Genomic DNA, 576,716 nt, shown 5'->3' on the forward strand with positions numbered 1-576,716 from the left:
ACACTTTTAGTGTACAGACTCTACGGAATGGCTGACATGGAGGAAGTTATTACGTAAGGGCAGCTAGAAAGAAACCTTTCATTTCAGAAATAAATAGGAGAAAGTGATTAGATTTTGTTAAACCTCATTCATGTTAATTTATCAGACGAATTTTGGATGGTGACCCTAAAGGTATTTAAATTTACTGGTTCCACAGTCGCCTTCCAACCGTACTACCGGGTCTGTCACCCTCAATGTCTCCGTATCAGGCGGGAGGTGGTTTAACAGACTAAAGTGCCCAGGAAGAGCTTAGAAATGTAACGATACACCGCCCCCTCGTCCCACACTTACGGGCGACGGATCAAAAAGTTGCTCTCATTTCTCACGTCTGAACGGGTCAACGGGGGTCACAACTCCCCGCGAACCGAGACCACCATGAGGTGTGGTCCTATAATCTTGGCCGCTCTACCGGTCGGTTGCGCCCCTACCAGTACTACCTGGCAGTCCACTAAGCAGAAGGTTTGACATGGAATACCAGAGTCGTAGTCGAATAGCCACCACATTACCGCTGCCAATACCATGGCTCGCAAGCGACGCCACCTGCCCAGTGGCCTATAGCCTTTCCCCCCTTTGGTCCAACCGTACAAACAGTCTTCCCTCAGGTTTTCTGGAACCGCCAAGTTCAAAAATGATATACCCCCGTGGCCGAGACTGCCTAGGTACAGATCCTAGCCAGTAGCTTCGCAGAGTTCTTTACGTCGACCCCCGGGGGGACCCTAAAGGTATAGTGAACTTAACCTGGCAATCGTTACTCGCGAGTTAAAGATACCACCTGAATCGTCCGACATAAATTCTATTTAAAATTTATGGCACAAATTGGACCTAGAAGTCAGTAATCATAAATTTCGTAATAATGAACTTGTATAATGAGGAGTGGTACTCCTGCACGAGTGTCACAGAATTTCCATCAGGAATTTGGTTTTTTCCCAATAGAACCTTCTCAACAAGCAGAACTTCGGTTTTCTCTATGAGAAAGTTATGAGTGCAAAAGGTATAAACACAAAATATTAAATTTTGTTTCCTCATTTTGTTGTATGATCTTTGGCAATACATTTTTGACATCCAAATTTACGATTTTGTTGTATATTTTGTGAAAGGCATATTAAAACGAAAGTTTGACTAGATTTGCATGTTTATTATCTCTTGTGTTCCTTATGACCAGCTAAAATTATGAAGCATTTCCTTTATTGCGAAGGGGGAAAAGTAGTTGTGGCAATTTTTTTCCCACCTTAGTTGGTGCACTTTTTTTCCCACCCCAGTTAGGGCTATTTTTTCCCACCCTAGTTGGGGCTATTTTTTCCCACCCTAGTTGGGGCAATTTTTCCCATCCTAGTTGGGGCAATTTTTTCCCACCCCAGTTGGGGCAATTTTTTCCCACCCCGGTTAGGGCAATTTTTTCCCACCCCATTTGGTTCAATTTTTTCCCCACCCCATTTGGGCCTATTTTTTCCCACCCTAGTTGGGGCAATTTTTTCCCACCCTAGTTGGGGCAATTTTTTTCCCACCCCAGTTAGGGCAATTTTTTTCCACCTTATTTGGGGCAATTTGTTCCCACCCTAGTTGGGGCAATTTTTTTCCCACCCCAGTTGTGGCAATTTTTTCCCACGTGAGTTGGATCAAATTTCTTCCCACCCCAGTTGGGTCAATTTTTTCCCACCCCAGTTGGGGCTATTTTTTTACCATTCCCAATCCTGTTGGGGCAATTTTTTGGCTAATCTTAAGAATATGGTAACAGGTAATTTGGCTATATTTTGGTAAGGCGATAAAGCTTACTAGCTAGGAGTTTAGCAATAATCTGAGGATTACACAGTTCGAATCACAAATTATTTTGTCTCAGAGAAATGAAAGATCATGAGACATGTAACGTGACTTTTTCCGGAAAATTCCGGTCGTGATTTCTTAGCTAATAATACTTAGAAACAATTTTGCTGCTAAAGTGCAGGATCGCCCACTTATTTGTTTGATGCTTTTTACAAGAGTAAGAATTGGATTTTTGTCAATTTTCTTTGACTTTTTAAGTGAAAATAGGACGATAGATAAAGTCAAGTGTGTGCGCAATGCCATTTTTGTGCGATTCTGGGATTTTTTTAAGTGAAAATAGGTCGACGTGTACATGGATACTGTGTATGTGCAATTCTTAAATACGCGGCAAGCAGTTTGCTATTCTTCACTATCTCTCAATTTCGCACCTAATCTTCGTCATGATTAAGCATTTTTGTTCCATAAAAGTTCTAGTATAAGCGTAATTCGGCTAGTAGATTGTTGGATAAAAATGTTGAGTTAAAAAAAATGCCTTTACTTTGTGAAAACAAAATGGCGTCAAAAAAACTAGAAAAATGCTGTAGCAGGGTTGGTCGCAAAATTTTCGCCAAAAAATCGCCAAGTTACCATAATGTAAAGATTCACCAAGAATACAACTGGACGTGAGAAGTGTTAGAACTGTTAGAAGTGTTGTCAAAAAGTTCAAAGAGACATTGTCGACAGAAAATAAAATTAAAAGTGGACTACTTCCAAATGTTTTCTACAAGGGAAAACTTTGCATTATCAAAGAGGTTAAGAAATAAATTTCTTCATTATATGCAGTTGGCCAAAGATGTTGCTAATACTTCACATCACACTTTTAGTGTACAGACTCTACGGAATGGCTGACATGGAGGAAGTTATTACGTAAGGGCAGCTAGAAAGAAACCTTTCATTTCAGAAATAAATAGGAGAAAGTGATTAGATTTTGTTAAACCTCATTCATGTTAATTTATCAGACGAATTTTGGATGGTGACCCTAAAGGTATTTAAATTTACTGGTTCCACAGTCGCCTTCCAACCGTACTACCGGGTCTGTCACCCTCAATGTCTCCGTATCAGGCGGGAGGTGGTTTAACAGACTAAAGTGCCCAGGAAGAGCTTAGAAATGTAACGATACACCGCCCCCTCGTCCCACACTTACGGGCGACGGATCAAAAAGTTGCTCTCATTTCTCACGTCTGAACGGGTCAACGGGGGTCACAACTCCCCGCGAACCGAGACCACCATGAGGTGTGGTCCTATAATCTTGGCCGCTCTACCGGTCGGTTGCGCCCCTACCAGTACTACCTGGCAGTCCACTAAGCAGAAGGTTTGACATGGAATACCAGAGTCGTAGTCGAATAGCCACCACATTACCGCTGCCAATACCATGGCTCGCAAGCGACGCCACCTGCCCAGTGGCCTATAGCCTTTCCCCCCTTTGGTCCAACCGTACAAACAGTCTTCCCTCAGGTTTTCTGGAACCGCCAAGTTCAAAAATGATATACCCCCGTGGCCGAGACTGCCTAGGTACAGATCCTAGCCAGTAGCTTCGCAGAGTTCTTTACGTCGACCCCCGGGGGGACCCTAAAGGTATAGTGAACTTAACCTGGCAATCGTTACTCGCGAGTTAAAGATACCACCTGAATCGTCCGACATAAATTCTATTTAAAATTTATGGCACAAATTGGACCTAGAAGTCAGTAATCATAAATTTCGTAATAATGAACTTGTATAATGAGGAGTGGTACTCCTGCACGAGTGTCACAGAATTTCCATCAGGAATTTGGTTTTTTCCCAATAGAACCTTCTCAACAAGCAGAACTTCGGTTTTCTCTATGAGAAAGTTATGAGTGCAAAAGGTATAAACACAAAATATTAAATTTTGTTTCCTCATTTTGTTGTATGATCTTTGGCAATACATTTTTGACATCCAAATTTACGATTTTGTTGTATATTTTGTGAAAGGCATATTAAAACGAAAGTTTGACTAGATTTGCATGTTTATTATCTCTTGTGTTCCTTATGACCAGCTAAAATTATGAAGCATTTCCTTTATTGCGAAGGGGGAAAAGTAGTTGTGGCAATTTTTTTCCCACCTTAGTTGGGGCACTTTTTTTCCCACCCCAGTTAGGGCTATTTTTTCCCACCCTAGTTGGGGCTATTTTTTCCCACCCTAGTTGGGGCAATTTTTCCCATCCTAGTTGGGGCAATTTTTTCCCACCCCAGTTGGGGCAATTTTTTCCCACCCCGGTTAGGGCAATTTTTTCCCACCCCATTTGGGCCTATTTTTTCCCACCCTAGTTGGGGCAATTTTTTCCCACCCTAGTTGGGGCAATTTTTTTCCCACCCCAGTTAGGGCAATTTTTTTCCACCTTATTTGGGGCAATTTGTTCCCACCCTAGTTGGGGCAATTTTTTTCCCACCCCAGTTGGTGCAATTTTTTTCCCATTCCCAATCCTGTTGGGGCAATTTTTTGGCTAATCTTAAGAATATGGTAACAGGTAGTTTGGCTATATTTTGGTAAGGCGATAAAGCTTACTAGCTAGGAGTTTAGCAATAATCTGAGGATTACACAGTTCGAATCACAAATTATTTTGTCTCAGAGAAATGAAAGATCATGAGACATGTAACGTGACTTTTTCCGGAAAATTCCGGTCGTGATTTCTTAGCTAATAATACTTAGAAACAATTTTGCTGCTAAAGTGCAGGATCGCCCACTTATTTGTTTGGCACTTTTTACAAGAGTAAGAAGAGTTGGATTTTTGTCAATTTTCTTTGACTTTTTAAGTGAAAATATGTCGATAGATAAAGTCAAGTGTGTGCGCAATGCCATTTTTGTGCGATTCTGGGTTTTTTTATGTGAAAATAGGTCGACGTGTACATGGATACTGTGTATGTGCAATTCTTAAATACGCGGCAAGTAGTTTGCTATTCTTCACTATCTCCCAATTTCGCACCTAATCTTCGTCATGATTAAGCATTTTTGTTCCATAAAAGTTCTAGTATAAGCGTAATTCGGCTAGTAGATTGTTGGAAAAAAATGTTGAGTTAAAAAAGATGCCTTTACTTCGTGAAAACAAAATGGCGTCAAAAAAACTAGAAAATTGCTGTAGCAGGGTTGGTCGCAAAATTTTCGTCAAAAAATCGCCAATTTACCATAATGTAAAGATTCACCAAGAATACAACTGGACGTGAGAAGTGTTAGAACTGTTAGAAGTGTTGTCAAAAAGTTCAAAGGGACATTGTCGACAGAAAATAAAATTAAAAGTGGACTACTTCCAAATGTTTTCTACAAGGGAAAACTTCGCATTATCAAAGAGGTTAAGAAATAAATTTCTTCATTATATGCAGTTGGCCAAAGATTTTGCTAATACTTCACATCAAACTTTTAGTGTACAGACTCTACGGAATGGCTGACATGGAGGAAGTTATTACGTAAGGGCAGCTAGAAAGAAACCTTTCATTTCAGAAATAAATAGGAGAAAGTGATTAGATTTTGTTAAACCTCATTCATGTTAATTTATCAGACGAATTTTGGATGGTGACCCTAAAGGTATTTAAATTTACCGGTTCCACAGTCGCCTTCCAACCGTACTACCGGGTCTGTCACCTTCAATGTCTCCGTATCAGGCGGGAGGTGGTTTAACAGACTAAAGTGCCCAGGAAGAGCTTAGAAATGTAACGATACACCGCCCCCTCGTCCCACACTTACGGGCGACGGATCAAAAAGTTGCTCTCATTTCTCACGTCTGAACGGGTCAACGGGGGTCACCACTCCCCGCGAACCGAGACCACCATGAGGTGTGGTCCTATAATCTTGGCCGCTCTACCGGTCGTTTCCGCCCCTACCAGTACTACCGGGCAGTCCACTAAGCAGAAGGTTTGACATGGAATACCAGAGTCGTAGTCGAATAGCCACCACATTACCGCTACCAATACCATGGCTCGCAAGCGACGCCACCTGCCCAGTGGCCTATAGCCTTTCCCCCCTTTGGTCCAACCGTACAAACAGTCTTCCCTCAGGGGTTCTGGAACCGCCAAGTTCAAAAATGATATACCCCCGTGGCCGAGACTGCCTAGGTACAGATCCTAGCCAGTAGCTTCGCAGAGTTCTCTACGTCGACCCCCGGGGGGGACCCTAAAGATATAGTGAACTTAACCTGGCAATCGTTACTCGCGAGTTAAAGATACCACCTGAATCGTCCGACATAAATTCAATTTAAAATTTATGGCACAAATTGGACCTAGAAGTCAGTAATCATAAATTTCGTAATAATGAACTTGTATAATGAGGAGTGGTACTCCTGCACGAGTGTCACAGAATTTCCATCAGGACTTTGGTTTTTTCCCAATAGAACCTTCTCAAAAACCAGAACTTCGGTTTTCTCTATGAGAAATAGATTACGAGCCGTTATGAGTGCAAAAGGTATAAACACAAAATATTAAATTTTGTTTCCTCATTTTTGACATCCAAATTTACGATTTTGTTGTATATTTTGTGAAAGGCATATTAAAACGAAAGTTTTATTAGATTTGCATGTTTATTATCTCTTGTGTTCGTTATGACCAGCTAAAATTATCAAGCATTTCTTTTATTGCGAAGGGGGAAAAGTATTTGGGGCAATTTTTTTCCCACCTTAGTTGGGGCAATTTTTTCCCACCCCATTTGGGGCTATTTTTTCCCACCCCATTTGCGGCAATTTTTCCCACCCCATTTGGGGCTATTTTTTTCCCACCCTAGTTGGGGCAATTTTTCCCAACCCAGTTGGGTCTATTTTTTTCCCACCCTAGTTGGGGCAATTTCTTTCCCACCCTAGTTGGGGCAATTTTTTCCCACCCCAGTTGGGGCAATTTTTTCCAACCCCAGTTAGTGCAATTTTCCCCACCTTAGTTGGGGCAATTTTTTCCCACCCTATTTGGGGCAATTTTTTTCCCACCGCAGTTGTGGCAATTTTTCCCACGTGAGTTGGATCAATTTTTTCCCACCCCAGTTGGGTCAATTTTTTCCCACCCCAGTTGGGGCAATTTTTTTCCCATTCCCAATCCTGTTGGGGCAATTTTTGGCTAATCTTAAGAATATGGTAACAGGTAGTTTGGCTATATTTTGGTAAGGCGATAAAGCTTACTAGCTAGGAGTTTAGCAATAATCTGAGGATTACACAGTTCGAATCATAGATTATTTTGTCTCAGAGAAATGAAAGATCATGAGACATGTAACGTGACTTTTTCCGGAAAATTCCGGTCGTGATTTTTTAGCTAATAATACTTAGAAACAATTTTGCTGCTAAAGTGCAGGATCGCCCACTTATTTGTTTGGCGCTTTTTACAAGAGTAAGAATTGGATTTTTGTCAATTTTCTTTGACTTTTTAAGTGAAAATAGGTCGATAGATAAAGTCAAGTGTGTGCGCAATGCCATTTTTGTGCGATTCTGGGTTTTTTAAGTGAAAATAGGTCGACGTGTACATGGATACTGTGTATGTGCAAATCTTAAATACGCGGCAAGCAGTTTGCTATTCTTCACTATCTCCCAATTTCGCACCTAATCTTCGTCATGATTAAGCATTTTTGTTCCATAAAAGTTCTAGTATAAGCGTAATTCGGCTAGTAGATTGTTGGAAAAAAATGTTGAGTTAAAAAAAATGCCTTTACTTCGTGAAAACAAAATGGCGTCAAAAAACTAGAAAATTGCTGTAGCAGGTTTGGTCGCAAAATTTTCGTCAAAAAATCGCCAAGTTACCATAATGTAAAGATTCACCAAGAATACAACTGGACGTGAGAAGTGTTAGAACTGTTAGAAGTGTTGTCAAAAAGTTCAAAGGGACATTGTCGACAGAAAATAAAATTAAAAGTGGACTACTTCCAAATGTTTTCTACAAGGGAAAACTTTGCATTATCAAAGAGGTTAAGAAATAAATTTCTTCATTATATGCAGTTGGCCAAAGATTTTGCTAATACTTCACATCAAACTTTTAGTGTACAGACTCTACGGAATGGCTGACATGGAGGAAGTTATTACGTAAGGGCAGCTAGAAAGAAACCTTTCATTTCAGAAATAAATAGGAGAAAGTGATTAGATTTTGTTAAACCTCATTCATGTTAATTTATCAGACGAATTTTGGATGGTGACCCTAAAGGTATTTAAATTTACCGGTTCCACAGTCGCCTTCCAACCGTACTACCGGGTCTGTCACCCTCAATGTCTCCGTATCAGGCGGGGGGTGGTTTAACAGACTAAAGTGCCCAGGAAGAGCTTAGAAATGTAACGATACACCGCCCCCTCGTCCCACACTTACGGGCGACGGATCAAAAAGTTGCTCTCATTTCTCACGTCTGAACGGGTCAACGGGGGTCACCACTCCCCGCGAACCGAGACCACCATGAGGTGTGGTCCTATAATCTTGGCCGCTCTACCGGTCGTTTGCGCCCCTACCAGTACTACCGGGCAGTCCACTAAGCAGAAGGTTTGACATGGAATACCAGAGTCGTAGTCGAATAGCCACCACATTACCGCTACCAATACCATGGCTCGCAAGCGACGCCACCTGCCCAGTGGCCTATAGCCTTTCCCCCCTTTGGTCCAACCGTACAAACAGTCTTCCCTCAGGGGTTCTGGAACCGCCAAGTTCAAAAATGATATACCCCCGTGGCCGAGACTGCCTAGGTACAGATCCTAGCCAGTAGCTTCGCAGAGTTCTCTACGTCGATCCCCGGGGGGACCCTAAAGGTATAGTGAACTTAACCTGGCAATCGTTACTCGCGAGTTAAAGATACCACCTGAATCGTCCGACATAAATTCAATTTAAAATTTATGGCACAAATTGGACCTAGAAGTCAGTAATCATAAATTTCGTAATAATGAACTTGTATAATGAGGAGTGGTACTCCTGCACGAGTGTCACAGAATTTCCATCAGGACTTTGGTTTTTTCCCAATAGAACCTTCTCAAAAACCAGAACTTCGGTTTTCTCTATGAGAAATAGATTACGAGCCGTTATGAGTGCAAAAGGTATAAACACAAAATATTAAATTTTGTTTCCTCATTTTTGACATCCAAATTTACGATTTTGTTGTATATTTTGTGAAAGGCATATTAAAACGAAAGTTTTATTAGATTTGCATGTTTATTATCTCTTGTGTTCGTTATGACCAGGTAAAATTATCAAGCATTTCTTTTATTGCGAAGGGGGAAAAGTATTTGGGGCAATTTTTTCCCACCCCATTTGGGGCTATTTTTTCCCACCCCATTTGCGGCAATTTTTCCCACCCCATTTGGGGCTATTTTTTTCCCACCCCAGTTGGGGCAATTTTTCCCAACCCAGTTGGGTCTATTTTTTTCCCACCCTAGTTGGGGCAATTTCTTTCCCACCCTAGTTGGGGCAATTTTTTCCCACCCCAGTTGGGGCAATTTTTTCCAACCCCAGTTAGTGCAATTTTCCCCACCTTAGTTGGGGCAATTTTTTCCCACCCTATTTGGGGCAATTTTTTTCCCACCGCAGTTGTGGCAATTTTTCCCACGTGAGTTGGATCAATTTTTTCCCACCCCAGTTGGGTCAATATTTTCCCACCCCAGTTGGGGCAATTTTTTTCCCATTCCCAATCCTGTTGGGGCAATTTTTGGCTAATCTTAAGAATATGGTAACAGGTAGTTTGGCTATATTTTGGTAAGGCGATAAAGCTTACTAGCTAGGAGTTTAGCAATAATCTGAGGATTACACAGTTCGAATCATAGATTATTTTGTCTCAGAGAAATGAAAGATCATGAGACATGTAACGTGACTTTTTCCGGAAAATTCCGGTCGTGATTTTTTAGCTAATAATACTTAGAAACAATTTTGCTGCTAAAGTGCAGGATCGCCCACTTATTTGTTTGGCGCTTTTTACAAGAGTAAGAATTGGATTTTTGTCAATTTTCTTTGACTTTTTAAGTGAAAATAGGTCGATAGATAAAGTCAAGTGTGTGCGCAATGCCATTTTTGTGCGATTCTGGGATTTTTTTAAGTGAAAATAGGTCGACGTGTACATGGATACTGTGTATGTGCAATTCTTAAATACGCGGCAAGCAGTTTGCTATTCTTCACTATCTCTCAATTTCGCACCTAATCTTCGTCATGATTAAGCATTTTTGTTCCATAAAAGTTCTAGTATAAGCGTAATTCGGCTAGTAGATTGTTGGATAAAAATGTTGAGTTAAAAAAAATGCCTTTACTTCGTGAAAACAAAAGGGCGTCAAAAAAACTAGAAAATTGCTGTAGCAGGGTTGGTCGGAAAATTTTCGCCAAAAAATCGCCAAGTTACCATAATGTAAAGATTCACCAAGAATACAACTGGACGTGAGAAGTGTTAGAACTGTTAGAAGTGTTGTCAAAAAGTTCAAAGGGACATTGTCGACAGAAAATAAAATTAAAAGTGGACTACTTCCAAATGTTTTCTACAAGGGAAAACTTTGCATTATCAAAGAGGTTAAGAAATAAATTTCTTCATTATATGCAGTTGGCCAAAGATGTTGCTAATACTTCACATCACACTTTTAGTGTACAGACTCTACGGAATGGCTGACATGGAGGAAGTTATTACGTAAGGGCAGCTAGAAAGAAACCTTTCATTTCAGAAATAAATAGGAGAAAGTGATTAGATTTTGTTAAACCTCATTCATGTTAATTTATCAGACGAATTTAGGATGGTGACCCTAAAGGTATTTAAATTTACCGGTTCCACAGTCGCCTTCCAACCGTACTACCGGGTCTGTCACCCTCAATGTCTCCGTATCAGGCGGGAGGTCGTTTAACAAACTAAAGTGCCCAGGAAGAGCTTAGAAATGTAACGATACACCGCCCCCTCGTCCCACACTTACGGGCGACGGATCAAAAAGTTGCTCTCATTTCTCACGTCTGAACGGGTCAACGGGGGTCACCACTCCCCGCGAACCGAGACCACCATGAGGTGTGGTCCTATAATCTTGGCCGCTCTACCGGTCGGTTGCGCCCCTACCAGTACTACCGGGCAGTCCACTAAGCAGAAGGTTTGACATGGAATACCAGAGTCGTAGTCGAATAGCCACCACATTACCGCTACCAATACCATGGCTCGCAAGCGACGCCACCTGCCCAGTGGCCTATAGCCTTCCCCCCTTTGGTCCAACCGTACAAACAGTCTTCCCTCAGGGGTTCTGGAACCGCCAAGTTCAAAAATGATATACCTCCGTGGCCGAGACTGCCTAGGTACAGATCCTAGCCAGTAGCTTCGCAGAGTTCTTTACGTCGACCCCCGGGGGGACCCTAAAGGTATAGTGAACTTAACCTGGCAATCGTTACTCGCGAGTTAAAGATACCACCTGAATCGTCCGACATAAATTCTATTTAAAATTTATGGCACAAATTGGACCTAGAAGTCAGTAATCATAAATTTCGTAATAATGAACTTGTATAATGAGGAGTGGTACTCCTGCACGAGTGTCACAGAATTTCCATCAGGACTTTGGTTTTTTCCCTATAGAACCTTCTCAACAAGCAGAACTTCGGTTTTCTCTATGAGAAACTTATGAGTGCAAAAGGTATAAACACAAAATATTAAATTTTGTTTCCTCATTTTGTTGTATGATCTTTGGCAATACATTTTTGACATCCAAATTTACGATTTTGTTGTATATTTTGTGAAAGGCATATTAAAACGAAAGTTTGACTAGATTTGCATGTTTATTATCTCTTGTGTTCCTTATGACCAGCTAAAATTATGAAGCATTACCTTTATTGCGAAGGGGGAAAAGTAGTTGTGGCAATTTTTTTCCCACCTTAGTTGGGTCAATTTTTTTCCCACCCCAGTTGGGGCTATTTTTTCCCACCCTAGTTGGGGCAATTTTTTCCCACCCTTGTTGTGGCAATTTTTTCCCAACCCATTTGGGGCAATTTCTTCCCACCCCAGTTGGGGCTATTTTTTCCCACCCTAGTTGGGGCAATTTTTCCCATCCTAGTTGGGGCGATTTTTTCCCACCCCGGCTAGGGCAATTTTTTCCCACCCCAGTTGGGGAAATTTTTTCCCACCCCATTTGGAGCAATTTTTCCCCACCCCAGTTGGGCCTATTTTTTCCCACCCTAGTTGGGGCAATTTTTTCCCACCCCAGTTAGGACAATTTTTTTCCACCTTATTTGGGGCATTTTTCCCCACCCTAGTTGGGGCAATTTTTTTCCCACCCCAGTTGTGGCAATTTTTTCCCACGTGAGTTGGATAAAATTTTTTCCCAACCCAGTTGGGTCAATTTTTCCCACCCCAGTTGGGGCAATTTTTTTACCATTCCCAATCCTGTTGGGGCAATTTTTTGGCTAATCTTAAGAATATGGTAACAGGTAGTTTGGCTATATTTTGGTAAGGCGATAAAGCTTACTAGCTAGGAGTTTAGCAATAATCTGAGGATTACACAGTTCGAATCACAAATTATTTTGTCTCAGAGAAATGAAATATCATGAGACATGTAACGTGACTTTTTCCGGAAAATTCCGGTCGTGATTTCTTAGCTAATAATACTTAGAAACAATTTTGCTGCTAAAGTGCAGGATCGCCCACTTATTTGTTGTGGCACTTTTTACAAGAGTAAGAAGAGTTGGATTTTTGACAATTTTCTTTGACTTTTTAAGTGAAAATAGGTCGATAGATAAAGTCAAGTGTGTGCGCAATGCCATTTTTGTGCGATTCTGTTTTTTTTAGTGAAAATAGGTCGACGTGTACATGGATACTGTGTGTGAGCAATTCTTAAATACGCGGCAAGCAGTTTCCGATTCTTCACTATCTCCCAATTTCGCACCTAATCTTCGTCATGATTAAGCATTTTTGTTCCATAAAAGTTCTAATATAAACGTAATTCGGCTAGTAGATTGTTGGAAAAAAATGTTGAGTTAAAAAAATTGGCTTTACTTCGTGAAAACAAAATGGCGTCAAAAAACTAGAAGGTTGCTGTAGTAGGGATGGTCGTCAAATTTTCGCCAAAAAATCGCCAAGTGACCATAATGTAAAGATTCACCAAGAATACAACTGGACGTGAAAAGTGTTAGAACTGTTAGAAGTGTTGTCAAAAAGTTCAAAGAGACATTCTCGACAGAAAATAAAACTAAAAGTGGACGACTTCCAAATGTTTTCTACAAGGGAAAACTTTGCATTATCAAAGAGGTTAAGAAATAAATTTCTTCATTATATGCAGTTGGCCAAAGATGTTGCTAATACTTCACATCAAACTTTTAGTGTACAGACTCTACGGAATGGCTGACATGGAGGAAGTTATTACGTAAGGGCAGCTAGAAAGAAACCTTTCATTTCAGAAATAAATAGGAGAAAGTGATTAGATTTTGTTAAACCTCATTCATGTTAATTTATCAGACGAATTTTGGATGGTGACCGTAAAGGTATTTAAATTTACCGGTTCCACAGTCACCTTCCAACCGTACTACCGGGTCTGTCACCCTAAATGTCTCCGTATCAGGCGGGAGGTGGATTAACAGACTAAAGTGCCCAGAAAGAGCTTAGAAATGTAACGATACACCGCCCCCTCGTCCCAAACTTACGGGCGACGGATCAAAAAGTTGCTCTCATTCCTCACGTCTGAACGGGTCAACGGGGGTCACCACTCCCCGCGAACCGAGACCACCATGAGGTGTGGTCCTATAATCTTGGCCGCTCTACCGGTCGGTTGCGCCCCTACCAGTACTACCGGGCAGTCCACTAAGCAGAAGGTTTGACATGGAATACCAGAGTCGTAGTCGAATAGCCACCACATTACCGCTACCAATACCATGGCTCGCAAGCGACGCTACCTGCCCAGTGGCCTATAGCCTTTCCCCCCTTTGGTCCAACCGTACAAACAGTCTTCCCTCAGGGGTTCTGGAACCGCCAAGTTCAAAAATGATATATCCCCGTGGCCGAGACTGCCTAGGTACAGATCCTAGCCAGTAGTTTCGCAGAGTTCTCTACGTCGACCCCCGGGGGGACCCTAAAGGTATAGTGAACTTAACCTGGCAATCGTTACTCGCGAGTTAAAGATACCACCTGAATCGTCCGACATAAATTCAATTTAAAATTTATGGCACAAATTGGACCTAGAAGTCAGTAATCATAAATTTCGTAATAATGAACTTGTATAATTGAGGAGTGGTACTCCTGCACGAGTGTCACAGAATTTCCATCAGGACTTTGGTTTTTTCCCAATAGAACCTTCTCAACAAGCAGATCTTCGGTTTTCTCTATGAGAAAGTTATGAGTGCAAAAGGTATAAACACAAAATATTAAATTTTGTTTCCTCATTTTGTTGTATGATCTTTGGCAATACATTTTTGACATCCAAATTTACGATTTTGATGTATATTTTGTGAAAGGCATATTAAAACGAAAGTTTTACTAGATTTGCATGTTTATTATCTCTTGTGTTCCTTATGACCAGCTAAAATTATGAAGCATTTCCTTTATTGCGAATGGGGAAAAGTAGTTGTGGCAATTTTTTTCCCACCTTAGTTGGGGCAATTTTTTCCCACCCCAGTTGGGGCTATTTTTTTCCCACCCTATTTGGGGCAATTTTTTCCCACCCCAGTTGGGGCAATTTTTTTCCCACCCCATTTGGGGCAATTTTTCCCCACCCCAGTTGGGCCTATTTTTTTCCACCTTATTTGGGGCAATTTTTTCCCACCCTAGTTGGGGCAATTTTTTCCCACCCCAGTTGGGGAAATTTTTTCCCACCCCATTTGGGGGTATTTTTTTCCCACCCCAGTTGGGCCTCTTTTTTTCCCACCCTAGTTGGGGCAATTTTTTCCCACCCTAGTTGGGGCAATTTTTTTCCACCATAGTTAGGGCAATTTTTTCCACCTTATTTGGGGGAAATTTTTCCCACCCTAGTTGGGGCGATTTTTTCCCACCCCAGTTGTGGCAATTTTTTCCCACATGAGTTGGATCAAATTTTTTCCCAACCCTGTTGTGTCAATTTTTTCCCACCCCAGTTGGGGCAATTTTTTTACCATTCCCAATCCTGTTGGGGCAATTTTTTGGCTAATCTTAAGAATATGGTAACAGGTAGTTTGGCTATATTTTGGTAAGGCGATAAAGCTTACTAGCTAGGAGGTTAGCAATAATCTGAGGATTACACAGTTCGAATCACAAATTATTTTGTCTCAGAGAAATGAAAGATCATGAGACATGTAACGTGGCTTTTTCCGGAAAATTCCGGTCGTGATTTTTTAGCTAATAATACTTAGAAACAATTTTGCTGCTAAAGTGCAGGATCGCCCACTTATTTGTTTGGCACTTTTTACAAGAGTAAGAAGAGTTGGATTTTTGTCAATTTTCTTTGACTTTTTAAGTGAAAATAGGTCGATAGATAAAGTCAAGTGTGTGCGCAATGCCATTTTTGTGCGATTCTGGGTTTTTTAAGTGAAAATAGGTCGACGTGTACATGGATACTGTGTATGTGCAAATCTTAAATACGCGGCAAGCAGTTTGCTATTCTTCACTATCTCCCAATTTCGCACCTAATCTTCGTCATGATTAAGCATTTTTGTTCCATAAAAGTTCTAGTATAAGCGTAATTCGGCTAGTAGATTGTTGGAAAAAAATGTTGAGTTAAAAAAAATGCCTTTACTTCGTGAAAACAATATGGCGTCAAAAAAACTAGAAAATTGCTGTAGCAGGGTTGGTAGCAAAATTTTCGCTAAAAATCGCCAAGTTAGCATAATGTAAAGATTCACCAAGAATACAACTGGACGTGAGAAGTGTTAGAACTGTTAGAAGTGTTGTCAAAAAGTTCAAAGAGACATTATCGACAGAAAATAAAATTAAAAGTGGACGACTTCCAAATGTTTTCTACAAGGGTTTGCATTATCAAAGAGGTTAAGAAATAAATTTCTTCATTATATGCAGTTGGCCAAAGATTTTGCTAATACTTCACATCAAACTTTTAGTGTACAGACTCTACGGAATGGCTGACATGGAGGAAGTTATTACGTAAGGGCAGCTAGAAAGAAACCTTTCATTTCAGAAATAAATAGGAGAAAGTGATTAGATTTTGTTAAACCTCATTCATGTTAATTTATCAGACGAATTTTGGATGGTGACCCTAAAGGTATTTAAATTTACCGGTTCCACAGTCGCCTTCCAACCGTACTACCGGGTCTGTCACCCTCAATGTCTCCGTATCAGGCGGGGGGTGGTTTAACAGACTAAAGTGCCCAGGAAGAGCTTAGAAATGTAACGATACACCGCCCCCTCGTCCCACACTTACGGGCGACGGATCAAAAAGTTGCTCTCATTTCTCACGTCTGAACGGGTCAACGGGGGTCACCAGTCCCCGCGAACCGAGACCACCATGAGGTGTGGTCCTATAATCTTGGCCGCTCTACCGGTCGTTTGCGCCCCTACCAGTACTACCGGGCAGTCCACTAAGCAGAAGGTTTGACATGGAATACCAGAGTCGTAGTCGAATAGCCACCACATTACCGCTACCAATACCACGGCTCGCAAGCGACGCCACCTGCCCAGTGGCCTATAGCCTTTCCCCCCTTTGGTCCAACCGTACAAACAGTCTTCCCTCAGGGGTTCTGGAACCGCCAAGTTCAAAAATGATATACCCCCGTGGCCGAGACTGCCTAGGTACAGATCCTAGCCAGTAGCTTCGCAGAGTTCTCTACGTCGATCCCCGGGGGGACCCTAAAGGTATAGTGAACTTAACCTGGCAATCGTTACTCGCGAGTTAAAGATACCACCTGAATCGTCCGACATAAATTCAATTTAAAATTTATGGCACAAATTGGACCTAGAAGTCAGTAATCATAAATTTCGTAATAATGAACTTGTATAATGAGGAGTGGTACTCCTGCACGAGTGTCACAGAATTTCCATCAGGACTTTGGTTTTTTCCCAATAGAACCTTCTCAAAAACCAGAACTTCGGTTTTCTCTATGAGAAATAGATTACGAGCCGTTATGAGTGCAAAAGGTATAAACACAAAATATTAAATTTTGTTTCCTCATTTTTGACATCCAAATATTTTGTGAAAGGCATATTAAAACGAAAGTTTTATTAGATTTGCATGTTTATTATCTCTTGTGTTCGTTATGACCAGCTAAAATTATCAAGCATTTCTTTTATTGCGAAGGGGGAAAAGTATTTGGGGCAATTTTTTTCCCACCTTAGTTGGGGCAATTTTTTCCCACCCCATTTGGGGCAATTTTTTCCCACCCCATTTGGGACTATTTTTTCCCACCCCATTTGCGGCAATTTTTTCCCACCCCATTTGGGGCTATTTTTTCCCACCCTAGTTGGGGCAATTTTCCCCAACCCAGTTGGGTCTATTTTTTTCCCACCCTAGTTGGGGCAATTTCTTTCCCACCCTAGTTGGGGCAATTTTTTCCCACCCCAGTTGGGGCAATTTTTTCCAACCCCAGTTAGTGCAATTTTCCCCCACCTTAGTTGGGGCAATTTTTTCCCACCCTATTTGGGGCAATTTTTTCCCACCGCAGTTGTGGCAATTTTTCCCACGTGAGTTGGATCAATTTTTTCCCACGTGAGTTGGGTCAATTTTTTCCCACCCCAGTTGGGGCAATTTTTTTCCCATTCCCAATCCTGTTGGGGCAATTTTTGGCTAATCTTAAGAATATGGTAAAGGGTAGTTTGGCTATATTTTGGTAAGGCGATAAAGCTTACTAGCTAGGAGTTTAGCAATAATCTGAGGATTACACAGTTCGAATCATAGATTATTTTGTCTCAGAGAAATGAAAGATCATGAGACATGTAACGTGACTTTTTCCGGAAAATTCCGGTCGTGATTTTTTAGCTAATAATACTTAGAAACAATTTTGCTGCTAAAGTGCAGGATCGCCCACTTATTTGTTTGGCGCTTTTTACAAGAGTAAGAATTGGATTTTTGTCAATTTTCTTTGACTTTTTAAGTGAAAATAGGTCGATAGATAAAGTCAAGTGTGTGCGCAATGCCATTTTTGTGCGATTCTGGGATTTTTTTAAGTGAAAATAGGTCGACGTGTACATGGATACTGTGTATGTGCAATTCTTAAATACGCGGCAAGCAGTTTGCTATTCTTCACTATCTCTCAATTTCGCACCTAATCTTCGTCATGATTAAGCATTTTTGTTCCATAAAAGTTCTAGTATAAGCGTAATTCGGCTAGTAGATTGTTGGATAAAAATGTTGAGTTAAAAAAAATGCCTTTACTTCGTGAAAACAAAATGGCGTCAAAAAAACTAGAAAATTGCTGTAGCAGGGTTGGTCGCAAAATTTTCGTCAAAAAATCGCCAAGTTACCATAATGTAAAGATTCACCAAGAATACAACTGGACGTGAGAAGTGTTAGAACTGTTAGAAGTGTTGTCAAAAAGTTCAAAGGGACATTGTCGACAGAAAATAAAATTAAAAGTGGACTACTTCCAAATGTTTTCTACAAGGGAAAACTTTGCATTATCAAAGAGGTTAAGAAATAAATTTCTTCATTATAATGCAGTTGGCCAAAGATGTTGCTAATACTTCACATCAAACTTTTAGTGTACAGACTCTACGGAATGGCTGACATGGAGGAAGTTATTACGTAAGGGCAGCTAGAAAGAAACCTTTCATTTCAGAAATAAATAGGAGAAAGTGATTAGATTTTGTTAAACCTCATTCATGTTAATTTATCAGACGAATTTTGGATGGTGACCGTAAAGGTATTTAAATTTACCGGTTCCACAGTCACCTTCCAACCGTACTACCGGGTCTGTCACCCTCAATGTCTCCGTATCAGGCGGGAGGTGGATTAACAGACTAAAGTGCCCAGAAAGAGCTTAGAAATGTAACAATACACCGCCCCGTCGTCCCAAACTTACGGGCGACGGATCAAAAAGTTGCTCTCATTCCTCACGTCTGAACGGGTCAACGGGGGTCACCACTCCCCGCGAACCGAGACCACCATGAGGTGTGGTCCTATAATCTTGGCCGCTCTACCGGTCGGTTGCGCCCCTACCAGTACTACCGGGCAGTCCACTAAGCAGAAGGTTTGACATGGAATACCAGAGTCGTAGTCGAATAGCCACCACATTACCGCTACCAATACCACGGCTCGCAAGCGACGCTACCTGCCCAGTGGCCTATAGCCTTTCCCCCCTTTGGTCCAACCGTACAAACAGTCTTCCCTCAGGGGTTCTGGAACCGCCAAGTTCAAAAATGATATACCCCCGTGGCCGAGACTGCCTAGGTACAGATCCTAGCCAGTAGTTTCGCAGAGTTCTCTACGTCGACCCCCGGGGGGGACCCTAAAGGTATAGTGAACTTAACCTGGCAATCGTTACTCGCGAGTTAAAGATACCACCTGAATCGTCCGACATAAATTCAATTTAAAATTTATGGCACAAATTGGACCTAGAAGTCAGTAATCATAAATTTCGTAATAATGAACTTGTATAATTGAGGAGTGGTACTCCTGCACGAGTGTCACAGAATTTCCATCAGGACTTTGGTTTTTTCCCAATAGAACCTTCTCAACAAGCAGATCTTCGGTTTTCTCTATGAGAAAGTTATGAGTGCAAAAGGTATAAACACAAAATATTAAATTTTGTTTCCTCATTTTGTTGTATGATCTTTGGCAATACATTTTTGACATCCAAATTTACGATTTTGATGTATATTTTGTGAAAGGCATATTAAAACGAAAGTTTTACTAGATTTGCATGTTTATTATCTCTTGTGTTCCTTATGACCAGCTAAAATTATGAAGCATTTCCTTTATTGCGAATGGGGAAAAGTAGTTGTGGCAATTTTTTTCCCCACATTAGTTGGGGCAATTTTTTCCCACCCCAGTTGGGGCTATTTTTTCCCACCCTATTTGGGGCAATTTTTTCCCACCCCAGTTGGGGCAATTTTCCCACCCCGGTTAGGGCAATTTTTTCCCACCCCAGTTGGGGAAATTTTTTCCCACCCCATTTGTGGCAATATTTTCCCCACCCCAGTTGGGCCTATTTTTTTCCACCTTATTTGGGGCAATTTTTTCCCACCCTAGTTGGGGCAATTTTTTCCCACCCCAGTTGGGGAAATTTTTTTCCCACCTCATTTGGGGCAATTTTTTTCCCACCCCAGTTGGGCCTCTTTTTTTCCCAACCTAGTTGGGGCAATTTTTTCCCACCCTAGTTGGGGCAATTTTTTCCACCATAGTTAGGGCAATTTTTTTCCACCTTATTTGGGGCAAATTTTTCCCACCCTAGTTGGGGCAATTTTTTTCCCACCCCAGTTGTGGCAATTTTTTCCCACATGAGTTGGATCAAATTTTTTCCCAACCCAGTTGGGTCAATTTTTTCCCACCCCAGTTGGGGCAATTTTTTTACCATTCCCAATCCTGTTGGGGCAATTTTTTGGCTAATCTTAAGAATATGGTAACAGGTAGTTTGGCTATATTTTGGTAAGGCGATAAAGCTTACTAGCTAGGAGGTTAGCAATAATCTGAGGATTACAAAGTTCGAATCACAAATTATTTTGTCTCAGAGAAATGAAAGATCATGAGACATGTAACGTGACTTTTTCCTTAAAATTCCGGTCGTGATTTTTTAGCTAATAATACTTAGAAACAATTTTGCTGCTAAAGTGCAGGATCGCCCACTTATTTGTTTGGCACTTTTTACAAGAGTAAGAAGAGTTGGATTTTTGTCAATTTTCTTTGACTTTTTAAGTGAAAATAGGTCGATAGATAAAGTCAAGTGTGTGCGCAATGCCATTTTTGTGCGATTCTGGGTTTTTTAAGTGAAAATAGGTCGACGTGTACATGGATACTGTGTATGTGCAAATCTTAAATACGCGGCAAGCAGTTTGCTATTCTTCACTATCTCCCAATTTCGCACCTAATCTTCGTCATGATTAAGCATTTTTGTTCCATAAAAGTTCTAGTATAAGCGTAATTCGGCTAGTAGATTGTTGGAAAAAAATGTTGAGTTAAAAAAAATGCCTTTACTTCGTGAAAACAAAATGGCGTCAAAAAAACTAGAAAATTGCTGTAGCAGGGTTGGTAGCAAAATTTTCGCTAAAAATCGCCAAGTTAGCATAATGTAAAGATTCACCAAGAATACAACTGGACGTGAGAAGTGTTAGAACTGTTAGAAGTGTTGTCAAAAAGTTCAAAGAGACATTATCGACAGAAAATAAAATTAAAAGTGGACGACTTCCAAATGTTTTCTAAGAGGGTTTGCATTATCAAAGAGGTTAAGAAATAAATTTCTTCATTATAATGCAGTTGGCCAAAGATGTTGCTAATACTTCACATCAAACTTTTAGTGTACAGACTCTACGGAATGGCTGACATGGAGGAAGTTATTACGTAAGGGCAGCTTGAAAGAAACCTTTCATTTCAGAAATAAATAGGAGAAAGAGATTCGATTTTGTTAAACCTCATTCATGTTAATTTATCAGACGAATTTTGGATGGTGACCCTAAAGGTATAGTGAACTTCACCTGGCAATCGTTACTCGCGAGTTAGAGATACTACCTGAATCGACCGACATAAATTCAATTTAAAATTTATGGCACAAATTGTACCTAGAAGTCAGTAAACATAAAATTTCGTAATAATGAACTTGTATAATGAGGAGTGTCACAGAATTTCCATCAGGACTTTGGTTTTTCCCAAAAGAACCTTCACAACAACCAGAACTTCGGTTTTCTCTATGAGAAATAGATTACAAGCCGTTATGAGTGCAAAAGGTATAAACACAAAATATTAAATTTTGTTTCCTCATTTTGTTGTATGATCTTTGGCAATATATTTTTGACATCCAAATTTACGATTTTATTGTATATTTTGTGAAAGGCATATTAAAACGAAAGTTTTATTAAATTTGCATGTTTATTATCTCTTGTGTTCGTTATGACAAGCTAAAATTATCAAGCATTTCCTTTATTGCTAAGGGGGAAATGAATTTGGGGCAATTTTTCCCACCCCAGTTGGGGCAATTTTTTCCCACCCTAGTAGGGGCAATTTTTTCCCATCCCAGTGAGGGCAATTTTTTTCCCACCTTAGTTGGGGCAATTTTTTCCCAACCTAGTTGGGGCAATTTTTTACCACCCCAGTTGTGGCGATTTTTTTCCACGTCAGTTGGATCAATTTTTTCCCACCCCAGTTGAGTCAATTTTTTCCCACCCGAGTTGGGGCAATTTTTTCCCATTCCCAATCCTGTTGGGGCAATTTTTTCCCATTCCCAATCCTGTTGGGGCAATTTTTTGGCTAATCTTAAGAATATGGTAACAGGTAGTTTGGCTATATTTTGGTAAGGCGATAAAGCTTACTAGCTAGGAGTTTAGCAATAATCTGAGGATTACACAGTTCGAATCACACATTATTTTGTCAAAAAGTTCAAAGAGGCATTATCGACAGAAAATAAAATTAAAAGTGGACGACTTCCAAATGTTTTCTACAAGGGAAAACTTTGCATTATCAAAGAGGTTAAGAAAAAAATTCCTTCATTATATGCAGTTGGCCAAAGATGTTGCTAATACTTCACATCAAACTTTTAGTGTACAGACTGTACGGAATGGCTGACATGGAGGAAGTTATTACGTAAGGGCAGCTAGAAAGAAACCTTTCATTTCAGAAATAAATAGGAGAAAGTGATTAGATTTTGTTAAACCTCATTCATGTTAATTTATCAGACGAATTTTGGATGGTGACCCTAAAAGTATTTAAATTTACCGGTTCCACAGTCGCCTTCCAACCGTACTACCGGGTCTGTCACCCTCAATATCTCCGTATCAGGCGGGAGGTGGTTTAACAGACTAAAGTGCCCACGAAGAGCTTAGAAATGTAACGATACACCGCCCCCTCGTCCCACACTTACGGGCGACGGATCAAAAAGTTGCTCTCATTCCTCACGTCTGAACGGGTCAACGGGGGTCACCACTCCCCGCGAACCGAGACCACCATGAGGTGTGGTCCTATAATCTTGGCCGCTCTACCGGTCGGTTGCGCCCCTACCAGTACTACCGGGCAGTCCGCTAAGCAGAAGGTTTGACATGGAATACCAGAGTCGTAGTCGAATAGCCACCACATTACCGCTACCAATACCATGGCTCGCAAGCGACGCCACCTGCCCAGTGGCCTATAGCCTTTCCCCCTTTGGTCCAACCGTACAAACAGTCTTCCCTCAGGGGTTCTGGAACCGCCAAGTTCAAAAATGATATACCCCCGTGGCCGAGACTGCCTAGGTACAGATCCTAGCCAGTAGCTTCGCAGAGTTCTCTACGTCGACCCCCGGGGGGACCCTAAAGGTATAGTGAACTTCACCTGGCAATCGTTACTCGCGAGTTAAAGATACCACCTGAATCGTCCGACATAAATTCAATTTAAAATTTATGGCACAAATTGGACCTAGAAGTCACTAATCATAAATTTCCTAATAATGAACTTGTACAATGAGGAGTGGTACTCCTGCACGAGTGTCACAGAATTTCCATCAGGACTTTGGTTTTTTCCCAATAGAACCTTCTCAACAACCAGAACTTCGTTTTTCTCTATGAGAAAGTTATGAGTGCAAAAGGTATAAACACAAAATATTAAATTTTGTTTCCTCACTTTGTTGTATGATCTTTGGCAATACATTTTTGACATCCAAATTTACGATTTTGTTGTATATTTTGTGAAAGGTATATTAAAACGAAAGTTTTATTAGATTTGCATGTATCTCTTGTGTTCGTTATGACCAGCTAAAATTATCAAGCATTCCTTTATTGCGAAGGAGGAAAAGTATTTGGGCAATTTTTTTCCCACCCCAGTTAGGGCAATTTTTTTCCCACCTTAGTTGGGGCAATTTTTTCCCACCTCAGTTGGGGCAATTTTTTTCTCACCTTAGTCGGAGCAATGTTTTCCCACCTTAGTTGAGGCAATTTTTCCCCACCCCTGTAGGGGCAATTTTTTTCCCATTCCCACTCCATTTGGGGCAATTTTTCGGCTAATCTTAAGAATATGGTAACAGGTAGTTTGGCTATATTTTGGTAAGGCGATAAAGCTTACTAGCTAGGAGTTTAGCAATAATCTGAGGATTACACAGTTCGAATCACAGATTATTTTGTCTCAGAGAAATGAAAGATCATGAGACATGTAACGTGACTTTTTCCGGAAAAATCCGGTCGTGATTTTTTAGCTAATAATACTTAGAAACAATTTTGCTGCTAAAGTGCAGGATCGCCCACTTATTTGTTTGGCGCTTTTTACAAGAGTAAGAAGAATTGGATTTTTGTCAATTTTCTTTGACTTTTTAAGTGAAAATAGGTCGATAGATAAAGTCAAGTGTGTGCGCAATGCCATTTTTGTGCAATTCTGGGATTTTTTTTAAGTGAAAATAGGTCGACGTGTACATGGATACTGTGTATGTGCAATTCTTAAAAACGCGGCAAGCAGTTTCCGATTCTTCACTATCTCCCAATTTCGCACCTAATCTTCGTCATGATTAAGCATTTTTGTTCCATAAAAGTTCTAATATAAACGTAATTCGGCTAGTAGATTGTTGGAAAAAAATGTTGAGTTAAAAAAAGGCCTTTACTTCGTGAAAACAAAATGGCGTCAAAAAACTAGAAGGTTGCTGTAGCAGGGTTGGTCGCCAAATTTTCGCCAAAAAATCGCCAAGTTACCATAATGTAAAGATTCACCAAGAATACAACTGGACGTGAGAAGTATTAGAACTGTTAGAAGTGTTGTCAAAAAGTTCAAAGAGACATTAACGACAGAAAATAAAATTAAAAGTGTACGACTTCCAAATGTTTTCTACAAGGGAAAACGTTGCATTATCAAAGAGGTTAAGAAATAAATTTCTTCATTATAATGCAGTTGGGCAAAGATGTTGCTAATACTTCACATCAAACTTTTAGTGTACAGACTCTACGGAATGGCTGACATGAAGGAAGTTATTACGTCAGGACAGCTAGAAAGAAACCTTTCATTTCAGAAATAAATAGGAGAAAGAGATTCGATTTTGTTAAACCTCATTCATATTAATTTATCAGACGAATTTTGGATGGTGACTCTAAAGGTATAGTGAACTTCACCTGGCAATCGTTACTCGCGAGTTAAAGATACTACCTGAATCGTCCGACATAAATTCAATTTAAAATTTATGGCACAAATTGGACCTAGAAGTCAGTAAACATAAAATTTCGTAATAATGAACTTGTATAATGAGGAGTGGTACTCCTGCACGAGTGTCACAGAATTTCCATCAGGACTTTGGTTTTAAATAGATTACAAGCCGTTATGAGTGCAAAAGGTATAAACACAAAATATTAAATTTTGTTTCCTCATTTTGTTGTATGATCTTCGGCAATATATTTTTGACATCCAAATTTACGATTTTGTTGTATATTTTGTGAAAGGCATATTAAAACGAAAGTTTTATTAGATTTGCATGTTTAGTATCTCTTGTGTTCGTTATGACCAGCTAAAATTATCAAGCATTTCCTTTATTGCGAAGGGGAAAAAGTATTTGGGGCAATTTTTTCCCACCTTACTTGGGGCAATTTTTTTCCCACCTTAGTTGGGGCAATTTTTCCCCACAATAGTTGGGGGAATTTTTCCCACCTTAGTTGGGGCAATTTTTCCCAGCCCAGTTGGGGAAATTTTTTTCCCACCCCAGTTGGGGCAATTTTTTTCCCACCCCAGTTGGGGCATTTTTTCCACCCAGTTGGGGCAATTTTTTTCGCACCCCTGTCGGGGTAATTTTTTCCCATGTTTTTTGCTTTAAAAATGATTGAATTATGTTGTTTTTATCTTCCGGTTAAGGTTTTTATGCCTTTCGTAATTCTGGAAGCAATTTTTGTACAATTATCGACAATTTAAAAGCTGTTCAAGTGCGGTTAAGTTTTAAATAACATGGCGGACATATTTGTTTAAATTTGAAACAGGAGAATTGTACATTTGTTGCCAATCTAGAGAGACTAAGCTTCGCAACACAAAAATAACGCCTTCATTTATTATTGCGAATTAAATCATGCTTAATCCTTTCTGGAATTTTTTTGAGGAAATAAGTGTTTAATATTTACTTCGTAATTTTTGATGCAGATATTTTGGGTTTTTATGTATTTTTGCCTTGTCGCGAAGTGAGAGCTGAATTAATTAAATGAGAAATACTAAATCGTCTGTGAAAAACTGTTCTTTTCTGTTTTGTTTGCTTAATTTCTTTCATACATCGTTTTAGCTTTATTATAGTATTTGAATAGAACATGTGGCAACGATAATTCTTCAAATGATATAAATTTTGTGTATTCAGAGTGTCGTTATAGTAAACAAATATAGTGAATTTTAAAGAGTGCATTTATTTTATTGTGGTTTATGAGCTGTCGACGAAGTAGATTTAATTCAATCCAATCAATTTAAATGAAATTCAAGAATAAATGCGTATAGTTTAATATTCTGTGCAAGGAAGTCATGACATCAGATTTTTTATTTCAGCGCTAGCATTCTTTTGAATTTTAAAGTGTAAGATTGTAGAGTTGCGCGCCTCCAACCTGCACGCAACCAAGAGGTGACTGTTGAAACTGGAAAATAGACAGAGTCTTGCTAAGGGTTTAAGTCCCTTTTTATTCAACTTAAGAATTTACAATTGCGTGCTCTTGACGCTCACAAATTACTCCGACCCGGCGGTAAAATAAAAATAAGAACCTGAAAAGAAATAATAACAAGACTCTAACTACGAGGCTCTCTAAAAGTAACTAACCTCACCGCGTTTTAGAATACCGCTGCTAATTCAGCAAACTTTGAATATCACTTTGAACGATTAACAATTCTCCGAGGCAAGCACACAGGCCTAAACGCGGGGTTCTTCAATTTCTGGCTAACTACCTCCGCGCTCGTGAAGTACGAACAGCACACTTCGAACTCGTTTCCTTTCTATTTAACTCAGAATACTTCCGCTGATAATTTGAATCCTTGCGCGTTCTACTAAAATTTACATACTCTGGCATTGGCAGTTCCAGGGGAAAGTAAGGCTTGACAGGAAAGATAGTTTAAACTTAAAATAAATGTTACTTAAAATAAATATAAACCCTACAAGATTCAGAATACATATTGTGTATGATCTGATTATATCCATTATATGTGAATAAACTGAATATATTCGTTGTGGATAAGATAAATTCATTTTGTTTGATGAGTATTTCTTGTTTAGGCAGTGCATTTAAGAATAACAGTTATTAAATGTGAAATTTAATACAATAAATATATACGAATGCAAATTAGTAATGGTCACTTTGAATAAAATTCTGCATTGGCTATTATTACAGACAGACCTCAATAAAATGTGCGGACTTCTATTTACGTATATAATTGGTGTAAATATTTTTCTCTTATGCATAGTTTTATCTAAAGATAGCATTTGAGCTCAGATGTTTATCACATATTTCTTTCTTCACATATTTCATCTTATTTACCACTTATTGACTAATATCACATGGATATTTTTGAGCTGTATCCAGCATGTGTTTGTATTGATTTCAAATTCTTTCAATCGGGTAGTGAAATCCTCACATTTGCTTAGATTTGATCTAATTACGCAATGAAAAGTTTCAGAAGAAATCGAGGAAGCTTTAATTATTTTGTACAGAAAATTGCGTGGCAAAATATTTTCAACCATCTTGCTTAAATCTTTAAGCACGTGAAAGGTCATGTTGATATGACAGAAATATAACTGGATGCCCATTGGTCCAACCTAGAAGCCAACTCCTTCGGTGGCTACACAGATGTGCACTTGCGAGATATGCCAACCGTCAGACCACGAAGGTATGCAGAAAGGAGGGAGAAAATACCTTTTAAGTTTAATTTTTTTTCGAACTTATGCTATATGCAATTCAACAGGAAAATTACAATAATTTTAAAAGCAGCATGTGTTAAGAATAGTCGATGCAGTGTTAAATGTTGGTATACATTTTTTTTTGAAGTATTTTCTCCGTTTGTCGTGTATTTTATTGCTTCCAGAAGCTGTACTGATTCCGATTGGAATAGTATAAGTGGAACTTTTTTTTTCAGAAGCTTTTCATGCACGATGATGCTTAACCCTTTGCGGCACAGTGTGTCCGGTCCGGGCACACCTAAAAATTTCCTTCTGTACGCACAGAAAAATTGAATGAAAAAGAATTCATAGGTTACTCTGAACCTTCTTTATTTAAAGTAGATGGCAGCTCAACACAAACCAGTCCGTATATTTTAGCCATGTTTAGTTTTTTAAGACCCTCATTTTTCAAAGAAATTTTCCATATTTATTTTAGGGTATAAAAGGAATTGTTTGAAAAGAAATTTCTATGTTATTTTTTCCGCTGTATGCTAATCACCTTATTCTATATATTAGTTTTAAATTTTTACCTTGAAATCTTGTCTAAAATCAAACGGCGAACCCTAAGTGTACCCAGACCGGGCTCACCGATAATGTAGGACAACTGAGAGTCTGTATTCTTTGTTTCTCCGTATCTCATCGGTCAGTTCATTGAGAACAGTGCTCGTTTCAGCACTCTTTTCGAAGCTCTATTCAATCAGTGTGCCCCTTTGGGCACATCCTCAAAATTAAACGATAAGTGCTATCTTCAGAAAACTTTACTTGTGTACTCCTCTAGGCCTAATTAGACTGCCTACCTTTTTTTTTAAATCAAAACTCCAACTTTAAAAGGTAGCGTGCTTGGAAAGGGTTAAGTATTTTAGGGAGTTAACTATTTTCATTCTGCCTCCTTCGATTTCGAATCGTGGAAGTCTTGCTACGTTTTATGAGGGTCTGTGAACAATTAAGGGGTGGGAGTTTTCTTGAGAAATTATTAACTTTCACTGTTTTCGTAGAGAATTGCAATTTTCTACTGTGTTGCTTACATTTCTTTGTAACTCGGCTCTCGAACTATCACTCATAACAAAAGCCACATCGTCCATGAAAGCTATGCTCAGAGTGTTAAGGCCATTTTTGCTTAGTGATTTTGTCAAATTCCAGATTCTAAAAATCTGCACTTAGGCATGAGGCCTGTGGACAGACTCTGATATTTTCAGTCATACCGTGGTTGTTAGTTATAATTACACTGCGCTTGTTAGTGAAGTAATTTTGAACACTTTCATAGTTGTTTTTTGGACAGTTTATATTTTTTAATGTTCCTAGAACCTCCGGCCAGCAGCACGAATCGAACGTTTTTTGGATGTGTAGGCACATCAAAGCCGAGTCCTGATTCTGCACTTTATTTTTTCATCTGCTGTAGAACTTCATTGATTGCAGGTACAGTGCTTTTATTGGAGAAGAAACCGAATTGGTGTGGGCTTGCTGTGTTGGGCTTTGAAATATGATGCCTGAACTGGTACTTGATATCCAGATTAGTCTTGTTATTGCGTATTTAATTTTAACTGCTACTTCTCCTGGCATTATAAAAATTATTTAGGCATGGAAAGATATATTCAGTGGATTAGCTGTTTCTCGAATATTTGTTAAATTCTAAATAACGTTCGAAAATTCTGCGAAAGACCTAAGGAATGCAAAATCCCCTCCCCCCCTCACAAGAAAGGACTTAATAAGCATTTTAAACACCGAACTAAAACAAACTGATAACGATACAAAATTTTCATTTCCTAAACGATGAATAACTTGTGTCTGCTGTGCCTTATGTTGGAGTAATATTAGTAGAGCGAGTTTGACATGGATTTGCAACAGGGAATTCTACTTTGACTCGAATTCTTTTTGCTTTTCATTTAATTTTTCAGTTTGTAATTTTGTTTTTGTTGTTTTACATTTATTATTTCTTCATGAAACTGGTTCAGGAAATCCTACTGTTCTAAGAAGAGATGTAGATAAGGTTGCATTTCATCCTTAATTTAGAATTAAGGATGTATTTGGGTTGATGGTGGTATTTTTATTTTATATATTTATTTATTTTTATTGCTTGGAAATGCCTTATGTATTTTATGAATGTAGAAAATTTTATTCTTCCCAAGCTCTTCTTTTCTTAAATAGCAAAAATTTCCGCCATAACATCAGATTCAGGGCTTAATTTCTAAAAGTAGAAGTACCGGAGCCCTATAGAAGACCGGCAGGAAAGAGAAACCAAGAGCAAATAAAGGAATAAAATGACTATTAAAATCATTAACAATTTAAAAACTGAATAGTTAATTAATAATTATGTAATTGTAGAATGGATGTTAACAATGAATATTTATTAATAATTATTTAATTGATAATTATTATTGAATTCATATTTAATTTAATATTGTTTATTCATTGAATAATTAAGGATTAAAGTAATTAAATTAAACGCAAAGAGGTATATTAAAATTTAATGATCCATTTTTAATATAATTTTATTGCTAAAAAAATTTTTCGAGATTCCATTTCTACTGAAATTGTTGTTCAGTTATATAAAAGAAGTGAAGCCTTCTTATTTAGGGCTGCGGTGCACTCCGGCTAAAATTAGAATTTATCCCCAAAACTAAGAAGTACCGGAGCTGACCTCCGATGGGCTCCGGCACAATTTGAGCTCTGAACAGTTTTGAACAGAGATCTGTGTGAATAGCTTATCCAAGCACCTTGAATGGAATGAGAGATCCCATTCAAGTTCTTTGGTGTTTCAAGTTCGCAAACTGTGTTTACGTGTATTTTGGTTCTCCAAAAAGCAGATATTGTATCTGCTCAGTTTAGCTTTTGTTTGGAATGTATAATCGCGTAATTTAATTTTGGGTGGGGGGAGATATGCCTCCTAACATTCAAAATTTAGATGATTTTTAAAGAGTAAGAATGCTTTTAGTTAAAAGGTGTAGAAATTCTGAAAAAATTCATAAAAAAATTTCATTCATAGAAATCCGCAGAGTTCTTTAAATCTTATTTTTAGAAGTTCAGTATAGAAGTAACGTAACGTTCATAAAAAATAAAGCTCATAAGATAAAGTTCATTGGAGATATATTTCTGAATATCATGATTTGCACGAACGTCAGTAATTATCAGATAACATTAGACAGCGGATGCTCTTAATAAATGTTTCGTAATAAATGGAAGACCTCAATATGCTTACAAAGGTAATTTGTTTTAATCATTAAATTTCCTTAACCCCTTGGCTTACACGATATCTGCCAATTACGGGAGCTATAGAAAACAAGAAAGTCGGTCCCGCGCTGTGCCTTTCAACTGTTCATCCGTATATCCGAACTGGTGCAAAATGTATACTTTCATGGGCTAATCTTTGGAATATGGTAGCAGGTAGTTTGGCGACATTTTGGTAAGGCGATAAAGGTTACTAGCTAGGACTTTAGCAGTGTACATGGATAAAGTCAACAGTGTGCGCAATGCCATTTTTGTGCAATTCTGGGATTTTTTTTAAGTGAAAATAGGTCGACGTATACATGGATGATACCGTGTATGTGCAATTATTAAAAACGCGGCAAGCAGTGGGCGATTCTGCACTTTCTCCCAATTTCGCACCTAATCTTCGTCATGATTAAGCACTTTTGTTCCATAAAAGTTCTAGCATAAGCGAAATTCGGCTAGCAGATTGTTGGAAAAAAATGTTGAGTAAAAAAAAAAATTGCCTTTACTTCGTGAAAACAAAATGGCGTCCAGAACAAAACTAGCAGCTTGCTGTAGCAGGGTTGGTCGCCAAATTTTCGCCAAAAAATCTCCAAGTTACCATGATCCAAAGATTAAACCTTTCATGACATATATATTTTCGTGTAACGAAAGGAATTGTGAAATAATAAACAATGTTGAGGTACAAATAATCATTTTAAGAAGTCTAGGGTGTAATCATAATCAGTTGAGAAAAATAATTGCATGATGGTGTGAGAGTTTGGCATGATGGATATAAGAGTTTTTTAATTCTTTATACGAAATTATACCTGAAAACGTGTGAACGTAACGGAGCTATACGAGGAAGTAACAGATCACCCAGTTTCGTCAGAAACAACTGAAAAAAACAAAATACGTTACAATGAAATGAAAAATATTCGATGTAGAATAACTCCAATTGCTTGGCATTTTATACACAAATTCCTCACCACGAGTCAGACTCGTAGCTTTTGCTTATGGCACAAATTCTTTATCACGAGACAGACTCGGGATAGGCCGTTATAGGCCAGAGGGTTAACAATATACAAAAGAGCTGGATTTTGTGAAGAATGAATTGAATTATAGGAAAAATGTAAATATTTCGAGTTCATAAATTAATTTATAATTACTTGCATAAATAAAGCAAGTTAATATATTCTAAAGAAATTAGAGGCAAATGTGGTTTTTAAACGACGATGACCTGATTTCTAAACGCCACAAAAATATCTTGATGAACTGACTTTTAAATACGGAGATGAACTGATTTTTAAACAGAAAAAAAATGTTGATGAACTGATTTTTAAACGGCAAAAAAAATATATTGATGAACTAACTTTTTAACGCCGAGATGAATTGATTTTTAAATGGCAAAAAAATATCTTGATGAACTGACTTTTAAACGCCGAGATGAACTGATTTTTAAACGGAAAAATAATATATTGATGAACTGACTTTTAAACGGCGAAACAATACCTTGATGAACTGATTTTTAAACGGCAAAAAAATATCTTGAACTGATTTTTAAACGGCAAAAAAATATCTTGACGAACTGACTTTTAAACGCCGAGATGAACTGATTTGTAAACGCCAAAAATTATCTTGATGAACTGATTTTTAAACGCTGAGATAAACTGACTTTTAGACGGGAAAAAATATCTTGATGAATACTCAAACATAAACAAGTGTATACGAGCCAGTTTCCCTTAGAAAGTCCTCCACGAAGGCATCCCTCCCCTTAGGCAGATAGCCCTCGTGTGCTTTGCCATAATTAAATACACCAACACACACCAACACCAAACATAAACAATAAAGACTCATAAAACCGTAAAAGAAATTTATTTTTACTTGTACACACCAGATGACTATAACAACATTTGTACTAGAAATAAACTTCAAAACAAAATCTAAAGTTTACGACATGCATTTCTGGAGATGGGAAAAATTTTACAAAAGCCCCTTCCCGGGTGGCACCGTTTTCCTCCCAAATTAATCTCCTTCTTTTCTCTTTTTCGGGGCTATTTCATGTGCCACCCGGATATTTTCTTCTCTCCTTCCATTTCCTATCTTCGTTCTTCTAGTTAGGGGGCCCCTTTTCTTTTCTCAGCTTTCTCTTTCGTCGAACCTATAACTTACGACAAATCTCGTTATTACAGCTCCCGCCCTCATACATTTACATTACTTTTTTACAATTATAATTCAACATATTCATATCACACATTATTTTACATCTAACAGTTATAATTCAATGTCACTTACTTACCGAGGATAGAACTTGAGATCTCTCTGTAGAAGCGAAGTCTCTTGCCAGCCTGTCTCTGGGGCCCCGGAAGAAATTAATTCTCTTAGGTACTTCAGCTTAAACCACTTCTTGTACCCTTTCCTTATCTTTCATACTTTCCCTACGTGGCGTGTACAATTCTTATTTTTTCTCCAGCTTCCATCATCACTTTGAACAACAATACGTCCTATAAAGGAACGAACATACCCTCTTCTATACAGATGAAATCTACCCTACCCAAAGGAGGTTCTCGCTTCAAGAGCTCTGCATGTAAAGTAAGTTTTTTTTTTCTTCCACTCTTCAGCAATCTGAAAAAGAAAATTGTTCTTAGTGGTTAAGTTTATAAACGAATATCTAGATTATGTGGAAACTAAATTAAAACCGGACCTTCTTCCCCTCAGTACTTTAACGCTCAAACGTACGCAGCTAACATGTTCCGCAAGGCACTAATACTGAAATCTGAATGTTTAAATTTAGATTTTGAGGATTATTATTTATCATAAGCTGTCAAATAAAAGACAAAACTCGCACTTCATTCGTACGCACATAGAGGTGGCGCAAAATCTCAATATACATTTCAGTCACTTCAAACCGCAATCATTCAATTAATAGACAGCGTCATCAAAGATCTGCAGTGTTAACAATTTAATCCGAAGAACATTTGCTTTCGTTGTCGAAGCGATTGAAAAAGATTTGGTGACACCGAAAATTCCAATCATCTGTTCTATCGCTGCATGAAGTTTGACGTTATGCTTGAAACACGGATAGTTTGCGTCTCACTCCCTCCATCTTCTATAGCTATATAGGTATATCTTCTATAGCTTCTATAGGTACCCTCATCATACTCTGTACAGCCAAGAGGAATGGGAGCTTGCACTGTTTATTAACGACTCCAGGTAAAAACCTGAATTGCAGCTCTAGGCAACTGGAAAGAACCAGGAACACGAAACTTGCCTTACCTTGTTCATACAAATCCAGGGAAGCAGTTGCATGGTTTGCAGTGGAATCATCAAACATATTCATACATCAAATATATGAACGACGTCTTGGAATCGTATGTAAGGCTGTTTAGGGATGCTATTGGCCCAGACGTTTTGGTAATGACTAATAACGCTGTTCTCAGAATTTTCGGAAACAGAAGTGGACTGAACAGTCTATTCAACACACTTCAGTCCTACTAAGCATGCATTGGATAAGAAAACTGCACCGAGCCTGATATCTGTCAGGATCTAAATAATGCACATTCTAAAGACTGGCGTGAAATTCCAAAGCAATTCACTAAACTGTGTGAAGATCCCGTATTCTGTCCGAAGTCACCATACCAGATATTAAATAAAGATTTCTCTGTCGGTTCCTATAAATACGACTAAAAATGTAATGTTTTGAGATTGATCAATTGGGAAACATGGTGATTTTAAATCAAGTACTATAAAATCCCTCATAACTGCCAATATCAAAATAAAGGTACTTTCGAAGATCTAAATTTAAATCCGAAATTTAGGCCTGTGAGATAAAAATATATGAAATGGGATAAGAAGAAAATAAGCTGGCTGCTAATATATAAAAGAATGGGCTAAGAAACATGGAAATGATCTGTGTTGCGTTTCTGCCGACCACCATAAGAAGTCTTATCCAACCAATGAATTATCCAGATTACAAAGGAACGAGCGACAAATTCCATTTTTGTTCCTTGATGTATGAACTCTGAAGGAAGAAATTTTATCTCAACTATAATAAAAGACCTTTATAATTTACTCGGCATAGACAAAACCCAAAGGAATCCTTTACACCCACAGCCATGGTAAAGAGGTTTGACCGAATTACCTTTAGTAACCACTCGCTAATTCTTTCCAGAAATCAACAGTACTGGGACCACACGTTAACTGGCCCACCGTAGTGCTATCTCGATCTCAGACGCTCTTTTGTCGTCACCTTCGTGATTTATTGTTTGATTGCTCTTCGGATCGCCTGAGGTGCCATTCTCCAGGCACGGTTTCAAATCATGTTCAATTTTGCTCGACAGCAAGTGACGGAGAAGATGAAGGCCCAGTTCGACACGAGAGCTACAAGACATCAATTTAACAAAAATGACAAAGTGTGGTTATGGAATCCAATTCGAAGGAAAGGAGTTTCTCCTAAACTACAGTCACCCTCGGACGGTCCTTACACAATCCTGAACAGGTAAACAAGTAAACGTGCATGGGAGCTCCTAAAACTTCACTATCGAATCAAACAGGTATTGGCCCAATGAGATAAGAAGATACACTAACCAGCTAGAGTATGAAATACTTGAACTAAGTATATGCTATTTCTGAGTAATACTGAAGTTATACATCGGAGTTGTTAATTTAAATATAAGAAGATAATAATATAAAATTACATACAAAGTTACATAAATTACACAAACTGTTTAGAATACTCATTAAAATATTGGATTACGTAAATATCGTAGAGCTGATATTTTGGAGATCGTTGTACGGGAAATTTTGCATTTTTATGGAAATACATATGCGATTTCATTTTGCTAATATTTTGTTAGTTGGAATCTTGTTATGTGACATTTGTTACAGGTAATCAGATCTGACCTCAGATCTTTCAGTCCAAAATTTATAAATAAAGCTCATGGTCTCAGCTTAATAAGTTAGGTATTATGGAGCAGTATGGAAATTGTTACTCTAGCACGGATTAAATTATTGGTGTGTAACCTATACATTGCTCTTTCGTTTCGGCTTTATCGTTTTCGGATATAACTTGTGCTTCGGCATAGGTCCAGTCCTAAAGCACCGAGCTTTTGTATACTTAACATAATTTTTGGATATAGGTTGTGTTGAGCTATCACCAGTCTTTTAAAGGTTTTTTTTTTTATTATTTTTCCCCTCCAAAATGGCAGATTATGAACAGTTACAGCAGAAGGCAAAAATATATAGAATACAACATCACAATGAAAAAAAAAAAAAACCAGCTGTAACATAGTCCATTAATCTAACATATCTCTTGCCTCCCAGTTCCCAGTAACGCGCGGCGAGAAAAGTTTTGAGAAGATCAGGACAGTGGGATAGATGTGCGGCATCCATCACCTCTCCAGAGCTGCATGGAGTGCATATCGGAGAAGGAACAATATCGAATCTCAAAATCGTAAAAAACAACCTTATATTTAGCGTAGGTATAATGAAACACTCAATCGATTTCGAGGGCAGCTAAAGGTCCCTCCTCATCAGGAGAAAGAAATACTTAGAAATAAGAAAATAAAGGAGAAGGAGTCACAGAAACACGTGGTCCTTATCAGCACTGCACGTGGTTATAACTAGATATTTAATCAGAGTTGCACTGGCCGCCTACTTTTACCTAGCCAGGCTATCTGATCAAGCATAAAAGACAAGAAAAATTAGCGAAGTTAAAATAGGGAGCGAGGGGAAATGCACATTACGCTCAAAATCTGAACTTCAAATAATGGAAAGCAACCACTGAACGGATTTTTATACCCTCTGGTAGTACCAAGTGCGAGGAGGTAACGCCATCTATCGGCAAAAATAATTGAATTAAGACAGTAGAATTTTAAAGGCATTAGGAAGGACTGGATTGGACTTCAAATCATTAACTAAACTTTTTAAATCTTTGTGAATGTGAAAAGCCTCAAGAAAATGCAATTCGCCTATGGAAGAAGCCTTTTGGATGATTTTTGCAGACCCAAAATCAAAATTATGGTTAAAAGTCCAGCTATGATACGCTATTGAAGACTTGTTAATTTCCCCTTTTTTGACATAAGATTCATGTTCCTTGATACGAAACTTCAACGCTCTTTTTGTTTGGCCAATATATCTTAAACCACACTGACATGATATACTATAAATTCCCCAAGAATTCAAGACAGAAACGCAATCTTTTAGAATCGAAGGGTGAATTTTATTAATAGGGGAGAAACCGACTTGAAAATTGAATTTCTGGAGAATCCGTGCAATTTTATAGCTAACAGAAGGATAAAATGGAAGCACGACAAGGTCATTGATATTATTTCTAACAGTGGAATGTCTACTTTGATGGGAATCTGAAAATTTTTTGACGGCTTTATCAATAATCACGGGAGAAAATCCACGGTCAATCGCAACTGCTCTCAAATAATTAAGTTCATTGGTAAGCAAAGATTCAGAGGAACAAACTTTTAGCGCGCGGAAAACATAATAGTAAAAAGAAGCCATTTTTTGCTTAACAGGGTGGCATGACTTGGCATGGGGTGGTAAACAAACTGCAAAGGGTTTACGGTACACAGTGGTGCTAAAATCGGTTTCATTGCGGATTATAAGAATATCGAGGAAGGGGAGGGAATTGTTGGATTCAATTTCAAGAGTGAATTGGATGGCTGGATCAATTGAATTCATAATAGATAGAATCTCGGATAAATCCTCTTTATAACCGTCAAAAAGTGCGAAAGTGTTGTCAACATACCGAATCCAAAGACGAAAAGATAATTTATCAAATAATTTCATCTCAAAATAGTGCATATAAATGTCAGCAAGTACCGGACTGAGAGGATTACCCATAGCCAATCCTTCAACTTGACGAAAATATGCATTTTGGAAAACAAAGTGGGTTTGACTTAGGGAAACTTTAGTAAGCGAAACCAACTCATTAATTTCAGTATGTGTGAAGTGAAATTCCCGAAGCCTAGTTTCAAGACAATTTAGTGCTCCTTCGACCGGAACATTAGTAAACAATGATTTGACATCAAATGAAACCATAATGGAACGAAGTGGGGAAATATTTTTAAGTTTATCAATGACTTCAACAGAATTTTTTACAGTGTGAATATTGTTATCAAGTAGAGGAGAAAATCTGGAAACTAAATATTTGGCCAAAGGATATGAAGCAGTGCCTATGTTGGAAACAATTGGTCGAAAAGGAATACCGGTTTTGTGGACTTTTGGAAGAGCATAAAGTCTAGCGCAATTAGTAATAGGCGGAATAAGTGATTTCTTCAACTGAGTTGGCAGAATGTGGGAAGATTTAATAGCACTTTTTACTTTCATGAGGTCCGAAGTTGAAGGATCTTTAGGGATCGAGCAGTATGGGCCTTCATTTATCAATTTAGAGACTCCAGTAATATATGTGTGTTTGTCCATAACAACGATCTGTCCGCCCTTATCAGCTTTAGAGATAATGATATTAGTATCAGAATGAATTTCACGTAAGATCTCATTTTCCTTTTTGCTAAGATTAGAACCCAAAGATTTATTGTTAAAATTAACGTTATGAGTAATTAGGTGGCGGATTGTATCCTTCTGCGTTTCGGAAATTTTGGAGAATTTAAAGGCTTTCTCTATAGGGGCGATGATTTGAGGAATTGAAGGTTTAGATGTCTTAGAAAAATTGAAATTATATTTTAATACTTTTAACTGATCCTCCGAAAGATTCCTATTGGAGATATTAACGATGGAGTTAACGTTTACAGTGGGAAGATCAGCTAGATAATTGGGACTATCCGACTGGTGTGTGAGTTTTTGAAGGTTTAGATGTCTTAGAAAAGTTGAAATTATATTTTAATACTTTTAACTGATCCTCCGAAAGATTCCCAAAAACTCACACACCAGTCGGATAGTCCCAATTATCTAGCTGATCTTCCCACTGTAAACGTTAACTCCATCGTTAATATCTCCAATAGGAATCTTTCGGAGGATCAGTTAAAAGTATTAAAATATAATTTCAATTTTTCTAAGACATCTAAACCTTCAATTCCTCAAATCATCGCCCCTATAGAGAAAGCCTTTAAATTCTCCAAAATTTCCGAAACGCAGAAGGATACAATCCGCCACCTAATTACTCATAACGTTAATTTTAACAATAAATCTTTGGGTTCTAATCTTAGCAAAAAGGAAAATGAGATCTTACGTGAAATTCATTCTGATACTAATATCATTATCTCTAAAGCTGATAAGGGCGGACAGATCGTTGTTATGGACAAACACACATATATTACTGGAGTCTCTAAATTGATAAATGAAGGCCCATACTGCTCGATCCCTAAAGATCCTTCAACTTCGGACCTCATGAAAGTAAAAAGTGCTATTAAATCTTCCCACATTCTGCCAACTCAGTTGAAGAAATCACTTATTCCGCCTATTACTAATTGCGCTAGACTTTATGCTCTTCCAAAAGTCCACAAAACCGGTATTCCTTTTCGACCAATTGTTTCCAACATAGGCACTGCTTCATATCCTTTGGCCAAATATTTAGTTTCCAGATTTTCTCCTCTACTTGATAACAATATTCACACTGTAAAAAATTCTGTTGAAGTCATTGATAAACTTAAAAATATTTCCCCACTTCGTTCCATTATGGTTTCATTTGATGTCAAATCATTGTTTACTAATGTTCCGGTCGAAGGAGCACTAAATTGTCTTGAAACTAGGCTTCGGGAATTTCACTTCACACATACTGAAATTAATGAGTTGGTTTCGCTTACTAAAGTTTCTCTAAGTCAAACCCACTTTGTTTTCCAAAATGCATATTTTCGTCAAGTTGAAGGATTGGCTATGGGTAATCCTCTCAGTTCGGTACTTGCTGACATTTATATGCACTATTTTGAGATGAAATTATTTGATAAATTATCTTTTCGTCTTTGGATTCGGTATGTTGACAACACTTTCGCACTTTTTGACGGTTATAAAGAGGATTTATCCGAGATTCTATCTATTATGAATTCAATTGATCCAGCCATCCAATTCACTCTTGAAATTGAATCCAACAATTCCCTCCCCTTCCTCGATATTCTTATAATCCGCAATGAAACCGATTTTAGCACCACTGTGTACCGTAAACCCTTTGCAGTTTGTTTACCACCCCATGCCAAGTCATGCCACCCTGTTAAGCAAAAAATGGCTTCTTTTTACTATTATGTTTTCCGCGCGCTAAAAGTTTGTTCCTCTGAATCTTTGCTTACCAATGAACTTAATTATTTGAGAGCAGTTGCGATTGACCGTGGATTTTCTCCCGTGATTATTGATAAAGCCGTCAAAAAATTTTCAGATTCCCATCAAAGTAGACATTCCACTGTTAGAAATAATATCAATGACCTTGTCGTGCTTCCATTTTATCCTTCTGTTAGCTATAAAATTGCACGGATTCTCCAGAAATTCAATTTTCAAGTCGGTTTCTCCCCTATTAATAAAATTCACCCTTCGATTCTAAAAGATTGCGTTTCTGTCTTGAATTCTTGGGGAATTTATAGTATATCATGTCAGTGTGGTTTAAGATATATTGGCCAAACAAAAAGAGCGTTGAAGTTTCGTATCAAGGAACATGAATCTTATGTCAAAAAAGGGGAAATTAACAAGTCTTCAATAGCGTATCATAGCTGGACTTTTAACCATAATTTTGATTTTGGGTCTGCAAAAATCATCCAAAAGGCTTCTTCCATAGGCGAATTGCATTTTCTTGAGGCTTTTCACATTCACAAAGATTTAAAAAGTTTAGTTAATGATTTGAAGTCCAATCCAGTCCTTCCTAATGCCTTTAAAATTCTACTGTCTTAATTCAATTATTTTTGCCGATAGATGGCGTTACCTCCTCGCACTTGGTACTACCAGAGGGTATAAAAATCCGTTCAGTGGTTGCTTTCCATTATTTGAAGTTCAGATTTTGAGCGTAATGTACGTTTGCCCTCGCTCCCTATTTTAACTTCGCTAATATTTCTTTATGCTTGATCAGACAGCCTGGCTCAGTAAAAGTAGGCGGCCAGTGCAACTCTGATTAAAAATCTAGTTATAACCACGTGCAGTGCTGATAAGCACCACGTGTTTCTATGATTCCTATTTTCTTCTTTCTATGTATTTCTTTCTCCTGATGAGGAGGGACCTTTAGCTGCCCTCGAAATCGATTGAGTGTTTCATTATACCTACGCTAAATATAAGGTTGTTTTTTACGATTTTGATTGTCACATTAGCGTGTTTCTCTTCTAGTCTAATATCGAATCTATCAAGATGATATTGTAGGCAGTCATGTCCGGTGGCAAGGCGGAATTCAGCGACCGCTCTACGCCTTGGGCCATTACACAAATTCGGGATAGCATTCTTCCAAGACTTATGAGAAACACGATTATAGAGATCTTCCTGAGCACGTACATTGATAGATCTTTTAATAAGGTCCCTAACAGTATGGAAAGGCAAAGGACGAGAAATATTATTCCCGATAAAAGCACCCTTTTTTTGCCAAGAAGTCGGCTTTTTCGTTACCTGGAATCCCACAGTGGGTAAGAACCCACTGGAGGACTATAGTTTTCTCAAGTGAAGCAGGTTTTGCAGATAATGTCGACAATCCAATATATCCTGCGATATAGGATTTTCATCTGAAACGATAACCAACAGAGCAGCTCGGGAATCACTGAGTATAACAACTCTTGTGAATTTTTCCAAGTGGCATGGTAGCTGGTACAGAGCTGTGCAAATCGCATCAATTCCACCGTCAAACGCAGTACCCACAGGGATGTCGAAAGAGAAAATTTCCAGTCTTTTAAAGTTAGAATCTAGATTGGTGGGTTTCCGAATGTGTGAGACGGCAGAAGCATAGATAATGGTCTGCATCCTCCTTTGACTCCACACACGCCGTTTTCGCTATTGGAGAGATTCCTTTTCAGAAAATAATCTGGATATGGGACATGACCGGTGAGGTAATAAGTTAGGAAGAGCTTGGAGCTTCTAATTTCTGTGCCGATGTTTGGAAATAACCAAGCTGAACGGCGATGTAGTTCGGATCCCTACGTCATCAGATTCTAAGTATAAATTGTTCATTACGTTGATTTATTTATTGAATTGGTGTTTGATTTGTTGTACGTTATTTATTGAAATTATTATTTTAGTATTGCGTTGATGTTCAGTTATTGATTTTCCTTAGTTGTAAGTATGGCTACCTGTCCGGGAGTCTCACTGCCCGGGATATGCAGTCTTTGGGAAGGGAAAATGCTATGAATTTTGTACATATGGTAAATAATTTTAATGAGCCTATGCGTAAATTGTAGTACCTCCTGTAAATTGTAACAAGAAAGGCCTCAGAGGGCGAAGCATCGTCACGAGAACACGGCTACAAGGTTTAGTCCAATTTAACATCATAACGTTAACATTATAACGTTTGGCTGCCTTGCCAAACTGGCGAAATAGCACGAAGTATTGTCGCCAAGCTTAGCGACATTTTGGCCCGATTGTTGTGTAACTGTAATTGTTTCGATCTCTGTGTAATTCTTAACTGTGTAAACCTTACAGCAATTTCAAAAAATCGAAGGTACTGGAAATTTTTCGGCGGACAGGGTAAAACTATATAAAATTGGAGAAAGCATTAGTTTTTCAATTTAGTTTATAGAGTTTAGCTCAGATCACTTTGCGAGCTTGTAATATTAGCGGTCATAAAAGTGGCTTGCACTCTTAATGATAATAATGGATTTACTTTTGTAGTATTATTTTACTATTTAAATTTTATTTCGCTAAATGAGCAGAAAAATCTGAAGTTCCAGAACTTTAAACTGCTTTTGGAAAAATTAATTTTAACAAGCTATCATCGGTGCGCAGATAATAATATAAAGAAGAGTGTCTTTTTGTTTGTAATTCATACAAATCTATAATTTTATTTAGTATTTCGTATTTCTACATGGCTGAATTTATTTGCCCAACATGTTTGATGAGCGACAGCTGTCAAGCCAGTCAAGGACATGTTGAAGACATTGTTGGAAAGTCATGCTGTATGTGGCCGAGCATTGTCCTGTCGGAAAACATAACCTGGACCATCAGCTAGCACAGGCAGTACGGTCGACTGCATAATTTCATCAACATACCTTTGAGCAGTCAGAATACCTCGCAGCATGACTAATGGTGAACGACTGTTTCATCTAATCGCTCCTCAGACTATCACACATCCTATATTCTGCTCGTACAAATGGTACATCAGACCGCTCACCTCTGTCTTCGGACACGTATACAGCGGTCATCAAGCATCGACAAAAAAGTGGGATTAATCACTGATTATCACTTTCTCCGATCAGATACTGTCCAGCTTGAGCGACAGCGGCACTATGCAAGACGATGCTGCTTATGGTGGAGTGTCAAACTGCTTATGGTAAGCATCTTAATAGACGTCAAGATCGTAACACGTTGAGCGCGGCGCCGAATTTGCTGTCCTTTCCGTTCAGCCGGTAGCGAGCTAAGCCGTATTTTTGTTTAGAATGTTTTAATACATTTCCTTAAAACTAAATTTGATCACATTTCATTGAGACTATATTTATTTTTTAACTTTAATACTGTCGGTTCCGCGGGCCGACGCCAGCCAAACGAAAATTCCAGTTCCGGTCCCCAGGGACCGACGCCGGCCACACGGAAATTTTACTGCCAGTGCCCAAGAACCGACTCCGGCCAGTCCCAAGAGACCGGCGCCGCGCTCAACGTGTTAACCCCAGCGTCCCATAGTCTCCTGAGAATCGTATCCTCGGATATCCCAGAATCCCTGCGAGTTTACAAATGGCATTTTATCGCTGATAGCATAACGTAACCACGACCACATCACTTTGACCAATATTCAGATCCGTTTGTTTAGCCAACCAGCATCTTTTAGCCCTATGATGCGACCCTTCTCAAAGTTTGACAAATGTTTGTAACGTCGTCGAGTACGTCTTAAAGGCATTTTTCATTGCAATGCCACATTACAAACTTTTTACAATCTATCCAAGCCGTCAGCATAGCAGCGGTTGTAAATGCTGCTATGCTCCATTTAACATTCTACCAGCTCATCACACCTGCCCTTTAACATTCTACCAGCTGTAAACTTCACACGCACACTGTATCGCTCCACAATTCTGAATGTTGCTGCAAGTTTAATCATTTACTTAACTTAACAAACCACATTTGCATACTGTGTTTTCGAAGTTCTGGCTCTGTTTTTCCTCGATTGCTTTTTTTTTCCAACAGTTTTATGTTTACAATGTTCTCACTGAATATAAAGACAGAAGTTTGTTTCGCTCGCTAAGTAATTTCTTTTAAAAGAGATGGCGCATGATTCCATGAACCAGATCATGAGACTATGGAAGTTTCCTGTATCGTAGCTCTCGAGATAACAAAGCAAGGACAAAAACATACAGAAACTGAGGAAAATTTAATCAAGCCGTGCGACCTGAAAATTGATAGATTGAGGATGCGGTGGAGTTTCTGGTGCATAAACTGAAAGATTATATATGCCGAATAGACGTAGAGGTTAATTTGAAGTAGGAAGAAATGAAAAATGAGCAGTGCCCTCGCCGGGACTCGAGCCACGGACCTCTCATACGCGCCGAGTGTGCTGGCCATTACGCCACGAAGGCATGCTAAGCGGGAGAAATACCTTATATACTTCCCGCTTTTAAAGGGCGACTGGAGATTAAGGGACCCAATCACCAGATCCTGGTGCCGGAGAATCATCATCCACCCCCATTTTCAGTTCGGGCGCCACCGCAGAGACAATTAGGCATTTTTTGAAAGTAGGAGAGATGAAAAGTGAGCAATGCCCTCGCCGAGGCTTGAACCACGGACCTTTCAAATACGCGCCGAAGAATTGAGGAATGAAATGGTATAAAACTTGCACCAGTTTCATTATTAGAGAATACAGACCAAGGAACGATGAGCGGTATGGTCATGGATATCAAAATATTGGCTTATTCTTCATTTCAAGATGATGACAGTCGTGGAATAAGGTTAGTTGTATGTGCACTACTTCCATCTGTGTTGATGTACCTTTGCGGATCAGACGTTTTAAACGGAATTAGATATAACTACCTTGCAAATGAAAATGAAGCAGCAAAGTAGACTGGAAGTTAAACATAACCTATACCTACTATGCTGTCTCAGATTTGGTCGGAAAACAATAATTGCAATTTTCCATTAATTTATCCAAAAATTAAAAAAATAAATAAAACAACTGCAAGCATAAACATAAATAAGAATCTCATCATCCTGCTTTGAGGCTGCAGCAGAGTTGATTGGCACAAGCCTTTTATTGTTATCAGACGTAAAAAACAACTGCAAACGAAAAGTTACAGACGCCTTTAAAATCACTCAAATGAACTACAAGTTCTCCAGATGAATGAATACGATAATTTTAAAGAATAACAGCTATTTTATTCAGTTAAAATGCAGCTTTAAATTAGCATTGCTAACATAAACATCATCAAAATAAGCTGAGAACCTTGCGTTCTAAACATTGCGTAAAAAAAAAAAAAAAAAAAAAAAAAAAATATTTTTCTTAACAATAATAATTGTTGCTATTCAACTACAAGAAAAGTAATAATAAAAGTATAAGTTGAAAATCATAGGTGAAGTAGTAGTTAAGTTTAAATAAGTTAAATAGTTAAGTTCTGAAGTTTCACAATTTCGCGCTTTAAGAGGAATTCTGTGTCAACCGACAGACTCGCTCTAGCAAAATGTTTGTCATCGACGTAACTTGGCAAACTGCCAGCTTACAAAAGGCCTGCCATTCGACGCTCTACGAGATCTTTAATGCGTGTGTTAAATTGAAACATTGCATTGCTTACCTAATTTGCTGATTTAAATGCAATGTATACTTATTAATAATTTTAATTTAATCTTTAGTAATATCTATAACCATGTAATTTATAATACATGGAAATGACATGAAGCTCTCGTGATTTGTAATTCACAAAGTGAAAATATTCATAAACATTTGCATTATTGAAATAAATAAAATATTTTTCTTACACCATGTATAACATATTTTGGTATGGAATCATTGTTTGCAAGCCCATTTGCAACCAAGCCTTCATTAACCCTTTGACTACTTTCGGAATATGTATGTCCCACTGAAAGTTAAAAAATGACTGTTGGGATAAAAAGCACTTAGAATTTTCTCACTGTTGGGGATCGTCTTCCAATAGTTCGAAAATCAAGACGCCGCCGTGCTCGTTACACGTAAATGAACGTAGCGAAAAGAACAAATATGAGCTGCCCAATGTGTAATGTTGGGTTATGCAAAGAATGATTTTTACCCTGTACCATACGATGTAAATCTATTTCATATAATAATGTTTTCCAGAATAATAGGTGTGTTTACAGTAAGTCGATCGCTACGTGTGGAACATACGTATCTTACCGTTACCTACGGCTGGGACATACGTATCTTACCGTTACCTACGGCTGGGACATACGTGTCCCAGCCTTTGGCTAGATAACCATTTGTCAAAAAAATCCCAAATGCTAAATTTACCTTGTTTATCACATATTTTGTCCACTTCTATAGAAAACGAGCCAAAAACAATTTTTTAAAGTTGTAGTCAAAGAAAGCGAAACACCCAGCATATAAATTCTGACATGCTTAAACTGAAATTATATGATTGAATGAATCTTGGTTAATCACTGCTTAGGTTTCTTTTTACATGAAATATTATGAAACAAATTTTTATTTTTCGTAGGTTGTACTAATACTTTCTCATTTGAGGACTTAGTACAGCTTCTCTAACGGCAGGAAACAGAGATCAGCAAATGTGATGGAAATGGTGGCTATGGCCATTGCATTACCACTACCTTCTATCAACGAAGAAAGATTGGAGAGCCGACATGTTCGTGACGCATCTCGCATTCGAATTTCGAGTGGCACACTGTGAACCGAAATAATAAACTTGAAAATAAATTTCAGTAATTACTGTTGCCAAAGCTTCTTCGCAGAGTGTCAAAACTGTTGGATTACACAGCAGACGAACTGAAGGGTAAAAATATGTACGCACTTTGTCTTTGAGCGAATGTACAAAGATGAAGGAAATGTCACGTTAACCGTGGGGAATAAAAGGTTTTTCTAGACTCGAATCCATTATTTCGTTACAGAAAAATATATGTATAAAGAAATAGATGTATGGAAAAAAAATTGGTATGTCATTTCAGAAAAAGTCCGATTTTGTGTCAAAATACCTATATTGAATTCTGACATGCTTAAACTGAAATTATATGATTGAATGAATCTTAGTTAACCGCTGCTTAGTTTTCTTTTACATGAAATATTATGAAGCAAATTTTTATTTTTTGTAGGTTGTAGTATGGTTCAACAATGCTATATATAAATCTAATACGTATTTTAAGTCGCGCTTTTGAGACATGAAAACCGCAAGTTGAATTTCGTCAATCGGCCCAGTAGAAGGAAAGCCATAGAACTGCCATCTTTTTTTTTTTTTTTTTTTTTTTTTTTTTTTTTGTAGCGTACATGTCATGCATCTTGAAGAAACAAAACTTACTTGTCTTGAAATAGAAATCTGCATAATTTCTAAACTTATTTCATCACTAAATTTGAAGAATGAATGAGATGCATTTAAATGTATAATAATAATAAAGTTAGGCATATGTGTCGATAGCACTCGTGGCACAGGCACGAGTCCTTATGATTTTCATTTAACCACATTATTAATCATAGATGAATTTGATTCTGGATGTTCTGTAATTTTGTGTAACAAATAGAATTGATTACTCTGATATCAGGTTATTTTTAATTCTATTACAAGTAAGTGTGTCTAAGTCTACTTCAAAACCTGTAAAACAAGAAAACCACCAAACAAAAAAAGTTAAATTGCAAAGAAGATTTTTTTTTCAATAAAGAAACAAATACCTGTATAGTAAGTACCATTACAAAAACCTACTGATGCGGAAAAGTAGTTAATAATTGAATGGTCACCAGTCTTCTGACTGTAAATAGTGATATTTAATGTTTAAAAATTATTCACATAACAGTAAATATATTGATTTGATTTTAAAATTGGATCTGTTATTAAGTCCCAGTGGTCCTTGTTTCCGAGATTGTCTGTTTTTAAATAGCTTTCTGGAAATAAGTGCTTCTAGGACATTCACAGAACAATTTTTTTTTTAATGAAAATTATAAAACACTGACAAGTTTGCTGTCCAAGTTATCGTACTGAAATTAAAAATTTTCTTGTATTTATGCAATTAGTTTATAATTTTAATCTTACTCATATTTCAACTTGCTTAACTTTGTGCATGTATTTTAGCAATTATTATTTATGACAATTTTCCATGGATGTTAAGTTTTGCTTTCAGCTGTATTGCCATGTAAAGCTCTTTTCCACTTTAAGAGTCATCGATTTTTATCTCAAGCAAAGTATTGTTAACAAATTCTTGTGTCTATTACTTGAAGACAATACTTTATTACTTGAAGAGCGACGTTATTTCTGTTCTGAATGTTTCTAGATCAAATCGCTTTGAATTAGAAATGCATTTAAGGGACTTGTTCTTTGATCACCTCCCATTTAATGAAAAAATCTTCCCTAAATAATTTGAAAGTTTACAAATTTGGGATTCCATATACCGTATATACCCGTGTATAAGTCGACAATATTAAGAATAGAAAAAGAAAAAAAAAAAAAGATCCGCCGCCGATCAATGACACGTTGGCGAAATTTATCATTAAATATATCATTCATATGAAAAAAACACAAAATTTTTATTTATTCTTTGTTTATCTCTTAGTTTTTAGCCCAAAGAGCGTTAGCCCAGAAAGGCTATTAATTTCGTTTTGGCATTTTCCGTTTGAAAACTTTAAATGTCGGTTCACTTTTCAAATTGTTCCCACCCAATATTATCGCCCTGTGTTATATTTAAAGAAATTAAATAATGAAGAATCTGCATAAACGTGTGTATGTTTCTCGCATTGTGATAAAACCACCAGAGCCATCCAATTTTGAATAACGTAATCTTCCACCGAATATGGACACGTTTAAGCCCTAATTTGGAATCTGAAACTTGTTTTATTATGGTTTTCATATTTTGTAACACTTCAACGAATTTTTGATTAACAAACTCAAGGATTTCTAAGCGAGCCATGGCAACATTGCAGAGAAAAAACATTTATCTCCAGCGCGCAAGACTGTGTATCGGAAATTATAAAGGTACGCCCATTTTTAAATTATTTTGCGATATTGCTGTCGAACTGAATTTAATAATTTAAGGGCGAAGAAATCGGCTATGATCGCGGCCATGATGTCGCTTGTAATTCACACTCAAGAAGACTGAGGTTCGAACTCCGCGGAGTACATCCTTATACTGATTGTCTTTACAGAGTAGACAACATACAGATCGTGCACAATCGTGGCGCAAAACGCATCAACTCAATGCAGCTTGAGCTTGGTGCGCGAAATGGTGCATTGATGTGCGAAATGGTACAAATAGGGCGCAGCCCCATCCACCTAATCGACAAGATTTTATGACAAACAAGGGCTGCGCCAAGCAAAAACCACAAACGAGGGCATCCAGCAACCCGGGCATGTCCCGGCAACAGGCAGTAAAATTAAAAACAAACCTAAAAACTTCAAAAACTTCAATTTAAAAACACTATAATCGGGAAACCAAAGGGTGTTAAGGGGCTCCGGGTAACAAAAAACATGTAAAGAAAACCAAGAAAATAAACTAGAAAACATCACAACAGGAAAGCAAGAAGAAAGAAAAATAAAAACTAATCAAAATGGTGGTTAGTAAAAACAAAATATAAGGAAAGGACAAAACAATTACAAACCACTCATTCTCAGAACAAGCAAAAGTCCAATCAGCACACTTCAAATCGATCGATGTAGAGTGTAAAAACCTCCAACCAACAAAACCATCAGCAAAACCGGAAAAATAAAATCACAGAACTCTAGAAACCGCCACTACCAATAATCCGCCTAAATATGACCAGAGGAAGGATCATACCAACAAGCCGCTGAGACACTAGTTCTCAGCGGCATATTAAATTAATATTTAATAATTACTTAATGGCAGTATGTAAAGTTTCAATGTGTACATTAAGGTAAACGTTATCTAAAAGTTTTCTCTTTCAGTAGCAAATAGTATACAAAACAATTAACATTGGTAATTACTCCATGTGATAACCATACAAAACTATAATAGATTTAAACTGAACATGTTAAATCCTCAAAATAAATGTGTGGTTGGAAGCGTAATTATACAATAAAAGACACCAGAAGACAAATCATTTTGTTCTACAAAACCAGAGCTGCAACACTTTGAAAATCCTTAAGCTTATAAACTATACATTAAAAACCTTGTTTACGCAAGATATATTAAATATATCAAAAACAATGAAATACGTATAAAATACATCAATTATATAAAAGCATAAAATTCACCACATACAGCACTGAATAAAATTATGTCTAAATTCCATATAAACACCAATCTATATCTAAAATTATTGTAACACAAAATTTAAAAACAAACTTTTATCAAATAAAAATACCAACATCAGAACGATTATTATTTAAAAAACGCATAAGTTCCCTTGCAAATTTAAATTCTTTTTCAGCACCTTTAAAAATCTTAATAAAATCATATTTTTTTCGTATGTCATAAGTAAGTTTCGTATGTCATAAGTAACATTCTTCTACATAGTGCTTTACCGATCCGACAACTCCACAATTATGACAATATTCATTCTCTTGTATGCCAAATCTTTTAAGATACACCGGGAAGCGCCCATGTCCAGTAACGATTTGATTAAAATCCAAATGACAAGAAATACTTTTATTAAACATAGGTTTTAAATAATAGGCATATTCTTTTCTTCTATTCGAATTATTCCAATTATCATACCACAAATCAATATAATACTGTTTGATTCTAGTAATAACCATTTTTCTTGAGGGCTGGACAACGGAACACTCCCCGGAAATATCCAAAGTCGCCTCTTTGGCCAACACGTCGGCCCTCTCGTTACCTTCAATACCTACATGAGACTTAACCCATCTAAATTTAATATCATGCAAACCTTCAGTTTCTTTATATAAACACTTAATATCCATAACTAAAGAGTTATTACAATCGTAGCTTTTCAAAGCCTGTAATCCAGATAAACAATCACTATAAACTACAATACTATAACTCTTAGATAGGTTTTTCTTAATTCATTTATTAGCAAAATAAATAGCAGCAAGTTCAGCCTGAAACACAGAATTAAATTTTTCTAACGTTATCTTTGAATAATCAAACTCCGCCGCTCTGGAGCCCCAACAACCAATACCGCATAACACAATAGGAACAACAACTACTCTATAAATAGTTCTAATAATATCTCTCGGTACTTTTCCATTATGCCGGCGCAAGCGATAAAGTCGCCAATAATGGTACAACCGATTACAAACGGAATATTCTCGCTGGTAACCTTTTACGCCTCATTTTAGAAACAAGTCGCAGCGTTTTCTTATCAGATTGATTGTTTCTTTCAATACTGGCATATAATTACATAGGATTTTTATCAGATAGTACAGTTTTATGTCTAAGGCCATTTTCGGTAATTAAGTCAATTAGGATGCAATCACAGCGCTTACCCGAAGCCGAAAATATAGAAAAGGTAAAGTCAAGGCTTAAATTCATCCATTCTAATGAGAATGCATTAGCGAAGTAAAGCACTGCAGTTTTACATAATTTCTGAGTAAGCTACTCGTACGAATTGAAATATTTGTTGCATTTAAACTTGTGTTCCAAATTAAGATTTAACTTGAAATTAATGTAGATAATTACTGAGAACATTAGATTTTTGTAGTTTACATGAGATGAGATCGCTTGGGGTCACGTGATAGGAACCGGCGAATCAGGATGTTGAACCATGAAATCATAGTAAATTCTTAAATTAATGTCTTTTTACAAATTTATTGTCTTTTTTATTGGCTTTTTATAAAATTTTAAGCGATATTAAAATGTTTATGCCTTCAAAATAAAAAATTCTTAGAACTAACATTTTTTTTAATATTTTTTATGTGTATACTGTATGTTGTCGCCAATAAAGTCTGCTTGGCGAGATTTGCGCCGGCGAAACGGAAAAGTACCTATCTCTCTTAAGGTCGATAACACCCGCTGGAAAATTTCTCTTATAAAATAAGAGTATTGAATCTGTTCTCCTTTGAATTTCCTTGAAGTGTGACTCGAAATTCAGTTTATCATCTATTATGACTCCCAAATATTTGAATTGTTCGACTCTTTTTAATAATGTTTCCTGGAATCGTAATTTGGGAAGGCTAGTCTTTTTCCCCCCTTTGGGAAAAACAAAAAAGATGTCTTTTGTAAGTTGAATATGGCCCATCTTTCAAGAACATCACACACCAATGTAAATCTTTTTTCTAATTTTTTCAAGAGACATATCGTATACCACACAAAGTATGTCATCTGCATAACAGATGATTTCAACACCCTCTGGAAGACTCGTATTCAGCAAGTTGTAAATAACTGCACCCCAGAGCAGCGGAGCATTCGAGGATCCCTGTAGGCAACCTTTATAAACTGATTTAACCACTTCAGAATCCCCACCATATGAATAAACAACCTTCCTATTGTGAAAGTAACTACAAAAATTTTTTAATATATTGCAAGGAATCTTAAAAAATTCACGAGGGTGGAGAGCAGCGTTGACCATATAATGGAGTCAAAGGCCTTTGAAATATCAAATGAAACAACAGTTACATGATAATCTCTTTTTTTTTTTTTCCTCAGAAATAATATTGATCAATTTATACAAAGCATCATTGGTTGATCTGCCTGCGATAAAGCCCAACTGTCTATCCGAAATAAAATTTTCTCTGTAGAAAAAATGATACAATCTATTGGTGAGAAGTCTATCCAGGACCTTACTAAAAAACTTTAACAAGCAAATTGGTCTAACCGCTTGTTCATTTTTCGGTATAAATATAATTCTTGATATTTTCCACGCCCTCGGAAAAACCAACAAGCGGAAACATGTATTATATAATAAAACAAAAAACTCTTCGTAATACTTATAAAGGCACTTCACAACCACCGCAGAAATATTGTCCAGTCCAGGAGCACTTTTATTTCTTAGTTTATTAATTACATATCCGATCTCATTAGAAGTAAAAGGCAAATCACCAGCACAACAATTTGAAAACTTTAACAATTCATGATCAATAATCCCATCCTCAAACTCACCACAGTCAAAATTCTTATTAAAATATTCCTCAATCACCTCAGTACATTCCTTATGTTCACCCTCCGAGACTCTACTTATTATCTGTGGTAGCCGACGCTTTCCCTGGGCAAAACGAAAGTAACAGTCATGATATACCTTATTTTCCAAAAAATGTTTGATTTTACTCTCATATTTACTCTTCTTTATCTGCTTTCTAGAAAGTGCCATCTCTCTTTTATATAAAACTTTTCTCTTATTTCTTGTTTCTTCATCAATATCTCTGAACTGAAAACTCTTTCTCAATGCTCTCGTCCGTCGCTTCATTTTTTGCAAACTCGTATTCCACCAATAGGTTTTCTTGACCTTATTTCCACGTATAGTCAGGTACCTCTTAGCCCTCTAGACAATCAACCTTTCAAAGTCATCCACAAAATTCTCCAAATTATTTTCATCATCAATTGATCTCAGTCTATCCGTCATTAATTCCATATCCAGTTTAAGTTTTTTACAAAATTTATTTATTCTAACAAGATTTTTTGTAAAAACAGTACTCTCATTTCTCACATCATCAATATCAACAGCAACATATCTATGGTCGCTAAGACTCTCCTCTTCATGTATCTTGAGTTCAATACGAAACGGGGAGAGAGAGGCAGAACTGAGAATCAAGTCTGTCCAACCTTTCCCTACTGCGGAAACAAAAGTTGGTAATGAGTCTGATTGATTATATAAAACAATATTATTCTGTATTAAAAAAATCCATGGTTAAAACACCCCTATCATCCACAGTCCAAGAACCCCAATTAAAATGTTTCGAATTAAAATCTCCAGCATGAAATGTATACTTATTCAAAACGTCTTCAAGTCTTGTCAAATGTAAATTCAAGTTTTCCGCAGGGGAGAAGTATACCGACACAACACCCAGTGTAAAGTTCTCCATTCTCAAGGAGATGGCTACTATCTCATTTGTTTTATAAAAAATAATAAATTCAATCTCTTCTTTGATGACAATTATGGCAGATCTTCTCCTTACATCATGCACCGCTCTCCAACCCTTTTTTAAATGTGGGATTTCTGTATTTACATAATAGGGCTCCTGGACAGTTATCAAGTCAAACTTCTGTTCTAAAATATCCTCAACAGCAGCCAACTGGCAAGCTGCCACCGCCCAGTGATTCAAGTTTATATTTAGCACTTTCATAATCAAGAGAACAGTACAATAGCCAATAATAAACAACAAAAAATTATAAACCATAAGATTATGATCAGTATAAAATATAATAAAACAGCCCAATCGCAGTTCTAACCCTTAAAACCTAAAATAAATCATTTCACTAAACCTATATGTTCTGAAATAAATATAACTTCACGTTTGTATAGTTCACAATCTCGTGGTAAAACATGGTGATGAACATCCAAATGAGTACCATATTTCGAGTTAGAGTTCTTACAGTTTACACAAATCTCTACATCCATTTTACATTTTTTAACTTCATGTGGTTCAGAACATCTAAAACATACAATTTCATTTTTATAATTTTTGGTAGTATGCCCGAATCGAAAGCAACGCAGGCATCTCTCTGGATTAAGATAGAGCTTAGCCGAATATGCCTTCCAACCTATACGAACTCTGCAGTCTTCCAGGACAACAGCTTGACATCGAGGGTCTACACGGAAAACGCGATGAGAAATCTAGTCGGACTCTTTACATTTTTGTCTAAAGAGAGGACGAACACAACTTCCATCACAAACGCACTCCTCCTTCATTTTATCCATAATCTCCTTATCATCTATTAAATTGCATACGCCATATACAATAATCTTCGGTTGTATAAACCTTTTCTTCCTTGTATAAAGTTTATCCCTTAAATTTTCCCTGGATTCAATAACATTCTGTACCGTGTCTACTTCTCTGCTATCTTTAAACCTCATCACCAAATCACCATTCTTTCTCGTATAGGAACTCATTATTTTTATATCAACATCCTCTGGTCTAACGTTAGCAATTAACTCCTCGTATACATCAACGCCATTTGCAGCTGGTTTAACTATTAATTCATTTTCTCTCCAATCATTTACATCCAATACTTTATTCTTTCTATCCCTCATTTCACATATATCTCGATCTTTCTGCAAAATAACCTTAATTTCATCTATATCCTGTTTAATATCAAATAAAATATTGGTTCTTGATTGCACCATGTCCTCTTCAATAGTCTTTAAATTCTGTGAGACAAGCAAATCCAAAACTTTATCTATACCTCTAGCTAAACCATCGGTAATTTCCCGTGAGACTCGTCTAGCTTTTAACTTGTCTACAAAATCATATAATGATCTAACAGCAACGAGTACACTCGCAATTTTTCCTTCATTGTTAGGTCTATCATTACTACAGTCCATAATTTCTTTTATTTCATCCGAACTCTCCAAAGTCTTCCACAAGTTTACTCTCCTTATTACTCTTCAGTTGACTCATCACAAAAATCACGAAAAGTTCACACAATTATTCACTAATATAACTGCGACGGGGCCGTATTAAAATTTTCAGAATAAAAATATATATACAAATATAAGATTTACAATAATTACAATTTAAAATTAGTTAAAATGGCAAGAACTCTCATATATACAATAAAATTCAGTAAAATACAGAGTGGTTTGTATCACATAAACAGAAACACACACAAAAACATATACATTCTACAAAGTTAAGATGATTGCAAAACGCATCCAAAATGTTTCTACAGCACAATTAAATCCATCCAGCTTTAGCATCCGAACAAATCCAATTTTATAAATATCAGGAGTAAATAAAACTAAAAGCTCCTTAAAAGCTGAAAATATTGAGATTTACAAATTAAAATAATCAAAAATACTTAAAAACACCTCAACTCTCAAAAGCATTCATAGTAAAATATAAAATCAATCTTACATGCGGAAAATCCAAAAATTGTCCAACGGGCTGAAAAACATATAAAATCAATGCACCAACTTATATATAAGTCTCTCCTGGCATAACATTTAAAAATCCGAAATTTCAATATTTTCCAGTTGGCTAAAAGTTGACATGCCCGCGGTGCAAAATCACAAAGATTCAAACGTAAACAAAACGTAGTATCAAATTTTCAAATACAAATAACTTTAAAAATAGGCCATGAAAATGAATCATATTCACTATACAGATAGTAAAAGATGTAAAGAAACTAAAAATCAAAACACTTTACCAAGTCGATGTAAAAGAATACAGGCCAAAACTCCAAAGTCATATGCAAATGAGCTCCTAAATACGCATGAAATCTTAAAATGCTTGTAACTCGGTCAAAAATCCTCGAATCTTCAAACGTAAGACATCTTCACAAACCGGAAGGCCTGTAGATTCCAAATACAGCACGTTTAGACACCAAAAGTCAATATGCACAAATATATAAGCTTTTCTAGACAAACACAGCAAACATAATGGCCGACAGTTACGGTTGATGCCACGGTGTGCGAAATGGTGTATGAAACGTCACACTTGTTCACCTGAGACAGCTATAAAAGTGATATCTCCTCGTGGTTCTATATTGAAGCTCATGGTCATGGAGCGATTTTCAAAAAATGATTATTCTGAGATTATTCTACTTACGGTGAATGTGAGCGCAAGGCAAGATCGGCAGCGTGGTTGCATCGGCAACGTTTTCCTGCAGAACCGCGTCCTTCATACAAAACCACCCTACAGGTTGTGAAACGTTTAAGGGATATAGACTTTTCGAGATAGGGACGCTAACTCTGCTGTTTTCCACCAAGTGGCGCTGAAAGCTATCTCATCTAGTAGCGCATAGCCACTTTACCTCGACATCCCTTTTATGACTATAGATGCAGCCGTTCGGCAATTAAACGGGTTGTACCGAACTTTCGTGGGCACCCTGTATGTATGTATATATAAGAAAAATAAAGAATATATAAAGATTAAATTTGCAACGTAAATTTCCCTTCTCTATTCTAAAAATAGTAACTCCTCTCTGCACTGCATCATTTCGAGACTATTCTATGTCATATGACTCTTACGTAATCTTGGTGATGTAAATGGATCGAAAACTCAAGCAGCCAATAGTAATTTTAGAGCAATATTAACTGTCCGATCAAAATGTATTGAGAACCAAAACTAACTCAGTTTGACTTTAGATTTCATCCTGAACACGACGAACTTTCTTTCCACGCTTTGGCCTAGCTACACTGCTGTCTGTCTGCTCTGCTTTCTTGCTACAAAATTATCAGAAATGTAAGCCTTTTGGAACAGGCAGATTTAATGATTCGGGCTTCCAGGTGCCCAAATTCGGGTGGAGGAATACGTTATTCAAAATTTGATGGCTCTAAGTACCGTTGTTTTTCCAAAATACCAGAAACTTGCATACAGTCATGCAGATTCTTCATTATTTAATTTCTTTAAATAAATAATGAAGAATAATAATTCTTTAAATAAATAATGAATTTATTTAAAGAAATTAAATAAATTCATTATTTAATTTCTTTAAATAAATTATAATTTAAATAAATAATCTTTTCTTCATTATTTAATTTCTTTAAACAGAGGGCGATAAAAATTAGAAAAGTGATTCAGCGCTTAGTGGTTGACGCAAAATGCCGTTTCGAGACTGAAAGCTCTTCTGGGCGTACACCTCTTTCGGCTAATAAAAGAAATGACTGGAAGATTTGATTCTATCGCTTCTATTATATCACTGAAAAAATTAAATTTACTGAAGTTGGTATGCCTATCATTTTAATCTTGAAAATGTTGAAAACATCGAACTTTAGTTTTGAATGTTTATTGCTCAAAATGTTAATCTTTGGTGAAGCAAATTTAAATCTTTCGCTTAATTCAGTATTACGCTGAATATTTCATAGGCGGATTTCAACTTTTCTCATACGCTAAACATGAATTTTTTGTGCCAAATTATTTCATACCAAAATATCAAATTACGAAATTTCGAATATAAAATTACTGAATATGAAATTACGTAATTTTGTATGAAAAACGTAAGCTTTTTCCTTGCAGCAAGATGGGCGTTTTCGTGGTTTTCCATTTTTATTTGTAACGTGTATACGAGCCAGTTTCCCTTAGAAAGTCCTCCACGAACGCATCCTTCCCATTAGGCAGATAGCCCTAGTGTGCTTTGCCGTAATTAAATAAACCAAACCTTACAGCAAGAACTTCTGCCACAACTTTTAATTTATGTTGTCGCGACTTATTTCTCGTGCAGTAGATAAAAATACCCCGACATGAAACTGTCTTATGGCCAAAAACGTGCATAAAATGCTATATTATGGCTTCGTTTTCTAGATATCTGTATTTAAACAGAAGTTCAGGAGCAAATATAAATCGATGATTATAGTCTTCCAGAACATTTCAATACTTCACATTCATTTCAGTTGCGTTAATGACCAATGTTGAATACCTACTGGTCCATTGCCTTTCGTTTTAACAAAAATATGCAGCTGATGGTACATCCTTTTATTAACGAGCTGCTATAAGGGAAAATGTTTTAGCTATATTAACTCCGATTGTTAGGGAGTAGATGGATACTATTTCGGACGGAAGAAAGCTTAAAATGGCTCGTATACAGCTCTTCTGTGTTTGATTTTCGTAACTTTAATTACAAAAGGTAATCCGTTTTTCTTATTCTAAATTTTTGAGTCTTTATTATCAATATTGTTACGGATCTCTTATTTAAATAGCTAATATTAGTAGAATTATAAATTAAATTGTATTATTCCCCGTACAGAGCAGCGCGTGACGAATATTAACAGAAAGCTAAGCTCATCATCTTAAGCCGGAAAATTAAAAGTACAAGAGCGCGTGCATTTAACATTTAATAAATAAAAATCTCTTTTCGATTTCGAGAAATTGCTAGAACATTCTCGTGCATTTAAAAAGCTTATTTATATAAGCGGCATGAAAATCTCTCAATTCGTTCGTTGGTTGGTTGTTTTATCAGGTTTGTTTAGAAAACTGCAGTTGTTTTACAGTAGCGAATTGTTTTACAGTAGCTTTCTTTACGTTTCTCTGTTTTGAATTAAGTGTTCTGTTGAACGTTTTGAGTAGTTTAAAAGATAACTGCTATGAGATGTTGTACGAATATCTGAGGGAATTTAAGCATTTTGTTTTTGTTTTTGTTTTATTTGTTGTGATAATAATAAATTTTATTCATTCTTCATCAGACTTGTGCATTCAATACTTAACGAACCCATACGCACGCAACAATATTATTCGTTTCAGAACTCTTTTATTTATTCTAAATTATATATCTTTATTTCTCTGTCTGCTATCTGAGTGTCCAAAAAATTAAGTATATCAAAAGTATATAAATATTAAAGTACACTGCGCACAAAAAAAGGGGGGAAGTTCTATATCTCTCGTTCTACTGAACCGATTGACAAAATTCAAATTGAGTTTTTCATATCTCGAAAGCGAGACTTAGGATGTATATTAGATTTATATATAGCATTGTCCTGACATAGGTATTTTGACACAAAATCGGACTTTTTCTCTGAAATAATATATCAATATTTTTCCATATTTCGATTATACGATTCAAATTATGCCTAGATAGTAAATTTTGGGTACTTTTCCGTTTTGCCGGCGCAAGCGATAAAGTCGCCAATAATGGTACAACCGATGCCAAACGGAATATTCTCGCTGGTAACCTTTTACGCCTCATTCAGATAGTTTAGTTTTATGTCTAAGGCCATTTTCGGCAATTAAATCAATTAGGATGCAATCATAGCGCTTACCCGAAGCCGAAAATATAGAAAAGGTAAAGTCAAGGGTTAAATTCATCAATTCTAATGAGAATGCATTAGCGAAGTAAAGCACTGCAGTTTTACATAATTTCTGAGTAAGCTACTCGTACGAATTGAAATATTTGTTGCATTTAAACTTGTGTTCCAAATTAAGATTTAACTTGAAATTAATGTAGATAATTACTGAGAACATTAGATTTTTGTAGTTTACATGAGATGAGATCGCTTGGGGTCACGTGATAGGAACCGGCGAAACAGGATGTTGAACCATGAAAGCATAGTAAATTCTTAAATTAATGTCTTTTTATAAATTTATTGTCTTTTTTATTGGCTTTTTATAAAATTTTAAGCGATATTAAAATGTTTATGCCTTCAAAATAAAAAATTCTTAGAACTAACATTTTTTTTAATATTTTTTATGTGTATACTGTATGTTGTCGCCAATAAAGTGTGCTTGGCGAGATTTGCGCCGGCTAAACGGAAAAGTACCAGTAATTTTATCTGGTAAATTACCAAGGTGAAAGAATAAGCTTTCCTTGCAAATACAAAAATTTGTAGACATTTCAAAAAATTGGTATACATAAAAAAGTTCTGAAATTGCCACATATGCGAAACTGAAAATGTTATATATGAAATAGTTCAGAAATATAAATATTTTCACTATTTTTTAACTATAATTCACTGCATTTGTTATATATAATCACAGTTTAAGGTAGCAGTGCTTTTAGCACTGCTACCTTAAAGCAGAACCACTAAGGTAGCAAAAAGGTGCATTCGCGTTGACAGCAGAACTCCTAGCAGGATCATCTGAAGTGAAAAAAAAAAAAATCCGTGTTTTAGTTAAGGCTTCAAACTAGAAATTGGACGAAGGAAAAAAAATTAAAATTAAATGTTTGACAGCGGTTTTTACATAAAAATGCAAAATTCGATAAAAATTTCGTGGCATTTTGAATAAAAAAAAAGTTTAATTGGAAAAAAAAAATCTTTCGTCCAAGTAAGTCCTTGTAAATTGTATCTCGAAGACCTGTTTAAAATTTCATCGAGATCGGTGGAGTAGTCTTCGAGAAATCTTGACAACCCACTTTAAAAGCATAGTTTTGAGAAAAACGCGTTTAAAGTTTTGAGTGACCACAAAATTTCTTGCATCCGGCAAGTCCAATAATCTCATGACAAAAATAAACCGCTTATTTAGTTCATACATTCTGCCAATTTTTTGACAAGATAAGACATATTTCGGCTCTCATCGTTCACATGCTACCTCAATTTTATATCCCAGACCAAATTTCGAGCATTGTTTAGTTTACTTTTCCATTACACAATTTTTCTTCACCTTCACTTTCAGTGACGCTTGAACACCGCACAAAGCACGACAGCGATGAAAAAACAAGATAAAAATCGATGATGGAATATTGGAGCGTGACTTCCTCTGGCACGTGCTCTTTATTTTCACCTTTCAAATTTTGCTGATGGGCTCATGAAAGAATCATCATGCTGCTCAGGATTTTTAGGATTGAACGACTGTCTCCGTTTCTTGGGTCGATCTTTTCTATGAGCACCATCCACTAATTGAGGGCCCACCAGCGGCCGAGCGGTAAAGTCGCTGAACACTGGTAGTTCGGTCCGAGGTTCGAATCCCACGAACGGGCTGGCTGCATGGGCGTTTTCGTGGTTTTCCCCATGTGTAACGTGTATACGAGCCAGTTTCCCTTAGAAAGTCCTCCACGAAAGGCATCCTTCCCTTTAGGCAGATAGCCCTCGTGTGCTTTGCCATAATTTAATAATCCAATCCAATCCACTAATTGAGATCTTGAAACTTTGGGCATTTTTAAATACAATTTACTTTGGACACTTATAACCTCAAAATAAACCTCGTGGTTCAACAAGTGATCACCAAATGAAGTATTTCAACTAGTTGGCCTTAGAAAAAGAGAAAAGTAGCCATAAAGGACAAATGAACAATAGGCCAGCAGCTGCTCTTTTATACCTGCGGCAAGCGGAGCCCAGGTAGCCCTGAGCGTGCCACTTCAAAAGGCTGTATCTCCGAAAGTATTACTCGGATCAACTTCAAATTTTCGGAAAATATTCGAGAGATGTTGTAGATTTTAACAAGCCAAAAAAAAATCGATTTTTTGAACCCGTGAAACCCATGCAACCCCTTAATAGTTAAACATTCCCATATTCGTATAATTAACAGAGCAGTGAAAAAAGAAAACGTATAGGAGGAGAAACAGGAGTAACTGATAAATCTGATGATTAATTAATTTTTTGTCCAAAGGGGCAATTTGCCCAGAAGGACTATTAATTTCCTTTTGCGTTGTTTCACTTTCAGATTGTTGCCATCCGATATTATAGCTCTGTATTATATTTAAAGACATTAAATAATGAAGAATCTGCATGACTTATTGTATATTTCTCGCATTGGGATCAAACAACGGTACCTAGAGCCATCAAAATTTGAATAACGTAATCTGCCAAAGAATATGGGCATTTGGAAGCCTTAATTTGAATTTGAAATTTGTTTTATTATCGATTCCACATTTTGACAGAAATTTAAAATTTTTTATTAACATACTAAACGATTTCAAAGCGAGCAATGACGACACTGTACGGAAAAAAAAAAATTATCTCCTGCGCGCGAGACTCTGTATCGGAAAATCTAGAGGTATGTTCATTTTAAAATTATTTTCGATATTGCTGTTGAACTGAATTTTATGATTTACATGCGAAGAATATGATATTTAATAAAAAAAGGTAACACACAAAATGCTAAAAAACTCCCCTTTGCACGCAATTTAAAATCGATTCAGATTTTTTTGCTACTTTTTTCAAATTTTTTTTTTTTTTTTTTTTTTTTTTTTTTTTTGTTCAAAGTGCACATTTTTGCACTGCTGCTAGAAAAATTTTATACTTTTGCATTTTGAGAAAGTTAAATGCCTTATTTTCTCAAAAAATTCGAAATTAAACGCATTTAGAACAAGAATAGGTAGTCTATTCTTTTTCTTAATTTTCATTCCATTTACCAAATTGCAATTTTTATCTTCTTGCTGCTATATCTGTGAGCAACGTAAGAAAATTTTATTTGCTTTTAGCTTAATGTTTATGTTGTTTTCGGAAATTTCCTTTTATATATGCATATGTTTACAATAATAAAACAGACACTGAAATTTCATTAACGTCTCGCGATTGACGGGTACTAAATTTATAGCTCATACAATGTTATACTCAAGTAAACAATAATAATTAAAACTCATACAAAAAGTTTGTATCTTAAGATAAATTATATAACAGAATATTTAAAGTCTTGGAATAAGAACCTTTTCATCCATTTCCTGCATCAGATTTATTTGTTACTCTTGTTTTTTCCTCTTTTGTTTTCTGCTTTAAATACAATGCTTTTTACTTCCTTGTGCGAAGTAAAAAGGAAGTATTATAATCGCGAAAAATTTCGGGTATTATATGTTTCAACGAAAATATCCATTTTGACGGCTATCAAATGCAATTTAACGATATTATAGGCAACATCTGTACGTAAGGATAGAATCAAGGACTCTTTTACTTAAAAACCTGATTAAATTACACAAAACTGATTTAAAATGACTTCTGAAGAGAATTCTCCGTGGCGTCTGTGTGTACGTGCAGTATGTATGTATCTCGCATAACTCAAAAACGAGTCGTCTCAGAACGTTGAAATTTTGTATATAGGACTGCTATAACATGCACATGTGCACCTCCTATCTTAGTGGCAATCGGCCGCACCAAAAGTATATAAATATATGTATATGTGATGTACCAGCTTTTGTCCAGAATAAATAGATTGTTGATGAATCATAGATGTAGTCGTAGCTTAAATTATCAGACGATAAGTTTAAAAAACAGGATCCATTTATTATATTTCAGGGGAAATAGCAATTAAAAAAATATGATCTCCGGAGTAAATAAAAAATAATTACTAATAACTTTTTGTATGAAATTTACTGCATCGTGACATTTGAGAAAAAGCCCCCGATATTCCTATAGCCTATGGAAAGGCAGAGCTTCCAAGAAATGACGTCAGCCAATCCAGTTCGCTTTAAATATTTCCAGAACATTCTAAAACTGTACGTGTAGGAAAGGCGGGAAAAACAACTTGACTACGGGGCTGTGAATTTTAATCCCACATACTTTCAAATAAGAGACCGTCGCCATTAAAAAAAAAAAAAAAAAAAAAAAAAAAAAACATACAGTTAGAATTTTAAGTGTATTCTTGACTATGGAATTTTATTATTACGAATATATATATGTAATATATTCAATGTCAGGAATTTAGATGGCGTAGATGTGTTACTACATAATGAGACTAGGAAATTGGAGGCGAATGCAGATTAAATCTTCATTTTTATTTTCAGAAAATTGTTACGGCTACACACAAGTCGGCACATTAAATATGCCTGTTCTTTACATTTTTGATAATTTTGTAGCAAGAAAGCACACAAATAGTAATGAATGCCTTAAAGTATTACTGATTGTCAGACTAACCGCAGTTCTTAATCCATCTAATGTGTCTAACTTCATACGCATATACATCGGTATCTATAATGCTAAGGAACTGTCTTACATCGTATATAAAATTCGAAGTTATTGACCAAAAAAATAGTGGATTTCCACAAATAGCTGGATGTGTGTAACTAGGAGAAAGCTGTGGGGTCTTCTAGTTTGCGTAAAATGTCAAAATTGTAAAATGTAGTAATAAAAGTGAAAACCATAATTTCAATCCTGCTATTACAGATGATAAAGTATTACTTATAACTGTGAAAATTGGTGTAAATTTTAAGATGTATGATCATTCGTAACAACTAATGGGTATATAAAATTTTTATAATTGTGATCTTGTGTGTAAAAATTTTTGAAAATCCTTCCTTGAAATATCAAAATTGTGATGTAAATGTTCCAGAAAAAAAAGAACTCTCTACAGACTGGACTCAAATCATAACAGGACTTTAAAAAATTTTATTTAACTCAAAAATTTACGTATTATAATTTTATTGTTCGAAAGCTAATATTATATTTTGTATGTTTCAAAATTATATATCTCATGTTTTGCTACTCTAAAGCTTTTTCTTTCAAAAAAGGCTTCTATATTGCTTCGCCTTTTTCTTTTGAAAGGGGGAAATGTGTAAGATAAAAAATATGAAAGCAAACTTCTAAATTTAACTCACTATAACCTCTTTTACTTTTTATTTCATTTGAAAACTTCATCGCTCTATCCTAAAAATAGAGCTGTAAGTCTAAACTGCGTCATTCAAATGAATCATGCGATCTTACGTAACCCTTAATGCAGATGCCTCTTAACCAATCGCCCAACTGCAAACCCAAACTTTTCTCTTGGCGCGCTTCCATCTTTCTTGACGACGCACTTCAGCTTTTGCTCTCTACTGTACTAAGATGTTATTTCGCTGGCTTGCTTTCTATCTCAACAATATCAAAAATGTAAATCTTCTGTGGAAAGGCACGACTAGAGTGCCAAGTGATTGTGGCCACAAATATCAATTGCAAATAATAATGGAATTAAAACTGCCTCGACTGCCAAGTTCTTTAGATATTCTGGAATTTATTCGAGGAAATAAGTGTTTAAGATTTACTTCGTAAATTTCAATACAGACATCTTAAGTTTTAATGTATTTTTGCCTTGTCGCGTAGAAGAAATACTGAAACGTCTGTGAAAAACTGTTTCTTTTTTTTTTTTTTTTTTTTTTGTTTTTCTTCTTTGATTAATTTCTTTTATAAATAGTTTTAGATTCATTATGGTATTTCAATAGAACATGTGGCAACGCTTAGATAATTTCTTCAGATGATATAAATTTTTTGCAAATGAATGAAATGTAAAGCTGTGAACCTAACGCCAGAATGTCGCTATGGTAAACAAATATAGACAATTTTAAAGAGTGCATTTATTCTATTGTGATTTATGCGCTAAGGACGAAGCAGATTTAATTTCAATTCAATAAGTTTAAATGAAATGCAAGAAAAAGTGCGTATAGTTTAATAATCCGCACAAGGAAGTCATGTAGTGTAGACATCACATTTTTTAATTACATGCTAGAATTTAAATAAACAAAGGGACCATTACTTCAAAGATCTGTAATTTTTTTTCACTAAGATAAAAGTACAACGTTTGATTTTCCGAAACAGAATAAATCAAGCAGATCTATTTTGAACGAGGGTTTATTATATATATATACAAGGATCTGCTTCTAATCGTATATTTGTTTCACAGATTTCTTTCGAATTATGTACAAGCCCGCGCCAAGCCTAATCGGCGTCGTCGTGGAAATCACTAGCGATGCCTTTACGCAGTGACGATATTAAAGGGAAGCTGCTTATGGTTAGGACTTAAAATGCAGCATTATTAATATAATATGAAAAAAAATTAATTTTATCTTTTAATTTGTCTAAATATGCAAACATTTTGTGCTTTATTAAAACCCACACTCAAACAAATTTATTGTAGAATTATATTAGGTTATAAAAAGCCGCCCAACCGGTGTAGAGGTTAGCGTTGCTGACTGCCGGGCTCGAATTCAAACTGTACATTACAAACAACCGGAGAAGGCATGGTTGTTTGTAAATGTACAGTGTCCGTGCGACACGAGAGCTCTCTAAATATATGGCGAGCCCAAAAGTCTTTTGGAGAGGTTGTGGGTAAGGGAAGAGGGGTACGAGAGGCTCGGACCCGCCCACCCCAGGAATGCTCTCCATCAAAATCGGGGGGCGAAACTGAGCTAAATCGCACTGTCACCTGTAAGGTGCTCAAGGCTGTTGCGAACGACAGGCGTATCTTGAGTTCCTTGCCACGAAGCATTTCGTGGGCTTCGGCTGACTGTAGGTCAGGCAAGTCAGCATTAGTCAAAAATAACATGTTATCCAAAAGCAACACTGCAAGCGAAGCGAAATAGTATACTCAACGCATTGGATACCAAATATATTGCTGAATTGTGCGAATATAAACATATTGTTAAAATAAATTGTTGTTAGCACCGAATAAGTTGTAGTTTACGACAAAGTTCAAACTGTGATTGCAACAGGGCCCCAAAGATGCTGTAAGGCTGACTATATGTTAAAGACTTTAGAGGGAAATAGTTTAGGTATCAGTAATTTACGCGGCCAAGAATAGGACAATGGTTCAAAAATGGGAGGTCAACACTTTTCGAGTAATCAGCTCAAATCGTTGCTTTTCCGATTAAAAAACTTAACCTAAGTTTAACATAATATATAACTGTACTTACCTTTTTATGTAGAATAAAAATAACAACAAGCAATCACAAAAAATGTAAATGTTGTACAAATTACTGCGATTGCAACAGTAGACACAAAATAAGGATTAAGCAATTTGTTGAATGCGTCTACTCTTACATACCCATCGGCATAACGTATTTTCACGTTCAAGAAGGAGGAAGGGGCACTTAGACCTGGCAAGCGCAAAGCTGCTTTAACAGAGTTAAACGCCCCAACCCCTAGAGTCGATCCAAGAGACCGCTAACCTCTCGGTTGAGCCGACGAGCTAAGCCGAGTCAACAGAAATACTCAGCAACTCACATTCCACGTCCCGTCCTGGAGAGATGGTAAAAACATTTAGCATCAACAGGGGCCCCAACTGCGGACAGCAGAACAAAGTCACTTAAACGCTGTCAGACAGACTGAGCCACCACCAATCCGGCTCGCTAACACTACGTTATGGTATACAGACGTCGGCTTTAGGCGCCCCCAGTGAGAAACCAAGGAGGGATATGAATATGTAGTTTTGAGGCTCCAGGCACCCACTGGAAATCTCAAGCAGTTTAAAGGCCCGCTGAATTCGACAACTCCACCGACGGGGGTGTTTCGTCCCGGACAACCATCAATATCTGACTATATAGCTCCACCGGAACGGACAAAACGGACCAACGGAACGGACAAAACAGTACCATATGGTCCCTGGTGGGCCTGAAACAGCCATCGCCAGCGATGACCTCCAGTCGAGCCCCAGAAGGGCGTCCAAATACGACAGGAGGCAGGAGACCACTCGGTGAGCAGCTGAGCTCAATGAAGACTTTCAGCTTTATTGTTCACTCAGTGGGACCCTGTTTATTTAAATTTCATTATCTATAGAATTTACGAAATTTGGATATATGCGTTAAATCATTATACATAATTATATACATCAAATAAAGTTATGAGAAAAAATTTGATATTTGCATAAAAATTAATTAATTCTAATTTGAAAGTTCTGTAATAGCTGCGGAGATGAATTTAGAGTTTTTATGAGTTCATAAGTGTTTATGAACAGTTCATAACAATTTGAGTTCATAAAGATATTAAGCACATAATTTCAATGAGTACATTGGAATTAGAATCCTTAGGAGTTTATAGAGTTATTGAAAAGCGTTAAAAGTTCATAGGTTCCTTTTTGATGTCTTGAATATCAATAAGACAAAACCAAAACACGTTCAAATAAGACAAGAAATTTCCTGTTCAGACAGGCAGCGAAACAGACTGCTTGTTTGAATGATGACCCAGCGCCTTTTTGACTCGGCGCACGACTCTGCAGCTATTGTCGCAGCGGGCCTGATTATGTAAAGCATCTATTTCCCGAAAACGATCCTCTTTCAGTTTATGTAAGTGAGGTCTACGGATAGAACGAGTCACTGTCATAAGGCTATCGCAAGAGCCACTTGATTTACTCGTATGGAGAGAATGCTGCTTGGTATTCAAATTTCTTAACGAGCTGCCTCATGGCTAAGCTTTAATTTGGCTAACTGGATCGGTGCCCTCTACTCTCAGTCAAATCTTTAAAACACTAAGTCACAACCTATGGTGAATTTTGGAAAGCTTTTGACCAAAGTGTGGGTCCACGCTTTCCTCGGCAAACAAATGCTCGGTTGAACGTAAAATTTAAAGTGAACGTTTAAGCAATAAAGCTCAATTATAGCTGTAATCTGAAAGTATACAGAGACCGTTCGCACATTTTTCAGACGATTTTGTTTTGCTGTAAAAAATATCTTCTGCTTATGATTTTATTTTTTAACTGCAACTTTCATTTATTTATTTATTTATTTATTTATTTGTTTGAAGGTAGAAATTATCGTCTGCTTCTTGACAGTTGTTTTCATGCGACAAAAAAAAAAAAAAAAAAAAAAAAAAAAAAAAAAAAAAAAAAAAAGGTCGCTTTTAAAGAAGATTATGTTTGTGTTCTTTCCAAAGAAAATGATTCGAATCTAGTTATTAAAAAACATTGTGAAAGCCATGGCTTTTCGATAGCTAAAGCTTCGAAAGGTAATGTTGTCAACAACGAACAAGAAAAACGTCAAAATGTAGCTTGTGGAAAAATTGTTCTAAATACGTATCCAAGGAAAATAAGGAATGTTTCGAATCTTGCAAAACAAATCTCTTTAATGTTAAAAGGAAATCCTCCAAGTTAACCCTTTGCGGGACAGTGTCTCCGGTTTGGACACATCTAAAAATTTCCTTCTGTACGCACCGAAAAAAAAATGAATGAAAAAGGATTTATAAGTTACTATAAGTTACTCTAAACCTTCTTTATTTATAGTAGATGGTAGCTCAACACAAACCAGTCCATATATTTCAGCCATGTTTAATTTTTAAGACCCTCATTTTTCAAAGAAATCCTCCAGATTTTTTTAGGGTATAAAAGGAATTGTTTGAAAAGAAATTTCTATGTTATTTTTTTGGCTGTATGCTAATCTCCTTATTTTACATTAGTTTTAAATTTTTACCTTTAAATTTTGGCTAAAATCAAACGGCGAACCATACGTGTGTTTAGACCGGGCTCACGGATCATCTAGGACAACTTAGAGTCTGTATTCTTTGTTTCTCCGCATCTCATCGGTCAGTTCATTGACAACACTGTTCGTTTCAGCACTCTTTTCGAAGCTCTATTCAATCAGTGTGCCCACTTTGGGCACATTCACAGAATTAAAATGATAAGTGCTATCTTCACAAAATTTTACTTGTGTACTTACTTGTATAGGCCGAATTAGACTGCCTACCTTTTTTTAATCAAAACGCCGACTTTAAAAGGTAGCTTGCTGGAAAGGGTTAAAGGACAGTTGCCAAATAAAATGCTCGGTGTCAACTTTAAACAAGTGATTAATGCTAATTTGAATCTTGAAAACATAATGTGCATAGTCTTTTTCCACCGCATATCGCCGAACGCAGACCCCGCTGCAGAATTCTTTATGCGAAATATTGATCCGGACAAAAATGAAGAAGCATTATCATAACAGACGAAGTTTTAGTACGCTTAAATGATTGCACTAAAAAAAATCCATTTATTGTCATCAAAGATAAGAAAAACTCTTAAAACATGCTTCAAGGAATTTAAAGAAAGTTTTTGTAAGGGATTTACGATTGTTGTTGAATTTTGATATAACGGCAAATTAAAGATAAACAGAGGAGAGAAAAATGTTTAGATCAATTCCACATATTATCAAAAACATATTTTATATCCAATTTTCAAATATGAAATACCTGCTCTTTACACACAGTGCGATCCATCAGTAGAACTGCATCAAGACAAAGCAAGTAGTCACATGTGAAATTCTAGTGCTGATTTCTTGGGAAAACAATGGAACAAGAAATGGGTATCAAGGCCAAATTCCTTCACTCCTATCGTACTAAATCTCCTAATCTATCACCAATATATTTTTGTGTTTTTGGATTTTAAAAAAGCAGGTTGTCCAAACGTCAACCTACAACCTCCTTAGTCTTTGGATTGGATTGGATTATTGTAATTTGGCACAAAACCTGTCAAGGTTATCTGCGCCAGACAAATGGTAACAATGCAATTATTCATTTGTAAAAACTTCCAGCTTAGGTAAAAAGAGACAGATTACAATTTATGATAAAAGCTGATATCTTTTAAAAACAGGTTAAAGTCTATTCTTAAGAGCCAATATCTTTTAAAAACAGAAACAAATTACGATGATGTGTTTTTCCAATCAAATTTCCAATTCTGAACAATGAAAATGTTTTTGGCGAAAATAATTAAAACTCTGGCATTCCACCAAGATGTGATGGACTGTCAGATCTGCATTGCAGTGTGGGCAGCTGGGATTCTCTTCTCCCTTCAGAAGATACTCATGGGGCAGGCGACAATGGCCAATTCTCAGTCGAGTCAAGAGGACATCCTCCCTTCTATTAGCCATACATGGCCAGTATCCAATGGTGGGTTTTACATTTCTCAGCTTGTTATATACTTTGTCATCTCATTGCTTCTGCCATTTGCTGAGAATTTTGCTTTTGACAAACCTTAGTCTTTAGAAAGCTGTTCGAAAGCAATAGGCTGAAGTATCTCTTCCGATACTACAAAAGGCTTATTGTCTCGGAAATTACGGTGTACAAAGATAGCGAAGAATAAGTATTATGTAACAAAACATATAAAACATAAAAATGTTGGGTAAAATATTTTTGTAATTACAATGAAAATCGTCTAAAATTGTGCGAAAAGCATCTTATTATATTAGTCTGCTTTCAATATATGGTGCAGGAACTGCTCTAAAAGCTGTAACTTGGCTTTATGAAATGGACAAATTAATAATATCAGGTTGTAAGCGAAAATTTAGGCACAACTCAATTCTTTAATTTTATTTAATGAAATATTTCAATTCTTAAGCACACAGAGATCGCCATGACATGCAGCCTTTCGGCACGAACCAGTAAAACGCTTGATTCAGCAACAATCGAAGGAGGTACCTGATACATTTTTGGACAAACCTTATTTCAAGTTTATCCAAATGCCCAGGACGGATGGAACCACTCTTCACAGTGCTGAATCAGAGCGTTTTTTCCCTTACCAGATCTGTATGAATTTTCGCCAACCACATCATCGCCATCTACCTTTATTTGTATTCATTAAGCACTCGTAAATGTAACTGCATTTATTGACGCATCAGATCTATTTTATAGCTAATTCTTCGTTAATTTTGGTGTTTCGTAAATTAGTTATTTTAATTTATTATTTTCTGTTTAATCCTCAGCCCTCCGTCTTCAATTCGCTTTTCGCAACTCCTGACAGGAATTTCGCCAGATCCTTTCATAAATTCAGTTAGTGTTTTATAATTCCAATGAATGACAGCCGATTAGAAACAACATACACCCTCAGATGTTGACATAGAAATTTCTCGAAAATTCTAAATAAGTGCGCAAATTCTCACAATTGATGGATTGATTGTAGTTCTTGGCACAAAACCCAACGAGGTTATCTGCGCCAAACAAAAGGTAAGAACAATGAATACAAGGTAGTTATAAGTTTCGGACGAACAAGTCAGTGCCCTTTAAAAACTGGAACAATTTGTGATGATGGCTTTTCCCTATGTTGTTTAAATCCAGTTTTAATCATTTAAAATGTTTTTGGCGAAGATCATTAAAACGACGACATTCTAATAAAATATGACGGACTGCCAGATCTTCATGACAGTTTGTGCAGCGAGGATTCCTCTCGCCTTTCAGCAAATGTTCGTTAGTCGACAATGACCTATTCTCCACAGAGTCAAAATAACTTGTTTCCTTTGCCGTGGTCGGCCAGCATTCAGTTGTGGGTTTAATATTTTGGAGCTTGTTATTCGTTTGATCGTCCCAATGCCTCTGCTATTTATTAAGAATTTTATGTTTGATCATCGTACTGATATCTGCAAGTGGAATCTCGGGATTAGATACTGTAATAGCAGTTTTAGCTGTAACGTTTGCTAGTTCATTCCCTTTTATGGCAACGTGGCCAGGCATCTAGGAATACAGAATCTGATATCCCCAATATTTTAGTCTGGTTAAGCTTCAGAATCCTGGTAATGCTGTGATGTGAGTTATACTTAGGCTCTTTGAATGAAGTTAGGACACTCAAGGAATGCGTATAGATAATGAAATTCTTGTAACGATGTTCTGAAAGAAACGTTAAAGATACTGATAAAGTGTATAAGTTTAGAGGTAAAGACAGAGCAAGCCGGATATAATCGAAACCCCAAGAATAGTTTTTTTCCTACTACAAAGGCTGCACCAACGTGATCTCGGCATTTTGTGCCATCTGTATAGAGAAGGATATAATTTCTGTATTACTGTCTATGTTACGCAAAGATCTGCCTGTCAGTGACATCACTTGTACTAGATTTATCGCAGTGTTGGAAGGTAGCTAGAGACTGAATTTTCCTGTCTTCCCATAATGACATCTCAAACGGATTCTCCAGCTGTGTATTTGTAATAGTCATATTATACTGTTCTAGTAAGGTGCTAACTCTTAAAGGAAACGATGGGTTACATGATGGGCGTGCCTGATATAAACAACAGCATGAATCATTGAGTAAGCAAATTCTGACGGAAGAGCTAGATATTAATAATAGCCCTGGTTATTCCTGAAAATTGCCCACCAGCGGTAACGTCGCTGAAGACTGGTAGTTCGGTCCGAGGTTCGAATCCCGTGAACGGGCTGGCTGCATGGGTGTTTTCGTGGTTTTCCCCATGTGTAACGTGTATACGAGCCAGTTTCTCTTAAAAAGTCCTCCACGAAGGCATCCCTCCCTCAAGGCAGATAGCCCTCGAGTGCTTTGCCGTAATCTAATAAACCGAAACTGTATTCCTGGAAATTATTTCAAATTCCATTTGCTTTTCATTGTCTAAGAGTTCATATCCATTCCCTTTTCTTAATAGCAATTTTATTTTAACTGTTATGTAGTTTATCAAACTAATCTTTAACTTTAGGCTCTAAGGGTCCATTCGATTCATCGAAAGATATGGAAGATGTAATGAACTCACTTCCGCCTCCTATGGCAGAGGCTGTGAAACCATTCAAGTCTCAATTACCGACTCTTGCAAAATCTGTAGCAGAAGTAAGAGAAAGAAAATTTTTACTTAACGCACATTTTGCTATAAATACTCGGCAATACTATTACTTCAGATACACTGTTTTAAGAATTACTGTGCCAACTAAACACTGTACTGTTTTCTGCAGCAAAACGCCGCAGTATTTTCTTCCGCAATTATCTAAAAAATTCTTTGTGTTTCGAAGATATACTTTACGTGAATTTTCAACTTAAAGGTTTTCTGAAACACTGCAGACTTATTTAATTCTGGTGATACTTTCTTTGTGTCTCAAATTATAATGGGAAAATGCACTACATAAACCTGCAAGTGAAAGAAATCAGTTTGAGGTATTGCTAAGTCCCATTGAGCAGCGGTGTACACTACTAACAAAAAATTAAAGGATCGCCCTCTTTTTACAAACAAATCACATTTACTGAATATGAAGTCTGTAATCAAAAATGGTTTTTTTTTCCCTAGATGTAACATCAGTCATCTCATAATACGTTAAATATCGGAGTTTAAAATTATGATTCTGGATCGAGACTCCCATTTTATATGCTTTTGCTTCTCTCCGCGTCTCTTAACGACGTCGTAATTGCAGAAAAAGTTGGAACTCTATCTCATCCTCTTGGCTCCCTAGTGACAGAGCGTTAAAGTCACCGAAAACTGGTAGTTCTATCCACGTTTAAATCCTAGCGAACGAGCTGGTTGCATGGAACGTTTCGTGGTTGTTCTCCTATATTAATGTAGATAAGAGCTAGTTTCCCTTAAAACATATCTGCACGAAGGTACTCCAGCCCAGACAGGTACAGGTAGAAGCTAGGCCAGCACCTCCGTAGTACCACAGGTAATTGAGGTATTGCTGAACCTAGCTAACTGTTAAACTTTCCACACCAATTTTGAGGGAGAACACCCCGGGGGTGGTCCGAGGTTCTCCCGCCCCTCTCTCTCTCTCTCTCTCTCTCTTTTTTTTTTTTTTTTTTTTCCATCAACCACTTGAGAGGACTTTCTGAGATAACTGAGTTCTGGTATTAATAGTGTACACAAATCATATTGAGAAAAGACTGTCCTTGAAAAGTTCAACAACTGATGCTTCCAAAAGCATAAATGTAAGAATAAATGTCTTTTCTAAGGCGGAAGGTGTAATAAGCAAGTCTTTGGAGCTTCCGTCCATCAGCATTGCGTAGATAAATGAAACTGTTGGAACATTAAAATGAAATAAATAAAACAAATAAAATAAATAATGAAAAATAAAAAATTATAAACAAAATAAAATAAAATAAAAAAGACCAGACAGCGATAACCTTCGAATGGCTTTCTCTTAATCAATTTACATCAGCTTTTTGATTTACAAGGATCCATGATTGACGAGATCTGGAAACTCATGAATCATACAAGCAAGTAACGAATTCGCTTGGCGTGACTGAAAGTATTTGCATTCGTGGTGTATTTTCTAAGGGAGTTAGCTCGTATTTACACGTTACACATGGTAAAATCCATGAAAACGTCTATGCAGCCAGCCCGTTCGCGGGATTAGAACGTCGAACCTAACTACCAGTGTTCAGCGACTTTACCACTCGGCCGCTGGTGGGCCCAGACATCGATCTTAATTCGGCGCATTGAAGCAAAGCAAGAAAACCTGAAAAAAGAGATTCAGGAGTAAATGAAATTGTACAAAATCGCCATTTGTATACATGTAGACCTACATTTTTTAAAGAAGGAAACCGGGCCAGTAAAGATTCTATATGTTATACGTAGTAGAGTGGCAACAGTTCGCTTCATAGACGAATCAATATTCTATTTAAAGCCCGACGATTATCGTATCTTCATATCGTTTTCATCCTCCAAAAGACACACATTAGCAGGTTAAGCGTTATAGCACTGCTATTTTCTTTATGGGACTGCAAGTTGCAAAAAGGGAGAGAGAGATGAAATGGTGAAGGAAATACTTCGGGTTTTGTAACTGGGTTTCCGGCGAATATGCTCAACTTTAATAATGGACCTCAGGCAATCTGTGCAACGAAAAACGTTGCATAATGAATATTTTTGCATTAACTCAAACTAGACGTAAAACTAGTAGTAAAAAAATGACATGTTTCATTTTCAGATAAAACCGATATTGTTCACTATAAAAATACAACTACTTTTGCCGTTCAAAATCGCGGAAAATTTCTGGATGGAAAAAATGCGCGTCATTCTGTAAGGCACTGAAATTCCGTAAATGAAGCATGAATTTTTTTTTATTATTTTATTTTAAACCTAAGAACCTATTCGCTGTGGGTGCTAGATACCTATAAAATACTGACTGGGTATCTTATCACAACAGTAGCACTCTCGGGGGACTATAATTACGAACCTGGTGGTTCCAGAACACTGGGGGAAGATCATTTTATACCAGGGTTTCTATAACCTTTTTATCACAGATTTTTTCGAGACCCATTTTGTTGAGCCCCATAAGTATTGCGCAAATCAGATGCACGCGTGAGTGAAACTGTCAACTTTTTCTCTTGTATTGCAGTTTTAGGTCATTCACTTTAATTTCTAATTTTAAGACATAGAACAATGTGAACATTTTAAATAAGTAACAGACGAAATGACAACATCAGATGCAAAGAAAGTAAAAAGAACGTTTATAAAAAGAATGCGTCGAAGCGTTTTCGTTTTCTTTCTTTGTCTGTGCTGTCTTATCTTTATCTATTTTCAGATACGCTGTGTCAAAATATTTGTTAATTGTAAAATTATCATAATAAGTTAAAGAAATATCAAAACTGCTAAAATTTTGGGAGACCCACAGTTTAAGAAACCCTGTTTTACACGGTTAGATAAAGGGGGCTCCCCAGTCTGGTGGTATCGTTAGTGGCAGGGCCGTCCCTAAGCCATTGTCTGCCCGCGAACTTTCCGAAGATTGTCGCCCCCCAAATAAAAAAAAAAAAAAAAAAAAAAAAAGATCAATGATCAATAAAATTTTTATTTCATATTCATGAAGTACTTGCATGTTACAAATTGTATAAAAAGTACTTACACATGGCAGGTATAATGAATTTAAAATATTTAGTCGTGGTACCGCGTAGTTTACGCGCTGAAACCCCCGCTAAGAACTGCCCTGGGTAGCGGGCATGGCTTGCCGTAGTCCCACGGTATCAGTAGCGGTGCAAGCGGCCATTCCGGTTGTTTAACACCGTCATTCTGCGTCACTCCTTCAGCGCGGACCTCCCCGCATAGAACAGTAGGCGCTCAATCCCGGAACGAATTCTGTTGTTTGCCGGAAGAGTCCAAGATTAGTAGGTATGGTACGTGAAAGTAGGGATGAGCTAAGAGGAGAAAGAGAAAGGGATTTTGAATATAGGGAATTTCAGTCTTTCCCTCATTGAGCGCCTACTATGAACGGGCTCCTGCTTTGTGAGGGTAGCTAGCGTTTCGTTAGTATGTGTATTATTTATTATTCTTATTGATTGTCTGCCCCTTTTTTTACAGTTGCAATTTTCTGCAATACGTTAAGTAAATAAAAACTTTACACTTACGTATTGTAACTTCATGTTCGTTGGAATAAACAAAATTATGTATTTTCGCCAAAACGTTATGCCTTTAAGCAAATTTTAAATGAGCGTACAGTTTTACATTGCAAACACGTATTTTTCTACGAAGTATTTTTTTTTTTTTTTTTTTTGTTTCATAAATTGATAACAATTAATTTGTCCTACAACAAAATGTTCAATAACACATGGAGCATAAAAATAAGCAGTGAAACTCCTTTCACGGTTCGGAAATAAGTCAGCGAAAATATCCCTTTTTTTCGTAGTACCCACTGAAAGCCATTCCACGATCTAATTATTTCCGTTGGAAACCATTCCGGAACCTTTCCTTTCTATTCCTCTCACCTGCGTATATTGAACTCGCCCAGCTCACAATAGCAGGCGTTCCGAGATTGACGGTCTAGTGCATAGAACTGGCAGGAACACTTTGACGGCAAGTCAAATCTTCAGGCCAAATACAGCCTCACTTCTGGTCTCTGATTGCCGTGAATGGTGATCCCGGTCGACAAGTTCAGCCATGAGTTTTCAGAGATGAAGTAGTCAATTTTCTTAAGCTTTCGATAGGAGCTAATTAATTATCCGACAGATCCACCTCCCGCCCAATACTGAGGTTATAATTTGGGTTCGGGCTTGGTTGTGCGTCTGCTTTAGATAGTCGTAGCAGCTGTACATAAACATACCTATAAAACTCAAAGAAATAATTGTATTTACTTGAGTAAAATTCCCATGTGCCAAATAATTCGGTTAAGCTGTTTTATTTTACCTTAATTTTCAATTTAAGAATTAAATTATACTGATTTTTTATAAACTTTCATTATAAAAGTACAAATGTCACATCACTTATTTTGGTAAATTAAACGTGAAATTGCATAAACTATATAAACACAATTAAATATTATTTTAAAGAAGGTGACCCCCCCTTTCTCGTAAATTAAATGCAACTTACATCCTATTTAATTATTCTAATGATATTATGAAATAATTTCTAACAAGGAAGGTCTTCCAAACTTGATTTCTCATTTTTTCTCAAAAAATACTTATGAATATAACATTTAAAATTAGGTAACAGTAAAAAATCTAGCTGCTAATACTCTAATGATAAACAAAAAATTGCAAAGAATAACGAGATTTGAAGACTCTGCGCTCTTTTATTTTATTCTCTTCCAGCAAAATTTAAAACTTTCAAAACGTAGGTTTCAAAAATCATCCCCAAAATTGATCGATTCACGCAAAAAAAGTAAAAAAAAAAAAAAAAAAAAAAAATCTGATGATAGGTTTCAGATTTTAAATTACGTCCAAAAAGGCTTTTTTTTTAACGTTTGTGCTTTACCTTTATTTATTAAATATCGCAATCTACGTACTCAAAATATAAAATTCATTTCAACAGCAATATCGCAATTTAATTTTAAAAATGAGCATATCTTTAGAATTTCTGATACAAAGTCTCGCGCGCTGGAGCAGTGGAAAACTGTACGAAAAATTTTATTTTTCGTTCAGTGTTGTCATTGCTCGCTTTGAAATCATTTAGTTTTTTTAATCAGAAACTCGTTGGAAAGGTTACAAAATCTCAAATCGATAATAATTTGAAATTCAAATTAGGGCTTCCACATGCGCATATTCTATGCAAGATTACGTTACTCAAATTTGGATGGCTCTAAGTATTGTTTTATCACAGTGCGAGAAACATACATCCACTTATGCAGCTTCTTCGTTATTTCATTTCTTTACATATAAGACAGGGTGATAATATAGGGTGGCAACAATATGAAAAGTGATACAGCCTTTTAAAGTTATCAACGCGAAATGCCAAAACGAAATTAATAGTCCTTCAGGGCAAATTGCCTCGTTGGACTTAAAACAGATTTATTTTGGCGGTCAGTTCATTCAAAATAAAAGATTTAATAGAAGTCATGAAAATTTAATCCTTGAAAAATTAAATGAATATACTAGAAAATCTGGAATTATTTTAATGTGGAAAAGATGACTCATATTTTGTCATTTTAGCACTACTACTACGATTCATAATAATAAATATTCTAATAATGGATGGAATGTATAGCCCAAAAGAAAATGCAGTAAAAATATTAGTAGATAGAATATGGGGGTTTGGAGCCATGTGGCGCTGTGGCGCTCACAGACGACGGACGGGGGAAAAGGAAATTTACGGAGGAGCCCGTGTGGGTTGATACGTCATCAACCACGCGGCTTAACCCCGGACGTGCTGCATCCTATTCGTGACGTCATCACGCATTATCAGCTCGGATTATCTTGCTACGTCAGACACATGTTTCATCCTTTTTGTGTTTTCATCGATTGTCACTTATCGATTGACATAGAACTCGCCGCTGCTTTGATGTCATACTAAATCCGCAGTCTGATTGCAACTTGTTAGAATTTCTAGCGCATTCTTTTTAGTTCAGCAACGACCGCTAGAGGGCAGTAGTCGTATCCATAGCGCTTTCTGATTGGTTCTCCTGGATCCTGACCAAGTTATTAACCATTATTTTTAATTGATTATACTATTTGACTTAATAATTAATATATTTAATGAAAAAAGTTCATCTATTTACCTGTAAATTTCAATTATTTGTCCATCTGTGGCATGGGAAACCTGGACGATAACAAAAGCCGTGCTTTTATCTCATGAATCATACTATTTAATCTTATCTATCCGATCGTATCTATCCTCTTTGTTCATCTTTGTGCAGCGGAAACCAGCATGAGGCTGATGGATTGCACATAGGGAATTCTGTTCCATCTTGCTCAGACCTTTGAACATCCTCGATAATGAATGAATTCATAACTTTAAATTTATTTTGTTTCTATTTTCTGTTAAGATATTTTAAATTTCTCATTTCTTTATCTCACAAACATGATTTAAGTATTTTTCTTTTCTTCTCGCCGTTAAACTTTAAATGTACTAATTTTCACTCCATATGTTTTATATACAAACATAAGATTTTCTTTTTTTCCTCCCATTTTTAAGTTTTACATTCTTTTCCCCTGCGTTTAACTTGCAAAAGTAATAGATTTTATAAAAGTAATATGTTTTCACAATTTTAATTTTTTTTTCTCTTTTTATTTTACAAAAGGTTTTTTCCTCTTCAGTTTAATTTTTCTTTCCGTGTTTTACGTTCTTTACTTTATTTGTTTTACAAAAGCTGTGCTTATTTTCATACGATTTTTTCTTTCATTTTACGAACTCGGTCTTTTTTTCCTACATTTTACTTCAAGAAGTAATTTTTAATTTTTCTTTTATATAAAAGCATTTTTTTAATTCTTTGAAGAATTTTCTTCTCTCATTTCTTTTTTCTTTCTTTGATTTTCCTCTTAAAGTTTTTCTTAATGTTTTAAATACTTATTGATATTACACCTCCATTTCTCGAAGCGTAAAGTTACATATATATTTCTCTGTCTATGAAATTTAAGCTGGAACTTACACGCATATAATTTCCCTCTAGAGGCTTTCATGGATAATATTTTCTGTAAATTTAAACCAATAAGTACGATGTCCCTTCCATATAACTTACTTAGCATATTATTTTTCTTATTATTTTTTACGCTACTAATACTTAAGATATACAAAACTTTCTCTTCTAATGTATTACACCATACTACTAACACTTAACAGGTGATACTCCGAACTTTCTCTTCTAATGTATTATACTAACTTTTTGAAACATTATACAAAACGTCGCGGATTCTCTTTTACACATCTCATTTTTGTTCAAAGGATCCATAAAACGTGTCAAACAAATGTAAATTTTAAACTTTCTATTTTCCATTTAGACGCTTTGCCTTACATTTAACCTTTATCAGGTTTTTAAAACATATCTCTGTTAATATTCCGATTCTTTTTTTTTTTTTTTTTCCTAAAAATAAATGCATACCTATACGGATTTTTTAAAGATCTACTGTGAATTAAACTTTATAATTCAGACAAAATACATTTTCACAACATAAAATCTACTTGAACTAATGTATGGACATTTCTAACCAGTTTAGTTCAAATACATACGAAATTTCTTATTATTCTCTACCCCTGTCTAATACGTATCAACAGCATTTCATTTCCTATTATTTTACGCTACAGACATTTACATGAATATATTCAGAACGTTCCCTTTTATTGAGCAGGAGGTTTCAGATATATTAGTAACACAGATTGACTCTTTGAAATATTTTACAAACATATCTTGGATTTTCTTGTACACATTGTATTTAAGTACGTTAAATTTTGATTTCTATCATGTGAAAACTTCACCCGGATTCTTAATGTAATCCCACCATTTACCGCAGACCTTCATAAACACTGCTATATTTGAACTTAACACAGCCATAATTTTTTAACAATCTACAGAATTTTTAACTACAGAGAAGAATATCCGCATTGTAATGTAATATTTTAAATTCACTATAGAGCCATATTTGTGTAAAACATCTAAAAAGAAAGGATGTCTGGACATGGAATTAATGTTAAGTCACGGAAGTGAAACTTTATCATCTTTTTCCCAACTTAGGACATAAAAATTTCTCAGCTAGGAATGTACTCGTATATATATATATATATATATATATTTTCAATCATTATTTTTACGAGTCTCAAAGCTTTTTAATATATTCCTTCTAATCTTACAGCTTTTTGAGAATGATTTTTAAGTTATGACACATATCAAATAAAATCCTACATTACAGGGAATATTGACATGAATTTCGAAATAATAATACAACTTAACTTCAATATATTCAATTTGACTGAAGATATGCATTTCAAACTGACATTACTTTGCTTAGAGTTCTTACAGCTCTTTGAGTACATCTTACATTTAATTTTCCAATAATATGAGAAACATTTTTGCATAAGTACCATACAAAACATATAATATTGACATGAACTCCATGGTCCAACGTTGGTCACTTAAATGAACACTTAATACATTTTAGTATGAATTAATTTTAAAAAGAAAAATTCAAATGCAAGTATTCAAACAGAAATGCTTCACAAATTTACATATTAAGCAAACATTCAAGAGAATACTATATATCTAGAGATATTATTTACACTAGTTGGTAATGTAATTTATGAGAACAGCCGCAGACGCATATGAGAGGTATGCAATATCCATGAAAAAACTTCCTACCAAGCCAAAGAGCAATAGTGAAATATAACATATAAGAAGGGGAAAAAATGTCTGAGTATGGAAAACATGAACAAGAAATGAATATGTTTTCTGAAAATGTGTCGAATGGGATAAGTCAGGAGTAAGAACCTTAACCAGTTTCAGGAATAGGGTCTGAAAAATAATGAAGTATTTTTAATCTTATTTTTTTTTTGTCTATAATGCATTTATTTGTACTAAAATATTCTGTTTGAATACTATATTCTACACTTAGAAGGAATTTAATAAATCAGAATGATTTCGTTTTCTGAAGATTTAGGTTCAGAAATATTACAACTCAAAAGAAAAAAGGTTAGAGCAAGAATGACGTAATGAAGAAGTCTTTTGATAGACGTAATGAAGAAGTCTTTTGATAAGAATGGCTTTTGATTTTCGCTCTTACGTAGAATCTTCAATTCTACTTAACTTTTGTAAGAGCCCAGATCAGGTGCTCACTTAAAGTTTTAGGAGACTGCTGGCGTGTTTCCTTCGCTCGAACCACTTTATGGAAATCTTCCATATAACTAGATTTGTATAATTACCGTCCAGATTTTTGCAGAGTACTTGATCTTCATTACATCTATTTTCAGTAAATGTACATTTTTATGCTGTGTAATTCCAAAAAAAATAAGCTTCGAATAGGATGAATATTTGCACATTTTACTGAATTGCCTAGATCTGAAGAAGTTCTTTTACATCCAGATTTTTACCCTATGTCTGCATAACCTGCATTTATTCCATTCGTCTTCTTATTATTGATAAAAAAAATATAAATTTATGTGAGAGCTTTGGAATACTGAAGTTAATATGAATGTTGAATACTGTGAACAAATCTGGCATTCTGTCATAATTGAGTAATACTCTGAATAATAAAATTTTAAGAAAAGATTAGTTTCATTTACGGGAAAAAATACATTTTCTAAAAACACATCCAGGAAATCTATCACAAGTGTCAACATAAATGATCTACAAATATATTTTTAAGTATTTAAATTATTCATAAGCTGAAGATAAACCAAGAGAAAAAGTATCGAGAATTCATTGGCATATATCAATAGCAAAGATAAAATAGTTTCCAATAGCAAAGAGAAAACTGTTTCGAAGTGTTTAAAAGAGTACCGAGAGCACACTCTCTCAAAGCGTTTGCAAAAAGCCAACGACATCAGAAATTCATAAATTTTATGGAACATGACATTATTTAAAACCTTTCGTTCTGATATAGAAAAATACTCATTAAATTATTAAATGTGGGTATTCTGTACGTGTTTTTAAAGAAATAAATGTATACATTTTTAGGGAAATTTTGCATTCTATTTTGGTAATAATACTGATAATTTAGAAAATTTTTCTGTATTGAACACATGTATCTACGAAATTCTTTGCAAAAAGCAGATAGTTAATAATCATTTCGACACTTCATTAGAAATCAAGTGTTATAGATGAAATTAACCAATTTAAAATTAACCAAGAGTACAACGGAGTACATGTATAAACTATTTTGCTAACCAGTTATGAACGTTTAAGTAGGATATATCCAGAATCTTCAAAATTAGTAATGAAACGTTCAGTTTAACGTTGAGATTTTACTAAAGAAGTCTCTGTAATAGTAATATGTTCGTTCAAATTTTGCTAACAGAAGGAAAAAATGTGCCTTTTTTATAATATTCGGATGATATGTAATAAAAATGAAAGCATGGCCCTGGTTCAGCAATGCAATGCAAGGTGTTTAAGTAAGAAAAGGTTGTAAACTGAGTTTATGTCACATACGAAAGGCACTGAAAAAGCGAAAATTAGCAATATAGTGTTAGCACTGGACTAAGAAGTAAATTTTCAAAGATAATCAAGTGGTATGAAAATTAATCAAAAAGTACAACACGTAGAAATATTTCTTCGTAAAAACTTATGAATGTTTCAGTTTCAGTAGAATGAAGTCGGAAAATACAAATTTGGTAATGAAACACTCATTTCAGCCTTTGAGATTTTATCAAAAAGTGCAATAAACACATGCGTGTGATAATAAAATTCTACTTGGAAAATGAGCATTTAGGGGAAAACATGACTTTCTTCTCATAGTCTTTTAAAATGTAATACAATAAGTTAAAATAGAACACTGGTTCATCAAAACAATATATTACTTATGTACGGTTAGTTGTTCATTTAGAATATGATAAAGAAGAAACTTTTGAGTCAAAGAGAAACATATTTACAAAACAATGATTCTTAGTTTCCTAGTAATTTAAATCAAGGTGCTGATGTTTCTCATGAATGTCATATATTTTCTTAGATATGTTTCTAATGAAATTAGTATATAAACTTCTTTTAAGAAAGAAATAGTCTTCATGAGAAAAACCTATGATAGTGCAAGTCAGTGATTCTTGGTAACTTCGAGAAAATATTCTTTATGAGCTGGGTTAACAGTCTCTATTTCCATAGTATGCTAAGATAAAAAAATTCCATTTCTTTTCTTAATTTTCTGATTCAGCATGGTAGTGCTATTGAAGTAAAATCTTCCAAACGTTATTAAACAATATATCTATTTAATGAACATTTATTCCCAAATCTTTACATGGCAATGTAAAAGACAAATAAGAAAATATTTGAAAATTCAATGATTTGCTGTGGCCGTAACATTAAAAATTGGTAATACTCAAAGTTTTTAAAAGGTTTATGGAAACACGATAACATCATAGTCATCCGCAAATAACTCCCATCGAAACTGAAAACTTTATGCACAAAATTTACTTGGAATGTAGGAAAAAAAGAAACATTAGAGGATTCAAAATCAAGATACTTTCCGTAATGAAATGTACAGTATTTCAGGAAGAATCCACTTAACTTCTAACTTGGTTGTAATGAGCATATGTGAGACACGAAATGCGTTCGGATGTGAAAACAAATAACAAACATTTAACTTTCTGGCAATGAATCAAATTTCATTGGAAATGTAATGGCATGAAAAGCAGAAAAGTATATTGGTAAAAATTTTCACTTTAATAATTTAAGACGAAAAATCTCCACTGTTATTTCGTCTATGGTAAAACCCATGTTAATTTCAAAATGTAGTTAGAAAAATTATACTTTGAGGTTAAAAACGTGAAAAAAAAATTCGTTTAGATTTTTTAAGTCAAAAAAGTTCCACTTTAAATTTTTTAGGAAGAAAAATCTCCACTTTTATTTTGTCTATGGGAAAACCCATGTTTAAATTCAAAATGTAAGGGGAAAAATTTACACTTTGATTTTAAAAAGTCGAAAAAAATTCATTTAGATTTTTTTAGGTCGAAAAAATTTCACTTTAATTATTTTAGGGAGAAAAATCTCCACTTTTATTTTGTCTATGGGAAAACTCATGTTAAATTCAAAATGTAAGGGGAAAAATTTACACTTTGATTTTGAAAAGTCGAAAGAAATTCATTTAGATTCATTTAGATTTGTCGAAAAAATTTCACTTTAATTTTTTTAGGGAGAAAAATCTCCACTTTGATTTTGAAAAGTCGAAAAAAAATTCATTTACTTTTTTTTGGTGGAAAACGTTTCACTTTAATTTTTTTAGGAAGAAAAAAAAATTTATTGGTTACGGTATACGTCATTCTTGCTCTAACCTTTTTTCTTTTGAGTTGTAATATTTCTGAACCTAAATCTTCAGAAAACGAAATCATTCTGATTTATTAAATTCCTTCTAAGTGTAGAATATAGTCTTCAAACAGAATATTTTAGTACAAATAAATGCATTATAGACAAAAAATAAGATTAAAAATACTTCATTATTTTTCAGACCCTATTCCTGAAACTGGTTAAGGTTCTTACTCCTGACATATCCCATTCGACACATTTTCAGAAAACATATTCATTTCTTGTTCATGTTTTCCATACTCAGACATTTTTTTCCCCTTCTTATATGTTATGTTTCACTATTGCTCTTTGGCTTGGTAGGAAGTTTTTTCATGGATATTGCATACCTCTCATATGCGTCTGCGGCTGTTCTCATAAATTACATTACCAACTAGTGTAAATAATATCTCTAGATATATAGTATTCTCTTGAATGTTTGCTTAATATGTAAATTTGTGAAGCATTTCTGTTTGAATACTTGCATTTGAATTTTTCTTTTTAAAATTAATTCATACTAAAATGTATTAAGTGTTCATTTAAGTGACCAACGTTGGACCATGGAGTTCATGTCAATATTATATGTTTTGTATGGTACTTATGCAAAAATGTTTCTCATATTATTGGAAAATTAAATGTAAGATGTACTCAAAGAGCTGTAAGAACTCTAAGCAAAGTAATGTCAGTTTGAAATGCATATCTTCAGTCAAATTGAATATATTGAAGTTAAGTTGTATTATTATTTCGAAATTCATGTCAATATTCCCTGTAATGTAGGATTTTATTTGATATGTGTCATAACTTAAAAATCATTCTCAAAAAGCTGTAAGATTAGAAGGAATATATTAAAAAGCTTTGAGACTCGTAAAAATAATGATTGAAAATATATATATATACGAGTACATTCCTAGCTGAGAATTTTTTATGTCCTAAGTTGGGAAAAAGATGATAAAGTTTCACTTCCGTGACTTAACATTAATTCCATGTCCAGACATCCTTTCTTTTTAGATGTTTTACACAAATATGGCTCTATAGTGAATTTAAAATATTACATTACAATGCGGATATTCTTCTCTGTAGTTAAAAATTCTGTAGATTGTTAAAAAATTATGGCTGTGTTAAGTTCAAATATAGCAGTGTTTATGAAGGTCTGCGGTAAATGGTGGGATTACATTAAGAATCCGGGTGAAGTTTTCACATGATAGAAATCAAAATTTAACGTATTTAAATACAATGTGTACAAGAAAATCCAAGATATGTTTGTAAAATATTTCAAAGAGTCAATCTGTGTTACTAATATATCTGAAACCTCCTGCTCAATAAAAGGGAACGTTCTGAATATATTCATGTAAATGTCTGTAGCGTAAAATAATAGGAAATGAAATGCTGTTGATACGTATTAGACAGGGGTAGAGAATAATAAGAAATTTCGTATGTATTTGAACTAAACTGGTTAGAGATGTCCATATATTAGTTCAAGTAGATTTTATGTTGTGAAAATGTATTTTGTCTGAATTATAAAGTTTAATTCACAGTAGATCTTTAAAAAATCCGTATAGGTATGCATTTATTTTTAGAAAAAAAAAAAAAAAAGAATCGGAATATTAACAGAGATATGTTTTAAAAACCTGATAAAGGTTAAATGTAAGGCAAAGCGTCTAAATGGAAAATAGAAAGTTTAAAATTTACATTTGTTTGACACGTTTTATGAATCCTTTGAACAAAAATGAGATGTGTAAAAGAGAATCCGCGACGTTTTGTATAATGTTTCAAAAAGTTAGTATAATACATTAGAAGAGAAAGTTCGGAGTATCACCTGTTAAGTGTTAGTAGTATGGTGTAATACATTAGAAGAGAAAGTTTTGTATATCTTAAGTATTAGTAGCGTAAAAAAGAATAAGAAATAGTATATGCTAAGTAAGTTATATGGAAGGGACATCGTACTTGTTGGTTTGAATTTACAGAAAATATTATCCATGAAAGCCTCTAGAGGGAAATTATATGCGTGTAAGTTCCAGCTTAAATTTCATAGACAGAGAAATATATATGTAACTTTACGCTTCGAGAAATGGAGGTGTAATATCAATAAGTATTTAAAACATTAAGAAAAACTTTAAGAGGAAAATCAAAGAAAGAAAAAAGAAATGAGAGAAGAAAATTCTTCAAAGAATTAAAAAAATGCTTTTATATAAAAGAAAAATTAAAAATTACTTCTTGAAGTAAAATGTAGGAAAAAAAGACCGAGTTCGTAAAATGAAAGAAAAAATCGTATGAAAATAAGCACAGCTTTTGTAAAACAAATAAAGTAAAGAACGTAAAACACGGAAAGAAAAATTAAACTGAAGAGGAAAAAACCTTTTGTAAAATAAAAAGAGAAAAAAAAATTAAAATTGTGAAAACATATTACTTTTATAAAATCTATTACTTTTGCAAGTTAAACGCAGGGGAAAAGAATGTAAAACTTAAAAATGGGAGGAAAAAAAGAAAATCTTATGTTTGTATATAAAACATATGGAGTGAAAATTAGTACATTTAAAGTTTAACGGCGAGAAGAAAAGAAAAATACTTAAATCATGTTTGTGAGATAAAGAAATGAGAAATTTAAAATATCTTAACAGAAAATAGAAACAAAATAAATTTAAAGTTATGAATTCATTCATTATCGAGGATGTTCAAAGGTCTGAGCAAGATGGAACAGAATTCCCTATGTGCAATCCATCAGCCTCATGCTGGTTTCCGCTGCACAAAGATGAACAAAGAGGATAGATACGATCGGATAGATAAGATTAAATAGTATGATTCATGAGATAAAAGCACGGCTTTTGTTATCGTCCAGGTTTCCCATGCCACAGATGGACAAATAATTGAAATTTACAGGTAAATAGATGAACTTTTTTCATTAAATATATTAATTATTAAGTCAAATAGTATAATCAATTAAAAATAATGGTTAATAACTTGGTCAGGATCCAGGAGAACCAATCAGAAAGCGCTATGGATACGACTACTGCCCTCTAGCGGTCGTTGCTGAACTAAAAAGAATGCGCTAGAAATTCTAACAAGTTGCAATCAGACTGCGGATTTAGTATGACATCAAAGCAGCGGCGAGTTCTATGTCAATCGATAAGTGAGGACATGAAAACACAAAAAGGATGAAACATGTGTCTGACGTAGCAAGATAATCCGAGCTGATAATGCGTGATGACGTCACGAATAGGATGCAGCACGTCCGGGGTTAAGCCGCGTGGTTGATGACGTATCAACCCACACGGGCTCCTCCGTAAATTTCCTTTTCCCCCGTCCGTCGTCTGTGAGCGCCACAGCGCCACATGGCTCCAAACCCCCATATTCTATCTACTAATATTTATCAAAATAGTAATCTGTTTTACGCCGGTTAGTAGTTAGTGAGCTAAATGAAATTACAAAAGTTTCAAAACTTAACGCCACCAGCAGTCGAGACATTTTTATGTTTGGCAGTGAGAGACATTTGATGTGGATTGAAATCCTAATGCACGGCATGCATATTTTGTCCGGTGAGTAACGTAAATACTAGACATCTCCTTAAGAAGTTTTTTTTTTTAAGGCTGCAATTTTTTAACTTATTTAATTTTATTTTGAACACATTGTAAGCTTTTTAAATAGTTTCTTTTATTACGTCTCAGAATTTCACTACGTTCCTCCTTATAATCGCGGGATACAGGATTAAGGCTTTCATGTTTTTAGCCCAACTCTTCATCTCCAAACGGCATATTGCGTAGAATCACTTTTCAAATCGTTGCCACCAAATATAAATGCAGTATTAAATAAAATATAAATATATAAAAATAAAATAATAATATATATAATTATATAATAATAACATAATATATATATCTATATATATATGTAATAATAAAATTCCATAGTCAAGATTACACTTAAATTCTAACTTATGTTCTTTTTATTTTTAATGGCGACGTTCTCTTATTTGAAAGTACGTGGAATTAAATTCACAGCCCCGTAGTCAAGTTGTTTTTCCCGCCTTTTCTACACGTACAGTTATAGAATGTTCTCGAGATATTTCAAATGAACTGGATTGGATGACGAGGCTGACGTTATTTCATGGAAGCTCCGCCTTTCCAGAGGCTATAAAAAGACTCGCAAAAGGAATATCGGGGCTTTTTCTTAAATGTCACGATGCAGTAAACTTCATACAAAAAGTTATTAGTAATTCTTTTTATTTACTCCGGATATCTGATTTTTGTAACTGCTATTTCTCCTGAATAATAATAAATGGATCCTGTTTTTTAAACTTATCGTCTGATAATTTAAGCTACGACTACATTTATGATTCTTCAACAATCTATTTATTCCTGACAAAAGCTGGTACATCATATATATATATATATATGTCATAATAAAAGCAAAGGAAAAACGGAACACTGTAGATGCGTGATTAGACCCATATTGAAGAAGAATTTGATTGCGTAGTATGCTAGTAATGCTAACTTGGTAATATCTAAAGAACTTGGCAGTCGAAGCAGTTTTAATTCCATTTTTATTTCCAATTGATATTTGTGGCCACAATCACTTGGCACTCTAGTCGTGCCTTTCCACAGAAGATTTACATTTTTGATATTGTTGAGATAGAAAGCAAGCCAGCGAAATTACATCTTAGCACAGCACAGAGCAAAAGCTGGAGTGCGTAGTTATGAAAGATGGAAGCACACGAAAAGTTTTGGTTTACAACGACAGTTTCAGTTCTTAATTATTACGTCATCGGAGTTGCGCGGGCCATAGAATGATCTAGAAATGACGCAATACAGAGAAGTTATTACGATTTTAGAATATAGAGGAAGAATTAATGTTTATAGTTATATTATAATTCTGATTCATACATTTTTATCTTACATATATATATATATATAATATAAAATACAAATGCCAGTATTGTATTTAAAGAAATAAAATAATGAACAATCTGTATGAATGTACGTATGTGTCTTGCATTGGGAAAAAATAATGATACCTAGAGCTGTTCAGTTTTGAATAGCGTAGTCCTCCATCCGAACATGGGCACCTGGAAGCCCAAGTTATTTTGTTATTTTTTGAATTTCGAACTTGTTTTATAATCTATCTTTAACAACTTATCTCTTTCAAAGGTCTTCCTTTTGCGACATAGATGCACCTCACTGAGAATACATTAAACTAAACTACACACAAGAATCTTTGTTGCAAATAGGAGGTGATTTCTTAAAGGGGAAAAAGCATTCGCGGTTCAAGATTCCCCGTCCTTTGGTAGCTTTTACTGCTACCAAAGCCCCGGCCTCAAAAGGCTAATAAAGCTTAAACGGGAAAGAACTTTTTCGCGTAGACCTAACTAAGTGCAATCTTTATCAAGGGCTGCAGATAGATCTGAATCTTCTACAAACTTACGTGGAGCTAACAGCTTCATTCACAGCCAGACTAAACAAATCTCTAGATCAACTGCAAACCTCAGATTTTTAACTCTAAGCCACTATAAGGCTAGTCGGCTTTCATACGTTGGTTTATGAAAGCTCTGATCTCAAAAACAAGCCAGCAGCTCTCCTATCATCAATAACATTTAATTTATGAAGCTTTTAAATTTGGACCATAATAACCTTTGGTAAGCTAGAAATCAAAAAAGAAACTAAGTAACCTAATAAATTCGTCCCCATGGCTTATATAATTGACAAATGTTCCAAACTTCGGGCCGAATAAAACCAAGAATATTCTGACAAACCTCTGAATACCAATGGTCTTGCTGAAAAGAAGGAAGACTTAACAGCGAATTAAATGAAGTAGTATTCGCGTAGAACAAGACTTCACACACTTTTAGAAAGAATAATTAAATTTTAATTTGGAATTATTTTTTACTAATTGCAATATCGTAGAGACGAACGAAACCGAGAAATCAAAAAATTAATTAAAAATATAATAAATATTAAATTTTGTACTTTTCGCGTGCAAACAAGAAAGTAATGGTCAAAATTTTATCGGGGCACACAAATATATTTAAAAATAAAAACTCTAAAAATTGCTATAATAATGTATTGGACTTACTTGAATTCGCCGAGTCTATTTTTTACCATTTCGTGGTTTTTCTCCAGCTATATTTCTGTTGGAAATTCTACCGAGCTACCAGTGTTCAGAGAGCTTTACTGCTCGCTTGATGGTGGGCCTACCTAAGTTACTAAAGTAGGTGTTAAACTGCAACTTTTACATGTTTAAAATCCTTTTTCCACGGGTTTTATAATATAAGAACTGATTCTTTATAATATTTGTACTTCAATGATGAAACACTTTATCTTAATTTCATATTTAAAAGCAAGTTGTTTAAAATATTTCATTTATTCATTAGTGTTATTTAATATTATTTCTCATTTTTGATTTAGCATGGTATTTAAATAGAGAGCAATAAAAAAAAATTAGTTTGGAAAAAAAAGCTGAATTTTTACCACCAACTCTTCGAAATTTTCTTATGGACCGATAATTTTTTAGCACACGTTGAAATAAATTACACTAAAGAAATAAACGTGATTCTCGCATGAAGACCATGTTGTCCAAGTTTTTCTAATTTTAATTCTTAACACATGGACATATTAGACTGAATACAGAATTTAGACTCCTACATAAACATATTAGACTGAATTATAAACCAAATATAATTAATCAGGTAAACCAGAGAAAACGAATTAAGAATAAATTAAACGTAGTAAGCAAAAAGTATACGTTACATTCAGAATTCTAAAAATTCTTAACATAAACTTTGAATGCAAGTTCTGCCGGGAAAATGATATCAGACGATTGCAAACGTACTATCGCCCCCCCCCGAACCACAGGAGGTTTATCAAACTGCTATATATGCTGTGTAGATTCATACTACAAAATCGCTCGAAGTCCAGACAAAAAAAAAAAAAAAAAAAAAAAAAAGGTGTGTCATCCATAAATAATTGCGAATTTAAATGGAACACCAAGCAATTTAAATATAACATAACCTAAATTTAAAATTTTATATATAACATAACCTGCGAAGGCATTTAGTGCCAAAAGAAACAATGTAAACACAAGATAAGACAAGTAATGAATTTAAGGTACTTTACCTGCCCGCAAATCTGGCAATCGTATCTCATTATGTTTTGGTGTCCATTTTTATTCTCGAAATTCTCTTTTTGAGTCTCGCGTTGTTTGGTCTCGCCATGCGCTTTTGAGTTACCATCCACTGAAAAAAAGATTCGATAGAATATTTTCAGCAATGTGGAATTCGGGTAAAGTGCAGAATCGCACACTTATTTGTATGGCGCTTTTTACAAGGGTAGGAAGAATTCGATTTTTGACAGTTTTCTTTTACTTAAGTGAAAATACGTCGATGTGTACATAGATAAAGGGAGTGCGCAGCGTCATTTTTGTGCATTTCTGGGATTTTTCTTAAAGTGAAAAATAGGTCGATGTGTACATGAATACCGAGTATGTGCAATTCTTAAATACGCGCCAAGCAGTGGGTGATTCCGCACTTTCCCCGTGAAGTTCTCCCAAGTAATCGAAAATATTCAAATATTCATGATATGAATCTATATATCACCAATGAAAGGATTACGTGGTGATGTAATGTATGGCTGCCGGCAATAGGCAAACAGTTTCCATGTGAAATAAACACTAAATGACATAAGTAACGTCGCTTCTAATTTTTTCATTGTCTTATTATTAATTATCGAGTGCTATTATATCATATTACATGTTCTTATACGATACCGCGAGGAGATAAACGGGAAAACTACCGAATTTAATTGCTGAACGTTTAGAATAAAGAATATTTCAGAATTATCAGAAAACTTAAGTTCAATTTTTCAGTCATTTCCTACATATCTTGGGTAAAATCCTGGGAGAGCCCACACCCTTGGCGACAAACTGAGAAAGTGCGCACTGGTTCGCGCGTTTCTCAAAATCGCCAACTTGAAAATAATAATACAAAAATTGGACAAACTCGATATCCATGTAAACATCGACCTGTTTTCATTTAAAAAAGATCAGAGAATTGCACAATCTTGGCACTGCACACTCCCTTTGTCTATGTACGATGCGCGCTATAACCAAAATTATTCGCGCCAAGGGTGTGGGCTCTGCTAGGATTCAACCCATATCTTGTATATTTAATGAAGAGAGAATATAGAAAGAATTAAGAAACCTTTCTTAAGAAAACTTCTAACAGACTGAACGCTGTGATTCGCATCTTGATATTCACAGAGTGTAAATACTTTAGCGGAGTTCTGTTTTACTTTAATTATAAGTACATTAATTCGGAAATATTAAAAAAATAATACAGATATTAGCGGCATTTCAGTTCACGAAAATGAGCAATCACTTAGAAGCACTACAAATCAAAATGTACAGTGCACTCTAACATATTTTTACATTTTACAGAAAAACACATATCCACCCTTTTTTAAACACAGAAACATTACTTCATTTTAATCGTTTGCTGTGAATGTAAATTTGCAATAAATAAATTTTATTGAATAAAATTTTTTTCTTCTAATTCATACAGTGGCTCCTAAAAGTGTCCGTACACTTACGAGTTTCAGCAAAATATTGCTTTGCTCATTAATAAAAATTAATATTTGAGAATGAGAAGTTTTTCATAATATCTATAAATTTCGCTTAGCAAAAATAGATTAGTTATTTTATGAACATATGAATTTTTTGGGGGGAAATCAATAATCAAAAAGTAACAGAAAATTTACCTCTTTGTACTCTTTAAGAGAATCTGCACATATTATGTAGTATTTCTGTTAACATTTTGTGGGTTACCTTGCAGCATTTATGGCATCTTTCAAACGTCTGGGTATAGAGCTGACCAGCTTTATTTTAATTTTATTAGTCCGCAGGGGCTATGTCCCTGAAGGACTATTGTTTGCGTTTTGCGATTTAGCCTTACCGTATTTGACGGCATATGAGACGCACTTTTTTTCCTAAATTTGGTCTCAAAAACGTTACCCGCGTCTTATACGTGAAGGACACAAGTTAACTTTCAATACTGAATGCTATTTTTAGCCCGGATAAAGGTCTAGACACACAACCTTTTCTACATCTGTCATAATTATTTTGCGATAATTATGATAAAAAATTGCAAAATGTCAAATACATGTATTTGATTGCGGCACACCTATATCCTACTCATGGCACACCGGTTGCGGAACACTGGTCTAGACACACATAACTTTTCCTACATCTGCCATAATTATTTTACGCATGCGTGAAATATCTGTCGCCAAAAAGCGCCAAAGCTCGAAGCTGATGTCGAAGTTCGAACAGGTTCGACGGTCACATTACGTCTATGGAGCCTTTCCTTCTTTACATAGACTTTCTTTGACTCAGCCGACACACGTATCGGTATCGGTGCTACTGTGTATAAACGCGTCGGTATCGGTGCTTAAAACTATTTGTTTAAAAAAAAAATACCCTGGAAAATATGACTACAGGAAACAGGAGATTAAGCTATACAATTCAGTATAAACTAGGGGTCAGAAAAGTGGGCGCAGCCCCGGCCCCCCTAGCCGATTTAAATCGGCCACATATAAACTAGGGGTGTAGAGGAGCAGTAAGGCATTTCGGTCCACCACCTACCGAAAAAATGATACGTACTTGGCGACTGCAGGAAGATCCACTGAAGACTGCTAAAAAACAAAAACATAACCTTCGATGCCCAGCTCCGCCTGAACTTGAAAATGCCGTAAAAATGTGGGTGATAGATAAGAGGAAATCTGGGATAAGTGTTGCAACCAAAATGATAATCAATGAGGCCAAAGGATTTGCAGAAAAACGTGGGAATCAGAATTTTTCAGGGTCTGAGGGCTGGTGCTACAGGTTCATGAAAAGGCAAGTCTTATCAATGCGCACAAGAACAACTATTGCACAGAAAATGCCAGCAGATTATGAAGAAAAAATACTAGCATTTCATAGGTTTGTTATAAATGCACGGAAGAAAACTTCTTTTAAACTCAGTCAAATAGGAAATATGGATGAAAGAGAAAGAAACCACATTTTAAGTTATTGTGGTGCCGCGCTGTAGGGCGGACTATTGAAACTTTTTTTCCTTGTGTGTGGCCTTCTAAATAAGGGTGCGTCTTATATGCCGTCAAATACGGCATTTCACTATAAATGTCCGTTTCCCTTTTCAAACTGTTGCCACCCATTGTTAGAGTTCTACATTATATTTAAAGAAATTAAATAATGAAAAATTCTGCATGAATGTATGAATATTTCTTTCACTGTGATAAAACGACGGTACATAGAGCCATCGAATTTTGAATGACGTAATCCTAGTGCGAAGGCCAAATTTGAAATTTGTTTTATTATCGATTTCATATTTTGTAAAACTTTAACGAATTTTCCATTAACAAACTCAAGAATTTCAAAGCGAGCAGTGGCAACGTTGTACAGAAAAAACATTTTTATCTCCAGCGCGCGAGACTCTGTATAGGAAATTCTAAAGATATGCTCAATTGAAAGCTGTTTTGCAATATTGCTCTTGAACTGAGTTTTATGGTTTAAGTGCGAAGAACGTGATATTTAATAAAATAAAGATAACAGACAAAATATTAAAAAAACGCCCCTTTGGATGTAATTTCAAATCTGAAACTTTTCATATTAAAAATTTTTTTTCTATATATTTTTTGCAATATCTGCATCGCAAGTTACTGAGGTGGTATTTTCAGAACTTGTGGACAATATTAGACACACCAAAGGCAAACGTTGACGGCCATGCGCTTAGGATCGCTACCCTGGTAAAAAGAAGTTGTTTCCAATACCCAAAATTTTGGTTGGGTAATTTTAAATTATCTTCTAATATATTTTAAATAAAGAGCATGGTTCATTGTGCCATCAATAAATACCAAACTATCTAATCCTGATGCTGACATGCACCCACACTCCCACCGCCATGCTTTACAGTTCCAACTAAGTTCTTGGGATTAAGTTCCTCATTTTTTCTTCTCCATACTGTTATATGCCTATTGGAAACAAAAAATGTTAAATTTGCTTTCATCTGCAAATGAGACACGGTTCCAATACGTTTCGGGCTTATTTACCATTGATTTTGCGAAAGAATATAACCTTTCCATTTTTTGCACTTACAGAAAAATTTTCATCGAGTGAAGCCTCCATATAAATGAGCTCATCTAAGTATTCGTTGAACAGTTTCAGGTGAAACTGAAGTAGAAAGTTTTTCAATAAATTCTGTAGAAATCTCTACAGCACTCAAACGTGCGTTCTTCACAAATTTTCTAACTACAAATCTCTGATCACGTTAACTTTGCCGGACGACCTCTTCTTACTTTATTTTCGATCCGATTTTTTAAAGCGTTTTATCATATACTGCGTCGTAGAATGGGATAAATGTACTAATTAAGCGATATCCCGGATCGATTTTCCACCCCTTATGATGAAAAATGATCCATTTTCGTATGATATTTGTTGTTTCCTTACGACTACGACACATTTTTAAATATTAAATAAAATATGAGGAAGTAAGCAAGCAAAGAATAAAGACAAGCGAGTTTTTAAACGTCATCAAACTGCAGAAATTAAAAATAAATAAATTTAAAAAAAATCTGAAGGTCTCCGATTTTAAATTACGTCGGAAAGGGCGTTTTTTTAACGTTTTGTGCGTTACCTTTATTTATTAAACATCATGTTCTTCGCACTTAAATCATAAAATTCAATTCAACGACAATATCGCAAAATAATTTTACAATGAGCATATCTTTAGATTTTCCGATATACAGTTCCGCGCTGGAGATAAAAAGGTTTCTTTTCCTCCATAGAGTGTCGCCATTGCTGTATTTTAAATCGTTGAGTTTGTTAATGAAAAATTCGTTAAAGTTTTACAAAACAGAAATTCCAAATTTCAAATTTGGGCTTTCAGATGCCCATATTCGGTGGAGGATTACGCTATTCAAAATTAGATGACTCTAGGTACCGCTGTTTTCTCACAATGCAAGAAACATACGTACATTTATGCAGATTCTTCATTATCTAATTCAGGGATGTCAAACTCATAGGTACACTTGGGTCAAACAAACAAGGTTTAACTTTAGGCGGGCCGCAAAAATAATAAAGCAAAGTTGATGCACCAATATATCATAAGTGTGATTGGAAAACTGAGACCATGAGTTCGGCCACATTCGGCTATCGGTGGATGCGTACAAGTTCTGAGTGCACGTGTCCCCCAAAAGCCGAAGGTAGCTGAACGCAAGCTACTCACACGCATTTGTAATTTAAGTAGTGTGTGTGTGTGTGTGTCAGCTCGCTGTGAGTAATCTAACAACACTGAATAAATTATCGTTAATTACTTAGCAGTAAACATTTCACTTTTTTCTTTGTCGATATGTTATTTTATTATTATATATTATTATTTGCCGATATATTGGGCGGGCCGCAAAAATATTTGTTGTGGGCCGCATGCGGTCCTCGGGCCGCGAGTTTGACATCCTTGATCTAATTTCTTTAAATATAACGTAGGGCGACAATATTTGGTGGCAACAATTTGAGAAGTGAACTGACATTTATAGTGAACTAATTCAAAATGCCAAAACGAAATGAATAGCCCTTTGCAGGGTAAAAATGTTGCAGACGATAATTTTTATTTATGAAATTTTACCAAAATATTTCGGTGTACGATAACTTTTGTTGCATGTTTCATTTGCGCCTTCTTATATTTTTCAGTTTTAGAAAATTTAGTTAGATTTAAACTGATGATCTAATATACAGAAAAATCCCCATTTTTAACGAGCATTTTAAGCTAAACATACGGTTCTGAAGAATAATGGTCAACTTAATATAATATGTGATATGACGAAAATGCGATCAGCCTATTTTTCAACTCGTACTTTACATCTGGATTTATTATAAAATGAAGACTAAGAAAACGCATAATTCAAGGAAACTAACATTTTATACTTTTAGTTTTGCACATTTAAATATTCTGGCACTTTTTTAGGAAACTACACATATTCGATTACATTTGGATATCAAACATTTTACTTTGCATTAAAACATCATATGATATGATGAGGCACACCAAGATGGAAAGCCAGTCATCAACAGTTCCTACCAACCAATACTCAAGTAAACTAAGTGGTAACTGCCGAATTTGGTTCCAAGAGATACTGGTGAATGTCTTTCACAAATCACCACTTCAAAGAATAACTTTATTTGCTAATAATGGTCCCTCTGAACAGGTGTCAAAATGTCACACAGCTGCAAAATCTTCTAATGGATCCAAGCTTTGATTGGACAAATGCAGAGCCAAGCTTTCTTTCCCAAGGAATCCAGATTTTGCCCATCCAAGACGGCTAATCCATGACTTCTGGAGAGAATGTGACACTCAATAAAATACAGTGAAACACAATCTAAAAAAGAACTGATTGTGCTGAAAGTAGCATGTTTATTTCAGCGTATACGGATGTACTGACTTCTACGTCATTCAGACTGGATTTCCTGATGGTTCAAATGCAAGATTAAGATCTTAAGAAATGCAAGAATCAGATTTTAATAAGAAATTTTTAAAAATCTCGGTAATGCTTTGTATCGCTGCCACTGGTGATTCCACCCTTCGTGTACATTAAAATTGCCAGTTCGTGAACTTGAACAGTCAGGAAACCTGACAAAAATCTAACATAACCTGATCGATCATGTAATCAAAAAAGTGTCTCACATAAGATATCTTCAACCTTTGTTAAAGGTGTGAGAAAATTACTTGTATACTGAATTCCTATGTACAAATGGATCACGAATATAAATATTTTCGCTCTAGTGTAGAATTGAGTGCCCCTTCGCATCGCAACAATTTTTAAAAAATTTTGGCGACGAAACCTCACTTCTGCTTACCATGATAGTTTTAACTTTGTTTTAGCTTCCTGATTTTATTTAAATGAAAATAGGGCTCTAGTGTAGAATTGGGTGCCTCTTCAATTAGCGACAATTTTTTTTTTTTTTTTTTAAATTTTGGCGATGAAACCTCACTTCTGGTTACCATGATAGTTTTAACTCTGTTTTAGCTTCCCGGTTTTATTTAAATGAAAATAGATTGATGTGTACATGGACAAATTTAAGGCACTGTGCAATGCCTAATTTGTGCAATTCTAGGATTTTTTTTTAAGTGAAAACAGATCAATGTGTACAGAGTCTGTGCAATTCTTTGACCTCTTATTTTGGTTTTGTGTAGCGACCATAAAGAAATTGTACCTTCCTGGTGCCGATCTTGTCATCAAAAAAAGAATCGCCAAAAAACAAGGGGCACCCAATTGTAAACTTTTACCAGTTGAAAAATATGTGGGTTTTCATTCGCAGAGAACCCGTTGGCGCCGTTGCATTTTTACTCGCCAAGCTCGCAGTTCATCGACGATGATCCGGGCCGTAAACGTGATTTTTAGTGCATGTAAATTCAAGTTAGCAAACAAAACAATATATTAAGCAATTATAAAAATTCACAGATAATAAGCATGTAGATGTAAAACTAACCGGTTAAACGTGATATACGAAAATTAATTTGTATTAAATTCAAGTTAACACAGAAAACAATATATAAGCATTTATAACGGATATAAAAAATATAAATTAGTATTAATGTACTGAAATTACTCGGTTAAACGTGATAAACGAAAGCAATTTGTCTTAAATTCCAGTTAACACAAAAAACAATATATTCCTTGGTTTGCTAATTTTGATGACCATGGTTATGCGTCAAACTATTCTGTCATCTTTGATAATAAATCATTTTTTATTTCACTTTAATCATGATATATAAGTGAATACATACGAAGGAAGCCTTTTGAAGCGTTCTTCTTCATCAACCGCTTCCATATCCATTCAAGTCTCGGAACTTTTAAAAACAAAAGCACACGGTAAACTACGCAATTGTTTTTCGGCGCTACCACAACCAGCAAATCAGCTTTACGTTGCAACGCAGTGTTGCCAAATCGCGCAATTTTCGACGAAACTATGCTGCCAAAATTCATGTGCTTGCGTTTTGGGGAAATTTTCGCTGCTCTTTTTTCTTAAACGCACATATGTTAAAATAACTTTTCTATTAAAATAAATTTATAATATTTGCCCCCCAGATGATATAGTGTTTAAAGTTTAAAATGAGGAAACACTCATTATGAATGAATAAGAAGTTTGACTCGAAGAAAATTGACTCGCGTATTTAATCTCGAAATTTGCAGTTTTTGATGTCGTTTCAAAACGCCTTGAGGTTAGAAGATATATTAGATTTATATATAGCACTATTCGGCGACGGCAACGCAAAACCATATTGCAACTCTTGATTGGGAGCGCCTACACCATCCGCCATACAGTCCTGATCTCGCACCAAGCGACTTCCATCTGTTTCCGGCTTTGAAGAAAAATCTCGGGGGAAGGCGCTTTGGAAGCAATACTGAAGTGAAACAAGCCGTTCAACGCTTCTTCCATATGCAAAACCCTGATTTTTTCCTGGAAGGCTTTTTGAAGCTTATCAAGCGATATGACAAATGTCTCAATGTACTTGGTACCTATGTGGAAAAATAAAGGTATGTCATATCTTTAATGTCTCATTCTATTTTTTGACTTTCATACACAACTCTGACCACAGTCGACAGGGGAAACTTATTTTTCAACTTACCTTCGTATATGGGTGAAGACGGCTTCACGGCAAAACACCAAAGTACAGCTCCCGACTCGGTAGATCACTGTTGGAGCTCGACGCTCTCAAGATAAAACTCGACGATACACTACTACTCCGCGTTCAAGCAGATTTTATATAGCTTTCACCTGAATTCGAGAACATTGTAGGCTCTAGGGTAAACCGGTAAGAATTCGTTCTAGAATGTTCTCGCTCTGTCTATAGCATATCGCCAATTCTGTCATCTGCCAGCCCTGCCTTTTTTTAACAATTTTCTGGAAAACCTAAACCCGCTTTGTGGGTAGCTGTCTTACAGCAGCTGGGCATTTAGTAACAATACATAACATTATTATGAATAACCAATCCTCATTATCCTTCCCAAAATCATTCTGCACTTCATAACTTTAAATATACAATAAATGGACGGAGAAATGAATTTATTTTACAACATCCGGTTAAAAGAATAAAAATTAAACTGAGCTAGGATATAAATTTAAATTTGTTTAAAAAAGCAATTAAAAGAACAAAAATTTAACGGAATTTTTTACAAAGAAATATTACCATCTTTATCACCTCGAATTAAAAAATCTCAGTATTAAGCATATGAGGAAGAAAGGACGCAATGAAGCGCACGTACTTTAGAAAGATATGCAAATAAATCTCCTAGAGTGGTGTTTCCCAGAATTAAACTGCTTTTCAAGCAAAAATACCCGAAACCCGGTAACCTTGAAACCTTGCTTGTATTTTGATTCTTCATCAATCACTCCAAATCCAAACCGTGTCTAGCGTTAAGAAGGAACATCCATGGACCAGTTTCTCTCCAAATTTTTCATTTTCTGTCATAGTAACAATCTCCGAGCGAACATTGCCATTAAGCTACAAACTCGTCCACGCACTTATTCAGTTACGGTTAGGGCCATGGCGAATTCTTTACTACCACCCGAATACGCTACGCCTTTTTATTACTGTATTTAATACTCCTTCACCTATTACGGAGACAGTATTTTGCAGTAAAGTTGAGAATGACTCCTACAGGAAAAGACGTAGAAGTTTGGCTACGTGATATATAAAAGGAAAATTTTCTTCCGTTGCCAATGATGGGTTACAAAAAACTTGAAAAAATAACAGACTTTTTCGAAGATTTGGAAAATGTTCACGAAGCGAGAAACGCGGTCAGAAGACTGTAATAAAAAAATCTGATGTGTACACCACATGACTTCCTTATACGGAATATTACATTATACGCATTTTTTCTTGCATTTCATTTAAACTTATTGGATTGAATTAAATCTACTTCGCCGACAGCGCATAAACCACAATAGAATAAAGGCATTCTTTAAAATTCAAGATATTTGTTTACCATACCATAGCGATACACTGGCGCTAGATTCACTTAACAGTATTATACTTCGTTCATATTATAATTCAGAATGCACAAAATTTATATCATTTAAAGAATTATCTAATCGTTGCCACATGTTCTATTCAAATACTATAATAAAACTAGAACAATGTATAAAAGAAATTAAGCAAACAAAACAAAAAAGAAAGTTTTCACAGACGATTGAGTATTTTTCATTCAATTAATTCAGTTCTTACTTCGCGACAAGGCAAAAATACATAAAAACTCAAAATATCTGTATTAAAAATTACGAAGTAAACCTTAAACACTTATTTCCTCGAAAAAATTCCAGAAAGGACTAAGCATGATTTAATTGGCAATAATAAATGAAGGCGTTTTCTTTTTTGTTGCGAAGCTAAGTTTCTCTAGATTGGCAACAAATCCACTAGTCTGCTGTTTCAAATGTAAACAATCAATGGCCGCCATAAAAAAAAGTCTTAGCGGCACTTAAACAACTTTAAAATTGTTGATAATTCTAAAACTATTGCATACAGATTTACTAAACGCATAAAAACCTTAACCGGAAGATAAAAACAACATAATTCAATCATTTTTAAAGCAAAAAACGTACAATTTACAAACATATACAGTAAAGAAACTGAGATCACTGAGCTGGGTATCAGAGTGGATGTATATATAAATATATTTATATACGTTTGCTGCGGTCGATTGAAACCAAAATACGAGGTGCACATCTACATGTTATTGCAGTCCTATATACAAAATTTCAACGTTCTGAAGCTACTCGTTTTTGAGTTATGCGAGATACGTACATACGTTCGTACAGACGCCACGAAAAATTCTCTTCAGAATTCATTTTAAAGCAGTTTTTTAATTTTTTTGGAGGAAAAGAGTCTTTTATTCTGTCCTTACGTACAGATATCATGCAAAAACATCGTTAAATTGCATTCGATAGCTGTCAAAATGGATATTTTCTTTGAAATATGCTGCCTGAAAGTTTTCGCGATTACAATACTTCCTTTGGTACAATTCGGTTTCGGAGACCGTAAAAAATTGCAGCGAAAATGCATGCGCAAAAGCGCCAAATCTAGCAAACTCGCCCATTAAACAGCACGCCAAATCTCGCGAACGCGCTGATTTCAAATTGCGTAAGTTTTAGATAGTTCTATATTTGTAAGTCGCCATTGAAATACTAGTTTAATTTTTTAATTCTCTTTATGATAAAGCTATGGATTTGACAATTTGGGAATTGCCGAGTGAAGAAAAGTCTACAATAGAATTTTTTCAAAAAAAAAAAAAAAAAAAAAAAAAAAAAAAAAAGGCATCATTCATGATAGAAAATTATGTTTGAACAATCATGAGATGAAATTATGCTCTATCGATAACTCGGAAGCAAAATGGCGGTGCAGGAAAGAAACCTGTAATGAGTATGTTTCCATTCAGTTATTTTAGCCTTTTTTATATAAATAATAATAATAATAAATTGTATGATGTGAAATTAACCTTTTTATCTAAATTAAAATAATAATCTGAAACAGTTATTTACTCTTATGCTTCCATTCAGTCATGTTTAGCCTTTTTTATATAAATTATAATAATAAAATAGTACTTTATGAAAGTAACTTTTCATCTAAATTAAAACATCAATCTTAAATAGTTATTCGCTATTATACTTCCTTTCTTGCGTTAGGGTTGCCGCAATTATTTTTGGCAGCATTGGCATCAACAATAGTTTGGCGATATTTTACGGCCCTCGAAACCGAATAATACCCTTCCTTTTTACTTCGTACAAGGAAGTACGAAGTACATTTTTTCTTTTTAATGAAAGCGTGACTTGTCGTCGTCGTCATGGCACGTACTAAGCAGACTCCTCGTAATGAAGCGGTTCCACCTGATAAAGGCACGGATCCGGTCTCGGACAGCTCGAATACGGCGGCCACTCATATGGACCAGGGTACTGATCACGCTCTCACGGAACATGAAATCGCTACTCTACGAACGGAAATCGCCGACCTAGAAATTGCTATTTCAAGCCTCAACGGAATAATTCAGGAATTATCGGCCAAAAGACCAGTTACGGACAGAGACTATCATTCGGATATCATGGAAAAGGAGATAGAAGCGAAGAAGATTCTACTGGATAAGCTGAGGGGTAAGTTAAATATTGTTCTTACTCATGCAAGCATTACACAGCCAATAGCACAACATAAACGCAAACCACGTGATAACTCAGACAGCGAAGACGATTCGGATGGATTTCAAAAACCAACTAAAACCGCAGAGGTTCCTAAAGATATTCCACCCAACACTATTCCCACCCAAAACAGCTTCATAGCACTCTCGCAACCTAACACTCACTCCACTCAACCTACACAACAAATTAACAGCACACAATCACCAGATGCAAGACTCCCAAACTACCGTACACCTACACCGATTATGGTTAAGCCGACAGATGGCGCCACACACAACCAATACATCAAAAAACTCACAACACTTACACAAGCTACTTTCTATGGCAAAATCAGCGGCGAATACTTAAAATTACTACCCTCAACAACAGACGACCACAGACAACTCACCCCAGACCTACAAAAACATAACATCGAACACTATGTCATTACACCTAAACATAAACGTCCAGTTAAAGTAGTCATTAGAGGCCTACCCATCACCACAGACACACATGAAATATCCACTGAACTTACAAACCTAGGATACACAGTACATAAAGTTGTTCAGCTCACAAGATTTAAAACTAAACAACCCATGACACTATTTCAGATACAACTTATGCAAACACCCAACATTGACAAAATCTACAGTGAAACACACCTAGGTATGTTCATCATTACAGTTGAAAAATACATAAACAAAAACATTACACCACAATACCACAACTGTCAACGCTTTAACCACTCATTAGAGAATTGCTTCTTTCTACCTAGGTGTGTTAAATGCGCACAACAACATAAAACCACAGACTGCCCTACACAAGGAAAAATTGACAATCCCATCTGTGCTAACTGCCACAAAAATCACCCAGCTTCTTATCGCGGCTGCGAGAAATTACTTGGAAACAGAAACACCAACAGCTCACCAAATTACACTTTCACCCCAAAAAACACCACTTCACACGCACCTACATATACACAAGGCAGAACCTACGCACAAGTTACATCAAACAACACACAAGGCACTAGAAACCAGAATACCAACACTACACCTAACACCAACACTTTCACAGACATATTTTCCACGTTAAAAGAACTAAACAACATTTTCGGAAACAGCAACATCTTTAAATTCTTCTCCATTCTTAAAAATAATATAGACCAACTTAAATCAGCTGATACACCCATGGAAAAACTACTCATTTTATTTAACATGTGTGAAGAAGCAAATATCTTTAATTAAAATATATATATATATATATATATATATATATATATATCATAATATTGAAAATATATACACTGTTTGCATGAGCTCTCTCAGCTCTCTTACAAAAAAAAAAAAAAATCACTTTCTCAACCATTGGCTACTCCATACCACCTGACCTGATGATTCTCCACCACCTCCAGCCTTCTCTCCGCCCACCGACGCCGCCTTCAACTCTGTTTCTCAACGCATCGACCTGATACCTGGGAAATAGCCTCCGGTTACTTCTCCTCAAGTGCAAGTATCGCCATCTCATCATCGACTGCTATATTTTCTGTTTACTGACATATTTTCTGCTTATTGACACTCTGCCGGAACGCACTTATGCTTCCAACGTTCGAAAAGCGATTCAGCATCGATAGGGATAGGACTCTTCAGTCCGGGAGCCCTTCGAAAGGAACCTAAAGGTTACACGGATGATACAAGGAAGTAAAAAACGACACTCAATTATACTGATTTTTTTTAACTAATTAAATGCTAGATATCGGTAGATTTGCCTATTTCCCACGAAACGACATTACATTAAAAAGGAAAAGTGATCCCTTCTAAATATGCCCCATAGAAACCAGTAAAACTTTTTATGGGTACCCATAAGATTTTATGGGTTTCTATTGACTTTTACTGGTTTTTGTTGGTCTCTGTGGATTTTTCTTACTGGTTTCAAAATGATCCATAGAAACCAGTAAAACGTTCTACTGGCACCTGTAGAATTTTTGATGGTCTCTACTGACTTTTACTGGTTTCTATTGATCTCTGTAGTTTTTTCTTACTGGTATCAATTGACACCCATACAACCAACATTTTTTTCAATGGCAGAACTTTGTACTGGTTTGTATATGTTTATATTGACTTTTACTGGTTTTCTTACTGGTATGAATAAAATAATAAATCTTCTGTTGGTTTATATGGGTTTATGCTATTTTTTTATCTGACGTTAATAGACTTCTTGTAAACAATAAAATTAACAGAATGAAAATATGATCTCTTTAAGACCATCAGAATAACCTGGAAACGCAGGTGGTCGTTTTAGAGAGGGTTTTTACTAAATATGCTTATTTATTTGATTAACATTTTTTTTCGGAAACAATGACAGTAATCATATACACCACACACAACGAGGTCTCTCTAAGGCGACCAGCCGCAAATAAATTTAATCTTTGCAAGTGGTCGCCTTAGAAAGGTGATGCTCAATACCTATATATACTCACATTCTCAGAGATACGTTTATCTTTTAGAGGTGGTCGTCTTAGGGAGATTGCATCTACGGAATGAATCCCTTTAAGGTGACCAGCCACACTTGCAGAACTTTCTTTGTGAATGGTAGCCTTACAGAGGGAATATTAAATACCAAAGTATACTTATATTTTCGGAAATACTGGTCTCTTTCAGAGGCGGTCGTCTTAGGGAGGTGGTTTTTTGCTACGAGTTGGTTCTCTGAATACACACACACACACAAAGCACTTACATTTCTGATATTACAATTAAACACCGGTATCAACCAACATCTCTTTAACGCGAACAAGTTCATTCACAATCGTAAAATTATTTTCTCCGTGTTAACGTTAATGTGAGGAAAAAAAAAAAAAATTCCCCTACTTTCAGAAGTTCCTCAAACAAGCAATATGGCAAATTCTTTGATATGGCGCCGTTCTAGTTATTGTTGTGCGGTGGTAGTGTTATTTTCTTCGTGGATGTAGTAATGCAATATATAATTTACTATATTAAAAATTTTACTATGCTTTACTGTTTAGAAATTAGTAATAAATAATAAAATACCAGCACTGACTATGAATATGAAAGCAAATAATACCACTAAGCCATGCACGTGTAATTGTGTTTAATGTTTGAGAGAACTTTGCGGATAGCTGATTAGTTGTGAAATGGAGTTTCTGTGCGTGAAATTGATTTTTTATCTTTACTTTTATCCTGAAAAGCAGTGCTTAAAGTCTGAAAAGTGATAATTTGGTTCAGTGTGTTTAGATCAGATGCACAAATACTATAATTTTTGCATTCTACTGAAATTGTATTTTTGAAATTTAAAAAAAAAATTTTTTTATTACAGTTTAGAAATACTTTTTAAAGCTTGTTCATGTAGATGCTTTATCATTTGGAATATTATGTGCTAATAAATTTGAGCATACCTTACTTAAAAATGATCTTGCATGATTCAATTTTCAATTTTTCGAGTAATGTGATGTGGCTGAGCAAAAAGAATGTTTTTATATGTCTTAAAAAATCTACTAATTTATTTCGCGAGCAAAAAACGTAAGTTTTATTCATGAAGTAAACATTGAAATATTTAATGTGTTTATTAGGATAGGGTAGACAAGACATACAAGCTTAAGGAACCTTTTTCTATTACTAAAATGATGTGAAAATTTAGATGATCATAGTAGCTTACATTGTGTTTTTTTTTTTTTTAGTCTATTTTTCTTTACAAGTATGAGACTAGAACCACATTTTTACATTAAATATTTTGTGCTATTTTGTTAAAACACATATAATCATTTTTATGCATACTTTAATTTTCATTATTATTAGTTTGATGAAGAAAATTTCAAATGTGTTTTCCATAAATGTCTTTTGAAATAGATTTGTGAATAAGATTTATGTAATATTAAATGTACTAGTCTTGGGAGTATAAAAAGTGAATTATTTATTTGAAAAAATTTACATTAAGTGAAACCTCATATAGTGGTTATTTTCTTAAATGACCACCTCTGACAGTGACACATTTGTCAGGATAATTAAATAATAGTACTTAAAATCAGTCGTAGTTTTATCAGGCTACAGGAAACTGGCATTATCTAGAACTGTGGAGTTGATTGTTTTAGGAAAGTTTCACTGTGAAATCAATTGATTTAGGTGTAGTAATTTTTACGTGGGTATGAATTTTGCAAAAGTAATTGAAAGTTTTTACAAGACAATTAAACCTAAAATAGTAACTATGACTAAAAATGTAGTATAAAGAAAACCATTTGAAAAGATAAATGGTACACCTTTGATTTAAACTACGCAGTTCGAATGAGTAAATAGAAATTTTTAAAACAGTTATTCGAAAGAAACTATGCAACGTAAACAATTTAAATAAAAATTCGAAAAAGAAAAAAAAAATTGCTTAAAGTTTATAACAATTATAATTAAAAATATAAGATAAAGAACATTATTTAAAAGAAGGAACGATTGGGTCTTTTTTTCCGCTCACGCACTATGTACACTGCTCAAAAAAAAAAAAAAAAAAAAGGGACAGTGCTATATCTCCCGTTCTACTGGGGCTATTGACAAAATTCAAACTACGTTTTTCATGTCTCGAAAGCGCGACTTAGGATATATATTAGATTTATATATAGTACTATTCTAACATAGGTATTTTGACACAAAATCGGACTTTTTCTGAAATAACATACCAATTTTTTTTACATATTTCGATTCTACGACTCAAATTATGCCAGAATACCAAGTTTTGTAAAAATCGTACGAATAGTTTTTAAAATATTAGCTCTCAAAATTTTAGCTCCTCAATGTTAATTGAATTTGGCAAATATTTATTAATATCTCTTTTTTTATTAAACATTTTTTATTTTTTCTCTCACATTTCGAAATTTTGGTTCATTCCAAATAAAATTTACCCATTTTTTGCGTTTTATTTTTAAAATTTTTATTTTTAAATAATTTCTATAGATTTTTCGAAAAATATTTTGAATTATAACCTACAAAATTTTTACCATCATCTTAAAGTAGGTGTATTTTTAAGCATATCTGCAAAAAATTAGACTTTTTTACTCAAAATTTTCTAAGATATACACGAATTTACATAATTTCGCGTTTTGAAATTTGGCACCTTTTTTTTGAGCGATAATAACGCCAAATGTGGTCTATGGATTTTTGTTATACTGAATTGCCACAGCTATTTTTAACCTTAAACTTCAAGTAAAATTTTACGGAGAATTAATTATATGACATTTTTTCCCTCAATGATTCGTAATAAATATTTATTAATACTATATGAAAGGCTATTTTTTTAAATTATAGATGATATTATTCAAATTTTTAACTATTTTTTTTTAAATTTCTCTCGTATCTTTTCTTTTTCTTTTCTTTTTTTTTTTTTTTAATTTAAGAGTAAGTTTTTGTAAGAGTAAATTTTTACCTTCGGCGTTTTATCGTCTGCTACTTTACTTCGTTTAAATCGAATTGTCTAAAACTGAGAATTTTCGTTTGATATTTATTTGAATTTTATGACATTAACTGCATAATTTATTTCTAAACAAACTGTTGCTTTTGAAGTGGCTGAAAGAGCGGCTGATACTATTATCCATATTTTTAAAGCACAATATATTTTTATAGAAACATAATATTTAGAATAATCATTTTTATAAAAGTCAAATTATGATATAAACATACAACCCTCTAGAGACTGAATTAATGGAAGTTCAATGGTTATGTAGAAATGATCTGCAGCTACTTAATGGCTAGATAAGTCAGTAGATTCTGTGGACAAGTAAGAATAATTATATAAACGACACCAACATTCTGGATTCAATAAACAACGAGGATACGATGTTTACTAAATGAATTTAAGAAGTTTTAAAACATAAAAAATCAACTCATTTTTTTCCTAAAATGTATTTTTGTGCGTAGCGTATTTTCATTATATCCTTAAAATTCTAATTTAGAATGTAATTGTCAAGAACTGAATCCTAATCATCAGTAATATAATAAGTAATTATTACTGTTATTAATAAATCCTTCTTATAAAGTAATTGCAAATATTTCAAAAAACTTTCTGTCTGAATGCAAACATTTTTCTATGCAAATATTTTTAATTTTATATTAATCAAGATTGCACACCATATTACTTATTTCCACTTCAATTCTTACCGTCAGTTCTAGTAGAATTTACAAATCAATTATATTTAATTAAGGATTGAATTGGATTATTTAATTATGGCAAAGCACACGAGGGCTATCTGCCTAAAGGGAGGGATGCCTTCGTGGAGGACTTTCTAAGGGAAACTGGCTCGTATACACGTTACACATGGGGAAAACCACGAAACCGCCCATGCGGCCAGCCCGTGCGCGGGATTCGAAACTCGAACCGAACTACCAGTGTTCAGCGTCTTTACCGCTCGGCTGTTGGTGGGCTATTTAATTAAGGAACGACCATCTAAGTTAAGAAACAGCGTACCGTAACAACATTTCAATTATTGGTTCCGTATCTTTCATGTTACTCCCGATTGGCTAGCTACATGATTTTTAATGAGTATTCGGATTTTACTAGTAACTTCACTTGGAAATCGCGCTTAAATTAGGTTAGTTGGTTATTTGAACATAGAAAGAACATGGGAGCTATTTTAAGATGCTTTCATAGAGAACCTTTGTAAAGAGAACCTAGAAAACTACGAAAACCAACCATGCAGCCTGAGTTAGACTTCGCAACAAACAATTAGTATTTAACAATCTTTTCTTTTTCAAATGCTAGGCAACTGATGAGGCTCCAATTAAATCTCCAATTTAATATTTTATTTGTAAATATTTAAAATATTGTTGTATTCTTTGACATAAAAAGCAGAATTTAAATTTTGTTAACTCGTTAGTAAACTACCAAGCCGTAGTGCAAATGAATATTAAATTTCTTTGGCAATAATTGTATTCACTTAATATTCTTGGAATATGAGCTAAAGAAGGAACGTTCTCGGAAGATTAAAGAAGTGTTTAAATCCAGTGATATTAGGTTTGTCTTACAAGCTCAGGATCAAAACGATTCTGCAATTGCCCGAGTAGTTGACTTGTAAATGGATGTGAATTAAGCAGATGACTTTTAATCTTACGTTATTCAGCCAGAAAACGTATTCCAAATGTTTTGTATTGCATGACAATGCATCTTTTCATTATTCAATAACCAGTCGGAGAACCGCTTGTGTTCGGAAAATAAGTATGTATATTCAATCGTCCTGCATGTTCTTCAAATTTGTCTTCTTGCGATTTTTTTTCTTTCTCAAAAACTAAAGTTGCCTCTCAAAGGAAAGTTTTTTTGACATTGAAGAGACAAAATTAATATGACATCTACTTTTACAGGCATGTGAAAAACAGATCTCTACAAACCTTCTCTTCCATTACATGTTGTGCAGTCAGACAAAAAGTTACATCAGCGTAAATTCTATAATCTATTTTTATTACACTCTGATTACTTTATTAACATACAGTGAATATATACTAAATCTTTAACTTTAGCTTAAGTAATTCGGAATTTTTGACGGAATTGTTGTCGGAACTAGGTTTTAGAAGATAGGTCAAATTAAATAGTTCGATAACCCAGTAAATTCAAGTTCGAAATTTCAATATTTTATTTTCGGAGGGAGGGGAAATGTTTTCAGTTTTGGTCCATTATACTAAGTATATTTGCTTCGATTTTTTATTTTTCCATAAAAGCGAAAATTTTACGCATGGTATACATATAACGCATAGCTTCAAATTAAAATTTAATAATATACAGAGTGGTTATAATTAAAGTTCCACATTGAAACGGTCATAAAAGGAAAACTACTGGATCAAATGTTATCAAACTTGGAAATCGTGTAAAGGAGGTCATGGGAATTTATTTTCCGCGAAAAAAAGGAAGTTCGAAACCTCACCACCAGGTGGGAAAATGGCGCTGTATGCAATATTGTTAAACGAAATATGGGTCGGAATCTAACTTAACCTTTTGTTAAACGGGTTTAATATGTTTTATACCCTTAAGAAACTTTGAAGTAGGCAAATTATTATTTAAAGACGTTAAATTCGATAAATGTCGAGAGCGCCATCCCTGTAAGTGAGAATTTCGTCCGTGAAAACCACGAATTAGCGATTAGAAAATGTGAGATCGCAAATCACTCTCACAAGTGCGTACAATCTGGAAATCGTTTTCTTACAGATCGCTAATTTGTAATTTTTTAAGCCTGAATTCGGCACTAAAACATGAAGATACTGATTCAAAACGCTTTTAATCGATTTGGGCCAAAGAAATCTCTCATGTTATCTATCTAGTTCCATAGCATCCTCCTACTGCATTCGATTGCATAACAGTCATTTCACACCGTTTACTGTTGAATGACAGCTAGTTTTATAACTGAACCATTTTTTCTGAAGAGCAGTCGACAGCTGGATCACTGCGATTGCAGCTCACTTTGAGCCAGTATTAAAATGTTTCGTGATACATGAACTGCAGTAACGTGGCATTTTAGATACTACGATTTTTATGCAGGGCTGTGCACCTCAAGAGTGTCGCATAGTTACTTAGGCAACATTTCACGAATGAACGTCTTATAGGCCAACACTTCCCCTCTTCCCACCAGACCTCAACCTCTGTGACTTTTGTCTATGAGGTTATCTCAAAAGCACTGTTTATGGTGATAATCTAAACAATTTGGCAGAAATGAAAAATGTGATACACTGATAACATTCCTCCTGATATGCTATGTGTAACGTGTATACGAGCCAGTTTCCCTTAAAAAGTCCTCCACGAAGGCATCCCTCCCTTAAGGCAGATAGCCCTCGAGTGCTTTGCCGTAATCTAATAAACCAAATCAAAACCAAACCTGATATGCTAAGAGCTGCTGTTGAGAATGCAGTAACATGATTTAACTTGCTTTCGGAAAATGCTGGATGCTACATTGAACATGCTTTGTAACACGTTTCGGAAAATATTAAACACATTTTAAACAGATGTTTTCGTGTCTTATTTCATTTAACAATATTGTATACAGCGCCATTTTTCCCCTGATGGTGAGTTTTTGAACTCTTTTTTTTTTCCGCCGAAAATAAATTCTCATAACCTCCCTTACACGATTCCCAAGTTTGATAACATTTGGTCCGGTAGTTTTCCTTTTATGACCATTTTAAAGTGGAACTTTAATAATAACCACCATGTAAAATAAGCTTTAAAAGTCTGACAGTTTGGTTCAAGTCCCAACTTTAAAAAATATATATAAAAATATAAATTTTTATATTAATTCTCTTAGAAAGCATGTTTTAAGAAGCTAATTTTTCTCTCGCGTTATAGATTGTATAAAAAAAAACATGATCTTTAATATGATTTAGATTGTTTCAGCCGATATAAGAATCGGGTTACTCTGTGGTACAGAACAAACCCTGCTGGACTGTTTTATTTCTTTGTCATTTAGCAAAAATCTTTTAATTAAAATATTTATCCTTTGGACTTCGCTTTAAACTTTATTTATAGCTAAAATGACTAGAAAATGAAAAGCTGTCTTTAGCTGAAACGCAATTCATATAATTGATATTTTAAAAAATTGACAAGAATGCAAAATGTATGGAAGTCTAGCAGTCGAAAAATCTTAATTTTCTTGGGTGAGCACTGAAAATAACTGTAGAAGGAAAAAAGAAAATTAGGGAGAAAAGTAAGCAAAAATTTGCAGGGAAATTTGGCTGTCAGACGTACCAAGATGTTCAAAAAGTTGGACGCTTTCGAATATACTTTCAGGATACTTCAAAGAATTTAGGTGTTCAAAGAGAAAACACTTGGACGAGTACACCAGCAAATACCATCAATTGAGCTTGTGTTAATAGAAAAGACAAAACGATATCATTGCAGATTAAAGTGAAGAGCGACTGGTTTTAAACTATATGGTTGTGTAAATTACGTTATAGAACATCATATCGTATCATAAATGGTAAATCCCATGATTTCCTCAGTCGAATTATTTGAAGATTCAGGAGTTTATCCAGTGATGTATGTGGATGTCACTTAAAGATGTTTTTTTTCCCTTCCTGATGAAACAGCGGCCGAGCGGTAAAGTCGCTGAACACTGGTAGTTCGGTCCGAGGTTCGAATCCCGCGAACGGGCTGGCTGCATGGGCGTTTTCGTGGTTTTCCCCATGTGTAACGTGTATGCGAGCCAGTTTCCCTTAGAAAGTCCTCCAGGAAGGCATCCCTCCCCTTAGGCAGATAGCCGTAGTGTGCTTTGTCATAATAAAATAAACCAAAACCTTTTGATGAAACCAGTCTTTCCTTTCATCTCACAGCTTCAAAATGTTTAGCCTCTAAAGACTGATAAAGGCTCTGACGAAATACTTCGTGAAGAACTTTCTAAGGGAAACCAGCTGTCATACGCGGTACACATGAGAAAATCCACGAAAACGCCCGTGCAACCAGCCCGTTTACCGGGGTTCGAACCCCGGAGTGAACTACCAGTGTTCAGAAACTTTACCGCTCGGCCGTTTGTGGGCCTTTATGAAATGGAAGGCGATAACTTTATTTAAAATGATTGTCAGAAATACCAAAATGTTTCGAAAAGTTGGATACTTTTCAATATACTTTCAGAATGCTTAAAGAAACAGAGAAGAAAAATAAATTTTTTTGTAAAATTTAGTATTCGTATTTTTTTAAATTGAAAACTTTTCAATCTTATGATATTTGATTCTTGCGATTTCAAAAATAAAATATTTGACTGAAATATGAATAACATTTTAAGAAACCAAATGTAGGATAAAATTGTGTAAAGCAATGGGCACAATGATAAAACTGTTTAAAGCAGTCTATGCAAGTCATCCTAAGTTAAAATATCGGTTATACATCTCTCTTATTTATATATATATATTTTTCTGAACGGAACATTGAAAGGCGTGTAAAACTGTGCTTTACTGTATTTTCTCTTTTAATATAGTATGCAGTTTTCAAACGCATCCGTAGTCTGGGTTACAAAGTATTCTTCCGAAAAAAACGCAGTTCAAATAAATAAAATCAAATTCTGGAAAATTGATATTAATAAATATATTTAAAATGCTCAGTTCGAAGGAATAAATAGAAAATTTTAAAACAATTATCTGAAGAGACAATGCAACACAAACAATTAAAATAAAAGTATAAAAATTTAAAAATGACCTAAAATAATAGCTATGACGAAAAATATATATAAAGAAAACTATTTGAAAAAAAAATAAATAAATAAATAAACGCTGCACTTTTATTTACGCAGTTCGAATAGGTAAATAGAAATTTTTAAAACAGTTATTCGAAAAAAAAAAAAAGTGCAACTTAAACAATTAAAATGAAATTCGAAAAAGAAAAAATTACTTAAAATAATAAGTTATAATTAAAAATATAATATAAAGAATATTATTTGGAAAAAAGGAACGATGGTGACTTTTTTTCCTAAGGAAACTAGGTTGCCATATATTAAGAAGTTCGCCAAGTGAAGTATTCTTGGCGCAAACTGACAAAAAAGTGCCAACATAAATTTGTGAATTTCTCCGTAAATTTCGCTCCAAATTTTACGAAATTTCATATTTAGGCGTAATTTGAGTCGTAGAATCGAAACATGTAAAAACATTGGTATGTTACTTCAGAAAAAGTCCGATTTTGTGTCAAAATACCTATGTTAAAATAGTGCTATATATAAATCTAATATATATCCTAAGTCGCGCTTTCGAGACACGAAGAACGCAATTTGAATTTTGTCAATCGGCCCAGTAGATCGGGAGATATAGAACTGTCCCATTTTTTTTTTTTTTTTTTTTGAGCAGTGTACATCCTAAGTCGCGCTTTCGAGACATGAAAAACGCAAGCTGAATTTCGTCAATCGGCCCAGTAGAACGGGGTATAAAGACCTGTCCCCCCTTTTTTTGTGCAGTGTAAAAACGTATGCATGTCTGTGTATACACGAACACATGCAGCACATACATAAGTCCACACATACATACATATACACATATAAACACATACATACATACGTCCACACATACATATACACATATAAACACATACATACATACATATGTCCACACGTACATATACATATATAAACACATACATACATACGTCCACACATACATATACACATATACGTCCACACATACTACATGGTGATGCAGATACTTCGAAGCATATATACACTTCTGAAGCCAGTCCCGATAATAGAAGAGTACCGTTAATATTCGATATTTTACACTTTTGTCAGTATTTTTAATTAATATTCCTGTACATCTGAAAACAAAAAAAGAAAAAATTTCTCAGAATTTAAAATTTGAACTTACCTTGAAGATTTAGGCTCAAAACGCATGATCTATCACTCTTCTCAAGAAAACTATAGTCAGGGATGGAATCAGCGGAAAACGAGTGATGCACCTCCCTTTACGTCAGCAGCAGCGAATCTGCTGTAAAAACTAACCACGCTGGGAAGCACAAAGCTTGGACCCACATAGCAATACGACCCAACCCCGGAAGTGAATAATTTATGAGGTGGGGTGAATTTCCCTTTCGGTCAAGAAGTCTTAAATGGAGCAATTTTAACTAAGGATAAGAAACAACTGCAGGATAAGAAATTTGTCTGAATACACGTCAGTGTGGTACTGAAAATAATTCTCGTCAGATTCATTTAATATCATCCATAACAGATGCATTTTTCAGAGGTGCCGAATTAATTGAATTTTTAGCCCAAAGGGCGTTAATTTTGTTTTGTCATTTTGCGTCGAAAACTTCAAAAGTCCGTTTTACTTTTCAAATTCTTGCCAAATATTATCACCCTGTGTTAAATTTAAAGAAGTTAAATAATGAAGAATCTGCATAAATGTATATGTCTTTCTCGCATTGTTATAAAACAACGGTATCTAGAGCCATACAATTTTGAATGACGTCATCCTACTGCGAATATGGGCATCTGAAAGGCCTAGAGTGGATTGGATTATTCAGTTATGGCAAAGCACACGAGGGCTATCTGCCTAAAGGGAGGGATGCCTTCGTGGAGGACTTTCTAAGGGAAACTGGCTCGTATACACGTTACACATGGGGAAAACCACGAAAACACCCATGCAGCCAGCCCGTTCGCGGGATTCGAACCTCGGACCGAACTACCAGTGTTCAGCGTCTTTACCGCTCGGCCGCTGGTGGGCTGTGAAAGGCCTAAACTTGGAATTTGTTTTATTATGGATTTCATATTTTCTAACATTTTAACGAATTTTTGATTAATAAACTCATCGACTTCAAAGAAAGGGTAACACTGCACAGAGAAAAAAAAAAAAATCTAAAAGGCTTCACATTTTAAATTATGTCCAAAGGGGCCTTTTTTAACATTTTATCTATTACCTTTATTTATTCAATATCACGTTCTTTGCATTTAAACCATAAAATTCAGCACAAGAACAATATCGCAAAATAATTTTAAATTGAACCTATCTTTAGAATTTCCGATACACAGTCTCGCGTGCTGGAGATAAAATGTCTTTTTTCTGTAGAACGTTGCCATCGCTCGCTTTGAAACCCTTGAGTTTGTTAATCAAAAATTCGTTAAAATTTTGCAAAATATGAAATCGGTAATAAAACAAATTTAAAATTCGGGCTTCCACATGCCCATATTCGTAGGAGGATTACATCATTCAAAATCCGATGGTTCTATGTACTGTTCTTTTATCACAACGCGAGAAATATACATACATTTATGCAGATTTTTCATTATTTAATTTATTCAAATATAATGCAGGACTTTAACATTTAGTGGCAACAGTTTGAAAAGTGAAACGGACATTTATAGTGAACCAACGCAAAATCGCAAAACGCAAACAATAGTCCTTCAGGGAATAAATTGGCCCCTATGGATTAATTGTCTCCAGCGCGCGAGACTGTGTATCGCAAATCTAAAGACAGGCTCATTTAAAAAATTATTTTGCGATATTGCCGTTGAATTGAATTTTATCGTTTGAGTGCGAAGAACATAATATTTAATAAATAAAGGTAACACACAAAACATTAAAAAAACGACCGTTTGGCCGCAATGTAAATTCTGAGAGCTTTCAGATTTTTTATTATTACAGTTTCTCTTTCTTACGGAATAAAAAAGGGCTTGCAAAAAATTCTTACACAGCATTTTATTATTAATACTCTATCTAACATGTTTTACTTCATCAAAAGCAGTTATGCCTTATATATTGACGTGAGAATAAAGCCTCTGAATATAAAAAACCTGTTCCGAAATTGTATTTCTAGAACTTTTTTTGTTTTCCACACCAGTCTGATAAAGGAAATGGCAATTTGTTATCATTATATTCCTAAAATATTTTCTAAAGTTATTAGTTCTTGAGGATGAATAAATAACTCGAAGTGCGGTTATTTTAAAGAACTAAACAATTACATTCTGCTTGACATCATACTTTTTAACGAAGCTTACCTTATAAAACTATTTGAAAATTTATAGCATCAATAATGTTTAACTTTTTAAATTAAAATTTTTTGTTTTTAGATACGCTAAATATAAATGATTTCGTAAAAGGAAAACAGCATTTTCAAGTACTGTTTCAAGTACTGATTATTTTCAAGTACTGTTTCAAATACTGATTATTACTCCTGATTTGATTTCTAGGAATCAGGCAAACAAAAATATTTTTGGAAATTTTTTTTTTTTAAATTAAAAATCTAAAAGCCTTTAGATTTTACATTGCGCCCTAAGGTTTTTTTTTTTTTTTTTTTTTTTTTTTTAAAGTTTTGTTTGTCACCGTTATTTATTAAATATCATGTTCTTCGCACTTAAAACATAAAATTCATTTCAACAGCAATATAGCAAAATAATTTTAAAATGAGCATATCTTTAGAATTTCCCATACACAGTCTCGCGCGATGGAGATAAAAATGCTTCCCCCCCTCCGTATAGTGTTGCTATTGCTCGCTTTGAAATCGTTCAGTTATTAATCAAAAATTCGTTAAAGTTTTACAAAATATGAAATCGATAATAAAATGAATTCTAAATCCCAAATTAGGGCTTCTAGATGCCCATATTCGGTGGAGGATTACGTTATTCAAAATTGGATGGCTCTAGGTACCGTTGTTTTAAGACAGTGCAAGAAACATACATACATTTATGTAAATTCTTCATTATATAATTTATTTAAATGTAACACAAGGCGATAACATTTTGTGCCAACTTGAAAAGTCAAACGGACATTTAAAGTTTTCGACGCGAAATGCCAAACGAAGTTAATAGCCCTTCTGGGCTAATGCCCTTTGGCCTCAAATAAAAAAAAATCTGAAAAGTTTTCAGATTTTATATTACGCCCAGAGGGGCGTTTCTTAACGTTTTTGGCATTACCTTTACTCTTTATTAAATATCATGTTCTTCTTACTGAAACCATAAAAATCAATTCATTATAGCAGTATCACAAAATGTTTAAAAGAGCATATCTTTGGAATTTCCGATAGAAAGTCTCGTGCGCTGGAGATTATTATTATTATTATTTTTTTTTTCGGTAATAGTTTTCAGTTATATGATTACAGTTTAATTTTCTATCATAAAACATTAGAGATAGACCGAGTTCTTCTTTTAAAAAATTAACTTTTCTTAAATGAGATTTTAAGGAAAAAACATCTGAATTAAAAAGAGGAATTAACAATTTTCAAGAAGTAAAGCTATGAATTTTAAGGGATATTGCAGCCACAAACACTTGTATGAATATAATAAACATGAACTTAATGCAAATTTTTACCGAACATTTCGCTGAATAAAATCTGTTTAAAGACATATACCGTTAATTTCATGTTAAATAGACCAGCCTGTTGAAATTCATCGAATTTCTGAACCTAATTTACATAAAAGGAAAGATTTATTTGCAGAAGTAAGATAATAAAAATAATATCTACATGTAGTTTAGAACAGTGTTTCTCAACTGGATTTACTCCAAGGACCGGAAGAACATTTCGGTACGTTCTCGCGGACAGGTAAGTTTAATAGTTCGACCCATTGGCACAATTTTTGGACAGATAGCTGGATATTTCGCGGACGGCAAATATTTCCTGCGGACCGGCGTTTGAGAAACACTGGTTTAGAACGCATTTTGTGACTTGTGCTAATTAACATACAATGTCAAATTTTCTTTTTTCCTTTTGTAGTATGAAGTTTACGTAGAGGTCCTAGATTACTGGCCTAGAGGCTCTGAATTACTGAGTGCGTAATCTAGAGGTTCAGGTTCGAATCCCGGCGACGGCAGTGGCGTAGCTAGGATGGGGCAAGGTGAGACATCCGTCACCGGGCGCAGGAACCAGGGAGCTCCAAATTGATGTTACCAAATTTTAGAATGAAATTTGTTTCATTCTTGCACATAGAAAGAAGCGCAAAATCTTCAGTTGTCCCCGAGCGCTCAAAATCCTAGCTACGCCTCCGGGAGAGGGCACCGCTCATTTTTCATATGTATCCTTCTTCAAAAATCCCAACAACTCTACAGAGCATTATGCAGCGAATATACCTACAAATAAAAAAAAAAAATGTAATCTGAAATTACAGGTGCCCGTTATGAGCGGGAATATACGGTACCTGGCAAAAAGGGAGCAAAATAAATATGTACACTGGGAAAAAAAAAAAAAAAAGTTTTAAGTCTCCCGTTTCTATAAATGTAATATACCAATGTTTTTCCATATTTCAATTCTACGGCTCAAACTACCAAGTTTTGTAAAAATCGTACGAGTAGTTTTTAAAAAATTAGCTCTCAAAATTTTAGCTGCTCCATGTTAATTGAATTTGGTATATATTTATTAATCTGTCTTTTTTTTCTAAACATATCTGATTCTTCCTTTCACATTCATTATTCATAGGTTCATTCCGAATAAAAGTCGCCCATTTTTTATGGTTTATTTTTAAAATTTGTATTTTTAAATAATTTTTATAAAATTTTCGAAAAATATTTTGAATTATAACCTATACAATATTTACCATCATCTTAAAGCCTGATGTATTTCTAAGTATACCTGCAAAAAATTAGAGTTTTTTTATTTAAAATTTCCGAATATATACTTGAATTTATATGTTGGCGCGTTTTGAAATTTAGCATATTTGTTATAAGCAAGGATAACGCCAATTATGGTTTACACACTTTGTTAAAATTATATGAAACAATGAAAGGTGAATTTTTCCGCTCGTTTACAAAGAAAAAAAGGTTGCTATAAATTAAGAAGTTTGCAAGTTCGCCAAGTGAAGTATTCTTGGCGCAAACTGAAAAATTCCGCCAAGTTAAATTTTTATATTTCTCCATAAATTTCGCAACAAATTCTACAAAATTTAATATTTAGGCATAATTTGAGTTGTAGAATCGAAATGTGGAAAAAAATTTGGCATGTCATATCAGAAAAGGTCCGATTTTGTGTCAAAATACCTATATTAGAACAATGCTGTATATAAATCTAATATATATCCTAAGTTCCGCTTTCGAGACATGAAAAACACAGTCTGAATTTCGTCAATCGGCCTAGTAGAACGGGAGATTTTGAATTGTCCCTTTATTTTTATTTATTTATTTGCGCAGTGTGCAAAGGGATCAAAATAAGCAAATTTTATAATAGAATATGCGCGCGGAAATCGCGCGTTGAGCTAATACAGGGCGCTTTTTAATCGGCAGATAGAGCGTTCTGCTGGCGTAAATCCTGCACTCGGTGCGCATTTCGAGCCAGTTTCCCTTACAATATCCTCCATGAAGGCATCTCTTCCCTTTGGGGTAGAGCGCTTTACCATACTTATAACCTAACCTGTAGAGACATTAGGTATTTTTTGGAAGCCGGAGAGATGAAAAATGAGCAATCGCCTTCGCCGGGAATCGAACCACGGACCTCTGAAATACCGGCCCAGCGTGCAGAACCGCTACACAACGAAGGCATGCTAGGAAGGCGGGAGAAATACCTTATATACTCCCCCTTTTAAAGGGCGACTGGGGCTTTTAGGGAACCCAATCGCCAAATCCTGGGTGAGGAGAATCATCATCCAACACCCTTTTAGTTCGGGCGCCACTGTAGAGACATTAGGTTAATTGAAAAAGCCAGAGAGATGAAAAATGAGCAATCGCTTTCGCCGGGAATCGAACAACGGACCTCTGGAATACCGGCCCAGCGTGCAGAACCACTACACCACGAAGGCACGCTAGGAAGGCAGGAGAAAAACCTTATAAACCTAACATTTTCATTTGAAGTTCAATATGGGGTTTTTCTCTATACCTCACACCATTCGATTTCAATCACTCCCAAAAATGCTGAATTCCTTTTCACCTACATATATCATAGGGTTTTACTTATATACTTATGGTTATTCAATGCTTAACTCGTAAGACAATAACAAACTTGTAAGAAAACGGACACTGCGTTAAGCTTTTAAGCACTTAACGCAGTGTCCTATCCCAGATCCTATTATATTGACAATAAGTTACTGCTCCAGCTTGAATTCAAATGACAGAATATTTTTTAATGTTAAAATAACTTTTTTATTGAACTGTTGAAATTAACAGGAGGCACTGCTTGGGCTACAGATAAAACTCTACCACTTATGGTACTTAAAATAACATAGACCTGAGCGTTTAAATTCAAGTAACGAAGGCTGATACTACCATGGAGGTAGGAAGTACCAAAATAATTTACTTGAATAAATAACGGCGCGCTTTCAAAAGTCGGCTAGCAAAATGTCTAAAGCCGGAATAAATTCTGGCAGAGCTGGCAATAATACGTAACTGTAAGCGAGCTCTAATTCTGAAACATTCAAACCATCGACTTAAATAATCATTAACTAAGTTTCATTTTGATGAAGATTAATAGTAAAATTTCAAATCGTAACTGGTTAATTTTAACATAAAATCCTACAATCTGAGTGAATACGAAGAACCTTGAAGGTTTTTAAAACAAATCTTAACGAAGTGCAAATTTGCTTTTCAATTCGCTTCAACGAGAAATGGTTTATTTCAAACTATTTGGGTCATGAAAATTATTTTTTCTTAAAATATGCCCAAATGTTTCTAAATTAGCAGATTTTCTAAATATTCGTTCAGGTTAACTGCTATCGTTTTAAAAGATTACTAATATTATTTTTAATGATTCCATCTCCCATGGGGCTAGTGAAATGCCTTGGACGCTTTGTTCGCAATTTGTTTTTAAACAAATTTTTTCTGCGGTATTTCGAAATAATATTCTGAATAGTAGATTTCATGCGTGCTACTACACTTATTATTCTCTTTAATTTTCCATGATTCTAAAAGCAAGTTGTAAATTTTCTCTCGTCAAAAAAATATCTCAGAATTTTTTCGACCCATTTTAACAAAGAAAAACGAGAACCTTATATTTTCAAAAGCTTAAAATTCTTCCAGCTGTTTTACAAGAAAAGCCTATCAGAATTGGTTCTTTATCATATCTATTACCGCATTGTTCCAAGATATTTTTAACTTTAATTTTTCAAACGATAAGATAATTAAAATAACAAAATATTTAAATATACAAAATAACTAATTCCTTTATTAGTTTTATTTAATTTCATCCATCGTAAAAGATATAGTACAGTATTACCTACAAAAAACATTTTTTAAAAAATAGTAGTTGAATTTTTAATTACTAAATGTCCTGTGCCCACTACCTTTCTCTTTTTTTACTTAAAACGGCTATTGGTCTCGAAAAGAGATTTTGCGTCGTTTGTTTCAAGTCTGTTCCCGTTCGCAAACGTGACATTGTTATTTCAGATTTAATCTAGTATCTATTATTTCATGAACAAACTAAACTGTTTAAGACAAATGTTACTTCCCCCCCTTTTTAACTCTACTGATTTAAAAAAATAAGCATTTCGTTTACGATATGTCTAATTAAAAACATTCAGTATTTTTATAGAATTACTTTACACATCTTATAACTTTTTTAATATAGAGAAAATACATAACGTTCCCATGTTAGTCTAAATGCATATCCATCTAATTTCCTATAAAATGTTTTGTATTTCTGTTTGGGACATCTCGATCGATAATTATTACTACTAAAAAATATTAAACTTTTAAAATAGTCCATTTGCGCAATCATTAAAATCTGAACCTTTTGAATTTTTTTTTTAACTTCCTCTATTCAAACGCGCTTATTCCTAGAGATAAACACATTTTTAGCCCAAAGGGGTTAGCCAAGAAAGGCTGTTAATTTTGTTTTGGTATTTTGCGTTGATTCACTATAAATGCCGAATCACTTTTTAAATCGTTGCCACCAAATATTACAGCCCTGTATTATATTTAAAGAAATTAAATAGTGAAGAATCTGTATGCTTGTTTCTCGCATTGAGATAAAACAACGGTACGTAGAGCCATCCAATTTTGAATAACGCGCATTTCCATCCGAATATAGGCAACTAGAGGCCCAAATTGTGAGTATGAAATTTGCTTTATTATCTATGAGTTTTTTATTAAGAAACTCAAGGATTTCAAAGCGAGCAATAGAAAAAAAAAAAAAAAAATCCTGCGCGTGAGATTATGTTGTGGAAATTCTAAAGATATGCTCTTTTAAATATTTTGAGATACTGCTGTTAAATACAATTTTATGATTTAAGTGCGAAGAACAGGATATTTAATAAATAAGAGTAACACACAAAACTTTAAAAACGCCCCTTTGGGCGTAATATAAAATCTAAAAAGCTTTCAGTTATTTTTTTTTTTATTTTTATTTTTATTTTTTTTTTTTTTTTTAGTCCAAAGGGATTTGAATCCCGAAGGACTATTAGTTTCGTTTTGGCATTTTGCGTGGGACTCATAAATGTCGGTTCACTTTTCAAACTGTTGCCATAAAATGTTAGAGTCCTGCATTATATTTGAAGAAATTAAATAATGAAAATATGCGTAAATGTATGTATATTTCTCACATTGTCATAAAATAACGGTACATAGAGTCATCGAATTTTGAATAACGTAATCCTCCCACGAATATGAGCATGTGGAAGACCAAATTTGAAATTTGAAATTTGTTTTATGATCGATTTCCTATTTTTTAAAACTTTGACGAATTTTTGATTAACAAACTCAAGGATTTCAAAGCGAGCAATGGCAACGTTGTGCAGAAAAAACATTTTTATCTCCAGCGCGTGAGTCTCTGTATCGGAAATTCTAAAGATATGCTCGTTTTAAAACTATTTTTCGATATTGCTGTTGCACTGGATCTTATGGTTTAAGTGCGAGGAACATGATATTTAATAAAGAAAGGTAACACACAAAATGTTAAAAAACGCCCCTTTGGACGTAATTTAAAATCTGAAACATTTCAGATTTTTATTATTATTATTATTATTATTATTATTATTATTATTATTATTATTATTATTATTATTATTATTTTTTAAGCCCATAAGGGCTATTAATTTCGTTTTGGCATTTTGTGTCGATTTACTTTCTGCGTTGATTCACGTTTCAAACTGCTGCCACCAACTATTACGGCCCTGTATTACATTTAACGAAATTAAATAATGAAGAATCTACATAAATGTATGTACGTTTCTGGCATTGTGATAAAACGACGGTACCTAGAACCATCCAATTTTGAATGACGTAATCCTCCAGCATCTGGAAGCCCTAATTTGGAATTTTTTATATTATCTATTTTATATTTTGTCAGACATTAAAGAATTTTTGATTAACCAACTCAACGATTTCTAAGCGAGCAATGGCAACACTGTAAAAAAAAAAAAAAAAAAAAAAAAAAAAGACATTTTATCTCCAGCGCGCGAGACTGTGTATCGGAAATTCTAAAGATATGCTGATTTTAAAATAATTTTGCTTTGCGATATTGCGATATGGGCATGCGGAAGACCAAATTTGGAATTTGTTTTATTATCGATTTCATATTTTGTAAAACTTTAACAAATTTTTGAGTAACAAACTCAACGATTTAAAAGCGAGCAATGGCAACACTCTACGAGGGGAAAAAAAAATCTTTTCATCTCCAGCGGGCCCACCAGCGGCCGAGCAGTAAAGTCGCTGAACACTGGTAGTTCGGTCCGAGGTTCGAATCCCGCGAACGGGCTGGCTGCATGGGCGTTTTCGTGGTTTTCCCCATGTGTAACGTGTATACGAGCCAGTTTCCCTTAGAAAGTCCTCCACGAAGGCATCCCTCATCTTAGGCAGATAGCCCTCGAGGCTTTGCCATAATCTCACACACACACATCTCCAGCGCGCGGAACTGTGTATGTGAAATTCTAAAGGTAGGCTCATTTTAAACTTATTTTGGGACACTGCTATTGAACAGAATTTTATGGTTTAAGTGCAAAGAACACGATATTTAATAAATAAAGATAACACACAAACGTTAAAAAAAAAACGCCCCTTTGGAAGTAATTTAAAATCTAAAACCTTCCAATTTTTTTTTTTTTTTTTTTTTAAACCCGATGGCCGGATATAATTAACTTGTTACGTTACTTAAAAGTTGCATCTGCATGGGTAATCCAAAAGGCGACGAAACGCAGGGTTGGGAAGAATCATGGTGGTAGGAACATGGACGAAACCTCCATGAAAAGCAATGAGGGAAGAAAATGAAGGAGGGAGGACGGAAGGTCAAATCAGCAATTAGTTCCTGACTCTGAAGTGTGAAACAGAATTCCTTTCCTGGCAGCTCTTGATACATTTCGGTGTTTCCCCCCCCCCAAGTATTCCAGCCATAGAGCTGTAATCCTGCACCGTAAAACTACTTGTAAAACAAAAATAGCCGGGAAGAGTAAATCATGGGAAAAGGAGTGAAAGATTTGTTTATATTTGGAGAAAAGTTGGAGAGTGAACAGATCCCACTCCAACATTCAGAATAATCAATTCGGCTTTCGTCAAGGGCATTCAACTAATTCTCAATTTTAGTTAAAAAAAGTGCAGAAGCTTTTGATAATAAATCCTGTTTCGTAGCCTTCCTGGACATCGAAAAGGCGTTTGACAAAATTTGGCTTACCGGTTTGCTCTACAAAATGATCCAAATTAAAAGCGACATACATAAAGCATTTCTGCATAAAAATGAATGTCCCAATATTCCGCTTTTCGTTCCCATCATTGTAATAAATTGTATTTTTATAGGTCCAAAGGTGCAATTTGCCCAGAAGGACTATTAATAATTTCGCTTTGCCATTTTGCGTTGCCTCACTATAAATGTCGGTTCACTTTTCAAATTGTTGTCACCGAATATTAGAGCCCTGTGTTATTATTATTATTATTATTATTTTTTCTTCAAATGGCAGATCGTGAACAATTACAAATGTAACCCAGTCCATTAATCTATACAAGGCCGGATGTGGTATCTTTATTATGGAGGCACCTAATAAGTGGGCCACCATCGCCTTTCCTATGAAGGGACGGACAGTTATTTATTTATTTATTTACCATCAGATGAGCAGCTGCACCGCCTTTAAGACATTCAGCTTTTACGATCAACTGATGGAATCATCTACCAACTGTGTTGTTATGTAAAATACAATAAAATTTTAGAATTTTGATAATTACATAATAAAAATTAAATATCAAGAAATAAATATATAAATAATACAATAAATAATAAACATAAATAGATACAATAAATAAAAGTTAAAAATTTAGAATAAGATAAATACGATGTTGTTATATATGAAGTCAAATAAAGTATCAGAATTTTGAGAATTATATAATAAAAATTGAATAAATTAAATATATAAAAACATAATACCTAAAGAAATATGAAAGTAAATGAAACGTAAATAGATAAGTAAATACTTAAGAAGATCGTTACAAATTTTGAAAATAAGCAACATAATGTATGAGAATAGTAGAGGCTGAGAATGTAAGATATGTAAAGTATTTCATTATGGAGAATGAAGAGCAGTAATTGAATAAAAGTTGATGAGAAATAGTATTTGAATGAATTAGGATGACCTGAATGAAAAGTTCGAGGAAATTCTTGATAGAGAGTCATTCTTGAGTAAAAGACTTGACTAAAAATCTTGAGTTGAGACTTTATTAATATATTAAGGAGATGGAGTTAGAAAATATCCTTAAATTCTTGATCGAGCTTGAGAGATCTTGAAGGTTTAAATAAAGATAGTCTTGAGTGAAAGCATTAAAATGAGGTAGTAGAAAGAATGGCTTATTAAGTAAGGTAAATGAACAAAGAATATTGATTTCAAGTTCCTTTAAGATTATCGATGTTTGCGGAGATATAATTTATTATATTATGAAGATTATTTCTGAGAATATTACTTTTTAATAACTGTTGAAACCATTACTGAGCGGAAGTTAAATTGTATGCTTTAAGGTGATAATCTTTAGTAAGGTTGCAGTGAAAGAGATAATGATCTATTGTGCCTTCATTCCCACAGGTACAGAGATTTGTATGGTGAAGTCCGAATCTATGAAGGTATTCTGGAAATGGACCATGAGCTGTTAGGGAAAATGTAATTGAACGGTTGGTAGATATTAATGATCTTGAAGGTTTTGATATGAAAGTAAAAGTTCTTCTGCCGGTAGTTGCTTCAGTCCAGGTTTGCTTCCATAAGTGCATTAATTCTGTTTCTAATTTTGTTTTTAGTAATAATATTGGATATGGAATTGAGTAATTTGGAAGGGAAGAATTGTTTGCAGCCTCTTTTGCTAGTTCGTCTGCGAGCTGGTTACCACTATTACCGATGTGTGCTTTAATCCATTTGAAATGTGGTCTATTATTGTTTTGAAATTGAGAAAGTAGAAAATGGATTTCTTGTACAATAGGCGATCGACTGTGTCCAATTATAGCTTGAATACCAGATGCACTATGAGAGAGAATTAAGGATGGTAAAGAAAGTTCTTTTGCGAAGCACATGGCTTCTTTGATTGCAAAACGTTCTGCTTGAAAAACTGAGTTGTTATTGTTTAAACAAATATTCCAGTTTTTAATATTTGAATTTTTTCGGAATGCGCAATATGCACTACCAACGCCTGCTTCAGATTTCGAACCATCAGTATATATGGTAAGTTCATATTTATTGAGTTCAAAGGTTCCCAATAGGGATTTACTTTATGGGACGGACAGTTACAACCATGTCTTCTCCGGGATTCGAACCCAGGCCCTTCGGCATCGCAGTCAGCTTCCCTAACCACTATACCGACTGGTCGGCGGGCCCTGTGTTAGATTTAATGAAATTAAATAATGAAGAATCTGCATGAATGTTTTTTTTTTTTTGTTTTTTTTTTTTGTTTTTGTTTTTTTTGTTTCTTGCATTGTGATATAAAACAACGATACTTAGAGTCAAACTTTGAATACTGAACATTTCCACCCGAATATGGGCATTTGGAACGTTAAATTTGGAATTTGTTTCATTATCGATTTTATATTTTGTAAAACATTAACAAATTTTTGATTAACAGACTCCACGATTTTAAAGTGAACAATGGCAAGGCTGAACGGAAAAACCATTTTTATCTCCAGAGCGCGAAACTGTATATTAGAAATTCTAAAACTATGCTCGCTTTAAAATTATTTTGCAATATTGCTGTTGAACTTAATTTTATGGTTTAAACGCGAAGAACGTAATGTTTAATAAATAAGGGTAACATACAAAACGTTAAAAAAAAGCGCTCCTTTGGGCGTAATGTAAAATCTGAAAGCTTTCAGATTTATTTTTTTTTTTAATTTATATTTATTTGATTTTTTCCCTTACAATTATTATTTGAAAATTGTGCTACTAGTTAGTAATTTTCTTTCAAATAATAAACAAAAGCAAAAGATCAGATTTTCACTTTGAAGGCAGGCAGTTAAAAATATGAAACAGAAATTTTGCAAACGGCTTTTTTTAAAGCTTGCTAGAAAGAAACGTTCCTTAGGGATGATACTCCTAGGATAAAATAACACTCACTGTAAAAGTTAAATGATACTACCCAGATAAAATGAATTTTAAACCATCAATTTACGCTGTATTGAGCAACACACTTTTTTAATAGCACATATAAGTAAAAGATTTTTTTTTTTTTTTTTTTTTTTTCCGTTATAAAACAGAAAAGACTTTTCTTCAAGATTCAACTTTTTTCCAATTTGATTCTTTATAGCGAAAGCGTATAAACCGTATCCTAAATGATCTAGTTTTCCAAAGATTTTTGTTAATTCCCAACAAATCTAGTGAACTGTTAATTAAACGTAATCGCCTTGAATGAGAAGGAATTAATACATTCCAGTCGCACATTTCAAAGAATTATTTGTAACTCCTAATTATCTACTTAATTAAGGGTTAACTAGGCAAATGGTTAATTTCTAGTTAACGGCATCTTGTACACAATTGGCAAGGAGGTCCTTAGGATTTTTTTTTTTTTTTTTTTTAACGCAGTATTTTTATCTGGTCTTTAAAAAAATTCGTATTCAAATGCTCTGCAGTTATCTAATTCTCACACAGAATTTCCATTTGTTCGCTCTAAGCTTGATCTTTCGACCTGCGGACAGAGGCCCACTAGCGGCCGAGCGGTAAATTCGCTGAACACTGGCAGTTCGGGCGAGATTCGAATCGCGCGAACAGGCGGCGAGGTTTGAATCTGTTAGCTGCATGGACGTTCTTGTGGTTTTCTACAGGTGTAGCGTGTATACGAGCCAGTTTCCCTTGGAAAGACCTCCACGAAGGCATCCCTTTCCTTAGGCAGAGAGCCCTAGTGTGCTTTACCGTAATTTCAATACATCAATCAAAATCAACACCCTGCGAGCAGAAAGACTTCTGTCTGTCTTAGGTTGAAGCATAAGCAGAAAACTTGCTGCTTAATATGTCGTGCGACTTTTAAAAAGTTTAAGCATACACGATTAAATAATTATAATTTCCGTCTAATCATTAAATTAAGTAAATTGCTAATCGAACTTAATTAAATTTTAGCTAACAGATTACAGTTTAATGTTTCAAAGACCTTAGCGGGGACAAAGAGCTCTTTACGTTCAAACGTAAACAAAAGGTTTGCTCGTGACGACATGAACCTTTAAAAAGTCTAAACGTAATTTAGTAGTTATTAATTCTACAAAACCGAAAGGAACTAGATCGGAAGAAAACGCAGCCCATTTTTGTTTTATTCAGGGAGAATTGTTAATTATTTTTATCGCTTACGAATCTTGAGATATAAAGTCAAATAATTTCTTACTTTCTCCTTCCTGGCTTTACCGCTTCCATCATGTTTGGCAAAATTCAGTCAGATAATCTTGAAGGTCTGCAATTCTGCCAGTTTCTTAATACCATTCATTTCAAATTCTATTTAGCCCACCAGCGGCGAAGCAGAAAAATAGCTGAAAACCGGTAGTTCGAACGGTGTTCATATCCTAGCTGCATCGGAGTTTCGTCGTTTTCTTCACATTTTTGGCTTGGTTTATTTGATTACACATTCTTTGATTACAGTTTAAGGGCAGTGATACTTTTCTGGAGAAATAATTAAGTGAAACTGCTTATTAGATTACGGCAAAGCATTCGAGGGCTATCTGCCTTAAGGGAGGGTTGCCTTCGTGGAAGACTTTTTAAGGGAAACTGGCTCGTATGCACGTTACACATGGGGAAAGCCACGAAAACACCCATGTAACCAGCCCGTTCGCGGGATTCGAACCTCGGACCGAACTACCAGTGTTCAGCGACTTTACCGCTCGGCCGCTGGTGGGCGTCTAAGGGAAACTGATTTATACCCAAGTTACGTATGGGAAAAACGACTAAAACGCCGATGCAGCCAGCCCGTTCGCCCAAAATTGAGTCCAGGTCAAACTACCAGCGTTCAGCGACTTTACTGGTGGGCTGCTAGTGGGCCCGTTTTTCTCACGTATAAAGTGACCGGAAGCCAAGAAAGGGGTATTATCGTAACTGGCGATGTACCGAATTTTGGTACCTAGTTTTATTACTTTTGTAACAGACAGCGCCACCTCTTTTTCCAGTCATTTCATTACACAGTTGGATGTGCCGTCCGCCAATGAAACAGCCAATTAAAAATATTCAGAACTACCTTTCAAATTTGCATGATCAGATTTATTCTTATTTAATGTTAATATTTTTTTCACGTTTCGCAAAATATTTATTTTTTGTGCTGTGCTTTATATTACAGAAAATTTTCAGTGTGCGAATACAAGAGTGATTTTTTTTTTAAAATTAAATTAGCTAGTTTAAGCATTTCAATCAATTAATCGATATTAATATAGCTGAAAAGTGAGCTCCTTAAGCATTTCAATCAATTAATCGATATTAATATAACTGAAAGTGAGCTCCTAAATGTTATGGATATAGATTATATCAAGAACTTCGCGCACATAGTGAATGAAACACACCCGATTTTGTACTGCTATATTTAGTTGTCAAACTCTATTTACAAACAATTTGTTGTAAGCATAGCATTAAAAAGTCTGAAGTCCACATGACTTGGTTTATTTGATTCCGCGTGGACTTCCTTGGGCGGAATATTAAATTATACGCATTTTTTGTTCTGCATATCATTGAAACTTATTTCCTCGAATCTCATTAGAGATAGATTTCTCATTCAATTAATTCAGTTCTCACTTCGCGACAAGACAAAAATACATAAAACCTCAAAATATCTTTATTAAAAATTGAAAAATATATAGAAGCTTAAAACACCTATTACAATTAAAATTATTGTTTCTACGCAAAAACAAGCAGTTAAGCCAGCGAGCAAGAAGGCAGATTTTTCGGTGCACAAAACTGAGTTTACTTTGGATACCACACAGCAAAAAGACACTAAAGGTGCAGAAACTGACTTAATTCACTATTTTGCTAAGCTTCAAATGTAAACAAATACGGCAGCTATAGTAAAAAAAATTAGGCTTAGCCGCATTTAAAAAATTTTTAAATTGTTAATAATTCTACAACTATTGCATGCAGATTAACTAAAGGCATAAGAACTTTAACCGGAAGATAAGAACAACATAATTCAATCATTTTTAAAGCAAAACATGTACAATTTACCAACATATAAAAATAATTACAAAAAAACTGAGCTCACGCAGCCGAGTAACAAAGTGGGTACATCTGCATATTTATTTACTTTTGGTGCAGCCGATTGCAACCAAAAAGGTAGGTGCACAACTATGTGTTATATCATGTATAAAATTTCGACGTTTTTGAGTCTACTCGTTTTTGATTTATGCGAGCTACATACGTACGTACGTCCAGATGTCACAAAAAAAAACTGTCCTGACTCCTTTTTTAATTCTTTTTGTGTGGTGTCTCTCTTCATGAGTCATAAATTCAAAGATCGTTCGTTTCAGGAGTCAAGGTTGGGAGAACATTAGAATTTCAAATCAAAATTTCAAGAGTTCACGGAACATAGAAATAAAATTTATTAACGATAAACTTATATTAATTCCGCTTATAGCGGCCATGAAACATAATCAAGCATCAAATAAATATGACATGCGTCATTCTTCATGTTCAAGCGTCAAGTGCATTATTTTTCATCGGCGCGCATCAAGAGCGCCACCTATCTACCAAAAAGACGGAACATACTCCGCCCCGATGAACATTGGTTCATTACAACATTATTATAAAAATCTTCAATTTTAGATTCAAACAAGTTTTCCAAAGTTCAACAGTATATCATATAAAATAAAAATGCATAATGACAAATTTAAATTGAATAACAACATTAAATTTAGCACAAAATTTTACAAATAAAACATACTTACAATCTCTAGAAGGAAAACAAAATAACGAAACTGCTAAATTACCATAATCCACAATTGTGGTTCATTCTCTGAATCTGAAACATAATTGAATTAATAATAATAATAAAGACACAAATTATGAATATACAATTAATGTTTTTTTTTTTTTTTTTTTTTTTTTTTTTTTTTTTTTTTTTTTTTTTTTAGAGTCTTATTCACTCAATGGTAAGCGGGAAAGTTTATGTATAGGACGCTTCATTTCGCCCAATAAAGTTTTTAGTTTCACAACACGAACTTTTCCATCAGCACCAGGATATAGTTCAATTACTCGTCCAAGTCGCCACTTTAATGGAGGCAAATTTTCGTCCTTTATCAAGACTAAGTCATTGAGGGCTAAATTTGGTTTATCCCTCAACCATTTGGTACGCCCTTGTAATTGTGAAAGATAATCTCTAGACCAACGTTTCCAAAAGCTCTGGAAAATTTGCTGTGTCAATTTCCATCTTTCAGCAGGGGTTAGCTTATTATTTGTAAGATCAGGTTCAGGAATTGCTGTTAATGTAGTCCCAATTAGGAAATGTCCAGGTGTTAAAGGATTAAAATCTTCAGAGTCAGATGAGATGGAAACTATTGGCCTTGAATTCAAACACGCCTCGATCTGTGTAATTAAGGTGTGAAATTCTTCGTATGTCAGAACCTGGGTACCAATAGTCCGCTTTAAGTGAATCTTCATTTGTTTCACTCCAGCCTCCCAAAGGCCTCCAAAGTGAGGGGCAGCAGGAGGATTGAAGATCCATTGAATATTTTCACCGCTCAGGTAGTTTTGAAATGCTTCGTCAGAGGAAAGTGTAGCTATGTATCTTCTTAATTCTCGATCAGCCTCAACAAAGTTGGTTCCTCTATCGGAAAAGATTTTCTTGGGTTTTCCTCTGCGTGACACAAATCTTTTCAGAGATGCTAGGAATGCTTCAGTTGTTAGATCACTGACCACTTCTAGGTGAATGGCCTTTATGGTGAAGCATATGTAAAGGGAAACGTAACATTTATATCTCGTTCCTCCTCTTCCTTTCCTAGCTTTAATTAAAAAGGGGCCTGCAAAATCTAGTCCTGTATTCGAGAATGTTCTATCCGGCAATACGCGAGAAGCAGGTAGGTCGCCCATTATCTGACTGGATGTGCTTGTTCGATTTTTAAAACATTTTATACATTTCCAAATTATTTTTCTTACAATTTCTCGGCCATTAACGATCCAATATTTCTGTCGCAGAGCAGATAATGTTAATGTGGCTCCTCCGTGAAGGTTCACTTCGTGAAAGTGTTTGACTATCAATTCAGTAACTTGGTGACTTTTGGGAAGAAAGATTGGATACTTTGTGTTTTCTGAAAGATTCGAGTTACAGAGTCTACCACCGACTCTAAGGATTTCTTCTCTATCAAGAAAAGGATTTAATTTCAGAATTTTACTGCTGAGATTCAATTTCTTCCCTGCTTTCAAAAGTCTAATTTCTTCTCTAAATTCGGAATTTTGCATGATTTTAAAAATCAAATTGCTTGCCTTATCCAATTCTTGAACTGTTAAAAAACCCTTGAGTTTTAAAGATGTAGGTTTAATATTGTGGCAGAATCTTAAACACCATGCAGTTACGCGTTTCAATGTTTTCCAGGATGAAAATCTGGATGTCAATTCAAATTCAGCCTCTTGGCTAATAACAGAACATACAGTAGTGTGACGCTGTTCTACCTGCACCTCTTCCACCATAGGCTCGATCAAAGGATCAAAAGATGATGAAGGTAAAATTTTCTCTTTTAACCACGCTGGTCCATTTTACCAAAGTTTATTTCCTACTAGATCAGAAGCTCTTAATCCACGTGAAACTATGTCAGCCGGATTGTCATTTCCCTTACAGTATTTCCATTGCGAAAGTGATACAACATCTTGTATTTCACGTACACGATTAGCAACAAAGGGTTTCCATTTATCAGCGGTACCCCTGATCCAGTGAAGAACAATTTTAGAGTCACTAAAACAAAATACATTATCTTCTTGGATATTAAATAATTTCCTTAAATATTTAACTATTCTTGCGGCAATAATAGCTCCCATAAGTTCTAAACGAGGCAAGGTTAATTTTTTAAGTGGGGATACACGACTCTTTGAAAGAACAAAAGACGTACAGCAAGAATCAGGATCACGAAAATATGCAATAGCTCCATATCCCTTGAGGCTGGCGTCACAAAAGACAAAAAGCTCTATTTTATCGAAATTTACACATTCATCATTTAATATGTATTTTCTAGGAATACACAAGTTGAGAATAACTTCAATTTCAAAGTACCAAGTTTTAAATTTTTCACTCAAATAACTGGGCAAAATTGTGTCCCAATCAATACCCAATTCCCATAACTCTTGTAATAAGAATTTTATTCTGATAACAAAGGGTGCAATGAATCCAACTGGGTCATAAATTTTTGCCACAATCTGTAATACCTTTCGCTTTGTAACGTGTTTCCAGTCAACTGGTTGTAAAAGTTCTTGTACATCTAATTTCAATGTGTCCTCATCCAAATCCCAAATTATTCCCAGCACCTTTAACGTTTTCTTATCCAAATTATCTTCCTTATTAATTAAACCAATATCTTGCCAATGATTTTTTAAAGATACGGAATTTGATTCAAATTTTCTTAAGTTCATACCAGCGTCTTGAAGAATTTTAACTGCATCAGTTGATAATGAGAAAACTTCTTCAACGGAGTCTGCTCCATGGATAAGTCATCAACATACAAGGACTTATTTAACATGTCAACAGCTTTGCTATATTTCTTTTCATAACCCTTAATATGATGTTTGATAGTGGCGGACAAAATAAACGGACTTGTTGTCATTCCAAACGGCACTCGGCACATTCGGAAAACCTTAAAGCCTAAACTATTGTCACCATTGTCGTAAGAATGATCAAACCACAAGAACCTTAAAAAATTTCTATCTTCACTATCAATTTGAATTTGGTGAAAAGCCTTCTCTATGTCTGCACAAAATGCAACTTTATGTACGCGAAATTTTAAAATTATATCCAACAAGTTAGGATTTAAATTAGGGCCTGATATCAAACATTCATTTAACGATTTAGCTCCTTCAGACTTAGAAGAGGCATCATAAACTATTCTTATTCTTGTTGTTACTTTTCCTTCACGTATAACGGGCCTATGAGGCATATAATAACAGTTAGGTTCATTTTCAACAAACTTACATTGTTCAACAATCCCCCTTTCAACTTGTTCTCTAATTATATTATCATATTCATTATATGGGAAATCATTTTCCTTTAATTTATGCTTTAGTCCTAGAAATCGTTGTTTAGCAACGAAAAAATTATCAGCGAGTTGTGATTTATTGTCCTTCCAAAAGAGTTTTGTTTCGTACCTGCCGTTATTAAATTTTAAACTGTCGTTAAAATGCTTAATAGTATCCAAATCAGTTTCCGAAAATGTTTTGTTTTCATTTTCAATTCCTAGCGAATCCAATTTCCAAAATGACTGCAAATCAAATGTGTTTCCTTCAACGGCAGATAAAAACAACGCATTAATTTGAGTATTATTATTTTTTACTTTACCCATCACTGTGTATCCAAATATGGTCGGTACTATAAACAAACCATCATTTATCATTGAATTACTTCCTGTTTGTATATACCAGAAATGCTCCGCGCCAAGCAGAATATTCATGTTCTCATTAACGGGACTTGTATCCGAAAGTTCCAAACCTTTTTTAGTCATAAATTCTTTAATGTTTTGACATGTTGATGGCGCCTGGAAGTTTATTGATGATATTAATTCTATTCCGATAGCTTCTACAACAAGGCAGCGATCATCGTTTTTATTTTTTATTTTTAGACTATATACATCAAATTCTTGCGAGTTACCGCGCTGATTTCCAAACGAATAAATTGTTACAAATTCTTTTCTAATGACTTGCAATTCTAAATCGCGCGCTAACTTGTGGGTGATGAAGTTTCGTTCACTACCTGAATCAATTAATAATCTTACGATAGTAGCATGATAATGGGGGTTCTGCGACAGGTGGATCAGTGGATCAGGGGGCGTGGTCAATGACATCACAGAGGGCGGGGCCAAAGGCAACGTCATCACACTAGGAGGCGTGGTTTCGAGTGGAGTTGAGTTGTTCGTAGACTACTGATTGAGTTGTAGACCTCCTGCTTTTCATATAAAGTTAGTTTTTTTATATTGGCAACGGGAAATATTTTCTGCATCTTAATTTTGATGATATAGCGATGCTGCCTTCTCTTGACTAAAAAGTGAATTATATGTTTTAGAAATATATTTTTTAAGTCTGGTGTTAAAATTATTCAATGCGCGACTCTGAAAACAATGTAAAAGAAACAAATATAAAAAAGACTTTCCTTTAATGATAGTTCATCATGTCATGAAAATGAAATTACAAGATAATTTGTTTTTATTACTCAATTTTATTCTGATACTTTTATCCTTTCTAGTTTTAAATGAAACTTTAACTTATTTCTTAGGTTTTCTGTTCATAATAACATATTCATTTACTGTCATATTTTTTTAATACTTAACACGTTTCTAATTTGTAATATTTATTTAATTTCCACATACTATTTTTTTTTTCATACCTTTCATAAATTTCAGCATACCCTGATTTTTAACTTATATGTTATATTTCACAAACGTTCCAGCACATGCTGTTTATTTGTTACATTACTTAATTTTAGATGCAATTTAACACTTTTTTTAACGTTATAATGTTCAATATATTCTGAATTTTAACTTCATTTACTTTTTTTAAACCACTCTAGTATTCTATACACACTTTAACTTAGTGGTATGAAATTGTATTTAAAAAGAAACGTTTATTTTTCGTGATCTTAGTTCTTTTACTAAATTTTCTACAGAATTTCTAATTTCTTTCACGTGTTTAACAATATCTTCCTTACATTACCGAATATTTTTTTAAAAAAACTGAAGTCTATAACTGTTAATTGCTTTTCTTACGTTCATGATTTCCCTTCTGTGTTTATATTTCTTAATTCTAGCTTAACTTATTTATTATAATGTTTTTATTTCTGTCTCATCACTCGTAATTCCAACATTTTATCCCTTTTTATTCATTTTAACGATATGGATTGTTTTCATTTACTCCATATTCAAATATTTCCTTACAATTTTTATAATACTTGTTTTATTCCTCGATCAGAATAGATCATCTACAGGTTTTACTCAGAAATTTCCATTCACAACTTTACAGTTTAATACCATTTGTTACATTACTTAATATGGTGAAGTCCGAATCTATGAAGGTATTCTGGAAATGGACCATGAGCTGTTAGGGAAAATGTAATTGAACGGTTGGTAGATATTAATGATCTTGAAGGTTTTGATATGAAAGTAAAAGTTCTTCTGCCGGTAGTTGCTTCAGTCCAGGTTTGCTTCCATAAGTGCATTAATTCTGTTTCTAATTTTGTTTTTAGTAATAATATTGGATATGGAATTGAGTAATTTGGAAGGGAAGAATTGTTTGCAGCCTCTTTTGCTAGTTCGTCTGCGAGCTGGTTACCACTATTACCGATGTGTGCTTTAATCCATTTGAAATGTGGTCTATTATTGTTTTGAAATTGAGAAAGTAGAAAATGGATTTCTTGTACAATAGGCGATCGACTGTGTCCAATTATAGCTTGAATACCAGATGCACTATGAGAGAGAATTAAGGATGGTAAAGAAAGTTCTTTTGCGAAGCACATGGCTTCTTTGATTGCAAAACGTTCTGCTTGAAAAACTGAGTTGTTATTGTTTAAACAAATATTCCAGTTTTTAATATTTGAATTTTTTCGGAATGCGCAATATGCACTACCAACGCCTGCTTCAGATTTCGAACCATCAGTATATATGGTAAGTTCATATTTATTGAGTTCAAAGGTTCCCAATAGGGATTTACTTTATGGGACGGACAGTTACAACCATGTCTTCTCCGGGATTCGAACCCAGGCCCTTCGGCATCGCAGTCAGCTTCCCTAACCACTATACCGACTGGTCGGCGGGCCCTGTGTTAGATTTAATGAAATTAAATAATGAAGAATCTGCATGAATGTTTTTTTTTTTTGTTTTTTTTTTGTTTTTGTTTTTTTTGTTTCTTGCATTGTGATATAAAACAACGATACTTAGAGTCAAACTTTGAATACTGAACATTTCCACCCGAATATGGGCATTTGGAACGTTAAATTTGGAATTTGTTTCATTATCGATTTTATATTTTGTAAAACATTAACAAATTTTTGATTAACAGACTCCACGATTTTAAAGTGAACAATGGCAAGGCTGAACGGAAAAACCATTTTTATCTCCAGAGCGCGAAACTGTATATTAGAAATTCTAAAACTATGCTCGCTTTAAAATTATTTTGCAATATTGCTGTTGAACTTAATTTTATGGTTTAAACGCGAAGAACGTAATGTTTAATAAATAAGGGTAACATACAAAACGTTAAAAAAAAGCGCTCCTTTGGGCGTAATGTAAAATCTGAAAGCTTTCAGATTTATTTTTTTTTTTAATTTATATTTATTTGATTTTTTCCCTTACAATTATTATTTGAAAATTGTGCTACTAGTTAGTAATTTTCTTTCAAATAATAAACAAAAGCAAAAGATCAGATTTTCACTTTGAAGGCAGGCAGTTAAAAATATGAAACAGAAATTTTGCAAACGGCTTTTTTTAAAGCTTGCTAGAAAGAAACGTTCCTTAGGGATGATACTCCTAGGATAAAATAACACTCACTGTAAAAGTTAAATGATACTACCCAGATAAAATGAATTTTAAACCATCAATTTACGCTGTATTGAGCAACACACTTTTTTAATAGCACATATAAGATTTTTTTTTTTTTTTTTTTTTTTTCCGTTATAAAACAGAAAAGACTTTTCTTCAAGATTCAACTTTTTTCCAATTTGATTCTTTATAGCGAAAGCGTATAAACCGTATCCTAAATGATCTAGTTTTCCAAAGATTTCTGTTAATTCCCAACAAATCTAGTGAACTGTTAATTAAACGTAATCGCCTTGAATGAGAAGGAATTAATACATTCCAGTCGCACATTTCAAAGAATTATTTGTAACTCCTAATTATCTACTTAATTAAGGGTTAACTAGGCAAATGGTTAATTTCTAGTTAACGGCATCTTGTACACAATTGGCAAGGAGGTCCTTAGGATTTTTTTTTTTTTTTTTTTTTAACGCAGTATTTTTATCTGGTCTTTAAAAAAATTCGTATTCAAATGCTCTGCAGTTATCTAATTCTCACACAGAATTTCCATTTGTTCGCTCTAAGCTTGATCTTTCGACCTGCGGACAGAGGCCCACTAGCGGCCGAGCGGTAAATTCGCTGAACACTGGCAGTTCGGGCGAGATTCGAATCGCGCGAACAGGCGGCGAGGTTTGAATCTGTTAGCTGCATGGACGTTCTTGTGGTTTTCTACAGGTGTAGCGTGTATACGAGCCAGTTTCCCTTGGAAAGACCTCCACGAAGGCATCCCTTTCCTTAGGCAGAGAGCCCTAGTGTGCTTTACCGTAATTTCAATACATCAATCAAAATCAACACCCTGCGAGCAGAAAGACTTCTGTCTGTCTTAGGTTGAAGCATAAGCAGAAAACTTGCTGCTTAATATGTCGTGCGACTTTTAAAAAGTTTAAGCATACACGATTAAATAATTATAATTTCCGTCTAATCATTAAATTAAGTAAATTGCTAATCGAACTTAATTAAATTTTAGCTAACAGATTACAGTTTAATGTTTCAAAGACCTTAGCGGGGACAAAGAGCTCTTTACGTTCAAACGTAAACAAAAGGTTTGCTCGTGACGACATGAACCTTTAAAAAGTCTAAACGTAATTTAGTAGTTATTAATTCTACAAAACCGAAAGGAACTAGATCGGAAGAAAACGCAGCCCATTTTTGTTTTATTCAGGGAGAATTGTTAATTATTTTTATCGCTTACGAATCTTGAGATATAAAGTCAAATAATTTCTTACTTTCTCCTTCCTGGCTTTACCGCTTCCATCATGTTTGGCAAAATTCAGTCAGATAATCTTGAAGGTCTGCAATTCTGCCAGTTTCTTAATACCATTCATTTCAAATTCTATTTAGCCCACCAGCGGCGAAGCAGAAAAATAGCTGAAAACCGGTAGTTCGAACGGTGTTCATATCCTAGCTGCATCGGAGTTTCGTCGTTTTCTTCACATTTTTGGCTTGGTTTATTTGATTACACATTCTTTGATTACAGTTTAAGGGCAGTGATACTTTTCTGGAGAAATAATTAAGTGAAACTGCTTATTAGATTACGGCAAAGCATTCGAGGGCTATCTGCCTTAAGGGAGGGTTGCCTTCGTGGAAGACTTTTTAAGGGAAACTGGCTCGTATGCACGTTACACATGGGGAAAGCCACGAAAACACCCATGTAACCAGCCCGTTCGCGGGATTCGAACCTCGGACCGAACTACCAGTGTTCAGCGACTTTACCGCTCGGCCGCTGGTGGGCGTCTAAGGGAAACTGATTTATACCCAAGTTACGTATGGGAAAAACGACTAAAACGCCGATGCAGCCAGCCCGTTCGCCCAAAATTGAGTCCAGGTCAAACTACCAGCGTTCAGCGACTTTACTGGTGGGCTGCTAGTGGGCCCGTTTTTCTCACGTATAAAGTGACCGGAAGCCAAGAAAGGGGTATTATCGTAACTGGCGATGTACCGAATTTTGGTACCTAGTTTTATTACTTTTGTAACAGACAGCGCCACCTCTTTTTCCAGTCATTTCATTACACAGTTGGATGTGCCGTCCGCCAATGAAACAGCCAATTAAAAATATTCAGAACTACCTTTCAAATTTGCATGATCAGATTTATTCTTATTTAATGTTAATATTTTTTTCACGTTTCGCAAAATATTTATTTCTTGTGCTGTGCTTTATATTACAGAAAATTTTCAGTGTGCGAATACAAGAGTGATTTTTTTTTTAAAATTAAATTAGCTAGTTTAAGCATTTCAATCAATTAATCGATATTAATATAGCTGAAAAGTGAGCTCCTTAAGCATTTCAATCAATTAATCGATATTAATATAACTGAAAGTGAGCTCCTAAATGTTATGGATATAGATTATATCAAGAACTTCGCGCACATAGTGAATGAAACACACCCGATTTTGTACTGCTATATTTAGTTGTCAAACTCTATTTACAAACAATTTGTTGTAAGCATAGCATTAAAAAGTCTGAAGTCCACATGACTTGGTTTATTTGATTCCGCGTGGACTTCCTTGGGCGGAATATTAAATTATACGCATTTTTTATTCTGCATATCATTGAAACTTATTTCCTCGAATCTCATTAGAGATAGATTTCTCATTCAATTAATTCAGTTCTCACTTCGCGACAAGACAAAAATACATAAAACCTCAAAATATCTTTATTAAAAATTGAAAAATATATAGAAGCTTAAAACACCTATTACAATTAAAATTATTGTTTCTACGCAAAAACAAGCAGTTAAGCCAGCGAGCAAGAAGGCAGATTTTTCGGTGCACAAAACTGAGTTTACTTTGGATACCACACAGCAAAAAGACACTAAAGGTGCAGAAACTGACTTAATTCACTATTTTGCTAAGCTTCAAATGTAAACAAATACGGCAGCTATAGTAAAAAAAATTAGGCTTAGCCGCATTTAAAAAATTTTTAAATTGTTAATAATTCTACAACTATTGCATGCAGATTAACTAAAGGCATAAGAACTTTAACCGGAAGATAAGAACAACATAATTCAATCATTTTTAAAGCAAAACATGTACAATTTACCAACATATAAAAATACTTACAAAAAAACTGAGCTCACGCAGCCGAGTAACAAAGTGGGTACATCTGCATATTTATTTACTTTTGGTGCAGCCGATTGCAACCAAAAAGGTAGGTGCACAACTATGTGTTATATCATGTATAAAATTTCGACGTTTTTGAGTCTACTCGTTTTTGATTTATGCGAGCTACATACGTACGTACGTCCAGATGTCACAAAAAAAAACTGTCCTGACTCCTTTTTTAATTCTTTTTGTGTGGTGTCTCTCTTCATGAGTCATAAATTCAAAGATCGTTCGTTTCAGGAGTCAAGGTTGGGAGAACATTAGAATTTCAAATCAAAATTTCAAGAGTTCACGGAACATAGAAATAAAATTTATTAACGATAAACTTATATTAATTCCGCTTATAGCGGCCATGAAACATAATCAAGCATCAAATAAATATGACATGCGTCATTCTTCATGTTCAAGCGTCAAGTGCATTATTTTTCATCGGCGCGCATCAAGAGCGCCACCTATCTACCAAAAAGACGGAACATACTCCGCCCCGATGAACATTGGTTCATTACAACATTATTATAAAAATCTTCAATTTTAGATTCAAACAAGTTTTCCAAAGTTCAACAGTATATCATATAAAATAAAAATGCATAATGACAAATTTAAATTGAATAACAACATTAAATTTAGCACAAAATTTTACAAATAAAACATACTTACAATCTCTAGAAGGAAAACAAAATAATGAAACTGCTAAATTACCATAATCCACAATTGTGGTTCATTCTCTGAATCTGAAACATAATTGAATTAATAATAATAATAAAGACACAAATTATGAATATACAATTAATGTGGTTTTTTTTTTTTTTTTTTTTTTTTTTTTTTTTTTTTTTTTTAGAGTCTTATTCACTCAATGGTAAGCGGGAAAGTTTATGTATAGGACGCTTCATTTCGCCCAATAAAGTTTTTAGTTTCACAACACGAACTTTTCCATCAGCACCAGGATATAGTTCAATTACTCGTCCAAGTCGCCACTTTAATGGAGGCAAATTTTCGTCCTTTATCAAGACTAAGTCATTGAGGGCTAAATTTGGTTTATCCCTCAACCATTTGGTACGCCCTTGTAATTGTGAAAGATAATCTCTAGACCAACGTTTCCAAAAGCTCTGGAAAATTTGCTGTGTCAATTTCCATCTTTCAGCAGGGGTTAGCTTATTATTTGTAAGATCAGGTTCAGGAATTGCTGTTAATGTAGTCCCAATTAGGAAATGTCCAGGTGTTAAAGGATTAAAATCTTCAGAGTCAGATGAGATGGAAACTATTGGCCTTGAATTCAAACACGCCTCGATCTGTGTAATTAAGGTGTGAAATTCTTCGTATGTCAGAACCTGGGTACCAATAGTCCGCTTTAAGTGAATCTTCATTTGTTTCACTCCAGCCTCCCAAAGGCCTCCAAAGTGAGGGGCAGCAGGAGGATTGAAGATCCATTGAATATTTTCACCGCTCAGGTAGTTTTGAAATGCTTCGTCAGAGGAAAGTGTAGCTATGTATCTTCTTAATTCTCGATCAGCCTCAACAAAGTTGGTTCCTCTATCGGAAAAGATTTTCTTGGGTTTTCCTCTGCGTGACACAAATCTTTTCAGAGATGCTAGGAATGCTTCAGTTGTTAGATCACTGACCACTTCTAGGTGAATGGCCTTTATGGTGAAGCATATGTAAAGGGAAACGTAACATTTATATCTCGTTCCTCCTCTTCCTTTCCTAGCTTTAATTAAAAAGGGGCCTGCAAAATCTAGTCCTGTATTCGAGAATGTTCTATCCGGCAATACGCGAGAAGCAGGTAGGTCGCCCATTATCTGACTGGATGTGCTTGTTCGATTTTTAAAACATTTTATACATTTCCAAATTATTTTTCTTACAATTTCTCGGCCATTAACGATCCAATATTTCTGTCGCAGAGCAGATAATGTTAATGTGGCTCCTCCGTGAAGGTTCACTTCGTGAAAGTGTTTGACTATCAATTCAGTAACTTGGTGACTTTTGGGAAGAAAGATTGGATACTTTGTGTTTTCTGAAAGATTCGAGTTACAGAGTCTACCACCGACTCTAAGGATTTCTTCTCTATCAAGAAAAGGATTTAATTTCAGAATTTTACTGCTGAGATTCAATTTCTTCCCTGCTTTCAAAAGTCTAATTTCTTCTCTAAATTCGGAATTTTGCATGATTTTAAAAATCAAATTGCTTGCCTTATCCAATTCTTGAACTGTTAAAAAACCCTTGAGTTTTAAAGATGTAGGTTTAATATTGTGGCAGAATCTTAAACACCATGCAGTTACGCGTTTCAATGTTTTCCAGGATGAAAATCTGGATGTCAATTCAAATTCAGCCTCTTGGCTAATAACAGAACATACAGTAGTGTGACGCTGTTCTACCTGCACCTCTTCCACCATAGGCTCGATCAAAGGATCAAAAGATGATGAAGGTAAAATTTTCTCTTTTAACCACGCTGGTCCATTTTACCAAAGTTTATTTCCTACTAGATCAGAAGCTCTTAATCCACGTGAAACTATGTCAGCCGGATTGTCATTTCCCTTACAGTATTTCCATTGCGAAAGTGATACAACATCTTGTATTTCACGTACACGATTAGCAACAAAGGGTTTCCATTTATCAGCGGTACCCCTGATCCAGTGAAGAACAATTTTAGAGTCACTAAAACAAAATACATTATCTTCTTGGATATTAAATAATTTCCTTAAATATTTAACTATTCTTGCGGCAATAATAGCTCCCATAAGTTCTAAACGAGGCAAGGTTAATTTTTTAAGTGGGGATACACGACTCTTTGAAAGAACAAAAGACGTACAGCAAGAATCAGGATCACGAAAATATGCAATAGCTCCATATCCCTTGAGGCTGGCGTCACAAAAGACAAAAAGCTCTATTTTATCGAAATTTACACATTCATCATTTAATATGTATTTTCTAGGAATACACAAGTTGAGAATAACTTCAATTTCAAAGTACCAAGTTTTAAATTTTTCACTCAAATAACTGGGCAAAATTGTGTCCCAATCAATACCCAATTCCCATAACTCTTGTAATAAGAATTTTATTCTGATAACAAAGGGTGCAATGAATCCAACTGGGTCATAAATTTTTGCCACAATCTGTAATACCTTTCGCTTTGTAACGTGTTTCCAGTCAACTGGTTGTAAAAGTTCTTGTACATCTAATTTCAATGTGTCCTCATCCAAATCCCAAATTATTCCCAGCACCTTTAACGTTTTCTTATCCAAATTATCTTCCTTATTAATTAAACCAATATCTTGCCAATGATTTTTTAAAGATACGGAATTTGATTCAAATTTTCTTAAGTTCATACCAGCGTCTTGAAGAATTTTAACTGCATCAGTTGATAATGAGAAAACTTCTTCAACGGAGTCTGCTCCATGGATAAGTCATCAACATACAAGGACTTATTTAACATGTCAACAGCTTTGCTATATTTCTTTTCATAACCCTTAATATGATGTTTGATAGTGGCGGACAAAATAAACGGACTTGTTGTCATTCCAAACGGCACTCGGCACATTCGGAAAACCTTAAAGCCTAAACTATTGTCACCATTGTCGTAAGAATGATCAAACCACAAGAACCTTAAAAAATTTCTATCTTCACTATCAATTTGAATTTGGTGAAAAGCCTTCTCTATGTCTGCACAAAATGCAACTTTATGTACGCGAAATTTTAAAATTATATCCAACAAGTTAGGATTTAAATTAGGGCCTGATATCAAACATTCATTTAACGATTTAGCTCCTTCAGACTTAGAAGAGGCATCATAAACTATTCTTATTCTTGTTGTTACTTTTCCTTCACGTATAACGGGCCTATGAGGCATATAATAACAGTTAGGTTCATTTTCAACAAACTTACATTGTTCAACAATCCCCCTTTCAACTTGTTTTCTAATTATATTATCATATTCATTATATGGGAAATCATTTTCCTTTAATTTATGCTTTAGTCCTAGAAATCGTTGTTTAGCAACGAAAAAATTATCAGCGAGTTGTGATTTATTGTCCTTCCAAAAGAGTTTTGTTTCGTACCTGCCGTTATTAAATTTTAAACTGTCGTTAAAATGCTTAATAGTATCCAAATCAGTTTCCGAAAATGTTTTGTTTTCATTTTCAATTCCTAGCGAATCCAATTTCCAAAATGACTGCAAATCAAATGTGTTTCCTTCAACGGCAGATAAAAACAACGCATTAATTTGAGTATTATTATTTTTTACTTTACCCATCACTGTGTATCCAAATATGGTCGGTACTATAAACAAACCATCATTTATCATTGAATTACTTCCTGTTTGTATATACCAGAAATGCTCCGCGCCAAGCAGAATATTCATGTTCTCATTAACGAGACTTGTATCCGAAAGTTCCAAACCTTTTTTAGTCATAAATTCTTTAATGTTTTGACATGTTGATGGCGCCTGGAAGTTTATTGATGATATTAATTCTATTCCGATAGCTTCTACAACAAGGCAGCGATCATCGTTTTTATTTTTTATTTTTAGACTATATACATCAAATTCTTGCGAGTTACCGCGCTGATTTCCAAACGAATAAATTGTTACAAATTCTTTTCTAATGACTTGCAATTCTAAATCGCGCGCTAACTTGTGGGTGATGAAGTTTCGTTCACTACCTGAATCAATTAATAATCTTACGATAGTAGCATGATAATGGGGGTTCTGCGACAGGTGGATCAGTGGATCAGGGGGCGTGGTCAATGACATCACAGAGGGCGGGGCCAAAGGCAACGTCATCACACTAGGAGGCGTGGTTTCGAGTGGAGTTGAGTTGTTCGTAGACTACTGATTGAGTTGTAGACCTCCTGCTTTTCATATAAAGTTAGTTTTTTTATATTGGCAACGGGAAATATTTTATGCATCTTAATTTTGATGATATAGCGATGCTGCCTTCTCTTGACTAAAAAGTGAATTATATGTTTTAGAAATATATTTTTTAAGTCTGGTGTTAAAATTATTCAATGCGCGACTCTGAAAACAATGTAAAAGAAACAAATATAAAAAAGACTTTCCTTTAATGATAGTTCATCATGTCATGAAAATGAAATTACAAGATAATTTGTTTTTATTACTCAATTTTATTCTGATACTTTTATCCTTTCTAGTTTTAAATGAAACTTTAACTTATTTCTTAGGTTTTCTGTTCATAATAACATATTCATTTACTGTCATATTTTTTTAATACTTAACACGTTTCTAATTTGTAATATTTATTTAATTTCCACATACTATTTTTTTTTTCATACCTTTCATAAATTTCAGCATACCCTGATTTTTAACTTATATGTTATATTTCACAAACGTTCCAGCACATGCTGTTTATTTGTTACATTACTTAATTTTAGATGCAATTTAACACTTTTTTTAACGTTATAATGTTCAATATATTCTGAATTTTAACTTCATTTACTTTTTTTAAACCACTCTAGTATTCTATACACACTTTAACTTAGTGGTATGAAATTGTATTTAAAAAGAAACGTTTATTTTTCGTGATCTTAGTTCTTTTACTAAATTTTCTACAGAATTTCTAATTTCTTTCACGTGTTTAACAATATCTTCCTTACATTACCGAATATTTTTTTAAAAAAACTGAAGTCTATAACTGTTAATTGCTTTTCTTACGTTCATGATTTCCCTTCTGTGTTTATATTTCTTAATTCTAGCTTAACTTATTTATTATAATGTTTTTATTTCTGTCTCATCACTCGTAATTCCAACATTTTATCCCTTTTTATTCATTTTAACGATATGGATTGTTTTCATTTACTCCATATTCAAATATTTCCTTACAATTTTTATAATACTTGTTTTATTCCTCGATCAGAATAGATCATCTACAGGTTTTACTCAGAAATTTCCATTCACAACTTTACAGTTTAATACCATTTATATCTAAATGTATTTCTTTCTCATATAGTTTTATGGTCTTCAAAGTTTCTAACATCATATTTAGTTTTAAATCCCGATTACCTTTAAGTGTGTTGATAATTTTCATTTCTAATTTTACAACCACGTTCAGTGTTTCATCCACACATACCAAAATATTTCTTACATTTTCTGATATTTAGTCTATGTCATATTTCAGTACTTCAAATGAATTTACACTGCTCACACTATTATTTTTTCATGTTTTAGAGACACTAACTATACTAATTTTACTATTTTTCCTGCACTAATTGCATCTATGTCAGCACTCATGATAAACTAGCAATTGTTTTGCATCACATGCATAAAGAAATTCTTAAAACCAACTTTTTCAATATCGTACTCAAATTACTATTTTCCAGATGGGAATTACCAGTATTCTTTGGTTTTACTCTGTTACATCTTTTTAAATTTTAACATCTTACTTTTAATTCTAACATACATCTTTTAAACAGTTTTTTCTTTTAATGATAGCCTTACCTTATTTGTTCAAATTAATTCTTTCATTCACCTTCTTTACTACCTTTCAGTACCTTCATAATTCACTATGCAAACGCAATGTCTTTCACTGACATTCTGTTTAATAATACCACAAGTTTCCTTAATTGACAAAAAGCGAATTATTTCTCATTTCAAAATAGAACTACTATATTTTTGCACAAACATTACCTTTATCCATTCAAGCCACCCCTTAACCTGTAACTGACGTAGCGATAGGAAAGGAGATTCTTATCATATGCTCTTTCGACATTTGAGGTTTCTAGAACTTCTTTGACAAGTATTTCAATACCTTCAGAAAATATACTTAACACTTTTACCCAGTTTAAAGGCAACATACTGTTATAAGAATGGTTTTAGTTAAATTTATAACACAAATAAACGCATTTTGTGCTAAATAGGCATAAACATTTAGATTCAGAATATTTCTTTTTAATCCGATGTAAGACTTGAATTTCATTCATGATACGGATTGTCTCTTGATTTTCTTTTTGTTTACCTTACACTAATAGAAAATTTTTATTTTACAAGTTCAGCTTTTAATGAAATAGAAATAAAAACTACGATACACCTGCTGTTTTTAAGAAAAGGAACTTTGATATATTTCTGGAAATGTAAATGCTTTTAGAGTTTTCTTTCAATAACGTTGATTTTCATTACTTTACTAACTTCAATAATTCTCTTATTAGCTAATATGAATGAAAGAAGATTGTCAAAAATGTGACACAGTATAATTCTTACGAACATATGTACCTTTACCAGCATACAGATATTACCGATTGAAATGAAGAAAGATACAGATATTTTACTCCAATCTACATTAAATTAAAAAAAAATATTTAAACTTTCATACATTTCAAAGAATAAACGAAAACTCAATAGATATTGTCATTTTTGTATATATGAGATAAAAGTTTTATGAATGGTATCTAAAGTAATGCTTAGAACTTCATAAAAGCGAACATTCACTATGTTAATACACATATCATCAGTTATTTACATTAATCAATGTAATATTAATCATTACATGTACTATATGCATATATATTTAAAGTTTAATTGCCTTACAATTGAATAATTAACTATTGAGAGAAAGAGGTTCATATCTTACACTATTTAATTCACATGGAACAAATTTTTCCATCAAGCACATTGAACCACGTTTATTAAATTCGCCAAAGCTCTTTTATTTCTGCATTTTCACACTCACGACACATTTTAAATGTAACTATTGATTACCATTTCAAACACCGATATCATAACTCAGTGTAAAACTACATCATAACTCATTTTTTCCCTACTAACTACAATTTTATATATTCAAGAAGTACATCTAAGACATGATCATTTTCTATGTTCCAGCAAATCGATTCAATTGCGAACATACTATTAAGACTTGCGATTTTAGAAGACTTGCATGTATTAACGATGTCAACGTTTCTTCGTTTTTGTAAGATTCGTATCAAACCATGTCGCATTCGAATGTGGTGTAAGAGATCACTTTTTCTTTTAAACACTTGTAAACAATGGATGCAATTTATAAGAAGAGAAGTATCATGCTGTTTCAAAACACCATCATCAGCATATTTCTATTTCTATTTCTTTTGACACCAGCAAAATTAAAAAAAAAAAAAAAAAAAAAAGGTTCGTGAGATTTTCTCCAAATTCTGTTTTACTTGAAAAAAATGTCCGAACATTCAATACGATGTAAAGATTCATATTGTTTTAAATTCTTATGCTCACTAAATATTTATCACGATTTACTCTTAAAAGTAACTTTATAAGTTTTCATATCCTTTTTACATGAAAAGAACTTGTGATTATTCACTACAAAATTCTAAGACGAGAAGCTTCGCGACTTTTAAAACTACAAATTTAAATTTCTTAGGACATACACTACATCTGATGTTTCTTTCATGAGATTTCAAATATCTCTTCAGATTACTCGTATTCAAGAAACCTTACAAATATATCACATAAGTTCAGCGAATAATCGCTTCATAAACTCTTAAATTTTCAACACGAGTGAATCACTTGAAGCATATACTGCACTGTAAACATACAATACTTAAAAAAATTGTTATAAAAAATAAAAATACATTCATTTCACCAAGAAGCTTTTCTATTTAAATACATTTATTTGTTTCCAAAGAACAAGTTTCTGTATTATACATAAAATATACTTAGAATTTTCTTTCATTAGTTAATATCAAATTAACAACAATATCCATTTACTGATATTTGATATACATGTTTGCTTTAAAATTAAAACTAAAATTTCAATATATTTCTATTAAAAAAACATAATGAAAAAAAATACTCATAACATCAACCAAAGACAGAAATTTAAATAGAATAGCTGTACTTATATTAGTGCATTTTTATAATCTTTTTATATGATACCCACTAAGAACAGATATAGATAGGTAACGATTTCAGGGTATTGTACCTCCTAAAAAAGCGAAAACATATGAACTATGACCTATATGTTATTAGAGGGAATGTATTTAGCGCTAGGAAGGCTTATAAATAATAAGTTCAATCATATGCTTACATACGAAACCATCACAACAGACGACATTCTGACATCATAACAGGCGGCGACATTTCATACGATCATCATAACAGACATTCTGAACATGGAAAACGAGTGAATAGAACATAACACTTCAATTCTCTACATTCCTCAATAATAAGATATACTAATTTGGAAAGATGCTCAGTAGAATTCAAGTCAGGGCCTTTAAGTAACCAATTTATGACAGAGAAGTCAGAGGAATGCTCTTGCATCCAACCAACCAGTAGCCAACCGTAACCTTTGAGAGGCGCAGTTATCTTTCTGAGATACTCCCTTTCCGTGTGAATGACAGGGACATAAATGGATGGAGATGATAGCTCATCAACTCCACGTACAGAATCATATTGAGGGAGGTAAGAACAAGTACTAAAGATCCCAAACACAACCAGAAGAAAGCATCCCAGACCATGATTAAGCCTCCACGGCCTTGTACAGTTGCAATCTGTGACACCGGATTCATACATTCATGATTTTCTCGCCATATTCTGACCCTCCCATCGGTATTAATTAGAGGGATCGAGACTCATCACTCTTACACATTTCATGTCCACTAGTGTCTATTCTCTATATTCTCTTGCCCAGGTAAGAATGGCAACTCGATGGCATGCATTTAGGAAAGGTACCCTAGTGTGTCTACGGCTTCCGAAGCCCATATGGTGAATGGCGATCTTTTTACTGACTGTACGACTGTCGCTTGCTTTAGCTAGGTAGTAATTTGGGCTAATATTTGGCTTCATAGACCATGTACAATACGGCTGAGACTTCTCATACCACGATTGTTCTAAGTTAAATCTCCTTTGCAATTTGCAAAGTCGCTACTTCTTTTTCCCACCATCCGTGTATTCTCGGTATGCTCTTGACACTGTCGACCGTTAAAATCCTATCCCGCTGAGGATTTTAGAAATTGTATGGCACATGCGACGAAAGATTACTATCTGCCCTATATTGAAATTTTACCTATACTGGTATATGAAACGACTGATTATCGACAAGCATAGTGTATGTGCATTTACCACAACTCCCTCACGTAAGCCCAGATGCGGCGCAGCGCTATTCAATTTGCATAGCCATGTCTATCCCTAATTTAGTGGCACTTCAGTGTAGTTACAACTCATGAAGCTTGGGCATACGTGTAACGCTTGCAAGAGATAAACATGAATTTACTGCCGAAAAAGAGCAGCAAAAGACTTAATATATTGTTTCAGAGGGAAAAAAAATTTTTTTTTCAAAAGGTTTTATTGTTCTTACTGGATTCTTTTATAAGGGGAAACTTAAAATAAGGAAAGTAGAAAAAAATATCAAAATCAATTCGGATTACAATCAGAAATAACTTTAAACACCTATATTAAAAGACGAAATTCCATCTCTTTATGCAAACAATCTTGACTGTATTAAGTTCCATCAGGATAAGGCTACAAACCATACCTCTAAATCTACTGCTTTATGTTTTGAAAAAAGTGAGATATGAAACCGCAATTGAAGCTATTCCCTCTAGACGCATATCCACCAAATCTCCTGATGTGTCTCCTATGGATTAATGTGCATTTGTACTTTTAAAACAAGCTCTTTATACGTGGCATCCCCAAACACTGGACGGACTGTGGAACATTGTGAAGGAGAAGTGACATAAAATCAACCTTGATGTTTTCAGGAAAGGGCTTTTCTCTTACAAATCAAGATGTAATATGATGGTTCAACAAAACGGCTCTCAGCCGGAATATATTAGAAAATGAAATTATAACGTTTTTTTATATATATAATTCTTTGCAAAATCCTTAAAAGGATACCTAAACACCCCCTGCACTCAGTCATTTGCGATAGTTACGTTGAATTTTAAATTTCAGACTAAACGTTTCAGGATTATTCAAAGGGTTTCCTTTATTCTTATTTTTATTAATAATGCCTCATAAATATTTATTCAAATATATGAAAGTATATGAAAGGTTCATTTTCTAATTTATAAAATACGCTGTTTTTAAATATTTTTAACCCAGAGGGACATTAGCTCGAATTCTGACCAAACGTTTATGTCTGCAAATGAAAAAATGATCCCTATGGGCGCAATACAAAGTCTGAAAGCTTTCAGTTTAATATTTGTTTTGGGTGTATCTGTGGGGTGTAAATTCTTCAACTTCAAGTATATATCCAATTGAGCCATTTTTATAAAAGTTATTTAAATTAATTTCTTCCAAATTTCATGTCATGACTGATTTGTTTGAGTAAAAGTTAGGTTATTTGAAAAGGGCAAAGAAAAGGATGGTTACCTGCCTGGCGCGAGGGATGGCTTAGCGGAGAACGTTCTATGGGAAATCTTCTTATATACATCGAGATAAGGAAAACTGCAGAAGCGAACCATGCAGCCAGCACGTTGGCGGAGAATCAAACAGGGTAAAACTCTTAGCATTCTTAAACACAGGGCATATTGCTATGGGACACATATTGAAAATACTTCGTTTGAAAAGAAAGCAATATATTCTCATTTATTATTTCTAGTAAGTTTTGACATGAAGGCCACAGAGAGAAAAAAATCTAAAATACAAAATAACATCCTTATTCGTGTTTTAATGATAATCTGGAGGTTTTTTATGCGAAATGCCGACAAATCACATAGGAAAAACAAAAAGGAAGTAGCAGACAACAAGGGAAAATATGCATAAGAAAAATTTCAATAATAGCTACAGCTTAACTTAATTCAATGAGAAGTTATAGTTAAAATAGAGCATATTGGTAAATCATAACTGAATATGGTGTGTAAACTATTAAATTAATTTAAGAGCACAAGAAAAACAAATTTAGCAACGGCATTTAACTGCAAATAATATTTTAATTTCAGGTTACTATATAATTTCATTTAAGTTTTTCAGTTCTGAAATGTAGCTCTAGAAAAGAATTTTAAAATGATTTTCTGTTTCCATCTCAGCTGTAGCGCAATCGATTGGACTGAAAACATCTTTCCTCTCTCTTATCGAAAAAGGCAATTTCTTCCGTCCAAATCCAATGCCCAGTCAATAAGGACGTCACTTAGTCAGTCATTGGTCAGTCAATGTTCAATTTTTATTCAGTCACTGGTCAGGCAAGGAGATCTTCACTTTCTCAGTTCCTGTTCAGTGAATGTCCAAATTTTAGTCTGTCAGTGCTCAGTCAATGAAATCGTCACTCAGTCACTGCTCAGTCAATGTCCAAATTTAGTCAGTCTCCGGTCTGTCAATGAGATAGTCAGTTAGTCAGTCACTGGTCAGACAATGTCCTACTTTTAGTCACTCAGTGAGATTGTCATTTAGTAAGTCACTGGTGAGACAATGTGCAATTTTTATTCAGTCAACGGGCAATCAAGGAGACCGCCACATAGTCAGTCAATGTCCAATTTTTAGGCAGGCCCTCGTCAGTCAATGTGATCGTCAGTTAGTGACTGGTCAGAAAATGTCTAATTTTCAGTCAGTCACTGGTCAGACAATGTCCTACTTTTAGTCAATGAGATTGTCATTTAGTCAGTCACTGGTCAGTCAATGTCCAATTTTTAGGCGAGTTCTGGTCAGTCGAGATTGGTGTCATGGCAAACAAATCTATCACGAATACAAACTGAAATTTTGTGAATTTATCTCAGATCTATATAATATGTTTTAAGTCCTTTGTTTATTTTTAATTTTTTAAAGCAGAAATATTTCAGTAATGTTTTTCTTATGTTTGAAATTTTGAAACGCTTGCTATAATTCGAAGAAGGATGTTGAGTGTACTCGTCATCAAAGCAGATAACAGGGACGGTACCAACGACGAGATCAACGAGCTGTTCTTCAGAATCTTCAGTTGGTTTCAGTTCTGTTCTGTCTTCTTGATCCAGTTTGCCATTCATTTTTGGTTCATTATTTGTGTTAAGGAGATTACCAGAATCGATGTCTCTTTGTGTTCCAAGATCGTTATGCGATACAATGCATTCAGCATCCAATGATTCAATAGAGGCATTCAAACTGAATTCTTCCTGGTTCAAGATGGTTATACTGCTATTCGTGCCTATTTGATTACCTGAGTTATCAGGTTTTGGAAAATCAAAATCCTTTTCTGTTTCCTGTTGGAGGTAATTAAATTGCATTTCATCGCTGATATTGTGCACATCATAAGAATTATTATCGAAATCTTTGACAAAATGGCCGATGTGGTCAGTATCACTATCAATATGCAACTTAAGAAGGTTATTATCAAAAGCTTCGTTATTAACTTCGAGGAGATCGGTGTCACTGTCTATGTCCACATCAAAGGAATCATCATTAAATTCATTAATATCAGCATATGAATCAAGGAAATCTAAATTACGTACCTTGTTTCCCGCGTTAAACTGGTGTTCATTACGGTTAGTAGAGTTTTCCTCATTATTTTCCCGAATTCTCTCTTCTCTTCGAGAAAACAAAAGGAAGGCAGTCGCAAAACAAATAAGTATGCCCAATAGGCTGTCGATAAAGGGTGTTGGTATAAAAACGTAGCACAATACTGTCAAAAAAAAGAACTCCATTTCTAAAAATGGTTCGAATGCGATTTCAGCATTAAAAATAACAAGCAAATAAGCTCCACACGTAAGATTTTAGCACCACTAGATTTGATATCTCTAATGATAATGGTTTATAAGCATTGTTAAAAATGTATACATTAACTTTGTTTTAATTCAACAAAGCCTAAAACAATTATTGGTAAATTCATTGTTCGGAACGTTATTAAAAGGATTCTTTGAATATGTAACAATGAAGGTATTCTGATATATTACTCTACTCACAATAGAGGGAAGATTCTATGAGTCTGTCTTTCGTTCGGTCTGCGTGTAAGCTGATAGACCCAGGCCTACGAATTTGCTACATAGGTGCATCCAGACAAGAGCCAGTGCACCTCGAAACGAGGTTTCCAAAATTCGAATGACGTTTTAAATTTTATTTTTTTATTTTTGTTTTATTCATTTTTTTGATAAAATCGGTAATTCTCTCTCATTACATCAGCAATAATGGCACGCAGCCATTCTTGCTGGTGTATTCCTGTCGCCATTGTTGATGATATCAGCACTGTTGCCATTCGGAAAAATGAGGGCGAAAATTAGCGTTTAAAGAACTTTTAATTAATATCTCTGATTTTTGCTATTTCTTGGGATAAAAGTGGAAGCGGAAAAGTGGAAAAACGAACCAATGCTAAACTGCCGCTGCCATACATATTCAAATAAATGTTTCTTTTTTGGGGGTTTCTTGCAATACAAAGCATAAACGTAATACTTATATGTACATATATATATAACCAGAGATTATTATTATTAAAACGAAAATACTTGAATACTCTGGGAAAATACTTTTTATACAAAAAGTACTTTCAAAACATGAATTTGTCTTGGATTTATTAGTGCAAAGCACAGAGAATCATGTTTACCTGCCACTCTGATGGAAAGGGTTTCATCTACCTTTGACTGGGTAAAAATGAAGCTAAATATATGCACAATACAAAAATATATAAAACTATTTTTAATTCTTTAATAGTCACCTCTTTAAGATAAAATCAACTGGTTAGCGTAACATGAACTTACGTTATATAATTAGCGAGAACGATACACCAAAATGAGTTTTGGTGATCGATGTACTGAGTGTACATAGTGTTTTTTCTACTTTTCATTATTTACTCTTTATTACATTTACTTAATTATTGCTGATAAATCGATAGGGACTTTGCGAAACCTTGGGGCAGCACATTGATGTGTATTATGCGTTTTAAAAATTTCAACAACTGGTCTGTGCAACTATGCTCCGCTCACTTATGTTACATGCCTCAACAACTACAACCACGATATTCCGTTAGCTACAAGACACGGAGCAAGCAGGACGCTACAGCCGTAGCACTAACGAGGATAAAGTTAAGCCAACGTGTTTATGCTACAGATGTGCTAATTTGCTTTTACGATGTGAAAGTTACGCTTCAGATATTTTAAATCGCTATTTTACACAAGTTATCCCACTGTTACATATTGCCACATTGGATGTGATTCCGAACTTCAAGTGAATCGTTTCTTCCGACATTGGGATTTATTTTTGACTTTTATATGATACCCACTAAGAACAGATATAGATAGGTAACGATTTCAGGGTATTGTACCTCCTAAAAAAGCGAAAACATATGAACTATGACCTATATGTTATTAGAGGGAATGTATTTAGCGCTAGGAAGGCTTATAAATAATAAGTTCAATCATATGCTTACATACGAAACCATCACAACAGACGACATTCTGACATCATAACAGGCGGCGACATTTCATACGATCATCATAACAGACATTCTGAACATGGAAAACGAGTGAATAGAACATAACACTTCAATTCTCTACATTCCTCAAAAATAAGATATACTAATTTGGAAAGATGCTCAGTAGAATTCAAGTCAGGGCCTTTAAGTAACCAATTTATGACAGAGAAGTCAGAGGAATGCTCTTGCATCCAACCAACCAGTAGCCAACCGTAACCTTTGAGAGGCGCAGTTATCTTTCTGAGATACTCCCTTTCCGTGTGAATAACAGGGACATAAATGGATGGAGATGATAGCTCATCAACTCCGCGTACAGAATCATATTGAGGGAGGTAAGAACAAGTACTAAAGATCCCAAACACAACCAGAAGAAAGCATCCCAGACAATGATTAAGCCTCCACGGCCTTGTACAGTTCCAATCTGTGACACCGGATTCATACATTCATGATTTTCTCGCCATATTCTGAACCTCCCATCGGTATTAATTAGAGGGATCGAGACTCATCACTCTTACACATTTCATGTCCACTAGTGTCTATTCTCAATATTCTCTTGCCCAGGTAAGAATGGCAACTCGATGGCATGCATTTAGGAAAGGTACCCTAGTGTGTCTACTGCTTCCCAAGCCCATATGGTGAAGGGAGCAATACACGATCTTTTTACTAGCTGTACGACTGTCGCTTGCTTTAGCTAGGTGGTAATTTGGGCTAATATTTGGCTTCATAGACCATGTACAATACGGCTGAGACTTCTCATACCACGATTGTTCTAAGTTAAATGTCCTTTGCACTTTGCAGAGTCGCTACTTCTTTTTCCCACCATCCGTGTATTCTCGGTATGCTCTTGACACTGTCGACAGTTAAAATCCTATCCCGCTGAGGATTTTAGAAATTGTATGGCCCATGCGACGAAAGATTACTATCTGCCCTATATTGAAATTTTACCTATACTGGTATATGAAACGACTGATTATCGACAAGCATAGTGTATGTGCATTTACCACAACTCCCTCACGTAAGCCCAGATGCGGCGCAGCGCTATTCAATTTGCATAGCCATGTCTATCCCTAATTTAGTGGCACTTCAGTGTAGTTACAACTCATGAAGCTTGGGCATACGTGTAACGCTTGCAAGAGATAAACATGAATTTACTGCCGAAAAAGAGCAGCCAAAGACTTAATATATTGTTTCAGAGGGAAAAAAAAAATTTTTTTTCAAAAGGTTTTATTGTTCTTACTGGATTCTTTTATAAGGGGAAACTTAAAATAAGGAAAGTAGAAAAAAATATCAAAATCAATTCGGATTACAATCAGAAATAACTTTAAACACCTATATTAAAAGACGAAATTCCATCTCTTTATCCAAACAATCTTGACTGTATTAAGTTCCATCAGGATAAGGCTACAAACCATACCTCTAAATCTACTGCTTTATGTTTTGAAAAAAGTGAGATATGAAACCGCAATTGAAGCTACTCTCTCTAGACGCATATCCACCAAATCTCCTGATGTGTCTCCTATGGATTAATGTGAATTTGTAATTTTAAAACAAGCTCTTTATACGTGGCATCCCAAACATTGGACGGACTGTGGAACATTGTGAAGGAGAAGTGGCATAAAATCAACCTTGATGTTTTCAGGAAAGGGCTTTTCTCTAACAAATCAAGATGTAATATGATGGTTCAACAAAACGGCTCTCAGCCGGAATATATTAGAAAATAAAATTATAACGTTTCTTTATATATATAATTCTTTGCAAAATCCTTAAAAGGATACCTGAACACCCCCTGCACTCAGTCATTTGCGATAGTTACGTTGAATTTTAAATTTCAGACTAAACGTTTCAGGATTATTCAAAGGGTTTCCTTTATTCTTATTTTTATTAATAATGCCTCATAAATATTTATTCAAATATATGAAAGTATATGAAAGGTTCATTTTCTAATTTATAAAATACGCTGTTTTTAAATATTTTTAACCCAGAGAGACATTAGCTCGAATTCTGTCCAAAAGTTTATGTCTGCAAATGAAAAAATGATCCCTATGGGCGCAATACAAAGTCTGAAAACTTTCAGTTTAATATTTGTTTTGGGTGTATCTGTGGGGTGTAAATTCTTCAACTTCCAGTATATATCCAATCGAGCCATTTTTATAAAAGTTATTTAAATTAATTTTTTAAATAAATTTTATAAAAATGTGTTTAAATATTTTTAACCCAGAGGGACATTAGCTCGAATTCTGTCCAAACGTTTATGTCTGCAAATGAAAAAATGATCCCTATGGGCGCAATACAAAGTCTGAAAACTTTCAGTTTAATATTTGTTTTGGGTGTATCTGTGGGGTGTAAATTCTTCAACTTCCAGTATATATCCAATCGAGCCATTTTTATAAAAGTTATTTAAATTAATTTCTTCCAAATTTCATGTCATGACTGATTTGTTTGAGTAAAAGTTAGGTTATTTGAAAAGGGCAAAGAAAAGGATGGTTACCTGCCTGGCGCGAGGGATGGCTTAGCGAAGAACGTTCTATGGGAAATCTTATATACATCGAGATAAGGAAAACTGCAGAAGCGAACCATGCAGCCAGCACGTTGGCGGAGAATCAAACAGGGTAAAACTCTTAGCATTCTTCAACACAGGGCATATTGCTATGGGACACATATTGAAAATACTTCGTTTGAAAAGAAAGCAATATATTCTCATTTATTATTTCTAGTAAGTTTTGACATGAAGGCCACAGAGAGAAAAAAATCTAAAATACAAAATAACATCCTTATTCGTGTTTTAATGATAATCTGGAGGTTTTTTATGCGAAATGCCGACAAATCACATAGGAAAAACAAAAAGGAAGTAGCAGACAACAAGGGAAAATATGCATAAGAAAAATTTCAATAATAGCTACAGCTTAACTTAATTCAATGAGAAGTTATAGTTAAAATAGAGCATATTGGTAAATCATAACTGAATATGGTGTGTAAACTATTAAATTAATTTAAGACCACAAGAAAAACAAATTTAGCAACGGCATTTAACTGCAAATAATATTTTAATTTCAGGTTACTATATAATTTCATTTAAGTTTTTCAGTTCTGAAATGTAGCTCTAGAAAAGAATTTTAAAATGATTTTCTGTTTCCATTTCAGCTGTAGCGCAATCGATTGGACTGAAAACATCTTTCCTCTCTCTTATCGAAAAAGGCAATTTCTTCCGTCCAAATCCAATGCCCAGTCAATAAGGACGTCACTTAGTCAGTCATTGGTCAGTCAATGTTCAATTTTTATTCAGTCACTGGTCAGGCAAAGAGATCTTCACTTTCTCAGTCGATTTTCAGTGAATGTCCAATTTTTATTCTGTCACTGGTCAGTTAATCAGATCGTCACTCAGTCACTAGGCTGTCAATGAGATCGTCACTTAGTCAGTCAATGTCCAATTTTTATTCAGTCACTGGTCAGGCAAGGAGACCTTCACTTTCTCAGTTCCTGTTCAGTGAATGTCCAAATTTTAGTCTGTCAGTGCTCAGTCAATGAAATCGTCACTCAGTCACTGCTCAGTCAATGTCCAAATTTAGTCAGTCTCCGGTCTGTCAATGAGATAGTCAGTTAGTCAGTCACTGGTCAGACAATGTCCTACTTTTAGTCACTCAGTGAGATTGTCATTTAGTAAGTCACTGGTGAGACAATGTGCAATTTTTATTCAGTCAACGGGCAATCAAGGAGACCGCCACATAGTCAGTCAATGTCCAATTTTTAGGCAGGCCCTCGTCAGTCAATGTGATCGTCAGTTAGTGACTGGTCAGAAAATGTCTAATTTTCAGTCAGTCACTGGTCAGACAATGTCCTACTTTTAGTCAATGAGATTGTCATTTAGTCAGTCACTGGTCAGTCAATGTCCAATTTTTAGGCGAGTTCTGGTCAGTCGAGATTGGTGTCATGGCAAACAAATCTATCACGAATACAAACTGAAATTTTGTGAATTTATCTCAGATCTATATAATATGTTTTAAGTCCTTTGTTTATTTTTAATTTTTTAAAGCAGAAATATTTCAGTAATGTTTTTCTTATGTTTGAAATTTTGAAACGCTTGCTATGATTCGAAGAAGGATGTTGAGTGTACTCGTCATCAAAGCAGATAACAGGGACGGTACCAACGACGAGATCAACGAGCTGTTCTTCAGAATCTTCAGTTGGTTTCAGTTCTGTTCTGTCTTCTTGATCCAGTTTGCCATTCATTTTTGGTTCATTATTTGTGTTAAGGAGATTACCAGAATCGATGTCTCTTTGTGTTCCAAGATCGTTATGCGATACAATGCATTCAGCATCCAATGATTCAATAGAGGCATTCAAACTGAATTCTTCCTGGTTCAAGATGGTTATACTGCTATTCGTGCCTATTTGATTACCTGAGTTATCAGGTTTTGGAAAATCAAAATCCTTTTCTGTTTCCTGTTGGAGGTAATTAAATTGCATTTCATCGCTGATATTGTGCACATCATAAGAATTATTATCGAAATCTTTGACAAAATGGCCGATGTGGTCAGTATCACTATCAATATGCAACTTAAGAAGGTTATTATCAAAAGCTTCGTTATTAACTTCGAGGAGATCGGTGTCACTGTCTATGTCCACATCAAAGGAATCATCATTAAATTCATTAATATCAGCATATGAATCAAGGAAATCTAAATTACGTACCTTGTTTCCCGCGTTAAACTGGTGTTCATTACGGTTAGTAGAGTTTTCCTCATTATTTTCCCGAATTCTCTCTTCTCTTCGAGAAAACAAAAGGAAGGCAGTCGCAAAACAAATAAGTATGCCCAATAGGCTGTCGATAAAGGGTGTTGGTATAAAAACGTAGCACAATACTGTCAAAAAAAAGAACTCCATTTCTAAAAATGGTTCGAATGCGATTTCAGCATTAAAAATAACAAGCAAATAAGCTCCACACGTAAGATTTTAGCACCACTAGATTTGATATCTCTAATGATAATGGTTTATAAGCATTGTTAAAAATGTATACATTAACTTTGTTTTAATTCAACAAAGCCTAAAACAATTATTGGTAAATTCATTGTTCGGAACGTTATTAAAAGGATTCTTTGAATATGTAACAATGAAGGTATTCTGATATATTACTCTACTCACAATAGAGGGAAGATTCTATGAGTCTGTCTTTCGTTCGGTCTGCGTGTAAGCTGATAGACCCAGGCCTACGAATTTGCTACATAGGTGCATCCAGACAAGAGCCAGTGCACCTCGAAACGAGGTTTCCAAAATTCGAATGACGTTTTAAATTTTATTTTTTTATTTTTGTTTTATTCATTTTTTTGATAAAATCGGTAATTCTCTCTCATTACATCAGCAATAATGGCACGCAGCCATTCTTGCTGTTGTATCCCTGTCGCCATTGTTGATGATATCAGCACTGTTGCCATTCGGAAAAATGAGGGCGAAAATTAGCGTTTAAAGAACTTTTAATTAATATCTCTGATTTTTGCTATTTCTTGGGATAAAAGTGGAAGCGGAAAAGTGGAAAAACGAACCAATGCTAAACTGCCGCTGCCATACATATTCAAATAAATGTTTCTTTTTTGGGGGTTTCTTGCAATACAAAGCATAAACGTAATACTTATATGTACATATATATATAACCAGAGATTATTATTATTAAAACGAAAATACTTGAATACTCTGGGAAAATACTTTTTATACAAAAAGTACTTTCAAAACATGAATTTGTCTTGGATTTATTAGTGCAAAGCACAGAGAATCATGTTTACCTGCCACTCTGATGGAAAGGGTTTCATCTACCTTTGACTGGGTAAAAATGAAGCTAAATATATGCACAATACAAAAATATATAAAACTATTTTTAATTCTTTAATAGTCACCTCTTTAAGATAAAATCAACTGGTTAGCGTAACATGAACTTACGTTATATAATTAGCGAGAACGATACACCAAAATGAGTTTTGGTGATCGATGTACTGAGTGTACATAGTGTTTTTTCTACTTTTCATTATTTACTCTTTATTACATTTACTTAATTATTGCTGATAAATCGATAGGGACTTTGCGAAACCTTGGGGCAGCACATTGATGTGTATTATGCGTTTTAAAAATTTCAACAACTGGTCTGTGCAACTATGCTCCGCTCACTTATGTTACATGCCTCAACAACTACAACCACGATATTCCGTTAGCTACAAGACACGGAGCAAGCAGGACGCTACAGCCGTAGCACTAACGAGGATAAAGTTAAGCCAACGTGTTTATGCTACAGATGTGCTAATTTGCTTTTACGATGTGAAAGTTACGCTTCAGATATTTTAAATCGCTATTTTACACAAGTTATCCCACTGTTACATATTGCCACATTGGATGTGATTCCGAACTTCAAGTGAATCGTTTCTTCCGACATTGGGATTTATTTTTGACTTTTATATGATACCCACTAAGAACAGATATAGATAGGTAACGATTTCAGGGTATTGTACCTCCTAAAAAAGCGAAAACATATGAACTATGACCTATATGTTATTAGAGGGAATGTATTTAGCGCTAGGAAGGCTTATAAATAATAAGTTCAATCATATGCTTACATACGAAACCATCACAACAGACGACATTCTGACATCATAACAGGCGGCGACATTTCATACGATCATCATAACAGACATTCTGAACATGGAAAACGAGTGAATAGAACATAACACTTCAATTCTCTACATTCCTCAAAAATAAGATATACTAATTTGGAAAGATGCTCAGTAGAATTCAAGTCAGGGCCTTTAAGTAACCAATTTATGACAGAGAAGTCAGAGGAATGCTCTTGCATCCAACCAACCAGTAGCCAACCGTAACCTTTGAGAGGCGCAGTTATCTTTCTGAGATACTCCCTTTCCGTGTGAATAACAGGGACATAAATGGATGGAGATGATAGCTCATCAACTCCGCGTACAGAATCATATTGAGGGAGGTAAGAACAAGTACTAAAGATCCCAAACACAACCAGAAGAAAGCATCCCAGACAATGATTAAGCCTCCACGGCCTTGTACAGTTCCAATCTGTGACACCGGATTCATACATTCATGATTTTCTCGCCATATTCTGAACCTCCCATCGGTATTAATTAGAGGGATCGAGACTCATCACTCTTACACATTTCATGTCCACTAGTGTCTATTCTCAATATTCTCTTGCCCAGGTAAGAATGGCAACTCGATGGCATGCATTTAGGAAAGGTACCCTAGTGTGTCTACTGCTTCCCAAGCCCATATGGTGAAGGGAGCAATACACGATCTTTTTACTAGCTGTACGACTGTCGCTTGCTTTAGCTAGGTGGTAATTTGGGCTAATATTTGGCTTCATAGACCATGTACAATACGGCTGAGACTTCTCATACCACGATTGTTCTAAGTTAAATGTCCTTTGCACTTTGCAGAGTCGCTACTTCTTTTTCCCACCATCCGTGTATTCTCGGTATGCTCTTGACACTGTCGACAGTTAAAATCCTATCCCGCTGAGGATTTTAGAAATTGTATGGCCCATGCGACGAAAGATTACTATCTGCCCTATATTGAAATTTTACCTATACTGGTATATGAAACGACTGATTATCGACAAGCATAGTGTATGTGCATTTACCACAACTCCCTCACGTAAGCCCAGATGCGGCGCAGCGCTATTCAATTTGCATAGCCATGTCTATCCCTAATTTAGTGGCACTTCAGTGTAGTTACAACTCATGAAGCTTGGGCATACGTGTAACGCTTGCAAGAGATAAACATGAATTTACTGCCGAAAAAGAGCAGCCAAAGACTTAATATATTGTTTCAGAGGGAAAAAAAATTTTTTTTTCAAAAGGTTTTATTGTTCTTACTGGATTCTTTTATAAGGGGAAACTTAAAATAAGGAAAGTAGAAAAAAATATCAAAATCAATTCGGATTACAATCAGAAATAACTTTAAACACCTATATTAAAAGACGAAATTCCATCTCTTTATCCAAACAATCTTGACTGTATTAAGTTCCATCAGGATAAGGCTACAAACCATACCTCTAAATCTACTGCTTTATGTTTTGAAAAAAGTGAGATATGAAACCGCAATTGAAGCTACTCTCTCTAGACGCATATCCACCAAATCTCCTGATGTGTCTCCTATGGATTAATGTGCATTTGTAATTTTAAAACAAGCTCTTTATACGTGGCATCCCAAACATTGGACGGACTGTGGAACATTGTGAAGGAGAAGTGGCATAAAATCAACCTTGATGTTTTCAGGAAAGGGCTTTTCTCTAACAAATCAAGATGTAATATGATGGTTCAACAAAAGGGCTCTCAGCCGGAATATATTAGAAAATGAAATTATAACGTTTCTTTATATATATAATTCTTTGCAAAATCCTTAAAAGGATACCTGAACACCCCCTGCACTCAGTCATTTGCGATAGTTACGTTGAATTTTAAATTTCAGACTAAACGTTTCAGGATTATTCAAAGGGTTTCCTTTATTCTTATTTTTATTAATAATGCCTCATAAATATTTATTCAAATATATGAAAGTATATGAAAGGTTCATTTTCTAATTTATAAAATACGCTATTTTTAAATATTTTTAACCCAGAGAGACATTAGCTCGAATTCTGTCCAAAAGTTTATGTCTGCAAATGAAAAAATGATCCCTATGGGCGCAATACAAAGTCTGAAAACTTTCAGTTTAATATTTGTTTTGGGTGTATCTGTGGGGTGTAAATTCTTCAACTTCCAGTATATATCCAATCGAGCCATTTTTATAAAAGTTATTTAAATTAATTTTTTAAATAAATTTTATAAAAATGTGTTTAAATATTTTTAACCCAGAGGGACATTAGCTCGAATTCTGTCCAAACGTTTATGTCTGCAAATGAAAAAATGATCCCTATGGGCGCAATACAAAGTCTGAAAACTTTCAGTTTAATATTTGTTTTGGGTGTATCTGTGGGGTGTAAATTCTTCAACTTCCAGTATATATCCAATCGAGCCATTTTTATAAAAGTTATTTAAATTAATTTCTTCCAAATTTCATGTCATGACTGATTTGTTTGAGTAAAAGTTAGGTTATTTGAAAAGGGCAAAGAAAAGGATGGTTACCTGCCTGGCGCGAGGGATGGCTTAGCGAAGAACGTTCTATGGGAAATCTTATATACATCGAGATAAGGAAAACTGCAGAAGCGAACCATGCAGCCAGCACGTTGGCGGAGAATCAAACAGGGTAAAACTCTTAGCATTCTTCAACACAGGGCATATTGCTATGGGACACATATTGAAAATACTTCGTTTCAAAAGAAAGCAATATATTCTCATTTATTATTTCTAGTAAGTTTTGACATGAAGGCCACAGAGAGAAAAAAATCTAAAATACAAAATAACATCCTTATTCGTGTTTTAATGATAATCTGGAGGTTTTTTATGCGAAATGCCGACAAATCACATAGGAAAAACAAAAAGGAAGTAGCAGACAACAAGGGAAAATATGCATAAGAAAAATTTCAATAATAGCTACAGCTTAACTTAATTCAATGAGAAGTTATAGTTAAAATAGAGCATATTGGTAAATCATAACTGAATATGGTGTGTAAACTATTAAATTAATTTAAGACCACAAGAAAAACAAATTTAGCAACGGCATTTAACTGCAAATAATATTTGAATTTCAGGTTACTATATAATTTCATTTAAGTTTTTCAGTTCTGAAATGTAGCTCTAGAAAAGAATTTTAAAATGATTTTCTGTTTCCATTTCAGCTGTAGCGCAATCGATTGGACTGAAAACATCTTTCCTCTCTCTTATCGAAAAAGGCAATTTCTTCCGTCCAAATCCAATGCCCAGTTAATAAGGACGTCACTTAGTCAGTCATTGGTCAGTCAATGTTCAATTTTTATTCAGTCACTGGTCAGGCAAAGAGATCTTCACTTTCTCAGTCGATTTTCAGTGAATGTCCAATTTTTATTCTGTCACTGGTCAGTTAATCAGATCGTCACTCAGTCACTAGGCTGTCAATGAGATCGTCACTTAGTCAGTCAATGTCCAATTTTTATTCAGTCACTGGTCAGGCAAGGAGACCTTCACTTTCTCAGTTCCTGTTCAGTGAATGTCCAAATTTTAGTCTGTCAGTGCTCAGTCAATGAAATCGTCACTCAGTCACTGCTCAGTCAATGTCCAAATTTAGTCAGTCTCCGGTCTGTCAATGAGATAGTCAGTTAGTCAGTCACTGGTCAGACAATGTCCTACTTTTAGTCACTCAGTGAGATTGTCATTTAGTAAGTCACTGGTGAGACAATGTGCAATTTTTATTCAGTCAACGGGCAATCAAGGAGACCGCCACATAGTCAGTCAATGTCCAATTTTTAGGCAGGCCCTCGTCAGTCAATGTGATCGTCAGTTAGTGACTGGTCAGAAAATGTCTAATTTTCAGTCAGTTACTGGTCAGACAATGTCCTACTTTTAGTCAATGAGATTGTCATTTAGTCAGTCACTGGTCAGTCAATGTCCAATTTTTAGGCGAGTTCTGGTCAGTCGAGATTGGTGTCATGGGAAACAAATTTATCACGAATACACACTGAAATTTTGTGAATTTATCTCAGATCTATATAATATGTTTTAAGTCCTTTGTTTATTTTTAATTTTTTAAAGCAGAAATATTTCAGTAATATTTTTCTTATGTTTGAAATTTTGAAACGCTTCCTATGATTCGAAGAAGGATGTTGAGTGTACTCGTCATCAAAGCAGATAACAGGGACGGTACCAACGACGAGATCAACGAGCTGTTCTTCAGAATCTTCAGTTGGTTTCAGTTCTGTTCTGTCTTCTTGATCCAGTTTGCCATTCATTTTTGGTTCATTATTTGTGTTAAGCAGATTACCAGAATCGATGTCTCTTTGTGTTCCAAGATTGTTATGCGATACAATGCATTCAGCATCCAATGATTCAATAGAGGCATTCAAACTGAATTCTTCCTGGTTCAAGATGGTTATACTGCTATTCGTGCCTATTTGATTACCTGAGTTATCAGGTTTTGGAAAATCAAAAAATCCTTTTCTGTTTCCTGTTGGAGGTAATTAAATTGCATTTCATCGCTGATATTGTGCACATCATAAGAATTATTATCGAAATCTTTGGCAAAATGGCCGATGTGGTCAGTATCACTATCAATATGCAACTTAAGAAGGTTATTATCAAAAGCTTCGTTATTAACTTCGAGGAGATCGGTGTCACTGTCTATGTCCACATCAAAGGAATCATCATTAAATTCATTAATATCAGCATATGAATCAAGGAAATCTAAATTACGTACCTTGTTTCCCGCATTAAACTGGTGTTCAATACGGTTAATAGAGTTTTCCTCATTATTTTCCCGAATTCTTTCTTCTCTTCGAGAAAACAAAAGGAAGGCAGTCGCAAAACAAATAAGTATGCCCAATAGGCTGTCGATAAAGGGTGTTGGTATAAAAACGTAGCACAATACTGTCAAAAAAAAAGAACTCCATTTCTAAAAATGGTTCGAATGCGATTTCAGCATTAAAAATAACAAGCAAATAAGCTCCACACGTAAGATTTTAGCACCACTAGATTTGATATCTCTAATGATAATGGATTATAAGCATTGATAAAAATGTATACATTAACTTTGTTTTAATTCAACAAAGCCTAAAACAATTGTTGGTAAATTCATTGTTCCGAACGTTATTAAAAGGATTCTTTGAATATGTAACAATGAAGGTATTCTGATATATAAATCTACTCACAATAGAGGGAAGATTCTATGAGTCTGTCTTTCGTTCGGTCTGCGTGTAAGCTGATAGACCCAGGCCTACGAATTTGCTACATAGGTGCACCCAGACAAGAGCCAGTGCACCTCGAAACGAGGTTTCCAAAATTCGAATGACTTTTTAAATTTTATTTTTTTATTTTTGTTTTATTCATTTTTTTGATAAAATCGGTAATTCTCTCTCATTACATCAGCAATAATGGCACGCAACCATTCTTGCTGTTGTATCCCTGTCGCCATTGTTGATGATATCAGCACTGTTGCCATTCGGAAAAATGAGGGCGAAAATTAGCGTTTTAAGAACTTTTAATTAATATCTCTGATTTTTGCTATTTCTTGGGATAAAAGTGGAAGCGTAAAAGTGGAAAAACGAACCAATGCTAAACTCACGCTGCATTACATATTCAAATAAATGTTTCTTTTTTGGGGGTTTCTTGCAATACAAAGCATAAACGTAATACTTATATGTACACACATATATATATATATATATATATATATATATATATATATATATATATATAACCAGAGATTATTATTATTAAAACGAAAATACTTGAATACTCAGGGAAAATACTTTTTATACAAAAAGTACTCTCCAAACATGAATTTGTCTTGGATTTATTAGTGCAAAGCACAGAGAATCATGTTTAGCTGCCACTCTGATGGAAAGGGTTTCATCTACCTTTGACTGGGTAAAAATGAAGCTAAATATATGCACAATACAAAAAATATATAAAACTATTTTTAATTCCTTAATAGTCACCTCTTTAAGATAAAATCAACTGTTAGCGTAACATGAACTTACGTTATATAATTAGCGAGAACGATACACCAAAATGAGTTTTGGTGATCGATGTACTGAGTGTACATAGTGTTTTTTCTACTTTTCATTATTTACTCTTTATTACATTTACTTAATTATTGCTGATAAATCGATAGGCACTTTGCGAAACCTTGGGGCAGCACATTGATGTGTATTATGCGTTTTAAAAATTTCAACAACTGGTCTGTGCAACTATGCTCCGCTCACTTATGTTACATGCCTCAACAACTACAACCACGATATTCCGTTAGCTACAAGACACGGAGCAAGGAGGACGCTACAGCCGTAGCACTAACGAGGATAAAGTTAAGCCAACGTGTTTATGCTACAGATGTGCTAATTTGCTTTTACGATGTGAAAGTTACGCTTCAGATATTTTATCGCTATTTTACACAAGTTATCCCACTGTTACATATTGCCACATTGGATGTGATTCCGAACTTCAAGTGAAAAATTTCTTCCGACATTGGGATTTATTTTTGACATTTATATGATACCCACTAAGAACAGATATAGATAGGTAACGATTTCAGGGTATTGTACCTCCTAGAAAAGCGAAAACATATGAACTATGACCTATATGTTATTAGAGGGAATGTATTTAGCGCTAGGAAGGCTTATAAATAATAAGTTCAATCATATGCTTACATACGAAACCATCACAAGAGACGACATTCTGACATCATAACAGGCGGCGACATTTCATACGATCATCATAACAGACATTCTGAACATGGAAAACGAGTGAATAGAACATAACACTTCAATTCTCTACATTCCTCAATAATAAGATACACTAATTTGGAAAGATGCTCAGTAGAATTCAAGTCAGGGCTTTTAAGTAACCAATTTATGACAGAGAAGTCAGAGGAATGCTCTTGCATCCAACCAACCAGTAGCCAACCGTAACCTTTGAGAGGCGCAGATATCTTTCTGAGATACTCCCTTTCCGTGTGAATGACAGGGACATAAATGGATGGAGATGATAGCTCATCAACTCCACGTACAGAATCATATTGAGGGAGGTAAGAACAAGTACTAAAGATCCCAAACACAACCAGAAGAAAGCATCCCAGACAAGGATTAAGCCTCCACGGCCTTGTACAGTTCCAATCTGTGACACCGGATTCATACATTCATGATTTTCTCGCCATATTCTGAACCTCCCATCGGTATTAATTAGAGGGATCGAGACTCAACACTCTTACACATTTCATGTCCACTAGTGTCTATTCTCTATATTCTCTTGCCCAGGTAAGAATGGCAACACGATGGCATGCATTTAGGAAAGGTACCCTAGTGTGTCTACGGCTTCCGAAGCCCATATGGTGAAGGGCGATCTTTTTACTGACTGTACGACTGTCGGTTGCTTTAGCTAGGTGGTAATTTGGGCTAATATTTGGCTTCATAGACCATGTACAATACGGCTGAGACTTCTCATACCACGATTGTTCTAAGTTAAATGTCCTTTGCACTTTGCAGAGTCGCTACTTCTTTTTCCCACCATACATACATTCATAACAGGCGGCGACATTTCATACGATCATCATAACAGACATTCTTAACATGGAAAACGAGTGAATAGAACATAACACTTCAATTCTCTACATTCCTCAATAATAAGATATACTAATTTTTTGAAAGATGCTCAGTAGAATTCAAGTCAGGGCTTTTAAGTAACCAATTTATGACAGAGAAGTCAGAGGAATGCTCTTGCATCCAACCAACCAGTAGCCAACCGTAACCTTTGAGAGGCGCAGTTATCTTTCTGAGATACTCCCTTTCCGTGTGAATAACAGGGACATAAATGGATGGAGATGATAGCTCATCAACTCCACGTACAGAATCATATTCAGGGAGGTAAGAACAAGTACTAAAGATCCCAAACACAACCAGAAGAAAGCATCCCAGACAATGATTAAGCCTCCACGGCCTTGTACAGTTCCAATCTGTGACACCGGATTCATACATTCATGATTTTCTCGCCATATTCTGAACCTCCCATCGGTATTAATTAGAGGGATCGAGACTCATCACTCTTACACATTTCATGTCCACTAGTGTCTATTCTCGATATTCTCTTGCCCAGGTAAGATTGGCAACTCGATGGCATGCATTTAGGAAAGGTACCCTAGTGTGTCTACTGCTTCCGAAGCCCATATGGTGAAGGGAGCGATACACGATCTTTTTACTAACTGTACGACTGTCGCTTGCTTTAGCTAGGTGGTAATTTGGGCTAATATTTGGCTTCATAAACCATGTACAATACGGCTGAGACTTCTCATACCACGATTGTTCTAAGTTAAATGTCCTTTGCACTTTGCAGAGTCGCTACTTCTTTTTCCCACCATCCGTGTATTCTCGGTATGCTCTTGACACTGTCGACAGTTAAAATCCTATCCCGCTGAGGATTTTAGAAATTGTATGGCCCATGCGACGAAAGATTACTATCTGCCCTATATTGAAATTTTACCTATACTGGTATATGAAACGACTGATTATCGACAAGCATAGTGTATGTGCATTTACCACAACTCCCTCACGTAAGCCCAGATGCGGCGCAGCGCTATTCAATTTGCATAGCCATGTCTATCCCTAATTTAGTGGCACTTCAGTGTAGTAACAACTCATGAAGCTCGGGCATACGTGTAACGCTTGCAAGAGATAAACATGAATTTACTGCCGAAAAAGAGCAGCAAAAGACTTAATATATTTATTCAGAGGGAAAAAAAAATTTTTTTTTCAAAAGGTTTTATTGTTCTTACCGGATTCTTTTATAAGGGGAAACTTAAAATAAGGAAAGTAGAAAAAAATATCAAAATCAATTCGGATTACAATCAGAAATAACTTTAAACACCTATATTAAAAGACGAAATTCCATCTCTTTATCCAAACAATCTTGACTGTATTAAGTTCCATCAGGATAAGGCTACAAACCATACCTCTAAATCTACTGCTTTATGTTTTGAAAAAAGTGAGATATGAAACCGCAATTGAAGCTACTCTCTCTAGACGCATATCCACCAAATCTCCTGATGTGTCTCCTATGGATTAATGTGCATTTGTAATTTTAAAACAAGCTCTTTATACGTGGCATCCCAAACATTGGACGGACTGTGGAACATTGTGAAGGAGAAGTGGCATAAAATCAACCTTGATGTTTTCAGGAAAGGGCTTTTCTCTAACAAATCAAGATGTAATATGATGGTTCAACAAAAGGGCTCTCAGCCGGAATATATTAGAAAATGAAATTATAACGTTTCTTTATATATATAATTCTTTGCAAAATCCTTAAAAGGATACCTGAACACCCCCTGCACTCAGTCATTTGCGATAGTTACGTTGAATTTTAAATTTCAGACTAAACGTTTCAGGATTATTCAAAGGGTTTCCTTTATTCTTATTTTTATTAATAATGCCTCATAAATATTTATTCAAATATATGAAAGTATATGAAAGGTTCATTTTCTAATTTATAAAATACGCTATTTTTAAATATTTTTAACCCAGAGAGACATTAGCTCGAATTCTGTCCAAAAGTTTATGTCTGCAAATGAAAAAATGATCCCTATGGGCGCAATACAAAGTCTGAAAACTTTCAGTTTAATATTTGTTTTGGGTGTATCTGTGGGGTGTAAATTCTTCAACTTCCAGTATATATCCAATCGAGCCATTTTTATAAAAGTTATTTAAATTAATTTTTTAAATAAATTTTATAAAAATGTGTTTAAATATTTTTAACCCAGAGGGACATTAGCTCGAATTCTGTCCAAACGTTTATGTCTGCAAATGAAAAAATGATCCCTATGGGCGCAATACAAAGTCTGAAAACTTTCAGTTTAATATTTGTTTTGGGTGTATCTGTGGGGTGTAAATTCTTCAACTTCCAGTATATATCCAATCGAGCCATTTTTATAAAAGTTATTTAAATTAATTTCTTCCAAATTTCATGTCATGACTGATTTGTTTGAGTAAAAGTTAGGTTATTTGAAAAGGGCAAAGAAAAGGATGGTTACCTGCCTGGCGCGAGGGATGGCTTAGCGAAGAACGTTCTATGGGAAATCTTATATACATCGAGATAAGGAAAACTGCAGAAGCGAACCATGCAGCCAGCACGTTGGCGGAGAATCAAACAGGGTAAAACTCTTAGCATTCTTCAACACAGGGCATATTGCTATGGGACACATATTGAAAATACTTCGTTTCAAAAGAAAGCAATATATTCTCATTTATTATTTCTAGTAAGTTTTGACATGAAGGCCACAGAGAGAAAAAAATCTAAAATACAAAATAACATCCTTATTCGTGTTTTAATGATAATCTGGAGGTTTTTTATGCGAAATGCCGACAAATCACATAGGAAAAACAAAAAGGAAGTAGCAGACAACAAGGGAAAATATGCATAAGAAAAATTTCAATAATAGCTACAGCTTAACTTAATTCAATGAGAAGTTATAGTTAAAATAGAGCATATTGGTAAATCATAACTGAATATGGTGTGTAAACTATTAAATTAATTTAAGACCACAAGAAAAACAAATTTAGCAACGGCATTTAACTGCAAATAATATTTGAATTTCAGGTTACTATATAATTTCATTTAAGTTTTTCAGTTCTGAAATGTAGCTCTAGAAAAGAATTTTAAAATGATTTTCTGTTTCCATTTCAGCTGTAGCGCAATCGATTGGACTGAAAACATCTTTCCTCTCTCTTATCGAAAAAGGCAATTTCTTCCGTCCAAATCCAATGCCCAGTTAATAAGGACGTCACTTAGTCAGTCATTGGTCAGTCAATGTTCAATTTTTATTCAGTCACTGGTCAGGCAAAGAGATCTTCACTTTCTCAGTCGATTTTCAGTGAATGTCCAATTTTTATTCTGTCACTGGTCAGTTAATCAGATCGTCACTCAGTCACTAGGCTGTCAATGAGATCGTCACTTAGTCAGTCAATGTCCAATTTTTATTCAGTCACTGGTCAGGCAAGGAGACCTTCACTTTCTCAGTTCCTGTTCAGTGAATGTCCAAATTTTAGTCTGTCAGTGCTCAGTCAATGAAATCGTCACTCAGTCACTGCTCAGTCAATGTCCAAATTTAGTCAGTCTCCGGTCTGTCAATGAGATAGTCAGTTAGTCAGTCACTGGTCAGACAATGTCCTACTTTTAGTCACTCAGTGAGATTGTCATTTAGTAAGTCACTGGTGAGACAATGTGCAATTTTTATTCAGTCAACGGGCAATCAAGGAGACCGCCACATAGTCAGTCAATGTCCAATTTTTAGGCAGGCCCTCGTCAGTCAATGTGATCGTCAGTTAGTGACTGGTCAGAAAATGTCTAATTTTCAGTCAGTTACTGGTCAGACAATGTCCTACTTTTAGTCAATGAGATTGTCATTTAGTCAGTCACTGGTCAGTCAATGTCCAATTTTTAGGCGAGTTCTGGTCAGTCGAGATTGGTGTCATGGGAAACAAATTTATCACGAATACACACTGAAATTTTGTGAATTTATCTCAGATCTATATAATATGTTTTAAGTCCTTTGTTTATTTTTAATTTTTTAAAGCAGAAATATTTCAGTAATATTTTTCTTATGTTTGAAATTTTGAAACGCTTCCTATGATTCGAAGAAGGATGTTGAGTGTACTCGTCATCAAAGCAGATAACAGGGACGGTACCAACGACGAGATCAACGAGCTGTTCTTCAGAATCTTCAGTTGGTTTCAGTTCTGTTCTGTCTTCTTGATCCAGTTTGCCATTCATTTTTGGTTCATTATTTGTGTTAAGCAGATTACCAGAATCGATGTCTCTTTGTGTTCCAAGATTGTTATGCGATACAATGCATTCAGCATCCAATGATTCAATAGAGGCATTCAAACTGAATTCTTCCTGGTTCAAGATGGTTATACTGCTATTCGTGCCTATTTGATTACCTGAGTTATCAGGTTTTGGAAAATCAAAAAATCCTTTTCTGTTTCCTGTTGGAGGTAATTAAATTGCATTTCATCGCTGATATTGTGCACATCATAAGAATTATTATCGAAATCTTTGGCAAAATGGCCGATGTGGTCAGTATCACTATCAATATGCAACTTAAGAAGGTTATTATCAAAAGCTTCGTTATTAACTTCGAGGAGATCGGTGTCACTGTCTATGTCCACATCAAAGGAATCATCATTAAATTCATTAATATCAGCATATGAATCAAGGAAATCTAAATTACGTACCTTGTTTCCCGCATTAAACTGGTGTTCAATACGGTTAATAGAGTTTTCCTCATTATTTTCCCGAATTCTTTCTTCTCTTCGAGAAAACAAAAGGAAGGCAGTCGCAAAACAAATAAGTATGCCCAATAGGCTGTCGATAAAGGGTGTTGGTATAAAAACGTAGCACAATACTGTCAAAAAAAAAGAACTCCATTTCTAAAAATGGTTCGAATGCGATTTCAGCATTAAAAATAACAAGCAAATAAGCTCCACACGTAAGATTTTAGCACCACTAGATTTGATATCTCTAATGATAATGGATTATAAGCATTGATAAAAATGTATACATTAACTTTGTTTTAATTCAACAAAGCCTAAAACAATTGTTGGTAAATTCATTGTTCCGAACGTTATTAAAAGGATTCTTTGAATATGTAACAATGAAGGTATTCTGATATATAAATCTACTCACAATAGAGGGAAGATTCTATGAGTCTGTCTTTCGTTCGGTCTGCGTGTAAGCTGATAGACCCAGGCCTACGAATTTGCTACATAGGTGCACCCAGACAAGAGCCAGTGCACCTCGAAACGAGGTTTCCAAAATTCGAATGACTTTTTAAATTTTATTTTTTTATTTTTGTTTTATTCATTTTTTTGATAAAATCGGTAATTCTCTCTCATTACATCAGCAATAATGGCACGCAACCATTCTTGCTGTTGTATCCCTGTCGCCATTGTTGATGATATCAGCACTGTTGCCATTCGGAAAAATGAGGGCGAAAATTAGCGTTTTAAGAACTTTTAATTAATATCTCTGATTTTTGCTATTTCTTGGGATAAAAGTGGAAGCGTAAAAGTGGAAAAACGAACCAATGCTAAACTCACGCTGCATTACATATTCAAATAAATGTTTCTTTTTTGGGGGTTTCTTGCAATACAAAGCATAAACGTAATACTTATATGTACACACATATATATATATATATATATATATATATATATATATATATATAACCAGAGATTATTATTATTAAAACGAAAATACTTGAATACTCAGGGAAAATACTTTTTATACAAAAAGTACTCTCCAAACATGAATTTGTCTTGGATTTATTAGTGCAAAGCACAGAGAATCATGTTTAGCTGCCACTCTGATGGAAAGGGTTTCATCTACCTTTGACTGGGTAAAAATGAAGCTAAATATATGCACAATACAAAAAATATATAAAACTATTTTTAATTCCTTAATAGTCACCTCTTTAAGATAAAATCAACTGTTAGCGTAACATGAACTTACGTTATATAATTAGCGAGAACGATACACCAAAATGAGTTTTGGTGATCGATGTACTGAGTGTACATAGTGTTTTTTCTACTTTTCATTATTTACTCTTTATTACATTTACTTAATTATTGCTGATAAATCGATAGGCACTTTGCGAAACCTTGGGGCAGCACATTGATGTGTATTATGCGTTTTAAAAATTTCAACAACTGGTCTGTGCAACTATGCTCCGCTCACTTATGTTACATGCCTCAACAACTACAACCACGATATTCCGTTAGCTACAAGACACGGAGCAAGGAGGACGCTACAGCCGTAGCACTAACGAGGATAAAGTTAAGCCAACGTGTTTATGCTACAGATGTGCTAATTTGCTTTTACGATGTGAAAGTTACGCTTCAGATATTTTATCGCTATTTTACACAAGTTATCCCACTGTTACATATTGCCACATTGGATGTGATTCCGAACTTCAAGTGAAAAATTTCTTCCGACATTGGGATTTATTTTTGACTTTTATATGATACCCACTAAGAACAGATATAGATAGGTAACGATTTCAGGGTATTGTACCTCCTAGAAAAGCGAAAACATATGAACTATGACCTATATGTTATTAGAGGGAATGTATTTAGCGCTAGGAAGGCTTATAAATAATAAGTTCAATCATATGCTTACATACGAAACCATCACAAGAGACGACATTCTGACATCATAACAGGCGGCGACATTTCATACGATCATCATAACAGACATTCTGAACATGGAAAACGAGTGAATAGAACATAACACTTCAATTCTCTACATTCCTCAATAATAAGATACACTAATTTGGAAAGATGCTCAGTAGAATTCAAGTCAGGGCTTTTAAGTAACCAATTTATGACAGAGAAGTCAGAGGAATGCTCTTGCATCCAACCAACCAGTAGCCAACCGTAACCTTTGAGAGGCGCAGATATCTTTCTGAGATACTCCCTTTCCGTGTGAATGACAGGGACATAAATGGATGGAGATGATAGCTCATCAACTCCACGTACAGAATCATATTGAGGGAGGTAAGAACAAGTACTAAAGATCCCAAACACAACCAGAAGAAAGCATCCCAGACAAGGATTAAGCCTCCACGGCCTTGTACAGTTCCAATCTGTGACACCGGATTCATACATTCATGATTTTCTCGCCATATTCTGAACCTCCCATCGGTATTAATTAGAGGGATCGAGACTCAACACTCTTACACATTTCATGTCCACTAGTGTCTATTCTCTATATTCTCTTGCCCAGGTAAGAATGGCAACACGATGGCATGCATTTAGGAAAGGTACCCTAGTGTGTCTACGGCTTCCGAAGCCCATATGGTGAAGGGCGATCTTTTTACTGACTGTACGACTGTCGGTTGCTTTAGCTAGGTGGTAATTTGGGCTAATATTTGGCTTCATAGACCATGTACAATACGGCTGAGACTTCTCATACCACGATTGTTCTAAGTTAAATGTCCTTTGCACTTTGCAGAGTCGCTACTTCTTTTTCCCACCATACATACATTCATAACAGGCGGCGACATTTCATACGATCATCATAACAGACATTCTTAACATGGAAAACGAGTGAATAGAACATAACACTTCAATTCTCTACATTCCTCAATAATAAGATATACTAATTTTTTGAAAGATGCTCAGTAGAATTCAAGTCAGGGCTTTTAAGTAACCAATTTATGACAGAGAAGTCAGAGGAATGCTCTTGCATCCAACCAACCAGTAGCCAACCGTAACCTTTGAGAGGCGCAGTTATCTTTCTGAGATACTCCCTTTCCGTGTGAATAACAGGGACATAAATGGATGGAGATGATAGCTCATCAACTCCACGTACAGAATCATATTCAGGGAGGTAAGAACAAGTACTAAAGATCCCAAACACAACCAGAAGAAAGCATCCCAGACAATGATTAAGCCTCCACGGCCTTGTACAGTTCCAATCTGTGACACCGGATTCATACATTCATGATTTTCTCGCCATATTCTGAACCTCCCATCGGTATTAATTAGAGGGATCGAGACTCATCACTCTTACACATTTCATGTCCACTAGTGTCTATTCTCGATATTCTCTTGCCCAGGTAAGATTGGCAACTCGATGGCATGCATTTAGGAAAGGTACCCTAGTGTGTCTACTGCTTCCGAAGCCCATATGGTGAAGGGAGCGATACACGATCTTTTTACTAACTGTACGACTGTCGCTTGCTTTAGCTAGGTGGTAATTTGGGCTAATATTTGGCTTCATAAACCATGTACAATACGGCTGAGACTTCTCATACCACGATTGTTCTAAGTTAAATGTCCTTTGCACTTTGCAGAGTCGCTACTTCTTTTTCCCACCATCCGTGTATTCTCGGTATGCTCTTGACACTGTCGACAGTTAAAATCCTATCCCGCTGAGGATTTTAGAAATTGTATGGCCCATGCGACGAAAGATTACTATCTGCCCTATATTGAAATTTTACCTATACTGGTATATGAAACGACTGATTATCGACAAGCATAGTGTATGTGCATTTACCACAACTCCCTCACGTAAGCCCAGATGCGGCGCAGCGCTATTCAATTTGCATAGCCATGTCTATCCCTAATTTAGTGGCACTTCAGTGTAGTAACAACTCATGAAGCTCGGGCATACGTGTAACGCTTGCAAGAGATAAACATGAATTTACTGCCGAAAAAGAGCAGCAAAAGACTTAATATATTGGTTCAGGGGAAAAAAAAATTTTTTTTCCAAAAGGTTTTATTGTTCTTACTGGATTCTTTTATAAGGGGAAACTTAAAATAACGAAAGTAGAAAAAAATATCAAAATCAATTCGGATTACAATCAGAAATAACTTTAAACACCTATATTAAAAGACGAAATTCCATCTCTTTATCCAAACAATCTTGACTGAATTAAGTTCCATCAGGATAAGGCTACAAACCATACCTCTAAATCTACTGCTTTATGTTTTGAAAAAAGTGAGATATGAAACCGCAATTGAAGCTATTCCCTCTAGACGCATATCCACCAAATCTCCTGATGTGTCTCCTATGGATTAATGTGCATTTGTAATTTTAAAACAAGCTCTTTATACGTGGTATCCCAAACATTGGACGGACTGTGGAACATTGTGAAGGAGAAGTGGCATAAAATCAAACTTGATGTTTTCAGGAAAGGGCTTTTCTCTAACAAATCAAGATGTAATATGATGGTTCAACAAAAGGGCTCTCAGCCGGAATATATTAGAAAATGAAATTATAACGTTTGTTTATATATATAATTCTTTGCAAAATCCTTAAAAGGATACCTGAACACCCCCTGCACTCAGTCATTTGCGATAGTTACGTTGAATTTTAAATTTCAGACTAAACGTTTCAGGATTATTCAAAGGGTTTCCTTTATTCTTATTTTTATTAACAATGCCTCATAAATATTTATTCAAATATATGAAAGTATATGAAAGGTTCATTTTCTAATTTATAAAATACGCTGTTTTTAAATATTTTTAACCCAGAGGGACATTAGCTCGAATTCTGTCCAAACGTTTATGTCTGCAAATGAAAAAATGATCCCTATGGGCGCAATACAAAGTCTGAAAACTTTCAGTTTAATATTTGTTTTGGGTGTATCTGTGGGGTGTCAATTCTTCAACTTCCAGTATATATCCAATCGAGCCATTTTTATAAAAGTTATTTAAATAAATTTTTTAAATAACTTTTATAAAAAATGTGTTTAAATATTTTTAACCCAGAGGGACATTAGCTCGAATTCTGTCCAAACGTTTATGTCTGCAACTGAAAAAATGATCCCTATGGGCGCAATACAAAGTCTGAAAACTTTCAGTTTAATATTTGTTTTGGGTGTATCTGTGGGGTGTAAATTCTTCAACTTCCAGTATATATCCAATCGAGCCATTTTTATAAAAGTTATTTAAATTAATTTCTTCCAAATTTCATGTCATGACTGATTTGTTTGAGTAAAAGTTAGGTTATTTGAAAAGGGCAAAGAAAAGGATGGTTACCTGCCTGGCGCGAGGGATGGCTTAGCGGAGAACGTTCTATGGGAAATCTTCTTATATACATCGAGATAAGGAAAACTGCAGAAGCGAACCATGCAGCCAGCACGTTGGCGGAGAATCAAACAGGGTAAAACTTTTAGCATTCTTAAACACAGGGCATATTGCTATGGGACACATATTGAAAATACTTCGTTTGAAAAGAAAGCAATATATTCTCATTTATTATTTCTAGTAAGTTTTGACATGAAGGCCACAGAGAGAAAAAAAATCTAAAATACAAAATAACATCCTTATTCGTGTTTTAATGATAATCTGGAGGTTTTTTATGCGAAATGCCGACAAATCACATAGGAAAAACAAAAAGGAAGTAGCAGACAACTAGGGAAAATATGCATAAGAAAAATTTCAATAATAGCTACAGCTTAACTTAATTCAATGAGAAGTTATAGTTAAAATAGAGCATATTGGTAAATCATAACTGAATATGGTGTGTAAACTATTAAATTAATTTAAGAGCACAAGAAAAACAAATTTAGCAACGGCATTTAACTGCAAATAATATTTGAATTTCAGGTTACTATATAATTTCATTTAAGTTTTTCAGTTCTGAAATGTAGCTCTAGAAAAGAATTTTAAAATGATTTTCTGTTTCCTTTCAGCTGTAGCGCAATCGATTGGACTGAAAACATCTTTCCTCTCTCTTATCGAAAAAGGCAATTTCTTCCGTCCAAATCCAATGCTCAGTCAATAAGGACGTCATTTAGTCAGTAATTGGTCAGTCAATGTTCAATTTTTATTCAGTCACTGGTCAGGCAAAGAGATCTTCACTTTCTCAGTCGATTTTCAGTGAATGTCCAATTTTTATTCTGTCACTGGTCAGTTAATCAGATCGTCACTCAGTCACTAGGCTGTCAATGAGATCGTCACTTAGTCAGTCAATGTCCAATTTTTATTCAGTCACTGGTCAGGCAAGGAGATCTTCACTTTCTCAGTTCCTGTTCAGTGAATGTCCAAATTTTAGTCTGTCAGTGCTCAGTCAATGAAATCGTCACTCAGTCACTGCTCAGTCAATGTCCAAATTTAGTCAGTCTCCGGTCTGTCAATGAGATAGTCAGTTAATCAGTCACTGGTCAGACAATGTCCTACTTTTAGTCACTCAGTGAGATTGTCATTTAGTAAGTCACTGGTGAGACAATGTGCAATTTTTATTCAGTCAACGGGCAATCAAGGAGACCGCCACATAGTCAGTCAATGTCCAATTTTTAGGCAGGCCCTCGTCAGTCAATGTGATCGTCAGTTAGTGACTGGTCAGAAAATGTCTAATTTTCAGTCAGTCACTGGTCAGACAATGTCCTACTTTTAGTCAATGAGATTGTCATTTAGTCAGTCACTGGTCAGTCAATGTCCAATTTTTAGGCGAGTTCTGGTCAGTCGAGATTGGTGTCATGGGAAACAAATTTATCACGAATACACACTGAAATTTTGTGAATTTATCTCAGATCTATATAATATGTTTTAAGTCCTTTGTTTATTTTTAATTTTTTAAAGCAGAAATATTTCAGTAATATTTTTCTTATGTTTGAAATTTTGAAACGCTTCCTATGATTCGAAGAAGGATGTTGAGTGTACTCGTCATCAAAGCAGATAACAGGGACGGTACCAACGACGAGATCAACGAGCTGTTCTTCAGAATCTTCAGTTGGTTTCAGTTCTGTTCTGTCTTCTTGATCCAGTTTGCCATTCATTTTTGGTTCATTATTTGTGTTAAGGAGATTACCAGAATCGATGTCTCTTTGTGTTCCAAGATCGTTATATGCGATACAATGCATTCAGCATCCAATGATTCAATAGAGGCATTCAAACTGAATTCTTCCTGGTTTGAAATTTTGAAACGCTTGCTATGATTCGAAGAAGGATGTTGAGTGTACTCGTCATCAAAGCAGATAACAGGGACGGTACCAACGACGAGATCAACGAGCTGTTCTTCAGAATCTTCAGTTGGTTTCAGTTCTGTTCTGTCTTCTTGATCCAGTTTGCCATTCATTTTTGGTTCATTATTTGTGTTAAGCAGATTACCAGAATCGATGTCTCTTTGTGTTCCAAGATCGTTATGCGATACAATGCATTCAGCATCCAATGATTCAATAGAGGCATTCAAACTGAATTCTTCCTGGTTCAAGATGGTTATACTGCTATTCGTGCCTATTTGATTACCTGAGTTATCAGGTTTTGGAAAATCAAAAAATCCTTTTCTGTTTCCTGTTGGAGGTAATTAAATTGCATTTCATCGCTGATATTGTGCACATCATAAGAATTATTATCGAAATCTTTGGCAAAATGGCCGATGTGGTCAGTATCACTATCAATATGCAACTTAAGAAGGTTATTATCAAAAGCTTCGTTATTAACTTCGAGGAGATCGGTGTCACTGTCTATGTCCACATCAAAGGAATCATCATTAAATTCATTAATATCAGCATATGAATCAAGGAAATCTAAATTACGTACCTTGTTTCCCGCATTAAACTGGTGTTCAATACGGTTAATAGAGTTTTCCTCATTATTTTCCCGAATTCTTTCTTCTCTTCGAGAAAACAAAAGGAAGGCAGTCGCAAAACAAATAAGTATGCCCAATAGGCTGTCGATAAAGGGTGTTGGTATAAAAACGTAGCACAATACTGTCAAAAAAAAGAACTCCATTTCTAAAAATGGTTCGAATGCGATTTCAGCATTAAAAATAACAAGCAAATAAGCTCCACACGTAAGATTTTAGCACCACTAGATTTGATATCTCTAATGATAATGGATTATAAGCATTGATAAAAATGTATACATTAACTTTGTTTTAATTCAACAAAGCCTAAAACAATTGTTGGTAAATTCATTGTTCCGAACGTTATTAAAAGGATTCTTTGAATATGTAACAATGAAGGTATTCTGATATATAAATCTACTCACAATAGAGGGAAGATTCTATGAGTCTGTCTTTCGTTCGGTCTGCGTGTAAGCTGATAGACCCAGGCCTACGAATTTGCTACATAGGTGCACCCAGACAAGAGCCAGTGCACCTCGAAACGAGGTTTCCAAAATTCGAATGACTTTTTAAATTTTATTTTTTTATTTTTGTTTTATTCATTTTTTTGATAAAATCGGTAATTCTCTCTCATTACATCAGCAATAATGGCACGCAACCATTCTTGCTGTTGTATCCCTGTCGCCATTGTTGATGATATCAGCACTGTTGCCATTCGGAAAAATGAGGGCGAAAATTAGCGTTTTAAGAACTTTTAATTAATATCTCTGATTTTTGCTATTTCTTGGGATAAAAGTGGAAGCGTAAAAGTGGAAAAACGAACCAATGCTAAACTCACGCTGCATTACATATTCAAATAAATGTTTCTTTTTTGGGGGTTTCTTGCAATACAAAGCATAAACGTAATACTTATATGTACATATATATATATATATATATATATATATATATATATATATAACCAGAGATTATTATTATTAAAACGAAAATACTTGAATACTCAGGGAAAATACTTTTTATACAAAAAGTACTCTCCAAACATGAATTTGTCTTGGATTTATTAGTGCAAAGCACAGAGAATCATGTTTAGCTGCCACTCTGATGGAAAGGGTTTCATCTACCTTTGACTGGGTAAAAATGAAGCTAAATATATGCACAATACAAAAAATATATAAAACTATTTTTAATTCCTTAATAGTCACCTCTTTAAGATAAAATCAACTGTTAGCGTAACATGAACTTACGTTATATAATTAGCGAGAACGATACACCAAAATGAGTTTTGGTGATCGATGTACTGAGTGTACATAGTGTTTTTTCTACTTTTCATTATTTACTCTTTATTACATTTACTTAATTATTGCTGATAAATCGATAGGCACTTTGCGAAACCTTGGGGCAGCACATTGATGTGTATTATGCGTTTTAAAAATTTCAACAACTGGTCTGTGCAACTATGCTCCGCTCACTTATGTTACATGCCTCAACAACTACAACCACGATATTCCGTTAGCTACAAGACACGGAGCAAGGAGGACGCTACAGCCGTAGCACTAACGAGGATAAAGTTAAGCCAACGTGTTTATGCTACAGATGTGCTAATTTGCTTTTACGATGTGAAAGTTACGCTTCAGATATTTTATCGCTATTTTACACAAGTTATCCCACTGTTACATATTGCCACATTGGATGTGATTCCGAACTTCAAGTGAAAAATTTCTTCCGACATTGGGATTTATTTTTGACTTTTATATGATACCCACTAAGAACAGATATAGATAGGTAACGATTTCAGGGTATTGTACCTCCTAGAAAAGCGAAAACATATGAACTATGACCTATATGTTATTAGAGGGAATGTATTTAGCGCTAGGAAGGCTTATAAATAATAAGTTCAATCATATGCTTACATACGAAACCATCACAAGAGACGACATTCTGACATCATAACAGGCGGCGACATTTCATACGATCATCATAACAGACATTCTGAACATGGAAAACGAGTGAATAGAACATAACACTTCAATTCTCTACATTCCTCAATAATAAGATACACTAATTTGGAAAGATGCTCAGTAGAATTCAAGTCAGGGCTTTTAAGTAACCAATTTATGACAGAGAAGTCAGAGGAATGCTCTTGCATCCAACCAACCAGTAGCCAACCGTAACCTTTGAGAGGCGCAGATATCTTTCTGAGATACTCCCTTTCCGTGTGAATGACAGGGACATAAATGGATGGAGATGATAGCTCATCAACTCCACGTACAGAATCATATTGAGGGAGGTAAGAACAAGTACTAAAGATCCCAAACACAACCAGAAGAAAGCATCCCAGACAAGGATTAAGCCTCCACGGCCTTGTACAGTTCCAATCTGTGACACCGGATTCATACATTCATGATTTTCTCGCCATATTCTGAACCTCCCATCGGTATTAATTAGAGGGATCGAGACTCAACACTCTTACACATTTCATGTCCACTAGTGTCTATTCTCTATATTCTCTTGCCCAGGTAAGAATGGCAACACGATGGCATGCATTTAGGAAAGGTACCCTAGTGTGTCTACGGCTTCCGAAGCCCATATGGTGAAGGGCGATCTTTTTACTGACTGTACGACTGTCGGTTGCTTTAGCTAGGTGGTAATTTGGGCTAATATTTGGCTTCATAGACCATGTACAATACGGCTGAGACTTCTCATACCACGATTGTTCTAAGTTAAATGTCCTTTGCACTTTGCAGAGTCGCTACTTCTTTTTCCCACCATACATACATTCATAACAGGCGGCGACATTTCATACGATCATCATAACAGACATTCTTAACATGGAAAACGAGTGAATAGAACATAACACTTCAATTCTCTACATTCCTCAATAATAAGATATACTAATTTTTTGAAAGATGCTCAGTAGAATTCAAGTCAGGGCTTTTAAGTAACCAATTTATGACAGAGAAGTCAGAGGAATGCTCTTGCATCCAACCAACCAGTAGCCAACCGTAACCTTTGAGAGGCGCAGTTATCTTTCTGAGATACTCCCTTTCCGTGTGAATAACAGGGACATAAATGGATGGAGATGATAGCTCATCAACTCCACGTACAGAATCATATTCAGGGAGGTAAGAACAAGTACTAAAGATCCCAAACACAACCAGAAGAAAGCATCCCAGACAATGATTAAGCCTCCACGGCCTTGTACAGTTCCAATCTGTGACACCGGATTCATACATTCATGATTTTCTCGCCATATTCTGAACCTCCCATCGGTATTAATTAGAGGGATCGAGACTCATCACTCTTACACATTTCATGTCCACTAGTGTCTATTCTCGATATTCTCTTGCCCAGGTAAGAATGGCAACTCGATGGCATGCATTTAGGAAAGGTACCCTAGTGTGTCTACTGCTTCCGAAGCCCATATGGTGAAGGGAGCGATACACGATCTTTTTACTAACTGTACGACTGTCGCTTGCTTTAGCTAGGTGGTAATTTGGGCTAATATTTGGCTTCATAGACCATGTACAATACGGCTGAGACTTCTCATACCACGATTGTTCTAAGTTAAATGTCCTTTGCACTTTGCAGAGTCGCTACTTCTTTTTCCCACCATCCGTGTATTCTCGGTATGCTCTTGACACTGTCGACAGTTAAAATCCTATCCCGCTGAGGATTTTAGAAATTGTATGGCCCATGCGACGAAAGATTACTATCTGCCCTATATTGAAATTTTACCTATACTGGTATATGAAACGACTGATTATCGACAAGCATAGTGTATGTGCATTTACCACAACTCCCTCACGTAAGCCCAGATGCGGCGCAGCGCTATTCAATTTGCATAGCCATGTCTATCCCTAATTTAGTGGCACTTCAGTGTAGTAACAACTCATGAAGCTCGGGCATACGTGTAACGCTTGCAAGAGATAAACATGAATTTACTGCCGAAAAAGAGCAGCAAAAGACTTAATATATTGGTTCAGGGGAAAAAAAAATTTTTTTTCCAAAAGGTTTTATTGTTCTTACTGGATTCTTTTATAAGGGGAAACTTAAAATAACGAAAGTAGAAAAAAATATCAAAATCAATTCGGATTACAATCAGAAATAACTTTAAACACCTATATTAAAAGACGAAATTCCATCTCTTTATCCAAACAATCTTGACTGAATTAAGTTCCATCAGGATAAGGCTACAAACCATACCTCTAAATCTACTGCTTTATGTTTTGAAAAAAGTGAGATATGAAACCGCAATTGAAGCTATTCCCTCTAGACGCATATCCACCAAATCTCCTGATGTGTCTCCTATGGATTAATGTGCATTTGTAATTTTAAAACAAGCTCTTTATACGTGGTATCCCAAACATTGGACGGACTGTGGAACATTGTGAAGGAGAAGTGGCATAAAATCAAACTTGATGTTTTCAGGAAAGGGCTTTTCTCTAACAAATCAAGATGTAATATGATGGTTCAACAAAAGGGCTCTCAGCCGGAATATATTAGAAAATGAAATTATAACGTTTGTTTATATATATAATTCTTTGCAAAATCCTTAAAAGGATACCTGAACACCCCCTGCACTCAGTCATTTGCGATAGTTACGTTGAATTTTAAATTTCAGACTAAACGTTTCAGGATTATTCAAAGGGTTTCCTTTATTCTTATTTTTATTAACAATGCCTCATAAATATTTATTCAAATATATGAAAGTATATGAAAGGTTCATTTTCTAATTTATAAAATACGCTGTTTTTAAATATTTTTAACCCAGAGGGACATTAGCTCGAATTCTGTCCAAACGTTTATGTCTGCAAATGAAAAAATGATCCCTATGGGCGCAATACAAAGTCTGAAAACTTTCAGTTTAATATTTGTTTTGGGTGTATCTGTGGGGTGTCAATTCTTCAACTTCCAGTATATATCCAATCGAGCCATTTTTATAAAAGTTATTTAAATAAATTTTTTAAATAACTTTTATAAAAAATGTGTTTAAATATTTTTAACCCAGAGGGACATTAGCTCGAATTCTGTCCAAACGTTTATGTCTGCAACTGAAAAAATGATCCCTATGGGCGCAATACAAAGTCTGAAAACTTTCAGTTTAATATTTGTTTTGGGTGTATCTGTGGGGTGTAAATTCTTCAACTTCCAGTATATATCCAATCGAGCCATTTTTATAAAAGTTATTTAAATTAATTTCTTCCAAATTTCATGTCATGACTGATTTGTTTGAGTAAAAGTTAGGTTATTTGAAAAGGGCAAAGAAAAGGATGGTTACCTGCCTGGCGCGAGGGATGGCTTAGCGGAGAACGTTCTATGGGAAATCTTCTTATATACATCGAGATAAGGAAAACTGCAGAAGCGAACCATGCAGCCAGCACGTTGGCGGAGAATCAAACAGGGTAAAACTTTTAGCATTCTTAAACACAGGGCATATTGCTATGGGACACATATTGAAAATACTTCGTTTGAAAAGAAAGCAATATATTCTCATTTATTATTTCTAGTAAGTTTTGACATGAAGGCCACAGAGAGAAAAAAAATCTAAAATACAAAATAACATCCTTATTCGTGTTTTAATGATAATCTGGAGGTTTTTTATGCGAAATGCCGACAAATCACATAGGAAAAACAAAAAGGAAGTAGCAGACAACTAGGGAAAATATGCATAAGAAAAATTTCAATAATAGCTACAGCTTAACTTAATTCAATGAGAAGTTATAGTTAAAATAGAGCATATTGGTAAATCATAACTGAATATGGTGTGTAAACTATTAAATTAATTTAAGAGCACAAGAAAAACAAATTTAGCAACGGCATTTAACTGCAAATAATATTTGAATTTCAGGTTACTATATAATTTCATTTAAGTTTTTCAGTTCTGAAATGTAGCTCTAGAAAAGAATTTTAAAATGATTTTCTGTTTCCTTTCAGCTGTAGCGCAATCGATTGGACTGAAAACATCTTTCCTCTCTCTTATCGAAAAAGGCAATTTCTTCCGTCCAAATCCAATGCTCAGTAAATAAGGACGTCATTTAGTCAGTAATTGGTCAGTCAATGTTCAATTTTTATTCAGTCACTGGTCAGGCAAAGAGATCTTCACTTTCTCAGTCGATTTTCAGTGAATGTCCAATTTTTATTCTGTCACTGGTCAGTTAATCAGATCGTCACTCAGTCACTAGGCTGTCAATGAGATCGTCACTTAGTCAGTCAATGTCCAATTTTTATTCAGTCACTGGTCAGGCAAGGAGATCTTCACTTTCTCAGTTCCTGTTCAGTGAATGTCCAAATTTTAGTCTGTCAGTGCTCAGTCAATGAAATCGTCACTCAGTCACTGCTCAGTCAATGTCCAAATTTAGTCAGTCTCCGGTCTGTCAATGAGATAGTCAGTTAATCAGTCACTGGTCAGACAATGTCCTACTTTTAGTCACTCAGTGAGATTGTCATTTAGTAAGTCACTGGTGAGACAATGTGCAATTTTTATTCAGTCAACGGGCAATCAAGGAGACCGCCACATAGTCAGTCAATGTCCAATTTTTAGGCAGGCCCTGGTCAGTCAATGTGATCGTCAGTTAGTGACTGGTCAGAAAATGTCTAATTTTCAGTCAGTCACTGGTCAGACAATGTCCTACTTTTAGTCAATGAGACTGTCATTTAGTCAGTCACTGGTCAGTCAATGTCCAATTTTTACGCGAGTTCTGGTCAGTCGAGATTGGTGTCATGGGAAACAAATTTATCACGAATACACACTGAAATTTTGTGAATTTATCTCAGATCTATATAATATGTTTTAAGTCCTTTGTTTATTTTTAATTTTTTAAAGCAGAAATATTTCACTAATGTTTTTCTTATGTTTGAAATTTTGAAACGCTTGCTATGATTCGAAGAAGGATGTTGAGTGTACTCGTCATCAAAGCAGATAACAGGAACGGTACCAACGACGAGATCAACGAGCTGTTCTTCAGAATCTTCAGTTGGTTTCAGTTCTGTTCTGTCTTCTTGATCCAGTTTGCCATTCATTTTTGGTTCATTATTTGTGTTAAAGAGATTACCAGAATCGATGTCTCTTTGTGTTCCAAGATCGTTATGCGATACAGTGCATTCAGCATCCAATGATTCAATAGAGGCATTCAAACTGAATTCTTCCTGGTTTGAAATTTTGAAACGCTTGCTATGATTCGAAGAAGGATGTTGAGTGTACTCGTCATCAGAGCAGACAACAGGGACGGTACCAACGACGAGATCAACGAGCTGTTCTTCAGAATCTTCAGTTGGTTTCAGTTCTGTTCTGTCTTCTTGATCCAGTTTGCCATTCATTTTTGGTTCATTATTTGTGTTAAGGAGATTACCAGAATCGATGTCTCTTTGTGTTCCAAGATCGTTATGCGATACAATGCATTCAGCATCCAATGATTCAATAGACGCATTCAAACTGAATTCTTCCTGGTTCAAGATGGTTATACTGCTATTCGTGCCTATTTGATTACCTGAGTTATCAGGTTTTGGAAAATTAAAATCCTTTTCTGTTTCCTGTTGGAGTTAATTAAATTGCATTTCATCGCTGATATTGTGCACATCATAAGAATTATTATCGAAATCTTTGGCAAAATGGCCGATGTGGTCAGTATCACTATCAATATGCAACTTAAGAAGGTTATTATCAAAAGCTTCGTTATTAACTTCGAGGAGATCGGTGTCACTGTCTATGTCCACATCAAAGGAATCATCATTAAATTCATTAATATCAGCATATGAATCAAGGAAATCTAAATTACGTACCTTGTTTCCCGCATTAAACTGGTGTTCATTACGGTTAATAGAGTTTTCCTCATTATTTTCCCGAATTCTTTCTTCTCTTCGAGAAAACAAAAGGAAGGCAGTCGCAAAACAAATAAGTATGCCCAATAGGCTGTCGATAAAGGGTGTTGGTATAAAAACGTAGCACAATACTGTCAAAAAAAAGAACTCCATTTCTAAAAATGGTTCGAATGCGATTTCAGCATTAAAAATAACAAGCAAATAAGCTCCACACGTAAGATTTTAGCACCACTAGATTTGATATCTCTAATGATAATGGATTATAAGCATTGATAAAAATGTATACATTAACTTTGTTTTAATTCAACAAAGCCTAAAACAATTGTTGGTAAATTCATTGTTCCGAACGTTATTAAAAGGATTCTTTGAATATGTAACAATGAAGGTATTCTGATATATAAATCTACTCACAATAGAGGGAAGATTCTATGAGTCTGTCTTTCGTTCGGTCTGCGTGTAAGCTGATAGACCCAGGCCTACGAATTTGCTACATAGGTGCATCCAGACAAGAGCCAGTGCACCTCGAAACGAGGTTTCCAAAATTCGAATGACGTTTTAAATTTTATTTTTTTATTTTTGTTTTATTCATTTTTTTGATAAAATCGGTAATTCTCTCTCATTACATCAGCAATAATGGCACGCAACCATTCTTGCTGTTGTATCCCTGTCGCCATTGTTGATGATATCAGCACTGTTGCCATTCGGAAAAATGAGGGCGAAAATTAGCGTTTTAAGAACTTTTAATTAATATCTCTGATTTTTGCTATTTCTTGGGATAAAAGTGGAAAAACGAACCAATGCTAAACTGCCGCTGCATTACATATTCAAATAAATGTTTCTTTTTTGGGGGTTTCTTGCAATACAAAGCATAAACGTAATACTTATATGTACATATATATATAACCAGAGATTATTATTATTAAAACGAAAATACTTGAATACTCAGGGAAAATACTTTTTATACAAAAAGTACTTTCAAAACATGAATTTGTCTTGGATTTATTAGTGCAAAGCACAGAGAATCATGTTTAGCTGCCACTCTGATGGAAAGGGTTTCATCTACCTTTGACTGGGTAAAAATGAAGCTAAATATATGCACAATACAAAAAATATATAAAACTATTTTTAATTCTTTAATAGTCACCTCTTTAAGATAAAATCAACTGTTAGCGTAACATGAACTTACGTTATATAATTAGCGAGAACGATACACCAAAATGAGTTTTGGTGATCGATGTATTGAGTGTACATAGTGTTTTTTCTACTTTTCATTATTTACTCTTTATTACATTTACTTAATTATTGCTGATAAATCGATAGGGACTTTGCGAAACCTTGGGGCAGCACATTGATGTGTATTATGCGTTTTAAAAATTTCAACAACTGGTCTGTGCAACTATGCTCCGCTCACTTATGTTACATGCCTCAACAACTACAACCACGATATTCCGTTAGCTACAAGACACGGAGCAAGGAGGACGCTACAGCCGTAGCACTAACGAGGATAAAGTTAAGCCAACGTGTTTATGCTACAGATGTGCTAATTTGCTTTTACGATGTGAAAGTTACGCTTCAGATATTTTAAATCGCTATTTTACACAAGTTATCCCACTGTTACATATTGCCACATTGGATGTGATTCCGAACTTCAAGTGAATCGTTTCTTCCGACATTGGGATTTATTTTTGACTTTTATATGATACCCACTAAGAACAGATATAGATAGGTAACGATTTCAGGGTATTGTACCTCCTAAAAAAGCGAAAACATATGAACTATGACCTATATGTTATTAGAGGGAATGTATTTAGCGCTAGGAAGGCTTATAAATAATAAGTTCAATCATATGCTTACATACGAAACCATCACAACAGACGACATTCTGACATCATAACAGGCGGCGACATTTCATACGATCATCATAACAGACATTCTGAACATGGAAAACGAGTGAATAGAACATAACACTTCAATTCTCTACATTCCTCAAAAATAAGATATACTAATTTGGAAAGATGCTCAGTAGAATTCAAGTCAGGGCCTTTAAGTAACCAATTTATGACAGAGAAGTCAGAGGAATGCTCTTGCATCCAACCAACCAGTAGCCAACCGTAACCTTTGAGAGGCGCAGTTATCTTTCTGAGATACTCCCTTTCCGTGTGAATAACAGGGACATAAATGGATGGAGATGATAGCTCATCAACTCCACGTACAGAATCATATTGAGGGAGGTAAGAACAAGTACTAAAGATCCCAAACACAACCAGAAGAAAGCATCCCAGACAATGATTAAGCCTCCACGGCCTTGTACAGTTCCAATCTGTGACACCGGATTCATACATTCATGATTTTCTCGCCATATTCTGAACCTCCCATCGGTATTAATTAGAGGGATCGAGACACATCACTCTTACACATTTCATGTCCACTAGTGTCTATTCTCTATATTCTCTTGCCCAGGTAAGAATGGCAACACGATGGCATGCATTTAGGAAAGGTACATTCATACGGCTTCCGAAGCCCATATGGTGAAGGGCGATTTTTTTACTGACTGTACGACTGTCGCTTGCTTTAGCTAGGTGGTAATTTGGGCTAATATTTGGCTTCATAGACCATGTACAATACGGCTGAGACTTCTCATACCACGATTGTTCTAAGTTAAATGTCCTTTGCACTTTGCAGAGTCGCTACTTCTTTTTCCCACCATCCGTGTATTCTCGGTATGCTCTTGACACTGTCGACCGTTAAAATCCTATCCCGCTGAGGATTTTAGAAATTGTATGGCCCATGCGACGAAAGATTACTATCTGCCTTATATTGAAATTTTACCTATACTGGTATATGAAACGGCTGATTATCGACAAACATAGTGTATGTGCATTTACCACAACTCCCTCACCTAAGCCGAGATGCAGCGCAGCGCTATTCAATTTGCATAGCCATGTCTATCCCTAATTTAGTGGCACTTCAGTGTAGTTACAACTCATGAAGCTTGGGCATACGTGTAACGCTTGCAAGAGATAAACATGAATTTACTGCCGAAAAAGAGCAGCAAAAGACTTAATATATTTATTCAGAGGGAAAAAAAAATTTTTTTTTCAAAAGGTTTTATTGTTCTTACCGGATTCTTTTATAAGGGGAAACTTAAAATAAGGAAAGTAGAAAAAAATATCAAAATCAATTCGGATTACAATCAGAAATAACTTTAAACACCTATATTAAAAGACGAAATTCCATCTCTTTATCCAAACAATCTTGACTGTATTAAGTTCCATCAGGATAAGGCTACAAACCATACCTCTAAATCTACTGCTTTATGTTTTGAAAAAAGTGAGATATGAAACCGCAATTGAAGCTATTCCCTCTAGACGCATATCCACCAAATCTCCTGATGTGTCTCCTATGGATTAATGTGCATTTGTACTTTTAAAACAAGCTCTTTATACGTGGCATCCCCAAACATTGGACGGACTGTGAAACATTGTGAAGGAGAAGTGGCATAAAATCAACCTTGATGTTTTCAGGAAAGGGCTTTTCTCTAACAAATCAAGATGTAATATGATGGTTCAACAAAAGGGCTCTCAGCCGGAATATATTAGAAAATGAAATTATAACGTTTGTTTTTATATATAATTCTTTGCAAAATCCTTAAAAGGATACCTAAACACCCCCTGCACTCAGTCATTTGCGATAGTTACGTTGAATTTTAAATTTCAGACTAAACGTTTCAGGATTCTTCAAAGGCTTTCCTTTATTCTTATTTTTATTAATAATGCCTCATAAATATTTATTCAAATATATGAAAGTATATGAAAGGTTCATTTTCTAATTTATAACATACGCTGTTTTTAAATATTTTTAACCCAGAGGGACATTAGCTCGAATTCTGTCCAAACGTTTATGTCTGCAAATGAAAAAATGATCCCTATGGGCGCAATAGAAAGTCTGAAAGCTTTCAGTTTAATATTTGTTTTGGGTGTATCTGTGGGGTGTAAATTCTTCAACTTCCAGTATATATCCAATCGAGCCATTTTTATAAAAGTTATTTAAATTAATTTCTTCCAAATTTCATGTCATGACTGATTTGTTTGAGTAAAAGTTAGGTTATTTGAAAAGGGCAAAGAAAAGGATGGTTACCTGCCTGGCGCGAGGGATGGCTTAGCGGAGAACGTTCTATGGGAAATCTTCTTATATACATCGAGATAAGGAAAACTGCAGAAGCGAACCATGCAGCCAGCACGTTGGCGGAGAATCAAACAGGGTAAAACTCTTAGCATTCTTAAACACAGGGCATATTGCTATGGGACACATATTGAAAATACTTCGTTTGAAAAGAAAGCAATATATTCTCATTTATTATTTCTAGTAAGTTTTGACATGAAGGCCACAGAGAGAAAAAAATCTAAAATACAAAATAACATCCTTATTCGTGTTTTAATTATAATCTGGAGGTTTTTTATGCGAAATGCCGACAAATCACATAGGAAAAACAAAAAGGAAGTAGCAGACAACAAGGGAAAATATGCATAAGAAAAATTTCAATAATAGCTACAGCTTAACTTAATTCAATGAGAAGTTATAGTTAAAATAGAGCATATTGGTAAATCATAACTGAATATGGTGTGTAAACTATTAAATTAATTTAAGAGCACAAGAAAAACAAATTTAGCAACGGCATTTAACTGCAAATAATATTTTAATTTCAGGTTACTATATAATTTCATTTAAGTTTTTCAGTTCTGAAATGTAGCTCTAGAAAAGAATTTTAAAATGATTTTCTGTTTCCATTTCAGCTGTAGCGCAATCGATTGGACTGAAAACATCTTTCCTCTCTCTTATCGAAAAAGGCAATTTCTTCCGTCCAAATCCAATGCTCAGTCAATAAGGACGTCACTTAGTCAGTCATTGGTCAGTCAATGTTCAATTTTTATTCAGTCACTGGTCAGGCAAAGAGATCTTCACTTTCTCAGTCGATTTTCAGTGAATGTCCAATTTTTATTCTGTCACTGGTCAGTTAATCAGATCGTCACTCAGTCACTAGGCTGTCAATGAGATCGTCACTTAGTCAGTCAATGTCCAATTTTTATTCAGTCACTGGTCAGGCAAGGAGATCTTCACTTTCTCAGTTCCTGTTCAGTGAATGTCCAAATTTTAGTCTGTCAGTGCTCAGTCAATGAAATCGTCACTCAGTCACTGCTCAGTCAATGTCAAAATTTAGTCAGTCTCCGGTCTGTCAATGAGATAGTCAGTTCGTCAGTCACTGGTCAGACAATGTCCTACTTTTAGTCACTCAGTGAGATTGTCATTTAGTAAGTCACTGGTGAGACAATGTGCAATTTTTATTCAGTCAACGGGCAATCAAGGAGACCGCCACATAGTCAGTCAATGTCCAATTTTTAGGCAGGCCCTCGTCAGTCAATGTGATCGTCAGTTAGTGACTGGTCAGAAAATGTCTAATTTTCAGTCAGTCACTGGTCAGACAATGTCCTACTTTTAGTCAATGAGATTGTCATTTAGTCAGTCACTGCTCAGTCAATGTCCAATTTTTAGGCGAGTTCTGGTCAGTCGAGATTGGTGTCATGGCAAACAAATTTATCACGAATACAAACTGAAATTTTGTGAATTTATCTCAGATCTATATAATATGTTTTAAGTCCTTTGTTTATTTTTAATTTTTTAAAGCAGAAATATTTCAGTAATGTTTTTCTTATGTTTGAAATTTTAAAACGCTTGCTATGATTCGAAGAAGGATGTTGAGTGTACTCGTCATCAAAGCAGATAACAGGGACGGTACCAACGACGAGATCAACGAGCTGTTCTTCAGAATCTTCAGTTGGTTTCAGTTCTGTTCTGTCTTCTTGATCCAGTTTGCCATTCATTTTTGGTTCATTGTTTGTGTTAAGGAGATTACCAGAATCGATGTCTCTTTGTGTTCCAAGATTGTTATGCGATACAATGCATTCAGCATCCAATGATTCAATAGAGGCATTCAAACTGAATTCTTCCTGGTTCAAGACGGTTATACTGCTATTCGTGCCTATTTGATTACCTGAGTTATCAGGTTTTGGAAAATCAAAATCCTTTTCTAATTCCTGTTGGAGGTAATTAAATTGCATTTCCTCGCTGATATTGTGCACATCATAAGAATTATTATCGAAATCTTTGGCAAAATGGCCGGTGTGGTCAGTATCACTATCAATATGCAACTTAAGAAGGTTATTATCAAAAGTTTCGTTATTAACTTCGAGGAGATCGGTGTCACTGTCTATGTCCACATCAAAGGAATCATCATTAAATTCATTAATATCAGCATACGAATCAAGGAAATCTAAATTACGTACCTTATTTCCCGCATTAAACTGGTGTTCATTACGGTTAATAGAGTTTTCCTCATTATTTTCCCGAATTCTCTCTTCTCTTCGAGAAAACAAAAGGAAGGCAGTCGCAAAACAAATAAGTATGCCCAATAGGCTGTCGATAAAGGGTGTTGGTATAAAAACATAGCACAATACTGTCAAAAAAAAGAACTCCATTTCTAAAAATGGTTCGAATGCGATTTCAGCATTAAAAATAACAAGCAAATAAGCTCCACACGTAAGATTTTAGCACCACTAGATTTGATATCTCTAATGATAATGGTTAATAAGCATTGTTAAAAATGTATACATTAACAATTTTCAACAAAGCCTAAAACAATTATTGGTAAATTTATTGTTTCGAACGTTATTAAAAGGATTCTTTGAATATGTAACAATGAAGGTATTCTGATATATAACTCTACTCACAATAGAGGGAAGATTCTAAGAGTCTGTCTTTCGTTCGGTCTGCGTGTAAGCTGATAGACCCAGGCCTACGAATTTGCTACATAGGTGCATCCAGACAAGAGCCAGTGCACCTCGAAACGAGGTTTCCAAAATTCGAATGACTTTTTAAATTTTATTTTTTTATTTTTGTTTTATTCATTTTTTTGATAAAATCGGTAATTCTCTCTCATTACATCAGCAATAATAGCACGCAACCATTCTTGCTGTTGTATCCCTGTCGCCATTGTTGATGATATCAGCACTGTTGCCATTCGGAAAAATGAGGGCGAAAATTAGCGTTTTAAGAACTTTTAATTAATATCTCTGATTTTTGCTATTTCTTGGGATAAAAGTGGAAAAACGAACCAACGCTAAACTGCCGCTGCCATACATATTCAAAAAAATGTTTCTTTTTTGGGGGTTTCTTGCAGTACAAAGCATAAACGTAATACTTATATGTACATATATATATATATATATATATATATATAAACAGAGATTATTATTATTAAAACGAAAATACTTGAATACTCTGGGAAAATACTTTTTATACAAAAAGTACTTTCAAAACATGAATTTGTCTTGGATTTATTAGTGCAAAGCACAGAGAATCATGTTTACCTACCACTCTGATGGAAAGGGTTTCATCTACCTTTGACTGGGTAAAAATGAAGCTAAATATATGCACAATACAAAAATATATAAAACTATTTTTAATTCTTTAATAGTCACCTCTTTAAGATTAAATCAACTGGTTAGCGGAACATGAACTTACGTTATATAATTAGCGAGAACGATACACCAAAATGAGTTTTGGTGATCGATGTACTGAGTGTACATAGTGTTTTTTCTACTTTTCATTATTTACTCTTTATTACATTTACTTAATTATTGCTGATAAATCGATATGGACTTTGCGAAACCTTGGGGCAGCACATTGATGTGTATTATGCGTTTTAAAAATTTCAACAACTGGTCTGTGCAACTACGCTCCGCTCACTTATGTTACATGCCTCAACAACTACAACCACGATATTCCGTTAGCTACAAGACACGGAGCAAGCAGGACGCTACAGCCGTAGCACTAACGAGGATAAAGTTAAGCCAACGTGTTTATGCTACAGATGTGCTAATTTGCTTTTACGATGTGAAAGTTACGCTTCAGATACTTTTAAATTGCTATTTTACACAAGTTATCCCACTGTTACATATTGCCACATTGGATGTGATTCCGAACTTCAAGTGAAAAGTTTCTTCCAACATTGGGATTTATTTTTGACTTTTATATGATACCCACTAAGAACAGATATAGATAGGTAACGATTTCAGGGTATTGTACCTCTTAAAAAAGCGAAAACCTATGAACTATAACCTATATGTTATTAGAGGGAATGTATTTAGCGCTAGGAAGGCTTATAAATAATAAGTTCAATCATATGCTTACATACGAAACCATCACAACAGACGACATTATGACATCATAACAGGCGACGACATTTCATACGATCATCATAACAGACATTCTGAACATGGAAAACGAGTGAATAGAACATAACACTTCAATTCTCTACATTCCTCAATAATTTAAGATATACTAATTTCGAAAGATGCTTAGTAGAATTCAAGTCAGGGCTTTTAAGTAACCAATTTATGAGAGAGAAGTCAGAGGAATGCTCTTGCATCCAACCAACCAGTAGCCAACCGTAACCTTTGAGAGGCGCAGATATCTTTCTGAGATACTCCCTTTCCGTGTGAATGACAGGGACATAAATGGATGGAGATGATAGCTCATCAACTCCACGTACAGAATCATATTGAGGGAGGTAAGAACAAGTACTAAAGATCCCAAACACAACCAGAAGAAAGCATCCCAGACAAGGATTAAGCCTCCACGGCCTTGTACAGTTCCAATCTGTGACACCGGATTCATACATTCATGATTTTCTCGCCATATTCTGAACCTCCCATCGGTATTAATTAGAGGGATCGAGACTCATCACTCTTACACATTTCATGTCCACTAGTGTCTATTCTCTATATTCTCTTGCCCAGGTAAGAATGGCAACTCGATGGCATGCATTTAGGAAAGGTACCCTAGTGTGTCTACGGCTTCAGAAGCCCATATGGTGAAGGGAGCGATACACGATCTTTTTACTGACTGTACGACTGTCCCTTGCTTTAGCTAGGTGGTAATTTGGGCTAATATTTCGCTTCATAGACCATGTACAATACGACTGAGACTTCTCATACCACGATTGTTCTAAGTTAAATGTCCTTTGCACTTTGCAGAGTCGCTACTTCTTTTTCCCACCATCCGTGTATTCTCGGTATGCTCTTGACACTGTCGACCGTTAAAATCCTATCCCGCTGAGGATTTTAGAAATTGTACGGCCCATGCGACGAAAGATTACTATTTGTCCTATATTGAAATTTTACCTATACTGGTATATGAAACGACTGATTATCGACAAGCATAGTGTATGTGCATTTACCACAACTCCCTCACGTAAGCCCAGATGCGGCGCAGCGCTATTCAATTTGCAAAAATTTTTTTTCAAAAGCTTTTATTGTTCTTACTGGATTCTTTTATAAGGGGAAACTTAAAATAAGGAAAGTAGGAAAAAATATCAAAATCAATTCGGATTACAATCAGAAATAACTTTAAACACGTATATTAAAAGACGAAATTCCATCTCTTTATCCAAACAATCTTGACTGTATTAAGTTCCATCAGGATAAGGCTACAAACCATACTTCTAAATCTACTGCTTTATGTTTTGAAAAAAAGTGAGATATGAAACCGCAATTGAAGCTATTCCCTCTAGACGCATATCCACCAAATCTCCTGATGTGTCTCCTATGGATTAATGTGCATTTGTACTTTTAAAACAAGCTCTTTATACGTGGCATCCCCAAACATTGGACGGACTGTGGAACATTGTGAAGAAGAAGTGGCATAAAATCAACCTTGATGTTTTCAGGAAAGGGCTTTTCTCTTACAAATCAAGATGTAATATGATGGTTCAACAAAAGCGCTCTCAGCCGGAATATATTAGAAAATGAAATTATAACGTTTGTTTATATATATAATTCTTTGCAAAATCCTTAAAAGGATACCTGAACACCCCCTGCACTCAGTCATTTGCGATAGTTAGTTGAATTTTAAATTTCAGACTAAACGTTTCAGGATTATTCATAGGGTTTCCTTTATTCTCATTTTTATTAATAATGCCTCATAAATATTTATTCAAATATATGAAAGTATATGAAAGGTTCATTTTCTAATTTATAAAATACGCTGTTTTTAAATATTTTTAACCCAGAGGGACATTAGCTCGAATTCTGTCCAAACGTTTATGTCTGCAAATGAAAAAATGATCCCTATGGGCGCAATACAAAGTCTGAAAGCTTTCAGTTTAATATTTGTTTTGGGTGTATCTGTGGGGTGTAAATTCTTCAACTTCCAGTATATATCCAATCGAGCCATTTTTATAAAAGTTATTTAAATTAATTTCTTCCAAATTTCATGTCATGACTGATTTGTTTGAGTAAAAGTTAGGTTATTTGAAAAGGGCAAAGAAAAGGATGGTTACCTGCCTGGCGCGAGGGATGGCTTAGCGGAGAACGTTCTATGGGAAATCTTCTTATATACATCGAGATAAGGAAAACTGCAGAAGCGAACCATGCAGCCAGCACGTTGGCGGAGAATCAAACAGGGTAAAACTCTTAGCATTCTTAAACACAGGGCATATTGCTATGGGACACATATTGAAAATACTTCGTTAGAAAAGAAAGCAATATATTCTCATTTATTATTTCTAGTAAGTTTTGACATGAAGGCCACAGAGAGAAAAAAATCTAAAATACAAAATAACATCTTTATTCGTGTTTTAATGATAATCTGGAGGTTTTTTATGCGAAATGCCGACAAATCACATATGAAAAACGAAAAGGAAGTAGCAGACACCAAGGGAAAATATGCCTAAGAAAAATTTCAATAATAGCTACAGCTTAACTTAATTCAATGAGAAGTTATATTTAAAATAGAGCATATTGGTAAATCATAACTGAATATGGTGTGTAAACTAGTAAATTAATTTAAGAGCACAAGAAAAACAAATTTAGCAACGGCATTTAACTGCAAATAATATTTTAATTTCAGGTTACTATATAATTTCATTTAAGTTTTTCAGTTCTGAAATGTAGCTCTAGAAAAGAATTTTAAAATGATTTTCTGTTTCCATTTCAGCTGTAGCGCAATCGATTGGACTGAAAACATCTTTCCTCTCTCTTATCGAAAAAGGCAATTTCTTCCGTCCAAATCCAATGCTCAGTCAATAAGGACGTCACTTAGTCAGTCATTGGTCAGTCAATGTTCAATTTTTATTCAGTCACTGGTCAGGCAAAGAGATCTTCACTTTCTCAGTCGATTTTCAGTGAATGTCCAATTTTTATTCTGTCACTGGTCAGTTAATCAGATCGTCACTCAGTCACTAGGCTGTCAATGAGATCGTCACTTAGTCAGTCAATGTCCAATTTTTATTCAGTCACTGGTCAGGCAAGGAGATCTTCACTTTCTCAGTTCCTGTTCAGTGAATGTCCAAATTTTAGTCTGTCAGTGCTCAGTCAATGAAATCGTCACTCAGTCATTGTCCAAATTTAGTCAGTCTCCGGTCTGTCAATAAGATAGTCAGTTAGTCAGTCACTGGTCAGACAATGTCCTACTTTTAGTCACTCAGTGAGATTGTCATTTAGTAAGTCACTGGTGAGACAATGTGCAATTTTTATTCAGTCAACGGGCAATCAAGGAGACCGCCACACAGTCAGTCAATGTCCAATTTTTAGGCAGGCCCTGGTCAGTCAATGTGATCGTCAGTTAGTGACTGGTCAAAAAATGTCTAATTTTCAGTCAGTCACTGGTCAGACAATGTCCTAGTTTTAGTCAATGAGATTGTCATTTAGTCAGTCACTGGTCAGTCAATGTCCAATTTTTAGGCGAGTTCTGGTCAGTCGAGATTGGTGTCATGGCAAACAAATTTATCACGAATACAAACTGAAATTTTGTGAATTTATCTCAGATCTATATAATATGTTTTAAGTCCTTTGTTTATTTTTAATTTTTTAAAGCAGAAATATTTCAGTAATGTTTTTCTTATGTTTGAAATTTTGAAACGCTTGCTATGATTCGAAGAAGGATGTTGAGTGTACTCGTCATCAAAGCAGATAACAGGGACGGTACCAACGACGAGATCAACGAGCTGTTCTTCAGAATCTTCAGTTGGTTTCAGTTCTGTTCTGTCTTCTTGATCCAGTTTGCCATTCATTTTTGGTTCATTATTTGTGTTAAGGAGATTACCAGAATCGATGTCTCTTTGTGTTCCAAGATCGTTATGCGATACAATGCATTCAGCATCCAATGATTCAATAGAGGCATTCAAACTGAATTCTTCCTGGTTCAAGATGGTTATACTGCTATTCGTGCCTATTTGATTACCTGAGTTATCAGGTTTTGGAAAATCAAAATCCTTTTCTGTTTCCTGTTGGAGGTAATTAAATTGCTTTTCATCGCTGATATTGTGCACATCATAAGAATTATTATCGAAATATTTGGCAAAACGGCCGATGTGGTCAGTATCACTATCAATATGCAACTTAAGAAGGTTATTATCAAAAGCTTCGTTATTAATTTCGAAGAGATCGGTATCACTGTCTATGTCCACATGAAAGGAATCATCATTAAATTCATTAATATCAGCATATGAATCAAGGAAATCTAAATTACGTATCTTGTTTCCGGCATTAAACTTGTGTTCATTACGGTTAATAGAGATTTCCTCATTATTTTCCCGAATTCTCTCTTCTCTTCGAGAAAACAAAAGGAAGGCAGTCGCAAAACAAATAAGTATGCCCAATAGGCTGTCGATAAAGGGTGTTGGTATAAAAACGTAACACAATACTGTCAAAAAAAAGAACTCCATTTCTAAAAATGGTTCGAATGCGATTTCAGCATTAAAAATAACAAACAAATAAGCTCCACACGTAAGATTTTAGCACCACTAGATTTGATATCTCTAATGATTATGGTTTATAAGCATTGTTAAAAATGTATACATTAACTTTGTTTTATTTCAACAAAGCCTAAAACAATTATTGGTAAATTCATTGTTCCGAATGTTATTAAAAGGATTCTTTGAATATGTAACAATGAAAGGTATTCTGATATATAACTCTACTCACAATAGAGGGAAGATTCTATGAGTCTGTCTTTCGTTCGGTCTGCGTGTAAGCTGTCAGAAATTTTACCAGTGAAACAACTGATTATCGACAAGCATAGTGTATTCCCACCATCCGTGTATTCTCGGTATGCTCTTGACACTGTCGACCGTTAAAATCCTATCCCGCTGAGGATTTTAGAAATTGTATGGCCCATGCGACGAAAGATTACTATCTGCCCTATATTGAAATTTTACCTGTACTGGTATATGAAACGACTGATTATCGACAAGCATAGTGTATGAGCATTTACCACAACTCCCTCACGTAAGCCCAGAGGCGCTATTCAATTTGCATAGCCATGTCTATCCCTAATTTAGTGGCACTTTAGTGTAGTTACAACTCATGAAGCTTGGGCGTACGTGTAACGCTTGCAAGAGATAAACAAGAATTTACTGCCGAAAAAGAGGAGCAAAAGACTTAATAGACTAATAGACTATGGATTAATGTGTATATTGGTTCAGAGAAAAAACAAATTTTTTTTTTCTAAAGGTTTTATTGTTCTTACTGGATTCTTTTATAAGGGAAAACTTAAAATAAGGAAAGTAGAAAAAAATATCAAAATCAATTCGGATTACAATCAGAAATAACTTTAAACACCTAAATTAAAAACGAAATTCCATCTCTTTATCCAAACAATCTTGACTGTATTAAGTTCCATCAGGATAAGGCTACAAACCCTACCTCTAAATCTACCGCTTTATGTTTTGAAAAAAGTGATATATGAAACCGCAACTGAAGCTATTCCCTCTAAATGCATATCCTCCATATCTCCTGATGTGTCTCCTATGGATTAATGTGCATTTGTACTTTAAAAACAATCACTTGTACCTTGCAAAACATGCCCACCGTGAAAAACAAGTTCACCGCTCCTCAGCATCCTCTTACTTCCTCCCCGGGGGGCGATACCGCCCCAATTGAGAACCAATGTTCAATCACTTGACTAGCTAATATTTACTGCATTTTCCTCTCGTTTCTGCTCAGGTTACTTGGATCATAGCAAAAGACACGCGGGATGCCTTCGTGGAGGAAACTTATTCTCATTTACCCTACACATGAGAAAAATTACGAAAATTCTCTTGAAACTAACTCGTTCGCTGGGATTTGAACCCCGGTCGAACTATAAGAGTGTTAACCGATCTTACCGCTGCAACGCTGATGGGTATGTATTTTCTTAAAGAATTTAGAACACTTCAGTTTCCTTATATCACCAAAGTCTTCCACCGTTTCGTATAAAAATAAAATTACTAAAAATATGAGTGAAAAGACATGTAAATATTTTGGTTGAATTTGGATTCAATTTAATTCCCTTCATTTCAGGCTATAATTTACGTAATAGCACACTAAATATTTGAATTTATGAACACATGAGGATTACCCGCCCCCAAAAAGTTTGAGAATAATTAAAGTTCATGATGGCCAAGAGCCTCGAGTGGCCGTGCGGTGAAGGTCGCTGAACTTTGGTAGTTCCAATCCCGCGAACGGGCTGGCTGCATGGTCGTTTTCGTGGTTTTACCCATGCGTAACGTGTATACGAGCCAGTTTTCCTTAGAAAGACCTCCACAAAGGCCTCCCTCCGCTTAGGCGGCCCTCGAGGCTTTGCCGTAATCATATAAACCAAACCATCATGATGGGAAAGCCATTTAAATAAACGTACATTGTTCTACGCCAGTGCTGTAATTCGATATTCCACAAAAATGTGTCTCGCTCAGATAACCAATCTCGACTCACCAGCGGCCGAGCGCTAAAATCGCTGAACACTGGTAGTTCCGACCGGCGTTCGAATCCAGGCGAACGGGCTGGCTGCATGGTCGTTTTCGTGGTTTTCCCCATGTTTAACATGCATACGAGCCAGTTTCCCTAGGAAAGTCCTCCACGAAGGCATCATTCCTCTTAGGCAGACACCCCTACTGTGCTTTGCCATAATAATAAACTAGAATATGTATTCATCTCCTGCAAAAGGGAGAAAATTACAGCCAGTGCAGAAAATTTTTAGATCCACTTTTGCAGAATAAATTTCCCATAAAATAAAGAAACTATCTAAAATAAAGAAACTCTCATAAAATAAAGGGCTATTCACTTTTCAAACTGTTGCCAAGAAATATTATCGCCATGTATTATATTTAAAGAAACAAAATAATGAAAAATCTGCATGAATGCATGAATGTTTCTCGCATTGTGAAGAAACAACGGTACCTAGGGCCATATAATTTTGAAAAACGTAGTCCTCCAACCGAACACGGACCCGAATTTTTAATTTGTTTTATTATCTAGTTCATATTTTGTAAAACTTTAACGAATTTTTTATTAACAAACTCAATGATTTTAAAGCGAGCAATGGCAACACTGTACGGGAAAAAAAAAAAAAAAAAAAAAATCTCCAGCGCGCGATACTGTGTATCGGAAATTCTAAAGATACGCTCATTTTAAAACTATTTTCCATTATTGCTGTCAAAGTGAATTTTACGGTTTAAGTGCGAAGAACACGATATTTAATAAATAAAGGTATTTCACAAAACGTTAAAAAAACGCCCCAATCTACAAAACGTTAAAAAAAACGCCCCTTTGAGAGTAATGTAAATTCTGAAAGCTCATATTTTTTTTTTTTAATTTTAAATTTAGTTTTCTTATTTGGACTAATTTTACTATAATCTTAAAGACAGCCTGAAATTCTCAAACGTACACATTTTCAAAACATAAAGGATGAAACGCATAAATGCAATGGGACTCGGAGACAAGAAACAAGCAGTGCTATTGGCAAAATAAAGCCGGATCCCCCCCCGAACAGGGGCACCTTGAAGCCCAAATTTTGAATTCATTTTATTAACTTGTAAAGTTTATTTTAATTTTATAACAATTTTTTTTAATTTTGAAACCCTTTCCTTTGAATTCTTGTTTCCTTATTACAAACCGCCTACCAGAATGAGTTTTTAGTAACGCGTTGCACGTAAATGAGGTAGAAGGAGTATTTAGAGAAGGTTCAGTCTAATCGCGGCATACATTATATATAATCTTCATTTATTATTTATTACACTGTAATGTATTTTGCTTACTGCACTTTTGGATGAATTCAATCCAAATCGCGTGATACACGCGATCATTAACTCTGATTTGATATGCTATCATCAGTAATGATTTATTACGCTGTCCAAGTTAATCTGCATAGCCATTAGAACTAACTCTTCTACTCTTCTAAGACTGTTTTATATATGGCTTATGTATCAACTAGCCAACGAACGGAAACACCAAACATTATATTTAAAAAGTGCACAGAATTTTACTCTGCGGAAAAACAACTTTATCAAAAACAAAAACAAAAAAAAAAAAAAAAAAAAAAAAAAAAAAAAAAATTAAAATGTGTTACATATAAAAAAATCACAATGAAATAAGCAATACCCCTTAATACAGACATTAATTATCCTAATAAATAAATTAACCAACTTCCCTTGCAAAATCCTAACAGTTCAAATAACATGGAGTAACATGGAGGTAGAAAAGGGAGGAGGGGCCATTCCGCGCTAGAAGTGAAGCACTGCTTTGAAGCTTGGGTCACCAGACGGGGTGTTCTTTGTTTACATTCAGAAGCTCGCTTGACAAGATTCTGATAGTATTTCGACACACGACAATTCCATAGAAATCGAAAAAGGGACACTCTCGCATGAAAGAAACATTCATAGTGTGATGGATAATAGCAATTTGTATAGTTTACTGACATTTACAAAAAAATCACATCTTGGTTATTTTTCGATAACTAACAACAGCGATTTTGATTATGAATTTGTTTTATAAAATTCTAAGCTGTTGCACTACAAAAATATAGATTTTAAGAAAATTGCTAAAAGAGATCTGTCAAAATTTATTTTCTAGAAGATTTGAAAAGTTTGAAACTTGATGGCTAAATGTAAATATAAAATTATGTATGTTAAAATATTTGTAATTAGGCACATAGGTCAGATTAAGTTTTTATTAAATAGAGTAACGCATGCAAGGGCTATCTGCCTAAAGAGAGAGATGCCATCGTGGAGGAATTTTGAAGAAAAACTGACCTTTGAGTGGGTATTAAAAATAATACTTATAATTTTCATTCAAATTATATTCATATATATTTTTTATGTAAAACTTTCGGGTTTATGTTAAATTAGTGTAAATTACTTTTCACGAAAAATATAGTGAATGCACAGAAATTAAAGATTTGCGCATGCCGGAAATGATAAATAGGAAATATGTATGGGTATTTATGCATGTGCTTGCAAAAAGCATGTATCTGCCTTTGACAAAATACTTAAATATTCATTCAATTATTTATAAATGTATTTGAAATGAAGAATTTATTCACTTATAAACAATTGTGAAAGTACTGTGAAGAAATCTAATGATTAAATGTATCTAATTTATAATGATTATAAATGTTATCTAAATATTTAATAACCTTAATATTAAATTGTAAACATAAATTGAAATCCTGTTGACAAATACGTTATAAAACTATTTAAGCAAGAATTGTTCGTATTGGAAAGCAATCTGTTAAAAGGTATTGTAAAGCAAATGCTATGAGATGCGCACTTAAGAACGTAATAAAGAGTTTTGGAATATGTATTGTTGAAATGAAGGGTAAAAAAAAAATCTGATAAGTATAATTAAAAGAATTATTCCCTTTACATTTTATAATAACTCAGTTACAAGTTTTAAATAATACTTAAAAAAAAAAAAAAAAAAAAAAAAAAAAAAAAAAAAAACTTATTTTATTCCCTTTCAGAAATTTTCAGAGAAAATCAAATACTATTTAATACCTATTTAATTATTAGGAATTAGCGAAAAAGTATTTCGCTAATTCCTAATAATTCTCTAATTTAAAATGAACCGAATAGAGCATTAATTATAAATTGACTTACATTTTTCGATTTAAAAGAAGCCAAAAAATCATGTCATATTTAACAAAGTATTTTAGGAAGAAGCTCTATAAATAGAAAAGAAATAATGCATAATTTTAATATTAATAATACAATAAACTTTGATCTTAATTTTTGTACCTTAACCGAATAAAATCGAATTACCTTAACTTTTTTTTCTAATGTAATTAACGAAAACTTGTGAAAATATTTCATTCAAATTAAACCATTCTGAGAAAACTGTCCTGTGAAAAGTATAGCATTTAATTCCGTTCAGAATGAAATGTTTAAAAATATGTTGTTTTCACATACTTAGGACTCTGAAGTGTTGTAGAAAAAGAAAATATATACATTTATGTGTATATTTGGGACGTAATTACAAAATATTTACACCCGAACGCGTCAAATCCCATAGAAATCAATGGTAAATGACCCAATGTTTTGGTCACCACGTAGGGATCGCCGGTGCTTCAGAGCAGGGTACGAAGAAACTTGTTTAGGGCGACTCCATCTTACTTCCTACTTCCATGGGTATAAAGCAGGGGTCTCCAAACTTTTCAGCCCGCGGGCCATATTGGGGCTTTAACGAAGCTTCGAGGGCCAAGATCCAGTTAGTTCATCATCCATGGCGATGCAACTATGATGAACAGCATACAAGTTTTTAAACGAGGCAGTGAGATTTTTATGATTGGATCTATACGCTATGGTCTTACAAAGAGATCCTTGTTTTTTAGACTTTCATGCAGTTTCACCTAACATAAATTTTTTAAAGCTGTTTTTAAACATTTGCAAAAATATAATTTTGTCCAAGAATATTAGAGATTTCTTCGGTTTAGTATGTACTTTGCTTTTCAATCGATTTATCAGCGCATTTTGTTTACATTTTGATCAGCTGCAAACATTCGCTCCATAAGCAAGTTTAAAAAAAAAAAAAAAAAAAAAAAAAATTAAAATAAATTACAACATATATAGAAAAATTAAGATTTAAATAAAATCACTACTGAAAATTTCTATGAAGCAACTTAGAATGCTACTATGAAACTAGAAAAGGTAACACACGAAACCTTTATTCTTGTAAAGAGTACAATGAGAGTTTTCTACTTCCTTGTACGAAGTAAGGGAAGTATTGTAATCGCGAAAAATTTCGGATATCATATTTCAACGAAAATATCCATTTTGACCTCTCTCGAATCCATTTGAACTTTTTTTTTTTGGTGTGACATCTGTTCGTACGGACAGAATAAATAATCTTTTTCTCAAATTGGATTCAGAAGAGATTTTTCTCGTGATGTCTGTACGTACGTATGCAGGTATCTCGCATAACTCGAAAACGAGTGGCCTCAAAACGTTGAAATTTTGTATATGGGACATATATAACATGTAGTTGTGCACCTCCCTTTTTGTTTGCAATCGGCTGCATCAGAACTCTATGTATATCTACCCAGTCTGTTACCGAAGACGGGGAGTTTAGTTTTTTATTCTTATATGCTTGTAGATTGTGCGATTTTTGCTTTCGAAGTGACTCAGGGGGTTAAGGTTTTTATGACTTTATTTAATCTGCATGCAATAGTTGTAGAATTATCAATATTTTAAAAGTTATTTAAGTACTACTAAGCCTACTAAAGTCGCTATTTGTTTACATTTTCAACTCCTGTTTTGTTTGAAGATGTTTTGAGTTTTTATGTATTTTTGCCTCGTCACGAAGTGAGAACTGAATTGATTGAATGAGAACTATATCTCCAATGAAATTCGAGGAAATAAGTTTAAATGAAGTGCGGCCAAAAATATGTATAATTTAAAGGACATATGAGGAATTCATGTGTGTCCACATCAGATTTTTTATATAGAGCGTATTTCCCTCATAGTAAATTTAGAAATGATTGTATAATGTCTATATTATGTTTTATATACAACGCGCATGATAGGCAACGCATTTCTAGATTGGCTGTTATTATAAAATATTTAATGCGTATGTTATTTGTTACTTTAAATTTTAAAAAATTATTTTAAAGAAACCCCTGGCGAGCCGGATTATTAGTGCTCGCGGACCAGATTTGGCCCTTGGGCCGTAGTTTGGAGACCCCTGGTATAAAGCATGGGTGTGTAAAGTGCGGTCCTAAGTCTTTAAAATGCGGCTCAAACGCAAATTATGAAAGTATTTAAATGTACACATTTTTATTTTTAAAAATGTTTGAATTTGATTCATATATAATCGATTCATTCACATTGATTTTATAAAGATTACCTACCCCACAATAAATATCCTAATTTTCACAATCATGCTTTATTAATGTCTTCAGCTTTTGGAAGTACCTATATTTGTGAACAATTATTTCAAAAATGAAGCATACAAAAAACAAAAATAGGACAGACTAACATCTTGAAAATACATTAAGAATTGCAACCTCGTCTATTGAACCCGATATCGATTTGCTTGTTCAACAAAAGCAAATTCATCCATCTCATTAGCTTGAATTTTTTCTATCTTTATGAAATCCAAACTAAATGAAACAAAACTTTTACAAATTAATAATAAATATGTACCTATACATGCCTAATTCAAATTAAAAAAAATCAATAATAAAAAGAAGTTAATTTGTTTTAATAAAACAACATAGAGCTCATTTTTATTTCAATTTGTTAAAAAATATGTTTCATAACAAAATCATGCAAAACTTTTTATATAATTAAAACATAATATAAAAGAATTGCAATGAAATAAGCAATAAATCTCCATATTTTCAAGAGAAAACAGTCAGTCCAATATCCAAAGCAATGAATGAAAAACTGTTGTCAAAACCCCATTTCCAAAAGAATAAAACTATCATCAAAAAGTTGTCAATCTAAATTCTGCTTTGTAGATGACATATTTCAAAATATAACAAACCTCTTTGCCATTAGCTAATAAAGAGAGAGAGAGAGAGAGAAAAGGAAATTCTCTCTGTTGTGCCTCGCGAGAATAAGAAGATTGCGATGTGAGTGTTGTGCGTCCAAAAATCAAAAGAAAATAAGCAGCACTTAATCTCATATTTTCAACAATCAGCAGTCCAAAGCATTGAATGAAAAACCACATTTCTAAAAGAATGAAGCTATTCAAAATTATGCGATTTCATCAAGAAAGATAAAGTAAAACAAATGTGATTTGAATTTTGAAAAAATCGCTTCGAGGTGCACTGGCTCTTGTCTAGATGCACCTATGTATCAAATTTCATAGCCCTGGATCTATCAGCTTACGCGCAGCACAAACAAAAGACACATACACAGACTCTTTCTTTTTCTTTTATTACATGTAGGTTTGGTTTGGTTTATTTAATTATGACAAAGCACACTAGGGCTATCTGCCTAAGGGAAGGTATGACTTCGTGGAGGACTTTCTAAGGGAAGCTGGCTCGTATACACGTTACACATGGGGAAAACCACGAAAACGCTCATGCAGCCAGTCCGTTCGCGGGATTCGAACCTCAGACCGAACTACCAGTGTTCAGCGACTTTATCGCTCGGCCGCTGGTGGGCCTCTAGTAGAGAAGAGATTAATCACCCTCCATCCATCCTAGACTCATTGACCAAGTAATCGCTCTAATTCAAGCGCCCACTTGAACACACCAAGACAGCCGGAAAACAACATGCATTTAGCAAGTTAATCATGGTGACTAGCGGAACTTGGAACTTCAGCAGGAGAGCTTAGACCTTAGTGGGGCGTGGCTGCTGTCCGGCTACTCCGTTATTAAGCCCAATATCCTATGCTCGGCCGTATTGTACGTATCTGTTGATAATCGCCAGCTAATTTAATTAAGGGCCAACTAGTTGGGTTATTGTGTCTACCTTAGGCTACGTCTGTTTAATTTAGTGTTAGGTTATTTTCTTAGCTTGCTTTAAAAGGCCAAATGGAGGCTAGTAGAGGAAATGAGAGTTCTGGATCGGGATCTTAGGAGCGGGAGTTGAGGGAGCTCCCGAGAAGGAAGGCTCAGCCGTGGAAGGGACGCTTATCTGAAAATGGAGACAGGGAGCCTTATCAGGAAGTGGATGCGAGTAGAGTAGTTGCTACGTCACAGAAAAAGAACGTGTGCTTAGATTATTTTCTTTTTTTAATTTGGTGATTACAGGCATTTAGTAGTTATATGATAATTTGTAAACTTGCTTATTTATAATGAGTTCTTAAAAACGTATATCAATTAGGTGTTTTAAGTGACTGATACAGTTATTATCTTGAAACAGATATTAGCATATAATAAAATGTTTCCTTCACAGTGTAACCTCTTCCGAAGATAATTATTTTCTTACTTTTATTTATCCTATGACTGAATATATGCAAAACTGCTACATGTCATCACAATTTAATAAGAGATTATATTTTACCGATTTATCGGAGGTGATTTCCCTTCGTTAATAAATTTTTAGCCTTTGTGTTTTTTCTTCGTATTCTATTTTACTACGTATATGATGATTATCTCCTAGTTACCCTGAACGAGGATTATTTTCGAATTTAATGATTGAGTGATCCTATACACTCAGAATTTTACCTTATTTCTTAAATCTTCTGTTCATAATATCATATATACTTTCCGTAATCTTCATTACATTACTTATTTTTATTCTTAAATTCATTTTACCCAGAGTTTTTCAGACTTGTTAGGCAATACTTTTAACTTATTCGTTATATTTTATGAGTGTAATTACTAAAACACGCATTTTCGTGTATTATATTATTCAATGTAATTAACTTTTTTCGTTCTTTTCAACGTTAGCGATCTTCAACATATTCTGTATTTTAACTTATTTTATACATTTTCTAATCATATAGATGACTTGCATTTAATTTTAGATGTAACATTTCTAGCTTGTTTTGTACATTTTAACCTTCACATTATTTAATATACTCAAATTTTTAACCAGTTTATATTTTCACACTATATACATGACTTTTACTTGATTTCTCTCATACATCTTAACCTCCATGATTTCCAATATAGTCCTAATTTTAACATAATTGCTATATTTTCACATCATATACCTGACTTTTATTTAATTTTAAGTGTAAATTTTACTTCTTTTCTATATTTTAACGTTTTTAGTTTCCAACATACTCTGAATTTTAACTAATTTGCTACATTTTTACACTATGTACATGACTTTCATTTAATTTATAGCTACTTTCATTACGTTTTAACCATCGTAATTTCAAAAATACTTTATATTTTAGTTTAATTCCTATATTTTCTGACCATATATATGAATTTTGTTTAATTTTAGATGTAATTTTTAACTTGTTTCGTACATTTTAAACTTTCGTAATTTTTAAAGTACTCTAATTTTGAACTTGCTATTTACATTTTAATACCATATACCTAACTTATTTAATTCTAGATGTAAATTTTAACACCTTTTCTATTTTTTATCGCTTTTAGTTTTCAACATACTAAGAATTTTAACTAATTTGTTATATTTTCACATGACTTTCCTTTAATTTGTAACGACTTTCATACGTTTTAACCTTCCTAATTTCAAACAGGCTCTTAATTTTAGCTTAATTCCTCTATTTTCTTACCATGTATATGAGCTTTATTTAATTTTAGATATTATTTTTAACATGTTTCGTACATTTTATACCTTCATAATTTTTAGAGTACTCTAATTTTGAACTTGTTTATTACATTTTCCTGCCATACGCATGAACTTTAGTTAATTTTAGATGTAATCATCATACTTTTCCGGCACTGGGTTTCTTTCTAGTTTCCAACATACTCTAAAGTTTAACTCTGTTTTATAATTTTTTATTGTAATTGCGCTTGTGATATTACTATTTCAGCTAAATTAACACGCTTAAATTTCTTAAAAATAGAGATCGATTTCAATTAAGTATTTTATTTTACAACCTTTAACTGTTATTCATATCCAATTCGTTGAATAGCCCTTACTTAGTCCATATTTTATAGTACTATTTTAATTTGCCAATTCTACAATTTATCATTCTGTAGTACACTTACCATGACTTATCCTAATACTTTACTTCATTATTAACTTCATTCGCATTTTCAAATTTAACATTTCCTCCATATTCTGGCATTTCCTTTTAATTCTTAATACCCTTTATATCTGAATATATGTTTTTAAGCTCTTCAGTGTTACCAATGTTCAGTTTTGAATCTTGATTCTCATTAAGCTAGTTTGATAGATTCCGAATTTTTAGAATGAAATCTCAACTTTCATCCATAATTTTAGACCCATATTCATTCTTTCATGTACTCATAGAAAATTCTTTATTATTATTTTGAACGCTCAGTACCTTCTAATTCAATAATTTGTACTAATTGAATGCCTTCTACATCACTTTAAATGTCTCGAATATGTAAATTTTCACTTTATTACCTTTCCCTACACTAAGTACGGATATTTCTGCCTTCATGAACGGCTTTCATGTGAAATGGCCGAAATTTGACGTTACATGTATAAAAGAAATTTCTAAAATAAATATTTCCAGTATTGAATAAGAGATGAATGACCATCGATTTTACCCATTGGTTACAATTTCATCTCTTGAAAGTTTGTTTTATTGATATGCATTTATTTCTAACGCATAGTGTTGTAGGGTTTATATTTATTTTAACTAACATTTATTTTAAGTTTAAACTATCTTTCCTGTCAAGCCTTACTTTCCCCTGGAACTGCCAATGCCAGAGTATGTAAATTTTAGTAGAACGCGCAAGGACTCAAATTATCAGCGGAAGTATTCTGATTTAAATAGAAAGGAAGCGAGTTCGAGGGTGTGATATTCTTACTTCACGAGCGCGGAGGTAGTTGGCCAGAAATTGAAGAACCCCGCGTTTCGGCCTGTGTGCTTGCCTGGAAGTAGTGTTAATCGTTCAAGTGATCTTCAAGTTTGCTGAATTAGCAGCGGTATTGTAAAACGCGGTGAGGTTAGTTACTTTTAGAGAGCCTCGTAGTTAGAGTTTTGTCTTTAGTTTCTTTTCAGGTTATTATTTTTATTTGACCGCCGAGTTGGCGCAGTTTGTGAGCGTCAAGAGCACGCACTTGTAATTTATTACGTTGAATAAAAAGGGACTTAAACCCTTAACAAGACTCTGTCTTTTATCCAGTTTTCACAGTCACCTCTTGGCTGCGTGCAAGTTGGAGGCGCGCAACGCTACATTGGCGCCCGAACACTTATCGAACTGAAATGGCCGAAAATTGGATGGAAGCCGCTGGACAACACCAAGAAATGACAAGCCAATTGGAAGGATTTGGATACCTGGTCCAGACTTTGAGAGCGTCAATCAAGCCAAACGTCCATTTCGACGGAAAAAATTCGGTGGCGGTATTTCTAGAAGGTCTAGAAAACCACTTTCAGCTCTACCCTGTTCCTGAAAGACAAAAAGTTGCCATCGCCACATCCGCATTAAGAGGACAGGCTGCGCTATGGTGGAAAAATATAGGCAAATTTTTATTAGGGAAATTTGGAAGCCAGACATATACATTTGAAAATTTCAAAAAATCCTTAGTAAAGGCCTTCCCCATAGTGAAAGATCGCGCAAGGCTGGAAACCGAACTATATAGTTTCTATCAACGGGATATAGCAGAATTGATGGACTTTATTCTACGAAAAATTAAGCTGACGGATATGCTGTATGGGAAGAAACCCGATGCGGAGATTATTGAAATAATCTTACCAAGATTGTTACCCGCTGTTCAAGACTACTTTGAAATTAGAAACCCAAGCACATTGCAGGAGCTCTTCGAATTGGCGGTGAAGTTTCGAAATCGCAGAATAGCGGAAAAAACTAGAGGGGCAACATATTCTCAAAGTACCCGAAGGAAATCTTCAAATGAGGAAACCAGAAATGGAAATCGCTCTTATGGGGGAAAGAGCTATCAAGCTAACTCGTCGAAACTCGAAGGTCAAGGCCCAAAAAGAAAATTCGAAAATAAACATCCGCGTACCCAGAAGGCACAGATTGAAAGGAAAGCTTTAAACGAGGGGCCTGTGAAAGGGAGGGTCCAGACCCCGGAAGTTTTAAAAAAACCCTCAAATAGACATTTAAATACGGTCATCGTAAAAAACTCACAGCTACCAATTATACAAGTCCTGGTTGGCGATGTACCAGTAGAAGCCCTCATCGATACAGGAGCAGAAGGAAATTTTATGAGTGAAAATTTCTTCAAAAAGAATTTTTATAGGGTACGATTATTTAAAACCAAAAATACGGAAATTATAGCGGCGCAAGGAAAAACATGTCACTGCATCGGGAAATTATCATTAAACTTACAGGTAAAAGAGGAAAGCCTCAAAGTATTAATTTTTTTATAGTGAAAAATCTGCAAAATCCTCTTATTTTAGGTATCGAGTTTTTAAGGCCGCGAGGGCCAAATTGAATTTTCAAGACAGTTCCGTGGTGTTGGAGATGGACCAGAGGGTGATGGAACCTGTGGAGACACCGCAAGTGGACCTTAGCCATCTGAATGACCATGAAAGGCAAGCAATACAGCAAGTGGTGAGTAATTTTTCTAATTTGTTTTCAGAAAAACCAGGAAATTGTCAAATAGTCACGCACAAGATTCAATTAAATGCCGAAAAACCTTGTAGGACTAAACCTTATCGGTACGACAAACAAAAAGACGTAATCATCGAAGAACATATTCAGGAGATGTTAAAGAATAAAATAATAACGCCCACAAATAGTGAGTACGCGAGTCCAGTCGTACTATGTAGGAAAAAGAACGAGTTTCCTCCTTCGTATAAAAGGGCTTGGAGGTTTGCTATTGATTACAGAAAAGTAAATAGTATTACCAAATTTCCAGTTTACCCTTTGCCGGTTATAGACGAGATCATTAGACAGATCAAATCGACAAGATACATGTCTACTTTGGACTTAAGGTCTGGCTACTATCAAATAGCTATGAGACCCGAAGACATACATAAAACCGCGTTTATAACAAAATCGGGCACTTATGCATTTTTACGCATGCCCTTTGGGTTGTGTGGAGCCCCATCAACATTCCAGAGAGCTATGGACATTGTTCTAAAGCCTGTCCTAGGAAAATCAACTTTAATTTATCTAGATGATATAATTATAACGAGTAGTACGTTGGAACAACACATTAATGATCTAGAACAAGTTTTTAAATTATTAAAAGAGGCCGGTCTTACAATTAACGCCTCAAAATGCAAGTTCGCAACTAAAGAACTTAAATATCTCGGTTATAAAATTTCGCAAAAGGGTATAGAAACGCAAGATTCAAAAATAAAAGCTATCAAGAATTTCCCACCGCCCAACACCGCCAAGAAACTTTCTTCTTTCCTTGGGTTATGTTCTTACTATCGATCTTTCATAAAATATTTCGCTAATATTGTTGAACCACTCTTAGTAATCAAAAGAAAAAGGGGTAAATTTACGTGGACAGCGGAAGCAAACACAGCATTTGAAAAATTAAAAGAAGCGCTCATTAATGGCCCTGTTTTAAAATTCCCGGAGGGGGACGGCAGCAGATGCGTCAGACTATGCGGTGGGTGCGGTTCTTATGCAAAATAACCATCCTCTGGCATTTTTTAGTAAAACATTGAATCAGACACAAAGGAATTATACAGCTACAGAAATAGAAACATTAGCCGTATTAATGGCTGTACACAAATTTCGAGTTTATTTCGGCAAAGCGCCAGTAACAGTCTTTTCGGATCATGCGGCTGTTGGTAGACTTTACTTGGGGAAAAACCTAACGCCCAGGTTAATAAGATGGGCTTTAAAACTCCAAGAATATAATATCAGAATAAAATATAAACCGGGTAAGGAAAACAATGTAGCTGACGCACTTTCTCGTATAAAACTGGACGATGAAGGAAATGAACTTAAATGCGCTGTGTTGACTTCAAAAATTTTAGATTCTAGAGATACGATTATTACTGAACTGAAAGCTGATCCTGAATTTGGAAATATCTATGCATATTTGAAAGACCCCGAAAGCTTTGAGCACACAGATATCGATGCGATAAGAAATAGAGCAGAAAACTATGAAATAATAGATAATTTATTATTTTATACGAAAACAACAAACGAAAATCTTGAGTATAAACCAGTCATCCCAGCCTCGCTTCGATTAAGCATTTTGAAGGAATTACACGACGCGAAAACAGCGGGCCATTTAGGGGTCAGAAAGACTTTAAAAAGGGTACGCGAGGCGGTATATTTCCCGCAATTATACAAAATAGTAACGGCGTATGTCAGGTCCTGCAATCAATGTCAGTTAATAAATGATATTAATTACAGCCCGGCCGGGTACTTAAATAGCATTCGCGCTACATTTCCGAATGAAATTTTAGGCATAGATCTTCTTGGTCCCTTCCCCCAGAGCGAGTTAAATAAAAATCGTTTTCTTTTAGTAATAGTAGATCATTTTTCAAAATGGACAGAAATTGTTCCACTTAAACGCGCGTCAGCCAAAACAGTCGCAGATGCATTCTTACACAGATACATTTTAAAATACGGTGCACCGATAAAAGCCATTAGCGATAATGGAAAACAATTCATTAGTCAAATATTTGAAAACATATGCAGTGGACTTGGCATACGCCATATCAAAATGGTTCCGTATAGACCACAGGCAAACATAGCAGAAAGAGTGAATAAAAACATAGTAAAAATAATTCGCAGTTACGTGAGCACACATCACAAGTGCTGGGATGGCTACATAAATGAATTAGCTTATGCTTTAAGAACGGCAAATCACAACACTACGGGAAAAACCCCAGCAGAATTATTTTTAGGCAGAAAGTTAATTATGCCTTTAGATAAATTATTCTTTGTGCAACAAAGAGAGCAAGAGTTTAAACAAAAAGATGTGCAAAAGCTGATTGATCAGGCGCTTAAAAGCTCGGATACGGCAAGAAATAGGCAGAAAGTATATTATGATAGAAAACGCCGTGAAGCAGATTTTAAAGTTGGGGATAAAGTACTGAAGCGGAAATTTTCTTTATCAAGTGCCCCAGACAATTTTACGGCAAAGCTAGCTCCAAAATTTGAAGGTCCCTATGTAATTCAGGAAATCAAAGGAGTAGTATTATATCTTAAGAACGAGAGAGGGGAAATCTGTAAAGCAAGTCCCGACCAGGTGAAAAAATACTATAATCCAAATGATTTTGAAATCCTTAAAAGTTTCTTGCAGGACTCAAGTCTAAACGAAGTAGAAGGTCCAGAAATAACAACAACTATTCCACCACCCAAGAAGCAGAGAACTGAAGAGAGACCTAGCCCTTCTACAACCCGGACGTCGGTATCAAAAAGAAAAAATAACTTTCAAACTCCAGCGTTTAAGAAAAACAAGAATACAGATGCACCGGGTAAAGAAACCGTGGTAAAGAGCAAAACACCACCTACAACGGATTGCAGGAGAAATTATACATCAAGGAGAACGTGCACACGGCCACAGAGTCAGGTGCCAGCAAGGCTGCCGTTCCGGAAACTGAAACGGCAACAGGAGGAACAAAAATATCAGGAACAGAAGAAATTCAAGAAGGACTCCAGACCGGAGGACGTCAAGACTAGCCGTCCCATGGAAAAACGGAAATTCCAACAACCAGACGATTACTCCGCCAAGAGGCCATCATGTAGAGGACGCAAAAGAAAAACTAATGTGGACGACACTCGGAGGTCAGTAAGGAGAAGATTGACGTTCATGAAACCTCTAACTTGGGACCAATATTGCCAAAAAAGAATGACGGAGTTTCAAGCATCGAAAACTCAAAGATAAGTTAAAACCTTCTATAATTTTTTTTTTTTTTTCTCTTTTGTTCCGAAATGTTATGTATAAGTACGAAGTTCTATGTTTTGACGAAAGTCAATATGTCTCGGTTGAGACTTAGCTTTGTTTTACTTTATTTAGCTAAGGCAAAAGTATTATTTTCTTTAAGTATAAAAGCTAAAAACAAGCATTTTCTGTTGGTCGAAAGACTAATTCTGTTATGTTAAAGCCAAAATTTGGCAGAAGATAAAAATAACTTCATATTCTTGTATTAATAAGAATTTTAGGTTCAGTGCCGCCAGCTTGGCGAAGAATGAGTAAAGTAAAAATTTATTTTCTCTTATTCATTGTATGGTAAATTGTAAAAATTATATGTATTAAAATTTTGTAAATGTACGTAAATACTTGAATGTTATGTAAAAGTAGAATTTAGTCTAGAAGCATAAAATTTTAGAGGCTAAAAGTAAATGCTCAAAAGCAATGAATTCAAAATTTAAGTATTAAATTGTAGATAAAGTCATGCTTTAGAGCGAAAGCCTGCATGTTTAAAGATGAATGAGGGGGAAGTTAGAATGAATGTGTTTTGTAGGGTTCTCCACCTACACTTGAATTTTTAAGAATATTAAAGTAGCTCATCGAGTTGTAGAATGTCAAGTAAGGTGTGTCTATTTGGTCGTTGAATTCTAACAAATCATGGTGGTTAGGGGAAGTGTTGTAAGACTAAAACAGGAATATTCCCGTTTGACACCACACATGGTGGAGAGCCAGGGTAAAGTTAAATTAATGCTTGAAAAATTGAATGAATGTGAAGTAAGCAATAACTAAGAAAAATGAATCGTGTAAAAACAAAAATTTATTGTGTCAAGAAAGTGTGAATTATAATTTATTTAGAAAGATACTGATACTTATTCCTTCCAGATGCTGGAATGAAAGACCAAGATTGATTGATGAAGTCCAGGAAAAGTTGCTGTAAGAAGAGAGAGTTATAACTATCAACAGAATTTTAGTATACAATTTGTCACATAAGATTTTTTTTGTGTAAACGAGGTTCTCGACAGTTAGTTCAGAATTAGAGAAACTTACAACAGGTCGTTTGTAGGACCTGCTTCCAAGTTTTCTAAATTCTGGCAGCGGCAAATGTAGGGTTTATATTTATTTTAACTAACATTTATTTTAAGTTTAAACTATCTTTCCTGTCAAGCCTTACTTTCCCCTGGAACTGCCAATGCCAGAGTATGTAAATTTTGGTAGAACGCGCAAGGATTCAAATTATCAGTGGAAGTATTCTGATTTAAATAGAAAGGAAGCGAGTTCGAGGGTGTGATATTCTTACTTCACGAGCGCGGAGGTAGTTGGCCAGAAATTGAAGAACCCCGCATTTCGGCCTGTGTGCTTGCCTGGAAGTAGTGTTAATCGTTCAAGTGATCTTCAAGTTTGCTGAATTAGCAGCGGTATTGTAAAACGCGGTGAGTTAGTTACTTTTAGAGAGCCTCGTAGTTAGAGTCTTGTCTTTAGTTTCTTTTCAGGTTATTATTTTTATTTGACCGCCGAGTTGGCGCAGTTTGTGAGCGTCAAGAGCACGCACTTGTAATTTATTACATTGAATAAAAAGGGACTTAAACCCTTAACAAGACTCTGTCTTTTATCCAGTTTTCACAGTCACCTCTTGGTTGCGTGCAAGTTGGAGGCGCGCAACGCTACAGTGTTAATACATTTTTTTTAACTTAGCCCAGTTCCAACTTAATTCACTAGACAATTTCATATATAGTGTGTGTGTGTGTGGTTATGGCAAAGCCTTGAGGGCTATCTGCCTAAGGGGAGGGATGCCTTCGTGGAGGACTTTCTAAGGGAAACTGGCTCGTATACACATTACACATGGGGAAAACCACGAAAACACCCATGCAGCCAGCCCGTTCGTGGGATTCGAACCTCGGACCGAACTACCAGTGTTCAGCGACTTTACCGCTCGGCCGCTGGTGGGCTCCAATTTCATATATAGACTATTTTTCAATTTCTTAGACTAAAATGTTCTTTTCGCAAATGTCAGTTTGCATTAATTTATTTACCAATTTATTTTCTTATGAATGAAATCTTTTAAAGTACTTTACAAAACATATATCATTACCAATATACCTATATTTACAGAAAGAACCAAAGAGTAAGAGACATTTTACCCAAATCTCCACTACAATTTCGAATATTTTAACCTTCTTCATCACAAATACAGAAATTTCTTCGTACAATACTCATCATAACAGTTAAATATTCCTTACTAATACACATTTAATAACTCATTTTCAATAAAAATTACACCCAAATAAGTATTACGTTTTCTTATAATTGTACATATATGTTTGCCTTACAGGAACTTTCTATGCATTTTCGAGAACTGTAATTTGCTAAATATTACCTTTTTCTGAGTGAAAAACTCCAAAGACCATCTAAATCATTCATCTTTTCCTGCAGTATTCCCACAGTACACAATAACTATCTTAGAACTATTTTCTTAATATTAAGAACTAAATATGAAATAAACATTTTTCACTGTAGAATATTTAAGGTTTTACCCAAATCAGGATATAATCTTTACTGAATTTAAGTTATTTACCCAGAATTCCCAACAAATGTTTAGAAAATGTGGGATGGAAAGCAATATATTTACCTAAAAATGAGTCTTAATACATTTTTATTTTTTCCAGATTTACTATCAGTGGGAAAAACCTGAAGTTCACTTTATATACCCTCATCAGTATACACAGAAAAGTCATGAACCTTTCTGTAGTACAATTAGCCCTTTACATACGTTTAATGTTAATCTAAATAATTTTAATTAACTTTCAACTAGGATTTTTAAAAGAAAAGAATATTTATGCGATGCATTATTAAATTACTCCCACGCGTTGTTAAGGAAAATGTAATTAAATATTCACGTACACACTAAGAAAATTCCACTCGTTAGGAACAGTAAAACATTACCAATACTTAAACGAAATGTAAAACCGTGTAATGCATTAATATAAAACCTGAGTAACAAATCATTTCTTATAAGCAGTATACGGTTAAAAAGAATTTTCTTATAACTTATCAACTTTTAAGAAGTAAGAGTAAGGTAATGAACCAACTTTTTAGAAATGCTCTTTTATTTTCTAAATCTACCCTTTTGTAGTAACAACAAAATTCAGTGATACCACTATTTTATTTTTATGTAGCATGCGCATTTCTCCTAACAGATGAAAACCCAGATATCTCACTTTTCCAAAGATTTAGCTTTAGACTTACTTTCAAAGGAAAAGGAAAATAATTTTACTTATAAAACAGGATATCTTCTACTAAAAGACCTTGAAAAAAATAGCGATCACATCTGTATGTAGCACTCAGTGATTTAGTTTCAAACCAAATTTTGATATTGTTTAATCCTGCAAGCAACAATTTTCACCTTCGAGTTAAATTTTATACGACTGCAACATATTTTTCAATGACTTTCATACTCACATTGTGTAAAAAGGCTTCTAGTTTTGACTATTTTAATTTATAATATTCAGAAATACACTGATTATTTTCAGAAAACGCCATTTCAGAATCATATTTTACCACTCTGAAACTTTTGAATAACACTTTCCACCATAATGACAACCAGATACTTCATTATTTTTTACAAAAACAGGAATTTTTTTTTCTAATTCCTCTTCTAGAAATACTAATAAATTCTGCTATAGAAAGAAGATTCAATTCCTATTGTAACTCTATACACTATTTGCAAAGAGAAAATACACTTTAGATGATAACATGGCATCATATCACCCATATATTTTTAAAAATTTAGAACAATTTCAGTATGGCAAATTATCTACAGAGTTTTCAAACGCGGATATATTTCTGAAAGAAACTACCTAACATACCGCTCATTTACTTCTAAACCATTTAAATAAAACCAAACAATTAATAAAATATTTGAAATTTTGATAAAGTTTAGTACATCTATACAGTTATTTAATTCATGAAGTACCAAATTTTGAAAATAATAAGAGTAAAAACATCACTATTTTAGAATTTAGGAAGAGATCTTCAATAATGAGAGTGAACATATACTGAACTTCATGCAAGATTTTTATCGTTTCATACCAAACATTTCACTGTTTCATAGATTCTAAGAACATAGCCCAATCTTTTTCAAAGAATACAGTCAAAAGTCGTTAATTCGGACACCCATAATCCGGAATGATCTATAATCCGGAACTCAAAGCTAAAATCTTTCTGCACATGCGCCGCGTTGACGCATGCGCATAGGCGTTTTACGCATGCGCGCAAGACATTTACGACTGCGCATATGTGTCTGCGCAAGCGCAGAATACGTTTTCGCGTGCGCGTTTAATGTAAAACGAACGGTATAAGCTAAAATTATCTAATTATCTATTTCAGTTAATGTTGATGATTGCGTTGTCCCTTAATCTTCGAATTGGATCCGGCTTATTATTTTTTGCAGACTGTAAGAGCAATTTTATAAAAGTAAGCTTGAACTTTCGATTATGTCAAACAGAATTTCCGATGCTGGAGCTCCCAAAGGATCTAGAAAACGAAAGTATGCTTCGATGTCCATGAAACATAAAACGAATTGCTATAAAAAATGGATAAAGGCATATCTTTTGTTTATCTAACGGTTCCGAAATCTGTTTATCAATTTCACGCTGCTCTGCGCGGGGGGGGGGACGTCGCGGCGCGCAATGAACTGGAAGTTGATCTGTCAGCACTATCGTTATCTTTAGGGCAGATGTTTTCATTTTATTCGGCTTATAATTCCTTACTAAATGTAGTATTTAATCTCGATGTACTCTCTTTGATATGATTTAAATCAAATTCCTCGTCATTATAAATATCACGAATACAAATCAAATAGTTTTCTGGTTGCAATTTTCTAATTTCGGCTATGCGTAAGGTATGCTTTATGCATGCGCGCGTTGAAAGAAATGTTTAATAAAGTAAACAAATAAATATTAAGCTTCTTTTTTTGTAAATTTTGATACCCTTCAGATCATAATTGCTCATTATTTTATAAATTACGGTTTCATATTTTTAATTTTATAATTTCTGATTGCCATCTTACCAGATTTAAACTGATGATCTATAATCTGGAATCGCCGAAGTCCCGACGAGTCCGGATTAAAGACTTTTGACTGTATATATCATTTCACATTAATTAGAGAGTGCCATACGAGTTTAATTGCAGGTGCTTACTGAATGACGCTAAACCTTTCAAAGAAAAAATCAAATATTTTTCATCTTTCATGAAAATTTGTGAATAACAATATTTCATAAGAGCTAGAATATTTCATAAGTGCAATGAAACTGTATCAAAAATAGAAAACTATTTTCCAAAATATGAATTCCCATTGGAAATTTTAGATATCCTTATGTAAAGTTATATCCGAAGTTATATCACTTCAGTCGAACTTGAAGGCCAACCAGATTTATTACATGATTTGATACATTTCTCGTATTTTTTCCGAAAATAGAAGTTTATATTTTTCATACGCAAACTATTACAACGAATTACTGACATTTTATTCCCATATTACTTACCATTTTTTACTGCACAAAACTATTGTAAGTTCCATGTTCGAAGCTCAGCACCCATAAATTTCACATAATACTACAGTTACACAGTGCAAATTATAAGATTTAAGATTAATTTCATATGTAAGCGATGATACAATAGAGAATATGGAAAAGGCATTAGTGATATGGATAGAAGACGAAAATCAAAAATGGATTCCAACTGATACTAATGCTATTACAAATAAAGATTTATAAAACACTTAAGAACCAGTAACCGTCGACTTCACTAGGGGGGCGGAGAAGGAAAGTATCTTTTTCTGTAAGTCATGGTTGGTTTGAGAGATTTAAACAAAGACATTCTTTACATAATCTAAGATTGAAATTAGAAAGCACATCAGCTGATTCGGATGCAGCACAACAATATCCAGCAAAATTTGCTGAAATCATTGCCGTCAACTCCTACACTTCTGATCAGATCTTCAATGCTCACCAATTTGAGTCACCTAATTTGAGTCTGGGTTGTTCTGGAAAAAAATGCCTGAAAGAATTTATTTAGCTAAAGCTTGCAAATCAGCTAGTGGTCATAAGGTAGCGAAAAGTCGTATTACAATTGTTTTCTGTTGCAACACTTCAGGCGATTATATAATGAAACCATTGTTTATTAACAAATAAAAAAAACTACACTACTAAAGGAATAAACATAAATAACCTTCCCGTTTATTGGATGGCTAATAAAAAAGCATGTGTCACAGCCATAGCTTTCAATGAATGGTTTCTTAACATGTTTGTCCTAGATGTTAAAACTTATTTAAGTAAAAACGGATTGCCTTTTAAAGCTCTTCTATTAATTGATAATGTACCTATCATCCTCAAGATTTACAACACGAAAATATAGAAGTTGTCGGTTTACCAAAGAATACAACTTCCTTATTACAGCCATTAGATCAAGGAATAATTTTGACTTTTAAGGCATTGTATATCAAACAAATTTTCAGGTATATTTTTAGAACAAATGGAGAATGATGAATCTCTTACTCTTATGGATGACTGAAAGAAATTTACAATCTTAGATTGTGTTAAGCATGTTGGACTGTCATATACTTAGATTAAACAATCAACGCTAAACGCAAGCTGGAAAGCAATGTGGTCGGATGGTGCTAAAGACGAGAATGATAGATTACCATTAGATCACGAATATTCTCAGACCTAAATTGGTCCAAACTATAGGAGGAGAAGGTTTTGAGGATTTAGCTCAGGCAGATATTAAAGAAATAATGGCTGGTGAAGAACTAAATGAGGATGAGTTAGCTAACATAATTCATGAAACAAACATGATGAAGACAATGATTCTGATGAAGAGCAATCTTAACCAGTTGCATTCACAGCAAGAGCCATCAGCGTAGGACTTGAATTGGGAAGAAAATTAGGTAATTATTTTTTACAATATGATACAAATGTTGAATGAGCTCTCCGATTCTAACGGGAGCTTAGTAAATGCTTAAATCAATATGAGGAGGTTTACAAAGATTTGAGAAAAAAACCATAGGCAATTGTTAATTACGGATTTCACTACAAAGTCTTGTTGATCTGAAATCTTCCCTAATCTGTCAAACCATTGAAGCAGAATCTTATCAAGAACGATCATGTGATGAAAGTGACATCATACCAATCAAGAAGAAAAGTGATTACTTCATTAAAGTGATTAAACTTATAAAAATTTTTTGAGTAATCTTATATTTTCCTAATGTAAAATAAATTAAATATACACTTTTATTATCTACATATATTTGTTATTTTATGAACAAAGTATAACTTTATTTATTTTAAGGTGTTTTAATTTTGTTTTATCTAACTAAATTATGCGCATTTAGTGGGTTTTTCATTTTACATAGCAAAATCCAAGATTTTGATTTACACAGTTTTGTGCGGAAACCATCTTCCATGTAAATCGAGGGATAGGTGTATATAACGTGCATCTGATGTTCTTGCAGACGTTGGCTGATGGGCTCGGGTTCCAGGTATATTGTGAATTTTAGGTTTCGTTCAAAGTAAATTCAAAGTGATTTCTCTTCTAAAATTCATGTGAGTGATTTCTAATGTGGTATTTCTGTGTAAATGAGTGTGCAATATTCACTCAGCAGCCACAATCATATTCAGCATTTTGATAAATAAGTTCTAATACCATTTTTTGCTACGAAACTGGTCGATAACTTCTAAGAAGTCGGTCCAACAAGTCTACTCCACCCATTCCTTCATTAGATAATTTTATAATGTGAGGTTGGATAACATCAACTTCCTTTTTTTAAGCTCGGACACATCTTTTTGCTCTTTCTAATGGTTTGTGAGTGATAACATTTGATGGAATAGTTACAACAGAACTGTAATTTCAACAGCACATATACAAATCACCCAATTTGAAATTTTGACATTTCTTTTGCTGTTTTAAGAGGACTTTATTCCATTCTTGAATCTTGTACTGTGCCAATTACCTTAAAGCCTTTGTTAGACAGATCTGTCAGCAGACTGTGTGATGAAAAAAAATTATGGAAAAATACTTTGTTTCTCTAGATTTCAGAGACAACTTTTGACCTAAGCTGCAAATTTTCATTTTTCAACTTTTCGGAGGGTCTAATAAATCCTTATGAAGCAGATGTGGTCATTTCTAACAAAAGAAACAAGCAGATATCGGAGCACAAAACAGGGAAATACAGCTGAAACCAATTACCACATCCCCCTTGGTGAGAGAGGTCATACCCTCTTCCAGTCTTCTGCCCCATCCTTTCTGCAGATAAATGATACACCATTAATGCCTCTAAAAAAGGGCATGTTTACAAGATATGAGCACTGAATGTATTTAAAAATCTAATAAAGAAAAATATACGTGCGATATCACTGATTTTGTATATCGTTACATGCCAATTTTACGCAGTCTTGAGGAAATATTTCTTGTTATTATTTCAATTTCTTTTATTAACTCATTAAACTTGTCCTTTGCAAGTATAATGGGGAAATGTTTGGGTGGATTTGAATTTTTAGGAATTTTATAAAAATTTTTCCTTAAGTACTGTAAAAATCTTAAAAAAAGCTAATTTTTAGAAATTTTTCTACGCTGAAATATTCATATTTAAAAAATAAATTTTATGTCAAAAAATCAATCATACCTTCTATAGTAAACAACAATTTTTTCAAACTGACAGATATATTTTATTTTTTAAAAAATATTAAACATGATGTTCCAAAAAAAAAAAAAAGGAACATAGGCATGTAAAAGGTTAATAAATCTATTTTAAATATGCTAATGAGTTAATTCAATTCATAGACTTCTAACTATTGTTTTCAAAGGAGATAATATAAATAATCTACTAGAAAACAAATTACAATTTTATTACTTTGCAACTTTAGTGCAAGAGGCAATTAATTCATTACTTATAATTACCTCATATAGATGTAGTAAAACTGCTCCATTACAGTGATAAGACTGCATTATTATTGTAATAAGATGACTTGGTAGAAGTAAGTTGCAATGGATTGGCGGTGGTTCTCTGCATCATAACCTGAAGACAACATGATTGCATAGTTAAAACAATGGATGCATAAAAATAAACTTGCAGACATGGCCTAAATTCCACAAATAATTTTATTTCTGGATAATGCACATTATCACTGTAGGTGCGGTATGCACCTCCCAATTTTGTATAGATTATATCATTTTAAAGGACGAAAATTAGAAAAGTAATCTCTCTGGCAAGGCGACAAATAACAGAGCAATAATTTTTGTAACTAATCAGAAAACATCTGTCAGCAATGCTGATTAGCATTGCGCACTCATCGATGAAGTTTGAACCCAACACCTGTACATTAAACTGCCATGTGATCTGAAATGGAATGCTGTATAAAAGCTTAAATGTGCGCAACTCTCTCTTCTGTCATCCCTTCTGCTTCCATACGCTTGTGCTGCCTTGCTGCAGAGTTTACTTTTCACATCAATTTTGTGTGTCTGCGTATACTGAAAAGTGTGCACATCTTCTGAAAGGTTCTAACGGTGTTTATAGTGAAAAAAGTGTCAGCGAATATTCAAGTTTGGTGCTTTAATTTTGTGTTTTAGAACTGTAAATTCTTCAGAAAAATTATAATTCAATGGAGATTATTTTGGAAATTTTTCAGTGTTCAGTTTTCAGAAAAAAGTAAAAATTAATAATGAAAACAAGATCACATTCAAAAGAAAATGAAGAAGAAACTGAAACTGCCACAGTCAGTGTGGATAAATTTCAGTGAGCCATATTCGATGGAACAAATCATGGCATTCCAGTGGATAAATACTTTCTATTGTTTGAAAAGAAGTGTGACTCTAAAAATATCGGCAAGAAGAATAAATCCTTACTGTTTTTTGAACATTTAAAAGGCGAGGTCTTAGCATTTTATTTAAGAGAATGTGTTGAGTTAGAATGGAAAGTAAGGAATAAATTTCTTATGTATTTTGCTAGTGCAGAAACCCTTACTTTTAGTGACTTTATTAACTGCACTTACTCCAAATTCACTGAGATTGACAAATATTATAGACAAAAGTTAAAATTGGCATCAAGTCTAAAATTAGATGACAAAATTATCATTGATGTGTTAAATCAGGATCTGCCTGAGAAACAGAAAATGTAAGCACAGTCCAAGATTGGATCAACACCGCTAGGAAATTGTTTCCTACTTCAAGTTCGTCTACCTCAGCTTCATTGGAGGAACCAAAATTTGCAATTCCAAGACCAAGTATACATCTAAGTTTTTACAAGTTTAGATATAGGTTTTTAAGACCATTTTTCAATCCTAGGTACCACAAACATCAAGAAATTCCTAGCCACGACAACTGTCTTATCTGTATAGATCATTTCCTTCTTTAAGTCTAGTCTAAACAATCAAAATTCTCAACAAATCGAACCAAAAAAGAAGAGAAATTATTTTAAAGTTAAGGCATAAATTAATTAAAAAGAAGTCCCTGCAATGCTGGACACAGGGTCTCTAAATGTGATATCTGAAAATATTTTAAATTCTTTTGATGCAAAAATTGAACTTACTCAAAATAATCCTAATACTAAATTATGTTCATTATCCATAGGTCTTGTTGTAACTAAAGTAATTAAATTACTATGCAAAATAGGCAAAATTAGTAATACTATAGTATTTTATGTTGTGAATTCTAATTTATCTTATTTATTATCATTATCTTGTGTTTCATTATTTAAATTGCAATTACATTTTAATAATTATGAAGTATATCAATTTACATTCATGATAAGTAAAGGTATTCAATTAAATAAACTTTCTCAGACTAATTTTGTATGTAAGAATAGTGTTAAGTACTGAAATTTTTATAATTATGCTGAATATAGTGAATTTGATCAATAGCAAAAATTATTAAGTACCTATAATCATATATTTGCTAAAAACAAATTTGATGTGGCTGTATGAATATGGAACCTCCACAAGTAGTCTTAACTTCAGAATTACCCATAGCCTCTCGATCCTATAAAGCCTCTCCTAAAGACAGTGAAATTAATAGATAAACAGATGAATTATTAAATACTAGTATCATAAAACCTTCTTTTAGTCCTTATGCTGCACCTGTAACTTTAGCTTTGTTAACTGATGAAGAGAGATAAACAAGCAAAAACTAGGTTATATATTGGTTATTTGATATTTGATCAAATTACCAAAACAGACTGTTAACCTATTCCTAGAATTGATGTTGTGTTAGATCAGTTAACAAATGCAAACATTTTTTCCATATTGCACTTAACATCAGGTTATTGGCATATAAAATTACATGATAAAGATACTGAAAAATTGGCATTTACTACAAATTTTGGTATTTATGAATTCACTAGATTACCTTTTGGTTGGAAAATTTCCTCAGCTGTTTTTCAAACAGCTCTTGGACAAATTTGAAACAATTGTCAGATTCAATTTCCTTTAAATTATTTTGATGACATTATAGTGTTTTCTGCACATTTTGATGAACATCTTAAAATAATATTTGATATATATGAAAAACAAAATATAAAATTACTTTGTTAAAGAAAAAATAAATTTTCTAGGATATGAGGTTCAAGCAGGAAAATATCAGCCCAGTAATGCAAATATTGAGGTTATTAAAATATTACAACCTCCCTAAAAATGTTAAAGAATTACGAAGATTTTTGGGAAGTATAAAAGTATATCATAAATTTATTCAAAATTATGCAATAATTAGAGCTCCTTTAACAAATTTACTTAAAAAAGATACTCCTTATAAGTGGACTAATGACTGTCAAATAACTTTTCAAAAATTAAACAATGTGTTCATTTCAAGACCCATTTTAGCTTTGTTTAATCCAAAATATCCATGTTATGTATTTGTAGATGCATCTAAAGAAGTTGCTGGTGCAGTTTTAGAACAAAATCCAGATGGTAACCTACATCCAATTGCTTCCCATTCTAGAAAATTAAGGTCTTAAGAACAAAATTATGCAATTACTGAATCAGAATTTTTAGCAATTATTGATGCCATAGATAAATTTTATTATTATTTACATGATAATCATTTCACTGTAAATACTGATCATGCTGCTTTAGTTTGGCTTAATAATATTAAACATCTTACAGGTAGGTTATTCAGATGGTCTTCGAAATTATCTATGTATGACTAAGTTCAAAAAAGGTTTTACTAATGTTGAAGCTGATATGTTAACTAGAAACCTTAGTTGTCAACATATAAGTTTGCAAGTTAATTTATTATCATTAGAAGAAATTAAAGAACATCAAAATTTAGATAATGTCTCTAATCCTAAATATAAGAAAATTAATGATGTATTAATTACTAAAAAACAAGGACTATATAAAATTGTTATACCCATATCTCTCAGAACTAAATTACTTGAAAAGTTTCACTTACAATTTGGTGATATTGGTGTGTCCTCAATGTCAAATTTATTATCTCTTCAATTATTGACCAGGAATTGTTCAAGATGTTAGAAATTACTGTAAACATTGTGAAGTATGTCAGTTTAATAAGAAAAGTAAACAAAAAAGAATTTGGTTAATGCAATTTTTACCATCCCTTAATGAACCTTTTGAAATATTGTCTATTGATACTGTTGATGGATTAAATTATTATAACTCTACTAAAAACTTATTAAACATTATTATCAACCATGCTATTTAGTATACCTGGACTTTTGCTTCTAAAAGTGTAACTACTGATACTTATACAAATTGTTTTTTTGTTATAAATTTTTCAAATTCAAGTAAAGTAAATTTTAAGTGATAGAAATGCTGCTTTTATGTCTTCAAAATTTAAGCACTTGTAAGGTATATCCTAATTTTATTACAGTTATTTTTAAGCTCCTCTCCTGTCTCTTCCGGCTTCAGCTTACAATTCCTTACCAGAATGAGTTTTTAGAATCATGTTAAATGCAAATGACAAAAAGTAGTATTTGAGTCGATGTTCTGCTGACTTCGAGAGAGAGAATTAGGATTCCTGAATAGCGTTTGTTTGCTTACGTCTCTCTATGCTGTTACTATGCTCCTGTATTACATGCCCTTGACAGCTTTGCTAGCTAATTTAATATTAGAAGCCAACTTAGAAATTGTGTTAGCTTTGGCTAAATCTCTTTAGATAGTCATTAGTTAAGTTCTTATTTCTAACATTTTTGAGTTAAGCTAAGTGGAGGCTTTGTTTACGTCCTGAGAAAGGGACCAACATTATTTTGAGCAATAAAGAGTAATTAACCCTTCTTGAGTTTACGTTTCTATTTTTGGACTTAAGCAATTATTCACTTAATAGTTCATTAGGTTTTTCAACATTTAGTTAATAGATAAAAGTAAGGAAACCTACATTGACGCCCGAAGCATTTTTGATGAACCATGCTGTTGGAAAATGAAAAATTTACGCTGACCCCTTCGACCTTTCAAATCTTGCAGCCGCCAGCAAATCCTATGGAGGAATTCCGTTTCATCGTAGAAACCATGCGAGCAGCTATGAAGCCAGTCGTAACATTCCATGGCAAAGGTTCTGTGATAACTTTCCTAGAGCAGCTGGACCTGCATTTTACTATTCATCCCAGAAACCAGCTGCAGAAAGTTACAATTGCTACAGCTAACCTAAAATGCCAAGCCCAGAGTTGGTTCAAGGGTATCGGAAAGTTCCTGTTGAGAGATCCAGGATCAGAAAACTACACATGGGGAAACTTTAAAACCATTATTGACAGTGTTTCCCATAGTCAAAGACCGTGCAAAGCTGGAGGCAGAGCTATTTAGTAAATATCAGATGAGCATCCAAGATTTGATGGACTTAGAAAATTCAAATATTTAATTTATTGTATGGAAAGAGGCCAGATAACCATTAATCAAAGTGATTTTGCCACACCTGCTTCCGTCGATTCAAGACTTCCTGGAGGTGAAAAAATGCCCAGACCTTGGAAAACCTATTTCAGCTGGCTATGAAGTTCCAAAGCAGATGAGCTGCTGAAAACACATGCTCAAAAAATTTCCATCAGTATTCGAGGTTTTCGCCTCAACAGAAACCTCAAAGTAAGCAGAATTCTTATTGGCAGGCAGGGAAAGCTAAAAAAGATAACAAGAAGACGGGTCAGTCGAAAGTATTTGAAGATCACAGTAAGAAGCAGCAGAAGCAAAGGATTTAAAGTGATCAAGGCGGCCGAGAAGAGAGCCCGGTCATCCCCTGGAACAAAAAAAAAATCCTCGGAAATTAAATTAGGTAGTTGTACAAAAATTGTTCTTTGTCAAGAATTCATATTTTACTGAACAATGCTCCTACTACCGCCTTACTGGACACTGGAGCACAATGCAGTTTTGTGGAGCAAGACTGCTTTAAGAGGAATTTTCACATTACAGATAGTTTAAAACTACAGGACAGAGGGTAATTGCTGCACAAGGAAAACAGTGTTGTCTGCATTTGAAAAAGTAGGGCTGCACGTGCAAATAAAGAATGAGATAAAAAAATTAATTTTCTGGTAGTGAAAGACCTATTAACTTCAGTTATTTTGGGGGTCGACTTTTACACACAGCAAGTGCAAAGTTAAATTTTAAGAACTCTACAAGTCCAGATAGATACTGTTGAAGAAGAGGGGGCCATGCCAGATGTTGACCTCAACCATCTTCAGGAAGAGGAGAAAAAGACAATGGAAAATTTGGTAAAACAATTTCGTAAACTATTCAATGAGAAACCTGGTTTTTGTCAGGTTGTACAGCACGAGACAGATGTAGGAAATACTCCCCCAGTCTGGTGTAAGGTGTGGTCTTAGTGATAAGACCAGGTGAAGGAAGAAATCTTGGAACAGCATATTAAACAGATACTGGCAAATAAAATAATTGTTCTGAGTAGCAGCCCAGTAGTTTTATATAGAAAGAAAAATGGCTTCCCATCCCCAGATCCGAATTTATGGAGTGCTTTTTGAATTTGATACAACACTTATAGGAGAGTTAGAGGCTAGTCTGATAAATTATCTGTGACTTAAGCAATAATATACATGATAAATCGATAAATTTGCTAAGAAATGTAATTTATGCAAAATTGTAGAAATAACAAAAATCATTAAATATTTTCCCATTATTGGCAATTGTACCACAGGCGTAAGTGTTTGCATGTCAATGTGAACTGACTGCACAGATGATATTTGCGGTGGCGAGAAACTTTTATTAAACCCAAAGTATTTAAATTTTAATACCAGAACAGTTTATTAACATAGTTGTTCTTTTTGAAATTGCAGCAACACTTTCCAGTAGATTGCTTTAAGTAGCACCACTTCTTTTTAAAATAATAATTTTAGACTTTTTTCATTATTGGATACTGCAGTTTTAGGTTTAACATGCAATTTTTCTGTCTTTCTGAAAGGGATACGAAGTTTAAACGAATGCAATTATAAAAGAATTTCAAAATATTTGTTAAATATAAAAAATTTATTTACATGGAAAAGTTATGACCAATAACTAAAGCAATTCTTATATATGCATGTCTTGTTCGAAACATTGTAACAGTTTCAGTTTCCACTTCAGAGGTCTGCCACAGATTTTCTGCACAAGGGACAAGCACCATTCTGTAATTGAGATTTAAATTATAAAAAATAATAAATAAAATATATTTAAGCATGGTTTAAAAAAATTATGTGAGAACAAACTTAAAATACAGTGTTTCAAAAAGAATATACGTATTTCGAATGAATATATTTATTAAACTGTATGACATATGAATATGAAACTTTACACACATATCTACGAACCTCTCAATCTCAGATTACAGATGTTACAGATGTTCAATATGTCCTCCATCAGTGACACGAACAATATCACATCGATTCTCAAATTCCTCCCATACTCGGGCAAGCATGTCTGTCGTCACCGATGTTATGACAGTACAGATACGGTTCTTTGCATCTTCAAAGTTCGGTAGGAGTGGTGGTACATAAATATTGTCTTTAATGAAACACCACAGGACGAAGTCACAGGGGGTCAAATCCGGTGACCTTGGAGGCCAGCTGAGATATGCAAATGCCACACGTTTGCGTTTGTCATTAGGACACAGAGCCTGTAACAAATGTAACTTGTACGGCTTCATAACTAACCGACGTCTCAAAAATAAGCCAAATTGTTGTTGTAGGTAGTTGTAACTCCCGACTGGCACGACAAGTTGATTTTGAAGGACTTCGTTGGAAAGGAGTTTGAATTTGTGTAACATTTTCGTCAGGAATACGAGGGCGGCCAGGACTCTTTCCTTTACATACACATCTTGTATTTACAAACTGTCGATACCATCTGCGAATGTTCCACTCATTTGGAGGATCACTTTCGTATCTCATCTTGAAACGACTTTGCACTGTAATCATGGAATTGCATTTCACAAACTCGAGAACACAATATTTCTGCTGCGGAGTAGCCATTTTAAACATGTGACGGTTACCACGCAAAACAGAAGACAACTGACATCTAGCGGCTATTAATATAAACTAGACTATGTGTTCGTTTCAAACTATTGAGTTTGGACAAAATAACACTTTTTAGTAAGTATATTCCTTTTGAAACACGGTGTACATTGAATACATGAGATTGCTTATGCAGGTGTATGAACAATATCCATATGCATATATCTTTAAAAGACGATGGCCTTTACTTACCATTCTAAACCACTGAAGAATACATTCCTCATGATAAAATGTCTGCATGGCAAACATGTCGCTTTCTCCGTTTCAGAAAGATCTTCTAAACACACACGACAATTTATTTTCTTATCTGAGAAAGAAATGTAATTAAAAAAAATTTTTTTTTAAAAACCATTCTATAAAAGAATCACTTCATATAACATATAAAAGAAAAAAATACTTGTTCTAGCTTTTAAAATTAAACTGATTTATTGAATTCAGTAGCATTAAAAGAAAAATTATTCAGATTTCTAAAATAAAAGAAAATTCATTAAAAAAGTTTTTTCAATGTAACAAATTTCATGAATAAGTAAATCTTTCTTCATTTATAAATAAATAAAAAAAATCTATTATAAGCATTACTATACCATCAAATAAAAACAACACAAGTGTTTTTCCCTGCCTTAATGATCTAGTACCTCTGTTTTTGAAAAGCATAATTTAAGTATACAATTTTCTAAGCATAATTTCTTATACTAATTAAGAGTCCAATCATAATTGTTTAATGCACAGTGGCCCGAAAGTCCTTACCTGGCTTTTATTTTTGTGTGGGTCAAACACATATACTTCCAATTATAAAACTGTTTAAAATGATGCAGGGGTTTTGATTACAAAACTGTTTAAAATGATGCAAGTAATTTTGCATTTTTAAATTGAAAGACATCAATTTCATAAAAATTATGAAATTTTACCTTTCATATGTTCATCCAGTCCCTCCCTATACCTGTTAGAAAAATTTCAGAATAAAACAAAAAATGCTTGAATCGCATACAAAAAAAAATGAAAAAGATATTCGATATTAAAATCTGAGATCCTAACGAGCTAACGATTTTTTCTATTTGCAAGAAGACGCATTAATGTTTTTCAGAAAAGATCAGAGCTGTTTGATGCATGGTTATGTGTGTGCTCCATGTTTATCTTTTCCCATTTTTGAGCTTGCTGTCCCATTTCAAAAGAAAATTAGTAAAAATACAATACACTGGTAAAGTCCCTGAAGAACTCTAACAACTTGTTCTTTGGGTATGAAATAACTTACACATTTGGTACTAGTCACATTTTCACAAGCAAGGTTCAAAGCTTTTATGACAAGTGACATAAGTTACAGTACATAACTTTGACATGCGACAAAATAACCTCTTGACCATCCTTCAACTGAAAGCAAATTTAATAAATCTATGTATCGAGATGAACTCTGGCTGTCGCTGTTATTCATTAGAGAAAAATGGTCCTAAGATCTTGTTATGCAGATACAAAACACTAAAATTCACTTTCTGGCAGTTATGCTTCAATTTCTATGTGACATGAAGATTTTTGCATTCTCAAATTCTCACATCATGTGAAAAAAAATTATTTACTTCTAATAACACAGCAAAAGTTTATAGGATTACTTCTTACAGGGTACTCGCAATAATAGGGACATTAAAGATTCCCATACCAGGGTTTCCCAACATTTTTTTGGCCCCCATGCACTCCTTTCACTGCTGCTAGACATTCATTCCTCCTTTTGGAAAATTGAAAAATACCCTCAAATGACATGCTGGGCAATTCCCGAGAAACCAAAGCAAATACTTCCAAGGGAAGTATGGTTGCAAAGCTGAAACTTAAAGGAATTGATGGAAGAGCACCACCAGCAATGGAGGCTGCAGCTGAATTTGACTCGGACACAGGAAAGATTGACAGATTAAGAGTTCTTTCTAGATTCTGTGGCTGGCGGTGCATAGCTATTCTTATTTGGTGGAGTGATAGGTCCAGTTAATTCTGATAAAGAACAAGACTCTAGCCTAGTAGACAATCTGATTCTTTGAGTCAAACATTCTTCTTAGAAGGCATTTAGCCACATGAGACAGAGCAATAATAGGTCTGTGATGCCCATAGATGTCCGGGGCCACACTCCCGGTACATTGAAGGAATCAGCTTGTGCTTTCCCTGTCTAACTGGACTAGTTAACTTGTTGAACCTCCTTCGTGCTGGGGATAGGGGCATGGAATTGTTCTCCTTTAACAAGGAATTCCCAGGAAGCATGAGTCATAAGCTTATGTTCCTTGTGTACCTTCTGTCTGCACACACCGGCCATCGCTACTACCGATTGAGAGATTTAGTGAGGTCTTTGCACTGGCTCTCGAAGTGGCTTTCAGGTCACATCGCTGCGCTGTTTATTTTTGGCCAGAGGAAAATTTGGTTTAATTTTGGTAATCATCATGGTGGAGCTGAAGGTCTAATTTTGGTTAGTTTAAAGAATACTTATGAGCATTAGTAAATTTACTAATTCTGTGATTTTCAAAGCAGAAAAAGAAATCTTATATAAAATACAATTACTTCAACGAGTTTTTTAAGTATAAGTGACTTTATAAAATAAAATTTTAGATAGTGCCTCTCATTTAATATATGAATGTCTAATTCAAGTAATCCCAGCTACATTTAAAAGTAAAAGTATATGTACATAAGACAGAAAATAAATTATTTTTTTTAAAGGTAACTGCATCCTTTTTTTTTAAGTATGATATTTAGTAGTCCTAAAAATCCTATGCACATTATAACAAAATATACATTAAAAACTCTGAAATCGAAACATGCAAATAAGAATTTTTAATTATCATTTAATAAAAAGTAAGGAATAAAATAAATTACATATTCACAACAAGCCTTTCCTGGAATATCCTATTCCTATCCTCCAAATGCTACTTTTCTGCGATAGTCTACTGAAAATTAGTGTTCTGCTTTTGAATAAATGGTTAAACAAGAAACCATTTATTCAAATTAGAAAATTCATTTTAGAAATTCATCGAACTGATGAGGCATCATGCAAAAGCAATTTAAAAAAAACTTACGATATTCAAAGGAACACATCCTCAATTAATTATTTGAATCTTCTTGTAGCAGTCATCTTTCATATAATAATATAACTTATTATTTTCTGCTTCTCCTTGTGCACAACGCAGGAACTAAAAATGTTTTGATCTAGCAGACTTTGGATTGATTTTAATTAAAAAATATAACCACAGGAAAACTAAATACCACACAAAAATACACCCCCAAGTTTCCACTCTGGTGTGAACTGATGTAAGCGGAATGTCCCCCCCATTCCCCCCTTTTTTGTGCCAATGAACCTGAGTGAATGCAACTTTAAAATCTTAAATACTCAAGGTTCTGCATATTCCGGATAACGAAAAGTTTACATTTGTGCATTTCTGCAACATTTGCATATGTGAAAATTGTTAGATTTGTTTTAGAGTCTTGGCACCAGTTGGGCCTTTTCTAAGGCATCCTGGAGCACATGGAACAAAACAAAACAAAACAAAAAAAAAAAAACAAAAAAAAAAAAAAAAAGAAGGTTTCAGACTTTAAATTGCATCTAAAGGGACTTTTTTTTTTTTTTTTCCATTTTGTGTGCTACCTTTATTTATTAAATAGCATGTTCTTCGCACTTAAACCATAAAATTAATTCAATTCAACAGCAATATAACAAAATAATTTAAAAACAGCATATCTTTAAAATTTCCGACACACGCTGTATGGAGAGAAAAAAAATTTTTTTTTTTTTTTTCTGTACAATTTTGCCACTATTCACTTTGAAATCCTTGAGTTTGTTAACCAAAAATTCCTTAAAGTTTTACAAAATATGAAATCGATAATGAAACAAATTCCAAATTTGGGGTTCTAGATGCCCATATTCGCAGGAGGATTACATTATTCAAAATTTGATGGCTCTAGGTACTGTTGTTTCACCATAATGAGAGAATGAGAGAAACATACATACGTTTATGCATTATTTAATTTTTTTAATATAATACAGGGTGATAATATTTGGTGGCAACAATTTGAAAATAAAAACAATGCTAATAGTGAATCAACCTAAAATGCCAAAATGAAATTAATAGTCCTTCTGGGCGAATTTCCCCTTTACACTAAAAAGCTTTGTCGGTATTATAAATTTGTCCAGGAGATATTTTACTCAATTTTTGTTATTAATAAGTTTTATGAATCAATCTACAAATTGTTCAGTTGCTTCTGTATCAGCTGAAACATTTTTGCACGAAATTTTTAAGTGACTTTATATCATGGCAATTCTAAAAGTTGGTAAACCAACCTGTTGAATATAAGTACTCAGTTTTTAAGTCCCTTTCTTCATGAAAAATTTTGGCAAGGCACATCCTGGCTGCAGTTCTGTTTCATTCATCCATTTGTAATCAGTCGATAGATGGGGCAATCAGAAAATAATTATGATTTAACAGTGGAATTGCTTAAGGAAATATATGGGAAGACAGAAATTATTGTAAAATCTCATATTAACCAGTTGTTAAATTTAAATGCTGTAAAATCAGCTTGTATTTAAAACAGTTACACGGGAGTTACATGATATAATAAAAATCCAAGTATGCAGTTTGCAAACTCTTGGCATTTAACTGAATTCATACAGAAGTTTGTTGTCCTCATTACTTACTAAACTTATTCCTGATTCTATTGTGTTATATGTATGTTATTTTTATAGACAGCATGAAAAAGATGATTCTTGGAATGTAACAGAATGGTTAAAATTTCTTAGGAGAGTAATAGTAGTGCAAGAAGGAACATTTTTGTTTCAACAAACAAGGGACAGTAATGATTCAGTTAAAAGCTTAGAACATAAGCAATCACCTAATAAAGTTTCAGAAAAGGGATGTAGATTCCATAAGTTTAAAGGAAAGAAGTAAGATTCGATTTCTAATGCAACCGAATTGAGCACATTTCAGAAAATATGCATTTTTTGCAATACTTCTGAGCACAGTTCTGAAAATTGTGATAAGGAACGTGAGAAGAAATTACAAAGTTTAACACGAAACAGAAGATTATAAGGTATTTCTCCCGCCTTCGTAATTGTAGTGGTCAGCACGCTCGATGCACATTCGAGAAGTCCGTGGTTCGACTTCCGGCAAAGGCGTTGCTCATTTTTCATCTCTCCCGCTTCAAAATACCTAATGTCTCTACAGTGGCGCCTGAACTAAAAAAGGTGGTAGATGATGATTCTCTACAACCAGGATTTAGCGAATGGGTCCCCTAAAACCCCAGTTGCCCTTTAAAAGGGGGAATATATATAAGGTATTTCTCCTGTCTTCGTAGTGTAGTGGTCAACATGCTCGACGTGTATTCGAGAAGTCAGTGGTTCAGATCCCGGCGATGACATTGCTCATTTTTCATCTCTCCCACTCCAAAATACCTAATGTCTCTACAAGATATTTTTTAATACCTACAAAAAAAAATCATATTCTTCGGTCATGTTAATTAAAAAAGCATTACTCAACATCTAAGCGTAAACATTCTAGTTTGATTTGTGATGCCAAATGCCTCTGGGACCAGACAGAGAGTCACAAAGAATTGATGAATGATAAAAGAAAAGATCAAAGTAGTCTATTGAATGTTTTATAGATACAGGATGCAGTACGTTTCTAACAAAGAATTCCGTAACTTCGAAATTACGATTGCCAATAGAAGCGGAAAGAAAAAAAAGATAATAATAATACTTGGAATTGGGAATGTATATCCCACATCTGCAGTGACCTCGGGTTAAAGCTCAGGCTTATCAACTAAATCGAAACAACCCCAAATTTGTTTATCCTAAAAGATCAGACACAGCTGCATGACACATATCAGGAGAGATATTTTAATTTATATATGTCATGCAGCCAACATTTATGTCATTATTTTGACATAAATGTTGGCTTATGTCAAAACAAAGTGATATGTTTAACATACGGTACCCTAATAAAATTCCATTTGTGCAACTGAAAAACGAAATGGAGTGTGAACACATTAAGTTATATGCTGAGAAACCAATGGAAGTAACAGGATAAACTTTGTTCATAATGTAACCCCCTATATAAATAATGGACTGATTTTATTTCAAAACATACATGGAAGTCTGGATTCAGTAATGGAAGTTACCGATTAGTAGGGTAAATAGTCCCAGTTATGAACGTAGGACACAATAACATTAGATTAAGAGGAAACCAGTGTATTACCAGGGTAATAGATATAACAGAAGATTGAGAATTAAAAGAAATAGATATGCCTAGTATATACAAAGATGATGAACAAAACCATGTATATTCTATTTCTCAAAATATTCAACCAATTAAGACAGCTGATATAAAATTTGATGATGAAAGAACTGATATCTTAAAGTTATTAAATGAGGTTAGAGATTGCTTGCTCTTAATTTAAATGAATTAGGTTGCATGGATGTAATAAAAATGGACATAAAGAAAACGGACGGAAGGAAGCCTGTAGCTTCTCGCCCCTACAAAGCAAATATAGCTGAACATAATGTGATAAAAGAAATTGCTAAATGGAAAGATAATGGGATAGTTTCCAAAACTAGATCCCCTTATGCTTATTCAGCGTTACTAGTAAAGAAATAACCGGACAACATTGAGTGGTGATTGATTACTGCAGACTTTACAATCAGACAGTAAAAGATAAGTTCCCTTTCCCTCGAATATATGATCATTTAGAGTGTTTAGGAGGATGTAAAATTTTCACTACTGTGGATTTAATCCATGGCTATTTGTAAATATTGTTTAGAAGAAGACATTGAAGACAGCGCACAGTACTCCTGATGAAACAGGACAATCCGAAAGAATGACATTTGGGTTTGTAAATGCTCCTGCTTAGTTTCAGCATCAAAAGTCACATGTCCTAGGCTCCTTGTTGAATACTAAGGTGTTGTGTTATGTGGATGATATACTTATTCCTGCAAAATCTTGGGAAGCGATGATTTTCAAATTAAAAGAGGTATTAGAATGCCTAAGAAGGGCAAATTTAATCTTGAAATTATTAACATACAAATTTATGAGAAGTTGATTTTTTGGGTTTTATTACAAAACGAAGGTGGTATAAGACCAGGCTCTTGAAAAATAAAAGCCATAACAGAATTTCCAGAACCAAAGAATATACACGAAGTGCGAAGATTCTCGGGTCTAATTGGATTTTTCAGACGATTTGTGCCGAAGTATGCATTAAAAAACGAACCATTGACCAGATTGATGCAGAAGAATCAAGACATCGAGCGGAAGCAGGAACAAAGGAAGTCATTTGAACTTGTAAAGAAACAACTGACTGATAAGCCCATATTAGCTCATTACCAACTGCATGCAGGTATGAAGTTCATTGAGATGAAAGCGCAGAAGGTTGAGTGGAATCCTAATGCAACATGGTGAAGATGGAAAATGGCAATCTTGCTTTATTGCGTTAGCAAGAAAACAACAAAAGCCGAGAAGAAGTACCATTCTAGCAAATTGGAGTTAATAGCAATCGTATCGATGTTAGACAGGTTAAAACAATTCTTAATTAGCATAAAATTTACAATTATTACCGACTGCCAAGCCCTTATATATATAAATGCGAGGAATTAAAATTAAGGACTTCCTGCCGATTTTGGTCGAAATCAATAACTTTTAAGGACCAGAAATAGATTCCAAAAAAATCTAAGGACTCTTTAAGGACCGTACGAACTCTGCTGAGGCTTATCCAGGGCCAGTGCTAGACGTTTTGTGGCCCAATGCAGTCTCTGTGTGTCTGAAATTTTACTGCCAAGCTTCTGTCTAAATTCTGAAAATTTTGTCCCCCCCCCCGTAACGATTTTGCCATTCCTTAATATTGTTGCTTTGTGCTTCTCTAAACTCTAAAAATTTTGCCTCTCCTATATTCTGCTGGCCAGAGCGCCTACACCAGCTCGTATTGTTCCTGGTCTTATCTGAATAACCAGTGAATAATTCTCAATTCAAGTAGCAGTAAATGAAATCTTTCAGCATATAAATATCATTGCATATGGAAAGAAATTTCTGTTAAATTTCTCCTCATCAATGGACTCAGCGGAGTGAATATAAAAAGGTTACCCATGTTCTTTGGTATTCAGTTTCTAATATATTAAAAAAAAATTGTTTAGACATCACTGCATCACTTCTCAAGTTGCAGTGTATTGATACTTTCATTCAGTGATGGAAGCAAAAAATAATTATTCGCCAGGTTGGCATCAGTGCCAAAATGATATTACAAATTGGGATTCTCCACATATTTTATTATAAAAAATATAAAATTTGTAAGCATAAAAAAATGACAAAGTGAAGAGAGGGGAAGGTTGCTGGTGATCGAAATATCTGGATTTTAGATCATTCCGGGTATCGGACATCCAGATTTTGTACTTTCTACTGAATTTTTCATTCCTACACTCAGTAAGAAAAATTGCTATTATATAGTATTCTCAAAAAGACTTCACAAAATTACAACTGAAGGGAAAAATCCATGTTGAATCATTTTAATTAAATTTATACTCCAAGGCAAGCTAAAAATCTCAAATTTTAAAATGAAATACCTTCGTCAATTTTGCTGCATTATTATGAAAAAATATAAATTTTGTAAGCATAAAAAAATGACAAAGTGAAGAGAGGGGAATGTTGCTGGTGATCGAAATATCTGGATTTTAGATCATTCCGGGTATCGGACATCCAGATTTTGTACTTTCTACTGAATTTTTCATTCCTACACTCAGTAAGAAAAATTCCTATTATATAGTATTCTCAAAAAGACTTCACAAAATTACGATTGAAGGGAAAAATCCATGTTGAATCATTTTAATTAAATTTATACTCCAAGGCAAGCTAAAAATCTCAAATTTTAAAATGAAATACCTTCGTCAATTTTGCTGCATTATTATGAAAAAATATAAATTTTGTAAGCATAAAAAAATGACAAAGTGAAGAGAGGGGAAGGTTGCTGGTGATCGAAATATCTGGATTTTAGATCATTCCGGGTATCGGACATCCAGATTTTGTAATTTCTACTGAATTTTTCATTCCTTCACTCAGTAAGAAAAATTTTTATTATATAGTATTCTCAAAAAGACTTCATAGAATTACAATTGAAGGGAAAACTCCATGTTGAATCATTTTAATTAAATTTATACTCCAAGGCAAGCCAAAAATGATGCCCAAAAATCTCCAATTTTAAAATAAAGTAAATTGCTCAATTTTTGCACCCTTTTATTTTTTGTGAGTATAAAAATTTTCCTAAATTTAACTACAGGGACAGAGGGACTTACATACTAAACTGAATTTAAAAATTTAAAAGTGCCAAATATTAGCATCATTTGAAATGTTTTTGTATTACAATACATCGTTTGAAATCTGGATGTCCAATATCCAAAGGTATGAACAACCAGCTAAAAATAAATTAAAAATACAAAATGAAAGAGAGAAATGGAGGAACAGTTGTTAATTTATGATGTTCAACAACAAAACTAGGCTCATCAAGGATTAATCACGGTTACATGAAATCAAAGTAAAAAATTTTACGCGTTTGGCGAGTTTCTGTTTACGAAAAATGGCCAACAGGAAAATTAAAGTACTAAACAACTCTAAAAGCAATTCAAACAGCTTAAAATTAAGAATTCTGAAAATCATGTTGAAAAGATAATAATCGGGTAAAAAAGCTAAGCTTCGAGCATGTAATACTACATGCATTTTACATGGCTTTACATAATTTTTTCATTATACCAAAATCAGAAAAATGTTTTAATAAAATGAATGCATGTTTTACAGCCAATGGAACTCAAAAGCATGAAATCGACCACAAATCAAACATTTAATGACATTTAGAAAACAAATAAACATTAATTACTTTGAATAAAAAGGGGATAAATGCATTAAAAAAACAGTTTTTGAGAAAGCATGTCTTACTAATTTCTTTTCTCTGAGGAAGAAATTATAAATCTGTATTACCTTAAGAAACACACTACAGAGATGCAAGTATTTAGCAAAATATTCAGGTATGATATGAATCTAATAGTTGTTTTAATTAATACAATTTGATGATAATTAGCATAATGGAATAAGATAAGCACAGGATACCATAATACAGAAATGTTTCATTATAAGTAAGGAGGGAAAAAAGTTTGATGTGAAGTTAAATGATTAAAATGGAAGCATATAGAGTTAAAATGCTTACCAATATGCTCCTTTGATACAGTTACATTTTCAGTTCAAGCCATTCGTAACTGTAGGAAAAAAAGGAAATATAATTAATAGCAAGAATTAATCATACACGTGAAACAAGAATCACCTACCAAAGTTTGATGGTACCAAAATGATTTAACAATTCCGAGGTCTAAAATTTGTTATTTATTAGAAGTGATATGAAGGGAGGGAGAGCATTAATGATAGCTTCATGTACCATGGGTGTTATTTAAACATGGAATCGTTAAATATTCTTAGCTACTTAGAAAGAAAGTGAAAAATTGCTGTAAGTCATAAAAAATTTGATTATTCAAAGAGTTTTATATGAAAAACAAAATAATTTAACTATTTTAAAGAATGTTCTTTCAACAAGAATCTGAAATTTATTAAAAGGTTTATTTAGCACATTTAAACTATCATTTTAATAACATAATTAAAATTTTGGTGGTTACCTTCATATTCGTACTTCTCTCTTGATGTATACAACATAACGTTTCCTATACAATTGAAATTACGCTTAAAAATTGGTCAAACATTATTGATAACTTTATAATTACTCAACACTGCCAAACCTATTATATATTTTACTATTATTATTTATAAGGTAAAACAATCTAATCCTGCTAGGCTTGAAAAATATTAGAGATTCGTAAACTCGAAATTTCTCACTTTTTTCAGTCATTCGAATCTCGGTAGTCGGAATTTCATTGCGACTATTAGTGAAATGAATTACACTGGTGTGCAAAAATTAAGGACGAAGTCGAAAAATTAGCATATCAGCTGAACGAAGAGGCAGAGCGGACAGAAAGACCAATCAGGAGATTAAGTAAGGTGATGTACGGTAGCACATGCACAGATATGCAGGTAGACGTAATGGGGGAGTGTCTGAGTAGTCTAAAGCATGTTGTCGGTGTAAGATCAGTATTTCTGGCAAAGAGATTGCATGCCGTATAGCAGTTAAAATCACACCGAGTTGCTGCCTCAGCGAGAAATGGCGAATAATCAATCTGTTAGACGACATCTGGATGCTTTTACCCGAGGTCGAATCATTGGGAAGTTGGAGGAAGGCCGTGTGACACGTGTGGCTGAAGAATTCGGAATTGCTCACAGCATCGTTTCACGACTTTGGAGACAATTTCAAACTACAGGAACAGCTATCGGGGGTTTAGTAGTGGTCGTCTACGAGGAACCACACCCGCAGATGACCGGTATATTGCCTTACAGGCCAGAAGAAACAGGCGGCAGACAGCGGGAGAAATCGCTAGGCACACGACACAGGCGACTGGACGACCGATATCGCGTTTTACCGTTGTCAGAAGACTGCACGGTGGTGGTCTGTTTGCACGACGCCCTGTGCGGTGTGTACCTCTAACGCCTTCCCATCGGAGTAGGCGTTCTCTGTGGTGCCGGGAACACCAGAATTGGAGATACAATGAATGGGGACGAATACTCTTTACAGATGAGAGCAGATTTAGTCTGAGTAGCGATTCTTATCACATACTCATTTGGAGAAAGCGAGGAAACCGCAATCATCCCTCGAACATCATTGAAAGGGACAGGTATGGAGGTGGCGGTGTTCTCGTTTGGGAAGGCATCATGCTTGGTAGTCGTACAGACCTTCACATCTTCGACGTAGGTTCAGTCAACGGGACCCGTTATTTTAACGAGATTCTTCTTCCATATGTGCATTTTTTTAGAGGCGCTATGGGTCCGCAGTTCCTTTTCATGGACGACAATGCACCATGTCATCGCACAGTAGCTGCCGAACAGCTCTTAGAGAGTGAGGCTGTTGAACGTATGGATTGGCCTGCACGATCTCCGGATCTCAATCCCATCGAGCATGTATGGGATTTTCTAGGCAGACGCTTGGCAGCTCGTACCTTACCACCAGTAACGATTCCGGAGCTTCGATTGGCGCTGCAAGACGAATGGGCAGCAATGCCTCAACAACTCATTGACACCCTCATTCTCAGCATGGGCAGACGCTGTGAAACCTGCCTAGCAGTCAGGGAAGATCCTATCCCCTATTAAAGACCAGATGTTTCTTGCTGGACACCCATCACAGGGATGTTTCGGCCTTCAGTCGCATTGCGCTCCATGCTACTTTTTCAATAAAGCTTCTTTTTATCCCTCTGATTTTTAGTAAGTGTTGCTTACATTACTCATGTCCTTACGTATTGGGGATCTTACGGTATTAAATGTGTTGATTTGGAAAGCTTTTGTACAAAGTTATATTGAAAAAACCGTCTCGTCCTTAATTTTTGCACACCAGTGTAGTTGGTAATCATGAATCAGTTAGGAGTAGATAAGTGAGTGTACAGAATAATGTTACATCAGTGACATTTATGCGAAAAAGTGGACACAAGGATTCACAATATTGCACATTCCGCAACATCCAGATATTCAGATCATTTTCTTAAAGGACTATTTTAAACTACTAAAATTTAAAACCACACAAAAGGGGAAAAAATGGGATAGCTATATCTCCTTATCTACTGAGTCAGTTGACAAAATTCAGATTGAGTTTTCTTACATTTAAAAAACAAGACTTAACAGTTGTTCTAACAAAGGTATAACTTCAACACAAAATCAGACTTTTCTGAAAAAACATACAATTTTTTTTCTATATTTCGATTCTACACCTCAAATTATGCCAAAATGCCAAATTTTGTAAAAATCTCATGCATAGTTTTTTAAAAAATCAGCTCTTGAAGGAATCTCGTTAATCCATTCATGCGCATCGCTAATTAGATGATGAGGCATTTGGCTATGGCCGCCACGCGACAACATCGCGTCTGAGCAGATTTCCTAGGATACCAGGCCTCCCGTAGGCACTTGACCGCGGAATATCAGGCATCTGCAGTAGTAGTCATACTAGCAGTCATCCGTCCTCATTCACACCACTAATAAGTAGTGATAGCTTACCCACAGAGCATAAGGAGACATCACCCACAGTGTATCTGACGCTTACCGCAATCCTGGATGCTCGAGTTCACGCCAGGTGATGGGTCCCTTGTCCGCTAGGCGTCCACCGGGATGGGCCATCAAATTGCAGATAAGGCACCCGCCGTACCGCCACAGGCCAGCCATCAGCACGACGGTCATCCTCTAGTTGCATTGCTCATATGAGCCTATACATAGCCCCTAGAAGGAGAAATCCATCCATAAATACATCTAGCTACTAGCACAACCGCAAGAGCAGAGGGCGGGCATCCCATCATTGCCAGTGGACCAGCATCAGCTTAGTTCTGCCCGGTCGGGACCCTGAGATCCTATTACCGAATCTCTCTAACGCTGGGGAATACTCCTTACACCCGGGGGAAATCCCGACGAAAAACCACGGGCCCAGCGCACAGAGACAGGCAGAGAAGGGGCCAGACCATCTAAGGACCAGCTCCAACTCCACCCCCCGGTCCAATCAGATGAGTACCCTCCGCGACCACGTGTCACTTAAGGCAACATGAGACCATCCAGCCAGGAAATTCTGCTTCTACGATCGGAGTTGTGACCACGTCAACACCACTCTCGGCCCGCCGAGGCAGAATCTTGAGGCCGTCCGGCCCTCCTGGAGTGGCTCCGCGGAACTCTTGATCTGGGACTCCATCTTTAAATCTCTAACAGCATCCTCTACTTCGTGGCTATCCAGCTGTCCACTCCGTCGGTCACCAACCGGAGCATGTCGGCAGAAATCAGGAGTACTCGCCTAGCCAGCATTGCTTCAAAGTGCCAAGATCTGATCCCCAGATCGGCCATGACAGGTCCATTCACGCCTGCGGGCCAAGCACCTCTCGCGCCGATGACTAGACCATGAAAGATTATCTCAGTACCCAGCCCCTCCTCCTGGATTACTCCGAAGAGGGGCGCGTACTTCCTCCCCTTCCCATCGTACGTCTTCGAAAACACGCACGGATTGTTGGTCTCATAGGTAATGGTCACGTCCACGACAACGACTTTTGTGCCGTTGTGAACTACTAAGTCTGGTCTCAGGCGTGAGCCGTCCTCCAGGGTGAACGTGAACTCTTTTCTGGACCGTCATCCCAGCAACTTGCATCTCTCCTGGAGCAAGTTCACGATCCGATTGTGCCTCCTAATGCACGTTTTCTTAAGTCTGGGACACACTGAGAAGGTAGTGAAGGGTCTCATGCGGGAAGCGGCAGAGCCGACGACGTACATCGCCCTCCTCTCGACCTCGTGACAGAGTCTGCCGTGTGGGATATGTGTTGGTCCTAAGTTGGAGTCCTGTGATCCAGGATTTGTGATGCAAAAGCAAAGTTTAAAGTTGTAAAATTAAACTTTTAGCAAAAGTAGCAATAGAAGCTCCCTAAGGTTATATACTGCGCAGACATTGAAGACAAAAGTTTTAAACTTAACCAATTTATTAACAATATATAAAAATAAAAACACAATGAATAAATTTAATCAACATCAAAAACTTAAAAAGTATAACATAATCATTATAAAAAAAATTACACTTAATTGATCATCCATTAACCCCAAGGGTTTTTCCTTTAAAGAATGTTACACTATTAAAGACATGGTAAATATTTTACCTGATCTCCAAATACTGGCATTCAATACGCAAAAAACATATCACTAAACAGAAACTATGCGGTTATAATGAAATTCACTACACTATCAATAAGTGCATGCTTCGTGGTCAAGAAGGCACCTGGAAAATTAAAATTAAATCCTTGAAAGCACTTAAACCGGCAAAATGCCGCTCACTGCAGTTACACACGAAAAATCACAGCTTGGGAAAACATCGCCGCTAATTCAGGAAAAACACTTGTGTTGAAGATGCCACCTTCATGAAAACAGGATGCCGACCACGGCAGTCGCTCACATCATAGCCTATTTTGAGAATCCAGGAAAAGTAATCTTGTAGACTGGAATCCCGGCACTTATCACTGGACTGCACGCATCGCAATATCGTCTTCCAATGGGAGCTGGAACGGCACACCACGGAGCAAAGTAACAGGAACCAGAAGGAATAAGCCAGAGCGAGGCGAGATACTTACACCTGAAGTAGACATGACATCATCTCACGGCAATCAATCAGCTACTGGCACGATTCAGCTTTCCAGATGACGTAACATCAAGTTTCATTTTTGCATCTTAATTAGGCTGGAACAGTCCGTTCTTAATACAAACAATGGCAGTGAAAAACGAAGTAGAAATAACTACTATATCCCTTTAAAATGAGAACTAAGCCTTATGTAAAATTAGAAATATTTCAAGGAGGAGAGATGATGCAGAAAAAGGGTTACAATAGGTCATATTTTCCAACAAGTTGACTCGTATTCTGCTGCCTCCATCTGCGGAGTTGGACGTTCACCGTGTCTGGAGTCATGGCAAAGCCGGCGCGTTCACTCTCTCTGGTGACGCTACTCCAGGATGGTTATTCTACGCTACGAGAGTCAACAGCAAGTTGTGGCCCGCCAGAGGTCGCTGCTAGTGAAAAACAGGTCTGCCCAACATCCTATATTCTCTGAGTACGGAAGTTGCCAAAAGCGCGGGAAAAAGTGTTGCCACGTCGTCAATCAGGGTTGTGCAGTTGACTTACTAAGTAGACAATGGCTTTGTATGCGTTTTCGCCGCTGATTTTTTCATATTTAAATGAAGAATACGGTCGTAGATCTCTGAATCGGCGGCGAATTTATAGAAAATATGATGACGCTTTTTCTCTGCCAGAAGATGTGTTTATTACATATTTCAGATTGCCAAAATTTCTATTAATTTCAGTTTGCGATGAATTGAGGGAATATTTGGAGCCACATTCAGAAAACAGGAACGCAATTTCTACAGAAAGAAAGGTAAGTTATTTATACTTTTCCTGAAGTAATATATATATATTGCAATTATATAGTTTAAAAATGTAGAAGACGATATTTCTTCAATTTTTTCATAAAGTATTTCTCTAGTACAAAATCTTTTATCAATTAATAATAATATAAACATCCGAGAAGAGTCTACTCGATTTATGTACAGCAAGAATTAAGTTTATTTGAAAATACAACAGTGAAATCTCTTACGAACAATATTGTGAACACAAAAAAAAGGAATGTCATTCATTATTATTATTTGACATTCACACCATTGTAAAATAAAAATTTTAAAAAAATATGTAAAACTTAAATTTTTGTATGTAGTGTGATACTTTCATAAATTATAATCACTTGCGTAATTTATTACGATTTAAAATTTGTTGTTAATAATAAATATATTTTATTTAAATTGAAATACTGATAACAAATTTTAATTCATGCCCTTCATAATTGTTTTGAGAAACGGTGCATATTGAATTGCCATATGAAAATAAATGGTCACTCTATTTTTGAATTAAATTCCTTGTTTTCACAAAGGAAAAATATGAAATTATTACAATTTTTAACACAGAGAGACATGATTTTAAAGCCCCTCTCAGTGTTAAAAGCCATAATGATTATTTGACATATAATCTACTAACAGTTATGATAGAAATTTAAGTAAATTTTTAAACTTTTTGAGTTGTATTATTTAATTTTTTTTAAATCATAGCTGGGTAATAAATGTTTTTATACCCAATTTATAACTGTGTAACTTATAGTTAGGTGCTAAAATTTATTAGCAGAATGATACTGCATTATTATTGCATTATGTTATAAAGTAACAATGCTATAAAACTGAGGGTTTTTTTTTTCATAAAATAGTATTTTTTGGTCTATTAGTATTAACAAATAACTGTTTCTTTGCAAAATAAAAAAAAAGTTTAAAAAATAAAAAAACTGTTTATAGCAGAGTTCTCAATTTCATATAGTAAAAGAGATACTGATTATTATTAGAGTTTTCCATTTAATGTGTCAAAGTGTTAAATGCTGCTCCAGCATTTATCATCTCATACAGAAGTACTAATTCTCTCATACTTTTAATATAATTTGACAATCACATGCACACATAATAGGCAATTTATAATTGATGTCTTTCTATCCATCTGCACAGCTGTCAATTTGCACATTTTGCTGTTTGACAACTATTTTTGATGCTAGTTTTAATTCTCATTTTCATTCTTTTTCATTTTACTGGGCTGCTTGTCACTTAGTGGCAGAAATGCTGTGGACGGGCATAGGATAAAAAAAAAAGTTTCTGTTAATTATTGATTGATAATTTAGTATTGAAAATAACATGACTTAATTTTTCAACTGTGTTTATGCTACGATTTAAGCCATGGATTTTCCATTTGGCAGATGTATGTGACAGCTACTCACACTATGCACTTAGTTGTATGCAATAGTTTGTTGAAACTATTGATATATAAGTTAACATGAATAATATCTCATACAAAACATTTCCTTTAAATTACTTTGTATAACAAGACAATCACATCTACTATCGACTTAAATTCATTGGATTTCTTAGATCCTATATATTTATATGTATGTGTAAGATTAATATATATAAAACTAGCAATCTGATAATATATAGTATTATCAGATTGCTAGTTTTATATATCATTGCATAAGTAAAAAATAACTGTCATAATTTCAGGTACTTTGTGCCTTACGGTTTTTTGCATGTGGTTCATAACCAGCAGTCTATAGCAAATGAATTCTGCCTCCAAGTCAGCCAGCCTACTGCTAGTAGAGCAGTTTCACATGTTGCTGCTGCTATTAACAGAAAAATACTCAGAAAATGGATAAAATTTCCAAAAACTTCAAGGTATGTATAACCAGTTGCATTATTTTAAATAAAACCTTGCTTTAGGTTCTCTAAACTGAAAAAGTAGAAGAAACATAAAGTAGATCAGCTGTATGCATACTTTCAGAGTTTTCTTGGGTATAATATAGAGGCTAAGAGCCATAATAAACCACCTGCCAATGCTTCTAAAATAATTTGTGTACATATATAAAATATGCACCTAAAACCTTTTATTTCTCTCACGATTCTATGCAGTATACCTGAAAAGCAAAATTTAATTTTTAAATAAATGCTTTATCAGATTATCAATTGTTCTCTTGTGAATATTTAATGTAGCGGGAGGGTAAGTAATTAACATATTATTATTGTTATAAATTGATTATGAATATTTCCTTTCCTAGACAGCAGCAAGAACTGAAAACTAATTTTATGTGACTGGCTGGTTTTCCTGGTGTAATTGGGGCAATAGACTGCACTCGTGAAAATAGTGGCACCTCCACGTAATTGACAGCACTTGTCCTGAGCACATTTTTGTTAATAGGCATTGCAGTCACTCTATAAACGTGCAAATGGTATTTATGATATATTACTTTTTAACCATTTCTTAAAAATAAAAATTTGGAACACAGCAATGTGATACTTAAAAAAATTAATTTTTGTTGCTGAATATTAAATGCAGTACAATTACTTATTTCTGTTTCCTAGGTTTTCCCCCCTCCATTTTTTTAAGTATTCAGATTTCTATACAAACAAACATTATCTTTAAATTTTTTTATACAATTATCTTTCAGATATGTGATGCAAACCAAAAAATTATCAGTTGCAATGCTAAGTTTCCTGGATCAACACTTGATGCTTTCATATGGAGGACATCAGCTGTCAGAAGAATAATGCAAGAAATATCATCGGCTGAAAATACTACTTGGCTGTTAGGTACTTATATACATATGTGTGTGTGTGTGTATACACACACATATGCTTGAATTTCTTTGAAGTACAGCTATGCAGTACAGTATATGCATAGAATTAAATTAATCACCATTTGTTAGTTGTTATTAGTTTATGATATAAATGCACTGTAAATAAAATTTTGGGATACCTTAACTCCCAGAATTTTAATATTACTACATGAAAAGTTTTTCTGAAAATGTTCATAGAGATAAATGGTCTAAAGCAAAGACTGAACCAATGAATGATGATAACAGTTTATGTTAAATAATTCTGGCTATATAAACAGTTATAATTATCATATAAAGAAATATGTAAAATGTATGTAAAGTAATAAAATGTTTCATTATTTTGAAGAATTTTTAATATTTAAAATTAGGCGAAAAGCAATATGTGTTTGGCATAGATTTTGAAGAAATTGATATCAGTTTCAGACAGAGGTACAACTGAAGAAAGAAGTCTGCTGCTGAGAAAGGAGCAAATAAATCTGATGATGTTTCTCCCCCCCCCTTAATTTTTAATTTTACATTGCCTAATTTCTGTTCCAATTTGAAATTTTTTATGTGTTACAAAATGGCATTGAACCTAAAATTATAGTAGCAGGTAGTTTTCAATTAGTGTTTGCTAGTATGCCAAACTTTAGCTATGTATTTCTATTTTTTTTTTCTTTTATGAAATATTTTACTTCTATCTTATTTTGAATTCCTAATTTTATGAAGGAGATAGTGGTTATCCTCTTGAGGAAGGTTTATTAACTCCACAACTGGATTCATTAGAAAATTCTCCTGATCAAAGATATAATGTTGCTTTGTGCAAAACAAGGAATGTGATAGAGAGATGCTTTGGAGTCTTAAAATCAAGATTTAGGTAATAAAGAGTATTAAATAATTTAAAATACTTTTTAGTGTACAGTATTATATAATGTTAAGTCAGAATATATTAAATAGTTATTCCAATAATTTTTTTTTTTTTTTTTTTTTTTTTTTTTTTTTCAAGTGTCTGCTAGGAGAAAAAGTTTTGCATTACAGACCACAAGTAGCAGGAAAAATAATAAACGCCTGTGTAGTCCTGCACAACATGTGCAACGCTCATGGGCTGCCAGATCCAGCACTTGTGGAATATGAAGAAATTCCTTCAGAAATTGAAAGAGGCACTTCACATGCAAGAGCAATCTTAATACAACGTGATTTAATAACCAACTATTTTAGTACATTGTTTAAGCTCCTAACTCACTGAACACTTATCTGAAACTCTAATTAATTTAAGTACTAATTTCTTAATATGTTTCTCACCTCAATTGGTAATAAATAAAACAATCTATAAACTAAAATAAAATCTATAAAGCAATAGCATATAATTAAAAGCTAATAAAAGCAAAAATTTGAGATAATTTAACTCTATTTTATCCCCTGTATTTTTAAAATAATTTTTCAGTATAATTTATAATAAGTTATTTCTATTTACAGGTTGAAATAAGGAGAGCTACAGCTCTAGCAGAAACATATGGATTATTCAAAAATTATGTCACACTGTTATATATAATAATTAACATATATTTTTTCAAACTGAATTTTTTTATTTGTTATGATAATTTCTATCAAGTGCTGCAAACATTAATTAGCAAGAATTATTAATTGTTTTGGTTAATTCTGCTACTACAGATTTCATATCATTTGCAGAGTTCTTCATAGAACATGACAGCTCACTGATTGCTGCTGTCATGTTTACAATATTTTGATTTAACTCATCAATTTTCTCCTCCATTGATGACTGTGCTGCAGCTATCTTGTCTAATGCAGCCTCTGCTGCATGTTTTAATTTTTTTCGTGGAGGCTCCATGAAACTGTTGGTGCTCTGGAAAGTCTCTGCAGCGGTATGCTAAATTGAGTTTGGCAGCAAAAGAAAAATTTTCTAAATGTCATGTTTTCCTCCTTAACACATTTCAATAATGCTAAGAAAAATACGCATTAATATTTAGAGTATTATATATATATACAATTTCTTGCATCTTTAGTTACAGCAATGAAATTGTAACTTACATGAACTTCAAATTTTTTATAAAATTTTAAAATGCTGTTTTTTCTTCTAACAAATTATTGTTTGAAAGGTAATCAATTCACTGATACTCTAATTTCATGTACATTGTGTTGTAACAGAAAATGTGTTGCTAATTTTTACTAAAAAACTCATATATATTGGAAAATATATTTCTGACTTCCATGGCATTCTATATATATTTATTCCTTATAAATTCTGAATTCAATAAAAATAATCTTTTAAGTAATAACACTGTAACATTATGCTATAACAAATATTAATTTAGGAAATAATACTGAAATAAATTTAGAGCGTTTCTAAAAAAATTAGTTGTGCATTTATGTTACACATCAAACATATCACAAAACCATCATGCAACTAGCCTATACAGTGACTAGAACTTCAAAGGAATTATTATTTTTGGTTTTAACTTCTTGGATACTATTGGGCTTTCTTTATATAACTGTTTGGGGAAATGCACATTAAAGTTATTCATTTTCAAATAATGTAAATTTTGTTTTTGTATTGTTTCCAGGTGGAGTAAAAATATGCATTATGAGATTAATTAAGATATTTTTAGCTAAACAATATCTATAAGCATTCCGTTTTTCAAACATTTCTTTCAAGGTAACTCAAATCATATGTTGATTAAACACATAGCAATATTTACCTAACAACATAAAGTTATTAAACAGAATTTAAAACACTTACAGATTCTTCTTCAATGGCAGGGTCATTGATGCCTTCCATTCCTTTAACGGAGGTATTTCCAATTAAATTCAGCAATCTTTTTTCTAGATCGCTCAATTCCTTTGCACAAGGTGGTCCTCCTCCAGTTTTTTTTTTTTTTTTTTTTTTTTTTTGTGAAACTGTTATTTTGGCTGCCTTCTTTTTTGTGGAACATTTCCAATCAATCCATGTCTAATTTAAAAAAAAAAAAAAAAAAAGAACAGGAAATACATGAGTTCAAATTCTTTATATAAGGTGAGTTTTTATTTTTAGAACAGAATAAAATAAGAACTAATGTTGGACATACTAAAGTAAGTAGAGTCAACATAAATGCATACATTTACATGAATAGTTTTAAAGAATTTGACAAGGAATTTCTTCAACTGTAGGAGGTCTATGATTATCGTTGTTACTTTAGTACTTCCAATGTGAAAAGAATATTACTACCTTTTAATTACTTTCACAGAATTAAATTCTTTGGTACTTTTCCGTTTTGCCGGCGCAAGCGATGAAGTCGCCAATAATGGTACAACCGATACCAAACAGAATATTCTCGCTGGTAACCTTTTACGCATCATTTTCAAAACAAGTCGCAGCTTTTTCTTATCAGATTGTTTCTTTCAGGCATATAGACTACATAGAATTTTTATCAGATAGTTCAGTTTTATGTCTAAGGCCATTTTCGGTAATTAAGTCAATTAGGATGCAATCGCAGCGCTTACCCGAAGCCGAAAATATAGAAAAGGTAAAGTCAAGGGTTAAATTCATCCATTCTAATGAGAATGCATTAGCGAAGTAAAGCACTGCAGTTTTACATAATTTACGAGTAAGCTATTCGTACGAATTGAAATATTTCTTGCATTTAAACTTGTGTTTCAAATTAAGATTTAACTTGAAATTAATGTAGATGATTACTGAGAGCATTAGATTTCTGTAGAGTAGTTTACGTGAGATGAGATCGCTTGGGGTCACGTGATATGAACCGGCGAATCAGGATGTTGAACCATGAAAGCATAGTAAATTCTTAAATTAATGTCTTTTTACAAATTTATTGTCTTTATTTATTGGCTTTTTATAAAATTTTAAGCAATATTAAAATGCCTTCTCTTTTTAAAAAAATTCTTAGAACTAACCTTTTTTTAATATTTTTTATGTGTATGCTGTATGTTGTCGCCAATAAAGTCTGCTTGGTGAGATTTGCGCCGGCGAAACGGAAAAGTACCAATTCTTTTGAGAATGAAGAATATTTAAAACAAGCAGTTCTTATATATGTATAAGAAATTAAAATAACAGTAAAGTAATATTTAAAAAAAGTATTATTGATATATGCATATTAGTAATGACAAAAATTACAATACAAATAAATCACTTATATAGAATAGATGATTATAATTTTGGTTACATATTTTATATTGAAAAATTATTTTCTATCATGTTAATTATAAGATAAATTATTTAAAATAAAATATTTTAATACATTTGTAATAGCTAAATGCAGCAGCATACTGTAAGGAGCAAATAAATTTTATTTCTTTTACATAAATAAATAATTTTCTTAGAAAAAGAAAATAAAAGCTAGAAGAAAGAAATATTTTTCTGATATTAACTGTAAATAAATAACTTGAACAGAAATAGCAGTTTAATTGTGTATATGGGAAAAAAAAAAAAAAAACAGTTTGCAGTTAGATTGCAATGCAAATTAATCAGATTATAAATTTAAATATTTAAAATTGCCTCTTTTTAAAAAAGATTTTAAGTAAGCTTATTTCACTTACTCTTATGCATTTTTCTGTTGTTTTGGTACATCCTCCTTGTGCGTTTAGATTGTACGCAATCACGTCCCTCATCTCTCTTTTATTCTTAGCTGTGAAGTCCTGAGTCAACTTTCCTCTAAAAAAAATGGGATTTTCTTCCATGTAACAAAGCAGCATATTCTGATGAGAGTGAAATGATGGGAGAACATTCGTAGAAATTCAGCCGGCACGCGCTATAAATTGCGTCACTTCTCTGTGCTGTGATTGGTCTAAAGCTCCGCGAAATCTTGTCCCCTCTTAATACAGTCCAGTGGACTCAGCCGCGTGTCAACCGAGGAACACAGAATGGTTTTCTCCGATAAGTTGATCGCGGGAGAAGACACCAGTTTTTTTCCGAGTCAATGTTGTTCGCGCAAGTAGTCGATGGGTCAGCGATTGTAGAATAAGCGTCCAGACTGGGTAGTCTGCCTACGCTTCCAGAATGCATCGGTACGTTGATCTCTGTAGGCTCAGCAAACCACGAATCCTCGCAGCGGCAACCACTTTCAGCAACCGAGGAACAGCGAGTCCGCCGTCTTGTTGGGAACTATAAATCACGCCATCTGTTGTCGATGGGTGCAACTTACATATCCTCTTCACGGTTCTCCTTATCATCCGGTCTGCGTTCATCGGGGGTCAACACAGCTGGTGGAGTAATCTGGGAATCACAAAGTCGGATATCATCCTTATTTGCTGGTCCGCACTCAAAGCGGCCCTCCCAATCTTCTCCAGCCATCCCTCCAGCATATTTAAGGTGGAAGGTGGGACAGGCCCCCGAAGAGGTGAGAAGTCAATCCCAAGATATCGGAACGTTTCCTCGGCCGTAACACTTGGTATGGTCTCACCGTTTACTGTTCGAGTCGTGGCAATATCAAGAACCGTGTGGTCCCTCCGCCGGACCAAGAGCAGAGAGCGGCACTTCTTTACGTTGAGGAGCAGCCCAAATTCTCGACAAAATCTGTCGATGATCTGCAGCTGCAAGATCATATCCTCAACGTTCCGGGCCAACAGAATAAAATTATCTGCTAAACAGCCCAGACGCGCAGTTGTTCCGCGCAGTGCCACACCTTGCCCCCGTCCAGCAGTTGGGTCAGCAATGGATCGACGGTTTCCCATGCTGATGTGGGTGACTGATTTCTCATAGAGATCCGGGATCATCGACAAGAGAAACAAGTTCTCATGGATGCCGGGGCACGGCATGAAGCCACGTTGACTCTCGCACAAGACGACTGTAGCCTTTTTGTCATGAGGGCCGTGAACAAACACATCAGTGCGCTGCCAATGGAGATCGGTCTCCATTTCACCATGTCCACAGGTGTGTGCCTTCCTTCGGGATGATTTCCTTCGGGATCATCCGGGTTAGCGCCTGCTCCGCAGGTACCTTCCGTGAACTCAACCAAATCTGGAAGATTTTGGCAACGTCTCTTACGACAGTTTCCTTCTTCCCTCCCTTTCGGTATTTGAGGTCAGCAAACTGAAGGCCATCAGGTCCCGCCGCAGACTTAGCTTTACTGTGGTTGATCACCTCAGTCACCTCTTGAATGGTGATCGGAGCCATCAGTCTTTCGCACGTACCCGTGAGGTTAGGTGTCTTTGGCAACTCGCCGCAGATGTCGTTTGGTGTTCCAAAGACTTCGCTATAATAAGTCTCTGCCGCAATCAGATCAGAGGGTGCCGAACCAGTATCACTGTTATCCAGCAGCTTGTGGGCAACTCTACCCGGAACCAAGTCATACAGCCTCTGGCATTCCGCGTAACGCAAAATCCTTTGGCTACTACTCTTCGACGAGGTCACCCTTCTCTGCTTCGCCTTGTGGCTCGGCTTTTTGGGTTTATGCCTGGGTGTCTCTATCCCCAGGTTTTTTACCATACTGGTTGTGAGCCTCTCCATCTCCTTCCATAACTCCAGGGTGTGCTCACTTGCTATGGATGGAGCATCGTGTCCGCATCCCGGGACTTCATGCCCTTCCAGACTGTTTTGTTGGTCATTGATCCCCTGTGGGATCTCTGTTGGCTCTGCTAAGTCTGCATTTGTGTCCTGACTTACCAACGGCTGACTGCCACCAGCAGTCTTCCTTCGGGTGGCTTTGACTTTGTTGTGTATTTGGACTTGCGTCTTACCAGGCAGTTTGGCCAAGGACCGCTCAACCTGCTCCCTGATGGGTGCAGTGCGTAGTTCCTCTATCGTCTCCAAGAGTCGCGTCGTCTTCGCTTCGGACCATGGTCGTGGATTGGTGGCTGAACTGAGTGCTAACCTTTCCTGGTTAAGCACGGCTAAGTGTCGATGCCTCCGATGCTGTGCGAGTCCCATCTTTGAAGTAAATCTCACACCACATTGAGGGCAAACGTGATTACTCTTGACGGGAGCCGTTCGGCACCCGCTCACGCATTTCCCTCGGTGGATTGTGATAGACAAGTAGTTCTGACTACTTTTGCTGCATCGGTCACATCTAGCGAGAACCACCCTTTTCTGCTTATGATGTGCCGCGAAGCTCCCGAATCCCGAGAACTCCTCCCGGCAGTCTTTGCATGATAGGGCTCCCACAGGTACATCAGCAAACACTTCGCCTCCTCTCTCAGTTTGATAACATTCAGTAGTAGCAGTTGTCATCAGCTCACCAGAACCAAAAATTAAAACTTCAGAGTTCATCTGGAATAGAAACGTATATGAGCATTGGGCATTGGCATAATCAACATAAATATAACTTAACTAACTTAACTACTACTACTTAACTGGGCATTAAATACACTATGACATATACGGCCACTATGGTGAGTAATAGCAACTCCCAGCCTAGCAGTGCCGTCCTTCACCGCTTCGGGTTTTTGGAGAGGATGCTGAAATAGTCCCAACTTTTGATCTCCCACCCGGGAACCGGGCAGGGCAGCGTTCAAAGTGGCCCATAGGGTCGTCACACTGCGAGCTCAATGCTCAGGGTACCCAGCTACCTCAGGGTAGTCGGTGTCCCATATCCTCGTCGCTGTCTCTGATGGTGTATTTGGGATTGACAGAGAGGCTCTAAGTTACGCTGTCACGTCGCCTCCGACTTCCACTATGACAGCCCAAGGACGTTACAGTGGGAAGCGTTCAAGGGTGGCCCGAAGGCCGTCCCACTGGAAGTCTTAGACTCTGTGTGCCATCCACCTGAAGTAGATGGTCCCGTATCCTCTGACAGTATATCCGAGATTGACAGAGAGGCTCTAAGTTACGCAGTCACGTCACCCTCGGCTTTCACTTCTGATAGCCCATAGGACGTTACAGTGGGAAGCGTTCAAAATTCCACGCCGTTTCCTACCGGCGGGACCCATTCCTACTCAAAGGAGGAGGAGGAGGGATTTACTCGGCTAACAGCTTCTTAGCCGCTACTGTCCTACCGCTTATCGTCTCAGGGACTAAGTCCCTGAGCACGGTAGTACACACTGACTCTGAAAGAGAAACTAAGTAAACCTAAGTCAATCCCTTCCAACTGGCGTTGCCCTTAGGCTCGATAGCTGAGTCGGAAGTCCAGCCCTTCGCTGGTGGAAAGATAAGGCGGCCCCCATTAGCCTAGCCCCCAAAAGGGGTAATTTCCACTTTAAGAGAGTCATAGTTACTCCCGCCATTTACCCGCGCTTGGATTAATTTCTTCACTTTGACATTCAGAGCACTGGGCAGAAATCACATTGCGTCAGCACCGGTCACCGCAATGCTTTGTTTTAATTAGACAGTCGGATTCCCTTAGTCCGTGCCAGTTCTGAGTCGGCTTACTCACTGTTAATTGAATTTGGTAGATATTTATAAAATTAATTGATTTTTCTAAAATTCAATTTACTTGATTCTTTCTTTCACAACCCAAAATTTAGTTTCAATCCAAATAAAATTTGCACACTTTTTCGGATTTATTTTTTTAATTTGTATTTCTTAACAATTTTTATAAATTTTTTGAAAAAAAATCTGAATTATAACCTATAAAATTTTTACAATCATCTTTAAAAGTAGAAGTATTTCTAGGTATATCTTCAAAAATATTAGTTTTTTATTAAACATTTCTGAAAACACATATGAATTTATATAATGGCCGCACTTTATATAGATTCATAATATTTTGATATACCGAAATATTACATTCTTTTTGGATTATTCATTTTGATTTCACATTATTTTTGAATTATTATTTACATTATACATACACCGAAATTTTACATCCTTTTTTCGGGGGGGAGGGAGACATTACTCGTAACTATGGTTTCCACATTTTGTTACGATCTTCAATGAGTCTCCACATTTATTTTTAACTTAACATTTCCAAAAACAATTTTACAGAGAATTAATCAGATGAAATCCTTTCAATTTTGTTTATGTTGAACAATAAATACAAAGTCCGAAATCCAGACGTCCATTATCCGGAATGATCTAAAATACGGATCTCAAAGCCACAAACATTTTTTTTTTTTTTATTAATGCTTTACGCATGCGCATTTGATTTTTTCTTCCATAATAAAACATGGAGATTTTCACTTGAAAATTCCGATTCTTAATTTCACTTAAGGCACTAAATAAAATACCTCGTTATGGAAAAACAATTACGTAAGCATAAATTTGTGAGATTAATAATTTGGCTCCACAGCTGAGTATCTACTTGGCATACATCTGAAACCGAAACATTCACCTATTTTATATCCCTGATGCCGACTGAGTCATTATTTATTATAGTTTACTTTCATCATCACATGTTTATCAATGCATGAGTTTCAGTAATAACTCATGCTGTGATGTCTAAACTTAGTAATTGAATAACAAGAGTACGGCAATCTTTTATGCTAACATTAGGCTTGGCGATGATTATAGATTTTTAAATGTTCTAAGAAATGTCGACGAGGAAAAATTCAACGAAAATTTCTTTTCATATGCTAAAAATAGATTTTGTGAATGAAACTCACAGGCCAAAAGATTACATTTAGTGCTATTTTAATTAAGAATAACTGATATATTATTCACCGTAAACCCAGAAGTAGCGGCAGAATTTAGGGAAGACGAAATTTTTGGAATTTAGGGAAGCACCGAGTGGCAAAATTAAGGGATGAGAAGTATTTATGATTTAGGGAAAGCACTGGGATCCATTGTTTAGGCACAATGAAAATCTAGAACTTACGAAAGCGCTTTGCAGCAGAATTTAGGACATATAGAGACTGCACCAGGCGGTATCGAGTGCCGGCCCTAGATAAAGCCTTAAGTATACGTGGGAGTTTATTTATTCAGGTGTGTGTGTGTATTGAGAATACGGCAAAGCACACTAGGGCTATCTGCCTAAGGGGAGGAATGCCTTTCGTGGAGGACTTTCTAAGGGAAACTGGCTCGTATACACGTTACACATGGGGAAAACCACGAAAACGCCCATGCAGCCAGCCCGTTCGCGGGATTTATTTATTCAGGACTCAGATTAGTTTGAAGCATGTGCAAGAAATAAACATAGGTATAGTAAATAACTAAACTAATACAGTTCAGGCTTAATTCAGTACTCTATAGGAGGAAGACAAAATTTAGCGAAACAACTTGGCCTTTGTCACCAAGCTTGTGATACACAGCCAATAATGTATAATGGATGCTATTAAGTTAAACTAAAATTATCTTTACTGATTCTAAGGCATTTCAATTAATGCAGCAGACTGCGCTGCTCTCTGGTCTTCTAATTTGATCCAGCTTATTATTTTTTGCAGACTGTTTTTATTATGGCAATTTTATAAAAACTAAGCTTGAACTTTCGATTATGTCGAAAAGTGTTTTCAATTCTGGAGTTGCCAAATAGTGAAACCATGTTTTGATGTCCATTAAACAAAAAGTGGAATTTCTGCAAAAAATGGATAAAGGCATATCTGTCTCAAAATTATGCGAGGAGTATGGCATTGGAAAGTCCACTATATATGACACAAGAAAAAAGAAAAAGGAACTTTTTGAATTTTTTGTGGAAACATCTTAAACAACTTGCATTGAAAGAAATGTTTAATAAAATAAACAAATAAATATTAAGCTTTGTAAATTTTGATACCCTTTAGATCATAATTCTTCTTTATTTCATATATTACGGTTTCATATTTTTAATTGTATAATTTCTGCATGCCGTCTTATCAGATTTAAATTGATGATCTATTATCCAGAAAAATCCCAAATCTTGAATCGCTGAAGTCCCGACCAGTCCGGATTTCAGACTTTGTACTGTATTTATTAATACCATATGAAGAGATACTTTTAAGAATATTACTCAAATTTTTAATGCATTTTATTTTAACTTTTTTTAAGTGTTTGTTAGAGTAATTTTTTAATTTTGCAATGTTATTGTCTGTTATTTTACTTTAACTTAATTTTATATACAACAAAATTTATTTTGTAGATTTCAAAATTGTGCATTATATACATATTTAATACTTCTAAATATGTAAAACAATACATAAAAATATTATAAATAAAACATGCTTATCTTCTACTACAGATATGTTTAACAGCAACAAAATTTAATACAGTCAAAAGTCGTTAATTCGGACACCCATAATCCGGAATGATCTATAATCCGGACCTCAAAGCTACAAACTTTCTGCGCATGCGCACAGGCGTTTACGAGAGCGCTTAAGACCTTTACGGCTGCTAATATGTTTGTGCGCATGCGCGTTTAATGTGTAACGGAGGTATAAGCTGAGCTAAAATTATCTAATTCAGTTAATGTTGCAGATTGTGTTGTTCCTTAATCTTCGAATTGGATCCGGCTTATTATTTTTTGCAGACTGTTAGAGCAATTTCATAAAAGTAAGCTTGAACTTTCGATTATGTCAAATAGAATTTCCGATATATATTTACTAATATGTAATTTGTATCTACAAAGCGAAAGTATGTTTTGAAATCCGAAATCTGTTTATCAATTTCACGCGGCAGATTGGAAGTTGATCTGTCAGCACTATCCTTATCTTCAGGGCAGATGTTTTTATTTTATTTGGCTTATAATTCCTTACTAAGTGTAGTATTTCATCTCGATGTACTCTGTCTTTGACATGATTTAAATCAAGTTCCTCGTCATTATAATTCGCTTCCGATAGTGAAGAAAGTGACCCAGAGGTTATTGAAAACGAAAACAGTTCGATTGACAAGTAAGTCGGTATTCTCGGCACAGCAATTACGGGACTTGAACAGCGGAACTTTGTAACTGAACAAAGAAATTATGTCTGTTTATAAAATTAAAGAGAAAGTATTATCACAGAAAACGAAGCAACTTAAACAACTTACATTGAAAGAAATGTTTAATAAAGTAAACAAATAAATATTAAGTTTTTTTTTTTTTTTTTTTTGTAAATTTTGATACCCTTTAGATCATAATTGTTCTTTATTTCATAAATTACGGTTTCATATTTTTAATTTTATAATTTCTGCATGCCATCTTACCAGATTTAAACTGATGATCTACAATCCGGAAAATCGATAATCCGGAATCGCCGAAGTCCCGACGATTCCGGATTAACGACTTTTGACTGTAATAAGATTTTTCTTTTCTTTCATGGTTGCAGCAAATGCAAGAAATAAAAATACTTCTGAAGATTTTTTTTATGTTTAAAGGTATTTAGTGGCATTAACTGCACAAGATATTTTTAAGCAAGTTGTAGCTTCTATTTAAAAGAGCTGCTGATATTATCATCCAAGACTCATATTTTCAAACTACAGTTAATTTTTATATAAACATGAGGTTTAGAATAATCACTTTCCTAAAAATCAAATAATGACACAAACATCACATTTGTGTTGTATTTTATATGTGTTGGGTATGTGCTCAGTGATAATTACAAGATGTACACATACATCGTTTATTCTACATTGCTCATCTACTATTCTATATTACAGTTATGATTAAAGATAATAATAGATACAGTTACATATATAACATCTCCCTTTTTTATAAAAAATAATAATAGTAATGATTAAAGATAATAATAGATACAGTTACAGTTACATATATAACAACGTTCTTTGGAGCCTGAATTAATCATAATCACAGAAGTTCAGTGGTTATGTAGAAATTATCTGCAGCAGGATAACTCAGAAAGTTCTGGGAACAAGTAAAATAGACACCAAAAATTTTGGAATCATTTACCATGATCTTTATTAAATAAATTTAAGATGATTTCTCGAAATAAAAATTAAACTTTTTTTTAAATTAAATCCTGGAAAGCACTTTCCTGTTTTCACACATGTGCTTAAAATTCTAATTTAGAATGCAATTGTCAAAAACTGAATCATAGCCTATGAAAAAATATTTCATTTTCAGATTAGATATCAAAATTTTTTTTTTTACCTCAGTAGTACATAGACTTCAAACTGCAAAATGTCCTGCAAAAAAGAAATAAAAATGCATTTCAATAGTCAGTACATAACGGAATATGCTATACAATATTTACATATACGTTGCTTCAAAGCACTAAACTGGGATGTAAATTTCTTCTGAAATTTAAGATGAATATGAAAAAGGTATACAATAAATAATTATTAAACTAACTTGAAGACCTTTAACCAAGAATTTAAACATGTTGCTAATTAATGTACACAGAATCATAACCTCTAGTGCAGTAATAAGGAATAGCAAATGTAATAAACACTAACTCTTTAATCAACATTTTAAGAAAACTGCTGAAACTGAACATGAAACACAAAGTTAATAATTTCAAAAACAGTAATAAAAAAAAGTGTTTCAAATCTAATAACATGTATACACACTTTTGGGCATAATAGAAATTCAGCCTTTTAGGGCATAGTGCATGCTGCAGAAAAGGTTTGAGATGGCACACAAACTGGTTTCAGTTCACCAGTTTTATATTCCTTTGGCCAGTGAAGGCAAACTCATTAGTCAACAGAGTCAATTATCAACAGTTCAATACTGAAATCTCTTTACAGAGCCACATTTTTTAAACTTAAATTATATAGATATTTATACTTTTATACACTTAACTAGATGCTGGCTTTTAGTGAGAATGTTTTCGATCTGATCAAGGTACGTTCGCTAAGTTTTGACTTTCTTCCAACTCTTCCATCCACACTTAACTTGTATTCTCGTTTCGTGTATCTTCTTCCATTCATTCTCTGTATATGTAAAAATCATTTTATATATTTCTCAATACTACATCTTTTTTTTTCGCTCCACAACGTCCCTAAAATTAACTCAATACTTCAGTTTTTAAGTCTTAGTTAAACTATATATGTATGATGAATAAAACTTGATATTATACTTAATAATGATACTATTTATTGATAAAAGAGAATTGTAAGATATAGAAAAACTTAAATCACAATAATGACTAACAGAACACTAATGTGAACAATGGCCTTGCATCTCCTTGAAAAGTTTGCATTTTGTATGTTGTTTTTAATTTTAAGCATTATTCCAAGTTTTCATGAATAAGACAACTTCTCAATTTACTCTTGACAAAAAGTTCATGTTTGAAAATGATTGTTCGTATGAATACGTAGACTCAAATAAGGAAAATATCAAACATTAGTTTTTTAAGCTGATTATATGTGTCGGGAATAATAATATTCCACATGTTAAAAATCAACATATCTTCCTTCTCCAGGTTACTTGTGCTGTGAACTAAGCACACATTATTTTTCTCGATGTTTCTCGATTCTGTGTCAGCACTGAGATGTTCAAATTTCAAGTTTCGTGGGTTTTTTTTTTTTTTTTTTTTTTTTTTTAATCCAGCAATTTATTTCAGAGTTGCCAGTGTGAATATTAAACAGAAAAATTCAATTCTGCTTCACTAGTATAAAGAGGTTTTTAAACAAAGGCTAACGTTGCTTTGCTGATTCTGAATTCCTGAAACCTACTGTGAAAAACTTCTCTCATATCTAAAACTGTTATTTTGAAATAGCAAATGTCAATATTAGATCTATTTTCTTGGGGATCTTTTAACAGGCTTGGAAAGTGAATCAAAGTTTCTGTTTTAAAATCTTGAGCAAAAAGAGATAATTTGCTTTCAAATGAAATAACTTCTCACAACATCAGAAAAATTGTGTTTCCTTTCTCCGGTAGTTTTTTGATTAAGCTGATTTAGATGAGATGTAACGTCTACCATAAAATAAAATTTTTGGATCCATTGATCATTCATTAGTTCTGGATTATAAACTTTTCAAGGAGAAATACTTTAACTTCTGTTAATAAGGATGCAAAATGTTTCAAAACATTTCCTCTTGATAACCAATGCACTTTATTATTCAGCAGAAGATCTGAGTACTTGCTCTCCATTTCAACTAAAAATTCCTTAACTGGCGATGATTAAGAACTTTAGTTATAATGGGGTTCATAATAATATAATCACAAATTCCATAACTTTGCAAATTTCTCCTGGAAATGTCTGCGCACAAAGCACTTCTTGATGAATGATACAATGGTAAGTAAGATCTTGTTATTGATTTTTCCTTTCAAAATAATAAAAAATACGTTTCTTACGCTGGTCATTATTTTTGCCCTGTCTGTTGCAATTGAGACAAATTCATCGAATGGAATATGATGTTTATGAATGCACCCAATTAGAGCATTTGCAATATCTTCTTCGCGTGTTTGACTTTTGAGTAGCAATAATCCTAAAAATTCTTCTTTGGGACTCGTTAGATGAAATAAATCATATAAAAAGTGAAACTTGCACTGTATCATTTGTATCACAAGACTCGTCAACTGCTATTGATAAAGCTGAAACCAACCAGCTGGAAGATCTTCAACTACAGATAGTTACTAGTAATGTCATATTTTGGAGAAAGTTACTAGTAATGTCATGTCTTGGAGAACATCCTTGAAATGCTACTAACAAAAAATATGCAACACACTCAAATGGATAAATTTTTAAATAATGTCTGCGTTAAAATTTACTCTACAATACCCCTTGGTGATTTTTTTTTTTTTTTTTTTTTTTTTTTTTAATGCCAAAATCGTTGTTAAGAAGAATCAACACCACTTTCAAGATAATGCCGATCCTTCTGCTCGCTACAAAAAAGAAGTCAAAGACTTACAAAAACTCGGTGTCCATGTACACGTCAACCTATTTTAATTTTTAAAAAAAATCAGAGAATTGCACAAACCAGGCATTGCACACTGTCTTAACTTTGTTCATGTACACATCGACCTATTTTCACTTAAACAAAGTTAAAACTATCATGTTAACCAGAAAAAAATTTGCTGCTGTCTTAACACACAGAGAAGAACAAATAACTAAAAATACACAAACAGAAAGTAATAAATAATCAAAAATACATATTTCCTAACATAAAAACATTAAGCAACAAATCTTTTAACAAAAATTAACATATGGAGACTAATAAATAAATGAAATGTCAATTTTTTAATATACCCTTTTATTGTGTGCATACTTTCATGCTTCCCACCACCATCTCCTCCATCCTCCACGTAAGCAATTCAATTAAAGTTTTGGTCGTTTCGGCTCATCTGCTTTTAATGGTGGATAAATACATGTAATAGCATCCAAACCATCAACATTCATCCTCTTACTTACCTCAGACATACTCAAATTATGGTACCCACGTCAAAATACAGCACCAATGCATGTGCAACTAAACACATCAATTGAATGGAAAGGATAAAAAAATCCCGGTCCATACAGAAGGGTTACTATTACAAAAAGCAGCCAAAATCTCAATTTATCACAACACGTTTGGTGATATTCGCAGAAATAATGGCTTCTTAATGACAAAATCTAAAAAAAAAAACCACAATTTTCCCCAAGGTTAGTTTCGCCAATATTATCAACATTAGGGCTTTTAAATTTCACGAACAATACTACTTGCCGATTTTTTCAGACAGAAACCAAGGGATACCATACAGTAAAGATCAGCCTGATGTCTGATTATACTTACATAACGTATTGATCAGTGTAATGTTGAAATTGACAGTTTTTTTTTAATTGAGATAACTTTTGTCATCCACAGAAAAAATAATAACAGTTTTATAAAAAAAGTGTTACCCTGTAGCTTACATATTAAACAGCATATCGAAATAGAGTACAAACTGATGGCAAAAATAGAATCAAAATAGAGTATGAATCGAGAAAACTTCAAGTAGTGAATGAAAGTTTTTACTGATCAAAGTACTTTAAATCCGGATTAAAATCGGTAATGTAACTTAGATCAAAATAAAATTAAATTAGACATATATATTAATTGATTAAACACAGCTTGAACCCTGATGTAACATCTACAAATATCTCCGGCTCTACTCTTATATGCATCTTAAGATCACCAAATGTGGCGATATGTATTCTGCGCTGGTTTTTCGCGGAATTCCTTGTTGTGAGATGGTTTGGTGTACGATGCTGTTTCAATGGCAACCCTTTTGACATTGAAACTTATCTTGTTATATCTTTATTATCGTGCATGTTTTGAAATGGCCTATGTTGCAATGATAGACGTGGTGGGAAGGTTTCAGCACGTATTTTAGACCGTGTGGAAAGTAAATTTAGTATTAAAAGGTACGATGTTGGAGTTGTTAGTCTTTTGTTCACGGGCGTGTTTACGAGGATTGAAGTGTATTTTTGGATTTTCTGTGGTACTTTTAAAACGGAGTTTGAAATGCGGAGCTGCTATGAGAACTCAGACGAAGAAAGCTGTAAGATAGTCCTTGTGTGGATTTGCAGTCAAATGCTTCCTGGTAAAGTATGTGGCTGTCAGCAGAGTTTTAAGATTTGGATCGTGGTTTTCGTGTAGTAAGTTGACTTGGGGGAAAGATTTTATCGTTATGTTAATTTATTAAAGTGAGGTGTGCATAGTTCGTAGACTAGATTGTGCAGTTCGTAAATAAGTTAAAACATTGCTGTGTACATTGATTCTTGTCAAATATTTTTGGTTAGAAACTTTACATTTTTGCTATCTAAATTTTCTGTTTTTGTTTTGGATTTTTAGCTCAAATTGAGTGTTCAAAACGTGGTTTTTGTAAATACAAAAACCGGATTTTTAGAGACATTTTAGGCTTAAAGTTCTAAATGTAGACAAAAAATTTAGATAGTAATATGGCACCGTGAAGTTTCTTTCCAAAAATGTTTGGTGAGAAATTTGTCGCCACATTTGCCAACTTGAGGGCGCATATAAGAGTAGTTCCATATCTCCATTAGATCAAGATAACTCAGATCAATTAATATCAAAATTAATAAAATGTAATGAAAAATATAATTCAGGTGAAATAAAATTTAATAAGAAAAATTATTCTGAAAATCACTAAAGGTGAAAAGATGGAGTTAGCACAATTTAAGTTTAATTCATTCAATGAATTTTATTTATTTCTGGGAAACATTTTCCTTAATAAAGGCTAAAAACTGAAAACTGGGAGATTTGGCAATCTACCAGGAAACCAGAAGAAAAACCAGAGTTGGCAGCTGTAGTTTATGAATATTTAAAAAAAAAAAAAAAAAAAAAAAAAAAACCTATTTTAGACTGGTATATACCAACATTTTCTGTATTTTTTGTTGTTTAATTTATAAAGCAAGTTAAAAAGCAATCTAAATAAATATATATATATATTTCAAGTACTGAAAAGGAAGGGCATGATGGGAATGATCTTTTAGCAATGGTGAAAGGGGTGAATAGGGCAAAATAGGTTGAGAACCACAATGTTAGATCTTTTAAGTACTAGTAAAAAAAATGAAGTTTGAAGCTTTCCAGGACATTCAATTATTATTAAATGAAATTTGTTTATATCTAATTAGAATTTCTGAATAAATCAAATACATTCATGAAAACAAGCAATTTCAAAAGTCATTAAAATAACAGTAGTCAAGAAAGCATAATGTTACCAGTAAGAAATCTTTAACAAAGTGAAAGATCATCCACATAATTTAATTGCTATATTAATTAATCTCAAAATAAATAAGAAATATTTTCTTCCAATTAACAGTTACAGAAAGAGGCTCTCTGCAGAAGTATATATGTTTCATGAAAAGATGCAATGAAATTTTCCCTAAATATATTGATTACTATTTTTAACATCATAACTCATCAGTTCTAAAGATAACAAAAAAAGAAAAAGAATTTTCAGGAAAGCTTAACTTTAAACGTTTTTATTTTGTGAAAGCAAAAAATCTGCTTTCAAACTTTTATTTTAAAATTTTTAATTAACATAATCCATTATTTTAAAGTTGCATTATGGGAAGAAATGTATTCATGGAAAGGTTGTTTTACATTATGAAAAGCTTCTATCATTCTACAACTTTTATTTATTGTTAATTAAAACAAATTTTAAGACATTTAACAGGAAGAGAGAAATAAAATGGAATGGAAATATCCCCATTATAAATAATCAATAAAGATCCTGAATTAAAAAAAAAGTGTGGAAATTTTTCTCTTCCTAAATATTTAACATTACTGGATAAATAGTAGCATTTAGGCTGATTAGCATATTTCAGCTAAATATACACTGTATCCTTAATTCTTATACATCTATTACAATATAAATATACCTAATATTAAAAGTTTAAAAACAATATTATAATTAAACTGTCTTGGACTAAATATCTCATAAGATTAATACAGTTCTGCTTCAAGTAAGAGAAAAGCTGTTACGTAATTAATTGATAATACTGTATTATATTCTACAAGACCTTTTTGTTGGTTTTCCAAAAGGTTTTACCTTTCAAACTCTGCCCTGCTTCAGAAAATATGTTATAGTGTCAAAAGCTGTTAAATACATGATTTTAGAAATTTTCAGAAAGATCATTTCAAAAATTTTACTAAAAAATTCCTTACAAACCAATAACAAATTTAAGAGTTTCTAGTTTATTTACAGTGTGAGCTCCGTCTAAGGTATTTCGTGCGTTATGGCATTTTGTCCCATTTTTAACGAGCATTTTAAGCTAAACATACGGTTCTGAAGAATAATGGTCAACTTAATATAATATATGACATGACGAAAATACGGTCAGCCTATTTTTAAACTTATACTTTACACCTGGATTTATTGTAAAATGAAGACTAAGAACACGCATAATTCAAGGAAACTAACATTTTATATTTTTAGTTTCGCACATTTACATATTCTGGCACTTTCTTACGAAACTACACATATTCGATTACATTTGGATATCAAAAATTTTAATTTACTTGTATACTAAATTCCTATGTACAAACGGATCACGAATATAAATATTTTGTGTAGTTGAAAAAAGAATACATAAGTGAATACATACAAAGCAAGCCTTTTGAAGCGTTCTTCTCCTTCATGAACTGCATCCATATCCATAGTCATCTGACACAGGTGAAGTCTCGAAAATTTTAAAAAACAAAAGCACACGGTATACAACAAATTTGTTCTTTGGCGCAACCACAACCAGCGAATCAGCTTTACGTTGCAACGCAGTGTTGCCAAATCGCGCAATTTTTGACAAAACTATGCTGCTAAAATTTATGTGCATGCGATTTTGGGAAATTTTCGCTGCTCTTTTTACTTAAACGCACATATGTTAAAATTAATTTATAATAAAAAGATTTTGCCCCCCCAGATGGTATAGTGTTTAGGAGCCACTCGAATTTTTTCATTATTTAATTTCTTCAAATATAATGCAGGACTCTAACATCTAACATTTGATGGCAACAGTTTGAAAAGTGAAACGGACCTTTATAGTGATTCAACGCAAAATCGCAAAACGAAAACAATCATCCTTTAGGGACAAAGCCCCTTTTGATTAATAATTGAATATGTTCATTATAATGTAGAATTTTCATGGCAACAGTCATATTTTGTTTACATAAGCTTTGAGCATGATAGCGCACGGAGTGTTCTTTTTCTGATATGTTTAGAATGCTAAATAAAGACGTTCGTTTTTAATTAAAAAGGTTTTCTCTGCCAAATATATTTTCATTCGTCCGAAGTTATTAAAATAAGTTAAGAAATTGATTAATTTCAAACAGGAGGCAAAGGCGGGCCCACTTATTTGTTGCCTCCATAATAAAGTAACCACCGCTTCTGGTTTTAGCAGTGTCCAACGTCTAATGACGAATTGGGCCCGGCATTGGTGTAACATAACAACTATTTTAGGCTTAAACCCTACATACAGAGGTCCTAAGGTCATACAGTAGCTACCACAGAGATAAGCGCCTCAATTTGGTGTTGTTCTGTTATCAGGACCGGATTCAGATATACCTGAAAGCTGATGATCTAGTGACAAATTCAGAGCGTAGAGAGACAGACGTTTTTTTGGTATCCACTATAAATCTTTCTGGCCGCAGGAGGAAAAATCAAGTTTAGGTGCGAACACGGAGGTTAGAATAGATGGAGTAAGGCAAGGTTAGCAAAATCCAAGGTCAGTTGAAGACCGGACCTTGAATAAAATAAACAAGGTTTTTTTGCATAAGAAGGAATATGCCCACCATGGACCTTATAAGAGATAGACTAACCCAGTAGGCAATTCGATCTGGTTTACTTTAACACTGAAACCTATGGAGTGTGGATCACATACAGTGGCTCCCAAAAGTGTTCGTACACTTATGATTTTCATTGAAATAATGCTCTATCCATTAATTAAAAGTAAACTTTCTGAATGAGATTTTAATAATAAGATCTATAATCTATTCGTAACAAAATTACATGAAATATTTTTAAAATATATCGAAACTTTATTTTTAAGAAATTAATAATCAAGAAATGACGAACATTTTTTCTCACAAAAGTCTTCATACACTGAAATATTTTTGGATAAAATCAAAATTAGAATTATCGTTTGCCACTTTTTTTAAAATTTTATGCATAGTGTGGCATTTAAAAATTGTTTGCTTTAATTTTTTATTGTTTACTTCATAATATTCTCTTTATTATTGAAAATGGATCGCAATCGTAAAGAAATTACAAACAGTATTTGAAAATTTATAATGTTTCGCCATAGTAGGGGTAAATCAATTCGAAACATCGCTAAATTAGTTAATTTTCCCATTCTACAGTGCAGTATGTGATAAAACGCTTCAAAGAAGAAAATCGAATTGAAAACAAGGTAAGAAAAAGTCGGGGCCGCCGCGTAGGTATTAGGCGCCCTTGTTCAAATTGAAATTTGGCGCCCCTTTACGGGGTTCTGTTGCACTTATATAAAGTGCTGCAAATTATATGTGAAATACTCTTTTATAATATTCAAAATTTGACTTTCGAACTGAAAAGCTTTAAAATTATAATATTAAAACACGTGTTATTGTTTTTTTTTTTTTATTATTTCTTAAATTTTAAAAACTAAATAATGATAAAACATTTTTAAGTAAAATATAAAAATTAGAAAAATATATTCAAATATTGATTCCCCTAGTTTTAGCAGCTACAAACGCGCGTATCAATTCCTTTATATTTAATTTATCCAAAATTTGGCTCTCTTTGGATATCCGACAAGTCCGATAATTTCTCCGGCGCCATCGTAGATCGCATGTAGTTTCTTATACTTTTAAGTTTTGAAAAAACTTCGTTCTCCAGTAGCCACCGAAACTCTCAGGGTTAAAAAAATCCGTAAAGGCAATTGCAATATTTGGAAATGTATCGGTAAGATTGTTTTCATAAATATAATTTTAAACATCAATATGTGACAAATTCTCTTTTGTAAAACGTCGCAAAGATTTTATTTCTTCAAACAAATTTAATCCGTCAGTATCCTTTCCATTAACATTTTTAGTATCCATTAACTTTTGTTCTAATCCTTTACAATGCTTTAAAATTTCATTGTCACTCCAGTTTTTTAAATTAGGTATATAGTGTACTACCTTGAAGTAATTGTAATGTTCTTTTAATTGACTGAATATTTCAATAATTGAAGAAATAGTAGTGTCTAATATTATATTGTAAAATTCAACCTTAAATTTTTGTCTCGGATTTTTGATTGGTTTGTTCATCTTGAAGTAGTTTCTTTTTTAACCAGTTTCAACTTATGAGCTTAGGGTGCAGCCCAGTCCACCTTGCAAAACAAAGTTTGCCCTATGACCCTATACAGGCTACGCCAGTACAAACCAGTACAAAAATCACCACACAACTATACAAACACACGAATAACACAATGCCAGTGGCTTCTTTATTGTTATTAATAATCTTCATAATCTTATGTGCTATTTCTCTTGCCTTAAGTAAACCATTTTTCATGAAATCTGTGTTCGCTCCATTAATGCATCTGGTTAACTTACATTCTGTAATAAAGTGGAAATTGTCTCCCACTTTCGTACATACTTTACATAAATCATTATCTTGAACATGGAATCTTTTCAGATAAAAGGGAAATCTCCCATTACCTGTAATTAACTGATTCAAGTCAATGCCATTGTTAATATTCATATTTTACTCAGGAACAAAAATCTTCATGAACATATTATTTTTAGCAGAGTTTTGCCATTGAGTCCGCCATTTATCTACAATGTCACACTTCATAATGTTAATTCATCTTCTCCTGGAGGCTTGTACATCGACAGTTTCAATATCATTACTCATTGTTGCGTCCTTTGCTAAGACATCCGCCCTCTCATAGCCAAAACAACCAATATGGGCTTTAACCCAATTAAAATTCAATTGATGCCTTACCTACAATTGTATCACCAATTTTTTAATAATTTGAATATTTAAATTTTGCTGCTCGGGGTCAGAGAGTGCTTGAAGAACTGACATACAATCAGAATGTATTGTAATTATATGTGATTCATTTATATTTTTTACAAGCCACTCCAAGGCTTTTTGTGTAGCAATCAGTTCGACTTGATACAGCGAATTATATTTTTCTAATTTAAACTTCGCATGTTCAATCTCCAGTCCATGATAGAACACTACAAATGCTAACCTAATTTTTCATTCCAACCCCGAGCCATCCGTACAGACATAAATATCATTAAATACAGGAATGCATCTATTAAAAGTAATTGAACTTCTTTCCCTTGGATGTAAAAGATGACAATTAAAAATATAAAAAACAGCGTTAAAAACAATATCATCTGTATATGTATAAAAGTCAATCTTATTTGATTTCAATAAAACTTTTTATAATAAAAGTTATAGGACAACGAGATGGGCGGAATGCCCGCAAGTATATTAGCAATTTCCGTAGGAGCAGTTCTAAAATGTCGTGTGATTGCCAGCAGCCAGCCTCTCTGGATAGAATTCAATTTGTTCCTTAGTCTCAGCAACTCCGCTGCCCTAGAACCCCAAGCTCCAACACCGTACATTATAATAGAAGCAATAACATATTCATAAATTTGTTTCATAGTCCTACTCTTAATGGCTAAAATCTCACCAGAGAAGGATCTCTTATAAAATAGTATACGTTTTTTTATGGACTATATCGAAATGATCCTTAAACGATAACTTATCTTCAAAAATAACTCTAATAAAGGTAAAGATAGGAACTCCCCGCGAGAAGAACATAGCCTTGGTTTTGGTAATATTTAATATCAATTTTCTATTCAAACGCCATTCTTCTATAATATCCGAAATTTTCACAAAAATTCTTTCAATCTTCTCGAGGAAGGACTCAACCATCAAAACTATTAAATTATCAGCATAGTATATAAATTTTGCATTAGTAGGTAACTCCTTATGTAATAAATCGTTAATAACCAGGTTCCAGAGCAGCGGAGAGCTATTCGACCCCTGTGGGCATCTTTCTTTTATCTTGAAGTAACTATAGCTATCCAGATCAGATCTTACTTGAAAAACCAATCGTCCTATCCTGAAAATAGTTTATAATCATACGATAGCAATCACGAGTAATTCCAAGTTGCGAAAGTGCAGGCAGGAGGGAGGGCCAATCCACCGAACTCGAGAACTTAGTCATATAGCACTCGAGAGCTATATGACTAAAAGGAGGGAAGCCTTCGTGAAGGACTTTCTAAGGAAACTAGCTGGCATGCACATTAGGGCCCTCCAGAGGCCGAGCGGTAAAGTCGCTGAACACTGGTAGTTCGGTCTGAGGTTCGAATCCCGCGAACGGGCTGGCTGCATGGGTGTTTACGTGGTTTTTCCCATATGTAACGTATATACGAGCCAGTTTCCCTTAGAAAGTCCTCCACGAAGGTATCCCTTCCCATAGGTAGATAGACCTCGTGTGCCTTGCCATAACTCAACACACCACCACCGCATACACATTAACTCCCATGCAGCCAGTCCGGTTGCGGGATTCGAACCTCGGCCCCAACCACCAGTGTTCAGCGACTTTACCGCTCTGCCGATGGTGGGCTAGCGAGGAAGTGGAAGTAAAATGAATCAAAATGGAATTAGTCTTTGAAATACGAATGTACAGAGAGGCATAAGAAAATTTTAATATATTTTAAAAAGTAGTCGCACTGGGCCAAGTGAAACGAATAGGTAAACCTTTAGAAGTAATTGTATCATTTAAAATTACACAAATTTTCCCTACGTATTTTTTTCAGCAATGTATTTTCAAGCAAAAATGTGTATTGAGTGATTACTTAATAGATTAACCATTGAGCAAAATAAGTACATGCTTAGAACATCAAAGGGGCACCCCAAAAAAGACTCAAAAGTACCAAAATATTTCATCTTTGACAGACTTCCCAAAGTTATGCGCCTGAATCTCTTGGAGCTGCTAAAATTGTGCTTCCCTTTTTTCATACCAGCAAAAATATACTGTATTCATAATTTCAAAAAATTTTTTATTGCCAGTTTTATCACAGAATGAGCAGTAGAGTTAAATTAAGACCATTAGCGTAAATGTATGAGGGGACACCAGAATGCTTTAAGCGCCTCTAAATGTCTTAATTAATTAATAAATGTCTTACTAGTAATAAATAAATTAATTTAATTTAATTAATTAATTTAATTATTACTATTTTTAAGTCAATATAGATAGCCGCCATTATAAATTAGTATTTGCGTTACTCGAGTTGTTTTTAAAACTGTAGATTGAGTAACAATTTTAATGAAGTTAAAGTAGAACTTGAAGTGAAGCTTGTAAAAATGCACTATAATAGCTTCAGAAGATCCTGACGGAAATTTCTCTTTTCAGCAACTTTTGTTTCATGTAATACCTAAGTTAATGGATCTATTGTCATTCTAATTTTTTTTTCAAAATAACTTCAACTTTTATAAACATTTTGGCCTTATCGGTGGCCGAGCGTTAAAGCCTGCTAAATACTGGTAGTTCGTCCGGATTCAAACACAGGTGACAGGTGAATACGGATCCGGACACTCGGGCGGCTTCCGTAGACTATTCGGATATTGTCCGGAGCCCGCAATTATCTAGGATAAGCAACACCTGATTCTCCAAGAGCACCGGTACCAGACTTTGATTCACTGAATTATACTGATTCGTTCGGTTAGACAAAAGGGCTATATGGGCATTTTCCCGTTTTTTCCCATGTGAAACATGTACACGAGCCAGTTTCCCTTAGAAAGCCCTCCACGAAGGCATCCCACACCTTAGGCAGCTAGCCTTTGAGCTAGCCTCCTATAATCTCATAAAACCAAACCAAACCATTCGTTAGGAGACGTGTTGATGTACTCAAGTAAACAGAAATGTACCTGCAAGTAAAACATTATATACATAAGAGTAGTCCAAGCCCCAAGTTATTATGGTGTGTATTGGTGTTGGTGTATTTAATTATGGCAAAGCATACTAGGGCTATCTGCCTAAGGGGAGGACTTTCTAAGGGAAGCTGGCTCGTATACATGTTACACATGGGGAAAACATCAAAGGAAACATTCGAACCTCGGACTGAACTACCAGTGTTTAGCGACTTTACCGCTCGGCCGCTGGTGGGCCCCCTAAGTTATTATATCACTCGTGATGATACACTAAAATACAATTTGGGTTACAAAGGCATATTTCGTACATACAACTAAGACGTTAATATATTTATACACTGTCTTGAGTGCATTAGCTCTGCACAGAAAGGCGCAAATTATTCAATAAGAAGCATACCATGTGACCGTGTGGGAAATGTATAGTCGAAATAATATTAGCATTATTACTGCCCTGCAGAGTTTTGCCGTAGCTACATAACTTCTATGTATATACTTCTATCTGAATGCGGCTATCTACATGCTTCTCATGAATACACTTAGATTAACAAGCGAATGCGATTCGAAGAGAGGCGAATGGGCTGTATGTTTGGCTTACTACAAGATAGCTTCACTTTGAAAGAAAGGGACTACCAGCGGTCGGACGGAAAAGCCGCTGAACATTGGTAGTTTGACTCTGCTTCGATTCCGGCGAACGGGCGAGCTGCATGGGCGTTTTCGTGATTTTCCCCATGTGTAATGTGCTTACGAGTCAGTTTCCCTTAGTAAGTCCTCCACGGAGACATTTCTCCCCTTAAGCAGATAGCCTAGTATGCTTTGGCATAATTTGCTAAACTAACTAAAATAGTATATTTAAATAATCTCGCCGCATTACACGCAATGCAGGTTCTGACCGGCTGACCTTAGCGCACTTTTGATCTGATTTCTGAAGTACTGAAATGACAGAGTGGTATCTTAAAGAACTCTCACTGCCGGTCGCAGTAAGCTGTGCTGTTTTTTTCTTCTTAACTCTTATATTTCCTCACCAGTGGTTAAGGATTCTGAATACTGGTAGTTCGACCTGTTTTCGGTTTGATCCCAGATTAACGGGCTGGCTGCACGGCAATTTTTTGTGGTTTTCGTCATGTGTAGGGCTCAGGTTTCCCTCTGAATATCCTCCACGAAGGCATTCCACGTCTTAGGCAGATAGCTCTTGTAACTCTGACGTCCTCAAATAACTTACCTTAATTTTTATTATTATTAATTATTTTTTGAATTTCTTAAATGAGATACATTTTTTTACTATTCTTTCCAAGTCTGAAATGGGGAGGATTGAGGAAGTGCAGTACACATACTTGTAAAATAAATAAGCGAATGGTTAAATTCTAATGGTGAGGTTATTTAAATACAGTAAAGCACATGAGAGCCATCTGTCTAAGGGAAGGAACGCCTTTATGGAGGACCTACTAAGAGGAAACTAGCTCGTATTCACGTTACTCATGTGGAAATTAAACATGCAACCAACTCTCTCTCCTGAAATCAAAGCCAAGTCGAACTCTCAGTATTCGCTGGTTTTAATCACTTTGCCATTGGGGGGGGGGGGGCGGGGGGCTATAAGTTCGCAATTGAATTTTTTAATACTGCCATATATACTTTGTTCCAAAGTAAGTTTTTTAATTCATCTATCTTTAAAGGTTATTTACCATTGAAAATCTGTTTTAGTTAAACTTTTGTATCTATACATTAAAGCACAACACCTGCCAAACAATTATCTACAAGAAGACACATGCGGCAGCAACGCTGTTCATAAACCAACGTTAAACGAAATACGTTCTTTTTACCTCTTATAACAGTGTTTTTGATTTCAAATAAGTGTATAAAAACAGTTTTTTAGATATGTCATTCAGTTTCATCTTTTTTTATTGAAATAACAATCCTATATTTCTTACTTCTACAAAACTTTTACTTCATTCGAAATGAGGATGGGAGTATATTTTTTCGCTGGAAGTGTCTAGTTGGCGCTTATATCTTAATACAGAAAATGCCCTATAAAAGAAAATTTCCCATTTTTACATAATCGTACATAATTTAAAGTTTTCTGCTTTTATATGTTTTCTGCTTTCCTTTAAGTTCTTTTATTAAATAGAATTTAAAAATATTATGTGCCCGCTTGATTCCCTTAATTATCACACTAAATTCTAGAGAATGTTTAGTCCAAATGAGAGTTAGCCCAGATTAATAGTCCCGAAACGGCATTTTGATTTGTATCACTTAAATGTGGTATATGACTTTTAAGATTGTTGCCACAAAATATTATCGCCTTTTATTATATTAAAAAAAAATAATGGAGAATTTGCATGAATGCATGCATGTTTCTCGCATTGTGAAAAAACAACGATACCTAGAGTCATCCAATTTTGAATTACATAGTCCTCCACTCGAATATGGGCATCAGGAAGCACGAATTTAGAAGTTGTTTTATTGTCTATTTCATATTTTGCAAACCTTTAATGAATTTTTGATTAAAAAAACACGACAATTTCAAAGCAAAGAGTGGCAACACTGTAGGGAATAAAACATTTTTATGTATAGCGCGCGAGACTATATCGGAAGTTCTAAGGATATGTTGTTTTTAAATATTTTTAGCCGATTGTGGCGTTAGCCCGAATGCTCTCGAAAAGTGCATGCGCTTATAAATAGGGGATAAAAAAATAAAATAAAATAAAATAAAGCCCAAATGGGCGTAAAATAAAATCCGAAAGCTTTCAGATTTTTTTCTTTTAAGTTTCGGTTAAGAGAACGGTTAGTTCTTCCAAATCTCGTACAATTGCAAGGTTTGTTCATGTTTAGCGTCAGTGACTCCCAGTCTGCTCAAAATGAGGGGGGACGTATACTTTTTCGCTGAAAGTGTCTAGTTGGCGCTTATATCTTATGAAAAGAAGAGAGAGAAAATGTCCTATAAGGGGGCTCATACATCTTAAACCCCTTATGATTTTCGAATATGTGACTGTTGCAAGATTTGGGATATTTTATTTATTTTAAAAGCAATTACTTCCAACCTTTTACAACTGACTACATAATATAGCTGTTTTAAGAACTACTAACCAGAAAGTTTGTGTTGCTACAATAATTTTTGTAATTTAATCCGCTTTGTGACAAACTATTTCGTCAAGTTTCCACCTTACGCGCATGTTATTTTAAAAATGGCCAATGGTACATACTTGAAATTTGATGGAATTCTTTATATGGGCACTATCTTCTAACTGAACCAAAAATATGACGAATATTTTAATATTAAAAAATTTTATGCACGAAAACATTACAGATTTATTTTAATAAAATACATTTTATAAACTCAACTCCAAATAAAACAAACAACTAAACTCCAAATAAAACATTAACATGAAATTCTTAGAATTTTTGGTTCCCAGTAGTTTCCAAATGTTATAAAAGCTACATATTAACTATGGAAATAAATTATGCAATAGAATGTTTTAAACTGTGCGCGCAAGGTGGAAACACGACGAAAAATTTTGTAACAAATTTGATTAAATTATAAAAATATTTGTGGCAACACAAACTTTCTGATGACTATTTCAGAAAGCAGCTATATTATGTAGTCAGCTGCAAAACGTTGGAAATAATTGCTTTTAAAATAAATAAGTTATCCCAATTCTTGCAACAGTCATATATTCGAAGATTTTATGGGTTTTAAGGTGTATGAGTCCCCTTAAAGGAAAATGAGGATTGAAGTATATTTTTTCACTGGAAGTGTCTAGTTGGCGCTTATATTTTATGAAAAAGAAGAGAGAGAAAATGTCCTATAAAGGAAAATTTCCCATTTTTCCATAATCGTACACAATTTAAAGTTTTCTGCTTCCATGTGTTTTCTGCTTTCTTTTAAGTTCCTTTATTAAATAGAATTTTAAAATATTATGTTCTCGCTTGGTTCACTCAATTATCACACTAAATTCTAGAGAATGTTTAGTCTAAATGGGTGTTAGCCCAGATTAATAGTGGCTATCTTTTCGTGGCTACTTTCTCTGCTTCTGCAAGTAAGTGACTTCAGCTCTGGGAAGACCCTAACTTTTTTCTGCTTCTGCTATTTGTTGAAATCTTGCAGCCTCTAAAGAATGTGCCCTACCTATACCTAAAAACATTCTACACAAATTTTCTACCTCGGTATAAAAAAAAAATTCTGAAGGGCAGCGAGGTTTTGCTAAATTATTGCTTTGCAATAAGCTTCAGGATTTACTTCACAATTTATTTCACAGTGATACAAGCCTCAGTATTACTTCACTATCTGATTTATTTATTAAATAAATTTATTAAATAAATAAATCAGATACTGAATTAAAGCATATTTGATTCTTCTATCTATATAAAATAATATTCAAGTGTGGTTATGTCATTCCTTACATGTAATTATAAACACAGATGGAAGCCCGTAACTTAAATTTTCTTATTTAATGCAGTGAATATTTTACTATGAAGATACACATACTTTCCAGCACAAAATACTTGAAATTTTATTAAATAAAATAACTTGCGCATTATATTGCAGTGCATGTGTTACTGCGTAATTAATCTCAAAACAAACACTAATTAACGTTCTGGGGCAAGAATAAGAACTATCAGATACTTCAGTTCCATTCATTATTATTTGGCGACGTTTAACAGAGCTTGCATTTATTTAGATGCTGTCCCGAAGCCTCGAGTTATCTTTCAGAAAATGAAAGCTGAGAGTTAGAGAAAAATAATGATCATAGTATAAATTGTTTTCACAAAATGAGAGGGGTGATAGTACCCATCCGGACGAGCAATAATTACCACGGAACATAAGTTCGTATGTTCCATGGTAAGCATAGTCCTCCACCCGCATGAAAAACGTACTTCTCCACCCGCACATTGGCGAACGGGTTGGCTGCATGGGCGTTTTCGTGGTTTTCCCCGTGTGTAACGTGTATACGAGCCAGTTTCCCTTAGAAAGTCCTCCACGAAAGGCATCCCTCCCCTTAGGCAGATAGCCCTAGTGTGCTTTGCCATAATTAAATACACACACACACACCACCCGCACATTGGCACCTCGAATTTGAAGTCTGGGATTAATTTTCTTGTCTAGTTAATATTTCTCAAAACTTTCAGAATTTCTAATTAACAAACTCAACAATTTAAAAGTGAGCAGTGGCAAAAGTGTAGGAGATAAAATATTTGGTACTATTCGGTTTCGAGGGCCGCAAAAAAATTGCAGCGAAAATGTATGCGCGAAAGGGCCAAATCTAGCAAACAGAGCCGTTTAACAGCGTGCCAAATGTCGCATATGCGCTGATTTCAGATTGCGTAAGTTTATATAGTTCTATATTTCTTAAGACGCCATTGAAATACTAGTTTAATTTTTAATTCCTTTTTTTGATATCCTATGGATTTAACAATTTGGGAATTGCCTATGATGAAAAGTCTGCGATAGAATTTTGGGTAAAGTGCAGAATCACCCACTGCATGACGCGTTTTTAAGAATTGCACATACTGGGTATCCATGTACACATCGACTTATTTTCACTTAAATCCCAGAATTGCACAAAAATGGCACTGCGCACACCCTTGACTTTATCTATGTACACGTCGACCTATTGTCACTTAAAAAAAGTAAGAGAAAATTGACACAATTCCAATTGTTTTTACCCTTGTAAAAAGCGGCAAAGAAATAAGCGGGCGATTCTGCACACTTTACCGAAAATGTTTTCAAAGAAAAGGCATCATTCATTATAGAAAATTATGTTTGAACAACCAAAGAGATGACATTATGCTTTAGCGATAACTTGGTAGCGAAATATTATATGAAATTAACCTTTCATCTGAATTAAAACATCAATATTTAAATAGTTATTTACTATTGTACTTCCTTTCTTGCGTTAGGGTTGCCGCAATTATTTTTGGCAGCACTGGCATCAACAATAGTTTGGCGATATTTTACGGCCCTCGAAACCGAATAGCACCAAATATTTTTATCTACAGCGCGCGAGATTGTCTACACTCCGAGAGGCAGAATATCCCGCACTATGGATTGAACGTGGCGAGGCTGTGGCTTGGTCACCTCCCTCACTGGACGTCTTTTTCTGGGCCACATGAAATCTTTAATTTCCGAAATGCCTGTGTAGTCAGCTGAAGATGCCGCAGCGAAAAGCAGACCTTTTTGTCTCAGACAAAATTAGCAGAACGCTAGGAATCCTCAAGAAGATGCACTAGTCATTCATTCGCGGCCACCACTTTCTGCACTTGAGTTTTTCTAAAGTGAGTGACTCCAATGACTGAATGAGTGAGTTCTTCTCTGATCAATAAATCAGGTTGTGTAACTTTTTCTAACATTCATTCACTTTCCCAATACTGGCGTAAATTCATGTTGGAATTCTGGTTTTACACTTTTCTGTGTCTCGGAGTGGAGTGCAACCTGTGTTCCATGCTAATTATTGCTCATCTGGATGGCTACTAACTATCACGCCTCTAGTTTTGTGAAAACATTTAGAATCACCCTGTATAATGAAATAATGAGCCTATTTGTGGCACTTGCAACGTTCCCGTTTCAGTTAATCACATTTTAACCTGCTGTCAGAAACGTGAATTTTATTTTAACTCTACGAATGTTAACAGATCTCATTGAAAGAAACCCTCACATCAACCTCATAAGATGTTTAAGACATCTCCTTTTACTATATGATTTGAACTACATTTTATCCTGCTCTACCTGTTACTAGAGCATTTTTCAGTCATTTCTCCATGTCATTGGAAGAAACCCCCACATCAACCTCATAAGATTTTTTTTACTATATGATTTGAAGTTATCTCCCTTTTTTATCCTGATCTACCTGTTGCTAGAGTGCCTGGACATTTTAAAGTGATTTCTCCATGCCTTCATCAGTATTTCAGGTTCATTTCATCAATTCACTTGATACAGTGTGTTTATGCATCTTGAATTTTATTCGCCCTTTGTCTGGCGCATAATAACCCTCAAGGTTTTGTGCCATTTAAAAAAAATCAACCAACCAACCTGTATAATGAATATATATACAGTGGTGGCCAAAATTGTGGACACTTTTGGAAATTTTTATGTTTTTGAACTTTGTATGCTTATATAAAATGTTACGTTTCGCAAAATGCAAACTTGTATATATCTTTTTGAAGAGAATTTATTACTGAATTCAACACAAAACACAAAATTCAATTATTTGCAATACGAAAAAAGTTATATGTACTTTAATATAAATAAAAAACACAGTTATGAAGTGGTTTGTAATGTCTAGCTTTCCTGGCCAATCACTTTTCTTGTTCTGAGAACCAATCAAATGTTAGTAACTGCCAGTAGAAGCTGACATCATGTTTACACTTGAAACAATTCATTATTTTGCTTTGTTCTGTAGAAGGAGGACCTGTTTCTTATACACTGAAATTAAAAGTAGGAATTTTTGTAAAAATTTTTAATATTTAGTCAAAAAGCAATGACATCAAATGAAAGAGTAGATAGGACACCTAGAAAGAGATGTAATATTATTGTGTTACGAGAAAGTGGCCTTTCCTGTGCTGAAATTGCAAGACAGGTGGGTGGTTCAGTGACTACATCTGGAGTCCGAAAGTTTTGTTTACGATATCAGGAGACAAATTTAATAAAAACAAAGAAGAAAAAGGCCGAAAAAGGTGCACCACATCTATTGATGACAGAAGAATAAAAAGACTATGTCTCCAAGATAGAAAAATGTCATCAGCGGCCATCAGAAGTGATCTGAATGATGCTGGTGTTTCTGTCAGTTCAAGAACAATCAGGAGAAGATTAACAGATGTTGGACTGAAAGGTAGAATTCCACGAAAAAAGCCTTATCTTAATTTTCAGCAACGAAAAAAAAGACTACAGTGGGCAAAGGAACACATTAATTGGACAGATGATCAGTGGTCAGAAGTTATATGGAGTGATGAAACTAAGATATCGTTATTCGGTAGTGATGGGTTAAAATATGTAAGACGTAGAATAGGAGAAGAGCTACATTTTGACTGCATTCAAGCAACTGTGAAGAACCCAGTTAGTGTTATGATTTAGTTATGCATGTCAGCAGATGGTATTGGTCGCCTTCATGTCATCGATGGGACACTAAATGTCAGAAAATACATTGACACTATTCTAGGAGCAAAACTTCTACCTTCCATCAGAGATCTCTTTCCCAACAATGCTTCGTTTATTTTTCAGCAGGATTCTGCTCCTTGCCACACGGCCAAAACATCGAAAGAGTGGTTTCGTACAAAGAGCATTAAATTGTTGTCGTGGCTAAACTAAGATAACTAAGATATTTTACTTTCAAAATTAAATTAGTAGGTTATAGAATAAAAAACTAAGAGAATTAAAAGCATTAAGCGCCTTTCTTGAGAATACTTTTTAATATGATTTACTTAAATAAAAGTGCACTAAAATCGTAAGTTGCCTAAAATATTAAATATTTTTACGAAATTAAACTATCTTATTGAAATCCTTATACGCTTTTTCTTTTTTGTGATAACCACGTCATGCGGCAATTTTTTAAAGAAATAATGTAACGAATGTAAAAATATACGTGGCAATACTTAACAATCTGTCTATAATTCTAAATATATGCTGCTTTTAAATATTTTGTGATTTTGGTGTTGAATTTTATATGGCGTAATAGTGAAGAATGTGAAATTTAATAATGTTAAACGAGGAAAAATTTATTAATAACAAGTTTAAGAAATTTTTGTGTGGAATCTTGTTAAGAAAACGGAACATTTATATTTTTTCCATTTTATAGAGACGATGATGATGGTTGTGGGGGTGCTGGTGGTGCTGATGATGATCCTCATCATGATCGTCATGATGATCATCCTCATGATCCTCATCAATTTCATGATCCTCATCATCTTCATCCTCCTCATGATGGTCATCATCCTCATGATCCTCCTCATCCTCATAATCCTCGTGATCCTCATGATCCTCATGAACCTCCTCATCATCTTCATGATCGTCATCATCCTCATGAACCTCATCATCCTCATGATCCTCCTCATCCTCATGATCCGCATCATCGTCATCATCCTCATCCGATGTTAAATATTTGGCCAGGTCAAGAAGAAATTTTGGAGACGTTTAATCAAATTAAAATTTCAACGTAATTTATTTTAAATACACGCAAATGGAAGAGTTTCGTTGGTAAGCACACATGGTGCCTTTTGTTAAATTTACAGAATTGATAAAACAGTTATTTTATCCTTCTCAGGACTCTCTGCCATTTGAATTTCGACTGGAACAATAACTCGCTTGGCAGAGTAGAATGGTCATAATAGGGACTCTGATTATTATATTACTATGGATACCGATTTGAACTTCTACCCAAATAAGACCATTCTATATTTACACACATATACAGGGTGCAACAGGGATACTACCTTATTTTAAAAATGAATAACACAAATAATATAATATATATCAGTTTAATTTTTTCCAAGTTATAGAGAGACACTTAAAGTGATGATGAGGATGAGGAGGAGGAGAAAGAGGAGGAGAAGAAGGAGGAGGATGAGGAGGAGGATGAGGAGGAGGGTGATGAGGATGGGGATGACGAGGAGGATGATGAGCATGATCATGATGAGGATGATGATGATGATGATGATGATGATGATGATAATTTTCTCCGGAAAGAGCACAAACTTAAGCTTCCGTCCAACGCTTTCGTAAAAGAGATATTTCAAATGAAAACAAAACTGTTAAGTAGCAGACGATATAATTTAACTTTCAAAAATATACATGCAGTTAAAAAACGTCCAAGCAGATTTTTTTCAAAGCAAAACAAATTTGTCTAAAAATGGGTAAACATTATCTGTAGAAGAAAAACCATATTCGTATATTCCTCGCATTATGAAAAACTGATGGTCAATGTCAAGCAATGGATCAGAAATAAAATATTTTTATCTTGCATGCGCTAAGCTGTTTCCATTCAGTTAAAAACTAAGATATTTAACTTTCAAAATTAAATTAGTAGGTTATAGAATAAAAAACTAAGAGAATTAAAAGCATTAAGCGCTTTTCTTAAGAAAACGTTTTAATATGATTTACTTTAAAAAAGTGCACTAAAATCGTTAAGTTGCCTAAAATATTCAATATTTTTACGAACTTAAACTATCTTATAGAAATCTTTATACGCTTTTTCTTTTTTTTTGTGATAACCACTTTAGGCGGCTGTTTTTTTAAAGAAAAATTGTAACGAATGTAAAAATATCCGTGGCAATACTTAACAATCTGTCGATAATTCTAAAGATATGCTGTTTTTTAAATATTTTGTGATTTTGGTGTTGAATTTTATATGGCGTAATAGTGAAGAATGCGAAATTTAATAATGTTAAACGAGCAAAAATTTATTAATAACAAGTTTAAGAAATTTTTGTGTGGAAACTTGCTAAGTAAACGGAACATTGATATTTTTTTCCATCTTATAGAGACGATGATGATGGTGGTCTGTGCTGATGGTGCTGATGATGATCCTTTTTAAATATTTTGTGATTTTGGTGTTGATTTTATATGGCGTAATTGTGAAGAATGCGAAATTTAATAATCATGATGGGGATGATCATGATGAGGATAATGATCATGATGATCATCCTCATGTTCCTCATGATGCTCATGATCCTCTTCATCCTCATGATCCTCCTCATCCTCATGATCCTCATCCTCCTCATGATGGTCATCCTCCTCATGATCCTCATCCTCATCATCATCCTCATCATCCTCATCGTCCTCATGATCCTCATGATCCTCATCATCCTCATCCGATGTTAAATATTTGGCCAGCTCAAGTAGAAGACTTTGGGTAGTCATCCGAAAACGTTTAATCAAATTTATATTTCAATGTAATTTATTTTAAATACACGCAAATGGAAGAGTTTCGTTGGTAAGCACACATGGTGCCTTTCGTTAAATTTACAGAATTATAAAAACAGTTATTTTATCCTTCTCAGGACTCTCTGCCATTTGAATTTCGACTGGAGCAATAACTCGCTTGACAGAGGAGAATGGTCATAATATGGACACTGATTAGTATATTACTATGAATACCGATTTGAACTTCTAACCAAATAAAACCATTCTCTATTTACACACATATACAGTGTGCGACAGGGATGCTACCCACATAGCACAAAAACATCCTTGGGATATCCCAAGGATGTTGCTCGCGGGATATGCGCACATCCTCAGTACATCCCGGAATATCCCGCAAACCTTCTAAACACCTCCTCCCGAGTGCTTAATGTCACATCCCAGGAATTTCCTCAGGACATCCTAACTAAGTCCCATCGACAGAGTGCGGGATGTTATTAGGATATGAACTCCTACTTACTACATCCTCAGGACATCCCGGGATATCCCACAAACCTCCTAAACACATCCCATTACATCCTAAAAATATCCTGTCTATGTTCCATCAACAGCGTATGGGATGTTATTAGGGTTTAAAGTCCTAGTTACTACATCCTCAGGACATCCGTAATATCCCAATTTCCTCCTAAACTCATTCTCCTGAGTGCTTAATGTCACAACCTATCTAGGTCCCACCGACAGCGTATGGGATGTTATCAGGATTTGAAATACTAGTTACAATATCCCCTTAACCTCTTAAATACATACTCTCAACTGCTTAGTGTCACATCCCAGTATATATATAGAGGAAACCTCCAGTGAAAGTATGTGAAGTTGTGATGATCTAAAACCTACTTATTTTACACAGATAGTCTCAAATCCTTCTATGTTTACTATGGAAAAATCAGAAATGCTGAAAATATTTATACAACTTATTTTGTTTTTAAATCTGAGTTTGTGAATATATTAAAACTGAGCAAGGAAATTAAAATGAATTATTAATAAAAAATATTAAAACTGAAAATTTTGTTTTTATTTTTAAGATATTAAAAATCTTTCGATCATTTTTAAACATCCAATAGCCCCCAAATTGAATTATTCATAATTAAATTATTTTACAAAATCAGTTCCTAATTTCAGTTAATTTGTATTAAAAATTCAATAATAAAATTAGCCATTTAATAATCTTTACATAAATGAATCATCTTTCTTAAAAACATGTAAGGAGTTTATAGTGTTTTGATGACACTATTGGGAAATTGTTAAAAGGAATAAATTGTATTTTTAAAACTACATCAATTCCTAGCCTCAGAATAAACAAATATGTTTTCATAACATGAGAATGCTGCAGGCTTTTTTATATATTTAATATTTATTTGTAAAAATTTGACATTATGTTAACAATTCTTTATATCATTCAAAAAGTAACTCTAGAAGCTCTTCTAAAATTCTATCTTTCTGATCACAGAATTAAAAAAAAAAAAAAATCTTAAAGCCCTCAGATTTAAGCAGGCACTCAAAAGGGCTCAATGTTTATGAGTGCATAGATTATCAATACAGATGGGGCAGTGAAAATAGCAAAACATTTTATAAGATACTGACACCAGAAAGTTAAATATCTTCTATATATTTGAAAAGTGATGAACTATATCATGTAATTGTATAAAAATATTAAATGTTTTCAATTAGATATATCATGAATTAAATGCATTTTAAATCAATCAGATTAAAAAGTAAAAAAATACATTGTTGAGAACTGTGTGTATTGCTTTTAAATAGCTTGGCTTGTTAATCGATAAGAGATTAAGATTTTAAAGGTGAATATGTTAAATTTTGCCAAATGGCAAGACTTGAATGAAAAGCGAAACAAGTTTACGATTGACGATATGAAGTCACATTTCGAGACTAATCGCCCTTTTAGATTAAAAAAAAAAGTTCTGAAAATAATTTGCAATGGTTTATTGGTATTATTTTATGTAAAATTCAGTAAAATGAAATTTACCAGTTGAAATCAGCACCAAATTCAACTTTGTAAATTCTAGCGCATGTTAAAGGTTATCTCATCCAGAATTTTATTACTAACCATTCATTTCAGAGAAAAATAAAACAGTAATTGCCATTTATATGAAAATTAATATCAAAAATTTAAATCTGCATTTTACGCAACATAGAAAAACTCCAAAAGATCTACTGTTTACCATGCAATTCATTCCGCAATCAACTCTACCAATTATTAATACTTCTAAGTATATTCAGTTTACACTTTCTGCTCAATATATGCTATGTAAAATTTTCCATACATTTATTAATTCATTTTATTTTGAGGTGAGCTTTTATTCAACTCTCAATGTCAACGAGAATGTTTAATTCATTTTTTATTCGGTCTCAAAAGAGAAATCAAAATACGTGGATTTATGAATCAAAATACATGAGAAATCACAGTGAGAAAAGCACTGCTACCTTAAACTGTGATTATATATAACAAATGCAGTGAATTATAGTTAAAAAATCGTGAAAATATTTATATTTCTGAACTATTTCATATATAACATTTTCAGTTTCGCATATGTGGCAATTTCAGAACTTTTTTATGTATACCAATTTTTTGAAATGTCTACAAATTTTTGTATTTGCAAGGAAAGCTTATTCTTTCACCTTGGTAATTTACCAGATAAAATTACTGGTACTTTTCCGTTTCGCCGGCGCAAATTTCGCCAAGCAGACTTTATTGGCGACAACATACATTATACACACAAAAAATATTAAAAAAATGTTAGTCCTAGAATTCTTTTTTTGAAGGCATAAACATTTTAATATCGCTTAAAATTTTATAAAAAGCCAATAAATAAAGACAATAAATTTATAAAAAGACATTGATTTAAGAATTTACTATGCTTTCATGGTTCAACATCCTGTTTCGCCGGTTCATATCACGTGACCCCAAGCGATCTCATCTCACGTATACTACTCTACAAAAATATAATGCTCTCAGTAATTATCTACATTAATTTCAAGTTAAATCTTAATTTGGAACACAAGTTTAAATGCAAGAAATACTTCAATTCGTACGAATAGTATACTCAGAAATTATGTAAAACTGCAGTGCTTTACTTCGCTAATGCATTCTCATTAGAATTGATGAATTTAACCCTTGACTTTACCTTTTCTATATTTTCGGCTTCGGGTAAGCGCTGTGATTGCATCCTAATTGATTTAATTGCCGAAAATGGCCTTAGACATAAAACTGAACTATCTGAATGAGGCGTAAAAGGTTACCAGCTAGAATATTCCGTTTGGCATCGGTTGTACCATTATTGGCGACTTTATCGCTTGCGCCGGCAAAACGGAAAAGTACCAAATTACTTAATGGGGAATACAGAAAAATATTTAACCACTTACCTTTGTGACTTCATCTGCAGAGAGACTAAAAAAGTAGTTCAGCTGAGTCTGCTATAATAAATATTTATAATAATGCTAAATCCTGCAATATCTATTAATATGACAAATTTTTGTAAACCTATTCATTTGGATGAAAAATAAACACATTCAGAAATTTATGGCACTATATTATGATTAACAGACGAAAAACACTTTTCAAAATTCAAAATAGTTTTTATTAATCCAATTTATCACATTTTATTTGAATTCCTGAAAAAAATCTTATATCCATGTATTCTTATGTATATAAGAACTTTTGATAAACTGGATCTCTGCCATTGCCTTTCACAGCACCTAAAATAAAAAAACACTCACAATTACTATATGTGAATATAATTCATAATTAAATTTAAACAAATGACTATTAGAATGCAAATTAAAGGAAGCATTTAAAATATTTTAACATTTAGTACGTATAAACAGAGTAGCAATTATTTGATTTTTTGATTATAGTAAAATAAACATGGGAGATGCCTTTTAAAATTTTTTATGTCAGAAAATAAACTCAAACCACCAGCTGAACATATGAGCAGTTTTATCAATTAGCCATTGGTAGGTAACCTGGATACCAAATCAATATATAAAGTTGCCAAGATAAAGAGAGAAACAAAATTATGATAATCACATCTTACCTAATCATAAAACTATTTTAAATTTAATGTGTAGGCAAGTCCAAAAAGAGTGAGAATGAATTTATTTTGCAAAACAAAGTAAAGTTATCTTGCAGGAGCAAAAAAACTTGTCTCATGAGATTGGCAAGTAAAAAATAATTAACTGCATCTGGTAACATTTATCTGACAACACATAAGTAATTGTTAGGCTACGTGCAGAAAATAAAATCTGATCATGTTAATGCAATTTTAAACTTTTGAATATAACCACAGAAATCTACCAAAGAAGTACTTGTAACAGTAGTAAATGAAGATGTGACTAATCTTTACTGTATGGTACACCTTGGTTTCTGTCTGAAAAAAAATCGCAAAGTAGTATTGGTTGTTTGTGAAATGTGGAAGCCCATTGCGTGAAATAAGTTTTTCGGTAACCCTGATGTTGATAATGTTGGCGAAAGTAGCCTTTGGAAAAAAAAAAAAAAAACTTTTTTGTCAATAATAAGGAGTTATTTCTGCAAATATTGCCAACGTGTTGTGATAAATGTAGTTTTGGGCTACTTTTTGTATTAGTAAACCTTTTGTACGGACTCAGGTTTTTGGTTCTTACCATTCTTTTCAATTGCTGTGTTTGGTTGCACGGAAGTGGTATGGTCTTGTATTTTGAACATGCTATTATTTTGGTGTGGGTACCATCGTTTGAGTATGTCTGAGGTGACTAAGAGACGAAAAATTTAATTGAATTGCTTACCTGGAGGATGGTGGTGGGAAGCCTAAACATATGCATGTGGAAAAAAAAATATATGTTAAAAAAATGACGTTTCATTTATTTTTTCGTATCTGTGTGTTAATTTTTGTTAGAAGATTTGTTTTTTAATGTTTTTATGTTAGGAAATACGTATTTTTGGTAACTTACTCCTCTCTGTTTGTGTATTCTTGGTTGTCTGTGTGTTAAGACAGTTGTTCGCTTATGCGTCAAACTATTACGCTACCAGCGTATCAAGGACTCTAAAGAGACTACTATATTCTAAAGTATTCATTTATATTATAAAAAAATCACTTAGGTATATAACATATATCTTCACTAAGCCTAACTAACTACAAAAACATGTTTACCTAATTCTAAGAATTGCCCTGTTGCCACTCTCATGAAACCAAACTAACAACAATTATTAGTGGCCAAAAGGTAAAAGTAATAAGTATTGTAAAATTATAAGTGTGGCGTTCCGACAGATACTTCAACTACTATTCATGAGATGGCGCCACGTGTAAAATCCAGTTCTTAATCGGAGCAGCAAAGCGACGTCATTACTCACTCAGACTTCTCGTAAAATGATGTACGCGACGGTAGCATGAACTGTGTTCCGAGCTCTGCGTTGATCTCTGCAATGTAATTTAAATTGTAATTTAGTACTTAATATATTCTTTTGTTATAGGAGATTGTCTACTCTTATTTTCTTTAATTATATCATGCATTAAGCACACACGACCACCAAAAGTGGTGACCTTTTGACTGAGCACGCTACTGACAATGGATTTTCAACGACCCTAAGCCACGTGCATCCAAGGCATTCTGAAGAACTGACTAAAAATAACAATGAATATGGACATTAAACGTATACTACAACGTACCCCTTCAATTATTTCTAGAAGTATTGATATATATTGCTTGTGTTTTTTTACAAAGTCGTGCATATCATCGCAAGGAGCTTCAGCAAATCATCAATGTGATCTTTTCCGTTCCGCTGACTTCGCCAGTCGTGCAATAATTCTTCGATCATTCAACTTTTGTGACAAATGTGATACAATAGTGATTTTCGCTAAATGTGCTACATCAGTAATTTTTCTGCAACGTGCTACGGCAAAATTCTTCCTTCAGTGTTCGAAAGTAGTGAATTTTTTTCCCATGTGCTACAGGAGTGATTTCCTTTTTTCCTTCGAAAGTGCCTTAGCAGTGTGAAGTGGTGATTTTGTGTGTGCGCAATACAAAATGAACGCATCATTTTTTTTTTTTCTCAAATAGGGCTTTCTTTTCAAATGCATTTCGGTAAAATATTATTTGTGTGTGTAATTGCTGACCCTGTATTATTTGTGTGTGTATCGTTACGTAAATGTTTTCTGCATGGTTAAAATATTAATTGTTATCATGGTAAAATATCAATAGTGTATCCTCATGCTACAATATTTGTGTTGTTAAGTGTTTATTAATTAAAGTGAAAATTATCTATCAGTATGCCCGACGATATTTCACCAGAGCCACAAATCACACGCGTTGCGGTGAAGCCACCGTCTTTCTGGAAAAACAATCCTTCATTGTGGTTCGCTCAGATCGAAGCACAATTTTCTATCGCTCGCATTAGTGAGGATTCTACAAAATTCAACCATGTAGTTTCAGCAATTGAGTCTGATATACTGAATTCAGTGCATGACTTAATTCTCAAACCACCTGATTGTGATAAATACTCCAAACTGAAACAGCGGCTCATTGAAATCTATTCAGAAAGGGAATCTTCAAAAATACGTACTTTACTACAAGGACTTGAACTTGGAGATCAGCGACCTTCATACTTTCTGTCACGAATGCGTGATCTGGCAGGAAGCCATTTTAGTGACGACTTGTTGAAGTCACTATGGCTTTCGCGTCTCCCTGATAACATACAAATAATTCTTGCTGCTTCCAATGAAGATCTAACCCGTTTAGCAGCAATGGCTGACAAAATTAATGAACTTGTTACTCCAGCTTATGTCAGTGCTGCTAACGCTGCACCTTCCAGTTCATCCCTCGAACAACAAGTGGCTGAATTGACCAAAAAAGTATCTGAACTCTCTACAAGTCTTCATGCTTCACAGAGATACAATCGATCAAATCAGGGCCCACGTAATAAATTTCGTGCCCGAAGCAGGAGTCGATCTCGTCACAATACTCGAACGCAGTACAAAGAACCCACAAGTGGTATATATTTTTATCATATGAATTTTGGCTCTCAAGCTCGCAAGTGTGCCCCTCCATGCACTTTTGAACAAGCAGGAAACTAAATGGGCGTCTTCTGCTGGCCAACAGAATGTCCGCCACATCGACAGAATAGTACTGGCTGATCGTTCAACTCAGTTATGTTTTCTAGTAGATACTGGAGCTGACATATCAGTGCTCCCGAGAACTAAAACAAATGCTCACCAACTTAATAAACTTGTACTGTATGCAGCCAATGGTACCCAAATTGCAACCTACGGCACCAAACTATTGACACTTGATTTAAACTTGCGCCGGACTTTCAACTGGCCTTTTATTATTGCGGATGTAACTCAAGCAATTATTGGTGTCGACTTCTTGACACATTCCCACCTTCTAGTGGATGTCAAGAATAATTGCTTAATTGATGCTACAACTCAGCTGACATCACAGGGCCAAGCTTCTCACATATTGAACGTACCTACCAACATAAGTGTTGTATCGGGCAGCACACGGTTTCATCGGTTATTAGCAGAATTCCCTGACATTTTAAACCCATCCAAATCAGGGCAGCATACTCATCAGCCAAAAGTATATCATCACATTGAAACACATGGTCCACCTGTATTTTCCAAGCCTCGTCGTCTTTCTCCAGAGATGCTAAAAGCTGCTCGCAAAGAATTTGAATTCATGCTAATGCAGGGAACCATTCGCCCATCTAAAAGTCCATGGGCCAGTCCACTTCACATGGTTAAAAAGTCTAATGGTGACTGGCGGCCTTGTGGAGATTATCGTCGACTTAATGCCGTCACAGTCCCTGACAGATATCCAGTCCCACATATCCAAGACTGTACCCATCTTTTTCATGGAACAAACATATTTTCTACCCTCGATCTTGCCAGAGCATATCATCAGATCCCAGTGCATGCTGAAGATGTGCCCAAGACCGCAGTGACTACACCGTTTGAGTACTTATATATGCCATTTGGCCTTCGCAATGCTGGCCAAACATTTCAGCGTTTCATACACCAAGTACCGTCTGGCCTCGATTTCTGCATCCCATATTTTGATGATATCCTGGTTGCATCTACAGATGCAGAAGAACATTTTCAACATCTGCGTCAGATTTTCACTCGCCTTAAAGATCATGGATTAAAACTAAATCCATCCAAATGTGTACTTGGTCAACCCTCAGTTTCCTTTCTTGGATGTCTTATCACCCAGAATGGAGTCAAACCTTTACCGGAAAGAGTCAAAGCAATTAACGACCTACCTCAGCCCAAAACCATCTCTGAACTGAAGCGTTTTCTAGCAATGTTAAATTTCTACCGACGCTTTCTGCCAAATGCCGCAAAAACACAAGCCTGCCTACATGAGTTTCTGAAGAATAGCAAAAAAAAATCCTGTCAATTTTAGACGTGAAGTGTTTAATGCCTTGCACAATTTGGCACATCCTGGAATCCGTGCCACCAAAAAGCTGATCGCAGACAGATTTGTCTGGCCAGCGATGAATCAAGACATCACAGAATGGACTCGTTCATGTATTAGATGTCAACGGTGTAAAGTATCCCATCACACTCACAGCCCCATTCAACAATTTAACCTTCCAGCAAGACGCTTTGATCACGTGCACTTAGATTTGGTTGGCCCATTGCCTCCTTCAAATGGTTACACTTACCTCCTCACTTGTATTGATCGGTACACAAGATGGCCTGAAGCCATTCCTATTGAAAATATATCCTCTGAAACTGTAGCTCGAGCATTCATCTCCCAGTGGCTTTCAAGATTTGGCATGCCTACCACCATCACTACTGACCAAGGCCGACAATTTCAATGTCGGCCTTGGTCAGTAGTACTTGGCCTTTTATATTAGTACTATTAGTCAGTAGTACTTGGCCTTTATTATACTTTTACTTTACTTGGCCTTGGTCACTTGTTCGCATCCCTCACCTCTCTTCTTGGCATTCGCCATATTCGCACAACACCATACCATCCATCTGGAAATGGGATGGTGGAACGCTTTCACCGATCTCTCAAACAAGGTCTGAAGTGCCACAGTAGCACACACTGGACAGAAGCCTTACCCCTAGTCTTGCTTGGTCTTCGCACAGCATTCAAAGAAGACATTGGTAGCACTTGTGCTGAAATGTTATATGGTGCAACCCTCCGTCTGCCAGGTGAATTCTTTCACCCAGAATCTACTCCAGTTATCGACCCTCCAACATTCCTTCAACGTTTACGTGAGACCATGAGCAATATCTCGCCAACCCCAGCATCTTCGCATAACCAGCCAAGCTATTTTGTACATCCTGCGCTTGAGACATCTTCGCACGTATTCGTGCGCAACGATGCAATTAAGCCAACTTTAACACCTTCATATGATGGTCCATTCAAAGTTGTCAAACGAACACCGAAACATTTCACCATCATCTGCAATGGTAAACAATCAGTGATTGGAATCGATCGTCTCAAACCAGCATTTCTAATGCAAGATCCAACAACTTCCTCATCAACATCACTCCCGGAAGAAAGCTTACATCCCGTTAAAGAGCAACGTAAAACTACCAGATCTGGAAGAAAAGTTAAATTTAACCCAAAGTACTTATAACGTACCGATGGTACTTGGGGGGGGGAGTACTGTGGCGTTCCGACAGATACTTCAACTACTATTCATGAGATGGCGCCACGTGTAAAATCCAGTTCTTAACCTACCGGGCGGCTCGCATTCAAATCTATTTACGTCTCGAAAACTGCAGTAAAAATTAACCATGTTTACAATTTTTTTTTCATTTAGAGTGAACCAAAATTGTCCTGAAAACGGCCTTTGTTAGATTTTCTTCCCCCCTCCTTCTAGGGCGATCAACAAGTCGTTTCACTTAAGTGATGGTTTCCTACTGTCCTTTGATTACCGCCTAGAGGCGATTAAGCAGATGGGCTGCTTTTGCCCTTACGGAGGAAGGAACACGTTTTGTGTCCATGCTTTGGTTAGACGAAAAAAGATTTTTTTCTGGAAATCCAAATTTTTGATAAATAAGAAATAACACTAAAAAGCATATTGCATTAATTTCCAGGTTTTCTTGCAATTTTTTTGGTTTGTTTTATTGATTTAAGTTTGACGAAGCCTATTTCCCCTAATAATTAAAGTAATTTTCGAATTCGTATACCCAATTTGGCGCCTCTTCTAGTGATTCACATGAGCCCAGCTTTGTTGCTTTTTAAGTATAAATGTTATTGATTTTTATTGCGTTTCGGTATTTTAATGTACGTTCATAAAATGTTAATTTGTTTTTATATACATATTTCAGTAATATAATCTTACGACTCGTGAGACAGTGTAGTTTAACTAATTTTCTGCTTTTGATTCATGTTATCGACCTTTAACGCTAAGAAAAATTTATAAGAGGCTTAAAATACCTAATTCCTATTGAAAGCTACATGTAATTGATAATTAAATTACTATTAAAATAACAAACACATGCTCAGTGTCAGTCATTTCCACATAATGTTTGTAATTCATTTTACCACAAATTTATTTCGTTTATCTTGTTTCATATTTATAAAAGGGGAGTTTACCTTTATCGCATTTATTGGTTGATAGAAGTTATGAAATATTGAATATTTTGAAACAAATTTCAGTCATAATAACCTTATTAAAATTTTTCTACATATAGACAAGATGTCACAGATACCTCTCAGTTTCCGAACTAAATTACATGGTACTGAAATTCGGTGCATTTTCATATGATTATTTTTGACAGAAAGAGTTACCTTATGTAAATCACAAAAGAACATTGTTTTAATTCTTAATTAAATATAGCACTTGTATTAAATTGCTAAAATTCATTGTTAGGAAAATCTCGCTCTAAAAAATTAGACACCTTTCAAAGTGGAATTTTTGTGGTTTTCTCTGTGAATAATGTGGGCGCGAGTAAGTTTTTCTTAGAATGTCCTCCACGGAGGAATTCCTCCCTTTAGGCAGATAGCTCTAGCGTGCTTTGAAGGGAAAATAAAGCAAACCAAAACAAAAGCTTCAAAATTGGCGTTTAACATTTTTTTGGGTTCAAATACGCAAATTACTTAGAGATCTCAATTCACATTATCAAATGTTATTATTTAAATAAATAAAAGCAAGCTGAGGATTTCCATTTAAATTGTTTGTTTTAAAATAAAAAATAAGAACAGTAAGTTTTGAATAAATCTTGTCAACATCAAGCAGGGACAGGAACATGCCAATGTAAAATTTAATATTAGGCCAAAAAGAAACGCTTTGACGTAGATTTTGGATAAAACTTAATCAAATTCGCAGGTAGTCAGAGACAGGCGTTTCTTCAGTAGAGAGAAAAAAATGTTTCTGAAGTATTTGTGTATTTATTACATAAATGTTTTAATGCTTCCATAGCACTGCTAATCGATAAAATTTATTTGATGAAAAGTAGGAAGTTTACTTTTAAAATTCCAATTTTTCAACCTTTTTCAGTGACATATGTGGCATCGAAAAACACGTCTGGCCAGGAGGCAGATTAATGGCTGAAAAATTCTTAGAATTTAAAGAGGCATCAAACAAGAAAATTCAGGGATGGCGAAATTCTAAGAATTTGGCACTTGACAACGGCAAAAGTTTTAGAATGTAGAGAGCTACAGAATTTAGGCAGGGCAAAATATTTTAAATTTATAGAACATCGGTCAGTAGAATTAAGATCAAACAGCGATTGCACTGAGAAACAAATCGACCTGCTTCTCGATTATGCGGATGGACGCAGATTAACTTCCGAAAGCTCAGTGAAGCAAGAGCTATACATAATGCAGCTATTTACGATTTCTGCTATAATAAACTGAAATTTAATACAATAATTTAACACTATATATCAGTTTACGAAAACATGATGATACTTTTGAGAAATTTTCTTTAATTCCCCAGTACACTTAAAAAAAAAAAAAAAAAAAAAAGTACAATAAGTTATATAATGATATTACTAACAAAATGATGCCGATGACGCATTTAATTTTTATCTTTTTATTAATCTAAATAAATATGTCACTGAGTTTTCCATAACTTATAGTTTTGCAAATTAAAAATTTTCAATAATATAATATGTGATTATGGTATTATTGGTATGGTACTATTCAAGGCAAAGCACACGAGGGTTATCTGCCTAAATGGAGGAATGCCTTCGTGGAGGACTTTCTAAGGGAAACTGGCTCACATACACGTTACACATGGGGAAAACCACGAAAACGACCATGCAGCCAGCCCGTTCGCGGGATTCGAACCTCGGACCGAACTACTAGTGTTCAGCGTCTTTACCGCTCGGCCGCTGGTGGGTAATATGTGATTATGAAAGCTGTGTAAAAGATGAAAAATTCTTGCACATTCGTCAGGCAGCATACGATGCGCACCTGCTTGAGGAAAAGGATGCGTTTGTAGATGACTTTTTCAGGGAAACTGGTTTGGTATATTCAACCTAAAATTCACCAAAATACCAAGCAACGAACGCATTCGCCGGAATTCAAACTTAGGCAGAACTACCAGTGTTCAGTTGCAAAAGAGAGTTAACAACATAAACAGGCAACATGTCTGAACTACCAGTGTTCAGTTGCAAAAGAGAGTTAACAACATAAACAGGCAACATGTCTGAACTACCAGTGTTCAGTTGCAAAAGAGAGTTAACAACATAAACAGGCAACATGTCTGAAATTAGTATTTATTGCATCCAACAGTGATATGATTTTCTGATATAATTTAATGGAATATCACTGTAAAAGAATGGGAATCTTTTTTTTTTTTTTTTTTCCTTTTGTAAGGAGATTTTTTTCCGCTTTGTTTTCAACATTTGGTTGAAATGCAAATTAAACAAATTTTTACAAATGCAGAATATTGGATAGTTATTGATGATTTCGAGATTCAGTTTCTGAAATCCATTTCATGTGTCATTTCCTTAAAAAGGTGATACTGAAACCAACTTTCGAGGAGTAAGATGATTACTAGAAAAGAGTTTCCGATTTCTTTCATTCTTTTATTCTCATTATAAATTTATCCCGTAGTTCTTAGAACATTCTTCTATCCGTAAGTGATGATTTGCTTTCCGAGAAAATTTTCTGAAAGGAATAAATTACTTAGTCTTCAAACCATGGGAAAATCTTGCCATCGCCGGTACTTAATTCCCTTCATTTACTGAGATAACCTGCTTTGTTATAAGTATGGTACTAGTTTTCTGATTTTTACTGAATTTGCATGCTCAAAGCTATCTAAATAAAGAAACGCTATTGTGAATATCAGGGTATGAGTACATATATGAAAGGGTTATATATTTTTCAGAATTCCCCTATTAGCTGTTTATTCTTAGGGCAGGAAGAGGAAAAAGCTTGCATACATCGCCATTCCCGGAAAGTAGACAGTACCGAAAACATTACTAGACAGTCCGGTTTACCAAACAATAGAGTTTATCTGATTCCTAGTTGTAAAAGCTGACAGTTATAAATTGTTATGTTCATGGCGACCTTCAGAAGGCATCAAATTACTTCAAAAGTTCCGCTGCTATAAATTTTCAGACTGCAATTTTGTTCCTTTAAATTTTCGAAAATACCTATTTTTTAAGTATTTTTCGATACTTATATTAATATTGATACAAATAATATAGAAAGCACCAAACGTAGCTATGATGTATTTCAATTTGTCCTTAGTATTTTCTCACATATAGTATTAACACTTTGTCTACACGTTTCTAATGTTTCACCATAGTAAGCCTTCTCTTTCCGAATGTATTCAGTTCCTTTTCGCTTTCGTTTTCTGCTTCTTCTTTTTTTTTTTAATTTTATTTATTTATTTATTTAATGTTACCATATCCTGAGTTTTACTCTAGCTATTAGCTAGAGTAGCTACTAGGTAGCATTCATTATAGTACATTCATTATATTCATATAGCTACTAGCTAGCATTCATTATAGTACAAAAACTAATATAGCTTGTCAATATCAACACATTTTTATCTTCAATAAAATCCACGAATTCGATTGATGCTGTAAAAATTACAATTTAATACTTTAGCCAATTATTCTGATTATAGTGATTTAAATTCGATTTTAGGCAACATATGCATTCTTCCAGAAAACGCGATATATTGAGCACCGCTGTTACAAGTAAATACTGTACATTCAACCATTTCATAATATGTAAATGTAGCATAACTTCTTTTCGAGTGCTTGCACTGAGAGTCTCCTTCAAGTAAACCTTAATGGAACTTTATTTCATGAAAATTTAGAAGTATTATAAAAGCCTCAGAATTATTTCCATTGCAAACATTTATGAATTATGCAGAAAAATATATAAGAAAAACATCAATGAGAAACTATTATCGAATATACATTTCATGACAGTAGTAAAACATTTTTTCAGTACCGACGGTATTAAAAAGCTCAATATTGTGATAAGCTAAATAAAATAAAACGGTATTAAAAGTTTAATATTGTGATAAGTAAAAGTATACTAATCTATAACACTCATTTGATATTTTTGCCATTAGAACTATAATGTAATTCTAACCGTTAAAGTAACATTGTATTTGTATTAACTAGAATTATAATTGTAATTTCAATTAAATTTATCAGTACTCGTTGTTTCCTGCACCTTGAGGGAGACGCATTATTATTATTTTTTTTTTCTATTATATAAAATACTGTCCTCAGAAAAAAATGTCTCTAGACATGATTCTGTCTCCAAAATTAATGGATGAGGTGAACAGAAATAATCTTGGAACAGCCTTTGGGCAAGTGCTGCGAGTATGCGAAATGTAAGACTGTAATTAAACTTCGACCATCCTGGAGACTACACTTTCTTAGAATATTGCCATTCGACAAATTATAAGACCTTCCATTTATCTTTAAAGTTTAAGCTATCTGTTATTGACTGAGAAAAGCTGGTAATTCATTGTAGTTACTTTGTAGTTAAAACTACAACTAATGCAGTTATAATTGTAATTGTGCCGCCCAGATGGTATAGTGGTTAGGGAAGCCTGACTGCGATACCGAAGGGCCTGGGAATCGAATCCCGGAGAAGGCATGGCTTTAACTGTTCGTCCTTTCATAGGAGGCGATAGTGGCCCACATATTAGATGCCTCCATAATAAAGTGACTGCAGCTTCTGGCCTTGTATAGACTAATGGACTGTGTTGCACTGTAACTGTTCCCAATCTGCCATTGGGAAAAATAATAATAATAATAATAATTGTAATACAATGATTCTTCGAATTACAATATAACTTCAAAAGCAATTAAATTTTTCGCTCAGCAGAGTAATAAGTCGTCTTTTGAATACTACTAGTTCAAATCGGATGCCCATTTTGGCAAACAATCTAAATGTTTAGATAGCTCCGTGGATTTCCTTATGTGTAACATGAATACAAATCATTTTATTTTAGAAAGTTCTCTATGAGTACAGCATTCTTCTTAAACGTTTCGTTGCATTCAATTAAATAAAGATCTTTTCCTGCTTTTATTAACGGGTGATGTGAACATGAGCCAGTTTCCCTTAGAAAGTCCTCCACAGAAGCATCTTTGCAGTCTTTACCGTAATCCAAATAATATGACAATCACAGGTGCATAAGAAAATTGTACTTTTATTTGTTCTTACTTTTATTTGTACTTTTATTTCTTTGTAAACAATGATGAAAAATAGTTCATGCAAGTACTTTCACTTGTAACTGAATAATGCATTTTAACTATTTATGGAAAATGTGTGTTATGTTGAATAAAAGACCAATTCGTAATTTTTTTTTTTTCCAATGGCAGGTAGTAGCCGTTTATAGACATTTATCACTACTAAGGCCGGTCATGTTATTAAGGAGAGAACTAATACGTGGGCCACCGTTGCCACCTATGAAGAGGACGAACAAATTACATTCATGCCCTATCCGGGATTCGAACCCAGGCTCTTCGGTACGGCAACCAGAGTCACGAACCGCTTTACTGTCTGGGCGGTAATTCATAATAAATGGATTTAGTAAAATGTCTAATACACACAGCAATTAAGCATACTGATTGCTGATCAGAATCCTTTTTTACCAGCTATAAAGCAATAGGTTGGATAAAATGAGACTTAGTTTAGTCCTTGATGATCTCCTTTCTGAAAAGAAAAGGATAAATGTAATTTTTATGATTTATTTCTTGTGTAATGTAAACAAGACAAGCGTCCCGTAACAAATCCTTTGCGAAAACATTCCTTTGCACAGGCATAAACTCTTTGCTTGCTTTCCCTTAATCTTGTAATTTAAGTTCACATGTATATCGAAGATCATAAACATACATATTTGCTTACTAACGTTATGTGCATTTCGGTCTATATAAAATATTTCCTTTAAATAAACTCCTATTTATGCTGGTATCACAAACTACAATATATGTAAGATGATTCAGAAGACATGACAGAAAATATTAATATTTTTCTTATAGGTGATTATCCGGTTGTATTATTTAAAAACTATTATCCAAAATGCAGAAACATTTCGAATATAATATTATTGACTGTAATTTTCAAATATTATCACGATTTCCTTAGCCTATGTCACTGAAATTATAAGGGGCAGTTGTTTTTCTGATTAAATAGTTACAATCATCTGCTGCGCAATTTTAATTAAGAGGTCATTACAATTGCATTGTAATTTTTATTAGATTATATAATTACAGTTATACTGTTTATTCAATTAGATTTCACAATTAAAATGCAATTATAATTAAAATGCATTTAAGTAAATTGTATATGTAATTAAAAATTGTTACATTGTAATTACAAGATAATTGCATAATATTATTCCAATTACTATGTGTTTTCAATTGCATTCTCCAATTACATTTGCAATTAAGATCATGATTTTCCTGGGCTACGTAACTGCTTTTATCAGAAACAATTTCTATCCTAATTACATTATTATAATTACTTACTGGAGTTACAATGACAGTGTAATTGTAATTAGATTATATGATTGCAGTTGCATTGAATATGAAATTGGATTTCACAAATGTAGAGTAATTGCAATTTAAATGAAATTACGTAAATTGTAATTGTAATTAAAAAAACAGCTACTTTTTAACTATAACTACTTAGTAATTGCATAGTTTTATTACAATTGCATACTATACTTAGAATTACAATTATGATTATAATTTCACTATGTTAAGTAATTCTAATTATCAGAGACAATTACTTCCTAATTACTTAGTTATAATTACCTACTGCTATTGCAGTTAAAATTACGTTGTAATTAGCTAATATTACCGTATTTGTGATTAGATGCAATAAAATTTGTAATTGTAATTAGATTATATAATTATAATGTTTGTGATTATCATTGCATTGTAATTGTAAGACTTAAGAATTAAAATGCAATTACATACATTATTGTTGCATTTAAAAAGTACTTACTTTCTAATCGTAATTGCGAAGCTAATTACAATTGCAATATAATTGAAATCACATATTTCAAAATATTATTGCAGTTTCTTGCAATTTTAATTTTAATTCCAATTACATTTTGCCAAACTGCATCTAAAATTTGGAGAATAATTAGGCTGGAAAATGAAAATTCTCTTAAACATTTAAGTTTACTATAGCTGGTATAAGCACAGAACAGCTGGAAGTTTTGAACGAGCTATTTATTCCGAGCTGTTATTCAAAACCTAACGATAAAACCCATTTGCCCCTAGCGAATAGATAGTTTCCTCTCCTCAGTTATCTCCCGCAGAGAAAAATTATAACCTGCCAGTTTACATTAAGAGCAGAGAGGGGAGGGCACTCTGAGACAGGCCGTATATATGCTGCTTTGCCGTTTCGTGCCAATTTAAGTTTACGTATATATGCTGCCTTGCCGCCATGAGGACCAAAATATTTGGACGCATATATGCTGCCTTGCCGCTATGAGAGCCATTATTTTCGAACGCATATATACGGCCTTGCCGCCTGGAGGGTTAAGTATTCATAACATATAAACCATGCAAGTTGGGATCGTGCTTTTAAAAATACAAGTAGAAATCACAATTCCAAATACAAATCTTCAAAAGAAATAAATTTGCACGGTATGTTTATCAAAAATCAACATAAAACTTACCCGTGCATGCAAATGGGGCGTTCCGTGTCGTAGAAATTTTCAATCATTCGTATCTTCAAAAACAACCACAATCTTGATACAGAAAACACATTTTTCGAAACCGGAGCACAAAATAAATTATAATGACACACTTTCAGAAGCACAAAAGCAAAATGCACAAAATTATAAAGATTCTCGAAACCATTCAACCAACACGGCTGCTGACATGCCCGTCGCAAAGGGGTGTTGGTTTGCCAGAATGTGTAAGGAAAGTCAAGGTACCCAGATTTGGCGCGAAATCGCCCATTTAGCGATATGCCGTAGACGGAACGAGAACATTCTGGAACTAATTTTTAGCGGTTTTTTTGGGGGGGGAATATTCCGAAAAGTAGGTTAAAACTCTATATAACCTGCCTATACAAAAAGATAGTAGTGTCTTGAAGGTCAGAGATTGGCTAGAGAGCAACGACAGAGTCGAAAGTTGTATTTTAGGTCTTTGCCGTGAAGCTGTCTTCACTGTTATAACCTCAAGGGTGCGTTGCTGATTGTTTCCGTGTGTTCGTAGTAGTTTTGTAAACGTGTCTTTGGAACTGTCCTGTGTAATAGCGCTTACTGGCCAATAAATTGTGTTTCAATTCTTCATCAATTACTCCAAATCCACAAACCCGTAATGCAAAGATTCGAAAGGAAATCATTTAATTCTGCATGTATTTTTGAGCCCAGTCTCAAAATTGCTTAGAAGACTAAAAACATTTTCAATTCTGCTTCAAAAGAAACTAATGCTTGTACAGAGCAACCATATAATTGTTATCGAAGGTCCTTAATTTTTTAAAAACTCCTATTTTTATTCTCGTCGAAATATTGGGTGACATGAAAAAACTGAAATAACATAAATTTAAAGAGTTTTTAAAATTATTGTACATTTTATATCCGTGTGCTTACTTTGATGCTTCATTAGGATTAAACTATTTTTACGATTAGCGACTCTTCACCATAATCGCGAATGGGCAATTTTTTCCCACCCCATTTGGGGTAATTTTTTTCCCACCCTAGTTGGGGCAATTTTTTCCCTCCCCAGTTGGGGCAATTTTTTTCCACCCTAGTTGGGGCAATTTTTCCCACCCCAGTTGCGGCAATTTTTCCCACCCCAGTTGGGGCATTTTTTCCCCACCTCAGTTGCGGCAATTTTTCCCCACCCCAGTTGGGGCATTTTTTTCCCACCTCAGTTGCGGCAATTTTTTTCCCACCCTAGTTGGGGCAATATTTTCCCACCCCAGTTGGGGCAATTTTTTTCGACCCTAGTTGGGGCAATTTTTTTCCACCCTAGTTGGGGCAATTTTTTCCCACACCAGTTGGGGCAATTTTTTTGCAATTTTTTGCATAGATTTGAACACGTAAAAAAATTATAATAATTAAACTCGCTTGGTCTCCTGGAATAGGCATTGCAGTCAATTAGTTTGTATCCCGAAATGCCGGCATTGCAGTAAACTGGGGAAAATAGAGGGTAATTGTACCCTTCCTATTTGTGTCATATCTTCTACAATTTCAAAGAACATAGTTTAAAGTAAACTCATTGTTCTACTCGGAACACTCACATGTGTGCCAAATCAATTAGGCGAAATATTAGTTCTGATAAATGTTTTAATAGGAACTGGCAGCGGGAATCCAACACTGGCGACGTGTTAATATTAGTGGCGTCACTTAAAAATTAAGGCTGTGTAGAAATGTGAATACCTATTTTTGTAAAAAAGCAATTAGAACTTACTTAATAGGTATGGCGTTCACTCATAGCGGGAGCGCAACTATGGCAACGCGAACCTGAGACAGGTGATGTGAGAGCAATAGTATCACCATACTATTACGCGGTATGGTGAGTTTTCCAAATCTTATGTGGCTTTCTTCTTATTTTGATGGTCAAGAGCGCACAATTTCATCCAGATCGGAATAAAAGTGTACATTTGTACAAATTACACAACAAAGAAAAACGGGCACACATTTTTATATGTACAGATGATTCTAATAAATTCGGTTAGTGTTATTTCATAGGTTCAGATAATTTATATGAATTTCGGCTTTTTTCTAAATCGCTTAGTTTGTGAAAAATATAAGAATTAATTTGAAAGGAAAATTAAAATTCCTGCGCTTTGTTGAATGAGAAAAATCTGCTGCGTAATTTGAGTAAATATTTAATTTGGCTAGTGGCAATGCATTTCTTTTAAATAACTTGTTTGCTAAAGTTGGGTGACAAATATATTGCGATTTGCAACAGACTTCTTTTATACCCCCGAGCTAAATGATTACATTTGAAAAATAAATATTATCTTATGCTTTGCAGAATGGCAACAAAAAGCTTTACGGATGACCGGAAACACACGTCCTTATTTATGTTTTATTACTGATTTAGCTAAAATGACAGTGCAATTACTTCTAATTCCATTAATATCCAAGTAATCCAACCCCATTATTGCTGTTTTATATTATCCCATTTTTGCTTATATATTTTCTGTAAAAATGCGTTTCTTTGCGTTTCTAAAAGCGGGCTGTAAACATAAATGTTTGGGAAACACAGCTTTAGGGCCCGATTCAAGACATTTTTAACCATAGCGTTAAGTGATTTTTACGGAATCACGTGGTACTCTGACATCACAAGTAGTTAAATCGCAAGTATTGGTATTCTCATCAAAGCTAGCGTTAAATTTGACCGTTAAATTGAAGAGACGGCTGTTAAAGTAAGGACAGGTCTGACCCTTCGTGTTAAATAAACAGATGATTATATTTCCGGCAATAAACATGGCGGAAGGTTTTGCGTCAGTTTTAGCTGAAGCGTATTTGGATGAAATTAGTCAAATTTTTCTGCATCGGCAGCGAATTTTCCGTGATCGAAGCAAGGCGTTCGATTTACATACAATATAGATAATGGATAATTAATTATTGTCAAGATTAATGAATTCCGGGCCCAGGAGAGTCTTGTTGGTGAGGTAAGTTCAGCTTCGTATTTTTTCATAGAATGTTAGAAAAATTACTCTTCGTATTTCTTCAGAATGTGTATTTTTATTTCACTGTCACTTATTGACGATCAACTGATTGTATAAATACAAAATGAATTGCGGAATGTGCATGTGTTTGTGCAGTAAAATTATCGCCAATACTGTTTGTGATGTTTCTTTTATTATCGCATAGTTTATGCTGTTTGTAAAATGGTATCCTACATTTCATGTAAACTTGTGCTGAGTTATCACAAAGGTTAAAAATGTGATGTGCCTTATTTTTATTTAATTTTACTGTACGACTGATAATTTAAAGTTGCATTCTATTTTGATTCTAATATATTGTCGCCAAATCTGTTAGTTGGCGCCAGTGTTAAAAACTTAATAGTGTGATCTAAATTATAAATAATTTTGTTTTTTCTTTATAGTAAGATATATTAGGTATTTTGGTACTATTCGGTTTCGAGGGCCGTAAAAAATCGCCAAACTTCTGTTGATGCCAATGCTGCCAAAAATAATTGCGGCAAGAAAGGAAGTAAAATAGTAAATAACTATCTAAGATTGATGTTTTAATTTAGATGAAAGTTTCATTTCATATAATACATTTTTATTATTATAATTTATATGAAAAAGGCTAAACATGACTGAATGGAAGCATAAGATTAAATAACTATTTCAAATCATTATAATAATTTATATAAAAATTGCTAAACATAACTGTATGGATGCCTGCATCGCTATTTCGCTACCGACTTATCACTAAAGCATAATTTCATCTCGTTGGTTGTTCAAACGTAATTTTCTATAATGAATGACGCATTTTCTTTGAAAATATTCTCGGTAAAGTGCAGAATGGCTCACTTATTTGTTTGCCGCTTTTTACAAGGGTAAAAAAAAAATTGTGGATTTTTGTAAATTTTCTTTTACTTAGTGAAAATAGGTCGATGTGTACATAGATAAAGTCAAGGGTGTGTGCAGTGCCATTTTTGGGAAATTCTAGGATTTTTTTTTTTTTTAAGTGAAAAGAGGTCGATGTGTACATGGATACCGAGTATGTGCAATTCTTAAAAATGCGTCAAGCAGTGGGTGATTCTGCACTTTACCCAAAATTCTATTGCCGAGTTTTCGTCATGGACAATTCCCAAATTGTTAAATCCATAGGATATCAAAAAAGGATTTAAAAATTAAACTAGTATTTCAAAGGCGTCTTAAGAAATATAGAATTATATAAACTTACGCAATCTGGAATCAGCGCGCACGCTAGATTTGGCGCGCTGTCAAATGGGCGGGTTTGCTAGATTTGGCGCTTTTGCGCGTACATTTTCCCTGCGATTGTTTTTACGGCCCTCGAAAACGAATAGTACCGGTATTTTTTAGGAATTTTGAAGACGTTAAGTATTAATTTAAATATTCGACAAATTGTTATGAGCCCATTATAATGCATCTAGTAGTAGATCTTCATGTTGCATTTTTAAATATACTTATTTTAAATTTATTTAAATGTGTGAACAGGAAATATGTTTTAAGTAGCTTTACAAAATTAATTCTATTTTCTTATAAAAATTAAAATTTATCAGCAAATTGCATTCTTAAAAGTGTGATTAAATTCATTTAATACATGGAACTGTTATTAAATACTAGTGCTTTAGATTATAAAGTTAAATTTCATGCATGCTTTTGTTAAATTTGCAAGTACATTTTAAAGAAAATCAATTTGTTCATAAATTTGTCGTGGAAGATCTCATCTTCAGCTAAATCAAATTTACTTTTGTGTGACCTTAAATTTGGGCACCGATAGTGAATTTGTTTTGGCATATTCGTAATTTTCATTGGAAAACTTAGTGCTACTGTAAAAGAATGATCAACTGATTTTTACCTTATTATTGTAATGACTTGCAGGATTTTTCACAATATGATGTTGCATACGTTTTACTCTTCTTTGTTATCAAATACATAAAAGAGTATATTCCTAATCTGATATTTCATCTTTTGTAAGAGTGTAATATATCATAATGTGATACTTGGGAATTTTTTTAGAGTACATAACAGTATTTTTTTTTGACATGCTAATAGAACCAGTGTATTTTATTTACTTGTTGCTTTAAAACAGGTTTTAAATCAAGGCTATTTTTTTCTGCCTACTCAGTATGCACATAAAACTTACTTAAGCTATATTTTTAACAAATTAATGAGATATACAGTTAGTCACAAAACTCTGCGTACAGACTAAATTTTAAATTTAAAAAACACTTAAAGCATAGAAAAATGTATTTTAATCATTGCATTTTTTCCTTTCTATTAGCTAAAATTGTAAGTTTAAATAAAAAGTAAATAATATCAGTGTAATATTTTTTACATTTTTTCAAAAATATATTTTGTCAAAAAACTCAGAAATTTCCTCCAATAAGTCTGCGTACACGTTCAAAAAACAGCTAAATATAAGTTTTTTACGTTACTTCAGTATTTTGTAGAATATCCTTTATTCTTCGAATCAGCTTGCAGACGTCTGGGCATTGACTGAACTAGTTTTTCGGTGTCATCCGACGTAAATTTCGCCCATTCTTCCTGCAATTTACTAATTAGCTTATTTCGCGATGTAATATTGTGTTTTCGAATTCGTTTCTCCAATTTTGCCCACAAATGTTCGATTGAATTGAGGTCTGGCGACTTTGGAGGAGTACGCAACTGTCTTGGAGTGTGATAGAGGTGATATTCCTTCACAATTTTAGCTGTATGTTTCGGGTCACTGTCTTGTTGGAAAATAAAGGTATTAGATAGGTTTAAATTTCGGGCACTCTCTCGTAGATGTTTCTTCAGAATATCCAGATAAACATAATTATCCATGATTTTATCAAAAATGTGAAAATTTCCAACTCCTTTCGACGACATACACCCCCATACCATCACACCGCCAACTCCATGTTGTATATTTAGCTGCTGTATATTTAAGGGCTATACTTAACAAGCTTGGTTTTTTTGCGTAACTTTATATGCATACAGGTTTAAAATTGTGTATATACCTTATTGAACTCAGTTCTGAAATTCCTCATTCTGCTTATTTAATTTCGAAATCTTTGTGTATCTAATGCTGTTACTTTCAAAACTTTGTGCGGAACTTTCTTGTGATTAATCTGGAATGAAAATGCTACACATGGATTTATGTCATGTAGGTAATGTATCAGGATGGCACTCATATGTATGTGTGCTTAATATTGATAATATTGTTTTGTGAAATTCAGTAATTTTATTTCATGTATACATTATTCTTGATAAAGAACTGTATCAGTATCTGACGTTGCCAGCCATAAAATTTTGTACACATGTCATTCTGATAAATGTTGTATGTGTGTAAAAATGTCTACCTGCTGTATATTTAAGTGATGCATTTAATAAGCTTGTTTTGGTACTTTTCCGTTTTGCCGGCGCAAACGATAAAGTCGCCAATAATGGTTTAACTGATGCCAGACGGAATATCGTAGCTGGTAACCTTTTACGCCTCAGTTTCAAAACAAGTTGAAGGCATTTCTTATCAGATTGTTTCTTTCAATACTGGCATACAATAATATAGAATTTTTACACGATATTTAAATTTTATCCCCTAAAACAATTCACGGTAATTAAGTCAATTAGAACGCAATTACACCGCTCATCCGAAGGCGAAATCAAGTGTTAAATTCATCAATTCTAATGAGAATGCACCAGCGAAGTAAAGCACTGCGGTTTTACATAATTTCTGAGTAAGCTATTCGTACGAATTGAAATAATTCTTGCATTTAAACTTGTATTCCAAATTAAGATTTAACTTGGAATTAATGTAGATAATTACTGAGCGAATTAGATTTTAGTAGCGTAGTTTACGTGATATGAGATCACTTGGGGTCACGTGATACGAACCGGCGAATCAGGATGTTGAACCATGAAATCATAGTAAATTCTTAAATTAATGCTTTTTACAAATTTATTGTCTTTATTTATTGGCTTTTTACAAAATTTTAAACTATATTAAAATGTTTATGCCTTCAAAATAAAAAAAAAAAATTCTTAGAATTAACATTTTTTATGTGTATACTGTATGTTGTCGCCAACAAAGTCTGCTTGGCGAGATTTGCGCCGGCGAAACGGAAAAGTACCCTTGTTTTTTTTGCCTAACTTTAAATGCATATATATCTAAAATTGTGTATATTCCGCATTCTACTTAGCATTGTGGGCACGTATGATGGATATATTATTTATATTCAGCCATTGCAAGTTTTCAAATTTTATCTTTGATATACAGAACTGAACGTTTTCTTAAGTATATATTGTGATTATGAGAGTTATTATTTTTTTGTGTGCTGTTAAAATATATTTTAGGATGTCTGTGTCTCTTTCATTTATAATAAACAGATTGATTTGATCAATAGCTTTATCAAAAATTTCATTATTTTCATTTGAAAAATTGAAGTTTCTCTAACACTGAAAATGTAAATTGCTGCAATGCACTTAATTCAATTACTAGTTTCTTAATGTTAAGACCAATGAAATTTAGAATACAAATGAAAGTGAAGAGAAACACACCTGTGTAATATTAAAATTAGTCTAAAAAGCAACTTTGGGTTTGAATTTCATTCAAAATCTATGCCACAGTAAGACTTTTTTTTCTTTTTTGGCCTAATAACTTTAGAATGTCCTTTGAATATCTGCAATGCAAATACTGCACAGAGATCAAAATCTGCATTATTTAAACTTTTATTGTTTAAGATTTCCTAAAAACAGTTATTTAATAATTTAAAAAATTCTTCAGTATGTAAAATTTAATCTCTTTAAGTAATATTTTCACTCCAATGCCGTGGAAAGAGATATACAAATTTTAGATCACGGTGTATTAATATGTTAATTACATCTTTGATAGGAGATACTAAATTATTTTTTGGCCCAGTACAGCCGATAGAAATATTTTGAAAATTTTTCACTGAAATAGTACATGATCTGAAGCTATCTGTTAACTTCTTACTATATAAATAATTAAAAAATAAGGTGTATACTCTGAATTACCTTTAAATTAGAATAAATAGTTGTAATGCGTACATTCCAGAATAGCGTTTGTCTATATGAAAGCAGGAATTAAAATCGAGATCAAATAGCCGTGAAAAAAAAAAAAAAAAAAAAAAAAAAGGGGGGGATAGCTTAAAATTCCATGCTTTCCTTCTAATTAAAATATTTTTACTAATAAGAAATCAACAATTTCTGACTACTATGGATTAATCGTTTTTAAACTTTGCATATAACAAGACAGAATTCGTTTTTGGTACTTTTTTTGTAAACATCGCAAAGTGTAGCAGAATTGTAGCGCCATCTTGCGGTCAGTAGGAATATCACGCAGGCAACCGAAAACACAAAAGAATATTTTCACACTGGCAGGCCTTGAGGTTATAGGTTGGCCTTGCTGCAATTAAACACTTATATCTTCAAATATAAACAAATGTCAGCCTCGTTAGTCTTAGCTCACTCTAAAAGTTTAAGTATTCATAACATATAAACCATGCAAGTTGGGATCGTGCTTTTAAAAATACAAGTAGAAATCACAATTCCAAATACAAATCTTCAAAAGAAACAAATTTGCACGGTATGTTTATCAAAAATCAACATAAAACTTACCCGTGCATGCAAATGGGGCGTTCCGTGTCGTAGAAATTTTCAATCATTCGTATCTTCAAAAACAACCACAATCTTGATACAGAAAACACATCTTTCGAAACCGGAGCACAAAATAAATTATAATAACACACTTTCAGAAGCACAAAAGCAAAATGCACAAAATTATAAAGATTCTCGAAACACCAAACCATTCAACCAACACGGCTGCTGACATGCCCGTCGCAAAGGGGTGTTAGGTTTGCCAGAATGTGTAAGGAAAGTCAAGGTACCCAGATTTGGCGCGAAATCGCCCATTTAGCGATATGCCGTAGTCGGAACGAGAACATTCTGGAACTAATTTTTAGCGAATTTTTTAGGGAATATTCCGAAAAGTAGGTTAAAACTCTATATACCCTGCCTATACAGGAAGATAGTAGTGTCTTGAAGGTCAGAGATTGGCTAGAGAGCAACGACAGAGTCGAAAGTTGTATTTTAGATCTTTGCCGTGAAGCTGTCTTCACTGTTATAACCTCAAGGGTGCGTTGCTGATTGTTTCCGTGTGTTCGTAGTAGTTTTGTAAACGTGTCTCTGGAACTGTCCTGTGTAATAGCGCTTACTGGCCAATAAATTGTGTTTCACTTCTTCATCAATTACTCCAAATCCACAAACCCGTAATGCAAAGATTCGAAAGGAAATCATTTAATTCTGCATGTATTTTTGAGCCCAGTCTCAAAATTGCTTAGAAGACTAAAAACATTTACAATTCTGCTTCAAAAGAAACTAATGCTTGTATAGAGCAACATTCTGGCAATTTTAATTCTGGCAAAATTTACATTCTGGCAGGGAAATGAAACCATATAATTGTTATCGAAGATCCTTAATTTTTTAAAAATTCCTATTTCTATTCTCGTCGAAATATTGGATGACATGAAAAAACTGAAATAACATAAATTTAAAGAGTTTTTAAAATTATTGTACATTTTATATCCGTGTACTTACTTTGATGCTTCATTAGGATTAAACAATTTTTTCGATTAGCGACTCTTCACCATAATCGCGAATGGGCAATTTTTTCCCACCACACTTGGGGCAATTTTTCCCACCGCAATTGGGGCAATTTTTTCCCACCCCAGTTGGGGCTATTTTTTTCCCACCCTAGTTGGGGTAATTTTTCCCCACCACAGATGGGGCAATTTTTTTCCCACCCCAGTTGGGGCAATTTTTTCCCACCCCAGTTCGAGCTATTTTTTCCCACCCGAGTTGGGGCAATTTTTTCCCACCCCAGTTGGGGCAATTTTTTCCCACCCGAGTTGGGGCAATTTTTTCCCACCCCAGTTGGGGCAATTTTTTCCCACCCGAGTTGGGGCAATTTTTTTCCCACCCCAGTTGGGGCAATTTTTTCCCACCCCACTTGGGGCAATTTTTCCCCACCCCAGTTCGGGCAATTTTTCCCAACCCAGTTGGGGCAATTTTTTCACACCCCAGTTGGGGCATTTTTTCACACCCTAGTTGGGGCAATTTTTTTCCCTCCCCAGTTGGGGCAATTTTTCCCACACCAGTTGGGGCAATTTTTTTGCAATTTTTTGCATACATTTGAACACGTAAAAAATATTATAATAATTAAACTCGCTTGGTCTCCTGGAATAGGCATTGCAGTCAATTAGTTTGTATCCCGAAATGCCGGCATTACAGTAAACTGGGGAAAATAGAGGGTAATTGTACCCTTCCTATTTGTGTCATATCTTCTACAATTTCAAAGAACAGTTTAAAGTAAATTCATTGTTCTACTCGGAACACTCACATGTGTGCCAAATCAATTAGGCGAAATATTAGTTCTGATAAATGTTTTAATAGGAACTGGCAGCGGGAATCCAACACTGGCGACGTGTTAATATTAGTGGCGTCACTTAAAAATTAAGGCTGTGTAGAAATGTGAATACCTATTTTTGTAAAAAAGCAATTAGAACTTACTTAATAGGTATGGCGTTCACTCATAGCGGGAGCGCAACTATGGCAACGCGAACCTGAGACAGGTGATGGGAGAGCAATAGTATCACCATTCTATTACGCGGTATGGTGAGTTTTCCAAATCTTATGTGGCTTTCTTCTTATTTTGATGGTCAAGAGCGCACAATTTCATCCAGATCGGAATAAAAGTGTACATTTGTACAAATTACACAACAAATAAAAACGGGCACAGATTTTTATATGTACAGATGATTCTAATAAATTCGGTTAGTGTTATTTCATAGGTTCGGATAATTTATATGAATTTCGGCTTTTTCTAAATCGCTTAGTTTGTGAAAAATATAAGAATTAATTTGAAAGAAAATTAAAATTCCTGCGCTTTGTTGAATGACAAAAATCTGCTGCGTGGTCAGCGTAAATATTTAATTTGGCTAGTGGCAATGCATTTCTTTTAAATAACTTGTTTGCTAAAGTTGGGTGACAAATATATTGCGATTTGCAACAGACTTCTTTTATACCCCCGAGCTAAATGATTACATTTGAAAAATAAATATTATCTTATGCTTTTCAGAATGGCAACAAAAAGCTTTACGGATGACCGGAAACACACGTCCTTATTTATGTTTTATTATTGATTTAGCTAAAATGACAGTGCAATTACTGCTAATTTCATTAACATCCAAGTAATCCAACCCCATTATTGCTGTTTTATATTATCCCATTATTGCTTATATATTTTCTGTAAAAATGCGTTTCTTTGCGTTTCTAAAAGCGGGCTGTAAACATAAATGTTTGGGAAACACAGCTTTAGGGCCCGATTCATGACATTTTTAACCACAGCGTTAAGTGATTTTTACGGAATCACGTGGTACTCTGACATCACAAGTAGTTAAATCGCAAGTATTGGTATTCTCATCAAAGCTAGCATTAAATTTGACCGTTAAATTGAAGAGACGGCTGTTAAAGTAACGACAGGTCTGACCCTTCGTGTTAAATAAACAGATGATTATATTTCCGGCAATAAACATGGCGGAAGGTTTTGCGTCAGTTTTAGCTGAAGCGTATTTGGATGAAATTAGTCGAATTTCTCTGCGTCGGCAGCGAATTTTCCGTGATTGAAGCAAGGCGTTCGATTTACATACAATATAGATAATGGATAATTAATTATTGTCAAGATTAATGAATTCCGGGCCCAGGAGAGTGTTGTTGGTGAGGTAAGTTCAGCTCCGTATTTTTTCATAGAATGTTAGAAAAATTACTCTTCGTATTTCTTCAGAATGTGTATTTTTATTTCACTGTCACTTATTGACGATCAACTGATTGTATAAATACAAAATGAATTGCGGAATGTGCATGTGTTTGTGCAATAAAATTATCGCCAATACTGTTTGTGATGTTTTTTTTATAATCGCATATTTTATGCTGTTTGTAAAATTGTATCCTACATTTCATGTAAACTTTGTGCTGAGTTATCGCAAAGGTTAAAAATGTGATGTGCCTTATTTTTATTTAATTTTACTGTACGACTGATAATTTAAAGTAGCATTCTATTTTGATTCTAATATATTGTCACCAAATCTGTTAGTTGGCGCCAGTGTTAAAAACTTAATAGTGTGATCTAAATTATAAATATTTTTTTCTTTATAGTAAGATATATTAGGTATTTTTTAGGAATTTTGAAGACGTTAAGTATTAATTTAAATATTCGACAAATTGTTTTGAGCCCATTATAATGCATCTAGTAGTAGATCTTCATGTTGCATTTTTAAATATACTTATTTTAAATTTATTTAAATGTGTGAACAGGAAATATGTTTTAAGTAGCTTTACAAAATTAATTCTATTTTCTTATAAAAATTAAAATTTATCAGAAAATTGCATTCTTAAAAGTGTGATTAAATTCATTTAATACATGGAACTGTTATTAAATACTACTGCTTTAGATTATAATGTTAAATTTCATGCATGCTTTTGTTAAATTTGCAAGTACATTTTAAAGAAAATCAATTTGTTCATAAATTTGTCGTGGAAGATCTCATCTTCAGCTAAATCAAATTTACTTTTGTGTGACCTTAAATTTGGGCACCGATAGTGAATTTGTTTTGGCATATTCGTAATTTTCATTGGAAAACTTAGTGCTACTGTAAAAGAATGATCAACTGATTTTTACCTTATTATTGTAATGACTTGCAGGATTTTTCACAATATGATGTTGCATACGTTTTACTCTTCTTTGTTATCAAATACATAAAAGAGTATATTCCTAATCTGATATTTCATCTTTTGTAAGAGTGTAATATATCATAATGTGATACTTGGGAATTTTTTTAGAGTACATAACAGTAATTTTTTTGACATGCTAATAGAACCAGTGTATTTTATTTACTTGTTGCTTTAAAACAGGTTTTAAATCAAGGCTATTTTTTTCTGCCTACTCAGTATGCACATAAAACTTACTTAAGCTATATTTTTAACAAATTAATGAGATATACAGTTAGTCACAAAACTCTGCGTACAGACTAAATTTTAAATTAAAAAAACACTTAAAGCATAGAAAAATTTATTTTAATCATTGCATTTTTTTCCCCTTCTATTAGCTAAAATTGTAAGTTTAAATAAAAAGTAAATAATATCAGTGTAATACTTTTTACATTTTTTCAAAAATATATTTTGTCAAAAAAACTCAGAAATTTCCTCCAGTAAGTCTGCGTACACTTTCAAAAAACAGCTAAATATAAGTTTTTTACGTTACTTCAGTATTTTGTAGAATATCCTTTATTCTTCAAAACAGCTTGCAGACGTCTGGGCATTGACTGAACTAGATTTTCCGTGTCATCCGACGTAAATTTCGCCCATTCTTATTGCAATTTACCAATTAGCTTATTTCGCGACGTAATATTGTGTTTTCGAATTCGTTTCTCCAATTTTGCCCACAAATGTTCGATTGGATTCAGGTCTGGTGACTTTGGAGGATTACGCAACTGTCTTGGAGTGTGATAGAGGTGATATTCCTTCACAATTTTAGCTGTATGTTTCGGGTCACTGTCTTGTTGGAAAATAAAGGTATTAGGTAGGTTTAAATTTCGGGCACTGTCTCGTATATTTTTCTTCAGAATATCCAGATAAACATACTTATCCATGACTTTATCAATAATGTGAAAATTTCCAACTCCTTTCGACGACATACACCCCCATACCATCATACCGCTAACTCCATGTTGTATATTTAGCTGCTGTATATTTAAAGACTATACTTAACAAGCATGTTTTTTTTTGCGTAACTTTATATGCATACAGGTTTAAAATTGTGTATATACCTCATTGAACTGAGTTCTGAAATTCCTCATTCTGCTTATTTAATTCTGAAATCTTTGTGCATCTAATGCTGTTACTTTCAAAACTTTGTGCGGAACTTTCTTCTGATTAATCTGGAATGAAAATGCTACACATGGATTTATGTCATGTAGGTAATGTATCAAGATGGCTCTCATATGTATGTGTGCTTAATAGTGATAATATTGTTTTGTGAAATTAAGTAATTTTATTTCATGTATACATTATTCTTGATAAAGAACTATATCAGTATCTCACGTTGCCAGCCATAAAATTTTGTACACATGTCATTCTGGTAAATGTTGTATGTGTGTAAAAATATCTACCTGCTGTATATTTAAGTGATGCATTTAATAAGCTTGTTTTTTTTTTTTTTTCTTTTTTTCTTTTGCCTAACTTTAAATGCATATATATCTAAAATTGTGTATATTCCGCATTCTACTTAGCATTGTGGGCACGTATGATGGATATATTATTTATATTCAGCCATTGCAAGTTTTCAAATTTTATCCTTGATATACAGAACTGAACGTTTTCTTAAGTATATATTGTGATTATGAGAGTTATTATTTTTTTGTGTGCTGTTAAAATATATTTTAGGATGTCTGTGTCTCTTTCATTTATAATAAACAGATTGATTTGATCAATAGCTTTATCAAAAATTTCATTATTTTCATTTGAAAAATTGAAGTTTCTCTAACACTGAAAATGTAAATTGCTGCAATGCACTTAATTCAATTACTAGTTTCTTAATGTTAAGACCAATGAAATTTAGAATACAAATGAAAGTGAAGAGAAACACACCTGTGTAATATTAAAATTAGTCTAAAAAGCAACTTTGGGTTTGAATTTCATTCAAAATCTATGCCACAGTAAGACTTTTTTTTCTTTTTTGGCCTAATAACTTTAGAATGTCCTTTGAATATCTGCAATGCAAATACTGCACAGAGATCAAAATCTGCATTATTTAAACTTTTATTGTTTAAGATTTCCTAAAAACAGTTATTTAATAATTTAAAAAATTCTTCAGTATGTAAAATTTAATCTCTTTAAGTAATATTTTCACTCCAATGCCGTGGAAAGAGATATACAAATTTTAGATCACGGTGTATTAATATGTTAATTACATCTTTGATAGGGGATACTAAATTATTTTTTGGCCCAGTACAGCCGATAGAAATATTTTGAAAATTTTTCACTGAAATAGTACATGATCTGAAGCTATCTGTTAACTTCTTATTATATAAATAATTAAAAAATAAGGTGCATACTCTGAATTATCTTTAAATTAGAATAAATAGTTGTAATGCGTACATTCCAGAATAGCGTTTGTCTATATGAAAGCAGGAATTAAAATCGAGATCAAATAGCCGTGAAAAAAAAAAAAAAAAAAAGGTGAGATAGCTTAAAATTCCATGCTTTCCTTCTAATTAAAATATTTTTACTAATAAGAAATCAACAATTTCTGACTACTATGGATTAATCGTTTTTAAACTTTGCCTATAACAAGACAGAATTCGTTTTTGGTACTTTTTTTTGTAAACATCGCAAAGTGTAGCAGAATTGTAGCGCCATCTTGCGGTCAGTAGGAATATCACGCAGGCAACCGAAAACACAAAAGAATATTTTCACACTGGCAGGCCTTGAGGTTATAGGTTGGCCTTGCTGCAATTAAACACTTATATCTTCAAATATAAACAAATGTCAGCCTCGTTAGTCTTAGCTCACTCTAAAAGTTTAAGTATTCATAACATATAAACCATGCAAGTTGGGATCGTGCTTTTAAAAATACAAGTAGAAATCACAATTCCAAATACCAATCTTCAAAAGAAATAAATTTGCACGGTATGTTTATCAAAAATCAACATAAAACTTACCCGTGCATGCAAATGGGGCGTTCCGTGTCGTAGAAATTTTCAATCATTCGTATCTTTAAAAACAACCACAATCTTGATACAGAAAACACATTTTTCGAAACCGGAGCACAAAATAAATTATAATAACACACTTTCAGAAGCACAAAAGCAAAATGCACAAAATTATAAAGATTCTCGAAACACCAAACCATTCAACCAACACGGCTGCTGACATGCCCGTCGCAAAGGGGTGTTAGGTTTGCCAGAATGTGAAAGGAAAGTCAAGGTACCCAGATTTGGCGCGAAATCGCCCATTTAGCGATATGCCGTAGACGGAACGAGAACATTCTGGAACTAATTTTTAGCGGTTTTTTTTGGGAATATTCCGAAAAGTAGGTTAAAACTCTATATACCCTGCCTATGCAAGAAGATAGTAGTGTCTTGAAGGACAGAGATTGGCTAGAGAGCAACGACAGAGTCGAAAGTTGTATTTTAGATCTTTGCCGTGAAGCTGTCTTCACTGTTATAACCTCAAGGGTGCGTTGCTGATTGTTTCCGTGTGGTCGTAGTAGTTTTGTAAACGTGTCTTTGGAACTGTCCTGTGTAATAGCGCTTACTGGCCAATAAATTGTGTTTCAATTCTTCATCAATTACTCCAAATCCACAAACCCGTAATGCAAAGATTCGAAAGGAAATCATTTAATTCTGCATGTATTTTTGAGCCCAGTCTCAAAATTGCTTAGAAGACTAAAAACATTTTCAATTATGCTTCAAAAGAAACTAATGCTTGTATAGAGCAACCATATAATTGTTATCGAAGATCCTTAATTTTTTAAAAATTCCTATATCTATTCTCGTCGAAATATTGGATGACATGAAAAAACTGAAATAACATAAATTTAAAGAGTTTTTAAAATTATTGTACATTTTATATCTGTGTGCTTAATTTGATGCTTCATTAGGATTAAACTATTTTTTCGATTAGCGACTCTTAACCATAATCGCGAATGGGCAATTTTTTCCCACCCCATTTGGGGCAATTTTTTCCCACCCTAGTTGGGGCAATTTTTTCCCACCCCAGTTGGGGCAATTTTCTTCCACCACAGTTGGGGGAAATTTTTCCCACCCCAATTGGAACAATTTTTTCCCTCCCCAGTTGGGGCAATTTTTTTTCCACCCTAGTTGGGGCAATTTTTCCCAACCCAGTTGCGGCAATTTTTTCCCACCCCAGTTGGGGCATTTTTTCCCCACCTCAGTTGCGGCAATTTTTCCCCACCCCAGTTGGGGCATTTTTTTCCCCACCTCAGTTGCGGCAATTTTTTTCCCACCCTAGTTGGGGCAATATTTTCCCACCCCAGTTGGGGCAATTTTTTCCCACCCTAGTTGGGGCAATTTTTTTTCCACCCTAGTTGGGGCAATTTTTTCCCACACCAGTTGGGGCAATTTTTTTGCAATTTTTTGCATAGATTTGAACACGTAAAAAAATTATAATAATTAAACTCGCTTGGTCTCCTGGAATAGGCATTGCAGTCAATTAGTTTGTATCCCGAAATGCCGGCATTGCAGTAAACTGGGGAAAATAGAGGGTAATTGTACCCTTCCTATTTGTGTCATATCTTCTACAATTTCAAAGAACAGTTTAAAGTAAATTCATTGTTCTACTCGGAACACTCACATGTGTGCCAAATCAATTAGGCGAAATATTAGTTCTGATAAATGTTTTAATAGGAACTGGCAGCGGGAATCCAACTCTGGCGACGTGTTAATATTAGTGGCGTCACTTAAAAATTAAGGCTGTGTAGAAATGTGAATACCTATTTTTGTAAAAAAGCAATTAGAACTTAGGTATGGCGTTCACTCATAGCGGGAGCGCAACTATGGCAACGCGAACCTGAGACAGGTGATGGGAGAGCAATAGTATCACCATTCTATTACGCGGTATGGTGAGTTTTCCAAATCTTATGTGGCTTTCTTCTTATTTTGATGGTCAAGAGCGCACAATTTCATCCAGATCGGAATAAAAGTGTACATTTGTACAAATTACACAACAAATAAAAACGGGCACAGATTTTTATATGTACAGATGATTCTAATAAATTCGGTTAGTGTTATTTCATAGGTTCGGATAATTTATATGAATTTCGGCTTTTTTCTAAATCGCTTAGTTTGTGAAAAATATAAGAATTAATTTGAAAGAAAATTAAAATTCCTGCGCTTTGTTGAATGACAAAAATCTGCTGCGTGGTCAGCGTAAATATTTAATTTGGCTAGTGGCAATGCATTTCTTTTAAATAACTTGTTTGCTAAAGTTGGGTGACAAATATATTGCGATTTGCAACAGACTTCTTTTATACCCCCGAGCTAAATGATTACATTTGAAAAATAAATATTATCTTATGCTTTTCAGAATAGCAACAAAAAGCTTTACTGATGACCGGAAACACACGTCCTTATTTATGTTTTATTATTCATTTAGCTAAAATGACAGTGCAATTACTGCTAATTTCATTAACATCCAAGTAATCCAACCCCATTATTGCTGTTTTATATTATCCCATTATTGCTTATATATTTTCTGTAAAAATGCGTTTCTTTGCGGTTCTAAAAGCGGGCTGTAAACATAAATGTTTGGGAAACACAGCTTTAGGGCCCGATTCATGACATTTTTAACCACAGCGTTAAGTGATTTTTACGGAATCACGTGGTACTCTGACATCACAAGTAGTTAAATCGCAAGTATTGGTATTCTCATCAAAGCTAGCATTAAATTTGACCGTTAAATTGAAGAGACGGCTGTTAAAGTAACGACAGGTCTGACCCTTCGTGTTAAATAAACAGATGATTATATTTCCGGCAATAAACATGGCGGAAGGTTTTGCGTCAGTTTTAGCTGAAGCGTATTTGGATGAAATTAGTCGAATTTCTCTGCGTCGGCAGCGAATTTTCCGTGATTGAAGCAAGGCGTTCGATTTACATACAATATAGATAATGGATAATTAATTATTGTCAAGATTAATGAATTCCGGGCCCAGGAGAGTGTTGTTGGTGAGGTAAGTTCAGCTCCGTATTTTTTCATAGAATGTTAGAAAAATTACTCTTCGTATTTCTTCAGAATGTGTATTTTTATTTCACTGTCACTTATTGACGATCAACTGATTGTATAAATACAAAATGAATTGCGGAATGTGCATGTGTTTGTGCAGTAAAATTATCGCCAATACTGTTTGTGATGTTTCTTTTATTATCGCATAGTTTATGCTGTTTGTAAAATTGTATCCTACATTTCATGTAAACTTGTGCTGAGTTATCACAAAGGTTAAAAATGTTATGTGCCTTATTTTTATTTAATTTTACTGTACGACTGATAATTTAAAGTAGCATTCTATTTTGATTCTAATATATTGTCACCAAATCTGTTAGTTGGCGCCAGTGTTAAAAACTTAATAGTGTGATCTAAATTATAAATATTTTTTTCTTTATAGTAAGATATATTAGGTATTTTTTAGGAATTTTGAAGACGTTAAGTATTAATTTAAATATTCGACAAATTGTTTTGAGCCCATTATAATGCATCTAGTAGTAGATCTTCATGTTGCATTTTTAAGTATACTTATTTTAAATTTATTTAAATTTGTGAACAGGAAATATGTTTTAAGTAGCTTTACAAAATTAATTCTATTTTCTTATCAAAATTAAAATTTATCAGCAAATTGCATTCTTAAAAGTGTGATTAAATTCATTTAATACATGGAACTGTTATTAAATACTACTGCTTTAGATTATAATGTTAAATTTCATGCATGCTTTTGTTAAATTTGCAAGCACATTTTAAAGAAAATCATTTTGTTCATAAATTTGTCGTGGAAGATCTCATGTTCAGCTAAATCAAATTTGCTTTTGTGTGACCTTAAATTTGGGCACCGATAGTGAATTTGTTTTGGCATATTCGTAATTTTGATTGGAAAACTTAGTGCTACTATAAAAGAATGATCAACTGATTTTTACCTTATTATTGTAATAACTTGCAGGATTTTTCACAATATGATGTCGCATACGTTTTACTCTTCTTTGTTATCAAATACATAAAAGAGTATATTCCTAATCTGATATTTCATCTTTTATAAGAGTGTAATATATCATAATGTGATACTTGGGAATATTTTTAGAGTACATAACAGTAATTTTTTTGACATGCTAATAGAACCAGTGTATTTTATTTACTTGTTGCTTTAAAACAGGTTTTAAATCAAGGCTATTTTTTTCTGCCTACTCAGTATGCACATAAAACTTACTTAAGCTATATTTTTAACAAATTAATGAGATATACAGTTAGTCACAAAACTCTGCGTACAGACTAAATTTTAAATTAAAAAAACACTTAAAGCATAGAAAAATTTATTTTAATCATTGCATTTTTTTCCCCTTCTATTAGCTAAAATTGTAAGTTTAAATAAAAAGTAAATAATATCAGTGTAATACTTTTTACATTTTTTCAAAAATATATTTTGTCAAAAAAACTCAGAAATTTCCTCCAGTAAGTCTGCGTACACTTTCAAAAAACAGCTAAATATAAGTTTTTTACGTTACTTCAGTATTTTGTAGAATATCCTTTATTCTTCAAAACAGCTTGCAGACGTCTGGGCATTGACTGAACTAGATTTTCCGTGTCATCCGACGTAAATTTCGCCCATTCTTCCTGCAATTTACCAATTAGCTTATTTCGCGACGTAATATTGTGTTTTCGAATTCGTTTCTCCAATTTTGCCCACAAATGTTCGATTGGATTGAGGTCTGGTGACTTTGGAGGATTACGCAACTGTCTTGGAGTGTGATAGAGGTGATATTCCTTCACAATTTTAGCTGTATGTTTCGGGTCACTGTCTTGTTGGAAAATAAAGGTATTAGATAGGTTTAAATTTCGGGCACTGTCTCGGATATTTTTCTTCAGAATATCCAGATAAACATACTTATCCATGACTTTATCAATAATGTGAAAATTTCCAACTCCTTTCGACGACATACACCCCCATACCATCATACCGCTAACTCCATGTTGTATATTTAGCTGCTGTATATTTAAAGACTATACTTAACAAGCATGGTTTTTTTTGCGTAACTTTATATGCATACAGGTTTAAAATTGTGTATATACCTCATTGAACTGAGTTCTGAAATTCCTCATTCTGCTTATTTAATTCTGAAATCTTTGTGCATCTAATGCTGTTACTTTCAAAACTTTGTGCGGAACTTTCTTCTGATTAATCTGGAATGAAAATGCTACACATGGATTTATGTCATGTAGGTAATGTATCAAGATGGCTCTCATATGTATGTGTGCTTAATAGTGATAATATTGTTTTGTGAAATTAAGTAATCTTATTTTATGTATACATTATTCTTGATAAAGAACTATATCAGTATCTCACGTTGCCAGCCATAAAATTTTGTACACATGTCATTCTGGTAAATGTTGTATGTGTGTAAAAATATCTACCTGCTGTATATTTAAGTGATGCATTTAATAAGCTTGTTTTTTTTTTTTTTTTTTTTTTTTTTTTTTTTTTTTTTTTTGCCTAACTTTAAATGCATATATATCTAAAATTGTGTATATTCCGCATTCTACTTAGCATTGTGGGCGCGTATGATGGATATATTATTTATATTCAGCCATTGCAAGTTTTCAAATTTTATCCTTGATATACAGAACTGAACGTTTTCTTAAGTATATATTGTGATTATGAGAGTTATTATTTTTTTGTGTGCTGTTAAAATATATTTTAGGATGTCTGTGTCTCTTTCATTTATAATAAACAGATTGATTTGATCAATAGCTTTATCAAAAATTTCATTATTTTCATTTGAAAAATTGAAGTTTCTCTAACACTGAAAATGTAAATTGCTGCAATGCACTTAATTCAATTACTAGTTTCTTAATGTTAAGACCAATGAAATTTAGAATACAAATGAAAGTGAAGAGAAACACACCTGTGTAATATTAAAATTAGTCTAAAAAGCAACTTTGGGTTTGGATTTTATTCAAAATCTATGCCACAGTAAGACTTTTTTTTCTTTTTTGGCCTAATAACTTTAGAATGTCCTTTGAATATCTGCAATGCAAATACTGCACAGAGATCAAAATCTGCATTATTTAAACTTTTATTGTTTAAGATTTCCTAAAAACAGTTATTTAATAATTTAAAAAATTCTTCAGTATGTAAAATTTAATCTCTTTAAGTAATATTTTCACTCCAATGCCGTGGAAAGAGATATACAAATTTTAGATCACGGTGTATTAATGTGTTAATTACATCTTTGATAGGGGATACTAAATTATTTTTTGGCCCAGTACAGCCGATAGAAATATTTTGAAAATTTTTCACTGAAATAGTACATGATCTGAAGCTATCTGTTAACTTCTTACTATATAAATAATTAAAAAATAAGGTGCATACTCTGAATTATCTTTAAATTAGAATAAATAGTTGTAATGCGTACATTCCAGAATAGCGTTTGTCTATATGAAAGCAGGAATTAAAATCGAGATCAAATAGCCGTGAAAAAAAAAAAAAAAAAAAAAAAGGTGAGATAGCTTAAAATTCCATGCTTTCCTTCTAATTAAAATATTTTTACTAATAAGAAATCAACAATTTCTGACTACTATGGATTAATCGTTTTTAAACTTTGCATATAACAAGACAGAATTCGTTTTTGGTACTTTTTTTTGTAAACATCGCAAAGTGTAGCAGAATTGTAGCGCCATCTTGCGGTCAGTAGGAATATCACGCAGGCAACCGAAAACACAAAAGAATATTTTCACACTGGCAGGCCTTAAGGTTATAGGTTGGCCTTGCTGCAATTAAACACTTATATCTTCAAATATAAACAAATGTCAGCCTCGTTAGTCTTAGCTCACTCTAAAAGTTTAAGTATTCATAACATATAAACCATGCAAGTTGGGATCGTGCTTTTAAAAATACAAGTAGAAATCACAATTCCAAATACAAATCTTCAAAAGAAATAAATTTGCACGGTATGTTTATCAAAAATCAACATAAAACTTACCCGTGCATGCAAATGGGACGTTCCGTGTCGTAGAAATTTTCAATCATTCGTATCTTCAAAAACAACCAGAATCTTGATACAGAAAACACATTTTTCGAAACCGGAGCACAAAATAAATTATAATAACACACTTTCAGAAGCACAAAAGCAAAATGCACAAAATTATAAAGATTCTCGAAACACCAAACCATTCAAGCAACACGGCTGCTGACATGCCCGTCGCAAAGGGGTGTTAGGTTTGCCAGAATGTGAAAGGAAAGTCAAGGTACCCAGATTTGGCGCGAAATCGCCCATTTAGCGATATGCCGTAGACGGAACGAGAACATTCTGGAACTAATTTTTTGCGGTTTTTTTTGGGAATATTCCGAAAAGTAGGTTAAAACTCTATATATCCTGCCTATGCAAGAAGATAGTAGTGTCTTGAAGGACAGAGATTGGCTAGAGAGCAACGACAGAGTCGAAAGTTGTATTTTAGATCTTTGCCGTGAAGCTGTCTTCACTGTTATAACCTCAAGGGTGCGTTGCTGATTGTTTCCGTGTGGTCGTAGTAGTTTTGTAAACGTGTCTTTGGAACTGTCCTGTGTAATAGCGCTTACTGGCCAATAAATTGTGTTTCAATTCTTCATCAATTACTCCAAATCCACAAACCCGTAATGCAAAGATTCGAAAGGAAATCATTTAATTCTGCATGTATTTTTGAGCCCAGTCTCAAAATTGCTTAGAAGACTAAAAACATTTTCAATTATGCTTCAAAAGAAACTAATGCTTGTATAGAGCAACCATATAATTGTTATCGAAGATCCTTAATTTTTTAAAAATTCCTATTTCTATTCTCGTCGAAATATTGGATGACATGAAAAAACTGAAATAACATAAATTTAAAGAGTTTTTAAAATTATTGTACATTTTATATCCGTGTGCTTAATTTGATGCTTCATTAGGATCAAACTACTTTTCGATTAGCGACTCTTAACCATAATCGCGAATGGGCAATTTTTTCCCACCCCATTTGGGGCAATTTTTTTTCCACCCTAGTTGGGGCAATTTTTTCCCACCCCAGTTGGGGCAATTTTCTTCCACCACAGTTGGGGGAAATTTTTCCCACCCGAATTGGAACAATTTTTTCCCTCCCCAGTTGGGGCAATTTTTTTTCCACCATAGTTGGGGCAATTTTTCCCACCCCAGTTGCGGCAATTTTTTCCCACCCCAGTTGGGGCATTTTTTCCCCACCTCAGTTGCGGCAATTTTTCCCCACCCCAGTTGGGGCATTTTTTTCCCACCTCAGTTGCGGCAATTTTTTTCCCACTCTAGTTGGGGCAATATTTTCCCACCCCAGTTGGGGCAATTTTTTTCGACCCGAGTTGGGGCAATTTTTTTCCACCCTAGTTGGGGCAATTTTTTCCCACACCAGTTGGGGCAATTTTTTTGCAATTTTTTGCATAGATTTGAACACGTAAAAAAATTATAATAATTAAACTCGCTTGGTCTCCTGGAATAGGCATTGCAGTCAATTAGTTTGTATCCCGAAATGCCGGCATTGCAGTAAACTGGGGAAAATAGAGGGTAATTGTACCCTTCCTATTTGTGTCATATCTTCTACAATTTCAAAGAACAGTTTAAAGTAAATTCATTGTTCTACTCGGAACACTCACATGTGTGCCAAATCAATTAGGCGAAATATTAGTTCTGATAAATGTTTTAATAGGAACTGGCAGCGGGAATCCAACTCTGGCGACGTGTTAATATTAGTGGCGTCACTTAAAAATTAAGGCTGTGTAGAAATGTGAATACCTATTTTTGTAAAAAAGCAATTAGAACTTACTTAATAGGTATGGCGTTCACTCATAGCGGGAGCGCAACTATGGCAACGCGAACCTGAGACAGGTGATGGGAGAGCAATAGTATCACCATTCTATTACGCGGTATGGTGAGTTTTCCAAATCTTATGTGGCTTTCTTCTTATTTTGATGGTCAAGAGCGCACAATTTCATCCAGATCGGAATAAAAGTGTACATTTGTACAAATTACACAACAAATAAAACGGGCACAGATTTTTATATGTACAGATGATTCTAATAAATTCGGTTAGTGTTATTTCATAGGTTCGGATAATTTATATGAATTTCGGCTTTTTTCTAAATCGCTTAGTTTGTGAAAAATATAAGAATTAATTTGAAAGGAAAATTAAAATTCCTGTGCTTTGTTGAATGACAAAAATCTGCTGCGTGGTCAGCGTAAATATTTAATTTGGCTAGTGGCAATGCATTTCTTTTAAATAACTTGTTTGCTAAAGTTGGGTGACAAATATATTGCGATTGCAACAGACTTCTTTTATACACCCGAGCTAAATGATTACATTTGAAAAATAAATATTATCTTATGCTTTTCAGAATAGCAACAAAAAGCTTTACTGATGACCGGAAACACACGTCCTTATTTATGTTTTATTATTCATTTAGCTAAAATGACAGTGCAATTACTGCTAATTTCATTAACATCCAAGTAATCCAACCCCATTATTGCTGTTTTATATTATCCCATTATTGCTTATATATTTTCTGTAAAAATGCGTTTCTTTGCGTTTCTAAAAGCGGGCTGTAAACATAAATGTTTGGGAAACACAGCTTTAGGGCCCGATTCATGACATTTTTAACCACAGCGTTAAGTGATTTTTACGGAATCACGTGGTACTCTGACATCACAAGTAGTTAAATCGCAAGTATTGGTATTCTCATCAAAGCTAGCATTAAATTTGACCGTTAAATTGAAGAGACGGCTGTTAAAGTAACGACAGGTCTGACCCTTCGTGTTAAATAAACAGATGATAATATTTCCGGCAATAAACATGGCGGAAGGTTTTGCGTCAGTTTTAGCTGAAGCGTATTTGGATGAAATTAGTCGAATTTCTCTGCGTCGGCAGCGAATTTTCCGTGATTGAAGCAAGGCGTTCGATTTACATACAATATAGATAATGGATAATTAATTATTGTCAAGATTAATGAATTCCGGGCCCAGGAGAGTGTTGTTGGTGAGGTAAGTTCAGCTCCGTATTTTTTCATAGAATGTTAGAAAAATTACTCTTCGTATTTCTTCAGAATGTGTATTTTTATTTCACTGTCACTTATTGACGATCAACTGATTGTATAAATACAAAATGAATTGCGGAATGTGCATGTGTTTGTGCAATAAAATTATCGCCAATACTGTTTGTGATGTTTTTTTTTATAATCGCATAGTTTATGCTGTTTGTAAAATTGTATCCTACATTTCATGTAAACTTTGTCCTGAGTTATCGCAAAGGTTAAAAATGTGATGTGCCTTATTTTTATTTAATTTTACTGTACGACTGATAATTTAAAGTAGCATTCTATTTTGATTCTAATATATTGTCACCAAATCTGTTAGTTGGCGCCAGTGTTAAAAACTTAATAGTGTGATCTAAATTATAAATAATTTTGTTTTTTCTTTATAGTAAGATATATTAGGTATTTTTTAGGAATTTTGAAGACGTTAAGTATTAATTTAAATATTCGACAAGTTGTATTGAGCCCATTATAATGCATCTAGTAGTAGATCTTCATGTTGCATTTTTAAGTATACTTATTTTAAATTTATTTAAATTTGTGAACAGGAAATATGTTTTAAGTAGCTTTACAAAATTAATTCTATTTTCTTATAAAAATTAAAATTTATCAGAAAATTGCATTCTTAAAAGTGTGATTAAATTCATTTAATACATGGAACTGTTATTAAATACTAGTGCTTTAGATTATAATGATAAATTTCATGCATGCTTTTGTTAAGTTTGCAAGTACATTTTAAAGAAAATCAATTTGTTCATAAATTTGTCGTGGAAGATCTCATCTTCAGCTAAATCAAATTTACTTTTGTGTGACCTTAAATTTGGGCACCGATAGTGAATTTGTTTTGGCATATTCGTAATTTTCATTGGAAAACTTACTGCTACTGTAAAAGAATGATCAACTGATTTTTACCTTATTATTGTAATGACTTGCAGGATTTTTCACAATATGATGTTGCATACGTTTTACTCTTCTTTGTTATCAAATATATAAAAGAGTATATTCCTAATCTGATATTTCATCTTTTGTAAGAGTGTAATATATCATAATGTGATACTTGGGAATTTTTTTAGAGTACATAACAGTATTTTTTTTTGACATGCTAATAGAACCAGTGTATTTTATTTACTTGTTGCTTTAAAACAGGTTTTAAATCAAGGCTATTTTTTTCTGCCTACTCAGTATGCACATAAAACTTACTTAAGCTATATTTTTAACAAATTAATGAGATATACAGTTAGTCACAAAACTTTGCGTACAGACTAAATTTTAAATTAAAAAAACACTTAAAGCATAGAAAAATTTATTTTAATCATTGCATTTTTTTCCCCTTCTATTAGCTAAAATTGTAAGTTTAAATAAAAAGTAAATAATATCAGTGTAATACTTTTTACATTTTTTCAAAAATATATTTTGTCAAAAAAACTCAGAAATTTCCTCCAGTAAGTCTGCGTACACTTTCAAAAAACAGCTAAATATAAGTTTTTTACGTTACTTCAGTATTTTGTAGAATATCCTTTATTCTTCAAAACAGCTTGCAGACGTCTGGGCATTGACTGAACTAGATTTTCCGTGTCATCCGACGTAAATTTCGCCCATTCTTCCTGCAATTTACCAATTAGCTTATTTCGCGACGTAATATTGTGTTTTCGAATTCGTTTCTCCAATTTTGCCCACAAATGTTCGATTGGATTGAGGTCTGGTGACTTTGGAGGATTACGCAACTGTCTTGGAGTGTGATAGAGGTGATATTCCTTCACAATTTTAGCTGTATGTTTCGGGTCACTGTCTTGTTGGAAAATAAAGGTATTAGATAGGTTTAAATTTCGGGCACTGTCTCGGATATTTTTCTTCAGAATATCCAGATAAACATACTTATCCATGACTTTATCAATAATGTGAAAATTTCCAACTCCTTTCGACGACATACACCCCCATACCATCATACCGCTAACTCCATGTTGTATATTTAGCTGCTGTATATTTAAAGACTATACTTAACAAGCATGGTTTTTTTTGCGTAACTTTATATGCATACAGGTTTAAAATTGTGTATATACCTCATTGAACTGAGTTCTGAAATTCCTCATTCTGCTTATTTAATTCTGAAATCTTTGTGCATCTAATGCTGTTACTTTCAAAACTTTGTGCGGAACTTTCTTCTGATTAATCTGGAATGAAAATGCTACACATGGATTTATGTCATGTAGGTAATGTATCAAGATGGCTCTCATATGTATGTGTGCTTAATAGTGATAATATTGTTTTGTGAAATTAAGTAATTTTATTTTATGTATACATTATTCTTGATAAAGAACTATATCAGTATCTCACGTTGCCAGCCATAAAATTTTGTACACATGTCATTCTGGTAAATGTTGTATGTGTGTAAAAATATCTACCTGCTGTATATTTAAGTGATGCATTTAATAAGCTTGTTTTTTTTTTTTTTTTCTTTTTTTCTTTTGCCTAACTTTAAATGCATATATATCTAAAATTGTGTATATTCCGCATTCTACTTAGCATTGTGGGCGCGTATGATGGATATATTATTTATATTCAGCCATTGCAAGTTTTCAAATTTTATCCTTGATATACAGAACTGAACGTTTTCTTAAGTATATATTGTGATTATGAGAGTTATTATTTTTTTGTGTGCTGTTAAAATATATTTTAGGATGTCTGTGTCTCTTTCATTTATAATAAACAGATTGATTTGATCAATAGCTTTATCAAAAATTTCATTATTTTCATTTGAAAAATTGAAGTTTCTCTAACACTGAAAATGTAAATTGCTGCAATGCACTTAATTCAATTACTAGTTTCTTAATGTTAAGACCAATGAAATTTAGAATACAAATGAAAGTGAAGAGAAACACACCTGTGTAATATTAAAATTAGTCTAAAAAGCAACTTTGGGTTTGGATTTTATTCAAAATCTATGCCACAGTAAGACTTTTTTTTCTTTTTTGGCCTAATAACTTTAGAATGTCCTTTGAATATCTGCAATGCAAATACTGCACAGAGATCAAAATCTGCATTATTTAAACTTTTATTGTTAAAGATTTCCTAAAAACAGTTATTTAATAATTTAAAAAATTCTTCAGTATGTAAAATTTAATCTCTTTAAGTAATATTTTCACTCCAATGCCGTGGAAAGAGATATACAAATTTTAGATCACGGTGTATTAATGTGTTAATTACATCTTTGATAGGGGATACTAAATTATTTTTTGGCCCAGTACAGCCGATAGAAATATTTTGAAAATTTTTCACTGAAATAGTACATGATCTGAAGCTATCTGTTAACTTCTTACTATATAAATAATTAAAAAATAAGGTGCATACTCTGAATTATCTTTAAATTAGAATAAATAGTTGTAATGCGTACATTCCAGAATAGCGTTTGTCTATATGAAAGCAGGAATTAAAATCGAGATCAAATAGCCGTGAAAAAAAAAAAAAAAAAAAAAAAGGTGAGATAGCTTAAAATTCCATGCTTTCCTTCTAATTAAAATATTTTTACTAATAAGAAATCAACAATTTCTGACTACTATGGATTAATCGTTTTTAAACTTTGCATATAACAAGACAGAATTCGTTTTTGGTACTTTTTTTTGTAAACATCGCAAAGTGTAGCAGAATTGTAGCGCCATCTTGCGGTCAGTAGGAATATCACGCAGGCAACCGAAAACACAAAAGAATATTTTCACACTGGCAGGCCTTAAGGTTATAGGTTGGCCTTGCTGCAATTAAACACTTATATCTTCAAATATAAACAAATGTCAGCCTCGTTAGTCTTAGCTCACTCTAAAAGTTTAAGTATTCATAACATATAAACCATGCAAGTTGGGATCGTGCTTTTAAAAATACAAGTAGAAATCACAATTCCAAATACAAATCTTCAAAAGAAATAAATTTGCACGGTATGTTTATCAAAAATCAACATAAAACTTACCCGTGCATGCAAATGGGACGTTCCGTGTCGTAGAAATTTTCAATCATTCGTATCTTCAAAAACAACCAGAATCTTGATACAGAAAACACATTTTTCGAAACCGGAGCACAAAATAAATTATAATAACACACTTTCAGAAGCACAAAAGCAAAATGCACAAAATTATAAAGATTCTCGAAACACCAAACCATTCAAGCAACACGGCTGCTGACATGCCCGTCGCAAAGGGGTGTTAGGTTTGCCAGAATGTGAAAGGAAAGTCAAGGTACCCAGATTTGGCGCGAAATCGCCCATTTAGCGATATGCCGTAGACGGAACGAGAACATTCTGGAACTAATTTTTTGCGGTTTTTTTTGGGAATATTCCGAAAAGTAGGTTAAAACTCTATATATCCTGCCTATGCAAGAAGATAGTAGTGTCTTGAAGGACAGAGATTGGCTAGAGAGCAACGACAGAGTCGAAAGTTGTATTTTAGATCTTTGCCGTGAAGCTGTCTTCACTGTTATAACCTCAAGGGTGCGTTGCTGATTGTTTCCGTGTGGTCGTAGTAGTTTTGTAAACGTGTCTTTGGAACTGTCCTGTGTAATAGCGCTTACTGGCCAATAAATTGTGTTTCAATTCTTCATCAATTACTCCAAATCCACAAACCCGTAATGCAAAGATTCGAAAGGAAATCATTTAATTCTGCATGTATTTTTGAGCCCAGTCTCAAAATTGCTTAGAAGACTAAAAACATTTTCAATTATGCTTCAAAAGAAACTAATGCTTGTATAGAGCAACCATATAATTGTTATCGAAGATCCTTAATTTTTTAAAAATTCCTATTTCTATTCTCGTCGAAATATTGGATGACATGAAAAAACTGAAATAACATAAATTTAAAGAGTTTTTAAAATTATTGTACATTTTATATCCGTGTGCTTAATTTGATGCTTCATTAGGATCAAACTACTTTTCGATTAGCGACTCTTAACCATAATCGCGAATGGGCAATTTTTTCCCACCCCATTTGGGGCAATTTTTTTTCCACCCTAGTTGGGGCAATTTTTTCCCACCCCAGTTGGGGCAATTTTCTTCCACCACAGTTGGGGGAAATTTTTCCCACCCGAATTGGAACAATTTTTTCCCTCCCCAGTTGGGGCAATTTTTTTTCCACCATAGTTGGGGCAATTTTTCCCACCCCAGTTGCGGCAATTTTTTCCCACCCCAGTTGGGGCATTTTTTCCCCACCTCAGTTGCGGCAATTTTTCCCCACCCCAGTTGGGGCATTTTTTTCCCACCTCAGTTGCGGCAATTTTTTTCCCACTCTAGTTGGGGCAATATTTTCCCACCCCAGTTGGGGCAATTTTTTTCGACCCGAGTTGGGGCAATTTTTTTCCACCCTAGTTGGGGCAATTTTTTCCCACACCAGTTGGGGCAATTTTTTTGCAATTTTTTGCATAGATTTGAACACGTAAAAAAATTATAATAATTAAACTCGCTTGGTCTCCTGGAATAGGCATTGCAGTCAATTAGTTTGTATCCCGAAATGCCGGCATTGCAGTAAACTGGGGAAAATAGAGGGTAATTGTACCCTTCCTATTTGTGTCATATCTTCTACAATTTCAAAGAACAGTTTAAAGTAAATTCATTGTTCTACTCGGAACACTCACATGTGTGCCAAATCAATTAGGCGAAATATTAGTTCTGATAAATGTTTTAATAGGAACTGGCAGCGGGAATCCAACTCTGGCGACGTGTTAATATTAGTGGCGTCACTTAAAAATTAAGGCTGTGTAGAAATGTGAATACCTATTTTTGTAAAAAAGCAATTAGAACTTACTTAATAGGTATGGCGTTCACTCATAGCGGGAGCGCAACTATGGCAACGCGAACCTGAGACAGGTGATGGGAGAGCAATAGTATCACCATTCTATTACGCGGTATGGTGAGTTTTCCAAATCTTATGTGGCTTTCTTCTTATTTTGATGGTCAAGAGCGCACAATTTCATCCAGATCGGAATAAAAGTGTACATTTGTACAAATTACACAACAAATAAAACGGGCACAGATTTTTATATGTACAGATGATTCTAATAAATTCGGTTAGTGTTATTTCATAGGTTCGGATAATTTATATGAATTTCGGCTTTTTTCTAAATCGCTTAGTTTGTGAAAAATATAAGAATTAATTTGAAAGGAAAATTAAAATTCCTGTGCTTTGTTGAATGACAAAAATCTGCTGCGTGGTCAGCGTAAATATTTAATTTGGCTAGTGGCAATGCATTTCTTTTAAATAACTTGTTTGCTAAAGTTGGGTGACAAATATATTGCGATTGCAACAGACTTCTTTTATACACCCGAGCTAAATGATTACATTTGAAAAATAAATATTATCTTATGCTTTTCAGAATAGCAACAAAAAGCTTTACTGATGACCGGAAACACACGTCCTTATTTATGTTTTATTATTCATTTAGCTAAAATGACAGTGCAATTACTGCTAATTTCATTAACATCCAAGTAATCCAACCCCATTATTGCTGTTTTATATTATCCCATTATTGCTTATATATTTTCTGTAAAAATGCGTTTCTTTGCGTTTCTAAAAGCGGGCTGTAAACATAAATGTTTGGGAAACACAGCTTTAGGGCCCGATTCATGACATTTTTAACCACAGCGTTAAGTGATTTTTACGGAATCACGTGGTACTCTGACATCACAAGTAGTTAAATCGCAAGTATTGGTATTCTCATCAAAGCTAGCATTAAATTTGACCGTTAAATTGAAGAGACGGCTGTTAAAGTAACGACAGGTCTGACCCTTCGTGTTAAATAAACAGATGATAATATTTCCGGCAATAAACATGGCGGAAGGTTTTGCGTCAGTTTTAGCTGAAGCGTATTTGGATGAAATTAGTCGAATTTCTCTGCGTCGGCAGCGAATTTTCCGTGATTGAAGCAAGGCGTTCGATTTACATACAATATAGATAATGGATAATTAATTATTGTCAAGATTAATGAATTCCGGGCCCAGGAGAGTGTTGTTGGTGAGGTAAGTTCAGCTCCGTATTTTTTCATAGAATGTTAGAAAAATTACTCTTCGTATTTCTTCAGAATGTGTATTTTTATTTCACTGTCACTTATTGACGATCAACTGATTGTATAAATACAAAATGAATTGCGGAATGTGCATGTGTTTGTGCAATAAAATTATCGCCAATACTGTTTGTGATGTTTTTTTTTATAATCGCATAGTTTATGCTGTTTGTAAAATTGTATCCTACATTTCATGTAAACTTTGTCCTGAGTTATCGCAAAGGTTAAAAATGTGATGTGCCTTATTTTTATTTAATTTTACTGTACGACTGATAATTTAAAGTAGCATTCTATTTTGATTCTAATATATTGTCACCAAATCTGTTAGTTGGCGCCAGTGTTAAAAACTTAATAGTGTGATCTAAATTATAAATAATTTTGTTTTTTCTTTATAGTAAGATATATTAGGTATTTTTTAGGAATTTTGAAGACGTTAAGTATTAATTTAAATATTCGACAAGTTGTATTGAGCCCATTATAATGCATCTAGTAGTAGATCTTCATGTTGCATTTTTAAGTATACTTATTTTAAATTTATTTAAATTTGTGAACAGGAAATATGTTTTAAGTAGCTTTACAAAATTAATTCTATTTTCTTATAAAAATTAAAATTTATCAGAAAATTGCATTCTTAAAAGTGTGATTAAATTCATTTAATACATGGAACTGTTATTAAATACTAGTGCTTTAGATTATAATGTTAAATTTCATGCATGCTTTTGTTAAGTTTGCAAGTACATTTTAAAGAAAATCAATTTGTTCATAAATTTGTCGTGGAAGATCTCATCTTCAGCTAAATCAAATTTACTTTTGTGTGACCTTAAATTTGGGCACCGATAGTGAATTTGTTTTGGCATATTCGTAATTTTCATTGGAAAACTTACTGCTACTGTAAAAGAATGATCAACTGATTTTTACCTTATTATTGTAATGACTTGCAGGATTTTTCACAATATGATGTTGCATACGTTTTACTCTTCTTTGTTATCAAATACATAAAAGAGTATATTCCTAATCTGATATTTCATCTTTTGTAAGAGTGTAATATATCATAATGTGATACTTGGGAATTTTTTTAGAGTACATAACAGTATTTTTTTTTGACATGCTAATAGAACCAGTGTATTTTATTTACTTGTTGCTTTAAAACAGGTTTTAAATCAAGGCTATTTTTTTCTGCCTACTCAGTATGCACATAAAACTTACTTAAGCTATATTTTTAACAAATTAATGAGATATACAGTTAGTCACAAAACTTTGCGTACAGACTAAATTTTAAATTAAAAAAACACTTAAAGCATAGAAAAATTTATTTTAATCATTGCATTTTTTTTCCCTTCTATTAGCTAAAATTGTAAGCTTAAATAAAAAGTAAATAATATCAGTGTAATACTTTTTACATTTTTTCAAAAATATATTTTGTCAAAAAAACTCAGAAATTTCCTCCAGTAAGTCTGCGTACACTTTCAAAAAACAGCTAAATATAAGTTTTTTACGTTACTTCAGTATTTTGTAGAATATCCTTTTTTCTTCAAAACAGCTTGCAGACGTCTGGGCATTGACTGAACTAGTTTTTCGGTGTCATCCGACGTAAATTTCGCCCATTCTTTCTGCAATTTACTAATTAGCGTATTTCGCGATGTAATATTGTGTTTTCGAATTCGTTTCTCCAATTTTGCCCACAAATGTTCGATTGGATTGAGGTCTGGTGACTTTGGAGGATTACGCAACTGTCTTGGAGTGTGATAGAGGTGATATTCCTTCACAATTTTAGCTGTATGTTTCGGGTCACTGTCTTGTTGGAAAATAAAGGTATTAGATAGGTTTAAATTTCGGGCACTGTCTCGTATATTTTTCTTCAGAATATCCAGATAAACATACTTATCCATGACTTTATCAATAATGTGAATATTTCCAACTCCTTTCGACGACATACACCCCCATACCATCATACCGCTAACTCCATGTTGTATATTTAGCTGCTGTATATTTAAGGGCTATACGTAACAAGCTTGGTTTTTTTGCGTAACTTTATATGCATACAGGTTTAAAATTGTGTATATACCTCATTGAACTGAGTTTTGAAATTCCTCATTCTGCTTATTTAATTCTGAAATCTTTGTGCATCTAATGCTGTTACTTTCAAAACTTTGTGCGGAACTTTCTTCTGATTAATCTGGAATAAAAATGCTACACATGGATTTATGTCATGTAGATAATGTATCAAGATGGCACTCAAATGTATGTGTGCTTAATAGTGATAATATTGTTTTGTGAAGTTAAGTAATTTTATTTTATGTATACATTATTCTTGATAAAGAACTATATCAGTATCTCACGTTGCCAGCCATAAAATTTTGTACACATGTCATTCTGGTAAATGTTGTATGTGTGTAAAAATATCTACCTGCTGTATATTTAAGTGATGCATTTAATAAGCTTGTTTTTTTTTGCCGAACTTTAAATGCATATATATCTAAAATTGTGCATATTCCGCATTCTACTTAGCATTGTGGGCACGTATGATGGATATATTATTTATATTCAGCCATTGCAAGTTTTCAAATTTTATCCTTGATATACGGAACTGAACGTTTTCTTAAGTATATATTGTGATTATGAGAGTTATTATTTTTTTTGTGTGCTGTTAAAATATATTTTAGGATGTCTGTGTCTCTTTCATTTATAATAAACAGATTGATTTGATCAATAGCTTTATCAAAAATTTCATTATTTTCATTTGAAAAATTGAAGTTTCTCTAACACTGAAAATGTAAATTGCTGCAATGCACTTAATTCAATTACTAGTTTCTTAATGTTAAGACCAATGAAATTTAGAATACAAATGAAAGTGAAGAGAAACACACCTGTGTAATATTAAAATTAGTCTAAAAAGCAACTTTGGGTTTGAATTTCATTCAAAATCTATGCCACAGTAAGACTTTTTTTTCTTTTTTGGTCTAATAATTTTAGAATGTCTTTGAATATCTGCAATGCAAATACTGCACAGAGATCAAAATCTGCATTATTTAAACTTTAATTGTTTAAGATTTCTTAAAAACAGTTATTTAATAATTTAAAAAATTCTTCAGTATGTAAAATTTAATCTCTTTAAGTAATATTTTCACTCCAATGCCGTGGAAAGAGATATACAAATTTTAGATCACGGTGTATTAATATGTTAATTACATCTTTGATAGGAGATACTAAATTATTTTTTGGCCCAGTACAGCCGATAGAAATATTTTGAAAATTTTTCACTGAAATAGTACATGATCTGAAGCTATCTGTTAACTTCTTACTATATAAATAATTAAAAAATAAGGTGTATACTCTGAATTACCTTTAAATTAGAATAAATAGTTGTAATGCGTACATTCCAGAATAGCGTTTGTCTATATGAAAGCAGGAATTAAAATCGAGATCAAATAGCCGTGAAAAAAAAAAAAAAAAAAAAAAAAAAAAAAAAAAAAAAAAAAAAAGAAAAAAGAAAAAAAAAAAGTGAGATAGCTTAAAATTCCATGCTTTCCTTCTAATTAAAATATTTTTACTAATAAGAAATCAACAATTTCTGACTACTATGGATTAATCGTTTTTAAACTTTGCATATAACAAGACAGAATTCGTTTTTGGTACTTTTTTTGTAAACATCGCAAAGTGTAGCAGAATTGTAGCGCCATCTTGCGGTCAGTAGGAATATCACGCAGGCAACCGAAAACACAAAAGAATATTTTCACACTGGCAGGCCTTGAGGTTATAGGTTGGCCTTGCTGCAATTAAACACTTATATCTTCAAATATAAACAAATGTCAGCCTCGTTAGTCTTAGCTCACTCTAAAAGTTTAAGTATTCATAACATATAAACCATGCAAGTTGGGATCGTGCTTTTAAAAATACAAGTAGAAATCACAATTCCAAATACAAATCTTCAAAAGAAATAAATTTGCACGGTATGTTTATCAAAAATCAACATAAAACTTACCCGTGCATGCAAATGGGACGTTCCGTGTCGTAGAAATTTTCAATCATTCGTATCTTCAAAAACAACCACAATCTTGATACAGAAAACACATTTTTCGAAACCGGAGCACAAAATAAATTATAATAACACACTTTCAGAAGCACAAAAGCAAAATGCACAAAATTATAAAGATTCTCGAAACACCAAACCATTCAACCAACACGGCTGCTGACATGCCCGTCGCAAAGGGGTGTTAGGTTTGCCAGAATGTGAAAGGAAAGTCAAGGTACCCAGATTTGGCGCGAAATCGCCCATTTAGCAATATGCCGTAGACGGAACGAGAACATTCTGGAACTAATTTTTAGCGGTTTTTTTTGGGGAATATTCCGAAAAGTAGGTTAAAACTCTATATACCCTGCCTATGCAAGAAGATAGTAGTGTCTTGAAGGTCAGAGATTGGCTAGAGAGCAACGACAGAGTCGAAAGTTGTATTTTAGATCTTTGCCGTGAAGCTGTCTTCACTGTTATAACCTCAAGGGTGCGTTGCTGATTGTTTCCGTGTGTTCGTAGTAGTTTTGTAAACGTGTCTTTGGAACTGTCCTGTGTAATAGCGCTTACTGGCCAATAAATTGTGTTTCAATTCTTCATCAATTACTCCAAATCCATAAACCCGTAATGCAAAGATTCGAAAGGAAATCATTTAATTCTGCATGTATTTTTGAGCCCAGTCTCAAAATTGCTTAGAAGACTAAAAACATTTTCAATTCTGCTTCAAAAGAAACTAATGCTTGTATAGAGCAACCATATAATTGTTATCGAAGATCCTTAATTTTTTAAAAATTCCTATTTCTATTCTCGTCGAAATATTGGATGACATGAAAAAACTGAAATAACATAAATTTAAAGAGTTTTTAAAATTATTGTACATTTTATATCCGTGTGCTTAATTTGATGCTTCATTAGGATTAAACAATTTTTTCCATTAGCGACTCTTCAACATTATGGCGAATAGGCAATTTTTCCCACCCCATTTGGGGCAATTTTTTCCCACCCTAGTTGGGGCAATTTTTTCCCACCCCAGTAGGGGCAATTTTTTCCCACCCCAGTTGGGGCAATTTTTTCCCCACCCTAGTTGGGACAATTTTTTCCCACCCTAGTTGGGGCAATTTTTTCCCAACCCCAGTTGGGGCAATTTTTTCCCACCCTAGTTGGGGCAATTTTTTCCCACACCAGTTGGGGCAATTTTTTTTGCAATTTTTGCATACATTTGAACACGTAAAAAATATTATAATAATTAAACTCGCTTGGTCTCCTGGAATAGGCATTGCAGTCAATTAGTTTGTATCCCGAAATGCCGGCATTGCAGTAAACTGGGGAAAATAGAGGGTAATTGTACCCTTCCTATTTGTGTCATATCTTCTACAATTTCAAAGAATATAGTTTAAAGTAAACTCTTTGTTCTACTCGGAACACTCACATGTGTGCCAAATCAATTAGGCGAAATATTAGTTCTGATAATTGTTTTAATAGGAACTGGCAGCGGGAATCCAACACTGGCGACGTGTTAATATTAGTGGCGTCACTTAAAAATTAAGGCTGTGTAGAAATGTGAATACCTATTTTTGTAAAAAAGCAATTAGAACTTACTTAATAGGTATGGCGTTCACTCATAGCGGGAGCGCAACTATGGCAACGCGAACCTGAGACAGGTGATGTGAGAGCAATAGTATCACCATTCTATTACGCGGTATGGTGAGTTTTCCAAATCTTATGTGGCTTTCTTCTTATTTTGATGGTCAAGAGCGCACAATTTCATCCAGATCGGAATAAAAGTGTACATTTGTACAAATTACACAACAAAGAAAAACGGGCACAGATTTTTATATGTACAGATGATTCTAATAAATTCGGTTAGTGTTATTTCATAGTTTCAGATAATTTATATGAATTTCGGCTTTTTTCTAAATCGCTTAGTTTGTGAAAAATATAAGAATTAATTTGAAAGGAAAATTAAAATTCCTGCGCTTTGTTGAATGAGAAAAATCTGCTGCGTAATTTGAGTAAATATTTAATTTGGCTAGTGGCAATGCATTTCTTTTAAATAACTTGTTTGCTAAAGTTGGGTGACAAATATATTGCGATTTGCAACAGACTTCTTTTATACCCCCGAGCTAAATGATTACATTTGAAAAATAAATATTATCTTATGCTTTGCAGAATGGCAACAAAAAGCTTTACGGATGACCGGAAACACACGTCCTTATTTATGTTTTATTATTGATTTAGCTAAAATGACAGTGCAATTACTGCTAATTTCATTAACATCCAAGTAATCCAACCCCATTATTGCTGTTTTATATTATCCCATTATTGCTTATATATTTTCTGTAAAAATGCGTTTCTTTGCGTTTCTAAAAGCGGGCTGTAAACATAAATGTTTGGGAAACACAGCTTTAGGGCCCGATTCAAGACATTTTTAACCATAGCGTTAAGTGATTTTTACGGAATCACGTGGTACTCTGACATCACAAGTAGTTAAATCGCAAGTATTGGTATTCTCATCAAAGCTAGCGTTAAATTTGACCGTTAAATTGAAGAGACGGCTGTTAAAGTAAGGACAGGTCTGACCCTTCGTGTTAAATAAACAGATGATTATATTTCCGGCAATAAACATGGCGGAAGGTTTTGCCTCAGTTTTAGCTGAAGCGTATTTGGATGAAATTAGTCGAATTTCTCTGCGTCGACAGCGAATTTTAAGTGATCGAAGCAAGGCGTTCGATTTACATACAATATAGACAATGGATAATTGATTATTGTCAAGATTAATGAATTCCGGGCCCAGGAGAGTGTTGTTGGTGAGATAAGTTCAGCTTCGTATTTTTTCATAGAATGTTAGAAAAATTACTCTTCGTATTTCTTCAGAATGTGTATTTTTATTTCACTGTCACTTATTGACGATCAACTGATTGTATAAATACAAAATGAATTGCGGAATGTGCATGTGTTTGTGCAGTAAAATTATCGCCAATACTGTTTGTGATGTTTCTTTTATTATCGCATAGTTTATGCTGTTTGTAAAATTGTATCCTACATTTCATGTAAACTTGTGCTGAGTTATCACAAAGGTTAAAAATGTTATGTGCCTTATTTTTATTTAATTTTACTGTACGACTGATAATTTAAAGTAGCATTCTATTTTGATTCTAATATATTGTCGCCAAATCTGTTAGTTGGCGCCAGTGTTAAAAACTTAATAGTGTGATCTAAATTATAAACAATTTTGTTTTTTCTTTATAGTAAGATATATTAGGTATTTTTTAGGAATTTTGAAGACGTTAAGTATTAATTTAAATATTCGACAAATTGTTTTGAGCCCATTATAATGCATCTAGTAGTAGATCTTCATGTTGCATTTTTAAGTATACTTATTTTAAATTTATTTAAATTTGTGAACAGGAAATATGTTTTAAGTAGCTTTACAAAATTAATTCTATTTTCTTATCAAAATTAAAATTTATCAGCAAATTGCATTCTTAAAAGTGTGATTAAATTCATTTAATACATGGAACTGTTATTAAATACTAGTGCTTTAGATTATAATGTTAAATTTCATGCATGCTTTTGTTAAATTTGCAAGTACATTTTAAAGAAAATCAATTTGTTCATAAATTTGTCGTGGAAGATCTCATGTTCAGCTAAATCAAATTTACTTTTGTGTGACCTTAAATTTGGGCACCGATAGTGAATTTGTTTTGGCATATTCGTAATTTTGATTGGAAAACTTAGTGCTACCGTAAAAGAATGATCAACTGATTTTTACCTTATTATTGTAATGACTTGCAGGATTTTTCACAATATGATGTTGCATACGTTTTACTCTTCTTTGTTATCAAATACATAAAAGAGTATATTCCTAATCTGATATTTCATCTTTTGTAAGAGTGTAATATATCATAATGTGATACTTGGGAATTTTTTTAGAGTACATAACAGTATTTTTTTTGACATGCTAATAGAACCAGTGTATTTTATTTACTTGTTGCTTTAAAACAGGTTTTAAATCAAGGTTATTTTTTCCTGCCTACTCAGTATGCACATAAAACTTACTTAAGCTATATTTTTAACAAATTAATGAGATATACAGTTAGTCACAAAACTCTGCGTACAGACTAAATTTTAAATTTAAAAAACACTTAAAGCATAGAAAAATGTATTTTAATCATTGCATTTTTTTTTTCCTTCTATTAGCTAAAATTGTAAGCTTAAATAAAAAGTAAATAATATCAGTGTAATACTGTTTACATTTTTTCAAAAATATATTTTGTCAAAAAAACTCAGAAATTCCATCCAATAAGTCTGCGTACACTTTCAAAAAAAAAAAAAAAAAAAAAAAAAAAAAAAAGCTAAATATAAGATTTTACGTTACTTCAATACTTTGTAGGATATCCTTTATTCTTCAAAACAGCTTGCAGACGTCTGGGCATTGACTGAACTAGTTTTTCGGTGTCATCCGACGTAAATTTCGCCCATTCTTTCTGCAATTTACTAATTAGCTTCTTTCGCGACGTAATATTGTGTTTTCGAATTCGTTTATCCAATTTTGCCCACAAATGTTCGATTGGATTGAGGTCTGGCGACTTTGGAGGAGTACGCAACTGTCTTGGAGTGTGATAGATGTGATATTCCTTCACAATTTTAGCTGTATGTTTCGGGTCACTGTCTTGTTGGAAAATAAAGGTATTAGATAGGTTTAAATTTCGGGCACTCTCTCGTAGATGTTTCTTCAGAATATCCAGATAAACATAATTATCCATGATTTTATCAAAAATGTGAAAATTTCCAACTCCTTTCGACGACATACACCCCCATACCATCACACCGCCAACTCCATGTTGTATATTTAGCTGCTGTATATTTAAGGGCTATACTTAACAGGCTTGGTTTTTTTGCGTAACTTTATATGCATACAGGTTTAAAATTGTGTATATACCTTATTGAACTCAGTTCTGAAATTCCTCATTCTGCTTATTTAATTTCGAAATCTTTGTGTATCTAATGCTGTCACTTTCAAAACTTTGTGCGGAACTTTCTTCTGATTAATCTGGAATGAAAATGCTACAAATGGATTTATGTCATGTAGGTAATGTATCAAGATGGCTCTCATATGTATGTGTGCTTAATAGTGATAATATTGTTTTGTGAAATTAAGTAATTTTATTTTATGTATACATTATTCTTGATAAAGAACTATATCAGTATCTCACGTTGCCAGCCATAAAATTGTGTACACATGTCATTCTGGTAAATGTTGTATGTGTGTAAAAATATCTACCTGCTGTATATTTAAGTGATGCATTTAATAAGCTTGTTTTTTTTTGCCGAACTTTAAATGCATATATATCTAAAATTGTGCATATTCCGCATTCTACTTAGCATTGTGGGGACGTATGATGGATATATTATTTATATTCAGCCATTGCAAGTTTTCAAATTTTATCCTTGATATACGGAACTGAACGTTTTCTTAAGTATATATTGTGATTATGAGAGTTATTATTTTTTTTGTGTGCTGTTAAAATATATTTTAGGATGTCTGTGTCTCTTTCATTTATAATAAACAGATTGATTTGATCAATAGCTTTATCAAAAATTTCATTATTTTCATTTGAAAAATTGAAGTTTCTCTAACACTGAAAATGTAAATTGCTGCAATGCACTTAATTCAATTACTAGTTTCTTAATGTTAAGACCAATGAAATTTAGAATACAAATGAAAGTGAAGAGAAACACACCTGTGTAATATTAAAATTAGTCTAAAAAGCAACTTTGGGTTTGAATTTCATTCAAAATCTATGCCACAGTAAGACTTTTTTTTCTTTTTTGGCCTAATAATTTTAGAATGTTTTTGAATATCTGCAATGCAAATACTGCACAGAGATCAAAATCTGCATTATTTAAACTTTTATTGTTTAAGATTTCCTAAAAACAGTTATTTAATAATTTAAAAAATCCTTCAGTATGTAAAATTTAATCTCTTTAAGTAATATTTTCACTCCAATGCCGTGGAAAGAGATATACAAATTTTAGATCACGGTGTATTAATATGTTAATTACATCTTTGATAGGAGATACTAAATTATTTTTTGGCCCAGTACAGCCGATAGAAATATTTTGAAAATTTTTCACTGAAATAGTACATGATCTGAAGCTATCTGTTAACTTCTTACTATATAAATAATTAAAAAATAAGGTGTATACTCTGAATTACCTTTAAATTAGAATAAATAGTTGTAATGCGTACATTCCAGAATAGCGTTTGTCTATATGAAAGCAGGAATTAAAATCGAGATCAAATAGCCGTGAAAAAAAAAAAAAAGTGAGATAGCTTAAAATTCCATGCTTTCCTTCTAATTAAAATATTTTTACTAATAAGAAATCAACAATTTCTGACTACTATGGATTAATCGTTTTTAAACTTTGCATATAACAAGACAGAATTCGTTTTTGGTACTTTTTTTTGTAAACATCGCAAAGTGTAGCAGAATTGTAGCGCCATCTTACGGTCAGTAGGAATATCACGCAGGCAACCGAAAACACAAAAGAATATTTTCACACTGGCAGGCCTTGAGGTTATAGGTTGGCCTTGCTGCAATTAAACACTTATATCTTCAAACATAAACAAATGTCAGCCTCGTTAGTCTTAGCTCACTCTAAAAGTTTAAGTATTCGAAACATATAAACCATGCAAGTTGGGATCGTGCTTTTAAAAATACAAGTAGAAATCACAATTCCAAATACAAATCTTCAAAAGAAATAAATTTGCACGGTATGTTTATCAAAAATCAACATAAAACTTACCCGTGCATGCAAATGGGACGTTCCGTGTCGTAGAAATTTTCAATCATTCGTATCTTCAAAAACAACCACAATCTTGATACAGAAAACACATTTTTCGAAACCGGAGCACAAAATAAATTATAATAACACACTTTCAGAAGCACAAAAGCAAAATGCACAAAATTATAAAGATTCTCGAAACACCAAACCATTTAACCAACACGGCTGCTGACATGCCCGTCGCAAAGGGGTGTTAGGTTTGCCAGAATGTGAAAGGAAAGTCAAGGTACACAGATTTGGCGCGAAATCGCCCATTTAGCAATATGCCGTAGACGGAACGAGAACATTCTGGAACTAATTTTTAACGGTTTTTTTGGGGGAATATTCCGAAAAGTACTTTAAAACTCTATATACCCTGCCTATGCAAGAAGATAGTAGTGTCTTGAAGGTCAGAGATTGGCTAGAGAGCAACGACAGAGTCGAAAGTTGTATTTTAGATCTTTGCCGTGAAGCTGTCTTCACTGTTATAACCTCAAGGGTGCGTTGCTGATTGTTTCCGTGTGTTCGTAGTAGTTTTGTAAACGTGTCTTTGGAACTGTCCTGTGTAATAGCGCTTACTGGCCAATAAATTGTGTTTCAATTCTTCATCAATTACTCCAAATCCATAAACCCGAATCAAAATTGCTTAGAAGACTAAAAACATTTTCAATTCTGCTTCAAAAGAAACTAATGCTTGTATAGAGCAACCATATAATTGTTATCGAAGATCCTTAATTTTTTAAAAATTCCTATTTCTATTCTCGTCGAAATATTGGATGACATGAAAAAACTGAAATAACATAAATTTAAAGAGTTTTTAAAATTATTGTACATTTTATATCCGTGTGCTTACTTTGATGCTTCATTAGGATTAAACAATTTTTTCCATTAGCGACTCTTCACCATTATCGCGAATAGGCAATTTTTTCCACCCCATTTGGGGCAATTTTTTCCCCACCCTAGTTGGGGCAATTTTTCCCACCCCAGTAGGGGCAATTTTTTCCCACCCCAGTTGGGGCAATTTTTTCCCCACCCTAGTAGGGGCAATTTTTTTCCCACCCTAGTTGGGGCAATTTTTTCCCACCCTAGTTGGGGCAATTTTTTCCCAATCCCAGTTGGGGCAATTTTTTCCCACCCTAGTTGGGGCAATTTTTTCCCAGACCAGTTGGGGCAATTTTTTTTGCAATTTTTGCATACATTTGAACACGTAAAAAATATTATAATAATTAAACTCGCTTGGTCTCCTGGAATAGGCATTGCAGTCAATTAGTTTGTATCCCGAAATGCCGGCATTGCAGTAAACTGGGGAAAATAGAGGGTAATTGTACCCTTCCTATTTGTGTCATATCTTCTACAATTTCAAAGAACATAGTTTAAAGTAAACTCTTTGTTCTACTCGGAACACTCACATGTGTGCCAAATCAATTAGGCGAAATATTAGTTCTGATAATTGTTTTAATAGGAACTGGCAGCGGGAATCCAACACTGGCGACGTGTTAATATTAGTGGCGTCACTTAAAAATTAAGGCTGTGTAGAAATGTGAATACCTATTTTTGTAAAAAAGCAATTAGAACTTACTTAATAGGTATGGCGTTCACTCATAGCGGGAGCGCAACTATGGCAACGCGAACCTGAGACAGGTGATGTGAGAGCAATAGTATCACCATTCTATTACGCGGTATGGTGAGTTTTCCAAATCTTACGTGGCTTTCTTCTTATTTTGATGCTCAAGAGCGCACAATTTCATCCAGATCGGAATAAAAGTGTACATTTGTACAAATTACACAACAAAGAAAAACGGGCACACATTTTTATATGTACAGATGATTCTAATAAATTCGGTTAGTGTTATTTCATAGTTTCAGATAATTTATATGAATTTCGGCTTTTTTCTAAATCGCTTAGTTTGTGAAAAATATAAGAATTAATTTGAAAGGAAAATTAAAATTCCTGCGCTTTGTTGAATGAGAAAAATCTGCTGCGTAATTTGAGTAAATATTTAATTTGGCTAGTGGCAATGCATTTCTTTTAAATAACTTGTTTGCTAAAGTTGGGTGACAAATATATTGCGATTTGCAACAGACTTCTTTTATACCCCCGAGCTAAATGATTACATTTGAAAAATAAATATTATCTTATGCTTTCCAGAATGGCAACAAAAAGCTTTACGGATGACCGGAAACACACGTCCTTATTTATGTTTTATTATTGATTTAGCTAAAATGACAGTGCAATTACTGCTAATTTCATTAACATCCAAGTAATCCAACCCCATTATTGCTGTTTTATATTATCCCATTATTGCTTATATATTTTCTGTAAAAATGCGTTTCTTTGCGTTTCTAAAAGCGGGCTGTAAACATAAATGTTTGGGAAACACAGCTTTAGGGCACGATTCATGACATTTTTAACCACAACGTTAAGTGATTTTTACGGAATCACGTGGTACTCTGACATCACAAGTAGTTAAATCGCAAGTATTGGTATTCTCATCAAAGCTAGCGTTAAATTTGACCGTTAAATTGAAGAGACGGCTGTTAAAGTAAGGACAGGTCTGACCCTTCGTGTTAAATAAACAGATGATTATATTTCCGGCAATAAACATGGCGGGAGGTTTTGCGTCAGTTTTAGCTGAAGCGTATTTGGATGAAATTAGTCGAATTTCTCTGCGTCGGCAGCGAATTTTAAGTGATCGAAGCAAAGCGTTCGATTTACATACAATATAGACAATGGATAATTAATTATTGTCAAGATTAATGAATTCCGGGCCCAGGAGAGTGTTGTTGGTGAGGTAAGTTCAGCTTCGTATTTTTTCATAGAATGTTAGAAAAATTACTCTTCGTATTTCTTCAGAATGTGTATTTTTATTTCACTGTCACTTATTGACGATCAACTGATTGTATAAGTACAAAATGAATTGCGGAATGTGCATGTGTTTGTGCAGTAAAATTATCGCCAATACTGTTTGTGATGTTTCTTTTATTATCGCATAGTTTATGCTGTTTGTAAAATTGTATCCTACATTTCATGTAAACTTGTGCTGAGTTATCACAAAGGTTAAAAATGTTATGTGCCTTATTTTTATTTAATTTTACTGTACGACTGATAATTTAAAGTAGCATTCTATTTTGATTCTAATATATTGTCGCCAAATCTGTTAGTTGGCGCCAGTGTTAAAAACTTAATAGTGTGATCTAAATTATAAATAATTTTGTTTTTTCTTTATAGTAAGATATATTAGGTATTTTTTAGGAATTTTGAAGACGTTAAGTATTAATTTAAATATTCGACAAATTGTTTTGAGCCCATTATAATGCATCTAGTAGTAGATCTTCATGTTGCATTTTTAAGTATACTTATTTTAAATTTATTTAAATTTGTGAACAGGAAATATGTTTTAAGTAGCTTTACAAAATTAATTCTATTTTCTTATAAAAATTAAAATTTATCAGCAAATTGCATTCTTAAAAGTGTGATTAAATTCATTTAATACATGGAACTGTTATTAAATACTAGTGCTTTAGATTATAATGTTAAATTTCATGCATGCTTTTGTTAAATTTGCAAGTACATTTTAAAGAAAATCAATTTGTTTATAAATTTGTCGTGGAAGGTCTCATGTTCAGCTAAATCAAATTTACTTTTGTGTGACCTTAAATTTGGGCACCGATAGTGAATTTGTTTTGGCATATTCGTAATTTTGATTGGAAAACTTAGTGCTACTATAAAAGAATGATCAACTGATTTTTACTTTATTATTGTAATAACTTGCAGGATTTTTCACAATATGATGTCGCATACGTTTTACTCTTCTTTGTTATCAAATACATAAAAGAGTATATTCCTAATCTGATATTTCATCTTTTGTAAGAGTGTAATATATCATAATGTGATACTTGGGAATATTTTTAGAGTACATAACAGTAATTTTTTTGACATGCTAATAGAACCAGTGTATTTTATTTACTTGTTGCTTTAAAACAGGTTTTAAATCAAGGCTATTTTTTTCTGCCTACTCAGTATGCACATAAAACTTACTTAAGCTATATTTTTAACAAATTAATGAGATATACAGTTAGTCACAAAACTCTGCGTACAGACTAAATTTTAAATTTAAAAAACACTTAAAGCATAGAAAAATGTATTTTAATCATTGCATTTTTTTCCCCTTCTATTAGCTAAAATTGTAAGCTTAAATAAAAAGTAAATAATATCAGTGTAATACTTTTTACATTTTTTCAAAAATATATTTTGTCAAAAAAACTCAGAAATTCCATCCAATAAGTCTGCGTACACTTTCAAAAAAAAAAAAAAAAAAAAAAAAAAGCTAAATATAAGTTTTTTACGTTACTTCAATACTTTGTAGGTTATCCTTTTTTCTTCAAAACAGCTTGCAGACGTCTGGGCATTGACTGAACTAGTTTTTCGGTGTCATCCGACGTAAATTTCGCCCATTCTTCCTGCAATTTACTAATTAGCTTATTTCGCGACGTAATATTGTGTTTTCGAATTTGTTTATCCAATTTTGCCCACAAATGTTCGATTGGATTGAGGTCTGGCGACTTTGGAGGAGTACGCAACTGTCTTGGAGTGTGATAGAGGTGATATTCCTTCACAATTTTAGCTGTATGTTTCGGGTCACTGTCTTGTTGGAAAATAAAGGTATTAGATAGGTTTAAATTTCGGGCACTGTCTCGTAGATTTTTCTTCAGAATATCCAGATAAACATACTTATCCATGACTTTATCAATAATGTGAAAATTTCCAACTCCTTTCGACGACATACACCCCCATACCATCACACCGCCAACTCCATGTTGTATATTTAGCTGCTGTATATTTAAAGACTATACTTAACAAGCATGGTTTTTTTTGCGTAACTTTATATGCATACAGGTTTAAAATTGTGTATATACCTCATTGAACTGAGTTCTGAAATTCCTCATTCTGCTTATTTAATTCTGAAATCTTTGTGCATCTAATGCTGTTACTTTCAAAACTTTGTGCGGAACTTTCTTCTGATTAATCTGGAATGAAAATGCTACACATGGATTTATGTCATGTAGGTAATGTATCAAGATGGCTCTCATATGTATGTGTGCTTAATAGTGATAATATTGTTTTGTGAAATTCAGTAATTTTATTTCATGTATACATTATTCTTGATAAAGAACTATATCAGTATCTCACGTTGCCAGCCATAAAGTTTTGTACACATGTCATTCTGATAAATGTTGTATGTGTGTATAAATGTCTACCTGCTGTATATTTAAGTGATGCATTTAATAAACTTGTTTTTTTGCCTAACTTTAAATGCATATATATCTAAAATTGTGTATATTCCGCATTCTACTTAGCATTGTGGGCACGTATGATGGATATATTATTTATATTCAGCCATTGCAAGTTTTCAAATTTTATCCTTGATATACAGAACTGAACGTTTTCTTAAGTATATATTGTGATTATGAGAGTTATTATTTTTTTGTGTGCTGTTAAAATATATTTTAGGATGTCTGTGTCTCTTTCATTTATAATAAACAGATTGATTTGATCAATAGCTTTATCAAAAATTTCATTATTTTCATTTGAAAAATTGAAGTTTCTCTAACACTGAAAATGTGAATTGCTGCAATGCACTTAATTCAATTACTAGTTTCTTAATGTTAACACCAATGAAGTTTAGAATACAAATGAAAGTGAAGAGAAACACACCTGTGTAATATTAAAATTAGTCTAAAAAGCAACTTTGGGTTTGAATATCATTCAAAATCTATGCCACAGTAAGACTTTTTTTTCTTTTTTGGCCTAATAATTTCAGAATGTCTTTGAATAGCTACAATGCAAATACTGCACAGAGATCAAAATCTGCATTATTTAAACTTTTATTGTTTAAGATTTCCTAAAACAGTTATTTAATAATTTAAAAAATTCTTCAGTATGTAAAATTTAATCTCTTTAAGTAATATTTTCACTCCAATGCCGTGGAAAGAGATATACAAATTTTAGATCACGGTGTATTAATATGTTAATTACATCTTTGATAGGAGATACTAAATTATTTTTTGGCCCAGTACAGCCGATAGAAATATTTTGAAAATTTTTCACTGAAATAGTACATGATCTGAAGCTATCTGTTAACTTCTTACTATATAAATAATTAAAAAATAAGGTGTATACTCTGAATTACCTTTAAATTAGAATAAATAGTTGTAATGCGTACATTCCAGAATAGCGTTTGTCTATATGAAAGCAGGAATTAAAATCGAGATCAAATAGCCGTGAAAAAAAAAAAAAAGTGAGATAGCTTAAAATTCCATGCTTTCCTTCTAATTAAAATATTTTTACTAATAAGAAATCAACAATTTCTGACTACTATGGATTAATCGTTTTTAAACTTTGCATATAACAAGACAGAATTCGTTTTTGGTACTTTTTTTGTAAACATCGCAAAGTGTAGCAGAATTGTAGCGCCATCTTGCGGTCAGTAGGAATATCACGCAGGCAACCGAAAACACAAAAGAATATTTTCACACTGGCAGGCCTTGAGGTTATAGGTTGGCCTTGCTGCAATTAAACACTTATATCTTCAAATATAAACAAATGTCAGCCTCGTTAGTCTTAGCTCACTCTAAAAGTTTAAGTATTCATAACATATAAACCATGCAAGTTGGGATCGTGCTTTTAAAAATACAAGTAGAAATCACAATTCCAAATACCAATCTTCAAAGAAATAAATTTGCACGGTATGTTTATCAAAAATCAACATAAAACTTACCCGTGCATGCAAATGGGACGTTCCGTGTCGTAGAAATTTTCAATCATTCGTATCTTCAAAAACAACCACAATCTTGATACAGAAAACACATTTTTCGAAACCGGAGCACAAAATAAATTATAATAACACACTTTCAGAAGCACAAAAGCAAAATGCACAAAATTATAAAGATTCTCGAAACACCAAACCATTCAACCAACACGGCTGCTGACATGCCCGTCGCAAAGGGGTGTTAGGTTTGCCAGAATGTGAAAGGAAAGTCAAGGTACACAGATTTGGCGCGAAATCGCCCATTTAGCAATATGCCGTAGACGGAACGAGAACATTCTGGAACTAATTTTTAGCGGTTTTTTTTTGGGAATATTCCGAAAAGTAGGTTAAAACTCTATATACCCTGCCTATGCAAGAAGATAGTAGTGTCTTGAAGGTCAGAGATTGGCTAGAGAGCAACGACAGAGTCGAAAGTTGTATTTTAGATCTTTGCCGTGAAGCTGTCTTCACTGTTATAACCTCAAGGGTGCGTTGCTGATTGTTTCCGTGTGTTCGTAGTAGTTTTGTAAACGTGTCTTTGGAACTGTCCTGTGTAATAGCGCTTACTTGATAAAAAATTGTGTTTCAATTCTTCATCAATTACTCCAAATCCACAAACCCGTAATGCAAAGATTCGAAAGGAAATCATTTAATTCTGCATGTATTTTTGAGCCCAGTCTCAAAATTGCTTAGAAGACTAAAAACATTTTCAATTCTGCTTCAAAAGAAACTAATGCTTGTATAGAGCAACCATATAATTCTTATCGAAGATCCTTAATTTTTTAAAAATTCCTATTTCTATTCTCGTCGAAATATTGGATGACACGAAAAAACTGAAATAACATAAATTTAAAGAGTTTTTAAAATTATTGTACATTTTATATCCGTGTGCTTACTTTGATGCTTCATTAGGATTAAACAATTTTTTCCATTAGCGACTCTTCACCATTATCGCGAATAGGCAATTTTTCCCACCCCATTTGGGGCAATTTTTTCCCACCCTAGTTGGGGCAATTTTTTCCCACCCCAGTAGGGGCAATTTTTTCCCACCCTAGTTGGGGCAATTTTTTTCCCACCCTAGTTGGGGCAATTTTTTCCCAATCCCAGTTGGGGCAATTTTTTCCCACCCCAATTGGAGCAATTTTCTTCCACCCCAGTTGGGGCAATTTTTTCCCACCCCAATTGGGGCAATTTTTTCCCACCCCAGTTGGGGCAATTTTTTTCCCACCCCAGTTGGGGCAATTTTTTCCCAACCCCAGTTGGGGATATTTTTTCCCACCCTAGTTGGGGCAATTTTTTCCCACCCCAGTTGGGGCAATTTCTTTCCCACCCCAGTTGGGGCAATTTCTTTCCTTACCCCAGTTGGGGCAATTTTTTTCCACCCTAGTTAGGGCAATTTTTCCCACCCCAGTTGGGGCAATTTTTTTTGCATACATTTGAACACGTAAAAATGTTATAATAATTAAACTCGCTTGGTCTCCTGGAATAGGCATTGCAGTCAATTAGTTTGTATCCCGAAATGCCGGAATAGCAGTAAACTGGGGAAAATAGAGGGTAATTGTACCCTTCCTATCTGTGTCATATCTTCTACAATTTCAAAGAACATAGTTTAAAGTAAACTCATTGTTCTACTCGGAACACTCACATGTGTGCCAAATCAATTAGGCGAAATATTAGTTCTGATAAATGTTTTAATAGGAACTGGCAGCGGGAATCCAACACTGGCGACGTGTTAGTATTAGTGGCGTCACTTAAAAATTAAGGCTGTGTAGAAATGTGAATACCTATTTTTGTAAAAAAGCAATTAAAACTTAATAGGTATGGCGTTCACTCATAGCGGGAGCGCAACTATGGCAACGTGAACCTGAGACAGGTGATGTGAGAGCAATAGTATCACCATTCTATTACGCGGTATGGTGAGTTTTCCAAATCTTATGTGGCTTTCTTCTTATTTTGATGGTCAAGAAAGCACAATTTCATCCAGATCGGAATAAAAGTGTACATTTGTACAAATTACACAACAAAGAAAAACGGGCACAGATTTTTATATGTACTGATGATTCTAATAAATTCGGTTAGTGTTATTATGAAATAACACCGAAATTCATATAAATTATCTGAACCTATGAAGGTTCAGATAATTTATATGAATTTCGGCTTTTTTTCTAAATCGCTTAGTTTGTGAAAAATATAAGAATTAATTTGAAAGGAAAATTAAAATTCCTGCGCTTTGTTGAATGAGAAAAATCTGCTGCGTGGTCAGCGTAAATATTTAATTTGGCTAGTGGCAATGCATTTCTTTTAAATAACTTGTTTGCTAAAGTTGGGTGACAAATATATTGCGATTTGCAACAGACTTCTTTTATACCCCCGAGCTAAATGATTACATTTGAAAAATAAATATTATCTTATGCTTTGCAGAATGGCAACAAAAAGCTTTACGGATGACCGGAAACACACGTCCTTATTTATGTTTTATTATTGATTTAGCTAAAATGACAGTGCAATTACTGCTAATTTCATTAACATCCAAGTAATCCAACCCCATTATTGCTGTTTTATATTATCCCATTATTGCTTATATATTTTCTGTAAAAATGCGTTTCTTTGTGTTTCTAAAAGCGGGCTGTAAACATAAATGTTTGGGAAACACAGCTTTAGGGCCCGATTCAAGACATTTTTAACCATAGCGTTAAGTGATTTTTACGGAATCACGTGGTACTCTGACATCACAAGTATTTAAATCGCAAGTATTGGTATTCTCATCAAAGCTAGCGTTAAATTTGACCGTTAAATTGAAGAGACGGCTGTTAAAGTAAGGACAGGTCTGACCCTTCGTGTTAAATAAGCAGATGATTATATTTCCGGCAATAAACATGGCGGAAGGTTTTGCCTCAGTTTTAGCTGAAGCGTATTTGGATGAAATTAGTCGAATTTCTCTGCGTCGGCAGCGAATTTTCCGTGATCGAAGCAAGGCGTTCGATTTACATACAATATAGACAATGGATAATTAATTATTGTCAAGATTAATGAATTCCGGGCCCAGGAGAGTGTTGTTGGTGAGGTAAGTTCAGCTTTGTATTTTTTCATAGAATGTTAGAAAAATTACTCTTCGTATTTCTTCAGAATGTGTATTTTTATTTCACTGTCACTTATTGACGATCAACTGATTGTATAAATACAAAATGAATTGCGGAATGTGCATGTGTTTGTGCAGTAAAATTATCGCCAATACTGTTTGTGATGTTTCTTTTATTATCGCATAGTTTATGCTGTTTGTAAAATTGTATCCTACATTTCATGTAAATTTTGTGCTGAGTTATCACAAAGGTTAAAAATGTGATGTGCCTTATTTTTATTTAATTTTACTGTACGACTGATAATTTAAAGTAGCATTCTATTTTGATTCTAATACTTTGTCGCCAAATCTGTTAGTTGGCGCCAGTGTTAAAAACTTAATAGTGTGATCTAAATTATAAATAATTTTGTTTTTTCTTTATAGTAAGATATATTAGGTATTTTTTAGGAATTTTGAAGACGTTAAGTATTAATTTAAATATTCGACAAATTGTTTTGAGCCCATTATAATGCATCTAGTAGTAGATCTTCATGTTGCATTTTTAAGTATACTTATTTTAAATTTATTTAAATGTGTGAAGAGGAAATATGTTTCAAGTAGCTTTACAAAATTAATTCTATTTTCTTATAAAAATTAAAATTTATCAGAAAATATTGCATTCTTAAATGTGTGATTAAATTCATTTAATACATGGAACTGTTATTAAATACTAGTGCTTTAGATTATAATGTTAAATTTCATGCATGATTTTGTTAAATTTGCAAGTACATATTAAAGAAAATCAATTTGTTCATAAATTTGTCGTGGAAGATCTCATGTTCAGCTAAATGAAATTTACTTTTGTGTGTCCTTAAATTTGGGCACCGATAGTGAATTTGTTTTGGCATATTCGTAATTTTGATTGGAAAACTTAGTGCTACCGTAAAAGAATGATCAACTGATTTTTACCTTATTATTGTAATGACTTGCAGGAGTTTTCACAATATGATGTTGCATACGTTTTACTTTTCTTTGTTATCAAATACATAAAAGAGTATATTCCTAATCTGATATTTCATCTTTTGTAAGAGTGTAATATATCATAATGTGTTACTTGGGAATTTTTTTAGAGTACATAACAGTATTTTTTTTGACATGCTAATAGAACCAGTATATTTTATTTACTTGTTGGTTTAAAAGAGGTTTTAAATCAAGGCTATTTTTTCTGCCTACTCAGTATGCACATAAAACTTACTTAAGCTATATTTTTAACAAATTAATGAGATATACACTTAGTGACAAAACTCTGCGTACAGACTAAATTTTAAATTAAAAAAACACTTAAAGCATAGAAAAATGTATTTTAGTCATTGCATTTTTTTTTCCTTCTATTAGCTAAAATTGTAAGTTTAAATAAAAAGTAAATAATATCAGTGTAATACTTTTTACATTTTTTCAAAAATACATTTTGTCAAAAAAACTCAGAAATTCCCTCCAATAAGTCTGCGTACACTTTCAAAAAACAGCTAAATATAAGTTTTTTACGTTACTTCAATACTTTGTAGGATATCCTTTATTCTTCAAAACAGCTTGCAGACGTCTGGGCATTGACTGAACTAGTTTTTCGGTGTCATCCGACGTAAATTTCGCCCATTCTTATTGCAATTTACTAATTAGCTTATTTCGCGACGTAATATTGTGTTTTCGAATTCGTTTCTCCAATTTTGCCCACAAATGTTCGATTGGATTGAGGTCTGGCGACTTTGGAGGAGTACGCAACTGTCTTGGAGTGTGATAGAGGTGATATTCCTTCACAATTTTAGCTGTATGTTTCGGGTCACTGTCTTTTTGGAAAATAAAGGTATTAGATAGGTTTAAATTTCGGGCACTGTCTCGTAGATTTTTCTTCAGAATATCCAGATAAACATACTTATCCATGACTTTATCAATAATGTGAAAATTTCCAACTCCTTTCGACGACATACACCCCCATACCATCACACCGCCAACTCCATGTTGTATGTTTAGCTGCTGTATATTTAAGGGCTATACTTAACAAGCTTGGTTTTTTTGCGTAACTTTATATGCATACAGGTTTAAAATTGCGTATATACCTCATTGAACTGAGTTCTGAAATTCCTCATTCTGCTTATTTAATTCTGAAATCTTTGTCCATCTAATGCTGTTACTTTCAAAACTTTGTGCGGAACTTTCTTCTGATTAATCTGGAATGAAAATGCTACACATGGATTTATGTCATGTAGGTAATGTATCAAGATGGCACTCATATGTATGTGTGCTTAATAGTGATAATATTGTTTTGTGAAATTCAGTAATTTTATTTCATGTATACATTATGCTTGATAAAGAACTATATCAGTATCTCACGTTGCCAGCCATAAAATTTTGTACACATGTCATTCTGATAAATGTTGTATGTGTGTAAAAATGTCTACCTGCTGTATATTTAATCGGAGCAGCAAAGCGACGTCATTACTCACTCAGACTTCTCGTAAAACAACTGTACGCGACGGTAGCATGAACTGTGTTCCGAGCTCTGTGTTGATCTCTGCAATGTAATTTAAATTGTAATTTAGTACTTAATATATTCTTTTGTTATAGGAGATTGTCTACTCTTATTTTCTTTAATTATATCATGCATTAAGCACACACGACCACCAAATAAGTATAAAATTAAAGTAAATACAAAATACAAACTACATTGTTTTGAAATCCAACATCCTCCCACCTTAAGTTGTTGGGTACATTCCAAATTTTATTTAAACTCTCGTTTCTATCGCTTAGTTTCTGCAACTTTTTTTGGCTTGTCACATGGGACGAACGTCCGTTTAACTCCTTCAGGATGTTTCGATGAAGCAAAAAGATTTAGGTAAATGAGAAAGGGATTTTTCCGAAGAACTCCGATTTAAATTGGAATACATGAATTGGTTTGCCTTAAATAAGATACCCGAGTTCTTATGAGAGTATAAAGGCTTTTTTATCTGTAACATTTCTTTAAGAACTTGGTTTTAATCGGAATAATGTGTTGCTCGAGTTAAGTATTCGAACTATGATAACTTGCAGTACAGACATATTTTTTCCTTTAAAGTATACATGATATTTCTTAAAAAAAACTTGATAATAGTAAAAAATTATTAAATGGGCTACATTGCCCCATTTCAGGTTCGTAATCTCATATAAGAGAATACTGGAGGCGCAATTTTTTTCTAAACCCTTTAGCGCATTATGAACTAAAATAGTGTCGGATTGGCAAACATCGACCAGTAGCTTGTAAGTGATGAGCAAAGGTTCACGTATAGCCAACTAATTAAGTAACGTTAAGAAAACAAAAAATTCTTACTATTTAAGTCTCTTCCATAATTCCATCTTTTTCCAGTCCTCACCAGGACTCGATTTATTTGCTGAAACACTTAAGTCGAAAGTTTTGAATGCTTTCGAGTTAATTTGGCAGCCTCACCTGAGCATTATGTCGGATGCCAAAACTCCAAAGTCAAAAACAGTAAATAAATCATGGAGGCAGAATGGCCAGACACCTGACGTCAGGAATGGCTCATGCATTATCTTTTATACGCTGTTATTAATTACCATAACCATAATTTTAAACCATAATAAATTTTTTATATTTTATTCTTCTCTTTTAAAACTAGTATTACACTGCAGGCATGTGTGTTGGTATTATAATAGAAAACTTTATAGCTAAAATGCATTCACATTTTATTAATCACATCATAAAATGAAAGATTGACCAGATTTACAAAAGCCTAAAGCTAGTAGGAAAACATTCACATAATGCCTTTCGCACCGCTGGAACTTACCACTTTCAACATCCTTCAAACGTTGTTTTTTATTCTATGTTTACGTCACTTACTATTTTTCTAAAAAATATTTTTTTCTCTTTTTCTTACTGTTGCCATTTTCCATTTTCTGAACTTTGTCTTAACGTGGCTTCTTTTCAATTATTGTTTGCCTATTATTTTCCAAAAAGCTTTATCCTGTCCGGCGACCGCTATGTGGCGCGCTTGAAAGCCATGGGTTTACATTAGATATTATTCATTCACTATAATTTCAAATTTTTCGCTACACATTTCAATTTTAATTATTTTACATGTATTCAGTTTTATAACTATAACTGTATAATTTCTTAAAGCATTGATAATTTTTTTTAGTTATTTATAAAAATTTTCAATATTGTACTATTTAATATTTTCCCATTAATACCCAAAAGCACAGTTTTTATACCCTTTTCGGAACTAATACTCACATTTCCTTTCTTAATTTTTCATATTTATCTCTTTTTCAAAATAATTCAAAATTCTTAATAACTTAAAATTTGTAACAATAAACCAAAATAATATTTATTAATACATTAACATTTCTTAACCTTTCCTAACTGAAATATTTTTAAAATTTATAATTCAGCATAAAATTTATTTAATTTAATTTCCTAAATTTCTAAAACCATAAACTTCAAACTCTCGTTATCATAAAAATAGCATCTCATTATCATAAAAATAATCAGTCTTCAAAAGAGCATTAATTATTGGAAATTTTGGATTGTATAAAGCCTGAACAACTGTTACATCTTAAATCAAAACCTGGATATATAAAGTGAATAAAAAGCATTTAGCCTGCAGTTTAACGCACTAGGAATAAATTAAAATAATATTTTATCAATCACTATGCATACTAAAATATATATAAAGTGAAATATTATCTTCAGTTTGTATTAGTCTGTTAATTTTTCAACCAAAAAAAGTAGTTGTTTGTTATAAACGTCTCTAAACTGAGAGATTTCGAAATTTAGGTTCATCAAATGACAATTACGTAAAACCTCAGACGCAGATGAGCAACAAAAGCATCAGTAATTTTGTTTAGTTGTTTCCGTGTTCACATTATATGGATCAATGGTTGCTAGAGCCTATTCCGAAGAGAAGTTGCACCCTCCCCAGTTTTCAGGGAGAGCACCCCGGGGAAGGATCCAGGGGTCTCCCACCCCTCTCCTCTCCCACCGATCCACACGAGAATACTTTCGGCTCGCCATGCCGCACCGACACTATATATTTACAAACATTTATGTCTTACTCGGGATTTGAACCCGGGGCCTTCGTTACCGTAGTAGGCTTCCCTAATCACTTCAACAATCCAAACTAACAGCAATTACATGGGGTATTTCCTCACTGGTCATGGGCCCTTCCCTTCACACCTCTGGCGCTTTGGCTTGAGAGAGAATGGTAACTGTGAATGTAGGCAGGAGGTGTTCTCCTGCCAACACACAGCACTTAACATCCTCAAGCAACCAGAAGCCAGATTCTCGCCAAATTGGTTCCAGAAGCTACGAAGTAACAGGATTGCCCAGCGGAAGCTGAAAACAATAATTGACTATTGTACTAGCAATTACTCTTCTGACGCTGGAAGATAGTCTATATAAGCTAGTTCAATATCAAAATCGTTAAAACAGCCTTGTATTTAGCGTAGGTATAATGAAACACTCAATTGATTTAGAGGGCAGCTAAAGGTCCCTCCTCATCAGGAGAAAGAAATACTTAGAAATAAGAAAATAAAGGAGAAGGAGTCACAGAAACACGTGGTCCTTATCAGCACTGCACGTGGTTATAACTAGATATTTAATCAGAGTTGCACTGGCCGCCTACTTTTACCTAGCCAGGCTATCTGATCAAGCATAAAAGACAAGAAAAATTAGCGAAGTTAAAATAGGGAGCGAGGGGAAATGCACATTACGCTCAAAATCTGAACTTCAAATAATGGAAAGCAACCACTGAACGGATTTTTATACCCTCTGGTAGTACCAAACGCGAGGAGGTAACGCCGTCTATCGGCAAAAATAACTGAATTAAGATAGTAGAATTTTAAAGGCGTTAGGAAGGACTGGATTGGACTTCAAATCCTTAACTAAACCTGATAAATCTTTGTGAATGTGAAAAGCCTCAAGAAAATCCAATTCACCTATGGAAAGAAGCCTTTTGGATAATTTTTGCAGACCCAAAATCAAAATTATGGTTAAAAGTCCAACTATGATACGCTATTGAAGAATTGTTAATTTCGCCTTTTCTGACATAAGATTCATGTTCCTTGATACGAAACTTCAATGCTCTTTTTGTTTGGCCAATATATCTTAAACCACATTGACACGATATACTATAAATTCCCCAAGAATTCAAGACAGAAACTCAATCTTTTAAAATCGAAGGGTGAATTTTATTAATAGGGGAGAAACCGACTTGAAAATTGAATTTCTGGAGAATCCGTGCAATTTTATAGCTAACAGAAGGATAAAATGGAAGCATGACAAGGTCATTAATATTATTTCTAACAGTGGAATGTCTTCTTTGATGGGAATCTGAAAATTTTTTAACAGCTTCTAGGGTTTATATTTATTTTAACTAACATTTATTTTAAGTTTAAACTATCTTTCCTGTCAAGCCTTACTTTCCCCTGGAACTGCCAATGCCAGAGTATGTAAATTTTAGTAGAACGCGCAAGGATTCAAATTATCAGCGGAAGTATTCTGAGTTAAATAGAAAGGAAACGAGTTCGAAGTGTGCTGTTCGTACTTCACGAGCGCGGAGGTAGTTAGCCAGAAATTGAAGAACCCCGCGTTTCGGCCTGTGTGCTTGCCTTGGAGAATTGTTAAGCGTTCAACGTGATATTCAAAGTTTGCTGAATTAGCAGCGGTATTGTAAAACGCGGTGAGGTTAGTTACTTTTAGAGAGCCTCGTAGTTAGAGTCTTGTTATTAGTTTCTTTTCAGGTTCTTATTTTTATTTTACCGCCGAGTCGGCGTAGTTTGTGCGCGTCAAGAGTACGCAATTGTAACTTCTTAAGTTGAATAAAAAGGGACTTAAACCCTTAGCAAGACTCTGTCATTTTTCCAGTCACCTCTTGGTTGCGTGCAAGTTGGAGGCGCGCAACTCTACAAGCTTTATCAATAATCACGGGAGAAAATCCACGGTCAATCGCAACTGCTCTCAATAATTCAGTTCATTGGTAAGCAAAGATTCAGAGGAACAAACTTTAAGCGCGCCGAATACATAATAGTAAAAAGAAACCATTTTTTGCTTAACAGGGTGGCATGACTTGGCATGGGGTGGTAAACAAACTGCAAAGGGTTTACGGTACACAGTGGTGCTAAAATCAGTTTCATTGCGGATTATAAGAATATCGAGGAAGGGGAGGGAATTGTTGGATTCAATTTCTAGGGTGAATTGGATGGCTGGATCAATTGAATTCATAATAGATAGAATCTCGGATAAATCCTCTTTATAACCGTCAAAAGGTTCGAAAGTGTCGTCAACATACCGAATCCAAAGACGAAAAGATAGTTTATCAAATAATTTCATCTCAAAATAGTGCATATAAATGTCAGCAAGTACCGGACTGAGAGGATTACCCATAGCCTATCCTTCAATTTGACGAAAATATGCATTTTGGAAAACAAAGTGTGTTTGACTGAGAGAAACTTTAGTAAGTGAAACTAACTCATTAATTTCAGTATGTGTGAAGTGAAATTCCCGAAGCCTAGTTTCAAGACAATTTAGTGCTCCTTCCACCGGAACATTAGTAAACAGTGATTTGACATCAAATGAAACCATAATGGAACGAAGTGGAGAAATATTTTTAAGTTTATCGATGACTTCAACAGAATTTTTTTACAGTTTGAATATTGTTAGCAAGTAGAGGAGAAAATCTGGAAACTAAATATTTAGCCAAATGATATGAAGCAGTACCTATGTTGGAAACAATTGGTCGAAAAGGAATGTCGGTTTTGTGGACTTTTGGAAGAGCATAAAGTCTAGCGCAATTAGTAATAGATGGAATAAGTGATTTCTTCAACTGAGTTGGCAGAATGTGGGAAGATTTAATAGCACTTTTTACTTTCGTGAGGTCCGAAGTTGAAGGATCTTTAGGGATCGAGCAGTATGGGCCTTCATTTATCAATTTAGAGACTCCAGTAATATATGTGTGTTTGTCCATAACAACGATATGCCCGCCCTTATCAGCTTTAGAGATAATGATATTAGTATCAGAATGAATTTCACGTAAGATCTCATTTTCCTTTTTGCTAAGATTCGAACGTTAATTTTGTTGTTAAAATTAACGTTATGAGTAATTAGGTGGCGGATTGTATCCTTCTGCGTTTCCGAAATTTTGGAGAATTTAAAGGCTTTCTCTATAGAGGCGATGATTTGAGGAATTGAAGGTTTAGATGTCTTTGAAAAGTTGAAATTATATTTTAATACTTTTAACTGATCCTCCGAAAGATTCCTATTGGAGATATTAACGATGGGGTTAACGTTTACAGTGGGAAGATCAGCTAGATAGTTGAAACTATCCGACTGGTGTGTGAGTTTAAGGAATTTAGAAATAAGCACATTTTTATGCCGTTGACAAACGGTATCGGTTCTAGATAAGGATGTATGTTCAAATGAGGAAAAATTTTCAGTGGAATTAGCAATTTTTAAATGGAGGTAATATAATTCAAATTCAATTTTAGATAACCCTGTTAAGCAAAAAATGGCTTCTTTTTACTATTATGTATTCCGCGCGCTTAAAGTTTGTTCCTCTGAATCTTTGCTTACCAATGAACTTAATTATTTGAGAGCAGTTGCGATTAACCGTGGATTTTCTCCTGTGATTATTGATAAAGCTGTTAAAAAATTTTCAGATTCCCACCAAAGAAGACATTCCACTGTTAGAAATACTATTAATGACCTTCTCGTGCTTCCATTTTATCCTTCTGTTAGCTATAAAATTGCACGGATTCTCCAGAAATTCAATTTTCAAGTCGGTTTCTCCCCTATTAATAAAATTCACCCTTCGATTCTGAAAGATTGCGTTTCTGTCTTGAATTCTTGGGGAATTTATAGTATATCGTGTCAATGTGGTTTAAGATATATTGGCCAAACAAAAAGAGCGTTGAATTTTCGTATCAAGGAACATGAATCTTATGTCAGAAAAGGCGAAATTAACAATTCTTCAATAGCGTATCATAGTTGGACTTTAAACCATAATTTTGATTTTGGGTCTGAAAAAATTATCCAAAAGGCTTCTTTCCATAGGTGAATTGGATTTTCTTGAGACTTTTCACATTCACAAAGATTTATCAGGCTTAGTAAAGGATTTGAAGTCCAATCCAGTCCTTCCTAATGCCTTTAAAATTCTACTATCTTAATTCAGTTATTTTTGCCGATAGACGGCGTTACCTCCTCGCATTTGGTACTACCAGAGGGTATAAAATTCCGTTCAGTGGTTGCTTTCCATTATTTGAAGTTCAGATTTTGAGCGTAATGTGCATTTGCCCCTCGCTCCCTGTTTTAACTTCGCTAATTTTTCTTGTCCTTTATGCTTGATCAGATAGCCTGGCTCAGTAAAAGTAGGCGGCCAGTGCAACTCTGATTAAAAATCTAATTATAACCACGTGCAGTGCTGATAAGAACCACGTGGTTCTGTGACTCCTTCTCCTTTATTTTATTATTTCTAAGTATTTCTTTCTCCTGATGAGGAGGGACCTTTAGCTGACCTCGAAATCGATTGAGTGTTTCATTATACCTACCCTAAATACAAGGTTGTTTTTACGATTTTGATGGTCACATTAGCGTGTTTCTCTTCTGGTCTAGTTCAATATGTCTAGAACAGAGTACGTGATATGTATGTTCAATATTTAATTTTGTATTTATGCTGTGCCATTTTTTCATACACAAAGTTCGTACTGTATCTGTACATGTTTATATCTTTTATTTATGGTACCTAATTTATATTAAGAATCACGAGTACCTCAATGGCATGTTTCACGTAAACTTTAACTATCATGTTAACGTATATTGCCATAGATGTATATATGAATATGAGTGAGAGTATGTACACTTTTGTTTCGGCATATTTATGTATGTAAGTGTGTGTATATATCTGTATCTGAGTTGGTGTTTATATGTATATACGTATATTTTGATTGTAATCTTCTTCAAGTGCTTTGTATGCACATGTATATTTCTTTTTTGCATTTTATAAATGTCATCTGCTGCCCAGGGCTGCGGCCTGGCAGCTAGTGGTTGATTCCCGCTGAGTTGGTAATCAATTCTGCATGGATATATCTATACCTGAGTCGGAAGCCAACTCAGTGGTTTACTCCCCTAATCTGGCGACAATGTTGGATGGTAATTTCTTGTGCTCCGAGAAAAGTGTATATATTTCGGTAATTATTGGGTTTTTTCTTGTGCAAGTATATTATTATGAAGATTTTGAAGCTCAGAAGTGAATATTTCTTACTCGGAATTCGATTACTAGCGGTATTTTTGAAGAAAAGGCAATACTTAAAGTTGAAGCATACGGAATGGCTTATTAGCATATTCTAAGTGAGTTTTTGCTTTTTTTCTCTTTGCATAGACTATGCATATTGAATTTGACTTTTAAATAATATTACTTACTTGTTTATTTATCTGCATACCAAATTTTAGGGAAGTATTGCTTGTATTTTTAGAGATATTTGAATTTTACTTTCCGAAGTGATGTTAGGGTTAACGTGGCGGATAATTGTTTACATTTGAAACTGCCGGGTTTTGCACTTCATGTTTTTGACTTTTAGCCCTATTTTAAAAATTATAAAAGTGCTTTATTGATTACTAGGAATAAGTAATAGATATTTTAGAGCACATTATTAGTAAGTTTTCCTGTTCGCCGGCTGATTTATTGGATTATGCGAAAAACTTTTATTTTTGAATGTTTTTTAGAGTTTTATATTGTAAGGATTTTAAAATGATTTTCTGCTTGTTTAATTTGGTTTAAAGATCATTGAGAATTATAGTAGCGCTTCTGAGAGTAAAAACATTTGCAAATAAGAATTTTTAAAGGTGGATTTCTATAAAAATTAGTTCTCACTGAGGGTAACAGGAAAATTACTTGAAATAATTAAATGGTGAGTAATTATAGATTTCACTTGTGTTAATAAGAAGATTTGTATTTGTTCTCTGTGCTTTGAGATCATGCTTTTTAAGGATTTGATGTTCATTGTTTTAATGTTTTAGATTTAACATTTATCTCCCCTTACCACAGTACTTATATATCATTGTATTTTGTAAATAGTACGATTTTATTAAAGAAAATGAGTGAAAGTGATGAGGAAATATTTAATATTGTTAAAGAAATGTATAAGATTATCGAAGAAATAACGACTAAACGTATACCAAGAGAATTAGTTGGGAGTCTCTGTGAACTGGTGGATGCTGTTTCTAAATGGGCCCGTAGGAATTCTTTGAGATTGTTGGAGATGGAAATGGTGAAAAATAATGAAGAAACATTTATTTGGAGTTTAAAGAAGAAATTAAAAAGATGATAGAAAATAAATTTAGTGGAAAGGTGAATGAAGAAAGTAAAAATGTTTCTTCTGTTGAATTAAAAGAAGGGAAAAGGAACAGGCAAATGAACTAGTTATTAAACCTGTGGTTGCTGACACTGACGTTTATGATGAGTTATGCAATCAGATACATCCCAATGATATAGGTAATAAGAACTTTAGTTCTTATAGAGGAAAGAATGGGGACATGGTTTTGAAATTAAAGAATCGATCGGATGTCTCTAAACTGGAAAATTCAATTCAGGGCCATGTACAGTTAAAAAATTTGGTTCGAACACATCGTAATAAATTCATTAGACCAAAGATTAATATATATAATGTTAGTGATATGGTTGAAGATGATGCCCTTGGTTCTAGAATAAAAGAGCATTGTGTTTGCGATAGTAATTGCGTGCGTTCTCTTTTTGGCATCAAAACAAGTGAATATGGTGTATCACAGAATTTAGGAAATTTCTCTTAAATGTCAAGAGGAAATTCTGAATTGCAATCCAGTACAGTTCGGTTGGAAAGCTGACGCAGCTAAGCCTTTTATTCAACCAAGGAGATGTATGAACTGTTTACGTATTAACTGTAAAGAAGCGGATAAAGTGCAGAATCGCCCACTTATTTGTTTGGCACTTTTTACAAGAGTAAGAAGAATTGGAATTTTGTCAATTTTCTTTGACTTTTTAAGTGAAAATAGGTCGATGTGTACATGAATAAAATAAAGGGAGTGCACAATGCCACTTTTGTGCAATTCTGGGATTTTTTTTAAGTGAAAATAGGTCGATGTGTACATGGATACCGAAGTATGTGCAGTTCTTATAAATGCGCTAAGCAGTGGGTGATTCTGCACTTTCCCCAAAGAGGCTTTTGAAAAATTTGGTAGAGAGGTGGATTTTAATTATCATACTTTTTGGAGAGACTGTCAATCTCTCATAAAAGAGAGCATATTTATCAGAGAATTATCAAAGTATATCAGAGATCATTTAGATTTAGGTTTCTAGAATTTAAAGTACAGGGAGTTTTTATGTGAGTTTATTTTTACTTCCTTGTACGAAGTAATAAGGAAGTATTGTAATCGCGAAAAGTTTCAGGCAGAATATTTCAACGAAAATATCCATTGCTATCGAATGCAATTTAACGATGTTTTTGCGTGATATCTGTACGTAAGGACAGAATAAAAGACTCGTTTCCTCCAAAAAAATTATAAAACTGCTTTAAAATTAATTCTGAAGAGAATTTTTCGTGGCGTCTGTACGAACGTATGTACGTACGTACGTATCTCGCATAACTCAAAGTCGAGTAGCCTCAGAACGTTGAAATTTTGTATATAGGACTGCTATAACATGTAGATGTGCACCTCGTATTTTGGTTGCAATCGGCCGCACCAAACGTATATAAATATATTTATATATATATATATATATATCCACTCTGCTACCCGGCTCAGTGATCTCAGTTTCTTTACTCTTACATGTTTGTAAATTGTACATTTTTGCTTTAAAAATGATTGAATTATGTTGTTTTTATCTTCCGGTTAAGGTTTTTATGCCTTTAGTAAATCTTTATGCAATATTTTTAGAATTATCAACAATTTTAAAGTTGTTCAAGTGCCGCTAAGCCTTTTTTTTATGGCGGCCATTGATTGTTTACATTGGAAACAGCGGACTTGTTGCCAATCTAGAGAAACTTAGGTTGATCTTTACATTATGGTAACTTTTTGGCGTTTTTTTGGCGAAAATTAGGCGACCAACTCTCCTACAGCAATCCTCTATTTTTTTTTCCCGCCGCCATTTTGTCTTCACGAAGTAAAGACATGTTTCTTTTCTTTTTATCTACGGAACACTTCTTCCAACAATCTACTAGCCGAATTACACTTATGCTAGAAATTTTATCTAACAAAACTGCTTAATCATGACAAATATTCACTGCAAAATTGGGAAAAAGTGCACAATACCATACTCCTTACGCGTTTTTCAAAATAACACATACTCATAAACCATGTACACGCCGACTTATTTTTACTTAAAAAAACATCCCAGAATTGCACAAAAATGGCACTGCTCACACTCTTCACTATATCCATGTACACTGCTTTTTTCTCATAAATTAGAAAAATTTCACGAAAATACATGACAATTTTCTCAATCTTTAAACCCGGTAAAAAGAACATATATGAAATTACCTGATCGCGAAAAAGTATTTACCCTTTCCAAATATGAACATTTCCACATATAAAATAAATAAAATATCCAAAAACTTTTACCTCTAAATCATCTATTACATTATACACGTCACCAACGAATTGATACCGCAAGCATTACAAATACTTAGTATCAAAAATTTAAATTATTTCCATGCACGTTTACTTCAACTTAAACGTGTACCAAATTCCTACAAACATAAAATTCACAAAATAACTATCATTTAATTAAAATATCACTAAACCATGTACACGTCGACTTATTTTTACTTAAAAAAAATCCCAGAATTGCACAAAAATGGCATTGCTCACACTCTTCACTATATCCATGTATACTGCTTTTTTCTCATAAATTAGAAAAATTTCACGGAAATACATGACAATTTTCTCAATCTTTAAACCCGGTAAAAAGAACATATATGAAATTACCTGATCGCGAAAAAGTATTTACCCTTTCCAAATATGAACATTTGCACATATAAAATAAATAAAATATCCAAAAACGTTTACCTCTAAATCATCTATTACATTATACACGTCACCAATGAATTCATACCGCAACCATTACAAATACTTAGTGTCAGATATTTAAATTATTTCCATGCACGTTTACTTCAACTAAAACGTATACCAAATTCCTACAAACATAAAATTCACAAAATAACTATCATTTAATTAAAATATAATTAAATTCAAAACACTACTTAAAATAAAAATGAGCACATACATTAAATTAATACATACATAAATACCCATTTCGAATTCACTTTAGTTACGGCCATGGGATCCAAAAATTTACGAACACTGTTTCACACAACACAGAATAAAGCCAAATAGAAAATTTCCCGATTTTTCCCCGATTTCCCCCCTTTTCCGATTAAAGAACCGTAATTTGTCCATTAATATCACATGACATATCCCATGATCTTTCATTTCCCTCACACAAAATAATACGTAATCGGAACTGAGTACTGCTCACATTATTACCAAAATCCCAGGTAGTAACCTTTATCGCCTCCAAAATGTCGCCAAACTACAAGTTACCATATTGTAAAGATCAACCGAAACTTAGCTTCCCAACAACAAAGATAATGTCTTTATTTATTAATGCCAATTAAATCATGCTTAATTCTTTCTGGAATTTTTTCGAGGAAATAAGTGTTTAAGATTTACTTCGTAATTTTTAATATAGATATTTTGAGTTTTTATGTATTTTTGCCTTCTCACGAAGTGAGAACTGAATTAATTGAATGAGAAATACTCAATCGTCTGTGAAAAATTGTTTCTTTTTTGTTTTGTTTTCTTAATTTCTTTTATACATCATTCTAGCTTTATTATAGTATTTGAATAGAACATGTGGCAACGATTAGCTAATTCTATTCTTTAAATGATACAAATTTTGTGCATTATGAGTTATAATATGAACGAAATGTAATACTGTTAAGTGAACCTAGCGCCAGAGTGTCGCTATGGTAAACAAATATTAGAGTGAATTTTAAAGAATGCATTTAGTCTATTGTGGTTTACTCGCTGTCGGCGAAGTAGATTTAATTCAATCCAATAAGTTTAAATGAAATGCAAGAAAAATGCGTATAATTTAATATTCCGTACAAGGAAGTCATGTGGTGTACACATCAGATTTTTAATATATCGTCTTAAATTAGAGGAGGTTTTTATAGATTTTTGAAGCTTTTTGCTTTGATTTAAAAAATATTCTGTATTATTCAATAAAATATTTTTGCAATAGTCTTGAATATTTAATTAGCAAGAAGAAAGGCCTGTCCTCTGCTTTTTTGGTAAATCCAGGAACTTTTGGAATTTATTGAATTGTATTTCACTTTGTAAATGTTGGTTTTAATTCAAGTTTTAATCAACTGCAGCTTCTATTGTCTATGTCTCTGTATTTAATTGACTTTATTTTACTTGCAATTGGTCTTCATGTAGATATGAGATTTTTAAGTATTAACGCAAATCATTGTTCAGCAGCAGGGTGCCAGCTCTCTGGAATAGATAATGTGATTGGCTATTTTCCAGATGTTATTCTGATCCAAGAACCGTATTATTTGAACCAGGAATTGGCTTGGGCTCCTATGAAATGGAGATAGGTGCACGCGAAGGGGGGTAGATCTGTAATAGTGACTGTAAATAAAGATATTAATTTTATTGCAGATTATGTGTCTGACACAATGATTGCTATTACTATAAATGACAGTACCAGCTCTTATGGCCTGATTTGTGTTTACTTCTCGCCATCGGAGAATTTGCATGGTTATCTTATAATTTTAGAGGAATATATAAAAAAATATGTATTGTTTTTAATATTTGGTGATTTTAATGCGAAATATTTTAATTGGGGGGCGAAAATGAATGATGATCGGGGTGTTTTAGTCAATTATTTTATTTTATCGGATAATTTGATTTTATTTAATAGATTTGATTCATTACCGACTTTCTTTTCTTCGGCGGGAGAAGGTTATACAGATTTGATAATTGGTTCTCCTGGAATTGATATCCACGCCTTCGAAATGGAAATTTTGGAGATCGAGAGTCTGAGTGATCATAGATATTTAGTTCTGAATAGTAAATAAGTCTATGATTCTGGGGAGACACAAATTAGGGTACTTTTCCGTTTCGTTGGCGCAAATATCGCCAATCAGACTCTGTTGGCGACAACATAACATACAGTATACATATAAAAAATGCTAACAAATGTTAGTTCTAAGAATTTTTGATTTTGAAGGCATAAACATTTTAATATGGTTTAAAATTTTGTAAAAAGCCAATAAATATAGAGAATAAATTTGTAAAAGGACATTAATTTAAGAATTTACTATGCTATCATGGTTCAACGGTTCTTATCACGTGACCCCAAGTGATCTCATCTCACGTAAACTACGCTACAAAAATATAATTCTCTCAGTAATTATCTACATTAATTTCACGTTAAATCTTAATTTGGAATACAAGTTTACGTGCAAGAATTATTTCAATTCGCACGAATAGCTTACTCAGAAATTATGTAAAACCGCAGTGCTTTACTTCGCTAGAGCATTCTTATTAGAATGGATGAATTTAACCTCGATTTTGCCTTTTCTATATTTTATTTTCGCCTTCGGGTGAGCGGTGTGATTGCATCCTAATTGACGTAATTTCCGCGAATGGACTTGGGGCATAAAATTTAATTATCTTTGTAAATATTCTATGTAATTGTATTCCTGTATTGAAAGAAACAATCAATCTGGTAAGAAATGGCTGCGAAATGTTTTCAAAATGAGGCGTAAAAGGTTACCAGCGAAGATATTACGTTTGGCATCAGTTGTACCATTATTGGCGACTTTAATCGTTTGTGCCGGCAAAACGGAAAAGTACCCAAATTAGATACTCTAATAGCTCAAGAAGAGTTCAGAGCTTTTGTCGAAGGATTAAAAATGAAATTTTTCGACTGCATAGGAAGTTGACTTTGATTGATAATGATAAAGGTTTGAATGATTTGATAGACGAGTTAGAATGCATCATAAAAGAAAGAGCTGATAAATGTCTTAAAATTAAACGTAATGAATATGCTCTTGATGATTGGTGGACTGAAGATTTGGATACAAGTAAAAGAAGAGGTAGAGTATTGAGGAAGAGCTCTGAAATTATTAAAGAGATTTTGGATTTAGAGGAAAGTAGGATGATGGTTGGGAAGGTGAAGATATTGCGGATTTTAAATGGAGAGGAATTTTTGACTATGTGTAATGATGCCGATGGTGATTTTACAGAAGATGGAGTTGGGTCAGCAGTGAAAAGACTAAGAATAAAAATGCTCCGTGTATTGATAATATAACTTCTTTTATGTTAAATAGTTTGTTCCTAAAATTTACAAGATTTTATTTATTATTGTATAATGGATGTCTTAAATTACGTGTATTTCCGCGATCATAGAAAATGGGCAAGATTATTCTTATACCAAAAGAAAGTAAAAAATATCGTCCGATTTGTCTTTGTCGATTTGTCGAAAATCTTGGACATCTTGATCTCAAATAGATTGAATCACTTTGTTGTTAAGAGAAATCTGATGTCCGAGAATCAATTCGGATTTAAAACGGGCTTTTCTGCAGATGATGCTTTGTTTAAGCTCAGTACTTATAACAAAGAAAGAAGAATAGATGATCATGTTGTTGTGGTATCCTTTGATATCCAAAGCATTTGACTCGGTTGACTGGCCCTCCCTCCTGCGTGTACTTTTGCAACTTGGAATTCCTCGTGATTGTTACTGTATGATTATAAACTACTTTCAGGACAGAACGAATGGTTTTGCAGTAAGATCTGATCTGGATAGCTATTGTTACTTTAAGATAAAAAACGGATGCCCACAAGGGTCGAGTAGCTCTCCGCTGCTCTGGAACCTGGTTATCAATTACTTATTACACAAGGAGTTACCTATTAATGCAAAATTTATATGTTATGATGATGATTTAATAGTTTTGATGGCTGAGTCCTCTCTCATTTCGGATATTATAGAAGAATGGCGTTTGAATAGAAAATTGAAATTAAATATCGCCAAAACTAAGGCTATGTTCTTCTCGCGGGAAGGTATACATGCTAGATATCCCAAGTTGCGTTATAAAGGTGAGAAGGTAAAGCTAGGAAAGAATCTAAAGTTTCTTGAAGTTATTTTTGATGATAAGTTATAGTTCAAGGATCATTTTGATATGGTCTATAAAAACTGATACTATTTTGCAATTTTATAAAAGATCCTTTTCTGGTGAGATTTTAGCCATTAAGAGTAAAACTATGAGACAGATTTACGAATTTCTTATTGCTCCTATTATAATGTACGGTGTTGGCGCTTGGGGTTCTAGGGCGGCGGACTTGCTGAGATTGAGGAATAAATTGAATTCTATCCAGAGAGGCTGGTTGCTGCAATCACAGGAACTTTCAGAACTGCTCTGAACTGCTTACGGAAATTGCTAATATACTTGCGGGCATTTTGCCCTTCTCGTTGTTCTATGAATTTTATTCTAAAAAGTTTTATTGAAATCGAATAATTGACTTTAAGATTGACTTTTATTCATATACAGATGATATTGTTTTTAATACTGCTTTTTATATTTTTAATTGTCATCTTTTACATCCAAGAGGAAGGATATCAATTACTTTTAATAGATGTATTGCTGTATTTAATGACATCTATGTCTATGCGGATGGCTCGGGGTTGTAGGGAAAAATTGGCTTGGCATTTTATCATGGACTAGAGATTGAACATCCGAAGTTTAAATTAGAAAACAAAATTCGGTGTATCAAAACGAACTGATTGCTATACAAAAAGCTTTAGAGTGGCTTGTAAGAAATTTGAATGAATCTCATGTGATTATAATACATTATGATTGTATGCCAGTTCTTCTAGCCTTCTCCAACCCCAAGCAATAAAACTTAAATATTCAAGTTATTAAAAAATTGGTTGTACAATTGGAGGAGAAACATCGATTACGTTTTAACTGGGTTAAAGCCCATATTGGTTATTTGGGCAATGAGAGGGTGGATGTCTTAGCAAAGGAGGCAACAACAAGTACTGATACTGAAATTATTAATTGTACCAAGACTCCAGGAGGAGATGTATTAATGTTATGAAGTGCGACATTGTTGATAATGAAGAATACAACGAGAAAACTCTGATAGAAACAATATATTTATGAAGACCTTTATTCCCAAGAGGAATATGAATATCGATAATGACATTCATTTGAACCAGTTAATTACAGGTCATGGGATTTCCCTTTCATTTAAAAAGATTTCATATTCAAGGTAGTGATTTATGTAGAGTGTGTACAAAGGTTGGAAACAATGTGTACTTTATTACGGAATGTGAATTAACCAGACATATTGATGGAGCGAATATGAATTTTATGAAAAATGGTATATTTAAAGCAAAACGAACAGTATATGAGATCATGAAGCTAATTAACAACAATAAAAAAGCCATTGGCATTGTATGATTTGTGTGTTTGAGTGGGTGTTTGTGGGGTTGTGTTCATTACTAATACTTTTTAAAGTTTTATTTAATTCTTAACATACCATTTTGATTAGTTGCGATTATTTTATGCTTTTCTGGTACTTTTCCGTTTTGCCGGCGCAGGTATTAAAGTCGCCAATAATGATACAACTGATGCCAAACGTAATATCCTCGCTGGAAACCTTTTGCGCCTCATTTTGAAAACATTTCGCAGCCATTTCTTATCAGATTGACTGTTTCTTTCAATATTGGCATGCAGTTGCATAGAATTTTTACCAAATAGTTTAATTTTATGCCATATGGCCATTCGCTATAATTAAGTCAATCAGGATGCTATCACACAGCTCACCCGAAGGCGAAAATATAGAAAAGTCAAAGTCAAGGGTTAAATTCATCCGTTCTAATGAGAATGCACCGCGGAGTAAAGCACTGCGGTTTTACATAATTTCTGTGTAAGCTATTCGTAAATATTGAAATAATTCTTGTATTTAAACTTGTATTCCAAATTAAGATTTAACTTGAAATTTACGTAGAGAATTATATTTTTGTAGCGTTAGTGAGATAAGATCACTTGGGGTCACGTGATATGAAAAGGCGAATCAGGATGTTGAAACATGAAAGCATAATAAATTCTTAAATTAATATCATTTTACAAATTTATTGTCTTTATTAATTGGATTTTTTACAAAATTTTAAACGATATTAAAATGTTTATGCCTTCAAAATAAAACATTCTTAGAACTAACATTTGTTAGCATTTTTTATGTGTATTCTGTATGTTGTCGCCAATAAAGTCTGCTTGGCGAGATTTGCGCCGTCGAAACGGAAAAGTACCGTTTTTCTTCTTTCCTTGTGGGTTATGAAAAGAAACTTTATTCAGCAGCTATATTTTGAAATGCTGGCTGAATGTATATTTTGAAGTTCTTTTGTTGCTTTATATTAACTTTTTAGTTACTCGGACCCGAGGCCTGGTTTCCCGGTGCTTAGTTTTAATTTCTGCTGCTTAATTTTCTTTGTAGTTTAGTTGGGACATCGCTGGATCGTTGTTTGTCCTCGTTTGTGGTTTTTGAACTGGCGTAGTCCGTATAAGGTCGGGCAAACTTTGTTTTGTAATGAGAACTTTGCTGCGCCCTAAGTTCACTGCCTGGGCGACCCAGTAATAAGTTTAGAGAGTAATTAATTGCTCATCAAAATGGTACTCTACTCGGAACAAGCTCACTTTGAACATCGTCTTGAATACATTGTACTCACTTTCTGCTTCTAAGTGTAGCTAGCCTGCTGTTTCTCTTCTTTAAGGGGGCTCATTAAACCCCTTATGATCTTCGAATATTTGACTATTGGAAGAGTTAGGATATTTTATTTATTTTAAAAGCAATAACTTCCAACTTTTTACAGCTGACTACATAATATAGCTGCTTTGGAAACTAATAACCAGAGGTTTGTGTTGCCACAAATATTTTTGTGATTTAATCCGCTTTGTGACAAAATTTTTCGTCATGTTTCTACCTTGCGCGCATGATATTTTAAAAATGGCTAATGGTACACACTTGAAATTGGATGGAATTCTTTATACGGACACTATATTCTAAATGAACCCAAAATCTGATGAATATTTTAATATTAAAAAATTTATGCAGGAACACATTACAGATTGTTTTAATAAAATGCATTTCATATACTCAACTCCAAATAAAATCAATATTTAACATGAAATTCTTAGAAATTTTGGTTCACAGTAGTTTTCAAATGTCATAAAAGCTATAAAATTATGCAACATAATGTTTTAAAAAGCGGACTAAATTATAAAAATATTTGTGACACCACAAACTTTCCGATTACTATTTCAGAATGCAGCTATATTATGTAGCCAGCTGTAAAAAGTTTGAAGTAACTGCTTTTAAAATAAATAAGTTATCCCAATTCTTGCAGCAGTCACATATTCAAAGATCTTATGGGTTTTAAGGTGTATGAATCCGCTTAAGCATCTACACTCAAGTCAAAATTTATCTTTACATGCACAGAAATAACGAAATACCGAGAAATGTCCTATCGATGTAATTCATTTTTACCACGAACGTGTAAAAGACAGACCTAATTAGCATAATTCAATCAAAGATATTGAAACAGTTTTCTACATGCAATCAAGGCTGTACATCATCCGACAGTGAATCAAGCTCGTTGCGCAATGTGAATATTGAGTGAATTTCTGCAATAGAGCTTTTGATTTCAGTGTGTAAGGACTCAAAGCAGTTCAGTATGAATCCGGAATATCATTAGGAAGTGGTGAATCATCGCCGATTTATAAGCAGGAAAGAAAATCGTTTAAACTCGGAAATGTATAGATATTTCAAGGCAGACAATTTCTATGCGATGAAAGCAATTACAAAAATCCTAAAATTGCTGTAAAGAAGCCTAAACAAGGTCTTAAATGAGTTACAACTGTTTTTCAAGATCGATATCAGATAGTAACTTCACATTGTAATAGGATAACTGCTCGGCAGTTAAGTTCAGAGCGCTTGCTGCCGCCACTGGAACTTATTTATCACTTTAAACTACACACAGAAGGCTTAATGGAAAAGGCCCGTATGGTAGATAATCAAAAGTAATTCTTTTCATGTCTTCACATAGAAAAGAAAGATCGCTTTAACTGGTCCAAAGAACATCAAAACCGTGATTGAACCGCAATGGACCAGGTTTTCTTTTGATGAGTCGATTTTTTAGTTTAAAATCGTTTTAACAACGTTATTGCCAGCACGAAAACATGTTGTGACATATGTATACAAGTCAGCGGAGATCCCATTACACATTACATTCATAAGCTCTTTTTTGATGTGGTATTTCATGTTCTGAGCTCTGTTTGTATCGTAATGTTACCATTTTTACTGCTTCAAGCTACACTATTATATCATATGCATTTTTCTTTCTTTCTTTCTTTTTTTTTTTTTTTTTTTTTTTTTTTTTCTGTTGTGTTTATGTGTTATGGTGCTGTCTGTCATTCCACAAAAATTCATAAAATTTTAATTCAGAGTTTGTGAGGAATCCGTGATTTCTGATGCATATAAAAGTAATTTTGGATATTAGTGTAGTACGCCATCAATGTTTCTAAAATATTATATATATATATACATGTGTGTGTATTAATCTGGCATTCATTAGTGATTCTTATAAACATAACTTCTGAAATAGTATTCATGCATTTTTATTAATTTAATATTTCATATGAACTGCGACATTGATGGCTATGTTTGTAATGAGGAACATCTGAAGTTTTGAACGTAATAAATTTCTCCAGAATAGAAAAGTACACATTTAAATACTCATTATCATGAGGTTTTTCTCTTCCTTATATTTATTAATTTTAAGCAATGTCGAAAACATATTTGGCGGAATCTCTATGCTTTGTGAAATGAAAGTAGTGAAAAATGTTTTTGAATTAAATAACTATTTTGATTTGCGAGATTGATAGCTATGTTTGTATTGAGGAACATCTGAAGTTTTGGACGTAATACATTCCTCCAGAATAGAAAAGTACACATTTGAATACTCATTATCATGAGGTTTTTCTCTTCCCTATATTTACTCACTTTAATTGGCATGTAAAGCAATGTTGCAAAACATACTTCGGGGATCTCTATGCTTTGTGAAATGAAAATAGTCAGAAATGCTTTTTGAATAATCAAGGAACAATTTTGATTTGCGACATTGATGGCTATATTCGTAATGAGGAAAATCTGAAGTTTTGGACGTAATGCATTCCTTCAGAATAGAAAAGTACAGATTTAAAATACTCATTATCATAAGGCTTATCTTCCTTATATTTAGTAATTTTAATTGTCATGTAAAGTAATATTGCAAAACATGCTTGATGAATGTCTATGTTTTGTGAAATGAAAATAGTCAAAAATGCTTTTTTAATAATGAAGGAACAATTTTGATTTGCGACATTGATAGCTATATTTGTAATGAGGAACATCTGAAGTTTTGGACGTAATACATTCCTCCAGAATAGAAAAGTACACATTTGAATACTCATTATCATGAGGTTTTTCTCTTCCCTATATTTACTCACTTTAATTGGCATGTAAAGCAATGTTGCAAAACATACTTCGGGGATCTCTATGCTTTGTGAAATGAAAATAGTCAGAAATGCTTTTTGAATAATCAAGGAACAATTTTGATTTGCGACATTGATGGCTATATTCGTAATGAGGAAAATCTGAAGTTTTGGACGTAATGCATTCCTTCAGAATAGAAAAGTACAGATTTAAAATACTCATTATCATAAGGCTTATCTTCCTTATATTTAGTAATTTTAATTGTCATGTAAAGTAATATTGCAAAACATGCTTGATGAATGTCTATGTTTTGTGAAATGAAAATAGTCAAAAATGCTTTTTTAATAATGAAGGAACAATTTTGATTTGCGACATTGATAGCTATATTTGTAATGAGGAACATCTGAAGTTTTGGACGTAATACATTCCTCCAGAATAGAAAAGTACACATTTGAATACTCATTATCATGAGGTTTTTCTCTTCCCTATATTTACTCACTTTAATTGGCATGTAAAGCAATGTTGCAAAACATACTTCGGGGATCTCTATGCTTTGTGAAATGAAAATAGTCAGAAATGCTTTTTGAATAATCAAGGAACAATTTTGATTTGCGACATTGATGGCTATATTCGTAATGAGGAAAATCTGAAGTTTTGGACGTAATACATTTCTCCAGAATAGAAAAGTACACATTTAAAGTACTCATTATCATGAGGTTTTTATCTAAAGCAATGTTGCAAAACATACCTGGGGATAGTTAAAGAACAATTTTGACTTGAGACATTGATGGCTATGTTTGTATTGAGAATCATCTGCAGGTGTATCGTAGTGTAGTGGCCAGCACGCTCGGCGGTCGAGAGGTCTGCGGTTCGAATCCCGAGAAGGGCATTGCTCATTTTTCTTCTCTCCTGCTTCCAAATAACGTAATGTCTCTGCAGAGGAATTCATGGTCTTTGTTAGAGTACTTTATTTCTGCAACCGCTTAATTTGATTTCATTTCCATTCATTACCCCCCCGGGGGTCGACGTAGAGAACTCTGCGAAGCTACTGGTTAGGATCTGTACCTAGGCAGTCTCGGCCACGGGGGTATAAAATTTATGAACTTGGTGGTTCTGAAGGCTCTGGGAAAAGTCACTTATTGGCCGGCCCCGGAGTCTGGCACGTCCTAGCGCGGCGTGGTTCTAGTAACCCGGGGGTCTCCCCCTGGGTCGCTGGGTAATGTCCCGCTGCGACGGGCTCGCCCAAGCGACTGGTAGGTGCACTAGACGACCAGTGCTGCCTCGGGTGCGTCCCAGGTGGTGCGCTGCTCTCCTGGAGGGTAATAGTGGAGGCTGAACCACCATGATGTGCCCGAAGTGGGAGTGGATCCGGAATGAGATTGAGTTCTCGATACGGGGAATGCCTTAAACTTCTTCTTCTTCTTCTTCTTTCCATTCATTATTCAGCTATCAGCAATAAATATTGTGAATTAATTTGTAATTCCTTCGGAAATTTCAAGTTACATTATTAACATCTTGCTTATTGATGGAGAACGTTAAGCTTCTATGTTTATAGAATTTGTATGGGGTTAAGTTACACATGTATATATATGCATATTTCCCATTGAGTTTCAAAAATGCACGAGTTATATAAAATGAAATAGTGAAATAATGGGTAAGGTTTAAATTAAAATAAGCGAATTCAAGTAATGCCTGTATAGTGGTACCTAAATGGAAGTTAGTTATGTAATATGTTTAATTTATAGTTCTTTACCATTTTACGACTGTTTAAAGTATATATACAGGGTGTTCAGCAAAGGAGATCCTGATTTCAAAATTAAAATTCTCGAAACAAAAAATCGGTAAAGGAATACAACAAGTGGCATATTTATTATGAAATCTGTAAGAATGATATATAAAAGTTTATAATAAATAAATAATACGAATAATAGTTACAATACGGCGCTGTACGCTGGCGCTTGGTGGCTTTGGATTTTGAATGGAAACGTGTAAACTGTTTCTTAGTATTTCCTGCGTGCTGGAATGCTTCAAACAGACCTCTGCGGTAGTTCTCCGAAAGGTTAGGTTAGGTTAGGTTATTTAATTACGGCAAAGCCTCGAGGGCTATCTGCCTAAGGGTAGGGATGCCTTCGTGAAGGACTTTCTAAGGGAAACTGGGTCGTATAAGCGTTACACATGGGGAAAACCACGAAAACACCCATGCAGCCAGCCCGTTCGCGGGATTCGAACCTCGGACCGAACTACCAGTGTTCAGCGACTTTACCGCTCGGCCGCTGAATTCTCCGGAAGGATATCCTTGGATTTTCTGAATAATTCCAGAAAATGTTACAACATTTTCAAGAGTAACTACAGTTTGCCTGCCACCCAAACTCCCTATCAGATCATCCGCCACGCTGCCTTTCCTTTGGACATTTAGCGAAGAGCTTGTGAATGGTTTTCACACCGAGTCCTTTGGAAACATTCAGTCGTGTTTACGCCGCGTTGCCACAGGACTGTGATCTAACCTCTGGTATACCAGTGCCAAAAATGCACGTTCAATAGGTATAAATAATTTAAACCTCTTCTTTCCACACGCGAACCAACTTTCACGTTTCAATGCTGCAACTGATCGTTCTTACTCCAACTTCTTCAACTTTCGCTATATGTCGAGATTAGCACGAATAATTCATGCTGTGTTCCAGATGTGTTGTCTGTAAGAGGATGCTTCAGATATATTGAGTACAATACAGTTGGCCCAAAAGGACAGAATAGAAGACGGCGGGATTGCTCTTACGTCTTTTAGAGCACTATTTATTAAGTCTTACGTTCTGCGATTACAGCACCATCTGTTTCGAGATTTTGTAACTATTATTTAAAAACTTCTCTGCAACAATCTTACAGTTTTGACAATAAATATACCGCTTGTTGTATTCCTTTATATTGCTTTGTTTTCGAGATTTTTAGTTTTGAAATCAGGGACTCCTACAGAGTGTTACTTAAATTGAAATGGGTTTGGATTGTTTAATTTTTAGTTGTATAATCTTATAGTTGTGGAGAGAGCAAAATAAAAAACTAAGCTCTTGCATCATTAACTGAAATTCATTTCAAGTCAGATGATTCCAATACTCATTTTGTGGGAGTAAAGTTTCAATAAAAGGATTATAAATATATGAAATGTTATTTTTAAAAATACAAAATTTGAAAAGGATAAATATGAAAAATTCATTAACATTTCAGAAACGATTAAGAGAACACTTTATTTAACTTCACATAGAAATTTATCTGCTATTAAAATTAATTTAATACAGTTTATAAATTTCTCAGCTGTTAAACCTAAAATGCTCGTTAAAATACCTAAACGGTTATTGTAACTATGTATCTCTCGTTTTTCATTGGAAGAGATAACTATTTCAGATAAACATTCTACTTCCCACAAAGTTAAATTTATATCTCTATATAATTTATATCTACATAAAAATATATATCTCAACTTAAAACGTTCTGTTGAGATATATATTTGCCAGGCATTCATTTAGACATTTATTACTTAATGCTTGATCCATGTAAATATTAAGAAATACAAAATACTGAAAACGAAGCGCAAAAGTAAAACTGATTTAACTGAATCATAAAATAGTTCAAAAGATGAGGATTTTTAGAACTTATAAAATTTATTTTCAGGTTATCCCAATCTTTTTTACTGCTTGAAATGCTAGAAAATTAGCTGTATTTTTTAGCATGACATTAATTAAAATTTCATGTAATTTGAAAAAATCCTTAATTTGATTATTTTTTTTTCTTTTTTTTCCCCTACTTCACAATAGATCTGAGCTATTTAACTCCTGTTAAGAGCAGTTGTTTAAAGTGCGGGACCTTAAGTATAAAGAATGCGTTTTAGTACAAAAAATCAAAATATAAAATGATAGAAAACTTTCAATTATGATACTTTATTTTACAATTATCGAAAATCTTCAAATGTTGGCTCTCTGAGACTGAACCGGAGAATGGGTGGGCCCCATCTTCTTATATTATGACAAAAGCGTAGACAAAATGCTTGCAGTAAAATGAATAAAGCTTGATTTCTTATTCTAAATAAAATAAAATTATTCATTAAAGCAATATGACTGATGTAATATAGTTTTGAATGTTGCTACGCTATGACAAATTTGTGTAGAAATTATGTTGCTATAAAGCTACGCGGAAGTGATGTTAAAGAATGTTGTTTCATAATCTTTACGCTGCTGGAAGTGTTTCCCTTTAGTTGTCGGTTGTGTACTGCTGTGTTTTCTCACATTCTGACAACAAATTCAGAAAATTCTTTTGGGCCCACCAGCGGCCGAGCGGTAACGTCGCTGAAAACTGGTAGTTCGGTCCGAGGTTCGAATCCAGCAAACGAGCCGGCTGCATGGGAGTTTTCGTGGCTTTCCTGAAGTGTAATGTGCATACGAGCCAGTTTCCCTTAGAAAGTCCTCCACGAAGGCATTCCTCCCTTAAGGCAGATATTGCTCTGCCGTAATCTAATAAAAACCAAACCAAACCAGAAAATTCTTTCAAATAATTTTGATGAAGTGCTATAAATGTTGCTTCCTTTATTTTTGTTCATACATGCGTAAAAAAATTTGCACGTGAGAGAATAAGTAATGGTAATTTGTTCTTAAAACGAAATGGCGAAGGAGCATTGCGAATGTAATTATTATTTTCTTCTTTATGTAAGATGCATCTAAAATTTAAAATAGTTTTCTACTTCTAAAAATGGCATAAAAATACATTTGATGTTAATATACATTTTCAGCCTAATTAAAAAAGCGAATATAAAATTTTGAAATCCGACCGATTTCAAAATTTCATAATCCAAATAACTTCCAAATAAAAATGTTATTTGCTGTGTTGTTGCTATGAATTCATGGATGATTACTCTGAAACTTATTACTGCCGAAATGTATTTGCCGAATTCCTTTTGATCTGAATTAAACCTTGATAATCAAAAGAATTAAAAATAATAATTGCAAGTATTCACTGGAAAAAAGTCTATTTAAACTTTGTAAATTTACAGCTAGTATAAGGAAATAACAACAAAACATTCAAAATCAATTCACATTTTTATTTTACATTTGTTCTTGGATGTTTCTTTATAAAACGGCATATTTTACATACAGTTTTCACAGTCATTATAGGACATACCTTGGAATAAATGTATAATGTATTATACACATTGTATTAGACATGTGTGTACATGTAATACATGTATTAAATAACAAGCTTCACATTGTATCATGATACGTTAGCATCAGCAAGCAAAAAATTATATTATTTATAAAATAATTCCAAAATGTTTTTTTATAAAGGATGCGTTATTATAAACGCAAAATACAAGATAAAATATAAATGTGAGCGTATAACAACATCAATTAACATTTCAAGCATATGCTGCTTATAAACAAACATTTCATATTCAGCAATATTCATATTTAAACGCCTAAAAAACAACACTCCGTTTTTCAGACATCTTACATATGAAAGTGATAACAAGCATCTGAGACGTTTACATAGAAACAATACTTCACCGAGTTTAGTATGTATTTTTAGTTAAGGTTTTTTTGATATTAAAATCTATAACGAAAGACTCAAGAAAATAAAAGTGGTTGATCTGAGGTGTACAAGGGTTTTTTTTTTTTTTTTTTTTTTTTTTTTTTTTTTTTTTTCCCTGACTGAAAACAAAATTACATATAGTACAGTATGCTTAGATTTGTAGCAAAAGTTACACTCCAAATTAATTGTTTAAAATTCAAAAACATTCATGAATTTGTTATTGCTAATTAAATACTGAAGCTATTAAAACTGCGTGGTGATCCTATATTAACGGATTTTAAAGAGTTCTTTTCGATAGATTCTTGATTCATTGTATAAAAGGGGAAAACATGGAGCGCAATGAGAACGAATTACAGATAAATAAGAGCTCCTGATTAATAAAGTTTGAAAGTTGATGCTTTTTATCAAAAATGCAATTATTTTCATTTTTGATCTATTTTATAATTTACATTATTATTGAAAAGGATTAGTTTCTTGCAAAATCTTGACCTGTTTTGGATGTAATATGTCAACACTTCTGTCAGCTTATTCTCTTATAAAGAACTTTTTTATAACAAATCATCATAAAAAAGGATCATATTTAATATTTAACAATAGTTATGTTTATGAAAAGAGCCATGTTAATAAGGCTTAATTAAAAATTATGAGTAAAATATGTTCTGAAAGGCTTAGGTCGTAACATTTGCGTTGCAACTGATCTTGTAGCTAAGTTTAGAAAACTGTTTTGCAAATTTAGGGAAAATATTTAAACATATAAAGGAATTTAAAAACTAATATAGATGCATATACTCAATATTATGTTTGTTAATGAGAGTTTTAATTGCAAACTTTGTAATAAAATTCGGAAAGAAAAGAAATTCGGAAAATGCTTTAAAAACTAGTTTCATAATGTAAATATATTAATAGATATTTTTTCTACCCATTTTTATGAACCACTTTCGTAAATCTATTCGGTTTTTAATTCTTACATTTTATGCATTGGATTACCATATAGATAATATATAAATAGTGATACCATATAGATAATATATAATAATATAAATAGTGATATGATTAATAATTTTATGCAAAATATAGGGATTTTTAACTGATGATATGTACAGGGAAAAGAATAGATTCAGGCACTTTTCTTCTGAAATATCTGGCGTTCACCGCAATGACAAACATCTTGTCGAGCACCCATGAAAACCGAGAATTCCAGTACCGATAAAGTACCTTCAATGCCATAACCAATTCCAAATGTAAGCTAACTTGACATTCCAAGCTAGAGGTAACCATGACAACCACGTTGTATGGGACGCTGAAGATAATTCGTGAAGGGCGTCTGTATAAAAGAGAAATATGAAATATTGTTAAAATGAAAGCATTTAAATAACTCATATAAAGCACAATAAATAGTGACTTATTCATAGAAATTTCACTTTTCCTGTAATTCTGTAGTCATAGTTATAATATTGCTGTGTACACTCAATTATCCGCTTTAATGCCGGGAAAGCAGTTCACGGATAACTGCAAAATACGGATAAGCTAAACTGTTAACCGTTAACCAGACAACAGGGGCTCCCTTACCTAGCTGACATGATGTCTGCCTTACACGGATTAAAGCCTCTGCCTCCAGAAGCTATTTATTATAACTAGGCAGAATAAGTTTACAGTGGCATACAAGGCCTTCAAGAACACAAGGACATAAGTAACATAGTCATTAATAGACCCTAAAGAAAGCATGTTACAAGTAGTACCTATAGCATTCAAACAATAAACCGAGTATAGTTTCATAATTTGTACTGAAAATACGAAATACTTTCAAAACTGAGTCCAACTAATTTAAATAAAAACTATGGTACAAACAAACAAACAAAATATAATACATCCATTACTGTATTATACACAATTAATTTCAATTAGATTCACAATATCAAGAAGAACCATTCAGTTTAGAAAAAAATGCATAAAGATAAACTAAGACAATAATAAACTGCCAAATAAAATTTCTTCATATGAATTCATAATTAAGAACCAATAACTTTGATAACTGAACAATATTATCATAAAATACACTGAACCTGAGATATTATTACAATACAAAACATAAACTTGGTTTAAAAACAAAACCACTCCAAGTAATATAAAAACTCTACATAAGGTTCGCTGGCAACGCGATAGAAATACAGTACAAGAATAAAGCCAACATAAAGATATGAAAAATTTCCAATTCAAAAACCACATTCATTCAAAAATAAATCAAACATTCAAAAATAAATCAAACATTTAAAAATAAGTCAAAGAAAATTATTATAAAATACTGCCTTAAATGCACATATTACAATATAGAACTCAAGTAAAACCAATAAAATTCACAAAAACAGGCCAACTATTCAATTCAGAAAAGTGCAAAAAGGTATACAAAATAATTATTCTAGATTAGGTTTGCTGGCATCGCTAAGACAAATGCAATACTAGAAAAATGGATAAGCTAAACTATTCATTTTCATACGTATTGTGTGTATTTTGTTCTTCAAAACTATCAGTAATGTTACTTTATTTTTGAAGGCGTTTAAATATTTGTCGAATTTGCTATGTAAGTTTCGAAGTGTTATTTTATAGCTGTATTCGAATCCCCTTTGGTCAACGAAGTTCAAGAGAGTTTCAACAAAACTCATTGCTGTTTCAGGACTAATGCAATTGTAAGCGCCGTCTTCGCTTGTCATTTTCACTGCCACTCTCTGCCTCTTATGTTGTTTTGACGTTTGAAACGAGATAAATGTCACTCAAGCACTGAATGTCCAGCTCAGTCGAATCGTCATTGAATCAAACCTCGGTATTTTCCAGATCGATTTTTAATTTTTCGGCATACAACTTCAGTTATTGCCTCGATGCTTTCACAATAGGTAAATCTCAGATTTTTTATATTCGCAGGAACCTTTCTCTATGATCGAATAAGTGTTATTGGTTGTACTTACGGCCAAACTTTTGCTACTCCGTATAATGGCATCCAGTGCAGTTAACATTTTACAAAACTTCATTAACTCATCATCTTCCTCAGCAAGAGTTATGAGAAGACAAAGTAATCGTTGAGACTAAACCTAAAGACGCACTTCAGACGTTTCTAGTGCATGCTATGACTTGCACGTGTTTGTGTTTTCACGCTCTCTTCCGTAGCGTTAAGTGTGCGGGCGTGTGCTTAGTGATACAAGGATAATCCGGAAACCGGATAATCCGCACCCGGTTAATCGGCCCTGTATATTGGTTCTTTCCATAGGCAATGCAGCTTTTGTGCTAACTCATTAAGTAATGCAAAATAATTTCGGAAAAGATGGAAATATGCCACTGTAAGATCGCAAGAATTTAATCCATGAGCCATTTTCTTCTCACATTGCCTTATATTTTGCAGCGTTTTTCATGCTGTCTGAGTTTGTTGCTCACATGAGTGCATCAGACGAAAGAATATCACGTTAAAAAAATCAATGTTTCGAAATGGTCAGCCTATGACCAAAGAGCATAACATCCTATCATTATAGTGAATTTTTTTTTTTTATATAATCTAAGCTACTGTGCAATACCAAATGATTTTGCCTTTCCTATAGATTCTAAACTACACATATCATCACCAAGAAGTTGTGTCAAGGTATCCAAAAGACACGATACTTTCAGATGATAAGTAAATGACATTAAAAGTACCATATCACAGAAAATAAAGACTAAAAAGTTCTTTTAGAATGCCACAATTGCGTTTGCAACAAAATCTGCAGGCAAACTGAATAAGGACACCCGGCAGAGAAGACCCTTTACGTCTGGCAGTCCACGATATATATCCGCAACAGATCTCAGATAAAAACCCGGTTTCATTTTAACCAGGCGCATCATTGTTAGGCACATTAAGATTAGAGTAAAACCCTCCTCAGTTATGAGCTGAGATTTAGAACATAGAATGATGCTTGACAAATAGTCATCTGGAGAAAGCCAGGGACAAGCTGTTATCTCTCCGACATAACAGAAATCGCCCACTTTGGTGAAATGGAATTTCTGTCTGAGGAATCATAATATTGAACGGTCATGCTCAAATGCATGACTTCGACACAAGCACCATGACGGCATTCTGTTATGGGATCATTTTTCTTTTTTAACCTCTGCGAGGCTTTTCCAGTGAGCTTGAGTTCCCAGGATTTTATTTTTAAAGCGAGGCTGCACAAAGCTTCACTGTAGAATCATTTTCAAGTATATGTTGCCGTATGGTGTGGCTAGTGAAGTCGCCGACATAAGACCTTGGCTTGGTTTCAAACGAAAGGTACTTGTTGTAAGTGGAATTTCAAATAACTAAACACTTGAAGTCTTTGCAGCATCATATTTCCAACAAGACATGTTTGAAATGTTTTTGTGAGCTGCATAAAATTGTTTGTGGCTATAATCCACAACATCATTGTCATTATGAGAATTCTTGTGAGGCGTGTTATAAATGTAAAGCTGTGTAGCTTATTAACTTTGCCATTCTGGAAATACGAGGTGTCATGTTTTGGCCAAGATTGATTTCGTTCGCATATCTCAAAATATTCACCCACCGTTGTATTTTAAAACCTTGTTACTATTGACTAGGACTATTACCTGTCCAACAGCATTTCCCCCCAGGGGTTGACTCAGGCGAACGCCTGGGAAGTACTGGCTAGGATCTGTACCTAGGCAGTCTCAACCACGGGGGTATACAAATTATCTTCACAGGACTAGAACCCGAGTATTGTACTCAGGTTGGTTCAGGCTTGGCAGGGACCGTACTGGTATTGTTGTGTCTGTTCCTTCGGCTGTGGTGGAGCTACATGGTGCATTTGTCGACTGAGTTCCCGGGGACTTGACCCCATTCAGTTTTCGTGGCGGGGACTGACAAAGCGGACAGAGCACCTTAAGGGGACTCATACACCTTAAAACCCATAAGATGTTCGAATAGGTGACTGTTGCAAGAATTGGGATAACTTATTTATTTTAAAAGCAATTACTACCAACTTTTTACAGCTGACTACATAATGTACCTGCTTTAGAAACTAGTAACCAGAAAGTTTGTGTTGCCACAAATATTTTTATAATTTAATCCGCTTTGTGACAACATTTTTCGTCATGTTTCCAACTTGAGCGCACAGTTTAAAACATTCTGTTTCATAATTTAATTCCATATTTAATATATAGCTTTTATAACATTTGGAAACTACTGTGAACCTAAAATTCTAAAAATTTCATGTTCAATTTTTATTTTATTTTGAGTTGAGTTTATAAAATGTATTTTATTAACAAAATTTGTAATGTTTTCGTCCATAAAAATTTTCAATATTAAAATATTTATCAGATTGTTGGTTCAGTTCGAAAATAGTGCCCATATAAAGAATTCCATCCAATTTCAATAATGTACCATTAGCCATTTTTAAAATATCATGCGCGCTAGGTGGAAACACGGCGAAATATTTTGTCACAAAGAGGATTAAATTACAAAAATATTTGTGGCAACACAAACTTTCTGGTTACTAGTTTCTAAAGCAGCTATATTATGTAGTCAGCTGTAAAAAGTTGGAAGTAATTGCTTTTAAAATAAATAAAATATCCAAATTCTTGCAACAGTCACATATTCGAAGATCTTGAGGGGTTTAAGGTGTATGAGTCCCCTTAATACAATATGGTTTTGCCGATGGAGTGGTGCCCGGAGGCAAGGTGACAGCGTTTTAAAATTAGCAACGAAGCGTTCTGGGCAATGCTTAGTAAAAGCCGGACGGGGACTGGAGTCCTTCATGGAGGCATTCCTTCCCTTAAGTAAATAACCCTCAAATGCTTTGCCATAATTTAATAACCCTAACAAAAAGGATGACATGCATACTATTTAACTGGTAGCTGTAATTCTTTCTCCAAAGAAAGTAAAGTGATCTTTTTGAACCGTCTTGAGCTATTATAGTTTAAGTTATCAATGATTGAAAGTATGTATACGAGCCAGTTTCCCTTAGAAAGTCCTCCGCGAAGGAATCCCTCCCTTAAGAAGAAGTCCAACCTCTCTTCGGAGTAGGCTCTGGCAAACATTATTCCATGTAATATGGACAAGACAACAACACTAAAAAACAATACATTATAATATTGGTTTATCGAAAATTCTGCGGGAAGTTGGAAAATTGCTCCTGTTAATTCTGCATGAGTTGCTATTAAATCTTTCAAATTATTTTTTAGGTTTCAAAAAATACGTTTCGGTTGAAAATTTGAAATGTCTCCGCAGAATTTCGTAGATCATCGGTTAAAATACTGCTGAATTTTTTATTAAAATTTTTAATTCGTTTGTTGAGTTTATTCTATGTCAAGAACAAAACTGAGATATTTAGCCATACCATAATGGGCGCGATCTTCCTCAAATTTATCTTTGCCAATGTATAAACATAATTTCACTTAGAATAGAAAAGGCGCTAAATATTCTTGCTATGAGGAGATACAAACGTTCATCTTTTCTTCCTTTCTTTATTTTTATAAAATTACGTTTGTATTTTCAAGAATACTTTATATTAGAATATGCCTGAAGTTATACCGATTGCTCCTGCATGTTACGTTCGCCATTGTTATCAACAGTCTATCGTATACAAGACGTTATCGTGTCTGCGAAGGTGAGCATGATGGAAACTTATAATTCCAATAAAAGGTGTTTTCCTCCCTCTCCTATGTTGTGTTGTCATTGGACTTTTACAACGATCTTTGATAATTCTTTCTTTTACAGTTGTTTAACCACATAGCCCACTAATGAATTCTGGACATTCTGGATGGACAAAAATATGGAAACACCTTGTGAAATGCATGTTTGAAACGAAAGATTGATTTTAATGAAATATGTAGGTGGCGCGGGCGTTTTTGACTACTGACGCCACCTATACAACTTCGTAAATGTTCAGTTGTTGTTGGAGTACTGTTATGTGAGGTTGTCATTGCATTATGTCAGAGTTAATAAACTTCGAACGTGGGCAAATTGTTGGAGCACGTATGGTAGGTGCTTCCGTAAGCAAGGTAGCCGAGGTGTTTAATGTTTCAAGAGGTACTGTATCCAAGATTTATTCCGCACATTTGAAAAGCTGAAAAACATCATCTGCTAAATCACAGCGCTGACGAAAGTGTGTCCTGAGTGATCGTGACAGACGATCATTAAGGGCAATTGTGACGAAAAATAAGAAGACCACAGCTGCAAAAGTTACTGCTGAAATGAATGTTGTGTTACCGAACCCTGTGAGTACCAAAACAATTAGAAGGGAGCTTCATAAACAGGGAATTGCTGGCCGTGCTGCAATTGAAAAGCCGCTCATCAGTGATGCTAATGCCCGTAACAGGAAAAGGTGGTGTTTAAGTCATAAAGCCTGGACTATAGAGCAGTGGAAGCGAGTAATATGGTCTGACGAGTCTTCTTTCACATTGTTTCCCACTTCTGGCCGAGTTTACGTCTGGAAAACGCCATCTCAATACAGCCTATAATACAGACTGCTTGTTGCCAAGAGTGAAACATGGCGGGGGTTCTGTTATGGTTTGGACAGGCATATCGTGGTTCTCTGCTAGCCCCATGATAACTGTGTCAGGGCACATGACTGCCAAGACTTATGTGAACATTTTGGCCGATTAAGTTCATCCCATGGTACAAACTTTGTTCCCCGATGGTGACGGTGTCTTCCAAGACGACAAAGCCCCTGTTCACACAGCTCACATTGTCCAGGACTGGATTTCTGAGCACGAGGATGAGTTGTCCCATCTCCCCTGGCCACCACAGTCACCAGACCTGAATATTATCGAACCTTTGGGGTCTACATAGGAACGGAAAGTGCGTTCTCGTTATCCATCGCCAACATCGTTATCTGAACTTGCCACCGTTTTGCAGGAAGAATGGTATAATATTCCCTTGGCAAACATACAGGAACTGTATTTATCCATTCGGAGAAGACTGCAAGCTGTTTTGGATGCCAACGGGTTTCCTACACCATATTAAGCAAAGAAACATGTTTTTTTAAAGGTGTTTCCATATTTTTGTCCAACCCCTGTATGTAAGTGGTAGAAATGTGATGTTATCAAACTAAAACTTACCGAATACTGTCATAAATTGTTCTTTAGAATCCATGTTAGCCATTGAAGACACCTGGCAAGTATATTTGCCACTGAACTCAATGGATGGCTTTAGTTTGACCGCTCTGAACCTTGAATAAGCATCGGTGGTATTAACTTCAAAACTGAGGTCAGGTCGATTGACGACAACACTCCCTACGAGTCTCATCTTCAGGTCTGGAATCCACGTATAAAATGGCTTGACATCGTTTTCAAAGAACCACTTGACAACGATTCTTAAATCATTCTCGTCGTAAGTGTAATCGCAATCAAGGACCACATAGTCCTCCGTACCATTCTGCACCCAACGGGGAACGGATAAACGTCGTATTTCAATGGAGTGTAGTACTAGAAAACAAAAAGAATAATTAATTAATTAATAATGAAAAATTAAAATAAAACTAAGTTTTCACAAAAATACGCATCATATTTAGTATTAGTCACATGCGAAAATTATGAAAATGGTCCTAAATATTATTTAGTTTAGTAAAATGGTCCTAAATATTATTTAGTTTAAAAATAAATAGCAGTAAAATATTATTTAGTTTCCATAGATTTTAAGTTTATTTAAAACAGTAAATTCCTTCATTAAAATATTAAAATTGAATTAAATGATTACAAAGCTTATTTTGATTACCTAGGTATTTTATAGCAATATCATTAGTGCACTTCCGTGCAGCGATTTAACACTTTCGTCGTCCTCTCCTGTACGCGAAAATCCCCCCCCCCTCAGCGGCCGTCTGTTTTTCGTAGCATGTAATGTTGTTTTCTCTGTACATCATAACTTTTCCATACACGGCTTTCGTAGTGGATGAATGTCAATGAATATTAAGTAAAATTATAAGGAAATAAAGCTTAATGGAATATAATATCTCTGCTTATTTCTAACAGCAGGATAATTTGATAACATCCGATCCAGGCGGTCCACTCCTCCTATTTTGTTATTGTAATCTTTTACAATTATTGGTTTTTTTTACAGTTCTTTTCCGTGTTCCAACATCAATCATCGAGTTATTATGGACTGTACTCATCAAACGTATATCCTTCATGTCTTTCCAATTCACAACTTCATTTTTTTCACTTTTTCTGCTCAGTAGACGTTGAAACCATCTCTCACTGTCTTGTATCTTATGTAAAATGGCGCGAATATTCATAAAACCCAGGGCCAATTCGATTAGAAATAGAATACCTGATTAGTACTACCCTCTAAGAGGTATTAGAACAAACAAAAATAAAAACTAAAACAAGTGAACATTTAGAAATCGTTTTAAACGTTTAAAAGTTTTGAAATGTAGAAGAACGCTTGTAGCGCGTTACGGCCGCCCTGCGGAAGTTTCATATGAACGCGCTAGACGCGTTATGGACGACAAAGAGGTTAAGTAAAGTTTTGGGGGGTTTGATTAGTTTCCATTGAGAAGCTCTGCCTTTTGCTTCAGGGGTGTTGGAACCCCAAAATCTTCAAAAAAATTGTAATTTCGGGTTTTTGCATTTTCAAATTCTCTACACTTTTATCTTTCTAAAAATACCATTCTTTAATCTCTATGAAAATTAGAACTGTAAAAGATATAGTTTTAATTTGTCATCTACTGCTTTGATCAATGAGGATTTTGACATAAAAACGCGTTTTTCTCCAAACGTGATTTTATTATACTCGATGTACCTTTTCTCAGGAACTACTGCTCACAGGTATCTAAACTTTTTATGGCTTATTTATTAGGTTTCCTAATATTTACTTAAATGAGCTTTCGTAATAAACTTAGAAAAAAAATTTTTTAAATTTTTTTGTGTGAGAAAAGTGCTAAATTCTACTATGCCTAACAAAATATTCTGTAATTTACTCTAAAATTCAAAATGCTTCCAAAGCCCATTTCAGTATAATCAGATAGGTATACTTTAATTACAGAAAAAATTTCAAGCTTGTATCTACAGCAGATTTTGAGAAAAGGTACATCGAAAATGGCCAATTTAACATTGTCGGTATAGGGGTCTCTGATACCCCTTCAGCAGGCGATTGAAGGTGAAATACTTCAAAAATGGTTTTTAATAATCAAAAGAATAAAAATAATAATTCACCTTCTGAAACCGAAGTTCGAAGTATTAATAGCCTTCTGAAGCTCTTATATAACAAGAACAGCATCACCTAATTCACACCCTCAGCATAAGAACCAGGTCTTTTTAAGAAGAGTTATGACTCGGGAGAGAAGGATCATTTTAGAATTCTGGAAAGAACACTTAGAAATGTAAGCCCTATTTTGAGAAAGTAATTAAAGCCGTCAGTAGCCATATTCTATTAATACTCATTCTTCTGAAGAGTTTCTTAAAGTATTTTTAACACCTCTACTGTTTGCTTATGTGACAGAAAGTATAAGCTGAATGAGCTATTTCATCATCTGAACAGAAGATAACCGCTAATAGGTTTGGTTGATTTGGCACAGCACGCTAGGCTAAGGAATGCCTCCATGGAGAACTTTCTAAGAAAACTGACTTGTAAACACGTTACACATGGAAAAAAACTACGAATGCACCCATGCAGCCAGCACGTTCGCCTAGAATCGAACCCAGGTCGAATTACCAGTGCTCAGCGACTATAGCGCTTGTGGGCAGAACGTTAATAATTACAGTTCCTTATATCTGTATTTAAAAAATTAATACAAAATTCAAAGAATGAGTAATAACAAATGATATAACTCCTGTGTTCTCAAAAGAATGAGAAATGTCAGTGCTCCATATGCAGTCAGACTTCTTGAGAACTAACTGCATATTCTTGCGCTTTCTCGAAATCCGAATGCTTAAAAATACACGAGCCCACCAGCGGCCGAGCGGTAAAGTCGCTGAACACTGGTAGTTCGGTCCGAGGTTCGAATTCCGCGAACGGGCTGGCTGCATGGTTGCTGCTTGGCTGCAGCTCTTATACACGTTACGCGTGGTTTTACCCATGTGTAACGTGTATAAGAGCTAGATTCCCTTAGAAAGTCCTCCACGAAGGCATCTCTCCCCTTAGGCAGATAGCCCTCGAGGCTTTGCCGTATTTAAATAACCTAACCTAATATAAAAATGCACAAAGAGTGCTTTGTATAACCTGGGTTATGTAGATACGCACATAGTTCTTGCACATTAAGCTTCGTTCAGACGGGGGCGTAAAGGGCATAAGTGGTTAAAGCCGAGCTCCGTTGCCAAGGCAACCAGTCTGTGCTACGTCACAAAATCTGGTTTAGGGCTCGTGGCATAGGGTTCAAAGATTTCAACTTTACGCCGAGTTTGGGATAAGCGTCGACCAATCAGAGCGAAGCTAAAACGAAGCGGTGTTCTACAGAAGATTTCGGTGTTACAAAACAAGCAGAGCGAAGGAGGGAAATCAGTCGAGCAGGAGAACAGCGCCGGAAAGTTGTAGACACAACCACGCATGCGCAAATTTAGCTTCTCTCGTTGGCCAAGCCTTACACTCCGTTCTCGCAGCTGTGAACGGAACTCCTGTATTTTATGCCCTTATGACTATGCCTCTATGCCCTTTACGTCCCCGTCTGAACGCAGCCTTACGGTTATTAAAATTTTTTTACTGTAAAAAATCACTCAAAATGGGTTAATTTAAACGGTAATTTATTTTTCATTCCTAATTTACTTCTGAAATCTCTAACTCTTGCTAAATCATGTAAGCAAAAGTATATTAGAGTTCATGTATTTCAGAGTTTCTTTTTTGTTTTTGTTTTTGCTAGAACGCCCCAACCCGCCTGATCACAAAGTGATCTTATGGTCCAAAAAGGGGGCGTCCCATTCACAGCACATTCCGAGTAACTAAAAATGTTAGTATAATCAACTAAAGAAAATAATAATTATACACCCAGCAAGGTTGCCATACGACTATATAATTTAATTTTATTTTTATTTATTAATTTTTTTTAAATGGCTGGATGAACGACACAACAGGAAAGAAGAAAACCAAAAATAACTAAATCAAGAAAACTGTATTAGTAAAAATGATAGTATAAAATAAGGAAGGAAAACACACATAAAACACACAACGAAAATATGACATACAGTCACACATATCATCAAAACACTACGGAAAAGACATTCTAAAATAAACACATTGAAAATAAAATGAACTTAGTTAAAAACCCCAATCGCATGTCTATTGCCATTAATAAAGGCCATCAATTCTCTTGCATATAATTTCAAATGTTTAAAATCAAAATTCAATAAATCAAAATGTAAATCACAAAAACTTCGTCTAATAAAATCAGTCAATCGGCAGTCCACCACGAAGTGTTTGGCATCACCCAAAACATTACAATTTGGACATAGATCATTATCTTGTACATGAAATCTTTTTAAATAATGAGGAAACCTACCATGTCCGGTGATAATCTGATTCATATCAATGTCATCATAGATTAAAACTTTATCTGTAATTTCAATATTAATCAGCAAATTATTTTTTCTTGTTGAACTTTTCCACAGATCTTTCCATAAATGTATTTCAGAGTATTTAATCATGTAAGCAAAAGCTAAATCATGTAAGCAAAAGTATTTTAGAGTTAATCCTGTCGACAAATACAGATTTGAAGTCATGCCGGTGGCTCCATACTTATTTGATTCAATCAGAAACTGGCCCACACTAGCGGGCGACCAGTAAAGTTACTGAACACTGACAGTTCGGACCGAGGTTCCAATCCCTTGAACGGTCTGCCTACATGTGTTCGCGGTTTTTCTCCTATGTACCTTATATACGAGCCAGTTTTTCTTAGAACGTCCTTCACGAAGACATCCCTCCCCTCCCAAATAGCCCTCGATCTTTGCCATAATGAAGTAAACCAAAACCAAACCAGTGAGAAACTTTAGATGTGGTCAGGCTATTTGGCGACAACATTTTACTTAAAATGGAACTGATTAAATTTCAATTACGTATAATACTCATTCCAGCTTATGCTCATAATATTCTAATTTGGTTGTCTAATGAAACAAATGCATATATTTTCGGTTTTGAAGCAATTATCTGTTGGCAACTTCTACTCATTCGCATATTCTTGATACATTCAATTGCTAAAGAATGTTAGGTGTTTGCCAACATCTTCTAAATGTCAGAACAAAAATTCCTGTGTTCTCAAAGGGTTTCGTGACTCTTTTAGCGTGAAAATAATACCTACGTTACTCACTTCTGAGGAACAGATGAATTAAAACATCAAGCGAGTTGCTTGTATGTTTGCTACACATGAAAATTTTTCTTTTGCTACCAGAATTGTGTTTTATTCCCTAAGAGCGCAAAATGTTTCACTGTTCGTTGTTGTGAAATCTCCGCGTTAAGTTGAATATTTATGTAACTCGGCTACAAAAATCTCCACAAGTTGTGACTGTCTGCAAAGTATGTTGCTTGATAAGAGTAAGCATTCATGGCAAGATGTTGTATTCTTATCATTAGCAACAGAATAGCCGTATGAACAATGAACTAAAAAGTGTGGTAAATTATCGATGAACAGAAAATAAATTAGGTGCAATTATTTATCTTAAAATCTTGTTCAAAAATCGGAAATTCTAGCTGATAATTAGAACACAACTTACCTCATATTAAGCATTGCCGACCAACGGGCGAGCGGTAAAGCTGAATACTGGTAGTTTGGCCCGGGTTCGAACGAGCCGGTTTCCCTTCGAATGTTTTCCATGAAGGCATCCCTCTCCATAGGTCGCCGCTTTTTTGGATGGCACAGACTGTCCTTTCACCTTCATACATTTATACATTTCAGGGGTGTAAAGTTGTCAATAATGAAACAAAAGCAGCGCTATTTAAAAATTTATATTTACACAATTGGCCGGTACAATCCCCGAAAACAAATTTGCAAATTGAAAGAAAAAGTAAACATTTTTAATATGAAAATAGAAAAAGGATATGACTTTCGGATGTAACATGCCTTCATTTTTTCAAGATAACCTTTATTTTGAGTATTTTTATATATTTGCCAAATGCGTTTAATTTGCCACGCAATGATTTGAAACAGAGTAACGCACGAAAATAAACAGAATGAAATCCAAAATTTTTTTAACCATTCATTGCTTTTAAAACCTTCCTTTTTAAACTCCAAGATACAAATTTTTTATTAAAAATGGTAAAAACGTGCAGCAGTACACTAAAGTTTTGTGTTAGTGGTGGGAATGAGTTAATAAAAAATCTAATGTGTACACCACATGACTTCCTTGTACGGAATATTAAATTATACGCATTTTTTCTTGCATTTCATTTAAACTTATTGGATTGAATTAAATCTACTTCGCCGACAGCGCATAAACCACAATAGAATAATTGCACTCTAGTATTTGTTTACCATAGCGACACTCTGGCGCTAGCTTCACTTAATAGTATTATATTTCGTTGATATTAAACTCAGAATGCACAAAATTGACATTATTTGAAAAATTATCTAATCGTTGCCACATGTTCTATTCAAATGCTATAATAAAGCTAGAATGATGTATAAAAGAAATTAAGCAAATAAAACAAAAAAGAAACAGTTTTTCACAGACGATTGAGTATTTCTCATTCAATGAACACAGTTCTCACTTCGCGACAAGGCAAAAATATGTAAAAACGCCAAAATATCTGTATTAAAAATTACGAAGTAAATCTTAAAAACTTATTTCCTCGAAAAAATTCCGGAAAGGATTAAGCATGATTTAATTCGCAACAATAAATGAAGGCGTTATCTTCGTTGTTGCGAAGCTAAATTTCTCTAGATTGGCAAAAAATCCACTATTCTGCTGTTTCAAATGTAAACAAGCAATGGCCGCCATAAAAAAAAATTCTTAGGCTTAGCGGCACTTAAACAACTTTAAAATTGTTCATAATTCTAAAAATATTGCATACAGATTTACTAAAGGCATAAAAATGTTAACCGAAAGATAAGAACAACATAATTCAATCATTTTTAAAGCAAAAAATTTACAAACATATAAGAGTAAAGAAACCTAGATCACTGCGCCGGGTAGCAGAGTGGATATATATATATATAAATATATTTATATTCGTTTAGTGCGGCCGATTGCAACCAAAATACGAGGTGCACATCTACATGTTATAGCAGTCCTATATACAAAATTTCAACGCTCTGAGGCTACTCGTTTTTGTGTTATGCGAGATACGTACGTACGTACATACGTTCGTACAGACGCCACGAAAAATTCTCTTCAGAATTCATTTTAAAGCGTTTTTATAATTTTTTGGAGGAAAAAGAGTCTTTTATTCTGTCCTTACGTACAGATGTCACTCAAATATATCGTTTAATTGCATTCGATAGCGGCCAAAATGGATATTTTCGTTGAAATATGCTGCCTGAAACTTTCCGCAATTACAATACTTCCTTTTTACTTCGTACAAGGAAGTAAAAAGCTTTACGTTATCCTTTCATTCAGTTCCACTGAATCGATGTGCCTGTATGTTACATTTCTTTACAAGTAGCTAAATCCCAACACATTATCCGTTCATACATTAATACGTTAAAATCACGACATGCCTTGTCAATGGCACAACTAAAATGTCTCTGAAAGTAATAAAAAGTAATCAAACGTTCAGATTAATTATAAAGTAAGTGTTATTTTCCTCTAAATATTAATCCATACATGGTATGTCCTTTTACCTGGTAAAAGTTAAGTAACCCTAAAATCCCTAACAGACCTGAAGCATATTATCGTTATGTCTGAAAGTAATTACAGAGTCTAATAAGGGTTTAAATAAAAGATTTTTATTTAATCTAAAGTAATTGTGCGCTCTTGTGCTAACAAAATTAACCGCAGCTTTTGGTGATACAACTAAACAACAGTCAAATAATTTTTTTTTTTTTTTTTTTTTTAAATTACACTCATTTTCAAAGACTACCCAAATTAAATCTTAATTTAATCCGGAAACTGCAGTTTAAATTCTATCTGATAAATTTGCATTCTGAAGATGTTATATTAAAAAGAATAGACTCGGTGACTTCGTGAAATACCTTTTTGTATGAATTAGCTGTAACCTTGTCTCTTTTGCTCTATATTACATTATACATACATATATACCTGTATACATATATTTTATAGAATCGTTTGGAAGTGATAGTTTGTTCTGAAACTAACGCTCGTTTTATTCTATTTCCAGTAAAATTTGGTGTCTAAGTACATAAATAAAGTCTAAAAATTCTATTTAAAGGGGTACTTTATTGTCGATTGTTCCAGAAATTTTTAGAAATACAAAAATGTTTAGAGATATAATAGCAAGTCATTTTTGGTAGTTTTAGATATAAATTTTTATAGGTTTAATTGTAATTTAACGTGCCATATTGGAATTGGTCAATTTAAAAAATAATAACCATACACATTTATCACAGCATTTATTCACAGTAGTCTCTTCTCCGCACAATAATAAAAGTAAAATAACGATCAGTTGGCTTACACATTAGAAAAATATGTTGAAACTTCCCATATTTTTCAGGGTACTTAAAATTCTCTTTTATAAAGCAACGTCAGTTTATCGAGAGATACATATGTAACTATTTTATAAATATACGGTTTGTCTCACGTGCTGATTTTTCAAAAAATATTGCTGACAATACATAATATTGTTAATTACTACTTTTTACTTTCTTGTACGAAGTAAAAAGGAAATATTGTAATCCCGAAAAGTTTCAGGCAGCATATTTCAACGAAAATATCCATTTTGACCGCTATCGAATGCAATTTAACGATGTTTTTGCGTGACATCTGTACGTAAGGACAGAATAAAAGACTCTTTTCCTCCAAAAAAATTATAAAACTGCTTTAAAATGAATTCTGAAGAGAATTTTTCGTGGTGTCTCTACGTACCAGTACGTACGTATCTATCTCGCATAACTCAAAAACGAGTAGTCTCAGAACGTTGAAATTTTGTATATAGAACTGCTATAACATGTAGATGCGCCCCTCGTATTTTGGTTACAATCGGCCGTATCAAACGTACATAAACATATTCATATATATATAATATCCACTCTGTTACCCGGCTCAGTGATCTCAGTTTCTTTACTCTTATTATGTTTGTAAATTGTGCATTTTTTGCTTTAAAAATGATTGAATTATTGCTAAAGGTTTTTATGCCTTTAGGAAATCTGCGAGCAATATTTGTAGAATTATCAACAATTGAAAAGCTATTTAAAAGCGGTTAACCCCAATTTTAAAATAACATGGCGGACAAATTTGTTTACATTTGAAATAGCAGAATAGTAGATTTCTTGCCTGCCTAGAGAGACTAAGCTTCGCAACAACAAAGATAACGCCTTCATTTATTATTGCGAATTAAATCATGCTTAATCCTTTCTGGAATTTTTCGAGGAAATAAGTGTAGAAAATTTACTTCGTATTTTTTAATACAGATATTTTGAGGTTTTATGTATTTTGGCCCTGTCGCGAAGTGAGAACTGAATTCATTGAATGAGAAATACTGAATCGTCTGTGAAAAACTGTTTCTTTTTTGTTTTGTTTGCTTGATTTCTTTTATACATCGCTCTAGATTTATTAGGGTATCTGAATAGAACATGTGGAAACGATTAAATAATTCTTCAAATAATGTAAATTTTGTGCACTCTGAGTTATATTATGAACGAAATGTAACGCTGATAAGTAAACCTAGCGCAAGAGTGTCGCTATGCTAAACAAATATAGCGAATTTAAAGATTGCATTTATTCTATTGCATCTTATGCGCTGTCGACGAAGTAGATTTAATTCAATCCGATAAGCTTAAATGAAATGCAAGAAAATATGCGTATAATTTAATATTCTGTACAAGGAAGTCATGTAGAGTACACATAAGATTTTTTTAATTTAGGCTAATAATAACTGCTGGGTTTAATATAAGAAAAGCAGTATCACAAAGCATATAAATTCAATTATCATTTTAATATGCTTCTATTGTTAAATCAAAACTACAGCTGGAAAAAGGAAAAGAGATGTTACTTAAAATTATTTTGAATACCTTTATCAAAAACCTATTATCCACGCAAAACCAGCAACAGACTGACAGCCATATGGGCTTTCGTATTTAAAATTCAAAGCAGTTGCCGTGGTTATAAAATAATTATTTCAAGACGTACCTTTGATTTTACTTCTAGTAATGAGGTGCAGAAGTGTAAATCGATATGAAATTTAGTAAGCCTCACTTTTTGCAAAAGTTGTCAAACGTAATATGGTTTGGTTTGGTTTTGGTTTATTGAGATTATGGCAAAGCACACTAGGGCTATCTGCCTAAGGGGATGGATGCCTTCGTGGAGGACTTTCTAAGGGAAACTGGCTCGTATACACGTTACACATGGGGAAAACCACGAAAACACCCATGCAGCCAGCCCGTTCGCGGGACTCGAACCTCGGACCGAACTACCAGTGTTCAGCGACTTTACCGCTCCGCCGCTAGTGGGCTCAAACGTAATATGAAAAATAAATCTATTTACCAGCGCCCAAACGATTAATATCATTGAAAACCGGTGCAAACAATACATGTGAATGTTAACATTCTCCGGTGAAAGTCGACATTCTCCAATTTCCGTCTTTCACGGTAACATATATACTGATTTATAAGACGAGCAGTCCAGGGAAGGAGGAAATCTAAAACAAGACAATACGATTAAAATGTCGTGGTATTGCCTTTAAATGCATTGAGATAGAGCTATGCAATGTGAATAAAGGTGTTAGATCACATTTTCTGTTCGGCACTTTAATAAAACTGAAATTTTAGGGTTTTACATTTGCTCTAAAGAATTGCGTAGTTTTCTGTAATGATTTATACATAGAATCCCCCCCCCGTTATAGATGTAATAGGACTCACTGCAGCGTAATTTTTGTCAGAACTAAAAATGTCTTTCTATTTTAGTATTTGTTTTAATAGTGCCTGTTGTACATTGCATATTCTATATAATATCTGGAAATATCCCTATTTTGCATTAAGATCTAATTTTTTTTTAGTTTGTCAGAACGAGAACTAAAATCTTCTGTAAAAAAAAAAAAACGGAATTTAATAAAAATACGTTGGTGAAAGATCGAATATTGCACTACATTCTTGTATATTCGGACCCTCACCGGTGTATGTCGACAATCACAGATATGCTCTGGTGTAAGTCGAAAAGAGAGGTCATAAAGTGCCATAATAATTTAAGTTGTTGCAATAAATAAGATTTGAATCACATAATTTAGTAAGTTTTTTATGACTGTTATTTTATCTTCTCATTTAGAGCGTACTGTATAATTAAGTAAGTTTTTAACTTCTATTATTTTCCTTTCTCCTTTTGAATGTATTGTGCGTTTTAGGTTCTCATGTTCTTAAGTTCTTATTTCAAGTTTCAAGTGCGTTTATTCGCGAGTGAATTACGGAGAAGAAAATATAATATTGTTATATGTTCAACATTCACCATTAGTACATGATGAATGTCGACACTGACCGGTGTAAGTCAGAAATAAGAGTATTTGGAAAATATTTCGGACATACACCAAAGACTATGTGAATGTTGACATTCAACGGTGAAAGTCGACATTCTCCAGATTTCGGTCTTTCACGGTAACATATATATTCGAATATGAAATTGAGAAATGAGAAGGATTTATTAAAATATTAAAGAATTCAGAATGTAAATAATTTATGTAACTCTTATAATTTATTTAACTAATTTAAGTTCTTACAGATTTCATGAAAGGTAAATATTACTATTCAGAATTAAAATATATGTTTCGCGCTCTAATAAGCAAGAAAACAGTACCGATATTTATACTTAAACAAAATATCAAAGAAAATATAGACATAATATTACGGGATAAAAATCGATTATTTTTCTCATATGTATTTCTGACAAAATTTCCAATTACAGAAAATTTGTGTGCAGTCAAACCCAGCCGGTGGTCTAATTTTTATTAAAGAAATAAATTAATATTTAATTATTAATTTTTATTAAATTAATAATTAAATTTTTGATGATTTCCTTAAACGACTTTTATCTTTAAAATGTTGTCAAACATGTGTAGCTAAAGTACACAAAATCCAAGTTTTAATTCCATGTTAGCATGAAACTGAATATTTTCCCTTGCCGGCTGTAATAAAGCAGCTAATATTTCATGCAAAACTTCGCGTAAAATTTTGACTAGCAATGGCAATGCAGTTTCCTCGCGTAATTTTAAAGGACTGTGTGCATTGAATGAAAGAATGAAGTTCATTCGTGAATTTTTTCTGCTGTATCAGTGTAAAATATTTGATTGCACTTACCATTAACATTTCCGAGCAGTATCAACGTACAGTAGAGAAGATATGTACCGGATTTCAGCGATAAGTATGAACGCAAGTTTTCCTATATGAATAAAAATTATCGAAAAGTTATGACAAACGACCACAAACTACAGCGCAAGCAATAAGTTCAAATTTCACGTTCGAATACGTGAGAAAGTTCAACGGCTGATGACTACATCCGTAGACCAATTGCAGCCATAGCCGGTCCATTGCTTTTTTATCTGACGTCACTTCCGGCATCCCTTGTATAATAGGATCGAGTACAGAGCCGCCTCATGCCATTTAGACGTACTACCCTGATAGGGATGATCATATCTTAATGATTTTTTTCGTGTGGGAAAGTTTGGTTATTTCGGAAAAGTTAAAGGCGTACTATTCAGCACATTTTCTTTGTCTCGCTCAATAGCAATGCTGGAAAACTCAAAGTAAAGAGTTCTGGATGTCTCCGGCCCTTGCTTAAGACATTGATACTACTTAAAATTATCTCTGTATATTTCAGAAACTTTCGGCCCACTAGCGGCCGAGCGGTAAAGCCGCTGAACACTGGTAGTTCGGTCCAAGGTTCGAATTCCGCGAACGGGCTGGCTGCATGGGTGTTTTCGTGGTTTTCCCCATGTGTAACGTGTATACGAGCCATTTTCCCTTAGAAAGTCCTCCACGAAGGCATCGCTCCCCTTAGGCAGATAGCCCTAGTGTGCTTTGCTATAATTAAATACACCAACACCTTCAGAAACTTTCTTATCTTAAAATATATAATATAAATATATGAAGGATTAAAATTACAAGTTCAGTTCCAAATATTAAGATATTTAAGTTCCAAATATTAAGATATTTGTATAATTAGAATTTTTTAATTGGTTCATTGCATTTATTTAATACATTCATTAAAAGACATATCTTAAATTTAATTGAGAGAAAAAAGCCATAGCAGTTTGGAATATAAAAATTTAATTGATTGAATATACTTTTTGCCCTCTCCCCGCCAGCACTTTGATAGTTTTTTAAAAAATACGGAGATAACAAATACGCGAAAGCATACGATTGGTATTGGTATTATTCAATTATGGCAAAGCACACGAGGGCTATCTGCCTAAAGAGAGGGGTGCCTTCGTGGAGGACTTTTTAAGGAAACTGGCTCGTATGCACGTTACATAGGGGGAAAACCACGAAAACGCCCATGCAGCCATCCCGTTCGCGGGATTCGAACCTGGGACCGAACTGTCAGTGTTCAGCGTCTTTACCGCTCGGCCGGCTGGTGGGCAATGCGAAAGCATACGATATCCGACGAATGCAGCTTAGTCTGATATCCTAAACATTAAGAATTGATGAAAAAAAATTTGAAATCGGCATCTAGGTTGTTTACATTTGAAAATCTTAGTAGAATAGTGAATTAAGTCAGTTGGTTCATCAACTTCAGTCTTTTTGCCGAGTAGGACCGTACGCTAACTTGCGATATTGTGTACCGTAAATTTTGTCTTCGTATCTGTTGGCCGAATAGCTTGTTTTTGCACACAAACTGTAATTTTTAATTCTTAAAATTGTTTCTTGATCTGTTTTTATCTCTTTCTTTATCTGTTACAATTTTTAATGAAGATGTTTTGAGGTTTTATGTATTTTTGGCTTGCCACGAAGTGAGAACTGAATTGATTAAATGAGAAATACAGCTGTAGTGAAATTCGAGGAAATAAGTTGTAACTAAGTGCCGAATAAAATGTGTTTTGTATAACAGACCTCGCAAGGAAGCTATGTTGTGCCCACATCAAGTTTTACTTCCTTGTACGAAGTAAAGAAGTATTGTAATTGCAAAAAATTCCGGGTGTCATAGTTCAACGAAAATACCCATTTTGACCGCTATCGAATGCACTTTAACGATGTTTTTGCGTCACATCTGTACGTAATGACAGAATAAAAGACTCCCCATACGAATAACGAAATTGATTTAAAATGGATTTAAAAGAGACTTTTTACTTGACGTCTGTAAGTACGTATGTATGTATCTCGCACTCAGAACTTTGAAATTTTGTATCGGCTCCGTGAGCTCAGGTTTTTTATTCTTATATTTGGCAAATTGCGCCTTTTTTGCTTTAAAAATGGTTGTATTATGTTGTTCTTCCGATTAAGGTTTTTATGCCTTTAGATAATCTGCATACAAGCTGCGGAATTATCAACAATTTAATAGTGGTTTAACCGCTTGCGGCACAGTGTGTCCGCTCTGGACACACCTAAACATTTCCTTCTGTACGCACAAAAAATTGAATGAAAAAGGATTTATAGGTTACTCTAAGTTACTCTGAACCTTCTTTATTTATAGTAGATGGTAGCTCAACACAAACCAGTCCATATATTTCAGCCATGTTTAGTTTTTTAAAACCCTCATTTTTCAAAGAAATCTTCCAGATTTTTTTAGAGTATAAAAGGAATTGTTTAAAATGAAATTTCTATGTTATTTTTTTGGCTGTATGCTAATCTCCTTATCCTATATTAGTTTTAAATTTTTACCCTAAAATCTTGCTTAAAATCAAACGCGGAACCCTAGGTGTACCCAGACAGGGCTCACCGATATTCTAGGACAACTGAGAGTCTGTATTCTTTGTTTCTCCGCATCTCATCGGTCAGTTCATTGACAACAATGCTTGTTTCAGCACTCTTTTCGAAGCTCTATTCAATGAGTGTGCCACTTTGGGCACACCCACGGAATTAAAACGATAAGTGCTATCTTTACAAAATTTTTCTTGTGTACTCCTCTAGGTCTAATTAGACTGCCTCCTTTTTTTTTTTTTTTTTTAAATAAAAATTCCAATTTTAAAAGGTAGCGTGCAGGACAGGGTTAAAGGAAACGAGTGATGCACTTACATGCAAAAAGTGTCATAAAAAAATTCATACCTTCTTTGTGGCCATGCTAGTAAAGATAATGGAATGGATGTTTTGTGCACTCTTTGTTTCAAACCTGAAAAATGCTATTGAAAGTAAAATAAATTCAAAAATCAATCTGAAAATACAAAGGAAAAAAAATGAAAATTAATTCGAAAAAGCAAAAATCCTCACTGCTTTGGGAACTAATTGTGCGAGTTCTTATTCCTGACTTATTCCTTACTGGGCCAAGGTGATTTCTTGCTATATATTGGCAGTTGAATGAGTGTTTCAGAGGATGGTTGCTACCGACTTGGAATTCTGAAGGAATTTTAAAACAATTTTTTTTTTTTTTTCCTATGGCAGATTGTGAACAATTACAAATGTAACCCAGTCCGTTAATCTATACAAGGCCGGATTCAGGCACCTAATAGGTGGGCCACTATCGCCTTTCCTATGAAGAGACGGACAGTTACAACCATGCCTTCCCCGGGATTCGAACCCAGGCCCTTCGACATCGCAGTCAGCTTCCCTGACCACTATACCGACCGGGCGGTGAAATTTTAAAACAAGTATATGAGAAATCACAATTCAAGTTACGTCCTAAGAACTTGCTTAGAATTGAAGGTATTCCCGACCACGAAATTCTTCTCCGGTCAGTTGCAGTTGCTCAGTCCAGTGGAAGCGGCCAATGATTCGTCAAATGTATGTATAAAACAAAGTGCCAAAATATGAAATGTCTTTACGGGAAAAATATAATTCAAAATGTCATTCAAGCCTATAATGTTGCAAACAATAGGTTAATTTTAATTTCTTATTTTTATATCAAAATTTTGTGCCCCTTAATAAGAAAGGCATCAATTTTTTTCTGTATAACTTTCTCATTTTCCTTTATCTATTTCGAATAAAAAATTTTTAATAGCACTCATTAATTTCTCAGTAAAACATCAGTCCTTTTGAGGAACGCGCATCATTTATAAATAATAGCCTTTTTTCATAAGCCTAGTACGATAACCTTTTTTCATAAGCCTAGTACGATAACCTTTTTTCATAAGCCCAAATAGCATCTGTAATTCTACAGAATGCCTAGTTATTATATATAATGCCTAGGAAAAGTATGTAATAATTCTCATATTTCATACTTTGCCTAAAAACGTGCGGCATTGTATACTATGCCTAGACATTCTATAGAATGTTGTCGTTTCATACTTTGCCTAAAAACGTGCGGCATTGTATACTATGCCTAGGCATTCTATAGAATGCTGTCGTTTCATACTTTGCCGGTAACATATATATAAATTATATGCTTTCACGTTTTATTATTTTTGGAAAAGATAAAATTATAATTTTACTTACAAAAGTTTTGTTTCACATGAAATAATATTTCTACATTTCTCGTATAATAACAAAAGCTGCATTTAAAATTTCCTACGATATGATTATTCATGTGCACTTTTTAACTTTCTAAAAATAACTTTTATATTTTGTTTTTACTTCAGTACATAATTATTTTCTCTTCGTATGTAAGGCAATTTTACCAGTAGCCTAGACGATAGCCGTTTCAGTAGATCTATTCTTATTTTCCACAGACCTTCCGAGTAATAAAATTCCTATTTTGATATTGACCGTCCGTACTTTTTATGAAAGAATACTCGGCAGCAATCAGCATGGCCTGTACCTTAGAGATACAAGTCCATTTTGGCATCGATTTCAAATTAAGGAAATGGAGAGTATTGGTCATTCCTGTGAGAATGAAACTTTCTTGTTTTCATGAAGATTTCTTTTTCTTTACAGGGACCACCAGCGGCCGAGCGGTAAAGTCGCTGAACAATGGTAGTTCGGTCCGAGGTTCGAATCCCGCGAACGGGCTGGCTGCATGGGTGTTTTTGTGGTTTTCCTCATGTGTAACGTGTATACGAGCCAGTTTCCCTTAGAAATTCCTCCACGAAGGCATCCCTTCTCTTAGGAAGATAGCCCTCGAGGCTTTGCCGTAATTAAGTAACTTAACCTTATCTTTTTCTTTACATGGACAAGACTTAGACTGTGAATGCTAATAAGATATTCTTATTATAGACTTCTTTGGCATATGATTCCTACAAATGATGGGCATTAGGTTATACATCTAGTAAGATTACCTACGCATTTATCTGCTTTAAACTTCCGAATTTAGAATGTTTTTAGAAGTTCGTTTGTTAGAATATTTTCAACTAGAAATGTATTGAATGTGGACCCCTCAGGTATGAGTTTAGACATGTGGGAAATTCATGAAGACTATGAAGACGAAGTTTTAGGTATGCTAAAGTATCGGCAAATAAAGCATATTCTACGAGGGCGTATTAAATATAAACAAGCCTTTTAAACAAAATGTATTTAACAGAAAACATCTGCATTTCTACAATTTATTTTTCTAAATAATCTCCTCCTTTTATGATACATTTTTCTCAATGTTTTCGTAATATTTCCGTTCCGTTCTCGTAGAATGATTTTGGGCGGGTATCTAACCAGTTGCGCACGAATGTTTTCACTTGATCGGTGGTTTCAACTCGCTTGCCTCTAAGTGCTCTCTTGAGGGGTCCAAATTGCGAAAATCGCTTGGCGTAAGTCTGGGCTGTAAAGTGGATCATCAAGCGTTTTCAATGCATTTCCGCGAGTTTCTGCTGCATTACAATTGCTGAGTGGGGCTTGAAGTTGTGGAAGATCAACACTTGACAGATGGGGCGGCCTATCTTTTGCGTCTGCACTGAGGCCTAACTTGATCCAAGAGATCGAAGTAGTAAGTTGCATTAATGGTCTGACGTTCTTGTAAGAACCAGGGATAAATAGAAGGGCTAGGTCATTTCTTTGTTCGACTCCTCGCCGACGCGAGCCTCATGGAGGGGATGAATTGGAAGTAATCTGACGTGTCTGTGTTGCACCTGCTCTGATTTCGCGCGTTTAAAACTGTACTTTCATTCACTTGCGAAACTATTTTCTGGAGGTCGCATATCCCAAATTAATTTTAATCATACATATTTGTTTTCTAATAATGCAAATATTTAATAATTTGTATATATATAGATATAGTTTTAGTCAGCTTTCCTTTTAAATTCTATATTTAAAGTATCCTTTATGTAATATGGCTTCTTGTGCTGTAGCAACGTGCCGTAACGCTTATAGAAATACGAAAGGAAGAGATATTGTATTTCATGCTTTCCCAAAGGACAATTTGCTTTTGACGAAAGAATGGATACATGAATGTCGAAGACAGGATTCTATTAATGTGAAAAATGCAAGAATTTATGGCGAACATTTTCTGTGCAGTGATTATGAAGATGACATAAGAAATCGCTTGCTTGGATTGCCGCAAAAGAAACTGTTGAAATGCAATACTGTGCCGAAAGTAAATTTATCGTATGCAATAAACGAAACAACACCAAGAAATCGGAGACATTTGAAAAGAAAAGTAATGCAGAGTGGTTTTGAAAAACTACATGAATTAATACCAAAGAAAATTTATTTTGAAGCTGAGAACGAAATTGAAGCTGACAATAATAAATCGAATGTCAATGATTTTGAAATAAAATTCACAAGTGACAATGTCCTAAGTGAAAATATCCCTGAATGCCCTAAGTGTAAAGATAAACAAGAATGTATTGATAATTTGAAGAACAAAATAATATCCTTAGAAAATTGTAATAAAATATTGAAAAATAGAGAAAAGAAAAATTTTAGAATGTTTGCTCAGCGACAAAGAAGGTGGACGACATCTATAAAGAAATTTGTATCGGAAATTTAGAAATTAAAATCCCAAACAGCGAAATTTAGGAAAAAATAGCACGGATCGGAGAATTAGGAAAAACGGTCTAAAGCATATTTTTACAAAGACGCAGATTAACGCATTGCTAGAAGAGAAGGAAAAAATCGGGTGAACTAGTGAAGATATTTCACGTTGCATTGTCATAAGAGCTCTGTCATTTATAAGGAACGTTTTTGGTAAGAAAAAATTGGGAATTCCTTTACCTAGCACTAACATATTAAGGAGATGGTGCGCTAAATTTTCATGTAGTTCAAGAATTCAGAGTGATGTTCTTCCTGTAATGAAGGAACGATGCGAATATTTAAACTCTGTAGAAAAAATATGCGTTCTCGGTTTCGACGAAATGCATATAGATTCTAAACTTAGCTATGACTCTAAACTGGACCAAATTCTCGGTCCTTTTTCAAAAAGTGCAGTTTGGTTTAATCAGAGGTCTCATTTCGCAGTGGAAACAACCAATATTTTTTGATTTTAACACTCGAATGAAAAAGACATATTCAATCATCTGGGCCCACCAGCGGCTGGGCGGAAAAGTCGCTGAACACTGGTAGTTCCGTCCGAGGTTCAAATCCCGCGAACGGGCTGGCTGCATGGGCGTTTTCGTGGTTTTCCCCATGTGTAACGTGTATACGAGCCAGTTTCCCTTAGAAAGTCCTCCACGAGGGCATCCCTTAGGCAAATAGCCCTCGAGGCTTTGCCATAATCACACACGCAAACACAATCATCTGGAGTAGAAGGGAAAGCAATAGTGTCTGATTTAGGATGATCTAGTACTTTGTGGAAAGAGTTACAGATTTCTATTAATAGTTCTCAGTTTCCAAATACAGTATTGCAAACGAAAAAAAAATATGCGTTTTTGCAGATTTAGCGCACTGCTTCAAATTACTGAGAAACCGCTTTTTCTTATGGCTTCCACTTTTTCCTATGGAACCTTCTCCTATATCTTGGGAATTAGAATTGAATTCCGCCAGACAATTTTCGACCGCCGAAAAAGAAGCATTAACATATGTTGCAGGTTATATTGCCTACCGTGTGCGAAACAAAGACCCATCATTGGGAACAATATCTAAAAATAGTGCTGATGAACCAATATTTTAATTCAGAATGGATTAAATTATTCATTCTTAATTAAAATATTGGACTTATTAATAGATTGGAGGTTTGACTACACCTTCCCATTCATAGATGAATACAGTTTACGAGTTCGAAAATATATTTTGTGCAGTTCATGGTACAGGTTACTATAAAGGGAAGCATGTAATTGGCTCTTTAATTAATAAACTGGAGAAACATTATCCTGAAGTTAACAGAGAAGCAATTCGCTTATTTTGCAGAGGTAGTTGCATTGTGACTGTACAAGAAAGCATATATAATATGTTTTGATTTGAAGTATTTATAGATGACATTTTAGAAGTTAATAGCGTAAAGCATATTTCAAATGAGAACTAATTTTGTTAAGTTAAAGTTATTTTTATTGTATCCTGTGTTATTATTGATTCGATGTTGTGCTAGCTTAGCATTCTAGATAAAATATAATAATATAAAATTAAAGTAATTGACATAAGAAGACCTGCCTCCTTAACCCCCACTTTTGAAAAATTAAATAATTTTTTTTTTTTTAGGTACTGTGAGTAAAGTTGTTTTGTCTAAATTAAAATAACAATCTTACATGCATTTATTTAAATGTAATATTGATGTAAGCCTAAGTTACAAAATTATTAAAAAATATATATGTTATTATATTGAATCGGGAAATATACCAATGTAAAATTTACAATTAGGCTGAAACTCAGATTAGCAGAAATTTTGAGAACTATGCCAATTTAAGGTTGCTTTTTGATTAATTTTAAAAAGCTGTTATTATAGTTATCTTAGAAGCAGTAGTAGAGTTCTTTTAATTAAATCTCAGATAAAGAAATGATTAGAAATAAACAGGCATTTAAAACAATCCCTGCAAATTAAAAAAAAGGAACTTTATGTTAAGAGTAGCGTATTTTATTTGTTATTTTAAAATTTGTTAAATTAAATTTTTTAATGTTCAGTGTAAAACGCATACTACAGTAACATTGTCTCTTCTAAATGATAACTGTCTTTCACACACAGCTCATTTTAAACGCTGATTCTTCAAATTTAAAACACTAATTTCTATGTTGTCAATTGCATCTCCGCGTTCAGTGTCATTATGGCTACGTCATCACTCCCCGCTGCCTGTTTCAGGGGGAAAAGCTCTATGAGCTAGCCCTTCTCTTTTAAGTCCTGGTAAGAACTCCGCCAGTAGGACCCTCCCCCCCCTCCAGTCTCAAAAGACCTTGGCCAACACTTTCCCCGCAGACAATAGAGTTTGGGCTTTCATCGGGTTTCCTCCAACGAGATAATATACTGGTCGTTGGTTTCCTCATGGAGGTAGGAAAGGGAGGAGGGGCCAACCCGCGCTAAAAGTGAAGCACTGCTTTGAAGCTTGGGTCACCAGACGGGGTGTTCTTTGTTTACATTCAAAAGCTCGCTTGACAAGATTCTGATAGTATTTCGACACACGACAGTTCCACAGAAATCGAAAAAGGGACACTTTCGCATGAAAGAAACATTCATAGTGTGATGGATAATAGCAATTTGTATAGTTTACTGACATTAACGCAAAAATCACATCTTGGTTATTTTTCGATAACTAACAAGAGCGATTTTGATTATGAATTTGTTTTATAAAATTCTAAGCTGTTGCACTACAAAAATATAGATTTTAAGAAAAATGTTATGCTTAAAGAATGAAAAATACCTTACGGTACATTTAAACGAAAAATATAGTGAATGCACAGAAATTAAAGATTTGCACATGCCGGAAATGATAAATAGGAAATATGTATGGGTATTTATGCATGTGCTTGCAAAAAGCATGTATCTGACAAAATATTTAAATATTCATTAAATTATTTATAAATGTATTTGAAATGAAGAATTTATTCACTTATAAACAACTGTGAAAGTACTGTGAAGAAATCTAATGATTAAATGTATCTAATTTATAATGATTATAAATGTTATCTAAATACATAATAAACTTAATATTGAATTGTAAACATAAATTGAAATCCTGTTGACAAATACGTTATAAAACTATTTAAGCAAGAATTGTTCGTATTGGAAAGCAATCTGTTAAAGGGTATTGTAAAGCAAATGCTATGAGATGCGTACTTAAGAACGTAATAAAGAGTTTTGGAATATGTATTGTTGAAATGAAGAGTAAAAAAAAAAAAATCTGATAAGTATAATTAAAAGAATTATTCCCCTTACATTTTATAATAACTCAGTTACAAGTTTTAAATAATATTTAAAAAAAAAACTTATTTTATTCCCTTTCAGAAATGTTCAGAGAAAGTCAAGTACTATTTAAAGTATTTCGCTAATTGCTAATAATTCTCTAATTTAAAATGAACCAAATCGAGCATTAATTATAAATTGACTTACATTTTTCGATTTAAAAGAGCCTCAGAAGCCAAAAAGTCATGTCATATTTAAGAAAGTATTTTAGGAAGAAGCTCTATAAATAGAAAAGAAATAATGCATAATTTTAATATAAATAATACAATAAACTTTGATCTTAATTTTTGTACCTTAACCGAATAAAATCGAATTGCCTTAGTTTTTTTTTTCTAATGTAATTAACGAAAACTTGTGAAAATATTTCTTTCAAATTAAACCATTCTGAGAAAACTGTCCTGTGAAAAGTATATAGCATTTAATTCCGTTCAGAATGAAATGTTGTTTAAAAATATGTTGTTTTCACATACTTAGGACTCTGAAGTGTTGTAGAAAAGAAAATATATACATTTATATGTATATTTACGACGTAATTACAAAATATTTACATCCGAACGCGTCAAATCCCATAGAACTCAACGGTAAATGAACCAATGTTTTGGTCACCACGTAGGGATCGCCGGTGCTTCAGAGCAGGGTACGGGAGAAACTTGTTTAGGGCGACTCCATCTTACTTCCTACCTCCATGGGTTTCCTTTGCTTTTTCGTCTTCATTCATGCTTGCAGGCTTTGATTGGGAGGGTGCAATGATGAAGCCACGTCTCGTCACAGGTAACAATTTTATGCAAAAGAGCTTTCTGTTCTTCTTCAAAACGAGTTTGAAACAATTGAAAAATGTGTACTTGGCCAGCTTTTTTATTATTATTCTGTAACTTTAGAGCACAACGAGCTGAGAATTTTCTCAGGCCCAACTGATTTCTGATGACTGACTGGATACTTCCACAGCTGACACCAAGTTCTTCTGAAATTTGAAGCACTGTGCAGCGTCGACACCGTTTGATAAGTTCACGAACACGTGCAATGTTTTCATTTGTCACATTGGTGCAAGGACGACGGGGATGACTTCGATTCGCAACCGGTTCACATCTTTGCTTGAATTCATTGCACCAAACCTTCACGCTTGACCATGGAAGTGTAACTTCTCCGAACTGGGCATCATACTGCGATATATTTCGTTTGGTTTCACGTTTTCATGAGCCAACCCCGCCTAACGACTTTAATTGCCCAAGCACATACAAGTCGTTCAGCCAATAAAGGCTCATATTTGATCGCCCTACATATATCTTTCTCTAATATTATATTCTTTGTTTCTATGTACAATTATATGTAAGCTGCCTTCAAGTTTCGGTGCATGCATGGTAACTGTTTTAAAGTAAAAAAAAAGGAACACTCAGTCACATCTGCTGCATTCTATTTTATATTAAAAATAATTTTACAATTGCAGGATTTTTAGGACTTAAAAGGAATAGACATCTGTCTTAGTTCAGATTACTTTCTTGTACGAAGAAAGTAAGAATTGGATTATTACACTAAGTAGTGTAATCACGAAAAATTTAGGGTATCATAATTTAAGGAAAATATCCATTTTGACCGCTCTCCAACCCACTTGAAGTTTGTTTTTGCGTGACATCTGTATGTAGAGACATAATAAAGGACACTTTTTCCAAAATCGATTATAAAATAAATTTAAAATTTACTCAGAAGAGAATTTTTTCGCGATCTCTGTTTTTTTGTTGTAATCAGCCGCATCAAATGCAAAATATATATATATATATATATATATATATATGAAGTATCAGCTTTAGTCCAAAATAAAGATTGCCGAAGAAATATAAATGTAGTCGTAGCTTAAATACTCAGACGATAAGTTTAAAAAACAGGATCCATTTATTATTATTCAGGAGAAATAGCAATTACAAAAATCAGATATCAGGAGTAAATAAAAAGAATTACTAATAACTTTTTGTATGAAGTTTACTGCATCGTGACATTTAAGAAAAAGCCTCGATATATCTTTTGCGAGTCCTTTTATAGCCTCTGGAAAGGCGGAGCTTCCAAGAAATGACGTCAGCCAATCCAGTTCGCTTTAAATATTTCGAGAACATTCTAAAACTGTAAGTGTAGAAAAGGCGGGAAAAACAACTTGACTACGGGGCTGTGCATTTAATTCCACGTACTTTCAAATAAGAGAACGTCGCCATTAAAAATGAAAAGAACATACAGTTAGAATTTTAAGTGTATTCTTGATTATGGAATTTTATTATTACACACACACATATATATATATATATACTCACTCTGTTACCTAGATCAATGAGCTGATTTTTATATTATTTATATGTCAGTAAATTGTGCGTTTTCGCTTTAAAAGTGATTGAGTTGTACTGTTATTATTTATTATGTTCCACGTAGTCGCCATTTGTTGATGTTTGAATTTCTTAGTAGAATAGTGAATTAAGTCAGTTGGGCATCAATTTCAGTGTCTTTTTGCCCAATGGAACGAAACGTTAACTTTCAATTTTGTATACCGAAAATTTTGTCTTCTACCAGCTTCTTGCTTTTGCGCAGAAACGCTAATTTTAATTCTAAAAATTGATTGTTAACTCTATTCGTTGTTTTCAGATTTATTTTTTTTATTTTGTGTTTCTGTATTTGGTATTTTAGGTTATCAGATATTTTTTAGTCTATGGAAGATTAGCAAATAGGACTTGGAACTAATGATCTTCTATGCCAGAATTTATATTTATATTTGTAATAGGCTTTCAAATTTATCCTTTGTATTTTATCACTTTAGCTATCGAAATTTCATTTTTTGCTTTTTCTCTTCAAGTCAAATGTAAGAAACTGAAATTCAAATGCATTAAATGCAACATTAATTACGCATTAATTATAAAATGACAAGCCAATGTGTTTTGATTTTACTTTCATCAGCAAACATATTACTTAGTGTTATTTTTACGTACATATATAGAACAACGTCCGTATATTAATGTGTAATGTGTATATGTAATAATGTATGTATATAATGTGTATGTAATTATGTATCATATTGATGTATAAGTAGTATTTTATGTGCAAGCAGTAACCCAAGTGTAAGCAGTAATTTATGAGTAATAATATGTAATGTAATGCATATATTTACGTATATTAATGTGTAAGGTAATGGGTATATGTAATTATGTATCATATTAATACGTAAGCAGTATTGTCTGTACAAGCAGCAAATCATGTGTAAGCAGGAATATGTGTGAGCAGTAACTTAGGTGCAAGCAGTAACTTACGTGCAAGCAGTAATTAATGAGTATTTTTGTATCATACTAATGTGTAAGCAGTAATTAATGAGTATTTACGTATCACACTAATGTGTAAGCAGTAACTTATGTGTAAGGAGTAATTTATGAGTATTTATGTGTCATACTAATGTTTAAGCCGTATTTCATATGTAAACAGTTACTTATGCGTAAGCAGGAACTTATGCATCATCAGTAGGCAGCAATTCCTGTGTACGTAGTAATTTACGTACAGTGCAACTGAATATGTATGTAATCATAAACATGTAATTTTTGCATAAGCAGTAACAAGGTGCAAGCAGTAACTTATGCGTAGGCAGTAATGTATCATATTAATGTGTAAGCAGTACTTGTATTATATTAATGTGTTATCATGTATCATATTAATGTGTAATGTAATGAGTATATGTAATTATGTATCATTTAAAGTGTAAGTAGCATTCTATGTGCAAGCAGTAATTCAAGTGTAAGTAGTAATTTATGTGTAAACAGTAATTTAGGAGTAATAATGTGTAATATAATGCATATATTTATGTGCATATGTAAGTATATTAATATGTAAGGTAATGTGTATATGTAATCATGTATCATATTAATATGTAAGTAGTATCTTCTGGCAAGCAGCAAATCATGTGCAAGTAGCTTATGTATAAGCAGTAATTAATGAGTATCTAACATAATGTGCAAGCAGTAACTTATGTGTAAGGAGTAATTTATGAGTATTTATGTATCATACTAGTCTGTAAGCAGTAACTTATGTGTAAGTAGGAACTTATGTATCATCAGTAGGCAGCAATTCATGAGTACGTAGTAATTTATGTACGCAACAGAATATGTATGTAATGCAATGATATAACGCAACTATGCACAATGCAGCTATGTAATATAACCCCTGACTGAAACAGCATGCTGTTTCATACTCCGCACTGAATAACCAAATACGTGTAAACTGTGATCCGAATGTTGCCATATGTACAATGCTATATGTTATAATAATGTATCATATTAATGTAAAACCAGAATTTTAAGTGCAAGCAGTAACTTATATAAGTAATAATTTATGTGTCATCAGCAGGCAGTAACTTATGTGTAAAGTAGCAGTTATGTATAGTGCAACAGTATATGTGTGTAACGCAACGGTGCATGGCAACTATGTAGTATATTCTTTAACTGAAACAGCATTTTGTTTCATACTCCGCACTGAATAACCCAATATGAGTGAACTGCGATCTGAATGTTGCCATATGTACAATGTATTATGCAATTGTGTATCATATTAATGTGCAAGCAGTATTTGTCAGTAATTGTATCATAATAATGTGTAATTATGTATCAAATTAACGTGTAATGTAGCATGTATATGTAACTGAGCATCATATTAATGCACCATATTAATATAATCATATTAATGTAAGCAGTATTTCATGTGTAAGCAGTAATTTATGTGTAAGCAGTAATTCAGGTACAAGCACAAGCAGTAACTTATGTGTATGCGATAATTTACGAATAAGCAGAATTTATATGTTATCAGTAGGCAGTAATTTATGAGTAAGTAGTACTTTATGTTGAAGTATCGATAAACTCCCGGTGCGCCCTTATGGGGCCACAGGGAGTTGTTGCGTCTGGATAGGGGAGGGTGTGGGACATATGCCTGTTTACCTCTGTTAGACGCCAGGCGTTCCCGTCCTCCATCACCTGTCACCTGTACAAATTGTTGTCTCTAGACAGGGGTGGACGCGGTGCTATACCGATTAACCTAATGGTAAAGGGACAGTGCCCGCGTCCTCCGTCACTTCTCTGTACAAATCTTCAAAGTTATTCCGATTTTCACAAAATTTTGTAAACTTTACTTTCAAATCAAGGTGAAAGTAGCCGTCTACCTAAGATTTCTAAAAACCAACGCACGGGATCTGTGATGCCAGATCGTGCGATCTTCCCCAAATTTGCGACTTTTAACACACTTGTGCTACTAAAATTTCAGTATTTGGTATTATGCATAGACTGACGCCGGTATAAAGAGAAGGGGGTTAGGGAAGGGGAAAAAGCGAGAATGAAAGGAAAAAAACTGCATCGGGATCTCTTACCTTTCCTTCTTGTCCCTGTGTGTTTTAATTTTAAATCAATTCCTTCTCTCCAGTTCTATGGTAATAACGGAACGGACAAAAGAACTCGCAGTTTGCGCGCCATATATTGGGTACCCAGACAAAGAGATGAAATTCATTCTCCTGATTATAATATTGTTACGAATTAAGAAATGGGAATGACTTCAAAATCAAGCAACGGCGTATAAACTAGAAAAAATTAACTGCCAACTAAAGAAATTTAGTACAAAAGCGATAACAGTTTACATGTGAGGAATCTCTTATGAATGGATATGCACAAATTAATTTAAAAATAGAAACTTAAATTAAATAGGATCAATTAAAAAAGAAATGGATATATAAACAATTGAATATAGTTTTAAAATTTTCATTAAAGCTAAGATACGTTATTAAAAAGACTAAGAATCGAATATAGTCTGTAACTCACAGAACCAATAGACGGTAAATTTGTAATGACGTCAGAGGTCATGTGAGCACGCGAAACTATGACGTCACAGAAGTCACGTGATCTCTGACGTCACTTGCTACTTTTGCTTACTACTTTAGTTGAAAAATTTTTTAGAACACTGCACGGGATCAATATTTTAATATATTATTAGCGCCACTCTGTAAAACAAACAAACAAAATGCAATCGCATCCGGTTGGCTGTATTTGTAATACTTTGTATGGCAACCCTTTTTTGCCATTAAAAAATTATAGTTTTTAAACTTTAATCTTTCGGGCGTCTGCACTTCTTTGGAAGTAGAATTTCTATAAAAAATAAAATAAAAACTTTAACATGTTTTTGGATTTAATAGTATATATGATAACACGTGAACATGTGGTTCTGTAGTGGCAAAATAATTTAATTTTCTTTTACAACTGTTAAGATTTGCTGAGGGGAAATATATTTTAATGCCTTTTTGCAACTATTAAGATTTGCTGAGTGGCAACATCCAGAAAAGATTTATTCTTGCCAGTTGGTGTTCCATTACTATTTATTCCGTAAGCCTTATTTCTTAAAATAACGCACATTTTTATTTTTAAAAAATCGTAATATGTATTAAACATATATAAAGGTGAATATGCTGTTTTAAAGGTTAAGAAGAAGTATTTCTTTTTAATTATAAAATGTTGGTTGTGTCGTTTGAATTCAGTATTCTTTTCCGCGAACGCCTTAGTCATATATCCGCCAAAGGAGCATCATCCAAAATAAATTGTCGTTTTGAGCTTTAAAAACATTGGTTTCGATTGTGTCTTGACGGCTTTTAAGTAAAATGTCAAATTCTGATCACTAGCAAAAAAATTAAGGAAAGTTCTACAATACTGTTGTCTGTTGAAAAACTAAAATTCCTTAATCGACGTCGTGCAAATTATACCTGCATCACGGAAAATACGACGGCGTGGAAATAGCTCATACCGAATCGCTGTAATTTGAACATTGTGATGTTGACGATGAAAATTTATCAAAATGTGGATTTAGAATTTGAAGAGTTGGAAGACCGAGTATAAGAAATAAAGGTAAGCTTAAAACGCTATTTTAAAACTTAATTTAATTGATAATACCTTGACGAATAAGACTGAGAATACTAAGTCTGTTTGTATTAAATTACCTGATTTAAGCTTCCTAGAGATGGACGCTTGTATTGAGAAAGTAATTTTAAAAAACAATTTGATAATTTGGTTGCAAACATGTCTAAGCAACATTAAGAATTGTTTTAATTGTGTTCTGCATTGAAAGGAGAAGCGGAAAGCTGTGTAAAAACCAGAAGACAGCTTTCAGTCTTTACTTGAGGTTTCATCTGATAGGTACGAAAATAAATGTTTTAGCTAATGTAGAAATTTAGGTTTAATCCTAGTATCCGGTGCATACGGGATTTGGCTACTTTATGATGAGCACTAAAAACGCGACATATACTATGAGTAGTAAACGGGTCATTCAAAGAATATGTATAGTTATACATAGTATATACTATGTTTATATACACACATAGTATATAGTATATATATAGACGTTCTTTGGATCATTTTTGGTGTTGGCGATAATTTTCAAAATCGCGCCAAGGCTGCACCGTGTACTAGGATTTTACCGAAATTTAGTTGATGTTTTGAATAAAAACGTAAGAGATTTAAACTTTGTAAAATTAGAAGCTAATGAAATAAAGCATCAATTCTTAATAATTATTGTTATTCAAAAGTTAAGCAAAGAAACTAGAAATCAGTATGAAATGTGTTTGAGATGATTGAATAATCCAATTTTGGAAATTTCATGCAATATTTAGAAAAACGATCCCAAACGTTAAAAAATGTGCATGAAATTCAATTACCAAAAATTAAAACTTATTAAAATAAAACCAGAAATATTACATTAAAATCAAACAGTTGTTCATACATATTGTGTAAAATATGCATTATGTATATAATTCATGCATGCATTATGTATATAATTATTCCTTATTTTTAAAAATGACTCTATTGCAAAAATTCAATAATGTATATTGTATTTTTTCGGTTTAATTCTTGTGTATGGTACACACGAAGATTTGACGAAATTCGGGAGGCGATAAAGTTTACATTCTCAGTGTTTTGGGGATGGGTTTCTAGTTTTTTTCCCTTCCATAAGGCTAAAACTAATGCGTAATTTCTGTTTTTTTGTTGAGTTATCATTTGTACAGCTATATTGCATTCGTAAGCGTGAATGATTTTAGTTTTATGGATTTATAGGGATTTTTGTACGGTTCACACGAGATTTAGCCAAACAGTGAACATGAATGGTTTTAGTTCTATTGATTTATAAGGATTTTTTTTAGCTCAATAGCGTATTTTTTGTTTACGATGAGCAGTGTAATGGAAGATCAATATTTAAATTCGAAATATTTTTGGAAGTTGGAGCTAAAACGAAAACGTGCTTTACATCAATGGACAATAGAAGCAAGCTTACTATCGAAGTAAGTTTCGTTTTATATTTGTTGTGAAGAATCATAAAACGGTTAATCTTTAAATTATAGTAACTTGGCGATTTTTGGCAAAAATTTGGCGACCAACCCGGCGACAGCAACCTGCTAGTTTTTTTTTTGGGGGGGGGGACGCCATTTTGTTTTCACGAAGTAAAGGCATGTTTTTTTTTAACTCAACATTTTTTTTTTTTTTTCAGGAATCTGCTAGCCGAATTACGCTTATGCTAGAACTTTTATGAAACAAAAGTGCTTAATCATGACGAAGGTTAGGTGCGAAATTCGAAGAAAGTGCAGAATCGTCCACTGTTTGCCGCGTTTTTAAGAATTGCACATACACGGTATGATCCATGTACACGTCGAGCTATTTTCACTTAAAAAAAATCCCAGAATTGCACAAAAATGGCATTGCGCACACTCTTGACTTTATCCATGTACATAGCTAAAGTCCTAGCTAGTAACCTTTATCGCCTTTCCAAAATGTCGCCAAACTACCTGTTACCATATTCCAAAGATTAGCCCATAAAACTTATTTTCAATTTCTAAATGCTAATTTATTTTCAATTTTTAAATGATTGCTTTTGTTCTAATATATGTTACGGCCAAAGCCCGAAGTTCGGCCAGTTTCCACATTGGCCGGGGTGTGTGGCCAATGTCCGATGTACTGGAAATGAATAGCGTATATGCGACTTTGGCCGGCCACTTCGCGAAGTGCCCGGAACTTCCTGGCCACTGTACTCGAGAAGTGAGATTTCCATTTTGCAAGAGAAACTACTTACATTGGCATCCGTGGGCACAGAGGAAAAATCATTACGAACCATTACCTCTTCACAATCGCTGACTGGCGGCCTACACTCGATGTAGTTGCACCACCAAGTGCTCAACAAATCGCTTCAGATGTAAAAATAGCAAACTGCTGTGCAATTCGAAATGTCATAAAAGTTCATCTTGTTGTAACAAGTGATGATACTGATAATTTTCTGTAATAAACTCAGTAGATAATGTGATTATCTTTTTGTTTGTTTTCTCCAAGGGAGAGAAAATTTTCATAAGAGACCAGGAGGTTTCTGGTGCTGTGAGATCCTTACTCACTAAAACTTCTCCCTTCAGACTACAGCCCACCTAGGGCCAGTGTACCTCCTTGGCCTTTGTTCCGAAGGACGATCCTTGGCACCTAAGAGGGACGGATTCGTCGGAAAACTCCTCTGTCGCAGCTATAATGCGATTATCATTGGCATTACGGTATGCGAACACCCAAAATCTGTTCATGACCCTTTTTCTTCTGACTTTGGCCTATCGCACCATGCTATTTCGCGAACTGGCTGGCGAAACCCCGAAATGAAGAAAAAATCGGACATTGGCCGATCATTGTGAGGTGATGTTGGCTGTTTCGCGATTTGGCCGTCTAATTCGGGCTTTGGCCGTAACATATCTATCTCACTGCGGTGTCTTCCTTTCTCTTCGATTCCTGTTTCCGCGGTTGTCAGAAGCGTTCCTGTTTCCGAGAAATCATGAATCTTCATTACCCCGTTCCCATAGTGGACCATGGCTTCTCCCGAAATGTAGAAAGGCAAAAAATTTTTAGATTTAAAAAGAATTTTTAAAAGAAATAATCGAAAAATATTTACAATCTCAGATCTTTGCATAAATGAAGTTAATACTGTATTCAAAAGGAGGAAGAGAAATGTTCAAACTCTGCGATGATTTTTAGCAATGAACTAAAAGATTGTTTCCTAAAGTAAGAAACAATATTCCTCCAAAATTCTGCATAAAAGTGGGTTATTATAAAATCTTTCAGAATAAATATTCGTTTTAAAACTACGTGCTCACTTCTAACACGACGACTTCGTTGGCCTTAATTTCGCTTTTTGCAGCTTTTAATTCTTTCATTTACGCAAATCCAACAAACTACATTTTCCTTATTTTCATTCTGAATTCGATTCTGATAACCTTTATAAAGGGCTAAAGATTTTTTCCCCTTTTAGTTCCAATAATGTCTAAAACATCCATATTGGTTAACATAAGATGGGAAAATAACAACTAATGTTGTAGCAGAATGACACTAAAGATTTCGAAAGGAGCCTAAACTAATACACGTCTTCAATCTAACGAAGACTAACTTATTCACAAGGAAACTGCTCTGCTCTTCTTAAAGACTCATCGTGACATTATTATTTTGTTTGGGGTTTCACATACGCAAACTTATGCCTATGTTTCATTCTGCCGATTCCAAAGATTTGGCGACAAAAGTAAACGCGTTATTTTGGTGTTGGCTACAATTTTCAAAATCGGGCCAAGGCCGTACCGTTTGCTAGGATTTTACCGTATTTTAAATACTCTTTGCTATGTTACTGTGTTATTTTGAAATGTTTCATTGTATAATTTCTTAAAAACTTCTTAATAGTTTTTATAAACCAATTTTGTTCTGACGGTATTAACGTCATTCAGTAAAAAAGAAATGCAACCCATTAGAGCAGAATCGGCTATATTTGTATTGCTTGGTATGAAAATCCCTTTTTGTTATTAAAAAAGAACTGTTTTTAAGCTTTCAGTCATTCGGCTGTGTCTGCCTCACCGGAAATATAATTTTGCAAAAGAATAAAATTAAAATATTAAATTGTTTTTGGATTTAACAGCATATCTACTATGATAACACGCGCACATATATATTGTGCTAATTTAATGAACTTTTGATTAAAATCTCAGAGATTTAAATGCTTTTTGTTGCCACTCTGCAAGGCATAAGATGCTTATGTTTCGAATTTACTCTTAGAATAACTTTATAAATGAAGTGTGTTGCCACACGGAAAAAGGCAATATAATTCTCTTTCGAATTTAATAAAAAAAATCAGCTATTTAACAGAAACGTGGGTACTTTTCCGTTTCGCCGGCGCAAATCTCGCCAAGCAGACTTTATTGGCGACAACACACAGTATACACGTAAAAAATGTTAACAAACGTTAGTTCTAAGAATTTTTTATTTTGAAGTTATAAACATTTTAATGTCGTTTCAAATTTTGTAAAAAAGCCAATAAATAAAGAAAATAAATTTGTAAAAGGCATTAATTTAAGAATTTACTATGCTTTCATGGTACAACATCCTGATTCGCCGGTTCCTATCACGTGACCCCAAATGATCTCATCTCACGTAAACTACGCCACAAAAATCTAATTCTCTCAATAATTATCTATATTAATTTCAAGTTAAATCTTAATTTAGAATGCAAGTTTAAATGGAAGAATTATTTCAATTCGTACGAATAGCTTACTCAGAAATTATGTAAAACCGCAGTGCTATGCTTCGCTAGTGCATTCTCGTCTATTTTCATTCATTACATCTTTCTTCGCCGAATGATGGCGGCTAAGTGAAATATGCCATTCTACCATCTCGATTCTTCTTCTCATCCTTTTGTTGTTCTAGACATTCTTTTATCTAATGCAGAGTAAAAGCGCGCTATCGCACACTATCACTCTCTTTCCATTCGACACAGGCCCACCAGCGGCTGAGCGGTAAAGTCGCTGAATACTGGTAGTTCGGTCCGAGGTTCGAATGCCGCGAACAGGCTGGCTGTATGGGCGTTTTCGTATTTTTCCCCATGTGTAACATGTATACGAGCCAGTTTTCCTTAGAAAAGTCCTCCACGAACGCATCCCTTCCTTTAGGCAGATAGCCCTAGTGTGCTTTGCCGTAATTAAATAAACCAAGTAAAACAAAATCTGATGTGTACACCACATGACTTCCTTGTATTGTAATATTAAATTGGGATATTATATTATACAAATTTTTTCGTGCATTTCATTTAAACTTATTGGATTGAATTAAATCTACTTCGCCGACAGCGCATAAACCACAATAGAATAAATGCAATCTTTAAAATTCACTCTAGTATTTGTTTACCATAGCAACACTCTGGCACTAGATTCACTTAACAGTATTAATAATTATATAACAATTAACTTATATAATAATTATATAACGGAAACTAAGTTGACTGTTATATAATCAAATAATTATATAACAGTTAACTTATATATTTTGTTCTTATTATAACTCATAATGCACAAAATTTATATCATTTAAAGAATAGAATTATCTAATCGTTGCCACATGTTCTATTCAAATACTATAATAAAGCTAGAATGATGTATAAAAGAAATTAAGCAAAAAAAATGAAATAGAAACAGTTTTTCACAGACGATTGAGTATTTCTCATTTAATTAATTCAGTTCTCACTTCGCGAGAAGGCAAAAATACATAAAAACTCAAAATATCTATATTAAAAATTACGAAGTAAATCTTAAACACTTATTTCCTCGAAAAAATTCCAGAAAGGATTAAGCATGATTTAATTCGCAATAATAAATGAAGGCGTTATCTTTGTTGTTGCGAAGCTAAGTTTCTCTAGATTGGCAACAAATCTACTAGTCTGCTGTTTCAAATGCAAACAATCAATGGCCGCCATAAAGAAAAAAAGGCTTAGCGGCACTTAAACAACTTTAAAATTGTTGATAATTCTAAAAATATTGCATACAAATTTACTAAAGGCATAAAAATCTTATCCGGAAAATAAAAACAACATAATTCAATCATTTTTAAAGCAAAAAATGTACAATTTACGAACATATAAGAGTAAAGAAACTGAGATCACTGAGCCGGGTAACAGAGTGGATATATATATAAATATATTTATATACGTTTGGCGCGGCCGATTGAATCCAAAATACGAGGTGCACATCTACATGTTATAGCAGTTCTATATACAAAATTTCAACGTTCTGAGGCTACTGGTTTTTGAGTTATGAGAGATACGTACGTACGTACATACATTCGTACAGACGCCACGAAAAATTCTCTTCAGAATTCATTTTAAAGCAGTTTTATAATTTTTTTGGAGGGAACGAGTCTTTTATTCTGTCCTTACGTACAGATATCACACAAAAACATCGTTAAATTGCATTCGATAGCGGTCAAAATGGATATTTTCGTTGAAATAGGCTGCCTGAAACTTTTCGCAATTACAATACTTCCTTTTTACTTCGTACAAGGAAGTAAAAACATTTGACACAAGTCCTTGACTTTGCGTTTTCTATATTTTGGCCATCGGGTGAGCGGTTTGATTTACCAGCGAGGATATTCCGTTTGGCATCGGTTGTACCATTATTTTAACTTACACTCGTTTTAAGTTCTTTTCTCGCTATCAATGGAAATGCTAAATAAGGAAATTGTACATTTTTCAAATAAATGTTTACATTCCTACACGGTTTCAGTTTTGAAATCAGGTCAGCCATCTTAGGTTGACGTTACCTTGTTATGTTTTCGTTATCAGCTTTTACTAAACCCGTTAGATCAGCGTAGGAGGAATTCCCAACATGGGAAGATATTACAGTTTCATAGGGCAAATTTCAGAATTTCATTAAGCTGCTAAATAGTTTTTTTTAGTTTATGAATATTAAAAAAAAAAAATTAGTTTTATTCAAGTTTTGGTATTTACCAACATTTTCTATACTTTTTGTTGATTAATTTATAAAACGCGTAAAAATAATACAAAACTAAGTAAATGTGTATATGCATTTTTCTGTTTTGGGAAAGGAAGGGAACAATGGTGAAAAGGGTGCATAGGTTAAAAAAAGTTGAGAATCTCTGCTGAGGTGCACAGGTTTCCAGAACAATGTAGAACTTTTAAAATAGAATTTATGTGCTCTCTCCCTCAGTTTTCGGCAAATATTTCGAAAATAGTGGAGAAATGGGCCAAAGTGTATGATAATTTTCAGAGAGCTCATTTCTGAAAAATGATATAACCGATAATAAAGCAAGTTTCAGTTCTTACTAAAGCTGTTATATAGCGTAGTGTTACTTCTACACTGTTCTACAGTTTTATTCAAGCTTGGTAAAATTTTACATAGTTCATCTTAACCCTTTCCAACACTCTACCTTCTAAAGTTGAGTTTTGATTTAAAAAAAAAAGGTAGGCCGTCTAATTAGGCCCAGAGGAGTACACAAGTAAAATTTTGTGAAGACAGCCCTTATCGTTTTAATTCCGTGGGTGTGCCCAAAGTGGCACACTCATTGAATAGAGCTTCGAAAAGAGTGCTGAAACGAGCATTGTTGTCAATGAACTGACCGATGAGATGCGGAGAAACAACGAATACAGACTCTCAGTTGTCCTAAATTATCGGTGAGCCCGGTCTGGGCACACCTAGGGTTCGCCGTTTAATTTTAGGCAAGATTTCAAGGTAAAAATTTAAAACTAATATAGAATAAGGAGATTAGCATACAGCCAAAAAATAACATAAAAATTTCTTTTCAAACAATTCCTTTTATACCCTAAAAATATCTGGAAGATTTCTTTGAAAAATGAGGGTCTTAAAAAACTAAACACGGCTAAAATATATGGACTGGTTTGTGTTGAGCTGCCATCTTGCTATAAATAAAGAAGGTTCAGAGTAACCTATAAATCCTTTTTCCATTCAATTTTTCTGTGCGTACAGAAGGAAAATTTTAGGTATGTCCAGACTGGACACACTGTGCCGCAAAGGGTTAAAGAAAATAAGAACAAAAACATTGTTTATCTGAAATTTTCAACTCAATTATCTCCATTCTCTTACATAAAGCCTTCTCACTCTGCGTAAAGCCCATTCGACAATGTGTACTTCAGCTTGTCTTAAAGCAAGGCTCACAAACAAATTAAACTGAAGCAAATTATTCAGTTACTAACTATCATTTAAACGTAGTTTTCAGTTCTTGTAGTAAATTTCAGTTCTCAGATTTTAACCTGAAGCTAGAAACATATTAGAATCTAGTTTTGTTAAAAGTTACAAATCTTTCATGCGTTGTAGGTTTAAATTTTTTAAAATTTTTCTAATGGTAATTATCTTTAAATAATAATTTTTTATCTCTGTAATGTTAGCTTTTTAGTGCCCTAAAGTGACGCAATTTAATGAATGGTTTCGCTAACAAGATTTATTTTAATGTAGAGTGAGGTGGAAGTTGAGGTGTTTCTTAGCAGTAACAGTAAAATGCCATTTTAAAATATGGTATTTTTTTTTCAAAAGTGGAAAAGACAAAAGAGGAAAACTTTTAAACAATATAAAAACGACGTATGTTAGAAATAATAGCAGTTTAATAACATACTGCGACCTCTCATCATTAAGGGAACGTTAATAAAGAAAATTACTCGCCATGTCCATACACGCTTGAGTATATGACTAAAGAATTTTAACTTTTAGCCGAATCTAACAATTTTTGGCTAAGCAGCATTTATAAATGTGCCCAAACTTAAATCGAAAAGAAGCACATTTTCCTAAGAAAAGTTTCATGTGTAAAAGTAAAAACTTTGAGGTACTATTCCGTTTTGAGGACTGTAAAAAATCGCCAAACTATTGTTGATGCCAGTGCTGCCAAAAATAATTGCGGCAACTCTAACGCAAGAAAGGAAGTATAATAGTAAATAACTATCTAAAGATTGTTTTAATTCAGATGAAAGGTTAATTTCATATAATACATTTTTATTATTATAATTTATATAAAAAGAGCTAAACATAACTGAATGGAAGCATAAGAGTCAATAACTATTTCAGATCATTATTACAATTTACATAAAAAAAAAGCTAAACATAACTGAATGGATTCCTGCATCGCTATTTCGCTACCTAGTTATCGCTAAAGCATAATTTCATCTCGTTGGTTGTTCAAACGTAATTTTCTATAATGAATGATGCCTTTTCTTTGAAAAAATTCTCGGTAAAGTGCTGAATCGCCCACTTATTTGTTTGCCGCTTTTTATAAATGTAAAAACAATTGGATTTTTGTCAATTTTTTTTTACATTTTCAAGTGAAAATACGTCGATGTATACATAGATAAAGTCAAGGGTCTGCGCTGTGCCATTTTTGTGCAATTCTGATAATTTTTTTTTAAAGTGAAAATAGGTCGATGTGTACATGGATACCGAGTATATGCAATTCTTAAAAACGCTCCAAGCAGTAAGTGATTCTGCACTTTCCCCAAAATTCTATTGCAGACTTTTCGTCATGGGCAATTTCCAAATTGTTAAATCCATAGGATACTAAAAAAGAATTTAAAAATTAAAGTAGTATTTCAATAGCGTCTTGAGAAATATAGAACTACCTAAACTTACGCAATTTGAAATCGGCGTGTAAGCTAGATTTGGCGCTGTTAAATGGGTGCGTTTGCTAGATTTGGCGCTTTTGCGCATACATTTTCGCTGCAATTTTTTACGGTTCTCAAAACGGAATACTATCAAATTTGAAAATAGGAATAGCACTGCTGAAGCAATAACTGCACTCATTGCAATATGCAGTGGAGTAATATTAACATGTTTGATCGCATCCGAATTTCGATCTGATAAGTTCTTTCTTCAACACTCCACAAGGAAGGATATCTTCCTCGAAAGCTTCCCCTGTCTATTCTCAAGTAATAGAACAATAAAAATAAGGGGCATAAAGACATGACCGAGTAAATTGCATCATTAGCTCAATACGGAACAAAACTTGTAGAGTTATTAAGGGTTTTTTTTTTTTTTTTTTTTTTTTTTTTTAAGATGTTAAAAATGTTCACTTACTCCAGGACTCGAACCCTGGATCTCTCGACTACGCGTCGAGTATGCTTCCAATTTCTACGAAGGCATACAGAAAGGAGAGAGAAAATATACATCATATACTTCCTCTTTTAAAGGAAGACTGAGGATAAGAGGACCCAATCACCAAATCCTGGTGTCCGCCATCTTTTTAGTTTGGGCGCCATTTCGAGTCAAAGGTTTTTTAATGTTAGAGATGTGAGAAATGTGCAACGTCCTAGCCGGGATTTGAACGCCGGAACTTCCGAATACGCGTCGAGCGCCCTCATAGTTACACAACCAAGACATGCGGGCAGGAGGCAGAAAATACCTTATAAGCTGTACCCGAAAGAAGATTGGGTAGCATATTCGTAAATAATCGCTTTTTATAAAGTTTTTACTGATAATTTTTCATGAAAGTATAACCTATATGTTACATTTAATTTTCTATGCTTAAGTTTCCTTCTTACTTTACTTTTTCAGAAAAAAATTATTAGTTAATAAAAAAATGTGAAAGTAAAAATTATCCTTCTTTACATCTTGCGCTCACAAATCATTATGGGAATATCCATTTACAATTACCAAACCTGAAAAAAGCGTGTCTGCGATGTTATCGTCATGCGAAGATTTGTAAATACTTTATTTTATACCACGATATTTTCGACGACAATGTTTTCAAACTGCGAAGTTTTTGAACCGCTTTATTTTCGACGTCGATGTTTTGTACCACGATCTTTTAGAACTGCGATGTTTTCTCCCACGATGCTTCGTAGCACGACGTTTTCGCCTTGCGTTGTTTTCACCGCGACGTTTTCGTCCGCGATGTTATCGGCGGATATCCGAAATCTAAGGTATACACATCAAATCTACGAGATTTGTCTGACTTGGAAGATGCCATAAAACGCGAAATTATACAGATCCCTTCCGCGATGTTACGTTGGCCATTGTTGTCAACAATCCTTCACATGCACTGCGTTATTGTCTGCGAAGGTGAGAGCGTTGAAAACTTGTAATTTCAATAAAAGCATTTTTCCCTCTGCTCTCTGGTATTGTCATTGGTCTTTACAATGCTGTTCTCCGCAAATGTTTAAGCCGAGAATTTTCGTCACACATTTATCGTTTTTTCGATGCACTGATTAATTTGCCTAGGTGGTATTGCTATTTGAAATTTTGAAACGTTTTCACTGTAACTGTAAGAGCTCTATTGTTTAAATCATCACGATCTTGAGCGCATACCCTCAAATGACAATATTGTAAATTTAATTTTGATTGACTGAAAGGGTTGGCCGTTAAGAGTTTGTATATCGGGCAGTTACTTTTATGACTTCAGATCTTCGTGAAATCAAACTTAGCCGCTTCCTTGTACGAAGGCAAAACGAAACTGGAAAAGAAAGAAACTTTTAGCCTTGATTTTCTTCTTTGCTTTCCAGCTAATCCTATGATCCAAGATGAAAGCGAAGCCTAACCTGAAAATAAGACTTGCTTAAGTCCTTCCGCAAGAGATGATTATCTTATTAGAAACTTCCTGCGATCCCTGGTGCTCTTCATGCCGTCCCCCAGCCGTAAAGGCGTCTATTAATCAGGGAAATGCAGGAGGAGAGCTCACCGTCATTGTTTAAGGTCGATCCACACAGAGAAGATTTAGAAGAAAAACTCCGACTACTGAGAGGATTTCTTGTACTTCCAAACGTCACGTTTTACTCATGATAAATTGCACGTCATTCTTTCTTTTACTTCCTTGTACGAAGTAAAAAGGAAGTATTCAGAGTCGTAGCTAGGGTTTTCAGCGCCCAGAGACAACTGAAGATTTCGCGCTCCCTACTGCTTGCCAACGATGTAAAACATTTAATTCTAAAATGTCCTAACATCAATTTGGCGCCCCTTGGATTCTGCGCCCGGGGACAGATGCCCCCCTTGTCCCCCTCTAGCTACGCCCCTGGAAGTATTGTAATCTCGAAAAGTTTCAGGCAGCATATTTCAACGAAAATATCCATTTTGACTGCTGTCGAATGCAATTTAACGATGTTTTTGCGTGACATCTGTACGTAAGGACAGAATAAAAGACTCGTTTCCTCCAAAAAAATAATAAAACTGCTTTAAAATCAATTCTGAAGAGAATTTTTCGTGGCGTCTGTACGAACGTATGTACGTATCTTGCATAACTCAAAAACGAGTAGCCTCAGAACGTTGAAATTTTGTATATAAGACTACTATAACATGTGGAGGTGCACCTCGTATTTTGGTTGCAATCGGCCGCGTATATAAATACTATATTTATATATACACTGGTGTGCAAAAATTAAGGATCCCCAATACGTAAGGACATGAGTAATGTAAGCAACACCTACTAAAAGAGAAATCAGAGGGATAAAAAGCTTTATTGAAAAAGTAGCATGGAGAACATCCCTGTGATGGGTGTCCAGCAAGAAACATCCGGTCTTTAATAGGGGATATGATCTTCCCTGACTGCTAGGCAGGTTTCACAGCGTCTGCCCATGCTGAGAATGAGGGTGTCAATGAGTTGTTGAGGCATTGCTACCCATTCGTCTTGCAGCACCAATCGAAGCTCCGGAATCGTTACTGGTGGTAAGGTACGAGCTGCCAAGCGTCTGCCTAGAAAATCCCATACATGCTCGATGGGATTGAGATCCGGAGATCGTGCCGGCCAATCCATACGTTCAATATCCTCACTCTCTAAGAGCTGTTCGGCAGCTACTGTGCGATGACATGGTGCATTGTCGTCCATGAAAAGGAACTGCGGACCCATAGCGCCTCTAAAAAGACGCACATATGGAAGAAGAATCTCGTTACTATAACAGGTCCCGTTGACTGAACCTGCGTCGAAGATGTGAAGGTCTGTACGACTACCAAGCATGATGCCTCCCCAAACGAGAACACCGCCACCTCCATTCAATGATTTCGAGGGATGATTGCGGCTTTCCCGCTCTCTCTAGATGAGTATGCGATGAGAATCGCTACTCAGACTGAATCTGCTCTCATCTATAAAGAGTACTCGTCCCCATTCATTGTCTCTATAATTCCGGTTTTCCCGGCACCACAGAAAACGCCTTCTCCGATGGGCAGGCGTTAGAGGTACACACCGTACAGGGCGTCGTGCAAACAGACCATCACCGTGCAGTCTTCTGGCCACGGTAAAACGCGATATCGGTCGTCCAGTCGCTTGTGTCGTGTATCTAGCGATTTCTCCCGCTGTCTGCCGCCTGTTTCTTCTGACTTGTAAGGCAATATAACACTTATTATGTATAACAATATAACACACACACCCGGTCATCTGCGGGTGTGGTTCCTAGTGAACGACCACTACTAAACCCCCGGATAGCTGTTCGTGTAGTTTGAAATTGTCTCCAAAGTCGTGAAACGATGCTGTGAGGAATTCCGAACTCTGCAGCCACACTTGTCACACTGCGGCCTTTCTCCAACTTCCCAATGATTCGACCTCGGGTAAAAGCATCCAGATGTCGTCTAACAGATTGATTATTCGCCATTTCTCGCTGAGGCAGCAACTCGGTGTGATTTTAACTGCTATACGGCGTGCAATCTCTTTGCCAGAAATACTGATCTTACACCGACAACATGCTTTATACTACTCAGACACTCCCCCATTACGTCTACTTGCATATCTGCGCATGTGCTACCGTACATCACGTTAGTTAATCTCCTGATTGGTCTTTCTGTCCGCTCTGCCTTTTCGTTCAGCTGATATGCTAATTTTTTCACTTCGTCCTTAATTTTTGCACACCAGTGTATATACACTCTGTTACTCGGCACAGTGATCTCAGTTTCTTTACTCTTATATGTTTGTAAATTGTACATTTTTTGCTTTAAAAATGATTGAATTATGTAGTTCTTATCTTCCGGTTAAGGTTTTTATGCCTTTCGTAATTCTGGAAGCAATATTTGTACAATTATCAACAATTTAAAAGCTGTTTAAGTGCGGTGAAGTTTTAAATAACATGGCGGACATATTTGTTTACATTTGAAACAGCAGAATTGTAGATTTGTTGCCAATCTAGAGAGACTAAGCTTCGCAACAACAAAAATAACGCCTTCATTTATTATTGAGAATTAAATCATGCTTAATCCTTTCTGGAATTTTTTCGAGGAAATAAGTGTTTAAGATTTACTTAATTTTTAATAATTAGTAATTTAATTTTTAATAATTAGTAATTTTTAATACAGATATTTTGAGCTTTTATGTATTTTTGTCTTGTCCCGAAGTGAAAACTGAATTAATTGAATGAGAAATACTCAATCGTCTGTCAAAAACTGTTTCTTTTTTGTTTTGTTTGCTTAATTTCTTTTTTACATCGTTCTAGCTTTATTATAATATTTGAAAAGAACATGTGCCAACGATTAGATAATTCTTTAAATGATATACATTTTGTGCATTCTGAGTTATAATATGAATGAAATATAATACTGTTAAGTGAACCTAGTGCCAGAGTGTCGCTATGTTAAACAAATAGAGTGCTTTTTAAAGAATGACTTTATTCTATTGTGGTTTATGCGCTGTCGGCGAAGTAGATTTAATTAAATCCAATAAGTTTAAAAGAAATGCAAGAAACAAATGCGTATAATTTAATATTCCGTACAAGGAAGTCATGTGGTGTACACATCAGATTTTTTTCTTTACAATTCCTTTAGCTTGATGCTAAGAATAATGTCTTCTGCGGGTGAAAAGGGAAATATCCAATATCTTCCAATGACCTATATAAAATTTTCACTTTTTCCAAAGGGCTGTTTTTATTATACCCAGAGCTATTCTTGTTTTTCTTACGGCAGAAAAAATAATTATATCATTTTCGAATTGCATAATAATTCATTTGGAACAATATGTTGTCTCGAATCTGGTCTTACGGCAGGAAAAATAATTATATCATTTTCGAATTGCATAATAATTCATTTGGGACAATATGTTGTCTCGAATCTGGTCTTACGGCAGAAAAAATAATTATATCATTTTCGAATTGCATAATAATTCATTTGGGACAATATGTTGTCTCGAATCTAGTCTAATATGGTTAGTTTATCTTGCATCCTTCTCTAATGTTTATATTAATTAACACATTATATTATTATTTTATGTGTGCCATCATTTCTAATTTCTTCAGTTCTTACCAGAATGCAAATGAGCCTCGTTTATATAAAAACAGAAATTTCCAAGCTAGGGAGAGAACATTTTCAGCGATGCTGAGTATTGCAATAATTCTTTGACCAGCTCTAAAAATTACTTTCGACTGTCATAAGCCTTCGACTGAGACAATGTAAACATTTTTTTCTCTTACACTAGCGATGGTAGCACCATCTGATGTCAAAAGGATTTAATACTCCCATGGATTACAATTACAAAATTTCGAGAAACTGTTCAAAAACACTCATTCTTAAAGCAAAATTAATATACTTGATTATACTATGCTTACAAAACAGCATGAATTATTATGGCTTTAAAATACTAGACACAAATGCAGTTTTTTCAAACACATGCAAAATAGAAGTTCAGTTTTCTATAGCAAGCACTGAGATCTTTGTGATATCCGTTTTTCCCTGATTTGTTTTAAATTTTAACTCTTCTTACTTTGTTATCAGATCATTGATAGACTTAAAACAACACGCCCTAAAATTCATTTACACTCCTTCTCAGGTGTAAAACGTTAATTTTCTTTCGTTCCCTTGAACTGATGCTTTTCGGATTTTGCATCGGCTTCCCATTGCCCTCCGAAATGAGGGAAACAAGGAAAGCTAAAGTTCCATTCTTCATAAGTGAAATAAAAGGCTAAATTTTTGTCAGGAAATTAATTACATCGTAAAATTTCTTCGATGGGGAATTTAATTAACTCCCACAAAATATAGGGCATTAGAAGTGAACATTTTTCACGTCTAGCCGTGAAACGCTTAAGAGTGGATATGAAAGCATTACAAGTCAGGTCTGGCTTAAGGTGGATAACTCGTGTTACGAAGTATAAATGTTACCGTGAAAGACCGAAATTGGAGAATCTCGACTTTCACCGGAGAATGTCAACATTCACCAAATACGTCGGTGAAAGATCGAATATTGCATTACATTCTTGTACATTTGGACCCTCACAGGTGTATGTCGATAATCACAGATATGCTCTGGTGTAGGTCGAAAAGAGAGGTCATAATAGTTTAAAGTGTTGCAATAAATAAGATTTGAATCACATAATTTAGTAAGATTTTTATTACTGTTATTTTATTTTCTCATTTAGAACGTACTGTATAATTAAGTAAGTTTTCAACTTCTATTATTTTCTTTTCTCATTTTGGATATACTGTGTGTATTTTAAACCTCAAGTGCTTTTTTTTCGCGACTGAATGACGGAGAAGAAAATATAATATTCTTATACAGTAAGACCCCGCTTAACGCGGGGATACGTTCCATCAAAGTAGAGCGTAATGCGAAACAGCGCTAAACGAGGCTATCTTTACATGTAAATATTGGGGTTAGGGGAAGATGGCTAGGAAATTGGCTAGGTATTAAATTTAAAAAGTATGTTTTTTAATAAAAATAAAACCAAACATTTATTTCTTAAAGCCCAAATTAATACCACATTATTATTTCTCGCAAAAATAAAAACAAAATATAAATAACAAAACGAATATTCTTAAAAAAAACAAATAAAATTCTAAGTCAGTCATATTTAGTTAGCCTTCCGCGTTTTCAGTGTTCTGCCTTTTTGTGACAAAAGCATCTAATGTTGTTTGCCTTTTTCTTTTGCGTTGTTCTCTTAAAAGTTCTTCATAAACGGATAGAGCATCTCTAACACCACGCCTTACTTTTGAGCTCCTGTCAAAATTCGGATCATTTTCAATGAATTGATCCATTATTTCAATTATGGTAGACAAACTCCTTTTTACAAACGCCATCGAAAGTTCTTTTTGCTCTTCTTCTGAATCACTGCTGTCAACATTTTTGTTTTCTTCTTGTTCAGTTAATTCCTTGAGCTCATCATTAGAAAGACTAGCCGCTGCTTCTTGAATTATTTCTTCGACATCTTCCACATTTACCCCTTCAAAATATGTCTGTACAATACCGCACCAAACAAGAAATACAAGTACACTCTTTCGGATATGTATTTGAAACCTATCGCTGCATAATATTTCGGGGAATCCCCGTATGCTGCGAGCGATTTCGTGGAATCCTCGGGTTGAAATAAAAGAGCGCTAAACCGAAACAGCGCTAAACGAAACAGCGTTAAGCGGGGTCTTACTGTATGTTCAACATTCACCATTAGTACAGGGTGAATGTCTACATTTACCGGTGTAAGTCCAGAAATAAGAGTATTTAGAAAATATTTCGAACATACACCAAGCGACTAGATGATTGTTGACATTCACCGGTGAAAGTCGACATTCTCCAGATTTCACCGTAACATAAACACAATACAAATGTAAGTTTTATCAAGCACCCCTTTTTCGGGTTCTTTTAAGTAATATAAAATGGACTGCATACATTCCAAACCCGAAACACTAAATTGGGGGGGAGTTCATAAATCACCCCCCATAATGGCAAATTAACCATAATCTATGCAGACGAAATTGGTTTGCATTTAAAGCATGCCGCACAGAGGTACTATAAAAACAGAAATTTCCAAGCTAGGGAGAGAACATTTTCAGCGATGCTGAGTATTGCAATAATTCTTTGAGAGGTGTACGGTTTTACGCGTTAAATTTCTCCCACCTTGGTCGATCAATGAATTCTTGAGATTCTGTAGTTTCATTTAGGACTACAGGTAATACAAGACTAGAGGGAGGACTGTCCACACGTATAAGATCAGAAACTGTTCCTTCGTTTTGGCTGCACGGCATTTTTTTTAATTTGCTTTCCAACTGTTTCGCTTAGCTCTTTGCTCTCAGACTGATGTCATTTCATGAATAGATTTTATTTTGCCAGCTTCTTTTCGAGCATGGTACCTTTCACGTTCTTTTCTCTTTGCTTCTTCATATAACTTGGGGTCGCTTTTAATACGTTCACGTCTTTTTCTCTCACGTTCTCATTTATGTTTCTGCCTTGCTAATTTGTACTTCTCACATTCTTTCTTGGTTTTAGCCATGTCTAAAATTTAAAAAAAAAAAAAAAAGTTTTACTAGCATGTTTGTGTAACGTAACTCTTTAATTTTTTATAAATTTTTGATAGCATTAGCAACTATTTACTAGATATGTAGCTTTAAAATCAACTAGGCCTACTGCTAACGTCTCTGTCCATTATCATAGCTGTTTTTTTAATTGGTTGAAACATCAATCATTGTCACCAGCTTTAGGTCTATCTCTATGTTTAGCACCTAGAATTTTTTTTTTTTTTTTTTTTTTTTTTTTTTTTTTTTTTTGTTAATTTATTTATGGTGGAATCACACCAATGAAATGGAAATCTTGTTTGCTTAAAAATCATATAATGATGGTTATATAATATCAGACAAAAGAAAATTGCAATATAACTTATTTTATATGTAAAATCTAGAAAGTAGGTGCCAGTAAATATACACTTGACATAATATATTTATTACTATAAAAGAAATTTAACCTTATAGTTAGGCCTAACAACTCCATGAGCAAAGCTGTCCACAGGATGCCCATGGAGATGATGAAACCACATTTTCAGTGTAAGCTAAAGCACAGTTTTAATGATATAAAATGGTGTTTAAGTTCTTTATACCTTTTCAGCATGTGCACCTAACATGATTAAAAAAAACATATAATAGTTCACATTTTATAGGTTTTATAGAAGTCGTGGAGTTGACAACCAATAAACATATTCACCTAGAATTGAAACTTTCTTTTTTTCCTGTGTACAAACAAAGCTTTACCAGGTGGCCATAATTAAACTGACAGCGCTCACAGTGTTCTATTATAGTAGTTCTATAGCGCGATCTATTTGCGAGAATGACGCCACATTTTGTAGGAAGATTAAACAAGACAGGGGACGAAGGATTCCGCGAAAAAAAAGTTAGTTCCACTAAAGTTAGTCACCGCTAGGGGAATATTTGGCACTGTGCAATGGAAAATAGAGTGTTAACAAATGCAAATTAATGCGGAATAAAATTACCTTTTATTATGGATATGCCTTATGGAATATGGATATGCCTTACATTACGGTATGGAAAATCTTACGAAAGATTATCAACTTCTATCCGTACAAGATCAGCCGTGTACAGGAATTACTGTACCCCGACCATGATAAGCAATTGACTTTTGCTCTCACCTTTCTTGCCAGAATGGAGGTGGATGATGCTTGGCCGTGATGGATGATCTCATGGGGAGACGAGGCCCACTTTTACCTGAATGGAACTGTGAATACCCAGAACTGCCGAATTTGGGATGAGAAATCACCACATGCAGACACAGCAATTCCCTTACATTCACCAAAGGTAACTGTTTGGTGTGGGTTCACAGCGGAATTTATCGTAGGTTCATTCTTCTATGCGAACATTACCCCGACAGGACCGGAAACATGTTCTGTTACCGGAGAGAAATATCGCCACATGTTGAACAACTTTGTCATTCCGGCACTTCAGCAAAGACAATGCCTGCGGGAAATCATTTTCATGCAAGATGGAGCCCCTTCACACGTTGCTGTACGGGTGCAACAAATGCTACGACAGAAATTCACAACAGAAAGAGTCATTAGCCGCTACTTTCCAACTGCATGGCCACCTCGGTCGCTTGATCTTACCCCATGCGACTTCTGGCTATGGGGTTACTTTAAGTCCAAGGTCTATCAAGAAGTGGTCCAGGACCTGGCTACGTTGAAGGATAACATATCACGGACTATACGGGAGATTCCTGCAGACATGTTACTTTCTGCTGTTGTGCATACTGTGCACAGAATGCAATATGTGGTCCACAACAACGGCAGCCACATTGAACCTTATCTGAATGCAAAATAAAAGGTAATTTCCGTATTGATTTGCATTTGTTAACACTCTATTTTCTATTACACAGCGCCAAATATTCCCCTAGCGGTGACTTTTGGAACTAATTTTTTCTTCGCGCAATCCTTCGTCCCCCGTCTTGTTTAATTTTCCTACAATATGCGGCGCCATTCTCGCAAATAGATAGCGCTACAGAACACTGTGAGCATTGTCAGTTTAATTATGGCCACCCGTTATGTACTCAATGGATATGCACACAAAATGGCTGCCTCTCTTCAACACCACTGGAAAGAAATTAACAGTGTTGCCATGTGAAAAGTTTTTTAAAAAAATCCCTCTGTCCATGGAGGTGATGCTTGAACCCGATTGCAAACTTTAGATGAACAAAACTTTCTAAATTTACCAAATTTATTATAACTTCAACAGGTAGAAATATTTTTCAATACATATTTATTCAATTTAGCTTAATTAAAAAATGTTTCATGTAGTTTCAATAATATGTCAACATCTTTAAGTAAACTATTTGCTGGTTGCAGTCCACGGAGTTGATTTTTGTCCCATGTTTGGAATTTTATTTTACTAAAACAATTAAAAATAAATTTTCAATTTTAGGGGATTTATTAGTACCCATCTAAAACTACATAGTACAATTTGTTACATGAATATTGTATTACTAGAAGAGTTAATATTCTTGAGTTTCCGAATTTGGAGAATGACTCAGTAATGCTTCCATCACTATACACCGCCTGTTCAGTGATTTCGTAATATCTAACACTTGTCCTATTTCTCTTTACTCAAGATACTCATTTAAGGTTCTTCTGCATTTGAAGAATAATGCATTATGATGCTGCATTTTTTTCTCTAGAATTTTTATTCGTATTTCCTGCGACACGAATGTTTATCGCCTGGTTTTTCTTCCAAGGCAAAACAACAAAATAAGGACCATCTTCAAAACAAACAGTGTTTTATGGAATATCTCCAATGTTTTATCTTCGTCAAAAGAATTTGGATCAATTCTAATACCAGTTGATTCCAAACAAAAAGCGTTTTCAACTGCTTTTCGGCAGTGCACACATATCATTTCGCAATGCATTAATTGTTTCTCACTTGGCAAATCTTTAATGTTTTCACTCACCATATACCTAGTTGCAAGACTAAACTTGTATCGGGTTTATAAATTTGGTCAGATCTTATCAAATCAAGAAATATTTCTGATTCAAGAAGAAACTCAGCCTCACCCGATTTGTGAAAATCTGGATCAGCTAACGTTAACTCTTTCCGGAATCTTAATGTTACCAGACATGAGTTTATCTAGAAGACGTCAAATGAGTAATTTTGGAATTATGAAAGAATATTGTAGTTTACGACTTTACGTTTTATCTATTAAAAATAACTGCATTCATTTTTGTTTTTAGCATTGTTGAAATTTCTGATAAACATCCTAATTTTATGATTACATTTTCCTTTTGAAAATTAAGAGTTTCAGCTAAGCAAAGATGGATCATGCTTCCATTGTCAAGCAACGTTTTGGCTGTGTCTATAAATTTGCAGGTTAGGATCGTCAAAGAAGCTGCTAGTTATATAGAAGCTTCTGATGGCGTTTTATTAAAGTCGTTTAGTGAGTTCATCAAATCTATGATGTTTTTGTTGATCCTGCTATTGATGTAAAAATCGATATTTTCAGAAAGAGAAATTTTTATTTCAGATTCCTGTTCAGTTAACTTCTCTCGCATGAAGTCGATAGAAATATATGCTGTTTCTGTAATAAATGTTTGTTTTGCGGCATTTTCAATGTTCAGCAATTTGTAATTTTTTTTCTGATACTAAGAAAATCATTATTTAATATTACATACACGTTACTACTTAAAATTAAAAGTATATTGTTTCTTTCAGTAAAGATTAAAAATCCTTGCATTTCTATGTACTGTACTGTATGTACTGTAGTCGCAACAAATTCATCTCTTTACCAAAAAAAATTTCAACACTGTTCAGGTAAAAGTACTGGTAAAAGTAAAAGCATTATTTTACCGTATATATTTATAATTCTTTTATTGTTTAACTTTACTTATCCGAAATACAATTACAAAAGTTTTAGTTTTTATGTACTTAAAAAGGAGCGGTTTCATGACACCAATAAAATGTCTTCTAAGATTCTTAAGAAATATGTTGACAAATAAATTAAAAGTAAAATGCAAAACGAAAAACATTTTGCATGTACAGAGCTCGAAAGCCCGTCGGGCTTTGATTCAAGTATCGAGTACTCGAAAATGACCAAAAATTATCGAGTATCAAGCTCGAGCCTAAGCTCGTTCCAAACTCTAAAAATACCTGATTAAAAAAAAATGGATCTTTTCAGTTGCAGGACAAGAAAGATGTGCATCAATTTAATGCTTTCAACCTTCCTTGTTGAGGGGAGTAGTGAAATCTGTTAAAAGTTTTCCTGGAGATATGAAGATATACACTGGTCTCTGTGCTAACTCTAAGTTCCTAAAATCTGTCTCTAGTTTTGTTCTGGTGTCAGTTTTCACACGAGGACTTCAAAAGAAGTGAACATTTACTGGCTGAATTATAGATAGAGGGTGCTGTTTAGGATTTGCAGCGGAATGCGCCATCTGGACCGAAATCACAATGAAATAATTTTAACTTAAAAACAGGGCCTACCAGCGGCCGAGCGGTAACGACGCTGAACACTGGTACTTCGGTCCGAGGTTCGAATCCCACGAACGGGCTGGCTGCATGGGCGTTTTCGTGGTTTTCCCCATGTGTAACGTGTATACGAGCCAGTTTCCCATAGAAAGTCCTCCACGAAGGCATCCCTCCCTTTAGGCAGATAGCCCTCGTGTGCTTTGCCATAATTGAATAATACCAATACCAATTAACTTAAAAACATAATCCTGAAAACACTGAATTGTAAGAGGAACTTGTGCCCTTCACTGCCATATCTACATTTTTCGGTTCCAGGTAAAACAACTACAAAAAAAAAAAAAAAAAAAAAAACATTTTTTGTTAGTTAAAGTTAAATTAACATCCATTCTATGTTTTCAGTATACCATTACTTTCTAACAGTCTTCAGTATCAATATTTTATTACTTTCGTTGTTTTTGTATCATTTTAAGCCAAAAAACGGTAATGTATTTTAAAGCGCTTGAGAGAATTTTGAATTCTGGAAAAAAAAAAAAAAAAAAAGAAAAAAAAAGTTACTGTCTTATAATATTTTTTTAACTTTTTGAAAAGAAGTGTTTTCAACTCATTCTTATTTCAGTAGGTTTTTAATATAAGAAAATGAAGGTTAAAAAATTTCAAATACATTAAAAATGCTTCTTTTAAAATTTTCTTTTCTACGCAAATATAACCAACTTATTCTTGTTATTATAAAACTATATCCATTATGCTTCATCGAGACTCAGTGTTTCAGAAAATAGATATCTTAATTAGCAATATGATCAAAAAACATGTAAAAAATGCATCAACAGAGCTTGAAAATAACGCGAAGGGAACAGTTAATACAAAAAAATTGCGGAAAGAGAACGGATTTTATTTATTTTATTTCTGAAAAATAAAGAAACACTATTCAGTCTCTTTTTCTTTTCTAATGGTAATTTACCTGAAGTTATTTAGAACTATCATTTTTATTTTTCCAGTTTTGAGATTTTTTTTAATCAAAAATTTAAAAGCTCTGATTGGTTTCTTCATAAGAAATTCTCAAAATATATAAGCGTCTGAAACATTTTGTTTCTAATTAGGGAGTAGCTGTAAGTACCTTAATCATAATATATGCATCACTACTAATTGAACATTTTAAAGCTAGATAGGGTGAATAAAATAACAAAGGAACACGCTTATTAGCCAAGTTATATTAACTCTTTGTTGCATACAAATAATCTATAGAAGTTAAACGAAAATGTTTGTATTTTTTCTACTTAAAATAACTTTAGTAATAATGAAAAAAAAATTAATTTTATTCAAATTTCATTTTAAATAATTGCTACTGTTTGTTCACTACAATGAATAGCATGCATATACGTACATGCATACAAATCTTTTCCCAACGATTTACGGTCATTGCATTTGAAATCACTTCCTGCCTTGTTTGCAGTGATCATTACCATTTTCTAAATGGTAAATCTACAACTGACATGTACATACAGATCCTCCAAAATACCTTTATTTCGTCGATTGTGATTGAATTCATTTTGCTACGATTTTGTATCCTGTACCTATTGGATTCAAATGTCAAATGTTATAGAAATTCCTTGTCAAACAAACATTTCCAGTGGTGGTTTCGCTTGATAAGCAGTACATTTTGGTTTCCATTCACACTTTTCGGTAGATCTTTATCTACCCACTCCACAGTTTTCTCAAACTGACATTTAAAATAAAATGTCTAAAGTTATTAATTATGAATAAAAAATGACAGTATAAGAAAATGTCAGCAATATTATATAATGTTTACTATGAGAAATTGTACTAACTTGGAAACAGAAATAGCAGCCATTTTCCAAATAGCAATGCTTTACTTAGTGATGCTATACAGCCATCTATGATCAACAGTTCTAATATTATAGAATGAATAAACACAGGAATGGAATCTGTTAAGGCATTTACAGAAGAATACACAAATTTAAACTTTTGTCCACTAGAGTGGACATGACGCAACAAAGGGTTAAGCTTCCAGCACGCGGCGCTTAGCAATTTTGCTTGAGCACGCGCGCTTCGTATTTTTTACGACATCCGTTATTTTACTGTTTTTGGCACGAAAAAGACAGAAATGAGTGAATATTAGATTTTATTTAAGAAGAGAGCCGAAGTATTTGTATGATCTAATTATATTTTCACAGTTTTACATTTAAAACATATCTAACGGTTGCCTGTTTTTGCATTGTTTATCTTAAACATCCTAATTACGAGCTAAATTGTTTTAAATTATTTTCTGAGAAATTTGGCTCACTTTCAGAGGTACCCTTTCCAAAAAGATGATTACTGTAAGATATGGTTGCTGTCAACTTTTATTACATATTTGTCATTTCTGTTTACGTTTTACTAATTAAAATGTTATTTAATTCACATCCTTCTTATTTACTTCCTTTCGCAACGAAATTCACTCATTCAAGAATTTATGTACATTTGAGTGGCAAGTAGTTTTACACTAAAGTTTAGAAGAATTACGAATAGCCGCGTGTGAGAGTTTTAGCTTTCTAGCCGCAACTGCATTACTTTGCAACGTTTTCCTCTATTTTGGCGATTCCCACGCTGGTCCTGAATTAAATAGCGTAATGAAAAAATATTGTGTTAGTATGCTGCACGTTTAAATGTCAGTCGTGATCCAGACGAAGCTTATAGCCTCTCATAAGATTAGATAAAATTGCTTGAATTTATTGCAGATTGCAGAAAGTTTACATTTAAGCCAGGTCTGTGGGAGTGATTTTACATCGTATATTTCGTACCTCACTAGCGGTAAGGTAGAACAAATTTATTTTATGTCTGTGTCTGTTCTCTTGGTTCAGTATAAAAATTCTTAAGGTTATGATTCGCATTATAGAATCTACTTAGTACTTTCTACAGATTGTATTTGAGCGAGCCAAATTCATTTAAATCCAAGAAAGGCGTCACATATAGAGTTTTGTATTATTTCAATTGATGCGAAACGATTGGTGATTTCAGAAATGTAATACTGATAATTTGTTTTAAACGTAACCAAGATTTTAAAGGTAACTTTAACAAAACTACTCGATGAACTCTAATAGTTATTCTGATTTGTTTTACAATTTATTTCCCTGCCTATTAATCCACAATGATATTTTTTCACATGCACTGGACCTTTAAGGATATATTTAACTCAAAATCAAAATCTTTAGAACAGCAGACAATCTGGATTAGGGGTCGGCAACCTTGTAGCTGTAGTGTGCCAAACCAATCTGCAAATACGATTCAGGGTGCCGCGCAGTAATGTATGCAGAGTTAGCGAACAGAGGTCAAGAATACAGATTTAGAGTTTTATTATATATTAATTATGCATTATTTAAAGGTATTTATTGATATTGTTGCGTTTTTTCTTTTCTGCTTCTGACACCAGTTGTTGCGTTATTTTCTTCCTTCACGTTCGTACGGGGTTTGTAGATTTGGAGTGAATAACGACAACACTTGATTAAGTATCGAAACACACTTTATTTAGACAATATTGTCAGGACAGCTCCAAAACACGTTTTACAGTCGTCGATGAACTACTATAAACACTCTGACACGATCAGACACAGCCTTCACACTGTCATGCAATAACGGTGGAGACAGCTTCCTGCAAAGCACCCGACTCTGCTTTCCGGAGTACAGCTCCCAACTCTGCTTGGTCGTTCTCGGAACCCCACGTACTCTCGAGACTCTCCACACTACAACTCACGATGAACTCGACGACACACAGAGCCCAGCTCCTGACTCTCGGTTCAGTCGTTTCCGGAGCTCAACATGCTCTCTCGACGATGCACCAACAGCGATAGTCTAGGAAACTCTTTCGGTGCACTCGACGACCCACTCGGCACTCGCTAGCCGACTGTCAACGCGATCGGCTCCGCAGGGATTGACTCGCTAGACGAAATACATACACACACACACTGACTGAGGGTTTATATAGCTTTCGGCTTGTGTTCGAGAACATTCTGGGCTAAACCGGTAAGAATTCGTTCCAGAAGGTTCTCCATCCGTCCGTTGCATATCGCCAACTTTGTCGTCAAATGTCGCCAAATGGACGATTTCTTGCCAAATGTGGCAGTCCTGTCTTCCCTTGCTCTTTTATGGCAACCCTAAAACTGCTTTGCGGGGAAGCCATCTCACCGCACCTTTACATTTCGTAACAGTATAAAATAAACAAAATAAAATGTAACTCAATATAAAAAAAATAAATTATACATATATTATGTACCTTTTAAACATGTTTATTAAAAAATATAAACAACATGCAGTTACAACATAATAACAAAATAAGGAGCGCAACATCATTCACTTCAGTTATTTCCATCAAAAGCAAGGCTAAATGCAACAGTTTCTTGTAATCCAGAATTCTGCCTTGTAGTTACATTTTCTGCTATTTCAGTTATCCGTCCTTCAATAAGTTCGCGCAGATAATATTCGTCATCTATGAAAGTTTTGCCTTTGGCAACAACAGAATAAGCAATTACGAAACTACATTCGTTCCATTAAATTTGGTTCCAATTGTTTGACAAAAAATGTAACTTGTGCCTTGTTGTTATAATAGAGATCTAATATATACCCTAAGTAGGACTTTTGAGGCATAAAAAATAGCTATGAAACTTTTCGATCGTCTACTAACGGGAGATGGTTGATCTTTTACGTATGATTCACTTCACCATCTAATTTAATAAACATTTGTATTCAAATTGTTTAGTGTGTCTGCAATGATAACGTGCTAATAGACAAAGAAGTGGTGGCTTATAAATAAACAACAGTTAATCAAGAGTTTAAATTCGTCATGAAGTAATGCTATTAATTCTATATTTATATTTATGTTGCATTGTCGTATCGTAAAATGTCTCGGAATTTCTCTTGTATTTGTAAAGTTTTGATTTCAACAAATTTATTTTTCTTAGAGCTGAAATCTTTTGTTTCTTTTTCCAGTTTAATCCACTCCAGAAGTAAACAATAAGTATTCAGGAAACAAAGCAGTGCTGGTTTTGTGAGTAAATAAGTTGATTTCTTCCCATATTTATTTGATATATTATATAATATGATGTCGAAATAGAGAAAAGGCAGAAGGGTAAGTAAATTCAATGTATTATTTGTAGATTTGGTGACATGGTTTTAGCCTAAACAGTTTCTCTGAATGAAATCCGAAGTCTTTAGTTTTAAATTTTGATTACCTGCCGTTGAAATCTCTAATTAAAAAAACCTCTGTTAATTGCAAGCGAGTTTTAAGCTGTAATTTGCTTCTGTTACTAGCCCAAGAATTGCAATTTAAGTAAGTTTTTCTTAAATTGTTTTCGCTTATTTAGTATTATTATTTAGTATTAAAGGACAAAATTTATGAATCATAATGTAGTCAAGCACCAAAATTAGGAATTTAAATCCGTTTATTTTAAAGCATTACATAACAGTATATCTTTTATTAACAAAAAAGAGAGCACTTGCCTAAATTAGAGATCTTTTATTAACAAAAAAGAGAGCTCTTGCCTAAATTAGAGATCTTTTAAAATGATGAATTCTCTTTAATTCGTATAAAATATTTATGACAGATTTCTTTTGTATTTTTACTGTCATCTATCACACTAGCCATGAGCAAACTGGGCACGTTTACCATTAGTATGACGTTTGCATATCGACAGCTGAATTTATCATCCGCTATCGTAACGACGTATAAATAATGCAAAGGCGAATGGAAGATTCGCTTTCTTTTTGTGCTCCAGTGTAATACTTTTCGTGCCTTTAATGTTTTTCTACTTATCGGTGATTCTTTTAGTAAAATTTGATTTATAGACGTGAAACCATTTGAATGAGATGATGAGATTCTTAACTTGCGAATTTTCTGCGCAGAATTTCGTGTTTCTGTAATGTTCTGAAAAAGATATATTTTTCTTACTTATACTGCAATAAGGTAGCATGAGAAAATTACAACGTCCCAGTTTCTTGAGTCTCACGTAATATGAACAGGAAGTGTAATGTAATTTGAAATTGTAACTATGCCTGATGGTAGTGCAACTCTTATCCATATCAGATCATTTTTAATGAGAAAATGGTGTATGGAATTGAACACATAAACCACTTGCCGAATATTTGCAACACTTCAGAAAGTGGCATTTTAATGTCGATATTGACGGTCAGCATCATCAACGGGCGTATTTTTTACACCACCGATTTGTCTTTTGTTATTACGTAGAATGCCTAGAAGGCATGCGAAACATCAATCGTTTCATATAAATTGTAGTCCAGTTTTAGGCATTGCATTTACTGCATAAGCAGTTTGTAGAATGCCTGCTTTCCTGCATCGTGAATAACATATATACAGGGTGGTTATAAAAAAAGTTTCCCAATATATGAACACCTAAAGACCTATCTGCTAACCCAATCGAAATTAAAATTCCAAATATTATTATTTGAAGCTATGCCCTCAAAACTGAGATGGTTTAAAGTAATAGACCTCTCAAGCTCACGGTTACGGGGAAAACATTTCGAAATTTTTGACTTGCAATATTTACTGTTTTCCTGCGAAAACTGATCAGCACACTAAAAAACCTTAAACGGGGATGGAACGATACTTACTCATTCAGCTAAACAAGGCCCATGTTCCGAAATTGTACGTGATTTGGTAAAAACAATCTGAAGAAACTGGATGCATATGTGATGGATCGTGATCTTGGACACCATGTGCTCCTGTTGAATATCTTACTTGCGGTATACGATTACAGCAGGTCCACTGCAAGAAGTCTGTCCGCACTCTGGGAGAACCAAAAACCGCAGTCTTCAAGCTTCTGCGCTCTGTTCTGCACTGCTTCCTTATGAATTCCAGCATGTCCAGATACAGCAGCTTGGGAACGAGTGGCAGCGCTTCAGACTGCGAATTTTTCCTCATCAGATATGAAGCTAGCAGGTGGCCACTGCGGATATTATACACGGATGAGGCGCATTTGTCTTTAACTGGGAACGTAAACTCCAAGAACTACTTTCACTGAGTAGACGAAAATCCCCATGATGTGGTATCAGCGCCTCCTCACGAAGCGGCTGTGTGGTTAGGCATCGCAAGCACATGCGTTCTCCGTCCGTAGTTCTTCGAAGGGGTCACTTTCAGAGGCATGAAAATGTGCTTCTTCGCAAGTGCTCGGTATACAATTGTACTGCAGAAGTAATAATTCTAGAATTGCATTGTTCTAGGGTTATCTGAAATCTAATCTGTGTGCACATATCAAATCGACGAGAATTGAAAGATGCCATAAAAAGGAAGTTATACAGATTCCTCCTGCGATGTTACGCTCGTCATTTTTGTCAGCAATCTCCCGCATGCAATGCATTGTCGTCTGCGAAGGTGGGGACACTGAACACTTGTGATTACCATAAACGTTTTTTTCAATCGCCTCTCTTGTGTTGTTATTGGCTCTTTACAGTCTTTGTAAATGTCTTACGTCGTCAAATTTCGTCACATCTCTGTCGTACCAACGCCATTTATGGTTTTTAAAGACGCTGGTTAATGTGGCAAAAATAAAATGAATTCAAAAATATTGATTTTTTGGTACTATTCCGTTTTGAGGACCGTAAAAAATCGCCAAACTTTTGTTGATTCCAGTGCTGCCAAAAATAATTGCGGCAACCCTAACGCAAGAAAGGTAGTATAATAGTAAATAACTATCTAAAGATTACTGTTTTAATTTAGATGAAAGTTAAATTCATATAATACATTTTTTATTATTATAATTTATATAAAAAAGGCTAAACATAACTGAATGGAAGCATAAGAGTAAATAACTATTTCAGATCATTATTATAATTTATATAAAGAAAAGTTAAACATAACTGAATGGATTTCTGCATCGCTATTTCGCTACCGAGTTATCGCTAAAGCATAATTTCATCTCGTTGGTTGTTCAAACATAATTTTCCATAATAAATGATGTCTTTTCTTTGAAAAAATTCTCGGTAAAGTGCAGAAACGCCCACTTATTTGTTTTGGCGCCTTTTACAAGAGTAAAACAATTGGATTTTTGTCAATTTTCTTTTACTTTTCAAGTGAAAATAGATCGATGTGTACATAGATAAAGACAAGGGTGTGCGCAGTGCCATTTTTGTGCAATTCTGTGATTTTTTTTAAGTGAAAATAGGTCGATGTGTACATGGATACCAAGTATGTGCAATTCTTAAAAACGCGCCAAGCAGTGGGTGATTCTGCACTTTCCCAAAAATTCTATTGCAGACTTTTCGTCATGGGCAATTTCCAAATTGTTAAATACATAGAATATCAAAAAAGGATATTAAATCAAAAAAGGATTTAAAAATTAAACTAGTATTTCAATGGCGTCTTAAGAAACATAGAACTATCTAAACTTACGCTATTTGAAATCAGCGCGTACGCTAGGTTTAGCGTGCTGGTAAATGGGCGCGCTTGCTAGATTTGGCGCTTTCGCACATACATTTTCGCTGCAATTTTTTACGGTTCTCAAAACGGGATAGTACCGATTTTTTTTTTTTTTTTTTTTTATTTTTTTTTTTTTTTTTTTTTTTTTTTTTAAACTACTCGCACAATCATTAGCTTTTGCTTTCAGTCCTGACAATCTCAGGCGCACACTTTCAAATAGCAATATATGAAATTTCATTTCATTGGGTTAAGCGTAATGACAGCTAGGATTTCGGAAAGTTATCGGAGAAGTTTTTATGATCACCTACCATGTATATCTTTTAAAATTTAATGTGATTTTGTAGCAATAGATACATACTTTTTTTTAATTAACTTATTTTTATGTAATTCTTTTTCGGTGTTTAATATTTTTCGTTATTTTGTTCTTTCTATTTTAGAATTCATTAATTTCTTTAAAAATGTCTTTTATGTTCTTAATTTTGTGTATTAGTTATTTCTAATTATACATAAACGCGGATAATAGTTTATTTATTTATTGTTAAAATTTCGAATTTAATTAGAATAGGATGCCTTCTTCTTTCTCTGAAAATTTGTTTATAGTATTTAATGTTTCTTTTTTTTCCTAGTATGTCTAACTTTGAGTTCATATACATTTGAACATTTGTAGAATTTGTTTACAGTTCTTGCCTACACACATTGTGTTCGAAATTTATTGGCTTTTGCAAATCTAGTAAAATACATTGTTGAGCACGTGGAATAAATTAATTAATTATACATGATATAAATTAATAATTTAATTAATCTAATGCTAAAAAATCATTTATCGCTTAAAAATGATATTCATAAAAAAATGCATAAAAAATCATTTATAGCTGAAAAATATTTGTTAAAATGTATGGATCCTCAGCAGCCAAGCCGTGTGTATGCTTTTAAAAATGCTGGTCATGATATCTTTGAGTACACAGTAATACATCTTGTAATGAGTCTAGATAGTTAAAGTTGTGCACATAACTGGAAAAAAAGAATCCAAAGTAGAAATTGAGAGGGTGGTTTTGTAATTATGATGAGGAAATTACCGCTTACTCATGGCCTTCTGGGAAGCTTTTGGGTTCGTAATTAATACGTAGCCGCTTGTAAAACCAAAATTAATTTAGTTTTTCCTGAAGATGTGAGAAAATATGGAATTATATGCAGCCTGACTACTGTTTTACAAAATAACTGGTAGATAAGAATGAAAAAAATCAGATGAAGTTTTTATTTTTGTAACATACTTCACTTTTCCATATTCCTGAATATGGACTTCATTTCTGGTATTTCATCTCCTTCCATCTGCTTATTACAGATTTTATTAAGTTGAATTGAAAAATAATAGTCTACATTTTTCTTGTAATTATTAGTTCCATTAGCTATAAATCTGAATTTTAATGGTGTTTTATGGAATTTGGGAATCGCATAAATATTAGTAAATCTGTTGTAGTTTGCATTGAAAGTAATATTGAGTTTCTTATGAAAAGTTTTAATCCTTTTTATTATACATGTTTCTGTAAGGTTGGCCAATTGATAAGTAGTTGCGTTGAGAAGTTCTTTATGAATAATTTCAGCGTAGAATTGTTTTCATATAATGCTAAAGTTATTAGTTGCTTTATCTATTTTTGTAATAGTAAAAAGCTGTTTTAATTTATTAATATCTGATGTAAGTTGCGACCAATTCAGTGTACTTTTAAACTTGAGGTGACTGATTTCGGTGGATATGCGTTGAAGAATTTTAGCTTTCCATTTTAAGAAGGTATCTATGTGTAAATTCAGTTGATAGCTTGCTTTAACTATAAATTCGTTTATGTTGTTTTCGAAAGTCTTGTAACAATAATTTGTAGTCATGTTTCTGACTGGTCTAAATTTTGTACCATAACTCATTAGTGTTTTTAGTTGATGGTTTTGTATGATATTCAGGTTGCCAGTAATTATGTGCTGGTGATGAGAATCTACGTAATTGCTGTAAATTGGTGTCTTACAATGTCATTCTGCTGTTTCATCTATTTCATGGTGGTTAGTGAGCAAGTTGCTTAAGGTCTTTTGATATTTAAATGCAACCATTGGTATTGTGTCAACTGCTTGGAAGTAATCTTTACAATCTCTGATGATTCTTGAGAAATGAATATTGTCAAACTGCGGATGTAGAAAATGGACTTTAAAATAATCAAGAATCATGTCTTTAATGATTTGTATGTCATCGTAGCTTTCTTGAATGAATTTTTTTAGTTTGATAAGGAATTTATTAGTACAGGAGTGTAACCAGTTGAGAAGTTTCTTGGGAAAGTAGTCTGAGTCAAAAAAGCATTTCAATTGTTTTTTCAATGCAAATGTATCCAAAGTGGATAAAAATCTCGCATTATTTTTTATTTTGCTTCCTCTTTTTCCTCTCTGCGTTTTGTTGCTGTAGAGCTTAAATTGGCTGAAAATAGACTTCTTAGAAGTATCTCTATGACTATGTATATAAGTGTTAAGTCCATATGAATAAAGTGAACGTTGTTTTAGTATATAGAGAGATTCCTGAAAAATTCGTGTTTTGTGAATATATATATATATATATATAATAATAAAATTTTCCATAGTCAAGAATACACTTAAGTTTCTAACTGTATGTTCTTTTCATTTTTAATGGCGACGTTCTCTTATTTGAAAGTACGTGGAATTAAATCCACAGCCCCGTAGTCAAGTTGTTTTTGCCGCCTTTTCTACACGTACAGTTATAGAATGTTCTGGAAGTATTTAAAGCGAACTGGATTGGCTGACGTCATTTCTTGGAAGTTATAAAGAGGCTATAAAAGGACTCGCAAAAGAATATCGGGGCTTTTTCTTAAATGTCACGATGCAATAAACTTCATACAAAAAGTTATTAGTAATTCTTTTTATTTACTCCGGATATCTGATTTTTGTAACTGCTATTTCTCCTGAATAATAATAAATGGATCCTGTTTTTTAAACTTATCGTCTGATAATTTAAGCTACGACTACATTTATGATTCTTCAACAATCTATTTATTCCTGACAAAAGCTGGTACATCATATATATATATATATATAGTTTTAGTCATATATATAGTTTAAGATATAGATATATTTAAGAGATATATATAGTTTTAGTCAGTTTTCCTTTTGAATTTTATATTTAAAGTAGCCTTTATGTAATATGGCTTCTTCTTGTGCTGTAGCATCGTGCAGTAACACTTATAGAAATACGAAAGGAAGAGATATTGTATTTCATGCTTTCCCAAAGGACAATTTGTTTTTGTCGAACGAATGGATACATAAATGTCGAAGAAGGGATTCTATTAATGTGAAAAAGGAAAGAATTTGCCGCGAACATTTTCTGTGCAGTGATTATGAAGATGACATGAAAAATCACTTGTTTGGATTGCCGCAAAAGAAACTGTTGAAATGTAATACTGTGCCGAAAGTAAATTTATCCTGTGCAGTAAACGAAATAACAGCAAGAAATCGGAGGCATTTCAAAAGAAAACTAATGCAGAGTGCTTTTGAAAGACTACATGAATTAAGCCCAAAGAAAATTTATTTTGAGGCCGAAAACGAAATTGAAGCTGACAATAATTAATCAAATGTGAATGATTTTGAAAATAAACTCGCAAGTGGCAATTCCCTAAGTGACAATATCCCTGAATGACCTAAGTGTAAAGGTAAACAAGAATGTATTGATAATTTGAAGAACAAAATAATATCCTTAGAAAATTGTAATAAAATATTGAAAAATAGAGAAAAGAAAAATTTTAGATTGTTTGCTCAGCGACAAAGAAGGTGGACAAGATCTAGAAAGAAATTTGCATCGGAAATTCAGAAATTAAAATCCCAAACAGCGAAATTTAGGAAAAAAAGCACAGATACAGAATTTGGAAAAACGTCTAAAGCATATTATTATTTAAGACATAGATTAACACATTGCTAGAGAAGAAGGAAATAATCAGGTGGATTAGTGAAGATATTTCACGTTGCATTGTCATGCAACGTAAAAAACGTCATAAAAGCTCTGTAGAACACGTTTCTTAAATAGAAAATGCATATGCTTTTTCCCAAAGAAAAGCTACCCAAAAGGCAAAACAGTAAATTGATTCGAATATGGTAGCCAATAAATAATATTTCAACAACTTGTAGTTGCATTGTGACTGTAAAAGTAAGCATATATAATATGTTTTGATTTGAAATATTTCTAGAAGACATTTTAGAAGTTAATAGCGTAAAGCATATTTCAAATGAGAACTAATTTTGGTAAGTTAAAGTTATTTTTATTGTATCCTGTGTTATTATTGATTCGATTTTGTGCTAGCTTAGCATTCGAGATAAAATATAATAGTATAACTTTAAAGTAGTTGGCATAAGAAAAACCTGCCTCCTTAACCCCCACTTTTGAAAAATTAAATAATTTGTTTAGGTACTGCGAGTAAAGTTGTTTTGTGTAAAGTAAGATAACAATCTTGCATGCATTTGTTTAAATGTAATATTGATGTAAGCCGAAGTTACAAAATTATTAAAAAATATATATGTTGTTATATTGAATCGGGAGAAAAATATGCCAATGTAAAATTTACAATTAGGCTGAAACTCGAACTTAGATTAGCAAAAATTTTGAAATCTATGCCAATTTAAGGTTGTTTATTGATTAATTTTAAATAGCTATTATTATAGTTATGTTAGTTATTACAGTTCTCTTAGTTAACATGCAGATAAAGAAATGGTTAGAAATAAACAGGCAGTTAAAAAGAAAGGAACTTTATGCTAAGAGTAGCGCATTTTATCTGTTATTTTAAAACTGAGTAAGTACTATTAAATTTTTTAATGTTCAGTGTACAATGCATACTGCAGTAACATTGTCTCTTCTAAATTATAGCTATCTTTCACACACAGCTCATTTTAAACGCTGGTTCCTCAGATTTAAAACGCTTGTTTACGTTCATCGTATTAGAATGGCGCCGAAATAGGTGACGTAGTTTCGACTTTAAATATCCTTAATAAATTCAACTACTCTCAGCCTATTTAAACCAAACTGAATACATTTAATAATAAAACATTATACGTAAACATTTAGTAATAATTCAACAGTACAGATAAGCTATAAAATAGGAATTACAACCGCTACAGGTCAGCTACGCTTTTAGCGACCGTATTCTACGAACGACAAAATCTCAAAAGCGTGTTGCCAACGCAGGGCAACGAAAAGGTGGAAATTAATTCGATAGGCGTGGAAGTGAACAACGCTAATTTCTATGTTGTCAATTGCATCTCCGCGCTCCGTGTCATCATGGCTACGTCATCACTCCCCACAGCCTGTTTCAGGGGGGAAAGCTGTATGAGCTAGCCCTTCTCTTTTAAAAATACCTCCTTGAAGCATCCCTACTCTAAATAAGTGAGCATAGTGTCTAAGGGACGAGCACGCTAGAGAATAAATCTATTGACTGGAATACTGAAGGCTCTGGAGATGTACTAGCGGCCGGGAAAGCGCCTGATCAATTCGTTGATAAATTAAAAGTGAAAATGTTTTACGCGAAATTACTGATAGCTCAGCTGCCCATATTGATATGGTTGTTGATTTAATTTAAAGATTATGGAAGATCTTATGCATACAAAAATTGAGGAATTACCATCAATTAAACATGGAATTGATGATATTACAGATATGGTAGAGAGTAAACAACATACCTAATGAAATAAAGATGAAAAAGAGTGAAATATCGGGTAAAAGATATTGGAAAGAAAATGAATTGAGATAAAAGATATTGGGAAGAAAATTGAGTGCTAAGCCTGCTGCGTCTGGAGTGGACGTTTACGATGAATTAATTTCTAATTTAAAATTGGAGGAAGCGGGTATTCGAATTATGAGTTCTCGTATTAGACGAAATGGTGATCTTGCTGTTCGATTTAAGGAGAATGTTCAGGATGATATGTTACAGTCTTTGATCAATTCAAAAGAGGATCTAAAAGATAAATTAAACACTCAGAAGAAAAGATTTATACGATCTAAAATCATAATTTATAATGTCTATAACTTGGTCGATGATGAGGAATTTGTTACAAAAGTGAAAGAAGATTGTCAATGTTCGGGTAAGTGTGTACGTCCTTTTTTTACAGCTGAGGTGTAAAAAACACAATGAAATCGCGCACAGAGTATATCATGTTAATTCTTTGTGTCAGTCAATTGTTTTAGCAGATAATAGAGTGCTCGTGAGTCTATACGGCTAAACTCTTTATTCAGCCTAAACAATGCCTCCGGTGCCTCAGGTTTGGTCATACTACTAAATATTGCAAAAATGTAGTTACTTGGGTAAATGACGAAAGTAAATAATTTTTCATGATTCCTGCTTCAAAATAAACTAATGATTCTACATTGGTGCTCGAAATGAAAGGTGATAGACAAAAATCGTCAAAACCAGGATAATATAACCTTTGTTTTCGCAATCGTTAGACGTAGTCACACTCTTCCATTTCCAAAAGTGTTTTAAAGGTCGAAAATATTCCTATTTTAGCAACGTCAAATAAAATGAAATAGCAATAATTTTGGAGAGATAACAAAATCTAACTTTTATTGAGGTTTTCTCTGTTCATAAACTTAAATTTGGGAAAGTTTTACACTCGTCATGAAAAAGTAAAATTGTAAGAAGTGTAACTCCCGTGCGAGAAAAAGTGGCAGGAATATTAAATTTTTTAAAAAAAAACTGCAAATTTTTTTAGTGTCATTTTCAACTTGTCCTGAAAATGGGTTACGTAAGTTAGAATAATTCGAGGAAATAAGTTTAAATGAAGTGCAGCAAAAAAAGCGCTTAATTCAAAACGCCAAGCAAGGATGTACACTGAAGTGCCAAAAGTCATGGGATACCTCCTAATATTTTGTCGGTAGTCCTTTAGCCCAGCGAAGTGAAGCAACTCGACGTGGCATGGACTCAACAAGTCGTTGGAAGTCCCGTGCAGGAATATTGATGAGCCATGCTGCCTCTATAGACGTCCATAATTGTGAAAGTGTTGACGGTGCAGAGTTTTGGGCACGAACTGACCTCTCGATGATGTCCCATAAATGTTCGATGGGATTCATGTCGGGCGATCTAGGTGGCCAGATCATTCGCTGGAATTGTCCAGAATGTTCTTCTAACCAATCGCGAACAATTTGGCCCAGTGACATGGCGCATTGTCATCCATAAAAATCCCATCGTTGTTTGAGTACGTGAAGTCCATGAATGGCTGTAAGTGATCTCCAAGTAGCTGAAAGTATCTATTTCCAGTCAATGATCGGTTCAGTTGCACCAGAGGACCGAGTCCATGCCATGTAAAAACAGCCCAGACCATTATGGAACCACCACCAGCTTGAACAGTGCCTTGTTAACAACTTGGGTCCATGGCTTCGTGGGGTCTGCGCCACACTCGAACCCTACCATCAACTCTTACCAACTGAAATCGTGACTCATCTGACCAAGCCACGGTTTTCCATTCGTTTAGGGACCAACCGATATGCTCACTAGCCCACGAGAGTTGCTGCAGGCGATGTCGTGCTATCAGTAAAGGCACTCGAGTCGGTCTTCTGCTGGCATAGCCCAAGAAAGACAAATTTCGCCGCACTGTCCTATCGGACACGTCACTCGTACGTCCCACATTGATTTCTGCGGTTATTTGACGCAGTGTTGCTTGTCTGTGAACATTGACAACTCTACGCAAACGTCGCTGGTCTCGGTCGTTAAGTGCAGGTGGTCGGCCACTGCGCTGTCCATGGTGGGATGTTATGCCTGAAATTAGATACTCTCGGCACACTCTTGACACTGTGGATCTCGGAATGTTGAATTCCCTAACGATATCCGAAATGGAATGACCCATGTGTCTAGCTCCAACTACCAATTCCGCGTTCAAAGTCTGTTAATTCTCGTCGTGCTGCCATAATCACGTCAAAGCCTCTTCACATGAATAACTTGAACACAAATAAAAGCCCTGACAAAGCACTTCGCATTTATACATTTTCCACGCGATACTACTGCCATCTGTATATTTGCATATTGCTATCCCATGACTTTTGTCACTTCAGTGCATAATGGCGTACACATCAGATACGCTTTTATTTATTTTCAGTGGCGGGAAAAACTGTTCGCATGTTAATGCATTAAAGAACAAAGCAAGCAATTATTGCTAATGCAAAAATTCGTGACTGAGCTTATTTATTTTTCGACAAGCATGAATAAAACTTACTAAAATCTGTATTTTCAAATTCTCGCATTCCCCCGTGCGTGATATTGGAGTGTAAGTGATCATCACATCCAGCTGTCATGTGGAATGATATTACATAAATATATTTACATCAATGAATGCTGTAATTCGAATATTTTTTCTTTGATACCTTCTTCTACATCTTGTTCCATTTATATTTACCTACATACATATAGATATAATAATTTAAGGATTCCATATAAATTTATACGTATAAGCAAAATTTGCTTCAATAATGTATTTTTTAATAAGATTAATTTCTTTCTTAGGAATTTTATTTCATTCTTCTTCTGCGGTAGTTTACGTTATTTTATTCCCAAGCCCCGAATCAAAAAGAATTCGTTGCTTATGGCGTTATAAAATTAACCAAAAAGCAGCGACTCGCAGTGTATTTGTAATTCGGTAAACGATCCTTAGACGTTTAAATTCATGGAAGCCGCTCTGGATTAGTATATGGCTACAGGACTTTTCTTTAGTTGTTGCTTATGCTCACTTGTCTGACTTATAGTCAGCCCAACCCCGCGAAGTTTTTCGTGTCAAGGAGCGCTAGATTACACCTATCACACATTTGAGACACATTTCAGGTGAAAGTGTGATTTAGCTCAGTTCCGCCCCCAATTTTGATGGAAAGCACGCCGGAGGTGACGGATCCGGGTCCGCACCGACACTATACATTTATAGACATCCATGCCTTCTCCGGGATTCGAACCCGGGACCTTAGGTACGGCAGTTAGCGACGCTAACCGCTATACCGTTTAGGCGGCAGACCTCATGTTCTTTCCCATATTTAAATAATCTAACCTAACGTTTGTTGGTAGTTCCAACACTTTATTTCTGACTCCGTGCATTTTGTCTGAGCTCAGAAGATACGCTTGTCATGTTAGGCCTTTAGGGTAAACATTTCAAGTCTCTTAAAATCAAATTACTCAGAGGAAAGTTTTTATTTTGTTACGTTCGCGAACATTTGGAAACGTCTCCTTAAACGTTACCTTTCAACAATATTCTCGTAAAATTGTTTAATGATGAAACCCTTAATGATGAAAATTTCCTTAGTTTAGGAAAACTTAATCTTGATCGTAAACAAAACATCTGTTCTTTAACCTAACAGCATAAACTTCACCTGAAATTTAAAACGACATATTCCTTATCACAGTACAGCAAGACAATTCGTTGAAACGTTTTGTCATTAATATACATTTTAGAATTACCACAATTTTTGAACGTTTGATGTGCATAACTTTTGAATGACCCCGTATTATACACCCTACTAGTCTGAAAAAGTAGGGCTTTAAAATTGTTATAAAATCTGATGAGTACTCCACATGACTTCCTTATACGAAATATTAAATTATACGCATTGTTTCCTGTATTTCATTTAAACTTATTTCCTTATTTTCCTTTTTCATTAGTGACAGATTTCTTATCCATTTAATTCAGTTCTCCCTTCGCGGCAAGGCAAAAATACGTAAAAATTCAATACATCTTCATTAAAAATTGAACAATATACAAAAACATAAGACACCAAATACAGTTAGAACAATTAAAAAAATTTGAATTAAAATTACAGTTTCTGCACAAAAACAAGCAATTCGGCCAGCAGGCAGAATTTTCGATGCACAAAAGTATATTTCCTTTTGGTTCCAATCGGCAAAAAGACACTGAAGGTGCAGAACCTGACTTAATTCACTATTCTGCTAAGTTTCAAATGTAAACAAATATGGTTGTTATGATAAAAAATTAGGCTTAGACGCACTTAAACAACTTTTAAATTCTTGATAAGTCTGTAACTATTGCATGGAAGGCATAAAAAACTTAACTGGTGCTTTGCTAGCTTTACATTGTAATATTAAATTCATTTTAGTTACGCTGATGTCTAATTAGCAATACATAAATGCTAGCTTAAGGATTTTCCGCAGACATTTTTGATGCGGTGCGAATAATATTCAATTTTTCAAAATTCCTTACACAATAAATCACTATCTTTAATATTAAGTAATGAAAAATCTGCATAATGAATATTTGTAGGTTCCTCGCATGGGGATATACGACGGCACCTACAGCCACCAAGTTTTGAACACCAGTACTTCTCCACCCGAAGAGGTGCCTTTCGAAGCCCAAATTTTGAATTTCGAATTTGTTTTTGATTTATTTCGTATTTTGCACAGATTTAACGAACTTTTGGTTAATGCACTCTACGGTTTGAAAGCGAGTAGTGGCAACACTGTTCGCAATAAGTATTCAACCCGCCCCCCTGTGGCCATTCGGCAAAATGCATGATATTAGTCTTTCAATTTTAATGAACAAACTCAACAGCTGAAAAACAATGTATCGTTCCTGCTGAAAATAATATTTTTTTATCTTCCACGCGCCAGCATTTTGCCACTCGGGAAGGCGTAAGACATTTAACTTTGAAACTTAATCTGTCTGCTATTCAGTTATAGCCAAGCAATTTAAAAGCAATAAACGTAGCTCTTAAGAAAATGTTTTCTGCTCTTTGATCAGATTGATTTTAATAAAAATGCATTTAAATCAGGGCATGTCTGATTAGAAGTACAATAAAAATATTTTTATGAAAAGGAACTAGATGGCGTCCCTAATACTGTTAGATGATTTTTATTTTAGTTTTTTTTTTTTTAAATCCCTTGAGAAAAATTCTAAAGAAACTTTCAGTAAAATAACCTGAAATAAAAAGTTGTTGTGTTAAATAGTTGATATCTTGATTAAATTTTTTCTTAGTGGAGCGAAACTTGATTATGTGTACTCAGTTTTACAAGGCTTGCGCAATCCATCCATTAAAGCTTCATTACATATGAATGTGGCATCTCACAGAGTAAAGATAAATGAAACATTTCTGAATATCTAAATAGTTGTCTCCGATGTTAGTGATAGGGAAAAAAGAACCGGAAACTCTGATATGATACTCCACAAAATGTTATATAACAAAACCAGGAAGTTGCTAAATATTCGTAGATTATTTGGTTATATTTCTTAACTTGTAATATTTATAAAATGCCGTTTTTAATTCCATTTCTAATTATTTGCTCTTAGTAACAGCAAGTTCGTTCATCCAAAACTTTAACCCCACACACACTTCCATATCAATAAATTGCAGGTAATTTTACGATGGCTTATGTCTGAGGGAAACGATACCTTCGTAAGGACTTCCTAAGGGAAACTGATTCGTATGCATGTTACGCATTGGGAAAACCACGAAAAAAACCCATGTTCCCAGCCAGTTCGCAGGGGAAAGAACTCAGGTCGAAGCTACCAGTATTCAGCGACTTCACCGCTCTGCCGCTGGAGAGCCCATACTCGATACTGAAGTAAATTTTCTTATACCAGATTGGAGAAGTTCTGCTCAAGCCCGGCGCCATGATGGTTTATGACATGTTGCATAGCTTCCCGTATTGCAAGCGCTTCCGCTTGAAAAACGCTGTTCTAATATATCAAATGTGCTTTCCAGTTATTTATTTTCTTGTACTTTTAAGCTCTACCAATGCACCTACGACACCCTCGTTTGATTTTTGACCATGTATCATGTATGAAAAAGCGCACGAAAGCTATCTGAGGGGAAGGAATCCTTCGTGAAGCACATTCCAAAGAAAAATTTCACGTTGTGCCCGGGGAAACGACAAAACCTCCAATGCAGCCAGTCCCTTTTTCGACCGGAACCCTACGAAATGATTTTTTTAAAACAATGGCGGGCCCTCAACCGACTTTGGCTTTGCCAGTACTAAGGCCGGAAGTGGTGGTAACTTCATTATAGAGGCACTTAATAGGAGGGGCATTTCTGCCTCCTATGAAGGGACGGACAGTTACAACCATATGTTCTCCGGGATTCGAAACCAGTCTCTTTGGTATCTCAGTCAGCTCGCCTAACCTCTATACCGTCTAGGCGGTCGAAAGGATGCTAGTGTTCAGCGGTCTTACCGCTTGGATGCTGGTGGGCCGAACCTACACCAGAGAGTGCTCAGTGGTGTTCGATATTCTTAGGAAAAATGCATTAATCTAATAATTCCATGAATTTTCAAATCCATTCTTATATATAAGGAAATTTAAAACATTTATCTTCAAAGTCGTATTAAATTTCTTAACGCACTCTAAATGTAATTTAATATGATTTATTTCAAAAGTTTTAACATTATCGTGAAATCAACACCTCGTGAAAAGAGCAACAGATTATAGCCGAAGCCGAATGATTTCAGATGTTCAGTTATTATGAATCAAATTCTACAGCCTGAATCCGAATTTCAAAATACTCGAAATGCATTAACCAGTAAATACAAGTATGCTGTCGAGATATTATCCCTGAAATTCCTATATAATGACTCAGTTACTGCTTCGATCTACATCTTAAGGCTAGAGCACTTCTCTTCGGCAATTTGTTGTCCATTAAAATTCCCCTGATGGGTGTTATTAACATATTTGTGGTTTTTAATTACTAATTAAGCGAATTATAATGGCACGTTTCCATTTAAATACATAACCCAGTTAATGCACGTGTATGACTAGCTTAGGTACATTTTAATTTGATAACAGGTTATTGACAAAAGTAAACATTTCTCTTTTCTGTAATATTCGGATTTCCAGAACGCGATTTAATACCATTTTAATACCACTAAAATAGCTTTAATAGTTAGTTATTAAAGGAAATTTGACTTGATAGTATGGAAATCTATTACGCATTTGCAGAATATTTTTTTTTTCAGGCATAAAATTTCCTACCGTTTCCCTATTAAATAATGCAATACACACCCATTAGCATGAATTTTGGGTAAAACAAAACAACAGAAGACTAATTATAATTGAGCTATAATTGAGCAGTGGCAACACTGTTCAAAATAAAACATTTTTATCTGCGACGAGCTAGACCGTTGCCATTCGGCGAGATGAATGATATATATATAGAGCTTAATTTTAATCAATAAATTCAATTAAGAGAAATGTTTTCCATTCCCTGAAATAAAATGCATTTACTTTCCTCATGCTAGGGTATTACTATTCAATACAGCGTTACTATTCAGTATTTATCTTCTAAATGTAATCTTTCTGACATTTTGGATTAAAAAAAAATAATCGCAATTCTTAATAATACGTTTTCTAATTATTCATTTCCTTATTTAATAATTAAAATAATTATATATTAATTATTTTTATGAAATGTACTAACTAGATTCAATAAAATTATTATACATTGCTTCCGTTTTATGCTAACCATTTTAGGCTAGTAAATAAAAGGTTGATAAGGATCATGTTGATAAAGATTAGCAATTGTTAAATTAAAGTTGCGTCATTGTTAATTGTAATTAGCAAAATGTTCCTAACATTTCCCATCAAATAATATACTGATTGTCTTAAGATTTATTAATCATCGTTATGTTAAGTTTGAGCTGCAACTGCTACATTTTTGTGACAGCCGCGCAGGGGTTTTAACAGTTAGGAAAGCCAAGTGTGGTGCCGAAGGGACGGGGTTCGAATCCCAAAGAAGGCAAAGGGTGGTCATCTGTTAGGTGCCTCCTCAATAAAATGCCGCCCACTTCTGATCTTAGGAATGGCAAATGCTGAATAGGATTTTTTTAAGTCCTCCAATGGATTAAAAATAATTCTACAATTTACTGAAACGTGAAATATCTACAAAACAGGAGTTTTAAAAAATCTGAGTTTTCTCTTACTATATTTGTATCACAAGTATTCAATATACACTATGCAAAAATAAAATTCTTAGCTAACATGTTTATGAAGTTCCTATTAATATAAAACAGCTATATAAACATTTTAATGCATTATATTATTATATTTATCTTGGAAATCAAGATGTAATATGACTGTTCAAGCAAAGGATGGTATAAATGTTTATGACTGAACATATTGGAAAATGAATTTCTATGTTTTTTTTTATATATATATATAAATCTTTTCAAAGTCGTTCCAAAAATGTGTGAACACTCTCTGTAATATGTAGGTAGTAATACAAGGACAAGCAATTGGCTAAGAGAGAGAAGAATTATATTTACTGTAAAAGAGTTTCACTGCATTGCAAGCCTACAGGCAGGAAAACTGTCTATTGCTAAACTAACTACGCTTGTGGATATAATTCATTAAGTCATTATATACCTGCGCCATTGATTAATTATACAATTCTCTGTTTAGAATTAATTTTCGATTTATACGTTTCAATTTTATTGCGCAAAAATTTATTAAACTACTAAATTTATTACGTTAAAATTTACGTTATTTCGATTTATACGTTTTAGAATTAATTTTCGATTTATAAGTTTAAATCTCCTGAGCTGCAATATATTTTAAAGATACGTTTTATAATTTTCGAACTTGTATATTTCATAAAATTTAAATCTGCCATTATGCTTTGATTTTGAATGCATGAATATCTAAAAATTTTTAAAAATACACTGTTAAAACAGGAAATGAAAATGTCCTGAAAAACCTATCACAGAAGGAAAATTTAATTTTTTGACAGGATGAAATTAAAATTGCTGGATCAGCAATTAAATTCATCTCTAATAAAAATTAACTAAATATTAAATATAATATATGTATCAGAGTAAAAACTGAAGACAACACAATTCAAATAATGAAATAAAAATTTTATTTATATGAAAACAATTTGATATTGAATACACACAATTTTTATATCGTGACAAAAAAAAAGAATTAACACATTCATGACATGTAAACCATTAATAAATCATGCGACAACCATTCAATATTTCTGAAACAAAATCGATTGTATATTTAATTATTAATCTTAAGACAATCAGTATATTTAACTATTGCATATAATTGCATAAAAAATTTAGCTGTAATACTGCTGTATTTAATTTAAAATAATTTATTCCTTTATGATTCAACCAATAAGGACTCTTACCCACTGATGTGTTTTCACTTCATATATCACAAATAAAAGCGTCTATAAACCATAAAGAGATTTGGGCAGTTTGAGACAGAATATCAGAATCTGCATACAATCCATAATAAAAAGGTTGATTTTCTGATAATTTACAGAATAAGGGGAAAAAAGAAATTTATATTATAATAATATAATCTTAAATAATATACTGTCTTAAGATTTATTAATCAGTAAACGGTTCTAGTAAAACGGTTCAACCTGTACACTGGTGTGAAAAAATTAAGGACGAAATTGAAAAATTAGCTTATCAGTGGAACGAAGACTAATCAGGAGACTAGAGCGGACTGAAAGACTAATCAGGAGATCGTCACATGTGTGGTACATGCAAGCACGGACCAGCTGCTGTCGTCTTTACGCACAAAAGAAATATTTCAAAAAAATTAAACTGATTGTAAATAATTATTTTTTTAAAGGAGGCATAATAGGCTATATTTTAAATTATTTTCCCTCTTTGGTTTGGCAAATTTAATATTGACATTCAGGCATTCTGCAAAAATAAAATTTTCATAAAAATTTGCTAGTTCATTTTATAGAATGCTTCATATTTTTTTAACTATTAAGTGAATATACATGAAGAGGAAGATTTTCAAACATTTTCCTGTTTGAAGAAATTTCTCATATTTCTTTATCTCATATCCTCAACATCTTTTAACGTTAAATATGTAATTGAATGTATCCCTCCCAAATTCTAAGATTATTTAGTACCATTCCATGTACACTGCGTTAAAAAAAAAAATCTGAAATGTTTCAGATTTTAAATTACGTCCAAAGAGGCGTTTTTTAACATTTTGTGTGTTACCTTTCTTTATTAAATATCATATTCTTCGCACTTAAACCATAAGATCCAGTGCAACAGCAATATCGCAAAATAGTTTTAAAACGAGCATATCTTTAGAATTTCCGATACAGAGACTCACGCGCTGGAGATATAAATGTTTTTTCTGCACAACGTTGCCATTGCTCGCTTTGAAATCCTTGAGTTTGCTAATCAAAAATTCGTCAAAGTTTTAAAAAATAGGAAATCGATCATAAAACAAATTCCAAATTTCAAATTTGGTCTTCCACATGCTCATATTCGTTGGAGGATTACGTTATTCAAAATTGGATGACTCTATGTACCGTTATTTTATGACAATGTGAGAAATATACATACATTTACGCAGATTTTTCATTATTTAATTTCTTCAAATATAATGCAGGACTCTAACATTTTATGGCAACAGTTTGAAAAGTGAACCGACATTTATAGGAGTCCGTTTGGCAAAATGCCAAAACGAAAGCAATAGTCCTTCGGGACTCAAGTCCCTTTGGACTAATAAATGGGACAGTTTTATATGTCCCGTTCTACTGGGCCGATTGGCGAAATTCAACTTGCGTTTTTCATCTCTCGAAAGTGCGACTTGGGATATGTATTATATTTATATAGCATTGTTCTAACGTAATTTTGACCTAAAATCGGATCTTTTCTGAAATAACATACCAATTGTTTTCTATGATTCAAATTATGCCAAAGTGCAAGTTTTCTATAAATCGCACAAGTAGGTTTTAAAAAATTAACTCTCAAAACTTTAGCCCCTTGACATTAACCCTTTGCGGCGCACTATACGTTAACGTCGGAATTTCAACAAAAAAAGTTGTATGCAATCTATTTAGTCCTAAAGGAGTATACAGGTAAAATTTTGTAAAAGATGCACTTACCGTTTTAATTCTGTAGGTGTTCCATGAGGTGGAACACTGCGCCGCCAGAGCTTTTAAAAGTGCGACTAAGCGAGCATTGCAGTGAAGCACGAAAATCAGTAGAAGCGTTTGTATAAGAATGAAAAACTCTGTATTATGGCTATATACATGGTTTCCTGGATATACACGATATTCTTGAATATATACGGATCAATGAGATAAATATCTATATACACGAGTCCTATATACAAAAATATTTACAAATTTTCGGAAAGAGTTAGACCTCTCCGCGCCATTTATGGAAAATTAATAATAAAAAAATTAACTACGATTAATATTAACAATAAAGAAAAATAAGCCTATGATATATACATACACGAAAAATATATACACAATTATTGAAAATAAACGGGAATGAGACTAAAAAGCGACAGCAAAAAATTCGCTCAGGTCTAAGAAAAGATGATGAGTCAAGATACTAATAAAATTCCCGCCTAAAAAAAAAAAAAAAAAAAAAAAAAACTAGTCCCAAAAAATTTGAGATGTTAATATTAGGACTTTCATAACACAAAACACATCTCACCCCTCAATACTGCTTTGTTTGAATTCATTCCCCCCCCCCAACAACGGAAACAGAAAACGTAAACAACGGATGCTCTCTCCTAAGCACAGATGTTCTGATTCGTAACAGCATGAGATCGCTAAAGGCGGTGTTCCCGCTAATGGAACATTCATTATCCAGTGATTCTGCGTATAGTTTTTGTCTGAAAGATTAAAAAAAATATAGAACAGATAATTTGGAGTACAGCCAGCAAAATTATGGCTATTTTTTTTTTCCAAATAAAATTTTTTATATCATCAAAAAAATAAGAGAAAATTACTTGAAAAAAGTGGATTTTAATAACACACAATAAATGAAAATTCTGTGTCTCCTTGTGATATGCTGTTATCTACTGTTTAAAAAGAAAAGTTCAAAGTATATTATAAAGGCATTTTTATCTATTTACGGTTGAATTTAAAGGTTTCAGAAGCGATTCAATTTGGGTGTTCCATGTAGTGGAACACTGAGCCGCAAAGGGTTAATTGAATTTGATATATATCTTTTTATTACACTTACTTGATTCCTTCTTCCAGAAATCGAAATTTAGGGCAAATATAATTCGCACATTTTTTTTTTGTTTTATTTTTAAATATGTTTTTTTAAATAAATTTTCTAAATATTTCAAAAACATTTTACATTATAACCAATAAAATGTAGCATCATCTTTCTAGGTACACCTGCAAACAATTGGTTTTTTATTTAAAATTTACAAAGATATCCGGCTTTACATTTTCGTGCATTTTGAAGTTTGGCATATATAATATAAGCGATAGTAACAAAAATCTGGTTTACACACTTTGTTAAAATTATTTGAAAGAATGAATGACAGACTTGTTTTCCTCGCGTGCATGAATGAAGAAAATGAAAATAAGTAGGTTACTATAAATTAAGAATTCCGCGAAGTGAATTGGCGCAATTGAAAAAAAATGCGCCAATATAAATTTTTAAATTTCTCACCAAAAATTACAAAATTTAGTACCTAAGCATAATTTGAGTTGTAGAATCGAAATATGGAAAAAAAATTGATATGTTATTTCAGGAAAAGTCCGGCTTTGTTTCAAAATACCTATGCTAGAGTAATGCTATAAATAAATCTAGTATATATCCTAAGACGTGCTTTCGAAACATGACAAATGCAGTTTGAATTTCGTCAATCGGCCCAGCAGAACGGGAAATACAGAACTGTCATATTTTTTTGCTCAGTATACATTAACACATGCGCATATACATAGCTAGACATAATGGGGAAGTGTCGGATGGGTGTAAAAATCACTGGAGTTGTTAGATCAGCATTTTGGGGAAGTTATTGCATGGCATATATCAGTTTAAACGACATCGAGTTGCTGCATCAGTGCGAAATGTCGAAGAATAAATCTGTTAGACATCTCGTCCGCAAGTAACCACAGCAACGGAAGAGCGTTATACATATTGTCCTGTAGGCATGAAGAAACAGCAAAGAGCAGGAAAAATCTCGACATATGGAACAAGCGTATTAGCGTGGCCATGAAGCTGCAGAGTGGCGGTCTGTTTGTATGACGACCTATACGGTGTATACCATTGACGCCTGCTCGTCGGGGAAGGTGTTTTCTGTGGTGCAGGGAACATCAGAATTGAACCGAATGGGATTGAGAAGTCTTTATGGATGAGAGCAGATTTAGTCTGAGTTGCGATTTTAGACTCGTACACTTTATATCCCCTACTAAGGGCTCGATGTTTCTTGTTGAACACCTGTCACATGGATGTTTCGGCTTTGTGTTGCATTGTGCTCCATTCTGTTTTTCCAATAAAGTTTCTTTCTATCATTTTGGTTTCTGTTTTGGGACGTTTTCCTTACATTACCTGTGTTCTTACATCTTGGGGATCTTATGGTATTATTTTTGTTGAATTCTATATTTTTATGGAAAGCTTTTGCACAACGTTATAAACTGTCTTGTCCTTAATTTTTGCACCACCAGCATTGAAATGAAATTCGTCTTATGGATTTTTCAAAGTATAGAAGATGTAGATCTGGAATGGTATTATTTTGTTTTCTTAATGAACCTGAATGAAACCACAAAACTTCCAAAATAATAGTAAAATATTTATAACATTTTTTACTTTATTTTTAATAATGTTTACTACCTTTCATTCACCGTGCATTGAAATAGTTTTGGTAAACATAATTTCAGAAAACATTATACGCTTATACACTTACAGCAATAATAAAATCAATAAATTCCAACAGTACCAAGTATTACATAAATACAACATCAACTAAGAATAAATGATAATTCATTATAGGTTTAACATTTTCAATTAAACATGTCTATTCATATCAAAATGTATAAATTCATTCATATGTCATGATAGATACAATTTTATATGATATATTTATATATTACAAAAACATTTGACATATACGTTTTAATTTTTTATTTGAATTCATATACACTGAAGTGACAAAAGTCATGGGATAGCAATATGCAAATATATAGATGGTAGTAGTATCGCGTAGAAAATGTATAAATGCGAAGTGTTTTGGCAGGGCTTTCATTTGTGTTCAAGTTATTCATGTGAAGAGTCTTTGACGTGATTATGGCCGCACGACGAGAATTAACAGACTTTGAACGCGGAATGGTAGTTGGAGCTAGATGCATGGGTCATTCTATTTCAGATATCGTTAGGGAATTCAACATTCCGAGATCCACAGTGTCAAGAGTGGGCCGAGAGTATCTAATTTCAGGCATAACATCCCACCATGGACAGCGCAGTGGCCGACCACCTGCACTTAACGACCAAGACCAGCGACGTCTGCATACAGTTGTCAAGGTTCACAGACAAGCAACGCTAGGTCAAATAACCACAGAAATCAATGTGGGACGTACGAGGGACGTGTCCGATAGGACAGTGCGGCGAAATTTGTCTTCCTTGGGCTATGCCAGCAGAAGACCGACTCGAGTGCCTTTACTGATAGCACGACATCGCCTGCAGCAACTCTCGTGGGCTAGTGAGCATATCGGTTGGTCCCTAAACGAATGGAAAACCGTGGCTTGGTCAGATGAGTCACAATTTCAGTTGGTAAGAGCTGATGGTAGGGTTCGAGTGTGGTGCAGACCCCACGAAGCTATGGATCCAAATTGTCAACAAAGCACTGTTCAAGCTGGTGGTGGTTCCATAATGGTCTGGGCTGTTTTTACATGGCATGGACTCGGTCCTCTGGTGCAACTGAACCGATCATTGACTGGAAATAGATACCTTCAGCTACTTGGAGATCACTTATAGCCATTCATGGACTTCACGTACTCAAACAACGATGGTATTCTTATGGATGACAATGCGCCATGTCACTGGGCCAAATTGTTCGCGATTGGTTAGAAGAACATTCTGGAAAATTCCAGCGAATGATTTGGGCACCTAAACCGCCCGACATGAATCCCATCGAACATTTATGGGACATCATCGAGAGGTCAGTTCGTGCCCAAAACCCTGCACCGTCAACACTTTCACGATTATGGACGTTTATAGAGGCAGCATGGCTCAATATTCCTGCAGGGGACTTCCAACGACTTGTTGAGTCCATGCCACGTCGAGTTGCTGCACTTCGCTGGGCAAAAGGAGGACCGACAAAATATTAGGAGGTATCCCATGACTTTTGTCCCTTCAGTGTATATGTTCATATGTATAATATTCATTTATATATTCATATTATACTTCTTCAATTATTTACGTATTATTACATAGTTCTGTTAACTATAAATATTTAGCGAATGACATATGATTTGTAGCAAAATATATAAATTACAGTTGAATCTTAAATAAATGAATCTCTCAATTAAATATATTTTTGAAATAAAGGACATATTATTAGATATTATTACTATCAGATAAACGTTTTCAAAATAATTTTGTGTGCAAAGTGTAAGTACTAAAAAATTTGATAATTATGCTAAAAATAGTGAAATTGTTGATGATCAAGTGTAAAAATTGTTCAAGCAGAAACTAGATTGCGTATTTACTGTCGAACACGTAACCAAATTACTAAAACAGATTCTGAGCCTATTCCTAGAATTGATGCTGTCTTAGATCAGTCAACAGATACAAAAATCTTTTTTAAAAATGATTCTCCTTATAAATGGACTACTGAATGTCGGATAGCTTTTCAAAAGTTAAAAGATGCATTCATTTCAAGACCTATTTTAGTTTTGTTTAATCTAAAACATCCATGTCATGTATCTGTAAATGCATCTATAAAGAAGCTGTTGATGCAGTTTTAAAACAAGAACATTCTGATGGTAAGCTACATCCAATTACTTTCCATTCTAGAAAATTGATCTTTTGCACAAATTTATGCATTTACTGAGCTAGAATGTTTAGCTATTGATGCAATAGATAAATTTTATTATTTACATGGCAATCCTTTTATTGTACATATTGATCCCGCTGCTTTAGTCTGGCTTAAGAATATTAAACATTCTACAAGCAGGTTATTCAGATGGTCTTTGAAATTATCTATCTATGATTTTGATAAGCATTTAATTAGTGAAAAGTGTGCAGATCTTCTGAAAGATTCTAATGGTGTCTTTACGCATGTGTCATCAAATATTCAAGATTGGAGTTCACATTTGAGTTTTCCATGCCCTAAGTGCAAAGTGACTATCGGTGCTTCAAAATTTTTTCCAAAGTGTATTTGGTGTCAATTCTTCAGAAAAAGTGTGCATCATTCTATAAATTCATAAAAATGTATATGATATGTAAAAATATATATGTTGCATATACATAAATTTTATGCATCATTTCACAATATTTGAAATATTCGATAGCGAAATTCAGTCAACAGCTTATTATTTAAAATGACAACTCCTACTCTTAAATTTAATTCATTTTTCAAAATTCTTCATATATATATATGTAAATTTTATGTTTCATTTCACAATATTTGAAATATACATTCGTTTATTTCAAAAACGTTTCACTAGCTCCATAGTTAACAAATTTTGTCGAAATCTCTGATACTCCATTTACTTATAGATTCAACTGTGATTATTTTCTTAGAGAAATTGTGCAATTTTGCATGAAGACATTTCATATAATGTTAAATTTTCAAATGTTTCACTTTAATGTAATTACATATAAAAACGGCATTCATTCTGGAATTTGACGGAAGCAGTATAAGTAATAAATTAAAATTTAGTAGTGACAAATTTGCTTTACAGATATATCACAACAAAATCATACAAATTGGCTTATAATACAAATTACACATTTGTAGAACTATTTCGATAAAGAAATTTAAAAAAGCAAATGTTTTGGGAAAACAATTCTGTCAACAGGTTATTATTTAAAATAAAAAATATAGTCTCCTATTCTTAAACTTAATTCTTTTTTCAACATGTGGCATGTAAACAACCTGTAGGTTGAAGGATATGTGTTTGCGCTTTCAGGAAAGAAATAACCTTATCCCATAATTGAGAAAACTTTTTAAATGCGTGGCATTAAATAAAAATGATTTATCAGAAAGAGAAAAATTGTCTCTATTATTACATCTGCACGGAATGAAGACTCCAAGTGATCACCCGAAAAAACAGGTACTGCTTCTAAAGTTAAACTGTTGGCAAAAAGAGAAAATCCATCGCTACAGACATTAAAATGTCTTCAAATACATCTGTACCAAAAATAAATAAAATAATATTTTTTTAAATAAATAATTTTTTTAATTTAATTATTTTTTGCAAGGCTGTGTGCATTCATTTAACAATAGACTGGCAGAGAAAGTGGTTTTCGTTTTCCCGTCTACGAAACATTTTGCAGCGATGGACAGAATTAAAAGAAATATATTTCGATTTGTTTTCATCGCGATTTGGAGGACAAGTTCCCAGCTACTCTTGTTTGTGCAGTTTGAACGTGAATGGAGAATGAAGGATATAAAACGGGAATTCTCGGGCTGCAGAGTTACTCGTTCTGAATTCTTTTACGCAGGGAAGGTAAAGGAAACTTGTTCGAAAATAGTTTCCGTGTACGGCCAGCCAGAGATGAGTGACGGTACTTTGCCCGGCACTGCGACGAGGAGAGAGCAACCAGAAATTCAACCATGCCCAGCTGGTGGAATTAGCAGAATCGAGAAGAATTACGGATGTGCAGATTTTGATGTGGGAATATGCGCTTTTAGCGCACAGAGACTGCGATAGAACCGACAAAAATTCGAAACAGCACGACGAAGACCACATTGAGCAGATGGAAAATGCTAGGAAATTTCTTCACCTCCCTGACAGAAAACGAACTGCAAGAAATGCAATTGACGTGACTCGAGCAGCCATTTACACGGAATTAAACAGAATACCCAACATTAAATACATTGAAAATGAATCGCTGATTCTAGGCGAGAGACTTGTGGAACAAGCGCCCTTTCAGGCTCTAGTTGGGCAGGCCATGTTTTACCTGTTTAAAGTTGTTGGTTTCCACAAGTTAAAGTGCACGGCAGTGATTCTTCTAAGCTTTTTTATTCATGGCAATCCAAAACAAAGATACGTGTGTTTAAAAGGACCATACAATTCGGGCAAGACAACATTTGCTTATGCATGGTGCTCGTTCCTCAACGGAACTGTTTTATCGGTAAACATAGACCACAGCCGCATGAACTTTACACTGGGAAATGTGATTGGCCATAGGTACGTTTTGTTCGACGACGTAAAAGGACAAGAGACGAAGGACAACTATGAATTTTTTGACAAGGGATCTGGTTGGTCGAACTTAGATAACTACAGAGATCACATTGATGGGCACATGGAGCTCAATCTGGAAAGAAAAAACGAAGAATTTACCAAGCAAAAGTTCCCTCCAGGCATTATTACCATCAACAATTATTTGATACCATCTACTCTGATGGAGCGGATACAGGTCATAAATTTTAAAGGAAACAAACCTATGTTTGACCTGCATCCATTCACTTTGACGAAAGAACACATTTACATCATCCTACTGATGCTTAATTTAATCCCAGCAAAATCTCACATAATAGGGTTAATGTCAGAATCTTTCATCAAGTGGCAAATGGAACACGATACAGGCTGCAAGTTCCTTCAAAAGGTAAGCCGACATTTTAAATGGATTTTGGATTGCATTTTAAAACTAACCAGTACATTGTTAATCAGATAATCATGTTATTGTTAGGATTTAGGAACGGGGAAGACGGGCACCACACTTTTACCATTTGGTTATTTGGTTTAGCGCCGTCTCCCCACTACGTGATACCAGCCGTTTATTGATATTAGCAAACAGATACATAATTTGAAATGAATACGAAATTTGGAATGATATATAATTGAAATGAATACAAAATTTGGAATGATATATAATTGAAATGAATACATAATTTGAAATGAATACATAATTTGGAATAATATATATAGCTCAAATTTGCAGATTTTGCAAGTCAGTAGGATGTAGTCGGCTCAGTAGGATAAGGTTCTTACATTCAATAAAAAAAAAAATTTTACAATACAAACTGGCTAAATAGTTGGGAGCCCGATGCAGGCTAATGTGACAAATTCTTACTACATTAGATTAGTTCAAAATAAATAACTAACATGATGCCATCAAACTAACATTTACAATTTCTGGTATGGTAAAGAGCTGACAGAAATAATACAGTTGAACATATAGTACAATAGTACATAGTAACATAGTGTATTGATAATGCTAGATTTGTTGACTGGATGATAATGCATGCTAATATAATATAAAAAGAAAAGCATACAACAATTATTTTCTTATAAACAAGTAGATAAATGAGAAATGCGTAAGAACAGTAGAAAATACAGTACAGTACAAACACACCAACATAAAATCTGTATAAATGCTTGGCTTAAAATTCGATAGGTAAACAAGAACATATACAAATGCTATATGCTATATAATATATATATATAATATTTACTTTTTAGTTAAAAAGTTGACAGATTCATACAGCAATAGATAGTACAATGCAATTAACTAACATGATGCCAAACTAACATTTACAATTTCTGGTATGTTAAAGAGCTGACCTAACGTATAGTACAATAGAACTTGGTAACATAATGTACGGATAATGCTATACTTGCTGACTGAATGATAATGCTTGCTATTATAAAATTAAGGGGGAAAAAAACAAGTAACTAAAAAATGCATATGAACAGTATGAGAGTACGGAACAAACAAACAAGTTATCTGTAAAAATACTAGGCTCAAATATGCAATAGTTAAACAAAAACATATACAAAGGCAGAAAGTTGCTTACAAACAAAGAAGAATTTGCGGAAAAAGCTATACTTGCTGACTGAAACTATCCATATTGTCAACAATAGCTATAGTACCGATAGAATTATATTACTGACTGAATGCGATATTTGCAGACCGATTAGAATTATTTACTGATAATGCTATACTTGCTGACTTAAGAATGAAACTAGCTAACATGACACAAGAAACAATGATATTGAAATTGTGTACTAAATAAAAAGTAGACAGATTCTTACAACATGAAACAGATTTCAAAGTAATTAGATTAACATGATGCCATCAAATAAACATTTACAATTTCTGTTACAGTATAAAAGCTCACTATAGATTACAATAGAACATACCAACATAATTTACTCATAATACTATACTGAATGAAGATACTTGTAAGCATGATACAATGATTAAGATAATGATTGTCTTATAGACAATCAACTTAATAAGAAAGCATGGCTTTAATAATAATAATACAAAATCGATTACAATACATATATATATATATATATATGTATGTATTTCTAACAAACCTAAAAAGGTGATAGACGGAGTTCGATACACTCAAACTAACGTGATGCAGTCAAACTTACATTTCATTTGTTATTAACAGTCTAGCTACAAAAAGCAGATAGTACATGGTTAATACATTTCCTGAAAAGTATTATTGTCTATAGAAATATAGCTTTAAGTACAAATACAACGTCAGTCTAGAATAAGGCTGTGTAAAAGTTGTATATAAACAGAAGAACACTCTATAAAGTGTGTCCTTACACTATCCGCAACTAGAATGGTATAAGAAGAAGAGCACCCTATAGAGAGTGTTCCTATGTCACCTATTGCTAATAAGACATATAGTGTAGATTAAACTTGACATAGGTCAAGCCCAATGCTGGAGACTTTCTCCATTACGCAATTTAGTTTGCGGATCAGGTGTCTTTGCTTAACTAAGAGTTTGCAAAATGCCTGATGATTTTGCGTAGGAAATCGTATGTGTAGGCCTTTTGTCAGGGGACATTTGGCTAAATAGTGCTCTGGGGAGCCGAGTTCACCACAACTGCAGACATTGGTGTCACTAATGCCAAAGCGTGCGAAGAATTCAGGAAAAGGTCCATGCCCCGAAATGTAACAGGAAAGATGGGCATTCTCACAGCAGCGATCTGTTGACACATATGAAAGATGGTAGACAGTACGTCGACAGGTGAGGCTATTGTCCCATTCCTCTTGCCATTTACTAATTGCTCGAAGACATAAAGTTCTCTTGAGAAAAGAATGTGACCAAGGAATGGATATATTCTCATCAGCATCACCAGAAGCCGCTTCCTTGGCATAGACATCTGCAAGTTCGTTACCATATTCTCCCACATGCGCTTTAACCTAAGCAATATGAATAGTGAAAGACGGAGAAGCACGTAAGTCCTGTTGAATATCTCGTATAATTGGAGAGGAATGATCAGGATTGCCAATGGCGTGGATAACAGAAAGGCTATCAGAATTGATTGTCGCTTGTGTTATATTCTAAGTCAGCAAGTAGCGGATAGCGCATGCTATCGCCACTGCTTACCCTGGAAAAACACTATTCTGCATAGATAAATGTCCCTTCCAGTGGGCTAGAGGAAGATTATCATGAAAAGCAACAAAGGCGCTTCCTACGTTATCATCTATCTTTGAGCCATCAGTATATATCACGTGGCTTGAGGAATTACGAAACACTGATGGTGGAATATGGAGCCTAACTCCAACCCCATAGTCTGCTGGATGAATACTAAAAGGTGTCAATTTTGCTTCATAGTCATCAGGCAAATAATGTTCTCCATCAAATGTGATAGGCCTGCGTAGTTGCACAAGTAATTGACGAACAGCCTCTTCCTCAGTTCTAATATGAAGAGGGAGTAGACTGGCTAGAACATTTAGTGAGTCCGAAGAAATTGTATGATATGCTCGAGTTATACTCAGGACAAAAGGGCGTTGGATGGTTGAAAGATGTTTCACTTTTCTCCCCTGCATGGGAAGTGCCCAAACAGCAGCGGCGTAAGTGACAATCTTTTCTGTGACAGTAGTATAAAGAATTTTTTGGATATGGTGGTTTAATCCCCACCGATATTCCTGAAGATAAAAGCTGTTTGACAATCATCTGTGTTCGTTTTTTAATGGACAGAATATGTGGGATCCAGGTTAACTTATCATCAATGATAGCTCCCAAATATTTGATTTCTCTGAGGATTTGCAACCTGTGGCCATTGAGGACAATTCTTGGTCGCCTGACCAAGGAACCTCCTTTCTTAGGTACAAGAAGTACCTTGGATTTGTTTTCAGCAATAATCAATTTCAGATTATCAAAACGCTGTTGAAAGAGTTGAAGAGACTCATTGCAATTTTTCTGTAAAACTTCGTGAGAATGTCCCCGGATAACAAGCGCCACATCATCGGCATATGCATATACATGCGTATGATCAGGCCAGGGAACTTGAAGGATCTTATTAAAAGTGAGGTTCCAGAGTTGAGTACCCGCACAAGAACCTTGCGGGCATCCTCGTCTGTACTTTTTTGATAATTCCCGCTGGATGTACTTCAATAAGACGTCTGTCTTGCAAATAGTGTTCTAAAATTTTATAAATATTACTCGGACAATTGGAGTTTACCAGAGCTTGCTTAATAGCTACCCACCACAAACTATCAAATGCACTTTTAAGATCTAAGCTGACTAATGCGGTGTTGTAGCCAGAGAATTTATTATTCAGGATGTCTTTTGTGATATCATGCAGTGCATGTAATGTAGATGAACCGGGCCGAAAGCCATATTGTCGACAACTAATAATTTGGTGCTGATGTAGATGAAAATGCAAACGAGTCATCAATATCTTCTAAAAAATTTTCCCAAGCACCGGAAGTAGGCAAATGGGTCGAAATGAAGTAGCCTCAGTCGGGTTTCTATCCTTCTTTAAAAACAGAACAACCTGGCCTATTTGAAAAGACCTAGGAAAAGTACCAGTTGCCAATAACTTGTTGAAAAATATAACAAAAAATACTGGTGAGGCCAAGATGGCAGTTTTGACAATGGCATAGTCAATGCCATCCGGGCCTGGAGCTTTCCGTTTCGGCAAATGGGCAACAATGAATTTTAATTCCTTTAAAGTAATTTCTTTGTCTGGAGACGCAGTGGATGAGAGCTCTTCTTCAGATATCAATGAGTGATGGGAAGTACCCTCATAGAGATCAGACGGTCCAATAACAGTATCCAAGATATGAGTCAGAGTATCTTTGGTAAAATCTTGTGAGGCTGTTGAGCCAAGAGGAAGAAATAATTGAGCAGGTTTGAATAATTTGCCTGTCATTATCTTATGATGAATCCCATATGTATCATGCAATTCAGTACAGAAGGCATGCCAGGAATTCAATTTCGCTTGTAAAATTGAACGTTTATATTTTGCTCTCTCCTGTTGATATAGAGGGAGCGAAGTTGGTGGCAGATGCATTCGTCGCTCATATTTGATTTGCCGTCGTAAAGCGCGGCATTTCTTCTGCTGGGAACGAAGTTCACTGTTCCACCATTGTATATTATTTAGCTTTTTGGCATGGCGTTGTGGTAAAAGATCATTACAGATTTGTTGAAGACCCCTTTGTAAAACAACCGTGAAATTCTCCAAATCAGCCCGAGTATTGGCTGAAGAAAGTTGATTTGAATGGTTGTAGGCTGAGCTATTGTAAATGTAATATAGCGATGGTCGCTAAGACTAAGGATAGTTGATAGAAAAGTCGATGAAGAAAGAATGGACTCGATGGAGATGAATATTGTGAAATAAAAAGCATGGAGGTTTCCTGTACATCAAGAAGAATGGCTACATTGTCCCTATTAGCTGCGACGACAGTCGGTTTCCAACCCTTATTGCAATTGATAATGATGGCCCTGGGTGGTTTCTCCAAGTCGCCTGTTTGAAAGACAGACCACTGAAGCAGAAAACCCACAGCAAGTCTGTCCTTAATATGAGGCTCCTGAACAAAGATGAGATCAGCCTCACGTTCTACTGCGTAATGCGTAAGTTGAAGAACAGCAGCCTTAGCGCGTTGAAGATTGATCTGTATACATTTTAATTGAAAGTCCACTGTGGATAAAATCCATGTTTATAGTATCAGTCAATGCATTTCCAATAGAAGGCAAGGACTGATTATTAGTTCTCATGGTTTGTCTTATCTCGGATGGATTGCACACGACGTTGGTACTAGATACAGGCTGAGTCGTAGGCAGGATGGTCGTAGTCGAAACCAGTTCCGAATCGAGCATTGGCATCACTGCAGTTGATACACAGTGGATTTTGCGCTGTACAGTCCCGGATGCCGTGCTCCTCAGCACAGTAGGAATAAAATTGTTTTTGACTCTTGCAGTTGGCTTGTAGATGACCGAACTGCTGGCATTGGAAACATCTGCTAATTTCAATGTGTTCCGAGACTCTTTGTGCCTGCCAGCCGAGGACGATCTTGTGTTGTTGCATAAGTGCACAGAAGCCTCGTGGCTCGCACTCGAAGATCCACTTAACGTGCCCTTTACGAAGCTCTCTGAGTCGATGTAGAGGCTTGAAGATGTTACTGGGCATGCCAGTGGCACCACTGATTTCGGCAGCGACATCCTCTGGCTTGATGGATTCGGGCAGGTCATGAACTGCGCATCGAGGTCTGTGCCAGCGGGGACGGCTAATCTCCGCTGGGATGTCCTGGTTTTGGATTTCTTTTTCAAGGACATTGGCATCATCATTAGAGTTACACATCACCTCCAAACCGCCTAGGTGGGTTTTAATAATTCTCTCAATGCCAACCTTAAGTTTTGAGAGAGGAACTTTAGCATTTAATTCAGCTTTGAGTTCAACTTCTGAGACGTCCGCCTTGGGATTAATATATATACGAAGCTTGTTATGTTTTCTAGCAATCTCCGCAAAAGTAGGTATTGGTGGAGCAGGCAAAGATGTAGACTCCGGTAAATCACTTAGCAAAGGAACAGAAGGTAGTGATGGCGAGGAATGAGCTAATTCGCAACAAAGTACTGTGGAGGTGTTAACACCAATATCAACCTTGGTGGGCTTTACTACAAATTCAGGACCTGCTGAAGCAAGAGTTTGTAAAGCAGTAAGAGAATTTAAGAGTCTAGTCTGTAAATCCGTGGGCAGCGAAAATTTTGAATTTCGTTTAGTAGTTGCAATTCTTCGAATGTCGTCACACAGTGCAGTAATTTTATCAGTATGAGGTAAATCAGATGCCAATACTAACGTAGGATCAAGTCCATTTTCTGTATGTGCTGAATCACCGTCAATCGGGAAAACTGATTGACAGGACATATTTCAAAGAAGAATTCTGTAAATACTTAAAGTACTCGATGACTGATCAATTGTAAAAGTGGCACGCAGTACTTAATAACCTAATAATGTTGGGTGCACTCCAAAACTTGTAACAAACTTGGTTGTTAAACTTCTCTGTTTTTCATCTGTTTTAACACTTGCTGTAATCCAAAAGCTGTTATATTCAGGTGGTACACACTGAGCACACACTATTTCAAATTGCAAGTGAGTCACAAAACACAATTTTTACTAAGTCCAAAAATTAGTGCAAAAATTTGTATCTCCGCTTCTAATTAACGGATCTGTTTCAAATTTGGAAATTTGAACCTTCCGTGATCTTATTGGAAGTATGGCAAAAGTTTCAAGTTGATATAATAATTAGCGGTCTAATTAGCAGTGGCCTGATTAAAAGCTTACTATGAAGAAATTCGCCATTGGATTTGGCCTTGACAGCTTCCTCTCCTCACGGGAGGGGAATGCGCAAATCGTCTTCCGAATCAAAATGTTGCTATGTAATTAGAGTAATTTGGCCATAATTAATTTTGCAATTATCCAATTGTCTTCACCACATATCTTGAATTGAAGAGGGAATTTATCTCTACAAGATGATGTAACTTTTGGTTGCGACGGATAACAACAGCTCCCTCAGAGGACTTCAAAGGTGGTATATCTGCTGGGAATAACACAGCTCAATGCTAATTTGTTGTAAAAATTATAATTAGAGAACTAATTGACCCACATATACAAATGAGGTATCAAATTGTTCCTGTTGATCTTAGGAACAGATAGCAACTACTACCAAGTCGATGTGAGTAAAATTTCCGTAGTTATTGAACTAAAAGACGGAGCTCAAATAGTGCGACTTACCCTCACGGAGTTTCCAAACCCATGTTATTGTTATTGTAATGGGGAAATTTGCCCAAAATCATAGTACTACTTTTTAAAGTTTCCTAAAAACTGTAGAGACATTAGGTAATTTTTGGAAGTTGGAGACATGAAAAATCAGCAACCGCCTTCACCGGGAATCGGACCACGGACCTCTGAAATACCGGCTCAGTGTGCTGATCACTACACCACGGAGGCAGGATAGGAAAGCGGGAGAAATACCTTATATATACGCCCCTTTTTAAAGGACGACTGGGGATTTCAGGGGACCCAGTCGCCAAATCCTGAGTGTCGAGAATCCTCATCCAACACCCTTTTTAGTTCAGACGCTACTGTAGAGACATTAGGTAATTTTTGGAAGCTGGAGAGATGAAAAATTAGCAACCACCTTTGCCGGGAATCTGACTACGGACCTCTGAAATACCGACTCAGTGTGCTGACCACTACACTATGAAGGCACGTTAGGAAAGCGGGAGAAATACCTTATAAAACAAATATGTTTACGAGAAGGGTCACACATTTCAAATTTAATTTCAAAAAAAAATACGCATTATTTTATGTATCCTATCTAGAAAACAAGAAACTTGCAGTACCTTTTCTAGTGCTATTGCAATTATTTCAGTGTCCTAGAGTAATTGTTGTTTCCTCAGTTCCATGTTACTTATATCATGGTTGCATTATTTTCTAAAATCCTATTCATGTTACAGTATATCCCAGTTTGGCAAATTAAAGACAAGGACATGTCCGAAGAACAGACAATCGCATTGCTTCACTCAATGAACAGCGATGCTGATAACGATGTATAACTGCATTATCTGCAAGAATTAATGTGCAAAAATCGTCCAAATATGTACATTTATAAATATGTACATTTGTTGTTCTCACATTTTTAAAATGAGTTTGGGATTTAATTAATGTTTAAAATGTAACTTCGTACCTAATTCCAGGCCTCTTTTAAATTCCTAAAATTTTTAAGTCACCAGTCTGATAGCCATTTTTCTGTACTATCCATTTCCTGCATTATGATTTCCATAATAGAAACATTTTTTTTAAATTTCCGGTTGGGGGTACTGATTTTCATTCCTCAGTGTCCTTCAGTCGTGGTGGGTTTGTACTTAGGAAGAGTTCCTTTTGAAAGACTAGAAGCACAATAGAACTTTCTCTTGATAATATGTCGGGTCGATTTTTGCATATTTTTTATGCTTTTTTTTAATATCCCATTGTAAGAAAATCCAACATAAACATCTCACTGAAATTTTATTTGCATTGATGGAATAAAGTTCTGTACATTTTTGTTGATAAACAGACCTTTTTTTTTATTTCAGTCATTTTTCCATCCCCGAGAGCAGCCATCATCGTGCTAAATAAGTCCTGGACTCCACTCGTTATCAAAGCACACAGAGATGTACCATATCCATAACCACAGCAGAATCACAAATGTACCTCACTAGCGCCTATGCGTCACCTATTGAAGACCTCGATAACACCCTGCAAGAAATAAAGATGACTCTCCACAATAGCAACGTTCCTCATGTGATCAATGGTGATTTTAACGCACAGAACAGCCTGTGGGGTTATTCACGTACGACCCCAAGAGGAACAGAAATGGAGGACTTTATTAACTCTAACAATCTAATCCTGCATAACGACCCTGAGGACTTACGCACTATTACCACAATCAATGGAAGAGGATGGCCCAATTTAACTCTCAGTACACACCACCTAACTCACAAAATCCAGAATAGGAAGATCAGCGAAGACTATTCTTTCTCCGACCACAAATACATCACCTTTGAAATTGCCCAGAAAATAGAAAACATACGGACGAAACGCTTTCAAATTTGTAGCAGCACAGAGAAAACGTTTATCAAACTATTAAGTCTAAAAGTTCAATCCATTCTACAAACCATCACCCAGACTAATTCCAAAGAAGATGTCAATATATATGCAATACACCTCATGCGACTTATTCAAGAATGCTGCCATGCATCCTTTAAACTAAAGTCAATTACCAATCAAACAAAAGCTAACTGGTGGACCAGAGAACTGCGTGCAGATCACCAAAAGACCAGAGCGCTAAGACGAAGATTAAAATCCCGCACAAACGACAAAGATCGCACAGCAGCATGGGCCGAATGCAACAGGCAAAGGGCAATTTATAAGAAGAAAATCACGGAAGCTAAACTAAAATCTTGGACCTCCTTTTGCACCAGTAACCAAAATACTTAGGGAGTACTCTATAAAATGGCCACCTCAAAGATTTTCAAGCTGATGCAGATACACACCCCAAATAGCATACATATGTACAAGAACGCCAACGTTACGACAGAAGCCTTAAACAACATCCTAGACCATATTTTTCCCCATGACAACAGCGAAGAAGACACCTCAGAGCAACGAGAATTAAGAACCTCCACTAATTCACCAAGCACCCTAGATGGCAGAAAATTTACAAAAACAGAACTACTACAACTCATCAAAACACTCAACAATGCGAAGGCACCTGGCCCAGATGGGATTTCAAATCAAGTTTTGAAGATAATCTAAAGTCAGCCCAGAAATACTCCTAAATCTGTACAATGAATGCCTGAAATACAACTGCTTCCCAGACTGCTTCAAGCATGGGCAAATTATCCTCTTCTCGAAAAAAAAATAAAAAACCAAAGGACCCTCGCTCATACCGACCAATAAATCTACTACCAGCCATGGGAAAGCTCCTTGAATGACTTCTGGTCAATAGACTAAAATACCATATATATATAAAGACAATAGAATAAGTACCAACCAGTATGGATTTAAACCCGAAAGCTCAACAACTCATGCAATAGATATAGCAATCTCTCAAATACAAGCAAACAAAAGCCATCAAATGCATTCGGCTCTCCTATGTCTTGACCTGCAAAATGCATTTGATTCTCTCTGGTGGCCAGCTGTCAAGCAGGCCCTCAGGGAGATGCAGTGTCCAAGAAACCTGTACCTTACGATTACGGACTATCTCAAGAACAGACAAAGCGCAGTAATCTATGATAATACCATAATCACCAGAAAACAAACTAGAGGATGTCCCCAAGGGTCATGTATGAGCGCGGACCTCTGGAACATCACCTTTAATAATATTATCGATTATCAGTGGCCAAATCATACAAGGATTGTAGCCTTCGCTGATGATGTTGCCTTCATAATCCAAGGATCTACACGAAGACAACTAGAGGAAAACTGCAACACCACCCTTAATATATTCAACTACCTTTGTCATAGAATAAAACTCCAAATATCACACATAAAATCGCACGCACTTATAACACACAAGCCAGGACAAACAATAACCAGGAATTCCACGCTAGAATTGGAAACAATAAAATGAAGACCATTAAGTCTGTATAAACAAAGTATAATACAAGTAAAACTTAAAGCCTGGCACACATGCTGCTCAAACAACCAAGATGTCTACGAACCACTCTACAGAATAGCCACCAATAAAATATTTGCCCCTACTCAACTCCACGCAAGCAACAACCAACCAAACAGCAACGGAACAACAGAAACAACCCTCAATGCCATTTTGGATGCAGTAATGCAAAGAGATGACCCAGAAGATGATAACCCTACCCAGCAAGAACTACGCAACAACCATCAACCACCAACCACCATTAACCATAGACAACCCACCAATAACAGCAATAGAAATAGGCAAGATCATTAAGCAACTCAACAACAAAAAAGCACCAGGCCCTGATGGCATATGCAATAAAACTGATCCACCAAATTGAACCCAGTCTCTTCCTAAACTTAATTAACAAATGCATTCAGCTAGTCACCTTCCCAGATTGCCTAAAAACAGGACAGATAATTCTATTCTTAAAACAACATAAAGCACCAGAAGACCCCTCATCATATCGCCCAATTAATTTCTTACCCGCCATTGGAAAAATCCTAGAAAGATGTCTTGTTGGACGACTAAAATTCCACCTCCACAGCCAAAACTATATCAGCGACCACCAATACGGATTCCGACAACAACGCTCCACCATCCACGCCATCATCAAGCAAATCAACCACAACAAAGCCAATAACCTACACTCTGCAATTGTCAGCCTCAACCTTCAATATGCATTCGACTCAGTCTGGTGGCCTGCCATCCGTCAAGCACTAAGAAACATCAACTATCCCCGCAATATATACAACACCATAATCGACTTCCTACAAAACAGAGCAAGCACCATTTTATACAACAACACTATCATCACAAGGAACCGGACCCGAGGATGCCCACAGGGAGCCTGCATGAGCGCAGACCTGTGGGTACTTACCTTCAATGAAATTATAAAACAAACTTGGCCACAATATCCACAAATTACAGCTTTTGCAGACGACATAGCCTTCATTGTTGGAGGAACACACGCCATACTCAAAAAGAACTGTCAAGAAGTAGTTAACCTCTTCAAAAGTCACTGCACAAGATACAAACTAAAAATTTCAGCAGTAAAATCACGCATCATAACATTCCACAAACCAGGCCAAAACCTCACCAAGCAGTTATCAGTCAAGCTGATGGCAACAAGATAAAGCATACAAAAACAATAAAATATCTGAGAATCCTCATTGATCAAAAATTAAACTATATTGAACACCTCCAAAACATCAAAACAAAGACACATTCCATCAGCCAAAATCTCCGCAGAATGCATGGAACAAACTGGGGCCTCAACCCACATATCACAAAGATTCTGCTCCAAACCGTCATTACAAAAATAGTAAACTATGGAGCAGCAATTTGGGCCCTACTGATGACAGAAAGAAAGAAGATCTTAACCACCATTTAAAGACAATTAACCTTGAACATCACAAGAGCATTTCAGACAGCTCCAAACTCAGCATTAGACATACTAGCAGGCATGACGCCACTCCACCTGGAAACAACATACGAAGTGATCTACTCCACTGTTTCACAGCTCCAAATTCCAATCACCTATGAATATACAAACTACAACCTGCAAGACTATGAAACCAGATCCCTACCATACAACAGGCATCCAGCAACTCCGCATACGAAAATAATAACAATCAACAATAACAACCAGCAACTCAACAATAACTCAACAATAGCCTTTACAGATGGAAAGATAGAAGAGAAGGTTGGCTGCGGTGTCTACTTCCCCATCCAAAACCACATTAGCCAAGAAATTAAATGGAAAGGTTTTCTCCATAAAAACAGGACTCACCACCATAGACCAGAAATTCAATTGGATACCACAGCTTCAAGAAAAGAAGTTAACCACAGCCAAAATCGCAAAAGCATTAAGGGCGATGAAAGGATATTCCTGGGGCCTTAATCATCGCATTATGAAAATTCTATTACAGACAGTAGTCAATAAAATAATCACCTATGGAGCCGCTATCTGGACCTTTCCCATGACAGCAAGAAAAATTCGGACCCTTAACTCAATTCAAAGACCTTTCTTGATCAATATTATCCGATCATTCTCAACAACCTCCACCAACGCACTACGAACAATAGCCGGGGTGACGCCACTACCAATTCAAACAGAAATCGACGCACTGTCCACAATCATCCTACAACTCAAGAAAACTTCGACGTACAATGGCGTAATTTTCAATTCACAAGAAGATGAAGAAAAGCCATTGAAATATAACAGACATCCCGCTTTGGGTCTTCACAATCTCCATTGCAACCTTGACAAGCCACCGCCATCAACTGATTTTATACTGCATACACGGATGGCTCAAAGATCGAAAATAAGGTAGGAAGCAGAGTCACCATAAAAAGGCCTCCACTGCAAATGGTAAGGTTACCTTCAGCCGCAAAACAGTGTATATCAATTAGAGCTCATAGCCATACTAAACAGCATTATGCAACTTAATGACTTAAATACAGATACCATCCACGTAATCACCAACAGTCAGTCTTCCATACATGCCATCAAACAACAGCACACAAATTCTCCTATAGCCCACCAAATTCAAGACATTATAAGCACAAGTAATAAGAAATTTGTCCTGTCATGGACCAGAGGGCACAACGCCTGTGAAGGCAATGAAAGGGCCGATTATTTAGCAAAACAGGCAGCTCTAGAACAAACAGGATCTTAAATTCATATCCCATGTCCTAAATCAGCATTAAAATACAAACTAAAACAAATGGCGAATGAAAAGTGGCAACATCAATGGGAGCGAGAACCACAAGGACGACGTACATTCGAACTACTACGGAAGGCTGATGAAAATAGTACAATTTCAACATAATTCCTCACCCAGTACATCTCAGGTCACGGTCCCTTCCCCAAGTATTTTTATGATCGCAATATGGCTACGTCGGATAGATGCATATGCGGAGAATGCGGAGACCCTGAACTTTACATATTTCAGTGTCCACTAATGTCAGCCCATCACATTCGCCATCCCACTGACACTGGAATAGAATTTAGAAGATTCATTATTAAGCACCGTAAAGTTTTCCAAAACATCAAAAATATTATTGATTTCTTACACCGCCAAGGACTGGACCTGTGTCATCCATAGCTTACAACCCAAAATAATCCTCTAAGTTCATAAAACGCAAAAATAAGAACATCCGCTCTCACCCTCATACTATACAGGAGTGCTTTTAGAAAACGCACTTAAATATATCCATTTATTGAGACAACTGTAACTTTTCTCATACCATGAACTATGAACTACTTCATACTGTGCAATGTGTGACAGATGCACCAGTACTACGTACTCAACACTATGTACCATGAAATGAATTCATAAACTGTATGCTGTATTATGAATTACACTATGAATAATAACTTATAAACTGTTAATTGTGTAACAAAAAAACCAAATAAACAACGAACCACATACCATAAACACTCCCCCCCCCACCAACAAACCTCCAAACCGAAACACAAAAGAAATATGTATATACATATGTAAATAACTTATTGTAATTATGCATTGTAATTATTGTATCTATCCATTCAACTGCAAAGTACCCGTGTAAAGTATATCTGAGACAATATTGTCTGCAATGCAAATTATGCACCATTAATATATAACAGTGTATTATGAATGCTGCTTGCTGCAATGTAAACTAATTCCCGAGCATGGTGTTAGCGTGCCCGGTCAGGGTACACTTCTATAGATGGTTAGTGCAGTGGGGTGGTACAAGTTTTGCCCATGGCGATGTTTTGGTGCCTCCTGTACTTCTTTCTGTCTGTCTGTATTTGAAGACTTTTAATGTCTGTAGCGATGGATTTTTCTCTTTTTGCCAACAGTTTAACTTTAGAAACAGTACCTGTTTTTTTCAGGTGATCACTTGGAGTCTTCATTCCATACAGATGTAATAATAGAGACAATTTTTCTAAAATTTAAAATTTGTTTTCGATAGCAGATGAAAAATGAGTCATCAAATGGTGAAACGCTGTATGTTATTTGCTGAGAGGTGCTAGCAATCCCTTCATCTGAAGCTTCACACACATTTCCGAAACCTTCGTAACTGGTTTGGAATACTTTCCAGGCCTCGTTTAAATCCCTATAATTAGCAAAAGCTTCGTCTAAGTGGTCAGCATTCTCATAAGGGTTCCATTGACAGTTCCTGCGATTTACTAAAGCTCTAATTTCCTGAAACATCAGCACATCGACGTTACAACACAGCAGGCGACACAGCGTTAGGCGAGCCTCCATAAACATCATCAGTCGGGATGGACCGTCCTCTGTTATTGTCCGAGACTCTTGAGAACTGAGGGAGGATAATATTCTTTAGTAAAATTCGAATTAACAAAAGTGAACAGAATACTTTAAATGACTTCACTTAAAAAGTATTCTTCCCTTAAGGGGACTTAAAATACATTTTAAGTTATTTCTTTTGATTAAGAACTTTCATCTACTTTTTATGAATATTATTAAGTGGTTTTTATAAGACAAAATGATTTTAAGCTGAAAAAAAATTTTTTTTGCTAGTAATTGTTCTTAAATTTTAATTTTCTGAAGAAAACTTTAACAATAAAAATTCTTTCTTCTCCCACAATTTTCAATGTACTTGTCCCAAATTTTTTTATTGTATTTATTAGTGTTCTTCATAACATTAAGGGTTTATTTTTAAATTAATGAATTTATTTCTGAGAAAAAAAAAGCAGGGTTTTATGTAAAAACTTAAAAACAACATATGATCTTAAATACATTTTCACTTCTTATATTTTTTCTTTTCACTATTTTGCAAAACTTATCCTTGGTTCTATTAATCAAATAATTTTAAATAAGCAGTAAAAATATTAAATAATTTAGTCCATATCGGTACAAGTTTAGGACTTTAAGTAAAAGGATGTATTGAAAAAGTGCAATTTAAAGAATGTAAACTGTCTGAATGGTTATTAAATCATTTCAAATTTCTTTTTATTACTGAATTTCAGTACTTTTTATTACTGAATTTCAGTACACACACACATATTATATATATAATAAAACCTAGTACTGTTCAGTTGATATAAGCATACGATTGATATAACGGTTGATATTAAAATAAATTACAAGCTTTAATTACAAACCTTAAGAGGCCAGAAATATTGCCAAAAAAATCATAAAATGCAAGTAGAATTTTTCTTTACCTGTTTTTGTTTCTAAAACATGTTTAAAACACATTTAATATCAGAATTAATTTTAATATATTTTCTAAAACATTTATAATCAATAGTAATAATATTAATTTGTCGTTTTATTCATTTTTTTTTCAAAAAAGTAAAATTTGAAATTTGAATAGACATAAAACATTTAAAACCCCTCAGTGACATATGTGATTTCTTTTCTTCTTTTAGCGATTTGTTCTCCTATACAAATCGCATTTTAAATTAATTCAGGTGTATTTTAATTAATAAAAAGTTTAATTGTTTGTTCCAGCAGCATTCAATAATGCTACAGTCAGGAACTTGATCACTTTCATTACACCCCCACTTCTGTTCTTATCGTATCACAAAGGGTATTTTTATAGCAAAAAAAAAAAGAAAAAGAAAAGAAAGGAAAAGAAAAAAAAAAAAAAAAAAAGAGGGAAATTTCATCGATTTGGGGGTACTAAGTCCCCTTTTAATCAGATGTAATCTTCTTCGAATAAATTATTGCTATCCCAAATTGGCAGACTGAAATGAAGGTTAAGGAAACTATACGGAGGTTCCAAAATAATTTAAATATGTGGGTGTACCCCAACACAGCGAATCAAAATTTCGTCCCCCTTTTCTAGCTGGAGAATTTAACGACCACATAAAGCAAAAGTTTTTCTATCCCCTTAGAACACTACAGGGAGTCTTCATACTTTCTGAAGAAGATTAAGGCCATCTTGATGGGATTAAGTTAGTTATAAAGTTTTTGTGTAATCCGTTATTGAATATGATGTATCAGAAATTTCTAAAAAGGCTTTTTGTGAACTTAAACCCAGTTTTCTGAAAAAGTCACCTTTTGTTAAAACTTATCACACGCTTAAACTTCTTAATAACCTCATATCCAAAAATGCGTACACAGATCTACTGTAACATATAACAAGATAGTTTTTTCCAAATATCATTCAATTTGAATTAAAAATGAGAAGCATTTTCAAGACATGCGAACTGCGAAAAGATTTGTTTTGAGAAAACCGAATTTAAAGCTTTCTTCAAACTTACCTTTAATACATGGTCATGAGAATCAGCAAATTAACTTTAAATATGAATATATAAACACTGGATAATAGTTTTGTGTGATTTAACTATTTTTAATCTCATAATACTAAATTTGAGAAAAATAAACATATGGCAAATTCGTATGTGATTCAAAGTTAGAGGTAGAAGCAATTTATCCATTATATCGAATGAAACTTTTAAAATTCACCCGCATCCTATGTTTTACCTTCATTTACACTATCTTTTAATACTTTCCGAATACAATATTTTTTACTATTTTTTATTTTTCCAGTTTTAAACTTCTCTTTTTGCTTTGGTTCAAGCGACGTTGATCACGCTTCCTCCTGTTCTAAGCCTATAGCATTTACATAACTAAAGTTAAATTCATTAATAGTTGTCAATACTGACATTTATAGCCTTTTTCTAAAAAATAAACACTTCTTTTGCCAAATATATAAATTATAACATCAGTAAATAACTGTTGAAATACATTTTTTTACATTTTTTCCAAAATTTAAAGAGCAAAGTTTTCGCTGTTTACACATTTTAAATGCTTGTAATTCTTTAAAAGTTAGACTATTTCAACTCGTTTTTTTGCATATGATGTAGTTATGTATGTGGAATATTACGAGAGAATCAAAACACAGATTCAATATTTTGGTTGATTTTCAGCTATTTTAAAGTACACCGTCCCCTTAAAAAAACTGTGTGCTGCAGACAACACTGCCTCCTTTTCAGAATTTTTGAAACTTAATAGCAATATATTATCATATGCATGGGCAATAATGAAAGCATCTGATTCTATACTTTTTTGCGTATTGAGTTGAAGTGTTGCCCAGCAGTGATTGTGTATTTAAAGTCGAGCATGATTGAACTGTTTCAGTTTTTCGTGAAAGTTTAAATATAACAAATATGTTTTAATGTCTTTTGGGAAAAGATATACTATGTAATAAATGGTCAAAATTTGAAAACCTTTCAAATCAATTGAACAGTTATAAGAAAACCTCAAAAATAGTCGAAGAAATGCTGGATTTGGTAACTGAAACTCTTCAGACGTGTTCTGAAAGTTCATGAGAACAGATTATGATATACCGATTAAGTTTTTAGGGAAAAGATTTCATTATTGAAAGCTAAATTCCCAACCTACACAGCTGAAATGATGACATGAACTTGCACATTATTTTAAAGCAGTCCTACGTGTTATTCTCCGATACAAGAAAGCTCGTCCTTCATTTTATGGCATCCTTCTTTCTTAAAAATGTTAACATTAAATGCTGGGTACTTACGAGATAAATACTTTGCATTTAACCCCCGACAACAAGGTTAAATGCAAAGTATTTATCTCAAAAATCTTCATGACTACAAAATCATGAAGAGGTTGGGAATCTTTCACTTGATAAGATTTGTATTAAACTTACTATTGCACATAAGAACGGTAAAACTGAAGGTTTGTCTTGTACAAATGTTCCTCAAAAAGCTCTTACAATTCAAACCATTGTGATTTCTTCAATCATATCTTCAAATAAAGAAGTTGTTGCAGTGTTTCCTGTAGATAACCTTAAGCCAAACGATTTAAAAATTCAGACATTACAGGTGTTAAAAGTTTTCATGATTGTGGCTTCGAGGTTGTTTCCATAATTTCCAACAACTATGTTAACTATAAATGCTATGTAATGGTCATGTGGTGTCTGCTATTGAAAACGAATTTTATTTGGGAAAAGAGATTTTTTTACTGTTTGATTTAGTTTATTTACTGAAATATATAAGGAATAATAGGTTGAACCAAAGTGAAACCAATCATTCAAAATCATTTAATCATAATCTTTAAATGATACAGATAATAAGCTGTATTATGCAAGTCTATTCCATTTGAAAAAAATTATATATCATAGAGCAGCACCATTCTATACAAATAGCTCAAGCACTTTCGAAAAAAAGTGTTATATTCAACCTCTTTAGAAATGCAAAATGTTTCTACTGCAGTTTAACATTTTGATAAAAAAAGACTGTTGTAGCACTGTAAGGTTTCCCTTAGTTCAATAAACCCAATATTCAATTTTTAATGATAATGATCGTTTTAAAAAACGAACAAAATCCCAGAAATTTAAAAATCAATCCTTATTAATACATTAATTTAATATTAGTAATGTGGAGTATCTCGTTGAAGACATTTCGGTGGGTATTTAAATTTATGAAACAGATGTTTAGTTATGAAGATGAGCATTTTTAATTGCTTCAAATTTTTACATTGAACACATTTCTAGATGTGTCTATGCATACCAAATGTAAAAAGAATCAATATGTCAAAATCTATGTGTAAACCAAATAATGAAATAGAATGCATTTATATCGCTATGTTCCCAGATTAATTCAAAAATAATATATTTTTATCTTAAAATTATGCTACTAACAATTAAATCTAAACATTGATAAATCTTATATCTAAGAAATGCATAACTCTCTCTCGAATGTCAAACCTTTTAACTTAACATGAAATATTAATATTTGCAGCTCTCGAATTTCTGGGTACGATTTTTTACATGAGACAATAAAAACATAATTTCTTGTACTGCTTGGAAATAAGAGAAAATATTTAGTTTTAAATGCTAGTCACACCGTGGTTAAAAATTTGATATAATATTCATTTTAATTAGTTTAAAACTATTTGAATTTACAGTGTTTAATGCTATTAAACTGCATATAATGGTATGTAACAAAAGCTATAGTATCGTAAACTATTGATTAGCAAGCAAATATTAATATTATTTGAGAAACTCCCCTAAGATGCAGTCCCGTCATCTGAGTTTAAAAGATTAGTAATCCATTCTTCAGGTATTTGTTTTTAAATATTCCTTATAGGAAGAGAAGAATATATTTGTTTCTTATATACTACTGGGAAAAAGAAAGCGCCCTGACTCAAGATCAGTTTGGCTGATTGCCCTTAGCTGTGGCGTCACCAAACGTTAGTTTTGGCCTTCTCTCATCAAGATGGATTTGAGAAGACCTCTCCCTTTCAAAAAGCTGAAGGTTACAATTATACTTTCAGAAGCCAATAGCAGCCAAGAGTCATCGAACAAACAGGTTAATTACTTGAATAACATTAATAAATGCAAGAACTGGCAAAGAAAATAGAAGCTATTAGTAAAGACAAATGTTAACATTAGAAATGTGTGTCTTTCATTAACGATTTTTCGGTACAAAAGTATGTTAAAATGTACTAGAAATATTTTTTAATTAAAGTAATCATGTAAATTTTTACAGAAATTAGTAGTTAGATTAAAAAAAAATAACTTAGTGTGACGTTTATTACAAAAACATTACTACGCGTTTGGAATATTGACGTATAATATATATATTTTAAATAAATTAAAATTATTATGCTAAGAAAATTTGGTACTTTTCAGTTTCGCCGGCGCAAATCTCGCCAAGCAGACTTTATTGGCGACAACATACAGTATACACATAAAAAATATTAAAAAAACGTTAGTTCTAAGAATTCTTTTTTTTGAAGGCATAAACATTTTAATATCGCATAAAATTTTATAAAAAGCCAATAAATAAAGACAATAAGTTTATAAAAAGACATTAATTTAAGAATTTACTATGCTTTCATAGTTCAACATCCTGATTCGCCGGTTTATATCACGTGACCCCAAGTGATCTCATCTCACGTAAACTACTCTACAAAAATCTAATGCTCTCAGTAATTATCTACATTAATTTCACGTTAAATCTTAATTTGGAACACAAGTTTAAATGTAAGAAATATTTCAATTCGTACGAATAGCTTACTCAGAAATTATGTAAAACTGCAGTGCTTTACTTCGCTAATGCATTCTCGTTAGAATTGATGAATTTAACCCTTGATTTTACCTTTTCTATATTTTCGGCTTCGGGTTAAGTGCTGTGATTGCATCCTGATTGACTTAATTACCGAAAATGGCCTTAGACATAAAACTGAACTACCTGATAAAAATTCTATGTAATTATATGCCAGTATTGAAAGAAACAATCAATCTGATAAGAAAATGCTGTGACTTGTTTTGAAAATGAGGCTTAAAAGGTTACCAGCGAGAATATTTCGTTTGGCATCGATTGTACCATTATTGGCGACTTTATCGCTTGCGCCGGCAAAACGGAAAAGTACCGAAAATTTTTCTAAAACTTATCTAGAAAGGAAGAATTAGATAAAGAGTACTGCAAATTAATAATCAATCAATCCTCTTAATAAATAATAGCTTAATTTCTTTTACCAAAAATTCATACTTTTTTTTTAAACCAAAAGTCATAAAATAAAGCTCACAAAGTTAAAACACTTTCAATATGAATGGAAAATTCTGGAATAAACATGTAAGCAAAACTTGGAGAAGTAATCCATAATTCATTGATATCCGTATATTATGTTTGGGGGAAAAGTTACATATAATTTGTACCAAGATATCGATCACAGAAATCGAGTTAATTTCTTTACTTATTTTTTTTCTTAATAAAGGGATTTGTAAAGAGATATGCTAAGGTAAAGGTGAAAAGTTTTGGAATATTTTTAAAGAATAAATTTAAAAAATATTTTTACTTCATAAACTGAAATTTTTACAGTGCATTTTCCCACAGTAAATATGTACAGAGAAAGAAAAAGTTGGGGTAACTCTAGGTTTTGAAACTCAGGTCAAACTACCAATGTTTAATGACTTTACTTTTCCGCTTGAACGTGAGACCTTTTAAAACTAGGCTGATGAAATGCTATGCGTTGAAAAGTGTATTAAAAAAATCGAAGACACAGCATTAGTAAACACAAAAGTATGCTGAATTATAGATTTACATGTTTGTGATTAAGTTGATGTGTATGCCGTTATGAAATATTAGGAATATAACACAAAAGCCTCAACAAAAAAAGGCAATGGCAATCTAAGTCATTGCAATCAACTGTATAAAATTATATGTATTGCTGTTAATTCCAATACTGTTGAAACATTTTTAAAAAATTATAAATGAGGTATATTATAAATTGCATGAACTCGTTGTACTATAACTACTACAGTTAGAAATATTATTAGCGAGATTTAGTGACCATCTTTCTTTACAAATAATTAATTTTGCAAATAATTAAGCCTAAAACTAGGCTGGAAAATAAAGTGTTAGAAACCTCTTCTATACTTATGATGCTAATTTATGAAAATTATCATTTAAATGTAAATTGGCATAAATGCGGTACAAAAATATACAAATTATACATACATAAAAATCTGAATACAATACAAAACGATCTATGAAAAACAAATAATTAAGAGGAAATTAAAACTCCCAAGATATGAATATAAGAGAACTCGAATTTTTTCCATTATTTATGGAAATAGTGCAGATGTTCAGAATTATTAGTTATTATTAATTAAATTTGTATTAGAAATTCAATGTGTCTCAATAGAAACGAAGAATAAAGTACGGTTAGAGTAATTGGAAAACAGAATAAATATTTAAAGTTTATAATATTAGAATATGGAATTTGTAAGAAAGCTAAATGTCTTCAAAATAACTTCAATGTCTAAACATGGAAAGCTTAATAATATTACGATAATATTGGTGTGAATTTAAAATTTCGTAAGAAACCTAAATTTAGGTTTAATAAAGAGAATTTTTAACATTAGAACTTTTAACAATAATTGGTAAATATTTGAAATTTAAAACCATTCTGTCTAAGAAGATTTATTAATATTTATCTAGACAAGTAAACTAATTTAAAGTGCGCAACAAATCCGATATTTGATAGGTTGATTGCGTATCAGTTTTATGCTATGCATATATTAAGTTGTAGATTTCAATTTGTACGTAATTCCAAGCTGTAGAATTATAAATTCCTGTAGAGAATACAGACGATCTAGCTCATTATTATGATGCAGGAATTAATGAAAATTATTTAAATATAAGTTGGCATAAATACAATAAAACAATATACAAACTCTAGATACATGAAAGCTTGATATGAGAAAGATGCTGAAATGCCAAGCTATGAATATAAGGGAGTTGGAAAATTTTTTATGAATTGTGAAAATGCTGCAGTTGCTCATGATCATCACCTATTATTAATTAAATGTATATTATAAATCAAATGTTTGTCAAAATAAACAAAGAATGAAGTACGGTTAGAGTAACTGGAAAACAAAATAAATATTTAAACATTTCTAATATTAAAATACGGAATTTGTAAGAACATTAAATGACTTTAAAATAACTTCAAAAACTAAACATGGAAAGCTTAATAAGACATATATTAAAATAACATTGGTGTGATTTTTAAAAACTCCCTAAGAAAACAAATATTTAGATTTAATTAAGAGAATTTTTAAAAATAAATTAAAGCTATTTACCAAAAATGGTAAATTTGAAATTTAAAGCCATTCTACTGTCTAAGAAGATTTATTAATATTTATCTAGACAAGTAAACTAATTTAAGGTGCTCTACAAATCAGATATTTGATAGGTTGATTACGTATCAGTTTTATGCATGTCGTTAATATATATATATTTATATATGCCCTTTACACATATATATATAAGGAGATCTAGCTCATCATTCTTTTAAGCATTATAAAACTATAAAATGAGTGTAAAAGAAATACGTTTTTACTTTCGCACATACCAGATTTAATTTAATATTTGTTTTGCATGCACAGTTTTTACATCTGATTAAAGAAAATAGAGGCTTGAAGCCTCAGTAAAATGTCGTATTTATGGGGGATAAATGACTTTTTGTGGCTCTCATCTTGGGAATTCAGGGGGAGAGGAAGAAATCGCCCACTTCCTGAGTTACTTTTGTTGTTTTGTTCACCCATCATATACAAGGAGGGGGATGTAAAAGCTGGCTATTATTCGTTATAGGGCAGTTGGCACTAACAAAGGGCTCTTCTGGTTATTTAAGTAAAGGGGTCATCCATTAAATTTCGTGCAGTTCATATCCTACCAAATATACTGCACACAATTGTAAAACGGCTAGGGAAGGAGAAATAAGGAACGGAATATGGTAAACATCTGTAATCAGTGTTGCTTATATTTCAGACTTTAAAAACAAAAAATATTTTTTTAGCCCAAAGGGCCAATTTGGCCAGGAGGGCTTTTAATTTTCGGTCTGGTATTTTGCCTCTATTCACTATAAACAGCGGTTCACTTTTCAAGTTGTTGCCACCAAATTTTAGAATTATATTTCAAAACTTTAAATAATGGAGAATCTGCATAAATGTATGTATGTTTCTCACACTGTGATAAAACAACGGTCCCTAGAGCCATCCAATTTTGAATAATGTACTCCACCACTCGAACGTGGGCATCTGGAAGCCCAAATTTGGAAATTGTTTTATTACCTAATTCATATTTTGTAAAATTTTAACGAATTTTTTATTAACAAACTCAACAATTTCAAAGCGAGCAATGGTAACACTTTACGGGAAAAAAAAAAATTTTTATCTTAAAAATTTTTAACCATTGCCGTCTTGGGCGTCATATAAAATCTGAAAGCTTTTAGATTTTTTAAAATATAATTTGCATTTTGATGAAAATACAAAACAAATTAGATCAAAAGCAATCGGTCGTTACTATAAACCTTATAAATCAAAGAATAACTTACCTCATTTTCTCGAAAGGATCCAACAACAAACTGAAAAGTATGCTTGACGGAATGAGCTGGTTGATCCAGGGCTTAACCCTACACTGCATTTTTATTTTTCCTTGAAAAAAATATATATGTAATGAGAAAACATGAAAAAATATTTTAAAAAATTTAAGTCTAAATTTTCATTATTTTTTAACTAAATGTTAGGAAGTGCTTCCGCAGAGAACCCGGTAAATGTAAACATCGCCAACTTTGGCGATAATAGTTCAATCCTGGTAACCTATCGGATTCATCCTATTCCTCTGTTTGAAGGTTACAACCATTCCTCTTGTGTTCATTTTGTTGAATTATCCCTGTCGTTGTTCGCATTTGGAGATTTATATTATTCTTCTCTTATTTATTATTATTTTTTCTGCTTTTCCATGTTATTTTTTCTGAATTTTGTAACAACGAATAGATAGAAATATTTTTGTATAATTAAAGAAGTTTTCATCGATAGATTTCGGTTCTTGGCTCCAATCTTTATGGCGTAAAATTTTAACAAGATACTACATTGCTAATGCTTTTCTAACAATAACCTTTCAGAGGATGGCAGGTGTGACATAAATAGCTGATTAAATTGAAATAAAAAATATTATTGATTATCTAAGATTACATAGTAGTTTGATGCATCCCCATGGTCATCAAAATTAGCAAACCACTGCTAGTGTAAGGAATACAGTTCAAATGACTCTTGAAAAATAATAAAATGTATAAAGTTCTAGGGTTTAATCCTAGTATCTGGTGCACACGGGATTTGGCTACTTTTGGCGACTTTATGATGAGCAGTAAAAACGGGACATATACGATGAGTAGTTAACGGGTCATATACAGTTAAACATAGTATATACTATGTATACTATGTGTGTATATACATATACTATGTGTGTTATAGTACATATATATATAGACGTTCTTTGGACCATTTTTGGTATTGGCGATAATTTTCAAAGTCACGCCAAGGTTGCACCATATACTAGGATTTTACCAGTTCTAGTTTTATTAACTAGTATATATAACTAGTTTAGTTCTAGTATTATTATTTGATTACTGTTGAAGGTTATTTGTATTGTCAAATATATTATGAAAAAGATAGGTTTATTTTCATATATCCAGTTTAACCGGTTAGTTTTACATCTACATGCTTATTACCTGTGAATTTTTACTACCATATGCTTAATATATTATTTTGTCTGCAAGCTTAATATACTATTTTGTCTGCTAACTTGAATTTACATGCACTAAAAATCACATTTACGGCTGCGAGCTTGGCGAGTAAAAATTGCAACGCCGCCAACGGGTTCTCTGCGGATGAAAACCCAAATGTTAGTTTGTTGCCAAGTGGCAACATCGTGCAGTTAAGCATAAAAAATAAAAAAACAAACTGTGCCAAATGGCTACACCATACATTCAAGAGAGAAAAATTACTGTAAATGATAGTCTCTAAAACAGTTCTTCTCTTTATAAAAACATAGAGGAATTGAGCATTTCATGCACTGTACTCTTGTAAATCCTTTGCAATTCAACATTTTACATCATTGTTTATTTGTAGAATGCTCTGGCCAGTGATCAATTCTGTCAAATCTGATATCTTTTGGAGGCTCTTTCGAGAAGCTTTTTTTGATTGTTTTCCAACTGTTTCTTTCCTCTGCACTTGATGATCTCCCTCTTTTTAGTGATTTTACTTGTCCATGTAAGCACAAAGGTTTGCTAACTGCAATCTAAAAGTAACAAGTTTCATAGGCTTTTCACTATTACACTTTTGTTTGTGCACTCTCTTGCACAGCAACCAAGCATTGATAATTGTCAGGTCTAATAAATGGTAAAACAACCAATAATACCACTTTTTGCTTCGCATTATTATTTTATACCTTCCAATCAAACTGTCAAGTAAGTCCACACCTCCCATGTGCTTGTTATAAGTTGCTATAACATAAGGACAATTTACTTTCACATGACATTTTTGTTTCCTGTCAAAGCGCTGTACTTCACTTACCGGGTTTGTACCAGCAAATGAAGAGAGCATTGTGACACTTTTATTATCTTTCCATGATACATTTGACAGTTTACAACCATCATATTCAGCGACAAACTCAGTGATGGATCCACGAACTTGTAACTTCAGCTCCCTTTCAGTTGGAAGTTTGCAGTCTGTAATTCTATTTCTTCTAATAGTTCCAAGAGATAAGATTCCTTTTTTCTTCAAATATACTTGCAGAGGAATAGAATTGTAATAATTATCAAAGTAAAGTTTGTGATTAACATTTTCTTGAACAGGACGAGTTAATCTAATAACTACATTACTACTAGCTTCTAAATCAGGCTCTTGAGGTATATGAGCAACATCAAGTTCTTTGCCACCATAAATATAGAAATTGTATGCAAATCCGGATATTCCACTCAAAATGAAGAGTTTGTATGAGACTTGTCAGGCATATACTGTTTTAAATGATGTCTAGCTTTAGTAGCACGCATTTGTTCATCGACACAAAAAGATTCTTCCATAGGAATGGAAAGGAAAGATTTTTGAAGTTCATCAGTCAAAGGTCTCAGTTTGAAAAACTTATCCTGGCCTCCTTGCAAATCAGTTGAAAATGCATTATTGTCATTGAAATGAAGATATCTTCTTATTTTTTCAAATTCGTTAACTAGCATAGAATTTTGAATGAGAGATATTCCAACAACAGGATTCCAGTACAATCTAAAGTCTTTAACACTTGATACAGAACTAAATATACAAATTCCCAAATATTTTCTTATATCAGATGATGTTACATTGAGGGTTCTAGTGTAGAATTGGGTGCCTCTTCGATTAGTGACAATTTTTTTAAATAAAAATAGATTGCTGTGTACATGGACAAATTTAAAGCAGTGCGCAATGCCTAGTTTGTGCAATTCTGGGATGTTTTTTTAAGTGAAAACAGATCGATGTGTACATGAACACAAAGTTTATGCAATTCTTTGGCTTATTATTTTGGGGAACAGCTTTAGTATTGGTTCTTTTGGCGATTTTTTGATTAGGCGACAAACTTCGGTCGCCAAGGTAGACCCGGCTTTGAAGATCGTAAAAAAATGGCGGATTGTCAACAAAACCCGATCTAGACTAAACAATTCTAAAAAGTAAGCTCTTGATCAGAACAAATAGCCTTTCTCTAATTTTCAACACTGAACTAGTACTGCTATGATAAATTCTTGGAAATTTTAGGCAGTGATTATGTTATGAGTAATGAAATTTACAAAAGTTTAGTATTTTAAATTACAAAATATAATATTAATGTATTAAACATTAATATTTTAAGTAGTTAGTTAATATTTATGTTATATTTAGCTAATATTTTAAATTTACAAAAGGTTAATAAATGCATTTCAAACTAGTATATGTTACTTTAGTTTCTTAGATTCTGTTATTAAAAGAAAGTAAAAAAATATTTCAAAGTGAAGGAAATCAAATTAAATTATAATGAGTAAATTTTGTACCAGCATTAGAAATACTTTTTATGATTAAATTTTGCAAATGGTAAAAATATTAAGAAGTGTGTATTTTTTAATCACTATTTATTACAAGTAATTTATGATTATAATTTAAAAGCTAAAATTAAATTATCATAATTAGTAAATTCTGTACCAATGGTAATAATAAACAACAACAATCATCATAACTGATGATTTCTGTGAAAGATTCGAACAATCATTGGAATCCACTAGCGGTGGAGTGATAAACCACTGAACAGTGGTAGTTCAGGCTGGCTATATTGGAGTTTTTGTGGTTTCCCTTACATGCAATGTGAATTTGAGCCAGTTTCTCTTAAAAAGTCCTTTATGAAAGCATCCTTCTGCTAGCCAGCGTATATATTTATTTTCTATTCTTACATACTCTCTCTTCTTATTTCTTAACTCTAAATCTTACTTCTGAAGTGAAGAAGTGTTGCATCTATAGGTCGAAAAATATGGTCAATATATTTGCAAAATCCTATTCAGTTTTGGACAGCATTTAAATAAAATAAATAATTTGATGCAAACAAAAATGCATTACACTATTTCATGTAGTGAATAATTAATCAGGGAACAATGTATAATGCAACATTCCTTTATTTTGTAACCAGAGTTATTTTATGTTTGGGATCTTTATTGTCAATTTCCCCACCAGGATCCAAATGAAATTTTTAGTTTCTAAAACAAATGATGTTTTGCCTTTAGAGGCCATGTTACTAGGTTGCTAGATAAGATAAGATTTGTAGTCTTGCATTATAATTGCTGATAGTTGAATTCCATCCTGGTTAAGTTTTGAACCAACTTTGCATTTAATTGATTTGTGTAGCCTTTGGCTACAAATTTATTTGAATTTAAATTTTACATTTGAACTTAATTGTTATCATAAATTATCTTGCCACAAGTGGTTGACTGAGTCATAAGCACAAAGTGTGCCTTCTGTTCTGTACATCTAAACTTTATAACAGAATAAGAGTATATCTTAATAAGAATATATCTAAACTTTATAATAATTACATTTAAAGACATTGAAATCAGTATCTAAGTGCTTGCCATGTAGTCAAATTTTTATATATAAATTGTACTCTTACTTTTATTAGAGTTTTTATTACAAAAAAAAAATCAGATTTCTGTTAGATTAAATGTTAAAGTAACGTAGAAAATTTGCATAAAATTTAAAATAAAACGTCGACTGTTATGTCAACATACTTTTAATAAAAGTAATAATACTCAGTGAAGGTTATTCATTTACAGCTATTAGATTGTGAGACTTACAAAATTTGAGAACTGTAAATTATACGCAATTTATTCCATAATCTAAGCAACATTATATTTTTTACAGTCAAATTCTAAAAATGTTATAAAAGCATTAATGAAACCTGATTTGGTCTATGAATTCATGCAATTACACATCCCTATAGTTCTAATTTAAGAAATGAGGCAAAAAGGTATTTTTAGACCATGGTTTATAATATGCAGAGTTGACACAAGAAATATCAAGACTCATATGATGTAATATTAAAAGCATCAGTTTTAAATATCAAATTATGGCTTTTTAAAAAATATTTTAAATGTTGTTCTTTCCTAACACGAAAGTAATTTTAAGAAAAACATGCTGTTTATACCTCTTGCCATCAATGCTGATACCTACCAAATTCGTTAAAGTTACGTGGACAGAAATGGCGGCATGTTTTTCACCTCAGTATTTAGGGTTACCATACATAACAAGGTTATCATAATTTTTCATTCACCGTGCCAAAATAATTTCTCACCAAAAAGGACTAATACTAAAGCTGTGCCTATTTTGGATTTGTGTAGCGGCCATCTTGAAATTGTGTCTTCCTGGAGCCGATCTTGGCGTCAAAAAAGAATCCCCAAAAGACAAGGGGCACCCCTACATTGAGAGGTTTCTCAAGTATCTGTTGTACACTATATAGAATACACTGGTGTGCCAAAATTAAGGACAAGACGGTTTTTCAATATAACATTGTGCAAAAGCTTTCCAAATCAACACAATAATACTACAAGACGTAAGAACATGGGTAATGTAAGCAAAACCGTTCCAAAAAAGGAAATCAAAAGAATAAAAAAGAACTTTATTGAAAAAGTTGCATGGAGCGCAATGTGACTGAAGGCCGAAACATCCATGTGACCGGTGTCCAGTAAGAAACATCAAGCCTTTATTACGGAATATGATCTCCCCTGACTGCTGGGCAGGTTTAACATCGTTTGTCCATGCTGAGTATCAGGTTGTCAATGAGTTGTTGTGGCACTGTTGCCTATTCCACTCGTAGCGCCAATCGCAAATCCGGAATCGTTACTGGCGATAAGTTACGTTCTGCCACGTGTCTCCATAGAAAGCCCTATACATGCTGGATGGGCTTTAGGTCTGGAGACCTTGCTGATCAGTCCATGTGTTCAATAGCCTCACTCTCCAACAGCTCTTTGGCAGCAACTGTACGATGAGGTGCAGCATTATTGTCCATGAAGAGGGACTAAGGACCCAAAGCACCTCTGAAAAGAGGCACGTAAGGAAGGAGAACCTCGTTACAACAACGGCCCCCGGTGATTGAACCTTCTTGGAAGATGTGAAGGTCGGTACGGCTAGCAAGCATTATGCCTCCCCAAATGAGAAATCCGCGACCTCCGAACCAGTCCCATTTGATGATGTTAGAGGGGTTATTGTGGGTTCCCTGCTCTCTCCAGATGTGTGTGCATCTAGAATCGCTACTCAGACTAAATCTGCTCACATCTGTAAAGAGTATTCGATCCCACTGATTATCTGTCCAATTACGGTGTTACCTGCACCACAGAAAATGCCTATTACGATATAGGCGTTAATGGCATACGCCGTACAGGTCGTCATGCAAATAGACCACCATTGTGCAGCCTCCTGGCCATAGTAAAACACGATATCGGTTGTTCAATCGCCTGTTCCATGTGTCTTGAAATTTCTCCCTCCGACTGCCACCTGGTCCTCTTTGCCTGTAGGAGAATAAACCAGTCATGTCCTGCCGTGGTTGCTCGTGAGCAACCACTGCTGATCTGTCGGATAGCTGTTCCAGTAGTCTGAAATGCTTTCCAAAGTCGTGAAAGATTGCTGTGTGTAATCCCGAACTTCGTAGCCACACTTGTTACCTTTCGACATGCATCAGTCTTTCCAATAATTCAACCTCGGGTAAAATCATTCAGATGTCATCTAACAGATTGATTGTTCAACATTTCACACTGAGGCATCAACTCGACGTCGTTTAAACTGATATACGCCATGCAATAGCTTCCCAGAAATGCTGGGCTCACACCTCCAGCAATCTTTATATTCCTCCGACACTCCCCCATTATGTCTAGCTGCAAAAATGCGCATGTGCTACCGTACCTGACCCTAGTTAATCTCCTGATTCATCTTTCAGTCTGATTTTCCTCTTCGTTTCGCAAATAAGCTAATTTTTTTAATTTCGTCCTTAATTTTTGTACACCAGTGTAGTTTGTTCAGTAATAAAAGTTGAGATCTGGATGAAAAAAACTCACAAAGTGTTTCCAAATTCAAAATATTTTGAGGTAACTGTGTATCTCCACTGAAAGTTATGAGTTCAGGATTTACTTGCAAAGACTTTTCCTTCCATACAAGTTTAATTTTTGCTTTTTTAACTTTCTTACTTTTTTTCTCTAACGTCTTGTTACCTGAAGTCGAACTTTCGTTTTGAATATTCACTTCATTTTCACATGATTCAGAATCATTTTCATTGTCAGAAATATCCTCTGGATTTCTATTGAAGAGAACATTAGGATTAAATGTAGGATCTTCATCACTATCATCCGAATCATCATCACTTTCACTTGAAAGAGCATTCCATATTTCATCTGTCAATAATTTCTTTTTACCATTTGTGTCAACAAAGTAAACAGACCTATGCCCTCCCATTATTCTAGCTCATAGAATTTCAAATAAAAAATAAATTGCTTCTAATTATATCACATAACTCATAATTAAAACTCCACAGACAAAATAGAAAGACAAAAGCTAACGTAAGATCCATAAACAAAGCACATGCTTTCTGAACTACTGTGTTGAGTTGAATTGGTCATCGCATCCTTCCTGCATGATGTTGCCAAATGGCTACAGATACATATTATGGCGTAAATTTTTTTTAAATATTCGCTTTAAGATAAAAAGCCTAATAAACGAATTTTAATAGTTCATTTTATGCATATGATTTTTAATGGACCTAGGAAAACATTTAATAGTAAATAAAAATTTCAAAATATGGCCATTTATGTGATTTCAAAAGTCTACTGCTATGATTCCATTTACTGTTATCCACGGACACCTACCGCCATCTATTGAGAATAAATGGTGATAACTGAATCAAAAGAAGTCCAAACATACTTTTAATGCACAGTGTTGCCTCATGGCTACATTTTTCTGTAGCCAATTGGCAACATGATGCAGTGTAGGGTTCATTTCTAAAATTAGAAAAGCCGGAGCACTACCGTAGGCCTCAGGAAAGAAGAACAAGAAATAAATAAAATTATTAATAAAATCATTAATCATTAAAATAATTAATGGTTAAAGTGATAAATAATTTTAAAAATATATTAAAATTTATTTCTTTGGTGATTTTAAATATAATTATTAAATATACTATACATTAGATTATTAGTCCAAAGGTGCTTTGTCCCTGAGGACTATAGTTTTCCTTTTGCGTCGAACTGTTGCCACCAAATATTATCGCCTCGTATTATATTTGAAGAAATTAAATAATGAAGAATCTGCGTATGCATGTTTCTCGCATTGTGATAAAACAACGGTACCTAGAGCCATCCAATTTTGAATGACTTAATTCTTCTGCGAATACAGGCATTGAAAGCCCAAATTTGAAATTTGTTTCATTATCGATTTCATATTTTGTAAAACTTTTAACGAATTTTTGATTAACAAACTCTACGATTTCGAAGCGGGAACATTTTATCTCTAGCGCGTGAGACTGTGTATCGGAAATACTAAAAATATGTTCAATTTAAAATTATTTTGCGATATTGATCTTGAACTGAATTTTATGATTTAAGTGCAAGATAAATTGAAATCAAGAAAGCTTGAGAAATAGTCTACGGCAGCTATGCCAACTTGCAACTTTTGTCCATGATGAATTTAGCTGATTTGAACTTTAGAAAGGCTTTCTTCGACGGTTTGCTGAGAAGTGGAATCTTGAGATTTTTGTAGTTTCGCGAGAAGTGATTTCAGATTGTAATGAATTTTACTTTTTTGGAATTATTAATTATTAATTTTTTTGGAATTACCTGACCTTTTTTGGAACGGATTAAAAGATTTTTCTCCGCATTCTTTGTCCTGAATTTGAGAATTATTGAAGAATTTAGCCATTTTCAGGGAATTAATTTTGCATGTAACAGATTCAGTTGTTTGAATAGGTGTTCCATCCTCTGTGTTCTCCATGATAACAATTGCTTAAGCTATAATACCAAGCAAACATAATATAGTATAATAAACAATATACTCACCAGAAGTCAAGTTTGGGAACTTTAGGGGGGGAAGCGTTTCAACCATAGACCTGTTATATACTAGACGGAGTATCGCCATTCAAAACCGGGTGAAAAAGCGGCACAGGAATGAGCTGCAGGAGTATGGGCATGAAATGGAACTGAACCCAGACTTTGGCGTACTATCGCCATGGCTGGCAATTTCTTCCTCTCTTTTCTCTTAGTTTGAAATGCGAACTTGGAAAGATGTCATTTCGCAGAAGCTGCCGTTGAATTTGCAGAAGAGGTTAGATCGATAAACACCAGCCAAAATTATTAATTTCCCTAAAATTGGACACTTTATTTTAAAATTTAACTTTATTTTAAATTTTAATTTTTAAAATTTAAATAATTCTCATGCTGTAGAATAATATTTTGTAATATGTTCCTCGGCGTCTACAAAATTTAAAATAAAATAAAAAAAACTGGAGAGAACAAACTAAATAATAAACTAATAACTAAATAATAAATAATAAACTAAATAATAAATAATAAACTAATAACAAACTAAAAAATAAATAAATAAATAAATAAAAAAGAAGGTTTTTTAGTACTTAGGACAGAATAAAAAAAAAAAATGGATAACATAAGAAAAATGAGTGAAAACAGAAAATAGGACAAAAAGGAAATTTAATATAAATACGAAAAGGAAATTTAATGTTAATACGGTGTATTACAGAGAACTACAGAGTAGGTGAATCAAAGTGAGAAAGATATTAAATTAATTGAACTAAAAATGAATGTCAATATAGTAGATATAAGTTAAAAGGAAGAGAGAGAGTGGTAAATAATTAAATTAAGAAACTTAAAAGGTGGTAAATTAAGACTTCCTTTTACTAGCAAATATATATATATATATATATATATATAGATAGATAGATATAGATATATATATTATGCACGTTGCACAATGTAGTCGCACTTATTTTAAATAATTTTAGAAGGTAAAATTTAAATAATGCTCATTATTTTTAAAAAGAAACTTAAAACTATTAAAGTTTTGAAATTTAACTGCTATATAATTTCTATTTTCTTAATACTTAACAAATTCTTAATATTGGAATAAATGCCAGAAACATGATATAAGAAAGAAAATACGTGATTGAAATTAAACATATTTGTTATATTTGGATGCAAGAAAAGGGGATAAAATAAAGTCATTCATGTCCCTCCCCCCAAAGAAAATATAATTTTATGCAGTTCTTACACAGTGTTACATCAACATTACCAAGTATTAAATACATACATTACTACTTCGCACATGTCCGCATAAGCAAACGCATACAAAGAATATATAAACAAACGCATTCAAAGCAGTCTGTTGGCGTATGAAAAATGTCGCCAAAGCAGAATACTAGACTAATTAAAATTATATTGTATTACTAAAATTTTAACATTTTTTTCGGAACACAGTTATTAGAAACATACATATATATTAAGATACTTTTATTTAAGTGTTATTTCAAGTATGCATATATTATATAAAATTAGAAAATCTATTTTTTGTTAGAAAACGGCAAGTAGAGTGGATAAAAAAAACCTTTACATTTTATATAATTACGTTTTAAAACATTAGAAAAAGCTCAGCTGTGAAATGTTACTCCTCCACCTTTCACGTATCTGGAATTTCATCTATATGCGGAGCACGAAAGTACCATTTTTGAAGTCCGAAACAATGCGCGTACATGCAAAACATTTGCTTCTCACAAATTCTCCATAGAACTGTAATGGGAAGGAAGATCCGCGGGAAATACGATTTGGGAAATGTTCCAAATGTCACGTGGTTCGCATTCCTGTTCCCCTTCAGAGTTGCCGTTTCTCTCTCTAGTACATTACAGCTCTATGGTTTCAACGAGCTCAGCGCCAGGAATGAGGAGAATGAGCGTTCCTTCTTTCCTTATCCTTTTCCTAGTGACTGGTCTTCAGCCCTTACCAGTTTCCTGTTCTAAAAAGGGGATCCTAATGAGTAAATACTCCAGAAAAGGAAATTATATTGGTTCCTTTTTTATTATTATTGTTAACGTGGGTCATAGTGTGTGTTGCACATTAGCAAAATTCTCCCTCCATCCCCGCAAAGTATATCTTTTGCCATTTGACCAATCCCATACCGTCTTCTTCAACTGGACTGAGGGTGGGGACAGAGCGGTCTTGTCTTCTGGGTGCCTTCTGCTCTTGACGAGTGGTAGCTTAAGAACCCTAGTTTCTTGGGGGGGGCACCAAAAAATTTAAAATAAGTATAAATATAGTATCAAAATATAGAGACTTATAAATGGTGCCATATTTCAAATAGCTTAGGGCCTCATCAAGTCCAAATCCCGCCCTGCCCAGTTAGATAAAAACATCCTACAAATTCACCCAGAAGTGTGCAAGAGATTGCAGAAAAAGGCATTTTTAAAATTTATTAATCACAAATTAACTAAATAAATATTTTTTATAAGATGTATAAGGAAAAACGAGATAAAAAATTGAGGGAAAACAGAACATTGTTGTATTCTAACAGCGTCTTTCCGAAATTATATTGCTCGCATCGTCCCCCCCGACTTCCGAATTTATAAAATTAATAAAAAAGTAGGAAAATTATGCTACGAAATACGGCAATTTCAGGCAACGCGCTGATATATCGTTGCATGTATCGTTGCATCTGATAAGTATAATTAAAAGAATTATTCCCTTTACATTTTATAATAACTCAGTTACAAGTTTTAAATAATACTTAAAAAAAAAAAAAAAAAAAAAAAAAAAAAACTTATTTTATTCCCTTTCAGAAATGTTCAGAGAAAGTCAAATACTATTTAATACCTATTTAATTATTAGGAATTAGCGAAATACTTATTTAAAGTATTTCGCTAATTCCTATTAATTCTCTAATTTAAAATGAACCGAATAGAGCATTAATTATAAATTGACTTACATTTTTCGATTTAAAAGAAGCCAAAAAATCATGTCATATTTAAGAAAGTATTTTAGGAAGAAGCTCTATAAATAGAAAAGAAATAATGCATAATTTTAATACTAATAATGCAATAAATTTTGATCTTAATTTGTGTACCTTAACCGAATAAAATCGAATTACCTTAATTTTTTTTTCTAATGTAATTAACGAAAACTTGTGAAAATATTTCATTCAAATTAAACCATTCTGAGAAAACTGTCCTGTGAAAAGTATAGCATATAATTCCGTTCAGAATGAAATGTTGTTTTAAAATATGTTGTTTTCACATACTTAGGACTCTGAAGTGTTGTAGAAAAAGAAAATATATACATTTATATGTATATTTGCGACGTAATTACAAAATATTTACACCCGAACGCGTCAAATCCCATAGAACTCAATGGTAAATGACCCAATGTTTTGGTCATCACGTAGGGATCGCCGGTGCTTCAAAGCAGGGTACGGAGAAACTTGTTTAGGGCGACTCCATCTTACTTCCTACCTCCATGATTTTTATCCTCTGTTGAAGTGGGGTATCGAAAAAGTGCAAGATTTCATTCCCCGGCCTGAAAACTTACAGCTGCAGCCCCCCCCTTCCCGTCTGAAGCAATACGACACGTTTGAAATGTTTTTGTCTGTTTATTTTCGCGGGTGTCCCCGAGTAAATGATTCCAAACGAGATGACCAGATGAAAGCAAAGCTCGCGACAGCTCTTTTTCAACTTCACCTAGATAAAAAATCCATGTAAAGTCATAGAAATTCCTGTAAGAAATGTTGCTTATCCTGTGTTGAAGCACAAAAAAAAGGGGGTACTTTTCAGATCGTAACCTGCACTTGGAAGCATTTCCCTTATCGCTGTAGTGTCCGCCCTTCCCGTCCCAAGGAATTTTAAGGATGAAGACACATCTGTAAGAATTAGCAATGTTTTTATAGTTATGAAAATATGAATTTACACCTTGCATTAATTTGTTTCTGTTTGTACTCGGAAATATATTAATTGGCAGTTCCGTAGAAAAATAGCCATCAAATACAGTTGTTACGGTGAAACACCGAAATCGGGAAAATGTCGACTTTCACCGGTGAATGTCAACATTCACATAGTCTCTTGGTGTATGTCCGAAATATTTTCCAAATACTCTTATTTCTGACTTACACCGGTCAATGTCGACATTCACCATGTACTAATGGGGAATGTTGAACATATAACAATATTATATTTTCTTCTCCGTAATTCATTCGCGAATAAGCGCACTTGAAACTTGAAATAAGAACTTAAGAACATGAGAACCTAAAACACACAATACATTCAAAATGAGAAAGGAAAATAATAGAAGTTAAAAACTTACTTAATTATACAGTACGTTCTAAATGAGAAAATAAAATAACAGTAATAAAAAACTTACTAAATTATGTGATTCAAATCTTATTTATTGCAACAACTTAAACTATTATGGTCAGGGTTTAATTTCTAAAAGTAGAAGTGCCGAAGCCCTATGAAAGACCATCACGAAAGAGGAACAAGAGTAAATAAATAAACAAAATGACTATTAAAGTCATTAATAATTTAAAAATTAAATAGTTAAGGAGTATCAAATTAATTAATAATTATTTAATTGATATTAATATTTATTAATAATAATTTAACTTGTAATTATTATTTAATTAATTCACAATTTATTATTATTTATTACAATAATTAAAGATTAAAGTAATTAAATAATTAAAATTGAATAAAATGTAAAGAGATAAATTAAAATTTAATAAGCGATTTTTTATATAATTTTATTGCTAAAAATAAAATTTTCTAGATCAGATTTCTACTAAAATTATTGTTCCGTTACATAACAAAGTGCCGGAGCCTTCTTATTCAGGGCTCCGGTGGACTCCGGCGCAATTTAAGCTCTGATTATGGCACTTTATGACCTCTCTTTTCGACCTTTCACCAAAGCATGTCAGTGATTGTCGACATACACCGGTGAGGGTCCGAATATACAAGAATGTAGTGAAATATTCGGTCTTTCACCGACGTATTTGGTGAATGTTGATATTCTCCGGTGAAAGTCGACATTCTCCAATTTCGGTCTTTCATGGTAACATAGTCATTTCAGATATAAAAAACATAACAAAACGGCAATTACATTTATATTTTTTGAGTCATTGAGTTGTTTCAGAGAAGGAAATTTGGCTATTAAATGTGTTTTCGACGGAGTATGAACACGAGACTTTCTGATTCCGATTTGTAGCCGGATGTGATTCTAGGTCCAAGGTTAAAATCGAGCAATTTTATTTGTTATATGAAAATACTATTTAAAACAAGATTGAACATTTCAGACGATATATAAATATACCGACTACGTATTTATTTGATTTGATACAAAATTTGCATTAATATTTAAAACTGTTCCTTAGCGATATATACGAAAATCGTATATAAATATAAAAACAAGACAAGCGCATTTTTAGGAAAATATTTCCTTTTGTGACATGTTTTAGTTGTACCTTCCTATTGTGGCAGCGCCATAAAAAAAAATAAAAAGGATTTAAGTTGCCATGGAAATCGCAGATGACTTTTTACTTTTAGATTTTGCAATCTAACGGTTTAAGTTAAAAAAGTGCAGTGAGTGTTTTCTAAATGAAAGTAAATAAAATGAATCCTTTTTAAAATACAGTCCACTAAATTTCTTGTAAAAAGCGTCTATAATCACTAACAAAATGTTCTATTATTGCAAAGGGATAATTTGCCCAGAAGGAATATTAATTTTGTTTTGGAATTTTACTTTGATTCACTATAAATGTCGTTTCACTCTTCAAATTGTTGCCACCCAATATTAGAGCCCTGCGTTATATTTAAAGAAATTAAATAATCAAGAATCTGCACGTGCTTGTATGAGGTTCAAGGTCAACAAACATTTATAGAGGCGTTCTTTTTATCGTAGAAAAAATGATGAAACGCAAAATAACTCTCAGACAATGATATGAAACTCTTCGAATAAAACCTTAATTAGCTTATAAGAAATGAAAACATATAATTGTATTATTTCTAACCTGATAATAGTCAAACTGTTGGTTGGACCAAGAGAGTGGTGATTGGATGTCTGTTGTTAAACCAGGGCCTTGAAATTTCTTTATCATTTTGCAATTTGTCATTTAAAATGTGGATAGATCACTTTATTCTGGATAATTCATTGGTTGGATAACGCTTGTAATTTCAGATGACAGAAAATGTCTTTAGATTATTAGCTAACTACCTTTTTTTCTTTTTTTTTTTTTTAAACTTCCTTATCCAAAGTAAAGGAAGTGCTGTAATCACGAAAAATTTCAGCTATCATTTTTTAAAGCAAATATCCATTTTGACCGCTTTCGAATCTATTTTGAACGATGTCTTTGTGTGACATTTGTACGTATGGACCATGGACCTTATAAGAAATAGACTAATCCAGTGGGCGGGGCGCGCGTCACCAACATGTCGGCAAGAAAGAGTAGGGACGAACTGGTTTACTTTAACACTGAAACTTATGGCGTTTGTATCACATAACTTTTTTTAATTATTAAATGTGATGTGTTGTATAGTGATGAGATTATGAAAGCCACAGTTTTTCCAAATAGGATTTAATATATCTCATTAAAGCATTTTTTACTGCATTTCGCGCATTTTTTTCACGCGTAATTCTTGTACAAACATTTTTACTTTGGTAAAACGGTAAAAACTCTAAGCACAAAATTTATGAACTTCATTTTGCGCAAAAATAAAGTAAAATTATATAATATTGATAGTACGAGATGCTTTGGAATAAATCAGGTAAAATTAAACAAGATTTGATATATATATATATTTTAATTTAATGAACATTTTCAGGCAGTGATTTTCAAAACTATAATAACATTATAAAACGATTATTTAGTTGATTATATGATCATTAAATTATTAACATTAAAGTGGATTATTTATTTTAGTAATTTATAAATTTCGGAGCATAAAATTTTCGAGTGTAATGCAGGGGAAAAGAAAAGATAAAATAAAATCTAGACGCATTCAGATTTTATATTACGCCCAAAAAGGACTTTTTTTTTTTTTTTTTAACGTTTTGTGTGGTACCTATAATTCTTGAATATCATGTTCTTCGCCCGTAAATCACATACATTTGAAAACAGCATATCTTTAGAATTTCGGCACTGGAGATAAAACTGTTATTTTCCGTACAGTGTTACCATTGCTCGCTTTGAACTCGTTGAGTTTGTTAATAAAAAATTCGTTAGTTTTACAAAATATGAAATAGCAACAAATTCGAAATTCGACCGTCCAGATGCCCATGTTCGGGTGAGGATTACATTATTCAAAATTTGATGGCTCTAGATTCGGTCGTTTTTGTCACAGTGCGAGAAACATATATGTATTCATGCAGATTCTTAATTATTTAATTTCTTTAAATATAATACAGGGCGGTAATATTTGGTAACAACAATTTGCAAGGAGACACGGACATTTATTTATAGTGAAACAGCGCAAAATGTCGTTTCGAGCTAATAAAGTAAATTAACAGTAAATAAAAAAAAATCTTACCCAGAACTAAAAATAAATTTTAAAAATAATCACTATAAAATACAAGCAAAATTAATTACTACGGTTAAATACAATTTTAATATTAGAATTAAATGTATAAAAATTTTTAAGGAGTCAAAAGTGTTTATCACTATGATGTATTACGAAATGTAATTGAAATAAAATTACTTTATAGAAATTGTGCTATTATACTCATCTATAATTTTAAAAAAGCAGCACAATTTAGAATTTTAAACAAAACTTTCAAAAATTTGTTTTTAAATATTTTAGTACTTTTTACTTATTTACACCAATAAAAAGCATAAAAATTGCAAGAGAAACTTGCATGTTTGAAATTTTCTATTAGTTCAGATTTAAAATATTATTTTCTAAAAGTAGTAGTTACAAATTTCCTTACAGCATAGGAAAAGCTAAAGAAATATCCAGGCCTGAAAGCATGCAAGAGCTTTATAATTATTTGCAACGTTATTATGCTTGATAAATATGCTACATTTTTAAAAATCAATCTCAATTTCAAAAATAAAAGTATGTAAAAACTCTAATTTGTGTAATGAAGCGCTACAACCAGCTTTTTCTTGACAATTATACACGCTGCAATAGGCAACCAATGTTAAATTTCTGCAAGTCGTCCCTACTCCTACGGATGTGATCAAGGTGACAGCCCGCAACGCCTCAGACCTGGGAGAAAACCCGTTTGGGTTAGTCTATCGAAAAGTTTTCGTTTGTAATAAATAGCTGTTGTAGGTAACTTTTGTTTCAGGCTAGGGTAATTGGCACGTTACATTAATTCTTTTAGTGATAGAGTGAAAAAGTTCTTATACAAATACTACATTAAATTTAAATCATGACTTCATACGAATACGTATTAACCTGAAGTGTCGAAAGTTTTTGTTTCCTGGTATATAATATAAGATGAGTCTGCTGTCAAATTTCTGTGGGCTTTTGACACTTTTTTCTGCTTAAGCAAATATGAAACATATTTTATTTCAGATTCCTTTCGGATTTCCTTTAGTATAACAAGCTGAAGAGTTTTCCTAGAGGGATATTGGAAGGAAGGAGAGCAATTTTTCAGTGGAAATGCCCCACCCCTCGGCTTCATTCCTTGTTTCTCACTATACAGTTCCTCTCCACATGGCTATAAATTTCCAGGGTTGTGAAAGATACCCTGCACAACTCCAGAAGTTGAACATCCGCGGATTCCTTTGGAAAAACTGTTTACCGCTCGGTCGCTTTTCCTTGTTTGGCAACAAGTGATAATTTATTTCTTATTTCTTAAAACTTTAATGATTTTTTGATTAACTCACTCAACCATTGATAACGAGCAGTGGTATTCGAAAAAAAAAAATGCAAGATATTTATCTTTCGATCTGTGTTAAACTTGGGTCTATGAAAGCAATGTATTGCAGGGGTCGAAAATAAAATAATTTTCTGACATGTTAAGGGGACTCATACACCTTAAACCCCTTATGATCTTCGAATAGGTGACTGTTGCAAGAATTGGAATAACTTATTTATTTTAAAAGCAATTACTTCCAACTTTTTACAGCTGACTACATAATATAGCTGCTTTGGAAACTAGTAACCAGAAAGTTTGTGTTGCCACAAATATTTTTGTAATTTAATCCTCTTTGTGACAAAATATTTCGCCTTGTTTCCACCTTGCGCGCATGATATTCTAAAAATGGCTAATGGTACATGCTTGAAATTGGATGGAATTCTTTATATGGCCACTATTTTCTAACTGAACCAAAAATCTGATGAATATTTTAATATTGAAAAATTTTATGGACGAAAACATTACAAATTTTTTTAATAAAGTACATTTCATAAACTCAACGCAAAATAAAATAAAACTTTAACATGAAATTTTTAGAATTTTAGGTTCACAGTAGTTTCCAAATGTTATAAAAGCTATATATTAAATATGGAATTAAATTATGAAACAGAATGTTTTAAACTGTGCGCGCAAGTTGGAAACTTGACGAAAAATGTTCTCACAAAGCGGATTTAATGATAAAAATATTTGTGGCAACACAAACTGTCTGATGACTATTTCAGAAAGCAGCTATATTCTGTAGTCAGCTGTAAAAAGTTAGTAGTAATTGCTTTTAAAATAAATAAGTTATCCCAATTCTTGCAACAGTCACCTATTCGAACATCTTATGGGTTTTAAGGTGTATGAGTCCCCTTAAAGCGATTATTCTAGATGCTAAAATTAGAAAGTGTGTTTTCATTTTTCGAAGATCAAGATTAAAAGTTAAATGTTTGAATTATTCAGTTTTGGTAAAACACACTAGGCTATCTGCCTAAGAGGAGGGATGCCTTCGTGGAGGACTATACTCCCAAAGAAAGCCATTATTCTTACTACAAAACTTCGTAACGGAAGATAATTATCCTTTGACAAGTAGTAATAAATATTAAGCAAATTTGTGTCGTCAGCTTTTCAGTCGCATTTATACCATAGTGTAAATATTTCTAGATTTTCCAGAGAGTTACTGTTGTTAAGATTGAAGATGGTGTAAATTGGATTCGAAAACACAAAAGCCTTAAACATTTTCTCGAAATTCTTCTTACAATAATAAGAAGACAAAGATGCATTCTTCTTAAACATCTTTCCAGTACATAATATCACTTAGAGAATTATCCAAACATAGTAAGCTTATTATTGAAATTTCTCGGATTTCCGATAGACAGTCTCTTGCGCTGCAGATAAAACTTTTTATTACGTACAGTGTTGCCACTGCTCGTTTTAAAATCGTTGAGTTTGTTAATCAAAAACTCATTATTAAAGTTTTACACAATTAGAAAATATATGATATGAAATTTCGAATAGATTCCGAAAACTAAAAATAAAAAGTCGGCTGTGATTTCCATGGCAACTCAAATAGTTTTCTTTTTCTTGATCGCCCTCCACAATAGAAAAGTACAACTAAAACGTGTCACAAAATGACATAATTTCGGAAAATGTTTGTCTTGTATTAATATTTATTTACGATTATCGTAAATATCACTCGGAGACAGTTTTAAATATCGATGCGAACTTTTTATCAAATCATAAAATAAATACGCAACCGGTATATTTATAAACTGAAATGTTCAATTTGTATTAAATAGCATTTTCATATAACATATGATATTGTTCGTTTTTAGGCTTCGTGGTTTAGTTGGAAGCACGTCCAGTTACAAGTCGCAATCAGAAAGTCTCGTCTTCAAATTCCGTCGAGAACATATTTGATAATCCTGTTTCTTTCACTGAAACAACTTAATCGCTCAAAAATTATAAATGTAATTTTCGTTTTTATGTTTTTTAGGTCTCAAATGTCTATAATTGAGATTTTTCGATTTTACATGTCTCTAAATTTTTAAAACGGCTGAATACTCGTAGTTCGATCTAGACTGGATTCTATTGCAGGCAGATATGCTAGCTGCTTTGCTGGCATTCATGGGTCACAGTATAGGTAACGCGAATAAGAGCCAGTTGTCCTTAGAAAAATTCTTCACGAAGGCATCCATCCTCTTCCGCGGATAGCCTTATTTGCTTTACCAAATAACCTAACCAATTTAAATTACCTAACTTGAACATTTTCCGTGTCACGTAAGTTCCCGCTATATTGTGCTACCAGAATTCCATTTCCAGAATGCCTTCATAGATTTCATTTCCAGAATATATTATATTCCATTTCCAGAATACCTTCATAGATTCCATTTCCAGAATACCTTCATAGATTCCATTTCCAGAATATATTATATTCCATTTCCAGAATACCTTCATATATTCCATTTCCAGAATATATTATATTCCATTTCCAGAATACCTTCATAGATTCCATTTCCAGAATATATTATATTCCATTTCCAGAATACCTCCATAGATTCCATTTCCAGAATATATTATATTCCACTTCCAGAATACCTTCATAGATTCCATTTCCAGAATATATTATATTCCATTTCCAGAATACCTTTATAGATTCCATTTCCAGAATATATTATATTCCATTTCCAGAATACCTTCATAGATTCCATTTCCAGAATATATTATATTCCATTTCCAGAATACCTTCATAGATTCCATTTCCAGAATATATTATATTCCATTTCCAGAATACCTTCATAGATTCGGACTTCACCATACAAATCTCTGTACCTGTGGGAATGAAGGCACAATTGATGATTATCTCTTTCACTGCAACCTTACTAAAGTCACCTTAAAGCATACAATTTAACTTCTGCTCAGTTATGGTTTCAACAGTTATTAAAAAGTAATATTCTAAGAAATCATCTTCATAATATAATAAATTATATCTCCGCAAACATCGATAATCTTAAAGGAACTTGAAATCATTATTCTTTGTTCATTTACCTTACTTAATACGCCATTCTTTCTACTACCTCATTTTAATGCTTTCACTCAAGACTATCTTTATTTAAGTACACCTTCAAGATCTCTCAAGCTCAATCAAGAATTTAAGGATATTTTCTAACTCCATCTCCTTAATATATTAATATAGTCTCAACTCAAGATTTTTAGTCAAGTCTTTTACTCAAGAATGACTCTCTATCAAGAATTTCCACGAACTTTTCATTCAGGTCATCCTAATTTATTCAAATACTATTTCTCATCAACTTTTATTCAATTACTGCTCTTCATTCTCCATAATGAAATACTTTACTCTTTACATATCTTACATTCTCAGCCTCTTCTATTCTCATACATTATGTTGTTCATTTTCAAAATTTGTAATGATCTTCTTAAGTATTTACTTATGTGTTTATGTTTCATTTACTTTCATATTTATTTAGGTATTATGTTTTTATATATTTAATTTCTTCAATTTTTATTATATAATTCTCAAAATTCTGATACTTTATTTGACTTCATATATAACAACATTGTATTTATCTTATTCTAAATTTTTAACTTTTATTTATTGTATCTATTTATGTTTATTTATTGTATTATTTATATATTTATTTCTTGGGTGCTACTTTGGTAGACGGTTGCACGGATTTTGGCGACTTTTTGGCGATTTGCCTTTTGGCGAGTAATACAACTTATAGTAAACCCATTGCTGGATAAGTTATTTATGGTAACCGATACTTTGTTGTCATTTTATTAAAAAAATAATGCGTTTTATTATGCATAACTTCCGTGTTTTAAATATTATTTATGGCTTCTAAATATTAAAAATCAATTTAATTTTACATTTTTATTTGAAATAAAAATTTTGTTGTTTATAATATTTTATGTTGTGGATGATGTAATCAATGACGTCACCTTACTTTAAAAGTAATTGGTTTTATTAATATCTATAAATTTAATCTAATGTTTTAAACATTATTTATAGCTGTTAAATATTAAAATAAAATTTAATTTTGCATGTGTTTTAAAAATGATTTTATTATGAATGATTATTTAAATAATTTTAATTCTATGCGTGATGTAATCAGCTGCCTGATTGGTTACTGAATATTTGTGCATTACCGCGCCATTTTAAAATTTTATTATTCATCTCTTCGAATTCCTCGGATTTCAAATGGAATGGATATCTCCGTTTCGAAGACGAATGTTGTTATTGGTATTGGAATAAAAAAATTACCCTTTGAGACTTTATTTTGGCCAACCTGTCTTTCCTAATCAAAGATTTATTTATAAATTGTTAATAGCGTTCAGAGGAAATTTTGGAGGAAACCTCGCTAATTGCTTCTTCAATGAAGTGCGAGATATTTGGATAACAGATGAAGATGGTTAAAAGATCCGATTCAATTATGATTTCGATTTTTTTTGTGGTACTTATCAATAAACAAGAGGTTAAATTACTCAAAAAAAAATGTAAGTACATATTTTTCTTTTATTTTATAATTATAATTATGTATACTTCAATTTTTGTTAAAAAAATTAATACACTATTTTCAAAAATTGCTGAGATAATTATTGTCACATATGTTTTAATGTTAATTATATTTTATATAACGTATTTTAAAGTATTTGAATTTAATAATATTCTAATTCTTTTAAATGTTGGTAGGATGGTTTTTAATTCGGTATTCAATTTCAGTAATATTTTAATCTAATTAAACGTTGGCACAATGTTTTTATAGCGGTGTTTTTATTCTCTTTTTTGCTATATGAAAGTAATAATAGCCTCACTTTAGTACTTAATACTCATAGTAAATGTATTTAACGACATTTTCAACAAAAAATTAATCCATTGCTTTTAACGATATTTATTTTTTTTTTTTTTAAGTTTCGAATACTTTACTATGCGTAAAAACAGCGTTTTTTAAAATGGCTGACGATTGTAAAAATCGCGCCAACAATTGCGCCAACGTAAATCGCCAAAAATCCGTGCAACCGTCTACCAAAATAGCACCATTTCTTGATATTTAATTTTTATTATGTAATTATCAAAATTCTAAAATTTTATTGTATTTTACATAACAACACAGTTGGTAGATGATTCCATCAGTTGAGCGTAAAAGCTGAATGTCTTAAAGGCGGTGCAGCTGCTCATCTGATGGTAAATAAATAAAATAAATATATTGTACTACCATCGCATTTATCGTGCAGTTTCTGAAAATGCCTAATTTTCTACGGAACTTAAAAGAGATATTTTTTTAAGTACAACAGAAACAGATTTACGCAAAGCGTAAACGCATCTTTGTTATGTCTTCATTTTTACTTCCCTGTAAATGAATCTTGACTGCTTTATTGTTGTCTCTGCTACTCCTTAGGCCTCAAATCAATCACGAGTAATTACAGAAGGTTAAGGTGCAGCTCACTTGGGGAAATTGTGCTTGGAATGTCAGTTCGCGTTTGCTTCTCAGTAATGGATTGGATTTTGTTAGACTGATTATAAAGACCTCCACGGAGCATCCCTACCCTAAATAAGTGAGTGTAGTGCCTAGGGGTGGAGCAGTGTGGGAGGCAACAATTTGAAAAGTGAAACAACGCTTGTAGTGAATCCACGCAAAATGCCAAAACGAATTTAATAGTCCTTCTGTGCAAATTGCCCCTTTAGATAAATAATAAAATTATTAAAAATAAAATCTGAAACCTTTTAGTTTTTTACCGTCTTCTCTACTACCTTTATTTATTGAATATCATGTTCTTTGTACTTAAACCACAAAATTTACTTCAACTGCAATATCGAAAAAAAAAAAATTAAAATGAGCATACTTTGAGAATTTCTGATACAGTCTCGCGCTGGAGACAAAAATCCCCCCTAACACTGTTGCCTATGCTCGCTTTGAAATCGTCGAGTTTCTTAATAATAAAATTCGTTAAACTGTTACAAAATATGAAGTCGATAACAAAACAAATTCCACGTTTGGGCTTCCAGATGCCCGTATAATTTCGTTATTCAAAATTGGATGGCTCTAGGTAATGCTGTTTTATCACAATGATAGAAACATACATACATTCATGCAGATTCTTCATTATTTAATTTCTTTACATATAACACAGGGCGATAATATTAGGTGGCAATAGTCTGAAAAGTAATACGGACGTAACGCAGTGTGGTGTTAGCACAGGAAGTCTCCAAACGATATTTTGCTTCGAATCACAAAAGAGTTGAATCAGTTTTGAAATTGTTGCCACCCAATATTATCGCCCTGTATTGAATTTAAAGGAATTAAATAATAATTTCTCTCACTGAGAATAAACAACAGTACCTAGAGCCAGCCAATTTCGATTAGCATTGTGCTCCACCTGGAAGCCGGAATTCTGAATTTACAGTTTGTTTTATTATCTGCTTCATATTTTGTAAAACTCTTAGGAATTTTTCATTAAAATACTCAACGATTTCGAAGCGAGTCGAGGCAACACTGTACAGAATAAAATATTTTAATCTCCACCTCTTAGGGTATCGAATCGGTAATTCCAAAAATATGCTGTTTTTAAATATTTTAGTTCAAACGTCGTTAGCCAGAATGCTCTTAAAAGGACTGTCATATAAATTACAAAAATTTCAAACGCAGCACAGCTGTACATCTTTGAATTCACGATGCTGCGTAAGTATTAGCATACATTTTTCAGTCTTTTCTCAGTTAATCATATAAATTCGGCTTCACGAAACTCTTTATTTATTTATTTATTTTGTCTTTTAATTTTCAACGTTCCGTGCATTCACTTGATTTATTAAATACCACGTTGCTAGCGGTCGCGCCGCATAAAATTCCATTCAACACTAAAAGCACAAAATATTTAAAAACAGCACATCTTTAGGATTTTCGATAGACAGACTAGTGACTTGCACATAAAAATGTTGTATTCCGTACAATGTTGCCACAGCTTCCTTTGAAATCGTTGAGTTTGTTAATGAAAATTTCATTATTAAGGTTTTACACAATATGAAATAGATAATAAAACAAATTGGACATTCAAAGTTTGGGCTTCCAGGTGTCCATGTTCGGATGGAGGCCTACGTTACTCAAAATTGGATGGCTCTAGGTACCTTTGTTTTTTCACAATGCGAGAAACATGCAGATTCGTCATTATTTAATTTCTTTAAATATAATACAAGGAAATAATATCGGGTGACTTCAGCTCAATGGCGTCTTTTATGGCACTATTTACTATTTAAAGCTATGATTATTATTAAATTACTTCTCATTCATTAAGTGTATTTCAAAGTAATTCGACTGGTTTAGATCCCCCCGGGGGTCGACGTAGAGAACTCTGCGAAGCTACTGGATAGGATCTGTACCTAGGCAGTCTCGGCCACGGGGGTATAAAATTTATGAACTTGGTGGTTCTGAAGGCTCTGGGAAAGGTCACTTATTGGCCGGCCTCGGAGTCTGGCACGTCCTAGCGCGGCGTGGTTCTAGTAACCCGGGGGTCTCCCCCGGGGTCGCTGGGTAATGTCCCGCTGCGACGGGCTCTCCCAAGCGACTGGTAGGAGCATTAGACGACCGGTGCTGCCTGGTATCATATCCAGGTGGTGCGCTGCTCCCTTGGAGGGTAATAGTGAAGCCAATAGCTTACTAACTTACTTATTGGTTTAGATAATGGAAATTAAGGCCAATAGCCTGTTTCACAGCTGACAGATACATGCTGAATTTTGTACTACTAATATTTACGAGTGTTATAAAAAAAGATATATCACTTAATGGTATAATTGGTGTGGACTCCTTCATCAAGGGGAAGTTCAATAAGCAAAAATCGTGCATACGTTTTATAAATTTTTGCATCTGCGCATTATTTTCTTGCGAATAAACTATGAAAGATTTGAAAATCGGTGTAAATATTATCAGTATTTTTCACAGCAGTTTTCAAAGTATTTCATTAATAAATCTTAAATGTGTCTATCATTAATACGAAATTTTCGTTTTCAAACTCCTAATTTTATGCGCAAAATTGTATTTTAAAAATGGTTAACCAAACTGTATTATGAAAGACTTGAGTTTTAAGCCATAATCAACAGTGTTTGCTTGCGTACAATTGCAGTGCAGGTTAGCAATTCAGTTCAGTTGTTTAGTTGGTTGCTTAGTTACTGTTGTTGCGAGTTGTAGTTCCGTGTGAAATAAGTTAGCTTTCTCTTTACGTATACGCTTTATATCGGGTGGTATTTTAAAGTTTTGGGTAGTTTAATGTATCCCTACTGATTAAATTCCGTGATATTATAAACACTTGTAAGGCTATCTATGAGGAAAACTCCAGCGTTTTGTTATATTTCTTTTGATAAAAATAAATTTCATTAACATTTTAACGGACTTGTGGATTCAATCTATTACGAACGCGGGCGCATGCAACAATATTATTCCATCCTTTCCATTTTCAGCTAAGTATTTTTTTCTTTACGCAATGGTATCGGTTTCAACACTACTGCTGTCACCAATACATAGAATTGAAATTCAAAAAGTTGAAATTTAAGATAATTAAACGACGAAAATTCGAAGAAATTCAGAACTGTCTACAAGATGACTGACCTTTTCTTTCCCGCGCAATAGAAGAATGTTTTCAAACGCAATTCAGTTAAACTTGCTACATCCGTAGGTAATAAATACGTCATCCAATTCTCTACTTCAGAAAGGCCGAAATTCTTTCTCGCCTCCACACCCTTAAACATGGGGTCAACCCCGCGAAAAGAGGAAATTGCAGCTGGGCAGTCCGACCCCTGACCTCCCACACGAAGTCAACTCGTGAGAAACGGAAATCCACCCGCGCTCTTTTAACTGCAACACAATGCCCCTCTGCAGCTTGCCACCTGAAACTAGGAATAAATATGCTGGCATCGTTCACCCTGAAAACACGCTGCGCGATGACAAGTGTCAAATATCCCCACGGAAATGTTTTCATTTTATTTGAAGTGTCTTAGCTGGTCTAATGATGGCCCGTTATTAAACATCTATTAAATGTGTTTTATGTTCCTTTCAGATAGAGTGCACTCTGGTGGGAATAATTGTAATTAAAAAAATTGAGTAAATTTTTTTTAAATGCACTTTTATGCATTTATATGGTGATACGCCGAAAACTCGCTAAAATATAACATTTAGTACGAATGTTTTCTGAACATATTTTAATTACCTCCTAGTAACAAAATTTTAAATTCGTAACTATAAATAACATAATCCAAATAATGGATTCCCAATCCTTTTCTTACATCTACTCTTTTAAAAGAATGGCTGTCTTCGTTGGCCTCCTTGCATTTCGTCCATAAAATACAGCAATCATAATAAATAATCGAACAATAATCGTTAATAGAGGTAATTGTCCATAATAAAGGTAACGATTAAACTAAGAATATGAGCAAATTTTTAATTTTATAAATATAAATAACATTTGAAGAACAAAATCAAATTCTAATCGCACAAAAATTTGATTTTAATTAATGCCATGGCTGCCCTTGTCTTATTGATGCATTTTTTTAATATTTGGCAAATTTTGTAATATTCGCTTCTGGACTTAATCTGTCGTATAGAATTGTCAGACATAAAAAGTACATTGGTGCATTTAATCATATTTCAAAATATTTAGAATACTCTAGCTTTTTGCCCTAGATGTTAAAATTCTGCTAGATGTGTTACACAACTGTTTTTAACCGTCACTATAGTACGTCACGGTGTTTAACCGTCACTATAGTAATTTTTATACATGTTCCAAGCTATACAAAATATTTCGAAATTAACGGAGGCTGATAAAATACGGATTTTCTTCGAGAAACTTCTTATTTCAAAACTGAATGTATTTAAATTATTTAAATTCGCAATAATGCAGACCTTTATGAAAATTTTCTAATTTAATTTAAATAAGTGTCTCTTCCTTTAAGTGTACCAAGTGCATCTATCGTTTTTCAGAACATATTAAACGACGTTGAAGTAGGTTAATTTCCCTTAAAGTCTTTCACGAAGCCATCCCTTTCTTTCGGTAAACAGCCTTCATGTATTCATTCGTATTTGAAACGAAACTAAATGGTAATATAAGTTAAAACAAGGCAAGATATTTACAGCTATAATTATATTTTTAAACAACGTGAAAGTAAATTTTTAAACTCCTGCAACAACGTGTTGTCATTTGCAAAACAAAATATTTCAAAAGATTTACACAGCGTTTCTTATTTTTTATTATCCTTCTCATTTTCAGTATGGAATTTTAAAAACTATTTCTGTTTCTTTCATAACTCTGCGCCAATCAGTGGCCGAGCGCTTAAGTTGAACACTGGTAGTTCGGTACGGGATTCGAATCCCGGGAAACGGCTTGGGTGATGGGCGTTTCGGTGTTTTTTCCCATGTGTAACGTTATACAGGCCAGTTTACCTCAGAAAGTTCTCCACGAAGGCATCTCTCTCCTTAGGAGAGTCCTCGAGTGCTTTGAAATAATTAATAAACCAACCTTTCATAGGTCTACTACTGGCTGAGAAGTAAAAGCTCCGAAACACTGGTAATTAGGCCCATCGACTGCTGAGCGATAAACACCGATAGTTGGGTCCGAAGTTCGAATCCTGCGAACGGGCTGGCTGCATGGGAGGTTTTTCGCATGTGCAACGTGTTTATATGAGCCACTTTTCCTTGGAAAGTCCTCCATAAATGCATCTCTCCCGTCCGTGTAGTGTCTTAGGGTGGAACACGTAAATAATAATAGCGTTGGTTAGGTCTCGATTCTCAAAAGCAGAATGGCTCGATTCTTTGTTGAAACAGCAGAAAAAATAAGAAAAAGCTATATGCTTTAACCGGATCCAGACTGTTCGGGTTTATTGTGGGAAAAAGTTCTGAATTGGTTGAGGCGAGTACGTGACAATTGCTGCAAAAACAAGGATACAGGAAATCAGGCCACCTGAAGTTCACTAGACAGCAAAACAGCCTTTCCTTAGAATTTCCGATACAGTCTCGCACGCTGGAGATAAAAGTGTTTTTCTCCCGTACAGCGTTGCCATTGCTCGTTTTGAAATCTTTGAGTTTATTAATCAAAAAAGTTTTTAAAAATTTGAAATAGATAATAAAACAAATTCAAAAATTCGGGCTTCCAGGTGCCCATGTTCGGTTGGAACTTTTGAAAATTTGATGGCTGTAGTTACCGTTGTTTCTTTACAGTCCGAGAAAAATTCATGCACGTATGTAGATTCTTCGTTATTTAGTTTCTTTAATTGTAATACATGGCGATAATATTGGGTGGCAACAATTTGAAAAGTGAATCGACGCAGAATGTGGTTTTAAAATTAATAATCCTTCTGGACTAACGAATAATTTATTTCGTTGATAAACATTATCGCATGAGAAGTAGTACTTTAAGGATATGTTCCAAGTATACTGGTGTGCAAAAATTAAGGACGAGACGGTTTTCTCAATATAACTTTGTACAAAAGCTTTCCAAATCAACACATTTAATATTGTAAGATCCCCAATACGTAAGGGCATGAGTAATGTAAGCAACACTTACTAAAAGAGAAATCAGAGGGATAAAAAGAAGCTTTATTGAAAAAGTAGCATGGAGCGCAATGCGACTGAAGGCCGAAACATCCCTGTGATGGGTGTCCAGCAAGAAACATCCGGTCTTTAATAGGGGATATGATCTCAAGGTTCTTTAATATACTCCCCTGATACGATCTCCCCTGACTGCTAGGCAGGTTTCACAGCGTCTGCCCATGCTGAGAATGAGGGTGTCAATGAGTTGTTGAGGCATTGCTGCCCATTCGTCTTGCAGCGCCAATCGAAACTCCGGAATCGTTGCTGGTGGTAAGGTAGGAGCTGCCAAGCGTCTGCCAAGAAAATCCCATACAAGCTCGATGGGATTGAGATCCGGAGATCGTGCCGGCCAATCCATACGTTCAATATCCTCACTCTCTAAGAGCTGTTCGGCAGCTACTGTGCGATGACATGGTGCATTGTCGTCCATGAAAAGGAACTGCGGACCCAGAGCGCCTCTAAAAATACGCACATATGGAATAAGAATCTCGTTACAATAACGGGCCCCGTTGACTGAACCTGCGTCGAAGATGTGAAGATCTGTACGACTACCAAGCATTATGCCTCCCCAAACGAAAACACCGCCACCTCTATATCTGTCCCTTTCAATGATGTTCGAGGGATGATTGCGGCTTCCCCGCTCTCTCCAGATGAGTATGCGATGAGAATCGCTACTCAGACTGAATCTGCTCTCATCTGTAAAGAGTACATTCATTGTCTCTCCAATTCCGGTGTTCCCGGCACCACAGAGAACGCTTTCTCCGATGGGCAGGCGTTAGATGTACACACCGTACAGGGCGTCGTGCAAACAGACCACCACCGTGCAGTCTTCTGGCCACGGTAAAACGCGATATCGGTCGTGCAGTCGTCTGTGGCGTGTGTCTAGCGATTTCTCCCGCTGTCTGCCGCCTGTTTCTTCTGGCCTGTAAGGCAATATACCGGTCATCTGCGGGTGTGGTTCCTCGTGGACGACCACTACTAAACCTCCGGATATCTGTTCCTGTAGTTTGAAATTGTCTCCAAAGTCGTGAAACGATGCTTTGAGCAATTCCGAACTCTGCAGCGACACTTGTCACACTGCGGCCTTCCTCCAACTTCCCAATGATTCGACCTCGGGTAAAAGCATCCAGATGTCGTCTAACAGATTGATTATTCGCCATTTCTCGCTGAGGCAGCAACTCGGTGTGATTTTAACTGCTATACGGCGTGATATCTCTTTGCCAGAAATACTGATCTTACACCGACAACATGCTTTATACTACTCAGACACTCCCCCATTACGTCTACCTGCATATCTGCGCATGTGCTACCGTACATCACGTTAGTTAATCTCCTGATTGGTCTTTCTGTCCGCTCTGCCTCTTCGTTCAACTGATATGCTAATTTTTCGACTTCGTCCTTAATTTTTGCACAAAAGTGTATAAAAAATTAGTGAAAGAAAATCGCGTTTTAATGAGGTGGTTGCCTCTAATGTTTGCTACATAAATTAAATCTCGGTGTAATATTTAACGTTTTAGCGTAGAATGATATTTGTGTTTAGTAAACGTTAAAGCTGAAAAAGACGTTTCACATAAGTGTGTGGGCAGAATGCCTTTTCAGATACTTCGGGAAAATCAGTTCTAGCTCTGATCCAAAACTCATTTGAGGATTTTTGTGAAAATTCAAATTTTGAGTCGTTTGATAGCAGGTGATTAATTTCATTAATGTCGATCCAATATGCTTTTGGAAACCAAGGTACCCTTTTGAAATTAAAAATCTGATATAAAGTATTTCAAAAACTGTGTTTCTGGGTTTTTTAAAAGAAAAGAAAGTATAAATGATCCTTTTTAAATGAATAGAAAGTTGTTCTTGATTCTGCTGCGATAAGCAATCGAAATTTTCTTTATTATCTTATAGCCACCTAATACAAATTAAATGATACATGCTGGCATTATGTGAGCCATTTTATTTAAGCTTCAGTAACATGACTATACATAGCAAACATTAATGTATTAAAAAATTAAACAAATCATTAGTCACTTCATGCTAAATATAACAAACATTGCTTTTTTTTTCCTTATAATCTTTGTACTAAAATATATAAGTATCTGCATGTTTATATATAGGCGTTAGACCAGAAACAACATACTCTGAATTTTAACTAATTTGCTATATTTTCACACAATGTACATGACTTGCATTTAATTTTTAACTACTTTCATACGTTTTAACCTTCGTAATTTCAAACCGGCTCTTAAGTTTAGCTTAATTCCTCTATTTTCTGACCTATATATGGGCTTTAATTAAAACTCATAAATGCTTTACAAAATATGAAATAGATAATAAGACAAATTCCAAATTTGGGCTTTCGGATGCCCCCTATTCGGGTGGAGACGTACGCTATTCAAAACTGGATGGCTCCATGTACTTTTGTTTTATCACAATGCTAGAAACATACATATATTTATGCAGATTCTTCATTATTTAATTGCTTTAAATATAACACATTGCTCTAATATTGGGTGGCAACAATTTGAAAAATGAACTGACATTTATGGTGAACCGACGCAAATTGCCAAAACGAAATTTATAGTCCTTCTGGACAAATTGCCCCTTTGGGCTAATAAAACATTTGTTACCGATTATAAACACTTGTTACAAGTATTTCAGTGGACTGTATTTCAAACATAATTCATTTTATTTACTTTCATTTCGAAAACACTCATGGCACTCTTTAACTCTATTCTCTCAAACCGTTAGAATCCAAAATCTAGAAATAAAATGCCGTCTTCGATTTCCATGGCAACTTAAATTGTTTTCTTTTTCTTGATACCAATTCAATTGTTTTATGAAATCATAAAATAAATACGTAATAGCAGTTTGATATAACAAATAAAATTGTTCGTTTTTAATCTTCGTGCTGTAGTTAGAAGAACGTCCGGTTACAAATCGAATCGGAATCAGAGTCTCGTGTTCAAATCCCGTCGAAATCACAAATCCCGTCGAAAACTTGTGTGTATAAGAGCCACTTTCACTAAACAGTCCTCCACGAAGGCGTTTGTCCCTTTAGGCAGAGAGCTTTTTCGTGCTTTGTCGTGAATAATTAAACTAAGCGAAAGATCGCAATACGGAAATGTCTATTTAACAAATAAAAAATTTTTTTTTAATCTAAAAGGTTTCAAATTTTAAATTACGTCCAAAGGGGCGTTTTTTTAAAGTTTTGTGTGTTACCTTTATCTATTAAATATCATGTTTTACGTACTCAAACCATAAAATCCAGTTCAACAGCAATATCAAAAATAATTTAAATATGAGCCTATCTTTAGAATTTCCGATACAGAGTCTCGCGCGCTGGAGATAAATTTTTTTTTTTTCGTACAGTGTTGCCATTGCTCGCTTTGAAATCGTTTAGTCAAAAATTCGTTGAAGTGTTACAAAATATGAAATCTCTACATATAACTAAAGAAAGAGTCTGTGTGTCTTTTGTTCGTGGTGCGCGTAAGCTAATAGACCCAGGACTACGAAATTTGGTATGTAAGTGCATCTAGACAAGAGCAAGTGCACCTCGAAGCGATTTTTTTTTTTTTTTTTTTTTCAAAATTCGGATCAGATTTTTTTTTAATTTTATCTTTTCGATTTTATCGCATCATTTTGAATAGTTTCATTCTTTTAAAAATGTGATTTTGGCAACAGTTTCTCACTCAGTTGTATACTGGACTGCTGACTGTTGAAAATCAGCACTGTTCCCACTTCGAAAAATGAGGGCGATCATTCTGCGCAGTTTTAAATTGAATGTTAATCTTGGATACAGGACGTTTGTTGAGAGAAGGCAACGGGAAGTTGGTTAATTTATTTATTAGGATAATTATTATTTGTGTTAAGGGATATTGCTTATTTCATTGTAATTTTGTTACATGTAATACATTTTTACTTCCTTGTACGAAGTAAAAAGGAAGTATTGTAATCGCGAAAAGTTTCAGGCAGCATATTTCAACGAAAATATCCAGTTTGACCGCTATCGAATGATATTTAACGATGTTTTTGAGTGATATCTGTACGTAAGGACAGAATAAAAGACTCATTTCCTTCAAAAAAATTATAAAACTGCTTTAAAATTAATTCTGAAGAGAATTTTTCGTGGCGTCTGTACGAACTTATGTACGTACATACGTACGCATCTCGCATAACTCAAAAACGAGTAGCCTCAGAACGTTGAAATTTTGCATATAGGACTGCTATAACATGGAGATGTGCACCTCGTATTTTGGTTGCAATCGGCCGCGCCAAACGTATATAAATATATTTATATATATATCCACTCTGTTACCCGGCTCAGTGATCTCAGTGTCTTTACTCTTATATGTTTGTAAATTGTACATTTTTTGCTTTAAAAATGATTGAATTATGTTGTTTTTATCTTCCGGTTCAGGATTTTATGCCTTTCGTAATTCTGGAAGCAATATTTGTACAATTATCAACAATTTAAAAGCTGTTTAAGTGCGGTTAAGTTTTAAATAACATGGCGGACATATTTGTTTACATTTGAAACATCAGAATTGTAGATTTGTTGCCAATTTAGAGAGACTAAGCTTCGCAACACAAAAATAACGCCTTCATTTATTATTGCGAATTAAATTATGATCAATCCTGCCTGGAATTTTTTCGAGGAAATAAGTGTTTAAGATTTACTTCGTAATTTTTAATATAGATATTTTGAGTTTTTATGTATTTTTGCCTTGTCGCGAAGTGAGACCTGAATTAATTGAATGAGAAATACTGAATCGTCTGTAAAAAACTGTTCTTTTCTGTTTTGTGTGCTTAATTTCTTTTATACATCATTCCAGATTTATTATAGTATTTGAATAGAACATGTGGCAACGATTAGATAATTCTATTCTTTAAATGATATAAATTTTGTGCATTCTGAGTTATAATATGAGCGAAATATAATACTGTTAAGTGAATCTAGCGCCAGAGTGTCGCTATGGTAAACAAATACTAGAATGAATTTTAAAGAATGCATTTATTCTATTGTGGTTTAAGCGCTGTCGGCGAAGTAGATTTAATTCAATCCAATAATAAATGAAATGCAAGAAAAAATGCATATAATTTAATATTCCGTACAAGGAAGTCATGTAGTGTACATATCAGATTTTTTTTTTAAATTGTGGGGCTTTTTTTTTTTTTTTTTTTTTTAAGAAACACAACGTATTAAAAATTTGAAGAATGTGCTGTAGCCAATCGATACATAAGGACGTAAAACATCCTTTTAGTTTCGCGAGGGTAGTAACGTATAGAGTGAATTTTATTGATTCAGGCCATGTATACTGACCTAAGAGCCTTTCATTTTAATAACGTATTTAGTTTGCTCAGTGAAAGTCTGTTTACTATTTCAAAGCGTACATAACTTTCTCATAAAGGCAGACATGATGGTGAATGTAATGTTTGTAAACATAATAAGAAATTCCTTTGAAGATCAAACATTCCTGTACAAAACGAGAGTGGTACTGCAAAAAAGCTTTTAAAATGAAACTGGAGAAAATTTCGCTGAACATTTCTGAAAGTATTTCATCAAGAAGCTAGAAACCTTTTTGAGGGTTTGGTGATTGGGGAAAGAAATATTCATAGCAGAAAATTCCAAATATATTGGTAGCCACGTTGCATTTCTGAAGTAGTATGTTGAATATTAGTTTATTTCTTTCAAACACAGCGCTTTCATACTGATAGGGATACAAATACTTTCTTTTTGAGAACACGTAAGAATGTCTCGACAACAAGAATTTTGGAAAAATGAAGATTCTGGTGGCCTATGCACTTTTACCCGTTTACCTGTTTCTGGAACAGAGAAAACAACTCGCTGTTCGTCATTTTATATTTACATGTTTTACACGTGTAATATACTTTCTTTGCAGCATTTAAAGGCATTTGCAACATTTAAAGACGAGTCCATGAAACATTCGTCTCCTCAGGTCAGGTTAATTTATCCAGGCAGAGAAACTCGAAAGCTATGGTGAGAGATGCCTACGCTTAGCACGTTTTGAGGGAAACAAACTCGTACCAACGTTACACATGAGAAAAACCACGAAATCGTCTATGTAGACAATGCATTCGCCGGGATTCAAAGAAGGGTTGATTAACCGAAGTTTAGCGACTTCGCCGTTTGTCTATCAGAGGTTTCGTTTATTTGTTGACGGCCTCGAGGGCTATCTGCCTAAGAGAAGGGATGCCTCCGTGGAGGACGTTATAAGGGAAACTGGCTCATATACGCGTAACACATGGGAAAACGTTCATGCGGCCAGCCCGTTCGCGAGATACGAACCTCGGATTGAACTACCAGTGTTCAGCGATTTTACCGCTCTGCCACTGGTGAGCCTCTTGGCCATTAGAGGAATCCGCTCACTTTATTATAATGCTTCCCATGCAGCATTTTTATTATTCCTTTTTATTTTCTTAATTAATGCTTTCCACGCACTATTTTTATTACATTTTTAGGTGTTCTGCATTTTATTGCAACTTTTATACATGGAATATATTTTATTTATGACATTAAAGATTTGCTTTGGTTTATCTGATTACGGCAATTAATTAAACATCACTCAGGAACAGCTTCAAATATCAATGCAAATTTTTTCTGAAATCATAAAATAAATGTCCACGCAGTATTTTTATTACATTTTTAGGTGTTCTGAATTTTATTGCAACTTTTACACATGGAATATATTTTATTTATGACATTAATGATTTACTAACTGTGGGTCACGGGACAGGCAGCAGGGGGTCGCCAAAAATTTCAGCAGTTTTGAAAGTTCTTTACACAATAATCTACAATAATTTTAAAAAAGAAAAAAAGAAAATTTGAAAAGTTTCAAATTTTAAATTTTCAAATTAAGTCCAATGGGGCGTTTTTTCAACATTTTGTGTGTTACTGAATTTTGGGAAAATGCAAACGCTAGGAAACAGAGTCGTAGCTAGGGTTTTCAGCGCCCAGGGATAACTGAAGGTTTCGCGCCCCCTACTGCTTGCCAAGGATGGAAAACATTTAATTCTAAAATGTCGTAACATCAGTTTGACGCCCCTTGGATTCTGCGCCCGGGAACAGATGCCCCCCTTGCCCCCCCTCTAGCTACGCCCCTGCTAGGAAAAAGATAAGTAAGACGATATCTCTGTTAGAGGCAGTACATATAACAGACAATGCACGGGTTACCTTTATTTATTAAATATCATGTTCTTCGCACTTAAATCATAAAATACAGTTCAACGGCAATATCGCAAAATAATTATCAAATGATCCTGTGTTTAGAATTTTCGATACACATTCTCGCGCACTGGAGATAAAACTGTTTTTTCTGTACAACGTTTCCACGGCTAACTTATGTAACTAATTGCAAGATGACATCATCCAAGAATGGATTTAAAATTGATATTCGAAAACAGAATCAGTGGATTCATTTGTAGTATTAAAATGATATATTTGCTTGCTTGTCAATAACGGAGGAACACTTTTGAAGTGAAAATGATTTGGAATTAATTGCTTTCATGAAGGACTTTTTAAGGGACTCTGGCTCATCTTCCCGAATACTAGTTGTGTGTGATAAGAGTTGGAAGTACAAGTTATGTCCCATCTTTTAAGGTCTTTGCATTCAAAACCTTCCATTTTGGGATAGATAGATAATGTTCCCAGCGAGTTATAAAAGGAGTTTATGAAGTTCTGTATACTAGTATTATCGTATCTTAAAAGTCTTCGAATGGAAAGGAATTGGAAAATGTTTCCAGACTAAAGAAAAAGCAAGCAAAGGAATTTCCATGCTAACAACCTCAAGGTTAATAAACAGATAGAAAACAATCTTTCTGCAGGTTAGAAACGTAAATTTTGAAATTTGAATAAATCATTGGTAGGAGCATTTTTTAAATTTGCTTTCGTGCTTAACTTGTACCCTGTCGAAATGCCAAGCGAAAAGATTTAAGCCACAAATTCCAACATTCAGACTTCATTCAGAATTTTTCATACAACATTCAGAATTTTAAGGTATTCTAAAAGCTTTCAAATGACATTACTGGAAATATTCAGCAGATGATGAACATAACTGAATTTTGGGAAAATGCAAACGCTAGGAAACAGAGTCGTAGCTAGGGTTTTCAGCGCCCAGGGATAACTGAAGATTTCGCGCCCCCTACTGCTTGCCAAGGATGGAAAACATTTAATTCTAAAATGTCGTAACATCAGTTTGGCGCCCCTTGGATTCTGCGCCCGGGGACAGATGCCCCCCCTTGCCCCCCTATAGCTACGGCCCTGCTAGGAAAGAGATAAGTAAGACGATATCTCTGTTAGAGGCAGTACATGTAACAGACAAAGCACGGGCAAAGCTCTCGAAATCCTATAAAATCTGTTCCCGAAAATGTGGCATTTGTCTAGAAGAAGCTTCGAAGAAATTGCAGGCTTTAGCTAATGTTTCAAATATCAGTCAAAGAAGTTATGAGCTTTCATTTTCAGAATCTGTGTCAGTTCGCAACGATATTGAAACAACCTGTATAAAAACTAATTATGAAAGGTGTTTAAGAACTGGCAGAAATTGATAGCAAAGTGATGACGTCCTACCATCCATCGAATCTAGAAAAGCACTGCAAATTCTAAGGAAAACTTTGAGTCAATAGTTCAAAACAGTAGTTTATGGCTTTGAAAATGGGTTGTTAAACAATAATCAAGAAAATTCAAATAAAGCAAACAAAACCGTTTGTTTCTTCTTTAACCTCCTATTACAAACAGTGGCGCAACTAGAACTCTTGGACCCCTATGCAAAAATATTTCCTGGGCCCCCCTCAATAAATTTAATGTGCTTAAAAATAAAAATTAAAATTAAAATTTTTAAAAAGTTAAAAAAAAATCAAGGATTTCACAAGCCAGTGTTTTTATGATGAATTTTATTACATCTGGATTATTCGTTAAAAAATAAAAGCACATCCTTAGAGAACCAGTTGAAAGGTACGTAACATGAAGAAAGAATAAAAAGGAAAATATTTTCCCTTGATCAACTGTGAAATTTGCTTTAATCTGGGTATTTGATATCATAGAATTTTAATCAGTTATTTAAGACTTTTTGTGTGCGTGCGAGAGACGGACTTTTCTCTCCTTTCACTGAGATACATACTGATAATAAATGAATAAGTCTATATAATTAAAGGAACATGTCACGTAAAGTATAGCATTAAGACAAGTAAGAAAGCTTAGTTTTACGGAGATTTTTATATAAAATCCAAGAGGTTATACATACAAATATGTTTCGAATTTTTTTTATAAATTCTGCACCAATCTAAGATTTTTCGCTTAATTTAGCAAACTTAAATAACTGGTTATATTATAAAACATTGAAAACAATATATTCTGTGAAAATAGAAGAGAAACACGCCGAGTGAAACAAAATTAGTAACACAATAACCTTAAGTTTGGTGTTATGTTAAGATCTCAAACAATTTCTAGGGAAAGCAGGTTTAGGTCCCTCTTCGTCAGAAGTAAAGAAATCTACAAGACTGAAGAATAGTCCTATTTTTCAATTGCGCCAAAATATGTGTAAATATTTATTTTTGAATGATTTTTTTTTTCCACCAGGGTAACAACTTTTATTTTATAATATTAGCTATAATTTTATAAAAGCTCCTTGCCTTCATTTCCGAAAACTCTCGAACATAGTCAGAAAGATCAATTTCTTTAGGTGTATCTTGCTCTATAGAAATTAGCAAGATTTGTCAGCCTAGTCTCCGTCATAGAAGATCTTAAACAAGTTTGTATGTATTTTAATTTTGAAAAATATCTCTCTCCACTTGCAACTGTTATAGGAAAGGACAGCAAAATTCGAAGTTCCACTCCAGTATATTTGCAAAACATTCAAGATTTTATACATATTCTAAAATAACAAAAGGCTCCGCTCCAGGAACGATGTATTTTGACAGATCTTCCAGTTCATCACAAAGTTCCGAAGCGTTCAGATTACTCGAATGTTTATTTGTGAGTTTCAATTTCTAGTCTTTGCGTCTATTCAAAAGTTCTCTGAAAGATGTTTGAGGGTTCCTACGTCGTACAGGAAACTGTACCGTAGTATGCTCCGTATTCCCGAGTAAGTTCAAATCTCTCTTCTACAGAACGAATAGCAATGTCTAACGTGTAGAAATACAGTTCTGCTTTAAATTCCTCTTCCAACACTTAGTATGTTTTCACATGAAGCCTCGTACTCAAACAATCTACGTCGCCTTAGGGTATGATGGACTGGCTAAAGGAAGGGTAGATTTCTAACGTTTCTGCCATTTAATTTTCTTCGGAGATGAAACCTATTAAATTATTATTTAAATTATTAAATTATTATTATCACTTCTACAGCTTTCTAATCTGTTGGCTAACTTTTCTGTTTTCTCATTCTGCAGAGCTCCGACAGCTGACTGCAGATTCGTCTTTATACTTTGTAGAATTTACTCTCGTGGTTTACATGAATGAGTATATCATGCCAAATAGCAACTGAGACGAGAAATTTTAAATTTTGTCTGCCAAGGATGACGCCGAATGCCATAAGAAACTAGAATAAATATTTTTAGCAAGCTGTAATAGTACAGAATAAAATTCCTCCACAAATAAAAAAAAAAATTAAAATGTAAACAATGATTTGTGTTAATTTTTATTTACTTTTTGTTTAAACCTTTAAAAAATTTTGCAGAATTTGTAAAAAAATAGCTCTTTCTGTAACGTTATTTTATTGGCAATAAAACACTGAATAAGATGAAAATAAAAAAATAAGAGCAATTAACTTAAAAAATTTCCACTTAATTAACCAAACAGACAAAATATTCTGCCTCTGTGCTTTGATTCGGGGGAGGGAGCGACATATAAGTTATCCATGAAAAAAATAAATATTGAAAAGAAAATGAATAATCAAGCCAGAAACGAGACAAGGGTAAAGCCAGTGAAAAACTTACTGCAAGTAAACGGCTAGAGGGGCAAAATTAGTTCATACGAAATTTTAAAAAAAAAATCTGAAAGCTTTCAGGTTTTACGTTACGCCCAATGGGGCATTTTTTTAAAGTTTCGTGTGCTACTTTTATTTATTAAATATCATGTTCTTCCCGCTTAAACCATTAAATTGAATTCAACAGCAATATCGCATGAGCGTATCTTTAGAATTTCCGATACACAGTCTCGCGCACTAGCGATAATTTTTTTTTTTTTTTTTTTTTTTTCCCGTACAAAATTTCCATTGCTCGCTTTGAAATCGTTGAGATTTTTAATCAAAAACACCTTACAGAGTTATAAAATATGAAATCGTTAATAAAACAAATTTCAAATTACAAATTCGGGCTTCCAGATGCCCATATTTGGTGCAAGATTACATGATTCAAAATTGGATGGCTCTAGATACCATTGTTTTACCCCAATGCGAAAAATATATATACGTTTATGCAGATTTTTCATTATTTAATTTCTTTAAATATAACACAGGGCTGTAATATTTAACGTCAACAATTTGAAAAGTGAAATCACGATATTTATGGTGAACCAACGCAAAATGCCAAAACGAAATTAATAACTTTTTTGGGCTAAAAATTTAGAACTTTTAGTGTGAAAAATCTAGCGCAAATGTAGCTAAGATTGATCAAATTAAAATTTTTACAATTTATTGTTTATACTATCAGGAGAGAGTAATATGCTTGTGAAAAGGATTATTGCAACCAGTATAAATATTTAACGAATAAAAATTAAGCAAAATAAATTAATTTTTTAGTCCACAAAAAGGTGCAATTTGCTCCGTCGGACTATTATTTTCGTTTCGGCATTTTGCGTTGGTTCACTATAAATGTCCGATTCACTTTTCAAGTTGTTGCCACCCAATATTATCGCCCTGTGCTATATTTAATGATATTAAATAAGGAAGAATCTGCCTAAACGTATCTATATTTCTTGCATTGGTATAAAACAACGGTACCTAAAGCCATTCAATTTTGAATAACGTACGTTTCCACCCGAATATGGGCATCTGGAAGCCCAAATTTGGAATTTGTTTTATTATCTATTTCATACTGTGTAAAACTTTAATGAATTTTTTATTAACAAACTCACCGATTTAAAAGTGAACAGTAACAACACTCTATGAGGAAAAAAAATCGCGCGGAACTGTGTATCGGAAATTCTAAAGATATGCTGATTTTAAAATTATTTTGCGACATTGCTGTTAAACTGAATTTTATGGTTTAAGTGTAAAAAACGTGATATTTAATAAATAAAGGTAACACACAAAACGTTAAAAAAACGCCCCTTTAAACGTAATTTAAAATCTGAAACCTTTCAGATTTTTTTCTGAATTAATGCTATATTATTTTTTTTAATGTTTTTATTATATTAATTTCCTGAACTGAAATCTGGAAGGATTAATGTAAAAATTCATTACAATAAGTTTCTGATTAACTAGCTTCTGTAATGTATGTAGTTTCTGTGTGATTAATCTTTGCCGGGATAATTCAAAAAAGCATACAATTCTTTAGAGGTTAAAATTATGCACATTGATATTTACTAAACCTGGGTTTAATTTAGGAACTAAGGGTGTCAGACTCCTACTGTAAGCCATCAAGAACAGTGAATGAAAAATGATTATAAATTAAACAAATAAAACAACGAATGATTAAAATCAAATAAAATGTAAAATTAAAAGGTATGTTTTAATTTTAAAACTAATGATACATAAAGAAATAATAAGCAAATCGTAAAACTTATATGAATATTGAAACAAATGAAAAGTAAGAAAATTAGTAAGATAGGATACGAAAGACAAAAGAAAGGAAGATATTGAATACACACATATACATGCAAACACACACATTTACATAATATACACACATATACAAGCAGAAACATATCTCGGGCAATTTGGAATTAATATTTTGTTGACTTTTACGCCTGTTATCGAATTTAATATTGCTTAATATTTAAAGTTTAGTTTTTCGCATCATTTTAAAAATCAAGGTTAATGCAAATTTAGCGCATACAGACATAAACACTTTAATTTAATGATTAAAGAATGGATTGGATTGGATTATTTAATTATGGCGAAGCACACGAGGGCTATCTGCCTTAAGGAAGGGAAGCCTTCGTGGAGGACTTTTTAAGGGAAACTGGCTCGTATACACGTTACACATGGGAAAAACCACGAAAACTCCCATGCAGCCAGCCCGTTTGCGGGATTCGAACCTCGGACCGAACTACCAGTGTTCAGCGTCTTTACCGCTCGGCCGCTGGTTGGCAGTAAAAGAATGAAAGGACATAAGAAAAATTTGTATTTTAGGCAGAATTATAGCTATAAAAACCGAAGATAATGGAATTACAGACATTTAAACATACATAAGCACAAAAATTGACAATTAAAACTTTTATATAATAATCTTAATATTAATGTATTGCATTACTTTCCTGTCAATTACAATTTTAGCTGCAGTATAGTTTTCGTTGTTTCTAAGTCGTATAATTAAATTCTCAAATAAGAATGTTTCAAAAATATTTTAAATGTATGCAATAAAACACGAAAAGCATTAATATAAATAAAGTTTTCAATAATTTTATACACTCTTATTTCGTTTGTTAAACTAATTGTTTATGTTTTGAATTATTGGAGTTCAGATTTGCCGATGAATTTGCAGTTCGAAGACATTAGAAATACATACCAAGAACTTAAAAAAAAAAAAAAAAAAAAAAAATCATGTTTGCATCATCTCTTAGACAATATACACAGAATATATGAACTATTTCATCTGCAATCTTTTCTCCTGAAAAACAACTTCTGTTTCGAATTCATACATATCCTTATCAGAATACCTTTATTCAAGCCAAGAGTAATTCGTTTAACAGATGTTTTCTAAAATTAAGCCACAGGACAATAAATGATATTAATGCATATCAATCGACATAATGGACCTACTTTAACACTATTTAGTTTCTATGAATTATCATGAAAGACCTCAGATTTCCTGTTTTAACCTTGATTATAAACTAAGCCCTATTAATTTTCTTTTTATCTTCATAATTAATTTATTAATGACAAAAATCTGAAAAATAAAATAGAAATCTCTATGAAAAGTTTTTCGTTTTCTTGGTATTAGAAGTTTAGTTTAGCATAATCGGGGATCACCCAATTTTTGAGTGTTGTTTAAATGACAATTTGGTTTAAGGTACATTTGCTTTGCTCTTTATTTGTAATTGCTTTTGAATTTCGGATTTGCATATATTGGCTTTAAACCAATTTGTTTTTTTGAAAGGTCAATTTGCATAATGAAAAGTTTTAAGATTTTTTTGAGTAGTTAATTTGGCACAATGTTATGTTTTATTCTTTTTTCCAAGTGTTTCGAAAGCGTGTAGAGAAAATTCTCGTACATTTCAGATTCCATTTTTCGGTTTATATGAATTTTAATGTCTTAAATGAAAATTTAATTGATTCTTTTTACGGTTTTAGATCTCAAATGAACCAGGACAACAAAATATGTTTTCGAAACGTATTAATCGACTATTATGTAGCTTTAATTCATTTTCTTCTGATGAGTTTTAAATTAGAATTCCAGTAAAAGACGAATAATTTTTATAATTATTCGTATGTTTTCCCTTCCGCATTTTTATTTTTCGAGTTTGTGCTACTATGAATTCTTATTTTAAATTTGTTTAGATATTGTGTTAAACCTCTTATACACGGTTGCAGTTATTTATAGCGTCAAGGAATTGCCTTCCTTTGATTCCAATTTAATTTTAACTTTAGATGCTTTAAGTTTATTTTACTTCAATCCTGCAGCTATAGCGCAGGACAAGTTAAAAAAAAATTTGTTTTTTATTTTTGGCCTGTCATTATGTTTCTTAATGTATGGAAACATATATTTATATTTTATATTTATCATAAAAATATTTCATGTTAATATAACAATACGTTATTAATATTAAAAGACATTTGCATTGTTAATGGTGATAAGTTTGGATTTTTGGATAAATGGATTAAAAGTTTAGTTAAATTGAATTTTTAGTAAGTTTGAAATTATAAGAATTTAGTTTATGTAATATTACAAATCTTTAACTTACCTTTATAATGAAGAATTATATTTGAGATCCCTTTCAAATTTAATTTTAAAGAAAAACTTCTTTGTGCTCTCGATGTAGTGATGTAGACTAGAGAAATGTCATTAGAATACGAGCAAGTTCAGTTTACTGTTCTGAGTCATCAGCCAATTACAAGTATACTGAAGATAGCATTTCACACTTCAACGCAGCTGTTTAGCAAAGAAAGGGACCCCGCCTCCACCATAAATTTCCAGTGTCTTAAGTTGAGTCACAGTAAAACTTTCCTCTAAGATTTTACTGTAAAGATGTCCACTTTCCATTCTAAAAAGCTAAAACATCAGTTTTTTTTTTTTTTTTTTTTTTTTTTTTTTTTCAGTCAAATTCTACTATTATTATTGCCATATTCCAATGACACATAATACATGACCTGCAATATCTTTTAGCATTTCCTCTGTACTATAAATGTATTTCAGTTAATGTATAATTATTAAATATTTAACAGTAAAAATTATGAATATTCGAATAATTTTAGGAAATTCTTCCACATGTTTAGGATGAAATAATAAACGAATATTATTGACCTGTATCCAAAGAGCTTTGAAGATGACTGTGTAATATGTGAAATGGAAATTTTAAAATTAAACCTTCCAAGTTTCAAGTTTTCAGAAATGTTTAATAATTTGTAGTTAAACTTATTGACACTGACGTATATTTGAAGATGAGTACTCTGTCACATAAATTCTAAAATTATCATAAATAATGTTATAAATAATATCATAAATATATATAAATATATATAATCATAAATATATATAATCATAAATATATATAAATATATATAATCATAAATATATATAAATATATATATCATAAATATATATAAATATATCATAAATAATATCATAAATATGTTTGGGAAACAAGTATAAAGTTTCTTCATAATTACTAAAACTAAAGTTGTATGAAACAAGTTTTGCGCACTTCTTAGAGAAATGCGAAAAACATCATTTAATGAAAATAGATTTTTTTTTACCCCAGGTGGATCAAAAAGCAAAAATCACGATATATTTTAGGAGCATTAATATTTTTGATTATTGTTATCTTTTTTATTTACGTCTTAAAACAACTATTTCTGTCTCAGAAATTAATTACCTCAGATTTCCAGTTTTTACATTGCTTATAAATTAACCCGTATCATTTTTATCTTAAACATTAATTTATTAATGACAAAAATATGAAAAATACATATAATATAGGGGAACATATATTAACGAAACCTATTTATGTCTTAGAAAAGCTACGCAGTGGTGCCAAAATGAAAGAGAATAATGCTAAAGAGGATTTTATAAGTGAAAATCGCATCATTTTCTACTAAAACGTTTTAACTAAATTTTTTTAATTGCGAAAATAATTGAAATATTGCAATGAAAGTGGGAGAATTCTTTTCCATTCGTCCGTGTAGTGAAAATTGTATTGTAATTCGTGTTCTTTCAGATGTTGAAATGCAACTTAAAACTATTAGGTTCAACGCTGCCATTGATATGCTTAATATTTTCAGTAATTAATTTATTGAAATTTACGAAGTAGTATATACTTTTAGTTGTATGATGTCATTTTTATTATCATTATTATATTATTATTGATGATTTCACGTACTGAATGCTGTGCAAAGTAAAAGTAGAATAAAAATTAAAATAAATTAAAAGCAAAAGTGTAAATTTTAAAGTTTCATTTCAAATAACGGCCCACTAGCGGCCGAGCGATAAAGTCGCTGAACACTGGTAGTTCGGTCCGAGGTTCGAATCCCGCGAACCTCGGACCGAACTACCAGTGTTTTCGTGGAACAAGGGCGTTTTCGTGGTTTTCCCCATGTGTAATGTATATACGAGCCAGTTTTCCTTAGAAAGTCCTCCACGAAGGCATTCCTCCCCTTAGGCAGATAGCCCTCGAGGCTTTGCTACAATCACACACACACACGCTTTTTCATTTCAAATAACGATTAGAAAGTACTCCACGAAGACGTTCTTCCCCTTGGGCAAATATTCGAGGGTTTTATTATTATATAATAATTCAATTCAGTTCCGTTTAAATAACGTAAAAATTATTGTGCATTACGGAATTCTAGGCTTAAATGTTTCACGTTGTTAAAATGAATTGTAATTTATTATATTTTTTCAAACGAACGGAAATTAAAATATTTCTTTCAAAACAAATTTAATATCTTCATAATTATCTTTTACAGATTCGTGTGAATTTTTGGTAGATGAGTAATTTATAGGCTAAGAAACACCACAGCTATTCTCTTTCCTAAAGCAAATCAATTTACGAGTTCTATGCCTTCAGATTTAATGTTTATCTGCAATGTGAGAATATTTTGTAAATTTTGATATAAAAAATAGGATAAATATTGATTTACTCATTATTTCAAGTAAAAATATTCATCCATTCCACTTCCCCTCGCCATAAGTGAAGAAGTTATGAATTTCGATAAATTTAAGGGAAAAAAATTAACTGGAATATTTGCCGCTTAATGTTTAAGCAACCAGAATGAAACTTTGTGTTAGCTTGTCTCATAAAACATGCCCCCTTTTTCTTTGACCTTGAATTCATTCAAAGATCCCTAATAAGAAACAGGAAATCTCTCTTTGCTGGTGTGCGGAAAAATGTCACTCGGAAACAAGGTTCTTTAATATACTAAGGCATCGGCCGACGCGTCTGCTACATGATTTTGGTAATGGAAAAAATGTAAACTAAAGCAAAATGATCATTTTACATGTGGTAGATACACAGGAAATACCGGATATATACTTTCCGATTAAGTATTTAGTTAAAGAAAATGTTTATTTTATGCACAGAATTCGTACGAATGCTGAAAATAATTGTAAACATTAAATTCTTTTCGTAAAGCAAAGCATTAGAAAATGAAAAACGATATTTAAGTTAATTAAGGGAAATAAATATTGTAAAACAAGGTATTTTTCAATATTTTTTCGTAGTATTGTTTGCACTAAATAAATCTTGTTGAACAGAACACATCATGGCATAACTGCTAAGACCATGGTAAAAACATAATCAAAAAGTATTATTCTATTTATTTTCATTGCTCATGCACTTTTTTTAATACAAATGAACTTTGACATTCCATGAGAAATATATGATCGTGATTTTCAGTTTAAATTACATATCTCAAGCAAAAATATATATAAAAAGATTTGACTTAACAAATTCATATTTAAATACCATAAAATTCTACAAATTTCTTAATATCCGTCATTATACTTTTAAATAGTATACTTATCACATTCTTTTTAAAGTGAAAAGTCACTTCATACTGATTCACTTCAGATTTTAGCAGAAGTGCGTATATTTTCAGTATAATCTAAAAGTACTCTTATAATCCCTTACACTCCCAAGATTTCTATATAACATTTATCCTGACGTGATTATTTGCTATAGTAAATAATCTTCGATATTGGCATCCTATTCTTCCTTCCATACATTAAAAATGGAACAATTAAAATACATTTTCTTACACATATACGCACAATAATAATAATAATAAACTTGCCTTACATCTTAGTTTCGGCCCACCAGCTGCCGAGCGGTAAAGTCGCTGAACACTGGGTAGTTCATTCGAATCCCGCAAACGGGCTGGCTGCATGGGTGTTTTCGTGGTTTTCCTCATGCGTAACGTGTATACGAGCCAGTTTTCCTGAGAAAGTCCTCCACGAACGCATCACGCCTATTACGCAGATAGCCCTAGTGTGCTTTGCCATAATTAAATACACCACCACATCTTAATTTCAATTCAGTCTGTACACAAATTAAATATTTTTAATCACTAATGTATTTTTATTAGCTTGTTTCTTAAAATACTTTTGTTATACTCGAAATATGTGTTCAATATTGAATTATTTTTCTTTCTCTTATAATTAAAAACAAGTTATATGGAATCAAAATTAAAACATATGCAGCAGTTAAATAACACTAAACAGAATATCTTACTTTCTGTTTCGCTATTTGTATTCTAGCATTATACACAGATTTGTTTTCCTTCAGGTTCAAGCATGTGTAAGTTATATCAATTAAATTACATCACACATACCTGTATGCATCAGTTAAATAACACTGAAGGAAATATGTCACTCACTCATTCGATGTTTGCACCATAGTGTGGTCGAGAAATTGTCCTTTCCTCACGGTGAGGCATGTATCAGTTTACTTAGTTCGCAAAGCTTAACCCAGACGCTGCTTCAATACATAGAGTTACGTTTGGGATGTAAAGAAAGTAACCAAAACATGTTAATGAAGTTGGATACGCAAATTTATTAACTAATCATTTAGGTACTCAGTATTGGTAAACATGAGAGTGAGTTTAAATATCTCACTACGATGTAAGTCTCATACACAAAATGAAGATTATGATAAAAAATGATTTAAAATGAGAAATTTTTCAATTTAAATGTAAAATAGCAGTAAAATGAAAAATAAATGTAAAATTACATCACAGTTATGTATGAAAACTACATAAATTCATTAAAAAAATCGTTATTTTATCTGGTTGTAAAGAGTGTTTTCCGCCAAAAAACGTATTAACGTGTATAATTCTGACACAACGCTATAGCACAATTTGCCACTTCCGCTTAGGTATAATAGCAAATTAACAACACAAATGAAATCAAACTGTTGATGCAACGAAAGTAAACAAACGCCAAGAACTAACGCTGTCACCCACATGACGTCATGCGTATGTGGCATAACTTTCTCCCTGCACTGCGCATCGCTCTTGGGCCCCCCTGGATCGATCCGGGGTTCGAATCCGGATCGACGGGGATGGCTGTATTGGCGTTTTCGAGGTTTTCCCCACGTGTAACGTGCATAAGAGTCAGTTTTGCTTCGAAACTTCTCCACGAGGCACCCTTACCCTTAGGCAAATAACCGTCGAATGCTTTGTTATAATCAAACAAATCAGACCAAACAATAGATATATAAATAAGTAGCTTAAAAAAAACTGCTATATTTTATGTATACTTATCAAGTAGTATTTGAATATATATAATGATTAAAAGAAAGGAAAAGTCAGATCCTAACTGATTGTTCTCACTCAAAGTCGTAACCCAAAAAGAGAACAAGTAAAATTAAACTTCAGATACGTATACAATACTGAATCTAATACAAAAAATACAAAATATAAAAATAAATTATATATGTACGAAACCTAACTAACTATTTATATTGATATTACGTAAATATACGTATGGTAATGAACATTGTATAATAAAGATATTTTATACCTTGTTCTATATTTGGTTCCATTTATATATATACCTATACATAGATATATATAATTTAAGGATTCCATTTAAGGATTATAGTGGTAGTTAATACTACTACATATAAAACACAAAAGTGCATCAATAATGTATTTTTCAGTATTATTTAACTTCATTCTTAGGAATTTTCTGCAGTCTAGTTTGCGTTATTTTATTCATAAGTCTCAAATAAAAACAATTATTGGTTATATGTCATTAGAAAATTAACCAAAAAGCAGCGACCACAATGTAATTGAGAAACAGTCCTTAGCCATGAAAAGATTGAAAGCCATTCGGTTATGACTATTATCTCACATACTCAGCTACTTCGCATACATGGAACATAGCATTCCAAATGAAAAACTCTATATTTACTACAAATTCATTCGTGTAACAAATATCTATCTTTCTACACCTATGGCTTTAAAAAAAGATGTTATTTATCTTACAGTTTATCGTTAAGTAATACATTTTCATTGTACAAAATTGCATTCATTCGAAGAATTCAATTTGTATTTTCCTCTGTATAAAACTGAATGTAGAGAAGTTAGATGTTTAAACGACCCCCACATTTTCTCAAGAGCAGGAGCAGGATTATCCCCTACTTTTCAGCCCCCCGTGAGAAAAGGGGTTCTAAATTTACGACCTGACCGTATATGAGGGTATTTCATTTACTTGACTATAACAAAGCGCACGAAAAGTATCTGCCTAAGAGAATGGTTGCCTTCGTGGAGGGCTTCCTAAGGAAAACTAGCTCGTAACCACGTTATATATAGGAAAAACCACGAAAAGCTGCTTTGCTAGGAATCGAACCCAGATCTAACAACCAGGGTATTCAACAACTTAACCGCTTGGCCGCTTTTAAGTTTCCATAAGCTTTACACGTAGTTGTAATTAATATAACTACTATAAGTAAAAATCCTTTCTAAGATATCCATCAGCCATCCATCAGATTTCAGCCTATCAGCGGCTGAGTGGTAAAGACGCTGAACACTGGTAGTTTGGTCCGAGATTTCAATACCGCGAATGGGCTGGCTGCATGGGCACTTTCGTAGTTTTCCCCATGTATGTATACGAGCCAGTTTCCCTTAGAAAGTTCTCCACGAAAGCATCCCTCCCTTTAGGTAGATAGCCTTCGTGCACTTTGCCATAATTGAAATTGCCATAGTTGATTTTTGGTATTCTGTGAAGATCACCACCCTAGAAAGATGATATTCAGTGCAAGCGTTTGTTTATACCCATAGAAATGCCTGTCACTTTTGGAAGTGATCGTCTTAAGGAGATGGTCGCCAATCGTTTATGGGCTACTAGATGGTCCGGCTCTGAGTAGGTTACGCATTGGTGCATTGTAAAATGCATTAAATCCTCTCTAATACGATCATCCACGTTTCTAATTATTTTGGTCTTTGGTGGAAGTGGTCGTCTTAAAGAGATAATGCTCGGTACAAGTGTTAATTTCTACTCTGAGAAATTTCTTTGGAAGAGGTCGCCATAAGAGGGTTCATTGCATATTAAATGTTTAAATCCAGATCGCGTAGTTATAGGATCCATTTTAATTAGATTTTAAAATTTTAGTAAAATAAAAAATCTGAAAGGTTTCAGATTTTAAATTACGTCCAAAGGGGCCTTTTTTTAACATTTTGTGTGTTACCTTTATTTATTAAATATCATATTTTTCGCACTTAAACCATAAAATTCAGTTCAAGAGCAGTATCGCAAAATAATTTTAAATTGAGCACATTTTTAGAATTTCCGATTCACAGTCTCACGCGCTGGAGATAAATTTTTTTTTCTGTACAACATTGCCATGGCTTGCTTTGAAATTCCTGAGTTTGTTAATCAAAAATTTGTTACAAAATATAAAATCGATAATAAAACAAATTCCAAATTTCAAATTTGGGCTTCCAGTTGCCCATATTCGCAGCAGGATTACGTCATTCGAAAGTCGATGGCTCTAGGTACCGTTGTTTTATCACAATATTTGGTGGCAACAGTTTGAAAAGTGAAACGGACATTCAGAGTGATTCGACGCAAAATCGCAAAATGAAAACATTAGTCCCTCAGGGACTAATAATTTTGGACTAATAATTTTGAAATAAACCTCTTAATTTTAATAACTGTGGTATTCTTGTTTTCAAACTTAAGTGCAAAATTAAACAATTGTTTCCTGTGCAGATGCGTTACTTTTAATTAAAATCAAATGAGAAAAAAAAATTATGCAAAAATTAATTAGGTAAAAAATTTAGTCCTATTCTTATTGCAAACCGTAACTTGAAATTGCATCTACAACTGTTTCTTATATCAAAGCTCAGGATGAATTAGTTTTCTGTTGTGCGTCAATAAATGTTTCACTAAACCGCAGCTTAAGCGCAGCTACATGCGGTGCGAGGAGAGTAATTACTAAAGACCTGACAATGACCGACGCTGGACAACCCGCCTTCCCCCCTGGCTTCCATCGCGAAAGCTTCTCTCTTTAAACAACCCTCTATTTTTAACCTTAACGAAGAAACCATGGAGGTAGGCTCCAGAGTGATACCAAGCACCGCATGAGGAACAGTGTCTCTGTAGGACTAGTGGGTTTGAGTGGTTAAGTACTTCACTGAGGGTCAAGAGAGCATGGGAAACATCCATTACTCAGGCAAACACTGATCATGTGTATGCTGTTATTTATCAGAATAGGCCACACTTTGGTCCATGCTTTCAGTTAGTATTAATCTTATAGACGTAACGTTTTCGGAAAACATTCACATTAAAGAAAAGTATACTCTGTGGATTCCACACACGTTGACAGTCGAGAACAAAGTGATGCCCATGCAAACTGCCAGTTCTTTCCTACGGTGGTTTAAAGGAAAGGTAATTTGAAAGTCTGTAGTGACCACACTGAAACATGGACCCCGATTCCATGTTTCAGTGCGGTTACTACAGTGACTTTCAGTGGTTCAGTGTCATTTGTGAAACTGGACAAAAACATGCCTTACATTGAAGTAGACCTTGTAGAAAACACCAACCATTTTTTGATGGAAAAAGAGGCAAAGATCTCTTTCTTGAAGGAGGAAGAGTATTCCTTGTTAAAATAAAGTCGACCATTTTTGCATCTTGACGAAAATGGACTGTCTCGAAATCGGTAGACATTTTTATGAAACGGATGTTAATTTGAGGTTGATTCTTGCTTAATTTATTGTTGTTTTGACTAATGCCGCTTATCTGATATCAGAGGAAGCTTACGAAATTCGTCCTGGCAAGGAGGTAAGATTGAGCCTGTCGGCTTGGCCACCATGTAGGTGACAGTAGGACTTTATGCCCCGCCCCCGAATTTAGAAGGACAGCATCTTGGCAAGACGGGTCCACGGGTCTCCCATGCCTTTTTCCCTACCAATTACTCCTTGAGAGGACTTTCGGGTCGCGACATATTTAGAGTGACCCCTGCCGCACACAAACTATACATTTAGAAACATTGATGTCTTCTTCGGAATCGAACTCGGCCCCTACACTATGAAAGCTAGAATCGCTAACTACCATTCAAGGGGGAGGGGTTCAAGTTTTATTTAATATCAGCGGCGTTTCTTCGACTATAAATCTCTGTGAATATTATTTTATTTTTTAGCAAATAAAAAATAATTACTAAAGCAAAATATTATACAATGTAAAAACCCCCCAAAAAACCTGAAACCTTTCGGATTTTATATTATGCCCAAATGTTTTGGGTGTTATTTTTATTTATTAAATAACGTGTTCTTTACACTTAAATCATAAAATTCAATTCGACAGAAATATCACAAATTAATTTAAGAAGAGCATATCTTTAGAATTTTTGGTGCACAGTCTCGCGCGTTGGAGATAAAAATGTTTTACCCTTTTTTTTTTACTCGTACAGTGTTTCCAGTACTCGGTTTCACTTCGTTGAGTTTGTTAATAAAAAATTCGCTTAAGTTTTAGAAACGCCCTTTTTTAAGGTTTCGTGTGTTGCTTTTATTTATTAAATATCATGTACTTTGCACTTAAATCATAAAACTCAAAATAATTTTAAAATGAGCCTATCTTTAGAATTTCCGTTACACAGCCTCGCGCGTTGGAGATAAAAATGTTTCCCCCCCCCTTCGTACAGTATTGTCATTGCTCGCTTTCAAATCGCTGAGTTTGTTAGTCAAAAATTTGTTAGGTTCACAAAATATGATATAGATAATAAAAACATCAATAATTCTGGCTTCCAGATACCCATATTCGGATTACTTTATTGAAAATTTGCCGGTTAATCCAAGAAATAGAGGTTCTGTTTTATTCTACTGCATTTAGAATAGTTCAGTATGTGATTCATTTACTTCCTCCGCCCCCAATGGTCTCTGAAATGGTACTACTACGAAAGTGAGGTATTATTTTGAAAAGGCGCTTAAAGGTTATAGAACGAGACTTGACCCTAAGTGTTTTTTTCCCCTTTATAACTCCCCAGACGGGAATACAAGTGTCGATAATCTCTTTTTCCTTCTTACCTCGCAAGAATTGTCTTAGAATAGCGGCAATTTCAGAAGCTTTCTGGGATTATGCGATCTATTTTGGTATCACTGGAATAGGATGTGTAATAGTTCTTGATCATGATGTACAGCAGTGTTGTAGATGCGGTTGCCTAAGTGCTCCTTGTATCGAAATCTTTGTCCGCAGTTGAAGCTTGAATTTTTTTCTCCCTTTTTCTGTCCACAAATGATGGGATTCAGATGATTCGTTTGAGCCAGGCTAATCAGTGGTCCAGTTGTTAAAACTATGAAACGTTGCGAATTTGCCCGGTTTTTGCTTGTAGTGGTTGATTATTAGAGCTTCGTGTGGTTTCAATAATTTTCTTCATGTGCAAAGTGTATGAAGGGCAAAATAACTTCGAAAATCCTCCTGAATGTATCTCCATTCACAAGCAGATAGTTTTGATGACTTTTGCCATAACTGGGTATTTTCGGACACAATAAATCGAATTCCTCCTCTCTATATAAATTATTTATTTATATTTTTACATTTGCCGCCAGACAATGTACTGGTTAGGGTGTGAGATACCGGAGGTCCCAGGCTCAAATCCCGGAGCGTCGCCGGATTAAACCGGATTGAACTGGTTTAACCGAACCGGATCAAACTGGATGAAACCGGTTTGATCTCAATTAAACCGGTTAAAACGGGATAAAACCGAACTGAACCAGTTTGAATCGGATGAAAACTGGTTCAACCGGATTAAACCGGTTTAAACCGGTCTGAAGTGGATCAACTGGTTTGAACTGGTTTAAACTGGATTAAACCTGTTCACATCGGTCTGAACCGGATCAAACTGGATGAATCAAACCGGACTGATCCAGTTTGAACTTGATGAAAACTAGTTCAACCGGTTCAAACCGGCCTGAACCGGATCAAACTGGATGAAACCGGTTTTAGGAAGCGGATCAACCGGTTTGAACTGGTTTAATCCAGTTTAAACCAATTCAAACTGGTTGATCCACTTCAGACCGGTTTAAACCGGTTTGATCCGGTTGAACCAGTTTTCATCCGATTCAAACTGGTTCAGTTCGGTTTTATCCCCTTTTAACCAGTTTAATTGAGCTCAAACCGGTTTCATCCAGTTGGATCTGATTTGGTTAAACGAAACTGGTTCAAACTGGTTCAGTTCGGTGAAACCGTTTTGAAGAAGCGGATCAACCGGTTTGAACTGGTTTAAACCGGATCAACCGGATGAAACTGGTTTAAAACGGAATTACCGGTTCGAGGAAGCGAGCAACCGGTTTAATCTGGTTTAACCTGAACCGGATTGAAGTGGATGAAACCGGTTAGATTAGTCTGGATTAAACCGGACTGAATGAGTTTGAATTGGATGCAAACTGGTTCAAACCGGTCTGAAGTGGATTAAACCAGTTCAAATCGTTCTGGACCGGATCAAACTGGATGAAACCGGTTCGAGGAAGCGGATCAACCGGTTTAAACCAGGACAAATCAGTCGCCGGTAGTCGCACCGGTATAGTAACCACTATGGTTAGCTTCGCTGACTTCCGTGCTGACTGCCGTGGTCGAGTCCCGGATGTTTGTAAATGTTTAGTGTCGGTGATGCATGCCTGCACACTAAATATGCGGCCAGCCGAAAGTCCTCTTGTGTGGTGTGTTGAAAGGGGAGAGGGGTGATAGACACCTGTCCGCCCCGGGGTGCTGTCCATCAAAATTGGGGGCGGTGGAACTGAGCTAAATCGCGCTGTCAACTGTAAGGGTGTTAAAGGCTATTGCCAACGACAAGGGGTATCACGACAAGTGAGCTTGGACCAACAACAACAAAAACAGGTGCCTCCATAAAAAAATGACCACCACTTCTGGCCTTAGTAGCGGCGAAAGCCGAAATGGCTATAAACGGCGTATCACTTTTCAAATTGTTGCCACCAAACGTTAGAGTCCTGCACTATATTTAAATAAATTAAGTAATGAAGAATCTGAATAAAGGTATTTATATTTGTCGTATAGGGATATTAAAACAACGGTACTTAGAGCCATCCAATTTTGAATAACGTAATCCTGCATCCAAAAGCTCTAATTTGGAATTTGTTTTATTATCTGTTTCATATTTTGTGAAACATTAACGAATTTTTGATTAACAAACTGAACTTACAATACTGGCAACACGAAAAGAAAACATTTTTATCTCCAGCTCGCGAGACTGTGTATCGGAAATTCTGAAGATATGCTTTTTTAAAACCATTTTGTGATATTGTTGTTGAACTGAATTTAATGGTTTAAGTACGAAGAACAGAGTGATATTTAATAAATAAAGGCAACACACAAAGCATTAATAAAAGGCTCCTTTGGGCCTTGAAAACTTTCAGATTTTTTATTTACTTTTTTAGTACTTTTTGTATTTTAAAGAATATTAATAATATTATATTGGGTGTCTTTCATTTAATTATTAAATAAATTTTAAATGTGAATACATAGCGAAAAATTTTCGCTTATGATTCCTTCAAAGTGAAAAATAGCACGTGTGTATAAACAGTGCATCCCATAATCAAAGAAAATTTCATTAAGGTTATTAATTGTATTAGACTTGACTATAGTTTAATACATGCGTAATGCATAATTACCCACCCCCCGCCCAAATTATCGCGCCTTCTCTGATTTATTAGGTAGTATATTTGGTACTCTAATTATAAACTGCAATGGTTTATCAACAGTATTTAAATGCCAATAGAACAATTAATGAGAATGAATGGAACAGGAGTGCGTCTGGTCATTTATCATAAAACTTGACCACTGATGTTTACGATATGACTTTGCAGAATTTTATTCTCATTACTAAAATGAAAGACAACTATATTCATCTTGGTTTTGATAATTAGTTGTCATTTTTTATGCTTTGTACAAAGTAAAAGAAATATTGTAATCACGAAAAATTCTGGGTACCATCTCTCAACGAAAATACCCATCTTGACCGCTATCGTGTGCAATTTTACAATGTTTTTACTTGACATCTGTGCGTAAGGATTCTTTTCCCTAAACGAATTATAAAACTGGTTTAAAATTTATTCAAAAGAGATTGTTTCGTGGCGTCTGTACGTATGTATGCATCTCGCATAACTCAAATACAAGTAATCTCAGAACGTTAAAATTTTCTGCATAGGACTGCTATAGCATATAGTTGTGCACCTCCCTTTTTGGTGACAATCAGCAGCATATATATATATATATAAATGTTACCGTGAAAGACCGAAATTGGAGAATGTCGACTTTCACCGGAGAATTCACCAAATACATCGATGAAACACCAAATACATTCACCAAATACGTCGGTGAAAACGTATTTGTCACTACATTCTTGTATATTCGGACCCTCACCGATGTATGTCGACAATCACAGATATGCTCTGGTGAAAGTCGAAAAGGGAGGTCATAAAGTGCCATAATAGTTTAAGTTGTTGCAATAAATAAGATTTGAATCTCATAATTTAGTAAGTTTCTTTATAACTGTTATTTTGTTTTCTCATTTAGAACGTACTGTATAATTAAGTAAGTTTTTAACTTCTATTATTTTCCTTTCTCATTTTGAATGTATTGTGTGTTTTAGGTTCTCATGTTCTTAAGTTCTTATTTCAAGTTTCAAGTGCGCTTATTCGCGAATGAATTACGGAGAAGAAAATATAATATTGTTATATGTTCAACATTCCCCATTAGTACATGGTGAATCCCATTAGTACATGGTGACATTGACCGGTGTAAGTCAGAAATAAGAGTATTTGGAAAATATTTCGGACATACACCAAGAGACTATGTGAATGTTGACATTCATCGGTGAAAGTCGACATTCCCCAGATTTCGGTGTTTCACCGTAACATATATATAAAACCCAGGCCTTTCCCTTAGCTTTATTTGATAGGTAGGAGGCAAACCTCCTCTTAAATTCTAATTTAATTAGGAGTTTTGCAGAATTAAAAGTCATATAGTTTTAATTTGTTCAATATAAAATATTATTTATAGAAACTTCAAATATTTATCATAAGACTGAGTATAAAATGTCAAAATGAATTTTTATAAGGTGTTACAGATTTTGCTTTGTTATATTTGTATGCTGCTATAGAGGGTTTCGTTGCATAATAAATGGAACTCGACGGTTAATACCAGTCTTTTTTTTTCTTATTATCACATGGTTAACAATGCGAAACTATTCGACTCTGTTAAATTTTGCAACCATATATGTTATATTGTAATTTTATAACCATAATTCTGTTATGTTGTAACTTTGTGACTTTTATAACCATACCTAGAGGTAGACAGAATATGTTAATGACCTCACTTCTGTATGGTTTGTTAGATTACGGTAAAGCTCTCGAGGGCTGTCTGCCTAAGGAGGGGGATGCCTTCGTGGAGGACTTTCTAAGAGAAACTGGCTTAGTATACACTTTACACATAGGTAAGACAACCACGCAACCAGCTCGTTCACCGGGATTCGAGCCCGGAACGCGTAATGGCAAACCGCACATTCATTTGATCAATGTTAACGAATTTCGTTTAATGCGCATGCTCAGTGCTGTACCGTTGGCGTGGCAGGAAATACTGGCGGCTATGCGTAAGCAACCATTACACAAGCCTTCTCATCATGTAGGTCTTATCGACTATTTACAATTACAACACTACCGAAATTTATTTGTGCGTAATGCTGCAATAATTTATTTGTGCGTTCCTTCTGTTTCATTTCATTTTGGTTTATTTTGTTCATAAATGTTATATTTAATATCAGTTATTTATAATAATTTCTTGACTTTAATTCGGTAATTTAAACTGGAGTTACTCTTTAATTTGTTAAAGTATATACGAATGGAACATATAGTTATTTACCATACGCAGTTGTTTTTATTTCTCACAAGTATATTCAATAAAGATTCAGCTAATATATGCTGTAATGTTTCTTGTTTTGTAATCATTCTTAAAACGTAATTTGAGTCGTTTACAATCGATAGGTACCCTCTAAGTAATAAAGTAACTTACAACCTAACAAGTTTTAAGCCCCCAAATTTTTTACGCCCAGATAACAGAATATCAACCACACACCGTATTTATCTTCTTTTAAAATTGAACCAAAGTCGTAATTACGCCAAATTCTCTTCTCGGCATGCGCAGCATGCGAAATTCGTTTAACATTGATCAACTGAATGTGCAGTTTGCCATTACGCGCCGCGGACCGAATTACCAGTTTTCAACGGCTTTACCGCTCGGCCGCTGGAGAACCCTCTCTTCTTGAAGAAAAATTTCGCGAAAAGTTTTATGGATTCCATCCTTTTGCAATTTTCTTACTATTTAATCTAAATCAGTTTCACTATGCATATAATAATCTTTTACTTTGAAATATTGGGTTGTCTGAAGAGCCTTGACGCTTTTTTTCCTGTTCTTCAGAGGTTCTTTATATATATAAAAAACAGCGGGCTTTTAACAGTATATTGCCCGGTTTGTTCGATAACTTTTTGCTTTCTTTTAATGATCTTCGCAGTTTGGCATTCACGAAAGAACTGAGCTTGAGGGTCGATAAGCTGAACAAGGTACTGATATATGGCCTCATCTGAATTGAATGTTATACCACGAAAGAAATTTTGAAGGCAGCGAAACAAGTGAGAGTCTGACAGCACAAGTTCATCCGAGTATGATTTTGCGTGGCAACACATTTCATTTTAAAACTCCAATCATTTTTGTCACGTGATAAACTTTTATGTGGTCTCCTGTTATCGGGATGGAATGCAGTTCCTGTAAAGATTAATGAATGATCTCTGGAAGTGTCTGGAAGATGGATTCGTTGAAAGTGTTCAGTTGACAGCATTGATTGTTCAGTTGACTTGATGTCTTCTTCGGAATCGAACTCGGCCCCTACACTACGAAAGCTAGAGTCGCTAAATACCATTCAAGGGGGGGAGGGCGCAAGTTTTTATTTAATATCAGCGGCGTTTGTTCGACTATAAATCTCTGTGAATATTATTTTATTTTTTAGCAAAAACAAAATAATTACTAAAGCAAAATATTATACAATGTAAAATCCCCCAAAAAACTGAAACCTTTCCGATTTTATATTATGGCCAAATGTTTTGTGTGTTACTTTTATTTATTAAATATCGTTTTCTTCGCACTTAAATCATAAAATTCAATTCGACAGAAATATCACAAATTAATTTAAGAAGAGCATATCATTAGAATTTTTGATACAAAGTCGTGCAGTGTTGCCATTACTCGCTTTGACTTTGTTGAGTTTGTTAATAAAAAATTCCCTTACGTTTTAGAAACGCCCTTTTTTAAGGTTTCGGGTGTTGCTTTTATTTATTAAATATTAAGTACTTTGCACTTAAATTATAAAACTCAGATCAACAGCAATATAGCAAAATAATTTTAAATTGAGTCTATCTTTAGAATTTCCCTTACACAGTCTCGCGCGTTGGAGATAAAATGTTTTTCCTTTTTTTCTCTAATACAATATTCCCATTGCTCGCTTTCAAATCGTTGAGTTTCAAATTTGTTTTTGTTAGTTTCACAAAATGTGATATAGATAATAAAAACATCAATAATTCGGGGCTTCTAGATGACCATATTCGCAGGAGAATTACTTTATTGAAAATTTGATGTCTCTATGTACCGTTGTTTTTCCGCAGAGCGAGAAACATACCTACATTCATGCAAACTCTTCATTATTTAATTTCCTTAAATATAAAGCAGAGCTCTAATATTTGGTGGCAACAATTTGAAAATTGAACCGATATTTATAGTGAACCGACACAAAATGCCAAAACGAAATTGACAACCCTTCTGCGCTAACGCCGTTTGGGCCAAAAAGATAAAATTCGCTCCCTTAAAAATAATTTCATATTTGACGTATAGACATAAGACAGTCTGACTATGTGAAATTTCGAATATGGGATAATAATTTTGATTTACGGTGCCGGTTAATCCAAGAAATAGAGGTTCTGTTTTATTCTACTGCATTTAGAATAGTTCAGTATGTGATTCATTTACTTCCTCCGCCCCCAATGGTCTCTGAAATGGTACTACTACGAAAGTGAGGTATCATTCTGAAAAGGCGCTTAAAGGTTATAGAACGAGACTTGACCCTAAGTGTTTCTTTCTTCTTTATAACTCCCCAGACGGGAATACAAGTGTCGATAATCTCTTTTTCCTTCTTACCTCGCAAGGATTGTCTTAGAATAGCGGCTATTTCAGAAGCTATCCGGGATTATGCGATCTATTTTGGTATCACTGGAATAGGATGTGTAATAGTAGTTCTTGATCATGATGTACAGCAGTGTTGTAGATCCGGTTGCCTAAGTGCTCTTTGTATCGAAATCTTTGTCCGCAGTTGAAGCTTGAGTTTTTTTTCTCCCTTTTTTTGTTCACAAATGATGGGATTCAGATGATTCGTTTGAGCCAGGCTAATCAGTGGTCCAGTTGTTAAAACTGTGAAACGTTGCGAATTTGCCCGGTTTTTGCTTGTAGTGGTTGATTATTACAGCTTCGTGTGGTTTTAATAATTTTCTTCATGTTGCAAAGTGTATGAAGTGCAAAATAACTTCGAAAATCCTCCTGAATGTATCTCCATTCACAAGCAGATAGTTTTGATGACTTTTGCCATAACTGGGTATTTTCGGACACAATAAATCGAA

The 576,716-nt window shown here is 34.1% G+C and overlaps 2 protein-coding genes and 1 long non-coding RNA gene across 17 annotated transcripts; all 3 read right to left on the reverse strand.

The window, feature by feature from the left end:
- Positions 1-32,656: 32,656 nt before the first annotated feature.
- On the reverse strand, positions 32,657-279,451 carry LOC146997895 (uncharacterized). Of its 12 annotated transcripts, none has more exons than XM_085812523.1 (13): positions 279,317-279,451; positions 272,434-272,468; positions 264,104-266,771; positions 262,311-262,520; positions 255,959-256,739; positions 250,933-250,981; positions 240,931-241,045; positions 239,728-239,856; positions 233,211-233,328; positions 93,068-93,186; positions 76,689-76,977; positions 33,116-33,441; positions 32,657-32,977 (listed from the first exon to the last, which is right to left on the reverse strand). In XM_085812523.1, exon 3 carries the CDS (start codon positions 266,769-266,771, stop codon positions 265,422-265,424), a length of 1,350 nt encoding a protein of 449 aa, XP_085668649.1. In that variant the 5' UTR covers positions 272,434-272,468; positions 279,317-279,451; the 3' UTR covers positions 32,657-32,977; positions 33,116-33,441; positions 76,689-76,977; positions 93,068-93,186; positions 233,211-233,328; positions 239,728-239,856; positions 240,931-241,045; positions 250,933-250,981; positions 255,959-256,739; positions 262,311-262,520; positions 264,104-265,421. The 12 variants fall into 12 exon arrangements, 11 of the variants coding, with proteins under 11 accessions (XP_085668649.1, XP_085668648.1, XP_085668641.1 ...); XM_085812522.1 differs by lacking the exon at positions 255,959-256,739 and adding an exon at positions 253,912-254,084 and having other exon boundaries at positions 32,658-32,977; XM_085812515.1 differs by lacking the exon at positions 255,959-256,739 and adding an exon at positions 253,866-254,084 and having other exon boundaries at positions 32,659-32,977.
- A 117,445-nt stretch (positions 279,452-396,896) lies between these two features.
- LOC146997896 (uncharacterized) lies at positions 396,897-420,847 on the reverse strand. Of its 3 annotated transcripts, XR_015040121.1 has the most exons (4): positions 417,733-417,957; positions 411,050-411,208; positions 405,476-405,841; positions 396,897-398,729 (listed from the first exon to the last, which is right to left on the reverse strand). It is a non-coding gene; the product is annotated as an uncharacterized LOC146997896 (long non-coding RNA). The 3 variants fall into 3 exon arrangements; XR_015040122.1 differs by lacking the exons at positions 411,050-411,208; positions 417,733-417,957 and adding an exon at positions 420,637-420,847; XR_015040120.1 differs by lacking the exon at positions 411,050-411,208 and having other exon boundaries at positions 417,733-417,956.
- An 83,507-nt stretch (positions 420,848-504,354) lies between these two features.
- LOC146997897 (uncharacterized) lies at positions 504,355-525,581 on the reverse strand. 2 transcript variants are annotated; one of them, XM_085812527.1, is made up of 4 exons: positions 525,387-525,581; positions 523,808-524,110; positions 514,778-514,877; positions 504,355-505,256 (listed from the first exon to the last, which is right to left on the reverse strand). In XM_085812527.1, the coding sequence occupies exons 2-4, from the start codon at positions 523,884-523,886 to the stop codon at positions 504,830-504,832; spliced, it is 606 nt and encodes a 201-aa protein (XP_085668653.1). In that variant the 5' UTR covers positions 523,887-524,110; positions 525,387-525,581; the 3' UTR covers positions 504,355-504,829. The 2 variants fall into 2 exon arrangements, with proteins under 2 accessions (XP_085668653.1, XP_085668652.1); XM_085812526.1 differs by having other exon boundaries at positions 525,372-525,581.
- Between the last annotated feature and the right edge of the window lie 51,135 nt (positions 525,582-576,716).

Source organism: Stegodyphus dumicola, chromosome 3, assembly GCF_044657685.1.
Source record: "Stegodyphus dumicola isolate Sdum_Otavi_A_Nest chromosome 3, ASM4465768v1".
Lineage (NCBI taxonomy): Eukaryota > Metazoa > Arthropoda > Arachnida > Araneae > Eresidae > Stegodyphus > Stegodyphus dumicola.

Excerpts from the sequence above, each read along its gene's own strand:
- LOC146997895 (XM_085812523.1), bottom strand. The coding sequence starts at position 266,771 with ATGAACTCTGAAGTTTTAATTTTTGGTTCTGGTGAGCTGATGACAACT.
- LOC146997897 (XM_085812527.1), bottom strand. The coding sequence starts at position 523,886 with ATGGCGATACTCCGTCTAGTATATAACAGGTCTATGGTTGAAACGCTT. Across the intron at positions 514,878-523,807 it reads GTTCCCAAACTTGACTTCTG|GAAAAATAAAAATGCAGTGT; the intron begins GTGAGTATATTG and ends ATTTTTTTCAAG. Across the intron at positions 505,257-514,777 it reads GATCCTTTCGAGAAAATGAG|TTCTCAAGAGTCTCGGACAA; the intron begins GTAAGTTATTCT and ends ATCCTCCCTCAG.